Source organism: Cucumis sativus, chromosome 1, assembly GCF_000004075.3.
Source record: "Cucumis sativus cultivar 9930 chromosome 1, Cucumber_9930_V3, whole genome shotgun sequence".
NCBI lineage: Eukaryota > Viridiplantae > Streptophyta > Magnoliopsida > Cucurbitales > Cucurbitaceae > Cucumis > Cucumis sativus.
In genome coordinates this window covers 2873988-3431034 of record NC_026655.2, presented here as the reverse complement: position 1 = coordinate 3431034, position 557047 = coordinate 2873988, and the positions used below count along the sequence as shown (strand labels likewise).

General features: G+C 34.6%; 49 protein-coding genes and 3 long non-coding RNA genes across 96 annotated transcripts; 27 read left to right on the top strand and 25 right to left on the bottom strand.

Annotated features, from left to right (window-relative positions):
• Positions 1-1347: 1347 nt before the first annotated feature.
• On the top strand, positions 1348-4771 carry LOC101213338 (uncharacterized protein At4g15970). The gene is made up of 4 exons (XM_004137344.3): positions 1348-1823; positions 3390-3734; positions 3824-4311; positions 4417-4771. Exons 1-4 carry the CDS (start codon positions 1587-1589, stop codon positions 4487-4489), a joined length of 1143 nt encoding a protein of 380 aa, XP_004137392.1. The 5' UTR covers positions 1348-1586; the 3' UTR covers positions 4490-4771.
• A 1575-nt stretch (positions 4772-6346) lies between these two features.
• LOC101213981 (hypothetical protein) lies at positions 6347-9448 on the top strand. The gene is made up of 2 exons (XM_004137347.3): positions 6347-6913; positions 9106-9448. The coding sequence occupies exon 1, from the start codon at positions 6553-6555 to the stop codon at positions 6907-6909; it is 357 nt and encodes a 118-aa protein (XP_004137395.2). The 5' UTR covers positions 6347-6552; the 3' UTR covers positions 6910-6913; positions 9106-9448.
• Positions 9449-10367: 919 nt separating this feature from the next.
• LOC101213575 (nascent polypeptide-associated complex subunit beta) lies at positions 10368-13022 on the top strand. Of its 2 annotated transcripts, none has more exons than XM_004137346.3 (6): positions 10368-10524; positions 11231-11298; positions 11809-11957; positions 12055-12111; positions 12485-12523; positions 12617-13022. In XM_004137346.3, the coding sequence occupies exons 2-6, from the start codon at positions 11231-11233 to the stop codon at positions 12781-12783; spliced, it is 480 nt and encodes a 159-aa protein (XP_004137394.1). In that variant the 5' UTR covers positions 10368-10524; the 3' UTR covers positions 12784-13022. The 2 variants fall into 2 exon arrangements, with proteins under 2 accessions (XP_004137394.1, XP_004137393.1); XM_004137345.3 differs by lacking the exon at positions 10368-10524 and adding an exon at positions 10532-10648.
• A 1109-nt stretch (positions 13023-14131) lies between these two features.
• On the bottom strand, positions 14132-15501 carry LOC101216635 (xyloglucan endotransglucosylase/hydrolase protein 9). Its single transcript, XM_004137524.2, has 4 exons — positions 15222-15501; positions 15038-15138; positions 14765-14958; positions 14132-14647 (listed from the first exon to the last, which is right to left on the bottom strand). The coding sequence occupies exons 1-4, from the start codon at positions 15367-15369 to the stop codon at positions 14251-14253; spliced, it is 840 nt and encodes a 279-aa protein (XP_004137572.1). The 5' UTR covers positions 15370-15501; the 3' UTR covers positions 14132-14250.
• Positions 15502-16294: 793 nt separating this feature from the next.
• On the top strand, positions 16295-21069 carry LOC101213093. Of its 2 annotated transcripts, XM_031884506.1 has the most exons (6): positions 16295-16866; positions 16985-17034; positions 17286-17373; positions 18039-18155; positions 18789-18866; positions 20124-21069. In XM_031884506.1, the coding sequence occupies exons 1-5, from the start codon at positions 16399-16401 to the stop codon at positions 18837-18839; spliced, it is 774 nt and encodes a 257-aa protein (XP_031740366.1). In that variant the 5' UTR covers positions 16295-16398; the 3' UTR covers positions 18840-18866; positions 20124-21069. The 2 variants fall into 2 exon arrangements, with proteins under 2 accessions (XP_031740366.1, XP_004137391.1); XM_004137343.3 differs by lacking the exon at positions 20124-21069 and having other exon boundaries at positions 18789-19212.
• A 353-nt stretch (positions 21070-21422) lies between these two features.
• Positions 21423-25635, bottom strand: LOC101212854 (kinase-interacting family protein). 4 transcript variants are annotated; one of them, XM_011651293.2, is made up of 3 exons: positions 25403-25635; positions 23863-24158; positions 21423-22566 (listed from the first exon to the last, which is right to left on the bottom strand). In XM_011651293.2, the coding sequence occupies exons 2-3, from the start codon at positions 23996-23998 to the stop codon at positions 21632-21634; spliced, it is 1071 nt and encodes a 356-aa protein (XP_011649595.1). In that variant the 5' UTR covers positions 23999-24158; positions 25403-25635; the 3' UTR covers positions 21423-21631. The 4 variants fall into 4 exon arrangements, with proteins under 4 accessions (XP_011649595.1, XP_031740354.1, XP_004137390.1 ...); XM_031884494.1 differs by having other exon boundaries at positions 23863-24155; XM_004137342.3 differs by having other exon boundaries at positions 23863-24104.
• A 1066-nt stretch (positions 25636-26701) lies between these two features.
• On the bottom strand, positions 26702-32289 carry LOC101212371 (dehydrogenase/reductase SDR family member FEY). Its single transcript, XM_011651289.2, has 9 exons — positions 31728-32289; positions 31461-31581; positions 30555-30672; positions 29848-29984; positions 29175-29276; positions 28395-28487; positions 27721-27793; positions 27150-27417; positions 26702-27053 (listed from the first exon to the last, which is right to left on the bottom strand). The coding sequence occupies exons 1-8, from the start codon at positions 31988-31990 to the stop codon at positions 27152-27154; spliced, it is 1173 nt and encodes a 390-aa protein (XP_011649591.1). The 5' UTR covers positions 31991-32289; the 3' UTR covers positions 26702-27053; positions 27150-27151.
• Positions 32290-33710: 1421 nt separating this feature from the next.
• On the top strand, positions 33711-35442 carry LOC101212619 (eukaryotic translation initiation factor 3 subunit G). The gene is made up of 2 exons (XM_004137341.3): positions 33711-34180; positions 34687-35442. The coding sequence occupies exons 1-2, from the start codon at positions 33847-33849 to the stop codon at positions 35220-35222; spliced, it is 870 nt and encodes a 289-aa protein (XP_004137389.1). The 5' UTR covers positions 33711-33846; the 3' UTR covers positions 35223-35442.
• An 889-nt stretch (positions 35443-36331) lies between these two features.
• On the top strand, positions 36332-38115 carry LOC101216391 (uclacyanin 1). Its single transcript, XM_004137523.3, has 3 exons — positions 36332-36611; positions 36745-36939; positions 37434-38115. Exons 2-3 carry the CDS (start codon positions 36759-36761, stop codon positions 37904-37906), a joined length of 654 nt encoding a protein of 217 aa, XP_004137571.1. The 5' UTR covers positions 36332-36611; positions 36745-36758; the 3' UTR covers positions 37907-38115.
• A 1259-nt stretch (positions 38116-39374) lies between these two features.
• LOC101216148 lies at positions 39375-40283 on the bottom strand. Its single transcript, XM_004137522.1, has one exon. It carries the CDS (start codon positions 40281-40283, stop codon positions 39375-39377), a length of 909 nt encoding a protein of 302 aa, XP_004137570.1.
• Positions 40284-47286: 7003 nt separating this feature from the next.
• On the bottom strand, positions 47287-48471 carry LOC101211884 (18.1 kDa class I heat shock protein). 2 transcript variants are annotated; one of them, XM_031888370.1, is made up of 3 exons: positions 48453-48471; positions 48057-48188; positions 47287-47973 (listed from the first exon to the last, which is right to left on the bottom strand). In XM_031888370.1, the coding sequence occupies exons 2-3, from the start codon at positions 48157-48159 to the stop codon at positions 47570-47572; spliced, it is 507 nt and encodes a 168-aa protein (XP_031744230.1). In that variant the 5' UTR covers positions 48160-48188; positions 48453-48471; the 3' UTR covers positions 47287-47569. The 2 variants fall into 2 exon arrangements, with proteins under 2 accessions (XP_031744230.1, XP_004137386.1); XM_004137338.3 differs by lacking the exon at positions 48453-48471 and having other exon boundaries at positions 48057-48335.
• Positions 48472-48628: 157 nt separating this feature from the next.
• Positions 48629-54029, bottom strand: LOC101211651 (bifunctional D-cysteine desulfhydrase/1-aminocyclopropane-1-carboxylate deaminase, mitochondrial). The gene is made up of 10 exons (XM_004137337.3): positions 53597-54029; positions 53416-53481; positions 52272-52466; positions 52031-52141; positions 50888-50979; positions 50130-50222; positions 49903-49960; positions 49701-49814; positions 49358-49455; positions 48629-49161 (listed from the first exon to the last, which is right to left on the bottom strand). Exons 1-10 carry the CDS (start codon positions 53927-53929, stop codon positions 48957-48959), a joined length of 1365 nt encoding a protein of 454 aa, XP_004137385.1. The 5' UTR covers positions 53930-54029; the 3' UTR covers positions 48629-48956.
• Positions 54030-58900: 4871 nt separating this feature from the next.
• LOC101215903 (probable cyclic nucleotide-gated ion channel 20, chloroplastic) lies at positions 58901-79025 on the top strand. Of its 3 annotated transcripts, XM_011651272.2 has the most exons (13): positions 58901-59154; positions 60444-60960; positions 64213-64413; positions 64752-64850; positions 68234-68371; positions 68627-68875; positions 71659-71919; positions 74164-74309; positions 76231-76308; positions 76763-76892; positions 77405-77657; positions 77791-77953; positions 78501-78606. In XM_011651272.2, exons 2-13 carry the CDS (start codon positions 60460-60462, stop codon positions 78604-78606), a joined length of 2325 nt encoding a protein of 774 aa, XP_011649574.1. In that variant the 5' UTR covers positions 58901-59154; positions 60444-60459. The 3 variants fall into 3 exon arrangements, with proteins under 3 accessions (XP_011649574.1, XP_031742801.1, XP_031742793.1); XM_031886941.1 differs by lacking the exon at positions 64213-64413 and having other exon boundaries at positions 58905-59154; positions 78501-79025; XM_031886933.1 differs by lacking the exon at positions 58901-59154 and having other exon boundaries at positions 60460-60960; positions 78501-79025.
• A 5421-nt stretch (positions 79026-84446) lies between these two features.
• Positions 84447-89035, top strand: LOC101215660 (homeobox-leucine zipper protein HDG11). 2 transcript variants are annotated; one of them, XM_011651270.2, is made up of 11 exons: positions 84447-85609; positions 85738-85855; positions 85946-86131; positions 86219-86689; positions 86782-86883; positions 86970-87179; positions 87284-87464; positions 87555-87679; positions 87750-87823; positions 87911-88000; positions 88133-88313. In XM_011651270.2, the coding sequence occupies exons 1-11, from the start codon at positions 85500-85502 to the stop codon at positions 88161-88163; spliced, it is 1698 nt and encodes a 565-aa protein (XP_011649572.1). In that variant the 5' UTR covers positions 84447-85499; the 3' UTR covers positions 88164-88313. The 2 variants fall into 2 exon arrangements, with proteins under 2 accessions (XP_011649572.1, XP_004137568.1); XM_004137520.3 differs by having other exon boundaries at positions 84451-85609; positions 87555-87823; positions 88133-89035.
• Positions 89036-91989: 2954 nt separating this feature from the next.
• On the top strand, positions 91990-95808 carry LOC101211402 (protein tas). Its single transcript, XM_004137336.3, has 8 exons — positions 91990-92279; positions 92448-92543; positions 92628-92711; positions 92792-92952; positions 93746-93863; positions 94197-94332; positions 94892-95070; positions 95442-95808. The coding sequence occupies exons 1-8, from the start codon at positions 92091-92093 to the stop codon at positions 95676-95678; spliced, it is 1200 nt and encodes a 399-aa protein (XP_004137384.1). The 5' UTR covers positions 91990-92090; the 3' UTR covers positions 95679-95808.
• An 875-nt stretch (positions 95809-96683) lies between these two features.
• LOC101210903 (glutamate decarboxylase) lies at positions 96684-99347 on the top strand. Its single transcript, XM_011651248.2, has 7 exons — positions 96684-96702; positions 96859-96955; positions 97055-97259; positions 97325-97525; positions 97609-98077; positions 98326-98378; positions 98664-99347. Exons 2-7 carry the CDS (start codon positions 96873-96875, stop codon positions 99141-99143), a joined length of 1491 nt encoding a protein of 496 aa, XP_011649550.1. The 5' UTR covers positions 96684-96702; positions 96859-96872; the 3' UTR covers positions 99144-99347.
• A 2955-nt stretch (positions 99348-102302) lies between these two features.
• On the top strand, positions 102303-104385 carry LOC101211152 (L-ascorbate oxidase homolog). The gene is made up of 3 exons (XM_004137335.3): positions 102303-102553; positions 102643-103752; positions 103873-104385. The coding sequence occupies exons 1-3, from the start codon at positions 102303-102305 to the stop codon at positions 104171-104173; spliced, it is 1662 nt and encodes a 553-aa protein (XP_004137383.1). The 3' UTR covers positions 104174-104385.
• Positions 104386-104955: 570 nt separating this feature from the next.
• Positions 104956-139295, top strand: LOC101215426 (chaperone protein DnaJ). Of its 3 annotated transcripts, none has more exons than XM_031884773.1 (11): positions 104956-105437; positions 105701-105769; positions 109812-109907; positions 110173-110297; positions 118223-118418; positions 119004-119179; positions 129433-129562; positions 134401-134561; positions 136118-136194; positions 136670-136751; positions 138533-139295. In XM_031884773.1, the coding sequence occupies exons 1-11, from the start codon at positions 105072-105074 to the stop codon at positions 138714-138716; spliced, it is 1662 nt and encodes a 553-aa protein (XP_031740633.1). In that variant the 5' UTR covers positions 104956-105071; the 3' UTR covers positions 138717-139295. The 3 variants fall into 3 exon arrangements, with proteins under 3 accessions (XP_031740633.1, XP_011649534.1, XP_011649531.1); XM_011651232.2 differs by having other exon boundaries at positions 136670-136772; XM_011651229.2 differs by having other exon boundaries at positions 104957-105437; positions 136670-136784.
• Positions 139296-140151: 856 nt separating this feature from the next.
• On the top strand, positions 140152-143111 carry LOC101215185 (probable inactive receptor kinase RLK902). The gene is made up of 2 exons (XM_004137518.3): positions 140152-141798; positions 142276-143111. The coding sequence occupies exons 1-2, from the start codon at positions 140490-140492 to the stop codon at positions 142851-142853; spliced, it is 1887 nt and encodes a 628-aa protein (XP_004137566.2). The 5' UTR covers positions 140152-140489; the 3' UTR covers positions 142854-143111.
• Positions 143112-143575: 464 nt separating this feature from the next.
• On the bottom strand, positions 143576-174531 carry LOC101214945 (probable serine/threonine protein kinase IREH1). Its single transcript, XM_011651217.2, has 18 exons — positions 173569-174531; positions 166285-166349; positions 165740-165922; positions 164273-165646; positions 163189-163361; positions 162769-163015; positions 159033-159125; positions 158811-158951; positions 158619-158711; positions 154077-154281; positions 152642-152727; positions 149026-149114; positions 145835-145886; positions 145669-145725; positions 145421-145591; positions 145232-145309; positions 144002-144171; positions 143576-143918 (listed from the first exon to the last, which is right to left on the bottom strand). The coding sequence occupies exons 1-17, from the start codon at positions 174275-174277 to the stop codon at positions 144091-144093; spliced, it is 3897 nt and encodes a 1298-aa protein (XP_011649519.1). The 5' UTR covers positions 174278-174531; the 3' UTR covers positions 143576-143918; positions 144002-144090.
• Positions 174532-177918: 3387 nt separating this feature from the next.
• Positions 177919-193645, top strand: LOC101210419 (extra-large guanine nucleotide-binding protein 3). Of its 3 annotated transcripts, none has more exons than XM_031882182.1 (8): positions 177919-179209; positions 179289-179426; positions 182871-182975; positions 183059-183244; positions 183805-183994; positions 191748-191992; positions 192496-192646; positions 192773-192915. In XM_031882182.1, exons 1-8 carry the CDS (start codon positions 178199-178201, stop codon positions 192781-192783), a joined length of 2037 nt encoding a protein of 678 aa, XP_031738042.1. In that variant the 5' UTR covers positions 177919-178198; the 3' UTR covers positions 192784-192915. The 3 variants fall into 3 exon arrangements, with proteins under 3 accessions (XP_031738042.1, XP_031738034.1, XP_011649510.1); XM_031882174.1 differs by having other exon boundaries at positions 177925-179209; positions 192496-192680; positions 192773-193645; XM_011651208.2 differs by having other exon boundaries at positions 177928-179209; positions 192511-192680; positions 192773-193645.
• Positions 193646-195773: 2128 nt separating this feature from the next.
• Positions 195774-202298, bottom strand: LOC101210167 (RNA polymerase II subunit A C-terminal domain phosphatase SSU72). The gene is made up of 4 exons (XM_004137332.3): positions 201866-202298; positions 201583-201728; positions 196145-196263; positions 195774-196059 (listed from the first exon to the last, which is right to left on the bottom strand). The coding sequence occupies exons 1-4, from the start codon at positions 202078-202080 to the stop codon at positions 195958-195960; spliced, it is 582 nt and encodes a 193-aa protein (XP_004137380.1). The 5' UTR covers positions 202081-202298; the 3' UTR covers positions 195774-195957.
• A 1901-nt stretch (positions 202299-204199) lies between these two features.
• Positions 204200-212693, bottom strand: LOC101209918 (N-alpha-acetyltransferase 40). 7 transcript variants are annotated; one of them, XM_031887830.1, is made up of 10 exons: positions 212570-212693; positions 211878-211957; positions 209382-209569; positions 209180-209282; positions 208844-208923; positions 208402-208731; positions 208105-208181; positions 205050-205092; positions 204891-204959; positions 204200-204521 (listed from the first exon to the last, which is right to left on the bottom strand). In XM_031887830.1, the coding sequence occupies exons 3-10, from the start codon at positions 209469-209471 to the stop codon at positions 204501-204503; spliced, it is 813 nt and encodes a 270-aa protein (XP_031743690.1). In that variant the 5' UTR covers positions 209472-209569; positions 211878-211957; positions 212570-212693; the 3' UTR covers positions 204200-204500. The 7 variants fall into 7 exon arrangements, with proteins under 7 accessions (XP_031743690.1, XP_031743683.1, XP_031743669.1 ...); XM_031887823.1 differs by having other exon boundaries at positions 209382-209522; XM_031887809.1 differs by having other exon boundaries at positions 209382-209522; positions 212488-212692.
• Positions 212694-213707: 1014 nt separating this feature from the next.
• LOC101209672 (putative 3,4-dihydroxy-2-butanone kinase) lies at positions 213708-248159 on the top strand. 3 transcript variants are annotated; one of them, XM_031888291.1, is made up of 21 exons: positions 213708-213866; positions 214340-214413; positions 214503-214566; positions 216570-216671; positions 218744-218856; positions 218937-218984; positions 229029-229100; positions 229271-229360; positions 231519-231692; positions 232006-232089; positions 233524-233579; positions 237320-237450; positions 237591-237683; positions 237801-237868; positions 237969-238112; positions 238202-238242; positions 243818-243901; positions 243987-244060; positions 246546-246658; positions 246828-246923; positions 247744-248159. In XM_031888291.1, the coding sequence occupies exons 1-21, from the start codon at positions 213827-213829 to the stop codon at positions 247870-247872; spliced, it is 1890 nt and encodes a 629-aa protein (XP_031744151.1). In that variant the 5' UTR covers positions 213708-213826; the 3' UTR covers positions 247873-248159. The 3 variants fall into 3 exon arrangements, with proteins under 3 accessions (XP_031744151.1, XP_004137378.1, XP_031744154.1); XM_004137330.3 differs by lacking the exon at positions 216570-216671; XM_031888294.1 differs by lacking the exons at positions 213708-213866; positions 214340-214413; positions 214503-214566; positions 216570-216671 and adding an exon at positions 218081-218491.
• On the bottom strand, positions 247122-247841 carry LOC116404804. Its single transcript, XR_004217888.1, has 2 exons — positions 247723-247841; positions 247122-247616 (listed from the first exon to the last, which is right to left on the bottom strand). It is a non-coding gene; the product is annotated as an uncharacterized LOC116404804 (long non-coding RNA).
• Positions 248160-252811: 4652 nt separating the features above from the next.
• LOC101209426 (zinc finger protein SHOOT GRAVITROPISM 5) lies at positions 252812-255583 on the bottom strand. Its single transcript, XM_011651186.2, has 3 exons — positions 254969-255583; positions 254442-254841; positions 252812-253841 (listed from the first exon to the last, which is right to left on the bottom strand). Exons 1-3 carry the CDS (start codon positions 255090-255092, stop codon positions 253001-253003), a joined length of 1365 nt encoding a protein of 454 aa, XP_011649488.1. The 5' UTR covers positions 255093-255583; the 3' UTR covers positions 252812-253000.
• Positions 255584-263904: 8321 nt separating this feature from the next.
• LOC105434630 (CASP-like protein 4D2) lies at positions 263905-265252 on the bottom strand. Its single transcript, XM_011651178.2, has 3 exons — positions 264725-265252; positions 264485-264617; positions 263905-264401 (listed from the first exon to the last, which is right to left on the bottom strand). The coding sequence occupies exons 1-3, from the start codon at positions 264871-264873 to the stop codon at positions 264042-264044; spliced, it is 642 nt and encodes a 213-aa protein (XP_011649480.1). The 5' UTR covers positions 264874-265252; the 3' UTR covers positions 263905-264041.
• A 170-nt stretch (positions 265253-265422) lies between these two features.
• Positions 265423-269610, bottom strand: LOC101209179 (transmembrane 9 superfamily member 3). The gene is made up of 7 exons (XM_004137328.3): positions 269186-269610; positions 268578-268618; positions 267919-268501; positions 267695-267832; positions 267440-267596; positions 266876-267360; positions 265423-265969 (listed from the first exon to the last, which is right to left on the bottom strand). The coding sequence occupies exons 1-7, from the start codon at positions 269335-269337 to the stop codon at positions 265750-265752; spliced, it is 1776 nt and encodes a 591-aa protein (XP_004137376.1). The 5' UTR covers positions 269338-269610; the 3' UTR covers positions 265423-265749.
• A 4584-nt stretch (positions 269611-274194) lies between these two features.
• On the top strand, positions 274195-283166 carry LOC101208935. Of its 3 annotated transcripts, XM_004137327.3 has the most exons (9): positions 274201-274408; positions 274861-274956; positions 275124-276335; positions 277078-278446; positions 279566-279845; positions 280079-280186; positions 280264-280542; positions 281040-281183; positions 282538-283166. In XM_004137327.3, the coding sequence occupies exons 3-9, from the start codon at positions 275141-275143 to the stop codon at positions 282724-282726; spliced, it is 3564 nt and encodes a 1187-aa protein (XP_004137375.1). In that variant the 5' UTR covers positions 274201-274408; positions 274861-274956; positions 275124-275140; the 3' UTR covers positions 282727-283166. The 3 variants fall into 3 exon arrangements, with proteins under 3 accessions (XP_011649464.1, XP_031739658.1, XP_004137375.1); XM_031883798.1 differs by lacking the exons at positions 281040-281183; positions 282538-283166 and adding an exon at positions 280734-280824 and having other exon boundaries at positions 274196-274408; XM_011651162.2 differs by lacking the exons at positions 280264-280542; positions 281040-281183; positions 282538-283166 and having other exon boundaries at positions 274195-274408; positions 280039-280186.
• Positions 283167-284107: 941 nt separating this feature from the next.
• Positions 284108-286306, bottom strand: LOC101214705 (transcription factor MYB52). Its single transcript, XM_011651144.2, has 2 exons — positions 285776-286306; positions 284108-285668 (listed from the first exon to the last, which is right to left on the bottom strand). The coding sequence occupies exons 1-2, from the start codon at positions 286239-286241 to the stop codon at positions 285436-285438; spliced, it is 699 nt and encodes a 232-aa protein (XP_011649446.1). The 5' UTR covers positions 286242-286306; the 3' UTR covers positions 284108-285435.
• Positions 286307-295980: 9674 nt separating this feature from the next.
• LOC116402406 lies at positions 295981-297654 on the top strand. The gene is made up of 2 exons (XR_004214847.1): positions 295981-296761; positions 297163-297654. It is a non-coding gene; the product is annotated as an uncharacterized LOC116402406 (long non-coding RNA).
• A 531-nt stretch (positions 297655-298185) lies between these two features.
• On the bottom strand, positions 298186-308841 carry LOC101214464. 6 transcript variants are annotated; one of them, XR_004214839.1, is made up of 11 exons: positions 308764-308841; positions 308119-308224; positions 307963-308021; positions 305808-305893; positions 305155-305240; positions 304752-304907; positions 304278-304392; positions 303326-303536; positions 302510-302625; positions 302250-302361; positions 298186-300369 (listed from the first exon to the last, which is right to left on the bottom strand). It is a non-coding gene; the product is annotated as a protein NETWORKED 4A (long non-coding RNA). The 6 variants fall into 6 exon arrangements; XR_004214846.1 differs by lacking the exon at positions 308764-308841 and adding an exon at positions 306565-306720 and having other exon boundaries at positions 308119-308714; XR_004214841.1 differs by lacking the exon at positions 308764-308841 and adding an exon at positions 308335-308714.
• Positions 308842-315268: 6427 nt separating this feature from the next.
• LOC101208136 (probable LRR receptor-like serine/threonine-protein kinase At1g06840) lies at positions 315269-363502 on the top strand. 4 transcript variants are annotated; one of them, XM_031888632.1, is made up of 20 exons: positions 315269-315720; positions 315984-316134; positions 316499-316570; positions 316684-316755; positions 317022-317165; positions 317262-317333; positions 317529-317600; positions 322977-323051; positions 325496-325564; positions 325693-325761; positions 325897-325968; positions 335699-335785; positions 336092-336160; positions 336392-336897; positions 338965-339123; positions 342577-342860; positions 349191-349242; positions 349397-349647; positions 358111-358202; positions 362858-363208. In XM_031888632.1, exons 1-19 carry the CDS (start codon positions 315612-315614, stop codon positions 358156-358158), a joined length of 2433 nt encoding a protein of 810 aa, XP_031744492.1. In that variant the 5' UTR covers positions 315269-315611; the 3' UTR covers positions 358159-358202; positions 362858-363208. The 4 variants fall into 4 exon arrangements, with proteins under 4 accessions (XP_031744492.1, XP_031744486.1, XP_004137372.1 ...); XM_004137324.3 differs by having other exon boundaries at positions 315280-315720; positions 358068-358202; positions 362858-363502; XM_031888626.1 differs by lacking the exon at positions 316684-316755 and having other exon boundaries at positions 315279-315720; positions 358068-358202; positions 362858-363502.
• A 10879-nt stretch (positions 363503-374381) lies between these two features.
• On the top strand, positions 374382-405540 carry LOC101214226 (B3 domain-containing transcription repressor VAL1). 5 transcript variants are annotated; one of them, XM_031883669.1, is made up of 15 exons: positions 374396-375046; positions 375994-376075; positions 376219-376320; positions 388685-389364; positions 389488-389584; positions 389708-389882; positions 400609-400685; positions 400778-400862; positions 401111-401370; positions 401515-401564; positions 401861-401974; positions 402077-402144; positions 402727-404817; positions 404925-405028; positions 405104-405540. In XM_031883669.1, the coding sequence occupies exons 1-13, from the start codon at positions 374934-374936 to the stop codon at positions 403428-403430; spliced, it is 2607 nt and encodes an 868-aa protein (XP_031739529.1). In that variant the 5' UTR covers positions 374396-374933; the 3' UTR covers positions 403431-404817; positions 404925-405028; positions 405104-405540. The 5 variants fall into 5 exon arrangements, with proteins under 5 accessions (XP_011649411.1, XP_031739531.1, XP_031739529.1 ...); XM_031883673.1 differs by having other exon boundaries at positions 374398-375046; positions 376038-376075; XM_011651101.2 differs by having other exon boundaries at positions 374398-375046; positions 376038-376091.
• Positions 405541-412597: 7057 nt separating this feature from the next.
• On the top strand, positions 412598-422361 carry LOC101207400 (UDP-xylose transporter 3). Of its 2 annotated transcripts, none has more exons than XM_004137321.3 (8): positions 412598-412760; positions 413073-413234; positions 414191-414375; positions 414632-414699; positions 420816-420948; positions 421281-421442; positions 421548-421823; positions 421911-422357. In XM_004137321.3, exons 2-8 carry the CDS (start codon positions 413114-413116, stop codon positions 422025-422027), a joined length of 1062 nt encoding a protein of 353 aa, XP_004137369.1. In that variant the 5' UTR covers positions 412598-412760; positions 413073-413113; the 3' UTR covers positions 422028-422357. The 2 variants fall into 2 exon arrangements, with proteins under 2 accessions (XP_004137369.1, XP_031745129.1); XM_031889269.1 differs by having other exon boundaries at positions 412601-412760; positions 413080-413234; positions 421911-422361.
• A 558-nt stretch (positions 422362-422919) lies between these two features.
• LOC101207896 (superoxide dismutase [Mn], mitochondrial) lies at positions 422920-426165 on the top strand. The gene is made up of 6 exons (XM_011651081.2): positions 422920-423407; positions 423616-423662; positions 423737-423862; positions 423961-424017; positions 425534-425611; positions 425869-426165. The coding sequence occupies exons 1-6, from the start codon at positions 423095-423097 to the stop codon at positions 425974-425976; spliced, it is 729 nt and encodes a 242-aa protein (XP_011649383.1). The 5' UTR covers positions 422920-423094; the 3' UTR covers positions 425977-426165.
• A 4466-nt stretch (positions 426166-430631) lies between these two features.
• LOC101213983 (cation/H(+) antiporter 15) lies at positions 430632-433953 on the bottom strand. Its single transcript, XM_004137513.3, has 3 exons — positions 432292-433953; positions 431787-432191; positions 430632-431664 (listed from the first exon to the last, which is right to left on the bottom strand). Exons 1-3 carry the CDS (start codon positions 433501-433503, stop codon positions 430831-430833), a joined length of 2451 nt encoding a protein of 816 aa, XP_004137561.1. The 5' UTR covers positions 433504-433953; the 3' UTR covers positions 430632-430830.
• An 850-nt stretch (positions 433954-434803) lies between these two features.
• On the bottom strand, positions 434804-437325 carry LOC101207158 (probable WRKY transcription factor 33-like). The gene is made up of 5 exons (NM_001280728.1): positions 437026-437325; positions 436754-436936; positions 436016-436650; positions 435769-435933; positions 434804-435251 (listed from the first exon to the last, which is right to left on the bottom strand). The coding sequence occupies exons 1-5, from the start codon at positions 437323-437325 to the stop codon at positions 434804-434806; spliced, it is 1731 nt and encodes a 576-aa protein (NP_001267657.1).
• Positions 437326-439557: 2232 nt separating this feature from the next.
• On the bottom strand, positions 439558-442894 carry LOC101207648 (U2 small nuclear ribonucleoprotein B'' 2). The gene is made up of 5 exons (XM_004137322.3): positions 442687-442894; positions 441793-441965; positions 440872-440965; positions 440642-440721; positions 439558-440334 (listed from the first exon to the last, which is right to left on the bottom strand). Exons 1-5 carry the CDS (start codon positions 442757-442759, stop codon positions 440059-440061), a joined length of 696 nt encoding a protein of 231 aa, XP_004137370.1. The 5' UTR covers positions 442760-442894; the 3' UTR covers positions 439558-440058.
• Positions 442895-447868: 4974 nt separating this feature from the next.
• LOC101213737 (probable inositol transporter 2) lies at positions 447869-452406 on the top strand. Its single transcript, XM_011651067.2, has 5 exons — positions 447869-448246; positions 448364-448434; positions 449810-450253; positions 450327-450926; positions 451407-452406. The coding sequence occupies exons 1-5, from the start codon at positions 448096-448098 to the stop codon at positions 451878-451880; spliced, it is 1740 nt and encodes a 579-aa protein (XP_011649369.1). The 5' UTR covers positions 447869-448095; the 3' UTR covers positions 451881-452406.
• A 13956-nt stretch (positions 452407-466362) lies between these two features.
• On the top strand, positions 466363-473978 carry LOC101206920 (transcription factor TCP2). Of its 5 annotated transcripts, XR_004218499.1 has the most exons (4): positions 466363-466800; positions 467244-469139; positions 473352-473410; positions 473622-473978. XR_004218499.1 is itself a non-coding variant. In XM_011651059.2 (3 exons), the coding sequence occupies exon 2, from the start codon at positions 467684-467686 to the stop codon at positions 469097-469099; it is 1416 nt and encodes a 471-aa protein (XP_011649361.1). In that variant the 5' UTR covers positions 466363-466800; positions 467244-467683; the 3' UTR covers positions 469100-469139; positions 473352-473593. The 5 variants fall into 5 exon arrangements, 4 of the variants coding, with proteins under 4 accessions (XP_011649361.1, XP_011649362.1, XP_011649359.1 ...); XM_011651059.2 differs by lacking the exon at positions 473622-473978 and having other exon boundaries at positions 473352-473593; XM_011651060.2 differs by lacking the exons at positions 473352-473410; positions 473622-473978 and adding an exon at positions 469364-469513.
• Positions 473979-481403: 7425 nt separating this feature from the next.
• On the bottom strand, positions 481404-484303 carry LOC101206676 (F-box protein At5g46170). Of its 2 annotated transcripts, none has more exons than XM_011651050.2 (2): positions 482344-484303; positions 481404-481849 (listed from the first exon to the last, which is right to left on the bottom strand). In XM_011651050.2, exon 1 carries the CDS (start codon positions 483582-483584, stop codon positions 482364-482366), a length of 1221 nt encoding a protein of 406 aa, XP_011649352.1. In that variant the 5' UTR covers positions 483585-484303; the 3' UTR covers positions 481404-481849; positions 482344-482363. The 2 variants fall into 2 exon arrangements, with proteins under 2 accessions (XP_011649352.1, XP_004137366.1); XM_004137318.3 differs by having other exon boundaries at positions 481404-481833; positions 482344-484260.
• A 7275-nt stretch (positions 484304-491578) lies between these two features.
• On the bottom strand, positions 491579-499473 carry LOC101206436 (ornithine aminotransferase, mitochondrial). Of its 2 annotated transcripts, XM_004137317.3 has the most exons (10): positions 499032-499473; positions 498349-498457; positions 497872-498102; positions 497412-497571; positions 497146-497201; positions 496703-496855; positions 495312-495409; positions 493153-493233; positions 492792-493025; positions 491579-491905 (listed from the first exon to the last, which is right to left on the bottom strand). In XM_004137317.3, the coding sequence occupies exons 1-10, from the start codon at positions 499175-499177 to the stop codon at positions 491752-491754; spliced, it is 1422 nt and encodes a 473-aa protein (XP_004137365.1). In that variant the 5' UTR covers positions 499178-499473; the 3' UTR covers positions 491579-491751. The 2 variants fall into 2 exon arrangements, with proteins under 2 accessions (XP_004137365.1, XP_031738944.1); XM_031883084.1 differs by lacking the exons at positions 498349-498457; positions 499032-499473 and adding an exon at positions 498267-498287.
• Positions 491911-502288, top strand: LOC101206200. Of its 2 annotated transcripts, none has more exons than XM_011651035.2 (2): positions 491911-492159; positions 501604-502288. In XM_011651035.2, the coding sequence occupies exon 2, from the start codon at positions 501626-501628 to the stop codon at positions 501962-501964; it is 339 nt and encodes a 112-aa protein (XP_011649337.1). In that variant the 5' UTR covers positions 491911-492159; positions 501604-501625; the 3' UTR covers positions 501965-502288. The 2 variants fall into 2 exon arrangements, 1 of the variants encoding a protein (XP_011649337.1); XR_004215436.1 differs by lacking the exon at positions 491911-492159 and adding an exon at positions 500068-500260.
• Positions 502289-502582: 294 nt separating this feature from the next.
• LOC101213501 (protease Do-like 5, chloroplastic) lies at positions 502583-505245 on the bottom strand. The gene is made up of 8 exons (XM_004137511.3): positions 504914-505245; positions 504668-504817; positions 504508-504570; positions 504315-504404; positions 503997-504119; positions 503611-503698; positions 503226-503300; positions 502583-502953 (listed from the first exon to the last, which is right to left on the bottom strand). Exons 1-8 carry the CDS (start codon positions 505130-505132, stop codon positions 502847-502849), a joined length of 915 nt encoding a protein of 304 aa, XP_004137559.1. The 5' UTR covers positions 505133-505245; the 3' UTR covers positions 502583-502846.
• A 3402-nt stretch (positions 505246-508647) lies between these two features.
• Positions 508648-510965, top strand: LOC101206025 (hypothetical protein). Its single transcript, XM_011651020.2, has 2 exons — positions 508648-508927; positions 510671-510965. Exons 1-2 carry the CDS (start codon positions 508760-508762, stop codon positions 510716-510718), a joined length of 216 nt encoding a protein of 71 aa, XP_011649322.1. The 5' UTR covers positions 508648-508759; the 3' UTR covers positions 510719-510965.
• Positions 510966-512868: 1903 nt separating this feature from the next.
• On the bottom strand, positions 512869-515835 carry LOC101205792 (arginine decarboxylase-like). The gene is given in 5 exon segments (XM_031885537.1): positions 512869-513813; positions 513815-514068; positions 514286-514825; positions 515331-515405; positions 515508-515835. Coding segments are annotated over 5 exon segments (1713 nt in total). The 5' UTR covers positions 515589-515835; the 3' UTR covers positions 512869-513050.
• A 1973-nt stretch (positions 515836-517808) lies between these two features.
• LOC101213261 (pollen receptor-like kinase 1) lies at positions 517809-521496 on the top strand. Its single transcript, XM_004137510.3, has 3 exons — positions 517809-518753; positions 519377-519982; positions 520558-521496. Exons 1-3 carry the CDS (start codon positions 518060-518062, stop codon positions 521223-521225), a joined length of 1968 nt encoding a protein of 655 aa, XP_004137558.1. The 5' UTR covers positions 517809-518059; the 3' UTR covers positions 521226-521496.
• A 128-nt stretch (positions 521497-521624) lies between these two features.
• Positions 521625-527448, bottom strand: LOC101205562 (tRNA pseudouridine synthase A). Its single transcript, XM_004137315.3, has 9 exons — positions 527198-527448; positions 526959-527064; positions 525998-526179; positions 525454-525599; positions 524464-524555; positions 524051-524394; positions 523216-523279; positions 522435-522497; positions 521625-522045 (listed from the first exon to the last, which is right to left on the bottom strand). Exons 1-9 carry the CDS (start codon positions 527341-527343, stop codon positions 521854-521856), a joined length of 1335 nt encoding a protein of 444 aa, XP_004137363.1. The 5' UTR covers positions 527344-527448; the 3' UTR covers positions 521625-521853.
• Positions 527449-527927: 479 nt separating this feature from the next.
• On the bottom strand, positions 527928-539464 carry LOC101205327 (probable oxidosqualene cyclase). The gene is made up of 18 exons (XM_011650995.2): positions 539221-539464; positions 537554-537745; positions 535375-535464; positions 534013-534207; positions 533362-533446; positions 532290-532456; positions 531979-532167; positions 531577-531690; positions 531130-531252; positions 530885-531016; positions 530402-530500; positions 530228-530284; positions 529914-529960; positions 529686-529829; positions 529351-529528; positions 529142-529222; positions 528854-528937; positions 527928-528214 (listed from the first exon to the last, which is right to left on the bottom strand). Exons 1-18 carry the CDS (start codon positions 539410-539412, stop codon positions 528104-528106), a joined length of 2280 nt encoding a protein of 759 aa, XP_011649297.1. The 5' UTR covers positions 539413-539464; the 3' UTR covers positions 527928-528103.
• Positions 539465-545161: 5697 nt separating this feature from the next.
• LOC101205084 (protein STRICTOSIDINE SYNTHASE-LIKE 3) lies at positions 545162-548183 on the top strand. The gene is made up of 4 exons (XM_004137313.3): positions 545162-545686; positions 546558-546833; positions 547218-547385; positions 547539-548183. The coding sequence occupies exons 1-4, from the start codon at positions 545325-545327 to the stop codon at positions 547939-547941; spliced, it is 1209 nt and encodes a 402-aa protein (XP_004137361.1). The 5' UTR covers positions 545162-545324; the 3' UTR covers positions 547942-548183.
• Positions 548184-548653: 470 nt separating this feature from the next.
• On the bottom strand, positions 548654-553745 carry LOC101204835 (beta-glucosidase BoGH3B). Of its 2 annotated transcripts, none has more exons than XM_004137312.3 (10): positions 553589-553745; positions 553131-553384; positions 552703-552907; positions 552351-552441; positions 552096-552241; positions 550390-550633; positions 550172-550276; positions 549875-550057; positions 549586-549790; positions 548654-549391 (listed from the first exon to the last, which is right to left on the bottom strand). In XM_004137312.3, the coding sequence occupies exons 2-10, from the start codon at positions 553351-553353 to the stop codon at positions 548907-548909; spliced, it is 1887 nt and encodes a 628-aa protein (XP_004137360.1). In that variant the 5' UTR covers positions 553354-553384; positions 553589-553745; the 3' UTR covers positions 548654-548906. The 2 variants fall into 2 exon arrangements, with proteins under 2 accessions (XP_004137360.1, XP_011649288.1); XM_011650986.2 differs by having other exon boundaries at positions 548907-549391; positions 553463-553597.
• Between the last annotated feature and the right edge of the window lie 3302 nt (positions 553746-557047).

Sequence of the window (557047 nt, the reverse complement as noted above, 5' to 3'; positions counted from 1 at the left end):
CTATTAAGGACACTATATATATATATATTTATGGTGGTGTCCGTGCAAACAAATGTTTTATGTTTGACGATTTCGTTTTGGTTAATTTTATTAAAGAAATGAGTATAATTAAAGAAATTTATTGTTAATTTATTTCTAAATTGAGGAATGCATTATGAAATTATTAATGGAATAACTTGAAAATTGAAAATTAATTAAGCTCAAAATGGGTAAAGAAAAAAAAAAAAGTAGAGCAACGTGTTTTATATTTCCTTTTGTGTAAAAAGTTTAAATTTGAAGGCAATCACTCTCAAAGCGAAAGGGACCTTTTTTTAGTTGATATACATCTTGACCGCACAATGTGAGGTCTCCTCCCCATCATGCAATTCATTATTTTTCAAAAACAAAATTATATTTGTTTTTTTAGTTGATATACTTTTTAAAAAAATAGTTATAATTTTCACAAAGAATTTCCATCTCCTTTTATACATACAAATACTTTGAGCTTAGTTATACTTGTAGCTCTTCCTAGAATAGACAACTTTTTAAATAATTACAAATCACATTAAATGAAGAAAAAAAAGTACATTCCAATTAAATTGACGGATAATATTAAGCCATTGGTGGAAATTGACGAACTTGAAGAAATAATCAATTATAGCGTTTGAAATTAAGGCAATCGACGTTGGTAATTGGAATAAGAAAAGTAGGAGCAGCCGGCACAGAAGCCTTTGAACTCAACTCTCTCTCCCCATTTTTTTTTTATCTTCACAACTTCTCTCTCTTTATATATATATATTTCCACTTCTCCTTAAAAAAAGAAAATAATGAGAAGTTTCAACATTTTTTAAACTTTACTTTTGAATCATTGACTCTAGTTCAATTATTCTACAAATTTTAATATTAACTTTTAAACTACATTAGTTAAGTACATCCCAAAATATACTTTAATTTTTAAACTGATCGGTTGGATTTTTATTGACCACGAGATTAGTGAAGCGTAGGTAATTAAAAATGAGATTAAAATAGAGTAGTTAGAGATGAAAATGTGGAATAATTATATTAATCATTGAAACAAAAAAGGAGAGATGAAGGAAGAAAGATGTGTGATTGATAATAAGGAAAAGGGGATTGAAGAAAAATCAAAATGGGGAGGCTGAGAGAAGAAAGATTCGGGTTTCTAAATTCCAATCGCTTTCAGGGAACAGCCAAAGCAAAGCCAATTGGATTAGAAAAGAGACAAATTAAGGAGGAGAAATTTGAGGGACCGGACAAATAAATTATGGAATAGAGAAAGGAGCAGCCGGCAATTAATAAATTTAATTCATAACTCTCTCTCTCTCTCTCGTATGTATTAATATCTTCGTCTCTTCGTCCCCACTGCGTTTCTTCTTCTCTCCCTCCTTTCTCCTTTTTTTTACCCATAACCCCTTGTTTAGTTCAGCCATTATTTCTTGACCCTTTTTGATGTCCACATGAAAATAACAATCCATCTTTCTCTTTTTATCATCTAATTTCCGCCGAGTCAACCATTACGTTCCACTATTATAACCAATAAAACTCTCTCTCCTCCTCCTCCTCCTCTTAGTTTAATCACCCTCTTCCAAATGAAGAATAACTCCGCCGTCGATGGGGAGGAACAGGCCGGAAAGTTGTCGGCTCCCTCGGTGGCTCCTACGACGGGGGCTACGTGGAGGACGGTGAGAGTGTCGGTGGTGTTGGTGGGCGTTACGTTGGGACTCTTCGTTCTGTACAACTCAGCCATTAATCCTTTCAAATTTCTTCCTGCTTCCTACGCCTACCGTGCTTTTCGATTCTCTTCTCCTCACAAAGACCCTATTTTGGTTAGTTTCTTATTTTAAATTCCTTAACTTTAACCGATTTTGCTTAATTATAATATTTTGTTGGTAAATTTTTACTGGGGAAGATCGATTGTTCAATCTCAAGTCAAAAGAAAGAAATAAATCAAATCAGAATATCAAAACACAAAGTAAATTGTTGCTTCCAATTGTGAGGAAACCATGGGTTTTTTTTTTTTTTTTTTTTCTGGAGTCCAAGGATTGAGTTGACGAGTTATTGAATGAAATGAAGCCAGCTGGGCTTTTGTGTTTTGTGAATTAATTATATATGTTTTTATTTATGAGAAAGAAAGGTTGCATCTGCTGCAGTTCTTTAATGGACCAATTAATTATTTTCCTTATATGCTTATAATATAAGCGCCCTCACAAAGATAGTAATTTTTCTTTTTAGTGAAGAATTATTGGTGTGTGTATATCATAGAAGGTGACCAGTAAGTTGGCCATAGGCTCAATAGCCGGTCACTTCTCCTCAACGCCAGCGTGTCCCTCGCACGTGCTTAATTATACTTTAAATATTAATATTATTTATATAGAATATCCTATAAAATAAAGCATTTCACAAATAGGGTTTTCACTTTTCTCTTCAAAAAGTTAAAATAAATAAAAATAAAAATAAAAATGAAGCTTAATTATTTAATACATGCTTGAGGTTTGATGTAATTTGTTGTCCTTTCTATTTGGTATTTTCAATTTTTGTTTATGAATTTTCATAATATTTCTTTTAAAGAGTTTATTAGGTAAGTAAAAGCATTTTAGGTTACTTTTAGTAGACTTTGGAATTGCCGTAGAGTCTTATCAATTAATATAACCCTTGTGTATCATTCATGATTCATCACTTTGAAAAGTAAAAGTATGATTAAATAATAAGTTTATTATATACTGTTTATATTAAAAGTTTAGAAGAGTTGAACGAAATAAAATAATCTAACCACGTATCATGTATCAATTTGAATAGAAAAAAATTGAGAAAAGTTCAAAGTTGTGTTTATTAGATGTGAAACTTAAAAGGATATTTAAACAATAGGTTATTATAGTCAAGTCACATGTCACAATAATTTGTGTAATTTGGGTTATATAGTATTTATTTGAAATATAGAATTATTTTAGTTTGAGAAGATAAATATTAAATACAAATAGTAAAAATGGTAGGAATGAAAAGTTATTACGTTAGTAAATGGTAAAAGAAAAAAAAGGTGAGTAAAAAGTTGGAAGTTAAAAAAAGGGAAAGTTTAAAAAGGTATTGGTGGGAAGTGTGTAAAATTAAAAAATTGTGGGGGAAAGAGAGAATGAGAGAGAAGTGTAGGAGGGGACAGGATTTTACAAAGGAAAGTGGGGGATTGTGTTTTGTGGTGTAATTTGCCCCAAACTCCAACCATACATATCTTCCCATCTTCCCTTTTATAATAAATAAACAACTTCTTCCCCCTCTCCCATTGCTCTCCTAATAATAATACATGGTGGGATCTGATGTGATGTATACGTAATATATATATATACACACACACACAAAATATATATGTAAGTTAAAACTTACAGTGATGAAATATATAGGAAAAAGTTGTGAAAGAAGCAGCGATGGAAGATGGAACAATAATCCTAACGACGTTGAACGATGCATGGGCAGAGCCAGATTCACTGCTTGATCTGTTTCTTAAGAGCTTTCACATTGGAAACGGAACCCAGAGACTATTGAAGCATTTAGTGATAGTCACGTTGGATCAAAAGGCGTATTCTCGTTGCGTGGCCGTACACCCTCATTGCTATCAATTGGACACTCAAGGAACCAACTTCTCGTCAGAAGCCTACTTCATGACGGCGGATTACTTAAAAATGATGTGGCGAAGAATTGAATTCCTCATATATGTTCTCGAAATGGGTCACAGCTTTGTTTTTACCGTAAGTTAAATTACCTTTCATTCATTTGTTTACTTAAGCTTTTGAGTGATCAAACAATGATTTACTGTTGACACTAATACTGCATGCAGGATACTGATATCATGTGGCTGCAAGATCCGTTCAATCATTTCTACAAAGATGCGGATTTTCAAATTGCTAGCGATTTGTACTTGGGGAATCCAGAGAATTTAAACAACGTTCCAAACGGAGGGTTTGTATACGTGAGAGCGAATCACAGAACAGTGAAATTCTACAAGTTTTGGTACGAATCAAGAACAATATATCCAGGGCAGCATGACCAAGACGTGCTGAACAAGATCAAACACAGTCCATTGATCCCTAAAATTGGGATGAAATTAAGGTTTCTTGACACTGCTAATTTCGGTGGGTTCTGTCAAATGGGGAGGGATATGAGCAAGATGGCTACAATGCATGCCAACTGCTGCGTTGGATTAGAGAACAAAGTTCATGATCTCAGGATTTTACTCCAAGATTGGAATAGCTTTTTTAACCAAACAACTGGGGATAACAAATCACCTTCATCCACACATTCCTGGACTGTTCCTCAAGATTGCAAGTATGTATATATGTATACTGTTATTATAATTATCATTATATGGTTTCTTTCTTCCCAATTATAATTAAACCTTTACTTTTTCTTCTAATTATGTGAATAATTCAGAACTTCGTTTCAAAGAGGGAGGCAACATAAAGACGATAAGAAACCTGGGAACAGAAGGTTAACTAGCATATAGGAAGTTCATATTTGGTATGATGATTTGAAGAGAGAAACAAATTAATATGTGACGCAATCGTTTCTATTTCTCAAAAGTGGTGGACAGGTTAGTAGTTAGCTTCTATTAGAATGAAATGGTTGTATTGGTTGTATTCTCTTATTCGATTCGTTAGTACGCAGTTTGAATGTACATTGTTCTTTTTAGTACAAATTTGGTGGAGAGATTTGAATCCCAAAAAAATTACTAAATTTTGTGTACATTATTATTAAAAGTAAAAAAAGAAATACTATCGTTTATCTTGTTCCTTTTATTTTAAAAAACTTACAAGCAAATTAATTACTTTTAGTTCGATTCACTTTTGTTTTTGTAGTTTATTTCATTTCCAACTTCGGTCTAGTGTATGGATTCGGTCAACCTTACAAAATAAATAAAGATATATATCTTAAATTTTTCCTACTGGCAAATCAATATGATGTAAATTGAAAATAGAGCTAGAACATTGTTGTTTAAATGATATAGAAATGTTTGACAACTATGTCTTTCTTGTTAAAACGATTTGAAAATGAAAAAACAATAAAAGTTTGCAAAAATAACTTTATATAAATATTAAAATCTAGAGTGGAATAAACATGGAGCCCGAATTTATCAAGGTTATTAACTACAATATTATACTAGCTATCACGTTAATACTCTACTTATTTACGGGTTTGAATATATATAATTAGAAATTTTAACAAGTGAAAATGAATATTCACGAGGAAGAAAATATAACTTGAAGGTTTTGAACGTATGAAGATGATCAACTACTGTAATACCATACTAAATTACAAATTGACCAAAAAAATTGTCTTAAATCATTCATTGACCTAAACCTCACGATAGATTATTGATTAAATCAACAACTTAAACGAACAGATAAATATTGTTACGTTTTTTACAAAAAGAGGAAAAGTTAGTTTCTTTAAAAGAATTGTTTTTAAAATTATCTTCCAAGTTTCTAGGTAAAATATTTTTCTTACTTCATTAATAAGTCTTATCAAGATCATTCACCAAAAATCATTAAAAGATTACTTTTAACCAAAACAATTCATATTAAATTAGAAAATTGAGTGGCGTATGATACTCTTGAATAGGTTAAAATATTGAAATCAGGAAGGCTCTCGTTGTTTTAGTAAACATCAATTTACTAAAAGAGTATCAATCTAGAGGAGTGTCATATAGATTAAATTAGTATCATACTCATTTGAATTTTAATAAATTCTCTTTATTTTGTCTTAAAAGCTCTCTAAAAGTAGATGTTATTTACCGAACTGGATTATCAAATTATAATGTTCATTTTACTCTACGTTTCCTTAGTTATAATTTAGCCTTTTACTAAAGTAACAACTCATAAGTAAAATATACGATTTTACTTTTTCAAATATATATTTAGTAAGTGTTTGATGACCTTTGGAGTTGGATTGAGAACGTAATAATTATTGACTCTAAGCCTTTAAGACCAACAATATACTCGATACTATCAATTTTGAATGCTCATCTACCAATAATATCAATATACTTCATATAAATATTGATAGCTTTAAGAATTCACTTAATTAGATTTGCATATGTAACGTAATTACCAATATTGTAAGAGATAATTTGCAAGTATAACTATTAGAATTAAAATATTAGTATATATGATAATTTTTTTAAAAAATTTATAAATATAACTAAGTCTAAACTTCTACAACGGAAAGATTAAAGATTTATATACTTCGTAGTCTATCACCAGTAGATCATATGAATGTAATCGAGAAAAATAATTATATATTTCATTATTATTCTACACAATACAATTGCCTTTATATTTACTAATATTTTGGGGGATTTTGGGTTTAGGGTTATTGTTTGCCAATTGGGCCAAGAAAGAACCCGAATAGGCACCCGAACATAAATCTCATTGTCATCTCAGCGAGCTGAAGCAACCGGAAAGTACTCCAAACGACGATCATTTCCTCCCTTCCGGTGATCATCAAGCAACCGAAAGGTTTCTGGGCAGGCAAGGAACTGACCCCACAGGACACTGAAGACGCGCTACGATGTCCGATCCATATTCAGGGGCGAAAGGAGGTAGGCTCACCTTCAAGGGAGGAGTCTTAGCCTCTCGTAGCAAGGATATTGACAAGAAGAAGAAGAAGAAGAAGAAAGACAAAAGTAAGACCGACGAGAACCCCACGGACGATGGCGAGATTTTGACATCGGCTGATGGTGTAGAAGATGGAGACGGAGCAATGTATACTATTGACGCGGCTAAGCGTATGAAGTACGAGGAGCTATTTCCTGTGGAGACAAGGAAGTTTGGTTACGACCCTAACAACTCCAATACCAAGTTCAAGTCCGTGGAGGATGCTCTCGATGACCGTGTCAAAAAGAAGGCGGATCGTTATTGTAAATAATCAGGTTACAGCTCTTGCTTTTTTGCTTTAGTTTGTCTCTGCATTCACTCTTGCAATTCAATAGACGCAGTTTGTATTTCCTGCTTGATTTTGATGGATACTTCAGCTCTGATTTTCAATTAGACCCGCAAAATGTTTAGGGCATTGAGCATATTAGGTTAAGTGTTGGCTTCTGACGAAAGAAATGTTTGTCCATAGACTCGGAGAACATCCGAATTTAGTTAGGGTATTCTCTTTTATTTTTTCTCTCTTCTACATTTGCCTCTTTCAAGAATCCTTGATTCAATACGCGTAGGAAGGAATTTGTTACACGGTCCCTTTGGTAGCTACTGAATTTTCCTCTAGTCTTATATTGCTGGAGAACCGGAAGTTGAATCTGAACTAGCGAATTTCTGGTCCACTCCTAAAGAAAGGCCAAGGAATATGTAGTCTTATACCGTCAGCATATTATCTTGATAGTAGTTTTGCATACTCATTTTGTATTTTTAGTTCCCAGCTGTTCATACTTCATTTATTATCAAGGCTGCATTCTATCTGTTCCCTTTTGAAAGAAACTATGCTTGTTTCCATCCAAGCACAAAGGCAAGGCAGTTCAGGTATCTAACTATATTCCAGAGGGGTTGGAGAATAAAAGAATTTGGAAATTGGTCCTCCAACGTGTTAATTTTTAAGACAAGGTAGAATTGTGCTATTCATTTGTGAATGCTAGCAGTAGAGTAATATAGGTTTAGGCAAGGCAGTGGAGATATAAGCCCGGATTATAAAGGTCTCTGAGTTGTTAGTAACTAGCATATACGGTTATATAACACATATCCTCTACAAATGCCATAAGGTGGAGTGGCCCTCAGTGGATCTCTTGCCCAACCGGCTGGAAGTCCTCATATTTATCTGCAGAGTCTATTATCACCTTCTAGATTCATCAGTACTGTAGTGTGCCCCAATAACATTTGTTGGATTATTTTTAACCTAGTCTCAAATGTTGGAGATGGGCAAGTTCTGGACACCTAAACCGGTCTCTCGCTTTCTCTGTCTTCTGGGGAGAACACGTTTATGGCCAGCCTTTGCCTATGAACTATGGGGAGAAATGCTTAGGCATATGTTAGTTACCTTCTTGATATGATAAGCTGATTTAGGAAAGTTAATTCATGTTAGGCATACGCATAGCCAGAGGCACCAAGAAAAAAAGGAGAGAGTAGCCTCTGATCATAGTGCAACAGGTGGATTGGTAAGTAACCTACTCTGTCTTAATGTTCTTTTTGTGCCTGCCCCAACTCCTATAAGAAGGATTACTTTTTACTTATTAGAAATGATGGAACTTTTAGCTTGTGCTGTAGAGTGTAGAGAAGGAGCCACATTGGTAGGTAGAAATGTAATCTTGGACAGTGCCACTGGTGTTATTAATCATATTGGTTTTTCTCTCTATTAGTAAGAAACCAATCTCTTAGTGAGAAAGATGGAAAAACATAGTAGAAGACAAGGGTATACAAAAGGAGCTCGACAAAAAAGTTAATTGCAAGAGGGAGCCTAAAGTAACTACAAAAAGAAGTTTCAATCCAACAAAATCAAATTAAGATCATAGTAATACTTAACTTGTGGTGCTAGTTAAAATCAGGGTACAATTAATACTTTTCACTGAATGCCTGATCTGATCTCTACTTCCTCCCCACATCCTTCCTATTATAGTTTAGTTCTTTGATAGTTTTAACCTCTTCTAGTTTTCTTCAAATGTGGTTCTTATCCATTTCTGGGTGAATGGCTGCCAATTTTATCTGTGTGGATAATTGCAAACTGCATCGCAGTGATTTGTGCAGTTTACACATCATAATTTTTTTTTTTTTTTGAGAAATGGTTTGTGCAAACTGCAAGAAATTACTGTTTTGCATAGGCCACCAAAAGGGACAATACAAAGATTGCCTGATTGGACGGTACACTAATTGAACCTTACGCAGGTACAAATTAATCTACAAGTTTGTTTGAGCATAATTGCATTGCACTTGTTGCTTCAATATGGTGGTGCACATTACTTTTTGCTCTACATTTAATCACTCATGATCTTGGTGCATAAATGTGAAAAACTATCATCCTTCTTTAATGAATTGATGTTTGTTTCACGTTCTTGTGGAAGCTTTGTTCCGAAAGTCTTCACCATCTCGTTCATGTTTGCCATAATGCTCATATCGTCGGTGCTTGTTGCAGGCATCGGCCATAGTGGAGAATTCCAGGGATTTGTTGTGAGAATGCTCAGCAGGTCATCATAATCCACTAAGCAACGGGTTTAGAATCACACTTCCTAAGATTTATGGGTTTCATGGTATTGTTACCTATACTCATGGTCCCATCGAAGAAACTTTATTATCTAGCTGATTGTAGTTACTACATCCCCCTGACCCTTTTCCAATGGGTTAAATTTGTACCAGCTAACATGAAAATATGGCTTTATCTTTGTGTATAAATGATGGTTTATGGATAATTCTAACAATTCCGGAACCAAATAATTTAGTTTGGATTGAAATATAAATCTTCTTGACTTGCTCAAAAATCATTGTAATGGTCTTATGTTGGCTATAAAGTTAGAATATGGAAAGGCTACACAGGAATATGGGATTTGTCCAAAGTTAACTTCTGTTCATCAATTTCAACTTATGAACTTTTAAAATATCAATTTTAGCTTTGAACTTGTATGTAATAACCCCTTTCCATTATGCTATGTTAACTAATATCTGAATCTCGTTTCTTGTGAAATATTTTTTTTGTACTATCACAAACATATGAAGTTTTATTGTAAGTTGATCTTATAAATCATCTTATAAAGAGTAGTTTGTTGGACTATTTATTTTACTTTTTCTTAAAAAGTTATTTTCAAGCTAAGTTAGTGAAATAAGTGTGGAGAATCGAGTCAAGCCTTTAATCTTGTACCGACTTAATTGTTATTTTTAATATTTAAAATACTAGTTTTTCTCGTTTTTAAATAAAGAAATAATTGGATAATTACAAATATGTATAAAAAATTGAACTAAAATACATGCAACAAATGATTATATATGTATGTGTATAAGTTTTAGTATATTCCATTTTCCCCACGGGAAATGAAGGATTGGGTGGGAGAAAAACAATGTCCTTAAGGTAATTGGGGATGGAAATGCAAATGACATGGCCCCCCACAATATTGTTCGCCTAAAAATGGGCTTTGTCACTTCTCACTCCGCAAGAAAAATAATTGTTTCCCTTCGAATTCGGGCAAGATTTCAAAACCATCTGTTTTTCTTTCTTTATTTTTCAACCATAACTTAAGCAGAGAATTATGTAAATTCAAGTCCATTTTTCACTTTACTTGGCTAAATCATTAACAAATTAGCTCACCAATTATGGTTGAGCCCACCAAGGCCCATTGACATTTTTATTGTTTGATTTATCTGAAGTAATCTATGAACCGTTGGATCAAGATGTGTGTTTCTTTCCTTTCTTTTTTTGGTTTTGGTGGATCAGTTCGTAGCTTTAGCAACCTATTATTATATGGAGGGAAAGGGCGTATTAATCTGTTAGCGCCGTCCGGGAGTTTCGCTTTCTTCCGCGACCCTCAGTCTTATCCCCTAACTCCAAAACCCTAGCCCAAAGGTAATTCACTCCTTCCTCTTCGCTCTTCATCTCTTTCTATTCCTCGTCTTAAATCTGTTCTCCCCTTTGGTTCTTCGATTCTTCTTTTCTTGGACTCTTTTATTCTTTCCTCATGGTTGGCCTTGTAAGTTTAGACGATGTTTTTATAGATTGGTTTGTCCTGTTTCTCTATCTATTCGCATGCTAGGGTTTTCTTTTTGTTTTCTATTGTGCTCTACTTCTGCAAGGTTGTGTTCTTTTTTTCTTCTTCATTCGGGTCCCTTTTCTTAACCGATATTAAATTAATGCAAATTTGTTTGGGCTTCTAATTGGGAAGCCTTTTGGAATATCTCGACATTTTGATTGCTGCATTTCATTTTGGGTATATTTCTATGATTGAAGGATGTGGGTCTGTTCACTGCATGCTTATTACTTATGCAGCTATGCTTATTGAGTCTCAGTACGGTGGGTTTGTTTGTTTGTGCAATCTGTTTCCGGATTCATAATTTTTGAGCAGTAGATGAAAAATGATATTTGTAAAATTCCTTGAGTGTTGGTGGGTATCTGCTCCTGCTATTTGCTTTTGGATTTTACTTTTATTATATCTGGATTATTCGAAATGTTCTGTTCTTGTTATAACTTATACCCGAAGATGTGTTCCTCCCTGCATCCAGCTTTGTGGGTTACTTATGATGGACATGATTTAATTCTGTTTGGTGTTGTGCAGATGGATCAGGAGAGGCTTAGAAAGATTGCCAGTGCCGTTCGCACTGGTGGAAAGGGTACTGTGAGAAGGTAATTTGTAATATTTATTGCAACTCAGTTCTTGTCCATTCTATTGTTGATCATGGAAGGAGATGGCATGGATAACCTTCAAATTTGATGGATCATAAGAACTTTACAAAATTTCAACTTTGCAATGTGATAAGAAATTATGTGTCCTTGCTAATTTAAATTTATTTTTTACAAATACTAACTAAAATAGAAATAGTAGTAGGAATCTATTTTAAGCAATAAGTTATACCAAACTTCCATCTCAGTGTTTTTCTCTTACCTTGCTGATCTTTACATGATGACTTTTTAAAATTTAAAGTTTTTAAGTTTTACACAAGGTTATGCAATTATATCATCATCTTAGTTACCTTATGGTAACTGGCACTTGGCAAGTCTTCTTGTGTATTGTACTTGTTTATTTGTTTTTCATGTCATAATCTTTCTATTATCTCTCCAATGAAATTCGCTACAGACATTACCTTTATTCCATTTGTTGAATTCTTATTTTCAAACAATTGCCCTTGACAATAGAAAGAAGAAGGCAGTTCATAAGACCACTACAACTGATGACAAAAGGCTCCAGAGTACTTTAAAGAGAATTGGGGTGAATGCCATTCCTGCTATTGAGGAGGTCAACATTTTCAAGGATGATGTGGTTATCCAATTCAACAACCCAAAGGGTAACTTTTCTTAGACAATGTATTGTACTTGATTTTTATTGGTTTACATTCTTGGATAGCTCTTAACTAATTTTGTAAAAAAAATAATTCTGTCCAGTTCAAGCATCTATTGCTGCAAACACGTGGGTCGTTAGTGGTTCTCCTCAAACAAAGAGTATGTATCTCTGCACCATGTTGTAAATCTTATAACACGATTGTCTTCTTTCCATTGCTTGAATATAATTTGACATACTGGACAACCATCGAAGGTCTTTGGGAGTAGTTATATACTTCTTTGAGAGAATGTTTTCTTGTTTTGGGCAATTGGATCGTGGCTATAGAAAAATAATGTTCTTCTATTTGTTTAAATTGTGAGATCTTGTTGGTTTTAAGTGGATTTTATTAGTTTTCATTGTAACTATTCATGGAACCTGCTATTCTTACCAACCTTCAATGGATTACCGTTAGAAATCATCTGGTTGTCTTTCATTCTAATTTTTATTTTGTTATTTCGAAATTCTAATTATTTGTACGTTTCCCAACTTCAGAATTGCAGGATATCTTGCCTGGTATCATCAATCAATTGGGTACGTTAGTTATCTCTCGAGTTATGTTTTATTGTTAGGAGCATTCCGTTGGTTTGAACTTCAAAATAATGCTTCTTGTTCTACTATCCTCAGGTCCAGATAACTTGGACAACTTGCGTAAATTGGCTGAACAGTTTAAACAGCAAGTACCTGGAGCTGGTGGTGATCCAAAGAATGCACAAGAGGAGGATGATGATGTTCCGGAACTTGTTGAGGGTGAGACTTTCGAAGCTCCCGCAGAAGAAAATCGTTCTTCTTAGATAGATCCTTTTGAAAGAGAGGAGTGTTGTTTTTATGCCGTTTTATACTTTCCTAGAGTTGCTTCAGACAAGTTTTTATGATTTCGATAATTCTTAATCTTATCATAATTTAACTTGTTCTCTTTATGAGATGAGGATCGGTACTTGTGTGTTTGTTCAATTCCCTGCCATACTCTTTAATCATCCCATCATCCCATCATCCTTTCATTCCTCCGGTAATACACAACAAAAGTTGCGGAGCTTAGCTTCTCCCTCATGACTTATGCTGTCCATTACTATTCTTGGTAATTCTTGGGAAATTGCCAAAAATGAGATTATTTCGATGGGTAGTGAGAGTTTTGAGATGGGATTTTAAAAAAGAAGACTTTTAGGACAAATGAGCTGTGAAAAGTCTATATTACCCTTTAATTTAAAAAACCCTAAAAATTAACTTTGTGTCATTTTCTCCTTTTCCTTCTCCCTCACGTTCTCTTCTTGCGGCTTTCTCCTTCTCCCTCACTTTCTCTTCTACTAAGACAAAGGGCAGCCCGACTTCAACTCTTCTCCTTTCTCAGTTGCTGTCGCATCTCATTTACCGTTGTCAACCGTTCAGGCATCCATTGGTGGTCAGTTTGTACGCGTCGTGCAAGATTCTCCATCGAAGATGCGGCATGCAAGATTCTCCTTTCTCAGTCTTTTTTTTTATAACCACGCACTTTCTGTTTAGGGATTGTTTTGATCGGATTGCTTTTGTTGTTGTGCATTTTCATTGAATGGTTGAAGGCACGTATCTCGTACACATCTCGTACCTATCTCGTACACATCTCGTACCTATCTCGTACACATCTCGCACCTATCTCGTACACATCTCGCACCTATCTCGTACACATCTCGCACCTATCTTGCACATTTCAAAACTTTTACTATTATTTTCAAAATCAAATTGTTACCCCTCCTCGTCGGAATCCAATTTTCGCAGCAAGATCACGAGTACCAAGTCATGTTCCACAATGAAATCACCGGAACTACCATTGTTTTTGTAGTTTTGTGAATGAAAAATGAGAAAGGAAGAAAAAGGAAATCAAAGGTTTTGTGAAAATGAGGAAAAATGGAATACGGATAGAGAGAGATAGAAAAATGAAATATTCTTTTTGGAAGTGAGAAAATGGAGGAAGAAGGAGAAGGAATTCCATAAATTGTTTTTTAGGTTTTTTTTATAACTAAAGGGTAATATAGACTTTTCCTAGTTAATTTGTCCTAAATGTCATCTTTTTTAAAATCCATCCTAAAACTCTTTAAACCCTTAAAAATTATCCTATTTTTGTTAATTTCCCGTAATTCTTCTTGACGTTAAAATTATATATAAAAATTCGTAATTTACCAGTGCAATCCATCAATTATTCTTGTTGAATGACATCATCGATATCAAATCGGAGATGCAATGAAAATAGCAATTTTAAAAAAGTGAATTTTGTGGGCCACGAAATGTTAAACGCATTCCTTGGGTAACTCAATGAACCTGGCAGTATCTTTACAATAATCGTATACCAAATGCCTTGCACGAACCCACTTGAGTTGGTGTGCTTTGTGCCTGCTTAACCCTCTCAACGATGGTTTGTCCCACCAGAATTGCCTCGTCAGTCCACACTTGGTCTCTGCATCCTCCGTCTCCGGCTCCAACTCGCAAGCTTTTATCTCAAAACCCCGAAATGTTGCTACAAATGGCGCATCGCTCCAATTGGTTTTAACTCTTCCTCCTTGTGTTGCCCAATCATCCGCATTCCATATTGAACCTCGAACTCCCATGGCTTGGTTCCTGGGGTAACTCACACCACTTTCTTCTTTGTTCTCAAACACTCTTATCGGAATTCTGTCCACCAGAAACCTATAAATGCAAAAAAAAATATTAAGCTGAAGTGTATGATATTGTTAAACTGAAAATAGTGGTGATAAAATAATCAAATCTGTTGTCTGTGTGTGCTGATGAAAACACTCAACTTACACTATAGAGTGTCGATTCCAGAAAAGGGAATAAGAATGGAAATCGGCTGTGGGGTCAAACCAAAGAGTGTGCCTCTGCTCTCTGTTTCCAGTGCCATTAGTATACACATTGGTCTGAACCAAATATGGCTCTCCCGAGACATTCCCCAGAAACTCAAAATCTAGCTCATCATGGTTAGGCCCTTCTGAAGACATCTGTAATTTTACACATAAATAAGTGAAACTCATCTCACTAAATTGGTTTTGGATTTGAGTATCAATGCATGTATTTTACGTAGAAGGCTGTAACTATCCCTGCAGAATCGCCCTCCACCAGTTTGATTTGGACAGTGGCTTCCCCGAACAGATACTTCTTCTTGGACTCATATCCACAACCTGAAAGAAATCAATAATCAAAATGAAAGCCAAAGAGATGGGTGGATGAAACTGGAAGCATGGTGTTTGAATTAGTTGTATACCAGAAAGAGAGTCAAGTGTTAAGTTGGCATAATCTCCTTGAATGAGGAGATGGTCTGGTGCCCAATTTGATTGAAACAATTCATCAAACTTAGTGCAAGAGACCACTGAAGAAACAAGCAATATGAAGAAGTAGCCGATAAAGCTCATTGCATTTAGCCACAGAATTTGAAAGACATTCTCCAATCGCTATCTGATTTTAAAGAAACAGAGAAAGTGATAATGAAAAAATAAAATAGAAGTGGGACTTGGGAGCAAAGTGGGGAGGCAGCTGCAAACACGTCAGTTAGCCATTAACTCAGTTTAAAATAAGAGAAAGACTATCAATCAAACCACCTTTTTTCAATCTCCCACTTTCACCCCACCATTCCCACACCGCCCTTCTGCCTCATTGCACATTTTATAATACTACAAACGCTACAAATTTATCTGTATAGATGTTAGTAGTGGACCTCGTTTTACTGTTTGTGGTATAGAATGTTTTCCCCTGCCTCACTTAAATTTCTTTGAATTCCACCATTATCATAATTCTAAGTTATTGTATTCTTTTCTGTTTCTTTTCTTTTGGATGACATCATGTTTTAGGCAAATTTAGATTCATAGACCATACTCTTTCAAATCAACCTATATTTATTTAACATGTATGATTTGTAATATCATCGTTTTGATGAGTTTTTTTTCCGTTAAAACAATGTTTTAATGTGTTAAGTTGTATGTTATAATGAACTATAATTTAAAATATATAAAGAAAGTGTAATTTTTTTTGGTAGGGTTCAATAACTTCAAACTCAATTTAAATACCAAACACATTCATCAAGTAGTTCGATTTTACAACTTTACGTGACACAAATTTTCTAACTTAGCATAAGATCTATTGGTTTTATAAGTTAGCTCGGTGTTCCAAAAACCCAACTAATAAATTTGTAAATAATGAACATGTTTGATTATCCATAATTCTAATCTTAAAAGAGAAGAGAAATCATACTTTGAATTTGGAGTTTAGTAATGAAAATGAAAGATGTATTAAATTGTAAGATCTCTCTTGCTCATGCAAAGCCAAACACTGATAAAATGATAAAATGAAACGTGGAGGGGCGCGCGCGCGCGCTGACAGTAATAAAAGCGAAAGAAAGAACTAAAACAAAAAAAATACCAAAAGCAAAGGGATAGAAAGGGGGAATGAAAGGAAGTGTGTGTTTCCTCTGCGGTTCTCTCCCATTTCTTCCAAATCCAAACTACAACTCTTTCTCTTCTTCCTCCGATTCCATTTCTAAACGTAGCTTGATTCATGCTCAAACTCATCACCAAGAGATTCGCGTTTGCACCAATCGTACTTGCCGTCGTCAAGGTTCCTTTCACGCTCTCGAAATTCTCAACGCCCTAGCACCTCCCAACATTGTCGTCAATCCCTCCGGTTGTTTAGGAAAGTGTGGCGCTGGCCCTAATGTTGCTGTTTTGCCCGATGGATTCGTCGTCGGCCATTGTGGCACACCTGCTCGGGCTGCCGATCTTATCATTCAATTATCTGGTCAAGACTCAGATTCTGTTGGTATCTCCAAGAGTTTGGAGGCTCTTGCTCTGAGGAAGAGAGCTCAATGTGAGTTGGAGGACGGGAATTTCTCCCAGGCTGAGCTACTTCTTTCGCAGGTATTTTGTTCTGTGATATGATATTGATATTGTTCATGCGTAGTTTTTCACTCTTCGGTCTGAGAATTCTGTTCTGATCAATACATTATGTATGATGTCCTGCTTCAATTTGTTGCAGGCGATAGATTTAAAACCATGTGGAGGTATCCATATAATATTCAAGGACAGGTGTTCTACTCATAGTTCTATGTTCTATCATATTATATATAATCGTGTGCTATCTGTCCCCTCTTATACTAAGTTTGGTAACTATAATTGAACTTATGGCGGTAAACACTGACAATTATTGTTACTCGTCGATTTATCCTGCATGTTTCTAGCATTTGTATATTTCTGGACTTAAAAAATTGTTTGTAAATGTATTTGCTAAAGCAGATGCATCCAGAAAATATAGTTTCACAGAACTAGTAAATTTTCAGGTCCATCGTAAGATTGGCACTGGGGAATCACTCTGGCGCCCTTGAAGATGCAAATGAAGCTCTAAGAGTAGCTCCTCAATATCTAGAGGTGAGAAGTATTTTATATATTCATTGTGTGCATTACATTTCATCTAAAAAAATTAGACGGTGGTTTCGAGAAAATAACTAGGCTGTTTACACTTCAACGAGTCTGGGTTGTGAATATAATCATTACTGAAGAGACATTGTTTGGAACTACCAACTGCGGAGAGTACCTCAATATTTTCTACAAGGTTTTTTACTTATATTCCTATCTCTTCCACTCCAAATGTTTTTAAGCAGATTTGCGTAGCACTAAACTTTAAGTGTCGACTAAAAGAAAATTTGGAGGTTAACAGGGAAATTTTGGACGTGAACAAAAATTATTATTCGGGGATCAATATTTTGTTAGGCTACCTGAGTCTTTGTGATGCTTGAATCTTTACATGTTAATATTATAATTGAATGCTAAGAAACAGTAATTGCGGTGGACAAGGTTAAAGAAGAAAAAGGAAAATAAATAGAAATCTTAGTTGAAAAGTCAAAAGACTGATGATGCTCAACTCTAATTTAGAGGTCCTTCAAACATGCAACCAACTAGTAGAACATGCAATCCTTTTGAGACAATTACAAATTCTTATCCTTCAATTGAAAAGATGTGAGAAGAAATGATTCTTGCTCTAGAGTAGATTATCGTATTATTCCTGGGATGCATTTCTTAATTTCAATTTGCAGGCTTACATTTGCCAAGGGGACGCATTTTTAGCTATGGACCATTTTGACTCGGCTGAGATATCATATTCAACAGCTTTAGAAATTGATCCTTCAATTCGTCGTTCAAAGTCATTCAAGGTATTGATTCACTTATCTTTATATGAGCATACTATGGACAATTTCATCACTGGGACAAAAGAGACTCACTTTAACCAACTAATTTTCAGCATATTTGCTCCCCAACCAAGGATTTTATTTATTTATTTTATTAACTTTTGGTTTATAGGAAGCACCCAGAACCATATTTAAGATGGTTTACCATTGAAATGTTGGTTGGGATTGGCTGAAAGAATTTTGGAGCTATTTTCTGCTTTTGAGGACAAAATTCAATAATTTATTAATTAGCTTTAAAAAAACTGTTCTCAAAATGTTGTTGACACTAATGACCGGTTTGTACCCGAGAACAACTTACTTTCTTCTTATAATAACCGTAAACAAAACTGTTTCTGAAAACAGTTTCCCAGACAAGAGTATTCATTTATGATCTTCTTTTAAATTCTTTTGATCCCAAACCGGGCACAGTTTCTGAAGTGTTTGCTATCAAATTTTCTCAATTAACACTTTCAATCATAAGATTTGTACCCTTTTGGAGTGATCCGTCCTTGTAATTTTACAAAATGGCATAAAGAAGTCAGTTTTTGTCTAGTGCTGCTGGAATGCCTGTTTGGGAGAAGGTTACATTTTAATATTTCACCGCCATTTCTTCAATAGGCGCGAGTTGCTAAACTTCAGGAGAAGCTCAGTGCTGTGAGAACACAATAAACCTGAGATGTAGGTCAAGGAAGAAAGGTAACTAATGAAAACAGTTCGAGACTCTGTCATTCCTTCAGGTTGTTTCCAGGTTTCAAATTTCTGACTCAGTTTGCCTTTGAAATTCTCATTAGATTAAATACATATAAATTTGATACTATTTTGGAGTTCAATGGAAATCTGAATAATTTGTATAATCTACATGAAAATGATTTTAATATCAGGGAAAATAGGCGAAGAAAAGCATCAGATAGTAAATGTTTGAAGAAAAAGTACTGATCATAGTTCAGAAATGTTCGGATGGATTATATAGTGTCTTTGGGCTTATAAAATTCACTTCAAAGTTTGAATGCAATAAAAATAATCTGGAGATTAATAATTTTAAGAATCTTCTGGCATTAGATAATTCTTAATCATTTTAATGTTGGAGGAAAAAACATTGCAAATTTCGCAGTCTCATAAACATTAGTCTTAGAGCACGCGTTCACATGGTGAAAGTGATTGCTGACATGAAGAGGAGGATGGAGATCTAGGTTGGGGATTTTGACTTTTGCTTGTATTTAGTTATTAATATGATTGTCGCAGGCATGAATTAGTATAGTAGCCAAACACACTAAAATGTTTGCATTAATTCCCCCCCCCCCCCCCCCCCCCCCCCCAATTTCTGACATGGTTAGACATGACTTTAACCCAAAACTTATGATTTTTTCTTCTTAAAATTTCATTACATATTGATAAATCCTAAAGTAGTATTAGGAATTTAGGATGATATCTTCATCCTCTAGTCTTAACTAATTAAATAATTTTATATCTTGTAAGATTTCAAATATCATTGATTGAATGTTTTTACTGAAGTACATCTTGTTTTTATGTTAAGTTTACAAGCTTTAGTATTAATATATCAATATAGGCACATCAGGTCGTCTGGTCCACTTAGCAGAGTTAATATGATGAAAATATTATGTTTATATTTTGAATGTAGGATTGTAAGATGGAATTCTTTGTGATAAATGTAAAAAGTGGAGAAAAAGGGAAATATAAAGTTACTTTATAAGTGTAAAAAGTAGAAATAACGAGGAGGGTGGAGTTCCTCGATAAATATGAAAGTAGAGAGAAAGAGGAATATGACGTTACTGAATAAGGGAGGAAAGTTCAATAGTGTTCACTATCGAAGTTGTGTTTAACAACCAACTTAAGAAATGGGTGAGCTACGGTTTAGTCAACCCCATAATATGTGTCTCTAACATGTACATGTTCTACTTTTAAAGAAATTGATGTGTCATAATGTCCGTGTAGGTGTGCTTCTCATGCTGGAATAACATACTGTTAAGTATTAACTCCAAGAAACCTCTTTGGGAAATTTATTTTTCAAGTAAGTGAATCTATTTTATTTTGGAGAAGTGCCTCTTTGGTAGATATGCTGTCCCAAAGTTTTAATTTAGCCAACATCTCTCAGTGTTGAAAAATAGGTTTCAAATGTCTCAACGACATTAATTAGGTTCTTTAATTATTATTTAAAACATTTTTAAACTTAAAAAAAATATTTCTCTCTTCCTTTCAACACTATATGCTTTTTAATTCATTCAGAAAAATACTAACTAAGATTAACAGAATCAAAATGAATGGGAAATAGATTAGGGAATCAATGTTGAAGGCATATTTGTTGTTATGTTATGATTTTGAATCCCCTTGTCATTTGTTTGTTGGCTTTCAATGATGGAGTTTCTCACCGGTCTGGGATCAAAGTTTTTAAAACTTTGTGGGTAGATCTTAGAACTCAGACCAAATCATTTTCTTCCTCTTCATTTGTTTCGCTCCAACTGGTTTGGCCAAAAGACTAAAAGAAGTATTTTCCCTAAGTTTTTTTCATTGGTACCTATCCTGATCTGGATCCATTATAATATCTATTCTTGTTGTCTTTTCTACCTGGAATGTTTGCTCCACAAGTAGACAAAGAAAAAAGAATAGAAAAACCCTCCATGATTAGGAAGCTTTATACATTCTCCATTCCTTTCCTTGATAATATTCTTTTCTTCTGATGGGGTAGATTTTGAAAGTGATTCATTGAGGTTTTTGCCATTGAAATCTCCTTGACCTGCCGGATATTAATGCATTTTATAAATATTTTTTAAGGTTTAGAAGTCTATTTGGATCGACTCCCTAAGAGCTTAGGAATGTAAAAAAAAAAACGTTATTAGTGTCATTGCAAATAAGTTGGTTGAGAGTTACTTACCTTATCTAATCACTATTATTGTTCCATAAGATTATTGCTTGTATGGATATTACCTTATCTAACGCTTGTATGGATGGTAAAGTTAGCTTATAGGTATTTAGTAATGTGTGCCTGAAATTCAGCGCATTTAATGACAGGTTTTGTTGATTAAAATAATTGTCAGCTTTATCTAAAGCACAACCAAAATTATTATAAGCAAAAACATGAGCCACTTAAAATTATTGGAGAGATGTATTTGTATTGTAACTGGAAACTTTACCCAATTGTACATAATTAGTTTGGTGTTATAGTGCATTTATGAAGCTGTTGATTGAATATGTTTGGGAGGATAAACCGACTCATTCCACTAGTTACATCACAGCTAAAAACAGAAAAACTTGAAAACTATTTCATACCGCTTTCTAATACTAAGGGATTAGTGTCCATCCAATGTCACAGATGTCAATAAAGATATACTTTTACCAAAGTTATTTATAGGGGGGACTGGCTTAAATCTTAACACTGCTACGAACCCACTACCCTAAATATCTCTAGTTAGGTACGGCTTTCCCAAAATGAAAAATAGGAATTGCTAAGTAGGATTGGTGCTGTGACCACACAAAAACATGTCCATGCTCTTCACCTTTGCCCACCACTTGTAACTCTTCTTTCCGCTGCTTTTTGTTTTTCCAATGACACCAACATTCCTCTTTGATTTTAGTCTTCCGATTTGAAAGCATGCCTCCAATGTTACCTCTTTCCCATTGCTGCATCTACTCTCTACCATTGCTTTATCTGTTTTCACAAGCTGATCATAGTACTCTTTATTCCTTTTCTCCAGCCCATAGATCTGACCTTGAAGATCTTCAATTTTCTGGTTAAGTAGGTATACCCTATGATCATCTCTCAGCTTCAGCATACATCGCGCCATCTCGCCTGCCTTCTGTTTCATAAAAACAGACTCTGCTACCAACCCCTTGTTTTCCTCCATCAATGATTCCACCCTATATCCCAATCTTGCATTTTCATTCAGTAATATCAGCCTCTCAGACTCCAACACATCAAGCAAACTCTTCTGAAGCTCAATCTTTCTTGACGAATCACAGCATTGCTTTTCCAGGGTGGTTACCTCATTTGTAAGAATGTCGTACTCCACATTCTTCATCACAAGCTCAGCGATAAAAGCATCGTTGTCTACCATGCCATAGTATTTAGTTGATGTTACAGATACTTGTTGGTAGGACAGAGAGCTCTCGGCATCAGACTCGATCTGACTGATTCCTGAATCTTCAGCTCCATCAAAAGAGTCGAGGGTTGAAGTAACAGAAAACTGTCTATTGTGATGTTTTGCAACAGTTTGGATGTAGCGATCTGATAAGGTGGTGTATGCAGTGTACAGTTCTTGGAGAAGTGCCAGCAGTTGAGGACGTTTGTTGTAGTAAAATTCTGCACGTTCAGCAAAAGAGTCCCCAACATTGTCCTCTTCAGCATTTTTCATAGCAAGTAAACTGATCCTCTGCTCCATTTCTGCCATAGGACATTATGTTTCAAGACAACTTAAATTTAAAAGCCAAAGAAATAAGAAAACCACATTTTGTAGGCGCATCATTTTGGCTTAAAATAATAATGATGAATTGCACGAACTGTTGCTTTTAATTGATTACACATATAAGATGTTATTTGACAGTTTTTAGACTATAAATTGCCAATGGATATCAAATAATACATTCAAAAGAAGAAGAGTTCAAAATTTCAAATTCCAGATAATGCCAAAAATATAGACCCAACGGATCCGTGACTTACCAGGGCCAGTAGCTTATTTTGGTTCAAGAAGGGGAGAATAATCTAAGATGGGACCTATGGGACACTATGTAATTGAGATTCAATAAGACAACATAATATTCCAAAATCTGTTGATGTGACATAACATATTTCAAAAACGAACTAATGATATTAGCTATAATTTTATAAAAAAAGTACATAATAACTTCGTTTATTTTTCTTTTAAATTCCCATTTTCTTTTAAATATTTATAAATATTCACGAGGATGGCAATTGAATCTCGGGACAAATTCTATCTTAAAAGTTTTGAATTCCTGTCAAATCGTGGGGCAGAAGGTATGGTTCCCCGCCCTACATTTAAATTCTATTAAAATATTTTGAATGAAACTTATAATTCCAATTCAAAATGTTATAAAGTTGGGACGACTCAAGATAATTTGAATAAAATTCCTGAAAGAGATAACAAAATGGCAAAACCTCCCAACAAATGGAAAAAGAAATGGGTATAAGGTTCACAAATTTCAAAGCCATCACGGGTTTGCATCAATCAGGCAAATAATAAGATGCTCTTTACAGGAAAGTTGTTGAGGACTGCACATCGGTCAGGGATGAAAGAACAGAAAGGTCGCTGTTACGAATATCAAGAAAGAGTTCATACATACACACACTCTCTCACAAGAAAGGTGTGTAGGATGGGGGTTGGTTTCCCTTCTCATAAGTTAGTTTAGGAGTTTCAAATTTTAAAATAAAGTTGGAACAAAATAGCATGGTGAAGGAAATTCAAAGTCGAACCTGGACCGACCAACTTCAGACTCCCTCAGACTAGTCTTACTTCAAACCACCTACCCTTCCAAACTGCAATAAATTTTTCTACATGTATACGCAATCAATCATCAGTCGGTAGGTAAGTTTTTTCCACAGGCTAAGTTTACTCCCTCACCCCTACCCCTCTCTGGTCCTCCTTGGTATTATGGAAAACAAACGAGAAAAACAAAAATTAAAATACAGTAAATTGAGTTTCAAGTCAACAATTAGCATTACCTGCGAGAGAAGAAGATAACGTTGAAGAATGCTTGGTGCTGAGTGTTACACTGTTTCTGTTGCTGCTGAAAGTATCGCAAGATGGAGATGAAGATGTTCGATTGATTGAAACCTCTTCTTCCTCCGGGGCCGCCATTGCTATCTAAACGTTAGCCTGTTAAGCTGCGCAATGCAATCTCCACTCTACTCTTTTCAAGTGCCTCTCCTCACTCAAAGTGCATCAACCACAGGAACACTCGCAGCTGACAACACGGTTTTGTGTTAACCATCCGACAAAAATATGTGCAGAACCACTACTTCAGAACGACCATACAGAAAAAGCAATACATATTTTCCACATATCAGTTAATATTAATTAAAAATTAAGGACAAAGATGAGCAACGCATGATTTAATCATCTGAAGGCACACTAGCATACATATTTAATTCTTGGGAACATCCACTTCAAGACCACATTGCAACACATGTGCCATCATTATCAACACTTTAAAGTATTGTTGTGAAAGACAATTGAAAACTTTATTTTAAACTCTAACATAGAATTTATCTTGCAATCAGAAATTAAGTAATTCGAAAAAATGGTTGGACAAATAAAGATCATTTATGTTGCAATTTTATTGAATGTCAGGAGTAATGATGGTAAGCTTCCAATTAAAAAGGCATGGCCCATAAAGTCCTTGGGGGCAGGCAAGTAGGAAAGCTCAGAATCCAATAAAATCCAATGCAATAAAAGCAGCAAACCGTACAAAAAACCTAACTATTGCATTTAGAATAGAAAAATAATAAACAGTGTAGTATGGGCAACAAATTGGAAAATAATTTTTCGTAAAAGAGTTGGCGCAGATCTCGAAAAGTTTCATCAAAATATAAACAAAGTGCAAATCAAATCACAAAGCCTGTCTCAATATTCATGGTACCAGAAGCTGCGAAAACCGTATTTACTCAAATCCCCAGGCTCATTTTATAATGCTTCCACATTTTGTTTACTTCAATCCTTTCCTAAGGCAATGGATCACCACAACAAAATCTGAGAGCATTTGGAGCTAACCTGTACTTAGGGCTAAAACATGTAAAATATATTCCGAAGATTGAGTAACTACTGCGATTCAATTGAAGTGAGGAGACAGAAGATAAGAGGAGAAGCGCTTTCTTATGATTATTTGGAAGCTAAGGAAAGATGAAAACGGAGAGAGAGAGAGAGAGATCAGCGAGAGAAGACGTTCCGATTATTGGAACCGACATTCTCGTTTTCAGATGGTAATTGCAGAAGATTAAACGCTAGTGCACTCTAAACTACACAGAACTAGCATAAACTTCAAATTACAATGCCAGGAAAGTAAATTTTCACAAACAAATTAAAAGCAAGTCGTATAGAAGACAGGCAACGCTGATGTTTCATCTTCTTAGCAACCAAAGAGGATGAACATCAGTGAAAAACAGTGAACAGAAGAATAGTCTAACAGGTAAACGAATACACAAAAATAACAGTAGATGATTCGATTCATAAGAAAACAAGTAGAGAAGAATCCATGAAAATTACCTACAGCTTGTGAATCAAAATGCGGCAAAGGAAATCCGAGAGAGAGAAATGGAGGTTGAGGGTTTTGATCGAAATTGTATGTTTAAAATTTGAAGAGATTACGCATTTAACGAGGAAAAAAAGAAACGAACCAAAAAGAGAAAGAGAGAGAGAGAGAAAGAGAGAGTAGGGATCAGGTTTTTTTCCATTTGAACGATACTTCACAGTTCACATAATAAAGTGGTTTTCTTCTTTCCCATTACCTTCAATTTTTTTACATTTTCCAATAATAACGTATGCGTTTTAAATGTTTGAGTTTTGATTTTCAAATAAAATAAGAGCCATATCTTTTTTATTCTTTTTTAAGGTATAAATTTGTTATTTTAAACTTTATGTCATAATTATTCTTATATAAATTATTAGAAACTGTCACATAGCATAGATTTTTTTTTTTTATATTTCACTTTTATAGATCTAAAGTATTATTTTATATACATATATATTGGCATCTATTTGCTACTTGTGAGTTGTTGTTAGTGTCCTTCATCTCGAATAACTTATTTTAAGGGATCTTGTTTGATATTATTTTACCACATTATTCCCTTTATGAATGATAAATTTTGTATTTTGTATTTTATTAGTAGTGTAAAGTTATATATTGTATTGTAAGGGTGCTTGAAGGTATTTCTAAGTGATGTTTTTTTATTCACTTTTCTATTTGCAATAACTAACATAAGAATATAATTAGTTAAAATGGGTTAAGTTATATTAATAATGCTTTTTCAAAAACTATTTATAAAATTAGTTATCTTAATATTTGTCTTTGTCCCTTTTCTTTTTGAAACAACATTACTTTTTAGTTCTTTTCTCAGGAAAAGAAATAATTCTTTTAGTCTTTATAATAACAAGAGATAAAATCGAATTTTAAAAAAACTAATTCCGTCTATAAATCCTTTTAGGCTCCAATATCTACATTTTACAAATATTTTCAAATTTCAAAACAAGCTTAAAATAAACATGGACTAGTTTTGTTTTTAGATTTGGTGGCTATTACTTTAAATATTTCCAAAAACCATGGTAAAGTGGAAATGGTTAGAAAAAACAAACACAATCTTTTTTAAAAAAAAAACAAAGAAAACAAATAGGTTTTATCTTCGTATTGAATTCACTCTTTTTTAGAAAAAAAAAAGTTCAGTACCAAAAATGTGTTGCAACTGCAGCTATTTCAGTGTAGGCAAGAGACGTGTGGTATTAGCACTCATGAGATGTTTAGTTTGAATCTGCTACGTTTTACCACACTCATACTATAGAAATTATAACTTTAAAGAAAATACTAGAAAAATTAACATAAAGGAAGGGTACTATTAATGTCATCATTACTACAGCCACTATAATAAATTATAAATTATAAAGTATAAAGTAGATAAATGCGTATTAAGGGGGCGCCGGCCAAGTACGAGTCTTCACTTGTACTTAATAACACAATGGGGCGTCCACAAAAAGGCACCAATATACATCTAATTCTTCTCTAGATCCATCTAACGACACATAGAAGTTAAGTAATAGCTACCAATTGAACTGAATAATACAACAAAATCTTCATTTCTGTTTGTTGGTTATGTATGATTTGATGACTGCTTCATGTCCCAAAAGTATCATCGTCTATCAAGTACTAAGAACAGAAATTTTTGTCATGAGGTTATAAATTGGGTGAATTTAGTGCTTTCATCATCATTCATTTACGAGGTTAAAGCAGAAAACTAATTACCATTAGTCAGCCGAATCAGCTCCGTAGCGACAAGCAACTTGTTCCCCGTCTAACACCCTCTCTACCACATCCGAAGGCAAACCAACCATCTCCAACGTTTTCTCCCAGACTTGGTAAGATGTCTCAACGTTGTGTGCCTCTTCTGAAGGGTTTGTTGGACGACAATCTTGGGAAAGAAACGCACAAACAGGCCAGTTATCTGCTTTAAGTAGTTCACAGTACTCTGGAACTTGAGGATCAGTGGCTGCAAAGAGAGTGCTTCTAGAACCTGCAATTAGCGAATAGTGATGTATATAGGATTTTAGATGCCAAGAGGAATAGAGAGGTGCGGTAAAGAAAACATAAAGCACGCATCTGGCTAAAGGAAGACATTTTAAATTGATTCACCTCAATCAAACCCACCAGTATGCTAACGCAAAAGTATCTTAGTAAGATTTTTTCATTAATAAAAAAGAAGTTTGGGTTAACCCACATGTTATGTTGAGCGGCACATACCAATACCTCAAAAAGGATCCACAATTTTCATATTTATTTGAGACAAGAAACAATGTCATCGCTTGAAACGAATTACCTTCTTGAGGACTAAAGATAAAATAAGGAATTAGGCCATAAGCAGCTTGAACGAATTTTGAAAGATCCCTTGCCTGCATCAACGGACAAAATTAAACACAATACAAATAGTGACAATTCATATTAACTAAATTTAGAAGATATGATTTGAGTACCTGACTGATGGTGAAACCACTCAGCACAGTTCTAAGTTAATGGTATTAAAATAAGGTAAAAGGTAGAGCAAAAATATGCTGTGTTCTGGAGTGAAGTGCAAGCTAAACAAAAGAACAGAAGGTGCAGAAATTAACAGTGATGTGAGGTACAGCCCTCAGAGTGAATTTCCATGCACAGATAAAGGACATTTCAGTGAGCGAACATTTTCTGAAAAGTTTTAGAAGCTGCTGGGAAATTTAGTTGAAACTCAATCCACTTGTTGAGATGTCATACAAATACTTTAGTATCATACGCAGTTTCATTTAGCAAATAGTTAAGTGTTATTACCTCTTACGAAAGATAATGATGGTATTGATAGTATATACGATAACTTCAATCTTAACACCCATCTTAATAATATACCACATTTATATGAATAGTTTCAGTTGTGTTCATATCATCATTATCTTCATTTAGCAACATTCTATCTAGAGTCTTGTTTCGGCAATCAGGCTGAAACTTATTCGAGAAAGAACTTACCACATTTGTATGAACAATCCCAGGTGACACACAAGCTACGTTGATCCCAGATTCAACAGGCAGCTTCTTATGAAGAACACTGCTAAACATAACCTATAATCCAGAAACCATCAGACCAAACTATGCAACGAAGGCACACATGAGCAGTATAAGCAGCTTTTACAAGCCAGTAGTTTAAGATCAAACCATACAATCAAAAGGTGAGAATATCCATGCACAGTGAATACATCATCTAAGAAACAACAAATTGTCCACTCAACTATTAGCAAAAATAATTGAATAAATATAATGGGGGATATTAGTATTGTTCATTTAATATGATAGACTAGATCAAGACTCCTTCGTTAAAGAATACAAAAGGAACGAAAATCAAGAAGGGCGTACAGGAGGAAGCAAAATGTGAAACAAAAACCATACGGATACTAGAAACATGAAAATGTCTTTATATATAAGAGAGAAATTTCAAGGCTACAGAAGCATCCTTCATTGTTGAATTAGGCAAAAAGATTTTAATGAAGTCTCGCTCCCAAAGAGAGTCCTCCATGGATTGGCATTTTAAAAGGGAGAGAAAAAACAACTAAACAGAGTAAGACAGTTGTTTTACATGTTAATGAATGGTTAAATCCAAGGAAAGAATATGCAAAATCATAATTGAATTCACAATACTAGCAAATTATGGGAATAATATAATACAATTATAAAAAGAAGAGTTTCCAGGTAACTAAACATAGAAGGGCAGGAGTTGTGGAAAGAAAACGAGTAATTGACAAGTAACTGTACCTGTGCCAGCTTACTGCTTGAGTAACCGACTAAGCTAGTGAATTTCCTTTTTGATGAAACAAGATTCATGTCTTCCGTGTCAACAAAGCCAACATAGTGCATCTACATATTAAGTTTGTGAACATGATTACAAAGACGGAAACAAGCATCAATGATGAAATACAAAAGATCTATTTTGCCACCATGAATCCATGATCTCTAGTTATAACTAGCCAAGATAGAATCGCTTCCAAGTTACAGATGGACCCTGAATTGTAGGGATTGAAACATGTCTACGTTAAAAATCCAATCCTGGACTCTCCATGCAACTAATGTGTATAATTCACCAAGAAAAAGATATAGAAGTTAAATCATTCCAATCTATTCCTAGGCTTTATCTTTAATTTAAATAAAATAAAATTGTTACTGTACATAGACAATATATGCACTCGGTTGTGCTATTTTCATTACATAATATTCTCAAATGTTGATAATTTCTTATTCTTAGAAAGGAAAAAATAAGCTCCAACAAACAGTTATGATAAAATGGGTAGAACAAAATTTATAAGCTAAGCACATTATGAATACAGATACGGTTTGAATCAGATTACCATTTCCAATATATGCACATGTATAGACATATGATGCAAAAACCATGTGTTCTATGCTTTTGTATAGTGCCCATGAAACTTACAACGGAGTTCACATTAATTATTCGGCTTGGGGAACCTCTGATAAGGGATGGCAAGAGTAATATTGAAAGCAAAGCAGGTGCCAAATGATTCACTTGCAGGTGCTCTTCATAACCATCTTTAGAAAATTTTTGTGGCTCTAGAGACAACAAACTCGAATTAAACTAAAACATTGTCACATATTTCTTCACCAGATAATAAATATTATCATAATCAAAAAGTGTAATTTCGCCACAACTACAATAAGATGAATGGAATGAAATAAATATTTGGAATTATTTTATTTTCTGAAAAATTCAGTTAATGTCATTGGCAAGTATAGGATCATAAAAAGCATTCATTCTCAGAATCTCATAGGAATAGTTGGCATGAAAAAATATAACAAAAAAGAGATGGACAAAAGCTGGAAACTGTAATAGGAAGGGTAATTGATGAGTAAGATGAATGTTACATATCAATTAAGCAATCACAAGAAACTTCACATAAATGCAATATATTCAAAAAATAGAGAATGATAACTGATAAGCACATGAACTATTTCAATGACAACAGTACTCTCATTGTCTCCATCAATATAGTTCCTGGTAGCATCTCAACAACTGAGAAAAATATAGTACGAAAAGTAACTGTCACGTGTAAATAACTAAATTGATTCAGGCGTGGCAATAAGGAAATGGAAAATCAGCCAAATGAGTAAAAGATTACCAACCTCCTATGGAAAATATTCCTGCGTTATTGATAAGAACATGTAAAGGTCCCATACGAGCATTATAGGCTTCAGCAAATCTCACGACAGAATCCAAAGATAGAAGATCAAGTTGCATTACCTAGCAAAAACAACATAGCATATCACTCATTCACCCTACATGATGATGAAATGTTTGATAATCATATACAATTTATTGAGTTTTTCTAATGGTGCTCAGGCCATAATAACAACTGGGAGAAATTATCACTCAGTAGGTTAATGTGGAAGATTTTAAGCTAAATCAATTTTCTTCATAGTTGAATCGGAATCTTTCCCTACTATTTCTAGATGATTCCATTGAACCATCTACAAAATTCTCAGTGAAGTCATTGACAGGGTTTTTGGATTCTCTAGACTAATGCAATTAAAGTTGTTCTTTCATAATTCTTCCTCCACTTACTTTGATCGTTTTGATGCAGCCATTTTAAGGGGTCATCTTGGTGTTCTCTTTCAAAGCTATTTGACGATTACTCAGTTCAAGACATTTTACGTTGTTGGGACTCTTCTATCTTTTCACATTTCTGATTCATATTGGTTTTCTATTTTGTTATTGTTCTTAGCAGTATCTTAAGGATTGATTTGTGGCCTTTTCGTTCTCTCTTCCATTGTGTTCTTTTGTTCTTATGTTTCACCTGGCTTTTGCCCTCTCCTTAAAATTTTGGACATTAGTCTCTTCGGGTTCTCATTTTCATGTACTTCATGAAAATTCAATTTCCTTTTCAAAAAAGAACCATACAATAGCTACTATTTCTTATATTAAAAACTGTAGAGTATAATTAGAAATTCAGAATTCCTTTTATGCGAAGCTACAGAGTTGAATCCGATTGCTCTTCTAAAAGAAATAAAAACATTGTGGACTTTCGATACCTCAATATTGAGAGGAAGGCCCATGCCAGACCATTCGTTTTGCCACTTCTGAATCAAGTCGAGAGCAGCCTTTGGGTTTCTTACTGCCATGACAACATGTGCCCCAGATTCAGCCAATTGCCTGCTCCGTTGAAAAACAAAAAAGAAAAGGAACAAAAATAATTAGCAGAAGTGGAGATGAGAAAGAAGTAAGTGGTTCCATTAATTGAAAACCGTTGTGAAGAGTGCCCTAGTCAAGCAGGGATACGAAATGAGAGAAATGAAAACCTGGCAATCTCGCGGCCAATACCGCTGGTGGATCCGGTAACAATGCAAGTAAGGTCGTTAACGGGAGGAAGAGGCATAGGATTCTGCAGATGGCTGGCCATGATTCTTTGGAATAACATCTCATGAATGACATACATCCAACCTCTCAACCATTCAACCCAACCCAACGCCCCCTTCTTCCTGTTGTTGTTATTGTTCTTCTTCTTCCGATGCTCCATATCCTTCTTCTTCAGCTCATCGGAAGAAGATGTGGAATCCTCCATTCACATACAGCTGCTGTTCGCTAACTTCAATGCCGAGATCGGAACTGGAAAACAAGTAACCTCTCTCTTGGGAAACTCTCTCACACACACTCTCTCTCTCCGGATTTTGTACTATTATGGTTTTGGCAGATACTGGAAAGCCGGAGGTATATCATGTGTGTGGCCACTACCCGCCCCGCCCTACTTACCGCAATGCATCTAATTCTAAGCCTCTTTTTTCCTTTGTTTTTCCCTTAACTTCTTTCTCTCTTTCTCTCTTTCTCTCTTTCTCTCCTTTTCGGATATTTCTCTTTTCACCTCTTTTCCTCTAAAATTCGAATTCTTATGCTTTTTTGTTGTTACGTCCCTTTCCCCATGCCTAAAACAACCATCAACTATCCAACATTCATCTCAACATCCACTTCTCCACATATAACTTTGGGACTTTCAATTATTTATATTTATTTAATTTTAATGTTTGCAAATCTGAACTAATTTAACAAATTTGTGCAAAGTAAAGTTTAGCACAACTCTTGGAATATATTATTTTCTTGTTGATACTTCTACTTTTTATCACATAGGTACAAATAATAACAAATTTGTTGATGTCATAGAAGTTTTGCCTTTCTTCTATCAAGTGTTATTTGATATGAAAAAATGTCTTTCTAGTTAGTTTTTGTTGTCATCTTTGATGAGATGGAGAAAAGGTAGGTAGTAGGGTTGGCTTGTTCATTGATTTGTCTAAAAAACAACTAACTAATCAGATAAATTGCATTAATTTTAGTTTAATATGGTGTTTAAAAACCGCTAATTCTTTTCTTTTCATACCAAAGAAAAAAAAAATCTAAAATATTCTTTTGTCTACCTTGTTTGATTTTGATTAAATACTCAATCAACTTTTGAGTGTGGGGCTTAAAACTTTTTTAGTTGCTATTATGTTTCTTTTTCTAATGGCTTTTAAATTATGCAATAAGAAAGTTGATGATTAAATTATAGTATGTAGTTTAAAAAAGACGTTGATTGTTATAGTTGTTATACTCGTTTATATTTGGAGTAGATTATTTTAAGTTGAGTTATAACAATATATGTTTGATAGGTATATTATTTCAGTTTGATAAGACAACAATAAACACGGTAACGAATAATAAAAAATGATGACGGATGAATATAAAATAGTAAATAATGTAGCAAACTTGGTATAATTTTGAAATAATATTTTATAATAGCTAATTAAAAACTTTTTAAATAGTATACATATATAAAACTAAAATTGATTCTTTTTAACGAACAAGACCTTAATTTTATTGTTTATTTGACATGCATTCTTGAAACCATACCACACATCTACTTGCAACCCTAAACTGCTTCTCAAATGAAAGACTCTCCCCATAGATCTCAAGCAACTTGTGTCCATGGCAATTCGGATGTCGTATATCATATATTTATTTTAAGCTAGAAATGCTTAAATATGAGTTCCTATAGCCACACTTTTATATTCTCGTGAGTCGAGTATAGTTTTCATTTATTCATGTATACCTCACGTACTCACATCACTACACATAGATTTCTTTTATTGTATTGGAGATTCAATCCTCTATCACGAAAACCATCTAAAAAATTATTATTAATTTTGATAAATGTAATCGAAGTGGTAAAGTCTAGATACGAAAAATAACCCTAATAACAACAAAATACATAAATAAAAATATGGAGGGCAGACCACATTATCGTTTCCACTATTATTGTTATTGAGCAATATATGTTTGGGGTTTCCGGTTTCCCCTTAATCACTTGCCCTAGCGACTAGCATCCCCAATTCTGTTTTATCTCTTCGCATTTCCCTACCCTCTGCCTCTCAATCCTTCATTATCTACCTCATGGCTCAGGCGGCAAGTCGATCCAAATTGCGGTGGGGAGAGCTAGATGACGACGACGGTGATCTGGATTTTCTTCTACCGCCCAAGAAAATTATCGGTCCAGACGAGAACGGTGTGAAGAAAGTTATTGAATATCAGTTCAATGAAGATGGTAATAAGGTCAAGATCACAACCACCACGCGTACTCGCAAGCTCGCCAATGCTCGCCTCAGTAAACACGCCGTCGAGCGTCGATCTTGGGCAAAGTTCGGGGACGCTGTGCATGAGGATGTCGGCAGCCGTCTCACTATGGTCTCCACTGAGGAGATCCTCCTGGAACGCCCTCGTGCTCCTGGTTTGTTTTCGATTAATCTACTTATTTTATTTATTGGTTGTTAGATGTTGGAATTGATTGTATACGAGGTCAGTTCTGCTACGACGTATGCTTGCTTTTAATTTTTGTGTCTAAATATGCCTTTTGCTCCAATGTGGGATTGCATCGAAATTGTCCTACAACCACGTTGAGAAAAATGGGTGCTTGATTATTGAAGCGTTTGAATGTATATTTGGTCTGGATTTGAAAACAAGGGGAAGATAATTACTTTTCGATGCCTGGAGGATAGTAGCCTAGAATTTGCAGAACTGTGCTTTTAGGAATTTACAGTCTGGTGCTTTGAAGTTACACTGAACAATTCAAATAATCGATTATTGTTTTCACCAGACAATTATAAAAAATGTCTTCTTTATAAAGCAGAAACGACATGATTGAAATCATTCTGAATTTGCCTTGGCATTCTCATAGGTATTGTGTGCATGTATGTACCCTATTAACATCCTTCTGAGGAATGAAAATGGTTACAGGTAGCAAACCAGAAGAGCCAAAGGTTGCAGGAGACCCTCTAGCTCAACTTGGAAAAGGTGGTGCTGTACTTATGGTGTGTCGTACTTGTGGCAAAAAGGGTGATCACTGGACCTCAAGGTGCCCTTACAAAGACTTGGCACCCCAAGGTGAGGGATTGGATAAGGCTACTGCACCAGAGGCTGCAGCTGCTGCACCTGGTGGTGCAACTAAGGGAACTTATGTTCCTCCAGGCATGAGAGCAGGAGCAGACAGGACTGGAACTGATATGAGACGCAGGAACGACGAAAACTCTGTTCGTGTCACCAATCTCTCGGAGGACACGAGAGAGCCTGATCTGCTTGAGCTTTTCCGACCTTTCGGTGCTGTTAGCCGAGTTTATGTTGCAGTTGACCAGAAGACTGGTATGAGCAGAGGATTTGGTTTCGTGAACTTTGTGAACCGTGAGGATGCTCAAAGAGCTATCAACAAACTGAATGGATATGGTTATGATAATCTCATCCTTAGAGTTGAGTGGGCTACTCCAAGGGCTACTTAAAATGCCTTCTTTTTATACTCTTTATCTTTCAAACTCAGTGTGATTTGTTTACTATTATAGCAGGACCCCACCCCCAACATTTTGTTACTAAATTAATGATGTGTTCTTGAGGTTCCTTGTGTTGAAAAAAAAATGGTAAGTTGAGGACTTCTTGTACTTGATAGTCAAATTTTACCTGCTGTGGAAGTATATTTGAGTTTACTTTCGTTGGTTAAAATCAGGAGTGGTTTTTCCCATTATTTTTCCCAACAACATAATAGCTTTACAGAACTGCAAAGGAGAAAATCCTTATAGAAAGGAAAAGACTTGGTGGTGCATCCAATCATTATCAATGTCCATTACGAAATACCAATGATTCATGAAATTGCCATCCATACTTTACAGGACTCCATACGGTTGACATAAAATTGGCTTTAGATGACAATGAATCTTGATTAACTTGTGTGCGTTTAGGCAAATTAATAGGGCATATGGCGACATGATTTGAGTCTTGAGATGACTTATTAACCATTTATTTATCTGGAAGAATTTGCTGTGTTTGTTTTAGTTGGCGTGGTGGGGATTTTGCTCATTTCAATCCACTTTTGGTAATTTGGATCAACTTGAGAGAATGATTTCATTGGTCAACTCGATTTTTCTAATTTTCCTTAACTTACAATTTGATGCAATTGATTTGACTTCTATTTTTAAGTTGGGTTAATCACCATCCATCACTTAAATAATAGGTGTACTTGTTTAACTTCCATTCTTAATCATTATTCAACAATAATTTTGCTATGCCAAAAGAAATGATAAATCTTTTCAAAAAAAAAAAAAAGAAAAGTAAGTAAATTATTGGGTCATTTTCAAAAACATCAAAATATTGAAATTATTTATAAAATTGTTATCCTTCAATAAACACATTAAACTTTTAATTTGTGTTCATTAGGTCATTGAATTCCAAATTGTCCAACCTTTTGTTTATTTCTCTTAATTCTATAATTTTATACATAATTTAAATTCTATCAAACACAATATTCAATTTTAAATCTAATATATTGTTTTTTAAAACTATGATGTAGATAGAGATTTTTATTTTGTTTTATTGTTTTTATGTTTGAAGTGTTTTTTACTTTTTTTTAGATGTTAGGTTAAATTTGGAGTATTACAAAAGGTGAATATAAGTGGAAGTTAAAAAAAGAAAAGAAAGAAGAGTGAAAAGCGGTTGGGTTTTTCCTTTTTTTTTTTTTTTCTTTTTAAATAAAAGGCGGGAAAGAGGTTTATGGTAATAACATGAAATTGAATTCACTCTCTCCGCTTCTCTTCTCCTCACCTTCTTCTTCCACCTGCTTTCTTCCATTTTGAAGAACCACCGTCCGTTAATTTGACCAACTCAAAAAGCAATTCCTGGTATGATTTACATTTATCGCCACTGATCTTCTCGATTCTTGCATTTCTTTAATTGTTCAATCCATCACGATATTTTCTTCAGTTCCAATGCTTCCTTTCTAACTTTGCGTTTTTCGATCTTCTGTGTATGTAGAAATTTGAACCGAAATGGAGGCACTGAGACCGGGCTGGGCAGTGAGGATGATAATCGTTATGGTAATTACGGCAATTTTCTTTCGCTGCGTCAATGCGACCAACCATTCTGTTGGTGGGTCTTCCGGTTGGGATCTCAATTCGAATATCCTGGCTTGGTCTGCGGCCACCACGTTCCAAGTCGGGGACTATCTCGGTTTGTTCATTTCTTACTCAGTGTTCCCTTGCCCTTTGAAATACACTTTCAATTAGGTTTACATGTGCTATCATTTGATCTTTGCTAAGTTCTGTTCGATGACTATTGTGAATTGATGAATCTTGATTTGCATGCCTTCTCTTCTTGAATTCTTTGCCTTCGAAGTTCCAACTATTGCTTGGGCTGACATACTTGAATTATAATTTATGACTGATCACTTGATGAATTAGTTTGATTCTGTCAACTGTCCCATTTCTAAGTCTCTTTGATGCTACATATGTAAAAACAAATACAATCCTTCTTTAATAGTGAATGTTATCCGATCAATGGTTTCTTACTGTTAGAGCAACTCCATGACTCTGTTTCTTGAATCAATTAATCCACATTTCTTATATATGTTTAAAATAAAAAATGAAATTGATCTAAACCATTTCAAAACCACGTTTATTCATAATAGTTTGTAGTCAGTTAAATTTTGGCTGGTGTGGTTACAGTGTTCAAGTACTTGCCAGTTCACGACGTGCTGGAAGTGAACCGAACAGACTTCTTCAATTGCCGCACCGTGAACCCAATCAGAACTCACAGTGATGGGGAGACGGTGATCCCCCTGAACCAACCTGGCAGTCGCTACTTCATATGTGGCCGCCCTCAACACTGCCTCATGGGACTTAAGCTCCGAGTCCAAGTCCTCCAACGCATGAGCGACCCCAACAACAATTCAACTCACGACAGCCCTAACCATGAGGAGCGACTTAGCCCACGCCACCCTCCTCGTTCTCCTCCCTCCTCACCCCCTTCTCCAACTATTGAAATCCCACCAAGCCCTGACATTCCGGTGGCGCCACTGCCTTGCATTTGTTCCGGGGTGGCCGAGATGATGATGAAAACTTGCCCTATGAACTGGCGTTTCCTGTTGCTCTTCATTATCCTTGCAATCCCTCCTTACTTTCATTCCTTGATTCCATAGCCACTGAAATCTTGTGCAATTTACACCCACGTGGGTATGGATATATAGATATATAGATAGTCCTATTCCCCCTTTTTTGGACTGACTGATATGTTGTAGGTTTGTGAAATGTGAAAATGATAAACAACCTTTGGTTTGTAGTGTTAGACGTGTAGTTTAAAGTTTGGGGCTGAGATGGGTGTTAATAAAAGAAACTTTGCCTAATTTTAGAACCGAGAAAGTTATTAAGAAGCTAAGCAAAGAGGGAGGGACGGTTTTGCATTTGCTTATTCTAATAAATGAAATACAATAATAAGCTTCTTATTGCATTTCTATATTGATGACATTTCTGAAATTCCTCCAAGGAACAAATTATGCTTAGTTTGGTTATTATTCAGTTGGATGAAGTTAATTAGTCAAATGTAAAGCCTGCGCCGACTCCTTAATTCATTATGGTGGTCAATAGTTGCACCGAACAAGGCATGCAATCATGCTGCCTACCATTCTCATTTCTTTACCCTTTCTCATTTCTTTACAAACCTAACGAATCGATTCCCCCATCCAACAAGATTCCCACCCCCACCCATTTAATTTAATCACCTTCTACTCTGCCTCTGCCTCTTTAACATTGTCTAAAACCAGTTTGTTAGATTATAATACTAAATTATCATGCATATTTTTCCATTTGTTTTATGGTTTAAATTTCTTATTTTTAATGTCAAAATAAATTTATAATAATAAGAAGAAAAAAAAAACTCTCAAACAACAAGACATAACTACTTAGAGCATAAATAAATGAGAGACTTCAATCTTCTAAAATTTTGCTAGCAATAGAGTGAATAAGAGCATTTCAACCACAGCGAACATGGAATAAACTAACATTGATCTATACTAAAAAAAATCTTATTTGAATTGTATTATAAGATTAGATAGTTTGTTTAATTTATAGTTTTTTAAGTTGCCATTGAATAGTATAGTTTTCTAACTAATAAAAACTCTAGTGGTAGTCCTTCCCACTTTTCTCATCCTAAAATTAATACACACAACTCAAATGCAATAGAACTAAAAATTGATTCCTTCAGATTCCAAATTACCAAAGACCAGGGAACAACTTTATAACATACAAATTTTAGTACAATATTCATTACTCATATTCCGACACCCTCACTTTTAGTTATACCTTAGCATAAAAGGAAATCTAAAAATAGATGTTGTAATTATATATATATATAGGGGTTTGGAAGGACTAGTTCAATGATGGGTCACTCGAAGAAAAAGTAATATAGTATTGATTTGCGTTAAATGGAAATGGCAGAGAAATATCCATTTTACAAAAGAAGAGAAGAGAAGAGAAAAATATACAGATGACATAACAGCACACACATAAAGGACATTGGAATGGAAAATTAAAGAGAAGCTTAAAACAAAATGCACCTCCAAATATTACTGGACTTGATTATGAACATTAACGACTAAATTCACGTAAACACTAAAAGCTACGTTTCATTGCCTGCAAGAATCGCTGCTCTGATTCTTGCCGCTGTAATCGTATGCTTCGGTTTACCATTTCTATGAAAGCCTCTGCTCGGCTCTTCAGTTCTTCCGAAGTCATCGATATCTTTCTCCTAAACGACAGCGTTTGCTGGAACTTCTCCGGCTTCCGTACTTCATTCCGATCCCACGCCACTGGCTCCTCCTCTCGTACGGCGGCTCTAATTAACCGAGCCGGCAGAGGGGAGTCCCATGTCTGACTCTTCTTCAGCTGCGGCGTCTGTTTCTCTTGCCTTTCCATGATCGCCTTCCACGTCGCTTCCATCGAGTCATCGTCACCGCCGCCCCCGCCCTCCTTTTCCTCCTCCTCTGTCTCGCAGGAATATGCACAGAGCTTTTTCGATGATGGGTCACTGAATTTTTCAGTGAACAGAGTCGGGAAATCCCATTTCAGCAGTTTCTCTTCTTCCTCCTCTTTTCCTCGTTCATCCTCGTCCGGGATCCCATTCCAGATTTCTCCGGAACGACCACTGATCGAAAAGTCCCGGTCCTCATGCGTTAATTTATAGGGAGCGGATGGAGAAACGTTAGTATTTTCATGAGAAATGGGAGTGTAATTAGTTTCGGATGTGTCTTTTTGGCGACGGAAGAGAGAGGAAGCAAAGGCGGCGAACATGAGCAAGTTGAAAACGATGAAGACGTAGGGAGGAGATAGCCATGATCTGAAGGAGAAGAATAAACGAGGAAGAGTTATGATAAGAAGATTGGCAAATTTTGGTATTATAGCCACTTTGAACAAAATTACAGTGGATATGAACCCAATTGCGAGCAATACCGATTTTGTAATCGAGATTGCCGTCTCTAATGTCAAACCATGAAACACAGGTTTGAGTGGCGGATCGTCCATGGAATCAAGTAATAAGAATTGAAAAGGAAAAGAGAAAAAAGAGAGTTGAATTCTAAACAGAAATGGAAACAGAACAGACAGTCTCTGTTTTTCTAAAAACAAAAATAATATGCAAAAACAGCATTGAAAAGCGCCATTTTTAACATTTAAAAGAAGACCCGGAAGTGAAATCTGAAGAATCTCAGCTTGTACAATAAAAGAAAAAGAAAAGAGAAAAAAGAGGAAGAGGAAGAGGAAGAAGAAAGTAGAAGAGCGGAGCCCTGAGGAAGAAGAATTTAAAAGGAAAGAGACATATGAAAGATGGGTGTGGGATCGAAACAGATCTAAAGGGAAAAATCAAAAGCAAACTTTAGATGTGGGAAAACAGAGGCAACTGTTTAGAGGTACTGAAAAGCTTTACAGATGGAAGAAGAAAAGGATAAAAAAAGAGAAAATTAGAAGAAGAAAGTATTTGATAGAGGTATTGTAAATGTAAGAGAAGGTCCATGAATGTTTCCTCGCCATGAAAACAAAGATACAATCATAGATTCATAGAAATAGAATAGAGAGAGTAGATGGCAAGGGGGACCCTTTTTATTTTGCCCACTGCTCCCCTTCCGACCAACTTTCGCCAATTGATGATGCATTCCTCACCGTCAGATGCCCCAGCTCATACTGTTCATCTTCTGCTGACATCGACCTCTAAACTCCATCTCCTCTATTATCAAATTTTATATATGTATATATAATTCAACCCTATTTCAACATCTAACCAAAAATCCTTTTGACTTTTAATTTCAAAAATGATTTTTGAATAATTGAAAGCATGTTTTAAAACATAAAACTTTGAATAGGAAGCTTAATTTGTTAATAATGTGTCTATTTAGTATTAAATTTTCAATTTTGTAGGTGTGTTTTTTTAAAAAAATCAGTAAAATTAGGGATGATTTCTATGTTAAATACTATACTACTTTTTTTTTGCCATTTAATTTAAATTCTATATTTGTACCCATTCATATATCCAAAATCATTTTCTTATCTAGTCCATATGAAATTGGTTTTCCAAATCAATAATATCTCTATTTTTGTCCCTTTAACCCTTAATTATATTCAAATACTAGTTCAAAAATTTGATATTCTAAGCATTAATAGTAGTAAAAAAATAAAAAAAAAATATATGTGGGTGAATTTATTCTTATGAGTTTTTTAACAAACTTTTTAGAATTGAGATATTCAAGGTCTCTTTATATTGAATTAATAAAAAGATGTTTTTCAATAAGTTTATTTTTTTAAAAGGAAATTCTTTAAAATATTAAAAAAATTATTTTGAGTGACTTGGGAACACTTTGTTTTTTTCAAAATATTTTTTTTAAAATTAAATATTTGTAAAGATAATCCAAACACATCATTAATTTTAAAACTTAAATATGAAATAAAGGAATGGATTTGAACATAGCAGAAGTCAAGAATGAAATGTAAAGAATTGATCAATAACTTTACGATTTCGTATATATATAAAGAATGATTTAACAAAAGGGGCTGTGGCCTCTAACGCCGTTTGCCACTAGTGGGCGTCTCATAACGTCAACATATTAATTTAAAATATGTAATTTGTGGGTGTCCAATTTATTTATTTATTTGGGTTTTAGGGTAAAAATAAAGAACTTCCAATCTTAGTCTCCTAAAGATAATATATATTTTAAGTCCAACTCTGCCTTATCTTATGTGTATGCACTTTTGTTCATTAAAAACACCAAACCAAAGACTACTCAACCTTTCTAAATACTCATTAACACTAATCATCTTCATAACTTTCCTTTTCATCTTAAAATTTTGTTTTGTTTTTTTTCCAATTGTGAAGGAGATGCTTAAGATATTTTCTATTTTTTAACTAACTATTTGCTCTTAGAACAATGAGATTGATAAGATATTTCTTTAAAATAAATTATAATAATATGTGGATCAAAGAAATATAGTTTGTATTTATCTATGTTATGAAATCAATATTTTAATACGATATAAAATTGTAAAAAGCAACGCAAAAGTTCATAAAGTTCTTGAGTTGATTTAAATATATATTAGGGTTTAAAAGTTAAAGAATTTTGAATAAGGAGAATTGGGTAAAACGAAAGATATATAATTTTTGTTATTATTTTCTTGGAAAAAGAATAAGGAAAAAGAGAGATGTGGTGGAGAGAGGGAAGTTGGGTGTCTGACCCAAGGAAGCAACCATGGGGAAGCTCTGCCCCTTTTATGTTGCATTTACTTTGTGAAGTTTGTGAAGTTTATTAAGGGTTATGTCCCACGTGTTTCAAATTTTAAGTTTGATTTTAGTCTAGTATTAGAATTCAAAATCATACAATTTTAGGTTAAAATTTTGAATTTTGTTTCAATTTTATTCCAATTTTATTCTTAATTTCAAAATTTATACTTTTAACCGTGATGAAAACGGTAAAACCTAATCAATTACAATTTTTTAAATTTAATTAATAGACATTTTAATTAAAGGTGAATATTGCATAATCAATTAAAAATCAAAGTTAATATTAAACTTAAATTATTGCATTTTGAAACTTAAAATTAAATTGAAATCTTGTATAAAATTTTGGTACCAAGAGAATCAAATAGAAACTAAGTTTAGAATCTAATATAAAAAATGTATCTTTGTTCCCCTTAACTATAAACTCTCACCCTCGTTCTTTATGTTATTTTAATCATGTCTCATTCATCACAACTTGATGTATATTATACACTATAATTAAATATGTGGCCATTGCCCATACATAAAATATATGTGTTCATGAAGTCCATGAAAATTTGGATAATCAATTACTGGTCCTTTCACATTGTTACACGTAATTTTTAGTAATAATATCCAAACCAAGTCACTTTTTGTTAATTTGTTTTTTGAAATCAATATATTATTTTGACTTTGAAATGGATGGAGGGGATAGTGTGTCAATGGAAGCAAAGTACTTTTGGGTGACATTTGTCCTAATAATTTGATTTTATTCAACCAAGTCCAAACTACTTAATTAGCAACTTTTAACTATATTCGTTTTGGAATAGTAATTGAGTTTAATTGATCTGCTAGATGCATATCAACTATGAAGACTATGCTCATTAGATAAATATTTAAGACATCAATTTTCTACAACAAAATGTACAAGATCAATATATTTAATTTCTTCCACACTCATCAATAATTCATAAATTATAGAAAACTATTAGTCCAGAAAATCAGCCTGAAGGTTAGAGGGACAATCTAACAAAACCAAATTAAACAAAGACAAATATCAATTGTTGTAGGTTTAGGAGCAAAAACCAAAATAATAATAATAATAATAATTTCTTTTGCTGCTTTTTTCTTTTTTGTCAACCAGTTGAATAATGTTGACAAAGTTAAACACTAGAATAATGAGAATCATAAAACAACAACAAAAAGAAGCAATTCAATACACAATAGTAATAATAATAAAGAAGAAAAAGTTGCACAAAGGTGTAATTAATAACATAGATTAAGTACTCTAACATTAGTTAGTGTGTATTAATTAAGGTTAAGAAGAGAGCATTAGAATGTTCCATTCAATAATTTGAGTTTTTTTAAAAGAAATATTAGGTGACACATCAAAACCAAGAAAGATTCTCCTCATGAATATATTGTATTGTGTGTGTATATAAATATAATTATGGGCAGCCCCTAACACATCCTACAAAGGAAAATTATAATAGATTTTTTGGTAGGATTTAAATTTGTCATTTTTCCATGGGATGTGAGGAGGAGCTTTCCTTCTTTTTTATTTTTCTTTCCAACATAAACATGTTCAATGAAAATGATTAGTTCTTTTGTTGGATATTTATAATATATATGTGCTAGGGTTATTCATTGAACTATGCAATAAAATGCACCCATCATTCTAGACTTGATTTCAGTAACCTATACTCTGATTAATTATCTATAAGAACTTTTTTTTAGGGTTAAGCTTTAATTTGTTAAACACGTACATTTAGTTGATAAAACGAAAAAGATCTTTAAAATGGTATTTATATATTTTTTCTTCTTCACCGATATGTGAGTTGAGAGAGTGATAGTAATTTAGTTGTGATATATTAAAAACATATACAGACACTTTGAATAATCAAGTATGTGGGTCTTGTAGACTATGGTATTTGTGTTATTTTATGTTTTTAGTCATGGTGTGTGTTATATAAACTCTCTATATTCTTTAGTAAGAAAAATATTTTTTTCTCTTTATAATTGTTGGATCATGTAGATGTTTGTGTCAGTGTCGGTTTTTAAACGAATGCGTTGATAAGATCGTAAGAACAAGAATGATGGTCACATGTTTGGAGGAATGAGTTTTGAGGAAGGAAAGGGGAAGAAGATGAAATGCATGGGAAGTAGGGTTATGGAGAGAAAGAGGTAAGAATTGATATAATGGGAAGAAGGGAATATGAGGCGTAGGTGAATGAATAAATTAACAAAATAAGTGATAAAAGTGGAGGGTTCCACCAGACGGCGGGCCTTGACAAAATTGCTTGTCTTTTTCCAAACCAAAATATACAAATAGAAAATAATAATAAAGCTATACATATATATGTCTTTTAATTTGATGCTCAATATATATATAATATTCTTTTGAACGAAGAAGTTCAATTTATCTGCTGCTAGCTCTCATCCAAACGAGTTCTCACCATTTTTGCAAAAAAAGAAACCAACCAAACCTTTGAGCAATGGACTTGAAAACCTCCACTTTTGTGTGTAATTGTCAATCAATTATATTCTTCCTCAGTCTTAGGCTTTCTTTCATATGTCACACTCAACAAAATATAACCCTCTTTAACTCGGCCTACCTCTCTCTGCATTATTATTCTTATTTCGAGATAAGTCTATTGCTGGTTACAACCCCATAAGATAATGCTTTGAGGAAGAACACAGTGATTGCTTACTTCATATAGTTGAATAAAATTCAGTGACACAAAAGAAAGAAAGAAAGAAAAAGGTAGAGTGAGTGAGTTTAATTGATGGATGCCTAAAAAGGGAAAATGAGGGGAGGGACCCAGGTGGGGGAATTGATAATGGCTGGGCGGCAGTGCTAAACATCGCTTTGGCTTTGGGGCCAAGTTAAGTGTAATTCCCCTTTCATTTTGAGATTATAATTTCTATATCTCTTTTCACAATCAAATTACTTTCTCCCACACACACACACACCTCTTTTCTTTATTCTACCTTTTTCTCTTAACCCCACTCTCAAAACACTTTCCGCTTAATTATATCAAACCCTTTTTCAAAAGAAAAAAACACACACACACACACACATTTTTATATTTTTCGTTGTTTAAATAATTAGTATATCTAATGTTAGTCGGTATATAGTATATCTATTAAAAATTAACCAAAGCCTTTATAATCTAGAGAGTTAATTAGGCTCAAGTTGGCCTTTATAATCGTCAATTTTGGATCCAATGCAAAAGATTGAATGGGTGTACGTACTCTACAATAAGCTCTACGAATGTATATATATAAATAATTGCTTTTGATGAAGAAGATAGAATAATATAGGCAAGTGATTATTAATGCAGGACTAAAAAATTAAAAAGATGCATAAGAAGAAGAGAGGAAATTAATGATATATAGATGAGTTTAAATTATTATATATTGTCAATATATATAATTTATAACAAACTGATTGCATGTGCACATGGCTTTGCTTGGTTAGGTGTCTATGCGCATATATATATCGCAAAATTATGCCACCATTTTCTCTCTAGAGGTCAAAAACAAATGATTTGGATCACCTAATGCACATCACAACATATATATATATATATACCTAAAATCATTATATATAATTTTACACTATGTATATTATAATTCTTTTGTTAATCTTGTTTACTTTCAACTATAATTTCCATTCATCTATTTTTTTCGTATTTTATACATTACAACAGATGTATATATACGTAAAATCAATATTCTGTGAGAGTATATAATAATTAGATGATTATGTTAATCGATCTAAGGTTATTTTCAATTATTTTCTTCCTTCCAATTTCCATATAGAAATTGTGCTAAAATATTTTTTACCCTCTCTCTATTTTTTATAATTTGTTTGTTTTCATTTCTTTTCTTGAAGGGAAGGAAAACCAGCTTACATATGTACTTTCAATTTTATAAGTTGTCATTCATTGGTGAAAGTAATAGACAGATATAAAGAATATAATGATATTTTCATGAACTAATTAATGTTTATTCTTTTTGTAGAATAAAACAAATATTCGACATTCTTACAAAAAGATATTGATTGAAGTACAATAATTGTCTTCAAATTTTGTGTATATTAAGTATGTTTTACTTATATGAACAGGTCAATGGGTATAATTTTATTCTTTGGTAGTCTAATTAATTCTATTTATTATTTTTATTCACCAAATTTCTCATTGTACGTATCTTACTTTAATCAATTGATCTATGCTGAATTAGCTCATTATCTATTTTTCCTCTTCTTTTTGAACAGGTGTGGAAGTTGATGTCCAATTAACTACACTGGAGTATAATTGGTATGATGAATGTAATACTTGAAAGAAAATTTGGTTGATTATTATTATTCAGTGGATTGGTTTACAGCTGAATGAAAAAACAATAGTCTCTCTGTCTCATAGACAAGGGTTGTGGATAGGAATAGTGAGGGGTACAAAATTGATATCTCGAACTTAAATATGAGCCTATAAGAAGTTGATGTTGGTAGCATTACCATTCCCAATGTCCTTTTCAAACTATTGATTTCATTCAGGTGAATGAAGAAAAGTAGATATTCCTTGGGATGTGGGAGATGTATTTCATCTCTTTCATATCCTTGTTTTATATATATTTGATCTTGATTACGATTGGTCATTGGCACAAAAGACACAGATTGTGGGACTACTTAATTAAGAACATACATTGATGCAGAGTAACGTGTCTAGAATTGGATACAAATTAAAATTGGTGATACCGACGCACGGTTAAGATGTCATATCAATCTTCACACTAAATATAATGCAAGTATTAATTCCTTGTCCTCTGCCTATAAACACAAACACAAACCATCAAATATAAAATCAAAGTGGATAATCTGGGAATCCCCCACCGTTGAACTGTCAGTTTCTCACCTATGGGGATTGATGGCTATTCCGAGGTTCATAGAAATTGCAGAAATCAAGGGGGATTAATTAGGATCTTAGCAAATGAATTGTTTATTCATGAATTCAATTTGAAATTTGTAAGGATTTGATTCTATATATGTGTGTGTGTATATACACTTCATTTAGTTTTTAATCAAGTAGTAAACTCCAACGGCCAGAATCACCACAGCCGTCGCCATAGCGGTTGCGGTTGCCTTGCTAAATTTCAACCTCGACAATGGACTTTTTAACTTGGATATGAAGTTCTTCGGCTTACCATTACCATTGGATTGTGTTAGTTTATCCTCAGAGGCATTGTCCGGGTTTGGTTTGCTAATTTCTGGCGGGCTAGCTTTCTTAGGCATTGTGATTGAAAGAATATTGCCACCGAATTTAGCACGAATTTCGTCTGGGAATACATCCTTTGGAAGTTTGATGTCTCTGTTGAAATGCATCTTCTTCCCATCTTTGGCTGCCAGTTGCTCACCGGAAATCGTAAGGATAGAGTTGTTTTTTATCCGAACCCTCAATTCTTCTTTCTTAAATTCTGTTCACAAGTGCAGTTTTGAATATCAAATCACTTGGAATATAATGAGAATGCCGAGAAAACCGTAAGTTGATAAATTATACCTGGGAGTTGAACCTCAAGAACATCAGAGTCTTCGATTTTTTTCCATTGGCAGTAAGGCTCGAATTTCACGTACAACACATCTGATGGTTCACCTTTCTCCATTGTTTTTGTTAGATTACTTCGTGGCTAATCTGATTGAATGCAGTTCCATGTTGTGACCCCTTTCTTATAATAGAGGAAATTCGCGGAGATGGTTTTCTTAATGAGAAGAAATATTCTTTTGCAAGTGTCACAACAGAAGTTATGTGGTTTCTTTATGTGTAGGGCAATTCTCAGCGTGCACTGTTTCTTGCTCTCTATGCCTATAAATCATAATCCTAACTTGGAGGGAATCTACAGTGCTAATGCTAATATGCCTTTTTTAAGCTTTAGAATTATAAATATTCTTTACTTACCTTCATTCCTTCCTTTGATCCCACAAAACCTCCAGAAGCTCCATTCCAAATCTATACATCCACGATCACATCCATTCAAGTTCAATTTTGGAATTGATGTGAAGTTGCTAATTGTTGGTTGAAGCCTTGGATAGACCTGATGAATTGCTGAGGACAAAAATTAAAGAATAACGGAAGACCCTGAAAATTATGTTGTCTTTAAAAAGAAAACACAAAAGGAAAATACCAACTATACACTTCCTTGCTTCAAGGTTTTTTTCAATAACAATTTACATACGGAACTATCGATATTCAAAATAGCAATCGGTGCCTTATTCAACTAATAAGGTACGAATTGGCATTCATGATACGTCTAGCAAATACAAAATAAAGACAAGGTATATATTATTGGATTATCAATAATCCATAACAATATATTTGAACCCCTAATAATTAAAATGTCTGATAAGAAATCTTAAAGCACCCGTCTTTCAATAGTGGCTACACTTTTTGATCCGAGATGTTCTAGAACATTTTCCCAACTCCATCAATTCGTGGCACAGTCTCATTAACGTCCAAACGATGCCATTTCCCCAGCGTTGAATTGATCTGATCAGCTTTGTCATATAGTCCCAACAACCCTCCTGTGTGAATGAACAGAATCTTCCTGCCTTCCCACTTCTTTGGATTTTCTGCCATGTCTTTCATCATACCATAAGCTGCTTTCCCGCTGAAAATAATGTCATAGAGAAAGGGGAAAAAAACAAAGCCATTACATTTTACTCTATGCATACCTTCGTATAAAAACCATGCAAACATATCAACGGTTTACAAGATGAACTACAATTTTAAAAAGAAATACAAGATGGTCTGTCGTCAATTTGAGCATAAACTATGAACTTGACTAGTTATAAATACCAACATACCTGTATACTGGATCAAGAACAACGCCGGTTGATTCTGCAACTTCTTTTACGAAATTAAGCTCATCAGGCGTGTTGATTGCATAGCCAAGACCCTTTGCCTAATCAGAGAACGAGAAGAAGAGAGTTCCTCTCAAGTTTCTTTTATGGAGATGAAAGATCTAAACTATCACAAAGAGAAGGGAAGAACCGAAGAAGAAAGATGTGCTTTGTATCTCTAGATCGGAGATTAGGCTCCAAAGAACATGTGACACTACGGGAAAGGTTTCACCTCAACATCACAACATAAATGGTGCTGCCAAACGTGAGCAAACCAACAACCTTTCATACTAAAAGTCCTACTTACATTTTGTATTTCAACTATATCGCGTGAGTCGACACCAGCATGAAGCCCATCAAGTAAACCTTGAACAAACTCGTAAAAGTAATCAGGATCATCACAAACAGAGAACGCACGAATCTGTAGATTCAACAAACTTACAATGTGAGGAACTAAGATGTAAAGAGCAACAATGCAAAAATTTTAGAAAGAAAAAAAGATATCATACTTTTGTCTTCAATGTGCTCAACCATGATCCCAATGATAAACCAGCGACTGTGCCCCCACTGAAAATAAACAAAAGCAAAACATCAAAGATTAAAAAAATGATTCTTATCACCTGTCACAGAAAACTTGTGAATTATTCAGCATGAAGCCCACGACCTAGTTAATAAAAAGAAACTAAACAGGGAAAATGGACCAAGTGATCCCATCGACCAAAAGAAGAAGAAGAACCTGCCACAAGCTACTACAATATCATCAAATTTAATCTTGCCATTTCCGGAATCCAGTTGCTGTTCAAGCTCCCTAATTGCTTCGATGTAGCCCCTGAACATAACCAAAACACATTTGCTATATTAATTATAATAACAGAGAGAAAGCGAGAGACGGAGAAGATGTACAGATGATTATTATGCAATATATATTCGAATGATAATGTCTCCTTAACTGACAGTAAATCAATAAACTTAATACTCAAGCATTTACACATATTACTGTTCTCAAGGGGGGTGGGGGCGGGGCGTACTAGCATGGCAAAATAGGTTCAAGAAGGGAGAAGAAGAAATAAAGTGGAGCTGGATGCTTTTTTGTTGCAACTAATGCAAAAATAATTTTTCCCATAAAACAAAGATATATTTTAATACGAACATAATTACAAGAATAAAGAACAATAAAAAATCCTCTTATGAATCAGAAATTGAAAGTTAAAAACCTAACAAGACCGTGATGAAGTAAAAGAACTATCAGAAAAGCAAAAATCTCGAGGAAGAATAAAAAATGGTGGTAGAATATGATCCCAATGTGAAGTAGAAGTTTGAAAGGAAGAAGGAAGAAAACCAACGACTATCTAGAATGAAATCTAGAAGATTATTTATGCTCCTTAACCATGCTTGTTCTATTCTTTTGCAGAGAACAGCCAGCATACTATCATCATCAAATCCAACCACACCTAATATAGTGGACAAGAGGAAACAAGCACAACCAATTCTTACCAAGTTCCAAGGGAATTTGAACCTCCAACAGGAATAACATATGGCTTTCTTCCTTCAGCAACTAATTTTGACTTTAGAAAATCTGTTAGTGCCTGAAATTGGAACCAAAGAAGAAAAAGCATCAAACAGATGTTGAAATAAACAAACTAAAAACAAAGCAATGGAAATGTATAGAAGAGTGAAGAGCGTCATATCCCAAGTAAATAAGTGGGTAAAGAGTAACCACAGTCGATTAAAGCAATACACTTCTTATCAGAATAAAATGCAAAACAAAAAAAATATATAAATATTGATTAAGTAAAGAAAGACGTGAGGAAAACGAAACCCTCGTGAATCTACTATTTGGTATGTAAAAGAAATTGGCAGAATATTTTGTCTCGTAACAACCAGGTAAATGCTGAGACTCTAGCCAATTTGAAGTGAAAGAAGGACTACCTAATATCAAAGAACTAGAACGCTGAAACAAGATTCAAGTATGTTTAACACAATATTAGCAGGTGCCAAAAGCATATGAACATGATCATAAAAAAATACGCAGACATTGCTTCATGAGCCTTACAAACTCATAAGAGTAACAGTAAACTTAGCAATAGGATTAGTCAAATATCCTGCAATATATAAAAAGAAAAAAACAGTTGAAAATATGGCAATTAGATTTAAAATATTAGCATACATAGCAACATTTTAAAAAAATTGTAAATATAGCTAAACCTATCAGAGTCTATCAATGATAGAATATAGTAATTAGATTCAAAACATTAACATCTATAGCAACATTTTTATAAAATTATAAATATAGCAAAGCTTATAAGAGTCTGTCAATGATAGAATTCTAGTTGATAGACCATTTCGCAAATAGAAGTTTATCGCTGATAGATTTCGTTATATTTGCAATTTTTTGAAAAATGTTGCTATATACTTAATTATTATCCCTAAAATTGTTACCTATTATAATTACCAAAAGAAGGTAATAAGCTCTCAAGGAGTTACTTTTGTTCAGGAGAAAAGAGAAACTAGTGAGCTCCATGATTCTTATAACATCTATCAGTCTAGAATTAGAGAAGCTGTCAACTGATCAATAGGAGAATGAACTGCTTCTAAAAACCAAAAAAAGAAATGGTAACAGAGAAGAAATCAACAAACCACGCTTCCAATTTTTGCATACTCTTCTTTTGAGATAAGTTCGACATGAGCTCCGACTAACCGCTCAACAAGAAGATTTCCAGTCAATCCGGGGTCTTCATTCACAAGGACCTGCATCAGGGACGTAACATTGGTTATCAAGTCATAACTTAGAAAAATCCTGAGAGAGGTCATTTTAAAAAATGCAAAACAAGCATATTTTAAGTAAATAAGTTGAAAACAGAGGGAAAATAATGATAACCTTTGAAGTGCGTAGAATTAGATATGTGTCTAGATTGAAATACTTTGCAGCCACAGCAGTAGCACGACAGTGATTGCTTTGGATGCCTCCTATAGTTATAATACAGTCAGCACCCTGCTGCAAAGCATCTGCTATCAAGAATTCTAATTTTCTGACTTTATTTCCACTCAATTGCATTCCTGAAAGATCATCACGCTGTATTCATTTTGCCAGGAATATTTCATTAGTGTAAACAAGTAAATAAGGAAAAAAAAAAAAGTTAAACAAGAATAACTAAGCTAGGTACATTTAGAAACAAAATTAGATATTATATCTAATTCCCCTCTCTTGTGGGTTAGAAATATGAATAAATATCCAAAAAATGAAAATGAATATTAAATTAAAAGGAAACAACAATGCAGAGTCTTGAACCAGGACATCCCAAACCACACTACTTTAATACCATCTTAAATCACCAACTCAGCCCAATAGCTTAAACTAGTGGATGATGGCAGATTTAATATTATATCTAAGAGGGACTCAAAATTGGAATTGAAATATTTTATTGATAAGGACATCGAAGTGTGACTCTGAAGTCCTTGGGCAAAAGTGCAGTCACGCATGAACAGATACTTCAATTGTGGATAGAAGAAATATGAAAATACCATTAAAGTGAAGGCATGGTGAAGCCAGAAAAGCTTATGTACTCCCTCCATCAGTTGATATATTATTTATTTTATGGTCCTATATTGTTCTTTAATGTTGCTCATGCGCCTGAAAGTTTCACATACAAAATTCTCTTCAAACGAAAAACTGTCAATCTGATCATAGAACTCTCAATCAATTTTCGGACACGGAAAGCAGAGTTCCGTAAATCAGCAGAAAGGCCACCGGCAAAATTATGTTCTGAGGAAGTATGAAACGGGGCAAAATTCTTAAAAGTGCCGTGCATGATGTAATAGCCTATCAAATTAAAGAGAGTTCATCTTATTGAATAAATAGAGTGGAGCACAAAACGTATCACAGAGAAACAATAAACAGTAAATGTACAAACACTCTAACAGAGAAATGATGGATGTAACGCATCCATTACCACGTTGGCGGGAAGACAATCAAACGAGTTTCTGTAAAAGAAAATAGTTGAAGTTGAGTCAGAATGATGTACCTTGAGCCAGACCTCTGTGTTGTTGGGCAGATTAGGAAGGTTCCACTTGTGAATGGGAGTGGGAAGCTGATGCCAAAATTGTAATCAGTAACCAACTACAACGATGTTCTTAAGGAAGCAATAATTGCAATAGACCCAGGAAGAGGCAAGCGGGAAAAGAAACTAGGAAGAGTAAACTTACACGGGCAAGAGAAGAGAGGTGGGTGGGGATTGGATTAAGGTGTGAGGCCCAGGACGGAGGGACGTAAGGTCTGACGGAGAGGAAGTTGAGGCTGTTAGGGACCTCGTCGTGTTGCTTGCTTTCAGTGTTGATCTCCATGGACTGAGATTGTGAAATACAGCAACGAATGCAATCTAAACTCGGAGTTGATGGATGAGGAAAGGAGAAACGTTTGTTGATGTTGTCGAACCTTCTTGGATGAATTAGAGAAGTTGAGAAGAGCGATGACGATGAGGCCAAGTTGGATGGTGCTGCGGTGAGTAGACACAGTTGGAACTTGCCACCACTCAACATTTCGCCAGTCCGCCAGTGAAAATATCCGCCCCTTTCGATTCCATTACCGGCCTCGCATCCGCATCCGCTTGTTTTATTTCCAATTTCGATTGCCTTTTGTCGGATCTATTGACACTTATAATTGCTTTTTGTAAATTATTTTAAACTTTTCTATACAATCTCCTTCGAGTCGTTTTTTTTTTGTTTACTGTGAATTACTCTTTTATAATTATGGATGTTTTTGCATAAATAGCAAAAAAAAAAAAAAAAAAAAGTCACAACATTAGACGATACCTTTTCCATAACTTATAATTACATTATCCAAAAATTTAGTGTCATTAACGGTTTTTTCTAAATGTTTTGGTTATTTGATGTCGTAAATAGGATTGACTACGGATTCGAGCCATAGCACACGGTTTCATAAAACCGTACGATTTTCCCGATCTAAATAAAGCAGGTTTTACATGAAGAAGATTTGGCTCAGCATGTTCTATTCGATACGGGTAGGAAAAGAACCCAACTCGGTATTATTAAAAAAATAGAGAAATCAGAACCCAGTCAAGATGATATGGATCAACCCCTTCTTCTTGTGCCAAAGATCTTACCATTTCCGAAGGAACTGGAGTTACATCTCTTTTCCATTTCCATTCCAGAGTTTTTATGTGTTTCCACGCCCCTTCGAGACCCCGAAAAATGAACAACTCTTCTACAACTAATATTTTAATAATTATTATTGTTCTAAAACCATATTTTATATATATATATTAAAGATAAATGTTTTGTGAGATTGAGTTCTCTTTCTTGTAAGAGAAACCCTAATTTATTCTCTAAGCAATTTTGAGTGGATTGAGTCGGAAGTTGTATTAACCTTGGAAACAACCGACATATACGATTTAGCATCAAATCACATCGAATTTTACTTTTAAAGTAGTGGTTCGACATAACACAACAACAATAACATTTGTTTCCAACCATTCTCAATCCATCATGTTTAACTATATAATACACCTATAGAAAAAAATACATGCACAAGGCAATAATATATTATTATGAGCAGAAGTTCTATCCAAACATTAAATTTTAAACGTATTCATTTTCTTTCACTTTAGTTACCATTCAACCATAAAACTTTAAACATATTTGTAGCAGATCTTTCTCAATTTTCAAATTACAATATCTTACATTTTTTTCAATTATTTTAATCCAAACATAGGGTCAAAGTTGTGAGCTACTTAACTTGAAAAAAAATATGAAATTGATATTTATTTAGTAGTGTGATTTACAACTCCATAGATCAAATACACCCAAAATGACCAATGCATCACATAAGATAAATATATCCCAAATGTGTGAGTTGACACATTTACTTTAATTACATTTTTTACCATAAAGTTTAGATTAGTGCTAATAAATTTAAATTCTACAAGTCTATGTGTTTGTGGTTTGTATTTTAAATTGTTCTTTCTAGCAAGCCGTGTAAATGTCGGTGTTGATTTTTCTATTTCTTTACATTTTTTATTTTATTTATTTATCGATTGTATGACGTATTATTTAAAACATTGTAATACTTCAGTGCATATATGCATTTATCTTCGTATGATCCAATTTTAAACCGTTTATTTAAAAGAACGAGCATATAAAAATTGTCACAAAATTAAATGCAATTAAACTTTTAGGGAGATGCATTAACATTAATATATTGTCAAGATACAAACTACAAATTTTATATTGATTATTGTATTACCTTTCTCGTTTTATAATGTTTTCTTACATTTTTATTCCAATTGGTTAACATTTTTTATTAACCAACTAACAAACACTTCAAAAAAAAAAAAAAAAAGTCAATTATTAAAAGTTGTAGGATAGCATTTGATTTTTTGTTGTCTATTTTAAAAATTAAATCCATAGACCATAGGCATTTACTTCATCTATTGTTTTTAATATTTGTTGGTAAAAAACTAAAGTCAAATTCTGAAAATAAAAAACTAAAATTTAAAAATATGTTATTGGTTTTAGAAATTAGCTAAATAATTAAAGTATCGTAAATATTTTTTAAAAAACACGAGCAAAAGATGATAGATAAAACAAACGTAATTTTAAAAACTCAATTAATTATCAAATTGAGTTTAAACTATTTGTTTAGAAAATGTATAAATTAATAATGTATGTTTTGATTGACTTTTTAAGTGTTTAAATAAGTGTTTGGTAACGTTTAGCAAGTAAATCCGAAGGTATATAACTTAGATCGAAAAAAATAAGCTTCTCATATTTTTAAATTTCTAAACATAAAAAGTGAAAAAGGTTAACAACTATTATATCTTGAATATTTGAAAGTGAACCTGATGATGAAATAAGTTCTAACCAAAAAAACAGCATATTATAGTAAACTTAATTTCATGGCATTTTAGCACTCATGTTTAGTCGGAAAGTTTAAAAATTTATAATTGAACATAGAGTAAAACTTAGTACATTTACAACAAAAATATTTAAAGATACCACTTGTAATATAAAAAAACACACACGTGATTTTCCCGTTTTCTCGTACCTTTATCTTATAAAAAATGAATTATATTATGAACATTTGGATACATGATGGAATGTCATATTAATTATAGTTGAAATGTGACATTGCTAGGTTGGATGATGAATTATACTAGGGTTGAAATCGGCTTGGGTTGAGAGACATTCTCGACCCAACCTATATTTTTGAGTTATTTGAGTTGATAACCCGAATAACCTAAATTTAGTTTATAACTTAATCCAACCCAACCTCTAAAATATGGAATAGGTCGTTGGGTTGCATAATTTTATTTTTTTTCCGTTTATAGTTTCTAATGATTATAAAAGTTCAAAATTGTTACATTTAAATTTCAAACATACCTACCTCAAAATTTATATATATTATTAAAGTTAAACGAACACCTTGATTGAGAGGTGTGTATTGTAGGGCAAATTTGGAAACTGATTAAATGAGTTTGGTATAATTGAAGGCGGCCCCATCTCCACGTCCTTTTAAACCGTCTCATTTCCACAAATGCCCCTATAATCCAAAGTCAAAAGTCAAAACTACCCTTGTTTTCCACAATTACCCTTCCTCCTCTATTTTTAATTCTCATAATTAAATCCTTCCTCCCCACCCCCACCATTCCCTCTTTAGCCCCCAAAGGCCCATTCTCCTAATATAATTATCCTATTTTTGTTACTTTTAAAAATACCTCGATCTACTAAACATATTTTATAATCCAATAGATCTCAAGTCTAGTTTCATATTGAATGTATGTATTAAAATGTCTACGTTTCTTGTCCACTTAATTTGATGAAATTATTTATGCACAATCGAAAAGGTTACTCAAACTAATGGTAAAAGTTATACATAATTCTAAATTTGATTACCTCTTGTGTTACTTAAAATACTATCCTCAATATAATTGTACCCACATATGTAGTATTTTCATTGTCCATATCTCCTTTCTTTATAGTTGTTTATTTACCTTTTGGTTTTCAAACTACTGCCCATTTGTTTGTTACAAAAAAAAAAAGTAGTGAAAAAATATTTTATAGGATTTAGAACTAAGTTTTGTGTATATGTGACTTCAAGCTTGAATCATCTCTACACCCACACTACATTTTTACCGTGGTTTCGACCATTTTTAAAACTATTAAAAATAGCTTTTTTTTAAATAAAAGGAAATCAAAATTTTAATAGTGTTGGGTTAAATTAAAGAAAAAGAAATCAATAAATTAAAAAACTAGTTAAGAACTACAAAGTATATTAAAATGAATGACTTCTTATGAATATAAATGATAAGTTGGTTATTTTCTTAGAATATTAGAAGAAACGGACAAAATAGAATAGGGAGTGGACCAAGTCCATGCAGGCGGGCGCAAGGTAGGGAGTAAACTATTTATGAAATGTCAAACTTTGCAGAATTTCATTTATAAAACTTGTAGTCATACATTATTTATATAAAAAGAAAGGAGAATACCTATAGTCTGCATTATGGCCTAATTTTACATGTGTATATCACATCTATTCGTCTGTGTAACGCCACAAACTACTGCCCTTATTTTTCTAAATCTTTTGTTTTATTTTCTCTCTGTTCATACTGTTTTTTTCTTCTTTAACAATACTTTTAAAAACGTGACTACCTTAGTTTATTTTTTATTTTTTCATGTCAACGTTGGTTTAAATATATATATTTTTAGTAGTTCCGTTTATTCTTGAAGTTGAGCTCGGTGTCTTCTTGTTTAAGAACACTCTTAAACTTTTAAATGTTAAAATACAATGTTAAGTTTAAAATAACTTCAAATACATAAACACGATCCATATAAAGAGGTAATAAAACGTATGACATCATATGTGATAAAATGTAAATAAATGACAATAATTTTTATTCATATCTTAATAGCACGATGGAACTTCTAGTTCAATAGTTGTTTTCAGATTGTTTTTAGTTTTAATTTTTATGGAGAGGGATATAAAGATAATTTTTTATTTTTTAAAGTTTAAGAATTTTTTAGACACAAGTAAAAGAAGGTAATTGTAATTGATGATCATTTTATGAATAATAATTATGAATATAGCAACATTTAAAAAAAATTACAAATATAGCAAAACTATGACTCATAGACTTGTAGCGCTGTTAGATTCGTATGATCTATTAATGATAGATACCGTCTATCATTGATATAATTGAACAAATTTTACTATATTTGTTAATTTTTTAAAATATTGTTATATACTCAATTATTTTAATTTTAATTGCTAAATTTATAACTATTTCAGTACAAAAAGGTTAGAATATCGTTTATTAGGGTCTATTATGTCTTATTAGGTTGGGTTAATTTGTTATTATACAAACAAAAATACTCCATTGGCCCGGGCGGTCCAATAAAAACCGCCAAATGAGAGAATATACAAATGGGGAAAGGGGTGCGCGCGAGTATGTATGATGAAGTAATAACGTCAATTACACAAAGACTGTGGAAGAGTAAGGGAAGGATCCTTTGTTGGGTGGAGACAATAAAATAAGATGGCGAAATGTTCAAAGTCTTCGCAGTCGCTGCGTTGCCTTGGTCACCTCTTTTACTATTACAACCTCCTCTTCATTCTCACAATGAAGTTGCAGTTGCCGACTTCAACTCTTCACACTTTCACTTTCTCCCTCTCTCTTCTTTCTCTATGGAATTCGCTTTGGAGTCCAGTCCTAAGTAGCCTTCTCCATCTCCATCTCTCTCACTCTCAGGTTTGCCTTTTCACTCCTCTTCTTCTTACAATTTCTTTCTCTCTCTTCCTTATTTTTACTGTTCATGTATTATCCGGATGTTTTTTCACCACGCAAAGGTCGAATTCCTTGGTTCTTTCAATCGTCCTGTCTTGTACACGCATGAATTCCTTCACCACACTGTATCTCACATTTCCAGCTTTCCATAATTCCTTCTGCACACTGTCTTATATATCCATTACTGTTCATTTCCGTACTATGCGTTGGATTTGCTTTTTATAATCTACATTCCAACTTCAGTTATTAATTTACTAATCATAAAATTCAGTAATCCTATATACAAGGAATCGAGTATTCAGGTGAAACTCCCGCGGAAAATTGAGGTTCTAAGTCAAGAACTAAACCATACTGATTTACCTGAGTATCATAATCGTTGAGCTGGTGATGGTATTAGTTCAAAGTTTATGAAGTAAAACGTGATCGTCGAGTCATTGATGGTAAAATCCCATGGTTTATGAAGCGGAGGAAGTAACATGTTTTAGCAAATTTTCATTGTATTCTATGTGATGTTTGATAATATTTCTAAGAACGCGTATCCTATGTTTAAATGGAAATTGTTCCATTTTTTTTTTAAAAAAAATATTGAATAGAGCACTTCTAGCTTTATTTAAACGAATTGCTTGAAAAGAAACAAGGTAAACTTTGATGATGTTCGTTAGAGTTAAAAGTAGTCTAAAATAGTAAAAGATCTTTAGATTTTGGTATTTCTTTTGCCTAGTAGCATTCTAGGTGGGTAAACATTTTAGAATTTGTTTTTATTTGTGTATAACCTTCTATTTATTTATGCTGTATTTGTTGTTGTTGTTCTTTTCCCCAGTAAATGAGAGTTTTATGTTGACCTACATATGTCCAAGACATGCATATTTCTGAATTATTTCTTTTGGGGGTATTGACATTCTATTCATCATCTATAATCTGAGCTCCACATGGAACAATGATGCCTTTATTTCCTTGTGTGTTATCTATTTAATTAGTTGCTTCAAATTGGTTACAGTCATTGCTTCTGAATATATGGTGTGTTATTGCTCAATTTTTGTCCCAATATCACTAGTTTTACAAGCAGGGGATGTGAACTTGAGTTCCACGCAGTTGAGATTTCATTAAGTTCAGACTAACGACTCATGGTTGTCACATCATGAGGAAAAAACTCCATGTCTCTTGTGCACGTCTCATTATCGTCTCACATTTTTCTTATAATGATGTTTACCTTCAGCATTTTTGTCTTGTATTTAACTTGTTAAAATTTCCAGGTCTAGATTCTTAGGCATGGCTGCTTTTGAAAAAGACGATATACCAATGCTATCAAACACTGATCCACCAATGTTTGACGAACAAGTGGATTCTTATTTTCCTTCATATGCATCCTTGGGCCGGAGTTCGTCACTATCAATTCCAGAAAATTCTTCTGGGATGTATGGTAGCGAAGCAAATCTTGTTGGTCATACTGGTCCCCTACGGATAGAAAGAAGTTCATTCATGGTGAGTGGTTCAAAAAAAACTGGCAGTAAGCCCAAAAAACTTTCACAGTCAAAGCCAGGAGTGACTGAAAGCAAGACAGCAGAGCCGCTGGCAGAAAAATTTCCTTCGTTCAAGATTGTAGATGAGTCTGATTGGTCCATTCATAACTATGCCGGTAGGAACGAACACTTAATAAAGTCTGGCCAGCTGGGATTGTGTAATGATCCTTTCTGTATAACTTGCCCAACATATAATTCCAAAGCATCACAACAGAAAAGCTCAAGAATGTCAGGCATATTTGATGCCAAGGTATTTTCTCTCCCACTCAAACCAATGGGCTACTTTTACACGTCATGCTTATAGGATTTACTTGATACAATTTTTAGTTTTGACCTTTTTATGCATATCTCATTTAACACGTACTTTCTGTACCACGCACACAGATAGATATTCTCAACGTTTCTTTCAAAGGCAATTGGACAGCTAATGGCATCTAGCCGTTACCATCACATATACTTTCAAACTCAACCATTGATAATGATATAAAACATCTTCATGGAGATAAATAACACCTCTTCATGTGTATTCATTTATCTGCATGATAATGAAAATCTTCACACGTGTTTAATGAGTCAAACGCTGACTTATTTGTTAAATGGAAAGGGGTTGATTTTTGTACTTCTTTTGGAGGTTATATAGCATATGCATCTTCTTGTACAAAGTTGCACTATGATTTTGCTGTTTTCCCTCCTCTTTAATCAATTTTTGTGTCTCTGGATCCAGCCCTAAACTTGTGCATCAAATATAATAAAAAGTTCCATAAGTGGCCTGGCGTAGGAGAAGTAAAAACTAGCACGATGTTCTTCTCAAACTCTTCTTGTAACATTACAAGGGGTAAATGAAGTGATACTCCTTTACAAGGCACACACTATTGTCCATTGGAGGTTTATGTAAAACCTAAGCTGGGGGTTTCAAATTTATTTTGATTGTATCGAACCTTACGTTTTATGGCATTCTCAACTTCGAAATCATATCAGTATACTTGCTCACTCTTGAGTTTTCAAATAAATCTTCCCATTTACTGTTAATAAAAAATCTGTCCAACAAAGATCTTGCAGCAGTGCCACTCTTTCTTGACCAAGTAAATTTGCCATTTTCATGACCTTAGTATTGTTCTTGTTCTTTGTTTTTGGATATGATGAGGGTGCTATGGGGTTGTCAACCTAGTTGAAATGTCCGGGTGCACCTACTGATCCTCTCTCTCTCTCCCATTCCTTGGCTTCCCTATTATTCTCATTGTATAACTCTCTTGTACTTTGAGTTTATTAATAATAAAGAAGCTTGTCTCCTTTTAAAAAATATTAGAGTTAGATGAAAATGCATAACCTGTCAGTCACACACAATGGTCCTTGGTAAACCATGTGCATGTATGATTTTCCTTTTTCTCCTCTCTGTCTCTGTCTCTGTCTCTGTCTGTCTGTCTCTCTCTCACGCTCTCTATATGTATTTTAACGAAGGAAAAAAAAACTCTGCCTACTTCCTTGCCAGTGAATGGATGTTCAAGTGGTCAGAAATGACAATAGTTGGCTTTCTACCATGACCAGGTTAGTATCACCTCCTTGAAAGTTGAAACTTAAGGAAATCATCTGCGAAGTCTATAGGGATACATTTTACATCATATGCTCTCAAGTGTAGTATGATATGGGTAGTGAATAGAGTAAACTAGCAGGGGATGTAGTCAATCATTTGCTTTGTTTGCACATGGCATGGTGTCTAACAAACTCCTTAGTTCACATATTTTTAAATGCCAATGGAGCACACCCTTAAGCCGAATCATGATAGGTTTTCATAATTCTCAAGTGATCTCAAATAGAACTACGGTAGAGTTTTTGCAACAAAAAAGGAATATGATAGGTATTAGGCGGAATGTGCACACATTATTGATTATAGTGTGAGCAGTCTTTCTTTCTATCTGTTGCTTGTAGCTAGCTGCAAGGCTACCTTGACACTTCATGGGTGGCACTCTTCTCAATCTTTCTAGTCATTCTTGTAAATTCCTATCAGCTACTATTTTTGGAGAACATATCAACTTGTGGTTGTATTCAAGATAAAACATCTGCCTCCATAATCTCTCTCCCTGTTTTGTACAGCGAGTTGAATCTCTATGCTAACAAGTTAGCAGCCTGTTATCTGTTACCTATCCTTCTTAAGCAACTTTCTCATCAAGTATAAGTGCATATATGCAGACTTGTGCATAAGTAGGCAAGGTCATATGATGCACAGAGTAGTTTTGAAGGAGAGGTTTAAATATTTGAAGTATTAAAAAAATATTAAATTTAGGGTTTAAATCTTATTTTGGTCCTTGAACTTTGAATTTTGTTCTATTTTGGTCCCTAAACTTTCAAAAACGTTTATTTTAGTTTTTGAACTGTTAAAAAGTGCTTACTTTAGTCCCTACTACTAAGATTCCGTTATCTTTTTAACATAATGGTGATGTGGCTTGTATTAAACAAAAGGAATTTCTAACACGTACATATATAAAGGAAACCTGCCAAAGTTTGTTGCAAAAATCATAATTGAAAAATAACAAAGTTACTAAATATATAATAGTGCTGGTTGCATAAAAAGCAAAAAGCTCATATCATATATGGCACAGGGATAAAATAATTGCATACATAGCACAAGCATTGATAAAGACTAAAAAACCCATGTCCAACTCACCATTTCACTTGCTTCTTCTTGATTTTCTCAAATGAAAAGACAGTGATAGTCACTGATAGAAGCTATCAGTTGCCATTGCCGTTAGCTGCTATCAGTTGCCGTCACCGATAGCTGCTATCAGTTGTCGTCACCGATAGCTGCTATCAGTTGCCATCATCACTAATTTTCAATTCGAGAAATGTGTTATTTGTTGCTATAATTTTCAAGTATAATTTTTGGGCTTCTTGATAATAGTCAGAAAATGAGCTTCATAGCTGATGAATCTAATTTTTTTATTGTCATCAGAGGAACTGAAGGGCTACACAAACTACCTCATTTTCTTCCAACATATTTAAAGGCAATTGAATTATAAATAGATTATAAAAAATCCTCAAGTAACATATAATAGCGCAAGTAAACCAATAAACTATGGGCAGGAGATATTTTCAAATACTCACCGGAAACTTTAAAAATGCAGGCCACCTCATCATTATATTAAAACTGAACTTAATGTTCAGGGAGTAAATAGACATTTTTAAAGTTTAATAACCAAAATAGAATAAGTTTAAAGTAGATTTAAACCTAAATTTACTGTAAACCATCACTATCATTATACAATTTGGAATTCATTGGTGATTTAACATTAAGCTATTCTATATATATCATCTACTACGATTTTTCTTTCTTTCTTTCTTTCTTTCTTTCTTTCTTTCTTTCTTGCTCTTGTTCTTGTTCTTCTTTTTTATTTTTTTTTATTTTTTTCCCCTTTTTTTGTGTATAAGTTCAGATCATTCCCACAACATGCATTGTAACTTGAAGTGAATACACCACTTCTTAGATGAACTCATTCTGTTTGTTCAGTTTCATAATGATCTCTATGGAGGAGGGAAAGGATGGGCGAGGAAGTTTCAGTCCTTCTGGTGCTTCTTGCTTTCATATATTCCTGGTGTAATGAATCCTCATGCAAAAGTTGTTCAGCAATGGAATAAGTTTTTTGTCATATCTTGCTTGGTGGCAATCTTCTTGGACCCATTGTTTTTCTTCTTGCTGTCTGTTCAAGAGGTGTGGTTTTCTTCTTCTTCATCATCTATCTCCAATCATTGAAATCTAAAACTATCTTTGCTTAGATTAAATCCAAGCTATATCTTACTATAGTCATCCATTTGAATCAAGTGATTCAACAAGGTCCACGAGTGAGTTAAAAACCCCTCCCTCACATCTGTTTGTCATTTTGAAAAAAAAAAATCTAATATTTACTTTCTTTCCTTGACGTTAATAAATCTCGTCTGTTATTCAATGCTTAAGGAGTCCATGGGCATTTTTTTAATAAAAAAATCTTGTTGATTCAACTGTCGCATCTACCATTTTGTCACAATAATTTGTTTGCGTAACTTGTGCAGAATAATAAGTGCATTGTTATTGACTGGCCTTTGACCACAACCTTGGTGGTTTTCCGGAGCATGACTGATTTTATCTATTTCCTACACATGCTTCTTCAGGTATCTGTTCATTTTTCTACCATCCAAAATTTAACTAGCTCTAAATTTTACGGTGGATTCCATGTGATAAAGTCCTATGTTTGTTGATTACCTAGTTAGAAGCAATACGCAGTACTATACTTACAAATATTTCCGGGGCAAAGATCAAACTGAAATCAAACTCAAACATATGTAAATAGTAAATTTAACCTTAAAAATTTAACAATTATATATGGATGGTTAATTCAGAAAACATTAAACATTAAAGAAAAACATGAAACAGAGGAGGAAAAATTGCACTCTGTTCTTGATGTTTGACTTAGGTTGCATTTGGATCCTTGAGTTTTCAAACCCAACATTTTAGCCATTGACTATTTAAACTATGCTCAAGTTGACAAGAAGCCATGTCATTTGGGTATATTATTGAATGGTTTAAATTCTATTTTGGTCTTGACATTTTAAGTTTATTTTATTTTGGTCCTTGAACTTTCAAATTTGTTCTTTTTCAGGTTTCAAACTCCTACAATGTCCAATTTAATTCTTGAAATTTTAGAAAATAACTATTTTGGTTCTTACGTGATGTGGGAGATTGAAAGTCAAAAGCCCGTATATTGTATTGCCTTATTGATCATATCAGCGAGATTTGAAAAGTGAGTTCTTCCAGTTGGTATTCATTAGTCTACTTGGGTAGGAGCACCTCGATAATCGTGGGTCCATCCCTTGAACTAAGCCACTTCTAACCTCTTCTTTCCCTCTGGAAATGCTATCTAACGATATAAACGGCTTTACCGCAAGGCAACCGATTTTGAGGATTCAAGACACAATACAAGAGAGGTGGAGTCGTCCGATTGCAAGACGACTTGGGAAAGGTTTTTTTGATGAGCTACTCTACAGTTGAAGCCTCATCCGTGGTAGGGTTGTTTGATCGGAGAGTTCTATCAATTAAGAGAAGAAGCGAGACTACAAAGCAAAGAAGCGAAACGAGCGTATAACAAGAATTCTTGGAATTCCTTGGGGATTTTAGATTGGTGTTGAACTAACGATAGTGCAAAGTCGTATCTCTTTGGTTAATAAGATCCAAAAGGTTTATCGATCTCAGAGGGGATCTCGTAGATAGGGATTTTTAGTAGTCTCGATCATCTTCTTTCTGTTCCAGTGCACGCTTCCATGCCTTTTAGAGGAAACAACAAATATTGGTAGTTCTTGCTTTGTCTATCTTTCTTCTTCTTCTATGATGACTTAATTGGCCATTATTCCTGTTAGAATTTCTATGTACGACCTCCTATTCTCTTGAAACTAGAAACGAGAAAGCAGCAGTCCTCTCTCGCAAGCTCCGAAGACATAATTTCTATGTACGACCTCTTATTCTTCTGAAACCAGAAAGGAGAAATTCAAGTCCTAGATATTAATTCAAATAATTAAATTGAGGGACTTTTAAATTATTTTTTAATGATATTTTCAACTTTCAAGCATATATGTCATATGTCTTTTTCGATCATTTCAATTGTGAGCGTGAAAAGTAGACATATGTGTTGGACTCAATTTCTTAGAAGTAGCCTCAAGCTATCCATAGAGTAGGGTCTTTGAGAAAGAAGTACGGGAGAAAGGAGCATCTGGCATAGGAAGCCAGCCTTGGGAAGGCTTTCTTCATCTTAATAGTCTTGCATATTTCATAACCTAACAAATGACTAGCCGATGCTCCACCCTTCTTGTATGTGGCTATCTCTCTAGCCCAAGACAAAAAAAGTTGCTTATTAGGCAGTTGGATAAGTGGGGTTAGCATATGCTTTTTCACATCCCGATCTATCGTTGCTTTTCTTGTTGCGGGAGAGGAGAAAGGCAAGACCAGAGGGAGAGGCGCGAGCGTACTCTTGAGGATACCTTTCTTCCTTAGTGGATTGAACTTTTGGGCGATCGTCCATCCCTTATCTTAAAGGCTGTTATTTAACTCAGATGTACCTGAAGCAAAGGGGAAGCAATATGATAAGGTCACGTCCAAGGACTCATAAACTGCCCTCCTATCTTTCACTAGGCTTCTTTAGCTTTAGCGTGAAAAGGGATGGCGTCTTGAGACCAGTCGATTCTTTCGTGGAAGAAGGTTGCTCGACCTATGGTTGTTGAGCCTTTCTCCTTAATGTTAACCAACACCAGATGGTGGATGGTGCTACTTCCTTGTTTATAATTCTTTCCTAAACAACAGAAACGGAAATAGCCTAAACTGTTGCGGCGGCTTCCCTCCCTATGCACTCTAGAAGTTGAGCCACTTATGGCGACCTTGACTCAACAACTCTTCCACCAAGTCCAGACTCTTCCGATGTTCCAGCTGACCGATGTGCATGCATCTCTTCTTGGTGGGAAGTTTGTCCCTATACACGAGCCCTTTGATTCTTCAAGTTTGATTTTCCATGAATTAGTCAAGATCAGAGAAGAAGAAGAAGAGTTTTAGAAACTACTTATATTTTTTAACTATCTGAAAGAAGGAGAGAGAAGAGAAGAGGAAAGACAAGAAGAGAAGAAGAGCTTTAGATTTAGTCCGTCATTGCAACAACTGTTTGAATCTTGGACTCTGATAAGAAGTTTTGATTCTTGCGGACGGAAGTAGGAGTTTAGGATAATAGGGGGACTGAGTTGAAGCGCTTGCCCCTCTCCTATAAAGGATCCTGGCTTGCTGGCAGAGCTCTTGCTCTTTTCACTCTTTTTTGTCTGATTTTCATTGTAAAAAGAATTCATCGAACAACACAAGCGCAATTCCGTACCGTAAAGTAGAGTGACTTGGTATGTTACAAACCAAATAAGTTAGAAACGAAAATTGGTCAAATTGGATTTAAGGCAGAATGTAAGATAAAAAAGTATCAAAATGATTATTTATTCCCCTTCTTTTGGTAAGTTTAGGAAATAGATATTTAAAAAATCAGATACCAAAATGAAATAACCCTGAAAGTTTATAGACTGAAATTGAACAAACTTGAAAGTTTAAGGGACTAAAATGTTATTTAAACCTTGTCGATCAATTTACTATCTAGAAAAAATGTTAAATGATTCTCTTATCTTTTTTTCTTCTTAGGATGGTATATGCTTTTCTTTTCCCAATTTTCATTTTAAAAAAAGGGAATAACATGTCAACCTTATCTAAAGTTCTACGAACAAATCTCCTATAGAGATTAGACATCATAGAGTCATCTAAAGTAGAATAGGTTCATGACAAGGTGAGTAATTCATCTGGTTCAGCACAAAAGAACAAAAGAGGATGAAAATGAAACCCTGGATAAAGAAACTATCAGGTACGATTTAGATACAAGATAAATTAGAAATTAGAAATTCAAACTAGGTTAACAATCTCGTACTATCTTTTGTATTCTATATCAATGCCTAACTAGAAATTTGATGTTTTTAATCACATGCAGTTTAGGTTGGCCTATGTAGCACCAGAATCCAGAGTCGTTGGTGCTGGCGAATTGGTTGACCATCCGAAGAAAATTGCCATGAATTACCTCAAAGGAAATTTTTTTATAGATTTGCTTGTTGTCTTGCCGCTGCCTCAGGTATGCCCCCTATCCCCTGGCTCACGCAGATAAATACATGCTGAACTAATCCAAATGTTATATTGTTAATTCAAAATTTGAGGTCACCAAATATTGTGCACTACCACGATAACCAACTTTCTCCTGAAATCTCAAGTTCTTGTAGAATATCCTGGTTTTATTAATTCTAAAATTTCAGAGATGTCCTTGACATATATCCAATATGGTTGTGACTTGTGAATGATTTCTCTCTCTCTCTCTCTCTCTCTCTCTCAGATCATAATTTTTTTAATCCTGCCAAAGTCTTTGGGATCATCTGGAGCAAATTATGCCAAAAATCTATTACGCACTGCAGTTACTGTTCAATATATTCCCAGACTGTATAGGTTTCTACCTCTTCTCGCTGGCCAGTCTCCAAGTGGCTTTGTATTTGAGACAGCATGGGCAAATTTTGTCATCAATCTTTTGACCTTTATGTTGGCTGGTCATATTGTTGGGTCTTTCTGGTATCTTCTCGGGCTTCAGGTGGACTTTCTATCACTTTTGATATGCTTCATTTCACTTCTTTAAAATTTTAATGGTGGACTGTATCTCTTCCCTACATTCATTAAATGGTCGGGATACAATTGGTGGCAATTTTTTAGTGTGAATTCTTGAAGCAAAATTTTCAATTTCTTTCCATAGTTTCGAGTTATCACAATCTGTGGGAATACTTATAGGGGGTTTGTTTCTTTTGTTTTTGTTTTTTTGTTTTTATAAATATTTAGAAACAAATGCTTTCAGCGAGGAAAAAAAGAAAGAAAGAAAGAATACAAGGCCATGCAAAAAATCCAACAAAGGGTTTCCAACTAATTAGTTAGATATAGGGAATAGTTACAAAAGAGTATTTGACACAAAAGTTCAAAGAGAAACATGAAACCTCACCAAAAATCAAACCTCGCTAGGCCCCTCTTTGCACCATAAAACACCCTATATTCTCCCTTCCACCCCACCCCACCCCATTCCTAAGATGCACCAACACTTTAAAAACGACCAAGTGTCAGTGTTGAACACCGACACACCCTCAACACGTGTACGGCATGCCAGTTGGCGTGTCCATTATTTTATTATTTATTTTTTATTTCACACACTGCTAAGACATGGCAAGGAAATTTCCAGACACGACAATCTGCAAAGTTTGAAAGAAAAACCAAATAAAACCGGACCTTTTAGGTAAGCCCAAGCCCAGGCCAATTTTTAAAAAATGAATTTGTTACTGTCCGCTGAAGAGGCTCCTACTCAACCCACCTTGACCTTACCCAAACCTTGAACCAACGATTGGAGCTCCTTCATCTGACGACACGATTTTAAGACACCTACTCTGGAAAAATGGAGAAGGTACAACCTTTCTAGGGTGGGAGGATTACATAATGCAAATCTGTTCTATCCAGACTCCCTACCTATTATATATATCTCTTTTTCTCATGCCTGAAAGTATTCTAAGCTCTTTGGAAAGAATTATGAGGAAGTTTGTTTGGTAAGGAAACAAGGGAAGAAAGTTGAATCACTTAGCAACATGGGATGTTGTCATTAAATCTAATGAGGATGGAAGCCTCGGTTTGGGTAAGCTGAAGCATAAGAATCTAGCATTATTGTCTTAATGGGGCTGGCGTTTTTTATTGGAACAAAATTGACTATGGTATCAAGTGATTAGAAGCATCCATGGAAGCAGTACCTTTGATTGGCATACAAGTGGAAAATAAACTTTGAGCCTTAGAAGTCTTTGAATTAGAATTTTTAGACAATTGTGCAAAATAGATGCATTGGCACTCTTCAATTTAGGTGGCAGAAGAATCCTTTTTTTCCAACATCCTTGGATTAAAAGAATTTCCTTGGAATGTAAATTTTCAAGATTGTTTAGGGTTGCACTCAAACCAAATGGCTCAGTTTCAGATCATTGGGACTCTTGCACCAGAGCTTGTGCCATTATTTTCGGAGAACTGCTTAATGATGAAGAAATCTTAGACTTCCAGTCCTTATTAAGTCAGCTCTCTGTTATGATATATATATACATATGTCCTTTATTGTAATTTTACATAGTCTCTAGGGTTTAGTTTATTCTCTACATAAATTTTACATAGTCTCTAGTCTCTAGGGTTTGGTTTATTCTCTGTATAAATATGTAACATTGGTTTGACTCCAATATAATAAGAAAGATACTTCTCTGAATTCTAGATTACACTCTCTACCTCACAGCCTGCCACCCATCCGTATAGAAGATTTCGGCCTCTTGAAACAAATGGTTCCTTCTCGGTAAAATCTTTGGTTAATCACCTCTCTACATCTTCACCTATGGATATCTCTTTGCAAAAAAGTCTCTGGAAGTCAAACATCTTTTTATGGGTTATGTTGTTTGGTAATCTAAACTATGCATCAGTCCTTCAAAGAAAACTCCCTACTCATGCTCTGTCTCTGTCACCACATATTTGCCCTCTTTGCCTCAACAATCAGGAGGATATGCAACACCTTTTGTTTGACTGTGTTTATGAAATTAATTGCTGGTTTTGGCTCCTCCAAATCTTTAATATATGTTAGGTCTTTGATAAGGATTTTAAGAAGAATGTGGTCCAAATCATTGGTGGTCCAGCCTTGTAGAAGAAGACATCTTCCTTGGTGTGGATTAATGCAGTGAAAGCACTGAAGTTTGGTTTGAAAGAAATCAGAGGGTTTTCCATGACAAGCCTTCGATATGGATGGATTGTTTTGAATCTGCTCGCTTTAATGCAACATCATGGTGCTCCTTATCCAAAGCTTTTCAGGATTACTCTCGGCAGGAACTAGCCAGCCTTCATATCCCTTCCACTTTGATGTCTTGGACAACATGATCTTTGAATAGCCTTTTGCTTTACATAAATGAGGATTGCTTTTTTGATGTATGAATTTGTTTTGGGCCGACTACTTTATTTTGGCTAGTATCAGCCTAGAGGAAGGTTAATTTTATTTCTTTTTCGCTTTTTTTGGATGTGATGACGGCACTAAGGGGGTGTCAACCTAATTGAAATTCCCAGTGCGCTTGTTGATCCACCCTCTCTCTTTGCTCATTGTATAACCCTCTTATACTATAAAATTTTGTCTCTCTTTATTTAAACATTAATAATATTGAGACTTGTTTTTGAAAAAATAAAATAAATAACTAGACACTTGTATTAGGATGCTGGGATACAAGTAGAGAATCAACATAAACAAGAGAAGATCATAATCTTTGAAAATTCCTGAAAATCCAACGATTATTCCTTAATTTTCTGAATCATTCTATGTTGTTATCCCAGAGGGTGACTCGATGTTTTCGAGAAGCTTGCATTAACACTGGAAATAGGAGCTGCTTGGAATATATAGATTGTGGGCATGGGGATGAATCTAGGAGTCAGATTCTGGATCCACATCGGGATTCATGGACGCATAATGTGAATGCTACGGCATGTTTCGGCAGTGAAGGTTTCGATTATGGAATCTACCTTCAAGCTGTAAAACTTACCACAAAAAATAGTATAATCACGAGATATACATACTCATTATTTTGGGGATTCCAGGTATTTGTCACCAATTTTTGGACTTGGAATTTTAAAATTGATTAGATTATTTTGAATTCTGTTTAATTCCGCAATGATCATATTCTCTTTGAATCTGACCTTATGAAATCATTCAGCATTTGAAATTGTAAGTCGCAGGGCCCAATCTTATTGAACAGTAGAGGGTTATACACACACACATATAGCCTGGCTTGATACATATTCCATCTCTTCGTGCTTATTGTTTCTCAATTATATGTCTTTAGATTATCATAATAAGTTTAAGGAGTTCGATGCACAACCCACTTTTTGTTTGAGTTTATGTTATTTCAATGTGGCATGATAATGCACATGTTACGCTCCATGATGAGAGTTTGGTGAATGGACTCCCACACACACACACCCCCCCCCCCCCCCCCCCCCCAATTGTATTGTATATTTTTCAAAGTTCTTGGCAGTGCTAACTATTAATAGTTATTTGAATTTCAAGAAATGTTGATAAGTCTCTAAGGTTTAAAATGTTTTGTTAATCCATGAATGTTCCCAAAGAGAAAATGAGTCTCACAATCATTTGTTTACCAAATTGCATGATTGTGGTTGTCTAAGAAGCACGGATACGAATTCTGGACACGAATACCACATGAGATGGATATGGTGACACATCATATTTTAAAATACCTAGACACATTTATTAAAATATACATTTTAAAAAATGTATATCATTTTTGCACTAAAAGAATATTCAAAGTAATTGGGTTGATGCATTTATATGCTTAAAAAACATGGCTTGATGTGTTTCACACCCAAAAGTTATTATTGTTGTCGTATATGTGTCCAACAAGTGTTCTATGCATGTTTTAACACATTTATTGCAGAAGTGTTCGATATGTATTTGACAAGTGTCAGAGTGTCCAAATGTTCAACATGTGTCGATACGTGTCGGACACAAACACACTAGCTAGACTAAAGTGTCCGTGGTTCTTAGGTGGCTGTCATATGGGTTGAAATTCTTGATGCTTTCCATTCTATTGGAGTTGGACATAACTTCTACTTATGGAACATCCCTTCAAAGCATTTAAAGAACTCGTTTGGGCTAACATCATCATTGCTTTATTGTTGAAGATATGGGATATAAGAAATGGCAGTCTCCAAGACAGCCAAGTCTTCCAGAAAACCTAGGCTTCATTATTTTTAACGTTTTTTTTTATGTAAAGATTTACCATTAAGGGCCACATTTTCAATTACCTTATTACAAATTGGAAATATGTTTTGTATTCCCTTTAATGACTCTTTTGTATACCTTTGGATATTTTATCAACCGATGAAATAGTTTCTTATCCAAAAAAATGTGTGTCAATAGGTCCTTGCATATTCAACATTTTTTAAAATCCAAGGATTCATTACCATAGAACTAAGAGGTCATAGGTTCAATTCATGGTGGCCACCTACCTAGGAATTAATTCCTTATGAGTTACCTTGACAACTAAATGTTATAGGGTCAGGCGGGCTGTCCTATGAGGTTAGTCGAGGTGCGCATAAATTGGCCCAGATACTCGCAGATATATTAAAAAAAAGGATCCATTACCATAGAATTGAATTTTACCACGTTTTAACAAGGACAGGGAATGAGTTCGGGGTTGAGAGCATTTATCTCCCTGTGACATCATGTTGGAAATTTTCTTTTGGTGCTTCTTGGCTCAGCCTTGCAGCACCATCCTTTAGGTAGCCTTTGACTGGAGTTCAGTTTGGATTTGACACGGGCCTATTTGTTAATTAGACTTCCAGTCCTAATAAATTTCCTATCTTTTAGTTTTATTGTTTATTTTTTCTATTATTTCATATGTGTAATTTCTATGAAAAAGTGTATTACATCATAAATTTCACAGTAAGCCTTTGGAGAGAAACGATCTACCTCAGTTATTTAGAGTCAAAGCTACTCTCTGTGACAGGCAATCTAGCAATATTTCCTTTTCGGTTATCAATAATCAAATATACTCTTCTTGATGAGTGATCTAGTGATATTCATTTCTCCCCAACTTATCATCTTTCGTAACGGCCCAGAATCCTTGGACAATACCATTATTCACTATTCTCACTCTAACTATTGCCCCCTGTTTTCACCATGACTTTACCCTGGTCAGCTGTCTAAGATATGCTATAATTAAGATTACCTGCTATTGACACGGGAGACTATTTTAAATTGGAACCTTAAAAATGAATAAAAGTACGATCCCTTGACATTTGTGGTTTCAATTGTGCATGCAGCAAATCAGTACTCTGGCGGGGAACCAAGTTCCAAGCTATTATGTCTATGAAGTCCTTTTCACTATGGGTATTATTGGGCTTGGTCTATTGCTGTTTGCTCTTCTCATCGGGAATATGCAGAACTTTCTCCAGGCTCTTGGAAGAAGGTAAGGATTGACTGTAAGAATGTTTTTCTGGATGTTTAGAATTATCAAACAAGGAACTAAAGTTGGTGGGATGAAAACAGTAAAATAAGTAAGTCTAAACCTAAGAAGGTTTGTTACCTTGCTGGGCTAAGTGGACAGCAATTACTGGGTTTCATATGACTATCATATCAATCTCATTTACCCTAAAAAAATTAATTAATTATAAGATTATTGTCTCTGTTGAATAGTAGAAAAAATTCCCAAGTTAGATTTTTTTAGTCATAAAAAACTTAAGCATCAAAATCCCAGAAAAGGCTCTAGGAATCCTCATGGACGTTCAAGGAGGCTCAGAAATGGCCTCTAATTATTATTACTTATTGGAGAAATATTACGAAAATTTTCCTCAATCTGGACAAAGAAGTCTTTTAAAGCCAAATTCATAAATCCGAGAAAGCCCCTGCATTTATATTCAAACGCTCTAAGTTTCTCTCAAGCCAGACATAACATGAAAATCCTTGTGTTAGTTGTTCAGCTTCTGTTGGCGGTATGCCTTCTTGTATTTTATTTTGCATACACTGTAGCAAAAATTCCCTTTGCTTCCGTATGTCATTTATTCTACCAAAAAACCTAATTCCTTAAAAGCATGCAAACACGCACATGTATTCATATTATATATGCTAAATAGAACTTAATCCCCAAGTGAGCTTGAACAAATAAATGAGGCCAATAGTCATTTCTGCTGTAGCAAAACGTGAGATATAATTGACGAGGACAACAAAACCTTAACCTATCTCCATAATGTTATGATATTATCCACTCTGGACATAAACCCTCATGGATTTATTTTTGGAACCACCCTGAAAAGCCTCATATTATCGGGAGATAACTGTCCCCAACTAACAATCCTCCCTTGAACTAAGTATTACTTTGAGTCTTCCCTTGAATAATTCTGTTCACTTCTGACTATGAAAGCTTACTCTAAATCTTGAGGCGCATCTAGTTTATCCCAACTCCACTTTCTTTTTATCCCGATTCTAGAGGGACATTCGATTCATCTCAGGTCAACATCCAAATAAAGCACAAGCACATATCACATTTGGTTTTAACTTTTATCAAGGTAGGGAAAACGACAAGTGTACCCAGACAGAGCACAATTCAAGGTTCACCAATTTTCTTTGGTTCGAAATCTGATGATTTTCTCCAACACAACTAGGTTTAGACCATGGCTCCAATATCAATTGATGAAGACAACGGAATCTCCACCTATCTCCACAATATTTTGTTTGCGCTCCTAACAACTTTTGTGACATACACAATATGAGGGGAAAGATGTGAGTATCTCCTTTGAATCCTGTTGTTTGTATTCAAACTCATGATAGACAAAGACCAAAGGAGGAAGTTAACACTTTTAGGACAATTCCTTCCCAGTACCATCTTGAGAATGTCAGAGCTCAAAATTTGTCAGAAATTTGAAGAGACGATTGCAGGAGAAAGCCCTTGTCCTTCAAACTTTCAAAAACTCTTATTTTCCCTTTGGATTAGATCCACCTCACCATATTACTGTCAATCGGCAATCCAGTTGTCACAAGTCCCTTGAGCCTCTTCTGAAATAAAGATCTAAATATAGGAATGGTTAGTAAGAAACAGTAATTGCTTATTAGTCAAATTATTTTATATTATTGTAGAGTATACATGCGTTGAAACAGAGATCAAAGTTAATAGTCAAATTCTTGTGAACGAAACAAAAAATGGATTTAAAAGTAAGAAACCTTTAGCATTATTTTTGTTTAAATTATCCGTGTTTACTGCACACAAGCAAACTCAGACTTTTTCTCTTTTTTTTCCCCTCACCAAATCTAAATTTCTTGCCTCTGCCTCAGGTATTAAGAGCTTTACACATATTAGCTATTAACTGAACCAAGCCTTTTTTAATTCTCTCCAGGAGGTTAGAAATGTCACTACGACGTCGTGATGTCGAGCAATGGATGGAGCATCGTCGCTTACCAGAAGGTTTAAGAAGGTGGAGTCACTTAATCATTTTAATAATTGAGTGTGGTTTATAAGCCCTGAAGTAATAAATTTCTCATTCGTGTTTAAAATATTTAGTTTCCTATCTGGTCTTATGGTTGAGTAAGTTTCTAGGACAATTTTCCCACGTTTGAAATCTCAGAAAAAAAGAAAAAAAACTGTCAATTCAATGTTTGTGAAATCAATCTACATGCCAAGTGTATTCTCTTATACTGACTGAAAAAAATAAAGTTAGTGCCTCTATCTTAATGCTGCAACACATAGCCTCCATTTTTTTACTTGAGTACTGTGGTCTCTTAAACATCCATCAAATATTCCAATGTCATGTGCACAAAAACCCCTTGTGCTTGTGTTTGTCCGTGTAGTAGAGATTGAGGCTTCATAACTTATGAGTTATGATATCGCACATCCTAGCATTGTTTCAAACTGACTCTTGTTATTTATAGGCAAGTACGACAGGCTGAAAGATACAACTGGGCTTCTACAAGAGGAGTAAATGAAGAGAGAATTTTTGAAAATTTGCCTGAGGACCTACAAAAAAACATAAGACGGCATCTCTTTAAATTTGTCAACAAGGTGGGTAATTTTATTTTTATTGATGATAAAAATATTATTTATCAATATAATGCTTAACGAAATGTTTCTTATCCAAAGAAAAAGTTAATAAATAAATAAATGTCAAAATCATTTTAAAGCTTAACTTGCAACAGGTTTGAACTTAGAACTTTTTGAACTTGTAGACCCAAAAGTTGGAATTAATAGCAAATGATTAATTTAATTGCTGATATATTCTCAACAAAAGAGACCAAAAATTATTAATTGGGAGAAGACAACATCCCCCAAATGAAAAGAGTAGCAAGTTAGAAGAAATAACCCCATCTAGTATACTTATCTAGTGAAAGAAAGAACATCTAATGACTCGACATTCTTAGATTTCATAAGAATGTAAGTGTTTGGTATCAGAATATGAGTTCGTGCAACATTCTTGTCGAACGGTAATGATACTTTTCTTAAATCATGTAGAATGCAAAAGGCCTATAGAGTCATTTCATCTTATATGACAACATTTTGTTGAAAATTTGACTCAGGTTCGCATTTTTGCTCTGATGGACTATGAACCTATTTTAGACGCAATACGTGAGAGACTGCGACAAAAGACATACATAGAAGGAAGTGAAGTTTTTTCTGCTGGAGATATCATTGAGAAGATGGTTTTCATCGTACGGGGGAAAATGGAGAGCCGTGTAGATGGAAATGGGATTGTGGTTCCCTTATCTGAAGGAGATGTCTGCGGTGAGGAACTTCTAACATGGTGTCTTGAGCATTCCTCCCTAAACAAAGGTATTTGTACTCAATGCTTGTTTCAAGTTTTTGCAATGATGGATCTGTTCTATTAGTCATAGTTCTAACCTTTCAATTGCTTCATTATGAGAGGTCTAAAATCATTTTACTGAAATATCTGATTCAATTACAGATATGAAGCGGCAGCAAGTTCCAGCGCCGAGATTAGTAAGCAACCGGACCGTAAGATGCTTAAGTAATGTTGAAGCATTTTCTCTCCGGGCTGTAGACCTTGAAGAAGTGACTAGTATGTTTTCTAGATTCTTGCGAAACCCGCGTGTTCAAGGAGCCATAAGGTAATCTCTATAAATGTCAAGATTTTTGAGTTTCGGCTTTTAGTAACCGAGTTTTTTTTGGATGACTTTAAAAGTTCCTCGGTTTTTTGTTTTATTTCTGTTTCTTCACAAAAACAAAAATGAAAAAGAAAAGCGTTTCCCATCCAATAATCTTGCCTCACACAATTACCCCCGTTTATTTGTTCAATTGCCAGGTTGTGTGTGCCTCTCACTCATTAAGTTTAACCTTAACAAATAGTCTCAAATATGATTATTAGCCATAGGCTGTGCATTATTTTCTATTGATTAACCATCCGATTAAAATGTTCTAAGTCGAAATCTTAATGTGGATAGTATTTACATATGTATTTGGATTGATTTTTTAAGTGATTAAATAAGTGTTTCTCTTTCGAAGGGTAAGAAAAATGTGTTTTTAAATCCTTAAAAAGTCAATCCAAACAAGTTCCAATAAAATGTATTTTAAAACACTTAGAAAATCAATTCAATTGTATCGGAAAGAGAGTGTATGTTCAATTGAATCTGTACAAACTAACATGAAATTTGGCAGGTACGAATCACCCTACTGGAGGTATTTAGCTGCAATGCGTATTCAAGTAGCATGGAGATACAGGAAAAGGCGTCTATCTCGAGTTCAAACCTCTCAATCTAACTAATTCCTTAAGGGACACCACTTTTGTGGAAAGATAAGTATTGCGTTATACATCGGTCAGCTTGAGTTCCAATCGGCTTTTTCAATGTGATCATTTCATTCTTCTTTTTTATTTAATCCATTAATCCTTTTTTTTAAAGCAACTAAAAAGTCTATCATATGGTAAAGTTAATAGGAGCTCCTGCACACTGGTGCTAAGACAGTAGTTGTATTTTTAGTCTAGTGTCATGCCAAAAGTATATTTTTTTCTTTAGTTTATCGAAACTCAAAACAAGCGAAAGTGGTAGATTAGGTACTTTTGCCTCAATTAGTTGTCCTTAGTAGGATGTAATTTGTAAAACCAAACAAGTGAGTGATTTGTTGTTGAAATTTTATTACAAAAAATGTTTATAATTAATGGGATAGTTTCTTTATTCACCCTCTCGAACTTTTGTAGCTTTCAAATGTTCTTCTTCAAGGATGCGTAATCTGAGTATTGTTTTGCAATAACATAGCAATGAGACAGACTTCTCGTTCCTTCCTTAATGAATGACAAGTATAAAAGCCAAAAATGTTATCATATGACCCATCCATGGAGTTTTAACCACTATACTAGACTCTAATTTTGAAGATGACTACGCAGTTTATTCGTTCTAAATAAAGCTTAATCTATGAAATTATCCAAGCATGCGTAGCTCAACTGTAGGTGCTAAATGTTATACTTTTCCTTATCAAAGAAAAATTCGTCAAACTTTTTCTTACTTAGAGTAACGGTTTAGAATGACTTTTTAAATATTTTAATTTGAATACTTTTTTAAAGTGATAAATATAAAATGTTTTTCAGTATTTTCAAATCTATTTGTTTCATGAATTTAAAATATTATAAGAAAGAAAACGAGGAAAATAACCGAGAGCGTATAAGGTAAATGGAAGTGAGGATTTACAACGAGGGCTTCATACTTTTCAATAAATTAAATTTTAGAAGAGTTATTAATAAATGTTTATGATTAACAACATAAAAATCCTATTTGTCTTCTCTGGTAACTTTTGAAAATATATTCATACTCTAATTTTCCTTCTGTTAAATTAAAATCAAGATTATGGTTATATAATAAAAACTAATTTAGATGCACAACATCCAAGATGAGATTTGTTCCAAAGTATAGATGGAAATGGTATTTAACCAAAACCATAACTATTTTACTATTGTGCATGTGGGGGCTAACACAACACAAATATACATATTCATGTTACATTTAAATTTGAGTTATATTTTTATTTTTATTTTATTTTATTTTATTTTATTTTTTTGTAAAATTTTAATTTTTCATACTTTTTAAAAATATGTATTTATCTTGTGATATTTCTTTAAGTGCATAAAAAGTAGAGTAGATTTTATTTATGAAAGAAAAAGTTAGGTTGATGGTCATTATATAGGTGAGAAAGGGGGTGATTATTGTGGTAGAATATTTGGTACTGAAACTAGTTAGTAATGGAGGTTTTGGAGCTAAAATTAATACACTATTCAAGCATTAATTGATGATAAATTCTGACATCATAAGCCCCATAGTAAATCTTCTGAAGCCTCTCCTGAATGAGCAGTACTCATGTTTAATTTTGTATCCCTTTCTTACAAATAAATGACATGACACAGCCACAACCACAACCACAGTTCATCAATATCATCAATCTCCATATATTCAATTCTTTTTCCCCCTTTTAGTGGCAGCTAATAATCCCCATGCTATTTAATATTACCCTTTTTTTCAGTTCGCCACCAGATGTGAGTATTGCAAGAACATCCAATTTCATGAGTATCCCTCGATTAATGTTAATTAATTAAGTTATACTTTACTAATTTAGTTACTAATATCAGATTAGTGGGAGAAACTTTCTTACACACAAAGAGATGTTCATTGAAGAATGAAGCATAGCAACCCAAGTGATAGACAATTAATTGGATCTTCCTCTACTCACATCAGTACTACTGCAGAGTACTAATGGTTCCTTCCACAAACAACTTTCAAGCTTTTCATACATCCAAACACCTCTCATTCTCTACTGACTTAACATATAATATGAATTTGGAATTTGACACAAACTTCAACCTTCGATAATGTCTAAATAATATTTCTTTTTCATACACATACAACTCTCACATACATTATTGACTTTATCATAACACCCAATGTAATAATAGACATTATCTATCTAAACAACTTCTCCCCCCCCCCCCCCCCCCCCCAAAAAAAAAAAAAAAAACTTTTTATTATTTTAATATATTTTCAAAAGCATCCATAAAATTAATAATAATAATACAAAAGAAAGCACGCATGAAGCTATATACACATATATGTAAGATTTAAATGTAGAAGGATGAAAATAGAAAGTTAGGAAAAAAGAGTAGGTAGTAGGAAATGAGACACATATAAGTCATGGCCATTTAAACCAAATATCTTTCTTTCAACTTTAAATTCCATATAGCTTCCATCCCCCATTAATCCAAATATTTTATTTCACTAATGTCATGTGTGTGTCACGCAATATGAATATTCTACTTTGGTTTTTTCTTTTTCTTGTAAATCATATATATAATATGATTTGTTTTTATTAAATAAGTTTCATAATTATCCATTAATTGTAGTTGCAATGTCTAATTATATTGAAACTATTATATCTACACCATTTTTAAAGAAATATACATATGGGTGATGAACCAAAATAAATTGCCTTAGGGTATCTCAATTTGGAAGTCATTAAGTTCTTTTAGGTGAGGCACTTCCTTTATCTCCAATCCCTATTACCCTCATTCTAAGGAAATTCAACAAAAATGCATCATTTATATATTTGATTAAACTACGTATCCAAGAAATTTTGTAATTAAATCTTAAAATATTATAAATATTCTCTATCATATTAGTTAATACGATAATGAATAAGTACATAGTTCAACCAACATAAACTAAAGTTCAAATCTAACCCTTTATATTATATTGAATTGAAGAGAAAAGAAAAATGATGTAATTAATAATGAGTCTATACCATTGCATATTAAAGGAAACTACATTTAAATCTTCATTAAAGATGTGGAATGATATTTCAATTTTTTTAGAAAAAATGAGTACGTACTTGTTCTTTTTTAGATGAAAACTAAAGGTACGTATATATATATATATATTATATACACATACATTCTTATTAAAATTAAATGTTCAATCTGCCCACCTAAAAGAAAATAAAATAAGGAAGTATTTAGAAATTATTGGTTAAATATAAGTTAAATAATAATAATAATAATAAAGTTCAAATTCATATTCGAAAAAATTGACTAATTTAAAAATAGAAGTTGATAGCATATATGTGTTTGCTCAAACAAATAGTATTTTGATTTTATCACGAAATTAGGTGTAAACTACATATATATCTTCATTTTTTAACTTGCATTTCAGTATTTATTATTATGTATACAAAATTTGCCGTACTAATCTACATCTACCTTTCATTAATTATTTCATACCTAACTATTTTTACGTTGACATGTAATATTGAACATATTTTTATAAATTTTTATAAATTAAAGTAGCTTTTAAAATCCATTTTAATCTTAATAAATTATATCATTGGGCTTATTACTCCATTAATCCAAAAATGGATTAGAAAAAGGAGCATATCCAATATATGAATGAATGAATAATATTTAATACTTTGGCTATTGCTTTCTGGAAGGCTCATAATTATTGGGGAAAAAAACTGAAATAATTTACATTGGCATGTGTCCAGCTGAATTATAAAATTATAATTAGAAGTAGAGGAGGAGGATGAGGAGGATGAGGAGGAAGGGGACCAAAAAGAAAAGAAAAAGGGTTTATTTGATTTTCTCTATTGCTATTTGCTATTTGCTATTTGCTATTTGCTATCTCTCACAGAGTGTTATTCATATTAGTGGGACCGAATGAGTGTTTTGTTTAATAAAAGCGCGGTGGAAGCCTCAAGGCATCACCGGATTCAATAGCTTAATGACTTTTAACCTTTCTAATTAAATTTTGACTTCTTTTTAAGCTTTACTTTTATTGGTAAATATTTCACTTACCTATATTCTTTTCATTTATAACTTTAGTTTAAAGTACTTCTTCAACATTTTGTTCATTCATTTTTCTTCTTCCCTAACTCATCAACTAATACACACACATATATATAACATTTTTTTGCTTTAATCATTAAGTTTTTTTTTTTTAATACAAAAATGATTGAGTAATAAAAAATCAAAAATGAAATTAATAAATTTGTGAAATTATATGGTTCAAAGTCAATTCAATTAAAAAGCTAAGTAAAATCTAAATAATGAAGCAAAATGATTAATGTAGCAAAATGATTAATGTACTAAACCGTAACAAAATCACATGATTAAAAATATAAATGGATATTATTGGATGTCTTTTTTTCATATATATATATAATCATTTTATAATTTACTCATTATTTAAACATTAAAAAACTTACTATTAACTTTTTGGGTAAAAAATTGAGAAAATATTTACAAACTATCGTTATGTTTTCTTCTTTTTGTAAATCTAGCAAAACTAGTTCAACCAGAATATTAAGAAATTAAAAGTCGGAAATATCCTTTGTTATCGATGTACTTTAAATCAAGTATATTTAATGATATACCTAATGTTGAATATATATATATAGATGATATACTTTCTTTTAATTAATTTAGTTAAATCAAACATTTTATTAGTTGATGTTTGATACACCGTGTCTTATATTTGATATACTATAATTGATACGCATAAAATATTATGTTTAATTATAAAATAAAATATAAAACATTTACTATAAAAGGTTGGATTGTGTAGATTGAAGTTTGATTCTTATTTGATACATTACTGATACACACTTGAAATATTGATTGATGTTAGGTATAGTAATGTGTAATTGCTTCAAATATGTATAAGAATGAACTTCATGTTCTGACTCAGATCTTTTAATTTGTTTATTAAAAAAAAAAAAAGAATAAAGTTTTGAATTAAAAAGAAAGTAAGGTCATTGATATTAATCCCTATCTCATATATATTAGAATTCTACACTCAACCTCACGTCAAAGTCCTAACCTCTATTCTTCTCCCAAAAAAAGTCTTAACCTCTATTACTGCTCTCTTAATTAGCCTATAACTTAGTGAAAGGACTACGATGTTATATGCTTCTTTTCTTCGTATATCTCAATTATATTCTCTTCATCTAATTTGTATTCTTTTTATAAGAAGGAAAAACAAAAATCTATCATATTTCAACTATTTATTCAAAAAATTCAAATAACCCATCTGTACCTTACTTCACACACACACACACATATAGATATGAAATATTAATTTACTTTTATTTGTTTAAGATTCTATGAAACATAAAGTTACATGTAACCCTAACAATCAATCAACTGATTTGAAATTTGGAATATGTAAAATTGTAATTTTGATGTTTTATGAAAAGAAGAAGATATTTTTATGAAAAAGATGAATACAAAAAGAGGAAGAATAGGTTGGAAATGAGAAATGAATGGGAAGATTTAGAATTGAAAAGAGAAAATGTGGAAAAAAAGATGTTAAAAAAGTCAAAAGGGAGAGAGGAGTGGACCAGAGATGTGGGTTTCAAACCCATATCGTAAAAGGGAAGAACACAACACAACACAACTAACCCTCTCTAACTTTTCTGACACCGTTGCTCTTCTCTTATAAATGAACCACCAGAACCCTTCTCCAACACAGCTAATTTTCTCTTTTAATTTATAAAAAATGAGTAATAATTAAAACAAATGGAATTCTATACATGATCATTATAGGTTCGTTTGAGAAGAAAGTTTTGGAATGTATAATAATGTAGAGAGGATGGGGAGAGATGAAAAGTATTGAAAATTGCTGAGTTTGATGTGGTAATTTCATGGGTGAAGAAAGGCAGCAAGAGGGAATGGGTTATGAGAAAGAGAGAGAGACAAAGAGGATGGCCGGAAAATGAAAAAAGATGGGGTGTTGACGGCGGAGATAGGGAGAGAGAGAGAGAGAGAGGGGATGAGTGAGACATTAATATTAATTAAAAATGAAGGTTTTCCTTTTCCATAACAGTGAACACACGTGGGGCTCCGCTCAGCTTCAATAATATATAATATAATATATGTCCATTCCACTCCCTCCCTAACTCTTCTTTCTTTCTTTCTTCTTTTTTCATTCCCTCCCATCTCTAATTTCTAAATCCAAACCAACCCAATCTCACACGACCTTTCTTATTCTTCCATTTCAATATTATCTTTTTTGAATTTTGAATGATGGATTTCCCTGGTGCCTGAAATGGAAATTACATTGGCTTTCGGTTACAATTTTTTGAATTAGAAAGAGAGAGAGAGAGAGAGAGAGAGAGATTAGGGGGACGTACGGGACTCACTCTGTGGCGGAGGGCGGCGGAATGGTGGCTTCCGGATTATCACCGGCGCTGACTTCGCCTTTTTATTTGCCTTTTTTCGTTCCACGATCTCTTTAAAAATAATTACGCCCCAAGATTTCTCTCCCAAATCGAATCCCTCATCCAATCTTTCCCATTTCTTCAGCTCCGCCGTAACCGTTTCCGCATATTGAGTAATGAGATTTGGGTATTTGTGCATATTCAAATTTCGCTCACTCTTTGTGGAACCCAATTAGCCCACCATTGTAGTGGAAGCCTTGTCTTGTCGTCTTTGAAGTTTGAAACCCAACATATATTTTTTTTTTCTTCTTTTTTTAAAGAAATATTTTAATAACATACTCACGATCATATCTTCTTCCTTGTTTGTTTGCTGTCGTACTCGTTCGTATTACATTTCATGAAGATGATATAAGATGCTCCAATTCATTAACTGAGTCTAAACAACACAAGCATTAACCAAACACTATGGACTTTGGCGGTGGCTCCGGTTGGGACAACGATCCCTCCTCCGACCCTCAACGCAGGAAAAAACGCTACCATCGTCACAATGCCAACCAGATTCAGAGACTCGAAGCGTAAACCCCCTTTTCTTCTTCCCCTCTTTTATTTTCATGCTTCTCTCTTACATGCCTTCATTATCTTTTTCTTCTTCTTCTTCTTCTTCTTCTTACAACTTTCAACTTCTTTTGTTTGGGAAATGAAGAATGTTCAAAGAATGCCCACACCCAGATGAGAAGCAGAGATTACAGTTAAGTAGAGAACTGGGATTGGCTCCTCGACAAATCAAATTTTGGTTCCAGAATCGGAGGACCCAGATGAAGGTTTCTTTCTATGTCTTTCTCTCTCTCAAACTCCTAGATTTTGGAGCCTTTGTAAGATTGTAATATGTTCCTATTTTAATGATTGTTCAGGCTCAACATGAAAGGGCAGATAATAGTGCACTTCGAGCAGAGAACGACAAGATTCGATGCGAGAACATAGCCATCAGAGAGGCACTCAAAAATGTTATTTGTCCTTCCTGCGGTGGCCCTCCCCTTCAGGACCCCTACTTCGACGAGCATAAACTTCGAATCGAAAACGCCCATTTGAAAGAAGAGGTTCTTATTCCCATCTTTTATTTCTTCACAACATTTACCGTACTATAAGAAAAACTGAATTTTGATATGTAATTTTCTTCTTGGCAGCTTGATAGAGTATCTAGCATTGCAGCCAAGTATATTGGGAGGCCAATCTCTCAACTTCCACCCATTCAACCTTCTCATTTTTCCTCCTTAGAACTGTCCATGGGTAGTTTTCCCTCCCAAGAAATGGGATGTCCTTCTCTTGATCTTGATTTACTTTCTGCAAGTTCTACAAGTGTTCCTAATTTACCATACCATCACCCAATTCACCTATCCACCGTGGATAAGTCTCTCATGACTGAAATTGCCACAAATGCCATGGCAGAGTTGCTTAGGCTTTCCCAAACTAATGAGCCTTTCTGGATGAAATCGCCAACTGATGGTCGTGACCTTCTCGACCTTGAAACCTATGAACATGCTTTTCCAAGACCCAACACTCCCTTGAAGAATCTACATTTTCGCACCGAAGCATCAAGAGACTCAGGTGTCGTGATCATAAGTAGTGCAGCATTGGTTGACATTTTTATGGACTCGGTATGGCAACAATTCTCTCCACCCCTCTTTGCACATCGATGTTTCTTAATAGTTACAACAGTGGAATTGAAGTTACTGAATTGAGTGTGCAGAACAAATGGACAGAGTTATTTCCCACAATTGTCTCAGTGGCAAGAACACTTGAAGTTGTATCGTCCGGGATGTTGGGAAGTCAGAATGGCTCCTTGCAACTGGTATATAGTTAGCTAGACGTAATTTTCCAATGTCACTTTACTTTTTCAGTTTCCTAATTTTTGAGTCCAAAGTGTTTGAATTGCAGATGTACCAAGAATTGCAGCTACTCTCCCCATTGGTTCCAACTCGTCACTTTTACTTCATCCGGTATTGTCAACAAATCGAGCAGGGTGTGTGGGCTGTGGTTGATGTTTCCTACAATATTCCCAGGGAAAACCAAATAGTTTCTCATCCTCAATGTCACCGCTTTCCCTCTGGTTGCTTGATCCAGGACATGCCTAATGGTTACTCGAAGGTTTTGCCACCTTATTTGTCTTATGCATTTTTATTTATAATTGAAACTTCATACTTTCTGTGTCCAAATATTTCTTCTCATTGGACAATGCTCATTGAAAACAGGTTACTTGGATTGAGCATGTAGAAGTGGAAGATAGAGGCTCGACTCATTGGCTTTTTAGAGATCTTATTCATAGTGGGTTAGCCTTTGGTGCTGAACGGTGGCTTGCAACTCTTCAGCGGATGTCTGAAAGGTTTGCCTGTTTAATGGTGACTAGTAGTTCCAATCAGGATCTTGGCGGAGGTAACGTCCGACCCAAGGTTGATTTTGATGTTTTACAATAGTACTTTTTTTTTTGTTACAATGTCGTTAAAGATTGTTATGTTCTCCCAGTAATTCCATCTCTAGAAGGAAAAAGGAGCATGATGAAACTAGCACAACGAATGGTAAACAATTTTTGTGCTAGTATCAGCACATCTCATGGACACCGTTGGACCACCCTTTCTGGGATGAATGAGGTTGGTGTTCGTGTCACGGTGCATAAAAGCACAGATTCTGGCCAACCTAATGGTGTGGTTCTTAGTGCAGCTACAACCATTTGGCTCCCAGTTTCCCCTCAAACCATCTTTAACTTCTTTAAGAACGACAGAACCAGATCCCAGGTATTTGTGATTCAAATTTTCAGACTATTTAAACACTTAATGATGACAATGACTTCATTAACTGTGTAAATTTTAATGTTGCATCAGTGGGATGTTCTCTCGGAGGGTAATCCAGTTCAAGAGGTTGCTCATATATCCAACGGATCCCACCCAGGGAATTGCATATCTGTTCTCAGAGTGAGATTCTTGTGTTGTTTTGTTCCAAAGCTTTTTCTAGCAAGTTTAATGATGGAGTAACCTGGAGAGTGTATTTATGGATTGTATGCATTTTTTTTTTTGTCTTTTTTTCTTTTTTCTTGTTTGGAAAAGGGTTTCAATACAAGTCAGAACAACATGTTGATTCTCCAAGAGAGTTGCATAGACTCATCAGGGTCACTTGTTGTGTACTGCCCAGTGGATCTACCAGCCATGAATGTTGCAATGAGTGGGGAGGACCCATCAAGTATTCCTTTACTACCTTCGGGATTCACAATTTTACCAGACGGTCGACGGGACCAAGGAGAGGGTGCATCGAGCAGCTCAGACGTGCATAACAGGTCAGGGGGTTCGCTGGTGACAGTTGCATTTCAAATACTAGTAAGCAGCTTGCCATCTGGGAAGCTGAACTTGGAGTCAGTGACAACGGTTAATAACCTAATCAGCACCACTGTCCACCAAATCAAGACAGCCTTAAATTGTCATAGTTCCTAAGGAGAGAGGAAGAGGAATGATGAAGGGAAGGGTGTATCCAATTCAACACTATTTTTTTTTTCCTTTTTGTTTTGGTTTTTGGATCTCTGCTCCACAACTGTTTGGGTCTTACATAACATTAATACATTGATGAGATGTGGGAGTGTTTGTGGTGGCAAAATTGAATCTGGGGGTTAGTTGGGAGCTTTGAATGTGCTAAACCATTATTTACTGCTACTGCCAAAGCAAAGCTCCTGTCATCCCACTCCCATTTTACAGCCAATATTGTTGTTGTTGTTATTAATTGGTTTTGTTTAGTTTAGTTTTGGGAGGAACTTTTCGTGTTCTATATCACAGCTTCAGAGTCTACTGAGAGAGTCAAGAACGCACCATATGTGTTTCCACACTTTGTTTTTTTTTTCTTTTTTTTCCTTCCAACCTACCAATGCTGCAAACTTTGTATGGTTCGGGCATTGACTCTCAAATGGATACTTTACATTTACTCATTCTATCTCAATATTTTCTTCTCCTTCTCAGTGCTTCCGACTGGTTTTTGTTTTATATGACATTATGATTACGATATGCTCAGTCTGTATTCTGAACAATATTGTTTGGCTTTTTGCTGTGTAAGAGATTGGTTTCAACTGTCATATCATTTCAGAATATGATTGTGCTTAATGCTTATTCTCAATAATGTTATTAATTTAAGAGCCTTCTCCATAAATAGACCAAGATAAGATTCAGTTGTTTAAAACTTTCAATATCTAAGATACACACACACCTATATACATATATAATTAAAAGAAACATATATTATGCAATGGATGGTTTAGAAACGAAACCTATAAAAAAAATAACGTATAGAAAACAATAAATCTGAAGAAAAAAATTGTCTCAAATCTTCTAGAAAAATGAAATCATGAAGAAAGTTTTATTTGATTGTTTTTCTATATTCTAAAAACAATAAAATAGAAGATGTTGTAACCAAGTTATTTGAGAGATTTAAAAAAATGAATAATGTGTTTTAATTTGATATAGATGGGAAAATGGATCTGGTTAGCTTCTGACACATTTTTTGAGGATGCAGAAAATAAAAATAAGAACCAATAATTTATTATCCATAGAGAGAGTTACGTTGGAGCATTAAGTTTGGGCCAATAATTCACTTTGGATTGCACAAAAGGATACAAAGTTTTGGTATTACTCAACGCATTATTTCTGTGTTCTTATAGTAATATAATGCATATTGTTTATTCATATTCAATATATTTGAGGAAGCCTAAAATAATGACAATCAAATTAATGAGTGAAAAAAAGCAACCCAAAAGGAAATAATATTATTATTTTTTGTATATAGGTATATAGATTGAAGGAGAGGGAGGAGGAGGTGTGGGTTAAGCCATGCCCATTGCCACCATAGTGGGAGTGGGACACTCAACCGGAGAAACTCTATTTATTCTTCTTCCTACCACTACCATACTCCAATTAATGTTGCAAATCCAACTCATTTTAATACTAAACTCTTCTTTTTATTTACCACTCTCTTCCAAACCTATCCATTTTTTTTAGGAACCTTTGTGAAATTAGCAAAAAAAAAAAAAAAAAAAAAAGTTATAAATATATTTTTTTAAACTGTAAAAATAGCAAATTGAAGAGCTGTGAAATAACTAATTTTGTTGTATTTGTAGTATGCAACAAACACATCTCATTGACTGTTTTTTCTAAATATTTTCGTCATCCGAAATAGGTTTTTTTTCCTACCCTCCCAACTTTTGTACTCACGTATGTAAAATAGACTAGATTTTCACAAATATAAAACAACATAAAATGGTCCAATAATAAAATTGAATAATCTAAGTATTTGGACGTTTAAAATTGAATTATTTTCTTATTATTTTTCTATAAAAGATAAGTAAACTAGGCAACTATTTTTAATATTGGAAATAAATATTCATTTTTTGAAAAAAAAACAAAAAAAGAAAAAAGAAATAGCAAGTATTTTTCTAGACCTTTTCTTTAGACAAAAACATGAAATAGGCAATAGATTTCATTTATTATAATATGATTCTTTATCAAATCTATACTATTTTAAGAACAAAATTGATATCCACTTTCTTCGAGAAAAATATGCAAATACTAAATAAATTATTTTTAAAAATGGTATTTAAAGAACGAATTATATAATTGTATCGCTCGTTGTATAAGTTGTAAGTATACATACACAATGGTTTGCACCCCTAATTTCAATAATTTAGTCTAATAAGCTAAATAATATAATTTGGTAGTTTTTTTAATTTGTGTTCTGAAATTCAATAGAAGAAAATTTAGAAAAAAATATATATGAACAAACAAACAAATATATTAAATAAATCAATTAATTGGTCATTAATTGCACGAAAAAGTTAAGGAACTATACCATAATTATTCATTTTGCTTCATAAGAAAGAAAGGAGGGAAAATGCCAATTTTTAATTTTAATTTTGTTTTTCTTTTGGAGGGAGAGCCCAAAAATAAAATGATATAATCTATACAGAAAAAGGTCAAATTATATATGTGTACTCTATACATTATAATGTAGAAATGAAACTCAAACAATAATAATAGCAATAATAACAACAATATAAATGCAACTGTGGGGAGTCGGAACTTCTCTCTCCTCATCTCTCATCTCATTTGCTGCTCTCTCAAACTATTGCATTTAATATATTAATCTAATTTTTTTTTCCCATGCCAACTTGTTTATAATTTAGGTGATTAAGACTAGTTGAAATTAAGTGGAAAAATGATCATTACATTATTGCTTCCAACTAAAAAATCAATGATTTGAATCTTTACCTTCACATTTGAAAACACAAATTTGGAAAAAAAATGTATGATAGTATAATTATACATATAATGTCCTTGATTTGAATTGAAAATTTAATGCAATCACTTTAGACGAATACATTTTGAATATAAATTGTTTATTTAAAATCAAGTGTTTGATAACGATTTTGATAAGAAAAATAAGAAGGAAGTTTGAAAGATTTGATAGCTTGAAATTAATATTTTAATTGTTTAATGGTTATTATATTCTCTTTTCTTTCTAGTTTGTATGATTCTTGAAATTAGTAACTTACAGATGTAGTACCACTACTGATACGAGCTAACTTCAGCGGTCACCTACAACTATCACCTCCACCCACTTGGATAGGACTTTCGTGATCACTATTTTAAATCATTAGTTCGAATCGATAGTTTGAGATCAATAAAAAAACACTTTTGATATTATAAGGAAGCAAAGAAATTACACACACACACACACACACACACATATATATATAACACTTTGGTAAAATAATGGACATTGTGATCCAATTACAATTGCTTCATCATAGAGGATGTAATGGGGTTGGGCCTAAATAAGGCCCACATGTTGGGTTTGAGTGAAGAAGCCCAAACAATCTCGAGAGAGAGAGAGAGAGAGCCCATCATATGCGTTGTTGCGTGGCACTGGCGGGGGATTTGGCAACTGGCACTGCAGCTGCACAGTGGGAATTGGAGCTCTTTGATAAGGCAGAAGAGGCACAGAGATAGAGAAGCTTACAGAACATTAGCCATGGCGTTCTCTACACCTGTTAACAACTACTCTGTAGTTTCTTCTTTTCTTTATAGTAATTCTTCGGCGACGCAAAAGAGAGCGAGACGGTTTAGCATTTGTGCCAAGAACAAAAGCAACGCCAGTTCGTTGCAGTACAGAAAACTTGGGGACTCTGACCTTCAAATTTCGGAAGTTACGCTTGGAACGGTAACCATTTTATTCCAATGCGATTTTCTTCTCTTGTTTTGAAGTTTCGTTTTCTCTCTCCGATAAGCTTTCATGCTGTAGCACAAAGCAAGGTTATTTTCATGTACGATTCCGTTGCGTGAATACATCTTTTCTAATTTGTTAGTACTGTTTTATGCGTGTCTGAAGATGACTTTTGGGCAACAAAACACCGAGGCAGAAGCTCATGAACAACTGAATTACGCTTATGAGCATGGAATCAATATTATAGATACCGCAGAGGCAGTGAGTTTTCTCATCAATCTTTTATTCCATATCAAATTCATTAGTTAACGGTATACCTCTAATACCACATATTCCATTTGGCAGTATCCAGTTCCAATGAAACAAGAGACACAGGGAAGGACCGACATTTACATTGGTAACTGGCTCAAATCAAAGCCCAGAGACAAGGTAACGTTCTTGATGGATATCGACGTCACCTTAATTTACATTTTTATATCGCTGAAGGAGTGGAGCTATTTATCTCGTAGATTATTTTGGCGACAAAAGTCTGTGGATACTTGGAGCAATCCATTTTTTTGCGTGAAAATGCGAAGGCCATACGGGTTGATCGTGCCAATATCAGAGAAAGTGTAGAGAAAAGTCTGAAGCGGCTGAACACTGACTACATTGACTTACTGCAAATACACTGGTGAGTTTATACGTTGTAGCACATTAATTTTCTAAATTGGTAGAAAATAGCTAATGAATAAACACAAACTTTCTCTAAGAGGTTGTGCTTGAAGGATGTAAAGCGAACACAATTTTCTCCGCATTAATTTTACCATTTGCTCTTGGGTCGTCCTTTCTTTCATGTGTGTCCTCTTAAACTTATGAGAACCACTAAATTTTTCATGGAGAGCAACTTATAGGATACTATCTATCAGATGTAGTTCTTAGGAAGGAACACACAGCTCAATTTGCTTTGAAATTGATTTTTTTTGTTTGAAGGGAAATGAAATTGTTGATCTTTTCTTCCTAGCAGTTCATGAAATTGAGTGGCTTATAGTCATTGAGAGTGATATACACACTTTGGATCTCTGGGGGGAGTGCATGTGTTTAGCGGGTGGGAAAGGGATCCTAGTAAAGTATGGTTCTTTGTTAGATTTAATGTTTCACTTTGCTGGTTCGTATTTTTGTACGAGTTTCTCTTTTGTACTTTCACATTTCTCAACGAATGTGGCCATGATAAATTTGTATGTATGTGTGTGAAGAAAAAGAAAAAAAGGGGACGAATAAGTAGCAATTTATTTGTGAAACTACAAGCACCTGCACAAATAAAAAATAAAATTCCGATCCATTTCTTTTACTTTAATGCTTGCTGTGATAAAATATCTGATCACTTTTATTAACTTGTCTTCCTTTATTTTAATTTCGTACTAATACTTGCGTCTTTTAGTGCTTGTTTCCTCTTGATATATCTAATGTGTTTGATTTTTGTTCAGGCCAGACCGGTATGTTCCCCTATTTGGGTCTTTTGTTTATGATTCTTCGAAATGGAGGCCAAGTGTGCCTTTTATAGAGCAACTGAAGGCATTTCAGGAACTTATCGAAGAAGGAAAGGTGGTTCCTATTTGATTAAGTTAGGAATACATCATATCTTGAAATGAATTTTTAAGCTAAGGTAGGAATCAGTTTACTGAAGAGTTACACGTTCAAAATGCACGTAACTGGAATACTCACTATGAAATGCATTTTTTTTTTTTTGAAATAGAAATGCATTCTGTTTGCTTTTTCTGAGATACAATTTCATGACTAATGAAATAAAATCATTTGGTTGGTTGAGGGTTATGAATATGTGAAAGTGCAGTTAGATTAGCGTTTACTCCAATCTTTTGGTTACTTTTCTTCTTTTGCGTCACTTGGGTGATGTGTGATTCTGAAATTATGATGCAGATACGCTATATTGGTGTTTCAAATGAAACTTCATATGGAGTGATGGAATTTGTTCACGCAGCAAAAATTGAAGGATTGCCAAAGATCGTTAGTATCCAAAATAATTACAGTCTTATTAACAGATGCCGCTTTGAAGGTGGGAATTTTTTAATACATTTTTCTCAGTTTTATTAATTGAGAGTTTTAGGGATTCCTTGGTCTTTTTAACATTTGATGCTGCCTGACCCTGTGGATGTGTTTTTACTGGAAAGAGTAGAGTACATCTTTAGATTTCTGTATCTTCCCCTTCCAGCAAAAATATAATCATTGTCATTAGGTACCACCGCTTTGCAATTAAGTGTTCCACTCGAACTTTAGGACATTGAAATTGAACAATATGCTATCATCATTATAAGATAGATTTATAGTAAGCTTTCCTCCAAAATCGGCATTCAAGGATCTTGCCGACAAAATTATTTTTTAGATGCCACCATATTGACTATCAACCTTGGGCAGTGAAATATGACCAACTGGTCTTCATGGTCTTGGGTTCAACATATATCTAGACATAAGATGTTTTGGGTTCAAAATATATTTGCAGTTAAAATTTAAAATGTATCAAATAATGAATCTGATAACTGCAACCATGATTAGTTGGTGTTGCTTTTAGCATTTATTCATTTGTAATAGAAATATGATCCACTTGTTACTTGCAGTCGATCTTGTTGAGGTTTGTCATCCAAACAACTGCAACGTTGGTTTGCTTGGTTATTCTCCTTTGGGTGGTGGAACGCTTAGTGGCAAATACTTGGATGCCAATTATCAAGATTCAGGAAAAGGAAGGCTGAACCTCTTCCCCGGCTTCATGGATAGATACAATAAATCTATTGCCAAGGTTTTGTTCCCTCTCTCTTACCTGTCCCGCTGGCCAAATGATTAGACAAGAGAATGGAATAGTAGCTTAAAATGTTTGGAACGTGTTGATGCCCTTTACTGTTGACTCTTCTGAGCATTTCCTTGACAGAATATGAATTGATTTTTACCCGCCCAATCTTGACTTGATGTTGCCCCTAATATTTATTGCCAGTAATCTAAATGTTCTGTCTTACCATTTACACATTTTTATGTTCTATATGATTTCTTTGATATAGCAAACCATGCTATTATTAAACTAAGAGATGCGTCCCCAACGAACCATTACCAGAAAATATAAAAATAAAAATCTATATGTCATGAGATGTTATGCTAACGTTTCTTCTATTTCAGGATGCAATAACTGAATACGTGCAGTTGGCCAAAAAGTATGGCCTAACTCCAGTACAGCTTGCACTTGGGTTTGCTCGAGACCGTCCATTTATGACGAGTTCTATCATTGGCGCAACTTCCATGGACCAGCTTAGAGAAGACCTCGATGCTTTCACAATGACCGAGCGGCCATTGCCTGCAGAAGTGTTGGAAGACATTGAAGCCATTTTCCGAAGATACAAAGATCCAGCTATCTAGGAGGGACGAGGGACTACCCTTTTCTTATCGCTTCTTGTTCTGGTGAATGCTTTTTGTATTAACTCTAAATACATTCATTATGCATTACATTAAATATGAAAATTATTTGAAGTTCATTCCAATTAGTTTCCTTCCATTTCATTTCTCTCTCCTACCTCGTATGGTGCTTGATTCCGGGCTAAAGTACTTTAAAAAAATGTTTCAGCGCTTGTTGATTTAAATATTCTCATCATTAATTAATCAATACTCGAATTTATTCCTGGTTGCAACATTGTCGTTACCTTTTTCATGATGCAATTGTTCCTTGGCTAATATAAAGAATCAGTATAACATCCCATGGTAATCATGAAATGAGAGAGAACAAGGCACGGACATGAAATCAGATTCGCCATTAAGGTTTCACTTTTCAACCCTAAAAAAATCTAATTTCAAATCTATACTTTGAATTTTAGTTTTCACAGAAAGGGAAGGAAACTTTAAAATAAAGAAAGGCGACGCGAGGAATCAATTTTCACTTGATTTTGACATCACCTCTTACAGTATCCTCCTATTGTCGATGACTTCCACTTGTCAATGGATGTGGAGAACAAACACCCTTTTCATGATTCCATTCCACACATTTCTATAAAATATGATATACTTCCATTTTTTAATTAACAAACGACAGTGTCGTGCCACAGCGTTTCTTCTCTACTTCACACCTGTCCATCACCTTCATGTCAACATTTTTCAATCGATAATTAATGCGTTCATTTAGAACTCAAAGACAAAAGACGTTATTTCAATTACTTATCCATTTCTTTGTGTCGTCAGATTATTGCAGACCTTTGCCTTAAAGTAGTATGCATCACACTATGTAATACAATTTAGGGTTGAACACCTTTTCCAATAGCTTATAACAATGTGTAGATTTAACAAGTAATGATATGTATTAATGAGTTAGCGTTATGGTACAAAAGAATTCGAGAAAAGTGGTGGGACCTGAAGCCGACGTGAAGTGTCCTTGGTTGCTTCAGGCGATGATGTACTCAAAACTTAACTTACATCTCAACCTTTCTCTGTTTTTATTTAGTTCATATCTCAGATTTCTCTTTCTCTGTTTTTATTTAGTTCATATCTCAGATTTCTCTTTCTCTGTGTCTCTCTTTAATTTGTGTCTTTTCTTTGTTTACTGAAAAAGGGCATCACCAAGATATGGTTTTGACGACAGTGGCAGACTCTGGAGATTCTGTGAACTGCACTTTTGGTTCCAGATATCTCCGCTCACCTCCTCCCAAGTAAGCTCTATACTCTGTTTTGGAATCAATCACAATCAAAATCACAGCAGACTTGATTCTACTTTCTTGAAAATGAAATGATGAATTTGTTGTTACTAGGTTCAAATTGGGGGAGCAATCTATTCCAAAGGATGCAGCGTATCAGATCATACACGATGAATTGATGCTTGATGGAACTCCCAGGCTGAACTTGGCTTCTTTTGTTACTACTTGGATGGAACCAGAGTGTGACAATCTCATCATGGCTTCTATCAACAAGAACTATGTTGACATGGATGAGTACCCTGTCACTACCGAGCTACAGGTATTTTCCTTTCATTGGACTCTCTCCCAGTTTTCCTGTTTCTACTCTCATCTTTCTTCTCACAGAATCGCTGTGTCAATATGATTGCTCGCCTCTTTCATGCTCCCATCGGAGATCAAGAAGCTGTAGTTGGTGTGGGGACTGTGGGATCATCAGAGGCTATAATGCTGGCGGGTCTTGCTTTTAAAAGGAAATGGCAACAAAGAAGAAAATCTCAAGGAAAACCCTGTGATAAACCCAATATAGTCACTGGTGCTAATGTCCAGGTTAGCTAGATTATATACAATTGATCACTATATTTGGGATTCTGGGGAAGTCTATGCGTAAATTTCTTGTGTGTGTTGTGTAGGTGTGCTGGGAGAAGTTTGCAAGGTACTTTGAGGTTGAGCTAAAGGAGGTGAAGCTTTCTGAAGGGTTTTATGTGATGGATCCAGTGAAGGCTGTTGAACTTGTTGATGAGAATACTATTTGTGTTGCGGCAATTTTGGGATCCACTCTGACTGGGGAGTTTGAGGATGTAAAACTCCTTAATGAACTTCTTTCTAAGAAGAATGAGGAAACTGGTTGGGATACCCCAATTCATGTTGATGCAGCCAGTGGAGGGTTTATTGCTCCATTCCTTTATCCTGATCTCGACTGGGATTTTAGATTGCCTTTAGTGAAGAGTATAAATGTCAGTGGTCACAAGTATGGGCTTGTGTACCCTGGTGTAGGATGGGTTGTTTGGAGGAGTAATCAGGATTTGCCTGAGGAGCTTGTTTTCCACATTAACTATCTTGGTTCTGATCAACCCACCTTCACTCTTAATTTCTCAAAAGGTAGTATTAGACTAGTACATATATGTTGAATTAAATGAATAAATAGCACTTGCAAGTTCTAAAATCATCTGTCAGGCTAGTTGAATATTGATTTAGTCACCATTTCTTCGTGGTGTGGGATGTCTGATTACTGACTGCAGAATTTATCTCTTCAGATGCAGTGAATGGCCTCAGATTGAGTTAGGTTGTCACTAGCATTTAGCAATGCCTCCTTCATCTTCATTAATTTATTCTGATTTCTTTGGCAGGTTCTAGCCAGATCATTGCTCAATATTATCAGTTTATACGGCTTGGATTTGAGGTAAATTCGAAGTTCAAGCTAACATTTCTTCTAAGAAATTCCTTGCATGATTTATTGGAGTGTCTGCTAGAAAGTAAGTACTACCGAGTCATGTTTGTTAGACATCAAACTAAGAGCAGCTATAAAGTCTATAGTACTTAACACCATATATCCATTGATTTGAACCTCCTCTAGCTTCTGAAAACTCACTTGCAAAGTTAGAGGGTGTCTTTCTTTTAATAGAATATTCTTGAACGAAGATCTAAGGAAAAATCCTTTTTTGAATTTGATGGAATGGAAACAAAGGGGTACAAAAACGTGATGGAGAACTGCAGGGAGAATGCAAGAGTGCTGAGAGAGGGAATAGAGAAAATGGGAAGGTTTGAGGTTGTTTCCAAGGATGTTGGAGTGCCCCTGGTAGCCTTCACTCTCAAAGACAGCAGCAAGCACACTGTGTTCGAGATATCGGAGAACCTGAGGAGGTTTGGATGGATTGTGCCAGCTTACACGATGCCAGCGGATGCTCAGCATATTGCAGTGCTGCGAGTGGTGATTAGAGAGGACTTCAGCCGCAGTTTGGCAGAGAGACTGATCTCGGACATTGACAAAGTCTTGAAGGAAGTCGAGGCCCTGCCAATTCGGGTGTCTTTGGCAGAAGTGAAAGCTGGAGTTGAAGATGGTGGCAGAGTTAGAAAGCATGTGAAGAAGAGTGAACGGGAGATTGGGGAGGAAATAACTACATATTGGAGACGGCTTGTGGATGGGAAGAGAACTGGCGCTTGCTAGTGAACTTGTGCTTAATTCAACTCTACTTGGCTTGTGGTCAGTGTTGCTTTTGATTGTCTTTCAGTTTGCTTCTTCACGATTGTGCAATCAGTGTTTGTGACTTTGTGTACTGTACTCATGATGGGGATCAACATATAAGGATCCCAATCTATAATTATGTTCTCTTGTTCCATAAACAATGCAAACCCTTTCTCAACCATTTTATTTTTTGTTTTTACATTTATTCAAATATTCTCACTCAAAATTTTAAAAACAAAAATAGGTTTTTTTTTTTCTTTTTTAGTTGTTACCCATATTTTGAAAACATCCTCAAAATATGGGTAACAAAACAAAAAACTACACTTTTGAGTGTTAAATATTGAACTTCAATGTTTATTTATGTAATGCTTGTTCTATCATATGTTCAATTTTCAAACACAAAAAGGTTGAAGCATTATAATATTTCAAATTGTTTTGATAAGAAAAAAAACAATTTGCATTATGTACAATTATGAATACGATCATTTTAACTTCTATTTTTGTTTTTAAGGGACATTTGGAAGAGAGAGTTATGATAATCATATAATTATGATAAAACTAGTGTTATGATAATATGTGTTTGAAGAATTTATTATTAGTAGTGTTATGATAATATATGTCTACGTGAAGGGAAGAATTATAATAAGCAAGTGTTACGTGAAGGGAAGAATTATAATAAACAAGTGTTATGATTTTTTCTAATGTATATCCAATAAATAAATTTAATACATTTATTACAATAAATTTAGGAATGAATTTCAACCATAAATTTTTCTAAATAAACAGCAATCTTTAAATTTTGTTTCTAATTTTTCTGTTTTTATTTTGTTATTAAAATTATTTTTTACAATTTTTTATAGGATAGTTATAATTGATAGTCATTTTAGCAATAATAACTAAAAATATAGAAACATTTAAAAAAAATTACAAATATAGCAAAACTGTGGCCGATAGACTTATATCACTGATAGACTCATATGGATGTATAAGTGATAAACCAATATTTGCAACATGGTCTATCAGTGATAGACTCCTATCATGTATAGAATTTGACAAATTTTATTATATTTATAATTTTTTTAAATGTTGTTATATACTTAATTATTTGTATCTATTTTTTTTTATAATATTTATTAAATTATAATTCTAAAAATAAAAACCACTTTTCTTGTTTTTTTTAGTTTCTCAAATTTTGATCGAGTAAAAGGTGATACCAAATTATCGAAACTTGTGTATGCAAATAATATCTATCAACTTAAAAGATATGCAAAAAAAAAATCTTAGTTAGATAAATCATTTTGTTATTTTTTAAAATTAATTTTATTCGTGGAATTAATAACAGAAAGTTAAAAATAGGGATAATAACAAGTTCTTAAAAATTATATTTTTCTTTAAATTAAAAAAATCAATTTAAAATTTTAAAATATTTGTGAAATAGGTAACTTGTTAATAAAAAAATGTTCATAAGCTACATTTTTATAAAATAAACAAAAATCAAAATTTATTCGTATGAAATGGTCAAAATCATTTACTTTCTATTTTTTGAAAAGCAATCTTATAAAATTAATCTTCCTAAGTTTCTTTTTTTAAAATTTACTGTTCACCCTATACTAATATTTTAAAATTTAAGGTGAGTTAAAAAACTAATACTAAACTAAACAAATTCAAGGTCGAATTAATAAACTAAAACTAAACTTTTAATACTTTTAAGAATGAAAAGTAAAACTACATATCTTTTTTAATCTTTACAAAATCTCACTAATACAAAAAATAATAAAGTCGTCAGATTTAAAAAATACAAATGAAAAAGCATCATAGAAGGGGTTATGGGGGCTCGTGGGGGATTACGATAACCCTCCACCAAATAAGGATTGGAGTTCTCTTGGTACATTTGCCATTTTGAGTACAATTGGAGTTTATGTATTTGATGTAGGTTAAGCCATGTCGATCGAGTCTCAAATGTTGTCTATTTACCTCATAAGAAACAAGATTCTCTTAGATCTCTCAAACACATTCAAAACAAAGAGAACAAATATTGTAAAGTTGAAACAAATAAAGGCATTCTTCCTCCGTCAAGGCATTGAAAAATTAAAGCAAATAAACACCGTAAATCTAAAGGGAACAAACATTACATAACTTAAGTTTTCTTTTTCTTAATATTCGTGAGTGTTTAAGCCAAACATACATCCACTAATCTCACGGAAGACACCTCTACGAATGTCACACATATGGGTGTCAAGGATATGTGTTAAGGAAACTAGAAATTAATGCTTAGGTAGATGGGAGGGCAAGATACAAAACAGTTGTTTCTTTTAGTAAGCAAACATTGAAACATACAATAAAAAAATGGTTTTATTGAATCCATTCTTTTCAAATTTATGTTTTTGGATTCTACAAATGGTTGTTATTCGTTTTACAGAATTTGGACTTTTCAAAATTTGAAACTTTAGAATAAATGTGTAGAGTTCAGATTTTCCAAAATGCGAGAGTAGTGGATTTTGCTACTACGTTTCTTTATTTTTCTTCTTCTTCTTCTTCATTTTTCTCATCCATTATTTTATTTTTTTAAAAAAATGTCATCTGCCAATGCAATCAGAACTCAGAGCCAACTTATAGTAAGAAAAAACAAATAAAATGGAGTTTATTCTTCTGTCAAATATTGTATACTGATCAACAAGAATGGCATGGACGAAAAGGTTACATTTATAAAATACACTACCAGAAACCAAATGTTATAAATCACTCGTCTAGAACTTATCCCCTTGAAGAATAAAATAATTTGCCATTTTAAGGCAAAACCCAGTATAGTAAAATATAAACTTTCTTTGGACTCGTATATTATGGAGAATCAACCATCTAAATTGAGTATTTTGTTGGAGTTTGAGAGGGATGTGGCCATTATTTTTAGGGGAATATGCAAAGGGAATAAAAATGAAGTTAGAGAAAAAGTAGCAGTTTGAATGGTGGAGAAGTTGGCCATAAACGTATATATAAATGAAGGAATGGAAGGGTTGGCCATTGGGAAACAGATAACAACCCATCTTGTTCAATTATTGGGGAGATTTTGAGGGTAAAAACCTGCTCGAGGAAAAAGAGCAGTGACTTAGCAAAAAGGATCATAGAGAAGGGGGAGGGATACATATGGCTAGGTTGACGTTGTCCTTGATGCTATGCCTGCTCTCAGTTGCAGCAATGCAAACCGTTAGGGGTGAAGATCCTTATTTCTTCTTCACGTGGAATGTCACTTATGGCACCATCTCTCCCTTGGGTGTTCCACAGCAAGGCATTCTCATCAACGGTCAATTCCCCGGACCTAATATCAACTCCACGACAAACAATAACCTAGTCATCAATGTTTTCAATAATCTCGATGAACCCTTCCTTCTACATTGGTATAATAATTATATTAATTAAGTTTACATCTACATGCATGTAATTATAAATATATTTATTATTTGTTAATGGCTTATTGGGATTGCAGGAGTGGTATTCAACATAGAAAGAACTCGTGGCAGGATGGACTACTTGGAACCAATTGCCCAATCCCACCAGGCACAAACTTTACTTATCATTTCCAAGTTAAGGATCAAATCGGAAGCTTCTTCTACTACCCATCAACTGCCATGCACAAAGCTGTAGGAGCCTTTGGCGGCCTTCGAGTGAACAGTCGTTTACTCATTCCCGTTCCTTATGCTGATCCCGAAGATGATTACACTGTGCTTATTGGTGACTGGTACACCAAAAGCCATTCCACTCTTAAGAAGTTCTTGGACAGTGGTCGCTCCATCGCTAGACCTGATGGGGTCCTAATTAACGGAAGGATTGCGAAGGGTGATGGAACTGATGAGCCACTCTTCACCATGAAACCTGAAAAGACTTACAAGTACCGAATATGCAACGTTGGACTAAAGACATCTCTTAACTTTAGGATCCAAGGCCACACCATGAAGTTGGTGGAAATGGAAGGCTCCCATACTGTCCAAAATGTTTACCAATCACTTGATGTCCATGTGGGACAATGTTTTTCCGTGCTAGTCACAGCCGACAAAGACCCTAAAGACTATTACATGGTTGCATCTACTCGATTCACTAAGAACATTCTTGTCGGTAAAGGAATTATTCGATACACCAATGGAAAGGCCCCTGCTTCTCCTGAAATTCCTGAGGCACCTAGGGGTTGGGCTTGGTCTCTCAATCAATTTCGTACCTTTCGTTGGAACCTCACTGCCAGTGCTGCTAGGCCCAATCCTCAAGGCTCGTATCACTATGGTTCTATCAACATTACTCGCACCATCAAGATAGTCAATTCTGCCACTAACGTTGATGGTAAGTTGAGATATGCCATCAATGGAGTCTCTCATGTCGATCCTGAAACTCCATTGAAGCTTGCAGAATATTTCGAAGTTGCTGATAAGGTCTTCAAGTATGATACAATTTCTGATGAAGGATTGTCAAAAACCGCAAACATTGTGACTGTTGCTCCTAATGTTTTGAATGCAACTTTTCGCAACTTTGTAGAGATTGTATTTGAGAACCAGGAAAAGAGCCTCCAGTCATGGCACTTAGATGGCTACTCCTTCTTTGCTGTTGCGTAAGTATAAATGTCCATAAATAAATGTACATATGTACATTATATACATTCCACACATGACTAATGAATTAATACATTCTACACACAACTAATGAATTATTTATCCAATATTTCATGCAGCGTTGAGCCTGGGAGATGGTCTCCGGAGAAGCGAAAGAATTACAATCTTCTAGACGCTGTGAGCAGACATACAATCCAAGTTTTTCCTAAATCATGGGCAGCTATTCTTCTTACGTTAGACAATGCTGGAATGTGGAACTTGAGGTCTGAGCTGACAGAAAATCGTTACTTGGGACAACAGATGTACTTTAGTGTTCAATCACCTGCTCGCTCCCTCAGAGACGAATACAACATCCCCGATAACACTTTGCTTTGCGGTTTGGTCAAAGACATGCCATTGCCTCCTCCATATACCATCTGAGACACTATTATTGATAGACACCCCTCCCCATTTCATTTAATTGAGAGACTATGATATTTATAAGGTGGATCATGAATCTCTCAAAATGTTGCTATGATTTAAATTCATGAAAGCCCTCAAAAGATCCCTAAATAGGAAGTATGTTACTCCTATATTGCAATCAAGGAAAACCTAATAACAAATCAGACTTTTTTTTCCCTCCAAAGGGACCACTAGGCCAAGCCGACTCATTACACCAAATTGCTTTGTGGCATATCAACATCATTTTATCCATAATTTAAAAGGAGAAATTTTAATAAATAGATCGCACAATATTTTTTATATTATAATTTATAATACTCAAACTTCTCTACTTCCTTCGCTCAAATTTATAATACTCAAACTTCTCTACTTCCTTCGCTGAGTTTATTTTATTGAGCTGCAAGTTATATGTAAGTTAATTAACTGCCTCGTCTTTGGTTAATTAACTGCCTCGTATTTACATGTTCTTAACTATTAAAATACGAAACTCGATTTACAATTATCAGGATTTATAGTGAATTATGGCCAGAAATTAAATATTCATTTATTGTATTGTAATATATATAAAGTTTAGTACAAATCAGTAAAATTTGAAAAAATATTTATAATATTTTCAACATGTTACAATAATTTACCTATTTTTCAAAAGTTGATTTTTTAACAAATTAAAAAAAAAAAACATGTTTTGGAGGAAGTTATTTTAAAAAATAACAAATATTGAAAGTATATAATGAAATTCATATACGGTTTAAAATCCTCAATTTTGCAAAATTCATTTTTCCCATTTTAGTTTCTCTATCTGTCGTCCGTCGAACCCAAATTCATCCCTAATGCCCTTTTCCTCTTTGACTATATATCCGGGAATTTCCCCGCCTCCATGAAGTCCTACACTCAGCCACGAGCAAGAATGATGCCACCCAATGGTATTTGCAGTCCCTGCAATGCGAACCTTAACCCAGCACCTAAATTTCGACTACTTTCTCTATCTGCAATTCCAAACGTGTTACATTTTCCAAATCCACCTTCTCTCTACCTCGGTTCCAGCTCAAACTATTCCGGATTTTCCCGCTTGGTTGGTCCACCAAGGAAAATGGATTCTCAAACCAGAAGTCGCTTAACATTTGTAAATTATGGTGCAGGAGCTACAAGGGCCGCCGCTACTGATCACTATTCGACGTTGAATGTTAGCCGGAATGCAACATTGCAGGATATAAAAAACTCATATAAGAAACTCGCTCGTAAGGTATTTTATGTTTTGTTTTCTGCTATTAGTATATTCTTGATTTTTACGGGGCTTCTTGGTCCCCAGTAAAGCGAATTAGAGGGTTAAAAATCGAATGGAACTGCACTGTTGGAGGGGTAATGAGAAACTAGAGATTTGAAAGATAAGTGAAATTTCAAATGCTACATTTAATTAATAAGATAATATAGATTACACAATATTCCAAATGATTCCCCCCCCCCCCCCCCCCCCCCCCCCCCCCCCTTTTATTTTTATTCGAACAGTACCATCCAGATGTGAACAAGGATCCTGGATCTGAAGACAGGTTCAAAGAGATAAGTGCTGCATATGAGGTGAGAATCAAGACTCTCATTTGAGCATCAATACCTTGTGATTGTGTATATCTATATCTAATCTTTTTAATCATTTTATGGATCTTCTAATTGATTTCTCATCTTTCAACTTGTTTGTCGAGTTCCTTTTGATGTTTAAGAGGTTGATGTGTAGTTTCTCATTCCTGGAATATAGTAAATAGATATTTTGTTGTAGTTATATCCGCAAGCAAACCTCCTTCAAAAATGTGTGGACTGCCCCACTAAAATCTGAATCAAATGGGGTTTGCGAGCTTAAAATTCCCCTTTTGGACTCTTTTCGGAATAACACCATCAAACATTCAGTTTCTGCCAATAATCCAGATCTTTTGGAAGTTTAAAGCTCTAAAATCCAAGTCCTCGAGTGTTTTTCGAAGTCAATAAATAGCACTTTTCCCTCAAAGTGTCTCAACACTTCAAAATCCTCCACCTCCATTGCAAAGACATCTTGTCAGCAAGACTCCTCATGCAAAGCTGACTTAAATCCTAAAGATCAGCCCAAAATTTTCTCACCTATCAGTGTTAGCAGTGAAGAATCAGTTGATCTTAGTGAAGTTGACCCTAACTTGGATTCAAAAATTGAAGGGAGAGACTTAAATGTTTTATTTAATGAGGAGTGTTTTCTCCCAAATAATCTTCCCCCAGATTTGCCTAAAGAGTTGATGTCAATAGTCAGTGAATGTGGAATTATTTTGGACTAATTTGAAAGTGCAGCCATCCCTATTCTTTTCTCAGCCATAATGAAGATTGTCTCATGGAACACTAGGGGCTTAAATGATTTCTCTAAATGAGCGGCACTCAAAAAGTTAATCATAAACAGTAATCCAGATGTGGTTATGATTCAAGAATCTAAGAAAGAAAGTTTGAATTCAGTTTTCATCAAATCACCGTGGAGCTCCAAGGATATTGACTGGGAATTTGTGGCATCTGTTGGGTCATCCGGGGGAATCCTTACCATGTGGGATTGTAGCAAGATCTTGGTTACTGGAGTTATTAAAAGAAAGTTCTCTCTGTCTATCGAATGCCTTACCTAGTGTAAAAAGGTATGTTGGATTACAAATGCCTATGGCCCTTGTGGATATAGAGAAAGAAAATTTATTTGGTCAGAATTGTCTTCCTTAGATGCTTGTGCGGCAGCGGCTTGGTGTAGATTTTAATATCACTCGATGGGCACATGAAAGATTTCCCTTTGGCAGGAGCACTAGTGGTATGTCTTTGTTCAATAAGTTCATTGAGTCGGGTAATCTCATGGAAATTCCTTTGCAAAACGGCAGGTTCACTTGGTCTAGAGAAGGGTTTTCTCCTTCCAGATCACTATTGAACAGATTCTTAATTAATCAGCAGTGGGACGATCTTTTAGAAAACTCTAGGGTGTCACGCAAAGCACGTATGTTCTCGGATCACTTTCCTTTAATGTTGGAGGCTGGAGCTTTTCTTTGGGGACCCCTTCTTTTCTATTTTGTGACAGTTGGTTGCTGTCCAATAAATATAATCAGATTATAGTTGAAACAGTTAATAATTCTAACTTCTATGGTTGGGCTGGATTTATTTTACAAGAACAGTTGAGATCAGTTAAATTGGCAGTTAAAGCTTGGAACATTGAAGCACAAGCCAAGGTAAAAGAAAGAGAAAAAGTTCTAATACTGGAATTAGAAAAATATGACTCAGGGGCAGAATTGGTTGGGCTAAATGAAGAAGAATTTGGGTCTAGAACAGCTTTGCAAGCTGAATTGCTTGGTATTTACCAAAGTGAAGAATGGAACTACATTCTGAAAAGCAAACTTAATTGGTTGTCTTTGGACGATGAGAACACGGGCTTCTTCCACAGATTTTTAAATACAAAGAAAAGAAGGAATCTCATAACAGAATTAAAAGAGGATAAAGGGGTTGTGTCATTTTCATTCCGCAATATTGAAAGGCTTGTGTTAGTTTTCTTTGAGACACTTTATAAAAGAATTCTGGAGGACAGATTTATTCCTATTAACAGCGATTGGCCTTGTGTCTCCTCAATTCAGAATGTAACTCTTGTTGCTCAATTTTTGGTGGAGGAAATATCTAAGGCTCTAAAGGTACTTGGCAGCAATAAAGCTCGGGGCCCGGATGGTTTTACAGCGGAGTTCCTCCTCAAACACTGGTCTATTTTCAAGGATATGTTCAAATCCTTAATGGATGATTTCCACAAGAGCGGAAGATTAAACGCTTGCATTCAAGAAAATGTCATTTGTTTAGGGTAGAAAAAGGAGATCGTGACTAGTCAAGGATTTTCGTGCAATCGGCCTTACTACCTTAACATACAAGGTAGTTGCGAAGGTTCTTTCAAAATACTAGGAAGATCCTTGAAGGCTAGGGAGATCCTTTATCATATGTTCTTGATCTGTCCCATCTCTTCTTTTGGCTGGGAAAGGATTTTCTCCATGTTCAAATTAGTTTGAACTTTTGATCGCTCTCTAGGCGCAAATTTGGATCAGCTGCTGTCGGGTCAGATTTTACCCAAAAAATCTCGCATCATTTGGGTAAATTTGTCAAAAGCTTTACTATTAGAGTAATGGTTTGAGCAAAATCAACGTATCTTCCATGATAAAACAAGGCAAAGAGCAGAAATTATGCGTGCAGTAGATCTTAATGCTGCAGCTTGGTGTTCATTAAAAAAGGAGTTCGCTAATTATTCCATTCAAGATATTTACCTTAATTGGAATGCTTTTCTTAATCAAGCCTAATCATTGCTGATTCATTTTCTCTGTTGCAGTTTTTGAAGATTTGAAGGCTCGATCTTGTTTATTTTTATTTTGAGATTGTATTGTTTTTTTTGGGTTTTTTCTGAACTTTCTGTTCATTTTTTACAATTTTTTCTGGTTCCTTGTAATAGGCTGATTGTTATTAAGTTGCTCCTCTGTTGGCTTTTTGTGTTGCTTTGATGTTTTCTTTCTCGGGATATGATGATTGACGCTATGGAGGTGTCAATGTAGTTGAGATGTCCGGGTGTGCTTCCTGATCCTATAGGTTCCCCCTTTCTTTTTCTTCTTTATTGCTATCTTTGTATAAATCTCTTGTACTTAGAGTTCTTATTAATAAAGAAGTTTTTGTCTCTGTTTTAAAAAAAGAAAACTTCCCTGGGTAACTTTAATAATGGCTTTGTCTGCAAATAATGGGTTGATATTGATTTTAACTTGGAACAAATCTTCTAGGAATGTTGAGATGTCCTTCCATTCGTCAAAAAGGAACAATTTTGTTGAAAGCCACAGGTTATTGAAATCTTCCTCTAGGATATCATCACTTTTCCACAACAAGTATCTCTGCTTGATCGGTTTCACAGTTTGTCTCTCTAGAAGATTGACTAAGATTTTTTGGATTAATTCAATGAAGGGACTCGTTTGTGTTTAAAAAGAAAAACTAGTAGTTGGCTGCCACGTGTTTGCACTTGATTGGGATGTGTCAAAATCTTATTGGTCCACATGCCCAGATGTCACCATGCCATATGTCATGACATCAATTTTGACTGCTAGAAGTGCCACATCAGCATGTTAACTATTGACCATCCACACGTCATGTTTTGAGCTCTACACAACAAACTTTTTAAAACACTCAAATTGTTAGTGAATAAAAGCGGGTTTTTTTATCATCAAAGAATTAATTTATTTGAGATCAAAGATTATATCAATTACAGTTTTGTTTCCCTTGGAAAAAAAGGCCAAAATAGAGGAGGCTAAGAATGGATGAAAGCTTGGATAGGAGAAAAGGAAAGGAGGGGAAATGAGAGAGGAGAGAGCATACCCCTTTTTTCTCTTTCTGGTGTTCTTTTTCTAAGTCATTTGCTGATTTTCTTGCTCACTTGTAATTGATAGTTTTTTGTGCTTTATGATTTTTTTTCACTCCTATGTGAAATTAGAAACGATTTAGCATTAATCTCTCTTCATTAATTCAATTCAAAGTTTTGTTTCTTGTTTAAAATAAAAAAGAAAAAGAAAAAGAAAAATAATGATCCTGCATTTCTTTGCATTCATGTGATAATGGAGTGGTTGTATAGGTTCTATCAGATGATGAGAAAAGATCTTTATATGATCAACTCAGCGAGGCAGGTGTGCATGGAGACTATGGTGTAATGAGTCGTGATTCACGAGGGGTAAGATTATTGCTAGCATTTGCGGCATTGGTGAAATTATATATGAGCTATTTTCTGATATAGCAAAATGAACCAAAAGTTTTACAAAATATAGACCACGATAAATCAAGATAGACATAGATAGTAGTTTATCTTGGTCTATCGTGGTCTATCACAGATAGGTTGTGATATTTTGTTATATTTGTAAATATTTTCAGAAGTTTTGTTATTTAAAATAATTTACCAAATTATATACATATATAAATTGTTTATGGAATTCTTTTAGGTCGATCCCTTTGACATTTTTGATGCATTCTTTGGAGGATCAGATGGACTTTTTAGAGAAAGTGATGGAATTGGAGGCATTAATTTAAATCAGAGGAGTGAAAAAATTCAAAGTCTTGATATTCAGTAAGATTTATTTTATTTTTATTTTTTTGTTTATTAAAAAATAAAAAGAAAATATTTTTTTTAATCACTAGAGATTCACTACTAGGATAAGTTAACTGTGTGTAAACATCTCTCTCTCTCCCCCAAATTGTGTCTGCCATTATGTTTTTACTTTTCAGCCTTGCTTTTGTCTATCGTAGGTAGCTTCTGTTGTTAATTTAGTTGTTACTTTGATCTTTTCATGACCTTAGTATTGTTCTTATACTTTGGTCTTTTCTTTGTATTTTGGATATGATGAGGGTGCTATGGGGGTGTCAACCTAGTTGAGATGTCTGGGTGCACCTGCTGATCCTCTCTCTCTCCCCCATTTCTTGGCTTCCCTATTATTTTCATCGTATAGATCTCTTGTACATTGAGTTTATTAATAATAAAGAAGCTTGTCTCCTTTTCAAAAAAAAAAAAAATTATATACATATATATTAAAGGAGACAAGCTTCGTTATTAAATAGAACTCAAAGTATAAGAGAATTATATATCGAGGAAAAATAAAGAAGCCAAAAATAGGATCCGGAGGTGCACGTGGACATCTCAACTAGGTTGACATCTCCTTAGCGTCCCCATCATATCCAATAGTAAATCAAATATTACATGGAAACTCCTATTAAAACAAAGTAAAATCCAAATAAGGCAAAAGCGAGGTGAAAGCTAAAGAACAGGGATTAAAAAGTTTCAAAACAAGACCAAAAATAAAACACCAATGGAGAACAAAAGAAAGTAAAACTAGGAGGTCTTCAGCGAAAAACTTCAACAAGCTTTGAGAATCTTGGCCTTCTGAGATAGGGCAGAGTACACAGCACAGACTATTCAGGTTGTGAAATGAAAGCCAACCAATTTAAGCATAAATCTTGAATATATATTTAATCATTTATTCTTAAGCTCAACCTCACAGGGTTACAGATTTGCAAAAGATGCAACAAGTGATAGGCAATATTGGAGGAAAAATGACATTTCGAAAATTTGCACATAGTATCTCTTACTCAGTTATTATGTCAAATTCCACATAAATACAATTGATAATACTCCCACATAAATTATAAATACAAAAAAGATAGCTTTACGAAAGGAAAAAAAAACTATAACCTAATGAAATCCTCTAAAATTCAGGTCTAAAGTGTTACAATAATAAAAAAGAATAATTTCTTAATTTTTTATTTACAACAATTCTTTAACTTTATTAATTTGCAGCAGTCTCTGGGTTCAAAAGCTTTAACTAATAGGTTATGTATATTTACTATTGTATTTATTCTTGAACACTTTCATTATTAGTTAGCATGAGACTGTATTAATATCGAGGCCGATCTCCTTTTCAAAAAAAAAAAAAGAAGTTAGATGAGACAGAAAGGTGCCTCCCTTGTGTATTCAATAATCAACAAAAGCATTCTAGAGCAATTATTAAAGCTCCCAGCCAGCGTGGAAGGGCTGGAGTTTCCCCCTACATTGATTTTCTCACAAAAAGGGACACACATCCATAAAGCTCTACCCCAACCAAATCACCCTTCTCTGTCATTCTAACTGGTTGGTCACGTAGGGATTTACTTCCCTAATCCTTCCTAATCCTTCCTAATTGTTCATTATTTTCTTTTTTTGTTTATATTTTCATTGTATTTGAGATCTATCTGTGTAATTACTTTTTTCTTATTTGTATTTTCCTATTTTGTATTGGGTATTTCTTCTATTAAAGAAAACCCTTTTCTTTCTAAGAGAAATAAAAGAAAGCACCTTTTTACACATGGTATCAGTGAAGTGAAACCCTAAAAACCCTAATTTTCTCAAAAAAAAAAAAACCCTAGTTTGTGCCGTCGTTCGACCATTGTCGTCAGTTTTTTTGAGCTCGTCGACCACCACTTCTCTACTGGAATCGCCGCGGGAATCGAGTTTAGCTACTTTTTGCTCCTTTTTTTCACAGATCATTTAGGGAGGCGCCTCTTTCTATCGGTCGATCAAGTCTGAGTCACTTTCGCTGTGTCCAACCGCATTCTGTTGCCGTTGTTAGTCGTTATTCTCCATCGGATTCTCTTCATTATTATTATTATTATTATTTTGGTTTTTTTCTTTCTAGAAATCCTGTTTTCTTTAGCGATATGGTAGACACCAAGCTCATTGCCACCAAAGTCTTAGACAACCACACCCTAGCCAATAGTCCCATTGTCCAAATCACTACCATTCGACTTAATTGGATAATTTTCTTTGTTGGTCCTATAGTGTTTGGATGTTTATTCGTGGACAAGGGAAGATTGGTCACATTACTAGAGAAAAAACCACTTCTAGCCTTGCCGATCCTTCGTTTGCTGGGTGGGACGCTGAAAACTCCATGGTTATGACCTGGCTAGTAAATTCCATGGCCGAAGCCATTAGCAGTATCTACATGTGCTACACTACAACCAAGGAATTATGGGATAATGTTACTCAGATGTATTCTGATTTGGGCAACCAATCACAAGTATTTGAGTTGAATCTGAAACGGGATGATATACGACAATGAGGCAACTCCATTACACAATACTTTCACTTTGTAAAAAGGATTTGGCAAGACCTTGATCTCTCTAATATATATGAGAGGAAGTCTATAGAAGACCAAAAGCACTACCGAAAAATTGTAGAAGATGGTTGTATTTAGAAACTCCTTGTTGAGTTTGATGAGGTTAGAGGTAGGATACTTGGTAAAACTACTCTTCCATCAATTAATGATGTTTTTTCTGAAGTTCGCAGGGAAGAAAGTCACAGGAATGTTATGAGCGGCAAAAAAACGTTTTGATTCAATTGAGAGTTCTGCATTGGTAACTGAAAATAATGCTTTGAAGGCATCTGACTAATCCACATGGGAAATCTTGTGTTTGGTGTGATTATTGCAATAAACTTCGACCTACGTGTGAAACTTGTTGGAAATTTCTTGGAAAACCTGCTAATTGGAAAAGTTATGTACAAGGAGAGAGAAATTCTCATCAACATGCCTCTAATGCTATTGTTGTGGACGTTAACCCTTTTAATAAATAGCAAATTAATCAAATCTTGAAGTTGTTAAAGACTAATTCATCATCTGGTAATCCTAGTGTTTCCTTGGCACAGTTCTCAAGCCTTCTCCTGCCTTAATTCCTCTCCGAGATTATAGATTCCGGAGCATCAGATCATATGACTAGTCTCTCTTGTCTTTTCGGTTCATACTCTTCTGCATATTGCAATGAAAAAATTCGCATTGTTGATGGTAGTTTCACCTCTATTGCAGGAAAAGGAACTATCCTTTAACAACAAAACTCATGTTACATTTTGTCCTTCATGTTCCAAAATTAGTTTGCAGTTTGTTATCTGTTAGTAAAATCTCAAAGGATGCTAACTGTCGTGTTGTCTTTTGTGAATCTCATTGTACTTTTCAGGATCAGGATTCGCGAGAGACGATTGGACCTGGTAAGATGATTGGTGGTCTCTATTACTTTGATAAAGTTTCAGGTAGTCATAAAATAGCTCAGGGTTTAAGTAGTGTACATTCTTCTTCTGTTAAAGAAATTGTAATGCTTTGGCATCGTAGATTAGGGCATCCAAATTTCTTTTACTTGAAGTATTTGTTTCCAATTTTATTAAAGATCTTGATTGTTCAATTTTTCAATGTGAAAGTTGTATTTTTGCTAAGCATCATCAATCCACATATTTGCCCAAACCTTTCAAGTCTTCCTCACCTTTTTACTTAATTCATATTGATATGTGGAGTCCATCTAAAGTTTTGCGGTAAACATTGGTTTGTTACCGTTATAAATGATCACACTCGTTTAACCTGGTTTTATCTTTTTTTTTTAAAAAAATCGGAGGTAAAAGAGGTTTTTGTTCGATTTTACAGTATATTGAGACCGAATTTCAAGCTAAAATTTACATTCTTCACTCTCATAATGGTACTTAATACTTTAACGAACAATTGACCAATTTTTTCCAAGATAAGGGTATTTTTCATCAAGCTACGTGTCAAGATACTCCTTGCAAAATAGCATTGCTAGTGAAAAAATAAACATTTACCTGAAGTTAGAGATGTCCATGGGGTAGGGCGGGGCCGAGGATGCCACTCCCCGTCCCCACGCCCCTATCCTATTTTCCATTCCCATTAATTTCCATGCGGGGAACGGGGTGGGGATTCCTCGGGGGGAAATATTTCCTATTTTTTTAAAAGTTTAATCTCATTTTCCAATCCATATTTACTTGAAATGTATATATATTGTCAATGTTGTTTTATTTTCGATAGAATATTATCAATTTTCTTATTTAAAACCATTAAAATGTTAAATTCTAGCTTTTTGTTTATAAAAATAAAAAATTCAACTATTAGAAGATACATTTAGAAATCCATCTATAAAATTAAAAAATCCATACAAAAAAAATCAAAGATGAATTCATAAGTATTCTAACAAAGCCTTCAATTACATTAGACACAACAATATATTTTTCTAAAGAAAAGTTTACAAATCACAAGTCAAGGCACAACATATTCATATACAAGTTTACAACATAAAAATTGGAATTAGGAAAAAAAATAAAGAAATGGAATAGAGAAAAGAAGGAAATGAATAATATCAAAATAGTTTTTTTTTACTCTTTTACATATTATTAAATAAATAAGTATTTATATTTTTATTTAATTAATTATATTTTTAATCGGGGCAGGGACGAGGTTGGGGTTGGAGAATGTATTCCCCGTTCCTGGCCTTGTGTTGCTAATGGGGAAAAAAATTTCCCACTCCCTCCCCCATTCCTCGTGTATTCAGGGATTCCTGGCCCCGCAGGTAAAATGGACATCTCTACTTGAAGTTGCCCGTGCTCTTATGTTTTCTTTGCATGTACCAAAATATTTGTGGGGTGATGCAGGTTTTTACCGCTTGCGTTCCTCATAAACCGACTGCCAACTAAGGTTTTGAATTTTAAATCATCTCTGAACCTCTCCAAAGAGTTCTTTCCTACTGATAGTCTGCTTTCTGACTTACCAATAAAAGTATTTGGGTGGACTGTTTATGTTCATACTCCTAACCCTACACTAACTAAACTACGCCGTTAAATGCATTTTTGTAGGTTGTCTCTCATAAGAAGGCTTACAAATGTTGTGACCCTTCGAACAAAAGTTTTTGAGAGTATGGACGTGTCCCTTTTTTTACCCCAAATTCGCTTTAGGGGAGACATCTAACTTTGAAGATAATTTTTTGGAACACTTCACCTACTCCATACATTGCTGATCCTGAAATTATGAGTTCTAATCATTTGATGCCAAGTGTGGAAAGTTCTTCTTCAGGGGGAGGAACACTATAGAAACTTGAACTTCGGGTTTATACCAAAAGAAACTTATCTTAAAGTAATTGAGAACAGATAGTTGATCTATCACAGAACCAATCTATTTCTCCGATGAATGATTCTGTAGATTCAGGTAACATACATTTTTCCTCTCATAGTTCTCCCAATACTTCTTCTCATAATTTTCCTTAGTCTTCTTCTCAAAATTCCTTACCTGATGTCTCTTACCTTGACATTCCAATTGCCCATAGGAAAGACCAAATATCCCATTGTATACTATCTTTCTTATCACAAATTGGTTGACAGTCTTGCTTCACATCCAAAATAACCAACCTGTTTGTTCCAAGAAATATACAGGAGGCCCTAAATGATTTGAATTGGAAATTAGCAGTAATGGAAGAGATGAATGTGCTGAAAACAAATTGCACATGGGACATAGTTGAACTACCAAAAGACAAGAAAACAGATGGATGCAAGTGGGTATTCACCGTAAAATGTAAAGCTGATGGTAGTATTGAAGTTCTAGTTTATCTTGTCCACCCAGATCAAGCCTTCTGCTCCAATCAGTTTTTGCTCAATCAAGGATTATTATTTTTGCTCTGTATTCGACTTGCTGCCTTGCTTTATCATCTTTCTGGCTTTGTTTTGCTGTATTGCTTTTATTTAACCTGTTATGTGGGTTTTTATTTTCGCTTATGGATGTGATGAGGGCGCTAAGGGTGTGTCAATCTAGTTGAGATGCTTGGGTGCGCCTGCTGATCCTCCCCCTCCCCCGATTGCTCTTTGTATGCCCCTCATGTACATTGAGCTTTGTCTCTCTATTTTTAATATTAATAATAGTGAGACTCGTATTCTTTTAAAAAAAAAGCATTGAAAGGTACAAGGTCAGATTGGTTTCTAAGGGATTTATCAGACATGGAGTTTATTATCGAGAAACAATTGCTCTAGTTGCTAAAATTAATTCCATCAGAATTTTGCTATCGGTTGCAGTAAATTTTGACTGGTCTGTTTATCAACTAGATGTTAAGAATGTCTTTTTCAATGGGGATCTTGAAGAAGAGGTATCTATGGACTTGTAACCTGGATTTGAGGTAGATATCGAGATTAGCAAAATGTGCAAGTTAAAGAAATCATTATACGGTCTTAAACAGTCTCTTAGAGCCTAGTTTGAATGTTTTAAAAAGCAGTCATGAGCTGCGGGTTTACTCAAAGTCAAGCTGATCATACTATGTTTTATAAACATACGAGAAATGACAAGGTTATGGTTTTGGTAGTTTTGATGATATCATTCTTACAGACAATGATAAGATAAGATTGACTTTCATGGAGAAAAAATTAGCTGATGATTTCCAAATCAAAGACCTAGGAGCTTCAAAACATTTTCTAGGCATGGAGTTCGATTTGGAACATTTTAAAGGCAGATTGTTTAAAAAACATGACCACCTAAATGTTGAAATGTACACTGATACTGTTTGGGCATGTAGCACAACTGATAGAAGATCCACTTCTGGTATATTGCATTTTTGTTGGAGGAAATCTTGTTACTTGGCAAAGTAAAAAACAGAGTGTGGTTGCAAGTAGTGCAGAAGCAGAATTCAGGGCATTAGGCCATGGTATTTGTGAGGGCATATGGATAAGAAGACTCTTGGAAGAATTGAGATTTTCTCAAACAATTCCTATGCACATTTTTGTGATAACAAGGCAACAATTTCCATTGCCCACAATCCAGTCCTTCACGATAGGACGAAACTTATTGAAGTTGATAAACACTTCATAAAGGAGAAGATTGTTCAAGGAATAATATGCATCCCTTATCTTTTGACAACAGAATAAGTCGCGGATGTGTTAACTAAAGGTCTTCCAAAGTGGCAGTTCAGTAACTAAAGGTCTTCGATAAAGCAATGAGGTGAAGGCAGTGCTGGCAGGTTATTGGTTTTCCAGATTTAAGACAGCTCGCTTTGTTTGCTTCTCTTTGGTCCTCTCTTTAAATGGCTTTTGCTGTTTATTCTAGTAAAGAAAATAACTTAAATTGGTGTTGTTTCCTCTCCATGTAATTCAGACCATGTTATCTGAATTGAGAATCTTGAAGGCTCGGAAGATTTCATTGTAACAGCTGGCCGTGGACCTCTCTTTAGCCTATTATTATTCTCTATGCAATTGTGTTCTAAGCTTGTACTTTGTTTGCTTAGTTTCTGATTTGTTTTTGGTAGAAAGTTCTTATAGGTTCGGTTTATACTATATTGTGTTGTTAAGATCTTTAAGTTCCTTTGGAAATGGAGATGTTAGTGCAAAGGGGTGTCAACCTAGCTGACATGTTCGGGCACCCTGCTGTTCCATAGTTATTTTCAGTTCCTTTTTGTTTTCTATGTATTTTGAGCATTAGTCTTATTTCATTATCCTAACAAAGAGGCTTGTTTCTTGTTAAAAAAATTAAAGATTTGACCAAGATACCCTAATTTACTCTAATCCTACTACGTTATGACCATTTATCTAAGCTTGCTCTTGTCATGGTTTCACTTGAACTGAGTTTGTGTATTCTTTCATATTTGTTAATGTAAATTATATGATGTGTGCTTACAAATAGTCTGACTTGGACATTCTTTTTCCTTCTCTTAACCTTACAGTTATGCCTTGCACCTAAGCTTTGAAGAATCAGTTTTCGGAGGAGAGAAGACAATTCAGTTTTCTTTTTTTGAGACATGTGAAAATTGTGATGGTACGGGTGCTAAATCAAATAGTTGCATAAAATTGTGTGCTAACTGTCATGGAAGAGGAGGAGTGGTCAAAACTCAGAAAACACCATTTGGAATGATGTCTCAGGTATATTTCCTTTCTTTCTTTTTTTTTTTGGAAAGGGAAATTTGATTTTGATTGAATTAATGAAATGGGACAAAGTCTCAAACTACATAAAGATAATACAAAAAGTAATCTATTCTATGAATCAAGAAATACTTGGTCAGGATATGTTTAATCTTTTATACATATTATTACCAATTGTAGTAGATGCGAGGGAAGGTAATGAAAAACTGATTTGCGATTGTAACACCCGATTTTTACAACCTTACTTGAACAGGATCTGTTCCGTAGGTTGTACATCTGTGTCCTTGAGTTTTAAGGAGTTTGAAGGAGACAAGAACCCAAGTCTGGTGGATGAACCACTAAAAAACACTAGTGCTTTTTTATTTTTAAATGAAACAAAATTTTCACTGATATAATAAAAAGAGCTCAATGCTCAAACTTTTCAGTGTAACGCTAGAACTCAATAATTTACTTCAATCTCTCAATTGGTTTCTTACAAGTTTCACGTGTTCAGATGAATTTTGGTTTTTAGAAAAAAGTACTATGAAAAATCCAACTCTTAGCCTCGTTGATTTACCTTAAGCTCATTGCTCTGTTACATCTTAGGTGTCCATATGTTCTGAATGTGGCGGTGATGGTAAGAAAATAACAAATTTATGTCGAAGCTGTGGTGGCGGTGGTCAACTGCAATCAATTAAAAAAATGAGCTTAGTAATACCACCAGGTGTCAGCGATGGAGCCACGATGAAAATTCAAAGAGAGGGTAGTTCTGATATGAAAAGGTTTAGCTATCCCTTCTTTTCTTACCCTTTTTATAGATTACAAATTTGAAGGTGCTGTTTGGTTTGACAAGTAATGATAACAATCTAATAATCACTTTATTCTTATAGCATTGGTAAAAGAGTAGCAACAATTACTTTCTTTTTAATATTTGCGAGTGTCTGAATGACAAATTGAGGTAAGTTCTCTCTCTTCTCTCTCCTCTCTCCCCTCTCCCCTCTCTTTCCTCTCTCCTCTCACCCACCCTCTTCTCCCTCAACTCCGGCCACGGCTTTCCGGTCACGACTCCTCTCATCTCACTAAGCGGTCATGTCGTCTCCCCTCTCTTCGGCAACATCAAACTTGGGGAGTCAAAAAATGGAAGTTAAAAGCTGCAAGATCGTAAACTCTTTCTACTGTATCTGGTTCGAAAAGGGGAGGTTCCTGTAAGGACCCTAGATAGAAAAATAGTGGATTATTAGGAGAAAATGAAAATGGTTGTTAGTAAGGTCATATTAGTAAATAGATGGTAAGTTGGTTAGGTCTTTTTGTTATAAATAGTGGGAGAGGAGTTGGGGAGAGGTGTGAAGAATTTTGAGAAAGTTTTCCTTGTAAGGGAACCTTGGGAGAGTCTAACCCTCTCAAAAGGCTAGGGTTTACTTGTTACTTGTTATTAAGATCTTCTAATATATATTTCATGTTTGGATGTTTTTTAGTATTCTTGAGTTCATCTTTTCTTCTTGAGGTAATCCTTGTTAGGTGGGATCCTAACAAATTGGTATCAGAGCCGTAACATCTTGGGGATGACACAAGCTTGGATGCAAAAAAAAAAATGGAGGAGAGGTTGGAGAAGAATGAGAAGGACATTAGGGAACTTAAAGATGTGACTCTGGAGTTGTCCAAAAGCATCGAAAGGCTAGCAGAGGAATTACGAGAAAGCAATGTTAGTTGCCGACGGGAAGAATCTGCTACGTCGGAGGGATCGGTGTTGAAAATGAAAGGAAAGATGGAAGAAGACTCGACCGCAGTTGAGAGAGGGACTTGGGAGCAAGCACTTAAATGGGCTGCTGATGCAAACTTGAGGCGGCTGAGAGGGGAGAAACTCCATGGACATGGGAGCATATGCAGAAATGGATTGTTGATTGCAAGGCAGAAAGAATACAGAGGAGTGCTAAAACAATACATCAAAAGCTTTCTGAAGGGCTGCAAAGAGATAAAGAAGGCTGCAAAGAGATAAAGAAAGAGAGGAGAAGAAACTAGAAGAAATTAAAGTTGAAGAAAAACAGAAATGGAACAATGACTTGTAGATGAAGGAATTGAAGAACGACCATGAAAAAGATGAAGGGAAGAGGAAGCCAAATCTAACTATGTATTCCCATGGCCGACGACTAAGGGTGAGGTGGTCGGAGACAAACACTTGGTGGAAATGGAAACACCGAGCAGAGAAGGCGGAAGCATGGGAAAGGAGGCAAACACTATGGATGAGAAGGAAGGCAAAGAAACGATTGAGGAAGCGATCATTGATACTTGGTGGTAGTGAAGAAAACAAAAAGAAGAATCAAACAGTACCTATGTGGAACAAGTCGACCTGGATACGATCTGTGAAAATAGAAGAAACGGCTCATTGGAGTGGCAACATTGAGAGGCTGATCATATATATAGGCCAAGATTTTGTTGAGGTACGTTACTTTCCTTGCCTTTCTTTTGTGGCATGCGAGTTATATCAAAGTAGGGAAGGGATGAGGAAGCTAGGCAATGAAGAAGATGAATAAAGGAATTTCGAAGGTCATCGGAGTAAGATAGAATGGGTAACGACAAGGAAGAAAATGGCAATGGAATTAGTACAGGGATCATAGAGAGGCTGGCGAATGGAAACATATTGGGTCGTGACGGAAAATCGAGGCGGGGACAAATAGAAACCGCGGCGGAGGAAAGATTCTGAGTCGGTCACCGGTAGCCAGAAAAAAAAGAAGATGGATTGTCGAAAAGTCCAATTACAGGAAGAGGAGATGGAGACATGGTGCGTTGGCGGTAGTCGGCCTAAGGCACAAAGGGAGTTTGTCGGAACGTGGATAGCAATGAAGCCGCAAGTGAGGTCGGAAATTCTCGGGAAGAATGCCTTGATATTTGCAAAGGGAGTGAGCAGCTACAGACAAAGAAAAAAATTCAGAAAGGAGGGGGAAGGTTTCATGAAGAAAAACGATTCTTCAACCCACGTGAAGCGTCAGACGTTAAGGCGAAAAATTAGAGACAATAGTAGTTATGATTTGTTTAGTGGGCTGAAATTAAATGAAAAGGGCCAGATTTTCTCAAATGGGCTTGGCTTAGGTGGAGAAATTGGGGATCAAATTCCTAATAAATGGCCAGGAAAACAAAGTGGAGGCTAGGAGAAGGATTGGCACATGCAAACCTCAATGGTTAAAGTATATCACGTGGGATGGAAATTAGGGAAAGAATTTAATCAAAAGTGGGCCAAAATGTTGCTTTTTGGGCTGATTGCAAAAGTAAGGGATGAGGCCCATTATACCTCAAAGAAAAATAAATTGACGGCTTTATCTAAGGAAGTTGAAATCCTATTGGAATATGGATGGTGGGCCAAACATGAGATGATAACAAAGAAATACAGCCTTCATAAAGAAAGAAAGGAAATTAATGGGCTTGAATTTGCTAAATTCATTGAGACCCATTTGTTAGTGTGGCTGAAAAGTAACTTGAAAATGGACTGGAATTACCTGAAGCTCATTGGTAATTCTAAGAAAGATGGTGTAAGGGCTGTGAAATTGATTTGGGGATGGGGTCATAAAGTTAATTGTGGGCTTAGCCCATTAGAGAGGAAGAGCATCAAATTAAAATGCAAGTGACATGGAATTAGGCTCAGCGCATGGCAGCTGGTTAATTGGGATCACATTCCGTGTGAGAAGAATGAAGATTGGGGAAGTTCTTGGAGTCCAGGGCTGTCTAAAGGGTTGGATGCATGCAAGTGTAATTATTACAACCCAATAGAATTTCAAGGCGAAGCTGAATAAAATTTCTTCCGAGAAGGCAGGGGTATGGTAGAGAGTTCAAGGTTTGTATTTTGTAAGCACACCTTGAGGACAAGGTGTCTTTGAAGGGCGGAGTAATGTAAGGACCCTAGATAGAAAAATAGTGGATTATTAGGAGAAAATGAAAATGGTTGTTAGTAAGGTCATATTAGTAAATAGATGGTTAGTTGGTTAGGTCTTTTTGTTATAAACAGTGGGAGAGGAGTTGGGGAGAGGTGTGAAGAATTTTGAGAAAGTTTTCCTTGTAAGGGGACCTTGGGAGAGTCTAGCCCTCTCAAAAGGCTAGGGTTACTTGTTACTTGTTATTAAGATCTTCTAATATATATTTCATGTTTGGATGTTTTTTAGTATTTTTGAGTTCATCTTTTCGTCTTGAGGTAATCCTTGTTAGGTGGGATCCTAACAGTTCCTTATCGAAGATTTAGACTTTCAAAAGATTCTCAGCTTATCCAAGACCCAATGTGAATGGTTCATTGATTTAACAGCCACACTAGTCACAAGTTAAGAGGGTTGGAAAAGGTAATCCTCTCTCTCTCCCCCCTCCTCCCTCCTCCTACACCATTCTCCCCGGTTCAGTCAAGCCTCTCCGACCAGCCCCTCAACATGGAAGTTGCTAGCTGCAAAGTTAATCAATCTCATTACCGTATTTGGAAGGAGAAAGAAGACTTTATTGTTGAAGATGTGGAAGCTAAAAAATCCATTTCAATCTCAGAAGCTCAACTCCGATGGACTTTGCACACTATTTATACTCCTCAATAATCCAGTAGATCGCTTCTTCAAGAAAGATGGTGAAATTGACAGAGGGCGAATGAAAATCTTCAGGTACCAAGCCAACTCGGGGTGGATCCTCAGCTGTGACATTTGGCCTTACTCAGGAGGTCATTCTACCCTTAGAATATGCTCTGGAATCAATATGCAAGGTTGGTCCTCCTTCTGTAGAATGCTGGATAAGTATGTAAACATAGTAGGTTACTCCTATTGGTTCTCAACCATTTCTACTAAAGCTCCCTTCCAACCTTCAATGGAGAAACAAAGTTCTGCTGCTACCGTTAAATCCAAAAGCTCCAACCATTCAGTACCTAAATCTGGAAAAATGGAACCATGCTTGGATTCCATCCTTCAAGATCCTTCTCAAGGTTCAGTTCGCTATTGCCCTTCTATCAAAAAACAATGGTTAATTAAAAACCATGATGTGGCTAAGCTAAACTTTGATAACCTTTGGATTATCTCAAAACTTTTTGCTTATGATGATTGGAGATGGATTTGCAAATTTCTGGAATCAAAATTCCAAACCAACATTGTTATAAACCCCCTTTATGATGACAATGCACTTATCAGCCTCGACCAAGGCTCCCTTAGTGAATTAATTGGTGCAGTAGGTAAATGGCAAGCATGGGGTAAGTTTTACCTTAAATTCGAAAGATGGGACAACTTGAAACATAGTAGGCCACTGATGTTGAAAGGTTATGGAGGTTGGATTAAAGTGAAGAATCTTCCTCTTGATTTCTGATGTTGAAGTATTTTCGAAGTAATTGGAGACCATTTTGGAGGACTTATAGAAATAACCACTGAAACCTTAATTTTACCAATTGTAGTGAAGCTCACATTCAAGAAGAATCAATGTGGTTTTGTTCCAGCAACCATTGAAATTTCAGATCAAAAGAGGGAAAAAATATTTCTACATTTTGGAGACTTTGAGTTTCTAAGCCCTCATTTTTCCAGAAAATCCCCTAGTGTGCAAGATATTTTTAGAAATTCCGTTGATAGGCTAAGGGTAAGAGAAGCTTTGTTTGATGAAGGGTGTGACCTATCTTCCTTCCTTCCAGTATTAAATGTGCCAAGATCAGTTTTTGCTACCTTACCAAAATGCAGAAACCCTTTCCAATCTCTGCAACATTTTCCGGCCACCTCTCCGGCGCTGGAGAAGGTGAAAGGTTCTGATTCACAGTTGGCAGCCAACTCCATTGGGGGGAAACCTGAACAGTCACCACTTTTAATTAATGAAACTCCTAATGAACACAGCTGTATCATAAAGAAACTGGGGCCCACGCTTAGTAATCAAATTCCAATGAATTTGGCAGCTGTAAATCTAAGTAGAGAGAGAAAAAAGGGCAAATCCTCTTTAATTAATATCATGCAGAATTATGAATTTTCCTCAAAGGTAATTAAAGAAAACAATTTTCCCTCCAACCAATGGCTGTTTTCTAATCTGGCCTCTTCTGTTCCTTCTCCTTCAGTTTATGGTTTCTGCAACAAGACTAACTCTTTACAAGGTGACAAATCTCCCCTAGTTCAAGCTCCGAAAATTCTGAAGCACTATTCTCGGAAGCATACTTTTTTGAATAATTTATAGACTGCCTTATTGAAGTCTGAATTGAATGGAGGTACTGACATAAAAATTCCATCTTCAGCCCCCCCTCGGAAGCACAACTTAAAGCCTTCTATTTCAGCAAACAACCCTGACCTTTTGGAGGTTTGCAGCTCCAAAATACAGACTTCTAATTGTCTTTCCAGGTCAGTAAACTCATGCTCTCCTATCAAGCACTTCAAATACTCAAAACTCCCCAATATTAACTCTAAAGTTAATTTGTTGTGAGGCTCCCCTTGTGCCGCCATTGACAAGCCGACCTCCAAAACCTTGGAGTCTCCATTTAGTGTCAGTAGCGAGGAGTCTTTGGGGTTTCCAAATGGTTTCGATTTCAAGAATAACGAAGAAATTGAAGGGGCTGACCTATCTTCCCTATTTGATGAAGCAAGTGTTGTTCCAATTAAAGTTCCCTCAGAATTGCCAATGGATCTGCTGCCCTTAGTCAATGATTGCGGCATCATCTTGGTTTAATGAAAGATTGATATGCCGTCTCCCCTCTCATTCAGCCTAATGAAGATAATCTCTTGGAACACTAGGGGGTTTAAATGACATCACAAAAAGAGCAGCATTGAAGAAATTGATAAAAAATCATGATCCGGATGTTGTCTTGATACAAGAATAAAAAATGGACGTCATCAATTCTGTCATTATAAAATCAATATGGAGCTCTAGAGACATCGGCTGGGAATTCGTGGAATCATTAGGTGCCTCGGAGGAATTTTAACAATGTGGGACAGCAGTATAATTTCTGTTATACAAGTGATTAAAGGGGGATTTTCCTTGTCAATAAAATGTCTCTCCCTTAGTAATTAGATCTTCTGGATCACTAATGTTTATGGACCCTGTGGATATAGTGAAAGAAAACTGATTTGGCCAGGATTTTTAGCCCTTACATCATGCTCAGCTGAGGCATGGTGTTTAGATGGAGATTTTAGCATTACAAGATGGGCTCATGAAAGATCCCTTTTCAGCAAAAACACACGAAGCATACATCATTTTAATAAATTCATTGCAGCAGTTAATCTCATGGAATTACCCCTACAAAATGGGAGGTTCACTTGGTTAAGAGATGGTAGTTCTCCTTCCAGATCATTGCTTAATAGGTTCTTTATAAACAAAGATTGAGATGACCTTCTTGAAAACTCCCGGGTCTCTCGCAAAACCCGCATCTTCTCAGACCATTTCTCCATTTTATTAGAAGCTGGTGCCATCATCTGGGGTCCCTCTCCCTTTCGGTTTTGCAACAGCTGGCTGTTGTCCAATGAGTGCAACCTTTTAATTGAAGAAACAGTATCCAACTTCACTCACCATGGATGAGCTGGTTTTATTCTACATGAGCAATGGAGAAAGATAAAGGTAGCTGTTAAAATTTAGCATTCCACTACGCAGGCCAAGCTTAAAGAAAAAGAAAAATCTCTCCTTGCAGATCTGGAAATTTGTGATGCTATAGCAGATTTGATAGGCCTAAATGAGGACGAGTGTGTATTCAGATCAGCATTACAAGCAGAATTACTCAGTATTTACCATCTTGAAGAGCACAACCTTATTCAGAAAAGCAAGCATAATTGGCTGTTGCTTGGGGATGAAAATTCTGGGTTTTTCCTCTGTTTTCTGAATGCAAAGAAGAGGAAAAATTTAATTTCAGAATTGAAAGATACTAATGGGGTGATGACAGCTTCTTCTTGTGATATAGAAAGGATAGTGTTGAGCTTCTTTGGTAGTTTTTATACTAAAATCCCAGGTAATAGATTCATCCCTCTCATCATTGATTGGCCTTGTATCACTCAAGCTTAGAATGCTGCACTAACTTCCCAGTTTCTAACGGAAGAAATATTTTTGGCAGTAAAAGCTCTTGGCAGGAACAAAGCCGCAGGGCCTGACGATGTTACCGTGGAAGTCCTCATCAAGCATTGGCCTATTTTCAAAGATACTTTTGAAGCCTTGTTGAAAGATTTTCACAGCAATGGTAGATTGAATGCGTGTATCAAAGAAAATTTCATTTGCCTTGTACAAAAAAGAGAATTGGCCTTGGAAATGAAAGATTTTCGCCCAATCAGTCTCACTACCCTATCTTATAAGGTAGTAGCTAAAGTCCTAGCAGAACGGTTAAAATCTGTAATGGACTCAATCATCAGCCCTTACCAAAGTGCTTTTATAGAAGGAAGACAAAAACTTGACCCTATATTAATTGCTAATAAGGCTGTAGAAGATTATAGGGCAAAAAATAAAAAGGATTGGATCTTGAAGGTTGACGTTGAAAAGGCCTTTGATCGAGTGGATTGAAACTTCCTTGAGAAGGTTTTACGCCAGAAAAAATTCAGTGCCAAATGGACTGATTGGATGATGGGTTGCTTAAAGAACCCTAAATTCTCAATATTCATTAATGGGAAACCAAGGGGCCGCATTATAGCTTCAAGAGGCATCCGCCAAGGGGACCCCCTTTCTCCCTTTCTTTTCCTTCTAGTAAGTGAAGTTTTAGTAGCAATCATCAATAATCTTCACTTTAATGGGCAATATGAGGGTTTTCTTGTGGGTAAGGATTCAATCCATCTTCCCCTACTCCAATTTGCTGATGACACCCTACTTTTTTGCAAGTATGATGATCAAATGCTTCTCAAGTTGAAGGATACCATTAAACTTTTTGAATGGTGTTCGGGGCAGAAGATTAATTGGGAGAAATCAGCTCTTAGTGGTATAAATATAAATGATGATGAATTGTTTCAAACAGCAGCCCGACTTGGTTGCAAGGCAGAAAAATTACCTATTCTCTACTTAGGTCTCCCCCTAGGAGGCTACCCTCGGCCAAGGGATTTTTGGCAGCCAGTTATTGATAGAATTCATAAGAAATTAGATAGATGGAAGCGCTTTAATATCTCTAGAGGAGGAAGGCAAACTTTATGCCATGCTGTCTTGGCCAGCCTCCCAACTTACTATCTGTCCTTGTTCCTTATTCCAGCTCATGTGTCAACTTCATTGGAAAAAATCATGAGGAACTTCTTTTGGGAAGGATTTGCAGGTGGCAAGATCAATCATCTAGTAAAATGGAGCTTGGTTTCCCTTCCTTTAAAAGGTGGAGGTGGAGGTGTAGGGGGCATTAAAACCCAAAATTCAGCTTTGCTTGCTAAGTGGGGCTGGAGATATTCTAAAGAAGATTCAGCTTTATGGAGGAAAATTATTTGTAGTATCCATGGCAAAGATACGTTGGATTGGGTTACTTTGGAAAAATCTGGAAATAGCCTAAGGAGCCCTTGGGTTAACATTTTTAGAATGTGGAGGCTAGTGGAGCATTTAGCTCACCTTAAACATGGCAGTGGCAGAAGAATTGGTTTTTGGACAGATTTCTGGGTCGGTCCTCTACTCTAAAGGAACTTTTTCCTTCGCTTTTCAGAATTGCTTTATTGCCACAAGGCTCAGTTGTTGATCATTGGGATCATTCTACCCTCTCTTGGTCCCTCTCCTTTAGAAGAAGCTTGAAAGAAGAGGAAATAGTAGCCTTTGGTTCCTTATTAGCTCTTCTTGCACTAGAAAAAGTGTTTGATTTTGATGACTTGACTCAAAGGTTTGGTCAATTGGACAGTAACGTAGATTCTCTGTTAAATCTCTCTTAGCCCACTTAAATTTTGCCTCCCCAATGGATAAAAAACTCTTCAAAGCCTTGTGGAAATCAAGCTGCCCTCGGCAAGTGAACATTCTGATGTGGATCATGCTTTTCCGGTCTCTAAGTTGTGCAGAAATTCTTCAAAAGAAATCCCCAAGCAGATGTCTCCAGCCTTCGGCTTGCCCTCTTTGTATGAATGTTAATGAGTCATTGCTTCATCTCTTCCTACTTTGCCCCTTTTCCTCTGTTTGTTGGAATAGTTTCTTCTCCATCTTTGACATTGCTTGGGGTATTCGATGGCTCCCTCAGCTCCTCAGTGGTTAGGCTATTGGAGGGTCCACCTCTTCCTTATAAGCCTCGGCTGATTTTGTCAAATCTATTAAAAGCTCTTTTAGTTGAATTGTGGTTTGAACGTAATCAACGGATTTTTCAAGACAAGAAAAGATCAAGCCTAGAAATTTTCAATTCAGTGCAATGTAATGCAGCAGCTTGGTGCTCTCTAAACAAGATTTTTGCAAATTACTCCACACAAGTCCTTTGTCTCAATTGGGCAGTTTTTCTATCTCAGTCAGTTTCCTAGGACTACTTCTCAGTAGTATCTTAGTTGTACTAATAAAGGTCACCTGTTTTTTGGCCTTCTAGTTTGCAATGATTTTTTAGTTTTGTTGTATTGGCTGGATTCTACTCTTATTGTAATAGGTCGGATTTTGTTCTCATTGTTGCAATAGGTTAGTTTTAATGGGATATGATGTTTTGGTGCTATGGGGGTGTTGGCATACAAGTGTAAGAAAATCTGCGAGCCTTAGAACTTAGAAGCCCTTGGATTAGCATTTCAAGACCAATGGTGTAAAATAGATGCATTGGCTCTCTTAAATTTAGGTGATGGCTGCGGACTCCTTTTCTGGAAATACCCTTGGATGGAAAGAATTTCCTTTGTTCTTTTTGCTCTCGGTATAATTCTCTTGTATTTTGAGCATTAGTCTTATTTCATTTTATTAATGAAAATGCCCGTTTCTGTTTTTAAAAAAATATCATTGACTTTTTTCTTTTAATTGTTTTCTCCTTCATGTTACTAAAGTTTGTGATATTATATAGTTTTCAATTCTATTAATCATACTAACCTTTTAAATTAAGAAATCTTGATACCCAATTCTAACTTTTACCCAACTAACTTGAAATATATAAAATAATCTACGATTATACATTTGTCCAAAGGTTATATTCTTATTCTGTTTTTTTTTTTCTTGGACATTCTTTCTTTGGCAGGGGAATGACCGGAGACCTGTATATCATGCTTCATATAGGTGAAAAGCATGGAATTTGGAGAGATGGTATTCATCTATACTCCAACATTAGCATTGACTATACAGAAGCAATATTAGGTACCACTGTGAAGGTAAGTTAATATGTTGATTGGACACAGAAAAACAGTATGGTTCGAATTTGGCAAAAATTGTATTTTGCTTTTAGATGTATGGTTTGAATTGTATTCGCATAGGTTTGGTTTTTCTTTTCGATCAAAGTTGGGATGGGATGAGAGTGCTATGAGGATCTCAACCCAGTTGAGATATCTGGGTGCACTTACTAATCTCTTAGGCTTTGATCACATCTCTTCATTGTACTCAAGCATTACTTTGTCTATTCATTTTCTTAATGAAGATGCTTGTTTCCTTTTTAAAAAAAAATTCTCCTCATTTTGTAAACATTAGTACACTTGGATAAAATTTCACCCTTGGGTTACACCAATAGGAGATTGGATTTTCGTCATTTTTCTTCTAATTATCTGAATTAACCTCTAAAATCAGCTTGGCCTTGCATGATGTCTGCTTGGCAATGGTTATCTTTAACTTTCTTTTAACAAAATGCTTTGGAAAAGCTTTGGAAGGAAGATAAACTTTCTGTGCTTTGGGATTTTGTTGTGCCCCTGTTTCTCTCTTTATTCTACTCGAAAAATTGATGGCTGTAGAAGAGGACGATTGCGTGGAAGAAGAACTGTTGGAGATTTTAGCGTTTGGAACTTTGGACCTCTGTTATTATCAAAACTATTGACTGATATTGGAGCTAATTGAGTGGAATAAACAGGAGGTAACAGCTTGCTACTAAATGAGAAAGGAATGATTGAACTACTAGAATTTTGATCTTCCATGTTTAGATTTCCACTCGAGTTAACTTTTGATTTTCCTTTAGTAGCCTTATTAAATCTTGAGAACTTATTGGTCGAATTAGTTAAGATATTAACTCTTTTCTCTGTCCTTAAAAGACGCCTTCTCACCTTCCTTTGATTTCTTATTGGGCGATGGTTTTGGCTTGGACGTAACTTTCTGTCTTCATTCAATTAGACTTTTCAACTTCCTCAACTTCTCTACTGGCCGTTTTGTGCTTCTCTGGCAAGTTTGGAACTTGGTGATGGGGTTTCTGACGAACATGAGATGGATCCAAGTCTCAGCTACCTCCTTTTCCATCAAGACTTCAAAAGGATTACTAAAAAATACTGGTTTTGAGTATTTTCATAAAGGAAAGTCCCATTCTGGTTTCAGCATATTTGGAGTTCCTCCTTCGTCTAAAAGAATTTGATTGATTATAATTACATCAATCGGATTGTTGAAGTCACTAATTAACAAAGCTTCTTCAATGGCCTTTGGAGCTTCTATTGCTTTTATGTTCCCGAAATTTAAGAAAATATTTCCTCTAAATGCATCTTGCAATTCAACTGTAGCTGGCAAAATACTGCATATATATTGACTGACCTTTATTTTGGCCTCCAAACAGTTAATCAGATTCATGGTTTCTAAAGAGATGCTTTCAAGACCTTCAAAATATCCTCCAATGGCTTTGAAAACGTTAAGACTCCAGTAATCTTTCACAACATCTGGTTTACTGTGCTTTGAGCCATTCCGCTTTTCAACTAATATATGGAAGAGACCATATCTCTGCCACTTGATCGAGGACCCAACCTTGTCTTTGAGATTGCATAAAGAGGATTTAATTATAGCTTTATTTGCAAATAAAGTATTGATGGTTATTTTGGAATGGAAATGATCCTCCAGCACGTTTTTAATATCTTTCCAATCATTAATCTCAAACAGACGAGTAATAACCAACATAAATCAACATAAGTAAAAGATCTTTTTTAATCAACCATGGAGCTTCGATTGACTCAATATGACCAAAGTTAAGGAGGAAACTTCTTAAAGTGTTCTTTATCACATAAATTCTTCCTCACTTGGATTCTGGTTTTAGAACAATCAATAAGGTTAAGGGTATCCAGAGCTATTTTTTCCAAACCTCCAAAGTACTCACCAATTGCTTTGAAAACATCTTTCCTCCATTTTTTCCTACAAAGTCTCTAGATTCGAATGGTTTCCTTATGAGAGAGATATTTCGTTATGCTTTGTATTTAGTTTCTCTTCGTTTTTGTTTTGCTTAGTTCAGTTTTTCTAATTGGATTTCTCTTTATTAGCTGTTTCTTTGTGATTGTTTGTTGGTCGTTTTTACCTTTTGTATTGCCTGAATTTTTTTTTTTGTTTAGTTTGTTTGGATGTTCTTGTCTTTTCCTCTTTTTGCTCTTAGAATAATACTCTTGTACTTTGAGCATTAGTCTCATTTATTATTATTAATAAAGAGACCTGTCTCCGTTTCAAAAAAAAAAGGAAAACATCTTTCCTCCATAGGTTAAGGGGAAGGTTCTTAACTGAGAGCCACCTCCATACCCTATAATATGTGTTGCTCTACTATGCTTATCATCATCCCCGTTTTCAAATAATAGGTGAAATTTTTGGTAGTTAAACCATTTTTCGGTTGTAATAATCAAATCTTCAAGCTTTCATTTTGTTACTTTAATAACGACTTTATCGCCATATAATGGGTTGATGCTGATATTGATGTTGAACAAGTCTTCAAGATGGGCTTTTATGTCCTTCCACTCATCGAAGGCACATAAGCATGATTATCCAGAGGTTAGAAAAGTCTTAGTGCAATCATCTGATTTCGGAGTCTCGGACCTAGTGCCTTTTGCCCAAATTTTGTTTTTTTCCTCTATGATTGATTGAGATTTTGCTATGGACACCCTTTACTTTATCTGCATAGCTTAAGCCCAGGGAGTTTGCTAGAGGAGGTCGTGATCCCGTCTTAAGCGAGTCGTGCTGCAGGGAGGAATGCCACTATTCATATTTATGAATCAACAAAAAGTCCTTGATCACATTTGAAGATAATCCCTTCTTGGAATCACCTGAGAAGAAGTGAATAAAGGAGAAGTAGCTGGATCCCTGTTGTGCTACATGCCTCATGAACCAACCCGAAGGAGTTCGAAATTTAGTTAGCCTTGCTGATTCACGTCCGTCGTTTTTTTTACCAAAAAGAACTTCCATTCTGGTTCTTTCACTAGATTCGTAATAGCTTCCACGAATCATTCAAATTGGAGCTTAGACACTTTGAGAGCTTTTCTGAAATCCACATCTTCAATATGGAAATATCCTCTTTCAAACCATATGCAGTAAAACGAATTTTGGATTTTGCAGCTTTTCACCTTCATGTCTGAAACTACAGAACTTGTCAGAATTAGGGGATGCCGAAGCAGGGGAGTGATTGGGGAGGAGTAGAGAGGAGAGAGGACTTACCTATTGTTGTTCTCTGTGCTACACTCTTACAGATTATAGTATAAAACAATTGGAAATCCTTATCCACCATCGGTGGACCTTTCATTTCATTTATATTGAAATCTCTGAATTTCTAATCAAGAATAAAAATCACTGATGTATTAACATGAGTACATATTTAAACCAAATATATTAGAGATGAGTCTTAGGTTGGCAATTATTAAGTAACAAAGTCGTATACTAAGGACAAAAATAGTTGTACGAGAACGGGATTACTGGAGGTTTTGATTTGGTTATTCTGGTACATGTGAATATACCTTACATAAAGATGTCGTTGGGCATCAATTTGAAGGGGCCAGAAGGTGAATCTGTGTCAGTGACATCTAATGTAGTTAAACCATCTTCTCCATAAGTCACGAGCGTGAGGATAATTGGAGATATAAGAGAGAACAGTAAGATTACTTTAACCAGCGCTGTTACTGGAGGAAGTGAAGGCTCCAGTTAAGTACAATGGTTTAAAACACGTTCTTTAATATTGGAAAGTTTGGATGGTTTTGAGGCTTTAAGAACGCCTAAAATTGCAAAAGCATTCTGCATACCTTTAGGCATTGTTGGCCTCTATATTGTCGCAAAATTCACTCTAATGGCTCCAGTTGATGAATCTGGTTAACCTGCTTATGCAATATCAGATAATTCAATTGATACTCTTCATGCAAAAGCATTCTGCATACCTTTAGGCATTGTTGGCCTCTATATTGTCGCAAAATTCACTCTAGTGGCTCCAATTGATGAATCTGGTGAACCTGCTTATGCAATATCGGATAATTCAATTGATACTCTTCCACCTGCCTTATGGTTATGTTGGGGGTCATGAAGGAAAAAGCATTTACAGATGGTATCTTCACGTTCACGAGAAGCTCAAGATTCGGCATATTTATGGTTTTTATTTTAGTAGAGGAACTCCTATTCATTATGGTAGAAATAGGAGATTTTATGCTGGGGTCTTTGAGATACTGCTTCTTCTTCCCTATAATCTTCTTTTTACTACGGTTTTGGGTTTGTTTTCACGTGGCTGTATGTCTCTGGACTATTTGGTTTCTATATGTTCTCTTGGAATTTTTGCATCTGGGACATAATGACGGCGCTAAGGGGGTATCAACCTAGTTGAGATGTTTGGGTGCACCTCCTGATCCTCTCTCTCTACTTGTTTGTTTTTTCTGTTATTCTCGTTGTATAATTTTTTGTACTTTGAGTTCTATATTAATTAAGAAGCTTGTCTCCTTTAAAAAAAATAATAATAAAGGACAAGAATAATTACTTCTTGAGGACTAAAATAGACCCTTTAAAAATTCGAGGATCAAAATATCTTTGTTTTTTTCTTTTTAATTTTATTTTTATGTTTTAAGACAAAAATGAATATTTTGAAAGTGCAGAGGGAATCAAATTGGGACAAACTCGAAAGTATAGGGGTTACAATGAAATTTAAACCTTTAACCCCTCTCTTTTCTGTATGTTGATCCTTTCTAAGAAGCATGCTTATTAAACTGCCAAAACCTTTTGCTGTATATTTTAGAGAACTCCAGTTTCTATTGACAAAAAGTATGAGTTCTTTGTCACCTATAACGTGAAATTTGTTCAGGTCGAAACTGTTGAAGGCTTGAAAGACCTCCAAATACCTGCTGGTGTTCAGCCAGGGGATAGAGTTAGATTGTCATGCATGGGGATTCCAGATATAAATAAACCTTCCGTTCGTGGTGATCATCTGTTTATCGTGAATGTTCAGATTCCGAAGCGCATGAGGTCCAGTTTTAACTATTATGACTTATTCCCCCCCCCCCCCCCCTCCCCCTCATATATCATGGTATTAGAGTTCTCGAGTCTAGCCGCCACCATCATTGTTTGATATCTGTCGCTGCCGAATGTGGCCATCGGCGGAGACAGATCAGATTCGCATAGCCCATCTCTTTACTTTCTGTTTGTTAGATCCACTGTACTGATCAGTTCAGCTCGAGGTTTGTCCTAGTTCTCCACCGCCAAGATTCGTTTGTCCACCTTCCTCGCATGTCCAAATCTGTTAGATCCAATTCCATTTGCCATCGTATCTCTCTCCTTAAATCCCTTCTTCATTCCGCCGCTGTCACTCACAAATTCGCATGCCCAGCACACTGTCGTTTCTCCTCCGCCCCGCGCAACCAGACGTTGCTCAGATCTGCCACAGCTACCCTCAGATCCATGTCACGCCGCTTGCCCCGTGGAGATCTAGCCGCCCAAATCTGGCTCTGCCCACCAGCGACACGAACACCTAGGCGCATAGACCTCTCTAGCTTCTCATTTTTTCGCACGTTTTTTTTCCAGTCAAGTCCAGTTTAGTTTTAGTAAGTTTGGTTTAGTGCACTTCAGTCCGCCCACTTAATTCGGTTTGATTAGGTCTAGTTTTAGTTTGGTTTTGTTCATATATTTCAGCTTCCAAGAACTTTGTTCCATTTTCAAATCCTGTCATGGGTTTTGTTACAGATCTCCCATTGAGGATCTTTGTTCTTACTCAGAATTTTGTGTTTTGTTCTTCACGAGTTTTCTTATAGATCTCTATACAAGGACCTATGTTTCTATCTCGAAAGTTCTTGGTTCATTTCTTTGTGGGTTTGTGGTTTAGCCTAAAGGTTCTTGTTTTTGCTCTTGGGTTTTTGGTTCTCTCCTCTTTTTGTCATTTTCCTTTTTCCATCTTTTTTCTTTTTTTAACAAAGTTAAAAGGTGCTTGCCTCCTCTGATATAACTTAAGATTTGTACGAAAAAGTGCATCAGGTTCATAAAGTCAAAGGTTAGGGATCAAATAGGTGCAAACTTAAAAATTCATGGACTAAACTTCTAATTTAACATCTGTTATGCCATCTTATGTACATTAATGAGTTGTTTTTAATATATAATTTAAGTGTGTTGAAACATAATATCGTTCTATAGCGAACCACTGAACCCTGAATTTATACTGTTAGAATAGATTTTTCTTTTTCTTTTAATTTAATTTAATTCATTTATTAATATTATTTCTTTTTTTATATAAGAATCAGTATATATATTAATAAATTTTATTAGAATATAAAGTTGGGCTACACTTTTTTACACCGATCATCAATGCCTACGTTAACCAGACAAATTATCTTCTATTGGATACGCATTAATTTGGTTCTCTTTGGATTTCATTGTCATCGTACAAATAGTGGCTTTGGATGTGCACCGTTGAAAAGCTATAGAATTACTGTTAGATACGTTTGCTCATTACTCCTCTGTTCTTTGGTTTTTTCTTGCAAATAATATAATTTGGTGTTTTCTTTGGGTTTTTCATGTTATGATAAATTCAGCGACTCAGAACGCACAAAAATTAAAGAATTGGCTTTACTCAAGGCATCTACTAAGAATGATGAGGTTTACACTCATGGTAATGGACCACTAGTCATCATTTACATTTTTGTCAATTAGTTAAATGGTTTTAAAATCCTTGAGTTTCTTAAATTTTCACATTTATCATCTTCTAGTCATACCTTCAAATTATATTTACGTTCTTAAACTTTGAATAAAAGTTTATTTTGGTTCTTCTTACCATCCAAATAATTCATTTCTTATGTCATTAGAATTTTGTAATGCATTTAATAAAAATCTTATGTGTGTACTCTATATAAATTGGATTTGGTACATAGTTCGAAGATAGATAGCCTATGATTTACATTGAATGCAATATTAAAAAAATTCATTGGCGAACATCAAATAAATTTTTTTGAAGTTGAAAGACCAAAAGCAAATTTTTAGCCTGAGGAGAAAAACAAAATAAGTGTCGATTGATTTAAACTTAAATATGTTGTATAATGTTCCAGTGATAGTTACTGAATTTTATTTGAATTTTCATGTGATGCCAGGGATGCCTCTAGGAACCTTTGATAAACATACAGATGAAAATCAAGGAAACCATGCTTCCAGCCAGGCAATTAAGCGCCACAGGTCACTCTGGTCTTCAATCAAGTACTTCATTCGGTATTATTCAGTGAAGAGTCTTTCTAATTTTTTAACAAGAAACAAAGCTTTTCATTGAAAAAATGGAAGATCATACAAGCTATGTAAAGGAAAGATAAAAAATGCAGTATGGATAAAAAATACATGGGAAGAATTGCTTGAAGAAAAAAATAATACATAGAAAAATATAAGAGCAACAAGAACAATGCAAATGGGCCAAGAGAGACTAGAACTGCTTCACTGCTTCAAAACTTCACTAGACAAAAGTCTTAAGACAAACGGGAAAACTTGCAACTTGCTTGAAAACGAAGTTTAAACAAACTGATTAGCTTGGTGTTCAGTAAAAAACATCTCCAAAAATAAATCATGAGCGCAGAATCTTCTAAACTAGCTAAGCAATGAGGATAATGAGAATGACGGCTAGCTCCTTAGCTACAACATAAAAAACCTTGAGAGAATTCAAAAAGAACTGACCAGAAAATAGAAGAATAGTCAGAAGGAGTTTGGATGCATGAGAATGTCAAAGGCCAGCCTTGTAATATTATTACTATAATGAAAAGCCTAGACCACCAACGCAAAAGTAGAGTAAAGAATCGAAGAAGAGAACTCTTTGATAATTATCGAAAGCCTAGGTTTATTTCATTGATAGTGCTTCCAAAATTTTCAAAATAATGCAAAAGAAATTTATTATCTTTGGAGTGAACCTTAGAAAACATCAATCAGAATGGCAACCAAAGATCCAGAAAGAAAGAAACGTCAACAAATAAAAAAGATGAGTACTCTAGAACACATGGAGAAAGAACTCCTCTCCTGCAAAGCAAACCTAAGAAAACTCCTACGAAAGCGCTGAGAGATAACAAAGAAACCCCATCAGACTGAAATTCAGAGAACAGTCAGCATACTTCACCGTGCAGCTAATAAAAACACTTCGGGATCACAACGGAGAAGTTAGAGAGGTGGCCTCAACCATTTGAGAATTGGACTGTTCCTGATGAATTTGACTAGCAGGAGACTTCGACCAAGAGAATACAATGCCAACTTTTTAAAACATATGAGATGAATACTGCAACATTCCAAAAGAAAAACAACCCTCTGGATTGAACAAATGATACTACAAAAGCCCAAATGACAACTTTGGAACCATTAATGCTATCTGGTTTGATCATTCTATTGGTGACCAGTGTGATAACATGAAAGTAATTTGCAGTCAGCTTGTGCTAATTCTATTTCCAAATTTTGGTTGAGTATTTTAACTCAATACCTAAATCAAATGCACGCTAAAATGTCTCTGCTAAGATTTGGAGTGTTTCGACATTAATAGTACATTTTGGTTTACAGCACATCCCCTGTTCAGCTTGAAATTGGTTGAGGTAATTGCTTCCTTGGCCAAAAGTTCGGAGTTTTAAGAAGTAGCTTGAATGATTTTTCTTTAGAGTTGGTGAGCCAAATCTTCTCTGTGCAAAAAACATAGAAATTACCCTGGACATGTGAAAGTTAAAAGATCCATTATTCTGATCAGTAGAATTCCACAAAACTATAAAAAGGAGCTTTCTGATGTCCATTAATGTTCTCTACCTAAACACCCTTGCGTTTGCCAAAAGTTGAGTTATATTTATTAGATGCAGTTTAATCTTCATAAACGGTCTCCAATTAAATGGCTTTGTTAAAATAGTTATTACACCTCAATTTTTATATTTAAATTCATCTTGTTTAGTTCTTGCGTGCTTTGCTTGAATTTTATCTTATAGATCTTGTGCTCTTTTTCCCAGTAAAAGACAGCCTCGAGAAGGATTTGCTTCGATTGGCATAGAGATCTCAAAACCGTCTTGTTGGAGGCCTTTGAAGTTGCATTCTTCATACACAGACTCGCTAATAATGGTTGTAATAGTAACTTCAGTCTTCTTGATGGGGAGAAATTACTTCTGGACACTTCTGCGCAGAAAATACCATTGACTCTTGGTGGTGAAGGTAGAAGTTTCCAGGGTTTTGGAAGTTGCAAATGGAAGGGTTTTGGCAAAAAACAAAAGCCACCAAAGGGCTTCGAGGATAATCATAAGTATGTGAAATTTCAAAGCGCAGGAGCAAGAGCGATGCATAAGAAGCTAAGAGCGAGGAGGCAAGAATCGAGAAGCTACACGATGGCTCGTCCGTTATTTCAGCAATTTCACTACAAGATGTTACAAGGCATGGTAAAAAATAGTAGATTTTCAAAATTGAGTGAAATTTCATTTATGCCTCTCAAAATAGAGTCATTAGTACGAAAGTTCAAATAGATTCAAAAATTTAAATTATAATGTGTATATATAAGTTTATGAGAGTGAAGAGGAGTAAAACCCTTCACTTCATTGCACCTACCTATGATCTTAGTAGCGAAACTTTATTCAGGTGGTTGAAGGGTTACTTGAGTTTAATTTATATTTTTAAGAGTAATATGAGATGCTACATTTTATGCATCACATTAATACTCGCACCAAACAAAATGAAAATATTATTAAAAAAAAAAGAAACAAGAATTTTTTTTGCCATGTCAAATATGATTAGACAATTTGACGGAATTTTGAATGGACTAAGTATTACTAGTATTCTTCTTTTCATAATTGATTCTGGTGGATGCATAGGAGGGAGAGGGGGAGGGGGAGGATGAGTGAGGTAGTATAGATCAGCCGGCCAGTGCTGAGATGACATAAAGAAGACCTGTTGTTACAAAACTTAGGGTAAAGTGCTTTTTTTTTTCTTTTTGCTACTAGGTTTTTAGTAGTCTTCATTTAGGTTTGTGTTTGAAAATGTATACTTTGCTAGCTGTTTGGTAACAATTTCACTTTTCATTTTTTTATGTTTGTAATTTAAATTTATATCCTTCCAATTTAAGAAATGATTTATATCTTACTCTAGGAAAAAAAATGTATCTTGATCAAATTTCAGAAACAAAAATTAGTTTTTAAAACTACGACCACATTTGATAATCATTTTATTTTTTGTTCTCGATTTTTAAATTAAATCTAGACACTACTTTTATTTTTACATTTGATGATCATTTTATTTTTTGTTCTCGATTTTTAAATTAAATTTAGACACTACTTTTTTCATTCTACCAATAAAACTAAGTCAAATTTTGAAATAAGTAGGTTTTCTTCATAAGATTGTTTTTCTGTTTTGAATTTGACTAAAATTTTTACATTATTTAAGAAAGATGTGAATTATCGTACAACATCAAGAGAAATAGGTACAATTTTCAAAAACAAAAAAAAAATAACGAAATGGTAATTAAACTAGATTTATATGCTAGTTTTAAAATTTTGACTCGAAAACTTTGGTAAACAAAAATAAATAAATATATATATATATATATAATATATATATATATATATTTTTCTTCTTTGGAAGTCCAACTAGAGAATGTATTTTCTGTCCGCGATCTCTAACTGTTTGGGAAAGAATACTCATCACTCCTCTCCATTCCTTGTATATTCGGACATTCCCACCTAGTTAGGGAGGTACCCGGGGCCGGCCCTCCTAGTTAAATGCGCATATTTAGTAGCATTCTCTTTCACTTGCCTGCCTTCAACTTAAAACCCTACTTAGGATAATGAATTCGGGTGCACTATGAGGTGCTTGTTTGAGAATTTAATACTCGTAGTCATAGTCCAGCATCAGCAAGCACAAGTAGCAACACCATTTTTTCAGAATTTCACGTAGTTTCTCTTTTCCTCTCTAAAATTCCATAACATGCAGCCTCAACATGTCAAGCTTTACCTTTCTCTTTGGCATTTGGCCTTCCTTTTCGTCATTCCCGGTGTTAAACCAGATCTGAGTTCTGATAGAGCTTCTCTTCTGGCTCTTCGTACTGCTGTGGGTGGCCGAACCGCTGAGCTATGGAATGCAAGCGACGAAAGTCCTTGCTCATGGACTGGAGTAGAATGCGATGGAAATCGGGTTACAGTGCTTCGATTACCGGGCGTTTCTCTCTCAGGCGAAATACCCACTGGCATTTTTGGAAATTTAAACAATCTTCACACTATAAGTCTCAGGTTCAACGCATTAACTGGTCAGCTTCCTTCGGACCTTGCTGCATGCACTAGTCTTCGCAACCTCTACTTGCAGGGTAATGGATTTTCTGGTCATATTCCCGAGTTTATTTTCCAATTTCATAACCTTGTTCGCCTCAACTTGGCTTCCAACAACTTCTCCGGCGTCCTTGCTCCGGGTTTCGACCGACTTCAGCGGTTGAAGACTCTATTCCTTGAGAATAACCGGTTTATTGGTTCGATGCCGGCATTTAAGCTTCCTGTCCTCAAGCAGTTCAATGTTTCCAACAATTTTCTCAACGGATCTGTTCCCCGTCGTTTCCAGTCATTTCCCTCCACTGCCTTGTTAGGTAATCAACTTTGCGGGCGTCCCCTTGAGACATGCTCTGGAAATATTGTGGTGCCACTCACAGTAGATATTGGCATTAATGAGAACAGGAGAACGAAAAAACTATCTGGGGCTGTCATGGGTGGGATAGTGATAGGATCCGTATTGAGTTTCGTTATGTTTTGTATGATTTTCATGCTTTCTTGCCGGAGTAAGAGCGGTCAAATAGAGACTACTCTGGATATGACAACCCTTGATAATATACGAAGAGAAAAAGTGACTTACGAAAATCCTCAGTCCATAGCTGCTACTACGGCAATGGTACAGAATAAGAAAGAGGAAACAAATGAAAACATCGATGTAGTAAAAAAGTTGGTATTCTTCGACAATACAGCTAGGGTTTTTGATTTGGAGGATTTGTTGAGGGCTTCAGCAGAAGTGTTGGGTAAGGGAACCTTTGGAACAGCTTACAAAGCAGTCTTGGAGATTGGACATGTGGTGGCTGTAAAGAGATTGATGGATGTGACCATTTCTGAGAGAGAATTCAAGGAGAAAATTGAAGCAGTTGGAGCAATGGATCATAAAAATCTGGTTCCTCTCAAAGCATATTATTTCAGCGTAGATGAGAAGCTTCTGGTTTTTGATTACATGGCCATGGGAAGCTTATCCGCACTTTTGCACGGTCAGCTATTCTCCTGCTTCGTGCACCCCGACGCTCCACTAAATGATTCTGTCTTAAAAGGATGTGATTTCTTTGAATTGCTAGTCTCATTTCACTCCGTTTTAAGTGCTATTTGGAGTTATTAGAGAAAGAAAAAATGTTTTTTTAGAAAAGTCAATTTTTATTTAACATAGTGTTTCCAAAATAACTTTATTTCTAAATTATACACTTAGAAAATTAAACAAACACGCCCTAAACTTGGGAAGTTGGACTGGACGAACGATTATAATTCTTCCAAGTTTATGAGGCTTTCTTGCTCCTTTTGCATCTCTGGCTATAAGTCACATTTCCATATATTTGATCAGCCATCGTCTACACCTCAACTTTGGCAGAATTCGATCGTCTACACTCTATCACATATGGAAGAAAATGCTTTAAAATTTCACAGACTAATTCTACTTTTGATTTATCTTGATTAGTGTAGTTTAATTTCTATAGGTAACAAAAGATGTGGTAGGACACCATTGAACTGGGAAATGAGACGTGGCATTGCATCTGGAGTAGCCCGTGGCATCAAGTACTTACATTCTCAAGGCCCAAACGTTTCTCATGGAAACATAAAGTCTTCCAACATATTGCTTGCTGATCCATATGATGCCCGAGTCTCAGATTTCGGCCTAGCGCAACTGGTTGGCCCAGCCTCCAGTCCTAACAGAGTGGCGGGGTATCGTGCACCAGATGTGATAGATACTCGGAAAGTATCACAGAAGGCAGATGTTTACAGCTTCGGCGTATTGCTGTTGGAGCTGTTGACAGGAAAAGCTCCAAGTCATGGGGTGTTAAACGAGGAAGGGGTGGATCTACCGAGATGGGTGCAGTCAGTAGTGCAAGAAGAGTGGAAGTTGGAAGTTTTCGATGTTGAACTGCTAAGGTACGAGGGTATTGAGGAGGAGATGGTTCAAATGTTGGAGCTGGCTTTAGATTGTGCTACTCAGCATCCAGATAGACGGCCTTCAATGTTTGAAGTATCGAGTCGCATTGAGGAGATATTATGCCCTTACAATCCAATTCAATAATTTTACATTTAGTTGTAGTAGTTGACTGACTAGTCAATCTAGTTGTAATTTGCTTGCATGTGCTCTTTCCTGTGTTGCGTTGTAGAGTGATAGTGGTACCGATTATCAACCGTTATTAGTTATTACTACTGCTACTACTCCATCTGGTATCTGTCCCGTCGGTTTCATTAACTTATTGCATCAGCTAACTTGATCCTTTGATTGATGTGTTTTGAGGAACTATCATATTTGGAATGAAGGAAAGTTATGTTTTTGGCTTGTCTGGAGCCTGTGAGATATAGACACAATAGAATAAATCTACAACGATATGTTTTTTTTCTTTAAAAAATAGAGTTTAGAAAGTTAGAATCTCGAGAGATTATTTTTCATAGTTTTTCAAACAAGTACAAATAGCAGTGAGATGGTTGTACAGATTCAAGACATGTGATATGTTGGTAATCATTCAAAATCGAACGAACGTTTAATTTTATACCTCTAAGCACAATTTTTGTACTTATATTTGATTTTGAATAATTAAAACAATATTTTAAAGTGATTTTTTAATATGATTAATGTTCAAATTACTTTCAATAACTTCTTTGCTTCCAATAAAAACAGCTTGAACACGTCCTTTTATTGATAACAATGGCCTTTCAAATGTGAGAAAATGTAAGGTCGCAAAACTAGCTCAACGTCTGCGCCCAAATTCTTTACTGTTTGGAAGCATAATTCCAGTCACAACAGAAACAAACGCCTGTGAATTTATTTTCAACTTCCTTTCGTCATATACTAATATGGTCAGGGTGTATGCCAAAGGAATGCTGTACACAATGGTGCCTCTCTTTCTTATATAATTAATATATTACAAATACATAAATATACGAATTGTCAGAAAAAAGGTAAAACAGTTGGACAATTTAAACAATGGAAAATTGAAGTTCTGAACTCACAGTGAGGTGAGTTTGAAGAAAGAGAAGTGAAACAAAGGGAAAATGAAAACTGAAGGCCACATGGTTCTGGAGATGGCGCCTATAATTTGGAAGAGAGCATCTCGAACAAGATATAGCCTCTAAAATATGTCTGTCTCTGCAGTTACAAGAGTGATCAAATCACTACACCAATCACAAATAAAGTTGTTAAGGCATGTAGAGGAGCTAAGAAAGACTTACACGAACATGTACAGAACATTACAAATAAAAGGACGAATACCGAACCAATCGCCTAAAAGTACTCAGCAATTATGAGAGGATTAACACATTTATGCATCATGATTGGGAGGATCATCCTTCAAACCCTTGGAAAGCAGGTCATAGTTGATGGATGCGAGCTGGGAGAGATTCTGATTACAAGAAAACATAAACAAAGATAAATCGTAACAGACCGGTCAAGTTGTTCCATATTTTCTCCAGCATGGGTGATCAAGAGGAAAATGACATTCCCAACTACATAAGTAGCAGCAAGCCACAAATTTTCTAAACAAAGAAGACGGGCATGGCAACGCAACAGTACAAGAGAAGTTTGAGAACATTTAGAAATATGCACTACTTTTAATTGCTTTTGAATTAATTCAGCCACTGCAATCATCTTCATCTTTAATTGCTTAGATTGATTTGAAGGACAGATTGAAGTGAAAAATATGCACACTTCACGAAACTGTAAAGTTAATCACTTTTTAGGTCCCATATTTCCAGATAAATAAAAAAAATTTAACCACCCTACTTCAAGTGTCTAATATATGTTGTTGAATAATATAATATTAAATTTTCCTTCACCCACTAGCTTAAGTGGTAATTAAAGGTATGTCATAAACATCTTGCCTAAACAAAAGTGTGCATATCAGAAGGATTAAGCATCTAGCATTTGGTAAAGATCAATTTAAATAGCTCTTGCACAACGACTTCCCCCAACTTCGTTGCCATGGATGATGGTAAAAGGATTAATAAAGAAAACTACCTTTCTGGTTTTGAAAAAAGGAGAACAAAAATTAGAAATAACAAAGTAAAAAGAAAAAATAGGGCCATTTTAGATATGAGTTTAAATATATATATATTTAGATGTGTACGTGTCTCATGCCTTGCCGCACAGCATACTTCCTCCTATAACCAAAAAAATAAATAAAAACCTTGAGGCAAACTTTCTGAGAGGGTTGAGGGATACTTCCCCCATTTCCATCCTTTACAAAAGTTCAAAATTCCTCTTCTTTTTTTTTATAAAAGAAAATTTGAAAGCTAAATCAATTATAGTTTAAAATAGAAACGTCAAATAGTAAGATATTAAGAGGATGCACGAGAAGAATGTACTACTCCCAGGTAAACATGTTATAAGGTATTTGAACAAATAAGCATGAAAAGCTAGGAATTCATCATAACCTGCACGCCTAGAAATTGTTTAGTAGATACCTTGAAAGAGAAATTACTGAATGAGTAATTGACAGAAGCACCGGGCTCAAAATCTGTAAGACCCCCACATTCATCTCCCTATTCGTGAGATGCCAAGGATTAAGGAACCAGAATAAAAAAAATACAATTAGCATTAGTTCAAGGAGATTTAAATAAACAATACTTTTAAAAATCATGCAACCAAATTACCACTTCATCTTGACGATTGCTCAAACAACTATCACCACTCAAGCTATCGGCATCACTCGAATCCTCAAGTTCACTGTGTGGATAGACATGATCATCTGAATGATTCCATGAATAGCGACTTGTAAAATAACTAGTATCAAGAGCACTTTCAGATGTTGGAACAAATGCAGCCTATAAAAGTTCAAAAATCGTACATATCAATAAAATGAAAGCACCCCTTACAACATAAATTTAACTGATTTACTAACCTTTTGTCGAGCAAGCGTGTCCCAGTTAATATCTTTGAAGAACATATGTTGTTTCACCTGAGTGATATAAGTTGGCTCTATGATGTAAGCATCCATGAAAAATCTGAGGGCACTAAGAAAACCAGTATCATGACAAGTAGATGAGCCACATTAAAAAGTTAATTACCTCTGATGCACCTATAGCTCCAAGTCGCTGGTGGGGATCTTCCGTCAATAATCTGATAGTTGCACGAATAAATATTATATACTGTACTCAATATTTTTGGAGGAAAATTATCTCATTATAATTCAGAGTAGAGTTATATATATAGGACACATAGAAACCCTAGACTAGGTATGTACAATTACAATAAAGGACATAATTTAGTTGGCACAGTAAAAATGAAGCCCATCTCAGATAACAGTAGATTTATCTACACTGTTTCACAAACAGATTGTGTCATAGCCCTACATTTTGACTACGCACTTGAACGAGAAACTATGTGTTGTTTCTTAATCTTCCACGATACTAAGTTTCCTCCTACAAAGACACAATATCCAGAAGTCAATCTTCGATCTTCTCAAGATCCAACACAATTGGCATAGAAAAAACATTCAAATCTTGAATGGTAATGATCTTTATACAAGACCCCACGTTCAAATGCACCTTTCAGATAACATAAATTTGCTCTAATGCAGCCCAATGATTCACTGTATGAGAAGACGTAAACTTATAACACTTGAAGCAACAATGTGTGGTCTCGTCCTCTGTTAAATAGTTCAACCTACCAACTAATCTGCTATATCTCCAGGATCTTTAAATATTCTCCCCTTCTATACCAAGTTGTTGAAAGAATCATCGAAATACTGCTTGGACTGACTCCTAGTTTTTCTATCTTCAACAACAAACCAAGTACATATTTTCATTGAGACAAATAAATACCTTTCTTGCATCTCATTACTTCAATGCCCAAAAAAGAATTTCAATTGTCCAAAACCTTTCTTATGAAATTGACCTAAAGGAAAGTCTTGAGAGACAAGATATCAAATGCATCATTTCCAATAATAACAATAACATCAACATACACAACAAGCAAGATAATACCCTTATCAGATTGCCAATAGAAAATAGAATGATCAGACGTATATTTCTTCATACCAAAATGTAGAAGAGCTTGACTAAACTTGTCAACCATGCACATAGACTTTGTTTCAAACCATACAAAGATTTTTGAAGGTGACATACTTAATCTTAGTGATCGCTCCCACATAAACTTCCTCCTGAAGATCACTACTCAGAAAAGCATTCTTAATGTCAAGCTCATGCAAAAGCCATTTATGGGTAGCAACCATGGAAAGAAAAAGTCTGATGGAAGTTAATTTGGCAAGTGAAGGAAATGTATCTGAATAATCAATTCTATAAATTTGGGCATAACTTTTGGCAACAAGACAACCTTGATAGCAAACACCCATTTACTCCGTATGGTCTTCTTTTCTGCAGGAGCAGAGTAAATCCCAAGTACAATTTACATCTAAAGTAGTCATCTCCTCAATCATTGTGTTACACTAGAAAAAATGAGATAAAGCTTCATGAACAGTGTTAGGGATAGATGTGGAATCGAGGGCATAAGAAAAGAATATATAGGTGAGGAAAAGTAATAATATGAAACAAGGTGCGTGCACTGGCATTTACCTTTCCGAAGGGCAATGAGAAGATCATCACTTGGTCTTGGATCACATGTTGAAAAAGGCATTCGTGAAGGACATGTGTTTAAAGGTTGTGGAAATCACCAGGGGTATACTCGAGTAATCAATGGACGGGAAGGAAGAGACTAGGAAGATTGAGTAGATGACGATGTGGGAGAAATAATCTCATAGATAAAAAAATTGTTATCCTCCCCCTAACACACACTCAATGGTGACAAACTAAAGGGTATACCCTTGAAAAATGTAACATCAACATCAGAAGAGACAATATACTTGTTTATGAAAAGCACAAAAGTGAGAAAGTAACTCGGAACGATTTTTCATTAAATATAACCAAGTTAGATGAGAAAAATCGTCAACAAAAAGTAACAACATACAATTAATAAACATCCAGAAACCTGGTAGAAACTGCTAGACCTCCTATACTCTTTACATATAGCAGAAAGAATAAAGATAAAAATAGAATCACACGTGGGAGTTTGGGAGAGAGAAAGGAGGAGGGGGACCACCATTCAGTGAGGACTAGTAGTTAGTTAGAATAAAAAGAAGAATGAGAGAGGGAGGGCATCGAAGATATTTTCTGGAGAAGCAGAGGCTGCATTCCTCCTTGCGCGGGAAGAAAGGCAGAAGGGTCCAGGTTCTATTGTTCGATCTTAGTGTTTTTTGTTAATTGTTCTTTGTTGCATTTATGTGTGGATTTGTTTGTATTTACTGTTGTTTTAAGTTGTTTGATCATCTGTATTCTCGAATTTCTGTGAGAATACTGATTTCCACATTGTAATCTGTTGAGGAAATTAAATATATATAAAGATACAACTGTAGTATCTTTACACAAACCCATGCAAATTCTCAATATCATGAAATAATGCTCATACCTCTATCTATCCTTTAAATAGAGGTATCAACATTTCACCAAGAGATCTTTATTAGATTGAAAAAGGGGTAACGTTAAACAAGATTCAACTAAAATGCTTAAACTAATAATTTATAGTAAAGTTAAGACTAGATTATACAAAATACCCCTAATTATTGTCCATTGTGTCAAAAATACCCTTAAATGTCCAAAAATCAAAAGTTCTTACAATACCCAAAAATACCCTTAAACCTAATAATTTCAAAACCATATTAACCCTTCTAACCTCTTCTTAAAGTTTATAAATGCTAAATCACCTTTTCACTAAGTTGATGGGTGAAGACAAATTTAATATAATAACCAACACTCTCCTTTACTTGGGAACTCGATATGAAGAAGACCCAACAAGTGGAAATGAATATTAATTGAGGAGTCTGAACAAAGGAATTTTTATGATTACTTCTGCGTACGACTTTGATAATTTTTATTCTTTCATTGGTACACCGCCTAATGCTTTTGAGTTGACTGAGCGTGCATAATACATATATATTTATTGGTCCAAGTACACCCCTCCTGCTTTCTTTTCTCTTATCTCATTCCCCTTCCTTCCTAAGATATATCCTCTACTAAAAAAAGCATGAAGAATGATGTGCAAGCTTCAGTAGTGACAGATTTTCAACAACCAAGCAATCAAATCAAAAGTGAAACCAAAAGAATATAACTGAAAATAATGCATCAATGAAAATTTTTGTTTATTGTCTACAAAAAATATCAATTATGTGTATGCGTGCGAGCGCAACTATGTGTGTTTCTCTTACCGGTCAATTAGATCTTGAGCATCATGGCTCATCTCTTCAGGTATTTGAGGCCAAGGGATCTTACGATTGAGAATGTTATCAAATATAGTCTGTACAAAAGAAATAAAGATGAGTAAAATTAGACCATATAAGTATTAAAAAAAATTCTCAAGTTCCAGATAACATACCACATAAATACTTGTAAAACACAAGCAAGTGACATCATGAAAAAAGGGAAGGACAACAGTAGAAAATTATCATGGAGGAGAAAAACAGTTTTACTTTTTCTCTTAAAGTGGAGCATTGTAGGAATTACAGATCAAAAATTCATATTTTATTACCTGCTACAGGAAACTATGAAATAACTGGAGGAAACCTCAAACCTTCCTATGATGATTGTTATTGTCTTTAATGCTACAAATACGTGACTGCTGGACTTCTCAAGTGACTTTTCAAATGGAATAAAATTAAAAGAAGTCTCCTTTGGCAGGAAAACTAAGCCTCTCCTGATTGGTGTTCGGATTTTGAATGGCTCTTGGATTTCTAACTTCCGTTTGTCTTATGTCATCCGTTTTCTAATGAAACTGCCATTTGTCAGAGGTTGAAGAGAAGATTCCCCAAAATCCAACGTCGCTTTGCAATTCCGATGAGTTGTTGATGGCCTCTGATGATGATGTTTAAAAAATCTTTCAAACAACTTAAACGGATTCCTTTGCATGCTTGGAATGGAGTTCGAAGGAAGGAAAAGGTCAAAATTGGAGCTATATGAATCTTCCTCAATACCTTTGTGCTTCATGACTTGGTTTAATCGGACAATATCTAAAGGATTAGAGAAACGTAAGTAAATAGAACACCTTATACTTTGCTGGGTATCGAATACAGAAATATTCCCAAAATTAAAAAAAAAAAATGTTTCCTCTTCTTTCATCAGATATTTCAATTGTTGCTGGAATGAAACCACAGATATTCTCCTTCACTTGAATGAAGTTGATAGTTTCAGCCGCAATCTTTTCTAAGCCTCCAAAATGAGCTCCAATCACTTCAAAAGTTTTCTTACAGCAATAACAAGTGGTAGATTTTATTGTAATCCACCCTCCATAATCTTTCGAATATAACGGTCTTCCATAGATATGATTGTTCCACTTTTCAAACTTTAAATGAGAGGCACCAAAGTTTTGCCATTTTCCTGGATTTTCAATAAACTCCTTCAAAGGACCACGTTCCAATTCAATCAAAGCATTGTCTGCAAACATGGATTGATGATAACTTTTGAGTCGAAAAAGAGTTCTAATGTTTCATTAATTCTTACCCAACTATCAAATTCAAAAAGTTTTGAAACAACCCAAAGATTATAAAAATCAGCTTTGAAAACTACCAGATTCTTAATCACCCAATATTTGCTTTAACTCTGTTTTATGGTATCGAAGAAAGTGTTCTTGGATGTCTCTTTTGATTTTTCTATCTCCCCATAGCTTCCCTTCATACTCTTGTTCAGCTACTTCACGATGGTGTTGGACATGGTTTGGGTAGAGAACCAGATTCTGTATTCATGGTTGTCCTTGAAGTCACCCAACATTGTTCTGAAACTTTTCCACCCCTTTTATCTTCACCAATGGGGATATGAATAAATCATCCCCCTCCAGTACGAGGCCATGCATTCCATCTCAAAACCCATCCACTTTTGGTTCTGAATTTGGAAGTTTTGACCCTTCCACTGATGCAATCACACAGTCATAATAAACAGCCACTGATGCAATCAAAGTGGTATCAGAGCAGCCCCGATTCTTGGACGGATGGCTGGCCGGAGAGGAAACAACCCAGCCACGGGGGACGACCGTGCGCAAGAAGAGACGGAGGACACCGCCGCCCTCTCACCAAGGACATCAACGGTTCGCTTGCTGCCCGTCGAGGACTCCTTGGGAGATTTACACCGGAAGATAGATAGAGTTACGGACAACTCTCTCACCAAGGACATCAACGGTTCGCTTGCTGACCGTCGAGGACTCCTTGGGAGATTTACACCGGAAGATAGATAGAGTTATGGACAACTTCCAGCTTGCCGATTAATGTACTCGTGGTCGAGTACAATCTCGGGAGGATGGAATGATGCAATCACACAGTCATAATAAACAGCACAAATAGATATTAGCCATTTTCCTGTTATTAGCTGTTTTTTGTTATTTCCTGTTATTAGCTGTTTTCTGTTATTTTCTGTTATTAGCTGTTTTTTTCTGTTTTCTTCAAAACTAATCAGTTGCAATAACTGATTAGTTACACTCAACCAACATTCACAGCTATAAATAATCATTCTTCTATTGAGAATGATAGATTAGAATTCTTGAATAAAAGAAAGGACCCAATTCCAGCTTTGAATTACATCTCTCAACTTTTTCTTTCTTATAGAAATAATCTTCAAAATTCTTATTCGATTCTTTCACCATTTCAATGAACCACCTAAGTTGAAGGATCGATATTGACATAATAATATTAGTTTCAACATCTTCTATGTGAAAAGCTTCATCTTCATGCCAGTTGCAGAAAAAAAAAGGTTGTCGATTTTGCATCTTTCTACTTCCATCTTTGTAAAATAAGAATGGTTGCTAGGGTATTGCCAAAGTACAAGTCGATATATAGCAATGTCTACCAAAGACGGTAATAGGCTGACAATGATAATGAAGGGAGGGTGAAGGAGGAGAGAGAAAATAGGAGAAAGGGTAGAGAAAGGGAGAGAGAACTTACCTTTTCCTTTTTCCATTGTATACTTCTCTTGTATTTTGAGTTTTAATGAATAAAGAAACTAGTCTCCTTTACAAAAAAAAAATCTTTGAAAGGAACAGATAATATATTATGTTTTTATCATTTTTGTTTTTTTGTTATTGGATATGCTAAGGGCACTAAGGGATATCAACCAAGTTAAGATGCTCGGGTGCATCTCCTGATCTCTAGGTTCAATTTTTTCTGCTTTTTGTGTAATTCTTTTGTACTTTGAGCATTTGTCTCATTATATTAATAAAGAGACTTGTTTCCTTTAAAAAAAACATATATCAAGATGAATAGCAAGCAAAAAGATAGAAAAGACTAGCAAACAAGCATTTTCTAGAGGGTTGAAAATCTTCTCCTTAAAGCCTCTGTGCTCACTACCAAAATATCCTTGCCTTCCACAACTCACAAAGCCTCTCTTAAACCCATCATCATTCAAGGTCCGTGCCAGCCAGCAAAAATCTTCGTGATTCCCCCCTTTTTAAGGAGCTTCCAAAGTGACGTTTAATGCCCTCCTGCCCTTTCTTCCCTCTTCTTCTATATGTATGCACAATGCAAGGCCTTACAGTATCTTATATTTTGTAATTTGAGCACTAGACTCAACTTGTTTCAATGAAAAGTATTGTTTTCATTTCAAATATACATATATAATTCATTCCAAAATAATAAAGAAAAAAGCCGAGGAGTGAAGTGAACATAAAGAAAAGAGGAAAAAATGAGAGAGATAATAAAGAGATTTATATAATCAAAATATATAACACGAACTTGTTCCCGCCCAAAAAAAAAAAGCAATCAATAGAACAACCCACCCACGTCTTGTTGACAACTGAAAAACGAAAAGATAGTACGAAAACCTATTTTACAACAAGAAGTAAACCTGGGGATGCTCTGCATTGAAGGGTGGAATGCCAACAATAAGTTCAAATAAAATGATCCCAACAGACCACCAGTCAGCTGTGGCGCCTACAGACAGAAGAAAGAATAAAATCCAGATTAGATATTGTTATTATAAGTAAAATGGTTTACAATTACAGCCTCTTCAGGATCACTCGAGGAGAATATCATTCAAATCTTGGGAGGTCCCATGATGAAGACTCGTGGTGTTCTCTTCCCAAGCCTTTTGAATACTTCTCCATCCAAGATATCAACCTAAACTGGAAGGCCTTCGCTTTCTCTCCCATCTAGTCCAGCAAAATGAAGGCATTGCAGATGAACCTCTCCTTACCCACAACAAAGCCTTCAAATACCCATTCTCATGAAGGAAGAGATGCCCTTGCCTAATTCCTCTAGAAGCAAAAATTCTTCAGCAAGGTCTACCATTAATAAACACAGAAAACCTTGGATCTTTTATACAACCCATGATCCAAGAAATCCATCGTCGATCAAAGTTTTTACAAAGAAGCACCTTTTTGAGGAACTCCCAATCTACACGATCAATGGCCTTTTCTAAATCCACCATTAAGACCCACCCTTTCCTTTTTTTTGGCACGGTAGTCTTCTACAACTTCGTTGACAATCAAGATCGGATCCAGAATACATCTTCCTTCTATGAAGGCATTTTAAGAGGGGCCAATGATGATTTTCATTACTATCTTCATTTTGATCTTGTAGTAATGCTTAGTTGTTTTATGTTTTATCTTTTGTTAATGTTTGTACTTGATCTTGGATAGCTTGTCTTATTTATTGAACATGATGATATTGATAGACCACCAATTGTAATACAATATAGGAGAAGAAAGACAAGTGGAACTGCACGTGCACAGGTGATGGAAGTGGAGGAAGTAGAAACCACCTTAGTGGGGACCACAGTTAGTTACATGGGGGGGAGGTTAAAAGGGAGAGATGGAAAGAAAGATGGGGGTGGTTGATCAGTTTCTGGAAGTGGAGGGGCTGTAGTTTCTGGAGAGCAAAATTACAGAAGTTGTTCCGTTACTTTAATCTTAGAAAGTGTTTTCCATGATCGTAAATTACTTTTGATGTTTTAATGTTTTATTTTGAACTTGGTTATTGTCTGTAATAGTACTTGTTTGTTCTGAGTATTGTATTATGTAATAGTTTGGTTGCTTAATGAACAAATAGAACCATTACTTGGTGTTTTATCAGATATGTCCGGATGCACAAACTGATACATTGGTTTTAGCTATTGTCTCTTCATTTTATCATTATGGAGCTGTCTCATTTCATCATCATAACATTTCATTATCATAATGAAGCGGCATGTTTCCTTTCTAAAAAAAATTTACGTAAGCTACTCTTATGATGAAATTTGAAAATGTATAGAGAGATGGGAGGCGGAAGTGATAAATGCTAACCGTGTCCAGTTCCCAATAGTATCTCGGGTGCCAAATAGTCTGGTGTGCCAACAGCAGAACGTTTTTTCCGTCTTTCTTGTTGATGCTCGGAAGCAGACATGGTAGGCTCATCATAGCCAAGAAGAGTGGTCCCACTAACAGCTGGTCCAGACAAGTCATCAGTACTGTTGATTAGACCAACCTTGGAAAGCCCAAAATCTGTCAGCTGCTTGAAGCAAAATAATTCTGTAAGTAACAGAGAATTATATTGATTTCCATTATTATGAGAAGCTGAAATTTCAGTGAAAGTAATTAAATGCATTTTTTTAAGAATAAAGGAATCTTTTACTAGTAGTTGAGAAGATTTTTTTTTTTGAAACGGAGACAAGCTTCTATTAATATAAAACTCAAAGTACAAAAGAATTATACAATGAGAAAAAAAAAAGAAGCCAAAAAAAGGGGAAGGGGGACCAAGGAAAAACCAAAGACCAAAAGAAAATCCAAGTACAAGATACAAAAAAGAAAACAACAAAAAAAAAAACAATACTACCAAAAGTAACACCGAACACTAAAAAGAAACATAAAGCAATAAGAAAAACTAAAGCCTTAATCTCACATAATGGTCTTCCAATTATTACCAATAACTTCAATAATCAATGAAAAGTGTATTTCCCTTTCAAAAAAAAAAAATAACTTGAATAATCACAAAGATACAGAATGAAGAACACAATTTTGAGGCTGACAAGAGCAAACATATTATTAGGTTTTATGCTATTTATTACATTAATGCCTCACAATTATTATAAAGGAAACCTTTTAAATCTAGAAAAATGGACCAAACTATTTACAAATTATAACAAAAATTTCTACATTATTGACAAACCAGATAGACACTAATAAAAGTCATAAATAGAAACTAGTACAAGTCTGCCATCAATAGATGCTGATAGAAGTCTATCAGGTCTATCGTTAATAGAGGCTAATAGAAGTCTATTAATGTGTATCAGTAATAGAAACTAGCTAGCAAGCACTGACACTGACACGTGATACGAATATGACACACCACTGACATGGCGACACGCCAATTTCTGAAAAAGTAGTCACGACACAGCAGGGACACGTTATTTTTATTTTTTATTTTTAGAAAAATAAAAATACGTTGTGCATGTAAACATATTTTTAATCAAGAGATTAGAAGGTAAGTTTTCTCTCTCCCCTCTCTCCTCTCTCCTCTCTCCTCTCTCCTCTCTCCACCCCACTCCCTTCGATCTCCCCTCTCCTCCCCTCTCCGGCAGCCATGTTTTTCAGCAGCCCTCTCCATTAAGTTCACTATGGAGGTGGTTTGTTGTAAAATTGACCAGTCACACCACTGCATTTGGCAAGAAGGAGATTGTTGCTTTATTGAAGATGTAGAAGCCGACAGAATTATCTATCTATCCGTTCGCCAACTTAGATGGATCAGGTCAATGTTAACTGATCTTATCAGTTTTCCGGTAGAGAGCCATTTTCGGAAACATGGAGATATTGACAGAGGCAGATTGAGAATTTCAAAGTTTCAAGTAACATGGGGTTGGATACTGAGTTGTGATCTCTGGCCATATTCAGGGGGTCTCTTAAATATCAGAGTGTGCTTACGTAGGGAGAAGCAAGGTTGGAAATTGTTTTGCTCGATGTTGGATAAGTTTGTCGAAAAACTGGATTATGCTAGATGGTTTGCTGAAAATTCCCTCAATGTTCCTCCTCCGATTTTGAATAGAAAACTAAGTTATGTTTGAAATGGCAAAATCAGTTCTTTCCAATTCCCCTGTTCTAAGACCTAATTTTAAGGGTACTGACCAGCCTCCTAGTCCAAACAAGAAGTTTCAAAAATAAGTCGATCTTCCCCCTTCAAAACAAAAGCATTGGCTGATTGAGAACCATGAAGTTGGAAAAGTCAATTTCAAAATTTTGGATTATAACAAAGTTATTTGCTTCAGGATTAGAGAAGTTATGATTGATGAAGATCTTGATCCCTCCTTCTTTCCTTTAGTCCAGAAAATCCCAAAATCGGTGTTTGCATCTCTCCCTTTCTCTCTCTCTCCCTCATTTCTTGGCTTCCCTATTATTCTCTTTGTAAAGCTCTATTGTACATTGAGTTTATTAATAATAAAGAAGTTTGTCTCCTTTTCAAAAAAAAAACAAAGTTATTTGCCTCATATGACTGGAAATTGATCCGTAAAAGGTTGGAAGCTCTTTTCCAATAAAAAATTGTTATAAATCCATTATATGATGAGAATGCCCTCATTAGCATTGACCAAGGATTAATTTTAGATCTCATCCATGAGGAAGGAAAATGGCAAGCCTGGGGGAATTTTCATCTCAAATTCGAAAGATGGGATAACTTTAAACACAGTCAGCCACTTGTTCAAAAAGGCTATGGCGGTTGGCTCAAAATTAAAAACCTTCCCTTGGATTATTGGTGTAGAAGTACCTTTGAGGTCAATGGGGATCATTTTGGAGGTCTCTTAGATATAGCCTCCGAAACTCTTGAATTTAATTAATGTTAGTGAAGCCCGAATTCAAGTTAAGAAGAATCTATGTGGTTTTGTGCCCTCCACGATTGAAATCACTGATCTAAAGAGGGGACATATATATCTTCATTTTGGAGATTTTGAATTCTTAAATCCTCATATTTCCCTTAAAGCCCCTAACTTACGAGATGATTTTAATAACTCTCTTGATTGTTTCAGGATTAGAGAAGTTATGATTGATGAAGATTTTGATCCCTCCTTCTTTCCGTTAGTCCAGAAAATCCTGAGATCAGTGTTTGCATCTCTCCCTAGAAGCAGAAATCCATTTGAAATTCTGAAAAATTTTCCATCCACTTCACCGGTGTCAGAGATGAAAACAGTGGCCGGCAATCAAGTTGAAGAAGCGTTGAATGACCGGGCAACTGAACAGGCCCCTTTTTTCAATTTTACTAAACCCAAGTCAGACAGCTGTTGCAAAAAGACAGTGGGGTGCACTTCTATTGATCCTGTTTTTAATATTCCAAAGGTAGTAAATCCTCTCTTATTCCAAAAATTCTTAAACACTATATCCGCAAGCAAACCTCCTTCAACAACGTGTGGACTACCCTGCTAGAATCTGAATTAAATGGGGTTTGGTGACCTTAAAATTCCCCCTTTGGACTCTTCTAGGAATAACACCATCAAGCATTCAGTTTCTGTCAATAACCCAGATCTCTTGGAAGTTTAAGCTCTAAAATCCAAGCCCCTGAGCATTTTTCCAAGTCAGTAAATAGCACTTCTCCTTCGTCTCAACACTTCAAAATCCTCCACCTCCATTGCAAAGACATCTCATCAGCAAGGCTCCTCATGCAAAGCTGACTTAAGTCCTAAAAACCAGCCCGAAATTTTCTCTCCTATCAGTGTTAGCAGTGAAGAATCAGTTGATCTTAGTGAAGTTGACCCTAAATTGGATCCAGAAATTGAAAGGAGGGACTGAAATGTTTTGTTTGATGAGGATGGTTTTCTCCCAAATAATTTTCCACCAGATTTGCCTAAAGAGTTAATGTCAATCATCTGTGGAATTATTCTGGACTATTTTAAAAGTGCAGCCACTAAAGAAAAGGTTTGCTCGTGGTTCCTATGGTAAAGTATCGCTAGCTTTTCATGGTAACTGCCAAGAAGTATTTAGTTCATAAGGCGAATTTGTTAATGTTTCCTGCAACTCATCTTTGGAAGTCTTCATTGCCAGAATATTTCTCAAGCTTATTCTATGAGATTATCTTGTTCATCGTGAATCAAGTTATGGTTGAAAAAGGTGCTGGAATCTATTAAAGTGGCTTATGGGAGAAATATTCTGGTGTATATCTTTAGTACTTCTACATGCATCGGGGATGAGTTTTCGATTGGAACATCAATTGAAGATTCAACACGGTGTCTTGAGGTGTTGTATAGGAAGTACAACCTTTTGCTGATGCCGATATTTTGAAAGATTTTTTTGTTCCTCTTCTGGGTTTGGACTACTTTGGCAAGATAGCTTTGCGTTCACCAGTTGCATCTTTTTGCTAGTCTCTAGATCCGAATGGTTTCCTTTTGAGAAAATTAGTTTGTTATGCTTTGTATTTAGATCTCTTCATTTTTGTTTTATTTTAACTTCATTCTTTCAGTTGGTTTTTGCCTTTTTAGCTTGTTCTTTGCGTTTGTTTTGGTTGTTTTCCCTTGTATTGGCCGAGATCCTCTTTGGGCAGTTTGTTTGGTTGTTTTTGTCTTTTCTTTTTGCTCTTTGTATAATTATCTTGTACTTTGAGCATTAGTCTCATTTTTCTTTATTAATAAAGAAGTTTGTCTCCGTTTAAAAAAAACATACTTTTAATCAAAATACGGGATGCTCAAAATTAAAAAAATATTTTCCGATCCTATTGATTTCTCTATCTTTGAAATTTTTGGAAATTTTAGAAGTTCCTAATTTTGGAAATGTTTTTCTTAATTTTGGGGATATTTTTATCTGTGAAAAATTCTCTATTATAAATATCTAAATAACTTATTAGATCAAACATATTCATCGGTCTTAATTTACCTTAATATGGCCATCATGTGCTATTAATAAATTATCAGGCTTTAAGTCCCGATGAACAACCCCAAGTGAATGCAAATACTCCAATGCAAGAACCTGAAAAGTTAAAGAAACAAACAAATATTGAGCTTGCAATACTAACAACTGTTTTAACTTCGCCGACTAATGAAAGATGAAAAGAAAACATATACATACAACTTCTGCGATATATACACGAGCAACCTCTTCGTCTAAGCAGCCCAAATTTCTCAACAAAGAGTAAAGGTCTCCTCCATTCAAATACTCCATCACAAGATACAAATTGTCACGACAAGTAAAAGAGTAGAAGAAGCGAACCTGATACAATTAACTTTACAGTTAAAACAAAACCAAAAGGAAAATAAGGCATAACTTACATGACCAAATAGACAAGCTCACCACAAAAGGATTGCGCACAGAAATTAAAATATTACGTTCTGCCAAAATACTTTCAACCGCGTTCTTCCGAATCATATCCGCTTTCTTCAAAACCTGGTGTTGCTCACATAAATATTCAATAAATGCAAGTTCAATAATTTTATTATACTGTAAAAGGGGGGGTGATTTGTCACAAATTTTTTAAATAAAATCAAGACAAAATAAAATCAAGACAAATGCTCAAAGTACAAGAGAATTATACAAAGAGCACACAATGAGATCATGGAGATAAGTAGACACACCCAGACATCTCAACTAGGTTGACACCCCTTTAGTGCCCTCATCATCTCCTCCTAATAACTAGCATCAAAACAAACGATCAATATACAGGCCAAATCTGCCCCCACCCCATACAATGCAGAGAAACAAACCAAAATCCAACTACAAGAAGAATTATCAATCTGAAAAAATAAAAGCCCTCCAATCTAAGCTAATCTCCTGAATGCTAAAAGCTTTGAATTCTTTATTTGGGGAGCACCAAGCTAAAGCGTTATGAGCTGCCGAACAAAAACGGTCTAACCATCTCATCTCCTTGTCATTAAATGTCCTTTGATTTCTTTTAAAACAAAAATCTGCAAACCAAATCTTTAACCATGTTTTTCCATAAAAGTCGTCATTTCTTCTTCAAACTATGCCCTTATAGTAGCTGTTGTACATTATGACTAAAGTTATTTCCAAAAACCCAAGCAGTTCGAAAAATTGAAAAGAATTTCCTCCAACAGTTTTTTTTGAAACGGAGACAAAACCTCTTTATTAATGTGAACTCGAAGTACAAGAGATTTATACAAAGAGAGTAAATTTTCGAGATTATTCTTAGTTAGGTAGGTTAGCAGCAATTATAGGAGTACAGCAGTTCTCTTTGTAGTTGTTTGCCGCTATTCATGTCATCTGTGGGAGGTAATACAAGAGGATCCTTAAGTTAGCTTTATGAATTACTTGGCCTTTTCTGAAACAAAGATTGCCTTATTAGAGAAAGGAAAGCCATCAGATTTAGAACTAAGGCTTTCTTAGGCCATTCTGTCTTATCTGTTGTCTTACCCTATTTAAACTCCCTGGGTGATTTTCAGAGTAATTGTATAATCTGCCATTTAGTGGTGAAGGAAAAAGGTGAGAGGTTGACGACTTTACTGAAAATTTGCCTGACGGTTCCAACAGCCATAATCTTTTGTCTAGATTATCCGAGACTGCCTTTTTCGAAATTAACTCCAGCATGTCTTGGCTTGAGCTCATCAATGTGGTATTCCAGATCATTTGAACTCCTTAGTTGAGAAATGTGGTAAGTTTTGGCTTGAGCACTGAAAGTAGACATGTTTTCTGGTCCCTCAGACATTTAATCTTAATATTTGAATGGGAATACAGTGTTCCTCAAGGTGTTTGGGAAGGATTGTTGAAGCAAGATAGTGGTTCTTTTGTAAAGTGAGAGATTCCATGTTTGGCCTTTCATCTCTTTCTTCCTTTCAGAATTTTTCTGCACCATTACTTTTTCTAAAAAGTCCCAATTAACCCTATCAAAGACTTTCTCAAGGTCCAACTTAAACAACCACCCTTTCTTCTTTTTCGCTCGGTATTCGATGATTTGCCTTCCTTCTAAAAAGGCACTCTGAGGAGTGTCAATAATGCTTGGCATGATCTTCTCAAGTTTTTCAGCCAATACTTTTGCCACCAGCTTGTAAGTCAAAGTAGTGAGACTTATTGGCCTGAAATTTTTCACCTTTGAAGCATCCTCTTTTTCTTGATTAAACAGATGAAGTTTTCCCTTACACAAGATTGAGCTTCCCATTAGCGTAGAATTCTTTAAAAAGGGAATGGAAATCTCTCTTCAATTTTTTCCAAAATTTGATTAAGAATTCTGCGATAGATTCTCTGGCCCCAGCGCTTTACTTCTTCCCAACAATTTCAGTGCAAATTTTATTGCTTCTACTGAAAATTCTGAGGTCAAGCTTTTATTCTGATCATTGGTAACTACTGCAAAGCTTGTGGAGCTTTAATCTCCACATATGAGGAAGTTGGAACCTCTTGGTCGTTGACTAATTTGGAAATCAGATTTCTTCCTTTTTTGGCAGCTAGAAACCGATGGAAAAACTTGGTGTTCTCATCCCCTAATTTCAACCAATTTAATTTACTTTTCTGAATAAGGTCTCTTTCCTCACTTCTACATAGCTCCAGAAGGTCAGCTTTCAGCATCCATTTTAGGTTACAACTTTCTGGTGCCAAAGCCAGTTGCTCATCCTTACCTTCTTCATTTGCTAAAGCTTTCAGCAAGCTTTCTTCATTATATTTTCTGGCTTTCCCACTGTCACTGTTCAAATTTTTCAGCTAAATTTTTAAGGATTGAAGTTTGGATGATATAACAAAGCCTGGCCATCCTTCGTCACTTTCAGAATCTAAGGAGTTCTCAATGAGTCTGCAACACCGTTTGTCAAATAACCAACTATTAAAGAAATGAAAAGGGGAAGACCCCCAACTGAAAGCCCCAGCCTCTAATAAATTACATATTTTAATAGAGGTAATATCTTCTATGCCTTCAACTATTGAAATTACATATTTCAATAGAGGTAATTATTTTCTTGAATTTTGGAGATATCAAGATTTTGGATCTCCCTAGCTTCACCGGAGGAACTCTTATTGCTAAAGACTTTAAAAACCCCATTGATCAACTGAAAGTTAGGGACGCCTTGAAAGATGAAGAGGTTTACGTTCTTTTTTCCCTTCTGAGTTAGACACCCTCATGTATTTAGCTTTCTACTGATGTATTGTCTTTGCGTGGCTTTGGTTAGCTCGTTATTTTCTGCTCGGGTTCGTTTTTAGAATTCCATCATATTTATGTTACCCGATTATTTAAGTTTTAGCTTGTATTTTCCCTTAATTCTTTTTGCTTTTAGTATAATGCTCTTGTACTTTGAGCTTTAGTCTCATTATCATTAATAAAGAGGCTTGTTTCAATTTAAAAAAAATATATAGTTTCTTTTATTATTTAGGATTAGGATTAAGTTTCTTTTATTAATTAGGATTAGATTATGCTTTTGCTATAAATAGAGTAGTTGTTTTCTTGTATTCAAAACTTCAAAAACATTAATAAAAATTCTCACTTGAGTTATATCAATTCTCCTGAAATTTTCTGGTTCTAGTCACTCACTCAAGATTTAAGGACTACTTAGAAGGCATAATTGAAGCTGCATGGATGTTTGCTGTCCCTTGGTGTTTCCTCCCATCCATTTTGACGTTTTTAGATTGCAATCATCAGTTGTTTTTGGGCTTTTTGTTGAAAGATTTTAATTTTGCCTTGTTCATATTTTTCTACTGTTTTTTTTAAATGGAGACAAGAACTTCTTTATTAATAAGAACACAAAGTACAAGAGAGTTATACAAAGAGAGCCATATTTTTCTACTGTTTTGCTCAGGGTTTCGTTTGTGTTGTCTGTATTGTTCATTTGTACTTTTGTTTCAATCGCTCTTTTCGCTCTTAGTATAATTCTCTAGTACTTTGAACATTAATCTCTTTTATTTATACATGAATAAAGAGGTTTGTATCCGTTTCCAAAAAAAAGATTATAGATGTCATAGAAATTCCTAAAGAAGAAGAAGAAACATAAATACCACTAAATGATGAACTCATCACAAGCACAGAAAAGAAGAGGCCAAAACCTCAGGTAGAACATGCTGGGAACATTATTTAAGCATCAATGTGAAAATTAACCTTTATTGCAAAAAGATCCCCCGTAGTCCTCTTTTTAGCCAAGAAAACCCGACCAAATGCCCCACGGCTGATTGGTTTTATAATCTCAAAGTCATCAATTGATGTACGATCCTTTGAAGAATGGATGGGACTAGTTCTTAAGCTACGAACAATATCATCTTCAAGAGGAGTATCTTCATCAATGACAGTGCTTGCTATGTCGATCTTTTCATCATCCACCAACTCACAAAGTTGCAAATACTTCTCCCTAGGAAATCACAAACCATCAAAAGTCAAGAAATATAGCAGTCAACACATTTGAGAGACATTATAAAGAAATTTGTCATGACGGGAGTCATTAGAGAAGTTGACAATAGAATGCAACACGTGGTAAAGTGCATATATTTTGAAGATCACATTTATGCTGCAAAAACTACAAACCGGATTAACTTTTCAATGCGAGTGCCAAAAGTGTCAACTGTCAGTGCATTAAACTTCCTGCGGTTAATGACAACTCTCAAGTCTTCAAGGCATGTTAGCAGATACTGCATCGAGCAATCATCCCCCAGAGGTGTATTAGCTGAACAACGTGCAATATCTGCCAAATCACTGATCTGCAAAGATAAGAAGTTTTTGCTCATTATTGGACATTAACTAGTAATCACGAACCAAGATTTAATGATAATATGTTTTAATCATCAGAAAATTGGTATTTTTATTCTTACATGAAACTTCTGTTGCTCATAAAAATCTTAATGTGAAAGAACTACATGAAATTCTCCTTGGTTTATGAAGGACTAAAAGTTTACCACCCTTCAAACATATGAAATCAGGACTAAACCAACATTACAACTAGGACTGTTTAGACAAAATAAATGCTCCCGAGTTCAAACAAATATCTTGAATAGATTAACAAATAGGTTAGAGGGAAAATGCCATGAAGATGCATTTAAACATGCCACTTCAATACGATCCACCCACGGACGAGGATTGTCATTAAAAAAACCGTTGGTTTCTTTTCTTTCAAACCAACTTCCTATAAGAAGTGGCTTGACAGCATTAGCCCAAAGCAAGTGTAAACACTTTCTATGGAGCAGCAGTTTTAAGTTTAGAGATTATTCAACAAGTATAATCAACTTGAGTAGTAGAATTAGGAAGTTTTCTTCTTATTTTTACATAAAGTTCTTTTCACTATTTTTTTGGAGTTTGTACTCTGTATATTGTAATATTTTATTGATAATTTTTTACTGCTGTGATACATAGTATTTTCCACTATGATTGTTTCGATTCTCATCATTAATATAATTTGAGAAAAATTAATTAATTAACTAATCGCTTACTGGAAGTAAATCATGTTAACATCAATCAGTAAACTTTTTACAACTTATAGCTTATTGGAGAAAATATCTACACTACGATTCAGTTCCTTTGCTATATTTTGGCTCTTCAAAGATGTCATACATGCCACAACATATCTTACAATTAAAAAATGTCCAAAAGAAATTAGCATTGACATGAGGGATACCTGCGTAAGATCGTCATGTTCATAGTAAGCACCTTTTCCTGCCAAAAACAAGTCAAACTGACTGGTTCTTGGTGTTAATAAAGGAGATCTAGGAGTCATGCTACCAGCCGATGATGTTGTCATACCTTGATCAGACTTTGGACCAAAACGAGTTTTACAAGACATGGAAGGTAAACCTTTTAAGTCATCCATGAATACAGAACTATCAGTTTCATGGAAGCAATCTAGCATGTCTTCTGAGCCCCTGCGGGACCAATCACTATGTTTTGGGGAAATATCAGATTCTTCGGTCATGCTAGAATTTGAAACTTTTGCAACATCCGGACTTCCTACATGCTGAGAATCCTTCTGCGTAAAAGACTCGATCATCTTCTCTAAAGTTTCAGCAATTCTGAGTAGACGTTCATTAACACTTATACCCTTTTGATCACATCTATCAGCAACTGCACAAATTCTTGAATGATCTTCCACATTTGCAGTAGGAATTTCTTCTTCACAAATTCGACATATTATTGAACTCTCATCAGATACAGTTGGTTGATCACCCCAACCCCAAGAAGGTTTATGTTGGTGCTTTGTAGGTTGGTCATGCGAATCTCTGGGCAGAGGAAGCTCAGAAACCTTAGCAGCAGCAAAATCAGTTTCAGAAACACTCATCCTGATTTTTGACATGTTCAGAGATTTAAATTTTTTATTATCACCCTGAACCTTCAAAGTAGATTCTTTCACGCTGCTTTTTGCTGGAGAAGGCAATCTTTTCCAAGATGCCATCCGATCTCTGCCAGTAGGAGATACCAAGTTCTTTGAAGTATCATCAGGAGATGTTGAAACATTATTCCCAGGCAGTATATCATGTTCTCTGCTCCAATCCAAACCACGCTGCTCCTGGCTGTAAGATTTCCTGGAAGATGTTCCCTTCGAAGCCTTGGCTGCGCTAGAACTTTTCATTTCCCTTCCCATAGCCGGAGCCGTGCGTTTATCAGCAGAATGCAGATTTCTTGACTGACGAAGTTGAAAAACATTTTCATCTTCAGCTAACCCACTTTCTTTATGGAACTGCAGCAACCTGGTACATCTAGTGAGAATGAACAGTATTCGTGTATGAAGTTGTTTCAGCATGCCAGGAGGAAGTTCTTGGCGTCTATCATCCAATTCCTGAACAATGCTTTCACACTGAAGCCAAAATTCACCTGGGGATGACATTGCACAGCTTCGAGCTAAAACCAACAAGTCTTCGATTGTCTCTTGCCACTCTGGATGAGTATCAACATTTTTCTCAAGAACTCCAACCAGATCAGCAGCAAAAATAGCCAAGTCAGAATTTACTTCTTCCTTAGCCTTGTCAAATTTTGCTCGTATCATAACTAAGATCTCCTGTAAAAAATGTAATTACAAACAGCATAAGCTTCAGGAGGCATAATTTTTTGTGGAGCTAGAAAAATATAATACTCAAAAAAAAGACAGTACCTCCAAATTATTTAAACGACGTGACTTCCAAAGTGGGAAAGGTCGTACACCTTTCGAATTTAGTTCGTGGGAAAAACTTTTGATGTCAGCAGGATACTTTCTTCGAGGAGCACTTGTGACTCGGAGTATAGCTTGAAAGCGAGGAGACTCAGACTCCTTTGGATTTTCACAATCATAAGAGGGCTGGAAAGAGGAGGATTAATAACAATCTCAAGTACCTCACAAGATAAGCAAAAAGGTGTGTTCGTTTATATGTGAGAAAAGGAACATTCTTTTTAAATTTAAAAAAAAAAAAAGAGGAAAGAGAGAAGAGAGAAGAGGAGGGGGAAGAAGAAGAAGGCCACAGCCTATTTGGAAATTAGGCAGTGATGGAAGAGATGAAAACTCTAATACCACCTTGAATCACCACTTGACCTAAAAGCTTAAAATTGTGGGTAAAGGCAAATGTGATTATATATCACTAACAGATATATTAAACTCAAATAAAATATGTGAAAGTTTCAATCTTGCAATTAGAGGGAAAGATGAAATTAACATTACATTACCTCTGGCGTACAGAAATCTAAATTTCTTAATCCTTCAGAAAATCCCCATGATGATCCATAGCATCCTGTAATGTTAGTCATAATGTTGGATAATAATTACACTAATTGTCAAATTATGCTAATATTTATATAACTATCTTAAAAATGATACGTCAGCCATCAGACAAATACAAAAGTACAAGATTACATAATGTTTCAATATCTTCACCCGAAAGACTTAGGAGAGCTTGCAAACAAGAATTGTATCTACTAAAAAAGTTTCCACCAAAATCACTGAACCAAAAGCTGCTACAAGCTTCAAGGTTGTGCTTTGTGGGAGCCAATGGTTGATTAACGTTAGAGCTAAACTAGATAAATGGGAGGAGTCTCCAACTCTTTAAGGGAGATAGATTAACTAAGACTATTGATTTAAAATCACTGGCCCATTTATTATTCACGCCTTCTTCAAGCTCTCATCAAAGTCACCAGGTCTTAGTCATTGGGGAAATTGATAAGGGACTCCATCTGCAATAGTTATAATTTATGTTTGTACTCAATGATTTGGAATTAATCCACTAAGCCTACACAATATGGAGGCCATGACAGGGCCTTGACGTTTTCTTTCAAGTTGAGGAATGATGTTCCTACGATAAAATGGTTTAAAAAAAAAAAAAGAAGAAGAAACAAATTTGTTCATCGATGAAATGAAAAGAATATAATGCTCAAAGTACATGACTAGTCTAGTCCAAAAAAGTAAAGCAAAATGAAATACAACCCAAAACACAACAAGATGGCTCTTGAACAAAGACCGCTATATCTGAAACTATGAAAACTGACAACTACGTGATGAGATCCACCCAAAAGCATAGCACTTTGTAAATAGAAATTATTCTTGGCATCTATAGGCTTGAAATGTCAAGTTGGGTAACTAAACCTCCCAAATTTTCCAGCAAGGGTAAGCCTTTGGTACCAGTAGAGGTAAAAAGAATTCTTAAAGGTACTATTTTGCTTCATTGTCAATGAAATCTATTTCTCCTAAAAATATGATGACAATGCGATATGAATGATGACAAGATTCTTAACTAAGTCTCTCAAGGGAGAATTGCACAATCATTAAGCATTCCAAAAGATAAATTTCTACCACAGTTTTCAAAGTGCAATGCAGACTCTAAGGCAACAAGTTCAGATCATCTTAAGGGTCCGTTTTTTCACAAGTTTTGTCATGAGATCACACGATTTCACTTTATAAAATCTAGTAAATCATTATCCATGAAACTTTAAAACCCATCTAACATGGATTTTCTAATGCCCCCATACCTGTGGGGTTTTTCTTTTTTTTTTTCCTGAAACGGAAACGAGTTAGTGAGACTAATGTTCAAAGAAAAAAAAAATCAAATGAAACATCCATACATATTGATATCAGATTTATATGCCTGGTTGAGGAATAATAAAAATATAATTTAATTAATTAATATCAATTGATTGTTACTGTTAATTTTTTACAGAACATTACTGTTAATTTTAGTTAATTATTAAATAAATACATTATCTAGACTTAATAAATTTCAATTGATACATTTACAATTATTTTATGTTACCTTAACTGTTTAATATTAATTATTAACTAATCTTAACTGTTTGGAAAGAATCTAGAGAAATTTTCAGAGCAAGCTTCTCAGCACAAGACCCCATTGGAGTCAGCAAAATTTTAGCCTCCCCGTGGTATTCCCTCTCCAAGGATTTCAAGATTGACACAGTGCAAGATATAAGCCTAATCAGTCGTCTTTTCTTTATATGGATGTTTAGTCTTTTTAGTCTTTTATTTTGTACTTCTTTTAGGTTGTTTTGTTTTGCTTTTGGACATTACATCTTTGTTTTTTGTTTTCTTAGCTTGTTTGGATACGATAAAGGTATTATGGGGGTGTCGTCCTAGTTGAGATACCCAAGTGCACCTCCAAATCCATGGTTTTTTTTTTTTTAACGGAGACAAACCTCTTTATTAATAATAAATGAGACTAATGCTCAAAGTACAAGAGTAATATACTAAGAGCAAAATAAGAGATAGACAAAGTTTTCCAAACAAACTAAACAAAGATGAAACCAGACAAAACATATGGGAAAAGGACCAACAAACGATCACAAAGTAGATTCCATGGTTTACATGCTCATTTATAATTCTCTTGTACTACGAGCTTCTCTCTAATTATTAATATATTATATGGGTTGTTTCCTTTTCAAAAAAAAAATATAAGTTTATTATAAATTATGAACTTTCTAATTAAATTGTATTTATTTAACAATAATTGTTTTAAATGGCAAAGTTGCTGAAAATATTTACAAATATAGCAAAATATCACTGTCTATCACTAATAGACACTATCAGTAATAAACAATGATATTTTGCTATATTTGTAAATATTTTAGTTCATTTAGCTATATTTGAAAACAATCATTTTTTTATTTAATTATTTTTAGTAATTAAATAAAATTATTTAATTAGTGTTTAGTATAAGAATATTCATAACAATATATCAAATAATACTAAATTAAAGTATGACTAAATTAATTGCTCTTACATTAATTATATTTTCTTTTAGATAAGACACATTAAGTATATATTTTTTTATTTACCAATTTTCTTTGTAGAAACCAAAAAAAATTGTTTCTATATATAAAATTGGAAAACCAGACGTAGATATTTAATTTCCAAACATTAATTATCAAGCATATTCAAGCACGGACACTAGTTATCCCATACATATATTTAAAATGCAGATATTTAAACCTTAGATATTTAATATTGATATCCATGAAAGGATATATGTGATCCAAAAGGGTCTAGGGGCGGTAAAAAACTTGAGTTGTTTGAGTGAAGCAACATATCGGTAATAAAATACTAACAAAAATATTTATAGCCATTATATTACATATTTTTTATCAACAAATTTTTTATTTAAAAGAAAAACATTCCTAGATTTTGGCCATTTCAATTTGAGAATGGTTCCAAAGGCCAAAAGAACGAAAGAAACACAAGAACGGTGGGCTAATTGGCTTGCTTGGACTGAATATTGGTATAATACGAATTACCACGGGGCAATCGGAATTACTCCTTTCTAGACAGTGTATGGACGACCTCCCCTATCTTCCTTTTTTTATGGCGATATCCAAACTGTTAGCGTGACCCTTGACCAGCAACTGCATGATTGTGATTTGGTAATTAAGGCACCAAAGGAACATTTGCAAGCAGCAAAGGATCGAATGAAGAAGTATGCTGATAAGAATCGTCAAGACATAGAATTTAAGGTGGAGGATTGGGTATACCTCAAAATCCGACCATATCACCAACTCCTTTTCTTTTTCTTTTTTTTAAAAAGGAGACAGCCTTTATAGCCTCCCCACCTTGAAGTCCTAGATCATTAGGCCTTCCGGATCAGCCCTCTGCTTCAAACAGTTTTTTGCTCAATCAAGGATTGTTCTTCTTTGTTATCAGCCAGTGCCTATGATTTATAATTTTGTTTTGGACAGATTATTTTATCATTTTGTTTGGTCTTGTATTTGTGGCTTTTTAGTTTGATCTTATATTGAGATTAGGAACCTAGTATAAGGGTTTTATTTTCGCTTTTTGGCTGTGATGAGAGCGTTAAGGGGGTGTCAACCTAGTTGAGATGCCTAGGTGCGCCTCCTGATTGTTCTTTGTATATCTCTCATGTACATTGAGCTTTGTCTCTCTATTTTTCAATATTAATAGTAGTAAGACTCCTATCCTTTTCGGAAAAAAACCGAAAAGGAGACAACATCTTTATTGATATTAATATAGTAATAATGAGACAAAAGCCCATAGTACAAGAGAATTATACAATGAGCATGTAACGATGGATCAAGGAGTGCACCTGGACATCTCAACTAGGTTGACATCCCTATAGCACCCTCATCATATCCAACCAATCTAAAACCCATAACAAAGGAGTAATGTCCAGAGGCAAAACAAAAACAAAAGAAGTACATAGAAATACAAAGACAAAGACAAGACTAAAACAGACTAAACATCCTTCTAAATAAAAGGCAACCGAATAGGTGTAAAACTTGCACTGAGACAACCTCGAGATCTTTGGAGAAAGAACGTCACGAGGAGGCTGAAAAGTGGTGACTCCACTAGGGTCTTATGCTAAGAAGCTTGCTCTGAAAATATCTCTGGAATCTTCCCAAGCACAAGTCAGACAACAATACAAACCAATTGAGAAAAAGCAATCAAACCAGGTGTTGTAAGGAGTCACTAGCGACAGAGCATAAGTGCAGACTGAAGGAGATAGACAATGTCCAAAAACCAATTCTAAACATAGATTCAAAACTTTTATTCAAAGGAAGGAAATAACTCAAAAAATTTCCAACAGGAACAGCCACTGTTTTTTATCAATTATAACCCTTTCTTTCTAGGGTTACTAAAGCCCCGAAGGAATCTGAAATCCAGTCACTTCTTCAACCTTCAAGATTTCTTGAGACAAAAGTTCCAGCAAACTACTTTTTGTTAAACAGCTAAACATCTTCTTCTTTCGCAAGTCATACTGACTGCTGGAAATCGTCTTGCCAAACTTAATTACCTCCAAAAGATCAAGGCTCCACAATACAAGTTCCAGTCAAATACACCGTTTCTTTATGATCATACCGTCCATATTCAAAAGTGATTGAGAAATCTTTTTACATATGGTTCATAAGCAACAAAAGAGCAAAAGATCTTCACAAGGAATTGAGGAATTTGGAATAAAACTTTACTTTTTGATACTTGTGGCAAAACCAAAACCGGGATGATCTTCTTTATCTGCTTCCTAACTACCATTTTTTTTTCTAGGTATTTCCTAGTTGGAAGGGTCCGGTTTTTCCTTCAAAGAAAAAAACTACCATCTTTTTTAACTCCTAACTCCCTTTAATTCCATAAGGACTTTCAATGCACTATCACATCCAAGACTATTTACAATGCTGGAGAAAAAGTTTAAAGAACTCAAATGAAAGATATACCACAACCTTCAATGATGTCATGCAAGTGCTTTGAGATTTCTTCACTGAATTTTCTGAAGAGAAGGTTGTTCTTTGTCTAAACCTTCCTCCACAAACAACTCATAGACATCGCTGATTTTGTTCTCCAAAATCTCATAATCTTCATCCTCTTTCTCTGCATTAAACTCTTATAATTCCTCACTACTTACACTTGGAACTGATTCAACATCTGAGTCAAGAGCTTCTTGAGCATCAAGACTGCCAACTTCCTCTGGTTAGCAATCCCATGTTGCACCTTGCTTGGATTTCGCTCGCACTCTTGATGAGAGTTAAATGTACCTCGCCTGGTAATGCAACCAAAAGACTGCCAGCTTCCTCTGGATTAGCATTCCCTAAACTTAATTTACAGCCTCGCCACCTGGAAGTCCTTGATCATCAGGACTTCCGGATCAGTCCTCTGCTTCAAACAGTTTTTTGCTCAATCAATCAAGGCTTGTTATTCTTATTCTTCTTTGTTCCTGACCTGCTACCTATGATTTATGATTTTGCTTTGGACTGATTATTTTATCATTTCGTTTGGCTTTGTATTTGTGGCTTTTGTTTCATCATGTATTGTCACTTTTTGGATGTGATGATGGCGCTAAGGGAGTGTCAACCTAGTTGAGATGCTCGGGTACATCTATTGATCCTCCCTCCCCCTATTGCTCTTTGTATATCCCTCATGTACTTTGAGCTTTGTCTCTTTATTTTTCAATATTAATAATATCGAGACTTGTATCCTTTTCTAAAAAAATCTATTTTGCTAAGGAGTAGCACGACATGTAGCTTGATGAAAAATACCCTTTTTTGTGTAAGAAACTCGTTAGTTGAAATATTTGGTACCATTATCAGAGTGAAAGATGCGGATTTTATTTTGGAACTGAGTCTCAATCATATTGTAAAATCTAACAATTTAAGGCCTTATCGTGACAAACCCTCTAGTTACGCTTGAACCAGATCATCGATAACAAAGCCTTGACTACGTTGGACCATAAAATCTAAAAGTTTAGAACATAATTATGGGCCAACCAAGATGGCAAGATTTCAGTGACAATCTCCTGAAAGTCGTTGCCAAAGACTCAAAAGAAATTAAAATATGAACTATAACCACCAACAGATGCGTGAGAATAGACAATCGAAAACCTAGTGTTATAAATCTTCATTACCCACCAAACACTAGACAAATAATAAAGGGAGAAAGGTAAAAACTATAGTTTATGTTGCAAGGTGACAAAGCAATTTGGTGAGCCAAAAATCATTATCCACACTAGGACTAGGACACTAAAGCACACAGGACTCTTGATTTCCACAAAGTTTGAAAGATCTCTTTCACATCAAGGGATGAAGCAATCAAATGCTTGGATAATGATTTAACTAAAAAATTCAAGTCATTCTCCTTTTCATTGAGGAAAAATGAAACACTACACGGGCATACAAAAAAAGCCCACAAAAAATGGGAGCTCCTCCTTTGTCGCCTATACTTTATACAAGTTTTCATTTGGTGGAGGGGTTTGATGTAGGACCATTCTTTGTTCTTACCCATTCTTGCTTGTTCTTGACCTTTCTTGGCTTTCTTGCACTTGTTTTGGGTTTAGGTTTAGTTCTTGATTTTGTTTTTGGTGGCTTTTGTCTTTCCTATGGCCGGTGCTCCCAAGACTAAAAAAATAACAATTCCACTGTCTTATCAACTCCTTATACTATGGCCCCACCACTAAGTAACTCTCCAAACTTCACGACTCCACTCCTTGCCCCCAAACGCCCCCTTACGTTTACGTTAGCTTTTCATCTTTTTTACTGCTACTTAAACAACCTAATACATCTGGACCTGTGAACTTAATCTTTTTGGGCAACTAATAAAATGAGGTTTGTCAAACCCCTTTTGTATATTCATAAGAACAACAGTCTTCAACATAACTCCTGCTTGGACGGTTTTGTAGAATACTTTTTGTAGCCCTCATTTTGGCATAAAGACTAAAGAGTAAGGGGTGTTTGGCAACTTGGATAATTTGAGAGAGTTGGGTTGTGTGGATAAAAAAAGACCAACTCACCGTTTGCTTCACCTATTATTAAAAAAGTTTATTACCTAGTTATTCACATCAACTCACATTTCTCACTAAAACACTCACATTTCTCACTTCCCTACAGTTATTAGCAACTCAACTCATTGTTTTTATAGCTAACCAATCGTCCCCTAGATGTGCAATGAAAGAAGGTCGAAATGCAAAAATCACAATATCGACAAGCTTTTCAAAATTGGTGACCAGAAAACAATACCAGCTTCGTTGGATGATTCAATATTCTGTATCCGAGGCTGTCCTAACAAACTTGGACTCCGTTCAGTAGATGGTGCATTACCAATTGGCATATTCTCGGAATTGCTAGCATCGTGAATATAGCTTTTAACATTGTCCTGAAAACCCAATCTTTTCTGACACGCCGCCTCTTTCTTCCCCCCACGAGAAGACCCCGACCATGTTGAACCTGAATTCGAGCCTGAGCTTCCATCACCACAATTCCTGGAAAGATTGCTCGAACCCAAGGAGCCCTTATCACCTTTGAAACCCAAAAAGCTCTCCTGCGGCAGTGGGCCTGATCTTGTCTTTATCCTATTCAATCCGAGTGATGATGCCAGAATAGGTGAAACCGATGACGCCACGTCCTTCACATCGGCCGACTTCTTGCCCTTCGGCCCCAAGTTCAAGGCGGATATTGAACCAGACTTCGATGGCGTCTCGATCGGCAATGGAGCTTGACTGTCTTTTCGTTTCCAATCCTTGCTCCGGGAAGCATCTTTCAGAACAGTACCTCTGAAGCTACTGCTGCTGGGGTTAGAAATCTGCGATTCATCTTTGGCGGCTGATTTGTTCTTCTTCTTGTCGGATCTGTTGGGTGAGTTAGAACCAAGGAACCGGGGACTGGATCCGTCGGGGCTGGAAGAATCGGATTTCTTGGAGGACGAGAAAAACCTGCCTTTGAATACCATAGCAACCGCGTTCCTACTATTAACTGCGGGATGGAGGAAGTATTCAAAATCGGTGCAGTCTCTAACATAGAGATAGACACACAGCTCGCTCAGAGTGACATTGAAGACTATGATGAAACTAGAAATAGAAAAATGGGAGATGTTTGAAAACAGGGAGACGAAAGTAAACGTTTGGACTAGACTTTAGGTGGAACGACGTCGAAGGAGGATATAGGAAGGGTAGCTATGTGTGCTGGCTAATGAATATCAAAAGTTGGGTTGAAAGAAAAAGAAAAATTAATGACAAATGACAGATGTTTATAAGCCCCCACCCCTCGGCCCGTTTGGATTGAGGAAATTGTAATGAAGTGGGATAAACGACACAAATATTAGAGCCATTTGGATTGAATGAATTGAGATGAAAAATGGAAATGGAATAAACATGTTTTATTTGTACAATATTTCGTAGATTAGGCATGAGAAATTTCTCACATATCATTTACCCATTCAAAACTATAGATTTTCTTACTTGTGTATTCTATTCTATCCTTTAATACATTTTTTATTTTTTTATTAAAATTAATTAATTTGTGATTGGTTTTTTAAAAATATAAAAATTAACAAATTATTTATACTCCATCAAACAAAAATACTAAAATACATATTTTTTCTAAACTATTTCGTCAAACGTTCTATTTTTGACCATTTTTCTTTATAAAATTACATTAAAATTTAAATAAATTAATATATAGTATCTTTTTATTTAATTTAATAATAAGGTTTGTGTATATAAACATACTCGTTTTTAAATAAATTGTACTTTTAAATAACTTGTAAAATAAAACTATTAATTAACTAATTATGCACTTGGTTAATGATCACTATGGTTAATATGATATGAATTTAATTCTTAATAATTTTACAATTAGTTTGTCATTTATTGATTGTAATTTATTCATAATTTTATTGATTAGTACATCATAGTTGTATATACATTCATCCAACTTGTCCTATCAAATTACTCATTTTACAAATATTGATAACTAATAATTTAATCAATGTTATTGTTTGATTGTTAAATAATTATTTTTTCTCACGATTGAATTAAGTTTATTGGTTATCGATTAATATATTCAATTTGTATAGAGTTTTCGTAATTAATTTTACAAATGAAATATAAATATAATTTATTCTCATGCACATACACGTTATCATGTACAACTAAACACGTGCATACTTTATTTTCAACAATTTTATTCTCGTTGGAATTCCCTCAATCTAGTTGGCCTTTAGAGTTAAAGATAGCAACTTACTAATTAGGCTTGCAACTTGAAACTTAAATGAAATATAAATATAATTTATTCTCATGCACATACACGTTATCATGTACAACTAAACACGTGCATACTTTATTTTCAACAATTTTATTCTCGTTGGAATTCCCTCAATCTAGTTGGCCTTTAGAGTTAAAGATAGCAACTTACTAATTAGGCTTGCAACTTGAAACTTAAGCTAAGATCATAAACATGCTAAATGTAGATGTAAAATAACCTCAGCTCGCGTATAGCAAATATCACCGGTAAGACAAGCTCAACATGATGATCTACCTGAAAAGTGGGAAAACACTTGAAAGAATAAGTTGAAAAATTCAACAAATGACAATTTTATAAAACATTGTTTTCTAAATAGTTATGCATAAATCTTTCGCTTTTAGAAACATTAAATAAGTTGAATAACATTTCATAAACATTTATATTGAAACTTCAAACATTTAAAATACATATAAACTTTACTTGATCATTGGTTTATGACCCATCCATAACACGAAAATTGGTGTCAGCACACCTCACTGTCAACAACATAATTATCTCATCATAGGCACAATTCTAACTATAACCTTTTTCACACAAGCATAGTGAATTGTACCTTCAACGATGTACAAGGAACAGACTCGTCAGTCTTCACATCAGTAACAACAAATCATCATGTGCACATAAACTGGTCATAGAGAGCAACATATAACATATGAGCATAGATTCATGAAAACTTACTTAAAATCTTAGCTTTGAACACATGTTTGCTTTAAATATCTTTCAAATCTCATATTCATTTGACATGCTTGAAAATAGTTTACAAACCATGGTTTGTGAATCGTCTACTAAATCAGTAAATAAATATCATTTGGCATCTAAAAGCATCTAAGAAAACTATTAACTTTAAATAACAAAACTTGTGGCTCAACCTCTTGGCTTGAAAATCCTCTTAATTCTTATTTTCTTTAAATAATCACATTCAAGCATTAATTAACCCCTTTGCTTTAGAAAATACCCAAACTTTACTAAAAAAAACGGAAAAAGTGTAAACAATAACTAAAATATGTCATTTTGTCATGGTTGATGCGCATGGAATAGGCAACATACTGACTGGCGCATGCGGATGGCACTATGTAGCATGGTCGCGTGCTAACCTCATGCATGGCCCATAGTCGCACACCTTGTGTGTAGGACTTGTCGCATGGCCTTGGCGTGTGCCTCATGCCACCTAGCTGTGTGCTGGCCCTGTTACTTGCATACTCCAAAGCCCAAACTAACCTATTTCACCTATCTTGCACGTCCAACTCACATCCACTTATGTTATGTTTATAAAAGAAAGCTTACGTTATGTTTCAAGTAAAGTTTTATGTATGGGGGTTGTATGCTATGTGGTGAATAAACAATTAATCTTATTCCTATAAATGAGCTAACTATTACGTGAACATAAGGAGTAGAGAAAACCATATAGAAAAAGGTTGCATGGTGGAGTGAAGCTGGTCAATGCGTAAAAGGAGCGTATCGAATTTAGCGGGCTAAGCAACAGGAAGTGAACCATAAAATTTTTCAAGGGATGCTGTTGGTGAAGCATGAGAATGATTCATGTTCTTGGTGGAAAAGAATATGAAACACTAATGAGTATTTATGTTTTATGAAATTAGGTGATGAAAGTCGTGTTAATGAAAATGATTTCATATGTTGTATGCCCAAGATGTTAAAAAAAATACCACTCACTAAGTCATGTGTTTGTTATAGGTCGTACAATTATGTCAAGTTTGTTTATATAAGTATTATGCGTGTTTTCTTTAGTTGATTCTAGATTTAGAGTTAGTAGTTTTGTAAGTTGTCCATAAATGTTGTAAGAACATAAAAGTATTTGCTAGCTCCACTCTTTATACTAAACACACTAGTTACGATAGACATTGATATATTATACAAGTCTTTGTATTTGATTGACTATATAAGAAAGTATACAAAAATCTATTATTAAATTTTTTTGTTATTTAAATCCATCAACTAGTAAACATCTAATGGACTTTAAGTAACAAACTGTGTCACCAATAGAAAGGATATAAGGAAGAAATATAATAGTTATAAACTTCTATCATCTTGTATTGACGATAACATCAATACGTGGCTAATATGTTCCATTTATAACAAAATTAAGAAACAATTCACAAATGACTCAAATCCCACTTTACTCTATATTTACGGTCATCGAAAACAATGTTGTAGAAATGCTAAAATAAAGAACTATAATAGTTACAAACTTCAATCATTATCTAGGGATGATAAACCTCTATTGTCTTATGTCTACAACAACATTGATCTATCACAAGTGTATTTACATTTATCAAAAAATGAGAAACCGATCTCAAACAACCCAGACCCTGCCCCCACATTAGTTTTTAAATTTACGGCCAGGGGAAACAGTGCCGATCAGCAGTGTCGCTCGTGTCACCCAGCCGCATAACGATCTCCGTAATTCTCTTCCGTCTACTTCTTCGGCCAACTACTACGAGCTCAACTCGTTCAGTTCTCGAAGATCATCTCCCCAGTCCGCCTCACCTTCCTCTATCTCTTCGGGTTTCTGAACTACAATCTTACTTCTCTCCACTGTTGAAATCCTCTCATGGCTTCAGATACCGATGAGGAGAATGCTTGGCAAGAGGCTATACGAAGGATGCTGCCTGCTGGTGCACCGTTACCAGACGAAGAACACCTCGATTACTCAATCGCAGTTGAGTATCAAGGCCCTCCTGTGGCTCACGAGCTACCAAAGATCGATCCACTGGATTTGGAATCACTTTCTATTCTCTCTCCTTCCGTTGTTCCGATCTCCGACGTCTCTTCTATTCCGATTGTTTATCCTATTGCTCCCAGGGTTTCCAGGTTCAATCGGTTAAGCAATGGAGCGGTCCCCCGTAGTCCAGTGAAGAGTCAGAGATCGTCGTCAGTTCCTAGAGTTCAGCTGGAATTACATAGTGGTGAACGCTCAAAGTTTGGAAATGGTGTAGACGAGGTGTTCAGTTCAGAATTGTCTGCTCAGCACTTAAATTCAGAGTCTGAACCTGCTATTGTTGAAGGTAAGCTTGCAAACACTGTAACTTTTGTTACACCGAGAGATTCGGAAGACGACGAGGAAGACGTATTTTCCTCTCCGAGGTCGTGTACGACCGACGTGATGACATCTCCGGCTTTATCCCATTCCCGAGACAAACGAGCGAAAAAAAAAGGAATTTGTAGTAGATGTGGGAGAGGGAATCGGTTGAAAGAGAGAGAAGCTTGTTTGGTCTGTGATGCTCAGTACTGCAGTAATTGTTTACTTAAGACAATGGGATCAATGCCAGAGGGACGGAAGTGCGTGGGTTGTATTGGACGACCAATTGACGAGTTGAAGAGGGCTGTATTGGGCAAGTGTTCCAGGATTTTATCAAGAGTATGTAGCCCTTTGGAGATTAAGCAGATAATGAAAGCTGAGAAGGAGTGCCCAGCGAATCAGCTTCGGCCCGAGCAGCTAATAGTGAATGAAAGGCAGTTACGTCCAGAAGAATTGGCCGAGATTTTGGGCTGTGCGATACCTCCGCAGAAGTTGAAACCGGGAAGGTATTGGTACGACAAGGACTCGGGGCTTTGGGGAAAGGTGAAAAAAAACCCAATCCATGTTCGCCAATTTTGTCTGTCTTCTATTCATCTTCTATTTACTTTTCGTTTCATTTTAGGAAGGAGAGAAGCCTGACAGGATAATTAGTTCAAAACTGAATGTTGGAGGTAAGCTTCGGGCGGATGCAAGCAAAGGGAGCACCAAAGTTTTTATAAACGGGCGTGAAATCACAAAGGTTGAGCTCAGAGTACTGAAGGTATCAACTAACAAGTGCACGTTAAATTTTCATCAATCACATCAATAGGAGAGAAAAAAGAAGCAGAGAAAGGATTCCTTAATTTTTTGGCTGGCCGAGTGTTTAGAAAATAATGTGGGCATGGTGCACTATTAATCTTTGCTAATTTTTCGTAAAGAGAGAAAGAAAAAAGGTGAAAGATATATCAGATGAATTAAGAATTCTGTTATGAAACTATTTCGGCAGTGGATATCCAATCCATGTCATGATACTTCACTGATTATTTATATTAAAAAATTCGAAATCACCATGTAAAAATATATTCCCTCTCTTAAAATCTGTAATCTCGATTGTTGAAGGAACAAAGCTGCATAAATTCTGCTTGAGTTGAATCCTGCCTTCACTGCAATTTGTGAGTTTAGAGTTTCTGTGGCAATGTTCACAGGACCCCAAATTGATCACCAATAACCTCAAAAGTACTCCTTCTCCAATAATCCAAAGGGAGGTTCTTGATTTTTAATCATCCTCCATAGCCTTTCAAGACAAGCGGCCGACTGTGCTTGGGTTTGTCCCATTTTTCAAATTTAAGGTGAAAAGACCCCATAGTCTGCCACTTTCCTTCCTCACTGATATAAAATCCTTAATTGACCCTTGATTAAGACTAATGAGGGCATTCTCATTGAATACGGGATTTATGACTATCTTTGCTTGAGAATAATCTTCCAGTAGTTTTTGGATCACTCTCCAATCATCAAAAGCAAATAGTTTAGTAACAATCCAGAGGCTTCCAAAGTTAGTTGGGAGCAATTTCAGAGTTCTTAATCACCCATTGATCCTGATATCTGATTTCCAGGCTGAGGAAGTATCACTGTCCACTTTTTTTAGGCTCAGACCGACCTACTGAACTAAGGAATGCCTATGAAGCTTTCTTTGAGACAGGAACGTTGCCCTTCCTTGTGTTGACTTAACTCGGGTTGCTTGTCAAAGATGGAAGAGTATTCTTTAAATGATTACGAGAAAACCAATTAACATATTCCTCTTTACTAAGGAAATTTTCCAGCATGTTAAGGAACGACTTCCAACCCTGTTTGTTTTCCCCTGAGCATACCCTTAAATTTGAATGACCTTCTAAAGAAGGCAAGAAATCACATCTTAACATCCAACCTCCCTTTGTTTTAAACTTCGAAATTTTCAGTCTTCCTCTATCCACATCACCCAACTTTTGAAAGAACTTATCCTCTGGTCCTCTTAATAAATCCGAAACAGCCTTCAGAAACCATTCTAGTTGATTTCGGAAACTGACAGTATTCTGCTAGATTCCACATTTTCAACATGAATTCGATTACCTTCTTTCCAAATACATTAGTGAGACTGGAGGACTTTGCAATTGACCATAATGAGGGTTTAATTCCGTCAGTAGGGAGAAAGCAGGGAGAAAGCGTCAGCAATCAGAAGGGGAGAGGGGAGAGGGGAGAGGGGAGAGGGGAGAGAGAGAACTTACCTTTTCCGTATCACAATCTCATTTTTTTATTACATTACCTAGACAACATTACTATACTGCATTGGTAATTGAATCTTTAACGGTTTAAAATTTCTTATAGCCTATTGGAAAACCTTTTTGAAATAATCTAAATAGGTCTCATTTTATAATTTCATTTAATCAATGAAATTTATTGTTTCCTCTCAAAAAGAAAAAAAGAAATTTATTGTTTCATCTCAAAAAGAAAGAAAAGAACCTCCTCTAATGTAAATCCATAAATTTGTTACTAACCACTATCACTTCTTGTCAAATGGATTGTGCTTAAATGTTATATACATATTTGATTTGTTGTTAAATTGCCACAGTAACAGACTTGTAATCACTCCACAGAAAACCAATTAACATATTTCTCTTTCTCGTGGTAATCACTCCATTGGATGTAAATGGATTTAAAAGGTCGAGTATAAATGTGTAAAATGTATTCTCTTATTTCATTACGAAAAAAAAAGGTTTTCTTAAATGGAAGTAATACCCCATGGTAAGAAAATAAAAAATAAGGAAAAAATAAATATACAAATATATCTTTAAATACAATGAAATTATTAACATTAAAGGAAAAAATTAACCAAGAAAACAATCAACACTCCCCCTCAAGCTGGTTTGAAGATATTATCAATAGGCAGCTATTGAATTGCCACTTTGGAAGACCTTTAGTTAACATATCTGCGATTTGTTCCCTTGTCTGAAGATAGGGGATGTATATTATTCCTTGAACAATCTTCTCCTTGGTGAAGTGTTTAACAACTTCAATATGTTTCGTCCTATCATGAATGATTGAATTGTGGGCAATGGACATTCCTGTCTTGTTACCATAATAATAGGCATTGTCTGAGAGAATCTCAATTCTTCCCATAGTCTTCTTATCCATATGCCCTCACAAATACCATGGGCTAATGCTCTAAATTATGCATTTGCACTACTTCTTGCAACCATGCTCTGTTTTTTACTTGTCTAAGTAACTAAATTTCCTCCAACAAAGGAGCACAAAAAGTGGATCTTCTCAGTTGTGCTACTCACCCAATTAGAGTTAGTGTACACTTCAAAATTAAGGTGGTCAGGTTTTCTAAACAATATGCCTTTCTCTGGAGTACCTTTCAAATATCTTAGGATTCTGTAAACAACATCAAAACGAGTTGGTGCAAGAGCATGCATGTACTGACATACCATACTAACTGAAAAGGCGATGGCAAGATGTGTCATGTGTGTGAGAGAGATATACAAGTCTTCCCACAGGTTTATGGTACTTTTCTTTTTCTTTTATTTCTTTTCCAGTAGCAACTACCAATTTCAGGTTCTGCTCAATGAGAGTTTCAACTACCTTGCAGCCAACCTGTTTCTTTAAGAAGATCAAGAATATACTTCCTTTGGTTAACCAAAATGCCACTTTTAGACTTGGCAAACTGCATGCATAGGAAATATTTTGAAGTTCCTAGGTCTTTGATTTGGAAATCATTAGCTAACTTTTTCTTCACGAAAGTCTGTCTCATCATTACCTATAAGAATGATATCATCAGAGTAAACTATCAAAACCATAACCTTGTCATTTCTTGTATGTATATAGAACATGGTTGATGGTATGATCAGCTTGACTGTGTCTAAATCCTTAGCTTGTGACTGCCTTTTCAAAACGATGCAGGGGTTTGAACCCAGGACATCATGAAACAATCTACTTTGATTCCATCTTAAATCATCAATCGACTCAAAAGTTGTTTAAGCTGATGAGTGAAGCCGAATTTAATTATATATCACTTAACAAGTCTGACTCTTATTAAGTTTTCTACTTTAACTTTTCATCCTTGGTAATGAAAAAGATGTTGCACTTTCTTTCTGTGTTGAGTTTATCTATAGTATTGGGGCAAGCATTCTTATGCTTTTTCTGTTGAAAAATGTCTGTACTTTGCTCTTATCGTGTTTTTTTCTCTCAGTTGGCCAACGTGCAGTGTCCTCGAGATACTCATTTCTGGGTGTATGATGATGGATCTTATGAGGAAGAGGGTCAAAATAATATTAAAGGAAACATATGGGGAAAGGTTCTATCATTTGCATCGACCTTTTGGTTTTAATTGCAGTAAAGACTTATCGTGCTGATTATCTTATGACTATTGGTAGGCAGGCATCGACTCGCTTGCTGTGTTCGTTATTTTCACTTCCAGTACCTCCCGTCAATCTCCATGCACCCAAAGACGATCCAACCACCATATCTGGCAGATCTGTGCCAGATTATTTGGAGCATGGGAGAATTCATAAGCTTCTCTTGTTTGGGATTGAAGGATCTGGAACTAGCACTTTGTTTAAGCAGGTGCGTCTCATGTTATTTCTTTTTGTCCCAATCAAGCATTCATTTAGTTTCGAGAACTGCTCCCATTTCATTTCATTTTCGATACTGATGCCATCTCACAGAAACTTACCATGATTTGATCTTGATGTATATAAGTTGACCTTAGACACGCAAGGTTTTAGAAAACAATGCTAATAAAAAATAATGACGAATTGTTTGTTTTGCTTAATCATCCAGTCAACTTTTCTGATAAATTTCAGACATCGATGAAATATGTTTCTTATATATATATTTATTTATCTATGTGTGTATGTGTATCTCTGTGTGCGTGTATATATATATCTGTGTGTGTGTATCTATGTGTGTATATATATATTTATATAAAAGAAAATCATGGTAAGGTATGATTTGGATGTCCTCTAATTTAGTGAAAGTTTGTTCTTTCTTGGTATTTTTTATTTGGAGTTTCATAGCACGACCTTACTTGAAGATCTGTTCAATAGGTTGCCCTTGAGTTTTATTTGGAATTTCATAGCATCTTTTAGTGCTCAAGGTATCTTTGCCCTGTTTCTATGGAGCAGGCTAGATTTTTATATGGGAACAAGTTCAGTCCAGAAGAGCTTCAGAATATAAAGCTTATGATTCAAAGCAATGTATATAAGTATCTTAGTACTTTGCTCGAGGGGCGGGAGCGGTTTGAAGAAGAAGCTATTATTGAAAAGAAAACTGGAGCCGTTATAGAAGAGAAATTGGATAAAAAGGCTGGCACAGGTCTGGGATTGCCTATAAATTTCCGCTTGTTAATTAGATATCTTTCACTTTCTGCATTGAAAAGAAATTTAACTTCCTTTTTTGTAACTATAATAAAAGGACCCACACAAATATTATGCCAATTGTCTGGTATCGTCAACCTTGATGCTTGACGATACCAGACAATTGGCATAATATTTGTGATTAAGCAGTGATTAACAAGTAGGATGAATTTACCGTATGAAATATTTTGAGAAGTCTTATTTCCATGGGGGCAAAAAAAAAAAGAAATCCTTCTGTTAACCGATAAGATGCCCTAGACTATATTATTCAAAATATTTGTTTAGGTTGAATGCTTTTGTTGATGGAGGTTGGGAAGCAGTTGAGGAGGAAGCAGTGTCTGTCTGCCAGAAAAGTCGATGAGTTCTGGCAGGAAAAGAAGAGTGAGGAATTAGAGGTTGATGATAAAGATGGGTTCACTCTAGGGCCTCTCCTTTCACTCAAGGAACAACTTGATAAGGACAAGGATGGTGAAAGCCTGAGAAGGTGGAAAGAAAAGTTGCTTGGTTGCTTAGAAAGAGTGAACAAAGGGAACCTGAAGTCAAGTTTCATTCCATTGGAATTATTTCTGATGAATTTGTGGAAGTCAATACTCCATTGCCTGTACAGGAAAATCAAAGTGGTCATGTTCTATTTACTCGTCAAGAGGGATCTTGATATCAACTTTGGTTGACATTTATGGTTATGCATAACATCATCTCAGGCCTGTCTACTTGAACAAAGCCTGAAGATGACTGATAATTGATTGGACTTGAGGAATGTTAAGTACTTTTGCTCCTCAACACAAACCATATGTCGAAACCTTGGAGGAGGAAACCACTCCTTTTGGTGTACTTGCAAGGGGTATTTACTCTCTTTTTTGAAAAGGAAACGAATCTCATTTGTTATAAAAATGAGGCAGAGCTCAAAGTACAAGAGGGTTATACAATGAGCAATTAAAGAACTAGGGATAACGCACCTGGACATCTCAAGGTTGACACCCCCATATCGCCCTCATCATTTCCACATAGAAGTGAAATGACATAGAGCTAGTAAAATGTAAATTTCCCTAATTGTTTTCTCTTTTATTTCCTTAGTCTCACATCAACAAAATTTAATCTTCTAAAATTCCATATTTTTAACACCATCAGGGTAGACAATTTCTTTTGATCGAAAGAACCTTAGAATGACTCTCTTCGACCTCCTTTTTCTCCTCCGATATTTCTCATCCTTCTTCTCCGATAAGTCTCCTAGAGCTTGTTCTTCTTGTCCATCCTTGTTTAAGTGAAAATCTAATTTTGGTGATAATGGAAGTAGAAAGATGCAAAGTAGCGAAGACTCGTTACTATATTTGGTTCATCAAAGATTACTTTCATATAGAAGATGTGGAAGCTCGGAAGATCTTGACATTATCAGACACTCAATTCAGATGGTTTTGAAAGAGATTTTTGGATTCCTCCACGGCCCTCAGAATGTTTTTCTTTTTCGAAATGGTTTTGATGGTTTTGAAAGGACAAGGCTCTTAAAATTTATGTCAAAAGAAGGTTGGGTTATGAGGTGTGTAGCTTGGAAGAGGAACAAAAATCTATCCTTCATCCATACTCGTTTTGGTGTCTCTCGACAGGGTTGGAAATCCTTTCACAAAACGTTAGAAAGATTCTTGATGAAGCACGATTATTCGATTTGATTCAGAAATCATCTCCAGACCTCCTTGCAGCTTCCTTTCGAGTCACTAGGGACAAGTTATGCTGAAAAAGTGATGCGCAATGGATCCTCTGTTCAAGAATTGGTAAAACAGACCACTTCTTCCCTATTTTGATATAAAAATTTCAGAGTGCACCTCAGCACTGGGTGAAAAAAATCCGGAAGTTTTAAAAGAAGACTTTGATAATCTATGGATCATTTCAAGATTATTTGTGTTTGATGATTGGAAGGAAATTAGAAAAACCTTGGAGGATCTTTTTCAATAAGAAACAATCATTAATCCATTGTTTGCAAAGAATGCTTTGATTAAATTGGCTGAAGGATCTCTAGAAGAGTTTGTTGGAAAAGAAGAGTTATGGCAAGTAATGGGTCATTTTCATTTAAATTTTGAGAAATGGAGCAAAATAAAACACAGCAGACCATCTGTTATTGAAGGCTATGGAGGTTGGATTAAAATAAAAAACCTCCTTCTTGATTATTAGAGCAATCAGACGTTCAAAGTTCTAGGAGATCATTTTGGAGGTTTGGAAACTATCGCTTCTGAAATGCTTAGCCTTCTAAATGTTTCCGAAGCAAAGATCCAGTCTCACCGGCGCTGGTGCGGACGCCTATTACCTCCCCTGAAGCGACAGTAGTTTTATATTTGGACTAAGGAAAGCAGTGTGAACACAATTGGATTTGAAGAGCCACACTTAAGAAGGAGAAAAATTAAGAATTTTAATTTTGAAAGGAACAAGACAGAGGAAGTTGAAGACACTTTTGAAGAGGCACTTTTAATGAAGAAAGAGAAAATTCTGGCTGTCTCTCCTTTTACAGCTGGAAAGTCTCCTCAACCAGACAACAACCCACTTTTTGGTGATCCTCTTTCCTCCAATCCTTTGAACAAGAAGTTAAAATCTGAATTTATTCCAGTTGATATTTTCCTGAAGAAAGTCAATGTGGGTCCCACTTCAATGGTTGCTCCTCCATTTAACCCTTCATCTTTAGTTTCCATTTCCTCTTCTTCTCTTTATTCCTCAACAAAGTCAGGATCCAAAGGAAATTTGAAAAGAAAGAAATATGCTAAGATCTTCACACATTACCTCAAGCCATTTCCGAAGTATTTTATCTAGAAGAAAAAATCAAAGAAGATTATGGCAAAACATTCCTTAAAAGGCCAAAGATCAAGAACCCGTTTTGCTTGAGGGAAATAGTGCTCATTCTCTTTCATTAGTTTATTCCAACAGCTCCGAGCTGTTTTTAGAGGCTAATCCTGATTTACTGGAAGTTAGTTGCACCCAAAATCAAGCCCCGACCCGTTCCTCTAAGTCAATTTTGTCATTATCCTCACTCTACCCAGTTTAATTACTACGAGGTGTCTTTGCCCAACTCCAAGGTAAAATTTCTGAAAGGCTCTCCGAGCAAAACCCTTCTCAATCAATCCAACAAGAGGGGTGAGACTTTTTTCGACTCCCATTCAACATTAGTAATGAGGAATTGGAGCATTTGGATAGGTCAACCAAGCTTGAAAGTCATAAACTTTTTTAGCTTCTAAAAACAGATCTCAATGCTCTGTTTCAATGCAAGGAAGAGCCAAGATCCTTAAATTTGCCTTCTGTTACTTGTTCTTGTCCCTGGTTTTGCAAAATACCAGATGATTTAAAATCAATAGTTGCTGATTTTAGAATTATTCTAACTTGATTCTTCAATAGTTTAATATATTCCTCCTGAATGTTAGACCAACTTCAGTCTTTATTGGATTTCCCTTCATGTGGGTGGCAAGTAAATCTTTCACGCTGATGCTGAAATAGTGGAAGACTTTTTCGAGCTTCGTCTGGATTCAAGAATAATTTGGCTACACAGTTCTGAGGTAGTCCGTTGCATCTTCTTGCAAGTTTTTTGTTTCAAATTAGTTCTTTATGTGAGAATTTTGCATTATGATTTGTATTTAGATTTCTTCAGTTATGTTTTTGTTTTGTTTTGTTTAGCTTGATCTCTTCTATTTTTTTTGAAACAGAGACAAACTTCTTAATTAATAATAAGAACTCAATGTACAAGAGAATTATACAAAGAGCTAAATAAAAAAGTCCAAACAAGCGAAAGAAGAATAGGGACAGAAGGTGCACCCAGACATCTCAACTAGGTTGACACCCCCTTAGCACCAAAACATCATATCCCAGCTAAAACTAGCCTATTACAACAATGAGAACTAAGTCCAACCTATTACAGTGAGAGCAGAATCCAGCCAATACAGCAAATCTAAAAAATCATCGAAAACTAGAAAAGAAAAAAGGCCAGAAAACAGGTGAGCCTTATTAGTACAGGGACCACATCGGAAGTAGTCCTAGGAAACTGACTGAGATAGAAAAATTGTCCAATTGAGACAAAGGTCTTGAGTGGAGTAATTTGCAAAAATCTTTTTTAGAGAGCACCAAGCTGCTGGCATTACATTGTGTTAAATTTGGTAGTATGAGGTTCCATCTCAAAACCAATTGGCAATGAGAGGAGTAGCCCATCTACCTTATATGGAGTATGAGTCCCCTTGGTTTTTCCAACGTGGGACTCTCAACTTCTCCAACACATTGCACTGAATTGAAATTTTCTTGGCTTGATCTTTCTTTGTCTTGAAAGATTCGATGATTATGTTCAAACCACAATTCCGCTAACAGAGCATTTAATAGATTTATCCAAATCAACTGAGGCTTATAAGGAAGAGGCGGACCCTTCAATAGTTGAAGCACAGAGGAGTTGAGGGTGGTGTCGAATACCCAAGCAATAGCAAAGATGGAGAAGAAACTATTCCAACAAACTAAGGAAAAGGGGCAAAGTAGGAAGAGATGAAGCAATGATTCATTAGCATTCATACAGAGAGGGCAAACCGAAGACTGGAGGCTCATGCTTGGAGATTTCTTTTGAAGAATTTCTGCACAATTTAGGGACCCGAAAAACATGATCCACATCAGAATGTTCACTCACTGAGGGCCACTTGATTTCTATAGGGCTTTAAAGAGTTTTTTTTTTCCATTGGGGAGGCAGAATTCAAGTGGGCTGAGAGAGATTTAACATAGAATCTACCTTGCAGTCCAATTGACCAAACCTTGGAGTCATCAAAATCAAACACACTTGCTGGCGCAAGAAGAGCTAATAAGGAACCAAAGGCTATTATTTCCTCTTCTTTCAAGCTTCTTCTAAAGGAAAGGGACCAAGAGGGTATTATGATCCCAACGATCAGCAACTTAGCCTTGTGGTAATAAAGCAATTCCGAAAAGCGAAGGAAAAAGTTCCTTGAGAGTAGAGGGACTGACCCAGAATCTGTCCAAAAACCAATTCTGCTGCCACTACCAAGTTTAAGGTGAGCTAAATGCTCCACTAGCCTCCACATTCTAGAAATGTTAACCCAAGGGCTCCTTAGGCTATTTCCAGATTTTTCCAAAGTGACCCAATCAAACGTATCTTTGCCATGGATACTACAAATTATTTTCCTCCATAAAGCTGAAACTTCCTTAGAATATCTCCAGCCCCACTTAGCAAGCAAAGCTGAATTTTGGGTTTTAACGCCCCCTAGACCAAGACCTCTATCTTTTAAAGGAAGGGAAACCAAGCTCCATTTTACTAGATGATTGATCTTGCCGCCTGCAAATCCTTCCCAAAAGAAGTTTCTCATGATTTTTTCCAATGAAGTTGCCACATGAACTGGAATAAGGAACAAAGACAAATAGTAAGTAGGGAGGCTGGCCAAGACAACATTGCATAAAGTTTGCCGTCCTCCTCTAGAGATATTAAAGCACTTCCATCAATCTAATTTCTTATGAATTCTATCAATGACTGGCTGCCAAAACTCCCTTTGCTGAGGGTAGCCTCTGAGGGGGAGACCCAAGTAGAGAATAGGTAACTTTTCTGCCTTGCAACCAAGACGGGCTGCTGTTTGAAACAAGTCATCATCATTTATATTTACACTAGTAAGGGCTGATTTCTCCCAATTAATCTTTTGCCCCGAACACCATTCAAAAAGTCTAGTGGCAGCCTTCAACTTGAGAAGCATTTGATCATCATACTTACAAAAAAGTCTAATGGGTTATCACTGTTCCCTTAGGATTTGGGGCGGGGGTGGATTTGGCCCTTGTTTATGATTGATCTTTTGATGCTAGTTTTTTGGTGGATATTGTTCAAGCTTGATAATGGCAGTAGAATCGCTTTCTGGTCAAACTTATGGATCGGTGACATTCCTTTTAACCTTTGATTCTGAAAGCTATTTAGAATTGCATTTCTACCATGTGGTTCTGTTGCTGCCCATTGGGATAATTCCATTATGTCTTGGTCAATTGTTTTTCGAAGAATCTTAAAAGAGGATGAAATCTCAGACTTCCAATCTCTGCTTCACCTACTCTCTTTTAAGAGGGTGCTAAATTTGGATGATAGAAGACATTGGTCACTTGATCCTTTGGGCAGTTTTTTCAGTTAAGCCTCTTTTGGCTCACCTTTCTCCCCTTATCCTCGTTGGACAAAGGAATATACAAAGCTCTGTGGAAATCCAGCAGCCCAAGGAGAGTTAATATCTTTAATCTGGATTATGCTATTTGGCCTTCTAAATTCCTCCTCGACTATGCAAAGGAAGCTCCCCAACATTTGTCTATTGCCCTCCCTCTACCCTCTTTGTATGAAGGAGAGGACCTACTGCATTTATTTGTTGTTCTTATTCAGCCAACTGCTGGGGAATTTGTCTCCCTCTTCGAAGTTGCTTGGGTTTTTTATGGATCATTAAACTGAACATTTTTCAGTTCCTCAAGGGCCCATTTCTGTCAAAGAGGCCGAGAATCATTTGGGAAAACATGTCTAAAGCACTGCTTGTGGAACTTTGGTTTGAACGTAATCAATGAATTTTTCTTGACAAGGCAATAGGCTGGCCTGAAAGATTGGATATCGCAAAAAAAATGCAGCAGCTTGGTTTACTTTGAGCAAGAAATTCAACAAATACTCCATTCAGGATATATGCTTAAATTGGTCGGCCTTCATCTCACAACCCTGATAGTCTGTGCTGTGTATTTTGTCCTCACTCAGAAGGGCAAGTTTCTCAAGCTTGATAAGTTTCTCAAGCTTGATCAAGTTTTTTGCTGAAGACCTCCTATTTGTTGCTTTCTAATGTTTTCCACTAGTGTTTTATTTTTGGTCTTGTTTCGGAGCTTTTTAAACCTTGTTTCCCTTTAGCTTTCGCCTTGCTTTTGCCTTGTTTGGAACTTACTTTGTTGTAGTTGGAGTCTCTATGGAATATTTGATGTGCTCTTGGATATGATGAGGACGTAAGGAGGTGTGTCAACCTAGTTGAGATGTTCGGGTGCGCCTCCTGATTCTGCTTTTTGCTTTTTTATTTTTGCTCATTTTCTTGTACTTGAGTTTTAATTAGTAAAGAACCTAGTCTCCTTCAAGAAAAAAAGGACCCTCCAAATATAGTTTATGATACTTTATTTGTGAGTGATTTTTTCAATCTAGTTGATCTTTTTCATTTAAAGCATGTTATGGAAGATGCATTCCTTCAATTCAAAGTCTTGAGAAGGCTGAAACAGACTTTTATGAATTAATTGAAAAAATTTCATCTTTCAAGGGTTCCCTTTGAGTCATTCGGAATAGTCAAGGTCATAAGTTGGCTTGGGTACTCAAGACACTCATGAATATATGTGAGTGTGTATATAAATATAGCTGGAGCTTTCTTTGTCATATTCTCTTTGTTTTTTCATTTTTGGGTTGTGGTGGTGTATAGCCCCTCTTTTTTCTCAAAAAAAGAAATTATCAACGAAAGTTTTGTTTCTCATTAAGAACAATATGCGTCATCTGCTCCTCTGTTGATTCAATTATTGAAGCTGAAAAATGACAGTGTTGATTTATGATTTTGGGGTTCTGGCTGTACCATTTTAATTTTAGCTGCAGAGCACTTTATAAGCACTCTGAACTCTATATGGTAGAGACTTGAGAGTAGAAACGGAAAGCAATATAGAAATTAACCAGCCAAACTTTGGTGAGCATGTTTTGTATCGACTGATTTGTGTAATATATGCAGCTGAAACAGGAGTAACAGAAAGTAAGCAATGTTTATATTCAATCAACCAAAGATTCAAACACTTTTCTGATTGGTTATTGAATATTATGGCTACTGGTGACTTGGATGCTTTCTTTCCTGCTGCAACTCGTGAATATGCTCCAATTGTTGATGAAATGTGGAAAGATTCTGCACTTCAGGAAACATACAGGAGAAGAGATGAATTGCACAGCCTTCCTGATGTTACAAAATATTTTCTTGATCGGGTATGAATCTTTTCTCAAAAATTATTTTGCAACCTTTCCATTATGCACCAACACCTTGGCTAGTTCTTTTACCCATTCGGAATGGAGAAGACAGGATGGAGAACTGCTCCGTATCCATGTGAAATATTCACGATAACCTCCATAGAACTAATTTCTTGACACACAGTGTACAAATCTTTAAATATAGGCAAAAATAATGAGATGGTATTACGTCAAGTGCAAGATACTAGATTCCTGCATTAAATTACCAGAAATCCTTGTTCTATAATCAAATAATAGTTTACTGCTTTCTACTATTGGATTCTATAAACTGCTCTTGGTGGGGGATGAAAACTCACATTCCTTGCTTTGTTGTTATCACCAAAGTTTATTAGATGATGTGAATTGTGGTTTATCACATTGAGTATTGTCTATAAAGGATAATCTTGAACTTTTATTTCCCCCTCCCTAACCCTTAAAAGTCTATAATTATAATTTGTAAATATCCAGCTCGTTATCTTCAGTGGATGTTTCTGCAGGTGATAGAGATATCAAGCAATGAATACGAGCCTTCTGACAAGGATATTTTGTATGCTGAAGGAGTCAGTCAAAGCAATGGCCTTGCTTTTATGGAGTTTTATTTTGATGATAGGAGCCCCGTGTCTGAATTATATGGTGAAAATCTAGAACTGCCCCCTCCATTAACGAAGTAACAAAATTTCTTTTTCCTCTATGTGGTGTTCTTTTCGTCACTCATTTTTCATTTTCTCATATTTTTGTTGCTTCTTTTTCTTGCCACAGATACCAACTAATTCAAATTAATTCCGAAGGACTGGTTGATGGTTGCAAATGGTTAGATATGTTTGAAGACGTGAGGGCCATGATATTTTGTGTTTCATTGAGTGACTATGACCAGATGTTGTCCCATAGTAAGGGTCCTCTGCAGAATAAAATGCTGGCTAGCAGAAACTTATTCGAGCATTTGGTGAGGCACCCTTGTTTTGGGAATACTCCTTTTCTGCTGCTGTTAAACAAGTATGATGCATTTGAGGAAAAGATAAATCAGGTTCCATTGTCTAGTTGTGAGTGGTTCCAGGACTTCTGCCCTGTGAAACCACACAACAACAGTCAGACATTGGCACAACAAGCATACTATTACATTGCAGTGAAATTCAAGGAGCTATATTTCTCCATTAGTGGGCAAAAGTTGTTTGTTTGGCACACACGAGCTCGAGAGCGTGCTTCAGTGGATGAGGCATTTAGGTATATTCGAGAGGTTCTCAAATGGGAAGAAGAGAAGAACGATAGTATGTATGATATCGTTGGTGATGAGTCATTTTACAGCACTGAAATAAGTTCCTCACCAGGCATGAATAACTTGCCAGTTACTTGAGGATAGTTGTGAAGTTGTGGTTCTGCGAAGAAAGGTGGAACGAGCAGCGGAATTGGTTTAGTTCTCAATTGAGAACTTTTGATACGGTTTTCCAATTTTCACTTTTGGTTTGAATTCTAAATAGATATCATGATTCAAAGATTGAGGACAGATGGGAATGTCTCTGTTAAAGGCTGGGGAGATTTTTTTTCCTTTGGGTCGATTTTGGGATGATTTGTCTGTATAGCAAGCGTACCTTGTTTAAATTAAGCAATAAAACGTAAGCTTTTATTGATTCATTATGTACTAGGGTACTAAATTGTTATCTCCTTTATTTCATTTTTTATTATTATCATCACACATGTTTGACAAGCTTAACTTACCTTAAATTGAAATTATAGTCTCGATGTGAGAAAATGAAATAGTTTCATGTCCCAAATTGCTTCCAACCTATATGTTATTTCGATAACCGAGCATGATTTCCTTAGATTTAACACAAATTTAAAAGAAATTAACCATTTATCAAGCTCATAAGGTTATTTGTATTGAATAATGATCGATATCATTGATAATTAGTAGTAGATAATAATCAGATAGCAATCGATATCATTAGCATTCTTTTTACAATCAATATCAAATCATTAAGTAACAATTAGATAGAAATCAATATATCATTTGTAATCAGTATAATATGAAAGTAAGATCGATAGTAATTAAATAACAATCAATATCAAGGAGTAATCATAATTAGATAACATCCCGTATAACATTTGATACCACTATAATTAGCATTGTAATTAGATAGCAATCATTATTATTGACAATTAGTGTGACATAGTGATAAGACAATCGTTAAAAAACAATCGATATCATCAACAATTAGCTAACGCAATCCAATAATAATAAGAAAACTCATTTTAAGATAGCAATTTGATAGCAATCAATATTATAATTAGATGCAATCATACATTTTTAATTGGGAAGAATACGTTGGCCATCTGGGTACTTAAATTGGGATGAGCTTAAGAATTTTGTCATTTATACAAAATCATAAAGCATGGGCTATATGCTAAATTTTAACAAATCAATTTCACATTTCTTCACCTACCCTTTTTTTTAATCTCTGATCAAACCTATTCAAATTTTTAGTTAACAGATACATTAATTATTTTTAAATGTCCAATCATATCTATTACATTTAATTTATTGTCTAGTAAGCATTTTAGTTTGTAGCAATTTTGATTGTGTAAGAGATTTATTGAATGCAAAATTGATATTTTGAAAATCTATTAGAAAAAAATAATCAACAGCTCAAGGGCCTACTAAATTTTTTACAAAAGTTTAAGGACGAAATATATAAATTTAAAAGCCAATATTCTGTTTTTTCATTCTTATATAATTTTGCACCACCTTCAAACTTTTTGAACTATTATAGACACTTCCAACTTGGGGAATTGACAAAAATAGGCCAAAAATGGAGTAGATAAAGACTTTTAGGATTGATTGTAAAAAAGTTGACATTTAGGACAAATTGAAGGTGAAATGACGAAAATACCCTCATTTCAGATTAAACATTTCAATTTAAGAACCTGCGAGATGTTTGCAAGATGTCTACCAGATGTTTGCGAGATAAAATAATAATAATAATAAATTGCTAACATCCTTTGAAACATCTCTAAAACAACCTTAAATCAACTTGATACATTTAAGATGCAAATATATATACATATAACACAATTCATATTCGGATTTTTTAAAAAAATAAAACAATTAAAACAATTTATTATTATTATTATTTTATCTCGCAAACATCGGGTAGACATCTCGTAAACATATCGCAGACATCTCGCAGGTTCTTAAATTGAAATGTTGAACATGAAATGAGGGTATTTTTGTCATTTTACCTCCAATTTGTCCCAAATGTCAACTTTTTTACAATCAATCCTAAAAGTCTTTATCTACCCCATTTTTGGCCTATTTTTGTCAATTCCCCTTCCAACTTTTATTCTTTTGAACGTTTGCAAACGAGTGTTAAAAGCAAAGTATGTAAAATAATGCATTTTTTCGATAGTGGATTTGAAGTTCTAATAGAATAGATAAAGATCGCGTGATTTTATCTATGATTCTAACAAATGTACATTACATTTGGAAGCTAAATTGATAAATTTGACTATTCAAGTTTAAACCGATACAAGTTATAAAATTGTGGATTCAAACTAATTTTTGCTCCAAAAAAATCTTTATTCAAGAACAAAAACAAGTCATATCTAATTATTTATAGTTACATCATAACATGCATATAAAAGTACTAAGAAGAGATTTGTTCTAAAAAACATATATTTTTTTTTACTAAAAAATTTCCAAAAATTTACCAAATATACCCCCCCTTCGAATATCAATTTTCCACTCAAAATACGCAGAACGAAATCATTGAATAAAACTACGTAGTAATTGCCCTTTATTCTTTCTCTCAAGTTGAAAGTCAAATCTTTGTATTGTCATGTTAATATAAAAGTACTAAGAAGAGACTTGTTCACTCAAAATTTTCATAAAATCACACTTGAATACGGAAGATTCGATGTACGCAGACTCCATGTACTCCCGGATATTGTCCTCAGTAAAAGGAAATGCTATACAACAGTTTTCTTCTCAGCTGTTTTTCGAAGTTAATCACGATGTCATCTATAGAATCTTCCCATGATTCAGTCCGTTCAATCTATCATGAAAAGATATTCCATAAAACTCCATCGACACAAACGGATAATGAATAAAATAAAATCAAGAGAGTTAGAGAGCCAGACCTCCTGGCAAAGATCAAAAGTAAGTCGCGCTCCTATGGCTGCCTCCTCGTGGTTATCTTTTACCTCCAAATTAACAATCAGTACAGTTTTCATCATTGCATGATCACGGGTGTTCAAATCTGCCCAATTATTGCATAATTGTCAACAAACATTTGACCAGAAGGAGGCCCACTTAATAAGTGAATAATATCAGAAGTATGCAGGAGCATGAACATATTAAACACCAACAACACAAGCTTATGTTGCAATACAAACTACAAGTAATCAACAAATCAACTGACAGCATCTTTTTGGTTTTAGGATTTAGAGACCATTGAGCTAGTTTCAAGGCTCAAAATCAACGGCACCAAACTAATATTTCGGGGAAAACTATTGACAAGCAAATAAAGGCATTGGGGTACTTTTTTTCTTCTCTATTTTATGTTCTAGAGGTGGGAGATTCACTCAACGTGGTTCTCTATGGCATCCCAATCTATTATCTCCAAATTTTCGAGCATCTTGAAAGGTTATAAAGAGTTTGGAGAGATCCATACAAGGTTTCTTTTGGAGAGGAGTCTCTAGAAAAAGTGATGGAGCGACACCATTTTTGTAAGTTGGAAGGCCATGACGCCACATCACTCCTCCCATGTGTAGAATGTCTCGATATGAGTATCTTTTAAGGAAAATGCCACACCAAGCACCATGTTGTGTCGTGTTAAGAACGTATCCCAACTTAACTATGAAATACATTGTCAAACTAATAAAAGTTATACTCCTTTCAAAACAATAGGTGGCTTAGTGAAAGCTTTCTTAAAACAAAATCCATAAAAGAATAATTTTTTTTAATAGTTTAAGCCTATGTTCCACTTCCTTCTTTGCCCTCACCAACACAGGTAAAGTCACCATGGCGTTCTTCAATCCTTCAAACGCTTCATTTGCTTCAGCCAACCATTGATAAGCTCCTTTTTATAACAGTTGCATAAGTGATGCAGCCATACTTCCATAATTCTGAACAAAGCTTCAATAGTATCCAGTTAAACCTAGAAAACTCCACACCTCTCGAATACATGTAGTAGCCGGCCAATCCAACACGGCTCGTATCTTGTTGGGGTCACTTCTACTCCTTCACTAGAAATAATATGCCCCAAATACTCTGATCTTCCACGCAGAATTTAGCATATAATTCACTGTCCACCAACACAGCCAACACTATCTCCAAATGCTCTAGATGCTCTTACGTACTCTTACTGTATACCAAAATAGCATAAAAAATACCAAAACAAACTTCCTCAAGTATGATTTAAAAATTTGATTCATCAAAGCTTGAAATGTAAATGGTGCATTGATCAATGCGAAAGACATTACCAAGAATTTGTAATGACCCTCATATGTATGAAAAGCAGGGTTCTCCATATCAGCAGGATGCATCCTAATCTGATGATATCAGGACTTCAAATCAATTTTAGAAAACCACACTGCCCCATTTAATTCATTGAACAACTCATCTACTATAGGTAATGGGAATTTATCTACAACAGTAACGTTGTTCAACACCCTATAATCCATGTAAAACCTCCATCATCTGTCTTTTTTAACCAATAACATTGGAGTAGAATAAGGACTAAGCATGTAAACTACCATTTTCTCCATCTCAAACTTCTAACTATGGGCATATCTATACGGCATCAAATTAAATGGGCCCTCTCCTTCTTTAAAATGAGTGTGATGGTCTACTCCCCAGCTCGAAGGCAATTCTTCTGCAAATCAAATACATCATCGTACTTCAGTAAGACTTTTGTCAAAGCTTCAGTTGGATTGAAATATTGCTTCCAAGACTTCATGAATCCCTGCAAAGACTCCATTCCTTGCAAAGATCTGCACTCTACCAAGAATCCCTAATCTCCTTCCTCTCTAGTGTAGCTTCCTTGCAGAAACCTACACTCTACCTAAAATCTGCTCCCTGATCTCCTATAAGGGGTGAACATGATAGATTGAAAAACCGACCAGACTGACCAAACCGAAGTTGGTCGGTGTTGGTTTGGGAAAGTTCCAAATTGAGAAATTTCAAAGAGTTAAACCGACCAACAAAAAATCAACATACCGACATTTACTCATTGATGATCGAGGTCTATTTGAACATTTACTAAACCGACCATAGGCGGTTCAGTGTCGGTTTGGTCGAAAAACTGACTCCGACCAACCAATGATCACCTGCATCTCCTACTCCCTTGCTTCATTCATCGTGGATGTTCCTTCTATCATTTATTTCACATTCTTACTTCCATTTGACTCTCCTCTGTCTGTATTTGAAATTGTATTAGATCGCACTTGCGCAATCTCAATCAATAGATCCGTCAACAACTTCTTCATCTCTTCCGAACTTTGTTGTTGACTATCCCTTGCACATTCAACCATTACACACTTTTCGACAAAGACTTCATGGATTCCTCCATCTTCAGTAGTTTCTGAATCTCCACGAATTGCCATATTTTTTATATTTTCCCGAGGTTTGATTGCTTTGATACCGATATGAAAGGTATCAATCTTTATTGAAGAAGCAAATGATCGAAAAATACAAATTCTAGGGCACAATCACAAATGATTGTCCCTAACTCCCTATCTTCCACTCTCGAAAAGCTATCCCCAGACTAACCCCCTTGCTTTCAGCACATACAGAGAGTATATATACTACTCTCCTACGTGGTTCCCACCCCTTAAAATTCTTGTGCCTGAATTACCCCTACCCCTCCTCCTATACTGATGCACAATTGGTGTCCTAAAACTTTGATCCAGAGTCCCTATTTGAAACCAAATCCTTTCACTTTCAAAATATCATCAATGCATTCTCGATCCACTTTATCAAAAGCTTTTTTCATAAAAAGCTTGATGATAACACCTTGAGTTTTCTCCTTATAGCATTGTTCTATGATCTCACCAGCAATGATCAAAGCATCCAAAATTTGTCTAACCTCCACAAAAGCGGATTAGTAATCCACGACAGTTGAGACGACTTTTTGACACGTTTGAAAAGTACACAAGCAATGATCTTGAAGAGGAAAGTCTTGAAACACTTTAATTAGGTCGGGGTTGAGAATATTCCAAGATTTTAAAAAGAATTATGTTGTAAAACCATCCTGTCTGAGGTGTTGTTGGTGCCTAGAGCCTTCGCTGCCACCCATATTCCATCTTCTGGGAAAAAGCCTCTAAGCTGGTTGCTTGTTCAAGATTAATATGATCTCAATCAAGATTTTGATGGAGAAGTCTTCTGCCCAGTTTCTTGGTAAAGAGATGCTTGTAGAAATTCAAAAGGGCAGCCTCGATCTCACCATCTAAGAGCAAACTTTCATTCTGTGTGTTAAAAACATCTGTTATGGCCTTCTACATTTTCAAGCAGCCTCATAACTGTGAAAAAAGGTGGTATTACTATCCCCTTCCCATTTGACTTTGCATTTCTGACACCATCTAATCTTTTCATCAGCAGCAATGGATAAAAGCATTTATTTGATCTCTGTGTTTCTATTATTAAGAGCCTACGTGACTATATTAACCTTCCATTCATTGTTGATTCAGTTCTGTGAGGTGTTCTCTGTGATATGACACATTGTTAACAGAGATGGACTGATTCCATATCTTTAGGACAAGTCTCAGCCCTTTGAGCTTTTGATTAAATCAACCAGGCCAGCCACTAATCAGGGTTTTGCTCCACCATTGCCCTACAGAGGGAAGGTGATAGAACACCAAGTAGTTGTTTTCTAATTTGATTAAAAACACTTCAAAAATTACAAAGTAGAATTGTTGAACAAACAATTCTGGATTCAAACATACAGAAAACTAAGAACACAAAGTTAAAAACATTACCCTCCTGCCTATCCTCTCTCTCAAGGAAGAGTGCAGAAAAACTACCCACAAACTGATTGCCCCTTTCCCTTTCCCACTCCCTTCCTACTTAACCGCTCCTATCTTCTAACTAACTGTAACTTCCCCTACACTAATCACGTAGTGTGCCCTCACCCTCAATAACACGTGCACTATCTCTCTTCTTTCTTCTACTATATTGTACCATTACTCTACGAAGGGAAGGAATCCTCTGTAATTGGACCACCTGTTCTCCAATTTGAACAGTGTAGGTCTCCATTTTTGGTTGGGGATTATGGATCTAACCCCTAAACACAAAGCCAAATGAATTTGGAGATTCTACATAGAAAAAACAGTTGCATGGAGAAGTATTGTTGCTGAAAAATATGGCACTTTCCACCTCAGCCTTAAACCAGCCACTATTTCTCTCAGTTTTGCCAAAGGCCCTTGAAAATACATTGTTACGAAAAGGGCTGATTTATAGCAATATTTTCAACGTGGTAGACGATGGTAAATCCACTAGCTTTTTGTCCAATTTATGGATTGGATCTTCCCCTTCAAGGGAACCTCTCCTAGGCTTTTCTTCTTATTTTTCAGGAAAGAAGGCACTATTTCTAACCATGGGAACCGTAGTGATGCCTGTTGGATCTTGTGTTCTGAGGAGAAACTTAAAAGAAGAGCAGTTTGTTGACTTGCCAAGCATATACTTTCCTAGTGGCAGTTTAAGAAGACTATTGGAAGTGGAAGAAAGAGACAGAAGGCACCTTCTCATCTGAATCCTTCGTGTGCAACCTCCCATCTCCCGGCCCCCTATCTCACAGGTAACAGGTCCTTATGCATACCTCTACGGAGGATATCTTATCCAAAAAAGAGATAAAATTCTTCATTTGCGAACTCAGGCATGGCTGCATAAACACCAATGATCCCCACAGAGGAGAGCCTTTGTGGATTTCCACTTAACCTAATAGGTATATCCTTTGTCGAAAGAATGGAAAAACCTTATAACATCAAACAGTGGTAATTGCCAACATGAGAATAACTTACCAGTTGAGAAGGCACCTATTGCAAATGACAGCTAATAACAGTTGAAAAAATTCGAATTACTATTTGTGTTTGTTGCCAACAAGAGCATAACTTAACAGTTGAGGAGTTCTATTCCTACCTAATGTATACCCCCTTGATTTTAAACTGGGCATTTCCTCTCTACAAATAAAATTTCCTCACAGGAAGTCTTTCATCAAGGATTCGTCCATTCATGACTTCCAATTAATAAATAGAAAAAATTATAAAATAAATCACCATGCAATTTCTTTGGGGGGGAGGATATGTTACCATAGTATTATTAATGCACGAAGCTCAAAATTTGCAATGCAGCCAACAACGACACCATCAGTTTAAGACTTTGGATATAACTATAAGAGTAATTTAACACTAAGCATAGCCATTCAAAATAAATGCTTGAAAGTAAATCGCTGTAATATCATCACACGGGTTCTAGTTCTACTATTGTACAGTGCCATTAACTTTCACAAGAGCACCAAAATGAGCATGGATAAACGGGCATAACTCTCACTAGCATAAATTGAAGAAGTAGGCAACTTAACCTTCAATAACCATATCAAAGACCTTCTCTTCAAAAGTAAATACTACGTCAAAGGAACCATCTGCTGCATTATCTTGCCAACGTTGAGGAGCAGTTTTGACAGCTGCATTTCTTTTAAGCATGGGCAGAATGCCGTTACGCTTGTATCTATGTACGTTTTAAGGTTGAATTATAATAGAGGAGAATCCAACAAATTTAAGAAAGTGAAAGTTACTAAGAACGCTAAAGACGAAAAAATAGTACCCACCAGTCTTCGAGTCGTTTTTGGGGGAGAAAAAGGATACAGTTCAGGATCCTTTCGACGTAGATCATCGAACATGTGCTTGTAGGGGGTACCAAAATCGTATACATTGGGTTCTCGGAGAGAAGGTCCAGGAAGCTTCACGTGAGCCCCAGTTCCATAGGATGAAACGTTGAAACCCTTGCTTTTAAGGATGGAGTGAGCCTCCATGCTTCGATTCTGGTTGGAGGAGCAAACCATTGCATAACGATACTTCATGGTGAATTTTCGATGTTGCTACGAGTAATAGGGGAGTAGCCACCAAGATACAATTTGGAACACTCCGCTGCGCTACTAGTAAGGGAAACTAAGGTAAATGGCAAATATTAATTCTGACAAGAAAGTTATTTCACCCTTAATTCAGCTATTGAGCTGAGCTGGTTGTCATAACGTCCTACAAATATGTTCTCGAAATCTTTGTTAAATGGATGCCCAAGGCTCTTTAGCAAAGCCAAAGAGGAGTCTAGTAAGCCCCATTGGCAGCCCATATATACCATGTGTAGCTAAGACACACACCTAGGTGTGTGCCCATCAAAGACAGCTAAGTTCTACAAGTGTGTCCAAATAGATGCTAGAGAATGTTAGACAAGGCAATGACTTTTGATGACGGTCAAGGTCCGAAATGTGCTAGGAGTGTCTAGAATGTTCTAGGTAATACTTGTAAGGGCTAAGATACCATGGAGGCTCTTGAAGAGCCTATAGCCTACCTAACCAATGCCAAAGTTGACCATGCTTGTGTATAAATACATCAAAAGGGATCATTTGTAAACATCTCACAAAAGTTGCAACAGTCTCGAGGTTGGGAGATTGCCCCAAGCTCTCATTCATTAAAACTCTCACTCTTGTCTACTTGCCTACTTATTCATGAATCTAGAGTGCTTTGTGCACTAACCATTTTGCCGTAAATGCTTACTTGGCTTCTTTCACAACTAGATAGTTCAAGTGTCACACATTTGGTTAGTCATGAACTCTATCCACATGAGAGAGTGCTTCAAAGTTTCTTGATTGTTTAAGACATAGGTTGAGCTTAAGATAAGAGATGAAACACCCTTGGATTATACTCGTCATGGAAAAACATATTGGGTTGTTTGACAAGCTGAAATGTAAACAAAATCACTAAGAAAAGAAATGTTGGGATGCTAGTTGAATTTAGAACATAACAAAATTAAAATAAAAAAATGTGAAAACAATGCAAAATAGAGTTTAAATGAAAACTTGTAAAATGAATTTAATATTACAATTATGGTCAAGATGTTCAATCTAAACATAAATTTTAGATGGTACAAATACTCCCTTTTATTTATTAAAAAATGATTCAACATTTAATTTTACTTATTTTTATATTATTAAAATAGAGTTTTGTATGATCTAGAATATATATATAACTAATAATTGGAGAATTTAAAAAAATAGTAGATTTTACAAAATATTTACAACCTATAACAGATACTATTATTAATAGTCAATTGATATGCAATAGCAATCAGTGATAGAATTCAAAATTTTGCTATAGCTTATAAATATTTTAATTTATTTTAAAAATATCTCGTAATTATGTATTCGCTATATTTAAAAATGAATCCTAGAATAAAATAATGTAGTTTAATATATAGTTTCTCAAATTGTGAGAATAGTTAGTAGATGTTTAATATGTAGTTTCTAAAATTGTGACTAATAAATAAATTTTTAGTTTTCACTTCATAAGTTCCTCTAATGGATATATAAATTTTTAATTTTAACCAAAAAAAATTTGTTGTTCGTAATTAAACCTTAAAATTTCAAATTTTGTAACCAATAGTAATATTATTTTTTTAAAAAAAATATTTGGTACTACATATTAAACACGCAATAGAGATGTGATTTACTATATATTCTTTAAAGATGACAACTTCAGACGTTAATTTGCTAAAATTTTAACCTCATATAAAGTTGTGCCCCTAATTTGAAATTCTAGATTGGCTTAGTATTCATGTATGAGTTCACTTTACTTGTTTTGACGATATTATATGACTTTGATATTATATGACTTTAATATTATATGAATTCATCTAAACTTATATTTGTATAAACTTGTGCCTCTTGACATAAAATCTTGATTCAGCCATAATAAGTCAGATACGAAAGGCCCTCGCAACCCTCCATGCGTTGTTCCTCATTTTCAAGAAACAATAGATATCAATTGGCTTGTGGAATGTTAGATGTGTTTCATGAAGATTTAGATTTTCTAAAATGGACGAGTCCCACATACCAACATCTACCTTCTTAGTAACTTGTTTTAAAGTGATTGTGAAATTATTAAAAGTACTTTCCGTATTAAATCATTCTAAAACACCCTAAATCACTTAAATCGTGTAGGATTCTTATTGCTCATATACAGAGTTCAATAACCATATTCCATAAGCTAGATTTTGAACCGCCAAGTTTGTGCCTTTGTGTGTTTGTCAACTTGTATTTAGCTCGAGGACCAACTTACCAATGATTTTAGAACTGACAAGGAGGAATCACATGCTTCTCGTAATGTTCAGTTTCTCAACAAATAATAATCATTCATTCTCGGCAAACGATTCGTCTCTCATTTTTAATAATCTAACAAAAACAATGGAAACTTTTCGTTTGGTCATCTTCACAAGCCCATTCCCTTACACCGTCTTCACCTGACCCTGACAACGAGGACAGAAAGGGGTAATTGAACACCGGCTTAGAAGATGCGAATATGTGAAATCCTAAACTTACCGATCTACTTAAACCACACAACACTTACTGCCACCAAAATTACACAATAAGAGCCCAACTAAGAACTAACAACACGACCATATTTATTGCGATAGCAACACCTTTTAAACAAATTATATCCAGCCACCATGCCGTACTAAAAGCATTACTTGAAACATGCATTTCGGATATAATAGATGTCACTGCATTTTGAACTGTGAGAATCGAATCGGAAGCCCAAGAAATGCAGATGGACACATGTTATTTGACCCTTGATGCAACAGAGTTTAGGCGAATTACAGATAATTGAATCATACCTCCAATACAGCTTTAGCGTCTTCATTAAATGCCTTGCAAAGAATTTCATAGCTCGTTTCGACTGCCATCTGGGAATAAGCAGCAACTAAGTTCAGAGTACTGCTTTAGAAAACGTCAGCCTGGAGTCTAATGGCATGGTAGTGCAGTGCATAGCATACCGATAAATTGACGCGTGAGGGTGAAATAGATGAAATGGTATAACTGTAAAAGAGAATAAGGAAGGCAAATATGAGTCAATACAATCAATAAATAAAACAGCTACAAACAATTCCAATCAATTCAGCATTAAAACCCAAGAAGTGACTTAGATGTACTATTAAGTTGGCATAAACTATAGATTTCATAGCAAAGGCAATCTTGGTTTTCATGTAATGTCATAAGTCCCATTTCGTCTACATAAAGTGTCAATCAAAACACATCTCCAAATCCTGCCAACTCATCGAGGACAAAATAATGTTCATGGTATAGGATGGGATTTTACAGTGACATTTTTTCATAAGAAACAACTTTTTCGTTGGGAATAGAATGAAAGAATATACGGGCCTCCAAAAGAAAAAAAGGATCCCACATAAAAGGAGAGTGCTTCCACAGAAAGACCCTCCAATCCAATATAAAGGAGAGTACTTCCACAGAAAGGCCCTCCATTCTCATATTGTAAAATGACACCTAACCAAAAGAAAGAGAAAAAAAAGAACCTTTGTAACCAAAGCCAGGGAGAAAACATGAAAAACTAGAGGTCCACACATCACTCAGATCACTTATTAAGCCTATAAACACTTAATATTCCTCTCTCCCAAAGATTTCACAATTAAGCGCACACTCCAACCATTCTCCCTAAAAGGCAGATGGAAAAGAAACTCCACAATCATATCAACCTGGTTTTTATGGCAAGCTTGTTGAAACGTAGACACTATAGAAAAAAAGAACTCCACACGGAACACGCAATGTTGCAATTCCAATGGAGATGATCCAAGCCAGCTGATGCGTTAAGTCATAGACTCGCAAAAGTATTTTTCTTATAACTGTAAGAGCTCAAATTGTGGCATTTGATCACCTTCTTGAGTTGTATGCTTCAGCTAGTGACTTCAAGGAGATTAATGTGTTAATCACCAACCGTGTAAGATTTTCATATTGTTGATGGGTTTCTTATCAAAAGTGATGTACTTTGTTACCTCATACTTCCCTTGGAAAATCCATCATTCATGAGATTCACTCGGGAGGTCTTGGAGGCTATTTTGGTAGGGATACAACTTTAAATACTATTGCTTCTAAATACTTTTGGTCTAAAATTATTTAGAAGCAATAGTATCCGAAACTGCCAAAGGTATGGTTCAGAACAGAGGTTTGTACTTTCCTCTTCCTATTCCTTCTACTATTTAGGAAGACTTGTCTAAGGATTTAATTTTTTAAATTTACCTTGGACACAACAAGCTAATGATTCGATGTTAGTTGTTGTGGATTGTTTAAGCAAAATGGCCCACTTCAGAAAACATCTAATGCTTTAAATATAGTTCGCCTTTTCTTTGTGAAATTGTTAGGCTTCATGGAATTTCTAAGATTATTGTCTTTGACCGAGATGTAAAATTCATGAGCTACTTTTGGAGATCTTTGTAAAAGAAATTTGGCACGGATTTATATAAGCACTCAAAGTCATCCTCAAACAAACGGCCAAACTGAGGTGAAAACTCACACAATTGGCAACCACATCCGATGTCTTAGAGGCGAAAAACCTAAACAATGGGGTTTAGTCTTGGCGCAAGCACAATTGACCTTAAATCATATGAATTATGAACAATAGATCAATGGGGAAGTTGCCGTTTGAGGTGGTTTACACTCATCTCCCTCGCCTTACTTTGGATTTGGCTAACTTTCCCTCTTTTGTTGACGTTAGTTCGGTAGTTGAAGCGGTGGTTGATCAAATATTAAAGTTGCACCAAGAAGTTAAAGATCACCTTGAAGCTGCCAACAATGCTTATAAACCAGCGGCTGATTCAAAGAAGAAGCTGGGCTCAAGAAATGTTTCCAACTGGTTGAACAATTATTGTTCTTTAGAAGTTTTATGGTTTCATCTTAGCAAACATTCAGCAAGCCCGGTTGCTGTTCTCTTGGTGTTCCCTTTTCACTCATCTCAAAGCTTATTATGGGCAATTTGTCAGCTTACTTTGGGTTCCTTTTGACAATCTGTTTTAATTAATTTGCTCCTAGTTTACATTCTAGTTTCCATTTGTTGTTCCGGGTTAGAGGATCTTGATTAGCTCGTTGCTAATGCTAACTTTGTTTAGGTTATTGTTTGTATCTGTTTTAGCCCTATTGTGTTTTGTATAATTCTCTTGTACTTTGAGCGTTAATCTCTCTTATTATTATTAGTGAAGAGGCTTGTCTCCATTTCAAAAAAAAAAAAAAAAACCAATGGGTGATGTTCATAATCGTGTTCAAGACTTTAAAATTAGAGATTTAGTAATGGTTCACATTTAAAAGGCTTGGTTACTAGCTGGAAAACACAACAAACTAACTAGTCGTTGAATTGGACCTTTCATTCAGAGGAAGAGTTTGATGGAGAACATATGTTGGGAATCTTTCGTATTCTTTCTTCATTCTTGGCAATCTTGTAAAATTCATAAAATTTCTTGTTTTGAACTCTGTCTCGATTGGAGAAAGTCTTTTGTTGTATTTAGTCTTTTATTTTGGGTTGTTTTCTTTAGCTAAGCTGTTGAGATAGCCAGTAAGTTGATTGTATCAGCTTGTCCAGCTGTCCTTTTGGGAATTCTAGCCCCTTGTTCTGGTTAAAGGGGCTGCCGTCTTTAACAAAATGATCATTGAACTTGTCTGTACTTTTTGTTTGTGATCACTCTTTTCCCTTTTAGTATAATTGTCATGTACTTTGACCATTAGCCTCTTTTATTAATACATTTAATAAAGAGGCTTGTATCATTTTTTTTAAAAAAATCATTGAACTTCTTTGGAAATTTATGTCTTTCTCGACTTCATCAGAATTGGAATAAATCTTAGAACCTATCGAGAATGCAACCAGAAGGAACCCTCCCCAGATAAAATTATAAATAACAAAAGAAAAATCCAACTCATATTATATGGGATAAAATATATTCAGCTGAAATTAAAATGGATTAGTCCTTGTAAAGTGACACGTTCAAATGGTTCACTAAAAAATACACCACCAAAGAATTAGATTGAGAAGATATTTCAGTATTTTACCGCAGCTTGCTTTGGTAGAAATTCAAAGCTTTAGAGTTAGCTTTTTGAACAGTGAAAACCACCGCACCCATGCAGTTCTACAAAAATTAATATACAGATTAGAGGAATGATTAGATAAAAGAAGCATCCTAGAGAGAGGTTGGCAGAAGATATAAAGAAGATATGGAAAAACTAATTAAATTAACCTAAGAAGAAAAGAACTTTTGTTGGAGTTTCAAGTTCAGTTTGAAATTTTATTTATTCAATGTAACAACGTTTGCTCACACAAGGAAACAAAGAAAAGGCAAAACGGAGAACAACCTTGCAAGCAATAAGTTCAATTAACTCCATCAAGAAAGTCCCCAAACCCCTCCCTTGGAAACGAGGCTCAATCTGCAGTTCATACACATAAAGCACCGGAATCGTCTCTTCTAATATAAATCGAAAGTGTACAAATGCAACCACAGGATCCTTTTTAGTTAGGGTAGTGGTTATCTTCTCCGCATCTGATTTTGAAGACATCCCATTGGCATTAGCATTTGAAGCCTCGTGCACAAATATATAATGAGCGTGTGTTGAAACCATTTCCCTGTGCTTCACCTTCTCTTCAGTTGGCCACTGGGATCCATATGGCCCCGCCATATTGATCTTAGGAAAAAAAAAATTGAATAATCTATCAACCCAAAAATAATGTGTTCGAAACATTTCCTGATAGAATGACTGCGTTTAAATGTGAGAAACAAGACAGTCAATTTGTTACCTTGAGGAGATTCTGAATGTACTTCTTAAGCGAATGAGAAAGTTTATTGCCATGGCCTGATTGCAGGTATAAAGATAAACCTAGAAATGAAAGAGAAGTAGGTATCCTATCATGTGAAACATAGGTTTATACCTCAACAAATGTGTCGGGACAATAGCTGCAATAAAATCAAAATTATGGCCCAAATAGAACAAAATGTTTAACGACAGTCCACTCATGCAAACCATCCAAACTAAGTTGATAGGCTCGTATTCAAGTTAAATCAGGAAAGAAAATGTCTGTGCCTGATAACATGATCTAAAATCTTGTAATATTCAAAATCAAGAAGACCCATACCACCGCAGTTGAAGTGGTGAAAGGATGGAAAAGGTGAAAGATGATCCTTTTGAGCGCCAGCAACATCAATGAGTTGATCCATGACTTTTTTCTGCTCAAGTATCTATTGTTGAAGTAAAAAAGTATTAAACATCCTTACCTTCTATCAAATTTGAAAAATATTATAGATATACACGAGTGTGCTAGTTCACGAATTATTTACCTTTCTTCGCTTCAAACTTTGTTCTCTATTAGAATCACTAGAACCGTTGTTCTCAGAACGACTATGAGAAAGCAAACCTTTATTCTCCATATGATTGTTTCAACAATTGCCAATAGCCACCCCATGGTCTCACCGCATAATCTTTGCGATAGGTAACATATTCAGTCTTATAAAGATTGTCTCGAAACCTCATCAACAAAAAATATATTATTATTGTAATTAATTAAATCTTAATGCACCAACTTTAACTGCTAGCCATTTACCAGTTGAATCAATTAAAAAAAATAATTCATGCGTGTAATAAAACAAAGCTCTATTGGCTAAGTGGCTTTGGCGTTTTGCCCTTGAGCTGGAATCCTTGTGGCATAAAAGTTAGCATGGCTCCCATCCCTTTGAATGGGTGGTGAAGGGGTTCAAAGTGCTAGACCTCCAACTAAGAAAGTCTACAAGAGGAGGGGCAAAAGAGGAATTACACCCTGGCAAAAGGGTTAGTTGGGTGTGGTCCAAAAAGTACGTTCTCAAGGAAATGTTAGTATTTAAGCATCTCTTTGTTTGGGGTTAGTTATCTTGAGTTATTTGTATGAACAATAGTTTATTGGTGGGAGAGAGCAACCTTCTTGTTTGGCTGTACTTTAATTTTGCTTGTTACATTTTACGATCAACACTATTTTCCCCTGTATTTTGGTTAAGAACTACTTGAATACTAAATCAAAAGGGAGTATCCTTACATAAAAGCACATACTAAAATCCTTGTGAATATATTTATCTTGAGTTTCCCTCTTTCTCTCATTTGGTCTGTTGCATGCATTGAAGGGGATGGTAAAAGTATGTACTTTTGGAATGATTGGTGGGTGGGGGATAGTCCCCTCTGCTTTGCGTTTCCTCATTTTTATCATTTATCTTTCCTTAAAAATCAAATGGTCTCTGGTTTTTTATTTGGTCGGGGAGCTCTATGTCTTTTTCTTCCAGGTTTCATCATCATTTATCCAATAAGAAGACAATGGAGGCTGCCTCTTTTCTTACTTAGTTGGTGTTCAATTTTAGGGAGGGGAAAAGGGATGTTTGTGTATAGAGCCCTAATCCTATTGATGGTTTTTCTAGTAAATTCTTCTTTAGATTGTTGTTGCATCCCTCTCTCGTGAGTGAGTAAGTCTATGATGTGGTTTGGAAAAAAGAAAATCAAGTTCTTTTTGGCAAGTTTTGCTATGTCGAGCAAACACTTTAGATAGGCTTGTTAGGAAAGTGGCCTCATTAATGGGTCCTTTCTGCTGTGTTGTGTCAAATGGCAGAGGAAAGCCTGGATCACCTTATTTGGGGTTATCATTTTGCGAGGCTTGTGTGGATTTGCTTCCTGAAGGAGTTCGATATTCAGATAGCTAGCCAAAGGGATATTCGTGAGATGATCAAGGAGTTCCTCATCCATACGTCTTTCAATAAGAAAGGTTGGGCCAAAGGGAAATTCATAAGTCCAATCAAATAATCTAAGTGTTGGGTCAGGTCACTCTTGCTTTTTCTCCTTCCTCCTCCCTCTGTCTCTCACTCTCTCCATATTGAACCCTTTTTACCTATATTGTGAATGACCTACCAATCATTAGAAGTCAAATAAATGATTTCCTCCTCCCTCAATCTCTCACTCTCCATATTGAACCCCTTTTACCTATATTGCGAATGACCTACGAATCATTAAAAGTCAAATAAATGATTGTAACAACTGATAGTTGATACAACGACACTTATAAACTACATGGACAAAATTATCAATAATATCCTAATATAAAAAAACAATAGTACAATACTGGACTGCTTCGTTTGAACTGCTTGCTGACTTTCTTTGATTTGGGATTTCAAAATCCCAAAAAAGGTTGAGATTTTTTTTATTTTCCATGGCTCACAACAAATTGAGTATCACAAGATAGTCTGCCGAAGAAATACCCAAACCTCTCCCTCTATCCATCAATATGTTTTTTGTGTTTAGCCGATGAAAGAGACCTCGGATCATATTATGTTACGTTGCTCTTTTACTACGCAATATTGTGGCAGACTGCTCAATTTTTTTATATTCAACTTTTTCTTGCCATGAAGGTGGATAATTCGCTGTTGGAGTCATTGAACGGCCTCTTTAGGAGTTTGTAGTTGCAACAGAATAGGACTATGGAAGATAAAGCCTACCTTTTTTTTCTTGTCGGGGGGGGGGGGGGGGGGGGGGGGGGGGTTACGTTCATCTAAATGCTTTTTGATAATGCCAAAGTTTTAGGCTGTTCTTAGATTGTCTTTTTTCTATCTCCTTGCTTCTTTATATATACACAAAGACTTTTTATTTAAAGGAAGGTATCGTTTCTTGTATAAAAAAAAGAACTCCACCTTTCCAAAAAAATTGGAGCGTAAACTAAAATAACTAAAAAATATTCAAAGAGATTTTTTGAAAACAAACACACAAAGCTAACACAATATAAATTCTATGAAGTTGCAAAAAGTAAAATTAAAGTAAGCTCCAACCTCGATGATTTTAATTGCCACTTGCTTGACACTTTCTGATTCCCAATAGAGCTCCAAATCCATTGTTAGGCTTCAAGACACTATAAATAACAAAAAACGTCATTTGGCATTAACGTAAAATAAAATTCATATAAATAAAATGTGATATTTGATAGTAGAAATTTAGAACCATAGAACAAAATTGAATCACAACTCAATTTCTAGAGTTCCTAGAGTTGTCTCTGTCACTTCCGAACAAAGAACAAGTCCATTTTGTCAACCAAACACGACCAATCGTCAACTATAAAAACCAGAACTTTACAAGTATCTAATCCGAATAACAATCAAAAGAAACTCGAAACTACATTTCCATCAATCTAAGCATCAGCATTTTTTCTTCTAACAGATATGAAGATTGAAAAATTATATCGATAGATAGATCGATATGAGGTTAAGTCTCACGTCATAAATGGTGAAATCCAGAATACCAATTTCTTCAATCGCAAAAGCCAGCCTTCAAATTGGCATTTAGCTTGTGAATAAATGAAATAACAGAATATTCACAATTCTAATATGTATCACAATGCCCTCTTTTTTCTCCTTCTGATCGAAACAATTCAAACAACAGTACCTCCTTCTTAAAGATACGGAGATAGATAAATTAAGAGAAGAATGTAGCTAGCCGGAGAAGACATCGGATAAACGGCGTATACTTTGGAAGCTTTGCAGCCTGCAGTCGCCGGAGAAGTTTCGCTACAGTTTCAGTAGGGGGTTCAAATATGGTAATTCGTCGTTAGTGAGAAAATGCTTGGGGTTGTTCAAGTTTTTCTCTTTTTTTTTTTAATACCTATAGGATGGTTCCTTTATGGGGCCACATTTCTTAGTGGTCTTTTGATTACATCATCACCGTTCAAAGTTATGTATAAACTTCATGAAGCCTCATTGATGCACGATACTATTTATTGTGTACCGAATAAGCAACAAAATATGATATTTAATTGTTTATCTTAAAATGTTTTAGGAAGAATCATACCCTGAGCAACATGCATTGAGTGGATTTGCGAACAAGTTTGAGGGACAATACGATCATTTTCGTATGATGCTAACACAATCATAACGTTGTTTTTCAATTAAAATGAACAATTTTTTAATAGAATCCCTCAAAATATACACAGATGTTGAATTAATAAATAACATGTCAAATAATGAATGGAATGAATAGGTAAGTTGTTATTTTTTTTTTACTTTTTGTTATCTTTTAGGAGTTTTGTTATTTAGAAATGTAGAAAAATATATAAAAAAAATTAAATGGTCGAAATTATATATATCGTGCCTCTTTAGAATAATTCGAGATTACCCTTAGAATTATTTGTCAATTAATAATTAATTTGATATTAGTTAAAGATTATGTTGCATATTTGTCTGGGTAGTTTCTAAATTAGTTTTACCATTTTAAATCATTATCCTTTAGTTTTTTTATTAATTTATATTTATTTTTAAATCAATATAATTTTATTATAAAAATTATTTTAAACAAAATATCAAACAATTCTGCTACTGAATTTACAAGTTTACTATCTGATTATATTTATATTTTGTAACAAATTTAAAATTGGAATTAAATTTGGAAGACAATTTGGAAGATTATTAATTTATGTTATTCAAGTATTAGGTTTTCCCAAAGGTGAAACAAAAATTAAATACGAAGTATTAACTCAAATAGAACGAAGGTATTTATACAATACCAATCTAACTTCTTCCCCAAACGCCCCTTTTGTTTCGGATGCTTCCTTTGTGTTTGTAATTGTGTTTGTAATTGTGTGAAATAAAAGTCAAACTAAAAAAAGTAATAAATAGTGTGAAAAAAGATCTCAATTCAATCAACAAGGAAAAACAACCGAAAAATAAGAGCCTCGAGATCGCCTTTAAAAGGGTCGAGGGAGCTGAGGAAAGCTCTGTGACTTGCTGGCATGGCATTTCAAGGAAAGAAGCTCATCAACAATCCCGACAGTCAGTTCTCCTGCTTGGGACTGTTTATTTACCTGATCCTTTCCTCTTTCCATCCCCACCGATCCCGATTTCGTTTGTTTGACTTTTTGAATGTCCGCTGATTCATTATCGAGAAAGAATAACTGAATAAGCTTCTATTCTTCTACATTTGCTGATATACTCTGCATTCTCCATTTATGATTTATCTCTAATTATAGTTGCATATTAAATACTTGGAACGAAAGCAGGCAGAAAACAAAATGTGTTAAACTGACATCTATTCTACTTGCTCACACGTACTACTAGTTCGTGAAAACCCGAATTCCTGATTATTAGACATTTCTTTTGGTGTTTTTTTCCCACCCCATCAACAAAGGATACAACGCTGCTCCTTCTTTTTCTCCTCATTTTTTCTTTCTTAACCTGAATAGCTGTAGAAAGAGCAAGGACTCATTTAACTGTTTTTTTTTTTTTATTATATGGATGCATTTCAGATGTGGTGACGGAATTTATTGAAGGTTTGGTGGAAACATATCCTGGTTTACAGTACTTGGATGGTTTCCCTAAGGTTACTACGTTTGTCTACCCAATTTGATTCAGAAATGATCTTTGGTAATACTAATACTAATTTTGACCAATCCTTTTATGGCAATACAGGTGAAGGTTGTTTTACGAGCTGATGTTTCAAGTGCAACATACGACAAAGTCGCCATTATATCAGGTGTACAATTCTAAATAATATTATAATATCATGAAGTGTTTGTCAACTTTAATATACGTTGTCCTAGCATGCTGAACTGGGTTATGAGCTATAAAGATGACAACCTTGTAGAGGCCATTCGAGGTCGAATATGCCTTACTCTTGACATGTGGAGTTCTAGTTGATCAGTAGGTCATGTGTTTATTATGGGTAGTTTTATTGACAGTGAGTGGAAGTTGCACAAATGTGTTTTGAATGTTGCAATGGAACCATATCAAGAATCGCCTAATGCACTTAGTCATGCTGTTGCTGCATGTCTCTCTGACTGGAGATTAGAAGGGAAGTTATTATAATCAACGACAGAATGAAGCTGCCCTTGACAACCTCAGGCCCCTAATTGCCATAAAAAAAATCCCTTATTCTCAATGGTTAGTTTTTAGTTGGAAGTTATATTGCTTGGACTTCAATCGACAGTGCAAAAGATGTATTAGATGCAGGAGAAAATAAGATAAGAAAATTTGGGACAATGTGAAATATGTCACAACTTTCGATTCTCATGAGGAAAAGTTTTTAGAGCCTAAGCAACAACTTCAAGTGCCTAGTGAGAGAAATCACCTTCTTGATGATCAAATGCAATGGAATACAACTTATCATATGTTGGTGGCTGCCTTCAAGACAAAAGAAGTATTTTCCTGTTTGGATACCTCTGATCCTGATTATAGGAAGCACCCTCACTGGAAGAGTGGAAGTTGGTCAAGATTCTCTGCATGTACCTAAAAATTATTCTTGATACAACAAACATCCTTACCACCATGACTCACCAATCTGCCATTACGTCTTTCATGAAATATGGAGAATTCATTCAGAATTAACTCCAGCAATTATGAAGGAGGATCCCTTCATAAGCAGCCTTAGTAAAATGATGCTGGAAAAGTTTGATAAAGATTGGAAAGATAGCAACATAGTTTTGGGCAGCTGCTGTCGTGATAGATCCTGGGTTCAAAATGAAGCTTGTTGAGTTTAGTTTCACCAAAGTCTATGATGAATGTTGGAATTAGTGTACTTGTTGTGTGTTAAAAGCTCAAGGGTAGTTTTGTAATTTATGTTAACCTAACTATTCTTTCCTTTTTTATTTAGGCTCTTGTTGCCTATTAATTTCCCCCCTTTGTAATTCTTTGCATAAGAAAATAATAAGAAAAGTTCTATTGTGGTTTTTATCTCTGTACAACTTTGTGTTATTTCTTTTTGTCGCTTTCAATATGGTATCAGAGCGGGATAACGACAAAACTCTAAACACTGGTCTTGATGGAACCAGAATAGAGAACCACACTACTGGCGAGACTGTCATCGTCGACGCTCGGACTAGTGCCGTCTTGGACAATTTGGTCTGCTTCCTTCAGATCATGCCGACCAATACTTTCCTCCTCACACGTGCCACAACTTCCTCCAGAGCCAAACGTGCTGCCGTCAAAACCTTCTGTCTACGCGTCGTCGCAAACCTAGCCAAACCCCACTGCGCTTGTGCTGCTGCTGCAAAACCAGTCAAACACCACTACCCTTTCGTCGTCGCCGGAAACCAGCCAATCCCTACTGCCCACGCACTGCCACAAACACAACACATGAATCTGCTGCATCCGTCTTCCTCCATCCTACCATCCTTTGTGTAGTCGTAAACCCTAGGTCAACCAAACCAACTTCTTCCTCGACACTATCCAACCAAAAATTATATCCTATTGGAAACTCTATCCAACGGTCATCCTAGTGTTGGTAACTTCCATACCCAATCGGAATTTGAAGTTGGTGAGTCCTCGGTCCAATCCAAACCCAAAGTGTAGAATACCACCCAACAATAATTGGCTATGTTTCGTCAACAACTTCCAATGTTTGAGGAGCCCTTAGAGCCCCTACACGCATACCTAGTCCTAACATCCCAACCAACTCATCGATATATTATGAGAATTCGGTAATTTTGTTTCGTAATTTGTCTTCTACTTACGTGTTTGGTTTTATGGCACAAACTACAGAAGTCTTTATAGGGGAGAAGTTGAATGACCAGAACTACTTCTCTTGGTCACAATCTGTTGAAATGATCCCAAAGGCGCGCCACAAATTTGGCTTTCTAACAGGTGAGATACCTCTGTTGATTTTATGGAATAAATCTATATTTCATTAATTACTTAATAGAGATACAAGCCTATATATAACCATAGAGAAATACACTTAAGGAAATAATATCAAATAATATCTCCAGAATAATATCTCCTAAGAATAATATCTCCTAAGAATAATATCTCCTAAGAATAATCTAATTATATTAATAACCTCGTCCTCCATTTGGTGATTTCTAGGAACATGTTTGGAATGGGGAGAATCCTTTCACTCAGACCATGTTAATCAACAGTATGGAGCCATAGATTGGAAAGCCTTTGTTGTATGCTGCAACTGCCAAGGATATATGGAACACAACTCAAAAACTTTATTCGAAGTGTCAACATGCCTCTTGTCTCTATACTCTGAGAAAACAAGCCCATGAATGCAAGCAGAAGACTATGGATGTCACATCTTATTTTAACAAACTTTCCATCATTTGGCAGGAAATGGTTCTTTGTAGAGGAATTGTCTGGAACTGTCTTAGTGATGGCATATAACACTCTAGACTTGAAGAGGTTGACAAAATTTATGACTTCATTGCTGGTCTAAACTCAAAGTTCGATGTAGTTTTATGGTCGTATATTGGGCTACAGACCTATTCCCTCCCTAATAGAGGTTTCTTCTAAAGTCCGCCTTGAGGAGGACCATATGAGTGCTATGAACATTCTGACCATTCTTGCCATTGATTCTGTTGTCTTTAGCGAGAGGTCCTCTACTCATGACAGTGAGAAACACAACGGAAAATTGGTTCCTATTTGTGAGCATTGTAAGAAAAAATGGCACACCAAAGAACAATGTTGGAAATTACATGGTTGTACCCCAGGAGGTAAGAAGCGTCCTCTGAACGACAAACAGAATTCAAGGCGAGCTTATGTGAGTGAGTCTATTGGAACCCCTCAACCATCTAGTCTCACTGGTAACCAGAACTATCCCAGTTTGTCCAAACTCGGAGCTATTGGCGTGTTGTCTTAGCTCTTTGTACTAGGCTGGACTATGTCTCCATTGTATGTTGACATATTTTATTTTTAGCTTTAATTGGGATATGATGTTTTGTGCTAAGAGGGTGTCAACCTAGTTGAGATGTCTGGGTGCACCTTTTGATCCCCCTTCGCTTATCTTCTCTAGGCTTCTTTATTACACTCATTGTATAACTCTCTTGTACTTTTAATTTTTATTATCAATAAAGAAGTTTGTCTCCGTTTCAAAAAAAAAAAAAAAAATCATGGCGTGTTAACTAATTCATTCAAGAAAATTGAAGGCTTAATCCAGAATTTTTATGAACAACTTTATTCAAAAAGCCCAGGCTTGAGGTACCTCCATTTGAACTTTGCTTGAAAATGTATATCTCCAAGGCAGAATTCAATACTCACAGTTCCATTTTCAGAAGTGGAGATAAAGGCAGCCACCAAGATGCTTCACAAGAATAAAGCACTTGACCCAGATGGTTTTTTTTGGACCAACCCTCGATAGGGTCCTTATCCAACCCTCTAAACATCCTATTGTTTCTCTCCTCTCAAATGTCCCACTGTACAATGCACACCCCAACATACCACAACAAACAACCTTTCTCTCCAAAAGGTGTATGGAAGAGGAACTCCTTGATCATTGCACGAATTTCCCTCTAGTCAACAATCTGAATGTCAAACTCTTGCAAGAAACAACTCCACACAGACCTCGCAAACTGGCATCCTTAAAGAAGGTGATCTAGGTTTTCCTTTGCCTTCTGGCAGAGAATACAATAAAAGAGGCCCATCAACAAGGCAAATTGTTCACACGACCAGGCAAAACTTGCTAGGTAAAGAACTTGATTTTCTTTGGTATCTTGATCCTCCAAACCATATCAAAAACCAACTCACTAATAAGAGAGAGCGCTTTTTATTTCCTTCACTTGTTTCTCTTCATCCAATCAAATAAAATTTTTATTTTGAAACATGATAGTACATTTGCTTTCTTTGAATAGATTTCTTTATTATATACATATATATACACATATATACTTATACACTTCTATGATGCTAATTTCTCTATTCTCTAATTCACGATACAGGCGGTGGAAGTGGACATGAGCCTGCACATGCTGGATTTGTTGGGGAAGGAATGCTGACAGCAGCTATTTGTGGAGATGTTTTTGCCTCACCACCAGTTGATTCGATTTTGGCTGTATGTTTTCTTGGCTGTGTATTTACACGTACTAGCTTTCTCACATGTTATTACTTTGCATTTAAATAATTAAATTTCAGGGAATTCGAGCTGTAACTGGACCTATGGGGTGTCTTCTCATCGTGAAGGTCTGGAATTTCTCATCCTTCATTAAGTGTGCAATATTTGTAAATTTCTCATTTCGTTGGACCCATCATTTTGTAGGTTCTTTTGTGTCATTCGTTCATTCATGTCTTTTTCTTTACACGAAGAAACAATATTTCAAAGATTGAAAAAACGTTCAAGGAATTGCTCTTTTATGTTTGTATATACTCTTACATGTGTATCTTACTTTGCTTTGCAACTTTTTGCCAACTTAATAAATGGACATTTAAGTCTTAGAAGTCCTTGGATAAGTATCTCTAAATCTTGAAATAAGATTGAAGATCATCACTTGTTTTCAGATCCAATGACGAAGTAGCCTCTGGTATAGGGCATGAAATTGAAGGAGGTTGTTGTTGACCATAGATCTTGGTGATGGGTGGACGAAAAGAGATAGACATGTTATGATATATATATATATACATATGTCCTTTATTGTAATTTTACATAGTCTCTAGGGTTTAGTTTATTCTCTTTATAAATATGTAACATTGCTTTGACTCAATGAGAATAAGACATACGTTTCTGAATTCTAGATTACATGGTATCAGAGCCCTCCATTAGGTTTGGAGTTTGGGTTACCTTCCGGTGACCATTTGTCGACACCGCCCATACCATAAGAAGCACCACCTCCGTCCGCCCAAGTCTGTCTTCGCCGATCGCCGGAAAACACCGCGCGTGACCTTCACGCGCCGCCGGAATCATCGTCACCTTCACCCACGCGCCGGCGCGTGAGAGCGCGTGTGAAGTCCGATTTGTCTTCTGTCTTCTGGGCTTGTCTCGAACCATTGTTTCCTGCCAGTCTGTACCATTGGGTCTATCAAATAACATTCGGGTTTGACGAAAACCGAAGGTTACACGATTGGTTTTGTGTCTTTTTCCAATTTTGCAGCTGTTTGGATTGATTTTCTCTTTGTTCGAGTGGATTACAATCAACGTGTGACTTCAATATGGCCGACATAAAAAATTTGGTAGTCTCCAACGTTATTCCCTTGGCCTCTAAGATCACAGAACATAAGTTAAATGGATCCAATTATTACGATTGGCGTCGGACAATTTTATTTTATTTGAGAAGTACTGATATGGATGATCATATGACTGAAGATCCCCCAAAAGATGCAAAGCAGAAGAAGGATTGGCTTCGTGATGATGCCCGTTTATATCTTCAGATCAAGAATTCAATTGAGAGTGAGATAATTGGATTGGTTGATCACTGTGAGTCTGTTAAAGAACTTTTGGAATTTTTGGATTTTCTATACTCAGGTAAAGAGCAAGTGCATAGAATGTTTGAAGTTTGTATGCAATTTTTTCGTGCGGAACAGAAAGCTGAGTCTGTCACCAGCTACTTTATGCGGCTTAAGAAGATCATTGCCGAGCTTGGCTTGTTGTTACCTTTTAGTCCTGATGTTAAAGTTCAACAAGTTCAACGAGAGAAGATGGCTGTTATGATTTTTCTGAATGGACTCTTACCTGAATTTGGAATGGCAAAGACACAGATTCTCTCTGACTCCAAGATTCCATCATTAGATGATGCCTTCACTCGAGTCCTTCGCATTGAAAGCTCTCCGACTAGTGTGTCTATTCCTCAACCCAGTAGTGCTCTCTTTAGCAAGAACAATAACCCTCGGGCACCTCAGAGGAATAGTACTGATCATCGAAAACCAGAGTCTGTAGAGATTGTTTGTAACTACTGTCGTAAGCCAGGCCATATGAAACGTGATTGTCGGAAATTGCTATATAAGAATAGTCAACGATCTCAACATGCTCAGATAGCCTCCACATGCGATATACCAGAGGCGTCAGTTACTATTTCTGCAGATGAGTTTGCTAAGTTTCAGAATTACCAAGAGTCATTACAAGCGTCATCTTCCTCTACTCCGATTGCATCCACTGTTGCCCCAGGTAATATAAAGTGTCTTCTTACATCATCTACCAAATGGGTCATAGACTCTGGTGCCACAGCTCATATGACAGGTAATTCTCACCTATTTTCTAGACCGTTGTCCCCTGCCCCTTTCCCATCTGTTACATTGGCCGATGGCTCCACATCTTCTGTTCTTGGCTCTGGCACTATTCACCTTACCCCATCCTTTTCTCTCTCTTCTGTGTTACATTTGCCTAACTTATCCTTTAATTTAATTTCTACTAGTCAACTTACTCATGACCTAAATTGTGTTGTCATGTTCTTTTCTGGTTATTGCTTGTTTCAGGATCGTGTGACGAAGAAGATTATTGGTAGAGGATATGAGTCAGGAGGCCTTTATCTCTTTGATCATCAAGTATCGCAAGCTGTGGCGTGTCCTGTCGTTCCCTCTCCTTTTGAAGTCCATTGTCGTTTAGGTCATCCATCTTTGTTTGTGTTGAAGAAACTTTATCCAGAATTTAGGTCTTTGTCCTCTTTAAATTGTGATTCGTGTCAATTTGCGAAATTTCATCGTCTTAGTTCGAGTCCTCGAGTCGATAAACGAGCAATTGCTCCATTTGAGTTAGTTCATTCTGATATTTGGGGTCCGTGTCCAGTTGTATCTCAAACAGGCTTTCGTTATTTTGTTACTTTTGTTGACGATCATTCTCGTCTAACTTGGTTATATTTAATGAAAAATCGTTCTGAGTTATTATCTCATTTTTGTGCCTTTCATACTGAAATAAAAAACCAATTTAATGTCTCTATCAAAACTTTGCGTACTGATAATGCGGGTGAATATTTTTCTCATTCTCTTGGTTCTTACTTGTGTGAAAATGGCATTATTCATCAATCTTCCTGTGCTGACACTCCATCTCAAAATGGTGTTGCAGAGCGAAAAAATAGGCATTTACTTGAAACTGCCCGTGCTTTATCGTTTCAAATGCATGTTTCAAAAATCTTTTGGGTTGATGCTGTTTCTACAGCTTGTTTTTTGATTAATAGAATGCCTTCCTCTGTTCTTAATGGTGAGATTCCCTATCGTGTTCTTTTTCCTACCAAGCATTTGTTTCCTATTGCTCCTAAGATATTTGGTTGTGTCTGTTTTGTTCGTGACGTTCGTCCTCATCATACTAAGTTAGATCCCAAATCCTTGAAGTGTATCTTCTTGGGTTATTCACGTGTTCAAAAGGGTTATCGTTGTTATTGTCCTACCCTTAAAAGGTATCTGGTTTCGCCTGATGTTGTCTTTTTTGAAGATACACCCTTTACTTCATCACCATCGAGTTTATGTCAGGGGGAGGATGACAATCTTTTTATATATGAGGTTACCTCTCCCACACCATCCTTGTCTACTGATGTGCCTCCTTCCCGCCCGTTGATTTCTCAAGTCTACTCCCGACGACCTCCACCACAACCTTCAGACTCATGTCCTCCATCAATGCTTCCTTCATCATGTGATCCAGCGCCAAGTGATGATCTTCCCATTGCTCTTCGCAAAGGTAAACGCAAGTGTACTTACCCCGTTTCTTCCTTTATTTCCTATCACCAGTTATCTCCCTCCACATATGCGTTTATTACGTCTCTTGAGTCCACATCTATTCCTAACTCTGTTCATGAAGCTTTGTCTCATCCTGGCTGGCAAAATGCAATGATTGAGGAGATGACTGCTTTAGATGATAATGGTACTTGGGATTTGGTATCTCGTCCTGCAGGAAAGAAGGCCATTGGTTGTAAATGGGTGTTTGCTGTCAAGATGAATCCTGATGGAACAGTGGCTCGTTTAAAGGCTCGCCTTGTTGCCAAAGGTTATGCTCAAATCTATGGCACTGATTATTCAGATACATTCTCTCCGGTTGCCAAGTTAACTTCCATTCGCCTATTTCTTTCCATGGCTGCTACCAATAAATGGTCGTTGCATCAACTTGACATTAAGAATGCTTTTCTTCACGGTGATCTTCAAGAGGAAGTTTATATGGAACAACCACCAGGGTTTGTTGCTCAGGGGGAGAGTGATAAAGTATGTCGCCTTCGAAAATCTCTGTATGGTTTGAAACAGAGTCCTCGTGCGTGGTTTGGTAAGTTTAGTCAAGCCCTTGTATGCTTTGGTATGAAGAAGAGTACATCTGATCATTCAGTTTTCTATCGCCGATCTGAGAAGGGTATAGTTCTACTAGTTGTATATGTTGATGATATTGTTATTACTGGAAATGATGCATTGGGTATTTCGTCTCTCAAAACTTTCCTTCAGGGTCAGTTTTATACAAAAGATTTGGGCCAATTGAAATATTTTTTGGGCATTGAAGTGATGAGAAGCAAGAAAGGTATTTATTTGTCTCAACGAAAATATGTACTTGATTTGTTGTCTGAAACAGGAAAATTAGGCGCCAAACCAAGTGGCACTCCAATGATGCCAAATCAGCAACTTGTTAAAGAAGGAGAATTATGTAAAGATCCTGAGAGATATAGGAGATTAGTTGGGAAGTTGAACTACTTAACAGTGACTCGACCAGACATTGCATATTCTGTAAGTGTTGTAAGTCAATTCATGTCTTCCCCTACAGTGGATCATTGGGCTGCAGTAGAGCAGATTTTGTGTTATCTAAAAGCTGCTCCTGGACGTGGGATCCTATACAAAGATCATGGACATACGAGAGTTGAATGTTTTTCTGATGCTGATTGGGCGGGGTCTCGTGAGGATAGGAGATCGACTTCTGGATATTGTGTTTTTGTAGGTGGAAACTTAGTTTCATGGAAGAGTAAGAAACAAAATGTTGTTTCTCGTTCGAGTGCTGAGTCAGAATATAGAGCTATGGCACAATCTGTGTGTGAAATAGTATGGATTCACCAACTATTATCTGAGATAGGCTTTAGTATTACCGTGCCAGCTAAATTATGGTGTGATAATCAAGCTGCACTTCATATTGCATCTAATCCAGTATTTCATGAAAGAACTAAACATATTGAGGTGGATTGTCACTTCATTCGTGAGAAAATCCAAGATGGGTTGGTGTCCACAGGATATGTGAAGACCGGAGAACAATTGGGAGATATTCTAACTAAAGCTTTAAATGGAACAAGAATAAGCTATCTGTGCAACAAGCTGGGCATGATCGACATATTTGCTCCAGCTTGAGGGGGAGTGTTATGATATATATATATATACATATGTCCTTTATTGTAATTTTACATAGTCTCTAGGGTTTAGTTTATTCTCTTTATAAATATGTAACATTGCTTTGACTCAATGAGAATAAGACATACGTTTCTGAATTCTAGATTACAAGACACATGTAGAGATGAATTGGGAAGAGGATAAAAAAGGAAAATAACACTGTCAAGGAAGTCATTCTTCGACTCCTGATGCTCCCCCCAACTAGTATTCGAAGAGAAAGAAGGTGAGGAATAAAAGGAGGAATGTTAAGAATGTGACATCAGAAGAGACGAAATATTTGTTTAGACTGGGACAATAATCTCTACATATGCGCCATCTATGTTGTATATCAAGATCTTCAACTCCTTTTTTTCAAGTGTCCTTATGCAGCGAATTGTTGGTGTAAGCTGCTGCAAATTTTTAATTTCATATGGGTTTTTTATGGCAGTTTTAGTGGTAATGTACTACAAGTTCTCTCTGGACCAAATTTAAAGAAAACATCATTAATATTATGGTGCAATGCAGTCAAGGCTTTATTAGTAGAAATTTGGTTTGAAAGAAATCAACACGTTTTCCACAATACGGCTTCAGTATGGTCCGATCGCCTAGAGTATGCTAGTTTAAATGCTTCATCATAGTGCTCCATGGTCAAAGGATTCCAGGATTATTCTACATAGAACATTCATCTCAATTGGCGAGCCTTTATTGTTTAGTCGCTTTGAGTCGAGCAAAGGAGAGTTAGGAAAGGGCCTTGTTTTTGCCCGGTTTAGATTTTTCTGTCTTTTGTTCATGAAAGGATGCTGATGGGTCTTATGTTTTCAACCACTTTTATTAGCTCTTTATCATTTCCTTATCTTTGTTTTTCTGGATATGATGAGGATGCTAAGGGGTTCAACCTAGTTGAGATATTTGGGTGCGTCTACTGATCCCTAGTTCTTTCTTTTTTTGAAAATGAGACAAGCTTCTTTATTATTAATAAACTCAATGTACAAGAGAGCTATACAATTAGAATAATAGGGAAGTTAAGAAATGTGGGAGAGAGAAAGAGATAGATAGGATAAGTAGATGCACCTGGACTTCTCAACTAGGATGACACCCCATAGCACCCTCACCATATCCAAAATACAAAGAAAAGACCAAAGTACAATAACAATACTAAGGTCATGAAAATGACAAATTTATTTGGTCAAGATAGGGTGGCACTGCTGCAAGATCTTTGTTGGACAGATTTTTTATTAATAGTAAATGGGATGATGAAATTGAAAACTCAAGAGTGACCCGTAAAGCAAGATTCTTCTCCGATCACTTTCCTTTATTATTAGAGGCAGGTGCAATACTATTGGAGCCATCCCCATTCATATTTTGCAATAATTGGTTGTTGATAAAAGAGTGCAACAAGGTCATAGAGGAAGTCATAGAGATTTCTAAAAGAAACGCAGCAGCTTGGTGTTCTTCAAATACAAAATTCAACGATTACTACATTCAAGACATTTGCCTCAACTGGACCGCCTTCATCTGATGAGATTCAATGTAGTTTTCCCTGATTGCCAGTTTAGAATTAGTGCTTCTGTGGTTTGGATGGGTTTTAGATGTATTTCTGTCGTTATGTTTTTATTTTTCAGCCTTGCTTTTGTGTACTGTAGGTAGTTTCTGTTGTTATTTTGGTTGTTCCTTTGGTCTTTTCTTGACCTTTGTATTGTTATTGTACTTTGGTCTTTTCTTTTGTATTTTGGATATGATGAGGGTGCTATGGTGTGTCATCCTAGTCGAGAAGTCCGGGTGCATCTACTTATCCTATCTATCTCTCTCTCCCCTACATTTCTTGGCTTCCCTATTATTCTCATTGTGTAGCTTCTTGTACATTGAGTTTATTAATAATAAAGACGCTTGTCTCATTTTAAAAAATATTACTAAGGTCATGGAAAGACCAAAAGAACAACCAAATTAACAACAGAAGCTACCTACGGTAGACAAAAGCAAGGCTGAAAATTAAAAACATAACGGCAAAAACACATATAAAACTCATCCAAACTACAGAAGCACTAATTCCGAACTGGCAATCGGGGAAAACTACATTGAATCTCATCAAATGAAGGCAGTCCAATTGAGGTAAATGTCTTGATTGTAGTAATCGTTGAATTCTATATTTGAAGAACACCAAGCTGATACATTTCTTTTAGAAATCTCTACGATTTCCTCTATGACCTTGTTGCACTCTTTTATCGACAACCAACTATTGCAAAATCTGAATGGGGATGGCCTCCATAGTATTGCATCTGCCTCTAATAATAAAGGAAAGTGATCGGAGAAGAATCTTGCTTTACGGGTCACTCTTGAGTTTTCAATTTCATCATCCCATTTACTGTTGATAAAAAATCTGTCCAACAAAGATCTTGCAGCAGTGCCACCCTCTCTTGACCAAATAAATTTGCCATTTTGAAGGGGAATTTCCATTAGATTGGAAGAATCTATAAAGGCATTAAACTGCCTTATCCCGCTTGTGCTTCTGCCAACAGGAAACCTCTCATAGACCCATCTAGTGATGTTAAAATCTCCTCCCAAACACCAAGCCTCATCTCCGCATTTTGTAATTGTTAATAATTATGGTCAAACAAGTTTCCTCTCTCTATAACCATACGGACCATAAACATTGGTAACCCAACAACACTTCTTGCACAAAGTTACACATTTTATTGAGAGGGAATAACGTCCTCTTATGGTTTCCATGGTTTCCACCACCGTGATTTTACTTTTATCCCATAAGGTAAGAATGCCTCCGGAAGCGCCAAAAGATTCCACTGATTCCCATCCTATATCCATAGAACTCCAAATTGTTTTAATGGAATTTACTTCCAAACTTTCCATATTGATCCCTAGTTCTTTAATTGCTCATTATATAACCCTCTTGTACTTTGAGCTCTACCTCTCTTTTTAATAAATGAGATTTATTTCCTTTTCAAAAAAACTTGAGGGGGAGTGTTGGAAATTAGGGTCTAGTGGAGATTTATAGCTCCAAGGGTATTTGGTACCTTAGTTTTATTTCCTTTTTTGTTAGATCATATTTTAGTCTATATATATTCTTACTCTTGTACTCTTTTGAATTCATTAGAAAATTATAAGAGCGACTTTTATCGTGGTTTTTTCTCCCTATACTAGGTTTTTCCACATCTACCTTGTCTTCTTCTTTTCAATAGTCTTCCATGATCTCTTTAATGGTTCAACCCTTTTAGGTGTTTAAGGTTCAGGCTTCATTGTTTTTTTGGAATGGAGACGAGCCTCTTTATCAAAAATAAAATAATAAGAGAGACTAACGCTCAAAGTACAAGAGAGTTATATAAAGAGCAAAAGGGCCAAAACAAATACAAACAATGGCTAAATCAAAATCAACGATAGCAACGAGCTAAACAAAATCCTCTATCCTGGAAGCACAAATGAAATCTAGAATTTAAACTAGGTTCAAAGTAATTAATTAAACCAGATGTAAAAAAGAACCCAACGTAAGCTGACAAAATGCCCACAATAAGCTTCGAGATGAGTGAAGAGGGAACACCAAGAGAACAACGAACAACCTTGCTGAATCTTCACTAAGATAAAACCACAAAAACTGCTAAAAATAAAAAAATGTTCAACCGCTTGGAAACATTTCTTGAGCCCAACTTCTTCTTTGATTTTTGTGAGAGTACTAGTTCTAAATTAAGTGTTTTAAGAGACTTGAAAGCCAATCTCTTTATTTGCAACCTTCAAACTACACAAGTTTCGTCATACAAAATACAATGCAACCGATTATTGAACCAAAAAAGTGTCTAGAGCCTGAAAGTCTGTGCCTTTGATATCTTCCTGTGTGAACATTTCATGATCAATTGGAGAACCTTCAAAATCTTCCCTGCTTACACTGAATGGTGAATGAAGCTTCAATCCTTTTTTTCTAAAAAATGGATGGGCCAACTGGGAGAACCGAGGAACAACGGGAGCCATAAAAAACCCAAGCAATATTGAAAATGGAGAAGAATCTATTCCAGCAGAAGGAAGAGATGGGGCATAGCAAAAAGGAGATGGAGTATAGTCTCATTGGCCTTCAAGCAAAAAGGACAAACAGAGGGCAGTAAACACTTGTTGGGAGCCTTCTTTTGCAGAATATCAGCACGGTTAGGGAACCCAAAAATATGACCCAAATTAGATTATTAACTCTCCGGGGGCTATTTGACTTCCACAAGGCAATCAAAAACTTTTCAGATGAGAGGAAGGAGAGTACTTGGAATTTTGAAAATAGTGGGCTGACCCCTTATACCAGAATTATGCCACAATCTTTGACTAAAGACAGCAGGTCCTTAGGCAATTACGAGGGAATTTTAAAAGAGGGGATGCAGTTTCATCAAATAGTGCAGTAAGGGCAGCCCCTTCTATCTCTGAGGTAATGTTATGATTAAAATCCCTTAGGAAACCCACTGAATCTTGACTACTGACACTGAATGGAGAGTCTATAGCCTCAGCAAGATGCTTCTCAGATGAATTGATAATATGACAGGGGGAACCTCGCAATAAAGTTACAATAGTGTTGGGGTTGGAGAGTTTGGAATAGTGAAAAGACTTGGTAGGGGAACCTGCGATACTGACTTTATGAAACCATCAGATGACTGAATTTTGGTGCTGCACACCTCCAGGAGATCAAGGTTTTTTTCTGAGATGGAAGGCTCTGTGCTGAGGATTTGTGAAGGAGCAGAAAATGGAACTTTAAGGGAGCAAGAACCATTCAGTTTTGATTTTAAGAGGTTTAGGGTTCATTGTTCATTGTTCATTGAAAATAGGATTTGTGTGTAAAAAAATATGGGATGACGGACAGACAAATTTATTTATTTTCAGAATCATAGAAGATTATTTCTTCATCCTATGCTCTAACTCAGTGACCTTGTTGCATAATTGTTTATATTTTTCTTTGCACCTTAATAGAAAGTGCTCTAATATAAATGTTCACAGAATTATACTGGTGACCGTTTAAATTTTGGTTTGGCTGCTGAGCAAGCAAAATCAGAAGGATATAAAGTAGAGGTAACTTTTCTCATTTTTTCTTCTGGTCAAGGTAAAGTGTGAAAGCAGTAATAGAACTAAAATTTAACATTTTATTTTAGAAAAGTTAGTAATATGATTTTTAGTAATCATTTAAAATATTTTTATCTTGTTCTAAAGAAAAAGTAACTATTGTTTGTTTGACCTGGAAGACTGTTATTGTTGGGGATGATTGTGCCTTGCCACCACCTCGAGGTATAACTGGCCGGAGAGGATTGGCTGGGACTATACTTGTTCACAAGGTTTGTGCTCTCTCTCTCTCTCTATGCAACTGCATGCATGCATATATGTGTGCATGTATATATAAAGGGGTGTCAACCTAGTTGAGATGTGTGGGTACACACGTTGGTCATCTCTATTGGCTCTTCATTGTATCATCATTTTTGTATTGTCTATTCATTATCTTAATGAAGAGACTTGTTTCCTTTTACAAAAACAAAAATGATTTCCATGCAGACCAATGTTAGCTAGATTCAAAATTAGTTTTCGATTAAAATTTAAATGTTTTCATAACAACCTAACCAACACATTCATTGTTGCATAAAAATTTAAATGTTTTCATAACAACCTAACCAACACATTCATTGTCGCATATATCTTTCCTTATTAGGCTCTTGACGAGTTCAAACTTTCAACTTAAATTCAAGGTCAAGTTTAATTCTAGGGGGCTGAGTTGATGTAGAGTTATCAAGGGTATTTTGGATATTTTGTGTATTTGACCAATTGTGTTCTCTTTCTTTTAATTATTTCAGTTTAATGTTTTAGAATAGGTGTGACAAAACCCTTATCCTGTTTTGGAAGGAACAGAAAGAAAGCGAATACTAAGAAGAAAACCTCTAAGGCAAAGTTGATTTCAGAAATTAACCCTGATATATTAGAAGAAACATGCGCTCAATTCCAAGTTCCTGCCCAAGTTACCTGGTCTGATTCTCAAGCTTCCCATACTCACCAATTCAAGTACTCTGTTTTCTCTTTGCTGAACTCAAAAGTGAGAGTTTTTAGAGAGACTGCCAAGTCATACCCCGAGTTTTTCATCTAAGAGGAAAGGAAAGTTAGGCATTGTTCCCCTTAGCACCCTCATCATTTCCAAAAAGCTAATAAGAAATAAAAAAATCATCCTTCCTCTAGGCTGATAGTAGCCAATACAAAGCCAAAATAAAGCAGTCGACCTATACAGAACACAAAATAAACTCATATATACATTAGAAAAGCAGGTCTCATTTATGCTAGGATCCGGCAGAAGCAAAAGGCTATTCAAAGATCATGTTGTCCAAGGCATCAAAGTGAAGGGGGGATATGAAGGCTGGCCTGTTCAGCAAAGTCTCCTTCAGAGAGTGATCCTGAAAGGCTTTGGATAAGGAGCTGCATGATGTTGTATTCAAGCGTGCAGATTCAAAAACAGTCCATCCATGTCGAAGGCTTGTCATGGAAAACCCCTTGATTTCTTGTTAGGTAGTTAGGTGCAAAGCCACCTTTTCTCTTTGGGTCTATGTAAAAGGATCAGTGCCAACATTTCACTCATTATTTACATTCAATAAAACTTCTACTTCAAGAATTTCTCCAATAATTCTCCAAGATTGTCTTCACCAGTTTTCATTTAGATCGTGCTTTAAATAGGTCTGACCTCAAATTTGATACTGTTTAACACGATGCTCGCTTTTCTTGTCTTTTCTCTACCTCTCTCTTGTGTGTGGTCTGTGGATAAGTATCTGCTTTGTTTTTAAATAAACACAAAAATCGTAACTTACTTTAGAATGCTTATAACAAAAATAGCAAAACAGTGTAAACAATACCAAAATCAACAATAACGGTGGAGAGAGAGTATCTGCTTTGATGTCACCTGTTGAGCTTGTAGATGGGTGTAGACTTCCATGTGTATCAAGTCTGTGTAGTAAGAAGCTAACTGTTAGGTACCCAATCTAACAAGAGATACTCAAGAACACACAAACTCAAGAACAATCAAATATGGAAATTATATTGAAATATACGCTGTAATATCACAAGAACAAGTAAGAATGTAATCCCTAGCCTTTCGAGTGGGCTAGACTCTCCCGAATTTCCATACAAGGAAATCCCACAAAATTCTTCATCTCTTTCTCCAACCCTTCTCCTATTTATAACTGAAATTCCTAACAGACTTAATATCTAATTACCTATATGCCACTTCTAAACTTCTTACTAATATTCTCCTAATAAACCCATTTATCTCTAACTAGGTCCTTTACACCGACCCTCTGCCCAGTCTTTTTGTTCCATTATTGACGGTTTTAGATTGTGTTATTGAGTTTCAATAATTATATTAAGCACTGAACTTATTGTTTCACTGCTTCCTGAGTATTCAGACAGGAACAATTACTTCTTTTGCTTACGTTATTTTTCCTTGAATTGTGTTGAGGAAAGGTTGCTGGAGCTGCTGCTGCAGCGGGGCTTTCTCTTTTAGATGTTGCCACAGAAGCAAAACATGCAGCTGAAATGATTGGAACGATGGGAGTTGCATTGTCAGTTTGCACACTGCCTGGCCAGGTCACATCAGATCGTCTGGGCCCAGGGAAAATGGAACTTGGTCTTGGAATTGTAGGTTATTGTTTGAGTTAGCTCATCTTTAAAACTAAAGCACTTCTGGGAGTTTTTTCCTGTAATCCCTAGCCTTATCGGGTTATCTTATTCTTTCTTCTGTGCTTATTCTGTTAAACGTGTACTCTCCTTATAACAATGACTGAGGACAGAATAGACAGAACAGAACTAAGTTTCCTTGTCTGATATTCAACATTTTTCCCCCTTCACTCCCAGTCAATTTTCTTGGGTTCAATACGTTTAATGTCTTTGTGAATTATGATCATCATTATTTATGATTTATCATGTTTAAGTGATATTTGTTTTGTTTCAGCATGGTGAACCTGGTGCTGCTGTGGCCGATCTTCAGCCTGTTGATGTGATAGTATCTCATGTTCTCAAACAAATATTATCACCGGTATGCTGGTAGTTTGGTCACAACTTTCTCAGCCTTTGTAAATGTTGCTTGTGAAATGGCAACATTTTTTTTGATGCTCGATTGTATTTGCTTATCAAAATCTGAAGCAAACATTTAATAAAGTACACATGTTTAAATAGGAATGAAACAACTAAACTTGCTGAACTTTCAATTATAGTCCAATTTCTGAACGGTTCTCTAACTTCTCCTTGGGACATGCTATATTCTTTCCAATATTCAGTCTTTGAGAGAAGGGAATTTCCTTTTTGGAGGGCAGTAGACTACAAGACCTCTTATTTGTTTATTTATTTATTTTTATTTTTTTTGAGAAAGAGAATAAATATCATGAATGAATGAAATGAAGGGGGAAACTTCAAACACTTAGGGGGCATTTGGGGCAAGGACATTCCTAGGACTATAATAACCATATCTTGTTATAGTAAATACTTTCTTTTATAAAAACTCAAAGTACAAGAGAATTATACAATGAGGATAATAGAGAAGCCTAAAAAAGTAGAGAGGAGAGGGAAAGAGAGGGTCACGAGGCACACTCGGGCATACAGTAAATATTGTTTTATCTTCATCAATTGCTACAATGTTTACTATTTTTTTCTCAAACTAAAATAGTTAACACCTCAAACACATACTATTTTTTTAAAAAAAGTATACTAGCCTCTTTGTTGATAATAATAAAGCTCAAAGTACAAAAGATTTATACAAAGAGTGAAACAAAAAAGACCAAAGGATCAATAAGCACCTGGACATCTCAACTAGGTTGATACACTGTAGCGCCCTTATCTTATCCAACAAAAATACAGCCCAAGATAAATGATAAAATCTTACAAGAATACAACAAGCTAGGACTATAAATCAGTATAAGCAAATAAAATAAAAACAAGAAATCAACACAAAGGATGTTAAGGGGGGTGTCAGCCTAGTTGAGATGTCTAGGTGCAAGAAAAAAGTGGTTGTCGGTGATGTTCGGCTGCGGCGACTGATTGGAGTAGAGCGATTGGTGGCGACGACCCTCGAGGCGGTGGACATATGTGGGCAGCGAGGTGCTGTAAGAGATTTATAATTTTTTTTAGGTTTTTCAAAACATTAGGGTTTTCAGGGTTTCAGCCGATACCATGCCAAAATAATATAATTTTCTGTATATTTCACAAAGAGAGAAGAGTTTTCTTAAATAGAAGAACCCAAAGAAGGAAATTTTTTTTTGGTAAATATAGTACTACCAATACAATAAAATATAATACAAGAATGGAAATAATCAACAATTATTCATATCTAAAACACAATTATCAAAATTTTAACCTTGTATTCTTACATTTTTATGGGTGCATTCTGTCTCATTATTCTTTTTTCCCTAAAAGGAACGATGGGGTTCAATTTAGCCAGCATTCTTGTTCTAAAATAATTTTGTAATATTTGCAGGAAACTAATTATGTTCCAATAACACGAGGTAATAGAGTGGTGCTCATGGTTAACGGGTAGGTTTACACATATACACATTGTTTTAAGTTTTGTGCCTTCTAGTTGTGACCAGCATCATGATATTGATAATTATAAAATTTTCAAAATCACACAAAATTTTGATTTGCTTACAAATTTATGTGAAATTTAAATGTCATCACTTTGTTGAAACTTTGGTCTCAATTCTCAATGAGCTGGAATTGTACCTAAAAGGAAACATAAGTGTTTTCTTAGAAATTTAGAATAAAAGGGTAAAATGGGGAAGTCTTCTAATGGAAACTATAGAATTATGTATTTATTTATTATTGTAGATTTGTTATTTAGTATTTTTTTTTAAACGGAGACAAACTTCTTTATTATTAATAACAAACTTCTTTCTGTTCATTTTTTTTATCGTTTTTTCTGGTCCCTTGTAATAGGCCGATTGTTATTAGGTTGCTCCTCTGTTGGTTTTTGTGTTGCTTTGATGTTTTCTTTCTCGGCATATGATGATTGGTGCTATGGAGTTGTCAACCTAGTTGAGATGTCCGGGTGCGCCTCCTGATCCTATGGGTTTCCCCTTTCTTTTTCTTCTTTATTGCTCTCTTTGTATAAATTTCTTGTACTTAGAGTTCTTATTAATAAAGAAGTTTTTGTCTCTGTTTCAGAAAAAAAAAAAAGAACTCAATGTACAAGAGAAAGAAACTAGAACTAGGGGATCAGAAGGTGCACCTGGACATCTCAACTAGGTTGACACCCTCTTAGCACCAAAACATCATAACCCAAGTAAGACTAGCCTATCACAACAATGAGGACAAAATCCAGCCTATTACAATGAGAGCGAAATCCAGCCTATTACAGCAAATCTAAAAAACCACCGAAAACTAGAAAAGAAAATAGGGCAGAAACACAATGTCAGACAGTACAAAGGCTGAGCCTTCTTAATACAACAAAAGTGTAAATGGAAGTCCAGATAGGGAACACCACATCAGAAGTAGGCCTAGGAAACTGTCAGAGATAGAAAAACTGCCCAGTTGAGACAAAGGTCTTGAGTGGAGTCATTTGTAAAATTCTTGTTTTGAGAGCACCAAGCTGCTGCATTGCATTGAATTGAAAATTCCTAAGTTTAGTTTTTACATGTCATGAAAGTTTCGCTGATACGTTCAAACCACAACTCCACTAAAAGAGTTTTTAATAGATTTAACTAAATCAGCCGAGGCTTCTTAGGTAAAGGCGGACCCTCCAATAACTGAATCACCAAGGAGAGAGAGGGCAAACTGAAATCTGGAGGCATTTGCTTGGGGACTTCTTTTGAAGAATTTTTGCACAATTTAGGGACTCGTAAAACATGATCCACATCAGAATGTTCACTCTTCGAGGGCAGCCTGATTTCCATAGGGCTTTAAAGAGCTTTCTATCCATTGGGGAGGTAGAGTTCAGGTGGGCTGAGAGAGATTTAACAGAGAATGCTCTCCAGTTGACCAAGCCTTAGAGTCGTCAACATCAAACACTTTTTTTGGCACAAGAAGAGCCAATAAGGAACTAAAGGCTACTATTTCCTTTTCTTTCAAGCTTCTTCTAAAGGAGACGGACCAAGAGAGGGTAGTAAGATCCCAATGATCTGCAACTGAGCCTTGTGGTAATAAAGCAATTCTGAAAAGTGAAGGAAAAAGTTCCTTTAGAGTAGAGGGACTAACCCAGAAATCTGTCCAAAAACCAATTCTGCTGCCACTGCCAAGTTTAAAGAAGCTAAATGCTCCACTAACCTCCACATTCTTGATGCAATTACACAGTCAAGATAACAGCACAATTAGGTATTAGTTGTTTTTCTGGTATTAGTTGTTTTTCTGTTTTCTTCAAACTAATCAGTTACAATAACTGATTAGTTACACCCAAACAACTAACTGTAAACTATCACTCACATCTATAAATAACCATTCTCCTATTGAGAATGGCAGATTGAATTCTTGGATAAAAAAAGGGTCCAAATCCAACTTTGAATTACATCAATTCTAGAGATATTAACCCAAGGACTCCTTAGGCTATTTCCAGATTTCCCAAAGTGAACCTATCAAATGTATCTTTGCTATGGATACTGCAAATAATTCTCCTCTAGAAAGCTGAATCTTCCTTTGAATATCTCCAACCCCACTTAGAAAGCAAAGCTGAATTTTGAATTTTAATGCCTCCTAGACTGAGACCCACATCTTTTAATGGAAGGGAAACCAAGCTCCATTTTACTAGATAATTGATCTTGCCACCAGCAAATCCTTTCCAAAAGAAGTTCCTCACGATTTTTCCAATGAAGTTGCCGCATGAACTCTAAAAAAGAAAACACTCGAATCTAGATAGAGACTAGCAAGAAGATGCAAAAAAATCTTTCAAAATATCAGCATCAGCAAATTGGCTTTACTTATCCCCTCCATGAAGAGAAAAACCCAGAGAGACTAAAGATGGACTTTTTGAGTGTTGCACGTTTGGAGGAATCATTCAAACCCCTAGTGTTCCAAGAGACAATCTTCATAATGCTGCCGAACGGAGACAAACTTCTTTATTAATAAAAAGAACTCAATGCACAAAAGAAATATACAATAAGCGTAATAAAGAAGTCTAAACAAGCAAAAGAAAAATTAGGGATATCAAAAGGTGCACCCGGACATCTCAACTAGGTTGACACCTCCTTAATTATATTGATTTTTTTTCAGCTGCTGTTTTGGTTGTTTTTCTGTCTTGTTTGGAGTTTGTTTAGCTCTTGGGCCACGTTTTGTTTGTCCGTGTATTTGGTTTCCAGTTTCTTTGTCCCTTAGAAATTCAAGCTCTTTCTATATTTCTCTTGTACTTTGAGCATTAGTCTCGTTTCATTATATTAATGAAGAGGCTCGCTTCCTTTAAAAACGCCAAACTGCTTTCATGGATACATTTCACCACTTGACGTCATAAGGCATTTTCTTCCTTTGTGAATCTCCATCCCCACTTAGCTAATAAAGCTAATTTTTTTTGTTTCCCCATTTGACAAGATGATCCAGCCCCCTTATGACCTTCCCAAAAGAAAATTTGTCATAATATGTTTAACTTCTTGAATTACCTTTTTCGGCATCAGAAAAACTGACATGTAATAAGTTTTTTTTGAAACGGAAACAAACTTCTTTATTAATAATAAGAAAAAAATTGACATGTAATAAGTTGTAAGATGAGAAAGAAAGATTTGCATAGTGTCTTGGCCTCCCCTTGATAGGCTATATCTCTTCCATTTTTCCGATTTGCCTTGAATTTTATCAATGACTGGCTGCCAAAAAGTTACCTTCTTTAACTCATCTATGATAGGAGATGAGATTTCAGTGGTGATGGGAATGGTTAGAATGGTGGAGGTAGAATTAACTTCCAAAGACTGATTTTCAAAGGTGAAATCCATGGATGTATACATTTTTCTAGTGATTGGGGAATAACATTTGTATCCTTTTTGTTGGGATGCATAACCTAGAAAAATGAACTTATTAAGTTTGACTAAGTTTGATGAATTCAGTGAGAAATTTTGTTTGAGAACTTAGCAAAAGTTATTCTTTCAAAATTATGGGTTGAGAGAACTCAGATAATATTTTAGAGTTGTTTTCTATCAACTTTAGGCACAAAAAATGCCTAATTCTCCAAAGAATCAATTTTCGAACCTTTTTAATATCTGAAAGTGAGCAAAATTATTCTGTTGTGAATCTTGTGATGATGAACTTTCAGGGACGTAAGAATTTTGGTGACTTCATTTGCTCTTTTCCGTTAAATTCAGGTTAGGTGCTACCCCGGTGATGGAATTAATGATTGCAACTGGGAAAGCAGTTCCTAAGTTGCAGTTGGAGCATGGGTTGGCTGTTGACAGAGTGTACAGTGGTTCATTTATGACTTCTCTTGATATGGCCGGTTTGCTACTTTCCTGCATGAAAGAATTTTCCTTTTACTTATTTATTTATATAAGTTTTTTTTTGGGTCTTTAACAAGAAATAAACATTTCATTGATAGAAGAAAGGGAAGATGATAGGTTTTCTGAAACTGTATGTCAGGGTTTTCAATTACCATCATGAAATCAGATCAAACAGTTTTGCAACGGTTGGATGCTGCAACCAAGGCTCCTTGTTGGCCCATTGGTGCTGATGGTCCGTGTCAAGTGTGAACTATACTTTGCTTCTTCTGAATGTTTTTCTGTTCTAATGATTAGGTATTTTTTCTAGTCTGAGATACATATTTAAATGAGATATTGTCTTTTACTGTAGGTAGTCATCTACCTTCCAAAATACCTGTTCCACTACCACCACCTGCTCTTGCTACAAAGAACAGTGAGGTATGGCTATAAAACCACTAAATAAACTGAGAAAAAGTTATGTCGTGTAAATGTTTTAGAAAGTTGCCACACTTCATAGCTATTTGTACTCTTTAATTAGACACTCGGTGGACCCGTTCAACTAAATCAACAAGGCATTATTCTAGAGGCTGCAATTGAGGCAGCTGCCAAAGCAGTGATCAATCTCAAGGACAAATTAAATGAATGGGATAGCAAAGTGGGCGATGGTGATTGTGGGTCAACGGTCGGTATTACTGTCATCTATATCTCATCCGTTTATGAATCATGATAGAAAAGATACTCATGTGTTCATTCTTTCAAATTTTTCTACAGATGTTCAGGGGTGCAACAACTATTATTGAGGACCTAAAATGGTAAGTATGCTTGCAGTTAAATGGTCAAATGCATCTTTTCCTTCTCTGCAAGGGAAGCTCCTTTTTGTATGCGTGTGTTTTTGGTTTTGTTTTTCTTTAAACAAGTTCATTAAAGAAATGTGTAGAAATTGAAGGAATAGGAGTATGTATCTCCTTTTTTCTCTTATTGAATATGAGCAAATTAGGTCTTCTTATGTAGGAGAAAGACTCTTTTACAAGAATGGAAAAAATAAAAACAACAATTTGTCAAATTGGTTTGAAGATGTCTTCCATAGCCAGCTTGTCAATAAATCTGTCAAATTGTTTCTTTGGAAGACCTTTAATCAACACATCGGCAATTTGGTCTAATGTAGGAAGATAAGGAATGCATATTGTTCCTGCTCCACTTTTCTCTTTAATGAAGTGCTTATTAAGCTCGTTATGTTTTGTTCTATAATGTAGAATTGGATTATGTCCAAGACTTTAGACCAATCAGTTCAAACACATTAACATATAAGCTTGCTGCTAAGGTGCTAGCTGAACGCCTCAAAAGAATCATGCCTAGTGTAATTGCCCCCACACAAAGCACATTTATTGAAGGAAGGCAAATCTTGAATCCGATCCTTATAGCAAATGAAGTTGTGGAGGAATGTTGTTCTAATAAGAAAAAAAGGGTGGATTCTAAAGCTGGACTTAGAAAAGGCCTTTGATAGAGTAGATTGGGAGTTCCTTGAGAAAATTCTCATAGAAAAAAACTTTGACACTAGATGGATGACATGGATCATGGGTTGTATTTCTAATCCAAATGTTCCAATTTTCATTAACGGCAGACCAAGGCATCAAGGCTACAAGAGGAATTAGGCAAGGAGACCCACATTCACCCTTCATTTTCTTAATAATCAGCAAACTTTTAAGTGCCTTGTTAAGTAGGCTTTATGAAAAGGAAAGTTTGAAGGGCTAAAGGTGGGAAAAAACAGCATTCATGTCTACTGCCTTAATTTCGCTGATGATGCATTCATTTTTTGTAAATACGAAGATGGTATGCTGGAAATTCTTAGGAAGACAATTGAATTCTTTGAGTGGAACTCTGAGCAGAAGATTAATTGGGAAGAATCTGCACTTTTGTGGTATTAACATTGAAGAAAATGAGCTGCTCGAAGAGGCATCCAAGTTGAACTGTAAAGCGTCCCATGTTCCTTTCTCTTACCTAGGGCTCCCCCTCGGTGGTCATCCTAAGCAAGCTTCTTTTTGGCAGCCAGTAATTGACAAAATTCAATGAAAATTGGAGAAATGAAAAAGATACAACTTATCAAGAGAAGGTCGTGCCACTTTATGTAAGTCAGTTCTTTCCCATACCCCAACGTATTATATATCAATATTTGCAATGTCAGCAAAGGTGTCCCAATCAGTGGAGCGTTTATTAAGAAACTTTTTTTAGGAAGGACACTCGAGAGGTAAATTGAATCATCTAGTTAAAGGAAACATGGTGACCTAAATGCAAGAGGATGGGGGGCTTTCTTTGGGGGCTATGGGAAACAAAGATTTAGCAGGAAAGAGGACATGATGAGGAATCTCACCATTGAGGACAGAGAGGCATTCGATTAATTAGAAAGCAAGCAGTGGAAACAACATTGGCCTAAATGGGGTTAAGAACATGCATCTGAAATGATACAGCTCAGGCTGTTTCAAGTAGGTGCCTATTCTTTCTTTCAACGACTCCATTTTGGGATTAAGTGTCAGCACAAGAGGATTGATGAATGATGCCATGATCACGTAAGTAAGAACCAAGTACATGAGAGTAATATTCACCAGCATTATAGACATTTAATTGAGTTCGAATTTCAGCATGAAAGCACGAAAGTGAGACAACTCTGAACGATTTTTCATTAAATATAACCAAGTTACACAAGAGTAATTATCAACAAAAGTAACAAAATTTTGTTTTTAGTTCCCCAAGTAACCAAATTTCCCCCAACGAAGGAACAATAACCAGAGGTAGATCTTCTATCTATAGTACTTTCTGTCCAATCTGCATCAGTATAAACTTCTATTTGGAAGTGATTATTCTTTTTTCATAGAATACACTTTCCAGGAGATCCTTTCAAATATCTCAAAATTCTATAGGCAGCTTCAAAATGAGTCAGTCCAGAAGCATGCATAAACTGACTAATCATGCTCACAACATATGCAACAGGTGTCTGATATTGTTCCTTAGCCTTTATGTTTTCTTCTTTTGTTGCTAGTATCCTTAGATCAAGTTAAAGGCTTAGTACGGTTTGCGTAGTCCGGTTCAGGTTTAGTCAAACTGGTCTGGTTCAGTTTTATGTGTTTCTTTTAATGTCATTGTTTTATTTTTAAACCCATATCTCTCAATTAGATCTTTGTTACTGCCTAGAAGTTCTTCTTTCATTCTTTGTAGATTTTGTTATAGATCTCTATACGAGGTTCTATGTTTTTATCTTAGAAGTTCTTGGTTCCGTTCTTCGTGGGTTTTTAATTCTAGCCCAGATATGCTAATTTAATTCAGTCATTTTCTTAGCAAACTCAAGTTGTTCGTCGTTCTACCACCTTGAGTTTGAGGGAGGGTGTTGAAGGAAAATTAGGGTTTATGGATTATTAGTATTTCCCTTTTTGATATTTTCCATTTATGCATTTTCCTTTTTGATATTTTCCATTTATGCATTTATTCTCTATGTGAAAGATCATTATGTACTCTGAATTATTATGATTTATTCAATATATCATAGGCAACATAGTTTTCAATAGGATGATTGGTGTAACTTCTAACACCTTTTCTCTGAGCAATTGGTAGAGTTGAATCATCAATTAAAGGTGCCATATAAGTAATATCCTCTTCAGTGGAATTTAGAGATAACGATTCCTGTTCTGGTGATTAGCATTCTTGGTCTTGGGAGGCAACCTCTCTTCTTCTCCTATAAGCAATAGGTGTTTGGTTTCATGATGCTTCAGGAATATGATGGTTAAACTCATGAGTAACTAGCTCATTTGTGGTAGGAGACGAGACTTCAGTGGTGATAGGAAATAGTTGGAATGATGGAGAAAGATTCCACTTCCAATGTCTCAATTTTTCTCATATTCTCCCCCTGAATTTGGGACTTTGGGAAGAAAGATTGATATTCAAAGAATGTGACATCCATGGTGGTATTCATTTTCCTACTGGTTGGTGAAAAACATTTGTACCACTTGATATTCAAAGAATGTGACATCCATGAGATGCGTAGCCTAGAAAAATGCACTTGCTAGATTTGGGATCAAGTTTAGACCGGTGAGAATGATTATGAACAAAAGCAGAACATCCAAACACGCGAGAGAGGTAACGTGGAAAAGAGGTTCTGAATTTGAGGGTGAAATTGGAGGAAGACATCTTGAAGGAATTTAAAGGAAAGAACACAACTAGGCAAACAATTGATAAGAAAGGTGGTAGTGAGAATAGCCTCCCTCCAAAAATAGTTTGGAATATTATGAGAAACATGAGAGACCTTGCTACCTCAAGAAGATGACATTTTTTCCTTTCGGCAATTCCATTTTGTTGAGTAGTGTCCACTCATGAACTAATGTAAACAATGCCATGGAATGAGAGATACATACCAAGAGAGGAATTGAAATAGTCTCAAGTATTGTCTATTCTTAGGACTTGGATTTTACAATCAAATTAAGTATAAACCATAGCATGGAAAGATGGAAAATATCAGATGTTTTAGATTTGTCCTACATTAGAAAGGTCCAAGTCATTCTAGTCAAACTTTTATCAAAATGATCGTTCTCTCAAATGAGGAGAGACATATTGTATTTATAGAGGAATATGAGTACATGGTCCAAACTACCCTTCTAACTAACTTTCTAACTTTCCTCTTTTAAAAAACAAGTAATTCTCTTCTAGTATAAATAACTCTCTTTCTATTACAATTAATACTCTTTCTTACTCTTGTTACACCAGTTTATTAGCCACGACACCACCAAATGATCATCTGATCTCAATTTTGGATCCTTACTATCTGGTGTCAGGGTATCTCCAATTAAATGGCCATCTTTGGCTCGACCACAAATAAACATAAAAACGGATTGATTCCATTGAAGGAAATTGTGACCTTGGAGTTTATGGTTTGTCAGAATTTGAGGAGAAGGATCATGCTGTTGAGGTGAGTGTTCAGCGTTACAACTTCCTAACCTGTGTTTTGTCATGATCGGATGAAGAAAACTACACACTAAATTACCTTGCAAGGCGGGTCAGATGGAAGAGCAACAATACACACCCCAATAGGATGATCTGGAAAACAAACCACAAAGGAAAACACCGTGAAACTGCTGATCTGGAATAAAACACAAATAACGCCACCGAACTCATCGGGAAAATGAATAGAGAGGCAGCAACTGCCAAAGATAAAGCAAAGACGAAAAACGAATAAAGATGGTGTGAACCAAGGATAAAAACGCAACTAAAAACAGAGTGAACCATGCTGGAGAGATGCCCTAGCGTAGGAAGAGATGACACCGAAAGAGACGTCAAAGGAAGACTTTGCTGGAGAAGGAAAGACAGCACCGGAAATTAGGGTTAGGCCGTTAGGGTTTTTTTTATACCTATCCTATGGTTTGTAGCGCCAGAGTCAATGACCCATTTCGAAGTGGAGGAAAGAAGACATTTAAAGATGTTAACTGTCTCTGCGATGGCAGTAATGGAAGTAGAAGATGATGCCGTCAATGACTTTCAATATTGTTGAAATCTAACAAACTCCTTGGTAGAAATGGTAATGGACTTCACAAGATTATCAGTATTGGAAACAACATGTGCAGATGACACCCTCAGACCCTTATTCAACAATTTCCTACAGCCACGTTCGAATGGCCAGGTTTATAGCAATAATAGCAAACATCTCTTGAATTTGATCGTTGGTTAATGGGATAACTTTTGAAGTTATTAGATCCACCCTTTCTTACCTCTATAATCATTTATGAGCCCAATCAAAGCACTACCAGAATTGGATGACATAATTGCTTGTGGCTTCTCTGTACGAAGTATTTGAGTATAGTCCTCTTCTGACGATGAGATACTTGAGCTCAACAAAATCTAATCTTTGGCCATCTCATATTTAGGTGCAAGAACGGCTAAGAAACTCGTGATAAACAATTTTTGAAGTTGAGCCTTTCATTGGCCAACAGAACAGATTGTGTGAGTGAGAGGATACACCCAGGTAATCTTGCATTTCTTCGAAAGTTCATGCTGACAACCACCTTAGGGCAGGCCTGTAGGGCCATTGAACTCCCAAGTAGGTTCAATTTTGTCTATAATGTGAAGAATTTATAATTTCATTTGTTTGCTTTCACTTCTTGTTTACTCGTGTGAATTGCCGTTTTGATTCTGCTATTATCTGCTTCGCTTTGGAGTAAATTGAAAAGTTTGCACATACCACTTTCTGTTCCTTTAAATTTTATCTCAGTAACAAAATATTTGTTTCTAGATTTGGGTGATTTTCATTCCAAACTAAAGTTATAACTTATATCATATTATGCTGTGCTACAAAAGTCAAACTTATATCATATTATCGTCACTCTCACCTTAGTTGTTGCCCATCCTCAGCTATCCACTGAACGATGCTGCTGAGACAGTGAATGAAATTGGATCGTCCATTAGAAGGGTTATGGGAGGAACTAGTGGGATTATGTACTTACTCTGCCTTTCTCTTTTATGTGGGTCTTCATCATTAGTTTAAAATCCGTTACATTTTTTTTTTTTTTTGTTCTACCAGATATACTATATTTTGCAAGGCAGCATATACAAAATTGAAATCAGCCAACCTAGATAACATCACTTCGCAAAAATGTAAGATATCTTCACCAACCAGTAGTCAGATTATCTTTTGGACCAATGTTTCTTTTATTTGTTTGTTTGTCTTCCATTTCTTGTTTTCTAGCTGCTACTATTGAATTTTGTTACCTTTTTTTTCAAGATATGATTCTCTTTATATCTTAATATAAATCATATGTTGCTAAAGTTTCTGACAATCGAATCCACCCCAATAATCATATTGTCCAAAGAACCACAATTCAACTTAATGGTGATAACTTTCTTCATTGATCTTAAAGCATTTAGATGTGTATCTGGAGACAAGGAAAGATTGGCTACATCTCTGTTGCACCAGACACAAATTTCCCTTCATTTACTGGGGATAACTTTCTTCGTTGATTTTATTTTCTCCTATTCGTTTTATATTCACATTTTCAAATCTCCGATTTTGTACTCAGAGTATTGCTATTCTTGACCCTTCATTCTAGTATTGCTTTACCATTGCCATCCATCTCACGTACGTGTCAATGTTTTCTTCAGGATCAACTTCAATTAATTTTGCCTCTTAACCTCTGTGGAAAAGCTTTAGGTGGTGATGAGAGTTGATGCAAAGCCTCCTTTATGTAGGCAAACATTTTTCAAAACTATATATATTGGAAAAGGGAATGAGAAAATTCATTAATATAATGAAAAAGAGGTACAAGGTACAATACAATGATGGAAATAATAATATAAAGGATCAGAAAGGGCAGCCAGGCTCCCATCAGCACCATCACATGCCAAAATGAAACGAACCAAAGAAAACAATAACTTGTACGCCCTACATACATGGAGTAAAAATGTCCTTCCAAAGAAAACCCACCAATAAACTACCAGAGAAACAACATGATGAAAACTACACAAGGGAAAGCTACACGCTCTGTGATCAGAGAACAGCTTCACTTGTCTCGATGCTCTTGTGCTATCAAAACTTTCATCCCATTCCTTTGAAATAAAAAATCTGTCTATGAGCGATCTAGAATTTGTGTTGCTGTTCTGACCCAAGAGAATCTCCCATTTTTCAAAACTATATAGGATTTAAATTCCTAAAATGATAAGTAAAAGATATAACATCTTTTTGACTTGGTTATCAAAAGTAGATGAAATAAAATGATAATTAAAAGTTAAAACCTGTAACTATAAATCATTTTGTATTGTTTTAGTTGGTAATTGTGGTTTCAGCTTTGTTTTTTTTTTTGGCAATGCCTCATCCTGTTGTTCTATTGATTCTATCACTTTTGTTGCTTTCTTTTATCACTTGTAAAGTCTCATTGTACCTAGAGATTTTATCTCTTTTCATTATTTCAGTGAAAAGTTATATTTCATTTTCAAAGAAAAGTAAAATCTAAAAATTTAATGTTTTTGATGGATAGAGAACGAAAAAAAATGAAGAAAGTGAGTAGTCATTTGCCTAATACGGCTACCAATTAAAAGTGATGACCAAATTATGAATTACGTGTTTGACAATACAAAATGTAACTATTTGCATGCTATCTTTCTTACCATATGTTGTCTAACTGTCATAAAGCCTTCACTTCTAAGATAGCCAACCTATTTATTCCATGGAATGTAGAGGAGGTGCTAAATTATTTGAATTGGAAATAGACGGTGAAGAGATGAATGCTATGATAGAAAACTATAGGTGGGACATAGTTAACCACCTAAGAATAAGACAATCGTGGGATGCAAATGGGTATACGCAGTATTATTGGAAAGTACAAAATCAGATTGGTCACTAAAGGGTTCACCCAGACCTATGGAATTTTGGTTGGTCTTCTATCAACTCAATGTTTAGAATGTATTTGTTAGTGGTGTCTTGGAGGTATTTATTGACTTGCCACTTGGTTTTGATGGAGATCTCGGAATGATAAAAAAATTTCAAGGTAAAGAAATTGTTATATGGTCTTAAACGATCACAGAATATGGATTCATTCTATAAACATACTGGAAATGACTAAGTTAGTGTTCTAATAGTGTATGTTTATGAAATTATTCTTACAGAAAATAATGAAACAAGGCCGACTATTATAAAAATAAAAAATTAAAAAAAGATACTAGCTTGTAATTTCCAAATTAACGACACGGGAGCTTTGAAGGATTTCCTAAGGATGAAATTTGCTAGGTCCAAAAGTGTCATCACTATCAACCAAAGAGAAGATTACATGGGCGCAGGACAGAAAAAACTCCCTTCGAGACAAGATTACTTGAGTGCATGATAGCAAAAACTCCCATTGATTAGAACTTAAAATTACGAGTTACGACGGAGTAAAAGACAAGGAAAGTGTCAAAGATTTGTGGAGGAGTGTTGGTTATTTTCTTTTAAGTTAAATATATTCTTGGTATGCATTGTACAACATTTGCTGGTTTTGTATTTACCTTATTTGTGTTGGGTGTTTCTTTTATTTAAGAAACTATCTCTCTCTAAAAAAATAAGACACCCATTATTATTTTCAGCAGTTTCTATTTAATTTTTTTTAATCAGGGGCTGAAGCATTAGAAGCTTCCATAGCTGCAATTAGTAAGTATGGTGGGGCTACTGCTGGTTATCGAACATTACTTGATGCCCTCATTCCAGCCTCTGAAGTTCTCAGGAAGGTAAAAATAATAATAATGTTTTTCTAATTTGTGTGACTGCTGCTGATTATTAAACATTAGCTGATGCCTGAATCCAGCATATTTAGTTCTTTTGAAGGTAAAAAAAAAAAGACGCAGTCCTCATAATCTTGTCTTATGATTTACCATGCATCTCTGCTTGGATATACAGAAATTAGATACTGGTGAAAATCCGATCACCGCTTTTATTCACTCATCTGAAGCAGCATTGGCTGGGGCTGAAGCAACAAAAAACATGCAGGCTCAGGTATCATCTCATTGCATTTAATTATCTGATTAGCTTTCTATATATTATTGGGGAATCGTCTTGGGTACTGAGTAGGGTTCCAATTGGTGATGGCATATAATCGATTCCTTGTTCCTACAAGGCTGAAAGCCTAAGACTTACTCAATTGTTGGGCGGTTCAAACCTCTTTTAGTTTTGTTATGCTAAGATACTCTTGAATTTGAGTGAATAAATTATTCTGTATTCCACTAATTAATCTTGAGATACAAAGCCCTCTTATATAAGAGAAAGGCTATATACATAAAAGGAAAGTATCCTAATAAGAATAAAATAAGATCTCTAATGATTTTGCAACATATGTACAACCAACATTCCCCCTCAACCTTGTTTAAATATATCTTCCATTGCCAGCTTGTCAACCATTCTATCAAATTGTGCTTTTGGTAGCCCTTTAATCAACACAGAGCCTTTAGCTCTGTACTAGGGACTAGGGAGATGAGGTATGCATATCACACCAGTTTCAATTTTCTCCTTAATAAAGTGTTTGTCAACTTCAAATCCCATAGCATCTAGAGGCGCTCAGTTCGAGTTTCTTGGCTTTTTTAGTTATACGGCAGTGTTTTGACACCATCTTTGGGGTTGAAACGCTTCCTCGGGTCTATTGTCTTGGATTCCAATTTTCATTACTCAGATGCTCAGTTTAGGTTCAATTAACTGCAATTTGACATTTTTTTTATTCAACCGAACCAACTTCAAAATGACCTCCAATCACTCAATTTCTATAAAACGGACAATTATACATATTTTCTTCCGTGCTTACCCGTTTGGATGGCTTGTATAGGCTGGCCGTTCGTCATATGTATTTGGGGAAATTCTCGCTACAGTTCCAGATCCAGGTGCAATGGCCGCAGCAGCATGGTATAGAGCTGCGGCTATGGCTGTCATGGAAAGGTGCCACGCTGCTTCATGAGCAAATACATTATACTTTAAGATCTGCGCCTTTCTACCTGCATTGACCGTTGTGATTTCTATTATTATTATGTTTCAATATTTAGTTCTTTCCGTTTACGCATTTTTTCTTATAAAAAATTCATTTTTTTAATCTTATTTTTTGCATAATGCCGAGAAAGCAAATTCATCTAGGGAGAGATTATCTTAAATCATCTACTCCATAAAAATCATGTACTTGAACATATGTATTTTCAACTTTTATCCAGTTGCTTAGGAGCATTGTTCTCTACTAATTTTAATTTTTCACCTTTTTTATGTTCATAATATATGCAGTATATATTTTGTTTTTAGTATATTAAGAGTATCTAAGGCATATTTGACATACTTGAGATCTCAAGATAAAAGGATACCATTGTCAGTTATAAATATGAAAACAAAGAATTATAAGTAAAATCTCTTTAAATAAAAAAAGAAAAATTACATCAAATGACAAAAATATTTAGGCAAAAAACAACTCATGACACTAATTTTTTGCACATTACGAATATTACAAAATTAGTGATATTATACGATAATCATAAGGATATTGGAGAACTATCAGATAGTAATCATAAAACTATTAGAGAGTCATCACTTTTAAATTTGCTATTTTTGCAAATTTAGAAAATTGTGTGATATGAACTCTATTATCGTAATTTTTTTTACTATTTTTGCAAAAGTTCTATAAAGAAAACATTAATTTGAATATCATGCATTAAATAAATATCGATTGAAATTAATAATTAGCGAAAACAAATTTGAAAATTAAAAATGATCTTAATAAGAAAATAATTAAACAATTTAAAGTTTTTAATGTTTTAAAGATCATATATATATATATATTCTTATCAAGTATGGTCAACATTCAAATATATTAGGATGATATTTTCAACGATTCAAACAACTATATTAGTTATAGTGATATTTTAGTCTATGAACAAATATCGTTTCAAAGTTACACAATAGTTAGTAAAAATTTTGTTTTTTAAATCAATTAGGTATATTATTCATGATCTTTTGTTTAATTGTAGCTGAATATATTATATTTATGGGACAGTGATATTTTTATATTTAAAGTTTTGTTTCTAAATTAACACATTATATTTTTCATATTATTTGTTGAAGTCAATCCGAAACTATACATTCAACATATGATAGCGTACAAACAAATTCGATATATATAGTACGTGAAATGAATATAACTAATTTTATTACATGGTATATATATATGATGGGATTGGATTAGTTGGATCTTTTATAATTATTTGATATAAGCAATATATATTTAAAATTAATAACTAAACCAACTAAGTGCATAGATATAACAATTTTACAATATATATCAATAATATATAAGATGTATATTTTTTTATATGATTATAGAATTTGTAGAATAAAAAAATAGATATGAAAAAAACGTACATATATTTACACAAAAGGCGAGCAACATAAAAACATAAGAATGAAAAAAAAATCATATAAAATACCATATAACAATGACAATAAAAAATAACAATAAATGGAATTTCTACAAAAAAAGAAAAAAAAACTAAATATTTACAATTAAAAATACGAATATGTATTATCTCATCTTAAATAAATCAAATTTTAATTATGTATGTATTATCTAATATTGTTCTAAACTAACATGAACAATAAATAACAAAGTCAAATGTTATATTAATCATAATGATGGAACATCAATGTGCCTTTTATATATATTAAAAAATAGTAATTTTAAGCTTTTATATAATATATATATATAATTTGGGCTATATTTAGACTATATGAACTAGAAACCAAAAAGAGAAGGAAAGAAATGAAATATGGGCCACTTGTAGGAGACAAAATAGGTTAGGATAATTAAGCTTGTAGCCCATACCTTTTATGTTCGCTAAAATGGTAAATTTTGAAGCCCAGCCCACCGATATCAAACTAAATGTCCTAGATGCCCTTCCCATCTTGTCTTCTGCTTATCCACTCCTTGGTTAATTTGAAAGGAATGTACTGCTATTGATATACTAACTTTGAAATATAACACTGATAATATTCATAATTTTATAATGATACACTTGTTTATACTGTTGATACTAATGATATTATTAACAAACTTTGATAATATATATTGTTATTATACTTTATACTGTTATATATTTGACAAACATACTATTATGTCATTGTTGTATAATTATATATTTAATATAGAAGCAGTTTATAATTGTCATCTCATTGATATTAGATATACTAAGTGGTTTTTGTAGATCTTCATGTCAGATTATATGTTTTTTTACCAATGGTGTGATATATTGAACAATGTCGTCATATAATCAAATATCAATTAAGTATGAATCATATGATAATCACATAAAATACAAATTAAAACAAAATTAGATACATATCATATAGCTATTATTTATTCTCAATGCTTAAAAAATTCACTTGCGCTTCAAATTCCCATTTTGATTTTCATATCTTGTATAACATATTGGATATAGTATTAGTAATCAATTACTATATATAATACCAACCATTCATTAAAAGCATTAGTTGGATTGGAAAAATACAAAGTATATATATATATATATCAATAATTTGTGATTATTTAGTGTTCATACACTTAAAAAATAACTAAAACAATCAACTAATACATTAAAAAACTATTAAAACAAGATAATGCTGTACTGACAAAACAAAATAACAAAGATATATATCTTCGATGTCAACAGTTTGAGTGATCAAATAAGTATATATAGACTTCCATCTTCTTCTATTTTGGTCAACATGCTTACAATGACCCCTGTGCTTATCCTCTCCTCTTGAGTTTTTTTTTTTTTTCTTTTCTTTTTTTTGACGTTTTACAATTGAAGGAAAAATAGTGTTGTTTACCTCTACAATACTGATAATAAGGTATCAATTAGTTAACAATTTAATGACAATCAAATCCCTAGCTACTAACGAATTTACACTCCTTAATCTCTCCAAATCTAAGCAAAATCAACTCAATGGAATAGAGTATCAACAATTTAGGGTAGATCTTCAAACAAACAAATTAAGAAGAATCTCCAATTGAATACAACAAATTTTCATCTAGATTATCATTTTAGAGGATGATCATTGAGAAGAAAATTTGATCAAGAATAATCTTCAGACGATTATGTAGTTCAATAAAACAAACTCTCCTAGAAAAAATGGTGAGAAATTAAGATTGACTCTATTTCCAACCATTATTAATCATTCAACTTTTGCAAACGGTATAGCAAGCCACCCTATAATATTAAGGATTGCAGCAATCATCAAATTAGACTGAAATAAACTACCCTGTTTATTAAACGAATAGTTGAAAAACAACAACTAGACATGATATGTACTAAGAATATCAAAATACAAGAAAATGAGAAATTATAATACCTTCATCTAAAGGAAAACATAATAAATTAACAGTAATCTAAAAGTGTTTGTTTGTCGTCGTTCGTTGTTGATTACCTGTGTGTTTTATGTGGTAATCAACTATGAAGTTCACTCAATTAATTGATAATCCGATTAAAAATAAAAAGTAAATTTTGGTCCGTGGTTAAGAATTCATTAATTAATGTTAGAAATTGTTGTAACAAATATTGAAATGTGCGAGATCTTAGTTAAATGTCAGACATCCACATTATAGATTATTAAAAATGGTGATACTGAAGAATAGCAGGAGGTGTTACAATTTAAGAGCACAAGATTTTAAAATAATAGTAGGATATGATATTAGATAGGAATTAATTAGCATGAGATGTATATTAAGTTTAGGGTACGTGGCAGTGATAGTGGTAGTAGGACGACCCACGGTTGACCAAAAGTTTGACTAAATATTAGAAAGGTAATATTTTGGAAGGGAATGCAGTTGTTTAAATTGTGCCTGCCTAGAAACAAGAAAATGGATGAAAGTAAGGTCACGGGGGGTTTCATTGAATAAACTAATGCATGCAAAAAACTAGTCTGGGTTTGAGAACTTTTGTCAAAATTGATAAATTAGTTAAAGTTTCACAAGTCCTCCAAAGGCCATATGGATGCCTTAGCAGTGCTGACCAGATCAATATATATATTATTTGAATATGAAACAAAGTAAAAGGAAAAGAAAATTATTATATGAACATTAAAAGAGAAACTGAATAGCATATAATTGAAGAAACTGAGTAGAGAAAAGTAAAGAGTGAAAATAAATTTTAAAAAGAAAAGAAAAAGAAAAAAGAAGGGTTTTGGAGAAGGAGGAGGAGGAGAAGAAGGTGACGGGGGGGGGTTGGAGAGAGAAAGTGGTAGTTGAGTTGAGAGGGACGACTGAATGCTGATTATGCCATCAACAACCTCTTTTACCACAGTGGCACTGAAAAACATGCTGCCTCTGTCTCTCCCTGGGATCCCATTATTCACATTTATCACTCACACATTCACATTCCTCTCTCTCTTCTCTCTTTTTTTTCTTTTTTTACTTTTTTTACTCACCTACATGTAATAATATTCAACAGTTATAAATATTGGTCAGTGCCTCTCTTAAATGTTACAAGAAGAAAAAAAAAGGTCATATCATATATCCTTCCTTCGGTGCAGTGATATGACCAACACACAACGCTTCTGCACCTGCACCTACTGCATATATACTCCAAACACTAAATCCAAAAATCTCTATAATTTCAATATAAAATACCATACATATATACCCCTAGCTTAGCTGCTTCTTTACCTATATCCTCATTTTCATCTTCTTTCTTCCTTTCCCTCCATCAGATCATTCTACAACCCACAAAAGGGTTGGCTTGGCTAGTTGGCTGGCTTAATTAATCACTGTCACATTCTTCACCTCTCCAATTATTAATTAATTTACCCAATTAAACTATACATATAAACTGCCAGAATGGTGCAACAATACTCCATCACTCCACTTACAATCACACCACGTACTCTTTCTTTAAATATTTATTCACAACTAGCTAGCTAGAAGCATTAAGAAACAACAATCATAATATATAAAGGCGAAGATTATTTATAACTGAGACAAAAAGAAAGAAACAATATTTAAAAAAGAAAAAACAATCCATTTAATATATATGAGATAGGTAGATAGGGTAGGGTTAATTGTTGGGCGGTTTAGGTATAATAGTTGATTGATCTTTCTCTACTTCACCTTCGGTTGTAATGACGGAGGAGACATAACTGAATGCTACGGAGGAATAATTGTCATGATCAGTGGCTGCACTCGTGCTCGTGGTAGTGGTAGTAGTTTTAGTTTTAGTTTTAGTTTTGGCTTGAAACTGCTTCTGGCAAGCTTGACAAGTGATCTCAAGAATGGTTGAGTTTATCTGCTTGATTGCTGCTTGTTTAAGGGCTGTGGCCTTATCTAATTCAGCCTGTGCCTGTTGCCTCATCCTCTTTGCATTCCCGAATTCTTCCTCTGCCATTTCTATTTGCCTCTTTGCCTGCTTCCTTGCTTCCTCCGCATATGCCTTCTCTGCCATCGCCACCCTTAGCTCCTCCCGTGCTTCTTCTCTAACATCCCCAGCCCCACCATCATCCAATTTCAACATCTTTTTCTTCTCGTCCTCAAAATCAAATGATCCCATCGACAACTCAAGTTTCGTTGAAGAACCCTTCTTATTATTATTATAATTGTTCCTCCCTTCCACACCATTTGATGCAGTTGACAGTTTGAGGTCTAAATTGTGATCGCTATTGTTGTTGTTGTTGGAGTCCCCCGTGGGGGTTAAGAAGATGGCATCCACGGGCTTCAATGTGAGTGGTGGCGTTACTAGAGCATGCCAATTACTGCTGGGAGCGGGAGTGCTGCTGAAGTTAGTGTCGCTGGAGGGGCTTGGACTCGAAGCCGTTCTGGACAGACATGCGGGCTGGACTTGTGATTCTTGCCGGAGATGCCCCATATTGCAAGCATCTTGGTGCTCTATAAAGCTCTCCACCCTATGATCACCAGTATCACCTCAAATAATTCAACCAAACTAACTAATAAAAACAACATCCGACTATTTATTTATTTATGCATATATTATCCTAATTAAACTCAGTTTTTTTTTAGTATAAAAATAATATATCGAGGTTTCAATCTTTTGACTTTGCAAAAGAACTAACTAATTAATTAATCGATTAAACTAAGTGTATGTCTAATGATGGGAAATGCAGGTTTATCAGTGAAAGAGAATTGTGGGCTAACCGTTGACATGAAATTAAAATAATAATGTTAAAACAGAAGCTGCGGGGTTTGGCCTTTGGGGGCCAAAAAGAGAGTATTTGAAATTACAAACAAGGAAAGAAAGGAGTGCATGATGTTCGGGAAATGTGTCAGCTCAGTTAAACGCAAAACAATATGGGATTTTATGGTCCCTTTTCTTTTTAGGTTTAAAAAAGAATAAAATAGTGAGTGTTTGATTTTGGAGAAAGAGAAAAAGATGGATGAGAGTATATGATAAAACTTAAACAGGGAAAGAAGGGTGTGGGATAATTAATATAAATAAGATGAGAGAGTGTAGAGTCTTTAATTTAGAGAGATAGGGGCCGGGATACCTAGAGAAAACGCGGCCGCAATCGCAAGAGTGGCCTCGAGTGCCACAGGTTTTGAGATGAGCCTTATAATCGGACTGAACCGCGTAGCCCTTGGAGCATTTTTCACAAACCCACTGTTTGTGGTTGCTGTGTTTCCTTCGGAAGTGCTTCTTGATTCCAACGAGGTCACCGAGGGCATGGCAAGGATCGTGATGCAGGCAGGTGGGTTCCGGACAAACGAAAACCCTCTTCCGCACAACAGGACTTTCCCTCTTCAGCAGCTTCCAAGGAACCTTATGCCGCCGCCTATGCATCTGCAGGTTCTGATCCCTCTGGAACCCTTGGTTGCAAATCTCGCACACATACCGGTCCGATTCTAGTAGTGTTTTTGGGGACAGAGACACCACCTCTGCATCCGGATCTACAGTTATAGTGCACATAATACACATTATTATTATTATTATTTAATTGTATATAACCTCTCTCACTAGCTAATTTCTTTTAAGTTCATTAGTCTATAACCTATATCAAACATTTATATTACATACCTGGGGTCCCTGCAGGCCTTCTTTTCCTCTTGTTGTTGTTGTTGTTTCCATTTTCTAAGCAAGAGTATGGTTCGGAAGAATTAGGAAGAAGTGGGGAGGCCGAGGTTGCCGTATTGCCTATCATCGAAATTTTTCAAGAAACCAACTAATAAGTTGGTCGTTTCTCTTTTTATCTCTATGAAAGTATGAAATGAGAATGAAGGGTTTAGTTGTGGTCTGAGAGTGAAGAAAAGAGGATGAGGGCCTGAGTCTGAGCCTGAGGGGGAAGATAGATAGATAGATAAAGATATTAGATATTAGATAGAGAAGGAGGGTGGAGAAGAGAGAGAAGGAAAAGGAGGAAGGTATTACTTTCGGTTACCTCAGCTTTCTTTTATAAATATCTTTTTTAAAAAAACTATATCAGCTTTTATTATTATTATTGTTATTAATATTTTGAAGGGAAGAAAAGGGAGGGAGGGGCTACCAGCTTTCTCTCGTTGTTTTCTTCTAATAATCCTCATCTTCAGCAGGTGTGATATTGTGAAGTGTCCTTAAGACCATGAGAAGAACTAGATAGCTAGCTCTCTCCATCGATGAAGAAAGAAAGGAGAGAGAAACTTTTTTATTAAAAAAACAAAACAAAAAAAGATTAAAAATGGGAACTTGATCCCACAGGCATCAATGGGCTCCATAAGGGGAAAGACATCCCCACAAAGAAACAAAAACAGAAAATTTATTACAAGGGGCGTAAAATGATGGTTGTGCATGATCATAATACACACTGCCAAACTCCAAAACAATACACGTACGCTACCCTCTTTCTCCCACACCCATTATATTCCTTTCCCTTCCCAACATTATTATAATAACATCTCTTAGCTTTTTTTTTTTTTTTTTTTTTTTTTTTTTGAAGAAACAAATTAAATTAAATTTTTACAAGAAAAAAACACGAAAAATATTAGATGATATCATATTTATTAATTAGTAGTATTTTGACCGAAATGCCCTCTGAGGTTAATTCACCAGCTACTACTGTGTCTGATCTGTGAATAGGATTAATTAAATGTGTGGAAAGAAGCAGCTTTTATAAAGTTGATACTGAAGATGTAAAGTCACCTTCCAAGGACATGATAGTGAATGAAATCATAATTCCCTGTGGAAGATGCTCCAGCCCTCTTCCCTCCTTCCCTTTTTTCCTTAACTTTCTGCATCACACACACCATCAACAACCCCTCCCCTTTTCTTTCCCCCCATTATTAATATATATATATATATACATTATTTACTTCCAATTCTATACCCTTTAACTATATACATTTTACTCTATATTGATTATATTTTCTAGGGCTACATATATTTTCCCTTCCTTAATTAGCATTAGTTCAATTTACCATCATTTATTTTCTTCGGTTACTTATTTCATTCATCACCAGAATTCCCCAAACATTCTTCTTTTTTTCTTTATTTTATTTTATCGTTTTATTTTAATGCATGTGTACATCCCACGTGATTAACTCTAGCAAAAAGAAGCTTTTCTATTTCCCTACTTTATAATTACTTTTTCTCCGATAAACATCCAGCCTGCCACATCGCTGCCCTGTCCGTATGCAATTACTATTTGTAATTTCAACTAACTAACTTAAAATCAAGATCAACCAAGAGAAATTGAGATTGAAGGTCGTTTGTGGGTTTCATCATACGTAGTCTTGAAACTAAGTAATTAGATCAGGAGAATGAATATGAAATTAGCATAATGATAAACTAGGGAGACAAGAAAGAGAGAGAGAGAGAGAGTGAGTGAACAAGAGAGAGGTTCAGTCCTGTTTGATTTTTGTTCAAAACTGGAAAAGCTGTAATGATTTGAAATATTGCATGGTCAAAACTCCAATCCTTATAATAAAGACTCCTTGGAGGAGCTTATTTAATTAAAACCCCATATGCAAAAATAGTAAGAAGTTAATAATTATTATTTGTTCAGTTTCGTACACCTAATAAAATAACAGCATATGCAAATCATCAAATTTGTGGCTGAATTAGATTTTGAGGTAACTGGATGAGCATGCGCGGGGGCGGGGTTTGTGTGTGTTAGAATGGTCAAAAATTAGATGATCTATCAAATCAATGTGAAATTAAGCTACCTAATCGTGCTTTTAAGCTTAGACTGAATATTGATGAGGGATAAATTTGTCAAGTAATTTGTAATTTATTGTTTAAAAAAGGGGAGGGAATCTTATAGCAAAACTTTAATTGGAAAAAAAAAGTGTCCTGTGGGTTTGGTGGCTGCCGGAAGAAGAAAGAAGAAAAAGTGGGACCCAAGGCCATAGCCCAATGGAGATTAGGAGATCAAGAGAGAAAGAAGAATGAAGAATGGGAGGGGCGTTTTTGTATAAGGAAAGCGTAAACCTAACATAAATAATATTCACCACACACACACTTGGCCTTAACCATATATATGTATATGTATTATTTTATATACATCCCCTTTATATTTGGATTAATAAACAAAAGGAACCCAGCCAATAAATAAATAAATTAAATATATATATAATAAAAACACATGAAGGAAAGAGAGACAAAAGGGATTTAATAAATAAGAAAATTGAGATTTAATTAGATATGGGAGCTGGAAGCTGCATAAAATTAATTAAGAAAAAGGGTTAAAAAGGAAAAAGGGAGGGGGTGTGTGTGTGTGTGGAAGGTTATGTAGTTTACAATGAAACATGATTAGATTCGGGATCAGTAAGAGAAGGTTGGGGAAGATGATTACAGACGACTCACACATTATTCTCTTTTCGTCCATGCGATGTGGATGCCGGCCGGACAGAATCACTCTCCCCACCATTTCTCTCTCTACTTCTTTTCATTAATAATATTATTCCATTCTTCACACACTATACCTATACTTTTACTTCCCTTTTCTCATTATATTAATTTCATTAATTATAATACATCCATCCTCTCTCCGACCGGGATCCCCACCTCATTCTCTAAATTGCAATGTGAGAGTGAGTGAGAATGATTTGGTGAAAGAAAGGCAGGTAAAGATAGATAAATTTTGTACGTATACTCAAGTCATAAAGCTAGGTAGCTAGGGGAAGAGACAACAGATTATTAAACGGTCTAGATTTGACGTTTTAATTAAAAAAAAAAATGTCCTCTTTGAGAGTAGTACTGGAAAATACAAATGAGTGAAAGAGAGAGAGAGAGAGAGAGTAGAAGAAGTTGGGATCATGGGAGGGTATGAATGTTTGTTGAATAATGGTGTGCACTGCATTCCACACTCGGATGTGTTTCGCAACTACTCCCTCCAAAGTCCTTCCCCATTTTCATTTTAATTTAATCCTTTAAACATTAACTAATTTCATTATCATTACGAATTTAGTAGGAGTACCACACGTACGTGCCTCTACCAGTCATACGTGCGTAGTCTCCATTTTTTAAAAAAAAAAATTAGGCAAAGGAGTGTGGGGCCTTCTGGAGTGGTGGGCCGTGAGTTGTCACAATCATGGGCTTCCACACTTCCTTAGTGGGTTGGGCCGAACCTTCTCTCCCTCCCCTAATTACCTCCTTGTCTTTTTCTCCCTCCTCTTTAATTCATTGCCTTTCTCTTTGTCTACTTTCTTATACTCTCTATTATCTTTTTGTTTATTTTTATATGTTTGTTATCTTTTACTATATTATTCCAACCACTATTTTAGCCTCTTTCTGTTTTCCACCCTTTTCCCATTTTCCCCCAATAATACCTTTCATCCTTTATAATTACCTCTACCTAGCTCTTCAAGATCTAAGTTAACTGAACATAACCCAAATAAATATTAATTTTATCAAATTAAAGATGAGAAAAGTATATACCCCTACCCCCCTTCAAAGTTGTGTTTAAATTATTAGTGAATGAAAAAGACCTTTAATTTAGATGGATCATTTTAGGTCTGAGGAATGATATATATATAAGGAGACATGAGAGAGAAGAGGTGGAGGGGACAATGTTACATGGGTGCTCAATCCCATGTTTGCTTTTCCATGTCCTCTTTCCTTTGGGGCTACACACTCTCATAATCTCTTACATTTGTTTCCATATGTTTTTCCAGCTTTCAATCCAAGTCCCTTTCTTAACTAAACTCATTTTCCAATCATAGTAATAACATGTATTCTGTATCTAAATCACTTTTATCTTTTCTCTCTCTCTTCCTTTAACTTCTTTTTCATAAATATTCATCCACACAATTCCAATTTTATTTTCATTTCAGACCAAAATGAAATGTACTCTCGCTCAAGTCAAGTTACTTTTTTTTACCACGGTCTAATCCTTTATTAATTTGTAATTATATTCCATCCATTTTAATTCATTAGAACATATAAACATATATATAGTTTAATTGTCCCCTCGCAACTGTCAATAGCGCTAGCCAAAAATATAATAAAACTCATTATAATCTCTATCAGCTTAACCATAGGACAAAAACTTACAGCCGCTATATATCCAATGGGCCGCTACGTACACATGATCCTTTCAATTGAGTAGCAATGGAGGAACTTTTGTATTCATATTCGTGGATGAATATTTTGATGGGGCATTGAAGATTTAATGAAACTAAAAGAAAAAAAAGAGATTTAATTAGTGAATAAGGAACTAATAATATCTGAATTAAGGAAGAATAAGGCATGTCATAATTATATTATATAGAAATAGTTGGATAAGTCCAATAATAATGATACATATTTCTGATGTAGTCAACAAGTGAAGGGGTTGACCATTGAAAATGGGGTGCACACTGCACAAGATAATTAGGGCAGGGCGGCTGGTCATGAGTCATTAAATTCGTTTGCATTATGGGAACAAAAAGATCAAGAAATTAATTAAGTGCAAATTATTGTTGCATTAAGCCAATGGTGGAGTGGAGAATCTAGTAACCAAACTTCAGTCACAAGGCTGCCTTTTTCAAAATCTCCAACGCTTTTTGTTTTCCTTGTCAATATTCCTTTATTAGCTCAAAACAAGATAAAAACCCTCAAGCTAGTGCATATCATGTATACATATATACACACACACATAAGTAAAAAGCTGACTGGCCAAATTAAATCTGATTCCTTTCTTAGAAAAACAAATTTGTCCCATCTTTATGTAAAATTAACAAAAAGAAGAAATACTAAGATTACTAATTCCATATAAAGCAACGTGGAACAAACTTAATTATAGTGATTATGATGCTAATATATGTTAAGAAAAATGAAAATATTAGAGGATGGGAGAACTATAGATAGATGGAGTTAGAGCTTTGAAGATCCTCTCCATATCTTCCCAATTCACACAAATTTGAATGAAAGATCTAGAAAATAATAATGAAATGTTTTAGTACTCCTTTTATCCTAGTTAATCAAAGCAATAGTTATTAGTAGTTAATAAATAATAATAAGCAGAAGAGAAAAACAAAACAAGAAGGGGATTGAGTTTTCACCAAACAAAATTTAAGAGGGAATATATTTGGGATTAAAGAAGAAATGAGGTAGCTATATATGGAAACATCAAATCATGAGAGACAGGAATATATAAAGAAAAGAAAATTAGGAAAAAGAAAAATAATAAGTTGATATATAAGTTGTCTTGTCTGATTTGGGGCCATTATGGTGAAGCGAGACGTTAGAATAATTAATAATACAAGAGCTAGGTACATATGAAATAAGGTGGATGGGTATAGTTTTAGGCTTTGGAAGTTAGTGGTTGATTGATGAAGCTTAGTTCAGAAGGGTATATGTATATGTGTGTTGAAAAAATGAATTATATTAAACGCCAAAGAATGAATTGATCAAGTATGTGAAATAAAAATATATCAATAGTGGGAATTTGGAAGAGACAAATACATATTGGTTGATGATTTGTGTATTAAGGACAAGGTTGAGGATGGAAGGGTGTGGGATGTCGGGGTTTGGGGCTTGTAGTTGTTGTCTCGGCCTCCATCATATGATTATTGAAGTTTATATTATGCATAACTGTTTATGCCACTGTGTCTCCATGTTTTTATGTTTTGGCCTTTTCCTTCTCTCTTTTCCCTTCCCTTCTCTTCTCTTTCATATTTAATTTCTAATTATATATCTAATTTCTTACCAAACATGCTTCATTTCTTCTCAAGTAATTAATGATATAATATTAATTGCTTTTATTTGTTTTTCCTTCCTCAAATCATGACCAAATAATCTAATTTAGTTATGGAAATAATAATTAATGATATATATTGACTATTGTGGTTGTGTGTTCATAAGGCTCGATCTTCTTGTTCCTAAGGTGTAAGTTTGTAGTATTGTATGTGTCTTGTTTTGTTTTGCACAGTGGAAGATAATAATTAAGTAAGATATATATTTGTATATCGAAAAAGAAAATTTAAAAGTATTGGTAGGCCGCTAGTTGGGGTAGGGGCAGCGGAGGAATGGGAATGACTGTCTTTTAATTAAATATATATAAAATTTTTGATAAGGGGGGTTACGTTGGGTTTCTTTTTTTTTTTTCTTTTATGGTTTTGGTTGTAAATGTGAAGCCTTTTTTGTTGGAAGATAAGCTTTTTAGTATCCATGTGCCTTTCTCTATCCCCTTCAATCCCCATGATCTCTCTTTCTACATCTTTGATCACTTGTGTGTGTTGTTGTTTGTGGGTCATACATTATATATCTCACATGCAAGACAAAACACACACACACACACTCACCCTTGCAAATATATATATATGAAAATTGATCAGTACATTATATATAATTTTATTTAAGTCCACGTGTCCTGGGTTGATGGCGATAACATGGACCTTCCATGCAACCGAGTCAGTGCCCAAAAGCCATTCCCTTCCAACTAAAGTAAAAAGAAACAAAAAGGCGATGTCCACACAGAAAAAAGAAAAAGGCAACAGAGAAAAAACAACAAGTTAATTAGTGAGTGGCAATGCCACTGTGGCGCTACACAAAAACACATCTATCTTCCATGGGAAAAAGAATAAACACACACATATATATACACTTCAACTATTGTATTACTATGTTATGAATCAAAGAAGGAGATGGATCTCTCTCTTGTGGCCTATGTCATAAGGGGATGCATCCAGTTTCTTGTACTGTACTGTGCAACATAACACACACACACACATACACAGTTTTTCTTTTTTTGTAAATTAAATTGAATTTCATAAATTCACACTGCAATGCAATATAATAATGTCATATGTTTTAGTTTTTATAAATATATTATATTTCGGAAGATCATGAATGAATGAATGGAAGTAAGAAAGAAAGAAAAGTTGGGCCAGCAAAGGGTAATCATGAACTTGGGTTGCAGCTGAGGGTCCATGGGGGTTTGGGCATCTCTTTTTTCTTTTTTCTTTTTTCTTTTTTAAAATAATTTATTTGTGTTAAAAAGTTGAGAGAGGGATGAGTAGTGATGACTCAAGAAACAGACCATGTGAGTGGGGAAGACTCATCTTTTAAATCCAAAAAGAGAATTTTCCCACTCAACCCTAAAAGTCAAAGTATCAAATTCACCTCCTTTTCCTAAAACAACCCCCTCTTCCCCAACCTCCAAATATCATACATTACCTTACCTCCCTACACACCGCCCCTATATTCTCTCTTTTCCTATACAATATATATATTATATATACACCTACTCAACTAACTATTTATCAATTATTATTTTCTCTCACACTACATAATCTTAATATCTTAAATCCTGTGCCCAAACAATATTCTTATTATATATATCTGTTGATGACCTAGATTTGTGAAAACAAGAACCACGTGCTCCCATGGTATATATTTTTCTTTTTATTCATGCCATAAAATCATCTTGGTGAATTGCAGTGAAGTGACCTAAAATGAGGTTAACTACCAAAAAGTAACTGAGATGGTTAGGTGACCATAATCAGATGACTAAAGATCATCTCTTGAACTTGGACCAGGTGGTTTGAGATGAAGCGATTATCAACAAGGATGTAATGACTAACTAGAAAAAAACAACATATATAGGTATGCTACTTTCGTAGTCTCTCTATCATAAATAATGGTGTGTGCCAACCGTTTAGAGAATTAAAACCAAGCTATGTAAATCCTATTACATCATATTCTAACCCTAAAGAAAAAAGAACTAGTTTTAAAACAAAAATGAAGTTAGAAATTAAAAAAAAAAAAGTAAGTCATACAAAAGGAAACATCTTTAAACAACGGGCATCAAAAACACAAATTTATTGAGCCATTTATTAGATTGAATATTTATCTCATCCCCTGCCAATCCTTTGTAAGATCTCCAACAATAATCCTCGGGTGATACGACGCTCAATTGGTGGACATAAATCCTTTTGAGTTTGAAAATGCTAAACCCTTCTAAAAATTTTGGAATTGTTTATGGAAAATTTGTGAATCTTGATGATGTAATGTGTTTCATCATACCTCTTAAATTCAATGGATTGGGCTCAATGGTCATTCCAAACTCAAACCCACATAACCTCGTGGAAGCTCTAGATGCGTTCTTCATGTTTAGGTTCTCATTATTGATTTAAATGCTTACCTTAAATTCATAGTTTATTACTTAAATAAATTTGAATCTAAAATATCACTAAAAAAATCACAATATTTTATAAATTTTCGTGATTTTTGTAATTCTTTATAATTTTTTAGAGCATAATACAAAAATCATCTTTAACCAGAGTAGTTAGTTGCAATTACCTCTTAAATTTTTAAAATAAAAAATTAAGCCTCAATTGTATTGATTATATAAATTTGAAAACTCAATTTCGTCATTTGTGAATCTAAATTTTAAAACTATTGTAAACTTGAAAGTCTAATTTTAACACTTTCAAAGTTTAAGATCTAATCATTATTATTGAAAGTTTGATTGATTATAACTTCTGATTGGTTTTTGTAATTTACCCATCATTTTTAAATATTTGTTGAAATTTAAGTATTCATCCACATATTTGATATTTACCATAACAATAGCTTTGTTCTTGAATTAAACATAAGAAATCAACAACTACATTATATTAATATTAAAAAAAACTATAATGATCCTGGATTAGTGAGGAATGGAACAACAGAATTGGCTATAGAGAACCAAAAATCAACTAGAAGGGGGCTCCGATGATTGGGCCTCCGTATGTTGGACCTGTGAAGATTGGGCCTCAGACTTTTGGGCCTCGGGATCTTGTGCGGGAAGAGGAGTTGGTTTGATCCGATTGAAGGGAGAGAGAAGGAGGAGAGTGGCCATGGAGATGAAAGCAAGGAAGAGAATGGCAGTGGCAACAGTGGCCTTATTGAAGAAATCATCTATCAATGATTTCTGCTCCTCGATTGCTGGACTGAAGAACCCATAATCGTTATCCCCAAATTCCTTCTTAGTTCTTGAATCCACATAACTTTTCAGCTCTCGGGAGACCGCAAAGCCAGCTCCAACCCCCGTGGCCAACATCCAAGTTATGACCTGCATATCCGTAATGCATTTGATTCACTCGTAAGCCCAAAGTTTTTTTCGAATCTCAAAAGTAATTTGTCTTAGTCACCAACCTGGTCAGCGTAGTAGTTGACTTGTGGAAGTCCATTCCAAAAGGGTATGTTTTGGGTAAGCACATGGTATATGGAGAAACCCAGTTGTAAAATTGTATGGGCTAACCCTATAACTGCAACAGACAACACGTACCTGCATTGCAAGAAACAGTATGAGCAAAGCATAACTTGTTGTAGTGAATTTGTATTGATTGTGAATGTATAAATGAGATTGATGGGCAGAGCAGAGTAGAGAAGAACCTGTATCCATGGATATCATTGAAGGTTGCTTTGAAGCCATTAATGAGGGACAATTTGTCAGTGGCAATTACGACCAAGGCGATGAGGAGACATATGAAGACGAAGATTCTAAGTCCAATACCAATCAACGCTAATACCTTAGGATCCATTGACCTTCACTACCTGCCTTACCCTTTAATAATATGTATTATGTATATGTATATCCCATGGCCCTTTCCTCTTTCCTTCTTTTTATAACATCAATAAATACCAATAACTCTGTCTCGGTTACATCATCAAAATTGAAACAATGAACCAGCCAGCCACCCAGCTTTGGTCATGTCTCCCTACCTTCCAATCAAATGTCTTTTACTTCAACCCCATCCACATTTCCACAAATAGCTGGCTTGTCTTGTTCTTTTCTATATTTTTCATTTGGGTGGTATGCTATAAGTTATATTTAAATCAAAACCATAACCATCCTTCTCATATCAAAACAATTGAGTTAACTAACAAAGTAGGAGATGGTTAATCCTGTTGAATTATTGGTTAATTTTCTAAAATTAATGAAAAATGTGTAACCCTTGATTTGATTCTCTTTCATAGATACTTGTTATATCATATAGTTTTATGTCGTAATGTATTGGATTTATTTCTGATTTATATAAAAATTGAGGAACAGACTAAGCAAACGAATTGAATTCCGGAGCTGACGAGTATTTCACCATAAGCGGGTGTCAGATACTTGAGAGGAAGAACAATAATGTGTTGAACAAAGTTCAGATTAAAACAAAAGTGTTGCAACTAATGTAATGGTACAAACTCCGTTCCCCAAGTTCGTGCCTGGCACAGTCATCCATCCTGCCACCATACCGCTGCCCTGCTTTTAGAGCATATAATACCTAAAGAAATTGCTGTTCCCTTTTTAAGACATGTCACCAAAAAAGAACAAATAAAGCTGCAGGTAACTTTTCTACATAGAAACCTATGAATTTGAAAAAGAAACACAACTCGACTTCTCAGTATTGAGTGATGAATACCCAGAACTACTCGCACTTGATAGACCGATATATGTGGCGCACAAAAAGCAAAGCTGCTCGAAAACCAATAGCTCCAAGCATCAGGAAGAAGCCATAGCAGACACAAGCCATGTAGCCGAAGAAAAATGATGTTTGCATAAACCCAGACATATCTGAGCGAGCGTAGTAGTAGTACAAACAGTAAGCGTAGATAAATAAGCCAGTTGAACCACCACAAAGAAAAGATCTGCAGAATAACGAACACAAAAGGAGTTCAACAAATTACGTATGGCTTTATAATATCACCTGTGCTTGAAAGGCCATAGACATATTAGATAAAATTATTGGAAGCACATCTCAACGGTTCTAACACTCCAAAAATGTTCAAATACCTACATAAACTGCCATCTCATCTAACCTTGCCAATACTCGAGCCTAAATGCAATCCAACATTCTTTCAATATCCGTGAGTGTCCGGACCAACTTACGCACACCTCAACTAATTTCACAGGACAACCCACATGATGACCTTATAACATTTAGGTGTCAAGGAAACTTGTGTAAATTAATTCATAGGTAGGTGGTCACCATGAATTGAACCTATGACTTCTTAGATAGTTATCGAGGATGTCTCCTTTAAGTGTCTAAATGCAATCCTACTATTCTAGTATTCACTAAATATGAAGTGAGATAAGACATCTAGCAGCAAATCCTCAACTAACATGCAACGTGACAGCAAATATTCAGCAGACTTGAATGATAATTTCCTCATATAAACACATTTCTTGCATACTTAAGCAAACAATTTTTTCAAAGTAACAAAAGCTATCAAATACTTAAGAAAGAGAAGGAAAACGATGGAACGACTCAATTATCCTGAATGACTATCATGAACTTTTAAGAACTTTTACCTAGTAAACAAATTCATTTCGCATAAATGACATGTTCAAAGAAACCATTTCATAATTAATAAAAACAGGCTTCATCCTGCCTCTATATCATCAAAAACTTGATGAAGCAAAAATAATGTCCACCTGAATTATTATGCTATTAATGAGAATTGTAAATTTGCAAGGATTAAAAAGGAAAAGGAACACACATGACGAATGTTGAAAAATTACTGAATAGTTACTAAAGAGTGCAACAAATATACCTCCACCACCATTCATGGTCCTCGGCAGCAAGTTGGAAGTATGTTAATGCCACAGTAATGAATGCCGTAACTATAAGGAGAATGATGAACACAATAAACAAGATGCTGTATATGGTGTAAATCCTGTGGCCCCACACACTGGCAAATATGTAGTATAACTCAATATATATGGCACTGAAAGGCAGAAATCCTGCCATTGCCATCTGTGGAATCGTCCCACGGTACCAAGGCAAAGGTGGAATCTCTCTAGGATATTTAGTGGTTCGAACTGGAGCTTGAAATTCAGCCTTGCTATTTTTACCAGCAATCCCTCCCAACACCAGCAAAGGTGATGTTACAAGAGTCCATATGAGGACTATTACAACAATAGTACCAAAAGGAAGGGCCGCAGTTGCTGTATAGGCAATTGCGACAGTATTTAGAAAGCAAAATGTCAGAAAAAGAGGCCCGCAGAAGAGGCATCCAGTCAATAGCAGATTCCTTACCTATCGTTGAGAAATTGAAAACCTTGTTAACCCAAAATACTGAAGAAATCGAGAGAAAAATAATTCAAAGAGAAAGTACCCAGTTTGTTCCCTCGAGCTGGCAGTAAAAGGAAGTTGCGACATAGCCAGCAATCCCAGATGTAAGAGCATAGATTACAACTAGTGCAGTAAATAAAGCCCCTCGGTTGTATGGATAAAACACTCCAACAAGCGCAAGTATGAAAATGAACACTGTACTGTAGAGATAAATGTAGAACGTAGTTACTAAAAAAATGTTGGGGATGAGGGGAACCAGAGGTTTCTAAATATTAACTCAAGATACGCTATTACTTACAGTGTGAACAGTTGGGTACCAGAACCAAGACAGGCTGCAAAAAGAGACTTATGTTTCGGGTACCTAAATACATCGCCATGTATGTATTTCCACCCAGTCTCTTCCTGGTCCTCAGCTGATTCCTCATCGTGGGCATATCTATATCATAAGACACAGAAGGGTAAGAAGGAAAAATAAAAGCAGAACAAGCACCGTATAAAAAAAAGAATGCTAAATCTTCTTACTTGACAAAGTCATTTTTAAGTACTCGCATAAGAATGGTGGCAAGAAATCCAGTAAGGAGGAGGACAGTTACACATGAGTTTATAATTGAGAACCAATGAATTTCCAAATGATGAGGTAGTGACGATGACTGGGAGTACTTATCCATTCTATTCTCAAATGGGGTGGTTGTCTCCTTCCATTTTACAGTGTATAAAAATTCGACATCAACTTCCTTATCCTCTGTGAGATCGACAAGGGCATTGGGGTCTGTTCTGACATTTATTTCAATAACCCGATCCTTGTTATAAAATATATCAAAATGGATATGCTTGTATAGGTAATATTTGAAATCACTAGGATCTTTTCCTTCCTTGTCAACCTTCCCTATGAAACCCCAAATTGGCAAATCATCATAATACATTTGAAAGTAGTAGTCCTTGTCTACCGCAGCACGAAATCTACCAACATCTTCCTTTGAAAGTTTTTTCTGGCAAACACTAGAAGAATCCTTCTCTTGCAAGAAGTCAAGTTTGTACGGGGCACTAACTAAACGATCTCCATTTAATACTTCACCAAGAGCCTCCCTTTTCTCCTTCACGTCATCTGCAATTTAGATTCATCTAGTTGGTTTTCCAAATTCCAACTAACAAATACGGGAATTAGCACAATAGATGCATACCTGGTACGCAGAATGGGAGATCGAAGTAGCGGTAAGTTTCACTGTGACCAAAAGAAAAAAGAAATACAATATATGTCAGATAAAATATGGGGTAGCGAATTATAAGACCATCTAACGCCTATCCAGCTGTATCGTATACTTCTCATAAGTTAGGTTATCAATAAAAATCTTATTTCTAAGAACCAACAAAAAGATGAAGTCAATCCTTCAGCATTAAAGATAAAAATTCGGATATCCTCGCAAGAAGGCACGCCACATAACAAAGTTAGTGAGGCTGTCACTTTATTTAGGAATAAACAGAAAATCTTGAAGACAGAATCTCGAGTGTCTTGAATATTCAGCATGTATACAGTAGACGAACTTTGGGGAGGAAAAAAACTGTGCAGTAATTAAGCTAAACGATTGAGCAGATCAGAAGTGACATTGCGGTCAACGCATTGACTGCAAAAATTGCTCAGATCTGGATTGAAATAACCAAATCTAGAAGCAATTCAATCCAATGAAAGATAGGAGCTAGAAGTGAAGAGAAGAAATTAAAGGAAAGAGAGAACAGTGATAAAATGGTAGATCTTATGAAAGAATGAACAATAGTGAAGTAGAAGAATTACCTGGGATTATGAAATGGGCCAACTTTGTTAGCATAGAGAGGAACAGGATCTCCATCTTTGTAGCGATGATCGGATCCATCAGATCTCACCGGAACAGATCCGCAGAGGAGAACAAGTAAGGCGATGAAAGGCACCGCCCCAAATCTTCTCATTGTGAAGGAAGCAGAGAGATAGAGAAAGGGAGTGGACAGAGAAGAAGAGCGGAAAATGGGAAGAGGGGAATGGGATGGGATTGCGATAATAAGGGGGGGTTTAGAAAAAATGACGGGGAAGGGGGCGTTTTAAGGTCGGATGTCGAGGGGGTTGGGTTAGCCGATTAAGGCTTAGCCTGGGTTTTTTTTGCTGAGCCTGAGCCTGAGCCACTATGAAACTGAAAGAGATTTGTCGTTTGAAGATGTTTGATGCCTCACCTACGCTCTGCCGTAGCGGCCTTTGCAAGGGCACTTCTTCGCCCTTTCTTTCCTTTTACGCTTCCACCCTCCCTTTCCTAAATCTTTCACATTACCCATTCCTTTTTCTTTTTAATCCTCATCTAACCATTTAATTTAGTTCGGTAACAGTTTAATTACGGTATTAATTATTTCCGTTTCTTTTTTAATAACTTGGCATACTTTTTAGACTTAAAACTTGGTAAAATATCACATATCTAATGCAGCAATATCATTAGTTACAATTGGCAGAGAATCTTTGATTCAAGTTTCAAACATTTCTAAAGCAATCTTGTATGAATGGCAATGTTAACCATTCTAATCTTTGTATCATATTTAACTAGAATTGCTTCGTACAAAATAAAAAAATAATTGCTCACACTGACAACATTATTGTTACCCTTGATTTTAAAATAATGTCTTATGAAATTGCTCTTTCAACTCTACCTTTTTCTTCTATATCATCGACTTCAATTAAAACATTTTTTTGTCCTTCATACAAATTGACTACGAGATAAACTGAATATTAAAGAAAAAGAAAAAAAAATACCAACCTCACTATAATACCAAAATGTAAAAAAAAAAATCATATAACTCGAATATAGACATGGTTCCGTATGAAAAGATGAAAACATTCAAATAAACAAATATCATCCTAAAGCAAAACCTTGTTGCATTACCTAGATAGGGGGGAAAATAAATGAACAAAAATAACCATTGAATTTTTCCTTTTATTTTGCTTTTACCTACTTGGTGAGGAGCCTACTTGTCCATTGTATTTCTATCTTGATACCACTTGTTTCAACTAAATAACCACTTGTTGTGTGTATGCTTTTAATCTTCATTACAAGAGCACTTATTGAAGTAGTCAAATTTAATGATATCATGTGTAGTTTTTTAAGAACCACACACTACTAATCACGGAAGGAGAAAAAAATGTGTTGTGAAGCTAGGAACGAGACAGTTAAACTGAGAGAGGAGGAGATAATAATTTAGAGAAGCTATAGGGAGAAGATAAAGGAGGGGAAATTTTCATGGGTATTGATGCCAAAAAAATAGATCAATCGTGAATTTGTATTGTGAGAGAAAGTAGTTCAAGTGCCTACAAGATAAATGAAATCGAGCACTAGTGTGGTGTCAAGCTATACACACTTCAACACTCAAGTTAGGATCGCACTAGTGATGTATCTCTAATGCATGGTTCATAATTGTCCATAATTAAATTTTCACACCATTAAATTAATACTTGTTGAGTGGTTATACTATCACAGTTTGAGGTTGTAATGGATGCATGAGTGGTTCATCCAATTCCTTAACGTTTCCTTTATGGATCGTTCATTGAGAATTTAGACGGCTCCAAACTTAATCCCTCGAAGGTCTTTTATGGGTCCTACAGGAGGTCACCCACATGTCCTTTATGAGAGTGCTAAGTCCTCCAAAAATCATATAGAAGTCTTCCTATGAAGGATTTATTTCTCTATTAGACCTCTAAGTCCTCCATGGGTCATGTAGAGGTCTTTCCATAGATCCTCCAAAATTCGCATAATGTGACTCCTGAATCCTTTGTGGGTCTTGCAAATAACTTTCTTGGGTTCTCCAAGGTCCTCCATGTGGTTTTTAAGTCCTTCATGGGTTCTGCAAAAATCTTTCATCGGGATCTCCATCTGATGCATAAGTCCTTCATAGGTCTTCAAGGGGTCCTCACAACAATTGTAACCTTTGTGGGTACTTATCAAGATGCCTTTAGGCTTTTCATGGATTTTATGAGCGTCCGCTAGGTTTTTTATTTGTCTTTGAGTTACCTCTAAGCTCTCTTATGAGTCCTTTACACTACCATTAGACTACCCATGGTTTCTTTATGCTATCACCATGTGTCATCTAATAAGCTACCTCTAAGTTCCACATGATCCTATTGTCTCTTGTGGATCCTTTAAGATCTCTATAGGCTCTCTCAAAGTGTTCTCAAAGCTCTCCCTCTTTCTCATAGGCTCTAAGAGCTCCTTTTGAGCTATCACATGGATCGTTGAACTTTCGTCTCTCTAGGCTCTCATAGAGCTCCCTCTAAGTTCTTCATAGGATTTTTTTAGCTCTCTTTGTTTGCCCATGGGTCTCCTATCTCTATAGACTCTCAAACTTGACCAATCTTGGTACATAAGATCTTCAATATCTTTCTAGCCTATAGGTAAAAAGGATAATTTTCACTCCTCAAATGGGTAAAATCAACAACGTGACTTTCCGTACCCACTTATCTTTTGAGAGTATATTTACACATTTTCTTATGATCATTTTTTAAATAGATCAATTTTGTTGGAAAATTCCCTAAAAGTCCATTTTTGGGCAAAACAAGGATTTGTATTCTCAAATATTATTTTGACTCCTCAAATGGATAAAATAAGGCATTTCATTTATTTTTTAAAGAACTTATTTTTGAATTAGCTTTTAGCAATTTTCCTTAATTTCAAGTACTTATAGAATGTTTAAAATATATAACAAATACTAAACTTCATCCATAAACTTAAATTTTTTACATCTTTTACTATAACATTTTTTTTCTTCTTGTATGGAGCGGTCCTTTTATTTAAGAAACACCTTCATCCTCAAAGTATTTTTTTCTTAAAGAAAATAACATAAAAAGGCCAAACATTAGAAGTGCAAAAAGTTGAAGTCATCTTTTAAAAGTAGAGGCTAACCGCACACCAACTAGGAACCTAAGAGAGGTTGTGTGCAACGGTAATTTCGAGACACAAACAAAAAGAGAAATGCACTAAAAGCATGTTATATATGCATCAAGGTATGAATTTCATCCAAAATATCATTGATTTTGGTGAGATCACAACTTCAAAATGTAACTTGACCATTTCAAAGGTGTCAAATCTCGCATTCAAGAAGAGTCTTTAAAACTTATAATTCATCAAAAGAACAATATTTCCTCGTGCTTTTATAAATAACTCTAGCATCATTATCCTAATATTTTGAAGAACCTTCATCCTTTTAAAACCTTACACAAAGAAAAGATCTAAAAGACTCGTAAATAAGCCAACTAAGACATCGTGAGGGAATTATTCCAAGTAGTATCCACGTTCAACTTTCACAACAATTTGGTGAGGTCGATCAACCACTACCAATCCAAACTCTCCCTCTGCAACGTGATAGGAAACAACATGGTTAAATGTCAAAAACATGTCAATTTTGGTTTTAATTATAGAAAATAAAACTTTCTCCTTGATTGATTTGGATCATTTATATAATTTTAAATGCACCAAACAATTAAAACAATTATCATTTTAATATCATTTCCAGACATACTTATGTTATTCTATATTTCAATTTCAGACATCTAAAAGAGACAAAGTGAGTTGATGTTGATTCCCTTATCAATAATATTAGTTTTTGTATTAAGTGCATTATGAAAGATTCACAAACTTTCTACCTATAACAAGTATTTTGGATCAAGATTCAAATTCAAATGATTTTGTCTTAAGTGACATGAGAACACACGAAAATGATCAAAATTACTTCCATGTCAAAAGAATCGTTCTATTTAATTTGAAATTGTAATGTCAAGGACAGACCATTTTTGGCCCCAATGGAAGGGACAAAATCTATTCAATATGAAATTGTGATGAATTATTCAAAAATTTGTGCCGTTAGATATATAGATTTGTTCAAGAATAACGATAGGGAAAAAAGTGGTAAATAGAAGGGAAACGTCATGTGAGGATGGTTTAGTAGTTGGTAGTGCAGTGGAAGATTATATGTGTACGAGTGAGAGAAGGCAATTAATTACTGATTAATTTATCCCTTTCAAACAAAAACCACTCACGGATTCTCTTTTCTTGGTTTCAAATCTCTTCATAGTAAAAACTATTTAGAACTATATTATACAAAATAAAATTATATGTTTATAATCGAGCATAAAACTTTTAAATTTATGTCTAACAAATTCATGAACTTTCACATATATATCAAAGTTAACAAATTAAATTTATAAATTTAAAAGTTTAGAAGCTAAATTAACACTAATTTCAACCGGTTTGGAATTAAATTTAATATTGAACCTGAAAACCTATTGGTGAACTAAATGTCCAACACATCTTGATTTTAAAGGTGTGTACTATTGTGAGAAGGGCTTATTTTCACAATAATATATAATGACCGTTTGAGACAAGATTATCTAAAACTATAACAATCATATTTCGTTATACTAAATACTATCTAGAAGACTCCAATTAGCTACAATAACACATTATTTAAAACTTTCAATTTGATATTGACATCGTGTTTATTCTTATAAAACCAAAATAATCTACATACCAAACACATACTATTATAAACTCAAAATATAAATTATTCTAATTCATCTATTATATATCTCAAATACAAATTATTTTAATCAAATTAGGAAAATTCGTTAAATGGGGAGGAAGAAGTATTAATTTAATAATTTTAGTGATTTAGATACTTGAGGACGGGGGAGAGAAATAAGAGATGTTGAGCACAACGAAATGATGAAAGCATAAAAAAAAAAAAAGAAAACTAAGGGGAGGGGGGAATATTGTTTAAATATTTGATGTATTTAAAATAATGGGGAAAAAAACAATGAATGCCTCGAAAAGTATCTAACTGGCCTTAGGTCCACGAGTTCAATTCGAGACAGCAGGCTGGGCTCCCAGAGAAAGAGAAAAAGAAGAAGAAGAAAAGAAAGAAGGGAAGCATTAGCAGCAGCGACACCGCGGAAACAGCCCTCATCCTCCTCTGTCACCACCACTACCACTTTACCAGCAGCAACCACCAGGTGCTCCTCTCTTTTCATCTCCATTTCTTTTTATCCCTCCTTTTTCCTCTTTCTATTTGTTTAAATCCACACACCCCTATTATTATTATTGCCCAACAACTAAATCTTCAGATCCCGCTTGTTTTAGGGTTTCTCTTAACGTTTCATTTTGCTTAGACATTTCCTTAAGCTGCCCTCCGAATGAATTCAACTCCACTATATCTTGAGTCCTTTTGGATTCCTGAGATACTGGACGGAACAATCCAACACAACGCCTTCTATTGCTTTTACTACCAACTCTCGCCTCCCATTTTCGATCAAAATTTAACAATCTGTTATTGATCGGCGATTCCACCGGAGTGGGACGCTCTACATGGCCTTATTTATGCACCTTTGCTTTTCTTTTTTACATATATCTCAATAAAAACATCATTTTCCATTTATTGAATGCTCTTTTTAATTTTTATGTGCAGGAAGAAGCATCTTCCAATTTCCTAAATCTTGGATTTCCCCGTTGTTCCACAGCGCGAGAAGACAGAATGGTGCCGCTGAGTTGAGCTAAGTAATAGGTCAGCTTCCTTCAAATTTTTAAGGGAATCTAGCAAAATCCCGTTTACATCACCCATACATCTTCTTTCTTCTTTCGTATCCTTTGCAACCAATGGAGTTGCATCTCAGTAATGTTATGTTATAAATTGCTAAAATGAATCCCACTCCCACTTTGGTGATTTTGCAGATTTTTAGAAGTTGAAAATGGTGGATACAAATTCAATCGATGTGATTCTGGAATTCTTAAAACGGAATCAGTTCACAAGAGCCGAGGCAGCATTGCGGAGTGAGCTCAATAACCACCCAGATTTGAATGGGCTTCTCAAGAAACTTACCCTTGAAGAGAAGGGTTTAGGGGACACATTAGAGGTAGAAAATGGGGACAAACCAATGGTGGAGACCGGACTGTCAGGTCCCCAAGTTAATCTTGATGTTTCCAAGGAACTTATTGTGAAGGAAATAGAATGTGGAAGTGGTAGAAATGGTGCTGAAAGCAAATGGAAAAATGATTATACGTTTGGAGAGAGGAGTAAATCAAATGATGCAGTTGGAACAAGTGACAGGAACTTCACCTTTTCTCAAGGTTCAGAGGATACCGTGCTCGATTTATATTCATGGAAAGTAAAATCTAGCAACGGTCTGGTTGCAGTCACTCAGAATGATGGGGTTAAAGATGCAAATAGCTTTCCAGAGCTTCAGGTATCTGAAAAATCCAGATATCATACTGGTGAAGTTTCTGAATCAAGAAAAGCCAATTTCAAAACAGGTGAAAGTGTGATTTCATCTAGTGAAAAGAGAGACTTGTGGCATGGAAATGCTAGCACAGCGAATGTAGAAACTAAATATGATGTTTCCCAAAAATCTGAACCAAAGGAACTTGATCAGCAGGTTAAGGCTACTTCTGCATACATGAAAGAAAACACTGCAGATTTGTCATGGTATAAAGGTAAAGATTCTTCATCATCCGATTTGTTGATGGATTGCTCTGTGAAGACTGTTTTTCCATTTTCCAAGGGAGATGTGTCAAACAGTTATGATAGCACGATTGGTTCTGACAAATCAGATGCAAGGAGAAAAGCAGAGGTGAATGATATAAGGGCAACGATTAAAGAGCAAGTAGATGAGGTGGGAAGAGCTTTATATTTTGGTAGATCTCAGGACACTGCTGATAAAAAAACTCTAGGCAATTTAAGTTTAGCTCTCGTGGCTGAAAGTCAGAAGGAGGAATTGCCTCGATTGCCACCCGTCAAACTGAAGTCTGAAGACAAGCCTTTGAGTCTTAGTTGGAAGGAAAACTTCGAACGTGATGGACAGATTGCAAAATTTACTAGCATCGACAGCTCCCTTCTTATAGGGTCTTATCTAGATGTGCCTGTCGGGCAAGAAATTTCATCAGCTGGTATGAACTTACACTAATAGAGACAATTACTTCTATCTACTCCATAGCAAATTGATACTTTCTGGATAATATTTGGGTTATCCTCATCTTTTCCTGATAATTTTGGCATTTTTCGTTCCTTGCACTATCTTGATTTCAAATAGGGATTAATTAGAACAATTGCTCTAGCCAGATGAGACATCCTTTTTTTCCTTCACGATCCTGCAAATTTATGGATTGACGGAATTAGTACCTTTTTTTTTAAGTAAAAAACCTTTTTAATTTCATCCTAGCTTAATTGGCAGTGACTTAATTTTTCCCCAAAACTTACAATTTCCGTTGTTAATACCTTGTGGTACCTCTTATAAGAACGAGAATTTGAATGGACAGTCGTTGCAGCTAAGCAGGTTTAGATATGTAACCAGTAACCTAGACAGAAGGGGTGTGTGGGGGGGTTGGGGGGCGGGCCTATGGAGACACTGATATCATCAATCAAAAAATGAAATTGGGACAGCAAAAAATCTTGTCAAAATTTCCATGTCATATCACACATGACACTGGAAGTTTTGTTGGGCGTGTTTTCCCTGTGTGTTCTTGTGCATTATTTCATTTCTCTCAATAAGAGCATAATCTTTTACTTAAAAATAGTTTAGTGTCGTTTCTGATTCAGAGTATGCTAAAAATATTATGAACTTTTTTGTGTATTTATTGTATTAATTTGATTATAAATATTTGGAGATATAATTTTGAGTTTGAATTGAAGGTGGAAAGAGGAACACTGGTGGCAGTTGGTTGTCTGTAAGTCAGGGAATTGCAGAAGATACTTCTGATTTAGTCTCTGGTTTTGCCACTGTTGGTGATGGCTTAAGTGAGTCTCTGGACTATCCAAATGAGTATTGGGACTCTGATGAATATGACGACGACGACGATGTTGGATACATGCGACAACCTATTGAGGATGAGACTTGGTTTTTGGCCCATGAGATTGATTATCCAAGTGACAATGAAAAAGGAACAGGGCATGGAAGTGTCCCAGATATGCAGGATAGAGCTCAAACCAAATGTGAGGATGATGATCAGTCTTTTGCTGAGGAGGACTCTTATTTTTCTGGTGAACAATATTTTCAATCAAAACATATCCAGCCAGTCACAACCTCAGAGGATCCTATGGGGTTGACTGTGACGGAAATGTATGGGAGGACCAATGAAAATGATTTAATGGCTCAATATGATGGGCAACTGATGGATGAAGAGGAATTAAACTTGATGCGCGCTGAACCTGTGTGGCAAGGTTTTGTTACCCAGACTAATGAGCTGATAATGTTAGGGGATGGGAAAGTTGTAAATGAGTCTAGAAAATCAAGACTTGACGATATTTGTGTGGATGATGATCAGCACGGTTCAGTTAGATCGATTGGTGTAGGGATCAATAGTGATGTGGCAGATATTGGCAGTGAAGTACGTGAAAGCTTGGTGGGAGGCAGCAGTGAGGGGGATTTAGAATACTTTCATGACCATGAAGTTGGAATTGGTGGCTCCAGATTTCCTTATAATGATTCAGACAAAAAATATTTGGATAGATTAAACAAGGATAAGAAGAGCTCTAGTAAACAGCAACCAAATAAACAAGCATCTAGGAATGATACTAGCACGTGCTTACAGAAACAAAATCCAAGTGATGGGGGATTTTCATTTCCCCCACCCTTGAGAGATCGACAATTGGTTCAGGCATGTTCAAGCAAGTCTTTGTGGTCTAACAACTCTAACAGAGTGATTAATGATGAAAATGATGCTTCTTTAAATGCTTTGATGCAATCTAACAACGATATGCTTGCATCTTGGGGGCCAAAAGATTCTGATTCTTCACCTGATAATAGTCTTGGGGATGAAAATAATGCTAATGCTGTAAGGTCTGGGAGTTCAAGTCCTTCCATGCTTTCCAACTATCAATACACGGAAAGAGCGCCCAAGATAGAAAATGATGATAAAATCAGTAGCGTAAGGGAAGAAGATCCTGTGGCGTCACTTGAGGATGAAGAGGCAGCTGCCGTACAAGAGCAAGTTAGGCAGATAAGGTCTCAGGAGGAGGAATTTGAGTCTTTCAACCTCAAAATTGTTCATCGTAAAAACAGGTATGCCTCGGATATAACACATCTGTTTTGAATCAATCAACCTTTTTTTTTAAAATTTTATTTTAGATTCTGATATTGAGTGATCTGAGGTCTGACTAAACCCAAACAAATAATATGTAAGTTGTACTTTTGTTATTGTCCCTCTTAATTGAAAAAACATTCTCCACTCTATCTGCTCATAGGAAATCTTTGTGCTTCTTTCACCACTGATCTGTACATTTTTCGAGTCAATTAATTAATCTGTAAATTTAATATATGATATTAATAATAACAAGAATAATTACTATTAGTTTTCTGATGAAGATATTTATCAGAAAATTTAAATGAGAACAAAGAAGTGAATTTTTTTTCCTGTCTTCTGGAGTGCGAGAATATCCGAAGGTGATGGATTTGAACATAGGAGGAAGATACTAGGTTTTTTTATTGTGACCAAATGGCGACTGTTTTTCTGAATTTTCTTCTCTTACTATCTGGTTCTTTGGCTTGTTGACAACCTTTTTTATATGATACTCCCTTTTCTCAAAACTTTTCATATTGTATCTCATTAAAAATTTCGAAATGTTTGTTATCACAGCTCTTCTGTGACTTTTCCGTTCGAGATATCTCTTGAATCTGGGACGCTTTCATTTCCCTTTCTTAACAAGTATTCTTTGTCTTGTACCTCTCACCTTTGGGTTTCTTTAACCCTACTAGTTTTTCCGGGTTTATTATTTGTCCCGAGGCTTTTCATTTGTTTATTTATTGTGGTGAATTTTGAGGTAGATTCTTTTCATTTACTTGCTGAAAAGTTTTGTATCCTTCAAAAGAAAAAAAGAAACTCAAAATTAGATATGTTCCTACAGGATTTTACAAGTAATTCTCTCGAGATTGCATAATTGTATTTGGACTGCTATCTCTTTATTGAGTAGTGGAGGACTTCATTGTGTGTGTGTGTTTTAATCACTCGTACTGTAAGATGGAAGCTATTCTTTCGTCTTTTTTTATTGTAGTAAGATATTTACTTTGTTTTATGTAAGTTCTTCCGGATTAAAAAAACTCTCAGAAGTCTCACAAGTCTGGTATTATGAGTACTTACCAGTAGTGTGTCCAAGATTTTGATTTTGTGTCATTGTTACTCAGAACTGGTTTTGAGGAGGACAAGAATTTCCATGTAGTATTAAATTCTGTGATAGCTGGACGCTACCATGTCACTGAATATCTTGGGTCAGCTGCATTCAGCAAGGCTATACAAGCACATGATCTGCACACAGGCATGGATGTGTGTATAAAGATCATAAAGAACAACAAGGATTTTTTTGATCAGAGCCTTGATGAAATAAAGCTTCTAAAATATGTTAATAAGCACGACCCAGCGGACAAATACCACATCCTACGACTATATGATTACTTCTACTATCGGGTAAGTGCTGACTGATCATGGATGCTTATTGTGGTGGATAATTTTTTCCCCTGTCCAGTCACATATGGCTATTTGCAGTATTTGTTTTTGAAAACACCTAAAAATTCCCTCAGATTTTCAAGGGTATATGAAGTAGGTAATATGCCAAATTAGCATTTATTGTCATTCTTTTTCCTTAAAATTGTCTCAACAGGTTTTAATGATTGGTTGAATTGGCCCCCCTTCCCCTCCAGGAGCATTTGTTAATTGTATGTGAACTTCTGAAGGCAAACCTGTATGAGTTTCACAAATTTAATAGAGAATCAGGAGGAGAAGTCTACTTCACCATGCCAAGATTGCAGGTCTGTGAAGGTGAATAATTTGGATAACTTTTTTGAAATGGGCGTAGTTTTAAACCACCGAAATTGGTTTGTTGCAGTCAATTACAATTCAATGCTTGGAGGCACTTCAGTTTTTACATGGTCTTGATCTTATACATTGCGACTTAAAGCCTGAAAATATATTGGTGAAAAGTTACAGTAGATGTGAGGTGAAAGTTATTGATCTCGGAAGCAGTTGTTTTGAGACAGATCATCTCTGCTCCTATGTTCAATCCCGATCCTATCGTGCTCCAGAGGTTATCTTGGGACTTCCATATGACAAGAAGATAGACATATGGTCTCTTGGCTGTATCTTGGCAGAACTTTGTACTGGCAATGTAAGGTTTACGCTAGCATATATATCAACCATGTTGTATTTCTTATTATTAACATTTATCTACTTTTTCAACTAAAAAAAAATTATTTATTTTTATCTATTAGAGAGAGCAAGACAATGAAAATTGCTTGGTTAATTAATAGACATTGGACAGGTGACAAATTGTTAAAATTGTCTTGTTTTGTTGTGAAGATGCCTGTAAGCCTTTGGCTATTTCTACCTTCGCCAATTAGTAATATTAAAGCCTTTACGATGGATTGAAAGTCTTGTGATGATTTCCTTCCCACATCATCTCCACGTCATCGTCGCATCATCTGGTAGTTTTACATATTCTGATTAAGAGTATCTTTTCCAAAACGTATTTCTTATCAAGGTTGACTTGAATTTGGAGTTCTTTTCGTAAGTGCCTAGAGTTTATTTGGGGTTAAAGTTCATTCTTCTCTCAGTAGCATTTTTAACATGCTGTTGAAAATGGTTCATATGATACTTCGCTTGCAGGTTCTGTTCCAAAATGATTCACCTGCTACATTACTTGCACGTGTGATTGGAATTATAAGTCCTATTGATCAAAGTATGCTTGCTAAGGGACGAGATACGTATAAGTACTTTACCAAGAATCATATGCTGTATGAACGAAATCAGGTAAATTTATGCTGTGTAGTAAAATATTTTCTTACATGTGAATGTGATATGAAGCCTCCATATTCTTCAAAACCATTTTTTATTCTCAAATATGCCATAATATGTATAGTAGTGTGCGATGTATGTTGCAGTTTTTTACTATGCACATGCAATTTCATGTTTTCAATTAATGTAATTGTTAATTTTTCCCACACAATTTACAGTATGAGCTCTTATGGTGAGGTGAGAAGTATGTGATGCAAGTGTTGAAAGAGCCGTCTTTGTCACATTAGTTAATTCTACTTGATGAAGATCTCTTTTCAGGATCTTGTTTATTAACTCGGTTTTTATTATTATTATTTAATTTATTTTAAACTGCAAGTAGTAAAGTCATAATAAAAAGATCATAGTTGTAAGAATTGATGTATCTGGAGCGACAAGACTATTCAGTTTGGAGGTTAGGAACCTTCACCTTACACCCAGAGATGAAAACTTGAAAAAAGAAGGTGAAGAAAAATCCAGTGATGAAAGGAGAACTTCGCTTCATGTGTGTGTGTGGAAAATAAGAGAAGAGAAGATAAACAAATACCATTGACTCATTCAAACAAATTTGAGAATTTTCTAGTTGGATTTCGATCTTTTTCTTTTTTGCCAAGCATGATATAAGTTGCAATCATACTATGGTTGGGTAGGAAACTTCATTTCTGACGTGGGGCATGAACCATCCAACTTTAATGGGATGAATTTTCCAACGCCACTTTAGAAACCTGAATCTTTTAAATAGTTTTAAATATTGGGTCTGAATATGTTCAATCATTCCTTGCTTTTTCCTGTTGCATGCGATTTTAATGCTCTGTTGTTTTTCTTCTCACTTACCTGTCCAAACTTTCTCAGTGTTTTGTATTTGCGTACCATCTATCTGATTGAAGAGAGATCAGATCACCAACATAAATTTTAAGAGCCGTGGATTTTATGTAGCCTCTTCATTTTTTTTTTCTAGAGGCCCTTCAGTATTCTTTATACAATAAATGAGGAAGATAGTTTTTATCTTGTTAGCTTCTTTTTGTAGTTTTTATCTTGTTAGCTTCTTTTTGCTTCTTATGTTTGAAATTATCTGTTGAAAATATTTAATGGCACGGTGTCTTTTGATTTTAAATTTCACTTGATTATCTTGTCGGGCAATGAAGGTTCACCCAGTACTTCTGTTGGGCCATTCAATATCCTTTAAATCACGTTTCCATGAATGGTGCAACTGTATCCACCTTCATTCTATAATACCCTACTCTCATTTTTCTTCCTTTCTTTCCATTCTTTAACAGACACGTACGATGGAGTGTTTGTTCATGTTATGTTACGTAAATTTTCTTTTTTCCAGGAAAGCAATAGACTGGAGTATCTAATACCGAAAAAGACATCATTAAGGCACCGATTACCAATGGGGGATCAAGGGTTCATTGACTTCGTTTCTCATCTGCTTGAGATAAATCCCAAGAAACGCCCTTCTGCATCTGAGGCACTGAAACACCCATGGCTATCTTATCCTTACGAACCCATTTCTTCGTGAACGGTCTGGGGTTTCTTTGGTTCTAGTAATAAATTACAGCTATCCTCGTGATTGTAGTTTATTGGCTTTTCAAGCAGGATGGAGCCGCAATGTGATTCATGGTTTAACATGGTTGGCCTTTCTAACTGATTTTTGAAGGGATTTTTGCACTTCAAATTTCTTCCCAATCGAATGAAAGGTTTGTTCAGTTTTTCATGTTGTACCGAACTTCTTATCCCCTAACCAAGTTGTGCCCTATTTAACCACAATCAAAATGTAGTTTTTGCTGACTTTATGTGTATTCTTGGGGTTCCTCTATTTTTATCGATTTGGAAAGGGGACAATCTTGTTGTACATGTGTGATAATTCTTTAGGTTAGTTATATTTTGCAAAAATACTTGCACCCAAATTTGTAGCAAGATCAGTCAGGATTCAGTATGTTGTGAATGTCTGTTAGGTTATATTAGAAACTACTAACTGGGACTTTCCTACAATCTCTAGGAGGTCTGGTGACTTAAGAAATGGATATTCCACGCCGATATTTTGAAATGTCGCTACAAACACCAATCCCATTTTGTTCTCCCCCATCAACTTTATTTTCCTCTCCCCCATCAACCTTATTTTCCTCCACCATCAACTTTATTTTCCTCATCCCCTCTCGTGTTCTGATATTGCATATGACAGATGTTCATGACACGAATTAAGTTAGATGTGATCAAATGTTAAAAGACAGAGATCAAATATATTACAGCTATCCTCTCTCCCCCTCGTGTTCTGATATTGCTTAAAGAAATTCATTAAGGTATAAACGTCTGTATAATTCTTTTCTGCCTGCATGGTTTCTTGCAATAGAGAAAGTTCAAGGCAAGAGAACGTTGGAAATTTTATTCGTGGGATTTTGATTCTGATCAAGTATTCAAACAAATTCCCGTGTAAATTCGTGAAGGCCCCAAGGGTTCATATTCATTAACTTGAAACTTTTTAAGCTGTAAATCATGGAACCAAAGCAACAACTATGGTCGACAATTACCAGAAATGAAAGTTCTACAATTTTTTTTAGATTGTGTGCCATATGCATTTGAACATCCTTTTGTTTCTTTGTCAACGAGTTCGTAATGTCTTGACATAAATATCCTTACATCACTCATAAATTGGGTCAAATACTACGTGGCTGAAGTACATTGAGCTTTCGTGATCTATTGTAGACTTAAAGTACGATCACCGAGAGAATTAATTCTGCAGTGAATCTTAAGTGGAAAAGGAGTTGATCGGTTAATTCCAAGTGTAAGTAGGTTTTAAAATTTCACTATATTTACTAAACATATGATCTCTTAAAGAAAGTAAAAGTAAAATCATCCTTATTGTTGAGCGATAGTCGTGTTTGACACTTGAAACATATTTCTTTTCAGAACTAGAGCGAACGAAAATTTAATTAGATTATTTAGTAAAAGTAAGATAAAGTCGAATTTTAATAACGGCCAAACAAAAAATAGACATTAAGACAATTACAAGTTCACTTTAAGCCAAAGTTTTTCTTTTGGAGAACAAGTTGAATGTCCATTTTGTGTTAAGCTTCTTAGTGTAGGATCAGTCTTCTCAAACTCTGCAGAATGAGTTGATCATTTTGACTTTCCAGTTCTACCAAATTGTATATAAATACATATGCGTATATTGTTGTTTTTGACAATATATGGAGTGGAGATATTGAATTTTAAACATGAAATTGATATTACAAATGTATGTTAGCTGAATAACTGTACTCATATTGGCTTTTAATAGGTGTTTGAAGCCAACAATATGTTTTAGGTCATTTACATACACCAAGTGGCATACTTCAATTCCCTGCTCTTGATTAGTTATGATAAACTCTCTATATAAAATTTTGATTTCCTTTTATTCAAAGATTGCTGCTAACTATATTGATCAATCTATTACCATATATATATATATATGAAAAACTAAAGAGTATTTATACGTCAAGCTTACTTGCATGTGGATAGATTAATTAGTAATTAAAACCTGGCAAGAAGTTAGAAAGAAAAACGCAAGTTTTAATAAGTAATTAACTGGGCTACCAAAAAATTTAAAGGGCCTAATTATGTTCAGCTTTTATAACTATTCAAACAAGTCTCTGGTGTGTATACATACATACATATGCATAGTTTTTTTTTTGCTGAAAAAAAGAGTTCGAACCATTATTAGAGCTCCAACATATATTATACACTAAATAAATATATGTTGAATTCATAGTGAATTTTGAAGATTTTTCTGATCTTTAATTATTTCATAAGTATCTGTATATATTTCTCTCTTGATGCTGAGTTAGGGTTAGATATCTCTTATTTGATTTATTCTCTTTATATAGTTGCAAGTAACAATATTGGAGAAGTAACCACATCTTTTGCCTAAAATTCTACTCACAATATCTATATATCACATCACATCATATCTAATCTTAGTTAACAAGATTATGGACAAGGGATGAGACAATAGAGATCATGAAAAAAAATAGAAAATATTAAGTGATGTGTGTAAGTGTGTACAATTTAATTAGCAGCATTATAATGGATACTATATATATATGGTATGTATGTATATATGGGGGCGGGGTATTGTGATTTCCATGATGCCCCAAGTGAGTTAGAGGAAATGTGAGAATATATATATAAAGGAGGTTTAATTTTTTTTGGGTTGGTTATATATGTGTGTGTGTGTGTGTGTTTAGGAGGATCATGAGATGGATGTGTTGTTACTGGAGGCAGAAAAAAAATCAATGAAGGGAAGTAGTACCGCCTGTTGTTCTCCATTGTTATTATTATTCACCTCTTCATAATCTTCTTTTCTTGATGAGTTATCTATCACTTCACTTCCATTCATAGAATCCGTACTATTAACTTGGAGAAAGTCGTAATAATGAATAATGGAACAACTACTATGCGCCGCCGCCGCCGCTGCTGCATCATCTGCCATAGATACATATAATTAATATATAAGTTATAATAATGAAAACACACACATACATATATATAAAGATAAAAAAAATGAAAGAATAATGTATATAATTAATTACCAGGTGGTGGTTTGGGGATGAATGAAATATTAGAAGTGGGATATGCATGGAGTTGGAGAAAGGAAGAAAGAAGAAGACGATTATTGTTATTATTATTATTGTGTGTTTGGGTTAGGGTTTGTGTTAGGGTTTGGGTTTTGGATTTATTTCTAGACCTACGAGCCATGATGACGTGCCAGTGGTTCTTGACTGCGTTATCGGTGCGGCCGGGGAAAAGCCTTGCGATGATGGCCCATCTGTTGCCATGAACCCTGTGGGACGCCATCAGCCTCTCTTCTTCCTCCTCGGTGAAAGGGGTTCTGTTGATTCGAGGATCCAACTGGTTGAACCATCTCAAGCGGCAGCTCTTCCCAGATCTTCCTTGAAGCTTTTGAGCTATGGCGTTCCAGTTATGAGGTCCGTAACGCTCCACCAGCTCTCGAAGCTTCTCGTCTTCTGCAGGCCGCCAGTGCCCTCTGCTGCACATTATCCTAAACTAAATTCAGATCTTGTTTTGATTTCAACAAATAATAATACGAAATATATGTGTTGTGTCTGTGTGCGTGTGTATATATATAATATATATATATATATATATATATATATATATATCTTTATAAGTAAGTAATAATCCAATCCAAGTGTGACAAGTTATTGCTTGGTGCACTAGCTATCTCATTTTGGTTCTCCTTTCAACGTCTTTATTTCCCAAGTTTCTAACCTACAACTTCTACTTATAAACTTTTATATAGTTATAACACCCACCTCCTGCCTTCCTTCTCATATCATATATTATTATTATTATTCATTTCTCTCTTAATTACCTCACCTACCTTATTCTATCACTTGTTCAAAAAATATAATTCATATATATATATATATTAAAAAAAAAGTGGATTAATTATTCTGTGTAGAAGCTTAAATATATGGTATATGGGATTGGAAAGTTGATTCAGGTTGGCCTATAACTTTCAAACCTAACTAACTTTCTAAACCTCCAAACTTTTAACTACCCATTCCTTCCTTCAATTCAAATACACGTGTTCTTTTCCTTTCCCTGTTCCATTTCATGTATGTGTGTCTATATATATATATATATATATGCTTTGCTTTAATTTGTGGATATATAATATTCTTCAAAAGGGGAGAGGCAAAGTCAAAACCAAAAATGTATATAGTTTATAATTAATTACTTAAATCCAACAAATATTAAACCCCTACGGCTTGTACTTGGTTTGATCTTCATCAATTTAACTTGCTTCATTTCGTTCCTTCCATAAAATGGTGGTTGGTTTAGTTTTCTTCATTTTCAATATCAACTTAGTTAGATGGGTTGATTTGATTATTTGGTTTTTCAAAAGGTTAGTTTCAACAACAATTTTTTTTTAATATTTTAAATAATACAATTCATATAGATAGATCCAAATAATAATTAATATTGTTTATTTGAGCTAAAAATGGTGTCTAGATTTTTGTATTGGTCCGAAACTTTATGCAATTAAAACTATATTGTGATATAATTTTGGTCTTTCGTATTTTGTAATTTGTACTGCCCCTGTTATGATATAATATAATACACAACTTTAGACAACTAAATTATATATATTGAAGCTGCTCAATATATAACTAGACATGCACAACCTCTCTTTAGTTTAGGTATATTCAAATTCTCATATAGTCATATTTGTTTACTTCTCTACTCGACCATGACTTAGTGAATATTTTGTGGCATTAACCCAACTCATTAAACACAGAAATTGTTGTACTTTATTATATATACAGTACAAAAATTTCAAAAAGCCTGAAAAAGAATAAATTATGACATACTTTTATACTACTGATTTAAGACTCTTGAGCTTTAGGATATATGAATAGTTTTATGTACACACAATAGATTACACCATGGAATGCATTCTTTAAATTGTGGTGAAGGCGAATTATTATTTATTGTGTTTTTCCCATCCATAAATGTGAGAAGGTTACTTTATTTATTCAAATTCGATATTCAATAATTTTTACTTGTCGTACAAAAATGGAGATAAAAAGAAAAATGGTTGTACGAATTTGGTAGTGTAGATATAACAACAATTTTAGATTCTGTGAAGATGATGGTTTTGAGAGTCTTCTGCTCCCAAACTAAAGAAAGGCTTTTGAATGTTTCAATGCATAAAGTAAAAGCAAAGCTAAAACAAAACAAACACTAAACTTTAATTTTGTATATATATTATTTTAGAGGTAAATTCTTATAAGTGATCATGTGTTCCATAACCCAATAAATATATAACAGTAATATATATTAATTAGGTAAGACTTTGGCTTTAATTCTTAGCCATCTGAGCCGCCCCCTTCATACCATCAACCTTGTTTCTTCCTTTTGTAATTTATATATTACCAATCACAAATTAAATCACACACTCTCTCTCTCTCTCTACACACACACACACATTAAAACCAATAATAATAATAACAATAATTTTCTAGAGTTGGGGTAGCATTCTCTGAGTTAGGAGAAATAATATAGTGCGTGTGAGAGAAGGAAGGGTAAATTAGTTAAAGAGAGAAGTGTCAATTAAAAGTGGTATATATATATATATATATATATATATCTTTCAATCACCCTTTAATTAGCTTTATTATGAGATATATATGTAGTAATTAAATGTATCATTCCCATTAACAGTACACAACAATGTGTTCAAATTCCCTTGCTAATTAAACTAATATTTACTTTAAATATTAGTTATTTCACACTTTTATCTGATTTTCTCTATTACATAATTAGTCTTAACATAATTTAATATCGCCAAACACAGAGTGTGCATGTTGCTCATTGCCTTGTGTGTGGCCAACACTCTTGCTCGTGCAGTTTTTCGAAAGTTTTGTGAAACGTTTTCTTTTTGAGAAAAAAAAAAACAAAAACAAAAAGGAAGACAAAAGTTAAAGCAAATACATATGCATACACACACATATATACATATGATCTGAAAAGATTTTCTAGAAGAATATAGGAAGGAAAATGAAGTTTGGAACAATGTTCTGTAAATGACATTTGAAAGTTTGCTTCCGCACGTGCAAAGATGGCACCAAGACAACATCTTCCGCGCACCGTGTGCATCTTGCCTTGCTGCTCATTGCCTTGTGTGTGGCCAACACCCTTGCACGTGCAGTTTTTCAAAAGTTTTGTGAAACATTTTGTTTTTGCGAAAAAAAAAACAAAAAGAAAAAGAAAGACAAAAGTTAAAGCAAATATATATGTATACACACACATATACATATGTTTTGGAAAGATTTTCTAGAAGAAAATAAGAAGAAAAACAAAGTTTGGAACAATGTTCTGTAAATGACATTTGAAAGTTTGCTTCCGCACGTGCAAAGATGGCACCAAGACAACATCTTCCGCGCACCGTGTGCATCTTGCCTTGTTGTTCATTGTCCTGTGTGTGACCAACACCCCTTGCTCGTGCAGCTTTTAGAAAGTTTTGTGACACGTTTTCTTTTTGAAAAAAAAAAAAACAAAAACAAAAAGGAAGACAAAAGTTAAAGCAAATATATATGTATACACACACATATATACATATGATCTGGAAAGATTTTCTAGAAGAAAAGAAGAAGAAAAATGAAGTTTGGAACAATATTCTGTAAATGACATTTGAAAGTTTGCTTCCGCACATGCAAAGATGGCACCAAGACAACATCTTCCGCGCACTGTGTGCATGTTGCCTTGCTGCTCATTGCCCTGTGTGTGGCCAACACTCTTGCTCGTGCAGTTTTTCGAAAGTTTTGTGAAACATTTTGTTTTTGCAAAAAAAAAAAAAAAAGAAAAAAAGAAAAAGAAAAAGAAAGACATAAGTTAGTGCACACCTTCATAGAAAATAAGGTTCACAATTATGTTGTTTTTCATCCTCCTAAAACCACAATTTCTCAGACAGTAACAATGTTATTGAAGGTAAACCAACCTTAATAAACTGGAAAATAAAAAATTGTTGAGTGATTGTGTTAGTTGGTTATGGACTTATCACCTATTTGTAAGGAGGTTGGAAATTTTTGGACTCCAGAAGCTCTAGCGAGAATTCTCCCAAGAGCTAGAAGACTCCCTAACTCCTGAAGTCGACCATCATCGAAGATTGAAGCTCCTTTGAAGATACAATACTTCTTCAAAGACTCCAACTTCAAGAACATCACGTGCTCCGCTTCCTCCAAATCAAGCGTAAGCATCCAGTCGAGAGAGAATCAGAGGATCAAATTCTATAGATCAAACCACATCGCATTTAAATAAACAAAAATACAACATCAACACTACTTCAACTCCACGAATCAAATTTCTCTAGAAATCTCGTGCGCACAAATTGGCACGACTAGTGGGACATCTTTACCTCTCATCTCTCTCTCGAAAACTCAAATCAACAAGCCAACTAATGGCACTAAGGAAAGCTGCATCCAAATCTTTTGTTGCAAGTGACGCTTACACGAGATTTTTCATTTGCAGTCGTTCAAAGGGGATCATCCAGGAGCAAGATCAAGATTCTGTCATCGCGCAGAGTATCCTTAAGCAACTGATGAAATTTCCTAAAGATGGGATCATCTTCAAAGAAAATCCTTCATTCAACAATTATACTCTTGCTTTTGTTCTACCACAGCAAGAATCAGACCTTGAAGTAGTGTTTGTCATGACGACTGATGTAACTGTTGAAGCTGCCATGGCGGAGATGGAGAGGAAAATAAATTTCCTAATGAAAGTTGTCGAGGAGCAAGAACATGAAATTGCTATCTTGAAAGACCAAATGAAAACTTGTGAAATTGCTGAGTCGAGCAAAACTACTACTGTCAAAGCTGACGATAAAGGAAAAGTTGTGTTGCAAGAAAATCAGACGCAACAGTCCATCTTTGTCATCTACCTGTCAGTCCAACAATTGCAAGATATGATCACAAGCTCCATAAGAGCTCAGTATGGAGGACAGCCACAAACTTCTTTTATGTACTCTAAGCCATATACCAAAAGAATCAATGACTTGCTAATGTTTGTGTTGGGATTTATGTCCTAAAACTCGTAGATTGTAAATATAATCTATTGACCGTTGTTAATAAAATATTATTATTGTAATAATTGTTATTGATTAAATTATTAGTTTTGACTTAATAACCCAAATTCAATAAACTAACATGATAAGTTGTTTAATGAGTCTTGAACAGTATGTAAGACATACATGGATCTATGTTCAAGATCAACTTAAATGGTCTATAGTATAAGGACAAAGTTTAGTACCTTATCCTGGTAACACTATTGATACGACTTACTTTGTATTTGATACAAACATAATGATCCAACGCGTTCATGTAGTTGACATGCGAGTGAGAGTATCCTATGCAATGAGTTTGCATAAGACTGGACCGCGAAATAGTAACCACTAAATGTAACTCTGTTAACTAGTTAGGTTTATATTTCACTAGGATGACCTAGGTAACTTAGTCTTAATCCTGAGTGTGTTATGAACTCCTGTTCATGATGGATTGTCCTTGATTTGTACGGGTGAGAGTGGTCAGATCACCAACTCAATAAGCTTATGATTTGGAGACAATACCGAGTGGGGAGCTGGGAACATAATTACACAAGATGAAATTCACTCATTCCCTAATTTAGGGTAAGTAGATGAGTGTTCCCTTAAATGGTGTCTCCAGGTCTTGAACAAAGGGCCCTACCCTCTTTATGGCACGGGAGGGGTTTCTGTTTATTGGTAGGACCATAAACAGGTTGTTCATTGGAAGAACACTTGTATTTAAGGATTAAAGGTAACCTATGGGTAAAACAGCAAAGTGACCCAACTAGTGTTACGAACACTCGTGAAGGACTAACTTACTGTTATTGGTCTATATCCATGGACACAGAAATATATCTACATGGAGAAGAGTTCAACTGTGAGTCTTTGGTGGAGTGTACCCAGAGTTAACGAATATTGATTAATGTGGTTTATGAGTTTAGCCAATTAATCTCAAATTATTGTAGCTTTTGATCTTTAGGTCCATTAGGTCTCCTTCCTAGCTCGTAAACGGTAATGAGATTTATTTATATTGATCGTAATTTGAAATGTTAAAATTTACTTAGAGAATTAGTTCAATGTATAGTGATACATTATAATACAAAGTTACATATTATAATTAGTTTAATTTATAAGAGATAAAATATTTGAGTAAGTTCACGTATTAATTTAATATGAATTGGATTCATATCAAAATTATTGGTTATGAGTGATACTTATATTATATTTGAATATGATTCAAATTTAATTTAAGTTAAATACAAGATATTTAATTTAGCTATTAATTAATTAGAGAATTAATTAATAATTTAGATTTATTTAATTAAATTTGATTTAAATAAATTTATAAAATACTATTGGAGAGATATTCATTCAAATAAGATTTGAATGAAATATTAATTAAATATAATTATATTAATTATATTAATATAAATCTATAAGATATTGGAGAGATATTTATTCAAATAAGATTTGAATGAAATATTAATTAAATATGATTTGATAATAGAATCTCATGATTTTCTCCTACTCCTTTTTGTATTGCAAGAAGAAAAGAGAGTTATAAATATTTAGAAGAAAACAGGTTTCTTTAACCAAATTCATAAAAAAAAAAAAAAAACCAAAGTTTTTTCACTCTGCAAAAAGAAAAAAGTTTCTCTGAAAAATCTCAAAACCTTTTTCCATCCCAATTGGTTCCCACAAATCAATCTCATCACAGAGGATAAGAAGGTCTTCGACGGGTGTTGATCCAATTTGGAGATTGATTTATAGATTCAGAGACGTCATCGAAAGTAAGTTCTCGTATCTTATAAATTAAAAGCATGTTTAGTTTTATATTTAGAATTTTGATACTAATTTTGCCAATCTATCGGTATTTTAAGATTTCCAAGTGAAATTGAGTAATAGTTCTTTAATTCTTCCGCTGCCATAAGGCTTTTATCCATTTAGCCTATTGGGTATCAACCTCCAAAGTTCCAACAATTCGACGGAAAGGGCAATCCAAAGCAACACATTGCTTACTTTGTTGAAACACGTGAGAACGGTTCAAAAGGGAACCAACTAGTGAGGCAGTTCATTCGAAGCTTAAAAGGAAATGCTTTTGAGTGGTATACTGATCTGGAGCTAGAAGTCACAGTTGGGCACAACTGAAATTCTTCAACTGTTTCTACAACACTAGATGCACTGTAAGCATGATGGAGCTTACAAACATGAGACAGTGAAATGGAGAGTCAGTCATTGGCTACATAAACCGATGGAGAGCTCTAAGCTTGGATTGCAAAGACAAGCTCACAGAACTGTCTGCAGTGGAGATGTGTACCCAAGGCATGCACTGGGAACTTTTCTATATTTTGCAGGGAATAAAACCCCGTAAATTTGAAGAATTAGCAACTCGTGCTCATGACATAGAATTGAGCATCGCTAATAGAGGAACTAAATATTTCTTAATCTCTGAACTAAAAAATGGAAAGAATGAAATCAACGACACTAGAAAGATCACAAATAGTATCATTAATGAGTCTCTGGTTGTTCATGAGTCTCCATTGAAATATTTCTCCAAAAGAAAAGAATTTTTTTTTTTGAAAGAAACCATGATGATGAAGAGAAGCATCGTCCAACTCTTAAGAAAAGATAGAAAAAAGTTTATCCATTTTTCGACTTTGATGTTGCAAACATGTTAGAGCAGCTGCTAGACAAACAACTTATTCGACTGTCAGAATTCAAACGATCGAAACAAGCAGGAAAAGTAGATGATCCTAACTATTAAGTACCAAAGAGTTGATTCTAAAGTTGGCTTGTGAAAAGAAGATCGAGTTAGATATGGATGAAGTAGCTCAGATGAATCATGTTTCAGTTGAGATGACTTTAAGTGTTCCACCATCAACACAACTTTACGATGAATGGAAAAACTTGATTCAGTTTGGGACTTTCGAACCTATACTTGTTCAACTCAAACAAAAGATTGTGACAACAGACTCTCAAAACAAAGAAAATCCTGTTGAAGATGATTACGAAGGATGGATAGTCGTGACTCGTAAAAGAGGGAGACAACCAAATTCCATTCAAACGAAGTTGTACTTCCATCAGAAGCATGGAAAAGGAAGCAACTCCCATAAAAAGGAGAAAAGAAACAAGAAGATGTGGAAGTCTAAGCCTATCAAAGGAAAAGATGAGGACTTCTTCCAACTTCGACAATCGATAACTTTGAAAGAATTCTTTTCAAGAAGCTTTCTTGATGATCATCCAAAGGAAGTATTAGAAGTCACTACATGTCATGTTGTCAGCATAGAAAAAGTCGACAATTCAAATGAAATTAAGCAAAGTACCTCTGTCTTTAATTGTATCAAGTCTTCAACTACTCGATTTTCAATATTTCAAAGATTGAGTATGGCCACGAAAGAAGAAGAAAACTAATATTCAATGTCTACTTCCACTCAAACTTCAGTTTTCAAAAGGCTAAGTATCTTCACATCGAAGAAAGATCAACCTTCAATATCTGCTTTTGATCGTCTAAAGATGTCAAGCGATCAACATGAAAGCGAGATGAAAACTTTAAAGGTAAAACCATTTCATGAAAAACAACAAGGACGATGAGATACACAGTCGTGTCCCATCACGAATGAAGAAGAAGTTGTCTGTTGACCACAAATACAGAGGTTCTTTGACAGTAAACCCAATAATTATTATATTCACCAATTCTACAAATAAAGAAGGTGAACAAATCCTTGATGGAAATTTGAGTTGTTAAATATGTGAAGCTCCTTATCGCAAGAGCCTAAACTACATGGTGCTCTTAGCTCACAAGAGCTTAAAAGGTGAATCGCAAAAAAAAAAAAAAAAAAAAAAAAAAAAAAAAAAAAAAAATCAAACTACATTGTGACTTGATCCCTACATTATAAAGGGTACGTAGGCAGTTTAAAGAAAACTTTAAATTCAGTCCAGCAAGTAAAAAAAAGAAAAAACTTGAACTCATGGCTATATTCTTTTTTTCAAACGATGTTTATCTCTACTAAGGAATCATAACAAATTGGAGGCAAATCCCTAAATTCAAATTGGAAGAATCATTGTACTATTGATTGGTTATATCTAATGGACACAAAAATATATCTACAGTAAGAAGAGTGCAACTATTGGTCTTTAGTGAAATAACTGATAGTTAATTAATACTGATTAATTTAATTAAAGAGTTTAATTAATTAATCTCACATCATTGGAGCTTTAATCTGTAGGTTCATAAGATCCCCTTGTTAGCTTAATAAAGATAAATGAGAATCAAATTTATTTTGGTTTAATTTGAATTGTTCAAATTGATTAAAGGGATAAATTGTATATGATAATATTAATATAATGTATTTGATACATTATAATATAAAGTTTTTATGAGAGAAGTTAATATTTGAATATGATTCAAATAATAATAATATGAATAAAATTTATAAATAAACTATAGATTAAAATTTAATATGGATTCGATTCATATGTCTATGGTTATATTATATATAATATAATATAAAATTAATATTATATAAGATATAATATAATATAAAATAAAATTAATATTAATTCAGTTATTTTGATAACTTCCGTCTCCATCTCTCTTCATATCTTTTGGTTAAGATATAGAAGGGAGGTGATACAATCTCTTAAAAATTCTCTCTGCAATTTTTTTTCCCTTTAAAACAAAACAAAAACACAGAACGCCCACAAACTCTGTGTGTTTTTTTTATCTTGAGAATAACAAGGAAGATTCTGTGGTGCTGCTCATGGTGTTCATTGGTAAGTTTTCTATGTGTTTCAAATTGAATTTCTTTTGGACGACGTTCACACACTTCCGCTATGGGAATTCCATTCCTTCATAGACGATGCATAAGCAAAGGCAGATCGAAACCAAAAGACAAATATAGTGCACATATACGGAAATTGACAAAGGCTTACATGGATGGAGTTTACAATAAAGAAAACAGAGCAGACAAGTCAGAGGCCACATCTTAATGTAGCCTTTATTTGGAGTAAATTGCAACAAGAAAAATGAAATGCAACCAAAAAAAATTAACATTTATGAACATAAAAAATGGTCCAACAAGATTGTGAAATGACAAACCAAATGTAAATGGAATAAATTTATAAATGGAAAGAATTGCATTAAACAAGACATAACATATTGCAATGGTAAGCAAGAAATGTGTATAAAATGCACAAATGTTGAAGGAAATTGAAATAACAAAAAAAAAGCATAAAACAGAAAATATCAGAGATAGTAAATTATGAACCTCATCATCAATGTTTGAAAAAATCGAATTGAAACCGACAACATCCAACCCTACCTTGCTCGAACATCGCATAGGCACACAGGTAAGTGTAGCAGGTAAGAGTAGCACCTGTCCAGAGTCAGTTCGATACGAAATCCGATCGAAAAGGAAAATTCCAAGCGACAAATGCGCAGTTCGAGCAACAAGGGGAAGTGGAAGGGGAAAGCACAAAAAGACTTGCATGTTCACCGACACGAGTCATCGAACATGCAAGGAATGGATTTAGAGGCTAGATGGAAGCCCAATTGTTCAACCAAACCGAAAAGGGGATATCATTTTGCTTAGGAGACGACACAGTGGAGCAAAGCTGTCAACGAAACATCCATGGGCGAAGAGTGGGACAGAAATTATACGAGAGGAAGACTAAATTTTTTTTCCCGCAAGAGAACAAAGGCCATTCAAACATAAATAAGGAAGATGTTCACGAGGAGTTGAGAAAAAAAAAGGGATTTTTTTTCCGGCAACAGAACGATAGGGACAGTGTGGTTGAAGACGAATGAAGAGATGAGGGGATGATTATGTATGAAAATCGGGAAAGAATCAAACGATTTGGGAAAAGATTGAAGGGGGGTTGAGGAGATTTTGAAAAAAATTTGAGAGAGATGAAGACCGATTGAGGGGGGTTGTCATGAATGGTTGAAGAAAGTGAAGTGGGGGATTAAGAGGTAAGTGGGGGATGAAGACCAGTTCGATTTGTTTTTCGATTCAGTTTGGGTTTTTTCACTCCTAGTTATTATAGTATGTCATGATTGTGAAAATTTCAGACATGATTACTTATCAACTATGAATTATAAATGTTTTCAATATAAATTTCAGTTTACATAAACTATTATATTCCAATTTCAGTTTACATAAACTCTTATAGTCATGATTTGGATGACAAAGGGTTTTTAAAATACTCATTGATTATTTATTATACTTAAAGTGTTTGAAAGGTATGTGTTGATGGTCGAGGATTGAAAATGAGTTTTTAATCATGTTTGGTTTTAAACTTTAAACGTGTGATGATTTTGAAATGATGGTTGGTGATCATTTTCCTAAAGGCTACGTGAATGTGTTTCTGTAGCACCACCTATGGTTGTCGGGGGGATTATGAGGCTGAAAGAGGTCGTGATCGAAGATCCAAGGATCTGAATCTAGGTGACTGTGGATGGAGGATTGTGATATGGCTTCAGACCTAGCTTAACCCATGGTAGGTGTGGCTCTATGTACACATAGGAGCGGATGGACGATGTTGTTACTGTGGTAGATGCTAAATGGCCGTATGTTTTCTTGTGGATATGGATCATGTGTGAGCTATTCCAGGCCGTATATTTAGTATGCTATCATAGTCGAATTGGATGGAGGTTACTATCGTGGCAGATGCTAAATATGCATGAGCTAGTTGTTGCCGCATGATTTTTTGATCATGCACAAGCTATTCAGCTATTCTTGACCATATATTTAGGTGTCTTGCCTTTATCAAATGTTGGCTCCAGGTTTATTGGAAAATACTTGTTGTTAATATGTGATTTTAACGTTTTAACTATTACTTTGTTATTGAGGTTATATTTAAGTAGTTTGAGAGCATGTTTTATAAGTTTTTCTAAAAAAAGTTTTGCCACTCACTGAATTAATTCGTTTTCTCCCCAGATAGTGGTTAAGGTTCAATCTTATGTTGAGCTTCCCATCACAGGTTATCATTTTGGTACGAGAGTTCAACAAGATTTCACTACTAAACAATTATATAAATATAATTGGTTTACTTTCCTTATTTAAAAAGGATCTAAACTTTTAATAGTTTTTTCTTTTTACAAATATAGAATAGAAACATTTTTCTCCAGGAAAGATTTGATATATTTATTTGAAAATGCTCCTATTAAAATTTTTGTTTTCAAGAATATTGAAAATAAATAAATAGAGTATGATAATTGGAAATAAAAAAGAACATATTAAAAAAGGAAGAAAATATAACTCATTTTTCTTGCCACAGATTTGGATAGGGGAGATCTCAGTGTGTAGTACCATCAATGTTAGCATGAAACTGAACCTTGTATAAAGCATGGAGTACTTTTTTTTTTTAAGAAAATAAATAAATAGAACTGTAATATTGTCCTAAAAAGCCCCTTAGTTGCTGCCTCGAAAGACGTTTCTGTACTTAAAATAAAGAATAAAGAGCTACATGTAGGCATTGGACAAAGGTTATTTACCAACAAGTTAACGTTTGTCAAAATGATTCAATCCTGGCGTCTCATACACAACAAAATACAAGCCTTAGAATTGGAGCTCATTTGCGTGGTTCGCATTGGTCTTCTAGATTTCAAGTTTGATCCAAGGTACGAAAGGTCCTAAAAGTGTTTCATACTTCAACAGACGTTAAAAGAGCCAAAACTTGGCAACAGGACGCTGCTGGGACGATTCACATCAAACTCCCGCCCATTGTTTCTCTAAACGAACTACATTTACATAATTTAATTTAACAAACAGAAAACCGTTAGTTTCATCCCAGAAACAAGCCAACAACTGTTTTGAGATTCGATGTTATTCTAAACATGTACTTAAGAAGCCAACACTGGAACCCGCTTTTGACCAATAAAAACTTCTCTAAGCATATGATATCCACTCCTGTAGTGCTCAATCGAAAAACATAGCTGCCTTATAGCCTCTCTCTTTTCCTCGGCTCCTTCCATTATCAGTATTCTTTGCTTCTCCACCTCCCCCTCCAGCTCCTTCTCTCTTAATCTTAACTTCTCCGCCACCTTGTCTGCTTTATCAATACCTGACACTAGTTCCACACGTTCCCTTTCCAATTTTTCCACATGCTTCCTTATATCATCTACCTGCTTATCTTTAGACCTCAGTTTCTCTTTCAAAGCAACAATTTCATCCTGTAGCTGATCCCTTTCAGATTCCAAATCATTCAGCCCATTTTTAAAATACTCCATGCATTCTACTTTCTCAACAATTGTCGTCTCCAACCGCTCGATTTCACCATTAAGTCTCTCTTCCAAATCCACCTTTTCCCCCTTTATTTTTCTGATTTCATCCTCCAAAAGACGAGCCCGATGTTCCGATTCTCTGACTTGTTCCATCAACACAGTTTGCTCCTCAAGTAGCTTAGACATTTCAGCCTTAACTTGTGCTTTCTCGGGAAAGATTTTCTGCTCAGCATCAGATACTGCTAGTTTTAAATCCCTTATCTCATGATCTCGATCCGATAAACTAGCTTTCAACCTTGAAATTCTTTCTTGGAGCTTGGAGACCTCTCTTCTCTCCGCACTCAGCTTGGCCTTCCATGTAGTGGTATCTTTTCGGGCAGCTTCAAGCTCATTCTGCAAATGGCAGATTTTCTCAGGTGATCTATTGTTCTCAAGCTCAAGCTTTAATTTAGAAAGTTCTTTCTGTGAAATCTCAAGTCTTTCCTTGGTAATTTTCTGCTCTTCCACCAGTCCCTCAACGGTAATGGCATGGTCAGCTCCTGAACCTCTATGATGTTCGTCAACCTCTGATTCCTGATTAATGACCAAAGGAACCCCATCTTCATGCCTCTGGGTTTCTTCCATTGTATCAGACAAAGACTCAACCTGCAAACCTTTGGTCATTACTGATTCCCTGTACTTTTGGAGCTCACTTTTCAACCTCATGATCTGCACATCTGAAATTCGCAGCTTCTCATTTGCATTCCTTAATTCTTCCTCATACCCAGCAATTCTAGCAAAAACATAATCAGAATTTTCATCTGCTGCCCCCTTGAATGGAAAGGAACCTTCTGCATTATCTGCTTTCATGCGGAGCTTTTCTTTAGCCTCACGAAGCTCAATCTCCAATTCAATCATCTTCCTGTTCAGACCTTGATCACCACCTGAATAATTGTTTACCGATGAATCGTCAGATTCAGGTTCAGATTCAGTCAAGGAAGATGACTCATCTCCTTCCTTTTGGCAAGTATCGGAGTTGCTTCCACCAGATCCAAGGAAGAAATCAAAGCCAGCAGCTCGTGGTCCAGATTTTCGACGCCCAAGCCTTTGATCAGGAGAGGGCCATGTAGAGGGCGGCTCAGAGCCCAGGTCAGAAATGCCAGAGCCCTGAGATTGTAGATCTGAAGGAATATTTTTTCGAAGCTCACCTGTCACGTGATCATAACGCTCAGCAAGGGAACGATACATGCGGTAGAATTCCTCAACATGAGAGATCAACACTGGCCTCTTCTGATAATACATTTCAGCCTTCTTTGCAAATGAATCTGCATCCTCTTCAATTAGCTTCAACATACGCTTGATGCTGCGGTCCATCTCTGACATCAAGGATCGTTTTGTCAATTTTTTGTTTAGCATTGTGATGAAGAATTAACATTGACTTTCACCTATTGTTGAATTGCAGAAATAAAACATGGAGCTGACAAAACTAATTCCATGCCAATGTTTAGGTAGTTGAAACACACGCACCATAAGATTCATGCAGAAAGGAGGAAAAAGCTAAAATTTTGCAACTGCTACCCATATTCCCAAATTTAAACCCACCCCTTTTAGAATATAAATTGAAAATGGGGAGAACTATTACATAAAGGGAAAAATTCTAGCATGATGGAAACAGATGTCATGTCTACAGAGAATTGGAGAACAATTTCTCTAGTTGTTATTTGGCAAGTCGAGGGTATTTGAGTCGGTAAATGTTAAACAAATGTGCAAAGACAAATATAGTAAAAGAAAGGTGGTATGACATAACAAAATTATCTATATATTGGCTATATATTGAAGCATTCCCAATATACCTAATAAAACTTCATTTTTTTAAAGCACTCCCAGCGAAAACAAAAACAAAAGAGCGAAGTGATATTCTAAAATAAAAAACAAACACTAAAAGTGAGTTTTTGCTATCTGTGCAATACCATTCCAAAGCAATTTGAGAATTCAAAGCTATTATTCAGCATTTATCATAATGATCATATAGATAGAAAAAATTATATGCGGTTCTAAGGTTTTTTTCCATTCTTAATTATTACTCCTTACAAAAATGAAGCGGAATATAGGGACAATGTTCCTAACTAAAAATTAGGATACCTATATATTAAAAATTGCTAAAAATATTAATAAATAAATCAAAATAAAGTACCTACTTTATTTAGGGCAAATTGCAAAAACCACCCTTAAAGTAGGATGGAAGTTGTAATTACACCTCCAAACTTTCAACAACAACAATTAGATCCTTGAACTTTTAAAAGTGTTAAAACTGGACCATCAAGCTTACAATAACTATAAGAAATAGACCCACAAATGATAAAAAGTGAATTCTCAAACTTATATAATGACTACGATTTATATAATTATGTAAGTTTGAGGGTCCAATTTTAAAATTTGGATAAGTTCGAGGGCTTAATTTTTAATTTTTAATTTTGAAAGTTTGAGGGTATAATTACAGTTTTTTACTTTGCCTTTATTTGATTTCATCAAAATATAATAATTTAGTCCCTAAATTATATGTTGTTCAAAGTTTTTTTCTTCTTCTCATAATTATTTGTCCTGAAAAAAATGGAACGGAATGGGAGGACAACTTTGCTAACTCAAAATACAGGATATAACCAATCAAATGTTGTTCTATCTGTTAAACAGTTTCATAAAAATTTTGCAAGCTACCAAGAAATCGTAACCATATCGAGTTGAGTTTTGTGGGTATTTTTTCCTGACCAGTGACTTTAAAAAGAGTGTTGTAAGAGCCATGCATAGTTTAAAAAATAAAAAGCTGAAATGAGTTCAAGATTTCTCAATATTTGTTGAAATTCACTTCCATGAAAGAAGCACTAGTTTCGGGTCTATATTACATATTCTCTAAATAACTTCTTCAATCACAAAACTAAAAAGTTATTTAAAAATCCAGTTATTTTTTGAAGTGGTTGAAACATGAACTTGAAGTTAAGAAGCTACTTAAAAAAATCTTGTTCTCTGATGATTTTATACCATAAAAATTTAAAACATATTTATTTAAATAAACTAAACAATATTACTATGATATCACATGGAAAACAGACATAAGGGTTGGAAACTTATTAGGCAATTCATCAAGGCAGTGGATTGATATGTTTTGGAAGGTAAGCATTGATGTCCCCAGCAATAACTCAAACTCCTACGACCCAAACCCAACAAGAAAAAAAACCAAACAAACAAAGTAGAAACTAACCCTCGAGATTCTCTGTGAGCCATCTAGAATTTTTGGGGCTGACGTGACTGTCCCACCACCATGAATGAGACTTCCGAGATTCCAACCTCTTGAATTTCCTATCGCTCCGAGCCTGAGACAGGAGCAGCGAAGGAGATAACCATCATTGTATTCGTTAATTTTTGCAAGTGTAAATGTAGCCAAATAAGCAGGTAATCCGAGATGTGCAATAAAGGAGAAAGAACATAAAGGATTTTGAAGTGATGATTAAAAAGTAATACCAATGAGTTAGCCATTCAGCGGTAGAAAGAAAGCCTGAAGTTGGACGTTGACTCAGAGAGAGAGAGAGAGGGCCTCCCTCGTCCCTGATTCCTCCGGCAGCTTCAGCAACGTGAAACTGAAAATGAAAAGTTAAGCATACATACGATCCAAAGAAAAGGGAAACAGAAACCCAATTTACTTTCTCAACAAATTCAAATCAAATCAAATCAGCTATGGCTGAACTGGAGTTCGGTAGTAGGTTGAACAAGTAGAACGATGAATACAAACAATTGGAACAGAACTGGGCTTTGTTTAAGGCCCATTAAAGACTAAATATGGTTCATTATTAAAGACAAGAGAGATCAAAGAGGCGCGGAACACGTAGGGGTTTCAAATTAATAAATCTCATTAGCGTTTAGAAGAAGTGTAGGCGCGCGGGGTTGTATTAAATTAACAACTGTCCGCAACACACCTCCAGTTCAGACTATGTTGTCCACGCGTTCGCTTTTAATTTAATACACTCCCACCCTACCTCCCTCTTTAATACAAATAATACAATACACATACAAAATCATACGCTAATAATTTTCCCACCGATAATAAATAGATACACACAATTACATCCTAATTTTCCCAACACGATTTAAGTTACCTCCAAAAATTAACCTAATGAATGAGTTCATTTCTATTTACCCCGATACCAAAGAAGTCTCGAGGTAATCCAAATCTCAACCGTCCCTAGTGGAGTAGAAGGGGAATCGGATCACTAGAGCAGAGTTGTGAAGTGAAGTGGAAATACAAATAACAAGTGAGAGATCAGGAGTGGACAAACTTACTGTAATTCAATGGCTGTATCGTTTATTCTGCTATTGGAGATATTGAAGAGGCACAAAACCGAGTGGAAATGGTGGATGCCTGATTGAGAACAATCAACAGACAGTGCCTGCTCTGCTTTTCCCCATTTTTCCAACCATTCTTCCTATTAAGTTCAAATGGCCATATTGCCCTTCTGGTTGACTTTACATCCCACGAAACCAGGATCCCACGCTACCAGTCCAAATCAGAACCAAGATAATTAAGATAAAACATAGATCGTGGTTATGGGTGTTTATTTTATTTGTTTTGTTTCATTTCAACCTTATAGATAAGTATAAAAACGTAGGAATATACCTGTGGGGCTCAAGTCAACTAAACAAATCGTGTAATTAAATGGGAGCTGTGACAGTTTACGCATAACTCTATTTTGGTTAAGGAAATGGCATACCGTCCTTTAAATTACGCAACCCAAAAAAAAAATCAAGAATAGACATTTATTTGGTCGTTCTATTTTGGTTACATTCGCGTGGCTATGCTAATTTAAAAGATGCAAATGGTGAAGTAAACTAATGAACCCTACAGCAATCGCGTCTTACCCATCTCCATCCTAGTCCTAATCCCAGAAACTATACATTCCATCGATGCTCAAAATAAGCAATGACAGCTATTACCATGTGAATTTACATTTTCACCCTCACAATTAAATCGTGGTTATGAAATCTCCATTGAACAATGGAAAAGGAGAAGTAGACGTCACAAAGCAACAACGATCACGAAAAAAAAAGGGTGGTATATTTGGAAGGCTTAATGTAAGCAATTCGCATGCCACGTTGATAGAGAGTGAGCATAAACACCATCTCATAGCCTCGTCATTCTCTTAAGTTCTAGAATCACAACTACAACATAGCATTCACTTCAAAATTCACTTATGGTCATTCGATAGTAAACCAAGTTTTAACAAGAGGTTATTACTCAATCATCGGGCTTCAATATAAAGGAACAATGTACAAGTCACGTTCCATTGTTCCTCCGGCCAACACGAGCAACAAACCCAGCTTTAATTGGAGCAACTGATCGTCCAGAACCACTGTTGATCGAACACAAAACACCTTAAGCCGTATGATAAAAACAGGGTAAAGAACGCGAAGCTTGTGAAATTGAAAAGAATACCGATAGCTTCTAGTTAATCATATTCATGTATATTAAAAAGAACTAACAATTAAATAATAGATTTTCAAGCACGTGAAAAGGTCCGATCTTCGGCTGTCATTCTACTAGGAAGAAGCACGGGATAAATAAAAAATTATCTATTCAAATATCAGATCTTAAATAAACAATCAGGCATAATAAATAAATTTACAATGGACGAAATATTCCGATTCATCATTTCCCCAACAATGCATCAAAATAATCACTGGAATTTATAAAATGGCAGGACCATTATACCCCTACTTTCTTAATCAACGACATCTTGAAGTAACCTCTGATAGCATCTTAATCCAATCCTTAATCCAATCCAAAACTTGTGCGGATGAGTGAACGTAAATTTAATCATACATCACAATAGTCATGTCACTTGTGAACTTGAAATACTTGAAAAACCTAACAAGTGAAAATTGAAATGAATTTTAATTAGAGAGGAGACAATATTGCAAGAGTAAATACAGAACATCTAAAGCAACACAAGATCTTAAATCACCGATTGACCTAAAAACTTAACCTAGTGGATAAGGGTAAATTTAATATACTATCTAACAGAAACTCACACAAAAATCACTACCATATAATAAATAGACTGCAAGGGAAAAAAAACAAAACCAAAACCAAAAAAAAAAAAAAAAAACCTTACCATCTCGCACCTGAGAAAGAAAAGCCGGTTCTCCTTTGAAAGAAGAGTGTCCAGACTCTTGCACCCAATGCAAATCACATATTCATCTGAAATAACTAAATAAATGAGAGGGAAGGGAAAAAACTATAACGAAGGTCGAAATTAGAAGTGAACAAAATCACTCATAGTTGGTAACAAGATGTATTCCAGTGGACACTCGTCAACAGTAATTAAGATGTTTTAAAATAAATACTGAGATTTCATTTATAAAATGGTAGGACCATTATACCCCTACTCTCTTAATCAACGACATCCTGAAGTAACCTACTCTCATAGCATCTTAAATCGCCAATTCAATCCAAAACTCGAGCTAATGAGTGAAGGTAAATTTAATCTATATCACAATACTCTCATTACTTGTGGGGTTGAAATACTTGAAAGGCCTAATAAGTGGAAATTAATTTTAATTGGGGAGAAAACAACATTGCAAGGGTTCGAATACAGGACATCTAAAGTAACACACCTTCTTAAATCATCGATTGACCCAAAAGGCTTGTAGTGGGTAATGGTAAATTTAATATACTAACACAAATTCACACAAAAATCACGACCATAGGATAAACACACTGCAAGGGAAAAAATACAAAACAAAAACCAAAAGAAAAAAACCTTACCTTCTCGCATCTGAGAAAGAAAAGCCGGTTCTCCTTTGAAAAAATAGTGTCCGGACTCTTGCACCCAATGCAAATCACATATTTATCTGAAATAAATAAGAGGGAAGGGAAAAAAACTATAACAAAGGTCGAAATTAGAAGTGAACACAATCACTCATAGTTGGTAACAAGATATATTCCAGTGGACACTCGTCAACAGTAATTAAGATTTTTCTAAAAAAATAAATTTCGAGAATTCATTTATAAAAAAACCAATGAAAAGGAGAGATTGCAAACTATAAAAACAGCTTCAGATCAAACTTTTTGATAGTATGAGGTTCCACCTCAATGGCAATGGGAGGAGTAACTCATCTATCTTTATCTTATCTTATAAGAAGTGTGAGTTCCCTTGACTTTTTCAATATGAGATTCTAACATCTCAATACAAACTAAACAAGTCCTAACTAATAATTACAAATAGGCAAAGTCGCATAGTCCACAAAAACACAGAATCTAAAACAAGACCAAACCTTCACTTGAGATCTTTCAAACCCTCCAAGAATTCCATTTTTCGACTCTCCAACCATTAAGCCCTAAAAGAGCATCAACGGATTCAAACAGGTTCTATATTAAAAATTGATGATCCCCATCCCCCATGTATAAAGATTGACAAGAGCTTGCACAACTATGCACCAACTTTCTCAATGCTATAGCAAAGCTTAAGGACCTCAAGCTGAGTATTTTGGTGTTTAACGCGTCAGAATACTCAAATTCATACCGTGTCTCGCATACCAAGCAAAGACGTGTGCTGGGCAAGGTGTGACACAATCACTTCCCTCCCAAGGATAACGAAACTGTAGAATAACTCCCTTATGGTCTTCATTTCCCCCACTTGGTCTTATTGGCATAATAATCACTTTTCAGTCGAAAAGGGCTACAGTTGAAAAGGAGATGGCAAACAAAAAAGTATAAATTATATACACAACTCGTTTTCAATGAGAAACTCCATACAATAGAAGGCCAATTGTGCAGTTCTTCAAAAAGTACTCGTGCTTCTAAAGCAAGTCGTCCTTTTTAATGAAACGAGCTTGAGGTGCATGGTGAGCCATGTGAAACTTTTGTTCTCTTTTTCTTTTTAAGTTTTTAGTAAGATACGACATATTCTAACAATGTTCATCTTTCTTCAATCTCCTCCATGAAAAATCAAGAACTTTATGTCAGAGAAGATACAATAAATATAAGGTTAAACAAGTTTAGCCAATAAACTTTTAAGTTCATGCCAACGGGGATATCATAAATATAAGGTTAAACAAGTTTAGCCAATAAACTTTTAAGTTCATGCCAACGGGGATATCATAATATAAAGGTACATAAGTTTAGCCGATAAACTTTTAAATTTGTGTCTATATGGTCACTGAACGTTAAAAATACGCTCGGTTCTCCATGTGCAGGTCGAGAACTTTGCATTAGAGGAGATACAAATTCATATGAAGATTTTTGAAACAGAAACATAACTTTTCACTAAAATAATGAAATGAGACTAATACTCAAATAAAGCCATCATTGGCCACAAAAATGAACATTAAAAGTGCACATTTTTCTCCATGGAGAATTGAGAACTTTATGTCACAGGAGACACAAATTCATATAAGGTTAAATAAGTTTAACAAATAAACTTTCAGATTTGTATTTTATAGCGAAACGTCTAATAGAACACTAAATTCTCAATTTGGGGACTAATAGTTGGCTAAAGTATTGAAAGGTTTGTTGCATATTCAAAATGATTATAAAATAAACATCATATTAGACATATAATCTGAATGTCAAATAGGTTTTGTATTAGATGCTTAATTATTGTATCTACTAGTTACAAAACTGGATGTTTAGTGTTCAACTGGACATAAAATAAATTGATAGCTCCTAAATCAATTAGTCATATATGACCCCTCGGACACAAAATTGAAAGATTAAAAGATTTTTGATACAAAAGTTTGAAATTCATGGACTATGATTGTGTTTTAACATTCATATAAATGTAATTTTAAACACATTGGTATATAATACTTGGATTAAGTTATGTTTGCATATGCCATATGCGTTGCTAACCTCTACCTATAATTAAAATAAATGAGATCAATCACTAAATAGAACTTGACCAAAGAAAAGTAAGACATACTTGTTTTTTCTTCTTCTTTTTAAGTCCAGAAAATGTGGTAGTCTCCAAACCATCAGAAACTGCAGGACACAAAAAAAATCATCAACAATTCCCATTTCACCAACAAAATAAAAATATCATGAAATGGAAATGGAATGTAATGCCAACTTTTCATACCTGACAGACTTTCAGTTTTCTCTGCTAACTTGTCAACAATCTCATCAGTCCGATCCTGAAGTACAACCTTCTTCTTCTTCTTCTTCTTAGTTGGATCGAAGGCAATCTGCAAGAATAAACCATATAAATGCATCATGCTGTCGCATCTATGCTTGCACATGAACAACAATTCGTAACTGCTTGATAAAGAGACATAGTAAGATATGGGCCTGTAACTCGACAGCAGAATGCAGCTTCGATCCTTAGCACCAGTGAACAATCCAATAGAAAATACTTCAAGAACTAGATTGGACTGTGTAATCTTAAACAAGACCAGACAACTAATAGTATAGCATTTAGGGTAACTCGGTAAATCATCAATGACTGCCACCTCAAGGGTTATACAATTTATTCCTTGGATTACCAGAATGCTATACACCTACAGTTGTACATAATAGAATGAAATTCTCGTAGACTGTTGAAACACACAAGTGTGTGGTTCGCCAAATGGCAACTCAAAGATTTAGGTTTCTTTGGATGAATAATTGAAAGGGGAAAAACAAAAATGGGAATACCCACACAAAAATGGGAATACCCACAATATGTGAAATTTTTTAATGAAAATGTATGTTCTCAGAGATAATAGTTAAGAACAGAAAAACTCACATCTGCCACCTGATCGTTCGCATCATTCTGAACTTCGTCCTCCATGGTTCTTTAAAATGTATACGACGGTTAATTTAACTAAGTTAAAAACATAAATAGCGGCAAGCAAAGTAATAAATCATATTAGCGGACTAATTAAAGGTGGGTTTTTTTTGTTGGTAGGGATAGAAAAAATGGATTTAAAAAAAATATGACAAAACCTTAAAATATTTACATCGTATAAAACAATTCTAGAAAAAAAAAATTCACAAACCCATAATAGAAAGTACAAAAAAATATTTCAGTTAACACATGATTAATCGGTCACACGATCGTGATCCCAATGATGTAGATAATGGTAAATGTTTATTTAGATCATATCCACACGATCGTGTAATTATTTTTAAACGATGAAAAAATAGTTTCAAATCTAAATGATCATGTTGACAATGGTAAACAATCGTTTAGATCATATCCACACGATCGTGTACTTCTTTTTAAACAATTGGAAAATGGCTTCAAATCTAAACGATCGTGTTAACCAAGTAAACCATCATATTCACATGATCATGTATTTCTTTTTAAACGATCGAAAAGTAACTTCAATTCTAAATGATCGTGTTGACAATGATAAACGATCGTTTAGATCATGTCACAATGATATTTAAACGATTTTGATATTCTTGAATATGAAAAAAATGAGGTAGCATCAAAGAATCTGTTGGAAAATGGTGAAGATTTAAACAGAATAATAAACTGTCTAAAAGTATAAGAAATAAAATATGGAAGATGAGCTCAAAAAATTTGGGAGAGAATTTAATTAAGCGTGAAGAAGAATAAAAAGAAAGAGAATTGACGAATATATTCAGGGGCAAATCTATGATTTTTGAAAAATATGGTATCGACTCATGGGCTCTTTTTTTTCTGTTATACGGGTCGTAAATATTTTTGTGTTTTGTTACATTTATGAAAATTAACCTATAAAAAAAATTAAACAGTTTTTTTTTTTGTTAGTTGCATAAATGGCAAAAAGAACCTCAAATAATAGCAAATATAGCACTTGGATAAAATAATTGTCGAATTTCTCAAATTACAAACTATCCATCTATTAGTGATAACAACTATCATCGATGGCATATATCAGTGATAACAACTATCATTGATAACATCTATCAGTGATACCATCTATCGTTAATGGCATCTACCACTGATAATTGTTATCACTAATAGCTACAATTAGTAAATATCATTGATAGTTGTTATCAGTTGTTATCAACTACTGTTAGTGATAACTTGTCAACCATTACAGTTTTTTTTTTTTCGATTTTCTTAAATTGAAAGATATCATTGATAGCTATTATACGTTGCTATCACTTGATAGATTTTGTGTATGATAGCTTTTAATTTGAGAAATATGTTATCAGTTGATATAATTGATAATGACTATCAACGATAGCCACTAAAGAGTAGAGTAACTTTCAATTTGAGAAATATGGTGTCAGTAGCTATAATTAGCTTTTATCGTTGATAATTGTTATCAATGATAGCTTTCAATTTGATAAATGTGATATTAGTTGCTATCACTGATATCTTCTATCAGTGATGTTGCTATCAATTTATATTTCTGATAGCCATTATAATTAATTTTTCTATATTGCTATTAACGTAAAATGATATCATCTATCAATGATTGCATTAAAGGGATATCGTTGATGGCCACTATGAGAGATATCATTAGAATGATGTTTCTTATAAGTGATATTTCATTGGTTAACATATCAACTTTAAATTGATGGGGTTTAATTAGACAATCAATTGATATTTTTGATAGCTACTATCAATTATATTCTTTTATTGCTACCACCTATATTATTTATAAGTGATAGCTACAAAATGATATCACTGATAGCATCTATAAATAATATATCTAATAGGCTATTATATATCAATGATATCAAGGTAATGCTACTATAAAGTGATATTGTGGCTGTTTGTTTTTAGCATAAATGGATAAAGAAAGGATATATGATTAGCATGCTATCAATAATAGCTTTGAACCATTGATAACATACTATTCATATGATAGCTTCTATCGTTGATAATATAAATGAAATTGATATAGTTGCAACCTTTGTTGAAATAGTTTATTGATTTCAGGTTATGCTATCAACATCTATATTATTTAAAAATTCAAAGTTCAAGTTATAAGCAACAAATTCATGAAAAAACATATTAACATATTAGACATGAGGGAATACAATACAAGCGCAATGGAAATACGGATAAAAAAAATTACTCTAATTGCATCTAAACTAATTTAGTGATTAAAATGTATAAAAAGCCCTAATTAAAACAAAACAGGGTTAGAAGAAAACTTACCATTGTAGCTTCTCGATTCCTCGATAATCTCCTCACGAACTCAAACTGGGACCACCACTAGTGTTGACCCACTATTCTTCTGACTTAGAACCGGGTTGTGGGCCCCAATTGGGTGAAAGAACTTATAGAGATATATGGAAATTGGAAGGTAATACTTAGGTTTAAGAATTGGGAGGAAAATAAATTTGGGAGAACTTTTGTAATTCAAAATTATAAATTTTGGCCAAAATTCTTTCTCAATTTAAAAAGAATCATATTTATAACCTAATTATATGCAAAAGTGCAGGTAATTAGTTGGACAAATCTCAACACCTAGCAATCCACTAACCATTAGTGGAACTTAGTGAGCTAGGTAGACACATATCATATAGCCACATATCCCACTAAGTGTTAGTAGAATTATCCAACAAAATATTAGATTTTCCCACTAACTTAGTCCAAGGATAATATAGTCATTTGACATTTCAAGTCAAAGTCAAATTTTGACTTTTTCAAGTAAAAAGTCAACATTTGGACTTTTTACTATTTTATCTGTCTTGACTAATTTCAATCTCCCGAGCATGAATTCGTATTCATTTTTTTGAAATTTAAATCACATTTGAATGTAAAGCTGGTCAAAGTTTGACTTTTCAAAGTAAAAAATCAACATTTTGACATTTTACAACTTTGACTATTTCCACCAATTTTGAGCTTCCAAATATGAATTTGTATTCATATTTTTAATATTTAAATCATATTTAAACATAAACCTCTAACTCAAACTTATAATTGACTGTTATATCAAATATATTTGTTGGGTTCTCTTTCTTTACCTAATTTGAACAATTCGAATTATTTCAACATATTGTTCTAAGTTTATTCCATATGAGCTAGTAAGGGAACCTAAGGGATCTATAGATCATGAGCTCCAATGATCCGAGATTAACTGGCTAAATCCTTTTAGACCGAGCTAATCAACATTCGTTAACTAACAGGTCATGCCACTAAAGTCTCATAGTTGCACTCTCCTCACTATAAATATATTTATGTCCATATGATATAATCATGATCAGTAACTTAATCCTTCACAATTGTTCGTAACCTCGACTGGGTCAAAATGTCGTTTTACCTTTGAGATTACATCTTGCTCTTTAAGTCCCACTGATCTACTATTAAACAATTGGATGGTGGGGCCCCTTGTTCAAGACTTGATTTAGTCTTCACGATGGAAGAACACAGGGACCACCTCGAGGGCTTTTCAGAAACTAAAGGAGAACAAGTTGTATGTCAAGAGAGAAAACTGTTCCTTTGCGTAATAACTGATAAATTTCTTGAGTCATGTGATTGAGTGTGGCCAAATTGGTATGGAGGAGGGGAAGATTGTCGTGATACGTGATTACGCAGTTCCAAAGTCAGTCACGGACTTGTGTTCCTTTTTCGAATTAGCTAATTATTATAGGCGATTCGTGGAAGGATTCTCCAAAAGAGCAAGCCTGCTGACTAAGTTATTGAAAAAGGATAACTCATGGGGTTGAACCCTTGAATGTCAGGCCGCCTTCGACGAGCTAAAGCAAGCTATGATCGAGGGACCAATTCTTGGGATTGTCGATGTGACCCAATCGTTTGAAGTCGAGACTGACGCGTCTGATTATGCATTGGACGGTGTTCTCCTGCAGAATGGACACCTCATCGCTTATGAGGGAAAAAAGCTCAATACCATAGAAAGGAGATACACGGCGTCTGAAAAGGAGATGCTTGTTGTGGTACATTGTTTGAGAGACTGGTGACAATATTTACTAGGGTCTACTTTTGTAGTGAAGACAGACAACAATGCTACTTGCCATTTCTTTACCCAACCAAAATTGACTTCAAAACAAGCAAGGTGGCAGGAATTCCTAGCGGAGATTGATTTTAAATTTGAACATGCAACTCTATGCATGTTACCGCATCTTCACGCGAGTCAGATTGATGACTCATTGTGTGATGTTTTGAGAGAATTCTTACAGAAAGATTATGCCGCTCAGAATGTCATGGGTTCAGCTGAGGCGAGTAAGACAAGACATTTTTAGGTTGATGATGGTCTGTTAGTAACAAAGAGGAAACAATTGTATGTCCCTAGAGGAGGGGACCTGAGGAAGAAATTACTACAGGAGTGTCATGACACCCTGTGGGTTGGCCACCCTAGATGACAGATAACATACGCCTTACTGAAGAAGGTCTACTTTTGGTCCAATATGAGGGACGACGTCATGCAATACATGGAGACATGTCTTGTCTGACAGGACAAAATCGATAAAGCAAAAGTTGCTGGACTTCTCGAACCTCTGCCAGTTCCAACAAGACCGTGGGAGAGTATTTCTATGGACTTCATCACCCCTCTCCCTAAAGTAGGTGAGTATGAGACCATCTTAGTCATCATAGATCGATTTTCAAAATATGTCACTTTCATTCCCACTACCAAGTTGTGTTCGACCAAATTAATGGCCCAGTTGTTCTTTAAATATATTGTCAAGTTATGGGGTGTACCGACAAGCATTGTGAGTGACCGAGATGATAGATTCATTGGCACTTTTTGAACAAAAATATTCACTTTTTTGGGGACAAGTCTGAATGTGTCCTCAAGTTACCATCGTCAGACAGATGGTCAGACCGAGCGGTTCAACTGTATGCTCAAAGAACATCCATGTCATTTTGTTGCTGCAAGGCAGAAGAATTGGGCTCAATTGTTGGATATAGCCCAATTTTGTTTTAATGTTCTAACGAGCTCATCAACTCAGAGAAACCCATTTGAAATTGTTTGTGGCAGGCAACTTGTATTGTCGCACCTTGTTGATCACCCCTATGCAGGGAAGAACCCTCAAGCTCACAACTTTACTAGGAAATTGAAGCAAACAATGGACATCGCTCGAGCCTATCTGGAGAAGGTCTCGAAGCGAATGAAGAAGTGGACAGATAAGAAGCGTCGCCCTCTTGAGTTTCAAGCGGAAGATCAGGTCCTCATTAAACTGCTATCGAAACATATTCAATTATGGGGACGCAAAAACCAACACCTCGTGAGAAAATATGAGAGACCAGTGGAAGTGCTGAAAAAGGTAGAGAATACATCTTATAGAGTGGCGTTGCCCACATGGATGAAAATTCACCCAATAATTCATGCGAGTAACTTGAAGTCTTGTCATTCAGATCCCGATGACATGCAGCGCAATGTCACAGTTCGACCAACCATTGACCTCAGTCAGAAAGAAGATAAAGAAGTTGAAGAAATTCTGGCCGAGCGAGTGAGGAAGGGTCGAAGACCCACAAGAAGGATCCATGACTACTTGGTAAAGTGGAAAAACCTTCATGTGGAAGAAACTAGTTGAAAACGTGTCGAAGACCTAGAAGCCTAAACCTAGAAGATCGAAGAGTTCAATCTTCACCAGTCGACATAGACGTCAACTGTTTAACTGGGGGAGAATGTAACAGACATACTTGTCTAGAGCGTGTTTGCCTATTGGCCGTATGCTCCAAATACACCAAATTTATCTTATTTTTATGCCTTGTACATAATTTAGCTAGTTGCTCTCATTTTTAATTTCATAAATCTTGGATGTAACGTTTCAACATTTTCATATGCAAGCCTACCAGAGTTGAAAATGTTCAAAATGTACTATAGGGGAGACATAGTAATTGAATCCCCGCCCAAGCCTTGTCGCACTCTTTGCAATCCATGCTTTCTTATTGCAATTGACAGTATTCAATGCTTGTTTTAACAACAATTTTAATGAATTTATTTCTCTCTCACGTTTTCTAAAACATTTTTCCAAAAATGTGAGGGGAGGTTGAATCGTACGCTGCGTTTGTTCACGGATTTCAAATTTTAATCGGTTGACTTGTTGATCGGGTCGAACAAGTATCGCACAATCGATCGTCCCGAATTTGAAAGGTTGCGATTGTGGCACTCTCTACCCCTACCTTAATACAACACGTTTGCACGATGGAAAAATATAAAGTATTGTGATCCTACGTTACAAATAGTTAGCAACGCCATAGGCCTATAACTATTATTATTAGCTAGTTGTGTTGACTAGGTCCATGTGGCGGTAGTGGAAATCTTAAATAAGTAGATTCCGTTCCGATTTCATTTCCAACCACGGCATCCAGTGTTTTTTTGGTGTGTAATTGTATTTTCGCTTCCGAAGCGAGGAAAGTAAAGGAAAAAGAGAGAAAAAAAAGAATATAAACTAGAACTTTTGATCAAACCTATACCCACTCTGACTTTGTCATTGTTATTTTATTGTCTTTCCACGACTTTGATGGAGTGCAGAAAGGGATGGCTTCCGTCGTCATCAGCTACAGCAATTTGAAACCAAACTAAAAGTAAAACTCAATAACAATAGATGCTAACCTTCTACAGCCACCATCACCTACTTTGCCTTTTCATCTTCTGAAACCCAAACATCTGTTCTCAACTACTCATCCTCCCCAAAGCTTTCAATTCTTTGTGTATTTTGAGTGCTTCCACTTCTGAAATGTGTCGTCGATCACAGCAGTGGGCTTATGTAGCCCTTCTGCTCCTCTGCTTCTCGTCGTCCTTACTAGTTGTTGTTGCAGCAGAAATGGGTACCCACCCCTCTGAAGGTAATTCATCCTCTCCCTTCTAATTGATTTTCACTTCTCTTTCCCACAAAACCATTCTTCTTCAATTCTCCAAATTATCTGAAGCTAGCATTGCGTTCACCAGTTTGTAGATTCAGAAAATGTCACGATTGAATTCGCATCTTTTTCTGGACACTTTATCTATTTTTAGCACCAATTTTTTAAACTCAGAAGACTATGGACCAACTTAGCTCTTAATTCTAACTTCCTTGAAGTTCTGGTCACTCTTTCTTTTTTGTTTTCAGTGGACGCTTTGCTCCTCATCAAAAGTAGTTTGTTCGATCCTAATGGGAATCTGAGCAACTGGAACAAAGGAGACCCTTGTAATTCAAACTGGACTGGTGTTCTGTGCTACAATACGACATTTGATGATAACTATCTACATGTTGCTGAATTGTATGATTTCAAGTACTTATGGACTTTCATAACTTATGTTAAGACGTATCTCCATCTATCCTTCGGTACCAGTTTGAATTTGTTTTTTGTAATTGTTACTTTGGAAATTGTTGTTATGGAAAATCTCAAAATTTTAATTTTATTAGTTAGTCGCCGACCTAACTTTGGGACTTGAACATTTATGAAACGGCTTCTTGTTCAAATAATCGACTGCATACTTCAAATTTGTAAATTATTGCGTAGTGTGGTTATGTTTGCATCTCATATTTTGGTTGGTCACATATAAGACGTTAAATTCTACTTTTCCCCTCGTACCTTTTCATGAACAAGAAGCTAAACCATCAATCTGTATAATCCTCTGCAGGCAACTTCTAAATATGAGTTTATCAGGAAAATTGTCACCTGCGCTTGGCCGTTTATCTTACCTGAGAGTTTTGTAAGTAACTAAAGAATAGGAAATAGAACTTTCATTGAGTTTAAACTATCATCTCGTGGGTGCCATATGGTTTTCTCATTCTGCTAACAGATTTTTTCCTACTTTGTGAGAAGGGATTTTATGTGGAATAAGATAAGTGGGGAAATACCAAGAGAGATAGGCAACCTAACGTCCTTAGAACTGTTGTAAGTTGTTCTCCTTTTCTGCTGGTATACTTATTCACTTTGACAAAGTTTGACTGGTTTATCTAAAATATACTGATACACCATTATATCTTCACTTAAGTTTTTAGTATGCTCATCTTCCATGAACAAGTTCTCACAGTGTTAGTATATATAAACCACTTGATGTAAATGAATATTTATTATTACAAGGAAATACTCGTAATATGGATCTGATGCTTTCTATTTCCTCTCCTGCACTGCTTCACTTTCTATAAGATGTTTTACAGGCTTCTGAATGGGAACCAGTTGTCAGGTTCATTGCCTGAAGATCTTGGTAATCTTCTACATTTAGACAGAATACAGATTGACCAGAACCATATATCAGGACTAATACCCAAATCTTTTGCAAACTTAAAAGCAACAAAGCATTTGTAAGCACGTTTCTGTTTCTGGAAGGAGAAAATATTCCTGCAACTTCCTTTTCATCTTAAAGGTTTTTGTAATCCTCGTTTGACTTTTTGGCTCAGTCACATGAATAACAACTCTATCAGTGGTGAAATCCCGTCTGAGCTATCTGGATTGCCCAATCTTGTTCACTTGTAAGTTGCTTGCCCCTCCCTTACGACCAGCAAAATACTTTCTAATGCAAGTTTTGTTTCCTGCAAATTTGTTGGCTTCTCCAGGCATTCTAGTGTGCGCATACACTCTACACTCAACACTGTACTTCTTTTAATGTAAAAATTATTTGAATGCTTATACTTTTGGCTAATGACATATTTTTCCACTCTTGGCAGCCTTCTTGACAACAACAACTTGTCGGGGAAACTTCCACCTGAGTTGTTTCAATTGCCAAACTTAGAAATACTGTATGCCTTCATCTCCTACCACCTTAATTGCTTTAAATATATGAACACCCTTCCCTGGCTCAGTCTTCCAACAGTTTGTTTTTTATCTCTCACCTTTTTCTTCTGTCTGTCTCTTCTTCTTCTTCTTTTTTTTGGGCGGGGGTGGGTGGGGGCATAATATATATTGTAAACTCCATTATAAAGCACGAACACAAGCACAACCATGGAGCCTAGTGCTAACTTTCTCACCCTGCTAACCTACCAAGAGTGTAAGTCACAATATTTGCATGTTTGTTCCAATTTTTTCGGATATCCCCAACAGAAACGTACTCTAATATTCAAACTCGTTCATTTTTTTTAAAGGAAACAAACCTTTTCATTAAATTAATGAAAAGAGACTAATGGTCAAAGTACAAGGAAACTAAAGAATCAAAGAAAATTATGAGACAGACGTATTATCTTTTTTTATTTTGAAAAGGAAACCAGCCTCTTTATTGATAAGAATGTAGCTCGAGGTACAAAAGGTTTATACAAAGAGCTAAACAAAAAAGAGACCATAGGATCAGCAAGCGCACCTGGACATCTCAACTAGGTTGGCACCCCCTTAGCACCCTTATCATATCCAACAAAAATAAAGCCCAAAGATACAAAGTATAATCTTTGAAGAGTACAAAGCTGAGACAAAACATATTATCAATTACATCATTCTAAGAAATACGACAAAATAAGCTACGCTACAAAATAAATGCCCCCCAATTCAAACAAATATCTTGGATGGAAAAATTCCAAAAGAGCTAAGAAAGAGAGCACCAGGTCGAGCCGTTGATCCTTGCAATTTCGGATCGATCTAACGATTGAAGGGATTTATCATGGAACCTCCTTTAGATTCTTTCATAAAGTAGATGAATTTTTTATCGGAAAAGGCGTGAGGGTAGTTACCTACTTGTGCCAAGGAAATACAAAGATTACCAGATGAGACATTGGGTCGTAGCAGTTGTGGAGTTTGATTAATTTGCTCGATGCGGGAAAAAAATGAACCACACCCAATCTAAACTAGCCAAGTTCAATCACAAAACGACCTACAAACCAAACATCCAAACAAATTTAGGGTGGAACTCCAGCTGAGGCAATGGAGAACGCAACAACGCGTGATTTCAGGGAGTTTAGGTTGAAAAATCCCACTCAATTGTGTGGGTATAAGTTTACGACTGGAGAAGACAGTCGTAACTAATCCCTTACCTCTGCAAATAGGAAAGTTTGGTCTGGAAGTAGGATGCGCCGCTGATTTTGACATTTAGGGTTTCAATGGTGAGGCTAAGAATGTGCAGCTATGGTTAAAAATACCAACGTACAGCAGAAAACGCAGCTTCCAATGACATCCTACAAGGCGTGATCAGAGGCGGTGGATGGTGATGGAATCGATGGTGGACGACATAGAAAGAGGCGACACGCAAGGACCATGATGAAGGCGAAAAAAAAAACCATCACTTACAGCCAAAAAAACGCAAGAAACGTGGCTGCTGGCGGTGTCCGGTGAGTGATGGTCACTGCTGATCATTGGTCGGAGTAGTATGACCGGCAGTGACAATCCTCGAGGCGGCAGTGGCGGGTAAGGGTTTTAATGTTTTTTTAGGTTTTTAGCAAATTAGGGTTTTTTGTTAGGGTTTCAACATAAAAATGGGAACTAAAAAGTTCAATACTATTCATCTCTAACTATTGAATGAAATACAAGGTCTTATATCGAGAAAGACCAACAACAGATAAGAAAAAGTTAAAGAAAGACCAACAACAAATAAGGAAAAAATATAGACAAATTAAAAATAATATTACTAGAGAAAGGGAAATTCAGCAAGTTTCATCTGCTGTCAATTGTTTGAAAAGAGAGTTAATCAGAAAATATTCCAGAAGACTCCAGTTAGAATCGTCACGACCCTAACGAAACCAAATTAGTTTGCTTTTCTGATAGAATCATGCTGTTTAGTGAGATAAATTCCCTTTGATTGCTGCACAAATAGGCACTTCCATTTCAGAAAAAGCAGAAGCCTCGGCTTTTGATTCAAGGAAAGACAAAACATTCTGGAAGCTCTTTCCTTCTTTTTTCTTGGAGTTCAACAGTTGCCTTCCACTTTTTAACAGCTCCTTTAACCTTTCTCAGGTCAAAATGTATAACAAAACCTATCCATCCTTGAATATTACAGCCAGCAACGGAATCTTCAATAATTTTAAGTCTATTGAAGAATTTAAAAGGTGAAGGACTCCAAAAATTAAGGAACGGTGGATGGGTCTTTGGAAAACGTTTGATCTCTTGTCAGTTTCCATTTCCGATGAGTTTTGTAATGTTAGTTTAATTTTAGGTTAAAATATCATTTTGGTCACTATACTTTAGAGTTTGCTCACTTTTAGTTTTTGTACTTTCAGATGTTCAATTTTAGTCCTTGAACTTAATTTAGTCCTTACTACTAGTTTATTGTAGATTTTAAAAATCATAAGTCAACACTGTCAATTTTCAAAAGCAACCCCTCACAAAAAGGTAAGTTCTCTCCCTTCTCTCTCCTCTCTCCTCTGTCCCACCCTCTTCTCCCCTCTCTCCGGCCACAGCATCTCCGGTCACGTCTTCTCCTAACTTTCTTAGCGGCCACGTCTTCTCTCCTCACTCTGGTAACGACTTCCCCGGTGAATCCCAGCTCCACTTCTTCCGGAAATGGAAGTTAAAAGTTGCAAAATTGTTGACTCCTACTCTATTTGGTTTGAAAAAGGATGGTTCCATATTGAAGATGTAGATTTCTAGAAAATCATCGGTTTATCCAAGTTCCAATTGGAATGGTTCATCAACTCATTAACGGTTCTAATCAAAGAACCAGTTTGAAATTTTTTTAGCAAATCTGGAAACATTGATACTGGAATAACAAGACTATCCAAATTCCGAACTCCATCTGGATGGTTCCTAAGGTGTGTTGCTTATAGTACCTCTGGAATTCAATCCTTCATCCATATGTACTCAGGAGAATCACGACAATGTTGGTTTTCTTTCCATAATATGATTTTGATGTCTCATAATTACTCCTCATGGCACTCCTCTCTCCAATTTGAATCTGACCCTTCTGAACCTCATGTCTCTCTTCCCCCAGAGTCAGGTTCAAGTTATGCAGACATAGTAAGGTTTCCAAAAAGAAATTTACACCCTGTTTTCTCCCTAGGAAAACAGAGCTTGGCCTCAACTTCCAAAAATCCAATCCACTCTTTTAAGAAATTTCATTCTGCGAAGCAGCCAGAGGAAAAATTTTGGGTGCTGAAAAGTAACGACATTCTAGAGGAAAACTTTAATAATCTATGGGTTCTAAATAGACTATTCATTTTTGATGATTGGAAGGACATTGTGTCACATTTAGAAGACCTATTTCAAGCCAAAATCAGTCTCAATCCTTTATTTGCAGACAAAGCCATCATTAAAGTTTCCAAAGGAAAAATTGAAGATATGATTTATGCACTGGGCAAATGGTTCAATTATGGAAATTTTCATCTGTTATTTGAAAAATGAAACGAAGCCAGACATGTCAATTAAAAATCTTCCGCTCAATTTATGGCGAAGTAATATCTTTGAAGTAATTGGGGCTTACTTTGGAGGTTTGGAAAGTATAGCCCTAGAAACACTTAATCTGATCAAGTGCTCTGAAGCAATAATTAAAGTTAAAATTTTTTTGTGTGGATTCCTAACAGCAACTATAGAACTTAAGAGTGAGACTGATGAAACACAGAATTTCCAACACAAGATAATAGAAACTGAGATATTACTATATTGATAAAAATAGGAATTACAATATAAGAAAATCGAATTGGATGGAATGCCCAATTCGATGAACTCTCCTCTTCCTCTCTGTTACTCTCTCTTTCAAGAATACACAGAAAAATACTTCACGAAGAAGCTACCCCTTCCTCACTTAAAATCATGGTCCATTGATCATGGTTTATCCAAGAATCATTCTATCAATTTAGATCATGGTCCATTGATCCTCAAGGCCAGTTTTCCGTTAAGTATCTTTCGGCTCACTTAAAATCTGCCTCCCCAATGGATAAACGTCTTTTTTCAGCAATTTGGAAAACAGGCAGTCCACAGAGAATCAATATTTTGATTTGGATTATGGTCTTCGGGTCCCCCAATAGCTCTGAAATCTTGCAAAAAAAAGCTCCCAATAAAAAGCCTCTCCCCCTCGATCTGTCTTCTATGTTTGAAGGCTAGTGAGAATCTTTCTCATATTTTCTTGAAGTGTCTTGTCTCCTCCTTCTGCTGGGTAAGGGTTTTCTCCTTGTTTTATTTAACTTAGGTATTTGACGTTTCACTAAGTGCTAGTGTGGTTCAAATTTTGTTGGGTCCAAGTTTGCCCAAAAAATCGAGTATCATATGGGACAATTTGTCAAAAGCTTTACTTTCAGAATTATGGTTTGAACAAAATCAACGTATCTTTCATGATAAAGCTAGACCGAGGGCAGAAATTATGCATGCAGCAGAACTTAAAGCTGCATCTTGGTGTTCCCTTAAAAAGGAGTTCGTTAATTATTCCATACAAGACATTTACCTTAACTGGACTGCTTTTCTTTCTCAACCTGCCTAATCCTATGCTGCCTCAGTTTCAACGTTTGCAGATTATTCAGACTGAAGCCCTCTACTGCTTTTGAAGCTTTGAAGGATTGCCCCCTGTTATAGTTTTGTTTTTTGCAGCCCCCCACCCCCTCGAGATTCTTGTTGTTTTCTTCCGGTTCCATACTGTTTTTCTGGACCTTTGTACTAAGATGGTTGCTTTTGTTATTGTTTCTTTATTGTTTTATTTGCTAGTGCTCGGGATATGATGTTTGGCGCTAAGGGGGTGTCAACCTAGTTGAGATGTCCGGGGAGCCCACCTGATCCCTCTAGGCTCTTGATTTCTACTTTTTTATGGCTCTCTTTGTATAACTCTCTTGTACTTATTAATAAAGAAGTTATTGTCTCCGTTTAAAAAAAAACTAGTTTATTGTAGATTTTTCATTACTTTTTATTTTTTATTAGCATTTTCGCTATAAATTTTGAAGATATATTCACATATTGTGTTTCTTTGCATGAAAATTATTATAGTTAATTAATTTCAATATAAGTTAGGAACTGAATTTAAGATTTACTAAAAGTACAAGGACTAAAATTGAACATTTGAAAGTAAAAGGACTAAAATTGAACAAATTTGAAAACACAGGGACTAAAATAGTTTTTTAAGTTTAATTTTATTATTCTCAGGATTTGTGTTTATCTTCTTTCCCTGTTTTATTCACAGGCCGTTCTTTGTAGAATTTAGTCTGCACAATTAACCATCTGCTTTTTTCCTTTTCAAATAAATTGAATTTAACAGTCTGATTTTATTTGATTTGCAGTCAACTTGACAACAACAACTTCAGCGGGGCCACAATACCAGATTCTTATGGAAAGATGACTAAATTGCTGAAATTGTAAGTGATTTTTAAAGAGATTGTGTATGTCATTTTTATTTTTTGAAATGGAAACAAATATTTTCATTGAATTAATGAAGAATATTACAGAGTACAAATAAGTAGGATCAAAAGATGCACTCGGGAATCTCAGCTAGGTTGACATTTATATGAGGCTTTAGTTGGCTTAATAGCTAATAATGGTCAATGTGAATGATATAAGGTTTGAAGGTATTACGTTATTTTAGTTAATTTGTTGTCTATTTGTTTATTGTTCTCTGAACTTATATTTCTCTTATAAAAGTCAAGTTCCTTTCAAGGATTTCGGAAAGTGCCTTTAACCCCTCTCGTAATCCACCCAAAAGGAAGGGAACCATGCTTGCTCAAAATGATCCTATTCCAAAGAGAATCGGGCTCTAGAAGGAAGCGCCAAAGCTACTTTGCCAACAAAGCTCTGTTACGGATTCTAAGATTACCAATTCCTAAACCCCCCTGACTCACCAGGCGCCCCACCGCCTCCCAACTAACCAGATGGGAGCAGTGACCCTCATCCACCCCTTCCCACAAAAAAGTCTCATGTATTTCTCAATACTCTTACATACCCTGCTAGGAGCCCTAAATAAAGAAAGATAATACAGCGAGATGCCACTCAACACCGACTTGATCAAGGTAAGTCTGCCCGCCTTGGAAAAAAGAACCCTTTCTTCCATGTTGCCAATCTCTTTTGAATTTTCTCACAGATGGGATTCCAAAAGGACACAACTCTAGTATTACCCCCCAACGGGAGACCAAGGTAGCAAGAAGGGAAAGAGCCAACTTCACAATAAATGCTTCAGCCCATCTCTGCAACTTGACCTGGTCAGAATTAATGTATATAGTGCATTTGTTTCTGTTAATTCTCAGACCTGACATCTTTTCAAAGAATTCGACCATAAGGCAATTGCAAACTGAAGGTCGATAAGGCAATTGCTAGCGAAGATGTGTTTAATGCAAAAATACATCAATCCACCTAGCATGTATTCTCCTAATATGTTTCTGAAAATGCAAAAAATTAAGAGAATACTGATAGTTCAAGGGGACAAACTCCATGCCAATTAAATAGTGTTCCCAATATTGTAATGCTCGAACCAAAGAATACAGTTCCTTCTCATATGCAGACCATTTTTGCCTAGGTTCACTTAATTTCTCACTAAAATATTCACTGCTTCTATTATCTATAATAACCGTGCTTGAACCAACTTCTTAGAAACCATGTTTTCATTGGTCTCACTATTTGTAATAACAGTGCTCACCTTTCAATTGATTGTGAATTTTGTCCTAAAGAAGTGTTTTTAAGTATAATGTTGATAGTTGGGGATAAAAGAACCCCTTGGACTGCACATGATAATGTTTGGTACTCAAGCACCTTGGAGAACAACACCCCAAAAGCTAGCTACTGAGGTGGGAGAGTCGAACCACTTTAAGTACCACATTGGTCATCCTATTCTAACCAAAGTTGGACAAAGGCATCCCATACTACCTTGGTTCCTAAAAGATAGCTCAATGCCATCGTCATGATTTTCATACTTGACCTCATCGTTGTCTTCTTGATCATCTTGTACTTTGAGTTATATATATATTTTTGAAACGTTAACATGTCTCTTTATTAATAATAATAATAAGAGAGATTAACATTCAAAGTACAAGAGAATTATACAGAGAGCAAAAGGTCTAAAACAGATACAAATAATAGCTAAATCAAACTCAAGAATAACAACGAACTAAACAAAATCCTCTAACTTGGAACCACAAATGAAATCTAGAACCTAAACTAGGTACAAAGTAATCAATTAAACCAGATGTCAAAAGGAACCCAAAGTAAGCTGACAACATTCCCACAATAAGCTTCGAGATGAGTGAAGTAATTAATTAATAAAGAAGCTTGTCTCATTTTCAAATAAAAATCACCATCTTCTTGATCATCCTCTGCTTCGGTTGTGCATTCTTCAATTATGAGGTTTCTTGTTGAGGACAATCGTCGGATAAATGACCCACTTGACCACACCTAAATTGATAGAATGATTCTTGGATAAATCTTGAAAGGAATGCTAGAATTTTATTCAACGACCAAATAAGGAAAGGGCTGCCATACATACACACACACACATATATAGGCACTAAATATAAGAACTTTTATATATAATGACCAAATAAGGGAAGGGTTTTTGATTGTTTCAGAATTCAATCAGTCCTAGAAGAAGTCTCTTTCTATGTTAAGCTTTTATTATCTTTTTTTATTTGATATCTTGGTCTAGTTTTGATTTTCTATTCTTATACTGTGAAGCTTTTAATAGCTTTATGTTTAGTATCCTCTTTTGTAATTTGAGCATTAGTCTCATTTCATTACTTCATGTTTCCATTTAAAGAAAATGTGGAGTTGTACTGACGTAAATGTATTGGTTGTCTTTGTGATTGATTTTGCACAGGAGTCTAAGGAACTGTACCTTGCAAGGGTCAATTCCAGATCTGAGCAGAATAAAGAACCTCGGTTATCTGTAAGTCTAAATTAGGTTTCTTGTGTGTAAGCATAGATATATGACGTCTTTGTTATATGGGCATGAATGTAAGCGGTACATGCCTTCAAAATTGACCCTAATATCTTTACTGTTTCTTTGTATTTCAGAGATCTAAGTTCCAATCAACTAAGTGGATTGATACCTCGTGGTAAACTCTCTGAGAATATCACAACCATGTAAGAATCTCATCTTTACTTCAGCAAATGAGACTTCAGTGTTCGATTAAAAAACTTTGAAGATCTAAAACCTGCAATAAAAATATGATGTTGGATGTTCGTTTGATATTTTTCTTATCTATATTTGAAATGCAGCATCTTATCTGACAACCGTCTTACTGGCACCATACCATCCAGTCTTTTGGGTCTACCACATCTTCAAAAATTGTGAGTGGATTTTTTCTTCAGTCATGATGTAGTGTAGTGTACGGATTGGGTAAATTTGGCTATCTTTGTCAAATCCTTGATTGATTAGGATTAGAGTTAGTTTCGTTTGCTTATTAGAATTTTTTATTGAAAAGGATATGAATCTCTTTTATTATAAAAATGAGGCAGAACTCAAAGCACAAGAGGGTTATTACAATGAGCAATTAAAGAACTAGGGATCAGTAGATGCACCTGGATATCTCTACTAGGTTAACACTGCCTTAGCGTCCTCAACATATTCGAGAAATAGAGAAGTGAAATGATATAGAGCTGGTAAAAATGGTCCAAAAAATAAGACCTTTACATCAGCAGCCTATCATTAACAAAAGACTAAAAGACAAATCTAATCTGGGCAAAAATAGGGCCCTTGCCTAACTCTCCTTAGCTGGACTTAAAATGACTAAACAATAAATGCTTGCCAGTTGAGATGAATGTTCTGTGTGGAGTAATCCTGAAATCCTTTGACCATGGAGCACCGTGATTAAGCATTTAAACAGGCATACTCAAATTGATCAGACCATACTGAAGCTTTATTGTGGAAAACACGTTGATTTCTTTGAAACCATATTTCTACTAATAAGGCCTTGACTGCATTGCACCATAAAATTAATGAGGTTTCTTTTAAATCTGGTCTAGAGAGAATTTGTAGCACATGTTTTTTAAAAGAAGACAAACTTCTTTATCAATAAAATTTGTAGCACATTACCACTAAAGCTGCCATAAAAAACCCATCTGAAATTAAAAATTTGCAGCAGCCTACACCAACAACTCAGTTCATAAGGACACTCGAAAAAAAGGTGCTGAAGGTCTTCTTGATTCATACAACATAGATGGCACATATGAGGAGATGGGCAATGAGGGGGAAGCTTTTTCTGCAGAGAAGAGACAATTTAAATTCCCTTGAAGCATAATCCACACGGATATGTTGACTCTTTTAGGACTTTTAGTTTTTCAAGGCCCTCTGTATAATATGAAATAACAATGGGAGAAGCAAGTGATAGATGAATAACCAACAATTTAACAGTGAAGCAGCCACTTGGTTCTAGGGACCCAATTTTCTTATACGGGATAGAGCTTACCATTTTCCCATTTAAAGAAATCAACCGCGATTGAAAGTCAACAACCTCCTCCTCTTTCAATAATCTACTAAAGTAAACTGCCCAGGAACTAGTTTGGCTATTCCAGTGCTTGAAAATTGATCCTTTAGGCAAGAGGACATTGTTGATTATTATCTAGCACTTTGTCTGTTTGCATCGTGTTTATTTGGGATATGATGTTTTGGTGCTACGGGGGTTTCAACCTAGTTGAGATGTCTTGGCGCACCTCTTGCTCCTGCTTGCCTTTTGCTTTTTAGGCTTCTTTATTACGCTAATTGTATATCTCTTTCTAAATGCTGGAGTAGATCCTAAAGAGATTCCACTTCCTCGTGAATTTATCTTGAATCGGGATCTTTTGGCGCAACTTTATCCTAGTTTTGCTGAGGGAGCAACCCCATTTTTCACTTTGAATTGGTCAAAATATGCGGTAATTTCTACTTATATATAGGGTAGGGGGCGGATGTAGCCAAGTGGATCAAGGCAGTGGATTTTTTAAGCAATTGATTTGAATATATTAGACAAATGGTTAACTCCGTCTATAAACTTGTTACATGAAAGTTCAAAAGATTCTGAAAATTGGTATGAATTTGTTAAAAATGCAACTTTTTCTGTGACTATAGCTTTTTTCGGAATATTTATAGCGTCTTTCTTCTATAAGCCCACTTATTCATCTTTACAAAATTTGAATTTTCGTAATTCATTTGTTAAAAGTTTTACTAAGAATTTTTTTTTTGAAAAAATTATAAATATAATATATAATTGGTCATATAATCGTGGTTACATAGATACTTTTTATCGAATATCCTTAATTGGGGGTATAAGAATATTAGCTGAATTAACTTATTTTTTTGATCGACGGATAATTGATGGAATTACCAATGCGGTGGGTATTCTTAATTTTTTTGTAGCAGAAAGTATTAAATATGTAGGAGGTGGTCGAATCTCGTCTTATATCTTGTTGTATTTAGTTTATTTAGTTATTTTTATATTAGTAATTTACTTTGTTTTTTTCTAACAGCATTGTCAAATTTATCATTCTTTACATATGCGATAGGGTATTGTAAGTGGCAGAGTGACCTGGGTGCCACGATCCACTGAGATTCAACTCTTTTTTGCTCCGATTCGATTCCAAAAATAAAAATACTCTGATAATGGAACAAAATGCTTTAATGACTCTTTTGATGAACTTTTTAAAGACAAAAATTATTCATCAGTCTACATGTTGGGATACTCATAAACAAAATGAGATTGTTGAAAGAAAAAATAGGCATTTACTTGAAGTGGCACATGCTATAATGTTTTCCATGCATGTTCCTAAATATTTATGGAAAAGAAGCAATTCTCGCAGCTACCTATCTAATAAGTAGAATGCCTACTGAGATCTTGAATTTTAAAACTCCCGTCGACTGCCTTAAACTTGTCTTTCCAACATTTCACATATCTTCTGAATTACCTCTCAAAGTTTTTGGGTGTACTACTTATGTTCATATACCTAGTCATTCGATCTAAACTTGTAGTTGGCACCCTTTGACCTTTATTAAACAATTTTCTATACTTGTGATCGGTATGGTCAGGCTTATAATAGTAATAGCAAACAACATCTTCAGAATTTGTTCGTTGGTGTTTGAGATAACCTTTAGAGCTATTTGATCCAACCCCTTTATTACCTTTACCGTCATTGATGACATATCTACTTGTGGCTTCTTCCAACGATGAAATTTTTGAGCTCGACAAAACTTGATCTTTGGCCATCTCATATTTAGGTGCAAGACCAACTAAGAAACTCACAATGAACAACTGCTCATGTTGAACCATGATAACTTTTGGATTATTGCTAATTGACATCAAGCCATTGAATTCTGCACAAGTATTTCTGACCTTCATAAAGTAACTTGTGAGAGACTTTTCTCCTTAATCAGGTTGATATAGGGTCTTACAAACATCAAACACTTAATTAATGTTTTCTTTCCCAGAATAAAAAAAGTCCAGGTATTCCAGTAGTTGTTTGACTGATTCACAGTGATTTACTAACTCAATGATTTCACGGTCAATAGAATTCTTGATTTGTAGAAGTATTTTTGAATCATCTCGCCACCAAATCATTTTGGATCAATTAGTGGCTTTTCCTTGATGTGTTCATCCATCTCAATGCCCCTAATAAAGTGGCGAACATTCGATCTCCATGAATAGTAGTTTGATCTATTCAACTTGTGTTTGGTTACTTTTGACATCATAGTAATCATCTCCGACGTGAGTATTGTTTTCTTGTCAGCCATTACCTTAGAAAAACAAACATAAATACAGATCAAAATCTAAAGGAGAGATGTGTGTCAAAGCAAACCCTAATTTAAACAAAAGAAGGATTTTTTCTTCTTGAATGAACCACAAACAATGAGTATATAGCCCAAAAAAACACCACCAAAGAGAGGAAATAGTGTTAGAATCCTTTCCTTATTTTCTAAATATTTTCCATGTTAGAATCGTAGAATATTTATAGAAAGATTATAGGTATATTTTCCTTATTTTCTAAATTTTTTCCTCTTTTATTCTCTTGTATACTCTATTTATTCTCCCTTGTACCTATTGTATTATTCATTATAAAATAATAACAACAAACAATCATGGTTTTTCTCCTGGTACTCAGGTTTCCACGTAAATTGGTGTGTGCTCTGTCTCTCCTTTCAATATGGTATTAGAGTAGAACATTGAACACACCCTAGAAACCCTGGAAAACAAAACCAATGATAAAAATCAAACAAAAGAGACAACCACCAGTTTTAGTGCTATCGTCGCCATTACTGTTGATGCTCGGATGAGTGCTGCCATGGACGAATGGTTCAGCCGCCTACAGAAAACGTCTGAAAATAAATTCCTGTCAGTTCTGTAGTCGTTTGCACCGCCGAACAAGCCTTAGCGCTGCCACGCGCCACTATTGGACCTCCACGCGCCGCCGTCAGACCTCCACGCGCCACCGTCAGACCTCCATGCGCCGCCACGTGACACAATCGTAGTGTTTCAACCTCGAGACGGACGATTGTGCGGCACTTGTTCTAACTCAACGAACAAGACAGCTGATAAAAATCCAAGAGTTGTGATGCCTTGATGCATTCCTGATCCTTAGGCTTTTTGGTTTTGCTCTTTGTATAAATCTCTTGTACTTTAAGCATAAGTCTTATTTTATCTTATTAACGAAGAGACTTGTTTCCTTTTAGAAAAATAAAAAATGAAAAAAAGGCAAAGAAAGCACTTTTTGAGATATGGCCTGTTTGTAAACCCTTTCTCTCTCTTGCCACTTATTCCATCATGAAGGGGAATATTTGAGCTGTGAACTCCACTGGTGAAGATTTCTACAAAACGATTAAAGTGCCTAAGTTTGTCAACTTCACTGTTTCTGATCACTACATTCCCGATGATTGGTATTGGTTTCGCTCCCGAGTCGGGTGTAAAGAAACACATCCAGAAGAAATGGACCCTGATGTCATTTACAAAAACTTTGTTGTGTGGGTAATGGTGGCCAAAAGTCCAAATGTACGGCTTCAGAGAGTTAGAGGAACTTGTCCACTTACAACTCCTCCGAAGTTGTCGAAGTCCTAGTAGCTGCTAGCCCTGATTACTTCCATTTCCAAGCGGACAGTGAATTCAAGAGTTAAGTCTAGATCGCCTATTACCAAGCTTGCTACAACTACGAATGTAAAGCCAAAGCAAGCTCATGCCGAGGCAATGACCACTCCAAGGCACAGGAAGCTTAACTCTAATACCAATTTTTTTCCAAGAGTTAAAAGTTCTAAGAAAACATTAGTTGAAGAGCCAAAGAGTACCAAGGTAGCTATTTGGAAGACCAAAAGTCCAAGAAGAGTTAACATCACAATTTGGATAGTGCTCAATGAGCTATTGAGTTGTGCTTTGGTCATGCAGTCAAAACTTCCATCTCACATTTTATCTCCAAGGGTTTGCTCTTTATGTTTGCAGGATTCTGAAGATTTAGTGCACCTGTTTTTTACGGTCCTTTTGCAGGAAAATGTTGGTTTGACCTATTTGGATCCTTTAACATCAATTGGGTCTTTGATTTGGTTTGACCTATTTGGATCCTTTAACATCAATTGGGTCTTTGATTCCTACTTTAGAAGAACGTTTTACACCTCCTAATTGGCACCAATCTAAAAGAGAAATCAAGATTGCTATGAATAAATGCTATAAAGGCCCTACTTTCAGAAATTTGGTTTGAGCGAAATCAAAGAATATTTCACAACAAAGAATCCAATTGGATGAATTGTTTGGAGATCGCTAGAATGATCTTGGCCATGCAACTGAGAAAGGGCCGTGTTCGAGAAGACACAAGATGTGTCGTGGAGAGATGTTATGATGGGAAACGTGACAGTTTGCCCATGTCAGAATTGCCTACGAAGGATAATTGTCATATGGCGTAGTCAGAGTCATCTGGACTCCGGAGACAGTCAAAGAGATTATCGGGTGCAGGATTCACTAGACCTGCAAAAGCTCTGTATAAAGCACAAGACTTTTTACGTGAAGAAGAGAAAGGACGGTTGGGTGTCGACAACCATGTTCTGAAGCAAGCCTTGAGGAGAGGGCCAACTCTTGGGTCCGTGAGTGTGACCCAACCTGTTGAAGCTTACGCTGAGGCGTGTAATCATGCGTTGAGTGATGTCCTACTGCAGAATGGACACCCTATCGCGTTTGAGAGTCAGAAGAAGAGTGCCACAGAAGGCAATTATACGGTGTTTGAAGAAGAAACGCTTGCCATAGCACCCAGTCTGAGGGATGGGAGACAGTGTTCCCATAGATCGACTTTTGTCGGAGAGGTGAACAACGATGTTGCCAGCCATTTCGGTACTCGGCCGAATCTGACTTCAAGTCAAGCAAGGAGACGTAGAGACGTGCTCAAATTTGATTTTGGGTCGGAACGTAAGAAGAGCAACCATGGAGTTTCACATGTGTCAGCTCGTACACAGACATGTCAAGCTAATGGCCCAATGCGAGACGCGTCAAAAGAATCCCTGCAGAAAAACTCTGTCGCTCAAAATGGCATGAGTTTGACGAAGACCGGGGAGTTAGTGCAAACGAATAGGATCATTCGTTGGAGGCAACCCAACCTGGTGTTACAGCTATGAAGAAATCATCAACTGAGAGAAGTCCAACAGAGAGTGTTGGTGGCAGACAACATGTATTGTTGCGTCTTGTTGATTTCCCCTATATGAAGAAGGATCCTTAGACTCGTAACACTGCAAAGAAGTGGAAGCGAAGATCAGACACTGTTCGAGCCAATCTAAAGAGAGTCTCGAAGTAGCCGAAAAGATGCGCAGATGGGAAGTATCACCCCTTGGACCTTCATGTGGAAGGTCAAGATATCGTGACGCCGCGACCTGAACAGATTCGGTTCTTGAAGATGCAAAGATCTCTACCTCGCAAGAGGACACGAGGAACCAACAGAAGTTGAAGAAGAAGACCCATGGGGAGGATACACAAAGTTTATGGTGAAGCAAAAGAGCCTCCTCATGGAAGAAACCTGTGGAAGACGTACCAAAGACCGTGAAGCGTGGAGGCAGAAGATCGGAGGATTCCAGCTTTGCCAGTCGACGGGGACGTCAACTGTTTAAGTGGGGGAGTGTGTCACGGACATATTTTTTCAAAGTGTGTTTACCTTTGGTTATATGCTCCGATTACCCCCAGTTTATCCCATCTTTACTTTGCATAACTAGTTTAGGTGTTTGCTTTCCATTCTAGGTCATAAAGCTTGGGTGTGACGTTTCGGCATTTTCCATATGCAAGCCTGCCAGAGAAGAAAATGTTCAAAATGTACTATAGGGGAGGCATACCAGTTGAATCCCCGCCCAAGCATTAGTTGTACTCTTTGCAAGCTACCCTTTTTCCTTGCAATTGACAGTCTTTAATGCTTATCATAACGTCTATTTCAATATATTTCTTTTTTTCCCGCGTTTTATAAATAAAATTTCCCTAAAACGCCAAGGAAGGTTACGACATACGTCGACGTCCACAACTCTTGGATTTTTATCGGCTGATTTGTTCGTTGAGTTAGAACAAGTGTAGCACAATCGTCCATCTCGAGGTTGAAGCGCTACGATTGTGACACCGCGAGCGCCATGCCATGTCTGGCATGGGCGGCCGTCTGGTGGACATGGGCGCCTGTGTGCGTGCCTGGTGGGCTGGCCGCTGTGCCATGTGCAGCTGCCCGTGCACATGGGCTGTCTGGGTGGTGTTGGTGCCTGACGCCTGTTTGGTGTCCGTGCCCATGGGGTGTGCGTTCGTACACGCACATGGGGCTGTCATGGACACGTATCGCGACATGCATGCGGGGCTCGTGGGCTGCCATCCGTGGGCACATGCCAATGCCATGGGCATGTGTCGTGGGCACATGTGGGCTGTCACATGGCCGTGTTGGGCTGTTGTTCGGGTGTGCTTGGCTCCTCCTTGGCATTCCTTTGGGAGTCTTGTAGCACGTTATGGCGCAAAGAGTGGGGTCGTTTCGCGGGACGTGACATAAGGCTTTATTCTTTCAATCTTTAAAAAAAATATATGGACTCTTTTGTCAACTTGATGTTAAAAATGTCTTTCTCAATGGGAATCTTGAAGAAAGAAGTAAATATGGACTTGCCACCTGACTTTGAGTTGGATCTTGGGAATAACAAAATGTGCAAGTTGAAGAAATTGCTATATGACCTTAAACAATCTTTTAAAGCTTCGTTTGAATATTTTGGAAAGGAAGCCACGAGCTATGTATTCATTTAAAGTCAAGACAATCACACTATGTTCTATAAATACTGAAAATGACAAGGTTACAGTTTTGATAGTGTATGCTGATGGTTATGCTTACAGGTTATGAGACAAGACTGACGATTGTCAAAGGAAAAACTAGCTAATGATTTCTAGATTAAGGACTTGGGAACCTTAATAATATTTTCTAGACATGGAGTTTGCCCGGTCTAAAAGTGACATTTTTGTCACCCAAAGGAATTATATTCTTGATCTATTGAAAGAGACAAGTTTATTTGGTTGCAAAATAATAGAAACTACTACTGAGCAGAATTTAAAATTGCAAGATACAACAGGAAAAGAGGTAAAAGAAAATGAAAAGTACTAAAGACTTATGGGGAGAATTATGTACCTCTCTCACACACGTCCTATTATCGTGTTTGCAATTAGTACGTAAGTCAATTCATGCATGCTCACAGGCCAGCTCACTTTGAAGTAGTTTATAGGATGCTGACATATTTGAAAGGTACTCCAGGGTAAGGCAGATTGTTAAGAAGCATGACCACCTACTTGCCGACATTTACACTAATGTTTTTTTTGAAACGGAGACAAGCTTCTTTATTAATAATAATAAATGAGACTAATGCTCAAAGTAGAAGAGAATTATACCAAGAGCAAAATAAGAAAAGGACAAAATCATCCGAACAAACTAAGACAAAGATGAACTCGGGCAATACTAAAGGGAAAATGACAAAAAAAAAAAAACAATCACAAAGAACAAGCTAATAAAGTGAAATCCAAACAGAAAAATTTAAGCTAAAAACACATTTATACTAATGTTGATTGGGCAGGCAACACCACTTTTATAAGATCCACTTTTGGTTGCTGCTCTTTTGTTGGAGGACATCTAGTTACTTAGCAAAGTAAAAAAAAAAAGCAAAGTTTGGTAGCAAGAACCTGCCAAGAAGTAGTGCTAAAGCAGAATTTAGGGTGTAGCCCATGGTATTTGTGAGGGCATATGGACAAGAAAACTATTGGAAGAATTGAAATTCTCTCAAACAATGCCCATGCACATATATTATGATAACCAGGTAGCAATTTCCATTTCCCACAATCTAATCCTTCATGATAGGACGAGACATATGGAAGTTAATAAACACAACATAAAAGATAATATTGATGTAGGAGTAATATTCATTCCCTACTTTCCAACAATCGAGCAAATTGCAGATGGGTTAAGTAAAGGTTTTCCAAATTGGCAATTCAACTAGTTGATTGGAATATCTTTTCATTTAATCAATGAAAAGTTTCGTTTCCGTTTAAAAAAAACAATTTGATTGACAAGTTGACCATGAATGATATCTTCAAACTACTTTAGGGAGAGTGTTGGTTATTTTCTTTTTGGTTAATATATTTATTGTTGATTGTGTTATATTTGCTGTATTTTTATTTTTCTTGTTTGTAACGAGTGTTTCTTCTATTTAAGCAACCATTTCTTTCTAAAAGTAATAAGAGAAAATTACTTTCTCAGCAGTTTATTGCTTAGATTCTTATGGGATCTCTCTCTCTAAGGTTTTTGTGATTCTTAGTTGAAGCTTTTTCATCTTATTTGGCCTGTATTCATCTTCATTAGTTGTGTTTGTCTCTTATATTGACTTTCTAATTGGTGGTCTTGTGTATTGAAGCATTAGTCCCTTTTTTAATTAACCAAAAAAAAAAAAAAAAAGGAAACAACCAACAACCTTCTAAGGACGGGCAAAGTAGATTTGTCTCTCCAAGCATTCACTTTGAGTTGATGTTGCTGATTATCTAACATAGTACTCTATGTACAAAGTAATGATTATTTGGTCAGTTTTTCATGGCAGGTCAGTTGCAAATAATTCATTGAACGGTTCTGTTCCATCTACCATATGGCAAAGCAGGATGCTCAATTCTCTGGACAGTCTTACAGTGTAAGACCTGAAGTAACTGAGGGCTCGTTTATATTGACTTAAGAAAAAGTGTTTTTGAAAAAACCCATTCTTATTTACACACTTTGATAAAAAATTATTAAAGTACTCATGAAAAGCTACATTGAGTGGTTGTCAAACACTCCAATTTCTTTCAAAATGACTTATTCGATGTTGAAGAATTATGGATTTATGTGAGACCCGAGTGTGTCTTATTAACTTATTTTGTTGCCACAGCAATTAATATATGTTCATAATAGAATGCAGTTCATTTACCAAATATTTATTTTTGCCTCTTCCATACTTCAGAGAGTTGCAGAACAATAATTTTTCAGATATTTTGGGAAGCATCCATCTCCCTCTGAATGTTTCTGTCAGGTTTGCTTCTTCCTCTTAACTTCGATAGATCAAAATTAGTACAATATGACTTTTTTGAAAATAATTATCTCTTCAATCACCATAATGCATGTGCACTACTTTATCCATTGGTGCAGAGTGAACAATCACCCTTACATATTTCTGGCTACAAGTATATGTGTGCACATCATACAACCGAACTTTACAAGTTGACGTTACTTACGTTTTTTTTTTTACCCCTCTATATTTCAGGCTTCAAGGAAATCCCGCTTGTGCTAATAACAGCCTGCTGGATTTTTGTGGATCTGAGAGTGAGGATATAATTGACATTCCAACAAATAACCCTCTTGGCTGTTCTGGCCCAATATGCCCACCTTCTTACGAATGTTACTCGGCAAAATGCCCGTCATCTTGTCTCTGTTCCGCACCTCTTCTAATTGGATATCGTTTAAAAAGTCCTGGATTCTCACGTTTCAGTCCATATCAACATATGTTTGAGGAATATCTCACCAGTGGTCTTAAGGTACATCTTGAACAATTGGACATTGGTTCTGCTGTGTGGGAAAAAGGACCTCGATTAAGAATGAGCCTAAAGGTTTTCCCTCTCTATGTTGCTGATAGCAATAGTTCTCACATGTTCAATGACAGCGAGGTTTTACGAATAGTTTACAAGTTTACAAATTGGAAAATTCAAGATAGTGATATATTTGGACCATACGAACTTCTCAGCTTGACAATATCAGACGTTTATAAGAAGGGTTAGTCTTGAAAACTTCTCTGCTGTATTTTGTTGTGATATCAACTCTTTTATTTAACGTAATTTACAAGTTTAGTCCCTGAATTTTGAGATTTGTTTCTATTTGGTATATTAGCTTTAAAAAATTAGTAACAATTCTCCAAATTTCAAATTTTGTGTCTAAAAGGTCCACAACATATTCAAATTTTAAAAATGAATTGATAATTGATTTATTAAATGTAAATTTAAATTTGTCTAATAGAACCGAAAATTTCAACTATATGTTTAAGCTAGGATGATAAATATTTTGATGTTTAAAGGTAATATTTCACAATATGTTTATAGGCACTGCACATTTATTTTTATATAAAAAAACGTGTCCCCAATGTGTCGTGCCCTTTTGTTTTAGCCTTTAATTTTGAGATTGTATTTTTGGGCCTTCTCTTTTGTTTCTTTCTGTTTTTTCTGGTCCTTTATTGTTTTCTGGACCATTATAATAAGCTGGACGTTTTATTATTGTACCTTTGTTTGGTCTTTATGTTTTTACTTGGTATATGATGCTTGGCGCTAAGGGGGTGTCAACCTAGTTGAAATGTCTGGGTGTGCCTCCTGATCCCTCTAGGACTCCCTTAATTACAACTTCTTTATTGGTGTCTTTGTATAACTCTCTTATACTTTGAGTTCTTATTAATAAAGAAGTTTTGTCTCCATTTCAAAAAAAAAAAATGTCCTGCCCTACTTTTTTGGAAATTGACTTGTTGCCGTGTGGTATGCGTGTCGCATGTCAGTCTCTGTGCTTCTTAGTTGTTTGTTGGGTCATTTGCTAGATCAATGCATGTTTTGATTATCTTCGCAAAATAAACTGTTCTTTTATATTATTTTCTGTATATAATTGTGACTTTTTCTTCCATATGATGATTTTGTATTTACGATTTCGTATGCATTTTTAATTAAAGAGACTTATGTCAATTAGTTGTTGACAATAGAAAATATTTATGATGACTGACATTTTCTATGATTTCAAGCTTGTTGAACATAGTTTCATCTAGCCATTGTAGCACCACTGTAAATAATATGAACAGATGACTGCGGTTATCTAACTTAATAGGAAATTAGGATTTATTACTTATTAAATTTTGCATTATTTTTTCCGTTTTGGTATTTTCCATTTATGTATTTTCCTTGAGTGGTTCTTCGAGGTCTTTCCCTATGTAAAGAGGTCACTATATACTCTGCATTATTGTTAATATTCAATATATGATATAAAATATCATGGTATCAGAACTTAAGTTTTGTCTTATTGACCCCTAGTTGTCACAACCTTGTCCAATCTCTGCCTTTGTTGATCCAAGTAGCCATCGGCGGGCAGATTTTTCTTGATCCACAGGCTCATGTCCAAGGCCATGTACCAGTGACCTTTGACCTGTTCGTAGGTTTGTTTCCACCTCTGCCATACTCATCCCATCAGCCCAGTTGTACACCGTTGCTAAGATTTGCACGGGACAAGTTCCTCTGCACTCCAGACATCCAAATATTTTGGTTTGTTGCCGTATTTGGTCTCTGTTCCGTTTTCAAATCATTTGTTTATGGATTTTGTTGTAGATCTCTTCTAGGGGATGTTCCAGCCTAGAAGTTCTTGTTTTGTTCTTCATAGGTTTTGTTATAGATCTCTATATTAGGATCCATGTTTTTAGTGCATAAACTTTTGGTTCTGTTCTTCGTGGGTTTCTGTTTCCGGTCTAAAAGTTCATTTTGTGTTTTATTCTTTATGGGTTTTTGATTCTATCCTAGATCTGCTGATTTGATTCGTAAGTTTTCTTCATGAATTCAAGTTGTTTGTCATACCACCCTTGAGTTTGAGAGAGAGTGTTAATAAAGGAAATTAGGATTTATGGCTTATTATATTTTCTATTTATATTTTCCTTTAGTGGTTTCTTTCCCTATGTAGAGGGTTATTATGTACTCTGCATTATTCTAAATATTCAATATATTATATAAAATATCATTGAGGTACTTACTCATTATTAAATTCTTCAAATTTTTTTTACTTGAAGGGTTTTATTTATTAATTTTATTTCTTTTATTGCAGTATTTTTCACACCATCATCTGATTCTACTATGAGTAAAGGGGCATTGGCGGGAATAATATTAGGAGCAATTGCTGGTGGAGCAATGCTATCTGCAATTGTTTTTATTTTTATCATAAGATCACGTGTGAGGGGCCACCACATCTCAAGAAGGCGTCATCGTAAGTATTTTTTCTTACAAATTAGGATGTGCTATTTTATGTGCCTCATCCTAGCGTTAGAAGTTCGTCATTAGTGAATGATATAATAGGGCTACACACGAGGGCTATGATTTAGATGCTAGTTCATAACCTGGAATATAAATAACTTTCTAATATGTTATATTGCAAGAAATGATGAGGGCTTAGTTTTGAAACCTCATCCTGTCATGAGTAATAAATACTGGAGTTATAAAAGACAAATTTAGAACATGGTTCGATCATAGGTTTGAAGATGTATATCCTCATCATACTTGCAAAACAGGAGTATATCATCCGTGTATTGGAGGATGGGAATATGTATCTTCTCCTTTCCAACCACGAAGCATTCATAATGCCCTAATATGTACAGCTTATTGATGATAGCTCCTAGAACCTCGCTGACAAGAAGAAATAAAAGAGGTGATAGGGGATCTCCTTGGAGCTCCATAATGATTTTATAAAAACACCATTAAAACTCTCTATTTTAGATTGGTTTTTAAGGAATTTCTTGAGAGCGATGTGCTTGGAAGGACCTTTCAGGCCCTTTGTATTCCAGGAAACTACCTTCGTTGGTGAGAAATAACAAAAGTGAAGGAACAGGACAGCTTGCTCAAACCAGAATTCAATCATTGACTATGGATACCAGATCCTTCGGCAAATCTCCTAATTTTAAAGGGAAGGACCAGGGGCTTCACCTAAAGGGGCACAATCTACTTCAAACATAACATTCAAATCCACTCCCTCTACTTCCACATCAGCCTTATGATCATAAGGACTTTTCAAACCCGTTGAGTCTTCGTTACTTACACTGAAAGGTGAGTCTAACTCAACATTCACCTTCTTCTAGACAGAACTAGCAGAGTGGCATGGAAAACCTCACAATAAAGTGATCTTTGTCCTAGGGTTCGTGAAACTTGAGTAATTGAAAAACTTAGGAGCAGGGGAAGCAGTGACTGACTTGTTAAGATAAGCAGATGCTTGGGCTTTGGAGCTGCAAAACTTCAAAAGATCTGGATTTTCTTCGGAAAGAGAGGGCTTAAAAGGTAGTTTCCCTTAGGGAGCCAATTTTGGTGGTTTGAGAGAGCATGGTCCAAAGGATTCAAATTTTAAAAGAGCAATCCAGGTGTTATTAAAAGATGTCTGTTTTCGAATAAAATGCTTCAAGAAGAACTTTGGGGAACAACTTTTTTTTTTCCTTCACTATGACTGAACTTGTTTAAAGACGCAACTTCTGGTGAAGAATTGGGAACACTGACTGACAGTGAGCCTTTGAGAGGAAGACCGTTAGACTTTTGTAACGATTGCGATGATCTGGCAGCACTATTTCCTGTGCTAAACTCGTAACCACTCATGATATTATTTAAAGGTGCCTTTTGAGACTCCTTCCCTCTTTCCAACTCTGCAAATACTAGATTTTTAAAAGAAGAATCAAATGTCGTGGGGCCCACAAACTTATCCGGACAACTTGCTTCAATAGGTTTATCAAAACCCTTTGAATGTGATTCTTCATTCTCCGACGCATTTAATACTATTTCGGCCTGCCTGAACACCTCTGTCTTCTTCGCCGCTGGTGGGGATCATGAAAATGTTTTAGAGCTTTGAACGAGTTTCGTGCTATGGGGAGAGCTGCGAAGGTGGATTTCAGAACGTTCAAAACAGGGGGGAAAAATTAGACATCTACCTGTTCATCTTGCAAAGCCTCCCTAATTCTCCATTGATCAATGGAATTTTAAAAATTTTTAACCATAAGGGTACCTCTAATTGAACTGGGGGGATTCAAACTTTCAAAATGACCAAAATTCAAGAATATGTTTCTTCTCTTAAAATCTGTAATTTCAATAATCGAGGGCATAAAATCGCATAAATTCTGCTTGACTTGAATCTTTGCTTCATTTCAGTTTGTAAGATGTAGAGTTTTTGTAGCAATGTTCTCGAGTCCCCCAAAATGATCTCCAATAGCCTCAGAAATTTCTGCACCAATAATCTGAAGGGAGGTTCTTGATTTTTAACCAGCCTCCAAAACCTTTCGGGACAAGTGGAGAGAGGAAAAAGGAGAGGGAGAACTTGAGAATAATAATAAAAAAACAAAATATTTACACATCTGACAAAAATCCACTAAAGGACAAAAACACATGTCAATTTTGTCATCAAGTGTAAATATTTTGACAAATTTACCATTCTTGACAATTTCCCTTCACATGAACTATGTTTTGGTTCGGTGTAGGAATGAGATGAGAAGCTTGAACTTGTTTATGCATTTGTAGTTGAAGTAAGTGTGTAACGTAAGAGATGATTTACAAATATGTCACGCATAGAATTAAATTTATATATCTAGTATATGCATGAGATATAAACTCAACTTTGCATGTGCTGATAGAAATTAAAGGTTATTTATTTATTTATTCTTATTTGTGATTATGAAGATTGTTTGATTGGGATGCGCCAGGTAAATATGGTTGATTGGCATAATGACCTTACAGGAAGATTAAATAAAGTTTTACTTGTACATTTTTAAATATTTTCGTATCTTTATGCCAATAAGAGATGTAATCATAGTAGTTCGTTACCATCTGTGGCTGTGTCCTGTCCAAACAATTCAGGATTATCCATCAAAGATTGGACGGAGAATCCAATCAAATTTTTGGTTCATGGGGTTTGAAGGTCTACGCAGTATGAATTAATAATCCTTGTGTCTTGATTGAATTGCCTTGTACTTGATGGTTATAAATTTCAGTAATTAGCTTTGTTTCCATTTTCTTAAACTTCTTTATTAAATTTGAGAAGAAAATATTATTTGTCTTATTCCACAAGAGTAAAAAAAACTCTTTTCTTTTAAACCCTTGTTGCCAATGTTCTGCCTCAGATCACCGTAGCTGCTTGCCATCATCTTTGTTATCATAGGGGCTCATTGTCGTCTCCGTTTTAGTTTACATTTCTGTTTTTGTTTCTGTTTCTGTTTCGATTGTTAAAATCCTTGCCATCTTCGCCGCTCTCCTTTCTCCTTATAGTCAACCTCTAGCCATTCTTCCTTCTCTCGTTGAAACACTAGATCTCTTTGCTGCTTTTGGTAAAAGCTTGATGATGATATCTTTCAATTGTTGCTTGTTAGGGACAAAGTTAAGGTTTTTGTTTTCTGTTTTACTTTTATTTTTATTTTAAATTTGAATATACAAAAAAAAAAAAAAAATTAAATTAAACTTTTATTTTTAGCACAATTGAGGTAGGTGATTTGAAACCTGGTTACTAGCACACACTCATATGGCAATTGAGTGATGGTTGGTATGACGGAACATAGTTGAGTTGCACCATTTCATTATTGATTTTTTATGAGATAATGTGTCAATCACTTTTAACATGTTTGGTATGTTTTAATCCGATTTTAATGAAAGACAGCACTTCCATAGAATGATAATAAAAAAGAATTGATCTATGCAGTGTCAAAAACCTCCATAAAGATCAAGGGCGTAAAGGAATTTGGTTATCGTGAAATGGCCCTAGCTACAAACAATTTTCATTGTTCCATGGTAGTTGGTCAAGGTGGTTATGGAAAGGTTTACAAAGGAATTCTAGCAGATAGCATGGCTGTTGCTATCAAACGTGCACAGGAGGGCTCACTGCAGGGTGAAAAAGAGTTCCTAACTGAAATACAATTACTCTCAAGGTTACACCACCGAAATCTTGTGGCTTTGATTGGATATTGCGATGAAGAAGGGGAGCAGGTGATTTGAGGAATCCTTTATTTATTTATCGTTTTTATAAGGATAATTGCAAACATGCCTCTGAACTACTGGTGTTACAGTTACCCTCTTGATTTTTAAAATTAACCTACTCAAACTTATGAAGTTGTTACAACTAAATCATATTAATTGAGAAATATGTGGTGCAATAATCTCAGTGTCTTGGTATTTTCTTTTCCAATTTTGTATATAACCTCTATGAAAGTAAATTATCTTTTATTGGCTTTCTATATAAATCTATTTTCATTGGATTTGTATGTAAATATATTTTTATTGGCTTTGTAGATAAAAACAGATTTGATGAAGTTTCCATTCAGTCCATGACCATATGTAAAAGTATAAAAATTGTGGCAAATTGAGAAAAGTAAAGGTTGCCCTAAAAATCTGAAATGGAAGGCTCCAGGAAACACTCAAAAGGAAATAAGAGGAGTTGTTAAAAGAAATTGAAATTTGTGACAGCATAGCAAAACTCTCCGGCCTATACCCAGCTGAATTAGCCTCCCCTTCCTCATTGAAAGCTGATTTAATGAGCATTTATAGAGTGGAGGAAAGAAACCATATTCAAGAAAGCAAGCTTCATTGGCTAAAAGAAAGGGATGAGAATTCAGGTTTCTTTCACAGATTCTTGACTGCAGAAAAAAGAAGAAACTTAATTTCAGAATTAATCAATGAACAAGGAGAAGCAACCAAGTCTTTTTGAGACATAGAAAGACTAATTCTGGGGTTTTATGCCAATCTATACAAGAAAATTCTAGGGCCAAAATACATACCTCTAATCTTTGATTGGCTGTGTATTACTCCAATTCAGAATGTGGCTCTTCCTGCCACTTTTACTGAAGCAGAAGCATTCAAGGCTTTAGAAGCCCTTGTAAAGAACAAAGCTCCAAACCCTGATGGTTTCACGGCTGAATTTTTCTTAAAACATTGGCATTTGATTAAGGAGTCCTTCACTGCCTTATTTGAAGATTTTTATGAGAATGGAAGGCTCAATGCTTGTGTGCAGGAAAATTTTATATGCTAATACAGAAGGAGGATGCGGTCCTTGTAAAGGCCTTTAGACCAATCAGCCTCACGACCTCAACTTACAAGGTAGTACAAAAGTCTTAGCGGAAAGACTGAAATCTGTTATGGCCAGCATTATCAGCCCCTCTCACTGCGCTTTCATTGAAGATAGGAAAATCCTTGATCCAGTCTTAATTACAAATGAAATTGTAGAATAATACCGTGCTAAGAGGAAAAAAGGGTGGATTTTGAAGCTTGATCTTGAAAAGGCTTTCGATCGTGTGGACTTGGGATTTCCTTGAAAAAGTCATGTACATAAATTTTTTTGACCAGAAATGGATATCGTGGATTATGGGCTGTGTAAAAATGCCAAGCTCTCCATTCTCATTAACAGAAAGCCTCGAGGTCGTATTTTTCCCCCTTCCTTTTCCTTTTAGTAAGCGAGGTTTTGGGAGCTCTCTTGAACATGCTAGTTGTAAACAGACATTATGAAGGCTTTGTAGTTGGTAAAGAGAAGGTTCACATACCAATTCTCCAATTCGTAGATGATACCCTTCTGTTTTGTAAGTATGATGAAAGCATGTTAATGAAACTGAAGGGCACAATTGCACTCTTTGAATGGTGCTCCGGGCATCGGATAAATTGGGTGAAGTCAGCCTTATGTGGAGTCAATGGATGAGGATGAGCTGAAATTGATGGCTGAAAAGATGGGTTGCTCTTTAGAAAAAATGCCCTTTCTATATTTAGGGCTTCCATTGGGGGCCCGACACAGGTTACTTTTTGGCAGCCCATGATTGGTAAAGTGCAAAGAAAGTTAGACAAATGGAGGAGATTCAATTTTTCACGAGGAGGAAGAGCAACCTTATGTAAATCATTGGCCAATCTCCTCACTTATTACATGTCTTTGTTTGCATTGCTGATCAACATAGCATCCTCTTTAGAGAGATTAATGAGGAATTTTTTCTGGGAAGGGCACGTAAGAAGCAAAATCAACCATCTAGTAAAATGGGCTAAAGTTACTCAACCCCAACTTGATGGAGGTTTGGGTTTGGGAGCGCTGCAAAATAAAAACATGGCTTTACTTGCTAACTGGGGCTGGAGGTTTATGAATGAAGAAACTTCCTTATGTAGACAAGTCATCCGAAGCATCCATGGAAAAGAATCATTCAACTAGCACACGGTTGGAAATTTTGGTCACAGCCTAAAAAGCCCTTGGATTAGCTAGAAAGCACAGATATCAACACAGCACCGAAACGACAACATGCCATTTTTCAAAATAAAAAATAGGACACAAAACGTTGGGGGCACGTCAATTTTTTAGTAAAAATAGTTTAATATATGTCATGCATGTAAACATGTTACATAACAAGGATTCCAATTAAAAACATCAAAAGAACAAGTTTAGAACCATAAAATTGAAAAAAAAAAGGATGATGTTAACTTTTCTCGGACAAGTTCATGCGACCAGCAAGAGAGATGGGCGGCGACGGTGACCGGCGAGCGGATAAGGCAGAGTGCGGCTTGGTAGGGAGAATTGGAGAAGAGAGGGTGGAGTGCTTGAAGCTTTCGATTTAAGAGAAAAGAAAAAACCTAATAATTATTGCTAATGGGCCAGACTAATGTGCTGTTTCTATGCTTTTCTTCTCCAGCCATGTCAAGGCCGTGTTCAAATTTTTTTAAAGAAAATCGACACACCGATTGGCGTATCAGTGTTGAGAATTTGTCCGACACTGATACTCGCCATCTTAAGAGTGTCGGTGCTTCTTAGTGGATTAGTATCTCACGAGTATGGAGGAAGATGGAGTCCTTAGCCTCTTTAAAACTTGGGGATGGTACAAGGATTGCTTTCTCTGGACAAATGATTGGATTGACAATTTTCCCATCTGCACTCAATATCTCCATCGTTTCAGAATTTCACTCTTACCAAAAGGATCCATAGCAACCATCATGGGTTGGCCTAGTGGTAAAATGGGAGACATAGTCTCCATAACTAACTAAGAGGTCATGGGTTCAATCTAAGGTGGCCACCTACCTAGGATATAATTTCCTACGAGTTACCTTGACACCCAAATGTTGTAGGACTTTCAAAACTTATATCTCAACTAGCTTCTAAAAGTGTTTTAGACAATCTTGATAGAAGATATGGTCTTTGGAAGGTCTCCTTTGGACAAGGATCTATGTAAAGCTTTGTGGAAATCTCATTTGGATTATGATCTTCGGTCTCCTGAATTGCGCTTCAGTCATGCAAAGGAAGTCACCGAACAGCTGCTTATCACCCTCGGACTGCCCACTGTGTAAGCAAGGAGAGTATTTACAACATCTGTTTTTTAATTTCTCTTACTCTGCTAATTGCTGGTGGAAGCTCCTCTCTTTTTTTTGATGTAGTATGGGCTTTAGGGGAATCTTTTAGTCTAAATGTTCAGCAAGTTTTGATGGGGCCTGTATTTAAGAAGAAGACGTGATTAATCTGGGCAAATTTATCAAAGGCTGTGCTCGTAGAAATATGGTTTGAACGAAACCAAAGAACCTTCCATGGTAAGGAAACACATTGACCAGATCGTTTTGAAATCGCAAGTAGGAATGCAGCAGCTTGATGCACTCTTCATAAAGACTTTGAAGCATTCTCCATTCAAGATATCAGTCTCAATTGGCAGGACATAATTTCTCCAAATCACTGAGTCCCTTTTTTTCTTTTTTTGAAACGGAGACAGAACTTCTTTGTTATTAGTGAAAGCTCAAGAGCATAATAAAGAGATGTAAACAAAACGAGAAGAAAAAACTAGAGGGTCAGAAAGTGCACCCGGACATCTCAACTAGGTTGACACCTCCTTAGCACCAAAACATCTATCATATCCCAAAAGATTGCATATTACAACAAAGTGGACGAAAAACAGCCTAATACAATGGGAGCAAAAACCAGCCTAAACAGCAAAACAAGAAGAATAAAGATAATGTCCAAATGATTGCTCATCATATTCAAACAGAATAGAATCCCAAAAGATTGCCTATTACATCTCCTTTTTCATGAATCATTCTTGCAGTCATCATTGAAAGACCCACTGTTTTAGCCTGTTGTTCGGCTGCTGTTCTTCATGATGTTTTTATATCTTTTACTTTTTTCCATTTTGGTTCTACAACTCATGCTGGTTGTAAGCTGGATATTTATATTTTGTATTTGTGGATTCTATTATGTTTGAATATGATGAGGGTGCTAAGGGAGTGTTAACCTAGTTGAGATGTTTGGGTGCGTCTTGCACTTGCTAATCCTAAATGATCTCTTTTTTGTTTTAGCTCCTTGTATAAACTTTTTGTACTTTGAGCTTAATTATTATCAATAAAGAGGCTAATTTCCGTTTCAAAAATAAAAATTAAAAATTGTTACGATTTAGTCTCTACTCTAAATTTTAATTTGGTACATCTTTAGTCTGGATGTTATAGAATTAAACCATCAAGTCCTTAAAGACTATCAAATCTAAAAGCTTGAGTTTGAGGGAGACTATTAATATAATTAGATTATTCTTAGGAGATATTATTCTGGAGATATTATTTGATATTATTTCCTTAAGTGTATTTCTCTATGGTTATGTACAGGCTTGTATCTCTACTAAATAATGAATAAATATAGATTAATTCCATAAAATCAACATGGTATCAGAGCTCTAGGGTTTTCGCCTTATTGAATTCTAGCCTCCACATCCCGTTTGATCTCTGCCTCCGTTGATCATTCATCAACGGAGGCAGAATCATCTCCCATTAGCCGAAGCCGCCCCTTAGATCTGCAAATCCGCCGTTGTCGTTGCACCTTCCCTTTGCCACTCATTGCTGTTCAAATCTGCCACCATCCAAACCCCAGAAACCCCATTCGTTTTTCACTAGCGTCCGCGGCGGCCATCTCCTTCATAGTTCTTCGTCCGACCTCTTGTTTTTCCGTTAGCCAAGCAGTCGATTGAACCTCTGTCAGTTGAAGCCGAACGCCCAGCCGAAGAGTTTCAGTTTTTTCCGTCGTCCAAGAAGCTCCGCTCGCCGCTGCGTTTCATTGTCGTTGCTCCATCTCCTTACGCTGTCCCAACAAAACCATGAAACCCCATGTCCTCAGATCCTCGCGTCTGCCTCCAATCTGTTCCAGATCTGTCTAATTTCGTTCAGACCCATCCTTCATGTCTGCCTTCAAAGTTTAGATCGAAGCCCAGATCCAACGACGCCTCGTTTCTGTTTTTGTTCAGATCCGCTAAGTCTCTCTGCTCCATTCAGTTCAGTTTCCGTTCTGTTCGCCCCAGATTTCCCGTTTAATCTGATTCTGACTTGCTCTAGTTTAGTTCGTTTGGTTCCATTCTGATCCGACAAAACACTTCTGTCCAATTCCGACCCTGTTTTCGTCCAGCTTTGATTCTACTTTGCTTCAGTTTTGCTATTTCATTTTGCCCCCCGAAGTTCTTGTTTCGTTCTTCCTAGGTTCTGTTATAGATCGCTATACGAGGATCTATGTTTCTATCCCAAAAGTTTTTCGTGGGTTTGTTTTAACCTAAAAGTTCTTTGTGTGTTTGTTCTCCAGGTTTTTTATTCTATTCTAGATATATTGTTTCTTTTCTTAGTTCTTAGCAAACTCAAGTTTGTCATTTCAACCTTGAGTTTGAGGGAGTGTATTAATATAATTAGATTATTCTTAGGAGATATTATTTTGGAGATATCAAAACACTTCTGTCCAATTCCGACCCTGTTTTCGTCCAGCTTTGATTCTACTTTGCTTCAGTTTTGCTCTTTCATTTTGCCCCCCGAAGTTCTTGTTTCGTTCTTCCTAGGTTCTGTTATAGATCACTATACGAGGATCTATGTTTTTATCCCAAAAGTTTTTCGTGGGTTTTGTTTTAAACCTAAAAGTTCTTTGTGTGTTTGTTCTCCGGGTTTTTTATTCTATTCTAGATATATTGTTTCTTTTCTTAGTTCTTAGCAAACTCAAGTTTGTCATTTCAACCTTGAGTTTGAGGGAGGGTATAAATATAATTAGATTATTTTTAGGAGATATTATTCTGGAGATATTATTTGATATTATTTCCTTAAGTGTATTTCTCTATGGTTATATATAGGCTTGTATCTCTACTAAATAATGAATAAATATAGATTAATTCCATAAAATCAACAGTTTACAGTATATTTAAATTAAATTTTCTGTTTGTTAATTTCTGTCACGAAACTTATTAGTTTGGGAACAACTAATCTTACCAGCTCGTACGACATTTCTTTTTTCAATTTCTTACTCTGACCTTGGAATTTAGCGTTGAACAGACTTCATGATTTTGAATTTGTATGCAGATGTTGGCTTATGAATTTATGTCAAATGGCACGCTGAGGGATCACCTTTCTGGTACAGTTCAGCTAATTTTCCTTAATTTATTTTTCAAAGATTCTGTTTCAATTGTCCATGGTTTTTGTTCCACCATTTTTATGTCAACTGAAAAAACATGGTTTTTTTTTTCCTTCCAAGCATCGACTTACTTAGCATCCTTGTGTTATTACAGTAAATTCTGCAGAACCTTTGAGTTTTGCCACAAGATTAAAAGCCGCCCTGGGTGCAGCTAAGGGAATTCTGTATCTGCATACGGAAGCTGATCCTCCAATATTCCATCGAGATATCAAGTCCAGCAATATATTATTAGACTCTAAATATGTAGCAAAGGTTGCTGATTTTGGACTTTCACGACTTGCACCTTTACCCAATGCAGAAGGCGACGTGCCTGCTCATGTATCAACAGTAGTAAAAGGGACACCGGTAAAATTCTATCAATATTTATAAAATTTTTAGAAGTATAACGAAAGAATTTACTTTTTTTCTGATGATATTGTTAAAATTTTAGGAGATTCTAGGTTTTAGAAGGAAGAAATCTTTTGTTATAATAGGTCTATTAGGTTTTAAAGGAGAAGATCCTTTTCAATAACTAGTGATTAGAGGTGTCTATGTTGAAAATTTTAAAGTTGTTTGGAGCACTAAGTTGAGTTGGTTATTATAGTCTTCGGGGTATAATAATTTGTGGGTTACAATAGTCCATGATTGGGGTGCAAACTATTTTAGTATGGGTTATAACAATTTGTATTTGAAGTGTATCCTAAAATAGTATGAACTATAATAGTATAGGTTATAAAAGTCGATGGTTATTGCCAACATGAGCTTAGCTCAACTGGCACCTGTATGTACCTGTGGACAAGAGGTTTCAGGTTCAACTTTCCACCCCTGCATTTATTACCATACATTTTCAAAAAAAAAAATAGTCAGTGGTTATTTTAGTCCAAACTTAGGTTTTTATTCTGCTATATTTTTTTGTTATACAAGAAATGGTTAAACGTCATATTATTTTTTAATTTGTGCATAGGTTAAATGATTAAAACATATATTTGTCAACAACAAATTTAAAACTTTTGGACACTCAAAATTGTACCATTATTAAAATTGGGCCCCAGAATTTGACTTTTGGCTTCTAAACTTATATTTCAATATATAATTTTTAAAATGACTATTTTTTTCATTAAAGTTTTTTTTTGTATGAAAATTTATTTTCTTTTTCCATAGATTTGGATAATTGTACAATTATTAAAATTGGCGCCAAAATTTGACTTTTGGCTTCTAAACTTATATTTCAATATATAATTCTTAAAATGACTATTTTTTTCATTAAAGTTTTTTTTTTTGTATGAAAATTTATTTCCTTTTTCCTTAGATTTGGATAAAATTTTTAAAAATAGTCATTTCCTTACATTTTTATCTATTATTTTCTACTGGGGTGTAAGAATAACCCGACAACCGAACCCATATTATAAGGGATGGGTTGGGTTGGGCCTCGAGCTAGGGTTGAAAAATTCAATTTTACCAAACCCAACGAAACCCGAACTAATGATATTTATTGAGAAAAAGAGACGAATAACATAAAATTTTACGTGGAAACCCTAGTACAGGGAGAGAAACCACAGTGCTGATGATCTTATTATTTTCTAATAATCATGAAAGTACAAAAGGGGAAAATTTATGGGCAACACAAGCCTAATTAAAAGAATGAAAAATTTGGGCAATGTAAATCTTAACTACCCATGGGCTTTCATCATGACCTAAGCCCATTATTTCTAACACTCCCCCTCAAGTTGGGACGTAAATAGGATAAAGACCCAACTTGCTAACAAACAGATCAAAATTTTGTTTGAGGAGTCCCTTTGTTGAGGATATCAACAATTTGTTAGCTTAAGGGTATGTAAGGAATGCATATGCTATCATCGTCAAGCTTCTCTTTGATAAAGTTTCTGTCAATCTCCTCATGTTTAGTCCTGTAATGCTAGACCAAGTTATTGGCAATGCTTATGGCTGCCTTGTTATCGCAAAGTAGCTTTATAAACACCCGTAGTCTTGACAAAGATTAGACAACACCTTATGGAGCCAGATCTCCTCACAAATTCCCAAACTCATAGCTCCGTGTTCGGCATAGGATGTCGTGAATGGGAGCCAAGGAGCCAAGAAAGGTGTTGTCTCCCTTTTTATGAGTTGGCTCCCAAAAGTACACCCTTTCTTGGCAATGAGAACCTGTCAAAAAGAGAAATTTTCCTTTTCTCAGCAATGGGAGCCAAGGAGCCATTAACAATTCTTATCTTCTCATTCCCAACACACGGAATGTAGGACACAAAGTATTTAGATGAACTGGTTAAATGATCTGTCACACCAAAGTTCAGGATCCAAGGATTCTTACCATCAATACTAATGACATTAAAGGACTAAGGTATACCTGACTGGACAATAGCTCCAAGTGTGGTTGGACTAGCAGTGTCACTCACATAGGCTCGTTCTATGTTTTGTTTGTCGGTGGAAGATTGACTCTTACCTCCGGGGGGACGATTATGCAATTTTCAGCACTGCTTCTTTGTATGCCACTGTCTCTTGCAGTGTTCACAAACGAGGATAAATATTTGAACAATAATAAGTATATACAAACATAGAAATTCCAACAAAAAAAAAAGAAAAAAAAGGGTGAAAATAAAGAATATAGTAATATGAAAAAGGAAGGGAACATTACCTCTAGTTCTTATGTTTTAAAATGTTATCAAGTTGGTCTCGAAAGTGTTTCTACACACAAGATGGTTTGATTAGCTATACTCAAAGTCCTCTAGGAATGTCAAATTACTATAAAAATAAATTATTAAATGCTACGAACTTGTCACATAAGAGAGAAAAGATCAAAAATCTCCATGAACATCTTCGAGAAGTAATGGAATTGCTACATTTTGAATATTTATGTGAATATTAATTGCCAAATATTTGGTTTTTATTGTCCTAATTCTTTTGCAAAATTATATTTAAAAGAAGTATGATATCTTGGTTCTCTTGCTAAATCCTGATCATACTGATGAAACACCAGATGTTCCAACACTAGGTAGCAAACTGGAATAGGAATATATTGATAAAAACAGGAAAATTACAATATAAACACAAATCGATTTGGTTAGAACAACCAAATCGATAAAACTCTCCCTCCTCCCTCTGTTACTCTTGCTCTCAAGAATACACAGAAACTGATGACCAAAAAGATCCCCTCCCTTTCTCCTTTTCTCTATTTATTCCTCTCCTTCCACTCACTGTGGTCCCCCAACTAAACGTCCCACTAAGGGTCGTGGTCCTCCTTTGTGCCGTTTACATTCTTAACTAACTCTTTTCCCTCCCTCTTTCCTGTCATCTTCCTTCTTCTACTGTACTGATGGATTATCGGTGGTCTAACATTGCATTCCCGGTCCAGTTTCACCTTGTCCTCAAGGTGGAAGTCAGGAAACGACTGATGGAAATCATCATAGTTTTCCCAAGTTGCTTCATGTCTCGACTGGCCCTTCCAGCTTATTAACACCTCCCAAACTCCCTTTCCATCTTGCTGATATCCGTAAACGTCTTCTGGTACAGCAACCCACTCGTGATTTTCAGTCAAAAAAGGCACTAATTCCTCCTTTTTAGCGCACTCCCCGAAGGCTCTCTTCAGCTGTGAGATGTGGAACACCGGGTGAATAGTTGCTGCCGATGGTAATTCCAGCATATACACCACAGGACCAATTTTCTCCAGCACTTGATAAGGGCCAAAATATTTAGGGGACAGTTTTTCGTTCCTCTTTTGACGTAAAGAAGCCTGCCCGTATGGGTGGATCTTTAAGAACACCATGTCTCCTTTCTCAAACTCCACATGTCGTCTTTTCATATCCGCATAACTTTTCATCTTGTCTTGTGCAATGTGTAAATGCTCTCTCAAAGATATCATTCCCTGAGTTTTTCATCTAGTGTGGAAATGGAAGTTTCCCATTCTCCATAAGATATCAGGGCTGGTGGGGTCCGCCCATACACTGCCTGAAAAGGGGACATCCCTAAAGAGCGTTGGTATGTAGTATTATACCAATATTCTGCCCAAGAAAGCCATTTTATACATTCTCTCGGTCTTTCCCCACAAAAGCAACGTAGATAAATTTTGACTGACCTGTTTACTACCTCTGGCTGCCCATCCGTTTGAGGGTGATAAGCAGTGCTCCTGTTCAATTTTGTCTCTACTAGCCGAAACAACTCCTTCCAAAAATTACTCAAAAAAATCTTATCTCGATTCGAGACTATTGATTGCGGAAAACCATGCAATCTTACCACTTCCTTCACAAACAAATCTGCCACAATCTTAGCATCGAAAGGGTGTTTAAGGCCTAGGAAGTGGGCATACTTACTGAAACAATCCACCACTACAAAAATTGTCTCCTGTCCACCGGACTTGGGTAATCCCTCAATGAAGTCCATAGAGATGTCTTCCCAAATCCTGTTTGGTATTTCTAATGGATTCAACAAGCCTGCTGGTGACAGTGCTAGTGTTTTGTTTCGCTGACATCTTTCATCACTTCCTCCTTTATGATTCTTAGATCAACTAGTGTAGGGGCTGTTAGCTGGCCGAGATGTACTGTCGGGGGTCTCTCATAGCTAGTGTGTGACTGTAGAACGCAATAGGTCTCTTATTCTGCATTAGGACAGCTCCCACCCCATAACCGGACGCATCCGTTTCCACCTCAAATGGAGCACTGAAGTCTGGAAGTGCCAGGATGGGTAGAGTCATCATGGCTTGTCGCAACCTTTCAAATGCTTCTTGAGCCTCTTGATTCCATTTAAATGATCCCAACTTTAATAATTGAGTCAAAGGAGCTGCAATGGACCCGTAATGCTGTACAAATCGTCGGTAGTATTCGGTCAACCCCAAGAATCCCCTCACTTCCTGAACACTTGTTGGAACCGGCCACTGTTTGATTGATCTGATTTTTCGGGATCCACCTCCACCCCATTTCCAGATAAAACATGCCCCAAATACTCAAGTTTAGTATAGGCAAAGCTGCACTTTTTCTTGTTAGCACGCCGTCTATGATTCCTCAATACTTCCAAAACCAGCTCAATGTGTTGCCAATGCTCTTCCAATCCTCTACTATAGACTAGGATATCATCAAAGAAAACCATAACGAACTTCCGCAAGTATGCCCTAAATATATTATTCATTAGGGATTGGAATGTGGCAAGAGCGTTTGTGAGTCCAAAAGGCATTACTAGAAACTCATAATGTCCTTCGTGAGTTCTAAAAGCGGTTTTTTCTATGTCTTGATTGCACATTCGAATTTGGTGGTACCCAGCCTTTAGATCAATCTTAGAGAATAGGCTCGCCCCATTCAATTCATCAAAAAGTTCTTCCACAACCGGAATATGGAACTTATCTGGGATGGTGACGTTGTTCAATGCTCGATAGTCCACGCAGAACCGCCAACTCCCGTCTTTTCTTCACCAATAAAACTGGGCTTGAATATGGGCTGGTATTGGGGCGAATGATTCCAGATGATATCATCTCATCTACCAATTTCTCCATTTCCTCCTGCTGAAAGGCATACCTATACGGTCTAACATTGATTTGATTCGTACCCCTTTTTAAGTGTATGTGATGTTCGATGGCTCTCTCCGGTGGTAGTTCCTCAGGCCATTCGAACACATCCCCATACTGCCTTAACACTGCTTGAACTTTCTCTGGTATGGTGATAATACCTTCCTCTGTTCGTGGATCGGGCTCGGTTATTCTTGCCTCTAAAGCTCTGCACTCCACCAAATACCCCAGGTCTGACTCAGTCCATGATTTAGTTAAACACTTCAAGCTGACTTGAGTTTTGGTTAGACTGGGGTCCCCTATTATTACCACCTTCTTGTTGTTGTGAACAAAAGACATGACCAAATTCTTCCAATCCACCTCCGTTACTCCCAATGAGTATAACCACTGCATTCCTAATATCATGTCCACTCCACCCAACTCCAATGGTAAGAAATCTGCAGTGACGGTCCATCCATTGAGGCTAAGTTTCACTTGCTCACACACTCCCTTGCCCTTGATTGTTGTTCCAGAACCCAGAATTTCCCCGTAATTGGAGGTGTCTTTGGTAGGTATGTGCAGTGTCATTACGAGTTTGTCTGAGATGAAGTTGTGCGTCGCACCACAATCAACTAGCACAATTACCTCCTTCCCTTCAATGACTCCTCTTATCTTCATTGTTCCCAGATTGGTTAACCCCACCATTGAGTTAATGCATAGTTCGACTACTCCCCCGATCTCACCCTGCAACTCCATGGCCTTCAACTCACTCTGTTCATACTCGTCTTCCTCTATATCATCAGTCTTTACTACAAACATCCACAGTTCACGTAGTTCCTTGGCCTTGCACTTATGCCCTGAATAATATTTCTCATCACACTTGAAACAGAGTCCATTTTCTCTCTTTGCCTGAAACTCTGCGTCGGATAGCCTTTTTCACGGACCTTCTTTTTTAATCTCTGCCGCCGGTGCTCCTCTGAGTGTGATCGTCCTCATTGGAAAGACAGTGTTTCCCTTACTCAATTGTTCGTTAGTAACCGTATTTACTTTGGCATTCACGTGAGGGTAGTTTATGATTTTGGCTCCAGCGTATCCCGGGAGGTTTGCCTCTTTCCTCAAAACTTCCCGATTCTCCACCATCAGCGCGTATTTCATCATTTCGGCCAACCCCACTGGACGACATAATTCCACTTCTATCTTAATCCATGGTAACAGTCCGCCCATGAACGTTTCTTCCACGATTTTCTCCTAAATATCTACTAATGGCGCCACCCACTTATCAATTCGGTTCCGATACTCTTCCACACTCGAATCCTGTTGTATGCGTAAAAATCGGCCATAGAGAGAGCCTTCGCGTATTGACCGAAATCGGATTAACAGTCGTTCCTTCAAGTTCAACCAATTGGTGAATTTATCCCTCTCCTCTTGAGATCGGTACCAGTTGAGAGCAAGGCCTTCGAAACTAATCGTGGTTACCGTGAGTTTTTCACAGTCAGTTAACTTGTGAATTTGGAAATACCTGTCCGCGCGGAATAACCATGAATCGGGGTCATCTCCGTTAAATACCGGCATTTCGACCTTTTTGAACTTACTTCAATCGTTGTTCTCCCCTTCATTATCACTTTTCTTTTCCGGCATATCGTTTTTAATTTCCTTGCTCATCGAACTCTCTCCTTCAGCCGATTTTGTCGTTGCTGTGACTTGCCCAGTTGACTCCGTCATCTTACCACTTGCTATCGTTCGTTCTCTTGCCATGGTCTCCATGAATATCATCACCATCTGGTGAGTTTTCTCTGCTTGAGCCTGCAGGTCTTCCATATTTTGTGATATTGACGTGAGTTTTTTCTCTATAATCGGTATCTTGCTGAGTTCTTTGTCATGAATCTCCAACCTCCCTTCGATTCTTGTCTGAACCATGATGAATCTCCTCCCAAGATTGTCGTGCTCTGATACCAAATTGATGAAACACCAGATGTTCCAACACTAGGTAGCAAACTGGAACAGGAATATATTGATAAAAACAGGAAAATTACAATATAAACGCAAATCGATTTGGTTAGAACAACCAAATCGATAGAACTCTCCCTCCTCCCTCTGTTACTCTTGCTCTCAAGAATACACAGAAACTGATGACCAAAAAGATCCCCTCCCTTTCTCCTTTTCTCTATTTATCCCTCTCCTTCCACTCACGGTGGTCCCCCCAACTAAACGTCCCACTAAGGGTCGTGGTCCCCCTTTGTGCCTTTTACATTCTTAACTAACTCTTTTCCCTCCGTCTTTCCTGTCATCTTCTTTCTTCTACTATACTGATGTATTATCGGTGGTCTATCGCTATCTCTGATAGAAAACTGTATCGTGGTGATAATTTACCAGGTAAACTTGTATAAGGTTTGAGTGATGGTCGCACTGGTCTTATCTTCCTTAGATTAGAGTTAATTTATAGAGGTAAGATGTTATGGAAAGGTACCACTGCACGTATTTAAGGACTAATTACAGCCTGAAATGTCAGCATCAAGATGTGAAACATCCACTGGAGAAGGGTTCTTGATAAGAATAATAATTGTGAAAAGCATATGATGAACCGAGGGCTATGGAGCTTGAAGGATCAAGAAACCTAAAAGCAGTTGGATTAGATATCTCAGGGCTGACACTAGTGAGATAAAAAACAAATACAATTACCATTGTCCATCAATTGGTAAACAAAGAAACCTTGTCAAGGAGGTACTTTCAGATCTGATGAACTCTACAGGTCCTGTTAAAACACTTACATTTAGTGAGTTGGTAAGATGGCGCTGAACGCAACAATTAAGCTAGCACAAATATTCTACATTTTCATGAAAAATTGATTTGCATATTCAAATCCACTCTCATAGTTGTCATATTCAATTACAATTGTCCAACTATTGGTAAACAAAGAAACCTTGTCAAGGAGGTACTTTCAGATTTGATTAACTCTACAGAGGTCCTGTTAAAACACTTACATTTAGTGAGATTGTAAGATGGTGCTGAACGCAACAATTAAGCTAGCACAAATATTCTACATTTTCATGGAAAGTTGATTTGCATATTCAAATCCACTCTCAAAGTTGTCGTATTAGAATAATTGGGATGGGATGTTGAGATACAAACGACAATGGTACCCCTACCTGATGTAGAGAAACTAAATCTTCTGTACTAAGACTATTTTTCTTTTGGTTGTTCAATAATTCCAGCTCCTGGTAGAATAATTATATGAAATCCTGGACTGAGTTTAGTTAAAGGGTATTTATGTGCATTTTACTTTGCATGCTCTTTCAATTTGCAGGGTTATCTTGATCCAGAGTACTTTTTGACTCATAAATTGACAGATAAGAGTGATGTTTATAGCCTTGGTGTTGTGTTTTTGGAGCTTTTGACTGGGAGGCACCCAATCTCACATGGCAAGAACATCGTTAGGGAGGTATTACAATTGAATTTCTTATGGCCTCTTTATTTGGAGTAGCATTAAAACCTAAACCTTAGGGACATAAATCATGAACTGGATATGTGGAATCAATTTTATTCTGAATGCCTAAAGGATATAATATGATGTTTACTTATTTCTCTATATAGTTTCCCCGATCTTTGGTAAGGTTCCAATCCATGGATTGTAATCTGTTAGGACATATTGCATATATTGAGAATTAACTAACTTCAATATGATCCAAGTTTATGGTGCTTGGGACCCCTCACTTGAGAATACTACTCAAGATCTATTTACTCAACAACTTCCCCTTCTTATATATAACCACTATTGCTAGTAACTGCCTGAATATCTAATTACCTTTATACTCCTAACCCTATACTAATCTAGGTATCTAACATTACGCTGCCCTTCAAAACACCTTGGTCCTCAAGGTGTGCTAACAAACATGATCACAAAGTTGGGCCTTTTTTTATTTTTTTATTTACCAGCAATCCCCAACAGTCTGGTCTTCAATGTTGAAAAAGAAATCCTCCCCTTCAGCTTCAAAAAACTCTTGGCTCCAATAAGGTCCATTGACTTCAGCCCACAAAGCAGCCCAATGTTCTTGAATTTTCCTTTTCCCAAGCACGTCATAGTCTAGGAAGCACAAATACCGATACACGACACGACACTGACATGTCGACACCCATTTTTAAGAAAAGTAAGACATGACACGTTGGGGACACGTCAATTTTTGAGTTAAAAACAATTAAATATATGTAATGCATATAAACATATTACATAACAAAGATTCCAATTAAAAACATCAAAATAACAAGTTTAGAGTCATAAATTATAACAAGTTTTAGTAGAGTAGTTTGTTCAACACAACAAAAGCCAAAAGGTAGAAAACTACAAAACTACATACTAAAATCAAGAACATGTTTTCATTCTTCTCCAATGATCTCTTGAGAATCCTAAACTTGAGCCTCACCACCAACATCGGTAAAAACTATAGCTTCTAATTTTGGTTCGTCCAAAGATAAACTAGCCACCTCAAGCATTCCCGCATCTTCAAATGAATTAAATGAATCCCCAGCAATGTCCCACATTTTTGTCTCTCCTTTGAGATATGATAAAAGATGTAGATTGCTAAGGATGTACACCAAGTTTTCTGCACATTGCGGTGTCATCTTGTTTCTTCTCATGAAGTGCACAAGTGAATATGTACTCCAATTTCTCTCACAACATGAGGAGGATGAAGGCTGAACTAGTAACTTCATAGCTAGTGAATGTAAAGTTGTAGTAAAGGCACCATAGATGGTCCACCAACTCTTGGCGGCATATCATATCTATTACATATGGATTCATGGTCAGCAAACTGTTCAAACATTGTAGAGAAATTGGCAAATTCAATGTTCACTTTCTTGCGCTCATCCTCTAAACTAAAATATTTCTTTAACGCACTTCATCCTCTCTCTGGCTACTTCTACTTCTTCTATGACTCATAGTTAACCCTTTGCTTATCACCAACACCAAGTGTTTAATTTTCAACCTCTACTGCTCTAGTGGGCTAGGACCATAATTAAATTGTTGTGCCCAATGTCTATCTTGGGCCAGAACACCTTTACCCTCCTTAAAAACAATCGTGAGCTTCCAACAGTTCGACCCCATAATAAAGCCCAAAATCGTACTGGTGTCGGACATATGTATATATATATCATAACATCGTTTCATTCCTGAGACACATCCGACACGTTTTTCTTCCCTCCCATTTTTGGAACTCACCACCTACTTCACCTACAGAATGATGGGCCTCCAATGTTTTATTTAGAATAAGTGGAAGCCCATTTGAACTAGTAAAACCCAAGATTTGAGCGTTTGTTTCTTTTGCCCTAACCCTACCCTCTTTCCTATCAATTTCTACCACGTCACTGGCACCATTTCCAGACATTTTACGTGGTCAGCAACTACTTCTCCCACCTCTTCACGCTTTTCACCCCTATTCCAAACCACCTTCTCGGGCCACTGTAGATCGACTTTTCCTGCCATTATCAACGTTGCCGACCGCTGTAACTTAGCCTTGATTGCCGTAATCGATGCTTCTGCTCTCATTGACTTCCCCTTTTAACTCCTTCCAGTGCAGTTGGCAGCGATTCGATTTTCCGTACTCTTTGCCATCCCAATCAATGAACAATCGGCGTCGTCTTTCTCCATCGCAATTAGGCATTTTCTGCTTCTTTGAGCAACAACATTTTCTTCACTTGAGTCTTCATTTCAGGCCTCACAAGCAATCACCGCCGACCTTCCTCTATAGTTTCTTATCGGTCACTCTTCCCCAACATCTTAACCTTCTCTGTACAGCCATTGCAACCACTTTTTCCACAAGATTTTATCAACCATGCTAGTTTTCGCAATTTTTGCTTCCTCTTGTTCTGACATATATCCGCTAGTATTAGGTATTTCTTTATAACTTTCTTCCTCCACCCGTGCCTGGTTTTCTTTTTCATCGTGTGAACATTCTTGTTTCTTTATCTCTCCAACTTCAATAAGGTCTCAATCTCTCTTCGACTACCTCTCCTCTTCTTTGCTCATATTTTTCTCCTTCCTCGATTCTTCTCCGACTTGTCCTTGCTTTCTTTTGTTTTGTTCTGATCCATCTCTATTTTCCACAATTCTTTGACCAATATTGGAGTTTCTCCCGATTCTTTGTCATCCTTCTTTCCTTTGCTTGACTCGTCCCCTAACGATGATCTAAAGACGTGATGATCAATCAGTAACTTCCTAATTTCATTTGTTGTGATGTGTTATCCTCCATTTGAATGCTCAATCGCTCAACACACCTAGCCAAGGATCTCAACTTCTCCTCAATCGCTAGCAGTTTTAGTACATTCATACAAATTCCAGCAAGTTCTTGATCAATCCCATTTAGTCGTTCTTCCATCCATTTTTGTATCGTTTTTCCAATTCTCATCCAGATTGTTGCTCTAATACCAATTTGTTAGGATACAGGAAGTAGAATCAATATATTTCATATATTGAAAATTAACTAAGAGCTACAATGTGATCCAAGTTTACATCATCTTCACTGTCTTCCTCTTCATCTCTCATCATCTACCTTTACACCCTTCCTTTTCGTTGGATATGTGGGTTTTGCCAGATTTGTATTTTAGCTGTGAATTTTTGTCTTCCTTTTTACCGTGGGTTTCGGTCCTCCTCTTTGTCGTGGGTTTTTGTCTTCCTCTCGCCAGCTTTGTCCTTTAGATCCCAATCTTCATCTTGTTCTCCATAAGATAACAAGAAGACCTTCCAATCTAAGTTTGATAATTTTATTTCTTTTATGTTTAATGAAGACATATATATTTTGTTTGATGTTTAATTAAATTAAATGTGAATAAAATAAATCTTAAAAAAAAATCAAGAAACAGTTATCAAACATATTTTTTGTTTCTTTTCTTTTTTCAAGAAACAAGAAACAGTTATCAAATACGTTTATGTTTCTTGATCTAAAAAAGAAGGAATAGGAAATCAGGAACATGGAACATGGAACAAGAAACAAGAAACAGGGAACAGGAACCCTTAGGGCCCGTTTGGTAACGTTCCCTGTTTCTTGTTTATGTTTTCATTTTTTATGAAATAGAAGTGTTTGGTAACGTTCTCTGTTTCTCGTTCTAAAAAAAAGTAGAAACATTTTTCATTTTATAAGGAATTATTGGGAACAAAAAAGTAGTTTCTCTCGTTTCCGTTTTTCAATTATTTCTATTGGTTTCTTTTATCTTCTCAATTATTTCTATTGGTTTCCTTTTCCTTTTTCTCAATTCTTTTTATTGGTTTCCTTTTCCTTTTTTCAATTCTTTTTCTATTTCATTTTCGTTTTCCATTTTCCTCTCGTGATTTTCTTTTTCTTCCTCTTATTTCCATCTTCTTCCCCAAATAACCACTCTCCACGTTGTTTCCTTTTTCTTCCTCTTATCTCCATCGTCTTTCCCAAATAACCATCTACTCTTACTCTTCCTCTCATCTTCACTGTCTTTCTTTTTGCCTCTCATCGTTTTCTTCTACACGATGCCTCTCCCTCTTTGGGTGAATTGTGTTTTTGCTGTGGGTTTTCGTCGAATTTATGGGTTTTTGCCAGATCTATGTTTTAGCCATGAGTTTTTGTCTTCCTCTTTGCCATGGGTTTCGGTCCTCCTCTTCGTCGTGGTTTTTCATCTTCCTCACGCCAACTCTATTCTTCAGATCTCAATCTTTATCTCATTCTTTATAAGATTACAAAAAGACCTTCCTATATAGGTTTGATAATTTATTTTTTTTATGTTTAGTGGAGGACATATATTTTTGTTTGATATTTAATTGAATTAAATGTAAATAAAATAAAAAATAAATCTCAAAGAAAATCAAGAAACAAGAAACAATTATCAAACACAAGAAACAGAAACAGTTATCCAACACATTTCCGTTTCTTGTTCTAAAAAATGAAGGAACAAGAAACCGGGAACAAGAAATAGGTAACGGAAACGTTACCAAACAGGTTAACCGCCCAAATATCTAATCACCTTTATAACCCTAACCCTATAGTAGTCTAGGTATCTAACATTATCTTGAATGCATAGACAATGGAGTGTACTTACACTTGTATCTCTTTTAATTGTATGTACGGTCAATAACAGGTTAACAGTGCATATCAGTCTGGGAAAATTTTCTCCATAATTGATGGTCGACTGGGTTCTTATCCCGCTGAATGTGTAGAAAAATTCGTGACACTGGCTTTGAAGTGTTGCCAAGATGATACAGATGCACGCCCTTCAATGGTAGAAGTTGTGCGAACGCTTGAAAATATCTGGCTTATGCTGCCAGAGTCTGATTCGAAAATTTCAGAGCCTTTGATCAACGATGTCATCAAAGTGACCAGTCCCCCATCTTCATCATCCAATATGAACTATTACATATCAGAAGTCTCTGGCAGTGATCTTGTGAGTGGAGTAACTCCAACCATCATGCCAAGATAGAAAACAATATGATCCAGACTAAGTTTAGGAGCCTTGTTTCATACTATTTCAACAATGTTGATAGGCCGCGTATGTCATTCTTGTAGAGCCTCTGTTGAACACGTCAACAAGTTGAACCTCAGTTTGTATATAGGATTGGATATTGCTGTACTTTTCAAATCCTCCTAATATGTAAAATTAAATTATATCTACTCATGTTAAAAAGCATGCTTTTGTTTGAGGTAGTTGTAAATATAGCAATCAAGTCTAAAGTAACAACACATGTAGCTTACAATAATTTGCAAATCTAGCATCATGCTTTTCATACACTTTTTGAGTTGGATATTGGTTTAGGATTTAAGACTTTACGGGTCGGATTTAGGGGTTGGGTTTTAGGATTTAGGATCCTAGGTAAGGTCTAGAGTCTAGGGCTAAGGCCCTTTTAAAAAATTATCAAATAATGGTTCGAGAAAGAATCTTTTGAAATATTATATGTTTAAAATACACTTTTAAGTACTGTGATTTGGTATTTGAGGTTTTAAAATAGACAGTTTTTGGTCTTAGAGATTTGAAAATTTGTTTTAGAGGGTCATTGAGGTTATTGCGAAAAGATATGTGACAAAGGGTTGATGTATTATTTTGTTTTCATTTAATTTTTATCCCTCTTCCTCTCTCCTACTCCATCTACCACCTTTGACTTTTCTTTTTTCACACGCCTAATCACAAAATCAGTGGTCGACCAACAATCATCTTTATCTTCAGGGCGGTACTTTATCAAGGAGGGCAAATTGAAAATTTTGAATTTTGGGGACAACCCAAAATATTTGGTTGCTGAACTTTGTGCAGAATGAAAATGTCATTAACAAAAGAAAAACAATGCACCCTTCAATTATCCTTTCAAAGAATGGAGAATGGCAGAATTGTGATTTAGTGATTAAAAGGAAATAGGGTGGGTGTGTCCACGAGAAAAAAGGAAAAATGCTGGTGAGATGCTTGTAGGAAGTTGAGGTGATAGTAATAAATGGGAATGGAAATGGCGGGGAATGTGCTAGACCACCATTTTCCAGCTCTGAAAGTGAAAATACAGAGGAGATAATGATGGGATTAAATGAAAGGTTGGGTACTACAATAATTAGAGCGCTCGGATGACTCATATCCATCAATATTGATGAGATGGTGATGATGGAAAATCGCACTTGAGTGGGCTGTCGAGCGTCGTTCGGAGAGGGGAAGAGGAAGAAAAATAATTGAAGATGTAATGGGACAGTCGGAGCGGTAAGAATAGGAGGGAGATGGAGAGGAAGAGAAACAAAATAAAATGAAAACAAACACCATTTTACACATAATCATAAATCAAATCATAACTAACAAAAATTGTTGCATCACTGTCTTTCCACATCATTTTTTTATTGGTCAGCTAATGGACAAATGTGACTCATGGTCAAATAACCAAGGACTATAAGTGTTCTTTTTTAGAATTCAAAGCCAAATAGGACTAAAAGTGTATGGATCATGGGGATATTTATGAAACATGAGCGTCTCCCACTATGAAATTCACAAATATTGATCTGAACTCATGTTTTAGGATTTCGTTATAGCATTTATTCCTTCTTTATGGATCTTTAGTTATATTTTGAGCTTATGGTTATAAATATATGGCACTTTTTATCTCTAAAATTAGAGAGGAGTAACCTGCTCTATGTTTAGTCCTAGTAGTATGATAATAGAAAATTATAGATAAAACACCTATTTTGCATGAGTTTACACAAATGTCTTAAAGTCCCGTTAAGTTAAATAAGATTTTTGACATTTTATTGACCATTATATCTCTCAAATTAATTATATAAAATTTATTTTTAGAAATATATAATAATATAATATCATAATTATATTATATCTCATTTATTATGTATTAAAACTTACCTATTTATTGTATTAAATAAAAATGTTTTAATTTTTATTTACTTATAATATATCATTTATTAGTGTTGCAATTTAATTATGGTATATATTTGAGTCAAATATGGTAGTAATATACGGTATATTTTTCGCAAAAGTAACCATTTTATCTTAATTGTACATTTAACAAAGGTTTTGTATCTTCGATCCTCTCCTTCAACAAGAATTTCATTCACTTTCCAATGTCTTTCACCCAATAATTTGACCATTTGCTTTATCTCTCACCAATCAATCTTTCTTATTTCAGCCATCACCTTCAATTTATCCGGTGAGTGCATATTTCATTTTAATTTTTCGATTAAAATACTGTGAATTTTTCGACATCTTCTTTAACTAATTGTTTCATGTTATTAATTTTCTTTCTTAAATTGTGTAGTATAGTATACATTATATAATGAACTTTCCCTTGTTTAATACTATTGTGTGGTTAATGAACTTTTTCTTTAAGTTTCTGGACTTTGGACCATTTATTCTTTTTAGAATCAATAGTGCACCATGCAAATGTACAACATAAAAATATATCATATAGGGATTAGGGCATAGCCTTGGAACTTGATTTATTGGATTTAGGATTATAATATTTAATTTCTCAATAACAACTTTATTGAAACAGAATATGATTACAAACTACGAGTTTTATGACAAAAAATTCCAACAGTTAAGATGGTATCAATCATAATTAGGTTTGAATTATTATTAGTATGGATGTTTCGAAATATAGTAAAATGAGTTATCTTATTTACATATATAATAAAAAAAATTATTTGTTTACATGATAGATTTCAAACATTTATTGTGATCTAAAGGTAAAATTTTTCTATATTTGTAAATATTTTTAATTTTGACGTCTACAACAATTTTCCTTATTCTTATTCTTATTAGTTTGCCAAATGTTGTCATTAAAACTAACAAAATATATCCAATTCAAATTATTTAAGCAAGCAATTTTTTCATTTTTATTTATAATAAAATTTTAAACATTAAATGAGTTTAATAAAATTTTAAAGTTGTTATTTTTTGGCCCAAATAAATCTTTATTTTTTTTTGTACGGTACAATTTTTAAAATAAGTTGATTACTATATTTGCAACATCTCTTTAATACATATAAAAACTTCAATTAGAGGTGGAAAATTTTAAAGTCTATTAAACATATTTATATTGATCGAAATTCTTTTAGATTGTCGTAAACTATCATACTTATTAATTATTTTAATTGTAATGATTAATTATTTAATCTGTATTGATTGCTATTAAATATCATCCTATCATGAATTACTATTAGATTAATTAAAGATTAAATGAGCCTTTTACTCGATAATGCATTTTAATAGATTGAAAATATGATTAGATATTGGAAATTAATAGATTGAAAATATGATTAGATATTGGAAAGTTGAGTTATCTTGGATTTGTCATCAGAGTATTAGGAAGGGTGTGAGAAGGAAGTTGTGACGTGTTCTCTGGTGTGCTACGATTTACTTTATCTGGAAGGAGTGTAATCATCATCTCCATAGGGGTCAGGCTCGTGAGTCTATGGTTCTGTTTCAGCTCATTCGTTCTTATATACGTGCTCGTGCTGCTTCTCGATGTGAGAATGCTCATGATCTTATTTAGTTGGTTTTCTTTTCGTCTTTCCTTTCTTTGCTTGTCCCTGGGCTGTGGGGTTGTTATTCCTTCTGTTTGGTTACTTTCATTGTTGTGTGGTGTTGTTTTGCCTTTTTGTGTGTTTTATTATTCTAAAATATTGTTGCTTTGGTTGGTGTTTCTTTCTTTTGGTTTATTGCTTTCTTTTGGTTTATTTGAAAATGTGTGTTAATGGATTTTTCTTAAAATAAATTATAAAATAATATAATGTGTAATTGATAATATGAATTGTAGGTATCAAATAAGAGATAGAGAGCTGGAAATCTAAAAGAAGGAAACTATTAAAAAGGAAAAACAAAGTGAGCAACATGAGCTTAGCTCAACTGGCACCTTTATGTTCATGTGTACAAGAGGTCCTGGGTTCAAATCTTCACCCCAGCATTTATTACAATACCTTTGCAAAAAAAGAAAAAAAAAATTTGGCATCTTCGTAGACCTAAAAGATGTCTAAATTTCAAGTAAAATGCATCAAGCCCCTTCGGTTTCAAAACTTGCATAGCAAACTTTTCGCTTTTGGCCAAATAAAAACCAGACTTGCCTAGTTCTATCGTTTGTCACCTCGTATGACAGTCCGTAAAAAGAAATGAAAGGAAGTTCAGCCGTTTAGGCCAAGTAAAATGCATCGAGATTGTTCGGTATCAGAACTTGTGTACCTCTTTGCTTTTGGCCTAATGGATACTAGACTTTCTAAGTTCCTACTGTTCTTCACCTCGCACGATAGGTCGTAAAAAAACAAAAGGAAGTTGAGCTGCTTAGGCCAAGTCAAATATGTCGAGGTTCTTCGATATTAGAATTTACATAGAGAACTCTTCACTTTTAGCCTAAGCAAAACCAAATTTCCCTGGTTCCTACCATTAATTCATATCGCGCGACAGCCCGTCAAAAGAAACAAAAGAGAGTTAATCCATTTAGGCCAAGTAAAAAGTGTTGAGTTCCTTTGGTGTCAGAAGTTATGTAACAAACTCTTCGCTTTTGGCCTACGTAAAACCAGACTTGCCTAGTTCCTACCATTCTTCCCCTCGCATGACACTCCGTAAAAAGAAATGAAAGAGAGTTAAGTCGTTTAGGACAAGTAAAATGCATCGAGTCCCTTCCTTCGGTATCAGAACTTGCGTAACAACTTCTTCGCTTTTGGCGTAAACAAAATCAGACTTGCTTACTTCCTACTGTTCGTCACCTTGCACGACAGCCCGTAAAACATAAGAGAGTTCAGCCGTTTAGGCAAGTAAAATGCATCAAGCTCCCTCTATATCAGAACTTATGTAGCGAACTCTTTGCTTTTGGGCTAAGTAAAACTAGACTTGCCTAGTTCCTACCGTTTGTCACCCCGCACGACATACCGTAAAAAGAAACGAAAGGGAGCTAAGCCATTTAGGTCAAGTAAAATGCATCTAGTTCCTTCGGTATTAGAACTTGCGTAGCAAACTCTTCGCTTTTAGCCTAAGCAAAACCAAACTTTCCTAGTTCCAACCATTAATTCACATCGCACGACAGCCCGTCAAAAGAAACAAAAGATAGTTAAGTCATTTAGCTCAAGTAAAATGCATCGAGTTCCTTCGGTATCAGAAGTTGTGTAGTGAACTGTTCGCTTTTGGCCTAAGCAAAATCAGACTTGTCTAGTTCTTACCGTTTGTCACCTCGCACGACAGTAATTAAAAATCAACATAAGGGAGTTAATTCGTTTGGGCCAAGTAAAAATCGTCTAGTTCGTTCTGTGTCAGAAGTTATGTAGCTAACTCTTCGCTTTTGGCCTACATAAAACCAGCTTGCCTAGTTCCTACCGTTCTTCCCCTCACATCACACTCTTTACAAAGAAACGAAAAAGAGTTAACTATTTAGGACAAGTAAAATGCATCGAGTCCCTTCGGTATTAGAAATTGCCTAGCGAACTCTTTGCTTTTGGCCTAAGCAAAACCAAACTTGCGTACTTCCTACCATTCATTACCTTGCACGACAACCCATAAATAGAAACAAAAGAGAGTTCACATGTTTAGGCAAGTAAAATGCGTCGAGTTCCCTCAGTATCAAAACTTGTGTACCGAACTCTTTACGTTTAGACTAAGCAAAACCAGACTTGCCTAGTTCCTATTGTTCGTCACATCGCACAACAGCCCGTAAAAAGAAATGAAAGGAAGTTAGCCATTTAGGCCAACTAAAATACGTCGAGTTCCTTCGATATCAAAACTTACATAGCGACCTCTTCACTTTTGGTCTAAGCAAAAGCAGACCTTCCTAGTTCCTACTATTCGTCACGTCAAACGACATCAAAAAAAAAAAAAAAACGAAAGGGAGTTAAGTCGTTTAGGCCAAGTAAAATGCATTGAGCCCCTTTGGTATCAAAACTTGAGTGGCGAACTCTTCGCTTTTGGCCTAAGAAAAACCATACTTATTTTTGGACTGTTTTTGGCGCTACCGTTGTACACAAGCAACGAGCCCCACCCGACCCCTAGGTCATGGGCTATTTTTCTATGTCATGCAGTGTGCAATGTAGATGGGTTCTCACACTTATCTGCCGACTATCATCGGTGTAAATAGGTTCCACAAAATGAAAGAAAATAACAAAACCATTCGAAAAAAAGTATTGGGAGAAAAATAAAAACTGAGTTTGGGGCATCTCCGAGCGATTTTTGTGGGAAAAAATTTCATATTACTCAAAGCGAGGTCACCTAGTAGTTAGATGTGAATTTTCGAGACTTTTTTCATATGCTCAAAAATCGGCCGATTTTTCGTAGGCTAAAGCATTGACCATTTTTTGACCGTTTTTGGCGCTACCGTTGTACACCACCAACGAGCCCCACCCGACCCCTAGGCCCTAGGATATTTTTCTATGTCATACAGTGTGCAATGTAGATGTGTTTTCACACTTATCCGCCGACTATCATCGGTCCAAATAGGTTCCACAAAATGAAAGAAAATAACAAAACCATTCGAAGAAAAGTATTGGGAGAAAAATAAAAACTGAGTCTGGGGCATCTCCGAGCGGTTTTTGTGGGAAAAACTTTCATATTACTTAAAGCAAGGTCACCTAGTAGTTAGATGTGAATTTTCGAGATTTTTTTCATATGGTCAAAAATCGGCCGAATTTTCGTAGGCTAAATTATCAACGAGACCAAAAAAACTATTTGGGTTAAATAAGGCGTGACATTCGTAACTCCTACTTTACAACTACATGTCTCAAACACAACATGGTAGATTTTACTATACTTAAATCTTCTTAAAGAAAAATGTTAGCCTACACTTAATTTCTATCTCAAAAAAATGTTACAAACAACAGCTAACTAAAAAAAATATTTTTAACATTGTTGAATTAATGATAAATTTTGGATCAATCACATATTGTCACGTCATTTGTCGAATTAATTAAAGAATTACAAGTTATCAAATTTGTGACCAGTTAAAAGTTGACAAGTGTTCCAAGTTGATAGTTAAATATTTTGATTGGTTAATCCTAGTAATACCAAGACCTCTAGATAAACTAAAATAAATGGGTTCAATTAATATTAATATGACAAAATAATAGAGTACAATTTGAAAAGTAGTAAATCCTAAAAATAATTTGATTTTTAGCAAAATCGCCTAAAGTATATATTATTTTACAATTTTTCAACCATTTTATCCATTCATAGACTGAAACTCATTTTTATCAGATACATTGTATTTGTGCATAGTAAAATAATGAAATATAACACATATTTACGAATATTTGCATATCATTTAGTTTTATAAAAATATTAAATAAATATTTATTTTCGAAATTGATCTCATTTTCCAACATCAAATTATGTAGTAATAGTTGTCGTAGTAGTAGTAGTCGTAGTAGTGGTGGTAGTAGTGATAGTGATGGTGGTGGTAGTCATAGTAGTCGTGGTAGTCGTGGCAGTGGTAGTGGTATAGTAGTAGTATCCATGAAATATTTTATTTTCCCCTGTAAGTACTACTACCCTATAATAATAATAATAGCTATTTAATTCACACTATTTTTGCTACCCATAAAATGATTGATAATGTAATTCCTTCATTTGTACATTTCATAAGGATTGGTTAATTCTTAGTAACATTTTATTATATCATATAAATACATAATTTTTCATATAATGATTTGGATAATTTTTAGTAACATTTTATACCCCATTTTTCTATTTGGAGGTTTCAAATTAACTATTTAAAACTTTATTTATATCATTCATAATATATATACTCATAGCTATTTAATTCATATTCTTTTTTTCTATCCATAAATGATTGATAATATAATTTATTCATTGTACGTTTCATAAGGTTTGATTAATATTTAGTAACATTTTATTATATCATAAGTAATGCACAATTTTCATATTTATAATTCAATGTTTATAAATATTTATTTTATTATTTGAATTTGAAAGTTTAGTTGAAATATCTTCAAATTTTCAATTTATAATTTTATCTTTCCCTATAATCGTGATATAATAACGACTTCATATTAAGATTTTATTTTTTGTATAATTATGCATTTAACCAACCTTCCATAAAATTGTTTATTTAATATAATAATAACTTGAAATTAAAATTTTCATGAAATAGTTCATTTAACAATCATTTCATAAAATGATTTTATTTTCTCCTATAATTATTGTTCATTTAGCATGCATATTATTATTTTAAGAAAATTTTTATCATCTATAAACATCGTGATTCTTGATTGATTCTCCTAAATTAATGACAAACATAATTTCAAAATTTTAGGATAATATTGTTAATATCTTTTTATATATTCCATAAGTGTTATTTTAAAATTTGATTAGAAACCGCCAAAGTACTAAAATTTTGATTTTAAATATCAAGGTCCCATAAAAACCGTGATAATAGTGTGATTTGTATCTAAAAGAATTATTTAATTGTACGAATAATTTTTGTATGAAATTTTTATTTTGAATTACACTAATATTCGATTTAAGTTTCACTACTATGAATAATTTGGTGTTTGCACTCAAATTTCTTTTACGACAGGTTTGACTTTATTGTACACTTTTCCCATCTTCAGATCTTTTTGTGTATTGGCTTATGTTAGTTATGTTGAAATTCCTAGTTGTAGTTGTTGATTATGCACCAACTGTTTGGTTGGAAATACACTGTATTTGAATAATGTATTCATTCTCATATTTAGATTTTCTACAATATCTATAAAATAATAAATGTTCAAAACAAATAATACAAACTAATCCCTTTGTTTGCTCCTAAAATGGAGGAGATACTGTTCTACATTTTATTTTATAATTTATAATAATAATAATAATAATAAAAACAAACCTTTTGTTATATCTAAATATATCATATAATTAAATAATAAAAAACAACAAATTTTTATTCAAACGGTTCTTCTCTTTCTAAGCTTCCAAAATCACAGAAGCCACAACAACAATGACCATATTCGAGCTTTTTCAAAAAAAGAAAAGCCTTTGAATGGTTTCAAATGGTTTTCTATAGGGTTTCAAATGAAAAAAAAAGCATCTGAATGAAAGAGAAATAGAAGTAAGTGGACAAAGTTTAAATAAAATAAAAAATCAGTTGCAAGATTTTAAGAAGATGAAAAAAAAAACAAATGCCAACATGAGCTTATCTCAACTGGCACCTGTATCTTCCTGTAGACAAGAGGTCCGGTACAAATCCCCACTCCATAATTTATTACGATACCTTTGCAAGATTTGTAAGAGGTTCAAATGATTTTCTTTAGAGTTAACGAAAGAAGGTAGTGAGCGGTGGAGCTTTCCATTAATGACAAGTTTTCTAATCTTTACGTTTTTGGGGAGAAATTTTTATATAACACATGTTAATTTCAATTATAATGTATTTGATGTATAGATGAACAGTTGTATTGTTCAGATTGAGTAAAGACATTTAAGAAATTGTTTTATTTATTTATTTTTATAATTTTTATGTTGGGTTATTAACCATTTAAAATTACTTTTGCTATTTTTCCAAAGTAAAAATTATTGTTGACAGCCGTAGCCTATTAATATTTGGGTTAAAGTTTTTGCTCAATTTTGACCCAAACGCCTCCCAAACCCAATATCCAATTAATTGGGCCCAATGGGTCATATTCATGGACTAAGCAAACCCAGTTTCATAAAAGCCCACTCAAAAATAGAGGATTCTTCTTCATTTAAAGTGGAAAAATTAGATGTTTCAGACAACTTAGAGAGGATTTTCTCAACAACCTTACAACTCTTTAACTTTTGAAGTAAGCACACTTGAACACTGAAGTTTTAGAGATGCAGTTCTTCTACGACTTCAACTTAAGAGTATCCATGTGTTCAACTTCTTCAAACCAGGAGTATGCATCAAACATATCAAAAGAGACCGATATAACCTTACCAAAAAGAACCATAAGCCAATCAACAAGTCAAAGATGATCCATATTGATCGAAAATTCAGAAACCAATCCAAGCAAATCAACAAACCATTGACTTATCCAACTCGATCAAGCCAAAGTTAATCCCAAGTGATCAACATGCCAAAAACCAACCCAAGCTAATCAACGAGAGCTAGAAGTAGATTCAAGTCGATCGACAAGCCATAGGCCAATCCAACCTAATAAAGTCAAAGTTAATCTTAGTCAATCAACAAACCAAATTAAAAATCATATGAACTAATTAACGAGTTAAAAATCGATTCAAGTTAATCAACAAGTCAAATGTTGATCCAAGTTGATCAATCAATGTTTAAAAGGCCGATCATCCAAAAAGATCAACAAGAATAAAATGTCTATCATATAGAAAGGTCATCAACTTTAGCGATTAAAGTTTGTTTTTCGATAGAAAATAAAATTATCAAACATTAAATATTGTACTCACACTATTTTGAAATGAATATAAATAAAATAGTTGAATTAAAAAAATTAAATTTGTTTGAACATGGTTATTTCTAGAATGAGAGAGAACCATTTGATGAAAGACTTTTAATTATTACTACAACCATTCTTTTAATAAAAAGAACAACACACATTAAAAAGAGCATTTTTAAATAGAGTAACATGAAGGAAGATATTAATAAATTTTAAATACTATAAAAAAAATTGTTATATTTTGTAAGTTATTTTAAACAGTTTTAATATTTATAATAAATTATCTTTTAAAAAAAGTTTTGAAAAACTATTGTTTTATTTTATTGGTGGAAAAACTTTAAACTTTTTTGGTTTTCTAGAAAGTAAGAACTAAAAATCAAAAGACTGAAAACTAATTTCATCTCGTCAGGGGAAAATAGCGTTGATGTGGCATTAAATACATAAGGCATAACTTTCGATAAAGTCAACAATAATACAATATCACGGAATTATAGTCTGTATGATAGCTCCCTTTTCCAGCGTTGAATAAAATGAATATGAGGGTAATTAAAAAAGAAGAAAGAGTTTAGATGCAATTTAATTATTATTTTAGTGACCATTATTCCAAATGTTCATAATTGGCCTCATCTTACTTAAAAGAAAAATTGTATATAATAATTAAAATAGAGAGAGAAATGGTAGAAATACAGTGGGCGTGGGGGGTGGGGTGGTGAGGTATGGGTGGACAACTGTTCCAGCCATAGCCTTGGACGTTTATTTATTTATTTTAAAAAAAGGAAACTTAGAGAGATTGGGATGGTGTCACACCCAAAATAGTTGTTGATGTGTTACCGTAGACAGTTGATTTAAAAATAACTGCCGTGGATGTACGTGTCGGCAACTTAAAAGAAGTAATAGGGGAAGTTTGGTGAGACGGTGCGTGTGGGTGCGTGTGTGTGGGAGGGCTGAGGGTAAGAGTGTATGAAAAACATTAGCAAAAACAAAACAGATCAAAAGAGAAAAAGAGAAGAAAGGAAAAGAAAAGAAAAGAGAAGAAGAAGAAAAAAGAAAAACAAAGAAAAAGAAAAAGAAAAAGAAAAAAGACTGTTAAGAGAGGTTGTTACGGTGAAGGAGAGGAGCGGCGTGTGTTCAAGTGTCGTGCATGCATTTTATGCATCTGTTGCTTTGCATGCACTCTCTTCTCTCTCCATTGCACTGCTAACTGCTAAAAAGCCTTCTCCCCTGATCTCCTTCCATGGCCTCATTTCTCTCTCCCCATTCCTCCCCCTCTCTCACTCTCTTCTCTAAACCTCTTTTATTTTAGGGTTTTCTTTTGCTTGATCTCCACTTCTATGGCCTCCAACCGCTGCATGAACACGTCTTGCCCAGCCCCCACCTCCCTACACTGGACCAAAGGATGGCCTCTGGGATCCGCCGGATTCGCAAATCTCTGCCTTAACTGCGGGTATTTTCCCTTCTATTTCTTCATTTGATTTTCCCACCCCAGTTTCCTTAAATGCATTCCTTTCTTTCCCTTTTCCCTCTACCCATCTTATATATCAAAATTCCTAATATTGCCCTTCCCCCTTTAACTATCTTTTCATTTACCGAAAATTACTCGCATCCTCCTATCCAAAATTTCCAATTAATTAACTAGGTCATTTAGATTTATCAATTGGTGAATATTCGTTATGACTACTTTGAGTTGAGCTTGTACTACTTAATGTCCAATTTGAGTGTGTGAAGCATAAGATGTTCCATCCACATTGACCGATTAGATGAGAGTTTAATTTCAAAGTTTGGATTATGCCTCCACATTCTCTCTGGAAAATGGGTTGCTCAAAGGGCAGGATGACAAGGAAAGTTTATACATGCATACACATAGAATTTAATTTCCTATTTCTTTTTAATAGTTATAATTAAAGAAAATATTCTCTTTTCTAGTTTCTATTCATTGCTGTCGAGAATTCTATTAAAGAATTTAAGAAGCGTGTATAACAGAGTTTCATACGGTGCAGAGGATTTTTCATTTCCTTTTATTACCACCCATACAGTTTAATCTCTTCATGTGAATCTCGCTATACATATTGAAGCTTAATTTCTCTCAGTTAATACTGATGTTTGTAATTTTGTTAGCTTTAGAGGGCAACATGTTTGTTTTCTTTTATTTTAATTTCTTTTTAAATCACTTTTTTTGTTTTGGGCTACTTTTTTACCCAGTTTATTTAGTTCCGTAGGCTGTTTAGGCTTTTATTTCATGCTACGAGGGATCTATCTTTACTTTTTTTTTTTTTTTTTATCATTGACAAGAAAAGATTTATATATTGTAGTGTTATGCTATATTAAAATTGATGTCACTATCTTCTGTATCTTCTAATCCTTCACTGTCCCTTCATACTGTGCGTGATTTAGATCCGCTTATGAAAATTTAGTCTTCTGTGATACATATCACTCAGAGGAAGCTGGTTGGAGGGATTGCAGTTTTTGTGGCAAGGTATGCAAATGTGCTGGTAATGACCTTTAGTTTAAATGCCTTCTCTCAGTCTCAATTTATGTGTGTGCAAGTACGTATGTAGGAATCTGTCCATGTCCAATTCTAATTGTGATCTTATATGTGAAACATTTTTTCTATTTCAGAGAATTCACTGTGGGTGTATAGTTTCTAAATCTATGTTTGAATGTCTGGATTATGGAGGTATTGGGTGCACAGGTTGTGTGAAAAGATCTCGACTTGGTGTGGTAAGATTGGTATCTGAATTAGCCAACTTCTGATTACACTTAGATTTGACATCAGTTTCTCTACCCATTTCAATGCTTCTCTTTGTTGCTTTTAGCATATTCAAATTCACATAAAATAAACTTTGAGTTGGCATGATATGGAAGGCTGCTCGTTTGTAATCAGTTATGGTTTTGATGATAAATTTATGAATGTTTTGTTAAAATGCAAACCCTTGCAGTGGAATTGTATCAGAGCATGTGGTCTAGGGAGGTCATGTGTTTAAGTCCCTACAATGTTATTTTCTCCCCAACTAAAATTGATTTTCACTTGTTGGGTGTTCATATATCAAGCCCACAAGTGAGGGAGAGTATTGAGTGATGTAATATTAAATTTGCCTTACCAATTTGCTTAAACCTTAGAGTCAATTGGTGATTTAAGAAGTTTATTCTTCACACACACACACACCTTCTTTGTGTTTTGGGTACTTCCGACCTTTGGCTCTAAGTGAAGCTGAAATTAGTACCAATCACTAGCAGAAAAGCCTGCAGGATATGCAATGTGGCTTTGTTTAAATATATAGCAACACTCGCTAGTCTAGAAGAGTCTTGAAGTATCCATAATACTTCATTAGTGTGTAAATTAGATTTCTCTAGAATTACGTTGAAAGGTGTAAATAAATATCTAAAAGAAAAAATCTAGAAATATCCTAAATTTTTTAGATTAAGAAATTCTAGAATTCTTTTAAATAAGGATGAGATGAAAAATATCTAGAATAGTTACAATTCTAGAGAAATATTTGGCTTGAGCTGCAAGGATTTCATGTCTATAAATAGAAGATGTGATCCTCATTTGTGAACCAAAGCAAAGAAAGAAAAGCAAGCAAAGTAAGCAAATAGAGGAAGAATGAAAGTAAGAGAGTTAGTGTCGAGTCATGCCCCCGTTCAAAATGTGACCTCTACGTACCAAGTATGGACATGACTTAGGCGAACCGACGTTTCGAGGTGAAACACCAGAACGTCTAAAACTTCTTGCAACTTAACCTAAACCTTAAGTGTGATCATGCTGGTGAAAGCTTCTACCATGCAGTAGGACAACATGCGATATAAAAAAAATTAGTAATCCTTTTATTAACAATCTTGTTACAACGCAAGCATACAACTTACAACATAAAGGATTACAAAACTTAAGCTAACTACTACGATGCAACACATCCAGTACTTAGCATTGCCCTCCGCTCATGTTATGCCCCGCCCCGCATGCGTTTTGAAGTTTTCCATGTGGCACGTGGTATGACTTGAGCTGTTATGACGCCTTGAATAAACGCCAGAACAATCAGCTTAAGTCTTTAACTTAATCACCTAGCAATTTTAAATTTAAACCTTAAATTTAGGCGGTAAGAAAATATTCCATAACGCAGTGGATAACAACAAAAACTTCTTTTATTAACTTTAAACCAAATGATTCAAATTTTACACTTTGCATGCTTTCTTAATACAAGAATTATAAAATAAACTTAAATGCCTTCAAGAGTCTTCCCACTTTAAACACCTTGCTTGCTCCCTCTACTCTTCTTTACTTGGCCTCAACGCCTGATCGTCTGAGGAAAGGGAAACTTAACACATAAGTCAACTACTTAGTGAGTGATAGTTTTGGAAAACCTTTTTGGGCATGCAACACATAAAATCATTTCATAAAACAAGCTTCAACGCCTTGTTTCAATAAATCATAAATCACACATTAGCCTTTCATTATTCCTTTCGCCAGGAACATGAACCATTCCCACAAAGACTACTGTGATGGCTTTTTCATCAACAGATCCCTTGGAGAATTTCGTAGTTCATTTCCATTTGCTCAGGCCGCTAAGCTCAATACATATCTTTTATGCATTGGCAAGCTTCACTCCACTATGCAGGCCTTTTCTACATGGTTGCCTTTACTCTTTATGTCCACATAATAGTCAACTCGTTGATAGGAATAAGACTAATGGTTTACAACAAACATAGCATTCAATAGAATCATCACGCATAAATTCTTACTTTAAGCATAACACGAAAATTTTCTTTATAAACATTACCATAAGAAACAACATTACAATCGAAAGGAAGCTTTTAAAATCTTTAACAACAACTGTCACTCTTGTCAGATGCGTGGGCCCACGTGCCTCTGCCGTTTTGCCTCACCGCCCATCCCAATCCCTTCTACTCGTCGTCGGCTGTCCAACGGTTATAGCCTGCCGGTCAATCGCAGCTCCACACGCCGCCCATGCCCTCTGATTATGGACAGCCACCACAAAAACTTTCAGATCTGTTTGTTCTCGATGTTGATCCTTTACAACAACTCTTTATCTATAATAACAGGACTGATGGTATCCATAATAGATCGGGGGTTGAAGCGGACGAGTCTTCGACACATTCCAAACCAACTGAGTTGCCGATATATTTCAAGAACCCGATAATTTCGCTTCCTAATGTGCCTTCGAATTATATAACTAACTCTGCTGCCTTTAGTGCTTGATTCTCGACCCATGATAATGAGAAGAATAGTGGAAAAACAATCCTCGTTTGTGAGCACTCTAAGAAACAACGACACATCAACAATTAGTGTTGGAAACTCTACGGTCGTTCCCCAGGAAGTAATAAACAATGTTCCTCCAACGAGCAACAGAACTCAGTGCGTGCCGATGTTAGGGAGACTGGCAGCACCTCTCAATCCACTGGCCCTATAGCTATCCAAACCAACCCTATTGCTAGCCAGACCAACCCTCATACTCTAAGCATCATTGCTCAGTCAGGTATGCCTTAGTCCCTTGACCCTATTAGCGTTGATGGGAAACATCCCTGGATTTTGGACTTGGGAGCCACAGATCACTTGACAGGTTTTTCGGAGCACTTCATCTCTTATACCCCTTGTGCCGGTTGTTAGAATTAGTGGGCTTCCTTAGAGTATTTTTGGAAAGAATATGGAAGATTTTTCCTATTTCCTAAATCTTTTCCTTTTTTCTCCTTATTGTATTCTGTTTATTCTCCCTCTTTGTACCTATTGTATTCATTCATCAGAAAAATAATAAAAACTAAAAACATTGGTTTTTCTCCCGGTTGTCGGGTTTCCACGTAAGTCTTGGTTTCACTTTTATTGCTTTCAAGATGGTATCAGAGCAAAGCAACAACGAAACTCTAGTAAACAGTTTAGGAAAAACCCAGATTGAACCGGAGGCTGCCGCTGGAATCGCTGCCGCCGCCGCCATTGAAAAACTATTCCAAAGGATTCAAATGTCGTCTCTCTATCGAATGGGTCAACCCTCACCGTCATCTGCACAACTATTTTGCCAGAAACCATTTCACCACCGCCTCTGTCAGGTGTGTGGGACCACCGCAGTTGCCCTTTCATCCCACCGCTCAGCCCAACCTCTTCTACGTCCAGTCGTTTATCCAACCAGCCTACCCTTTTGGTCATCTGCCGCCACACGTGTGCCCATCGCTGCCAGACAACAACCTGCAAAACTGTTAAATCTGTACAGCAATGCAAGTCTGTCCCTCGACCCTTTATAGCAACCTTTCTTCTATGGGAACGAGGCTGACTAACTCCATAATAGATAAGGGATTGAAGCGGGTGAGTCATCGGCACCCTTCGGTTACAGACAACTATATGTTTGTGGTCCTGGGATTAACCAGACCTACAACGGAGTTGTTTTTGAAGTTGGTGCATCCTCGACACAATCTAAATCGACCAAATCTACCAATGTATTCAAAGAACCTGGTAACTTCGCTCCCTAATGTACCTTCGAATTATATAACTAACTTTGCTACCTTTAGTGCTTGATTCTCTACCCACGATAATGAGAAGAATAGTTTAAAACTAATCCTCGTATGCGAGCAGTGCAAAAAACAATAGCACACCAAGGATCGGTATTGGAAACTCCACAATCGGTCCCCAAGAGGTAACAAACGTTCCTCCAACGAGCAATAGAACTTAGGGCGTACCGGTGTGAGGGAGATTGTCAGCACCTCTAAGTCAATTGACCCTACTACTAGCTAAACTAGCCCTCCTACTCTAGGTGTCATTGCTTGGTCAGGTATGTATCAGTCGCTTGGTCTTATTAGTGTTGATGGGAAGATATCTTGGATTTTGGATTTGGGGACACAGATCACTTGACAAGTTTTTCAGAGCACTTTGTCTCTTATATCCCTTGTGGCAGTAATGAGAAAATTGGATAGTCGATGGCTCTTTCGCCCCGATTGCTGGCCAAGGACAAATAGTTCACTTTGATGGTTTCTCTCTCCATAATGTTTTGCATGATCCTAAGCTTTCTTACAATTTGTTATCTATCAATAAGATCACTCGTGGGCTGCACTGTAAAACTACTTTCTTACCTGAATCTGTTTGTTTTTCGAACTTGAGTTAGGGGAGGATGATTGGAACTGCCGACATAGCTGGGGACTGTACATCCTTGACGATGACACCTCCGATAGTAGTATCTCTAAGGCTAGTTTACTGTCTTCCTATTTTAGTATTTCTGGACATGACTTTATGTTTAATGTTTTCCCATCTATTTTCTAAAACTGATGTCTCCTCGTTATCTTGTGATGTGTGTATTTGGGCAAAACAACATTGGGTTTCTTTTCCCTCGCAACCATATAAACCCACAAGACTATTTAACCTTATCCATAGTGACTTTTGGGGTCCTTCCAAGGTCCCCACCTCATACCCGTCTTACTTGGGTCTACCTTATCGTCGATAAATGTGAGGTTTCCTCTATTTTCCAAAACTTCTATCACTCCATCGAAAAACAATTTCATACAAAAATTACAATTCTTTGGAGTGATGATAGTCGAGAATTCAGAAACCATAACCTTAGTGAATTTCTAGCCTCCAAAGGGATTGTTCACCAAAATTCATGCGCCTACACTCCTCAACAGAAAGAGGTGGTCGAGCGAAAAAATCGTCACGTTCTAGAAGTACCCCCTTTCCTTATGCTATCCACTTCCCTCCCTTCATACCTGTGGGGAGATGCTATTCTTACAGCAACTCATTTAATCAATAGAATGTCTTCTTGTATCCTCCACATTCAGACTCCCTTAGATTGTCTTAAGAAATCCTACCCCTCTACTCGTCTTATTTTTGAGGTTCCTCTTCGTGTGTTTGCGTGTACCGCTGATGTCTATAATTTTGGCCATAATCAGACCAAATTTACCCCTCAGGCTCAGGAATGTGTGTTTGTTGGGTATCCCTTCATCAGTGCGGTTATAAATGTTTTCACTCAACGTCCAGGAAATACTTTGTCACTATAGATGTTACTTTTTGTGAGGATCAACCCTACTCTCCCGTTAGCCATCTTCGGGGGAGAGTATGAGTGAAGAGTCTAACAACACCTTCGAATTTATCGAACCTACTCTTTGTACCGTGTCCGACGTCGATCCTCATCTCAGAGTCCTACCCACACACCAAGTTCCTTGAAAAACGTATTATAGGAGGAATCTCATAAAGGAAGTTAGGTCTCCTACTAGTCAGCTGCCTACTCTAGTCCAAGACCTTGAACCTCCTCGAGATCAAGGTATGGAAAACCCTACTGAACCTTGTACTAATAATACGATGAGTGAGAATGACGGGACTGATGTTGCTGTTCTTGAAAATGTGGAAGAAAAGAACAGTGGTAATACGACTAAGGTCAGAATAGAAATTAGTAATAATGAAGCTGAACATGGTCGTACAGGGAAACTTGATGAGTATGATTTGGTTTAATGTAGAACAGGGTCGTACAGTAGTAATAATAATGAAGAAAATGTTTCTTTAGCAATATGGCAGACACCAAGTCCACTACCACCAAGGTTGTAGAAAAGCGCACCCTAGTCAGCAGTTCCACTGTTCAAATCACTACCATTTGGCTTAATGGAGACAAATTTCTTTGTTGGTCCCTAAGTGTTCCGACATGGGTGATCATCAGTTGGTCGGTGTCAGTTTTTTGATAAAATTGACCCCACATGTTTGTAAATGTTTAGACTGACCTCAACATCAATGAGTAAGGGTTGGTTGGTCGGGTAGGTTGAGTTGGTTTAACACTTAGAAATACTTTTTGGAAATTCTCAATTTGAAACTTTTCGAAACTGACCCCGACCACCCCTCTCATTTTCCAACGACCGACTTCAGTTTGGTCGGTCGGCTCGGTTTTTTGATCTATCATGCTCACCCCTATGGCTGGATGTATATTCGTGGACAAGGAATAATTGGTAATATTACTAGAGAAAAAACTGCCCTTAGCCCAACTGACCCTTCATTTGCCGTGTGGGTCGGCTCGGTTTTTCGATCTATCATGCTCACCCCTATGGCTGGATGTATATTCGTGGACAAGGAATAATTGGTAATATTACTAGAGAAAAAACTGCCCTTAGCCCAACTGACCCTTCATTTGCCGTGTGGGACGTTGAAAACTCCATGCTTATGACCTAGCTTGTAAATTCCTTGGTTGAAGACGTTAACTGTAACTACATGTGCTACTCTATAGCCAGGGAACTGGGCAACTAGACACAAGTATTCGAGTTGAATGTTAAACTAGGTGAAATTTGACAAGGAGGTAACACCATTACACAATACTTTCGCTCCCTTAAAAAATTTGGCAAGACCTTGATCTCTTTGATAAGTATGAGTGGAAGTCTACAGAAGACCAAAAGCATTACAGAAAGACGGTAGAGGACGTTGTATTTACAAATTCCTTGTTGGTCTCAATGTTGAGTTTGATGAGGTTAGTATTAATATAATTAGATTATTCTGAGGAGATATTATTCTGGAGATATTATTTGATATTATTTCCTTAAGTGTATTTCTCTATGGTTATATATAGGCTTGTATCTCTATTAAATAATGAATGAAATATAGATTAATTCCATAAAATCAACATGGTATCAGAGCTCTAGGGTTTTCGCCTTATTGAATTCTAGCCTCCACATCCCGTTTGATCTCTGCCTCCGTTGATCATTCATCAACGGAGGCAGAATCATCTCCCATTAGCTGAAGCTGCCCCTTAGATCTGCAAATTTGCCGTTGTCGTTGCACCTTCCCTTTGTCACTCATTGCTGTTCAAATCTGCCACCATCCAAACCCCAGAAACCCCATTCGTTTTTCACTAGCGTCTGCGGCGGCCATCTCCTTCATAGTTCTTCGTCCGACCTCTTGTTTTTCCGTTAGCCAAGCAACCGATTGAACCTCTGTCAGTTGAAGCTGAACGCCCAGCCGAAGAGTTTCAGTTTTTTTCGTCGTCCGAGAAGCTCCGCTCGCCGCTGCGTTTCGTTGCCGTTGCTCCATCTCCTTACGCTGTCCCAACAAAACCATGAAACCCCATGTCCTCAGATCCTCGCGTCTGCCTCCAATCTGTTCCAGATCTGTCTAATTTCGTTCAGACCCATCCTTCATGTCTGCCTTCAAAGTTTAGATTGAAGCCCAGATCCAACGACGCCTCGTTTCTGTTTTTGTTTAGATCCGCTAAGCCTCTCTGCTCCATTCAGTTCAGTTTCCGTTCTGTTCGCCCCAGATTTCCTGTTTAATCTGATTATGACTTGCTCTAGTTTAGTTCGTTCGGTTCCATTTTGATCCGACAAAACACTTCTGTCCAATTCCGATCCTGTTTTCGTCCAGCTTTGATTCTACTTTGCTTCAGTTTTGCTCTTTCATTTTGCCCCCCGAAGTTCTTGTTTCGTTCTTCCTAGGTTTTGTTATAGATCTCTATACGAGGATCTATGTTTCTATCCCGGAAGTTTTTCGTGGGTTTGTTTTAACCTAGAAGTTCTTTGTCTGTTTTTGTTCTTCGGGTTTTTTATTCTATTCTAGATATATTGTTTCTTTTCTTAGTTCTTAGCAAACTCAAGTTTGTGATTTCAACTTTGAGTTTGAGGGAGGGTATTAATATAATTAGATTATTCTGAGGAGATATTATTCTGGAGATATTATTTGATATTATTTCCTTAAGTGTATTTCTCTATGGTTATATATAGGCTTGTATCTCTATTAAATAATGAATGAAATATAGATTAATTCCATAAAATCAACAGTTAGAAGTAGGATACTTGGGAAAACTACCCTTCTAAATATTAATGATGTTTTCTCTAAAGTTCACGGGGGAAGAAATTCACAGGAATGTTATGTTGGCAAAAAAAACTATTGATTCAGTTGAAAGTTCTGCATTGGTGACTGAAAATATTGCTTTTGAAGGTGTCTGACCAATCTAACAAGACACGAGAAATCTCGTGTTTGGTGTGACTATTGCAATAAACCTCTAGATACACATGAAATTTATTAAAACCTCCATGAAAAACCTGCAAATGGGAGAAGTTCCAAGCAAGGTGAGAGAAATTCTCATCAACATGCCTCCAACGGTACTGTTGTGGATTCAAGCCTCTTTAATAAAAGAGCAAATTGATCAAATGCTAAAGCTGTTAAAGACCAATTCATCATCTAGTAATCCTAGTGTTTCCTTGGCACAGTCAAGTAATTGTTCTCAAGCCCTCACTTAACTTAACTCCTTTTTGTGGATTATAGATTCTGGAGCATCGAATCATGTGACTAGTCTCCGTTGTCTTTTTGAATCATACTCTCCCAATGAAAGACTTGAATTATCGATGGTAGTTTTACCTCTATTGTAGGATAAGGAACTATTCCTTTGTCAATAGAACTCATGTTACATTTTGTTTTCCATGTAGCCTACAATTTGTTATCTGTTGGTAAAATCTTTAAGAATGCTAACTGTCATGTTGTATTTTATGAATCTCATTGTACTTTAAGGATCAGAACTCGAGGGAGACAATTGGACGGGCTAAGATGATTGATGGTCTCTATTACTTGGATGAAGTTTCAGTTAGTCATAAAATAGCTTAGGGCTTTGGCATCATAGATTAGGACATCCAAATTTCTTTTACTTGAAGTATTTATTTTCAAATTTATTTAAAGATCTTGATTGTTCAATTTTTCAATGTGAAAGTTGCATTTTTGCTAAACATCATCGTCCACATATTTGCCCAAACCTTACAAGGCTTCCTCACCATCTTACTTGATTCATACTGATGGTTGGGGTTCGTCTAAAGTTTTGACTCATGGTGGTAATTGTTGGTTTGTTACCTTTATAGATGACCACACCCGTTTAACTTGGCTTTATCTTTTAACATAAAAGTCAAAAGTAAAAGAGATTCTTGTTCAGTTTTACAATATGATTGAGATCCAGTTTCAAAATAATTTCAAACTAAAGTCCACATTCTTCACTCTGATAATGGCACTGTATATTTTAACGAATAATTGACCAATTTTTTTGTAAGATAAGCTACATGTCAAGATACTCCTCAGCAAAATGGGTGAAAAAATAGACATTTACTTGAAGTTGCTCGTGCCCTCATGTTTTCTATGGATTTACCAAAAATTTATGGGGTGATGCAGTTCTTACTGTTGCATACCTTATCAATCGAATGCCAACTAAAGTTTTGAATTTTAAAACTCCCTTAAATCACTTCAAAGAGTTTTAGATTGTTTTCTGATTTACCAATAAAAGTATTTGGGTGTATTGTTTATGTTCATACTCCCTTGCTCTAACTAAGCTAGATCTTTGTGCTGTTAAATACATTTTTGTAGGTTGTCTCCCTTAAGAAGGCTTACAAATGGTTTGGCCTTTCGACCAAAAAGTAAAAAGCTTTTTAGAGTATGGACGTGCCTTTCTTAGAAAATCAACATTTTTTTAGCCTAAATTCTCTTCAGGAGGAGACATCTAACCTTGTAGATGATTTCTGAGACATTTCACTAACCCCAAACATCTTTAGTTCTGAATTTATGAGTTCTATTCCTTCAATGCCATGTGTGAAAAGTTCTTAAGGGGAGAAACACTACAGATTGATTTGACAAGTCCAAAACTTGAACTGTGAGTTTATACTAGAAGAAACTTCGACTTAAATTAATGAGAACATAGAGTTGTTCTATCACAGAACCAATCTAATTCTCTAATGAATGATTATGCAAATCCAAGTAACTTACATTCTCCTTCTCATATATTTCTCAGTACTTCTCATAATTTTTCAAGTTCTCCTTCTCAAAATTCCTTATCTGATGTCTCTGATCTTGAAATTCCAATTGCCCATAGGGAAAGTTATCCCATTGCAAACTATCTTTATTATCACAGATTGTCTGACCGTTATAAAGCCTTTGCTTCCAAGATAATCAACTTGTTTGTTCTAAGGAAAACACATGAGGCTCTAAATGATTTGAACTGGAATTGATAATGATGGAATAGATGAATGGGCTAAAACAAAATTGCACTTGGGATATAGTTGAACTACCTAAAGACAAAAATACACTTGGATACAAGTGGGTCTCCACTGTAAAGTGTAAAGCCAACGGTATTATTGAAAGGTGCAAGGCCAAATTGGTTGCTAAGAGTTTTACTTAGTCCTATGGAGTTGATTATCAAGAGACATTAGCTCCAGTTGCTAAAATTAATTCTATCAAAATTTTGTTGTCTGTTGCCGTTAATTTTGATTGGCCTCTTTATCACCTGGATGTTAAGAATGTTTTTCTCAATGGGGATCTTGAAGAAGAGGTATTTATGGACTTGCCATCTGATTTTGAAGTAAATCTCAGGATTAACAAGCGAGTTAAAGAAATCATTATATGGTCTTAAACAATCTCCTAGAGCCTAGTTTGAACGTTTTGAAAAAACATCACGAGCATGGATTTAGTCAAAGTCAAGCCGATGATACTATGCTTTATAAACACATAGGAAATGACAAGGTTATTGTTTCGATAGTTTAGGTTGATGATATCATTCTTATAGGCAATGATGAGACAAGATTGACTTTTGTGAAGAAAAAGTTAGCCGGTGATTTCCAAATCAAAGACCTAGGACCTTTAAAATATTTTCTAGGCATGGAATTTGCCAATTTCAAAAGTGGCATTCTTGTTAACCAAAGGAATTTTATGCTTGATCTATTTACAGAAACAAGTTTACTTGGCTGCAGGGTAACAAAATCCCCCTTGTGAAGCTCCCATTGTGAAGAACCTAAGATTGAAAGCTGCTATTGAAAAATAGATAAAAAGAAAAAGAAAAGTACCAAAGACTTGTGGGAAGATTTATATCTCTCTCACACACGTCCTGAAATTACTTTTGCAACTAGTATGGTAAGTCAGTTCATGCATGCTCCTGGACCAGCTCACTTTGATGCAGTTTGTTTATAGAATCCTAACATATTTGAGAGTTACTTCAGGAAAAGAAAAAGGTATATTGTTTAAAAAACATGACCATCTAAATGTTGAAGTGTACACTGATGCTGATTGGGCAGGTAGCACAATTGATAGAAGATCCATTTCTGGTTACTGCTCCTTTGTTGGAGGAAATTTAGTTACTTGGTGAAGTAAAGAATAGAGTGTGATTGTCAGAAGTAGTGCAGAAGTAGAATTTAGGGCTTTAGCCCACGGTATTTGTGAGAGCATGTGGATAAGAAGACTATTGGAAGAATTGAGATTCTCTTAGACAATGCCTATGCACATTTATTGTGACAACGAGACAACAATTTCCGTTGCCCACAATCCAGTCCTTCACGATAACACAAAACATATTGAAGTTGATAAACACTTCATATAAAGGAGAAGAATGATCAAGGAATGATATGCATCCTTTATCTTCCTACAACAGAACAAATCATAGATGTGTTAACTACAGGTCTTCCAAAGTGGCAATTCAATTACTTAATTGACAAGCTGGCTATAGATGATATCTTTCAACCTAGCTTGGGGGGAGTGTTGATTGTTTCTTTTATTGTTAATGTTTGTGTATTTATATTTTCCTTAATTGTATTTTTCCTATTTTGTATTGGGGTTGTGCAATGGTGTGCTCAAGGTACTCCTTCAATACTTATGTCCAATGGTGTGCAGTTATTTTTTGCAAGAGTTTGAGGTCTTGTTAGCCAGCCATCATGACGTTTGTGCTGTGATTGCGGAGTTCCTCCTCCACCTGCCTTTTAGAGACAAAGGTCATTTTTGGTGGTTTGAAAGGGTGTGTGGGGTGCTATGGGTTATTTGTGAGAGGAATAATTGCGGAGTTAGATTTCATGTGTCCCTTTAGGCTTCAGTTTTGAAATTTTTTTGTTCTGATTCACCCAATAACATTTTACTTACTTGGAACCCCATTCTTTAGTTGAGGTGTTTTGATGGGCTTGTTTTTTTTGTATGTCCTTATATTTTTTCATTTTTATCAATGAAAGTTTTTTTTCAATAAAAACAGGAATTGTTTATGTTCGTTTAAATGGGTTCAACAAGTACTCATTCAGGCTACAGTTAGGCTTGTACATATTATTTCATTACTCTTTTCATATAATAAGTTCAAGATGGATTCATATGGAGCTCTATTTCTTTTTATTGCAGATCCGGAGAGATGAAATCTCTAATGGCTTTGATGCAGTGACAGGTGGAAATGTTGGCCTTTTGCGACCTGCTTCTGTTAAGGATCAAGTGGTTGGAAATGGAATTAACGAGGAAAAGCTTTTACAGTTGTGTAACATCATGGAGGCAAATGAACCCGACCACTTTCAGCAATCTCAAAGAGTTGACAGAAGTGCATCTCCTACACAAAACAGAGGAGAAAATCTCAGGAATCCATTTGGGGAAGTTGGATCGAGCTTTTTTAATATGAATAAAATACCTGTTAATTGCCAACCATCTGTTGGGTCATTTACGTACTCCAAACTAGATACTAGCAGACCACACTTAGAACTAAAAGATATGAAAGAATCCTTAACTCAGCCATCACTAAGTATAACTTTGGGAGTTCCATTAGGTACACCGAATTTTGTGGTACCCTGTCCAGGAAGTGCTGCTCACGAGGATGAAAAGAGCATTCTGCCATTTCAACAAGGCCAAAGATCTCGTCCAATATTTCCCAAGCTCATAAAAACTGGGACCACGGTTAATTCTGAAGCAAGAAAGGGAATGGCTCCTCTGGTGCGTATTGCTCGGCCACCTGCTGAAGGTCGAGGTAAGAATCAACTTCTTCCAAGATACTGGCCAAGGATTACGGACCAAGAGCTAGAACAATTATCTGGAGAGTATCCTTTTTATTTTCAGTTTTGTTGTTGTTCATTAGTTGTCTTGATGGAATCTGCTTGTGTAAATGTTCGTTGCTTTCACTTATCTACTCAAATTTATAATGTACCTTAACCTGTTTTAAGTTTGAACTCTACTATTGTTCCACTCTTTGAAAAGGTGCTGAGTGCTAGTGATGCTGGTCGGATTGGTCGTTTGGTTCTGCCAAAAGCATGTGCTGAAGTAAGAATTGCTTCTTCTCCTTCTTTGATCGCCTCTTTATGTTTTCTGTTTTCACTTTTCACATTGCATTTATTTGATTGGGGTATTCCCTGGTCTTATGTAGCTCCTTGAATTGCACTGCAGGCATATTTCCCCCCTATCTCTCAATCAGAAGGTCTTCCTGTTAAGGTTCAAGATGTGAAGGGGAATGAATGGACGTTTCAGTTCAGATTTTGGCCTAACAACAACAGCAGAATGTATGTTCTGGAGGGCGTTACCCCTTGCATACAATCCATGCAATTAAGAGCTGGTGATACTGGTAATCTTTCTATTATACCTCAAGGTGTACGATGATGTTGGAAATCTTCTTAAGAGTAATGCTTTTGAAAGAAGTACTTTGGAGGGAAACACTCACCTAATGCTCTTGAAGTTTCGAGAAGTGTTTTCTTTAAGATCTTTTGTTTTTGTTCAACAACCAAATGTGAGGAAAAATGTGTTTAGCTTGTTAAAGTGTTGTCAAAAAGGGTCCAAAAGCATACCCAAATGTTCTAATATCCTATCTACTCTACTCTATATATTTAAAAGAAAAGAAAAACTTGCACGCACTTACTCATTTGTCAGCCTGAGACTCATTCTCAACAAGTTCTCTTCTTATACCTATAGGTTTGAATAAGGTATCTGCTCTTCAAGGAAGTTCTCCAATCATTGACTCAAACCTATTGTTGAACCCCACTCAGTTTAATATGAAGGTACTTGTGGTGGTGTTGATTCGTTTCCATAAAAAATCTTTCTTCACTCAAATTTGAATAGTGATTTTGAGTGTAAACCCCATAACATAAACGATTACAATTATCTAAATCTAATTGGGTATCTTATCCATCTAAGATTCCATAGTTATGTAGAATAGACACTAACTGTCCAAACATTACATTACTATTTATTAGTTGGACCATCAAGGAATGAAACGAGTACAAAAACGAAAGACTCGAGTAACCCTCCGAGCACCAAGGATATTTATAGAATGAATTACTGCTTTCCTACTTTATTGCCTATTGAAAGTAACGACAAAGAACTAACACACAGATTTATGTGGAAATCTAGTATAGGGAGAAAAACCACAGTAGAGAGTTTTCTTATTATTTTCTTATGCAACAAAGAATTCAAGAGGGGAAAATTACTATGCAACAAGAGCCTAAATAAAAAAGGAAAGAATAAATACGGTAGCATAAATTACAGAACTACCCTTAGGCTTTTAACACACAACAAGCCTACTAATTCTAAAACCACCCCTCAAGATCTTATAAATCCTTTTGTAGCCAAACCTTCTCACATATTTTCAAACTCATAGCCTTGTACCCAGCTTCAGCACTGCTTCTAGCCACAATCCCTTGCTTCTTACTCCTCTAAGTTATGAGATTGCCCACACAGAAGTACAGTACCTAGCGGTGGATTTTTTATCAACAATAGATCTTACCCAGTTAAAATTAGTATAGGCCTCAATGCACCTTCTATCAATCTGATAGAACACTGATGTAGTGTTTCTATTTTATTGATACCTTCAACAGAAATTACAATATAAAGAAGAAACAAGTAAGAATCCTAACCATCTGCCCTTCCTCTCTTTCAAGGAATGTTGCAGCCCAATATCTCACCAAAATCTTCATGCCCTTCTTCCCTCCCCACCTCCCTAATTATAACCATCTAACTGCCTTATATAATTAACTACCCTTAGCCCTATCTAAATGTAGGTATCTATCATTACCTGGGCCTTCAAAAACACCTTGTCCTCAAGGTGTGCTTACAAATATGATCATAAAATTAACCCTCCCCTTCTTTTTTTTTTTTAAAATTTTAATTACAACTCTTCTCAGTGATATGCTCATCAAGTTTGAAAAAGAAATTCTCTTCAGGTTAAAAAAATTAGATCCATTGCTTTCAGCCCATAGCCCGAAATATTCTTCCTCCAACCCATTAATACTGAATCTTTCTTTCCCCATTTTTAGGCACGTTTTTCGTCTCTCCCATTCTTGAAAATCTCCACCCACTTCAACTACACAATAATGGACCTCCACTGGTATATTTATAACAAGTTGAAGTTCATTTATCAAAAGTTGAAGTCCATTTATCAGAAGTCGAAGTCCATATAACAAAGTTGACGCCCACTGGAAAAAATAAAGCCCAAGATTTTAGGGTTTATTTCTCTTGCTCTATTCTTCTCTCCTATCACTATTGGCATCTTTACCTGTGCAACTTCATCTTCTTCACGAGATTCTCCCATCTTCCCGATCAACTCTTCAGACCACCGTAGATCATCGTTTGCCGTGTTTTCTTCCTTCACATCCAGACGAATGCCGCCGTCTTCTTTTTCCATCCACTTGTCGACTTTTTCTTTCTCCTTCGCATTCAGACGACTGCCGACTTCGGCTTTTTCTTTTCCCATCGCGAATAGATAACTTCCGACTTCTTCATTCTCCATCACAACCAACCAGTTTCTGTTTCCTTAAGCAACAACTTTTCTTCACTCACCGTTATTTCTTGCCGACCTTCTATGATTGTTTCCCATTTGATTGCTGAATTTCGTCGGCAGAAAAGTTCTTCACTCACCTTCGATTGAGACCAATCTAATGTCCTTTCGAACCTTATTGCGCCAAACATTGGTAATTCGTTTGGATTACTCATATCTTCTTCATTCGTTCTTCAATCTTGATTTCTTTCTATTAAACCACCAATTCATCCAAAAGCTTAAGCTTGTGGTTGAAGGCAAATTTAATTATATATCACCAACACTTTCAACAGTATATTTCTTCCTTTGACTGTATTGTCCGTCATTAACACTTGACTTGCTGATGTTGTTCTTCCTATACTGATTGCAATTTTTTTCTTCACCAAGCTTTCGATGTACTGAATATGTTATGGTTTCTCGGTTTGATCCTCTAAGCGCTCAATAATCGTGTTGCACGTTTTCGATTCCTCAATTATTTCAAGTATGGGTTCTTCACCTTGCTTTACCTTATTCTCACTCATCTTTATTCGGCTGAATGGATCTTCTATTTTGCACGTCGTAGATCTCTCACAAATCTCGTCTTCAATATATTTCATTATTGAATCTTCTTTGATTTCTCTCCTTTTCCTTCCTTCTCGATCATTTCAAGTAGAATCCCCATATGATCAACTTTCTTTGCCAAGGATCTCAAAGTTTCTTCGATCACCGGTATCTTGCTTACCTCTTTTTTTATCCCAAGCATCTCCTGTTCGTAAATCTCTAATCATTCTTCGATACTTTGCACTATTTTCGATAGTCTACCTTTCTAAGATGAACGTACTCCGATCGCTTTTCCAGGATGAACGTGCTCTGATCGCTTTTCTAGGATGAACGTGCTTTGATACCAATTTGATAGAACACTGATATAGTGTTTCTATTTTATTGATACCTTCAACAAAAATTACAATATAAAAGAACAGTCAAGTAAAAGAATCCTAACCCTCTGCCCTTCCTCTCTTTCAAGGAATGTTGCTGCCCAATATCTCTCCAAAATCTCCATGCCCTTCTTCCCTCCCCACCTCCCTATTTATAACCATCTAACTTCCTTATATAACTAACTACCCTTAGCCCTACCCTTAGCCCTATCTAAATGTAGGTATCTATCACAGTCTTCCTAAACTTTAACCCTTTACTAGGAGTTGTTTTCAAATACCTCGAAAGTTTATTAATTGCATCCATGTTTTCCTCGTAAGGAGCCTACATGAACTGTCCAACGGTACGTACATATAAGAGATATCTGGTCTAGTGTGAGATAAGTTGATCAATGTCCCCACCAGACACTGATATTTTTCTTTATCAATTGGAACTTTATCAATTGAATTTCCCAGTTTAGCATTGAACTCGATGGGCATATCAGTAGTTCGGCTTCCCATTATACTTGTTTCAGTCAACAAATCAAGAGTGTACTTCCTTTGAGATACAGAAATACCTTCTTTCGATCGGGCTACTTCCATCCCAAAGAAATACTTTAGATTCCCAAGTCTTTAATCTCAAATTCATCCCCCATCTTCTTTTTTAGTTGGACGATTTCAACTGTGTCATCTCCTGATAACACAATATCTTCAATGTAGACAATCAACACAACAATCTTCCCATCCTTGAAGACTTTTGTAAATAGTGTGATTAGAGTGCCCCTGATTATACCCTTGGGACTTGACGAAGGTGTAAACCTGTCAAACCATGCTCTCGAGGGCTGTTTCAACCCACACAAAGATTTTTGGAACTTGCAAACTCGATGGTCAAACTAGACTTTAAAGCCTAAGGGCTCATATAGACTTCCTCTTCTAAATCTCCATTCAAGAATGCATACATAACATCTAGTCAATATAGGGGCTAATCTTTATTCACAACAACAGACAAAAGGATCCTAACGTTGTTTAACTTTGCAACAAGAAGAGAAGCTCTCAAAGTAGTCAACCCCATAAGTTCGAGTAAACCCTTTTGCAACTAGTTTGGCCTTTGTGTTTGTCTAGAGTTTCATCTGCTTTGTACTTGAATGTAAACATGTTTACATCCCACAGTTTGATGCCCCTTGGGGAGAGCAAAGATGATGCAATTACACAGTCATGATAACAGCACAATTAGGTATTAGTTGTTTTTCTGGTATTTGTTGTTACAATTAGGTATTAGTTGTTTTTCTGGTATTTGTTGTTACAATTAGGTATTAGTTGTTTTTCTGGTATTAGTTGTTTTTCTGTTTTCTTCAAACTAATCAGTTACAATAACTGATTAATTACACCAAAACAACTAACTATAACTATCACTCATATCTATAAATAACCATTCTCCTATTGAGAATGGCAGATTGAATTCTGGGATAAAAAAAGGGTCCAAATCTAACTTTGAATTACATCAAAAGAGCTCCAAAGTCTTTGTTCTTTTCAAGGGCTCTTATCTCTTCCATGATTGCAATTTTCCACTCAAGACACTCCAAGGCAATGTGGATATTCTTAGGTATTGTTATTGAGTCAAGACGGGCGGTAAAAACTTTGAATTAGGGTGATAGGTTCTTGTTGGAATTCTTTCCTTTCTTCTAGATATTTTCCTTGTTAGAATCCTAGAATAATTATGGAAAGATTATGGGAATGTTTTCCTTATTTCCTAAATCTTTTTTTTTTTTATTCCATTGTATACTCTATTTATTCTCTTTTGTATCTATTGTTTTATTCATTAGAAAATAATAACAACAAGCAATCGTGGTTTTTCTCTCGGTACTTGGGTTTTCACGTAAATTGGTGTGTGCTTTTTATCTCTCCTTTCAATATGGTATCAGAGCGGGACAATGAACACACCTTAGAAACCCTGGAAAACAAAAAGACAGCCACCAGTTTTAGTGTCGTTGTCGCCTCTGCTGTCAATGCTAGGATAAGTGCTGCCACAGACAAATGGTTCCTGGCTACAGAAAATGTTCAAAAATAAATTTTCGTCAGTTATGCAGTCGTCCGCACCGCCGAACCAGCCGCACGCGCCACCGTCGGAGTTGCACGCGTCGATTTTTCCTCCTCAGACGGTGTCGGCCATCCCATCTGTCCAACCCTTTTCTTCATCCGCGGCCTATATTGCTCCCCACGTCTCGATTTATGTTCTGCCTCCTTATTCTGATCGGCCACCACCACTTCTGCCGTCAAATTTGTATGTCCAACCACCCACTGAGCCTAGCTATCATCCCGATGTTAAGAATTCTCAAATTCACTCAACATTTGAGGTTGGTAAATCTTCGGCACATTCTAACCGTAACGTGCAAGCTTCGTCGGGAGTACTCAATAGCAACTGGAAGAGCTTCAACATCATATAGCAACACTTGAGGCTACCTTAGGGACGACATCCAATATTTTTGTACGTATTCTAAGAATCCGGTAAACTCATTCCCTCATTTACCCTCTCCTTATGTGACTAATACAATGGCTCAGTCTTGAGTGCATCATCTTTCAGCAGAAAAGTTAAATGGCAACAACTGTTTCTCATGCTCTCAGTCAGATATGCATCAGTCCCTTGATCTTACTAGTGTTGATGGGAATAATCCCTGGATTTTGGACTCGGGGGACCACAGATCACCTGACAGGTTCTTCGGAGCACTTTGTCTCCTATACACCCTGTGTCGGTAATGAGAAAATCAGGATAGCAGATGGCTCTTTAGCCCCAATCGCTAGAAAAGGACAAATACTTCTCCTTGATGGTTTCTCTCCAGAATGTTTTGCATGTGCCTAAGCTTTCTTACAATTTGTTATCTATCAGTAAGATCACCCGTGAACTGCACTGTAAAGCCACTTTCTTACCTGAATCTATTTGTTTTCAGAACTTGAGTTCGGGAAGCACGATTGGCACTGCACGGCATAGCAGGGGACTTTACATCCTTGATGATGAAACCTCTGGTAGTAGTATCTCTAGGACTAGTTTACTATCTTCCTATTTTAGCACGTCTGAACATGACTTTATGTTGTGACATTTTTGGTTGGGTCATTCGAACTTTACTTATATGAAGTATTTGTTTCCCCATCTTTTTCCTAAAATTGATGTCTCCTCGTTATCTTGTGATGTGTGCATTCAGGCAAAACAACATCGGGTTTCTTTTCCTTCACAACCATATAAACCCACACAACCGTTTACCCTTATCTATAGTGACGTTTGGGGCCCCTCCAAGGCCACCACCTCATCTGGGAAACGGTGGTTTGTAACTTTCACAGATGATCATACCCGTCTTACCTGAGTCTACCTTATCATCGATAAACCGGAGGTCTCTTCTATTTTTCAAAATTTCTATCACACCATTGAAACACACAATTTCATCAAAAAATTGCTATTCTTCGGAGTGATATTGGCCAGGAATTCCAAAATCATAACCTTAGTAAATTTTTAGCCTCTAAGGGGATTGTTCACCAAAACTCATACACCTATACTCCTCAACAAAATGGAGTGGCCGAGCGAAAAAACCGTCACCTTCTGGAAGTAGCCCGTTTCCTTTGCTATCAACTTCCCTTTCTTCATACTCGTGGAGAGATGTTATTCTTACAACAGCTCATTTAATCAATAGAATGTCTTCGTATTCTCCACCTTCAGATTCCCTTAGATTGTCTTAAGGAGTCCTACCTCTCTACTCGTCTTGTTTCTGAGGTTCCTTTTGGTGTATTTGGGTGTACCGCTTATGTCCATAATTTTGGCCCTAATCAGACCAAATTTATCCCTCGTGCTCAGGTATATGTGTTTGTTTGGTATCCCCTTCACCAGCGTGGTTATAAATGTTTTCACCCGCCGTCCAGGAAATACTTTGTCACTATGGATGTTACTTTATGTGAAGACCAACCTTACTTTTCCGTTAGCCATCTTCAAGGGGAGAGTGTGAGTGAAGAGTCTAACAACACCTTTAAATTTATCGAACCTGCTCTGAGTATCGTGTCTGACATCGATCCTCATCCCATAGTCCTACCCACAAACCAAGTTACCTGGAAAACGTATTACAGGAGGAATCTTAGAAAGGAAATCAGGTCTGCTACTAGTCAGCCGCCGACTCCAGTACAAGACTCTGAACCTCCTCGAGATCAAGGTATGGAAAATCCTATTGAACCTTGTACTAATAATACAATAAGTGAGAATGACATGTCTGATATTATTGTTCTCGAAAATGTGGAAGAAAAGAATAGTGGTGATGAGATTAAGGTCAGGACAGAAACTGGTAATAATGAAGCTGAACAAGGTCATACAGGAAAACTTGATGAGTATGATCCCTCTCTTGACATTCCCATTGCTCTAAGAAAAGGTATCAGGTCTTGTACTAAACACCCCATTTGCAACTATGTTTCCTATGATAATCTCTCTCCACAGTTCAGAGCTTTCACAGCAAGCCTAGATTCTACCATAATACCGAAAAATATCTACACTGCTTTAGAGTATCCTGAATGGAAGAATGTTGTCATGGAAGAGATGAAAGCTCTTGAAAAGAATAGTACTTGGGAAATTTGTACTCTACCCAAGGGATATAAAACTGTGGGATGCAAACGGGTGTTCTCTCTCAAATACAAAGCATATGGTACTCTTGACAAACACAAGGCAAGATTAGTTGCAAAGGGAATTACTCAAACCTATGGTATTGACTATTCAGAAACTTTTTCTCTAGTTGTTAAGTTGAATACTATTAGAGTCCTCCTATCTGTTGTTGTGAACAAAGACTGACCTCTATACCAGCGGGATGTTAAGAATGCTTTTTTGAATGGAGACCTTGTGGAGGAAGTCTATATGAGCACCCCGCTTGGATTTGAAGCCCAGTTTGGTCCGCATGTGTGTAAACTCCAGAAATCCCTATATGGTTTTGTTGGTGATATATAATTAAATTTGCCTTCAACCACCAGCTTAAGCTTTTGGATGAATTGGTGGTTTAATATGGTATCAGAGCAGGTGGTTCAGGGAGGTCCTGTGTTCAAGCCCCTGCATTGTCGTTTCCTCCCCAATTAAAATCAATTTCCACTTGTTGGGCCTTTCAGATATTTCAAGCCCACAAGTGAGGGGGAGTGTTGGTGATATATAATTAAATTTGCCTTCAACCACCAGCTTAAGCTTTTGGATGAATTGGTGGTTTAATAGGTTTGAAACAGTCTCCCAGAGCATATTTGACAGGTTCACTACCTTTGTCAAGTTTCAAGGATACAGTCAGGGGCACTCTGATCATACTTTATTTACAAAGGTTTCCAAGACAGGGAAGATTGTTGTTCTAATAGTTTGTGGATGATATTGTTTTGATTGGAGATGATCAGGCAGAAATTAGTCAACTAAAGCAGAGAATGGGTGATGAATTTGAGATTAATGATTTGGGAAATCTGAAATATTTCCTTGGAATGGAGGTGGCCAGATCTAAAGAAAGTATCTCCGTGTCTTAGAGAAAATACACCCATGATTTGCTAACCGAGACAAGTATGTTGGGATGTTGTCTTGTTGATACTCCTATTGAATTCAATTGTAAACTTAGAAACTTTGATGATCAAGTTCCAGTTGATAAAGAACAATATCAGCGCCTTGTGGGTAAATTGATTTACTTATCCCATACCCGTTCTTGATATTTCCTTTGTTGTGAGTGTTGTCAGCCAGTTTATGCAAGCTCCTTGTGAGAAACACATGGAAGTTGTCTACAGAATTTTGAGATACTTGAAAACACTTGGTAAAGGGCTGATGTTTAGAGAAACAGACAAAAAAACCATCGAAACATATACCGACTCGGATTGGGCAGGATCTGTTGTTGACAGAAAGTCTACTTTCGGTTATTGTACCTTTGTTTGGAGCAATCTTGTAACTCGGAGGAGTAAGAAGCAAAATGTTGTGGCCAGGAGCAGCGCTGAGGCCGAATACAGAGCTATGAGTTTGGGAATGTGTGAGGAAATTTGGCTTCAGAAAGTCTTGTCAGATCTTCATCAGGAATATGAGACACCATTAAAGCTTTTCTGTGATAATAAAGCCGCTATTAGTATTGCTAATAACCCTGTTCAACATGATAGAACTAAATATGTTGGGATTGATTTGCATTTCATCAAAGAAAGACTTGACACTGGGAGCATATGCATTTCGTACATCCCTTCGAGTCAACAGGTTGCTGATGTTCTTACCAAGGGGCTTCTCATACCAAACTTCGATTTTTGTGTTAGCAAGTTGGGCCTCATTGATATTTACATCCCAACTTGAGGGGGAGTGTTGGAATTCTTTCCTTTGTTCTAGATATTTTCCTTATTAGAATCCTAGAATAATTATGGAAAGATTACGGAAATGTCTTTCTTATTTTCTAAATCTTTTCCTTTTTTATTTAATTGTATTCTCTATTTATTCTCTCTTGTACCTATTGATTTATTCATTAGAAAATAATAACAACAAACAATCGTGGTTTTTTTCCCGGTACTTGGGTTTTCACGTAAATTGATGTATGCTCTTTGTCTCTCCTTTCAGTAGTTCTCGTAAAAGATATATTCACAGATGGAATGCTACGTGCAAGACCTAGTACTTTTTCACATAGCAATAGGTATATCGAGAGATGGATATACTCATCAAGATTACCTAAATGATCCTGTTTAGCCTCATCCTCATCACATGCAGTTTCTTCCATGAGCTCAATCTCATCAACATTTTCTTTTCTGCCCATATCTTCAGGAACAACTATATCGTACCGGTCATTCTCAACCATTTTACTATCAACATATGAATCAATATAATTAGTCATACCTTGATCTCGTGTTGGTTTAGAATCTTGGATCAGAGCCAGCAGTAGGGACCCAACTTTCTTTCCGAAATTCCTCCTATAGTAAGTTATCCAGGGAACTTGGTTCGTAGGTTAAACCATATTATGAGAAATCAGGGTCAAATGATTAGGTTCAAGGTTGAGAATCGAAGAAGCACGGATATGAGACACGGTCACGATAACACAGTTTTTTTAAATTTAAGACACTGACATGGTAAAGATACATTTATCAAAATGTCTTTTTTATACAAGAAAATTTAAAGTTGATGTGTTTATGCATGTGTTTAAAAAATTAGTTTGATTTATTTTGTTCTCAATGTTTCTCAAATTTTATTAGTTTTTTCTGTATGTATTTGTTGATTTAGTATACCTAACAAGTGATTCATGAATGATCCAACAAATGTTGGACCCAACGAGTGTCTAACATATTTATTTCACTAACAAGGGATATTGTCAGTGAACAAGTGTCGGAGTACCCAAGTGACATGTGTCAGTCAGTCATGGGCACATTAGCCAAACTATAAGTTTCTGCTAATTCAAGAGAGGAAAGGAAGTTTCTTTATGCCATCCGCTTTGAAACTTAGATTTTGTCCCGGGAAAAATTTACACCCTTATTTACAACTTATTATTTGTAATAAAAGTGTTAAACCATTTGCTTAGAAACTTTTGTTTTGCATTTTTTATTGGTTTGTAACTTTGGATTCAAATTTGTATGTGACTTGGAGCTGTAAATATCTAAAATTTTTAGGAGGGCCAATTTCATTCTTATCAAATTTCATTTTTGCAATGCAGTCACTTTCAGTCGGATAGATCCTGGAGGCCAATTAGTCATGGGATTTCGAAAAGCAACTAATTCTACTGATGTACAGGTTAAGTTTTTCACTCATTATCGATAATATTTGCATCTCCTTGTCATTGCACTATTTTTGTTAGTGGATTGATGAAAAGGTGAAGTAAACAGGATGCCAAGATTCCTACACTTTCTAATGGCTCTCATTCGGGTGACGCCTCATTCTCTAGGGTCTTTCAGAATTTGCCTTCAAGAGGTTGGTTCATGGCCCTTCGTTTTTATTCAGGAAACAAAATCATTTACTATCTCTATACATTGTTGAGTGGATCAACTAAAAGACAGTATCGAACCCAGAGCTAACAACTTAGTTGACCAAAAGAAATATCATCACATAAACCGCCAACTCTTACGATAATGAATTTACGAAGATTGGGGGAACAAACCCCTTGTATTTTTCATGGAATGCAATCTCCGGTATTCATTCTGGGACTCTTTTTGTTGTAGCTGGAGGAGATACTAGTTTGCACAAAAGTGAAAATTTTGGGGGGATGTCAAATCATGTTTCAGGACAACAACCAATATTAACCATGGAAAAGAAAGGGGCTCGAAACATTGGGTCTAAAAGTAAAAGGTTGCTCATGCATAGTGAAGATGCTCTGGAGTTGAGACTCACTTGGGAAGAAGCTCAAGATCTACTCCGTCCACCACCAAGTGCAAACCCCACCATTGTCACTATTGATGACCATGAATTTGAAGAGTATGATGTAGGTGTTCTGTTCTTTTTTGAAACTAAGGCTTCGTTGTGCTTATTTGTCTTTTGAAACCCGAGGCTTCTTCGTGTTTATTTGTCTATAAATGATTTATGATCATTATGCCACTGATTTTATTATAAATGTAAAATCATTCAGGAACCTCCAGTTTTTGGCAAGAGGACTATCTTCACTGCCCGACCAACTGGGTAATGTTTATGTTCAAGATTTTATATTTGAGTGATTGAAGTGTTGAGTACCCTCATACTCATTCAAAATTCGGCTTATAAACTTTTCATTAGGCTTATTCAGGTCATCAAGTGTTACTGTCATAGTATTGAAAATTTGTTATTCTCATGAAGTCTGTAGCTCAAAGTTGAATCTCAATCTAGCTTCAATGAACTCTAGCCATTCGTGAATGTCATTTAAAAATTGAATTATGTTGCTCACTTGGGGTTCTTTTTTAGTGTTGAGTTCTTATTCTGACTAGACTGAAATAATCCAGGGAACAGAAACAATGGGCTCAGTGTGATGATTGCTCAAAATGGCGGAGGTTGCCTGTGGACGTTCTTCTCCCTCCAAAGTGGAGTTGTTCAGATAATGTTTGGGATTTGAGCAGGTGCGATATTTGTCTGGTTGTTCTCTTTCCCACGGTTTATAGGCTTTGTAATCACCATGACTTAGAAGGAGATAATATGACTCTTTGAACCTTGTATTCAAGATGTACATGTTCTGCACCAGAAGAGATCAGCACAAAGGAACAGGAGAATCTCCTAAGAGCGAGTAAAGGTACCAACCAAGCCTTGTAGTCATCCATACAACCTTTTAGCGCGTTATAATTAGGGGACATTCCTAAATAATTGATCAGGAACATATTTTGTAATGCTAACATGCCTAGATGGGTGGTGAAATATGGCATCTGGTTGCATTTAGATGATCTCATCTATATTTGGGCAAGGAATATGAAGAAGATTGTATTCATACATTTCAATATAATAAAATGCTGCAGTGCATTTTTATACTATATTTAGCCATACCGGCACATGAATGTAGACATTGCTCAAAAGCTAGATGAAATCTCTGTCCTGTGTATTTCCTGTAGCTGGAGTTTGTCAAGAGCGAACGCCTCAGATGACTGACTTGATTATAAAAGTTCAGATGCAAGACATCGAGAGCCTGATAGTCTTAACACAGATAATCCTCGACATCCAATTCATTGGAAATCAGTAGAATTGTTGTCATAACAATATCAACCATGACGTTACTTTTGTAATTCGACATTGCACTTCATTGGGCTGTCTTGAAAATAAAATGTCTGTTGGTAAATGTATTATGTTGAGCCTGATTCTTTGTATGCACTTTATATTCCAGATTTTAAGAAACGGAAAATTGTGAAGAGCCAGAAGTCTATACAGGAACTCGAGCCTTCTGGTTTGGATGCACTGGCTAGTGCTGCTGTTCTGGGTGATAGTATAGCTGACTTGCAGGAATCAGGTACGACGACCAGGCATCCCCGGCACCGACCAGGATGCACTTGCATCGTGTGCATTCAGCCTCCAAGTGGGAAGGGGAAGCATAAATCTACATGCACATGCAATGTCTGCTTGACTGTAAAACGCCGTTTTAAAACACTTATGCTACGGAAGAAGAAACGCCAATCAGAACGTGAAGTGGAACCTTTGCTCAAGGATAGAAATCCACAACTCGATGAAACAGGAATGAGTGGAACACTGAGGGGTACGTCTCTGCAAACAAACTATTCAGAGAACGAAGGAAGCCAGAGCAGGATAAAAGATGAGGAGGCTGCGAATAGCAGTGGTCAAATTGACTTGAACTGCCACCCAGACCGTGAGGATATGGAACTAGAGGGAGCAGGATTAAGCACGATGAGTCTTGTTGAGGCTGCTAGCCAACCTGTAGATAGCTATTCAAAGCAAATTGGCGTCTCCAGCGTCACGAGTGAGCAGCAGTCCAGTCAACCAAGTAGCGTGGAAAGTGAGAGACGCTTGTCTGGGGAAGTGTATCATGGATCAGGTCACGAGAGCACAAGTGATGGATGCAAAGAGCACCATTGAGATTTTTTGCTTTGTTTTGTTTTTTTGTTTTTGTTGATTTGTCAGTTTCTTTTTTACTCACCTGGTATATAAATAATATAGACTGAAACACACGTTCGTAGTTCATTCAGCCTCACTTCTCGCTCTTCGTTTTTCCTAAGAGTTCATCAATATATGACACAGCTTGTGAAGTCTACCAGTGATATAAAGGACTTGTTTTTGGATACTTTCAATTGCAAAAGTTGTTTGCAAGAGAGACATGATCCATGATCTATTGTAAGCTAAAGCTCCTGAGCGAATGACGTAACGTATCATTAAAATTGCAGTTTCTCTTATTGGAATTGGAAAGAAAGCATGGGCTTCACCCTCCTAGGGCCAGATTAGTTGACCAACTTTGAAAGAGATGCAGGTTGATTTTCAAACATCAGGTAAACGACAGAGACGAGTGGATTTTGAGATTTTTTTAGAAGTCCGGCCGAGGATCTCTTTCTGTCTTGGCCGAGTGTTCTGAGAAGATTCCTAGGCTCAAGCATTGTTTATTTCATTTCATTTCATTTATTATTATTGTTATTATTATTATTATTATTACTACTTTGAAGAAGCTCAAGTATTGTTTATTGACCTTATCCATCGTTAGCTTTCATTGTGAGTTATAACCAAATAAAGTATCATTAGTTTCTTTATTCATTATTATCTATCGATAAGATCGAGATTATAAATATATTTTATGTCGTTGGAGTAGAAGAAAAAGGCAAATACCGGCCAGTTTTTTTGTCTTTAATCCAAAGAGCCAATCGTTATGATTTATAAAACAGCCCTTTGAAGTATTGGAATCTAACATGCCATGGATGATGGTGGGTTTAGAAAGGCAAGACTGGAGCTTGAAGCACTTTACGAGGGGGTGCCAGACGATTCGGTTAATCTAACGTTTCGACATCTCACCGATGTGAATCTTCAACCCAACTCCTCTTTCGAAAAGAGAAGAGCCAACCCATCAATTCCAATCCCAATCCCGATCCCGATCCCAGGAGATAAGGAGACTACACCATTAAACAAACTCCCCAGCCTAGACTTCAACAGAGCTCTGCAAGCGGCCAACCAACACTCCCGCCCCGATGCTAAAATCAGCCTTCATCCGAGTGCGCAGGTGGATGGAACTGGTGGCCCGCTGCATGCCACTGCCGGCGACATTCAAAGCCATCCGAAGTCGCAGCATGAGCATGTGGGTGGGTTGAGGCCAGCTTTGGAGTACAGTGCGGCCTACGAGGAGGCAAGCCGTATCGGCGGTATTGGTTCCATGTATGATCATCATAGAGCTACCGCGGGTAGCCGCCGCCCTGGGATTCCTCACTCCAATATCTGCACCAACTGCACCACCTACATCTATATCTTCCGACATCGTTGCCTGGTATGCATAAGTCTTGATTTCAACAATATTTACAGAGCAAAAACGAGAAGGCTTCCACTTAAAACACGTTATATATTGGCTATTGCTATTTGTATTTAATTTGGCAGGTCTGTGGAAGAGTTTACTGTCGGCAATGCGTAAGAATAGGGATGGGGGAGATGACTGAGGGAAGAAAGTGTATCCAGTGTCTGGGAAGAAAATTCAGCCACAGGTAACTCAACGCTCGACCTCGAGTAGCAGTAGTAGTAGTTCTGAAGGAATGTGTGTTAATTCGGATATTTGACAGATACATAGGGAAAGCAGGAGATGTGGGTTGCTTCAGCTGGCGGTACTCAAGTGCGGTGAAGCAGGCAGAGCTCAAGTGGGCGGAGAAAGGGCCTCGACGGAAAGGGGAGAGAGCCCTGCACAGGAGAGGGTACGGCGGTGGCGTAACCAATTCCATAAGCATGACCTCGCCAAGTCAGAGCCCATGGGCACCCACCACCACCAGCGTCGATGTTTCCACCATTTACAGCTCTCGTTTCGCCGTCATGTCCACCTCGTCCCCTCACTCTCCGGTTCACCGCCACCATTTACCCTTTTAGCCTTTTCCATTTTCTCTCTCATATGCCCGTTTAGTCTAATTTCATAATTTCTTATTATATTCTCTTTGTTTTAATCTCAAATACGTTCTTTGTATTATCAACCACGTAAAATGTTTTAAGATATTCTGGGAATTATTGAGAATTTGTGTCCGAATGGGAAGTGAAATAAAAATAAAGTTGTAAAAGGTGAAAACTGGGAATTATTGAGAATTTGTGTCGAATGGAGAGTGAAACAAAAATGAAATCGGGTTAAAATCTTTGATCCAAAATTTTTGGATTTCAATGCATTTCAATTCTACTAGTGTCTAAATACCCTTAATAAGACATACCCTAATAAGCCACCCTTTCCACAAATGAAACCTATTTAGGCAATGTTAAGAATGATAGGCAATTCTACTGGTGTCTTTGCATTTCATAGCCATGTTTCTTTCCCACATAGCAAGTGATAGGCTCAAACATGTTGGGTGTAAGTATACATCGTCAACAAGCAATATAAAGTAAACAAGTCTAATTATAAATTCCCAAGGGACGAAGTACAATCGACCAGTTTTAAGAAGACCTCAAAAACCAATGGTAACTGGGAAAAATTATTTGATGTGTGGTGTACTTTGAAGATAAAGAAATCGTGTATCAAAAAATAGTAATTAGAAAACAATTAAGACAATATTGGTGGCAAAGGAATACACCCAAAGAGAGGCAGTTGACTATAAGGAAACTTTCTTTTTCGGTACCATATTAAATCAATTTGCATTTTTGTGTCTATTGTCACATATTATGACGAAATATGACAAATGGATAGCAAGACACTTTTCCAAACGACAATCTTGAGAAGAGTATCTACATGAGTCAACTTGTAACACCTCAGGTTCATGTTTCGAAATTTTGATTATTCAACAACTAATGACTTTGACATTATTCTCCTACGTCCTCTATAACCCTACTATGTTATACTTGCTTGTCTCGAAAACTTTTAAGAGTAAAAGTTGTTCCCATAACCAACATGTGTCCTTTCAACATATTTTTTCCTCACTCACATGCATCCTAGAAAATTTCGAAAAGCTCACTCAACATAGAATTGCTCTAAGTTAAGCATGCTTAATTTTGGAGTATTGAGTAACAAAAAAAGTGTATATTTTTTTGTATAGATACATATGTTTGAAATGATATATATTGGTTAGTGATGACAACTTTTATTCTTAGAAGCATTTGAGACAAGCAAGGATGATGTAGCTAGGTTGTAAAAGAAGCAAAAAAATGTGGGGTCATCATTTGTTAAATTTGAATTTGCTAAGATGTTACACAACTCAAGGGATTCATTAAACGAGGTCAAAAAGTAAAAGGTTTGCTAGCTTGAAAGATCCATTTATGGATTAAAATAAAAGTTTCTAGATCTTGGAATATGAGGTTTGACACTGCAGTCAATCTTGTGGTTTTAATCAAAATGTTGATGAACTTTTTGTTCACTAGAAAATAATTAACCAAAGACATTCTAGCTTTTCTTATAATTATATATGGATGATATACCACTCAATGAGAATGATATAATCTTTTAACTAACATTAAGAATTGGTTATATACTCAGTTCCAAATGAAAGATTAAGAATTGGTTACATAGTTTGTTTCGAGGTTTCAAATTGTAAAAAATCACAAGAATAAAACATTAGTCTTGTGTTAGACATCTTGCATTGATGAAGTCAGATATTCGAGAATTCTTTCAAATTTAATTTTCCTTCTAGGATTTGTAATGTCCTGAAACATCTAAAAAAGTTGAGGTTATAAAACAAATTTCTTTTGCTTCAGCTACGAGCAATCGTATGTATGTCATGTTGTGTTCAAGGTCTGTTATATGCTATACAGTAAGGATTTCAGTAGGTATCAATCTAATCCATGATTTGACCACTGGACTACAATCAAAACAATCCTCAAGTATCTCTAGAGAATGAGAGACTATATGCTTGTGTTATGAAAATAAGGATTTGATCATGAGATAAACTCTAAATGAAGTATGACAAAGCATCAAATAAGGATGCATTATAGACTGTTACATGGAAGTTGCATATATAGCTGCTTGTGAAGTTGTTTGCCTCAGGAGGTTCTTAACAGATTTGAAGTAGTTCTAAATAATACTTTATTGCAATAACGGTGGTGTTGTGGCAAACTACCTTATAGAAATCATACAAACACAGTGAAAAAAACGGATCAAAAGAATACCCTAATTGCACCTAATTAACATGCAGTCCTAAGCTAAAAGAATTAGGGTTTTAAAGAAAAAAGCCTTTGTAGCTTTTCAAAATTCTCAATTTCTCCCCACGTTACTCAAACTGGAACAACCACTAGAATTCACCCGCTAATCTCTGGACTTAGAACCGGGTTGTGGGACCCAATTTGGCGAAGAAACTAAGGGAGATATATGGAAATTGGAAGGAAGAGGTTTGGTTGAGATTTTGGAGAGTAATAAAAATGTAATTTCTAAAATTACTTGAAAAGAAGAAAAGTTTTTATTCAAAATGAAAACAACCCTATTTATAACCTAATTACATACAAAATTGCATGTAATTAGTTGGCAAAATTTCAACACCTAATAATCTACTAACAATTAGTGGAACTTAGTGGGTTACGTGTCTACATCTCATGTAGCCACATATCCCACTAAGTGTTAGTGGGATTATCCAACAAAATGTTGGACTTTTCCACTAACTTAGTTCAAGGGTAAAATGGTCATTTAACCTTTCAAGTCAAAAGTCAAACTTTGACTTTTCAAATTAAAAGTCAATATTTTGACTTTTTATTATTTTTTCCGTTTTGACTAATTTCGACCTCTTGAGCATGAATCAGTGTTCATTTTTTCAAAATTCAAATCACATTTAAATATAAGGATGGTCAAAGTTTGACTTTTCAAAGTAAAAAACATTTACTCTTTTTCAACTTTGATCATTTCCATCAATTTTGAGCTTCCTAGTATGAATCCATATTCATATTTATAGTATTTAAATCTCATTTAAACATTAAACTTTATTTCTAATTTGAAAATCGACGACTATATCACATATACTTGTCGGTTTCTCTTTCTTCTCCAAATTCGAACAATTCGACTTATTCCATCACACTTTCTAAGTTTATTCCATATGAGCTGACAGGGAAAACTAATGGACATATAGATCATGAGCTCCAACGATTTAAATTTAGCTGGCTAAACTCTTTTAGATCGAGTTAATCAACATTCGTTAACTCGTGGGTCATTCCACTAAAGTCTCGCAGTTGCACTCCCCTCACTATAGATATATTTGTGTCAATTTGATAAAACCATGATCAGTAAGTTAATCATTCCCAGGTTGTTCGTAACCCCAGCTGGGTCAAAATACCGTTATACCCCAAGACTACATCTTGCTCATTAAGTCCCACTAATTTACAATTGAGCAATTGGTTTAAGGTCCAACCTATAAACTTAATCCCTCTTAGGCCAATGAGAGGGTGATGGCCCTTGTTCAAGACTTGGATTCAGTGCGTAAGAGAACAACCTACGTACTAACCTTATAGCGGGTATGAGTGAATTTCGTCTGGCATCCTATGTCCCCAGCTATCCACCCGATCTTACTCTTGAAATGGAAAGCTTATTGGGTCAACGCTGATGAGCTGCCCTCACCTATGCATATTTAAGGATAATCTCGTGTGAACAGAAGTTCATAATTAGCTCAAGATTAAGATTAAGTTATATAGTTCATCAATAATAGAGATAGGTAGTTTTAAACAGTAAACGATGTTATAACGTAAAAGTGACTATTTCATAGTTTAGTCTTATGTAAACACTTATGCCCCACTTTCATGTCTCTACATGAATGATTCAAGATCACCTCATTTGTACTTACTACAAAGCGGGTCACATCCATAGTTTCTCTAAATAAGGGGCCCAACCATGATTCATATACTATAGACTATTTAGTCTATATACTCAAACTTGATCCACGTTTATGTGTCCACATAAAATTCAAGTTTACTCAAAAATAGCATCGGGATTTAGTTTATTGGATTTAAGATTATAAAATTTAATTTCTCCATAACGATTTTATTGAATAGAATATGATTACAAACTAAAAAGGAGGCAGACCGTCAATGAAAAGTATCGTGAAAAGCTCAGCTTTGCGGAACGGACCACTCTCAAATTCTTTGAGCCTTACTCTCTCAGCGCTTTCTTGATTCTTAGTGCGATCTATTTTTGCCTATGGGTTGGTCCTTCTAGATCTCATGGAATAAGGCTTTGAACTATATCCTTGAGATCGAGCAAGAACTTCTAAGGAAGGCCTGAATTCCCCTTTTCAATCAGTAAAAAAAAGCGAGACTAAAATCTTCTTTGAACCTACTAGTTCAAGATTCAATCAGAGCAGGACTATCCACTAGAGTTTGGATTAAAGAGATCATACAACAAGAAGACAAGATTGTCAAGAAAATAATATTGGAGCACAATGTTGATGATATGTTTATAGGTTCTCACGACTAAAGTGTTTGAGAGCCATTTAACTAGGGGTGTACAAATATGGGTTGAACCCGAATAACCCGAACTACCCAATCCATATTATAAGGATTGGGTTGGGTTATGTTAAAATATGGGTTGAGTTGGGTTAAAAAAAATTGATTTTTTCGGGTTGGGTTGGGTCTCGGGTTGGAGGGTTGAAAAATTCGGTTCAACCCAACCCAACCTGAATTAATATAATATATATATATATTATTTTAATAAAAAAACAAATTAAAGGTATATAAATCTTGAATTTATTGTATGAAAGTTTGAATTATGTATGTTTAAAATTTAAATGTAACAATTACAAACTTTTATAATAATTAGAAATTAGAAAATGAGAATTTTTTTTTAAAAAAAATTATATATACAACTCGACAACCCAATTCAACCCAACAGATTGGGTTGGGTTGGGTTAGAAACTAAATTTGGGTTGTTCGGTTGTCAACCCAAATAACTCGAAAATATGGGTTGGATTGAGAATGTCTTCCAACCAACCCGATTTCACCCTACATTTAACAGATCTAAAACTATGAGATAAGCATCATCTTGCATAGACAGGTGGAAAATGTAAATGAGTAGTATATGCCATAATTCATTGTGTTGCATTATAATTTTATTATATTGTATAGTACCACTAGCTTTAAATTAAGTGGAAGCCGATTTTATACCCAAAACTTGAGGTTTGTAAATAAACAAGTTTTTTATATTATGATTAAATTAATTGTTATTTCATTTTGTGCCTTAATATTTGAACAACTCCACCCAATAAATAAAATCAACTACTATTTCTAAAAGACTTGAACAATATAGTTGACATACAATCAATAACCTAAACAGGCTCTATATCAAATAGATAAGGTTAAGTGTTTTTATCTTGTTAACCCTGTGCATATAACTCACTTTTTTCAAATTCTCTTTTATCTTTTGAACGAGGTTCCCACTAACCTTCTTCCTTTTTCTTTTCCTAGGTACACAACATTAAAGACCCTTTGTGGAGGCGTTTCCAATAGAGGGGAAGAACATAGAAATTAAGAAGGAATTTCATGAAGAAGTCTTTAAATGTATTTTTCAAATGTAATTGGATACTTGACCTAAAATAACATGCGTTGTTTGTTCTTTGCATGTTTAATATATAATTAGCGGCATTTTTAAAAATTGGCTATGATAAAAGGATATCACTTACTATCAAATGTTTGTTATCAATAGAATCTGAAATTTTGATATAGCTTGGTAAATATTTTGTCAAACTTGCTGTTTTTTACAATTCTTCATATAATTATGTGCTTCTTTTTCAATTTTTCAAATTGCTTCCAATTCGAGATTTTAATTCTATCACATAGGATTCAATCCCATGCTCTAGGAAGGTGGATTTCGTCCAATGTTGGGAAGGGTATTTGGGAGGTTCTTGTTGGCTTTTCTCTTCTTCTTACCATGGAGATCTAGCCCTTTGAGCAATTTTGATATTTATTAAGTATGTTTTTAATTAAAAAATAAAACCTAACTTGATCACTTAGGTAACATGCTATGCTATGTTGTGTTTAATATAAAAATTAAAGGGTTAGATGATATAGAATTGTCATATAAATAATATAGGAGAAAAACTTAGACATGAGATTTTGTTTGACTCCTACCAAATAAGGTAATTCCCACCAAAAAAACAAAAAACAAAAAACCAAAAACCAAAAACCAAAAACGTGTTTAGTCTCTTACGAGTGTTTCAAAGAGATATGTGTGGGTGTTCAATTTAATTCATACTACCACAGTGGGTTAGGGTAGGTTGTGGGTGCAATTTGATCATGTACTACTTAGCCCATCTTATTTGAAAAACAAATATGCACATACATTTGGGTTGCATGCTAGATTGTGTATTGGTCTAGTTAAACAAAGTAATTGTAGAGACCATTTTCCTTTCAATACATAAAATTAAATTCTAACTAAAAGAACTATTTATGAAATTTTGTCAATTATTGTTGGGGCAAATAAATATATATATAAACTTGAATATGCTAACAAGTTAATTATACCTCGACTGAAAACAATAACTTGATATATAAGATTTAGACCAAATGTAAATCATATGATATAACAAGAATTGAATATGAGAATAATCAAAGACTTAGAATAACCTTAAAATATAGTTGTGATAGACTTCTGATTAGTGACGTCCTAAAGACAATTATTCACTCTATAACTAATCGAATGTGACAGAACTTTTGCATACTTGGTCTAAACTCAACTCAACTCAACACCAAAGGAATGAGAGAAAGAAAGAAGGAGAATACTTCTCAATTTGGAATGAGATGCTACAAATGAAGAATCAAGTGGTTTTTCGACTTAATAACTCTTCAAATGTAAAATAAAATTGAATAAGTACAAAGTTAAAATATTTATCAAATTAATTCAATTTAGTTGTTATTTGACTGAAATCAAAGATAACTCGTTCAAGTCAGAGAAACTACCTGAATTTGTATCACTCTCATTTGAGTTTTCAATTCAATATGAAAATTTCTAAACAATGAATTTAAACTATATTTGACAAAGAAACTATAGAAATCATTATTATTTAAAGTTTCATTTGGTGGGCAACCTCAATCTCCATTTTTTTTTTTTTGAAACTCTCCGAGTACTAATTAATAAAATTAAAAAAAATTAATAAAATTCGATGGTGTTGGTATTATGACTCACAAACGCTCTTCTTCGTTCCATTTCACCATTGTCATAACTGTTAGCGTTCCTCCGTCTCCATTAAAGCCCACGCAGACTGCTCCAATCAATCTTCTTTGCATAATATTATGTTACAGATACTCTCCTAGCGCACCGCAAAAACCTACCCATCTCTCTTCGCGGTATGTCCCTTTCTTTTTCTTCACTTTTCTGTCCACCTGGTAGATCTGCGTTTTTCACTTCCATTTTTCTACAGATCTTGTTCACTGTATTCTTCAATTACTTTTGCTTCTTTTTTCTTTCTGCTCATTTTTCAATTCTGCTGCTTCATGCTTTCTTGTTTCTAATTCATTATAATGAATGAATTACGCCACGCCCGAATTTGGTGATGCTTGATCAATTTCTATTTGTTCTGCTAGCACCGTCATGTTTCTTCGTAGTTTATTCCCCTACTCTTTTTTTTTTTTTTTTGACGGTGGTGAGTGGAATTGTAGAATCCAGATCGTGGCAAGACTCGACACTGAGCAGCCTGAAAATGAGTGACAGCCAGAAGTTCCAGCTCGGGACTATCGGGGCATTGAGTTTGTCGGTGGTTTCGTCTGTCTCGATTGTCATATGCAACAAGGCACTTATTAGCACACTCGGTTTCACATTCGGTGAGTTTCTTCGCTAAATATATATTCAATTTAGTCTCTAAACCCTTAATTTCTTGCATTTATTTCGACAAGTATCCGTGAGCAATATTGACGTATCTATTCCCCTCCCAACTGAGGGACGAACGTTTAACCTTTCTAAGAATTGGTTTCTGGATCTATATAAGAATTATAGGCTTGGATATCTCACATAAAATTTTCATTGATCTTAAGATTTGCCACCAGAGCTTGGATTTGGTAGACTTAGATCTATTCTTGACTGAACATTTCAAGCACAGAGAAGTTTTACTTGCGCTTCCTGCCACCGCAATCCATTACGAGACTTTAATGAACTTCTATTCTATGTAAATCCATGTAGTATTCACTTTTATCCTCTGTTAAAAAGATGTTTTGAAAAGATCAAATTTATCCATACACAATTTAAGCTTTTAGGTCATTAGACAATTTAACATCATACCTAGTCACGAAGCCTTGTTTTAAATCCTCATGTTCTTTACTTTTAGTTTCCTATTAATTATTGATTTCTAAGATCAACTGTACCGCAGTTTGTATACGAAACTACATGTGAGGAGGAGTGTAAAAGATTGAGTAGAGAAATCGTAATTTTTCCATACCTATATCTTGTTAATAAAATAAACTTAGTGCAGACCTTTCAGCCTATGAGCTTACTCTCTTAAATTTTTTGTCTGATTATAACATTAATAATTTCAGTTCAAAAGGATCTAGCATTCACGTTATCTACTTGTCACATTATCAACTTATCACATGCCTCCAGAAAAATTGCAACCTTTTGAAACTAGATCAGTTTACAGGTCTTGTAATTTTACCAAGAGAAGAGTGCCTTTCCCTTTCCATCTATTTATTTACGCCAAACTATGAGCATAAGCTACCTGTTGATACATGGCTCTTTATCCTTTGTATGTGAACTCTTTCATTAATGGAACTTGGATGATGCACAGCCACTACATTGACAAGCTGGCATCTGCTTGTTACATTTTGTTCCCTTCATGTGGCACTATTGATGAAACTATTTGAACATAAGCCTTTTGACGCGAGAGCTGTAATGGGATTTGGAATACTAAATGGAATCTCAATTGGGCTTCTAAATCTTAGCTTGGGCTTCAACTCTGTTGGCTTCTACCAGGTAAAATCACATTTATGAGCAGAATGTGTAATCCATTATATGGCATCATAGTTTATCCTCTTTTTCTAAGATGCAATGTTAAGTCTCAAAGTTTCAAACCTTGAGCAATAAATGTGCTCTCTTTGAGCTTGCTCTTACTCATATAACATTAGTGATTTTATTTTCTCATGAATTATTTTTTAATTATAAAATCAAGTGTTGATTTATTTTTATCTCCCAAATCTTTGAATAAAGAGTATATTGACTGATATACCAGATGACGAAACTGGCAATCATCCCCTGTACTGTTCTTTTGGAGACCCTTTTCTTCAGGAAAATGTTCAGGTGAGTCTAATAACTGTTGGAACTTTCATGTACAAAGCGACTTTTTTCCAATTTTTAAGCAAGAGACCTTTGCTTCCATTCAGTTTTGTTCTTATGATTTTGTACCAAGATTTTTACATGAATATCTATAGTGTGTTATGAGAAATGGGTTAGTGGTAATTTGTCATCATCAGGTGTGTTTTCTCACACCTTTCTTGTTACTATTTTAGATGAAATTAGAACTTAGTTTATAATGATTTTGTTAGGATTTTTGTATGACCTGTACTGAGGCACAAAATAGCTCATTACAAAATGCCGTTGATTTGGATATCTTAATTCAACAAAAGCGTGATTCCTAACTTAAATGGAACCCTCAACATCAAAATAAATATGGAAATCTTCCTTGGTAACTGTTAGGCATCCCTCTACTCAGAAATACCCAACAAGATATGAAGACAGGGGGAATATACTCTCTGTTCGCTATATATATTGCAAAGAACATTACAATACAGCCTCAAGTCTCTGAACAAGATTACAATATAACGTCCAGCAAGTTTGAGAGTGCTGATTCCTCTCCTTGAGCTCCAAGTTTCACCCTAGAAATCCAAACGAACCAAGAGGCTCCAACACGCCTACATAAACCTCTCCAGCACAATGGTTCTCTCCTGCCAAAATAACAAACACCATGATCCCATGTTCCCTTTTACTTAAAGGAATTGCCCTTCTTGCCCTTCCTCTCATAAGTATGGATGATAGGGGGACCTCATGGCTAACAGTAACTTTCTTCGTTTGACTACCTAGAAAATTTTCCATAAACTAACTTAAATATTATAAAACTCCAATTAGACTCATTAGTCATTGGTTACCAAGCACTCCACTTCGCAGGCTATAGTAGCCTTGGACTTTGGACGCACAAGCATTTTACTCATACTAATCATATTGTGGCACAGAATATTTCTAAATCTTAAGCTAGAAGGATGTTGATTTGAATATCCTACTTAGGTATGCCTAATTCCTAACTCAACTTTAACTTTTGGTATCACTTCAAATACGAAACTCTTTCCTAGTAACTTGCTCCGTTTGCCCCTGGTCAAAGGTGACTCTGATTACCCTGGAAAAATGGCCTTGGGGGATCTACAGGGCTACTCACACTTGAAATAGATCTCTCATGGTCTTTATACCAACCCAATCTTGATGAAAAAAGCAAAAACGTGGGCAACTACATCAAAAACCTCTATCTCTTTATATTAGAACCTATAAATAGGAGTGGGACCTACTGAAACTGGGTTGAGCACCAAGTCAGACTCTTACCCGAGGGTTCTTCTCTTTCTTCTTCCACTCTGACTTCCAGTTGTGACAAGCGTTTTTCTCATACTGATGTCTGTTTAACAAATGCTCCCTAGTTGGCCTTTTAGTGCTTCACAGTTGTATGACTGTTCTAGGTGCCCCGCCTTGTTCTTTTGCAGCATTCTCACTATTTTGGATTTGTTCGTTTGTGTTATAACTTGTAAGATTATTTAGATAGATATCTCTGTTGTATTCACTATCCAACTTCTGTTATATCCACTTTCTTTGTATTAAAGCTCTTGTTTCCTATGATATACAAGAAACAATGACAGCTTGAAATGTAGGAACTAGAGATTTCATACGCTTGCGGGTCTTCTGTTCTTTTTCTTGATATTTGAATAATAAATAAGCCATTTTGACAATATGAGCACTTAACAGGCATGATATTCACATGTTTCTGGTTAATGTAGCTAATGGAATTGTCAGGGACCTAAATGATCTACTTTTCTTCAAAAGGATATATGAGAATATGAAAAACTCGGTAACTTTTTCTTGGCTTAGAAATAATAGACTTACATAATCATTTTCTAATCAATGGCCATATCGAAGTCTTGATCCTACCTTGAACACTTTAATCTTAGAGTTGTTCAGAAAACTTGAAAGGCCAACGCAATCTGTCAACTTAGTTAGGAGCTTGGGTAAAATTGGACTGATATGAATTCATAAATAAAAACATACATTTTACTAAAGAGTGAACTATTTCTATATTTCTTCACGTGGGGCATATTTTATTCCTTCTTTTTCTCTTTGCTAAATTTCCAAACTAGTGAATTAGAAATTGGGACAATTGCAGATTTGACAAACTAACACAAAATAATAGCAAATCTTGCATAATCTCAAGTCTTTGTAAATATGGCATAATCTTATTAGTCACAGCCCTAGACCCATCACTAACTAAGGTCTAGGAGTGCAATCTATCAATGACTGAGGTATATCACTAATAGACTTCTCTGATAAGCCTGTCAGTAATCATGGTGTATCACGAATAGATCTATTACTAAAAAGGTGTTTGGGGCATTAAGTTGGTTATTATAGTTAATGATTAACTTCTAGCTCGCACAACACTAGATAAGCCCACCATAATACGTCTCGATTTGAAGGTGTCTTTTTGGCTCACCCGAGGTAAGGAAATCCATAGGCTAAGATTGTTTATGTTTCCACTCTCTTCTCAAAGATGGAATATAAATGATATTCAGCTTTTGTTTTCTATCTATGATTGTTGCATTCTCATTTGGTATAGATTTATCATTGATATACCATATCAATAGAATTAAAAATGGTGTATTGGTGATATAAAGTTGTTTTCGGTTCATGATTATTTGCATGCTCATTTATTATAGGGTCTATGAATTGATTTATCATATCAATACATATAAAAAAATATAAATTTGTGGTATCTAACTTTTGTTTTCTGGCGATGATTGTTTATGTACTCTATTATTAGGTCTATCCTAGATAATGTCATATCAATAAATTAAAAAAATGTATATTAGTAATAAATTCAATAATTATTTGGTTGATTCCTACAAAAAAAAAGAAAAAAGAAAAAAGAAAATAAAAAGAAATGCAGGCTTAATCACTATTAGGTATACCGTTAATAATTATATCAATAAAATTAAAAAATGTATAGAGTAAAATTTCACTTAGTTTTATACAAATTATTTTTAGCATGCTTATTTGATATCTCTATATCAATAACAATAAGGTATAAATTATTATTAGTTTTATACCTTATCAATAGAAAATAAATTAGTATGTATAAGTGACATTTAACTTTCATGTGATAGCTAACATGCATATTTATAATTAGTTCTTTAATATATCATCAATAGTATTATAAGTGTATCTTGATGATATTTGACCATTTAGTGATTATTTGCATGTTCATTCCATCCATTATTTATGTACCATATCAATAGGTTAAAATTAGTTTATTAGTAATACTTAATCTCAATAACGAAAATACTGATAACAAAATAATGGTAAATTATTTATTGCAATGTCTCACTAATATACCGTTTTATGTTTTTTGATAATAGATTTGTATCACACATTTATGATAGACATATAAACAATTAAGCATACAGGCCCAATAAACAAGAAAATACCAAAATTAGCATAGTTCTACTGCTATAAAGGATATTTTATAGTATTACATATAAAAATAGGCAAAATAAGTTTCTGAATGTACTTAATTTGCATACATATTCTTTTGCTTTGTGCATGTTTTCTGAACTAAACAACTCAAACAGCTTGTATAAGCTGATCCAATCATTACAAGGGGAAGTTGGATTAAGTCTAGAAGTTAACTGGAATTATTTGATGTAACTAAAGTACTTACAAGTCTGGTCTATTATAAAGTTAAGTTAGCTTTATTTTCTTTTTAAAAGTTAGTCTTAGTTGACCAGCTATTGGTTAGTGCTTGCAAGTGTTTTGACCATTGGGTTGAGCCTATATAAGGCTCCCCTTCTTCGATTTGATATAATAATTGAGAAGTATTCTTTCAAGATTGTCTTCAAGAATCAGTTACACCAAATTTTGGTATCAGAGCAAACCTTGACAAAGAGACTCATGGCTGGAAGAAACACCACCAACTCGAACAAAAGGAAGAATGCAGAGATTCAACCTGAGGACCCGGAAATTTTCTCGCCAAGACCTTCAACTGTCGATTGTTGGCCATCAAAGAAACTGTGGAGGAGATCAACACTCAAGTAGTGGATCTACAACTCACAGTAGATCGTATTGCTCGCCAATTGGAAGCTTTCTGGCAAGAAGAAGCCGCTGGCAACAAAGAGGAAGAAAACTCATGCAAAATGCCAGATGAAGAAATCAGAGGGTTGTTGATGATTCAGAATCGGACAGAGAAGGGGAGCCTTATATAGGCTCAACCAACTGTTAAAACACTTACAAGTACTAACCAGTATCCAGTCAACTAAGGCAAAGTTTTTTTTTTAAAAAAAAAGAACTAAAGCTAACTTCTTTATAATAGACCAGACCTGTAACTACTGTAGTTACATCATTATTTACTTGTAACTTGAATTATTCAAGTGCTTAGGCAAAGTTGCAATTATTGGTTATAGGTTCAATACGCATTGTGTTGGTTTATAATCCCTTCAGTAATCTCCTTTGGATTGGAGTTTCTTTCTTTCCCCTCACAATTTCATATTGCCAATGAAATTGCTTCTTATCTAAAAAAAACAACTAAATAAAAGAGGAACCTCAAGTTGTAACATATCAGTGATGTGCTTTGGTTTTTCAGCATATTCACATCTGCATCAATAATGTAGTGTAATTAGATCACTCCTCTTGAGGACTGAAGGTATTTATTCAGGATTTAGGGTTGAGATTTGGTATTCCCCAATGTCTTTGCCTTGTTCCTTGATATATATTCTATCTTCTTCCTCTGTGAAGCATCATCTTATGCTGTAATGATTAAGCTGAGAATGGAAAATGTGTACAAATGAGATTGTGTTGCTTAAAGAAATTGTCAGGATTCAAGAATTGAATGAGGGCCCTGCCCAGACAGAGGAAGATGAAGACAGAACTACTGTGGCGCTGCTCCAGTAGAAATTTTATTCAACACTATGTATAATGGGAAAGCTCTAGCCTCTAACATGTGCTACCAACTTGCTCCACTGTCATATTTTGTGAAATCACGAGGATCATACCCAATATATTCTTACCACTCTTCTGGAACCATTTTATGCAATTAATTTGTAAAGTACACGGTTATTTCTTTAAAAATTCTCTAACTTTCAGTAAAATTTTAGAGGCTAGAGCTTAATCATACTGGTTTCCTGATGAAAACTATGAAAGCAGGATAAAGTTGGAAATGTTGTTTGACTGGATTCTAGAAACAACCTAGGGTGGTGGGAGCAAGGAATGAAATTGTAAAGTCTAGGGAGTTATGAAGTCTCTAATCCACAGTGTAAGGAGTTAATAAAGTATAAAACTGATGTTTTCTAGTTGTGAGCCCACAAACTCCTTAAACCAAACAAGAAATGGAGTTCTACTTCACTCCAACTCCTTGGGCCAAACTCCTCAAAAAAAATATTTCTCATCCAGAAACTTTTGGTAACTTCACTTTACCTCAAGATAGGATTCTGTTACTTATTCCTCCAATTTTTACCTCTTTCTAATGGTTTTCTCCCTCAAATAAGCAAAGAAAGCTTGTAATGGAAGGAACAACAGTAGAGAGTAGGGTACTTCAAGGACACTGCTGACAAAAGGACAAATGTTAAATGAAGAAAAAGGACTGATGGATTCAATTAAAATCTCCATTTAGTTTACTTAAAAGAAGGTTTCACATTCAGCTTCGAAGGGTTTGTACGTAAAAGTTTCTCCAAACTATTCGTTCTAGTTTTCTTGAACTACTGCATAGGCGCTGGACAGATTTAATGGGACCAGTAAATAAACCATGTTAATGCCAAGATAACCCACTTAGACGGATCCCAAGTATTGATGTATTGTGTGACTTCTACAATAATTTCAGCTATATATATATTTTTTTTAAGGTTTCATACAACTTAGGGGTGGGGGAATTGAACCTGAGACCTCTTGTCTTCAGGTACATACAGGTGCTAATTGAGTTAAGTTCATATTGACATTTCATCTAAATTCTATAGGTTGGTCAAATTGTGAGTGCTTTAAATGATGATGTTTTTAGTTTTGAATTATATTTTATCAGATGGGTGGTTTAGCTGCAAATGTATACGTATTTGGTTGTTATTAACCTGTCCTGTCTAAATATACTCCCTGGCAGTATATTCACATTTATACTACTGTTGCAGTAAAAGTATCCAGTTTTCACTCATGATCCTCCTCCTGGGTGTTGGGATTGCAACTGTGACGGATCTACAATTAAATGCTCTGGGATCTTTCTTGTCTCTGCTCGCAGTTCTTACCACATGTGTTGCACAGATTGTATCCTAAGCTGAGTTACTTTTACTCTTGTTTGAATGCCTTTTGATGAGTGGCTTTCATGTTCGGGCTCAAGCATGTCTTGCTGGAAGCATTGATTTAATTTGCATTCTTTCTCGTCCTCGCGATCGATTATTTAGTTGCAGAGTGGAGAGAGTGTCTTTCACAAGGCCAGCAGACCTATTTGTTTAACCAGTTATTTGTTGTTTGATTTATTGTTTATTGTTATTAGCAAGCATATGATTTAGTTGCTAGCATCTTTTTAGATCTTGCCGAGCTTATTTTTTTCCTGCACTTCTCCCTTTCTGTTTAAGACCTTGACCAGTTAAACGTAGATGACAAACACCATTCAGAAGAAGTTCAAAGTTTCTTCAACACAACTTCTGTACCAGTCTTGTCCTTATCAGGCATTAACTCTGTTCATCGCAGGCCCATTTCTGGATTGGTGTCTAACTGATCTAAATGTTTTTGCTTTCAAATACACTCCTCAAGTGCTGGTGAGATTTGAATAACTGAGCTCCCTACTGATCCCTATCTTCTTCTCACTTCCTAACTAAATATATTAATTCTGACATAAATTGTTTTTGTGCTTCTGTGTACAGTTCTTTATTGTACTATCCTGCCTTATTTCTGTCTCAGTCAACTTCAGTACGTTTCTAGTTATTGGAAAAACTTCTGCAGTTACGTATCAGGTCCTAGGACATCTAAAAACATGTTTAGTATTGGCCTTTGGGTATGTGCTGCTTCACGATCCATTTAGCTGGCGGAACATTTTAGGAATCTTGGTTGCCATAGTTGGAATGGTTCTCTATTCCTATTATTGCACCCTTGAGAGCCAACAGAAATCTAATGAAGTATCCTCAGCACAGCTATCCCAGGTACCATTTAGTAGTTCTGCAATTGACCGACATGTTATCTCTTGCTCTTTCGCCATGGAACTGAAACAGTCTACATGTTATTTGTAGGCGAAGGAAAATGAATCCGATCCCCTAATAAGTGTTGAAAATGGAGCGGCAATCTTAGGGGACAGTGTGGGGCCTAAAGCTCCAGCGTGGAGTTCAAACAAGGACCTGCATGCATAAGGGGTTCGCCGTCTTTGCTGACGAATTTTGTTGTTAGCCCAAATCGGTGGGTCAAGTTATACCCCAGCAATGAAGAGATTGCTGGCAAGACCACCTTCTTATGCTGATTGCTGTGTATCAAGAGTGCGACACCTATTGAAGTATAAAAATTAGAGAGGTAGAGGAAACTCTTTCTCCTTTAGCAGATGAATATTGTTAAAGTAATGATTCTGTCTGATTATTTGATGCATATCAAATATTTGAACATCCGAGAACATACACTGTTTTACAACATCTTGGAAACAATATTTCATAAATTTCAAATTTTGGTAATTATAGCTATATTAGTTCCTTATTTGTCAATGCTCGATCCGGATGCCCCCACCAAATGAGGCAAGGAAAGGTGAATTGCCACTAATTTGCAAAAACCACTCCTAAACTATGGTTGGCAGTTGCTATTGAGTTTAGTTGTAAAAATTGGACTTCAAAACATTATGGAAATTAGAACTCTCAAACCCGTACAACTTTTTAAAAGTAAGCTTTCAAACTTCCAAACTTATAGAAATTTGAACTTTGAGCATTTAATTTTTTGAAAATTAAATAAAAATAAATTTCACAATTTTGTTCAACTAATTAAAGATGATGAATCCGAAGCAGAGTTCCGAAGAAGCAAAATTTTCATTTCTATAATGGCATTATCCTTCAATTGAAGAACGATCCAACACATTCTCATTTTTCAGTGCAAAAACAGAACGCATTCTCATTTCTGAGTGCAAAAGACAAAAAGTAGAGGGAACTTAGTTGGTTATTTTGAAAACATGGGGCCAAAAACTAGATTCCAAAAAGTCGTTTATGAACCGTAATTATGGTGTAGAATTTGACCATTTTCTTGAAAGTTAAACTTGGGGCTATTGGTCTCACGTGCTCCCCAAAGCTTCCATCTCGAGGCCTATCATCTATATGAAAGTTTGTCTTCATTCATTTTTCCTTGGCTCTTCTCTATTTTGATTGAGGGTAACTTTGGAATCAGGGTAATTTTAATTGAAATCTTGCGAATTCCGACCTTTTAGTTGGAAAACTCCTTGCGTATGTGTGAGAGATTATCGACAATGGCGCTTCGAATTCTAGGCAGGAAAAACCTAATTCCAACAATTTCTGGAGGGTTAGGGTCTGGACATCTCCGCGGCCTGCAGACCTTCTCCTTGCCCGACCTTCCTTACGACTATGGCGCTCTTGAGCCCGTCATCAACGCCGAAATTATGCAGCTTCATCATCAGAAGCATCATCAAGCCTACATCACCAACTACAACAAGGCTCTTGAGCAACTTCACGAGGCCATCAACAAAGGCCACACCTCCACCGTAGTCAAATTGCAGAGTGCCATCAAATTCAATGGCGGAGGTTTTCTTTTATTTATGAACTTCTTTTGATTTTCAGACTTCCATATGAGTTATTCTTTCTCATTTGTATAATACATCAAATCAGATCGAGTCACTCAATTGGGAAATCGTTCGACGCTCGTTGAGTAGATTAAAAGATATGTGTTTGTGTGTGTGTGTGTATATATATATCATTTCTCAACTGGTTAACTGATCCTTTTCTTTTTAAGGTCACATTAATCATTCGATTTTTTGGAATAATCTGGCCCCAATTCATGTAAGTTTCAATCCTTACGACTCTGATTCGAAGAGGTTTCAGTCTATCCATTCTCTTCTTTAATATATTTGCAGGAAGGGGGTGGTGAGCCTCCAAAGGGATCTCTAGGATGGGCAATCGACTCTGAGTTCGGTTCTCTTGAAGCCTTGATTCAGAGAGTCAATGCAGAAGGTACTGCTTTACAGGGCTCTGGATGGGTGGTATGTTCTCCTCCTATTTATTTGCTTTTTTCTTTTCTTTTGTCTGCCCCTTAATATACAGAAGACGTTTAACTGAAGCTTTTTCGAGTTCTTTCTAGTGGCTTGCTCTGAATAAAGAACTGAAGAAGCTATCTGTTGAAACCACGGCCAATCAGGTATATCTCCAAGTTTATTTGCTTAAAAGCCATATCCATGTTCCTTAAGTTGTATTTAGTTGCCCAATTATTTCGCCTTACTCTACCTTGTTATTATTGTCATGGGTGTTGTGGGATAAGAGGAATAGTAGGATGTTTATGGTGGTTGAGAGGAATGTTAGAGAAATTTGGTCTCTGGTTCGTTTTCATGTTCAAAGATCTTTTGTAATTATTCAATTGACATGATTTTGCATAGATGGAGTTCTTTTTTTTTTTTTGTAGAGAGTCCTCCTTTTTTGAGGGTTTGGTTTTTGTATGCTTCTGTATTCTTCCATTTTTGTTCAATGAAAGTTTTTTTGTATCATACATACACGTATAATTGGCATGTAGAATTTTGGGTAAAATGCACTTTTAGTCTCTGGAAATTGAGGATAGTGTTTATTTGGTTCCTAAAATTTAAAAATGAACACTTTAGTTCCCAAGGTTTAGAAAATTAGAAGTGGAAAAATGACATGGCATATTGAATTGACAATGTCAAATAAGCTGACATTCTTTTACTTATTTATTGTTATTATTTTTAGTTACACTTGAATTTTCTACTTTCTATTTTTTGCCTTCTCTCTCTGTTTGAGAAATTTCCCTGTCTCTTTCTATTTCTCTCCTCCCTTCTTCTTTTCTCACTCCCCTCTATCTCTCTAAAACCAAGGTTTTTGTAGAAACTTTCTCACAAAGCAAAAATCACATTCAATTTGTAAAATGAACCCTTTTTTTTTCAGATTTGAAATTCTTGAAACAACCATTGTAGCTTCATATTTTGATAGAGCTTGTGCTTCTCCCTCAAATTCAAATGTCATGTTCATGGAGCATAAATTACTAATTTAGTTTTATTATAGAGCTTGTGCTTCTCACTCACCCCTTAAACGTACCCACTTGTATGAATGACCCAACTTGAACAATATTCAAGAAGATATAGGCAACTGGGTGATTGTGCATTGGGCGGAAGAAATCTAAGAAGATGTGAGCAAAATGGGCAACGAAATCGTAGAAGAAGATGTGGGAAACTGACTTAGGGTTCTTCCTAAAATAAAAATAGAAAAAAGGAAAAGAAAACTTAGGGTTCATCAACATTTTACAAATTAGAAGTGAGCTTTGCTTTCTATGAACTATGAAGGTTTCTGAAAAAAAAAAAAAAAAAAACCGTGGTTTTAGAGAGATGGTGGGGAGTGAAGAAGAGAAGGGATGAGAAAGCAAAAAATAATAATAGTAATAGAAAGTAGAAAATTTCACTGCCTAGTTCAATAATAATAAAACAAAAAATAGTAATTAATGTCACCTCGATGAAAATTTACCAATTCAATATGCCTTGTCGATTATTTGTTAGTCTAACTCACGGTAAAATTAATTTATGGATCATTTAGAAGTATTTATGGACCAAATAGGCACTAACATCAAATCTAGGAGAACAAAAGTGCATTTTGAATTATATTTATAAGTGATTGAAATTTGCAAGTCATGTGGGTGATGCAACTCTTTTCAGGATCCACTTGTGACAAAAGGATCTGCTTTAGTGCCTCTGCTTGGGATTGATGTTTGGGAACATGCATATTATTTGCAGGTAAATGTTTTCCATTTTCAACCCATTGGGAGTATGATTTGCTTTTGCTTTTTCCGAGTGTCTATCTGGATAAGATCATGTAGTGCGGTTGGGTTACCTGGTAATGATCCATGATGTGGGTGGGAGTTTGGTGATAATGCTAAAGATGCATGCACATATTGATAAGCTACAGTGTGATATACGTTCTTACTTGGCCTGCAGCCATTAGATGATTATTTTGCTGTTTGCTTAGTGTTTTGAACATTTTCATGGTGTAGTACAAAAATGTCAGACCAGACTATCTGAAGAACATTTGGAAGGTTATAAATTGGAAATATGCTGGCGACATTTTTGCAAAAGAAGCTCCCCTGGTTGAGAGTCGTTAAGAGCCCCTTGGGGCTCTTTGTTGAGTCTTCTGTAACCTCAGTTTGTACTGGTGAACGTTGAATAATAAGCATCCTTGTACGCATGGATGTTCAAGCCTTGTAATGAGATGAAATGTATCTTTGTTCCAAGTACTCTGTTTGAGAAGATGATGAATGCGTGAGACCACGAGAGTTACCTTTTTCCAGTTATATCGTTTTCAGTTCATGTTTCTTTTAGGGGTGGAAACGGTTCAGTTTCCAAAACCGAACCAAACTGATTTATTGGTTCAAAACGAACTGAACCGTAGTAATGTGGTTCGGCTTGGTTTCCGGACTGTGTGTGCAAAGTTTGGAAGATAAGTATGAAAGTGAAACTATAATTGGTATTCATCTCAATAGATGGTAGAGATGGTAGAGACAAGGGAAGGGAAGGCGACAGAATCCTTGGGGGAGTATGTATGACTCGGTCATTTTGTTAAGTCTTACACTATGGCCATCAGGCCCCAAGGAGGTTTGGGAAAAGGGAGGAGAAAGAGGAGTTCAGTGCTGCTGTTCGTAAAGATAAAAATGTGTATTGCCTCTTCCCTTCCCACAGTTCACACCATCAATCAAGATAACATATTTATTCCATTATTGTTGCATCCAAACTTCCATCACCTTCCTGCACTCGAACACAAACGCATATACCTATTGACATTAATCTGTCAATGCCAACCCCCTTGCATTGCCTTTTCATCAAACCAACTTCTTTCCTCTTCATTCTTCTCTCCTTTTCTCATCCTCGCTTAATCTGGGCCCAATCTTGAATTCTCATTTTCAGCATTTCTTGTTCCTCATTATTCTACATAATAATATTTGCTTAATCTCGGCACTTAGATAATGTTTTCTTCTTCTCTTACTTAACCAAATCTTCTAATTTCTCTTTTCTCCTACATTTTAGGTAAAAAAAAGGGGGATATTTTGAGAAATGTTAAAGCATTTTTTAAAATAAACATATTTACTTGTGAGGCAGAATTTGTTGTTGTAGATTCGTGTGTTTAACGTGCAATTTGGCTAAAGAATCTGTTCGGGAGAAATAGAATGTTGCAAGAGGATGCAATAGTAAATATTTCTTTAACAAAAAATCTACTGTTCCATGTTGTAGCAAGCACATTGATACAAAATTTCACTTTGTTATATGTTGTCTTTCAGGAAAGGGGATTCTAGTTTCTAGATAAGTGATAGATATTGGTTAAGAGTTAATTAAGTAGGTTAATGTAAGAGAATTTTAGTAGAGTTTCATGGATTGATAAAATATGGGGGTTAATATGCATAGGTTTCATTATTTAAGTTTGAGAGTTATACGAACCCAGGAGAATTCTATAAATATTTTAATTAAGTAGGTGTATGGAGAATTAATCCAACATACTCTAATAAGTTAATTTCATATAAACGAGCAGGAAAAACCTAAGGAACCTATAAATCATAGGCTCCATCAATCCAAGATTAACCAGCTAAACCTTTTTAAATCAAGCTAATCAACGTTCATTAACTAACGGGTCATTTCACTAAAGTCTTGTAGTTGCACTCCTTTCACTATAGATATATATTTTTTCCATCTGATATAACCATGATTAGTAAGTTAATTCTTCACAAGTTGTACGTAATCTCAACGGGGTCGGTCAAAGCACCGTTTTACCCTCAAGGTTACATCTTGCTCCTTAAGTATCACTGATCCACTATTGAACAATGAGTTTAACGTCTAACTTTATAAACTGAATCTCTCTTGAGCCAATAAGAGGGTATCGAGGCCCTTGTTCAAGACTTGGATCCAATCCTTAAAGAAACAACCTATCTACTAACTAGAGATATTCGTTTAACCCGCAGGACTCTCCTCGAAAGTGGAAAATATTTTCCATAAGGAACCCGACACTACAAGAAATAGGGTCTTCCTCGCCGCAGCCACACGTCAAGGAAAGCACGTTGGGGATACTTTCCTCGACGCAGATCACGTCAACGACAGAGAAATGTTCGTCGACGCAGATCACGTCAACGATAGAGAAATGTTTGTCAACGTAGGTTGGGAAAGGCTTTCCCGACGTGAGAAGTGCGTCGGGAAAGGCTTTTAATATTATTTTTTTGTTTAGCTAATTTATTATTAATTCTATTATATTTCTTTTGTCTTTATGTAATTATTGTTTTAGTTAATTTACCTAAACACAGACATGACAAAATTTATAGCAAATTATGAAAATGAAAATATTTTAATTAATTACAAACAATATACACGAAATATGTTCAATACAAAAATAATTACATTAATAAAAAAAAAAACCGAAAGCTATATTATGCTCTAGTGCTCTAGCTACGGACGTCAAACCTACAAATGACATAAAAGTAAAGTAGAATATCACATATGCAAAATTAAACAAATTAAATATTGAAAAGTACATACCTCAAGTGATCATGGACCTTTCTATGCCTGACTCATTTCCTCGATCATCTTCTTCATCTCCTCCATTTGTTGATCTCACTCCTCCTCCCTCAGGCAGTGTTCTGCAATCATGCAGTTAGCGTGTTCAAGGCTCGTCTTTAGTTCGCTAGAAAACAATGAAACGTTTATTTAATTATAATACAATTTCGATTTGCCATTATATTCAATTATTAACTTTGGTTGTTTAGTTTTAATTGAATTAAATTGGATTGAAATTTAATAGAAACTTAAATGAGAAAAAAAAATTCAAATTATTCCCGACCATTGTTTGCGTAGAAAATAAGCCTTTCCCCGACACCATTTTATATGCATTGGGGAAAGCTTGCACGACGCCACATCGAGAAAACACTTCTCCCGGCGTTAAGTTGTGCGTCGGGCGAGCCACATGTTCCCGACACCGTTATGTCGTTAGCATAATGAACGTTGGGGAAAGGGCACTCTCGACGTGTTGCATTGGAGACCATCTCTCGACGTCTTTTAGAATCTTTTTCGACGCACTCCAACGTCGGGAGAACTATGACTTGTTGTAGTGGAATTCAGTTCTCTGTTGAAGGGAAAAGAAATAGTGTGAACTTTCTTTGACGTCTTCAAAAACATCAGGAAAAGGTCCCTTTTCTCAACGTATGTAGTAAATACGTCAGCAAAAGTTTAAATAATGAATTATTATTTACACTTTTTCCGACATGTCTCCTGCCACACGTCAGGGAAAGATGACCTTTGTTACTTCAATACATACACTTTCTCTGACGTGAGGCAGGGAGCACGTCGGGAAAAGTGTAAATAATAATTCGTTATTTAAACTTTTTTCAACGTCTACTTGCCACACGTCAGAGAAAGTTCACATGTCGGAAAAAGTAAAAATTTATCGTTACGATTTCCACTTTCCCCGACATGTGGCTGGTAGACATCGGAGAAAGTGTAAATAATAATTCATTATTTAAACTTTTTCCGACGTGTACCTACCACACGTCGAGAAAAGTAAAAAATTGTTGTTACGATTTTCACTTTTTTCAACGTGTGGCAGGTAGACGTTGGAAAAAGTTCAAATAATAATTCAATGTTCAAACTTTCTCTGACGTCTATCAGGCACACGTGGGGAAAAGTGGAAATTTGTCGTTACGATTTTCACTTTCCTCGATGTGTGGCAGATAGATGCCAGGGAAAGTTTAAACATTGAATTATTATTTAAACTTTTCCTGAAAACTATTCGTCGCATGTCGGAGAAAGTGTACATATTAAATTAAATTTTAAACATTTCCTGATGTCTGGTTCTTATATGTCGCAAAAGATCTCTTTCATCGACGCAACGTTGCTTGCATTGACGATAAGTGGTCAACACCGACGAACCTTTCGTCGGCGTTTTTTCTAACATCAGGATTCTTTTCATTTCTTGTAGTGCGATCCTACGTAATCCCTACAGGGAATCCCTACCCCACTTCCTGTGGGAAAATTTGTGGATGGGGAATGAGATAGGGGGTGGGGACGAGGAGTGGCATCCTTGGCCCCACCCTCATCCTGTGGATATCTGTACTACTAACCCTAAGTGAATTTCGCCATGCATCCTATGTCTCCAGCTATCTACCCGGTTTTACTCCTAAAATGGAAGACTTATTATGTCATCACGTTGTTGAGTTGCTCTCACCTATGCAGAATAAAAGGCAATCCCATGTGAACAGGAGGAGTTCATAGTTAACTAATGATTAAGATTTTATGTTACCTAAGTCATAAATACTTGTAATAGTTAACTTTATACAGTTGATGGTGTTATAACGTAAAAGTGATTATTGCATTGTTTCAATCTTATGTAAACTCTTTACTCATAGGATGCCTCCATTTTCATGTCTCCACATAAACGATTCAGGATCACAAGGTTTGTACTAACTATAAAATGGGTCGCATCCATAGTGTCCACAAAATAAGGTGTCCAACCTTATTCATATATTATAAAATGTTTATGTTATATAGTTGAACTTGATTCATGTATATAAAGGTCAAGAAGTTTAACGAAGATAGCTTTGAAATCTTAGTTGATTGAATTCAAAATTATAATATTCAATTTTACTGATAATTGTTCGATAACAACTCACCAAATTGTATAACATAAATTTTAAAAAAAAATGATAGATTTATATATAAAAATATGATATTACATAGGGGTTGGACCATAGAAGTGTTCCTATTCTAATGGGGGAGTACTTATTTATATATGAAGTTAAAAGTTGAAGATATATAAAGAAATATAAAGTACAAAATAATAATAATAAATAAATAAAATGTAAAAAGCGGAAATGATATGGAAAACGGTAGACGTAAGAAATCTAACGTTATTAACTAACTTTAGAAGTTCTGCCTAAAAGACTCTAAGCATTTAATTAAAAGGAAAACAAAAAGGATCAGATGGATCAGGTAAGTGAAGATTTTTGGGGCCATGCCGTTGGAAGGTTGAGGGGATTTATGTCCACAGAAAACGACTCCTCCATGAGGCATCGAAAATCGTCTAGAAACTCTTGATCCCCGCCAATGGTTTGCTGCTGAATCACTAGCACTGCCACTGCTCCAGACGAATCTGAGGATGCCAACATGTCTCCAATGAATCCGAGCTCAGGATACTCATTCCACTCGTTCAACCCCACAAACAGGGCTGAGTCACCATCGTGGCGACGCCCAACCAAGATTAGATCAGAATCGTGCTCCATTGTTCTTATCACATTTATGAGGCCCACACAATCACTCGCTATTTCCTCTTCGTAAGTCCAATGCTTATTCTCAGACGTTGCCATGATTAACTTGAACTCCTTTATCATCTCCGCGTCTAGGTCTTGGTCTGTTGGGTGCCTGCTACTTCGCTTTGGCTCGATCACTCGAACCACCGTGAGCGCTACCTTTGGATGCTCTGCCATGCGAGTGGCATACGCCAATGCCTCCCGATCATCGGGACCTTCCACAAAGATCATTCCCACCTTATACAAATCCACCCTATTTGTCAACGAAACCGATGACACTGCACTGGGCGACAGTACGCGGTCTATCAAGATCCCAACCGAACAAGGAGCCTTTGACAAAATGTTTTTGTTCACTCCCCTTATCTGATTTATTGACTCCACTATGCCGTTGATCGTCCTCCGCTTGTGGAACGGCACAATCACCATCGCCACCCGCTTCTCTAATGCCAACATGCACACATCGTCGTGCATGGTGGCATACGGAGACACTGATGTGAACGCATTCATTATAACCTAAATTAACACACATATGTATAAACTCCTTTGTTGAATTCAAACCAAAAGGAAAAAAAAGGTTTAGACATTGTTTGCTTGATAACTTCTGATGATCAAGTTTAATAACGAAATTTAAAAACCTTGTCGTAGTTGAATTGTTGATATATTTGGAAGGCGTTGATGATTTGATCAGAGAGATTGCAACGTTTAGAGCCACGACGACCAGGAAGGTGGTGGTTGATGAGGAGCGGGGAGGCTCGGCCGGTGAGTTGGAGGAGGTGGATGAGGTAGAAGCAAATGGGGCTTTTAATTGTAGGATTAGAGAGCTCAAGCATATTGATTATGGAGGGAGTATTGTCTTGGTGGTGAATGCAAAGCAACAAACGCAGCTCTCCTGTGGCACTCGTATGCTCGATCGTCCTCCTCCTCATAATACATCTGTATTTCTTTGATGGATTATATATCATTTTCACTATTGGGCATATTGTCCCTGTCATCACCATCATCGCCACCACCATCATGCTGTATGATTTTTGATCTATCATCTACGTAAAAGAAAAATGAAATAAATAATCATAATCATAATCATGTTATTAAATAATATGGGAAAGAGATGTAGATGATGAAAAATGGAGTTTAGTTTACATAGAGGAGAAGTCCATGTTGGAGACCCAGAATATCTGCAATCCCTTGAGTGCTCATGATGAGTCCCAACGACAAAGAATCAACCAATGACATTTTACAGTACAAAGAAGGCAACATAGTCCCAATGACCTTGCCTATAAAGGCAGTAAAGGCCAAAAGATTAATAATCACAGCACTCCTCACATTAACCGTGGAGAGATTGATTCTAGCCCCACTTATGACAAAATAGCATGGAAGCATAATAGAGGAAACAAATGAGTCAAGTTTATCGACCAAGGCGGACCCAAGAGGCGGCCCATCGGGTACAGCAAGGCCCAGTATCATTGGACCGAGCATGAAATGTTGGCCCACGAACTCACTGAAGAGAGAACAGAACAACAACATTAAGAACAAGCAAAAAACGTAGACCTCCTTAATGGGTCTGCCAGAGAGATTGGTTTGCTCGATGATCCAAAACATGATGGGGCGGAGAATGTAAACGACGAGAATCATCATGCAAACGAGGCAAAGGGCCATCCATGGGAGAGCGTCTTGCTGCTGCATGGAAGTTTGGCGGAGGGTGAAGCCAATGACAAGGCCTCCCCAACAAAGGGTGCCGCTGATCATGGAGGATGAGAGGGCGAGACGGCCAATGTCGGAGTTGAGAAGCTTAAGGTCGGTTAAAAGACAGGCAATGACATGGAAAGAACTGGAGGCTTGAAAAGCGCCAATGGCGCTGAGGGTGTTTTTTAAGTGAGCATCCATCTCCACAGTGCTCTTCAAATACGTGGATAAGAAGAAGTTGAATAACATTGGGGTTGAGAATGCCATGAATCCGATCACCATGGCCTTTTTCCCTGATTTTTGGATTAAGCTCAAATCCATTTTAACCCCAACAAGAAACATGAAGACCATGCAACCAAAATAGGCAAAGGTTTCGCTGACGTAAAAGCTTTTGAATGGGAAAATGGCTTCCAGAATAGGGTTGTCTCCACCGTAGAAGGAGGGGCCAAGAGCAAGGCCCACCAACATTTGAGAGATGAAGGAGCTTTCCCCAAGGGGAGTGAGAAGGCATTGTAAAAGAGAGGTGAGGAAAGAAGAGAGAGAGAGCTGAGCCAAGAGAATGGTTTTTGCAAAAGAGAAAGGGCTGTCTCCGAAGAAAATGCCTCTGGATCTGTAATACGTAGTTGGCTGGCACACCCAGCTTCCATTATGTGCTGCTTGAGTACTCATTCTTACCAGCGCCCTTCATCTTCTTTAATTAAAAAAAAAAATAATAATAATAGAAGTATCAATGTTAATTATTCTCTTTTTCCAATATTCATTATTTCTCATGTTTTTCTGTGGTCATTTTCCTTACTAATTCTTAACCACACTTAAAAACTTGTGTTTTCCTTGATTCAAACACCACCACCCTTCGTTTCTTCTTCTCTCACCACTCCATCTCTTTGGTTGGTTCCTAATTAATTAATTAATTAAACTCATTTTATCACTTTTTTTTTTATTTATTTACACACACATTCACTTTCCTACAATTAGCCATCCACCTCCTCTAAATACGGCCTTTCATCGCTTCACTTTTCTCCATTTACAATCTATACATATATTTCCCATTCTACTCTTCTAATCTGCCCTTTTTCTCATCTCTTCTCCAAATCCATTTGTGTTTAATTCCAATTCGTCCAATCATTTCTTGAAATATTTGTTTTATGAAACACTCAAATCTTCATGAGGTGTTCAATAATAATTTATGAATATTGAATTAAGATTAAAATTAGAGTTTTTGATTTATTTGAATCTAATTCAAGCAAAAAAAAAAATGTACAATGAAACTCAAACCTTACAAAGTTTGATTAAAAGTCTTCCAAATAATGAATTAATTAAATACCGGTAGTAGAAAAGTTTCGGTGTGATTGACGTAGGCAATCATATCACTCTATTTTACCGAAATAGCCCCCATGTGAACGTGGGGTAAAATAGTCATTTGGTATCTCCCTAAAAGTTGACTTTGGGACTTCAACTTCTCCGCCAAGCAATCGCAGACCACACCACCGCTTTCTTTGACTCATTCAAACTTCCATGCTCATGTCATCGATCACATCACTTCTTCTGCCTTCCTTACGCCCCCACGAACCCCAATCCATATCTATCTATCTATCTAATCTAACTATATATCTTCTCTCCTTCTCCATCTAATTTATTTATTTAAATAAATCTTATTCTCAAATTCAATACAAAAATTATTAATAATGAAGGTATGATCGTTATATATGACTTTAAATTACAGGTGTATTATAGATAACTACTACCCACAAAAAAAAAAAAAAAAAAAAAAAAAAGGAAAAACCCCAACCAACTCCTAGCAAAAAAATATACAACCAAAAAAAGAATTAAATGAACCTTATTTGATGTCTGTTTTTGTGTATGTTTTTCTCTCTTATTGGATTTGAAGTTTTGGGTGATTTGAAGAAACCCCAAAAGAGGAAACCTTTTCTTTTTTTGTAAAACCCCTTTGTTTCAGCCGAACTCTCTTTTAACATAGGAGAGATTGGATGAACATATCATGATCTCTTGGCTCTTCTTTGGCTCTTGTGAACAAATTGTCATTGGGCTGTGTTTGGTTCATGTAGGATCCCATTCCCATTGAGTTTCCAAATTCTGGGAATGAAAATCCATTCCCATTTTGCACCATTTCCACTGTGAACGCTGCTTGGGAATCCGAAGATCGCTGCAGCCGTAGACCCTGCGGATGCCCTCCGTTGTTTGAGTGATGGGTCACTACCGATAATGGGCGAATCGCGGCAGGAGGCTCGTTGTTAGGGAATGGACGGCTGAGGGAATGGCTTCCACTGCCACGTGCCGGTGGAACATCGTGGTTGTGCTTCCCTTCATAGGTTGTTATCACTGCCCTTAGATCATGTGAAGCTCTCTCCACATGCTTTCTTACTGGACATCCTGGATTTGTGCATTTGTAGTAACTCCTGCAAATACCCCCATTTTAGTATTTCTAATACTAAATCACCCAAATATCAATTTCTGTATTTGTGTGGATGACTCATTCATTCTCAACTCCAAACAAATGAAATCTATGACCTTTCTCTTATCTTAAAATGCACTGCCTATCAAGTATAGTGTGAGAGGATGTATGTAGAGTAACCTAAGCGCGATGGTCATGGTCATGGTCATGTATATTAGCACTTCATATCTTTCAGACTTTGTTGTACTTTGAGCATGAATATTAGATAAAAATGAAATTGTACTTTGAGCATGGGCATTTGATGTGAGGTTCCATTTATTTTTGGGCAAGCCATTACTAAATCATTTTAGGGATGGATAATAGGTGATCCACAAATAATCTCACAAGTTATTTACACCAAAACAAAAACAACCTATTTATAAACTCTTCCACAAAGATAACGTTAATGACTCGTGTATTTAATCATGATTCCATTAGAAATTAGGATTTCGAAAGGAAATGAAATGAGAGAATTATTTCACCTTGGATTTGGGTTTCCCTTCACAACTTTCTGGCCGTACTTCCTCCACCGGTAACCATCGTCGAGAATGTCGATGTCGCTGGTAGTTTGGACGACGACTCTCGGCTCTCTCACCGTCCGGCTGCCGGCAGCCGAAATACCTTCATTGTTGTCACCTTCCCTTCGCCTGAAAATCAATTCCCCAAATCCTTAGTTTACAAAACAGAGTCGATTTGCAAAAGCAGAGCATTGGATTGGGCCCAACTCACCATCTCTTAGCCTCTGGTTCTTCCTCATCAAAATCGTCCCCTCCGGATTTGCTCTTCTGAGAGCTCCGATCGAAGTCTTCGTCGCCGATTGAAATCGAGGAATTCTCCGGTGTTGCAACGCCGTCAAATTGGCCACTGCCTTGGGTTGTAAATGACTGGTCCGCCATCTCGTTAGCGGCCTGATTCAAAGCCACTATGGCTTGAGAAGAACCGGCCGATGACAGCGACGACCTCCTCGTGGATTGGGGCTTGGGATGGTTATGGCTGCCTTTGTAAACGATCTCCGTGATCTGTCCATCTAAGGATCTTTCGACCTTTTTCTTTGTTGGGCAATTGGGGAAAGTGCACTTGTAATAGCTTCTCGGATTTTCACTTCCTTTAACCTGTTTTTGGCCGTATTTTCTCCAGTTGTAGCCGTCGTCCGACCTTCGATTCACTGTCTGAGATTGTTGAGGATAATTGTTGCCATAGTCAGACCGCAATTCCCCGCTGCCGTTGTTTTGGCTCTGGTTTTGAACAACCCCATATTCCGGTGAGAAGCTCCGCATCGATCCAAACTCCGGCTTTACCATATTCTTCTCGGACGAAAAACTATCCTCCTTCTTGCGCTGTTCTTGAAAACTCCATCCCTGAGTCTGAACAACAAAAAGAAAATGAACCAGAGATGTAATGAAATGAAGAAGGAGAACAAAAAAAAAAAAAAAACAAAACAAAGTCCACCGGTTCGATCTAACGTACGGTGGGAGCTATGGTGGATGAAGGCTGAAAAGACGTCGGCGGGAGCTTTGAGGATTGAGTTTGAAATGAGAAATTAGACGAATATTTGTTTTCTTCCTTAATGTTCTGCTGATTATATCCAAAATTGCTCTTCCAATTCAACGAGTGAGACGGGAAAGTCCCGGTGGTCGGCGACGGCAGAACCTGAACAGAAAAGTAAAAGACCGATTAAAGGAAGATGAATTGAATGAAAACGAAACAAAAGCATTGAGATGAAAATGAAAGAGGCGTACATGAGAAGCACTAAGAAGAACAGGGGAATCAAGAAGCTCGGCGGGACTCAAACCAGGAGGAATGGCGAAAAAGGAAGAAGGAGACATGGGGGGCGGAGAGAGAGGGAGAGAAGGGGGAGGGAGGGATTTGAATTTAGGAACTCCGGTAGTGGAAGCGCGGAGAGGAGCGGAGGAAGGAGGATCGATGTTGGCAGAGGCAAGAAGGTCAGAGTAAGAAGAAGTCATAAAAGGATGAGTAGAGAAAGTGAAGGAGGGGTGAGAATTAGCAGAGGTGTCTAAGCTCCCGGAAGAGGAGGCCATGAGAGAAGAAGAAGAAGAAGAAGAAGAAGAAGAAGAGAAGAAGAAGAAGAAGAAGAGAGATTTGTGAAGAGAAATGGTGAAAAGAGAAAGTTAAAGAAGGAAAGGGAGGAGGGTATTGAAGAAAGAAAGAAAGGAAGGAAGAAGAAGAGGATGGTTCCTGGAAAGGGTCTCTTCGGAGATTGTTGACTGTGTTTTGGTCAAAACTCGTGGGTTTGACTGAATGGCGGCTGACTTGTTTTTCTTTTTCTAAATTATAAAAATAAATTTTATTATTACGCTCTTTTTCATTTCTTTCTTTCTTGGTTGCTCTTATTTAAATAAATAATAGGAAGAGAGAAGAGAGAAAAAAAGAGAAAAAGAGAAAAAAGAGAAAAAAGAGAGATAGAGTTCGGTTGTTTTGTCTTTTCTTTCTTCTTCTCTTTTTCTCATCCTTTATAGCCACTCGCCTGTCGTGTTCTACCCGGCACTTCTCTTTCAATTCCATTTTTCTCCACATCTTACCTTCTTTTTTCGCATTTACTATTTCCCCCACAACAAGGTGGACACATAACTTATCAGAATATTAAATCATTTTCTCATTACAACATTCATTTATCAACTTTTTATTACATTCACCCTACCTTAAAACCATAAGTCTTGAAAAAAACTACTCCTAATCATCAAATAAATATTAATTGTAAGAATTTATAGCAAAGTTGTGATATCCACATTATTTCATACAATTTCATTTACAAATTATTGAATTCTATAATTTATTTTGAATACATCTGTTGACAATAATATGGTCTTTTTAGAATTCGATGATAGAATTATTTAAATAATAAAATCCAAAATGGACATAACATTTGATAAATTTTGCGCATTTGGGAAGAAAGTGTGTGGATGGGATTTATGACGACATACTTTCTAGAACTCAACGTCAACGAGAGGGGAGAGGCAATGAGGAAAAGGGAAAGCAGCCTAACTTCCACGTGGCCAGGAAAAAGAAAAAGCTTAGATTTCTTGTTATTATTATTTTTAGACTAATAAATATTAAATATGCTTTGTAGGATAGATGATCATACAATACATCCATCTACATTAACGAGGATTTGGATCATGATCATTCCAAGCAAAAGATTGGACCAAGTTGAATTTTGCAATATTATCCATATTTGCCCTTCTTTTACACGACACATATCTTTTTTGTTTTCTGTCTATCAACACATTATTGGGTTTGTATAAACATACAATTGAATTAATCAAACTAAACCTGTTTGACTCACCAACTTCAACTTCACTACCTTGTCTCCTCTAAAAATTCATGTTAAAACCCACTTAAAATACAAATTTGTTAACTTCCAACATATTAACTTCACGTAACTCTCAACTTCACTTCATGTATCTCAACTCAGTGCCTTAACCCTCTCTTATAAAACAAGCATGAATCATTGGGTTTCCATCCTATACAAACAAAATTGGCTATCAAATACACAGTTTTAGACAGCTCAATTCATTATAATTGATTCTCTAACAATTCAAACTTAGAAACACTGTCAAATATATGTTTTTTGTCAGACCATATAAACTCGGCCATAAGTCAAAGGTTCCCTAAGATCTAATCCATTTTAACAATTGTCAAAAAAGTATGTTAAAAATACTATTAAAAAAGTTAAATTGAGTAGAGATAAAAGCTGGAGAAGCATTCCTTCCAAACCCCCAAAGTTAAGAGACAATTATTCTGGTTTATCCATTCGTATTCCCATTCGCCTGGTAAGAACTACTTTTGTCATTTCAGAATCCCTTCAATTTTTTTTTTAAAAAAAAAAAAAGAACAAAAAAGAACATTGCAACAGAAAGAAAATTACAAAACAATACAGTTGGAAACCAACATAATTTTGATTATTGTGATGAGCTTGCAACAAGATAATAAGACACAAGAAAACAAACATAATTTTTTCACCTAATTAATATATATATTCATATCATAGATATCTTTCAATCTTTCATGAAAATAGGCAGGAAGAAGAAAAAGACAAGGGAACTTACAGGCGACGTGGTCGATGTATCTGAATGAAGATACCCAAAGAGAGACGCAATGTCAGTTTTAGCACTGAAGTTCTGTGAAGGTCAGCAGTTGATGGAATCACAGATCCCTATGAAATAAAATATCAAATGGCCCCACATTTAATAATGATTAAAAAAAAAAAAAACGAGCAATAGCTATGCAGTTGATCCGGTAAATGACACAACTTTGAAACTAAGTTTGGGTCAAATTTTTGCTCATAATCGACCAATGGAAGAAAACACACGCACTGTCCCTGAGACTGACAGAAATGAACACTTCATTGTTGAGCACGAAATATTCATGCAAAAGTCAAATCAACATTGTCCCCTAAATTTCAGCTCCCCGTTCCCTTTTCAAAAGCTAGTTTTCCACTACTACAAATACATGAACACATTTAAAGAAAAAAAGGTCTTTGATTAGTTCTCTCTGTTTCCTTTTTGACAACCTAACATAAATCTATTTTCTTGCTACCCCTGGAAACTGGAATTAGCATAGCCCGCAAAACTCATCAAGTCCCTTGGCTTCCAGTGGGCTGCCTCCCAACGTTTTCCTTCTTTCTTTCTCTTTGAAGGTGGGGAAGGATATCTGAACTTTACATAAAAACTCACGACTCATGTTTATGTGCGGTGACATTAACATAAACCTGCTGCAGATTCCAAAATAGTAACAGTAGAACAAAGGTTGAGTTACTTCTTTGCAAAAGAGATAGCCATGGGATGTTGGGGGTCAATTTTAAAGCCTTGAAGAGCCTGCATAGCCATAGAGGATTGAACATCATCTTCAAACTCAACGAAAGCAATACCCGGCTTTGCTTCAATCATCCGGACTTCCCTGAATCCAGGATATTGTTGGAAGAGGACTTGCAACATCATACTAGAGGTTTCATGGGGCAAATTCTCAATAAATAGTATGTTGTTTGGAGTAGCTTCTGTAGCACTCGGATTTGCATGACGGAATGTGGCCTGCAGAAATAACACACAACAAAGAGGATTTCTTAGTAAAAATAGTTCTGGAAACATGTTGATTAACTTTACCTGATCTCAGGGGCACTAAGGTAAAATCTAATTGGAATGGACATCAATGACTTTCTAACAAATGTGAAGAGAATACAATTAACCAGAGAACCACGTTGTCCGAAAAAAACTCACAATACATGTTTGGGACCACTTCTGGTGAAAACAATTAATACAATACAGCTCATATGAAGAAGGAAAATAAAAATGAAGTTTTTATAAAAATAAAATAAAATAAGAATGAAAACTAACTTACATTTGAACCTCCATTCTCAGTAGTTGTTCCATTGGGCATCGCAGATTGATGTGTTTCTTCAGCACGCCGCTTTTTTTCAGCTGGATAAGCAAATTAAAAGATAGTCAGGAGCATAAACCAGTTTAAAACCCTTGAGATGTTTCAAAAGCAATGCAACAAGAAAATGAGAGGTTATGTCAAAAAATTCAAAAAAACATAGTGAAAATATATTGTCTATCAGTTACAATCACCTTTTTCCTCTTGCTTCTTTTTCTTCTCCCTTGGCACAAAGCTTCCATCAGCTTTAGCAATACAATCTGATTTGGTTTTGGCATATTGAATTCGCTGCAAAAGAAACAAAAGTCATTTATATTTTTGAGATGGTCAACAGAAGTATCTTCTTGTTAAACATCAGAATAACCTGTATATTTGAATATAGTACACAAACTTCGAGATGAAACAAAAAAATAACTGAAATGAAGAGCAAAAAAAATAATAATACTTGTTTCTTCCAAACACAATCATGGATATGTCTCCAAGTCTTTTTTTTTTTCCTTCTGTATTTTATAGGCATAAGCGTTTCAAGTCAGATTGATACATCTCAACTTAATCTCATAGGATAACCCATTGGACCCTACAAAATTTGGGTGTCCAAAAAAACTTGAAGGGTACTATCCCAAATAGGTGTCCCACTATGAAATGATATAATTATCACTAAGCCCTTTATTATACCCACATTAGAACAAGGAGAAATGATCTCCTTCTATCCAAGTTACAACATTCTAAGCAGCATATAAGCTTGTAATTTGTGACCGATGGCATTCACTGAAAAAAGATATGCTCAATATATAGGGGTTGCAAAGAAAGATCTCAAAATGCTTAAAACCAGCACATGGCCAATATAAAAACCCACATATCCAATAAAATTAGGTCGTTATTTCAGACATGCAAAGCAGCTAAACTGGCACAACATTGAGGGTGATTGTTTATAGACTTTCTCTTGACCATCTCAACATAAGACTCATTGAACAGTTAGAATCCAATCCCGTTTACAAAGAAAGCTACCCACAGTTACTTGGAAATATTGAAAGTGCGCTAGAACAGTCCATAGATGAAAGGCACAAAATAAGTATGAAAAGCAATTTCGAAAATGTGATCAGCTAAAGACCAACCATAGGTTTTTCATAGAATGGGAAATTTTGCATCTGACGCACAGCATTGCTAGCTGCAGTCACTTCACTAAACGCAACCCATGCTTGCCCTCGAAGCCTCGGTGTCTTCAAGGCAACAACATCAAGGATTCTTCCATATTGAGAAAACAAAGCATACAGGGATCTCTTCAATTCTGTCCAAGGGGGAGAAAATTAGTATACCATCAAATTCTGAACACTATGAGGACTTGGGTTCAAACCAACCCCTCCACATGTGATGTAATATTGTCAAAAACTGAGCATTAAGGTCAGTTTGGTTACCATTCTGTTTTGGCTTTTGGTTTTTGAAAATTAAAAATCTTTTCTCTTAATTTCTCGTATCGGTTTACATATTTCTTATATACAAATGCACAATAGTTGAATTCTTAGCCAATTCCAAAAACAAAAACAATTTTTAAAAACTAAACATTGGTGAATTGTAGATTACAAATTAAAAAATAAAATAAAAAATCCAATGTGTTTATAAGCTTCATTTTGAAAAACAAGAAATCAAAAACCAAATGGTTATCAAACGGGCACTAAACAAACCAAAATAGAAAACAAAATCCCAAGTTCTAACTAACCTTTCAAGATACCAGCTCTATCACCCTAAAACTCAAATTTCAACTGAAATCGTTAATCTTCTCGAGTCATTACTGTAGGCATCGTAAGAAATATTAAATGCTGTCATAAAAACAAATCCAACTTTGCCAAATAACCCCCCTCTCTTGCCGGGGAAACCAAAGGCGAAATGATAAAGATAAAATGTGCCGAAGATCACTTCGATTATACTAAGGTTTCTACTTAACGAACAGAAGAAAACACATTTACGGAAGGAATATAGTAAGATTAAGTGAAAAGCTAAGAGTGAATCACCTTCTTTCTTGACCTTCTCGTTGAGATTCTTGATGTATATGGTCTGGTTAGGCGGTATATCCCCTGACAACATGGTGGTTAGGGTTCAGGGCCTTCGGATTATAGAGAATCACGGAGTAATGGACAGAAATGTGGTTTTCCGAAAGTGAAGAAAGAAGGAGACTTGGAGCCCTAGCAGCAAAGGTCTTCAGAGCACCAAGATCGTACTCACAGGTTTTGGTGTCCACGACCTTTCTAATGGGCCTTATCGTAATATTGAAACCCAAGCCCAATGTATCATAACTCAAGCCTTGCTGATGGGCATCCATTCCAAACTGCTCCACCCGAAGGTGTTTTTGAACTTTTAAAATAAGTTCTTTTGGAAATAAATTATAATGTTTGACCATAGATTTTGAAATTGGAAAAGCACATCTTGCTCTATTACCTTCCAAATCCATCTCATGCTAAGTGGTGAAAGTTATTCCCATAATAGAGTTAGACGAGAAGAAAGGTCTAGCAAATAAAATGTCAAATCTAGTTTGATAGGGTTTAACGTGTAAGATTAAGCATTTAAGTATAGTTTGATTAATATTAAATTTATACGTGTAGAATTTTAAGCCGGAGCTGACGAACGGGAAAGAGTTTAAGTGGGGTGAAATCGGGTTGTGTTAGGTTGGGAGATATTCTCAACTCAACCTATATTTTTTTGTTATTTAGGTTGGCAACCCAAATTTAGTTTCTAACCCAACCCGTAAAATATGGATTGGGTATAGAGTTGTATAGTTTTTTTTTTTAGCTTATAGTTTCTAATGGTTATAAAAGTTCAAAAATGTTACATTTGAATTTCAAACCTACATAATTCAAAATTTCATACAATAGTTCAAATTTTATATACCTAATTTATTTTTTTATTAAATAATATATATATATATATTATTTAATAAAAAAATAAATTAGGTATATAAATTATGTATATAAATTAGGTATATAAAATTTTTAATTCGGGTTGGGTTGGGTTGAACCAAGTTTTTAAACCCTCCAACCCGAGACCCAACCCAACCCAAAAGAATAAAAAAAATTTAACCCAACCCAACCTTTATAAGATGGGTTAGGTAGTCCGAATTATTGGGTTTAACCTATATTCTTACAATCTTAAATTTGAGACGTTGTTTGAGAGTGGTTTAAGTTATATCTTTTCTAATTTCATTTATTGATCATATTACTTCGATAAAAAAATTTATGAAGAAATTCAAAAAAATGTTGATGTTCGAATTTCTAGAGTTCTTGAGACGAGAAAATCTCAATTATTTGAGAAATCGAGATTGATCTCCAATATGTTCTTGTTAAAATATCAATGTACTAATTTATGTTTACTTAATTTTATATTTTTACTTATCTAATTTTGTATATTAAGGCTCGTTTTGATTTATATTGAAAATTTCAATAAGAAAATCCTTTCTAATTAAAATTTTAATGTTTTAAAATGGTTGTAATTGAAATTTCTACGAGCTTTTGAAATATTTCACAAAACCCTTTTTAAAATTATTTAGAAATTTTTTCTTGAAAGCTATAATTTTTTATGTTTTTCAAACATTTAAAATTTTATGTACGTTGTCGTAAAGTTTTCTAATTAATCTTTTTCAACGAAAAGAATAGTTAAAAATAGTAAATTTGGCAAAATATTTACTAATATATATCAAAATTTTAGATTTTATCTATAATAAACATTTACAGACACTAATGTGTTTCTATAAGTGACATCGATAGATAATGATAGAAGTCTATCGTTTTATATCAGTGATAAAATCCAAAATTTTGCTATAGTTTTTAAATTATTTTAAATTTAAGTCTATTAGTTTTAATATGATTGGAATTAATTAGCGTTTTAGATTATATAATTCTTTTTTACTAAAACAACAAAAGAAGAAGAAACATATAAGCATTTTTGCATCATGTATTCCTCAACATCTTCTTTGTTTTTTATTATTTGGTTTCAATTTCATCCATTGTTTTAATTACAACACAAGTGATTTTAAAGAGAGTAACATACACATATCAAAACAAAAAAAAATATGGAGAAATTTTTTGGAGAAAAACAAAAGGACACAAAAGTTTTAGATAAGACCATTGTAAAATATTGGATTTAAGTTTATAAGTTTTATGATGATAGAAACTAAATTTAAATATTGTTTATTGATTACATCTCTACAAACTTTTATACAAAATTAAATATAACTAAATTAATCTAAATTTTATAAATATTTTTAAACAGTTTTTTCATTCATAATAAATTTTAAAATTAAGCATTATTTATATTATCTCTAAATTTTTGATGTGAAATCTAAGTAGTAGTGCATTTTTAATCAAATGAGTTTAGTTAGATATGGAGGAGTAATTGTTTGAATAAGATAAAGTAGGGAATTATTGTGCATTCAATTGAAAGGTAGAAATGAAAAGAAAGAAAAAGTAAAAGCTACCAATCATGATTTTTCTATACATTATTATTGTGTATAAGTGTTGAAAATGTTATATATTTTAAATTTTTTTATAATAAAAAGGAAATTGTAAAATGGAATATTAAGGAGTTGGCATTGCCAAATACAAATACTATGGAATATTATCATAAAAATCAAAGCGGTCCTCATCTTCTTTTTCAATGAAGAGTATCAATATCCCACTTTAGCCAACCTTTTTTTCTCCCTTTTCCCATTCATCTTTTTATATAAAACATGACCCATCTTAATTTTAACACTAAACCAACCTCTCTTTCTACCATCACTCAATTCCCTCAACCTCAATAATAATAGACCTTACAATACTACCCCTTCATAAACTACTTTTTTTCAATCTTTTATCATTCAAATATTGTAAAATTTTGTTATATTTATATAAATAGTTTTAGTTATTTTTCTTATTTTATTTTCAAACACGATGAGATAAGACTATTGGAATATAAAAGCTATAAAAGCAAAAGTGCTTTTTGGAGAAATCATTTAAGCTTCAAAGTAGGACTTTATGCTACCCTATTTGATTTGCATCAACTTTTTAAAAAGCAATATTTTCATTAAACCACACATAGCATTTTCACTTTCTAAATATGAAAATAGACATATCAACTGCTTTTTCAAATGTATATCTTTTAATAGTTGAATTGATAGAGAGTAAAGTAAAATTAAAATGGCAACTAAATCAAACCATTAGCTTTAACTTATGGTCAAATGTTCAATTCTTTTTCTCTCTGAAAATATATTCTAATAGACATTCATTATAAATTAAATGGAGTTATTTATTAAATTATAGCCAAAAGTTATTCTTGCTTCCTCAACTTTAATGAAAGTATAACATTTTAGTCCCTGCTAAGCTTTGCTAATTAAGTAATGATTTAGCTTTTTATATTTGTAAATTTGTAACCCTTCAGTTCATATCAATTTTAATGAGTAACCATTTGTAAAAATATATGAGTATAATTTAATGAATTTCGTTAAAAATTATCGGAATTATCAAATTTTTATTTTCAAACTATATAAAAATTGACATTTAATTTTAAAAAAAGAAATCTCTTATATATTTTGGTCAATCTTAACTTTATATTATATCAACTATAGATATTGATTGATAGAATTTATGAAGGATAGAATATCTAAAATTTGGTTACATCTAATAAATATTTTTACAAAATTTACCATTTACCGGATTTATTTACTGTTTTAGATAAACATATTTAGTATTATTTAATGAAGGGTAGGGACAAAAACAAATTAAAAGAACTCTTAAAATTGGCATTTTAGTGTTTGGCACCTAATAAATATCAAAGGCTGATGCATGTGCTGTTGTTTCATTACTGTATGAGGACCAAATATTAAGTATTTTAATGTCTTTGGTTAATTAAAAATAGATTAAATCTTTTTCTTCCTATAAAACAACAAAAATATATATTATATTTTTAAAGAAATAAAATAATAAAGTATCAAATGCTTATAGCCAAGTTTCCTTCAATGGTCTACATTGTTAGGCAAAAGCTCTTATTTTTTTTATAAGGTTCAAGTCCTTATAAAGAAAACATGTTAAAAAATAACAAAAGATAAGTCTTAATATAAATATATATATATATATATATATATATATATATATATATATAAATAATAATAATAATGCTCACACGCAATCATTTTGACTAAACTTACATAAATTGTTACTTAAATTGTCATCAATTAATTTATCATTAAACAAAAAGGAATGGGTTATCGAAATGGTGTATGATTGATAATCCAAACTTCACTATTCAAATTATGGATTCCATTTAATTTTGTGAAGATAAAGAATATTTAGTCTTCAAACACAAAATTAAAATCCTAAATAAATTAAATAGTAAAACAAATATTATCCTCTTACCCCCTGAAATCTTGTAGCTTTAATTTAAAATAACTAAATGTTTATTTTGTCTAATTATTTTAAGTTTGTTTTAATTTTAAATAAATGAAAAAGTTTAATATAATTTAATTTAATTCTAACACCATAATTAAATACTTTATTTATTTTTAGTTTATATGTGTATTTCATATCTAAATAGTCACATTGGCTATATGCATCATTTGCATCAATTGATGTACATCAAACACATACTTTCAAAACACATTGCAAAAATTAATCAATAAAGTTTGTGGCAAACCGGACTGTATCCCAATTTTGAAAAATAAAAGATGATTGGACATATTTTCTTGGTATAAAGATTTTTTCAATGATTATCCAATATTATTGGCCACTTAGCTAATTAAAAAATGTTAATCATAAAGAAAGTAAATAATATAAAAATGTTATTATTTTTTTTTTTTTGAAATGTCATAACGTAGAATCTTCAAGTAGCTTGAAAAAGAACAAGAACATGATTTGTAATAGCTATTTATTTATATTTTGAATTAAGGAGAAGAAGTAAATTAGTTGATGCATATCCATTTGGTTAACACATGATACATATATAGTCCAAAACACCTCACTCTACAAACAATATTCTACCGTTACACACTCCATTCTCCTGCATGTCTACTCATTTATTTTGGTTATTTTTTCATTTTCATCTTTCAAACTTATATAAATAATTGAAGGGGATAACTTTCAGTAAAAAGAAAAAAATTATATAAAAATAAAAGAAGGTTGAACATTGTTTCATATATATCATCATGTTCTGTCTTAGACTGAGACTTCAAATTGTCCCATTAGTTGACTTACATTCAACATCCCATTCTCCCAATTTCTTACCTCTCTCTCTCTCTCTTATTTATTCACTTCTTTCTCCTACCATCTTTTTCTGTCAGCAAAAACAAAAACCCATTTCCAGAATTTTGTCAAATGTGTTGAGCTCATCCATTTTGCTAAAAACCTCACAAAGATTTCTTTTCTTTCTTGGTGGTTTTGTTTTGGAGAGAAATAATAATGGAGGGAGGAATTCATGGGGGAAGCAGCAATAGTGATGATGGTTCTTCAACTTTTAGAGATTGTTTTTCTTTGGCTTGGAAAAATCCATATGTTCTTCGTCTTGCCTTTTCTGCTGGAATTGGTGGCTTTCTTTTTGGCTATGACACTGGTAAGTAATTATTATTATACTTATATCCATCGCGTTTACAATCAGTCAAATTATTAGTTCCACTTTGATTTGACACTTTTCATAAACTCAAAAATTAATTGGGATTTGTTTCTGCAGGAGTCATTTCTGGAGCTCTTCTTTACATTAGGGATGACTTCAAGTCTGTGGACAGCAGCACTGTTTTACAGGTCATTCTTTCTTTTATATCTTTTTTCTATAGTTAAATTTCATTCCATGACATCTTACAATTTGTCTTAACATCGCTTTACATTCACATTTTTAACATTCAGTAAACGCATTTCATATTTCATATGGACCCTTTTTCTTATTAAGATATATTTCAAAGTTCTTGATTATTTACTTTTTATTATTATTATTATTATTATTATTTCATATCTACCACTCCACCTATTTTTTAAATTCAAATTTCTACTCTATATATTTCAAAAAAAGAATAAAAACTTTTCTAGTGGCTTTTCCCCCATGCATTAAAACTTGATTGGTAAATCAGTAGTGTTTGTTACAGAAGCTTTGTTTGTTTAGATAAGACAATTAGTGATCATTTTTCTGGGAAAAGTGTCAATGGGTTGTTCTTTACATTTTCCAACTTTTTCTTCTCCACTTTATGGAAAGAATAACCTAAAGTGCAATACTATCTTCTTTGCTTTACATATTACTATTTTTCTAAAAACTAAAATCATTTTCTTCCCTCTAAATTTCCATTTATAGAATTGACAATTTAGTGTGTATTTTTTTTTTTTTAATAATTTTGTTCATGCATTAATTTTAAGATATAACTATTTTGTTGAAGCTTTGAATTTCTAATAATTAATTTAGTATCTATTGTTAAATAGTTTCCTAACATGTTTAAAGTTTTACTAACTAATACATCCACTTGATACATATTAAATTTTGGATTGAGAGCGTAACTTAAACTCTAAATTTTTAAACTTGTGCTCTAGAGTTTGTGAATTTTAGAGATGTTAATATATATATGAATTGTTTATTAGGCACAAAGTTGAATATTCAAATACTGATTGAACACAAATATTAAAAACTCAAGAATCTATTAAATTCTTTTTAAAGTTTAAAAAACAAAATTATATGTGAGCTCATAATTTAACATTAATGTATATTTGAAAATTGCATAAAATATCACTAGAATTCATAAAAAAAAAATAGAGCAATATTTAGATGCATTCCAGTTCTCAAATATATTTTTAAAAACAAATAAAAAAAAGTTTGTCATAGAACAAATTATGGTGGAAGAAATGGGTAGGATGACCTAGATTATGTTAGGTTATTGAAAGTTTTTTTAAGTTTACTTCGGCTAGATCTCCATCTTATCAATAGTTTTCTTTTATCACAACAACTGGGAGATGAAAATCAAATGCAAAACACTTTAAGGAAGTGTGATTGTGTCGATTACAATTAACTTACTTTGTCATCTTAGATTGTTTATGTGATCTTAAAGTAATATCAGTTTTGAAAGAATGAAATAGTAAACAAAGAGTTAAAAGAAATTTAATGCAACTGAATGTTTCGGTTGGTGACATAAAGCAGGAAACTATAGTAAGCATGGCAATTGCAGGTGCCATAATAGGAGCAGCAATTGGAGGATGGATGAACGATCGATTTGGTAGACGAACTGTAATTCTTATAGCAGATTTCCTCTTCTTCATTGGAGCTGTGGTCATGGCAGCTTCACCCGGCCCTTCCCTTCTCATTGTTGGTCGAGTTTTTGTCGGTCTTGGTGTTGGTATGGCTTCCATGACTTCCCCTCTATACATCTCTGAGGCTTCCCCTCCAAAAATTCGTGGTGCCCTTGTGAGCACCAATGGCTTTCTCATCACTGGTGGCCAATTTCTCTCTTATCTCATCAACTTAGCTTTCACCAAAGCACCAGGCACTTGGAGATGGATGCTTGGAATTGCAGGATTGCCAGCTCTCTTACAGTTTATATTAATGTTCTTACTTCCTGAGTCACCAAGATGGTTATACCGTAAGGTAATATAGGAGATACTTTTTAAAATTAGAGACTTAATAGACATGAGTTACAAAATGCTTTTTAATTTAACAGGGGAGGTCAGAAGAAGCTGAAAGAATATTAAGAAAAATCTACTCAGAAAACGAGGTAGAGGGGGAGATTAGAGATCTTAAGGAGTCTGTTGAAGCAGAGATCAAAGAGAAAGAGATTTCTGAGAAGATAAGCTTGATCAAACTATTGAAAACCAAGACAGTGAGAAGAGGACTTTATGCAGGAGTTGGACTTCAGATTTTCCAACAATTTGTGGGCATAAATACAGTTATGTACTACAGTCCTTCTATAGTTCAGTTGGCTGGCTTTGCTTCTAATGAGACTGCACTTTTGCTTTCACTAGTCACAGCTGGGCTAAATGCATTAGGCTCCATTGTCAGCATATATTTCATTGACAGAACAGGCAGGAAAAAGCTTCTAGTCATTAGCTTATTCGGTGTCATCATCTCTCTTGGCATTCTAACAGCAGTTTTTCATGAAACAACATCTCACTCTCCATTAGTTAGAATTACAAACACTCCACTTAAAGCTTATACATGCCCTGACTACAGCTTTGCCGACAATTCTGCTTCTTGGGATTGTATGAAGTGTTTGAAAGCCTCATCTCCAGACTGTGGATTTTGTGCTTCGGGAACCAATAAGGTAAAAAAAAAAGCACCAATTTAATTATCAAATGATTTGAAACTACTCCTTCTAGTGTTCAAATGTCATGGATGAGTGAAGAGATGCAAAAATGAATCAAACTCACATCAAATGATAAGAGAGATCCTTAAGATAACATGCAAGTATAGTTGAGAAATACTTAAAACTCCCACCTACTATTTTTTTTATTGGCTTAGTCACAGGATCGAACTCATAAATTAAGGGTGCTTGGTTGTAACAATCATATTAGTAAGTGGTTTTATGAAAAAAAATTTAGGATGCATGTAATTGAGCGAGCACAAAACATGTTACACTCTAAAAGAATTCAAGACAAGTAGGTAGCATGACCGTTGAATCTAGATTTCAAATCCTAGGCTAAAGTCACTATGAAAAGCCATACCAAACAAGTTTGGTATTTCCTTATATGTATGTTTCATACGCAAATATGACACTTTCTTTAATTGTGGTTGTTGTTTGCAGTTGTTTCCTGGGGAATGTTTGGTTGCTAATGACACAGTGAAGGGCTTGTGTCATGGTGAAGATAGACTATGGTACACGAGAGGATGTCCTAGCAAATTTGGGTGGCTTGCACTCATTGGTCTTGCTCTTTACATTATCTTCTTTTCTCCAGGAATGGGAACTGTGCCATGGATTGTGAACTCTGAGATTTATCCTTTAAGATACCGTGGGGTGTGTGGAGGAGTAGCAGCTACAGCAAATTGGATCTCAAACCTTATTGTTGCTCAGTCTTTCTTATCCCTAACTCAATCAATTGGGCCTTCATGGACATTCTTAATATTTGGATTGATTTCAGTAGTAGCACTTTTGTTTGTCCTTACTTGTGTGCCTGAAACAAAAGGTCTTCCAATTGAGGAGGTTGAGCAAATGCTTGAAAAGAGGGCTCTGCATTTCAAGTTTTGGGAGAAAAGGACTGATCCATCGGATAAAACCTAAGGAGACTGAAAAATTACTACTAAAAGTAAGGTTATACAACTTATTTTATAGGCAAGATTGCTTCGACTCAAAAGGTTTGTTGTTTATCAGTTAATGGTGCACATAGATGATAACATAGCAACCGTCAACTGAGCAAGACCTTTGTGGTCGAGGCACCTACTATCATCATTATGTCGATAATTTGATTTCTCATCTAATAATTGTTGAATTTAAAAAGAAGCGTAGAAATTTACGTTTTTTTTTCGAAGGTAGTTTATTGAGATTTGCAAATATTTGGATATTGGGAGAAACAAGGAGTAATATATATATATATATATATATATATATATCATTTAGTAGAACCATTGGCACCAAATAATTATGTATCACAATCAGCAAAAATCGATTGCCCTAGTTGCTTCCATTAAGTGGTTAAGACTGACTTTAGCCAAGGCACCTGAGATAAGTGTCATGTAGAATATAAAGTAATGCTACTGTACTTGAATTCCAAACTGCCTTCACACTAATAATATATAGGCTTCAATTATGCTTAATTTGTTCATGCAAACGTATTTAATAAAAAAATGACACTCTCATCACCTTTTCTTCCTCTGATTTCAACAACTCTTTCTTCCTTAATTTTAGAAACCATTAATTTTGTATTCTTCTTCTTCTATCTTTCTTCTTGTTCTGTCTACCTCCTTTCTTCTTTTTTCTTGTCTAAATAAAATGGAGATGAGATAGCACAAGAGATCTAAGGAAAAGGATAATCCATCAACTCTAGATCATCATCAACAATGATATAGTCAAGATGGACATTGGGTGGTGGAGACAATCCATCCAACTTCTTGTTCTTCAGCCTCATATTCCTCATCTCCTATGTCATTCACATTCCTCGTCTTCTCTACCTTTGCAAACCAATAAATGGAAAGCATTAAACCAATAAATGGAAAGCAATGCATCATATTTATAAGATATCTCTATTTAAAAATAATAATTTAATTTAGGCTATTTTATTGGAAAAATATTTTGTTTTTCTAAATAATTTGAATTTTAATACAAATTAAATGAATTAGTTTTGTGGAATATTCTATTTGAAAAATAATAATTTAATTTAGCCTATTTTGTTGGATAAAGATTTTGGTCCAATTTTTAAAAATAATTTGTATTATTTAATAAATAAAATGAACTAAATTGATGAGATATTTCATTTAACAAATAATAATGTAATTTACCCTATCATGTTGAAAAAACCCCAAATAGAAAATATTTTCTTTTCAAATTGATTTCTTCTCTTCATCTAGAAACAAACAGTCAAATAGAAGCAGAAAGATTGAAATTAAAAGGAACGAAGAAGAGAGAAAGATATGAAGTAATAGATAGTTTGACTCTAACAACAACAAAAAAAAACTGAAGACGATGGTAAACAAATTATGAATTCAAATCAAATCACATTTATCACATATATTATATACATTGTTTTACAAAGTATTAAGCAACAAGAAAAAATTAAGAGAAAGGAAAAAGAAGTTCGGGAGGAAGAAAATAAGGTACTAAAATTTATTATTATATTGTAATTATACCTCGAGGACTTTGAGGCTTATATTTTTTTTCAGCATAATATAATTTACATGCAATTATTTAAAATGCACGACATCATAGTAATGAGGTAGAAAAAAATATATATACTGAAGATAATACAAAAGAGAAATAACAAAAAAAAAAAAAAAAGAGATTGGTGAACAATCACATAGCCACGAAGAAATTATTTCAAAACACACAAAAACATTATTTGACAGTAATTACAGTATAACTATTATTGCAAATATATAAGGAAAAAAAACTTAAATATGTATGTAATCAACGTAATAAAAATCAACTTTATTTAAGGGTTGGATTAAAACGTTATTTTAAAAAAATCAATGGTCGAGATTCTCCCAAGTTCAAAATAATAACTGGGTTATTTCGAAATTGTAACAATTAAAGGTATTTCATTTTAAAATGAATGGGTGAGATTCTCTAATTCAAAAAATAATAATTTGAGAATTTTGAAATTTAATTAAGGTTATTTTAAAATAAAATTAAGGTTGACATTCTTCCAATTTCAAAATAATTGATAATTTGATATTCAAATAATTAAGATTCTTCAATTTTGAAAAATAATGATTTTTAAATTTTAATTTTAATTAAAGTTATTTCAAAATATATTTAATAGTTGAGCTTCTTTCCGTTTCAAAATAATCAATAATTTGATTATCTTGATATGTGAAACAATTAATCTAAAATTATGATAAAATAGCAAACAAAATAGATTTTCTCATTTTGAAAAATAACAAAATTATTATTTTGATAGAAAATTTATTATTGAGATTCTCCAATCATTGAAAAATAATTTTTTTTTATTTTGAAATTCAATGAAATGTAGGGTTGAAATTTTGAAATTTTGAAAAACAATTAATAATTTTGTTAATTTAAAAAGCTATTTTAAAACTTAAATTTAATTTAGTTATTTTAAAATTTATAAGATTGAATAATGATGAGATATGAGATATTAGGAAGAAAGTATGATATGAGTTGCTATATTTTTACGACGTAAATATAGAATAATTGTTGTTGAAGAATGTGTAAGTATTTTGATAATTTATAAAATACCATGTACGTGCAAAAAAAAATAAAAATAGTTTTGCAGTTTTTTAAAATGACACTGCAAACATTTCAATATTTAAAAAGAACGAAAGAGTTTTGTTCAAAAAATGTTTGGAGGAAGGTTGGGCTTAGGATGGGTCAGGCTCCTTAGGCTCAAGCCCAACCATTGTTTTTGGTGAGGCTTCGCAAATTTATGAACTCTTACAAGACTTAAACATCATTTTTCATGTCTCCTCTTTCTACATTATACACTTTTAATGTCTATATAAAGTGTTGTATTTTAATTATGAATGACATTTGGTAGACGTACATGAGTGAAGTGAATTTTATAGAGTAGAACATTGGATATTTAATTTTACATCATAGTAATGAATTTCAAAAATGTCATAATTTAATTAACAACTTCTTCAATTACTCTCTAATTAATCAGTATAGCTTCATTGTAATTAATTTATCAAATTCATTATTAGGCTAAAAGGCATGGGATGTCATTAATTATTTGATGTTAATTTTAATTAGACTGCTTTTAACAATTTATTTAATTACACTTTAATTAATTCAATAACCTTCATTCATCATACTTATACTGCAATTCATTTATCAAATTCATAATTAAGACTCTTATCTATTTCCTGTTTAGACGCAAGACGCAAATATTTTGGCATAAGTTTCACTTTTAATTTGAAAATTCTCCAAATTTGTATACAAACAATCTTTCATCTTTAAACATTTTATTTGAATTTTTTCAAATTGTTATTATTACTTTGTTTTAAACATGGAACATTCTCGAGACGTAACGATTTTTTTAAAGATTGTTCAAATATTTAAACTTAAAATTATCATTGTCTTTATTTTAAATATAAAATATTTTTTAAAAAATTCTCTAAATATTAATAGAGTAGTTTGATAATCCAAATATATACGAAGAAGTTTTGAGTATGTTTAGTGATTACGATGATTAGGTAAAGTGAAGAGAGTTATGTTTTCTTTAGGGATTATGTTGGGTTAATGGAGAACCTTTTTCGTGGTTCCTTTAAAAAATATTGCTTGCTTTTGGGGGAAGAATATGAACCGATTACTTTTGCTCCAAATAACTTGACCAACCCGACATATTTATTATTCTTAAAAAAGACCCATTGAAACAATCCTTCTTTTCTATTTTCTTTCTAATATTCTACCCTCATTTGTTTTTTCAATTTCATTTTTCCATAAACATTTCAACTCATTAGTATTAGAAATAATACAATATTAGATTTTAATAAATAAAAAACATATTGAAAATTGATCTCAAATTTTGGATGAATCAATTTTTTAATTTCCAATTTTTTTTTAAATCTCGTCATAAACCTTTTTATAAAATAATATGTTCGATAAAAGGAATTATACAAGATATAGTTGAAAGAACTTTCAAACGTCTTCAATTAAAAGAAATGTAACGAGTAAATAAATATTAAATTGAACATCAAAGTATCATAATCCAAAATATTAGATAAACAATCAATATCAATTAAAGAAGTACAATAATAGATTATAAACATTAAAAAAAATAAACATTAACATTTTACAGCAAAGTTATTGAGATCAATTCAGACCTCCTCAATTTTTAGATTTGGTTATATTAAATAGAGCATAAACCAAACAAAAACATTTAAAATAAGATATACAAGAATAAAAATGTAAAATAAACAATAATGTATATGTCAATAAAATAAAAAAACACAATTACAAGAGAGAGAGAAAAAAAAGAATAACGGAAGAACAAATAATGAGTAAAAAAACAAGATATGAAATAATATACCTAAACAAGTAAATTTATGATAAAGAGAGGTAAATGTAGAACATAATAAAGAAATAATTATAAGTGATAGAAATAGAGAAATAGAAACAAGAACCATAAAGAAATATGGAGAAAAATATAATATTAAATAGCAAAGAAAATATGAGAAAATATTAAAGAAATAATAATGAATGTTATGAAGAGAAAAAAATTTAAATAAAATTACTAATTATAAAGAAATTAAAAATAAATATATTAAGAATAAAATAAGAAAGAAAAGAGATAATAAAAAAGAAAATTAAACAACAAAGATGTAAGCAATATGTATAAATTAATAAAAGAAAATTAGAGAAACAAAAGTACTATATTCTTAAAATAAAAAAGTTAGGTTAAATAAAAAAATAAAAAACATGTATACGAGTTTGTAACTAAAATTGTTGTAATGATAATGGGGTTATAAATGATTGGAAATGTAATTTAATTACCATTAAAATTGGTCTTCTTAGTTTAGTTGTAGCATTATTAGTATTAGTATTTAAAGTGAATTGGTAAAGTTATTAATTGTAATGATAAGAATAAATATAAATTTGATAGGTATATTATAGTTTGAAATTAAAAAGGTAAAGGTAAAAAATGTTACTTAAACTTGAAGGAGACGTGGCATTGGGTGTATCGAGCCTGTCACGAAGATTAGGGGCAGCGGGAAGCAGCACCCTCTCCAAAACCTCTCCATCATATATACAATTTCTCAATTACCTCTTCTTTTATTTCTCTAAGTCTTTCAACTCCTCTCCAACAATGGAGTGCCACGAGAGGTAAGAGTTACAATTTTCGATGAAGTAGGAACCTATATACATATATATATATATATATTTTGTTTTGTTAAATATTAAAATGAATATTTAGATTAAAAGAGAAGTAAATTTACTTTAAATGGGGTGGCTTTGGGGAGTGTTTGGGTTTGAGATTAAATTAACATTACCTCCTTCTCTACCGGCAACAAAGCTAAGGGGTTGCATTGATTTTCGAGGACAACCCATTGTTTCCCACACCCTAATTCCTTTTTTCTTTTTTAATAGTTCTCTTGGTGGGACACATTACCTTTGGATTTTCATTTGATCCTAGGCTACTTTCTTTTTCTTTTTCTTTTTCTTTTTCCATTTCTTCATTCTCTCTTACTGTCTCTCTTAAATTAATTAATAAATACTACCTTCAACTTATTCTACATTTTTTCTAACTTTAATATATCCTTTCTTTTCTTTAATATATATACAAACACAAATTCAACTATTCTCTCTTAACACACCTAGATTAAGAAGAAACAGAAAATCAAAAACATATTTCTAGATGAAAGAACATTTGGAAAAGAATGTAAATTTTGTACTCCGATCCTCACGAGGACAATGACAAAAGTTGAGATTGAATTTGTGTTTGAAGGTATTTTTTGTGATGAAAGTACGTTAGGAAGGAGGTCGGGTGGAGTGTGGTGGGGGAGTGAAGGTGGAAAGATAAGAGACACATCATTGATGTTGTACGGACATAAGGGTTAAGTTTTTAATGTGTATATAAGGATATATATGCAGGAGAAGATTTTAATAAAGTGCTTAATTCTATGAAGCACATGGTCCAAGAAAATGAACGAGATCTCCAACAAATATAGCATTGAGGAGACTTTTTCTTTGTGTGTGTGTGTGTGTGGGCAGAGAAAAGCATGATGACTTCCTTCAATCATGTTCATAGCATGGGATTTTCACGATAAAGGGAAGAAAAGGTTTTCTTTTTATTCAATTTGAGATTTTTTATAATATATAACATCCTATCATTCTAATAAAATTAAGTAAAATATTTATAAATCTAACACCATTCTATTATCATTATCAATCATAGATAACAATACAACTTGATAGACTACTACTAACCTATTTTTAAATTTGACTATGTTAGTTTAATTTAATTTATGTTGAAATTATTTGGATGTTATTTTAGATCATCGGTGAAAATGGTTTGAATTTATGAAAATTAAGATTAATTAAGTATTTGTTGGAAAAATATTAGATTAATTATTGGAAGATATATGAAAAGATTCGAAAAAGGCTTTCCCGACATAAATAGTTTATGCTTGAATTGGATATTTTATTATGTTTAGAATTAGATAGCACATCATAGGTTGTTAGTTCAATAATTGTAGGACGTTTGTGATATTAATAATCAATGTCTAGTTTTTTATATTGATCTATACTCGGATTTATTGATACGTTCTTTTTTAAAATTTCAAAACCAAACTTCATTAGGTGTGGCAATATACTATGACACCTAATATATGGTTGTTGCATTGACATTTGGTGGAAATACTTCATATATGATTGTATAATTGTTAATGGTTACATGAACGTATAATTCTAAAACGATATTGTTAAAATTCCAAAATATATCAATGTAGGACAAATATTGATAGGTAATGATAGAAGGTGTGTCTATCAATATATGTTACTTATAAACATAAATAAAAGTCTATCATTGATTAAATTTAAAATTTTGTTATATTTTATAATTATTTTTGTTAATTCTATTATATTTTTTAAAACAACCTCAATTTTGATTATTATTAATTTTTATCAGAGGGAACTTTTATTTTAAATCACATGTAAGTTTGAGACGGAATAATATATTTTTCATACATAATAACGGTAGATTTGATGAATACCAATCTACCAATTTTGACGTAGTCATGGAGATAAATTTATTACTAAAGGTTAAACAATGATAGAAGAATATTACTGTCTGTCTATTATTGATAGAAGAATATCAATGTTTATCAACTTCTTTTTTAAAATTTCAAAATCACTCACTTCACATTTATTTTTTGTAAAGATAATTATTGACACAGTATTTTAAAATAATTTAAACGATCACGTCTATGATAAATATTTGCATGGGGCATTTTTAATGAACTAGTTAGTAACATGTGCATTGCACGTGAAATTTGTTATTTTATTTTAATATAATTTGTCGTTTTTTTTTTAGTATATAAAAAGAGTGGAATTTGTATAAATAGCATAATATGAATTTTGTATAAATAAATAAAAATTACCGAAAAGTAAAAAAGGGGAAATGTGAGAATGTTAATTCTTGTATTTGAAAGCTAAGATATTCAAGTTTAATGAGTTATGTAAAACAAAATATTTAAGAAAAGAGAGGTTGTAATTAATATAAAATTTCTTAAATTATAACAAATATTTTTCTTTAAAAGTAGGTTATTTTGATTTTAAAATACATTAGTTGTTTGGTCAAAGTGTTATAATTATGTATCAAACGTCTGTTATTATAAATGTTTTGGTAGGTATTTATTATACTTGACGTTTAGGTTGACCACCGTTGCGTTTTGAATTTTGTTAATAGTATAAAAGGAGCTTAGAATAATATTTTCCGATAAGAAAATTTTAAAGTTGTAACAAACTCACATTCTATTCATACTATTTCGACATTTTCATCGCAATACGGTTTAGGGTGTGACAAGTCAATAATGAAAATATCATAAAACATTAACAACCCGTGCAGACCATTCATCTTCAAGCATGTGATCTCCACGCCTCCATCTTCTTCTTCAGGCTCCCAATCTTTAACCCTCCATCTCCCATCTTCAAGTTCAACATACCATTGTTCTTCACAAACTCGCATAACAAAAATTTTGTTCCTTCATTTTTTAGTTGACTGTCTGCAAACCCCAACATCCGCATTTTCAAACATAAATTTTATCATAAAGCCACTAAAACTCCATCCGTAACCTTACATCTTCAAACCAAAATTAATAAAATTTTATCTTCAAGCTATTAAATCTCAAAACCAAGAGAAGATAAGTTTTAGAAAATATAGTGAAAAAGACTCATTTTATAGTAACAAAAGTGATATTGCAAAACAACTAAAATTCCAAAAGTTTTGAAACGAATGTAATTATAATTAAAGGTAAAATCATAAATTCTAGAATGGATTTTTTAGAAATAAATAAATAAAGACATTTCATATTTTACATTATTATTACCTTTAATGATAATTAAAAGTTAAAAATTATTTATATTAATTAGCAATTTTGCTTTTGATTTAATAAATGACAATATCCATTAAATTAATTTTAAAAAATAGTAATAGAAAATGGTAAAATAGGAAGAAAAAGTTTCTAAGAGCTTTTATATATAGTATATAAATGATATAATAATACTATTTTCTTTTCAATTGAAAAAAAAAATCCCAAAGTTATATAAAGAAAAACTCTTTTAGTTCCCTAATTTTGATTCAATTTCAACCCTTCAAAACATTACGGCTTTAATTTAGATTTTAAATTTACAGAGTTCATAAATTTTGTTAATGTCTTTTTGAGTTTTTATTGTTAACTCTCATCTCATTACTTTAAATCATTATGATTGACATATTTTGATTAATTAATTTTAACCGTGATAATTATCTTATAAGATGTTAATGAAAAATATTTGTAATTACAACTAATTAAGAGAAATTATTATAATGTTGAAAATATTTACAAAATATAATAAAATTTTAGATTAATGTCACCAATGAAAGTGAAGGAAGGGGAAAGGAAGAAATTATACCAATACAATGTGTCTTTGTCAACGAATTAGGGAGGGGGAAACAACTTCCTCCTTTAATATCATAACATTGTTGGTTGGGTACCCTCAATTGAGAAAATACCAATGGAAATTGAACAATGATGCGTTTTCGATGCTCAAGCCAAAGTTTTAGTAGTTTTGATTGGATACTTCATGACCATTTGGGACGGTTCGTCTTGATGCTTTCATGGTTCATCAAAAGATGTATTAGAATCCATGATCCTTAAAGCCATACAACTATTTGTGAACGCCTCTCTTACATGCTAACTATTCATCTTCGATTTGTCATGTTAGAATATATATACGTTTGGAGATGGTTAACTTTCATCCTGGCATCTCTTGGATCTTACTTAGGTTTTCTTTTTCATCCATGGAGTAAAGGATCGTGCACAAAATCTGAGTGATGTTTCCTTTTCACCATGTTTGTGTAGATGAAATAATGTTCTAGCTCATTCTTTAGGGTCAAAAGTTATCGGAGGAACAAACATATTCACTTCTTTAATTTCTCCATATCAATAATTTGTGGGTTGGAAAATAATTAATTGATTAAAGTATCATAAATTATTTGAGAAAATAAAAAATATATATATAGAGAGAGAGAAATAATTGAGAAGTTTGAAAATAAATAAATATAGTAATATTAGTAAAGTTAATAGATGTGAGCAACAATAAATTTGTAGGTACTGTTTTGGCAACTACTAAAAATAGATATTTGCTGCAAATAACAAAGAAATAAAAATGTATCTTTCAACTATTACATATTAATTCCATCCCACTTGGTATAAGGTCTGGGTGTGGGTGTGGGTGTGGGTGTGGGTTCCCATATTAAATGCTTCATTAAATTACTATTACTTCTTCCATTTCAAAAACCAACCAAATTTTACCTCTTCTATCCTACATTTCCATCAACTAAAACTTTAGATTACCATTTTTGTTTTTGTACCATTATTCTTATTACTCATCTACTTTATTATTATTATTATTATCATATAAATTTAAATTTAGTGTCGTGATACGATAAACACGTTTGCGTTCTCATTCTACATATACTTTGGTTTCTCGTTGATCTTCATATAACCATTCATTCTCCATATACACATTGTGGGGATTGTACTCCTCTTCATCTTCATATAACTATTTAGTTCTTCATTGGTTCCTTATTATCCAATATTCTTCGTCCGTACCCAACTACCACTACCACTACCATTATCATGTGATCAATTCTATATCCGACGCTAAAGCCACTTCTATCGAGTCGTCGGTGTGCCACTGCTTTCATCAAAGCATTCTCGTTGTTTGTAGGTATGTTCTCGTATACATCAATTCTCACTAATTATATAATAAGTTTAGATAGTTTAATTAGAATTATATTGGTTTAAACTCACTTCTCGTCTACGACAGTATCCATCTCAACTGTGATTCTATCGTTTTCTATTATGAACTCAAATGCAAAGTTAGTTATAGATTCCTCCACGACAACCATCGTCTCCCATCCACATTCTTAGTTAGAAGACATTAGGGCTTTAGAAAGAATTCTAAATTATATTACCACATTCTTTTTTATGGCACTCACATTATCTTATCCACAACTTCTTTTTTTTTTCCTTCGGTCAGTTGAAGATGGAATATCTTCCTACATGAATCCACCATTCTTCTCGTTTAGTAGAGTTTGAAACGTTTGGAATTGTATCCGGCAAAAGTGTTAGAAATGAGATTTGAACTTGAGTCTAGAAGGAACTTACGGACCTATCACACTATTTTTTTTTTACCTATGCACATATTGATAATTTTAAATTTTAACTTAATATTCATTTTTATAAAAAAAAAATATGTTGACAAAATAACATATAAATTTAAAATAATATAATTTATACAAATATTGTTATATAAGTTCAAATTATATCAACTTAATTATAAATTTAAAAGCATTCTCAATTACAAATAATCCTAACAAACAAACACAATGTAATAAAAAAATTCTTTAAATATCTACAAGAATGTTTCTATAAAATAAACATGATCATTTGAAGATGTTAGACATCTATAACTTCATATATATAACTATAATTTTGGATACCTAAGATTTAAATTATGTACGTCTCTAGTAAATTTCTTTAAGTCGTTTGATAAAAAGGAAAAAACACTCGTATTTTTTTTAGATTAATGTGTCCCTAAAACATGTGTATGTGTATCTTTATTTCTTAGGTAAAATTATGTATTTATTTACAAATTTGGTTCACAATATTTATTTTTTTCTTCTTTTAAATAATCTTTTAGGGGCCGTTTGAAGAAGGAAAGGATCATTTTCGATTAAGGGAAGGGCCTTATTCCTTCTCTTTCCTCGTTTATTTATCTACTTTCTCCACTTAATCATTGCATTTTTCAACCTAATTCTTTCATTTTTCAATATAATATTTTTCCTTCTTATTATTTATTTTCTCTCCAAATTAATTTACTTATTTATTCTGTTTCCCAAATAAATTAATCCTTTTTCTTTTCTTTTCCATTCTCTTTAGACGAATTAGTCATCTTCTTTAGTATGTTGCTTATCGTTTTCATGAAGAAAATAATAATAATAAATAAAATAAAAAATAAAAACAACATAATACAATTTTTTATTGTATAGGATTAATGATACAAAACTTAAAATACAAATTTCTTTTTATATTCTATTTACCTTACAATTTGAAGAAACCTATTTTACATAATACAATTTGTTTGTATTGTGTGTTGTGTCTACCGTCCAAATTTTTTTATACAAAATTAATACATATTTGTTGTGTGTTGGAGTTATAGTAGAAATGAAGTATAAACATTATTTTAATACAATTTTTCGTTGTTTTGGAAAACAGTATGAACAAAAATAATTAAGTTTAGATAAATGCAAAAAAAAAAAAAAAATACAATTTTTGTTTGTATTTGGTTTACGGAAAACATTTCATAAGCATTTATTACACATTGAAAACAAATGTAATTCAATTTCTTTCTCATATGGAGTTGCGGTAGAAAAAAATATTTGCCATAAATTACATTAAACAAAAACATACTTTTTTAATGTATTGGATTTACGGATCAAATCGAATTACAAATTGAAGAAAAATGAAAAATTAAATACTACAATTTTTGTGTGAATTGAATTTACGGTATGAATTTCATAAACATATTTTGCACAACCAAAAAATAAAAGAAAGTAATACACTTTATTTTGTGTACTTGATTTAATGTTAAAAAAGAAAGAAAAAACTACTGTAAAAATGAAAAAAAAAAAAACTTTACTTTTAAAAGTATATTAGGTGTACGTTACAAGTAAAAAAAATATTTATACAAAATTAACGAAAAAATCAATACAATCTTTTTTTTGTGAACATTTAGATTACGGTACAACCTAACTAAAAAATAAATTTGAATACAATTTTTGGTCGTAGAGGTTTTAAACAATTTACTACAAATACAATAAATATTAACACATTTTTCATTTTGTACTAGTTCACGAAAAAAAAAAAAAAAAAAATAATTATGTTTTTTTTCTCATATTAGGGTTAATGTACAAATACAATTTTTTTAGTTATAATCCTTCCACGAAACAAGTATTATAAATAATTTCTCATATTTCTTTCACTTCATCCTTCCCCAAACAAATATTATAATAATCATTTCTTCCATTTGATCCTCATTTTTCTAATTCCTTTCTTTTCCAAATAGCCCTTTAGATTTAGTTTGTGAGTTCATTTAATTTTATATCAATCCAATTATTAATTCTAACCTATTAATTAGGTGTCAGGCTTTTTTGGCATATAACTAAAGTAATTGGTAGCATAATCATGCTTATGAGTATACCATTTATAAAAGGTTTGAATTAATCCTCCACCTTTTAATCAATAAATAAAGTTTAACCGTTTTATTATATATATTGCAAATTAATTTGGTTAAACTACCAATTGAGTCTCTAACTTTTTAAAAAAAATGTATCTACTCTTTATTTCTCATAAAATTTAAAACACTTCTATTAATTTATTTTCAAAATTAAACCCTAAAAGATACCATCCTAAATAGAAAATTATAAGTAATCAATTTGGCTGTGTCTTCTAGATTCATGCATATGTTAACAAATTTAAAAGATTAGGAACTAAGTTCATAAAATTTTGCAAGTAATTCAATGGCCAAAAGTAAAGGGTAGGAAGTAAGAACTTGCAATTATGGTATTCCTCTTCCTCTCTATTACTATTACTTAAGTACGTTATCGATCCATTCATGTTTTGAATATTTTCTAAAGTTTAACTCAATTTGCATTCTATTACTTCAACTTCAAGTAGATGCTCAATTCACTCTCATTTAGTATCAAAAATAAAATAAATAAACATGTGAGGTTCGTATGTTTGGAAATAAATTCATAATGATCCATCAAATCAATTAATCAAAATGAGAGTTAGAACCTTAGGATAATCTAATGGAAATGGAACATCAAACATATTTGATAACGTACATTGTATACTTAATTCCTAGCAATTACTTCGAGGATCGTCTCTTCATTGTCACCATCATTATCATCCTCAGTTAAATGTCAAATTATTCTCTAAATAATATATTTCTACATGTCTTTTTAGTATGACGATAAGTAGGCCGAGAATTTAAACACACATTTTAACTCATATTTATGTTTAATTTGTTGAACCGATTAATTCAGAAATCATATATTTCACATTAGAAACACCCCCTCGTCACCCCTATTTCATTAAGAATATGAGAAGTAAGAGACGCTAAATATATGTTTTAATTCTTAATAAATTGTTTCCTTTTTTTTTTTTGTTGCAATTTAGTGTCATTTATGTTTCTAAAACTATGGAATTATGTAAAGTTATAAACTCAATTCATTTAAAAAGTGCGCATTATGCGATATGATAATTTAGATAAAATTAGTATTATAGTTTAACTAATATCTCTATGTTTTGATATAAACTTTTATAGTAAGTATGATTTGTTAAAATTCTCTTAAAAAACATTACAATAAGGACTATTTTATGAAACTTCTATCAAACTAAACTTTACCTATAAATCATAATCTACCTTTCTTCAAACTACAGTAACTAAAATTTCAATTAATCTTATAGATCATAATATTACAAAACAATATTTATACAAAAATTTTAAGGGTCATTTCAAATATTATTAATAAAATCTAAATTTTCTCAATTTGCAAGGATAAAACATATCAATAAATAAATCAATAATATTTTTTTGTCAGCTAATATTTTAGTTTTGCTACCAAATATATTTATGAAAGCAAGAAATTATAAACTCTGTTTTGGCTAAATCTTATGTAGTTTTCGAATTCTCTACCAAATGGGATCTCATGAACCCATTATAGTAAAGTACGTTGAAAAAAGTTTTAAGTGTATATATATATATTTGAAATGAAAATTGAAAGTGTCTACAAAATCAGATACGTAGACACTATCGCCATCCCAATTCGACTCCGTAGGAAGTGGTTTGTGTTTTATTCTACAATCTCTGTGATTTTGTAAAATTAAAGGAAAAAGAAGAAGAAGGTGAAGAAGAAACTAATTTAAAGCAAATTCTCTATTTAACTAGCTACCCTGGCTTTTCATTCAAGGGTCACTTTGAACTTCGAGCTACTTTATCCTCCTCATTCTTCTTCTTCTTCTTCTTCTTCTTCTTCCTCTTCTTCTTCCTCTTCTTCTTCTTCTTCTTCTTCTTCTTCTTCTTCTTCTTCTTCTTCTTCTTCTTCTTCTTCTTCTTCTTCAAATCCGACTAAATTATAAAACAAGCTTTTGTCTCCATCCACTTTCAAACTGATTTTCTCACAACCCCTTTTCATCTCTCCCCTTAAATTCATACTCAGAAACAAAGATGATTCAGAAAAGCTCAGAACGATCAGGTATTCCATACATAGTATATACATATACCATTGATTATTGTACTCACTGTTCATTTCAATTCTAGTATTCCAACCCAGAAGAGAAAAAATAAAACCACCATCAGGTAAAATTGAAATTACTTTTGAGATGTGGGTAATATATCTTATAATGAATAAACAATGTTCATGAGCAGAGAGAGAGGGTCTTAAATGCTAATGTCAGTCTGAGTATTAGAGCTTAAAAAGAGAGAGAGAGAGAGAGAGAGAGGCCAGATGGAAGGCATATTATTTTCAGAGATTTTGGTTTTGCTTTAAAAAGTAGTTTCAATTTATGAAGATAAAGGAAACTATTTAAAGGGTTAATCAAAATTCAAGGTATTTGGGGTTGTTTAAATGAGATTATTCAGTGTTTTTGAAATCTGGGTGTTTGATTTTTGAAGAAATAATTTATGGGTTTTTTGCAGAGAGGAGAAATGATTGAAGGGTAAGAGATAGAGAAGAAAAAAAAAAAAATTAAGAAAGGAGTACAGAAAAATTTAAGGTGGACTTTGCTTTTGGAAGAAAGGGGAAGAAGAAAAAGGGTTAAAGGATAGCTCTCTCTCTTTCCTGACTTGGAATGTGATATATCAATGGAGAGAAAAAGGGCTTTTTATCACTACACAGCCAAAGTACTCTGTGAGTTATCATCATCAATATGTATAGGACAGTAACCCCACCTGCACTCCATTCAACCTCCTCCTTCTTTTAAAGTTTAACTCAGAAGCCCCATTTTTTTTTTTTCTTTTTCTCTCTCTCTTAAGAGTAAAAAAAAGTATAATGGAATCCACTGTGTTGTAACCATAGGTCAAAAGAGGATGTTGTTTTTGTATAATTAGTCTTTGTTTCAGAAAGGAATGAAAGTGGTATGGAGGTGCTGGATATTCAAGAACAAGCCTGTAGGTTTCCACGAATTGGTAATGGTAGAAATGATTCCAACAAGTTAGGGCAAAAGGGTATTGTTCAATACACCCCAGATGATGAAGAAGACAAGGAATTTTCGAAAAGGGTCGCTGTTGTTACTTCTGCTACTGTTAATCCCACCGGACGATGTGAACCAGGTGGCATCGGTGGAGTTGGTGCTAATCGTCTTCATGGATGGCATCACTCGTCTCGTATTATTAGGGTTGCTCGAGCTTCTGGTGGTAAAGATCGGCACAGTAAAGTTTGGACATCGAAAGGGCTCAGAGATCGACGAGTTCGGCTTTCTGTCGCTACTGCGATTCAGTTCTACGATCTTCAAGATCGGCTTGGTTTCGAACAACCCAGCAAAGCTGTTGAGTGGCTGATCGAAGCAGCTTCCGACGCCATCGCTGAACTTCCGTCTCTGAGTGGCTCTTTCCCTGAAACTCCCAGGCAACTCAGTGACGAGAAAATGGGTAGCGATGGGGCCGACCAAGGGTTTGATTCCCCGGAAATGGAGCTCGACGGTGACCCAAAAAAACACCAACAGAATCCGAGACAGCAGCTTTCATTGGCGAGGTCTGCTTGTAGTAGTAACTCAGAGACGAGCAAGGGCTCGGGATTGTCTCTCTCCCGCTCTGAAATCCTAGTGAATCGAGCGAAGGCACGTGACAGAGCAAGAGAGAGAACTGCGAAAGAGAAGGAAAGAGAGCAAGAATCTCGCGATGCTCATTGCATTCCCAACAACCCATCTTTCACTGAGCTTCTCACCGGCGGTATCAACAATAACGGCGCCAATAACACCACCAATCGGACGAATTCAGCCTCGCAAAACAATGTAGTGGAGCCGAATTTGTTCGACAAGGCAACGGCCATGGATTACTTAGCCTCTTCTGGGATTATAGCCCAACAACCGTCGTCGTCTTCATCTTCACGGCCTGGCCATAATCAATCTGCGGGATTTTCAGGGCAAATCTTTTTGGGGAATCCACACCAATTGCCAGTGTCGATTCCACAATTTAACATCTCAGCCGCTGAAAATACTCAACAAGATCGGCTTCAACATTTCTCGTTCGTCCCAGATAATTTGAACGACTATAATCTTAACTTCACCATCTCTGCCGGCCTTGCTGGTTGCAATAGGGGGACCCTTCAGTCCAATATTTCACCGTCTTTTTTGCCTTACCTCCAGAGGTTTCCTCACTTAGAGGGATCAAACGTACCCTTTTTCATCGGAGCTGCATCGCCAACGACGGCGACGACTCCCGTACAGTTGGAAAATCACCATCAGTTGACACCAGCATTGTTTGATGGTAGCTGGCAACTCTGTTATGCTGATGGAAGCCATCACTCAGATCAAAAGGGTAAAGGAAAGAACTGATGAGTTCTCAGAAAGCACATTTCTTCCACCCCATTTCCAGGTATTTCAAATACCCTTCACCCATTGTTCATCTTTAATAAAAAAAAATTATTTCCATCCCATTTTAATTAAACTTCATCATCTATGATCCTGTTCCTGTTCCTGACTTCCTGTCTGTTTCTTTTCTTCATTCATCGACATGGTTTCCTTATTGCTGGAATTCTTGACATTTTGGATTCATGTGCTGCTGCTGTGTTGTGTATATCTGATTTGTTTTCTTGATAGTCACAAGAACAAGAATTATTGGGCATATACTTTTGTGGGTTTCATATATTTTAATTTTTATTGGTCAATTTATTGTTTATTTATTATTAATGAATATAATGATTCCTGCATGGATTTGTGTGAGGGTTGTTGTCCCCCACTGGCCACTCCCCCATTGTGTTGTTTTGTTGGTTTCCCTTCATTCTAGCATCGTATGCTCATGTTTATGTTTATATGTCCATGACAGGTGTTAGAAGCTAGCTCCTTCTAACTATGTTCATGCCATGTGTTTGTCACTGAGTGAAAAAAGCGCACTTTCACAAAACAGGATAACTTTTTACTATTTTCCTCTTCTTTAAATGGTTGTTTCAATGTTTAGCCAACTAGGGTTTCATGGGGTTTGGTGAAATGCCCTAGGCCTAATTAGATTCCTGCTAATTAGTGTTCAACCAACTAAAACGAGAGTAACTATTCCTTTCCTTTGCCCTAAGGGCTATAAATATAATATTTACCTGTTCAAGACAAGATTTTTAAAATTTGTAGGTCACCTATTTTGAAAACCTAATAGGTGAGCTATAAATTTTACCGTTGTGGTTGATGAAATACATAAATCATATCTTTATATCTTATATTATCTTTGAAATAACATTAGTTTATTTTAAATCCCATTTTAGCGAACTACTAGGCGGAGTTTTTTTTTTCATGCAATTGCATAGGGTGCTTAAAATTATATTTAAACATAGGGATACAATTTGCAGATCTCATAGATCAGAGTGTCACTTGCATGTGCCTGACAAGTCAAACAGTCAACGTTAAATCTCTTCTATGCCATTAGATTCGTACAAGACCATAGTCTCAGAAATATTATGCACGCTAAATTTAGGTGAAGAAGCCTTGGTGTCCAAACTAATGTATCTATTAAAAGATAACTGGTAAAATCGAAAGAAGTTAGATATATAAAGTAGAATGGTTGGCAGGGAGAGTAAAAATAGAGCGTTTCAAGTTGTGGATAGGAATTGTAGGTAAGGTTTTTTTGTTCTTTTTGCTTATTATTATTATTACTTTTTTGTTCTATATATTGTAGGAAACCCTTTTTCTAAGGAATTTTTATGTAGATTTGATCTTTTGTATGCCCTCCTGCTCTTTCCCTTACTTGGAAGGAGTTATTTCTATAAAATAAAATAAATAAGTGGGATATTAATAGTGAGTTTAAGACCATTTTTGAAATAGAGTTCTCAAGATGTTCAAGTACTTCACTGAGCTCGGTAGTGTGAGCTTGTAACCGAAGACATAAGTATTATTGAAGTGGTTGGATGTTGGTTCGGTCCACAAAGTAGGGTCTTACTAGGATAATCTCTAGCCTGCCTGTTCCAAGTAGGGAGTTAGGCCTTGGATTTTGGCAAAAGTCCAGGGTTCGCTGCCACTAAAGACCGAGGGAACCACGTGAGACTGGTTTCACAGAGGAGTGTACTCTCATCTTTACAAAAAAAAAAGTGTTTTACTTTTTTGAACAATTTAGGCGTCAGCATATAGTACACTTTGACCCTTTGAAATTTTTTAGAAATACTTTACTGTCGTGTATTTCATGATAAATTTGAACGACCTATTTAAAAAATAGAGGATAGTAAAAACAAACGGTCTTCAAAAATCATCTTTGCCACTGTCATGCATTTGAACTCACCTAGAAATGAAAACCTAATTTTGTAAATAAGTAGGATACATATTATGGAGTTGATTGCAACGTTGGCCACGATCAATTCATTCTTAGATGAGTGCAATGCTTGTAAGAAATTGTGCTATGCATGTGCATGATTCTTCTAAACACCCATTTTTAGACTCACCATATGTAGGCAAAAACTACTCGTGCGTTTGTATTTCACCATCACTGAGCCAGAGCTGAACTTAGTCTAAAGAAGTAGGCCAACGAAAAAAGATTTTTCTACAAAGACATCTTTCATTTCTTAATTATGAAGAATTTGTTTTTACTTTTAACATTCTTCAAACTTCTGCATATCTCAATCTCACATGATAACCTATCATACTCTAAAATTTTAAAAGTCAAAGAAACTTATAGTATATTGAATCTTAGATAGGTGGCTATTGTTGGATTGAAATCATTCCCTTTATGTTCTCTATTATACTCATAGGTCTTTGACCACTAGACCGATTGATTGATAATATTTAAAAGACATCCCAAATCTTACAACATTATATAAATTGCTATCCTATGATCATCACATTAGATCTAGATGTTAGATATCTTTAAGTTTTAAGTTTTTTGAATGTTTGTTTTCCAGAGCTTTAGATGGTAATTTTCTTTCTGTTGAAATATCTTCTTGAAAGAAATAGAAATATGGAGTACATCTTTAGTTCTAGACAACTTGTAGTGAGCACATAACACAAGTTTGAGCATGCTAGTTTCTCTCACATCAACAACTTGCTAAGAATAGAAGAACATGCTTTTGAGCCACTCTGCTTTTTCCACTTTTCGTCTCACATTTTATTCTGATTTTTGTAGTTTGACATTCAAATTTGATTATTTATACCTCTTTTGTGGTCAATATGGAATAAATTACATGCAAATCAGAATTTAGCTTAGAAAAGTAGAGGAACAGCTTTTTAGGGGGAGAAGAATCGAAGTTATTTTAACTTTAAGAAGGAACTCATTTTAGGAAAAATCAAATATAGATTCTTCTCTACGTAACTTTAGGGTTTTTAATAAAAGAAACTATAAGAAGATGGTTGAGGAAACTATTCTCTACAGTGGAGATTGTTCTATTGATACCCCAGTTTAATCATGATCTTTTCGGTCTTATGCAGTTGCTGGTTCTAACTTTGTTCTGTTACTTAAGAGAACATTGATGGATATCTTCGAGAAAAAAACAACCTAAAAAATCAAATATATTTGTCTAGTGTCATTTACTACTAATAGACATTGAAAACACCCTACACATAGACGTTAACATTGTGATATATTTAAAAATATTTTCACTATTTAAAATAATTTCCTTGTTTTTTAGTAATATTATTATACGTTTAATAAAGAAAATTCAATCAAACAAGATTCTAGAATCAAGGTCCCTTGTGGGCGCCTGACTTTGGGTAAATCAACAAATCATTAACATGAACTGAAGTTTACAACATTTGAAATCAAGGTCCCTAGTTGGGTTTAAGTTGTAGGTATTATTTTAAAACACTGATTAGCTGTTCAGTTAAAGAGAACAGTCAGTTGATCGATGATGGAAAAGTGTTTAATTATGAACCAACAGTAAAAAGAAAAGAAATCTTTAGGATTTTAAAAAACTTTGTAGGATTGAAGTTCCCTTTTTCTTTTTCGTGGTGAAGGTGTTGTCAAAATTTAACACTGCATGTGTAGTTGAATGCCCAATGGGCTATTGGGCTTAACAAAATAAAAATGCTATTGGGTCATATGAGGGGGATCAAACAGATCTAATAAAAAACAAACAAATAACCATTTAATCTAATTAGCATTGCTATCTACTTTCATTTTATTTTATTTTCCCTCTAGTTGGCACTCTCCTAAGTTCTAACTAGACATATTCAGCTGGCTGTTCATTTAACATACCCCATATTTATTTTCTTGCTTTAACTGAAAAACAATCAAACAGCCCTTTCACTGTCATGTGTGATTAGAGGTTGAAAACAACGAGTCCCTTTTTTCATCTGAAATTTTGATTAAGATCAAGAGAATCATTTTTTTATATTTCTTTAATTGCTGATATGATAGAAAGTTGAATGTATAATGGAGATATTATTCATGAACTTTTTGGCTTTCTTTCTTTTTTATTCAAAAGGAAAGCTAAAAGTAAAATGTTTGACTTTGTGCTGGTTAGAGGGCCCATTCAAACGGCTGAACTTGTTAATAGGAGCTACTATTTTTTTAAAAGTAAAAATTGAACTAGTCAATTGGAGCTATTGATTTTTAAAAGTAAAAAATGCTATTCTTTGATTCTTAGTTATTGGGTACTACCTTTCTTTCTTTTAACAGATTCAAAGCCTTCCGTGAGATGCAATTAACAACTCGTCAAATCTGGTGATGATTTGCATGTTAGAGAACAATATCTTTTGAAATATTTTGTGCATTCTGGGAATATCAGCATCTTAACAGAAAATATCTTTAATGACACAGCCTGTGATCTACATTTGGCCTTCTGTTCCCAATGCTTTCAAGTCCAATTTAGGCTGAAAATTTTCACACCCAGAAACCAGTTTGTAGTATTATTTTCATAATTTCAGTGGATGTCATTTTCTCTGGCAGGTTGAATGGTGGAAAAATGAAGATGGAGCACCAGAGAGTGGCCTGCCCATCGTGAGTCCTCCATGTTCAGATCTTCACATTTTTATGCTTCTGAAACACTTGATTTTTCTTTGCTTTATCCCGTTCTGAGTTTCTAAATTCCTTCTTTATCTCACATTGATTCTTATTATGTTTTCAAGGGTTTATGTGTAATCTTCCACAACCAAATGCATGTTTTGTTGGTATTGAAAGTAGAGATGTAGAACAAACACAAATTTACGTGAAAACCCTAGTACAGGAAAGAAAACCATGCTGCTGATATTTCTTATTATTTTCTTATGACAATAAAGGTACAATGGGCAAAATATTTATAGGCAACGTGAATCTAATTAAAAAAATTAAGGCAAATTAATCTTAACTACCTTTCGGCTTCCAACATGGCCCAAGCCCACAATTACTAACACTTCCCCTCAAGTTGGGAGACGTAAATGTTAGAAATACCCAACTTGCAAACACAGGAATCAAAGTTTTGTCTGAGAAGACCCATTGTGAGTATATCAACAATGTATTGGTTCGAGGATTTGTAAGAAATGCATATGCTACCATTGTCTTGACTCTCTTTGATAAAGTGTTTGTTAATCTCCACATGTTTGTTTCTATCATGTTGGACCAGGTTATTGCCAATGTCAATAGTTGCCTTGTTATCGCATAATAGTTTCATAGGCACCTTAGAGTCTTGATGAAGATCAGACAACACCTTCTGTTAGATTTTCATAGATTCCCAAACTCACGGTCCTGTATTCGACTTCAGCGTTACTTCGAGCCATAACGCCTTGCTTCTTACTTCTTACTTCTCCAAGTTACAAAATTGCCCCACACAAAGGAATTGTATAGTATCCGAAGGTGGATTTTCTATCAACAATAGACCATGCCCAATTAGAGTCAGTATAGGCTTTAATACACTTTCTGTTAATTTTTCTCGAACCTCAACCCTTTACTAGGAGTTGCTTTTAAATTCTTTAGAGTTCTATTAACTGCCTCCATGTGCTCTTCATAAGGAGCCTGCATGAATTGACTGACAATACTCATAGCATACGAGATGTCAGGCCTAGTGTGAGATAAGTAAATTAGCTTTCCCACAAGGTGTTGATATCTCTCTTTATCAACGGGAGTTCTTTCACCTGAATTTTCGAGTTTGACGTTGAGCTCAATGGATGTATCAACAAAACGATATTCCATCATACATGTTTCACCTAATAAATCAAGGATGTACTCTCTTTAGTACATGGAGATTCCCTCTCTGGACCTAGCAACCTTCATCCCAACGAAGTACTTCAAATTCCCCAAGTTAGCTTTAATTTCAAATTGATTCCCCATCTTCTTTTTTAATTGGATGACCTTAACAGTGTCATCCCTAGATAGCACAATGTCATTAGCATAGACAATCAACACTGCAATTTTTCAATCTTAGAGATTTTTGTGAATAAAGTGTCGTTGATTGTATCCTAGAGATTTGATGAAAGTGGTAAACCTATCAAATCGAGCTCTTTGTGACTGTTTTCAACCCATACAAAAACTTCTGAAGCTTGCAAACTTGATTATCAAACTAAGCTTTAAATCCTAGAGGATGACTCACATACACTTTCTCTTCTTAATCTCCATTCAATAACGCGTTTTTAACTTCAAGTTGATATAGGGTCGTCTTTCTTTACATCAATTAACAACAAGACTCTAACATTATTTAACTTTGCAAAGGGGAAAATATCTCAGAATCTCAACCCCATAAGTCTGAGTGAACCCCTTTGCAACTAACTTGGCCTTACGTCTATCAAGGGTACCATTTGTTTTGTACTTGAGTGCAAACACCCATTTGCATCCTACAGTCTTGTATCCTAGGGGAGCATGCAAAGATCCTAGGTCTTGTTCTTTTTCGAGGCTCTCATTTTTTCCATGACAACAGTCTTCCACCCAAGGCACTCTCAGGCAAGATGAGATATTCTTGGGTATTGTAGTAGCGTAAAGGCTGGCAGTGAAGACTTTGAACTGGGGTGAGAGGTTCTCGTACAAAACATAGTTAGAAATAAAGTGCTTTGTATAGGACCTGGTACCTTTCCTCAACGCAATAGAAAGATCTAGAGAAGGATCATACTTACTGATATTTCCTTAATGGTCCTGCTTGGTTTTGTTTTCAGTAGACTCTACGACGACCTTATTCTTATCAACCCTAACCTTTCTACCTGTAATACCTCATCAACACTACACTTCTCAACTATATCTTTAGGGACCGTTATTTCAGACCCATTATTTGCAGACCCGTCATTCTCACCCACGTTACTATTGGTATACGCGTTAGTAGAATTTGTTCTAAACCTATCATTCTCATTCATTTTGTTATTGATATGCGAGCCAATGGAATCAGTCATACCTTGATCTTGTAAAGGTTCAAAATTCTGAACTAGAGTCGGTTGCAGTAGGAGACTCGATTTTCTTTATGAGATTCCTCTTAAACTAGGTTTTCTAGGGAACTTGGTCTGTACGTAGGACTGTTGTGTGAGAATTTGGGTCAGGTAAGGTAATCAGAGTAAGATTGATATACTTTAAGAGAACAACATAGTTAGACTCTTCACTCACACTTCCCATAAAGTAGGTGTGAAAAGAAGAGATAATCCTCAAGAAAGGTGACATCCTAGAGACAGTATTTACGTGTGGATGAGTGAAAACATTTATAGTGTTGTTGGTGCAGTGAGTATCCAATAAACAGGCAAGCCTGAACCCGATGGTGAATTTAGTTTGGTTAGGACCGTGGCTATGAACATAGTTTATATACCTGAACACTTAAAAGGAAACATTGGAAATGAGACAGGTGGAGGGATAGAAAATTTAAGACATTCTAGGAGAGTTTGGAGGTGAAGAATATGGAAACACATTCGGTTGATGAGATGAGTTATAGTGAGAAGGGAAGTACACAACTTAAGTGAATTAGCAACTTCCAAAAGGTGACGGTTCTATCTCTCAACAACCCCATTTTGTTGAGGGGTGTAAGCACAAGAACTTTGGTGGACAATTCCCTTGGAAGACAAAAACTCCTTAAGGGTATGGTTTTGAAACTCGGGGTCATTATATGTTGCTACATAGGATTGTAATCTTTGCATTGAATTGTGTTTCTACGATGTGATAGAAATTTCAGAATGTGGACATGACTTTGAATTTTTCGGAGATGAGGAAAATCCAAGTAATGTGAATGTAGTCGTCAATGAAGGTAACAAACCATCGGTTGCCAGATGAGGTAATGATCTTGAACGGTCCCCAAACATCACTATAGACAAGAATGAAAAGTTTGGTTGACTTATATGGTTGTGAGAGAAAGGAGACTCGATGTTGTTTAGCTCAAATACACACATCACAAGACATGGTAGAAATATCAACTTTAGAAAAAGATCAGGAAATAAATATTTCACATATTGAAAGTTGGGGTGGCATAAACAGAGATGCCACAACATACTGTTTTTTTTTTATTTATTATTTTTTATGTATTAAAATATGAAGATAAAAGACTAGTCCTAGAAATGTTGCTAGAGGGGGTGTCATCATCAATCAGGTAGAGTCTCCTATTGTGTTGGGGAATGGCAATCATCTTCCCCAAGCTCAAGTCCTGAAACGAAATAGAATCAATAAGAACATCACTTTGGAGTTTAATTCATGAGTAAGCTTGCTTATAGACATTAGATTATAGAAAATTTGAGGCACATGCAACACATTATATACCGTCAATCCTTCAAAAGGAAAAATCAGCCTCTTCCCAACAATGCAAGTCCCATTTGCTATTCGTATCTTCTCATTACCAACACATGAAATATAGGACACAAAATATTATGAGGATCTTGTCAAATGATTAGTGGTGCCAGAGTCCAGTATCCAAGGATTCTTCCCATCAACACTAATAAGACTGAAGGACTAAAATATACCTAACTGGGTAATAGCTCCTATTGTAACTGGACTGGGATCTCTAAGCAGCTGAGAAGGGTTAGTAGATTCACCCACATTAAGCTTGCCCCATGTTTTGCTTGTCGTTGGAAGGGAGTTTCTTACCTTTTTGGGGGATGACCAAGTAGTTTCCAACACTGCTCCTTGGTATGTCATTATTTCTTGCAATGTTCACAAATAGAGATTGGTTTTCCACTATACTTCTCACTGTCGTGACTAGGGGACCTCGCATTTAAGGCAGTAGAATCAATAGCAGGGTTTGTCAAACTACTCATAGCATTGGTACGATATTCCTCGTGCGAACTTTAGACCAAACCTCCATCAGGGAGCGGGTATAGGTCTCTAACTCAGTATATGTCTACAAACAATATCGAACTTAGGGTTAGGAACTGTAAGAAGAACATATATCATGTCAACCTCCTTGATTCTAGAGTACTATATGCCATTTCTGGGACAATTTTAGACAATTTCTCTACATAGTTCTATTTCCTGCCAGATAATGGAAAGTTTGTTAAAGAACGATGTCACATCCATTGTTCCCTGTTTTTGCAAAGTATTTAAACGAGAGGCATTTTGACGCTTGAAATACAATTGCAGAGTCATATCCCAAATGTCCTTAGCGGTTATATCATAGTAAAGGCTTGTCAATCCGTGGTTCCATCATGTTGATCAATGTGAACCAAATAAGAAAGTTCTCCCCTGTCATGAAACCAAATTTGTGGCACCCTTCAAGGATCATTTTAATAGACTATGACAACGAACAATAGTTTTGACAATTCAATTTATCCTCTGGAAAATATCCTATAGATTGTGCCACTGGATTAGACACAAAGAAGAGGACAATGTAGGGAGCAAGGTTATTGGATTTTCAGGATACACTGGTGAGGTCAAATGGTTGTTGGTCAGAGCCCTTAGTGTTGCTTCAATTGCTGCAATTTGTTGTCGTAGCCTGTCTAACTGATGTTGAGCTATACTAGGAGACACACCTTGCTCATAGGCGGGACTGTGCTGAGGACTCACCTACCTCATAGGTCAACTGGACTAGATTTCCAACCTCGGCGCAGTCACTAGGGTTTGCAACTAATCTGGTAGGAGACTATGCAATCACATCAGCAGCAAAAAACTAAACCAAGGTCGACATATGGACAAGTTCAAACGACAGTGCGTGCAACGGTGCATAAAGTGAAGATGTATATGTGGGCGACAATGCGCGAAGACCAGGAGGCGCTTATGAGGGAATCCAGACGAGTGACGAGTGAGGGACCCATGCGGTTAAAGGCTATCGATTGTCAGATGGTTGCAACTAGATAGTAAGGCTGGTCGATGGGTTCTAAAGACTCTGAAAGTACTCATTCATAGTGGTGCTGATTCAAGCATCAACTAGGGTGGATGATGGTTGTCCCTTCTGCTAGGGTTCCATCAAGTGTTTGATGGTGTCTGGATTCTTCGATATTCCACTCTGATACCATATTGAAAGTAGAGATGTAGAACAAACAAAAAAATTACATGGAAACCCTAGTACAAGGAGAAACACCATATTTCTTATGATAACAAAGCTACAAAGGGAAAAATATTTCTAGGCAACGATAACTTAATTTAAATAATAAAAAATTAGGACAAAGTAAATCTCACCTACTTTGGATTTTCAACATGACCCAAGCCCACTAACTAACCGTTGGTAATAGAAAAACAATTGCCAAATAGCTTGCTTTAAGAGTGATTCTTTTGAGTTCCGTACCAACTAATCCTATATTCTTTTATCACACCCCTTCAGTATTTCCCATCTAAAGAAAACAGCTTAGCTATATATCTCTAGTCCAATCATCTCTAACATTCTTCCATTTCCTTTCAAACATTTCATTTAAATCTCCATATTCTCTGTTCTTATCAGGTATTTGACATTCTAGTCCTTTTTTTCTGGTTAAAAGTAGAACATAAATCAATCCTAAAACTGACATGGATCAACAATCTGATCCATGGAAGACTAAAAAAACCATTTTAATTGCACCAGAAAGAAAGTGCATGTCACCACTTCAATTTGTGATAAGAAATGAAACAAAAACAAGAGCACATGAGTAGCAAATATCAATTTGTAGGCTAATATACGACCCTTTATTTTCATTTGGTCTTCGTACTCTAAACAAAAATGACCATTTCATCTGAACCAAAACAAACATATAAAAAATGCAGGGACCAGGGAATTTGAGTTAAAATTAAACTTAAGCTGTAAGATAATGAAAGATAGTGATGTATAGGGAAGAAATAATGGCTGGAAAAAGTCAAGGGGTGGAGAGAGGAGAGGGGGAGGGCGTGTGTTTGAGTTCAACAAAGACTTTATTTCACGTGCATTCTCAACTCTACAAAGCTAAGAAAAAGAAGATGTTTCATGTGACAAACAGCTGCATATAACAGCTAATTCACTCATTGTTATTATTATTATTATTATTCAGTTTTTTTTTATTAATTATTTGCATTATTATTTCAATCTATTGGCCAAAGGAGACAGTCTTGAGTTAAGAAAAATTTGTAGATTTAAGCAGCTAAGCTTCCATTATTTAGACAGTAATTACATAGATAATCTCCAACTATGACAGGGAAGCAAAAATATCCATAAACATGGGACACATGTGCTTATTATATTATTTCACATTTTTATTTATATTCTCACAGAAAACAACCATGTTTTAATATTTAAATCTATATCATTCATTCATTCAATAAATAAATAATCCACATATAATGTAATGATCATCTAATAACAAATATATAAGAGAAACAAGAAATGATTGGTTAATCCATTTGGTTTTTTTCTCAAGGGTATTGCAAAGATATCCAATTGGTTCACGAAGGGTTAGATTCTTCTGCCAAAAGGAAAACATAATCGAAGTAAGTGTAGATTTGGACATTCTCAAATTGGTCAACCTTTCAACTTGAACTAGAACACAGAAAGAAAGATGAGTGATTCTCATAATTTGCAACGAGTGGAAATGGGAGCACTACAGAATGTGAAAATAGGACTAGGCAAAGTTAGGGAGTGCTGCACTAGTTCAATAGTTGAAAAAAATATCACTAGCTCACGTTCTAAGCCGAGTTGCACGGGAGACGTGGATACTGTGTGAATCAATCCATCTCGCATTATACGGTACGTGCAAAAGCCTAAGAGCCTCCCTGCAATGCACCTACTAACCGTCGCCTTACAAGCTTGATGGAATTTTCTCCAATCATTTGAGTATTAGTCAAAACATTCCAACTCATTTTCTACACTATCATGATTCATGAACAAGGAAAATGAAACTACTTTTCTCAAGTGGAAAGCAGTGGATAAGCCATGGACACACCTGACCTACCAAACAAAAAACCACAAAAAAGTTGTTTCCTCTTCCTTCACACTCAATAGTGAAAATGGAGCATAGGACAGGTTACATATTAGGAACAAGATAAGGTCCATTACAGCAGACACACACAAGGCCAGTTTTTGAGTGTCACTTCTAAACCTGGGCAATGAAAAGGCTTTAGCTTCAATCCAAGAATTTGGCACTTACAACTCAGCTTCTCACATTATGCCAATATTCTCTGTCCCACTCACATTCTACATCTAGCGATACGCTCAGTTGCATCATTGCACAATAATGAGAAATAACAGTGTACAACTAGCCAAAACTCACCAATCTTTGTATCCCTCTTGTTAAATCTGTTCAAACACTGTTGCTTAATAATAGACCCTTTTCCCAATTCCATTTGTTTTTCCTCCCTAGCCCTTCCCCACATTATGTTTCATACAAGAAAAAGAATTATCGACATAAGTGTAAACAGCTTTCAGGCCACAAAATGAAAATGATTGAACTAAATTTAACAAAGGGCTTACATTTATAAACTTCAAACTATATCACATGAGATCATAATGAAGTCTTCTTACCTACAGTATTCACATATACAGGATGGACAGAAGTTAAAGGGACTACAAACTCAAAGCTTTTACAACATCATTCTCTAGCTGTTTGTCTGCACTCCAAATAGCAAATGCCTGTAACAAAAACAACCAGCAGATGCATTTTTTCCACTATCTTTACCAAAAACGGTCAACCATTGTGTATTATAATATTGCCAACAACGAATGAGCTTTCTTTCTTTTTCCCCCTCCAGTCAAAAGTTGGTTTCATTGTTCTTCCAATAAGAATTTCTTCCTTATTCTCATTTTCTGAAGGTAAGCAATCTCCTTCCTCCCCTTTTGCACCGTTCTTCTCTATACCTGAAAACCCAAAACTCTAATAGTTACAAAATAAGAACAGTTAAAGACTAAGTTGAGAACTAAGACTTTGCAAAAGGCACTATTACATCAGATAACTAAGATTATTATACACTCATATGATGTACGTGAAAAACATATACATTGACCTTTTCAAAAGTAGTATGAACTATGAAGTGAAGCTAGTTATGAATTATGATCATGTTCAGTTGAAAAAGGCCCAATAATTCATAATAATTGACCAATGTATTGTTGTAGGCTTGTAGCATTACAAACGGAAAGAAAATATGCAATAATAATTATAACTTCCATATTCTTAAGGTTCATTTAACCCAAAAAAGAATCCAAATGAGCATTCTAGAGACGATGGGGTAGAAGCCATGGACCACAAGCAAATTTGAGTGCTCATATTCATAGACATACTATAACAATTATCTAAATCAATTAATCTAGTCAACTTGCAAGAATCAAAGGCTAGGAAATGCTTGTAATTTGAATGCATTGAGAGGTTACCTCGAATTACTAATGTGGTTTTAGAAAGAGTTCATCTCAAGGCAGTATGTTCTCCTCTTCACTAACATCTTTGCAGCAGTCCTATATGGTTCTTCAAAAGCAGTTGAAGCCCAAAAGCAATCAGAAACATCCTTCTTCGCCGCAGACTGTTCACTGGGGCGGATAGCGACCAGTGTAGCGCCCTTCAGTATCAACCCATTAGGCAATTCTAAGTGTGTGGCATACCAAAGCCTCATATTCAAAGCTGGTACGAGAGTTCTCTTTGAAGCCGAAGAAGCAGACAATGGCTTCACCCTCAACTCCTCAAGTTGATCTTTGTTCATACAAAGCACCCCTTGTCCATCCGCATCAGTAAGAACCAAACTATCCAAAGTCTTGTGATCTGCTATTATTGGTTGCAGCAAATAGTGCCTCGCTGAAGCTGCAATAAGCGAACTAATCGTCCACACTACTCTCAATTTCAGACCACCATTTGTGTAAAAGGATTCGGGTATACTTCCATTATCATCGCTAGCACCGCCATTGCCCATACAGAATCCCCCATCAGTCCCATTATCTTGAGCAATTGAAGGTTTGATGGAGCCCGGTTGAATCACCGAAGAAGCACCCAAAATTACACAATTATCCAAAGTGGATCCGAAATCAGCTCGCCATTTCAACAATACCCCATCATCAATACCCAACTCCCCACTCGGAAGCTCGATCCGAAGGAATCGAATCTCATTGAAATTCTTAAGAACTTGAGTTGGGGAATGATGGGTGACGCCACCTTGATCAATTTCACCATCCTCATCGGTACCAACCGCAAGAGATGAGGTAGAGGAAGAGGAAGCCAAAGTAGAGGATGCTCGTGTCTGACCCAAAAACTGGCCCAACGCTTGAAGGGGCTTAACAATGCCACCAAATACAAAGCGAAAAATATTAAAAAAAGGGCCACGAGATTTACCAGACGAAGAAGAAGAAGAAGAGGATTCATCATCAGAAATAACACAATCCACGCGAACAACAACGTTTTCCACTTGAGGCACAAGGCAGTGAAACCTTCGAGAAACAACACAGCATCGGCCAAGAGCCTTGACGTCACCAATCTTGTTGAAAATAAGAAGAAGAAGGGAATCAGGAAGACGATCAAAGTGGTCAATACAACAAGAGGTGGAGGAAATGGAAGAAGAATTAAAAGAAAACAGAGAATCAGGTTCCGGGTAGATCTTAGAGGTCAGATCTAGACGCAGAGACGACATTATTATTATTGAAAGGGAAAAACAGAGAGAAAGATGAAAAAATGGAGGAAATTGAGGAAAAAAGAAGATGGGTAAGGCTGAAATGAAAAGGGTAAGAAGAAAAGGGAGATGGGAATATAAAAAAAGAGGGGAAACAGATCTGAGGGGGAATTAAAACCCTAAACTTAGAGGAAGAAGAAGGGAATTGGGAGATGGGGAAGGAGGGGGGAGGTGAGAGAGAAGAAGAGAGAGATTCATAGATCCATGGATTTGTCTTTTCAGAGAAGAGAACGACAGATGAAAATGAGAGAGAGAGAGAGGAAAGAGAGTTGAAGAATGAATGAAATGAATATCGATGATGAGAGAGCGTAAACAGAGGAAAAGCTGTGTTTTTTGAGAGACAAAGTATTAGGCTTCCTCTCCTTCTTCTCGCCTTTTTCTTTTCCTAAAGTTTGTTCCTTTTTCTCTTTATTTTGCGGAAGAAAAGGAAAAACATCTTTCCCATACTTTAAACCTTAGATTTAGGTTACGTTTTTCTTTCCTCTCTTTTATTATTTCTTTCTTTCTTTTTTTACCCTCTCCGAGACTCACAGACTCACAGACTCATACTCTCAATCTCTCCTCTTTTCTTTTCTTTTCTTTTCTTTTCTTTTCTTTTCTTTCCTTTTCCTTAAACCCATAAATTATCCTAATTAAATCCTCCAACTTCTTCCATATAACCTTGATCATCCAACTAGATTTTCCCATTCGTCCCCAAACATTTCAACTTTTTTAAATAATTGTCTTTACTACCACAAGTTAGATCCAGAGAGTTAAAACGTTGTAGTACATCTCAATAATTGTTATCTTATTCTCACTTTAATAAATTTCAAATCTCATTACCTTTTTCCTTCAACAATATTTTCTTAAAAAAATTATGGTATGCTCATTTGATTTTGGCTACTTCACATTTAATTTTTTAGTCTGATTGATTCCATTATTATTATTAATTTCTATATGAAGCTATCAATCTTTGACGTGCATTTCTCAAATTGATTATATTAGTAAGTTTTTTCCTTTTTTTTTCTTTTAGTTTCAATTTCCACATTTATTGTATCTACATATTTTTCAAAAATGTTATATCTTTCTCTCACCAAATTATGTTAACTTTCTTTTTTTGGAAAAATAAAATAGATGCAAGCAACCAATCATTTATACATTATACCTTATCAATTTACATTTTTAATTAATATCATCAACAACTTTTATCACACTTCTTCTTCCTAATCACTCTCAATTTTCTACCGATAACTATAATCATAGGTGAGAACTTTTTCCTCGAATATAAAAGTACAATGCTACGTAAAAGAACGAAACGTCCTTTTAGAAAGAGGGATAAAAGTAAAGATTTTATATAAGAGCTAACAAGAACTACCTCGTAAACAACCAACTTACTACATTTTTCAAGCTTGAAGAAGAGGAGGGAATTTAATTAAAAGAAATTAAAAGGAGGGAGAGAAGCCATAAAAGCAATTATAAGTGAGGTTGAGGTATGAGCTTTTGAATTCAATGGCACTTTTTCTGACTTCAGGATTTGAAATATATGATAGCATGTTCATGAGTGTTTCTATCATTCTAGATGAGCAGTACACATGTAGATGTAGTATACCATACCATGTTATAAATTCAATAATATAAACTATATCATATATTACAAAATTCTTAACATAACACACCTTCCTAACTTAAGTAATAATGGTTTATATTTAACGTAATATTTAGTAACTACGAGTACTTTTATAGTTTTCTTAGATCAATCGAAGGTTGAGAATTTAAACCACACCAATTCATGTTAAGTTAAGCTCTTGTTGGTCATAAATATTTTATAGTTCATAGTACAATATAAAATTCATTTTTCAACGACTAAAATCAAAATTTAATTTAAAATTTTGCTACCAAACAAATGTGGTCGTAAATCTTTATTTTAATCAAATTTATATTAGCAAACCTACAAAATTGTTTCTATACTAATTCTAAAACATAAACAAATACTCTGTTTAATGAAAATGATAAATAAAAATAAAAATTGAAAATCTCCCCTCCACATATATTTTTTCTAATAATAATATTATTGAAAATAAGGCAATAAAAAACAAAACCATCAAATAATACAAACCCTTAATTATTCATGGAATTAAAATGAAATAAAAAAAACAATAATATATATTTATAGGAGAAAGTAATATAAATTTAGATAAACAATATAATACCAATCTAGAGTATTAAAGAAAAGGCAATAAATAGGCAAAGGTAAAACATAGGAAGAAAACTTGAAATGATTCATAAAATGAAAAGGGTCACGTCAACAATATTCATTCTATTTCACTCCCAATTTTCTATGATCATCAATGCAAACTATTATTAATGAAATTTTGTAATGCATAAAGTTAAAGAGAGAGGGAGAGAGATTAGAAGAGAGAAAAAAAAGAAAAGAGAAAAAGATATGGAGGGGTGTTAAGGTGGGGGCAAGCATTGCATAAATTTGGTGTGGTGGGTTTAGGGTCAATATAGCCAACTTGGGTTGCCCCAAGTGGTCTAGGGGCCTATCTTTAATTCTTCTTCTTTTTATTTGATTAAATTTATAATTTACATCTATCACTTCCTATATGCTACTTAAACACCAATCAATCATAACTAAAATACAATTCATAATTTAAACACCAATCATCTCCCATCATGAAATGTAATTAAGTAGATTGATGGTAGTAAATGAGAGAAATGGGGCATTATAATTAAAGAAAGTGGGACAAAGGAGAGGAGAGGAGAGGAGAGGAGAGGGGTTGGGGTTCATAAATGAAAAGCAACACATTTTGCTTCTCTTTTGTACGGACCCCCTTCATATATACTCCTTTTCTTAATGATTATCCCTTCTTTCTTCTTCTTCTTCTTCTTCTTCTCTTTTTCCTTGATTAACTCAGTTTTCTCTCATCTTAACCACATGCATTCCAATGCCGACACTCATATCTAATAACATTCAATTTTGATCCCTTTTCTTTCTCTTTTAAATATTAGATTCGGTACTTGTGCTTTCTACATTGATTATAACAATACTTTGTCACACTCAATTAATTACTTTTCTAAGCCAATCTTTTCATATATGTCAACATGCATGTGTGAGTGTTGATTATTTTGATGCATGTGTTTTTAGTTCAATAACCTTCAAACCCTTGAGTTTACCTTTATAACGATTGTCTTCTATATTGCTAGAATTCATAATTTAGATTTCACATAATAAATAATGAAATCAAAATGATAAGGAAGAAAAGGAAAACATAGTATTTTTGGCACGTGCCATGTCTTAAAAGCAATTAATACAAAATGAAAGAAAAAGAATTGAAGAAAGAAAAGAAAAGAGTAAGAGAGAAAGTACAAAAATATAGTGTGGGATTGAATTCCGTATGGTTTTGAACCGTACCATCATCATATAAAATCACAATTCATAGGATCATATACAAATTTCCTAAATTTAATGTTTGGGTTCTTTGAATATGGATCTTTATTTTCTTTTTCAATATGATTCATATCATAAAAATTTATTATTCAAAATGTGAACTCACGAAAAATGGAATTCAAATATGAAGAAGTACACAAAGTATCAGTTATAAAGATTTGAATGTTTTCAATAATAAAGACATCCATGTTTCTTGGTTTATTATTTGGTTTTAATTAGTTTTTAGTTTTTGAAAATTAAAAGCTTATCATTATAATTATTTAAGGTCAAGGTCATTTACGTGGGTCACATAGTCTTAACGCGTATACATATTGACATCTCTCCATGGTCTTAACGCGCATATATATTGATATCTCTCCAAGTGCTTTTCAAATTAAAAATATTAGAGTTCACTCATCTACTATAATTAACATACTATTGCGCTCTATAAAAAATAAATAATAAGTTCTTCTTCCTACTTCTTAGGTTATTTATTCTAGTCCTTTGCTAAATACCGACTTAAACATTGGGAGGTTTTGTGGTAGGTACCACACCAATCATTCTTTTTTATCTTTATTTTGCACGTTGTTGTTCTTTTTCAAAATTACAAATTTATTGATGAAAGCATGTGAAGTTCGATAAGCATGATAGAGTCAAAATTGAAAACGAATAACAAAAATGGACCTACAAAAAATGGTTGGTTTTGGGCATGATCTAAGCCTAAGTGCTTGTCCTCAACCAAGACCAACATTGAGCCTTACCCAAATGCTTAACAACCACATGCTTTGACCCTCGAGATCATTTTAGGCTCAAGATGCTTGACCTTGACCAAGGCCCTAAGTAAACCCTAGAAAAGATGACACACTGAGCCAATCCCTTGACTCGATAGGTTAATCTAATTATTTCAACTCCAAAACTGATCTAGGGAAGAAACTAGATTAAATTTCTTTTTATATAAATGCATATATAACTAGAACTTCATACAACGTAATTTGAGTCCTATTCTCAAACTCTTCTACCTTCTACACTCTTTCACTCTTCGTCTTTAAGTATCCGAGTGAGTGTGGGAAACACCACATCGATGTGGTGATTTTCTATTTTTACTAGTCACATTCAAATTCACTACCAAGAAGGTCATATACATTTTCTCCCTCCAAAATTTGTCTATCAACAAAAAGAAAAATTAACTTTAACTATAGCTCGATTGGCATGATATTATCCCCTCTCACAGAATCTGTCTCTTAGAAAATTTAGAAGCAAAGAAAGTTGTGTTGGTGTAAATTTTAGTTTAGAGATAGATAAACTTAATTATAGGTTGAATACTCAATAATAGTTTTACAAAAACAACATCACATCCTCATTATATGAATAAATAAATAAGGAAAAAAGTGCATGGTGTGTGAATCAATTTTAAATATAGAAATCACATGATGCATTTTGTTCTCTTCTCTCCTTGAAATGGATGGAGAGAGAGTCATGTCATATGAGAAAGATACCATAAAAATAAACCAAATTTAATGCATATATGTTGATGATTAAGCTAAGTTATATATGTCGGCCATATACTATCACTTTATTTCATATTTGATAATTAATCATCCAACTAATTCAAATAATTCTTATATATTAAAAACTAATCAAAATGACTATATATGATCAATTATAAGATGATAGCTAATAGGTAGATACAATTATAGGTACCATATCCTAAATTAATTATTGTTAATCTCACTCTCACACACTTGTATTGTAGTGATCAAATTCAAAAGTTAAGAATGAAGGGGGGGAAAAGGCCAATGTAAATCTAAAAAGGGGAAAAAGAAAAGAAAAAGAATTAAAGAAAACTTTAGGAATCCAAATAATTTAATGGAAGAGGTGTGTGTGTGTGTGTGTGAGGATTCCAAAGTAGATATCAATTTTAGGAATACATTTAATATCAAATGGCCTAACCCTAAGAACATGTGAAACAAAAATGTGTGCATGTGATATTTGATGATCTCATGCTACCCCCCATCTTTGCCATTCTTTTCTTTTCTTTTCTCTAATTTATGAAATGAAAAGTGGAAAGGTTGATTGTTTATTGTTCTTTTCTTTTTAGAAAATAAGTGTTCAATAGTATTTTTTATTAAAATTATTATGGTTGTTGTTTAACCCATTTTAATCAAATTCCAATTTGATAATTAAAATCTAACATTTAGACAAAAAAAAAAAAAAAAAAATAGTAATGAAACTTTCAAACTTTTTAGGTCATTTCAATTACTATCTATACATGTATTTGTATTTGTCATGTTTCACTTGATTTAATGATTTGATTATTTTGGACTAAATTGGTGGAACATCTCATAAATTGTTATGGAATATTTATAACAATAATATTTGATTTGATTTGATAACTAACTGTTTGATTGTACTACAATAGACGTTATAGTTATTTGGAAAATTCTTCCCTAAATATAATTTTAATGTGTAATCAAATGAGTGTAAAACTTTCTTCTCTCTTTTCTTTTGCCTTAATAGGTTTTTGTCCCAAAAAATAAATAATCTTTTGATAATCACGGAAAGGGACTTACATGCAAAATACACCTAAACGTGTTCTTCTTTAATAAATAAAAGTGCAAATAGCGAATTGAAAAATGTATAGCCAAAATACAATTTGTTTTATTTGAATTTTAACATATTTTCAAGCATATCTCCTCATAATAAATTTTAAATTTAGTCTAAATTAGTTTGATAATAATTAATAATTAACTATACTATTACTATACAACAAAATATAATATGTGAATATGTTTTCAAATATACTAATAATCATGCTTATAAATAAGTATGACCACCAAAGTTTAACAAATGTCGAATTAGATAAAGCAAAGTAATAGGTTAATTAAAGAAAATTAAAATATGATTTGTAATTGAATGAATCTTAAACTTAGGTTACTTTTATTTTTAAATTATACATGCATCTCTCTCTATATATATTAGCATTTATGAGTATAAGTGTTGAAAACATATTTACTACTTTCTTACTTAAAAATGATTGTTAATAAACAAATTTCAACCACAGTAATTTAAGATTTGTAGAAAAATACATATAAATACTGAAATTGAACAAAGTTGGAGAAACGAAAAAGAATAATAAAGTATTTGTATTGCACTTACGTCATAACATAATTTAAAGAAGTAATGATTTTGAAGTTAATTTTTTTAAAAAAAATCCAAGAAATGAAAAAAGAAAAGAAAAGAAAAGAAGAGATAAGGCCAAAAATAAAATTGAGAATATTTAGAGATAGAGAAATGAAGAGAGAATAATTGGATAGAATTACATAAAATAAATCCAAAGTGAAAAATGATTGGCCAAAAATAAGATTAATAATACAGCTAAGCTTTCTTATATATAAATTGTCAACATACATTAATGTACTCCAGCTAACATATCATAAGAAATTTCTAGGACATGACCCACAATTTCTTTTTTCTCTTTTTTTTCTTTTTTTAATTTTAATAAACTAATTGTTTCAAATGCTTCTTCTTAATATACCTAAAATATTTTTTTTTTTTTTGTCCCTTTGATTGCCTATAAAAAATGTTTTTTAAAAATATATTTTCTAAAAATCATTTTAGTCAAATGAGTTTAAAATCTAATCTTGACTTGATCTTTTTATAAATAAATCCAAAATCTAACTATTTTTATACTTAAATTAAATTAACTATTAAATTTTATGATCCCTATATTTAAATGTATAACAACTCACAATGAAAAAATATTTAAAGTATTTAAAAACAAAAACAAGATAGAAAATAGATAGCAAAAAGAAATAGGAAAAAATAGAGGAAGAAAAATAAATATTTGGGAGAAAATTCTCATTAAACATCAAATAAATATTTATTCTAAAAATTAGTTATTTTAAGTCGAATACCTTCACTTGATTTAGTGAATTATTTTAAAAATGGGTGTATGATTGAAATAGAAAGTTGTAAAAAATAAGAAGGTGTCCTAATTCTTTTTATAAATCCACAACTACCAAAAGCTTCTCATTATTGTGTCTCTAATGTGTCCCTTCTTTTAGTGTAAAATTGTTCATGTCTCTCATATTATATACTTTATTTTATTTGTTATTATTTTATAATCCCATTTGTCTAAATTTTTAATTGATTGGAAAAGTTAAGTTTATCTCTAATTATAAATTAACCTTAAAATTTGAGCATATGCTTGACAAGTCCTTATCATTTAATCACTTGATTTAAGTGGTGTTGGTTTCATTTATATCAATTTAGGGTTAAAATATCACTTTAATTCCTATCTTTTAAATTTGTCCATTTTAGTTTGTTAGATTAACTTTGCATAATCTTTAGGTTTAGGTAAATGTGATAAGATTGATTCAATCAATAAAATGACCAAATTTCCATTAGTTAACATCCTCCTCCTCCACATCTTCTTTTAACTTACCAAAAATAAATAAAAGATTTTTCATTTCTAAATACTTTCATAGTCAAACCAAAATCACATTTACTTATCAGTAACAGAATCAGACACTAAAACCAAGAACAATTGAGAACAGAGAAAACTCTTAAAGCCATGGCATTGAACATTAGAATATCAATCCACAGTGTCAGTCTACACTGTACAGTACAAAATGTTTCAGAAAAACTTAAGGGAAAACCCACTATTTATTGGCTTCTATTTGAGGAATTCAAGTAGTAGATAAGAAGTTTTGAGAAATTTTAATCTTCAGAAGCATAAAGGTTTCTTCCACAGCGATCACATATGTTGGAATCACTTGAGGAAGCAGTGTGTGGCTTTTCCTTCATCAGCTTTGGAAGATCAATTTCCAGCACATCATGAACTGCCTTTGACCCTTCTTTCAACTCATCCAAACTGCACAATAAATGCTTTACTACCATCAGAGCACAGAACATATAATCTCTTTGGCTTTGAGACAGTATTAATTATGTTCATCATTTTCAGTTGTGAAGTTTTTCAATGCTATAATTAAAGCTCTCATTCAGATCATTCAGCTTGTTCTTGGCTTTTCAGTGACTATTTCATCGTTCCCCATTTATTCACTACAGGATGACCTAGTCCAACTTCTTGGATTCTTGAAGGAGTCAACAGAGATAACTCTCTTTCAGGTTCTCTCTCTTCCTTCCTCTTTTCTTTCCCCATTACCCTATACCACCAAGTTTGACTGAGATTTGCTTTTTAATATATTGTGTATTTCGACCAATCTCTTGCATAATTTTACAACATTTGGGTGCTACGTAAACTCATAGGATATTAAATCTAAGGTAGGTTACCAAACACATGACCCTCCCGTTTGTCCATACCACTTGAGTGCATCTTGACTAATCTCACGAGACTGAGGTGATTAAGTTAAATGCAATGATGTTACTTCTAGATTTTCTAAGCTTTCAAATCCATATAGTGGACAGATAACGCAAATCATGGTGCTAAAGTGAAGATAATTATTTAGACAATTTCATATTCCATACGATTCTGAGTTCACTGACAGATAATGGAGTGAGTGATAGAGGACCAACAGGTCTCAAGGACCAATGAGTAACAGAACATTCAACCAAAAAATAGGAAGGAAATATATAGAAGTACTTCAACGGAGCTATCCTACTTACTGTACTCCAAAAGATCAGTTTACAATTTGTTTGTGTTAAATAGTACCTATTTGTTTCTTTTCTATTCTTTTTCTATCTTTTCTTTAATATTTCCAGAATATGATTAACAGTAAACTATAAAAGATTTGACATACCTTATGGAGAGTGGAGGAGTTAACCGAATTATAGTATCATGTGTTGGTTTAGCAAGAACCCCTCTTTCTTTCAACTTCATGCAAATATCATATGCAGAAACAGGAGATAAAGCTTTTCCTTTGAGCTCCACAGCATTGAATAAACCCCTTCCTCGAACGTTCTTGATGTATTGTGGGAATCTTTCCTGAATCTTGATAAGCTGCTCTTTGAGCTCCTCTCCTAATTTAGCTGACCTGCATGTTATGTTGAAACCAGTGATCAACATTTCATAATTCAGAGAAAAAAAATAAAAGAGTAAAGGAAGTTACATATATGAAAGTTTCCTAGTTCTATCAATGCCTTGTCTTAAATTTATCATACCTCTCAGCGAGTCTCTCATCTTTGATCACTTCAAGTGATGCAATGGCAACTGCACTTGCCAATGGATTTCCCCCAAAAGTACTATGCGTAGTTAGACAAGGGTCAAGGTCAGTCTTAATTTGACATCACAATGGAGCAGCGATTCCACAAAATTTGAGAAGAGAAGAAAAACAGAAGATTGCCTCTAAAAAGGCTTAAAACCCGTTTAACTAAACGGTACATATGAACTATTCCATTGTTTGAAATGAAAATGTCTTTAGACTCATTTTTACTAATAATCAGAAGCACTATTCAATTGTTCGAAATGGCAGATTCTAAAGTTAATTATTGCCGTACAATTAGCTTAACTCCATCCTCAAAGCAGACAACCTTTTGCCCCCTGTTCCCCTAAATTGTAAAATTAGAAGTACCTAAAACTAAATACAACAGTACAACAGGGGCATGTGGATAATTCTTCTTTCCCATTGACTTGTCTATCCTTTCCCTTTTTTCTCAGTGGCTTTCAGTTTAAATACAATTGATAAAGGACTGACATCCTATCCTGTTAAAAAAAGCAATAGTAAAACTTGTTCCCAGTAGTACAAGAGTCCACAATTAAATAATATAGGACACAGTATAGATACAACAGAACGTGTGGCAGATATCTAGCTCATGTAACATAGGGAAATATCAACACTGGTATATCAAACATCACTCCTCAATTAACTTAAATACATCACTCCTCAACTCAGTTGAATACAACCTCAATAATGTACAAACTGCACCTGTATATATTTATAGTGATCGAAGTAGAAAGCTTTTTGTTCAAATGTATTGGAGATAATATTTTCTTGAAAGAAAAACTTTTAGCAGTCTTTGCTGCCTCAAAGAAAAACCAGTCCTCCTAGATGGTTTTGGAATTGGAAACATTAGATGAGAAACACTGTGCTGCTGCCCAAATGGATCTGGCATTCTTCTTTGAAACAGATTCTTTGGTGAAAAAAATTATTGTGAGCAAATATGTTAAAGAAGAGAACAGGTTGCCCTCAAAAAGTTGCAACTACAGTTAGCATTAGAAGCTCTTGGCTTAGTATCTCTAATATAAAAGTCTCATCCAATAATTGATGTTAAGGATGGGGACCATAAGACCAACTTTGGCTAGAATTATTTGGGCCTTGGTCTCTAAGTGCAGTGATGGAAACTAGTAGCTTATTTGAATATTACTTCTCTTGATAATAGATTCAAGTATGAACCTATGATGCATTCACTAATTCAACTCAAGACAATGACTCCCTTCTGCTAACCTATCTCTCAAGGTAGAACAGAAAACTTTTCTTTACCAGAAAAGCTCTAACTCCCTTTCCCGCCTATTACTTGTTCTTTATTTATACTATAATATCCCACACGTGTCATTCGACACACGTGCCACTACTCTTTTTTCCTTCTACAATATTGATACAGTATTGGGGGTCTATCATGCAGCCTTACCTGGATTATTCAATTTAGCTTAAAGTAAAAACAAACCAATGAAGTGTGAAACGTAGAAAATTTCAAATTGGCTCTACAATTAAACGTCAATTTAGTGATGTTTCACATGTCTCGTTTCTTGTTTCTCCTTTTTTAATATGATAACTGTTTTTTTTTTCACCTCTTTTGTTCTTTTTCATTATGAACATAAATATGTTTAGTAAACTTTTTTTTTTCTTTTTTTTTATTCTTGTTCTATCAAATTCTAACTAAGATATCAAAATTCTTTATGTAGTATTTACATTTAGATGTTTATTATGCATTTAATATGTTGACATATTTATATTTTGAAGAAAAAAAAGGACAGAGCAACAAGAAAGAAGGGGAAAGAAAACTTGATTTTCTTCCTTCCAAAATTTCTACGATTTCGGTAGCAATGGTGAAAAATGAATGGTTACCTAAGGTTTTTGTTTCTCAAAGATTAGAAACAAGAAACAAGAAATGAAAAACAAAAGATTATGAACCAGATGATTAAATAACTATGGCCCATAAGATTCGTTCTACTAATCGCTCCCCTCAACTACCATAAATTAGAAAAGGAACTCCTTTGGAAGTAAACATTTTTTTCTTTTAGAGAATAACTGGAGACTAGAATGCAACGATTAGAAGGTAAGAATGTCTTTTCTAAAAAAATCATAACACAAGTTACAAACCTCCCATGCTCTCCAGGTTGGATACAAAGCATTACTTCTTTGTCAGCAAGGACAGCACTTACAGGAATTACTCCACCCCCCAATGCTTTTCCCAATATCTGAAATGAGCAATCATGTACAAGTTTAATCTCAAAAGAAATGCCAGTACTAAAAAAAATAACGTTTGGTATATCCACATGAAATATCAATAAATTAATATCACGAAGTTCAAGCTCTCTATAGCAAAATACAATTCACATAGGTACTGACAAGAAAATAAGAGAAATAACTAAATTAATTAAAAATATTAACTTAACACTAAATAATATAAAATGAACAACTAAACTAATGTTTATGCAAATATACCAACCATCCAACAATTCTCATACATCATTTCTCTTAAACTTACAAAGTTTCTAATGCAAAATGATTTCTTTTAGAAATGAAGGTTTGGAACGAAAAAAGACTGGTATGACAAAATATGAATAGAAGCATGGTTAAGAAATATAACATACAATTCCTTTTTCCTTTTTTTTCTTTTTGGCCCCAATTTTATAAGCCAATTGTCAAGGATATGAACATTATCCATATTATAGTCTACATATGGCAAAGAAAAATAGCAGTCTCCTTCAAAATAGTAATAATAAAAGGAAAAAGTTAGCGGCCTAAATATTTTTGTGGAGTAAGATTCTGGACAAGCTTTAGATACTACATTTCTAATCTTCATTCTGAAAAAATAAAATGAAAAGATAACAAGGAACAAGAATCTGAATTATGATATAATATTAAAATTAAATTTCCAAGTGACTTTTGCAAATATCATACGAAGTGCTTTCAAAATAAAATACACTAGAGAATATTCTAGTAAGAAGTTTTCCACTCATGATATTTGTTCATAAAGTCAAGCGACCTTGATACAAACTTTATTTTGTATCACAAAAAGATAACTTTTTTTAGAGAAGAAACATATTATGAAAAGATAGCTTGAACAAAAAACAAAATGGCTAAGGTAAATAATTAAAAATATATTAAATGACAGCTTCACAAATTAGGGAAAGTAGCTAACTTTTCCCAAAAGATGGGGGCAGCGAACAACAAAGCTGATCATTGCTATATTTGGGAGAACTAATGCATTTTAGAAGAATACTAAAAAAAAAAGAAGCTAATTGACCATTGCTTGTATTAGACTACCCTAATACTCCAGAAAGAAACTATGAATGAGGAGTATTGATTAACTACCCTTTATTATATACATAGCCTTAGTAGTATTGGCAACCATGAGAATCAAATAGAAAAATAAAAAGTTGTATCAAAACTCAAAAAGAGAAGTCAATCATGCGGATTGTAGAGAAAATACTAGATGTGAAATAGGGTATAGAAGGAGGGGGGGGGGGGGGGGGGGGATGCATTACCACTAAATCTGGTCTGACATTTTCCCAATCACAAGCCAATAATTTTCCTGACCTGGCTAAACCAGATTGTATTTCATCAGCAATCATTAAGATATTATATTTTGTGCAAAGATCTCTCACAGCTTTCAAGTAGCCATCAGGCGGAATAATAACCTGAAAGAATATCAAAAAATTATTCAGAGTTAAGAAAAATAAACTGTAAGAAGTAGATAGGAAAAAAGATAGTATTTTGGACCTTTCATAAATCTATGTCAAAAAATAAACAAATAAATTTTGTTATGGCATATGATTTTAGATTCCCACTTTCCAGAACGTAAGATGATCCTTCTGACCCATTATTTTATTATTCATAGTTGGTGAAAACTTCCAATATAAATGCAGCTGAAAACATCTACTAATCAACCATCAGTAGTGTAGAAAGATTTATGTCCAATCATACATACCCCTGCCTCTCCTTGAATCGGCTCAAACAAAAACCCAGCTATTCGGTCACCATGCTCTGCATTCCATAAGAATGGCAACCAATAAGTTAGACCAGATGCCAAGTATAAATCCCCATTGCCAAGCAAAAAAAATATATATATAGGGCTCTTTTGTAGTAAATACACAAATAAGATGATATTTTATGATTCTTTTAGTAACAAATTTCGTGACATGAAAATTGCAAACACAAGGGTAATGATGTCTTAGAATAATATATTCTCCCAACCTTTAAAGATTTTCTCAAGGGCATCTGCATCACCAAAATCAACTTTAAGATGTCCAGGCAACAAGGGACCAAATTCACGTGTCGCTTCATTGTCACAGCTCATGGAAATAACACCCAACGTTCGGCCATGAAAGCACCCACAACATGAAACAATAAAAGCCTGCATATTTGAGAGAAATGATAGATATCAAAGGTAATCATTTATTATGAAAAAATTAGGGAGATAAGTTCTTAATTTGTTAGCACAACATAACTTTCAACATGGAATTTTTAATTGTAGATTCTAAGAAAAGTAATTTATTAAACTCCTTATAGCAACCATGTGCACTTAACATCAATCAAGTCTGGATTTCAATGAAGCCTAATATGTTAAATATTCCCAACTAAAATGGAATAAATACAAACTTTAAAATTTTGAAAAGAAGAAAAAAATTAGTACAAAAAATTCCTCACACTGTACCTCGTCTTTGGGAATTCTCTTCTTCTTGTAACCCCATTTCCTTGCCAACTTCAAAGCAGTTTCCACTCCTTCAGCACCAGTGTTCATTGGAAGCACCATATCATAGCCAAAAAGTTGTGTTAAGTAGTCTGCAAAGTGGGGGAATTTATCATTATAGAAAGCTCGAGAGCTAAGAGTGAGTTTTTCTGCTTGTTCTTGGAATGCTTTCACAATCTTTGGATGACAATGTCCCTACAGCCACAAGGCAATAAAATAATCAATTAAACATTGAATAAATGATAAAAAAAAGTCAGTTAGTGTTGATTATTTTAAAACATCTATAATCAGAATTAATAATGATAAAGAAGATTGACATATTTGAGACAAATTTTCAAATAAGAATGACAAGAACCTACCCCCATTTACTTTGAGATGAAATGAGGAAGCACGTTCACATTTAGTTCACAGAACACATGGAGATCAATTACACTTATGTACCTGATTGACAGCAGAATAAGCTGATAGAAAATCCAGATATCTCTTACCCTCTGGGTCCCATATTGAGGATCCCTTTGCTTCAGAGAATACTACTGGAATTGGATGGTAGCTGCATAACGTAATAAAGATAACCATCCATAAGGACAGAATGAACGTAAGGAAGTACATTTAAAACTAACAAAGGACATAAATGCAGAAAATCTACAGCCTACAAGACACAATTCTTAGGGGAGAAAGGAGCACAAACATGAAATTCAAGGACATTTGATATGGCATAGACTTAGCTAAACTAATGCCTGCTGCAGAACTTCAGCCATTTCAATCAGTAACAGGACCACAAAAACTTCTTTATCCAATCAACAATCTAAGCACCAGACACTCACATAAACATAAATCCCCCAAGATGATTGGTATTTTCTAATAGACAGCTTTTTCAAGCATGGAACTCAGAAGGTGGCTGTCTCCACAGAGAAATCAAGAGAAATATTCCTATAGAATGAGATGATCCACTAAAGACTAAGCATGTAACCATGAAACAACAAAGGGGAAAGAAACGGAGAGAACCCACAAGCTAAAACATCAGAAAACCAACAGAAATCATTCAGTTCAAGATAAGAGAAAATAGTTCAACAGGAAAAAAAAAAAAAAAAAAAAAAAGACATCAGATGGTAAAGCAATCTCACTTATGGGCACTATGATCTTTCTCCATATCGATGAGCTTCTCAGAAACAGTAAAAGAAGAGGCGCTGCTTTCAGGAACCGTGGAAAATGGCCTCCTTCCTCTGAAAACCAAGCCGACCAAACATTGCAACTGCCTCCTGGATGCCATTGATGAAAAGGTTTTTTGACAGAAAAGCTTGAAATCAAACAAAATTCCCTTCTGGGTTTCACCTCAAAGCATCCACACAGCGAAATATGGAAACCCAAGAACCCAAGATAAGGCCTTTTATACGGAATCGAGTAGGTTAAATATATCTCTTTAAAAGCGATTGAATTGGGGAACCATTCTTCTTAAAATAAGCATCCCACTCGTGGTTTATCGCTGTCGACTGTTGTCTTGACATTGTAGTTTGTAGGCTCACATTAAAAGCAGACAAATTTTCTCTGAAAAGAATGCGAATTGTATATACACAGCCCGTGAAGCAACCTCGTTATTGAAAAGAGCTCATGGAATTTTAAGAATCAGCTAAATTTGCATATGAAGTTTCGTATTATCAATTCAAATATTAAAAAAACTCCATGTTTTATCAAAGTTCTATTCGTTATTCGCTCATTGTAACAAATTTTTGTAATTCGAAGAAAAATACAAAACCATAACCAATTACCAAATAAAAGAAGAAGGTATCCTACAAGCAACAACAATTATTGAAACAAAATAAAATAATAGTTTGTACCACATTTCAAAATGTTCAAGTCCTTATACTTTTAATCTTGTAACCATGCAAACCTCAACATAAACATGATTCATTAAAATTTGACGTAGATATTGTATTTTATAAAATTATCATTAAATTTTTACATTCATTTCTACGATAGAAACAAATTTTAGGGTGGTGTATAGTAAAGTTTTAGAAACTAAATTGTTATAAACTTGAAAGTTGGAATAGTAACGCGTTATAGGCTAAAATTGAAAACTAATAATAAAAAGAAAATGTAGATAGGAAAGAAATAAATTTGAATATAAAAATAGTGTGGATAGAGATTAGGGTTTAAAAACCAAATGGACACCTATGTTAGTGTATGTAAAAGTGTGTATATTTTTTTGATTACAAGAGGTAGAGATTGTTGAGATGCGTTTTTGATTTAGATCCTATTGTTACTCCTCCCCGCTCTCTCCATCTCTCTCTCTTTCATCCACGAGAAGCCAAGAATCACAATCGGCTCCCAAGTTCCCCTCTGCTCCGCCGTCCCTGTATGACTCTACTTACTCCCTTTTAATTACCTTACCAACATGTTTCCCTTTTTCTACTTACTCCATTTCCTTCGATCCTTCACGATTTCCTGCTCATTCTAAACTGATCCTTTCTTTCTCACCCCCCATCCCATTATTGCCTTTCTTTTAGGCCTCACCATGATTTTCTTTTATGTTTTATTACAAATCCAACCTGAATCAGACCACCCTCTTATTGGGCCAATGGTTCAAGGCCATTTTCATATATTAACTTGGACATTTAGGTGTTTTAAGTTTTAGTCGATGCTTTCCATGATACAATACTGTGCTACTCAACTCAATTTACACATGATTCTCAATTATGAAAACAATGGATTAATCTCTGGCACTTCGATGCTGGGTATATGGTTATTGGTTATTAGTTATTATGATTTGTTGTTTTTTGTGTTTCATACTTCATGACCTGCAGGCTTCTTGATGTATTCTTCTAAAACTAGATTGTTGAATCCCATATGCTTGCTATTGAATGTGGATTCTAATTCCTTACCCATAATTGCTTTGAAACCTGCTTCCATATTCACTTTAGTTTTACCTATTTCCTTTAGTGCAAAGGAAATTGTGCTTTCTTTGGCTTTACCATGTCTTTATCGAAACACTCATGCCTAAAAGAGGCACAACTTGCATTAATTAGCCATGTCAAGAGCTTTAGTTCAATTGAGTAGTTCTCTTCTCTTTATTCCTCCACCTTCCCCCTCTCTCTGTACCTTCCACTGGGCCTCCTTCAATACATCCCTGTTGATCATTGTGAGGGACATTCTTTTGCTGCTGTTTTCTTTTAATATAACAACTGTGAGATGGGAATCCAACCTCCGACCTCTAGGATAGAGAAGGTTATGTCAATTACAATGGAGCTGAGCACACTTTGGCATCTCTAGCAAAGTTGTCATCATTTCCATCCATTATCTATTGCTTGAATTTGCACTTATATATGGTAGTTCCTCATCTGGGGATTGTTGTTTTGGTGAACACAGTTCTATGCGTAATTGGGATGCAGCTCTTAAGATCGATGTTTTTTATTATGGAATGTGCAATTAGGACTTGATCTTTCCTTCCATTTGTTTTTCATTCGTTGCTGTTGCTGATGTTATAGAGGCTGCTCCCTTTTTCTTTGAGTGGATTCTCTGTCTCTTGTGTTGAGCATTCATTACTTTTACGGCTTTGATCTTTTTCCTTTCGACAAAATCTTCAATCCAGTTTTTCCCTGCAATTTCAACCCCCTTTTTTCACTCAGATTACGCTTTAGTTGCAATTCTGATAATATTATTGGTTTTGTTCATCAACTACAACTATCTTTCCACATATAGGGATCAGTTGAAGTAACCATAGATGGAACAAGAATCAGGAGGATCCATGGTTCAGGATGGGAGCAATGTTGAGTCTAACCCAGAGAGTTTAGATCACATAGGAAAGGTGAGAAAGCTGCTGTTTCGTCGAATGCTCATAGGTATTAAAGATGGAAGGTTTTTCTTGGGAAACTTTTACTGCATTGACAAGCAAGGAAATATCATCCTTCAAGATGCAGTAGAGTATCGTAGCACTCGGCGTAGCTCACCTTCTCCAATGGAACAACGGTGCCTTGGTCTTATTCTTATACCCAACTCTTGCCGTGTATCCTGTCATGTGGATAGTACCATTGATGAACAATTGGCATTGCTATCAGTTTAGCAAATATAAGATGAAGCCTGAGATTAAGAAGAGATGAAAAAAATGTGCACGCTTCTTTGATGGATTTGACTGTTTATATTGTTACAGAAAAATTCTAAAACATCTTGATGTTTTTAGTGGAAATATGGGATTAGGAAATACGATTTGTTTCTCTTATGGATAAGATATTGTCGCTTTCTTTATTAAGTTGAAGAGTGGATGCAAAGTAGGAGGAACCTTTGAAAAGATTGTGGAAGAAACCCGAAGGCTTGATAAAGTTATTGTTTTTTAGGGAAAATTATCCCAAGTTTGGAATAACATGTGTTTCGTTAAAGTTTAAAAGAACGTACCTTTCGTATTGATCCATTTTAGTCCTTAAATTTTCAAAAATTACGTTATTAATCCTTGAGTTTTTAAAAATAAGTTTAGAAGGTTCTTAAAGATAGCTTATTATAAAATTTTGTATCATCCTATTTATAGAATTTAAAATTTTGTTATAGTTTGTAAATATTTGGTTTAATGTTTTATCATACCTATATTTTAAAATTGTTTTCAAAGTTGTAAGACAGATTAAGAAAGTAGTTTTATTAAAAAATTTATTTTCATCTCTAGAAATTGATTTAGAATTAAAATACCAAATACATTGTAAGCAAACCATCCATCATTCAAACTCTTTCCATTGTATTTTATCAACACTACTTCAATAATACAATTACCCTACAAAGAGAGAAGAATAACACACAGCAAATAACTATTCACAATCAAGACCAAGATGTTGAATGCTCGAGGATATTACACTTGAGAGAGCAAATTCGTTTCAATTAGCAAAATGTCATTTACAATGTGGTATATGGTCTTGGGGAGAGGAGTTTGCTGTGTTCCCTTGAGACAGTTAAATTTTGTTCAAAATCTCTCACTGTAAGGTGTTCCATAAACAATAAGGTATGGCACAGTCCGTACAACTGTGTCTATTGGTATAGCAAAGTTGACACCAGAAGACATTCCAGTTCCTGCAATGCATAACCAAACATGAAATAACACAAACATTGAACTCTATAAACAAACAAAAAAAAATACAACTATTTGTTCGTTTTTTCTTTCTTTACTACTCTGAACACTGTTCTTTCAAGTGGCCATAAAAGGTTGAGTTAGCTTTGATAATTAATAACTAATAAGCACCGCCAAAAAAAATCAGCCACATTTAAAGCAAAAGCGGGAAACACTATGCATTTCATATTTCCTCTGACAAACTATGGCACATGAAGAAATTTAGATCCTTCACCTTTGCGAGTGAAAGTTGCTGTGTTGACTCCAATAACATGACCGTACGAGTCAACCAAAGGCCCCCCTGAATTTCCTGTAAAATGTTTTATGCATCAAAATGTGGGCAATTTAAGAAATAGTTATTATAATGGATGACTTGGGCAGCAATGAACCAGAGATGGAATGGAAAAATCAAAATAAGCTGGTATAAATAATGTACATGGAATTTAACTGCTCCATAGTATAAAAAAATAAAGATCAGTGGAATAAGTAACTATAAGGCTTACACTTGGGATGTGAATGATGAAAGTAAAATAAGTTTGAAAAGAGGAAGAAGAAAGAGCACGAAAAGATGTCAGTGATTGAAATGGCAAAGTCTTATTTCAGGTAGTTGAAACATGAACCTGCACTAATAGCAGCATCTGTCTGAATAGCTCCCCTTATGGCCCTTCCATTTGGTGATGGAATTTCTCTACCCAATCCGCTGATCACCTGCTATCCAAACCCTGAATGATTTACGGTTCTCAATTATTTAGTCAATCTGCTATATGACTCGGTTTTACTTGGAAGTCAACACCAATAGATTGTGACACTTGGAGAAACGCTTACTTCATTCGCTTTATTTAAACCATACAAGTGTGAGATGAGAGATACCATACCTTCTATGACTAATGCGTTTATTGTAAGAGAGAAGTATTTCACTTTGGAATTTAGTTTTACCTTTGAAATGGAAAATTCAAAGTGGGTTTCCTTAAAATAAATGGAGGAAATGACACTATTGATTTCTTACCCCTGCTGTTAGTGTCTTCTCATACCCAAAAGGGTTGCCAATGGCATAGCAGCTTTGACCAACACGTAGATTTCGAGAGGTACCGAAGACTATGGGCTTTAGTTCATGTCCTTCAAGTTCCACCTGAATGAAGGAAATTTCTAACTCAGCAAATAAATGGTACAATATAAGAGTTTGACAATATAGCTTGTCCAGTCTGCCGTATTTGCAAAACTATATTTGGAATAGAAGATGGTATGAAGATCACCAAAACACGATTCACTCAATCTGGCATTCTCCTCGAAACAATGAAAAATACAAGCAAGCTTGCTATATTACCTTAAGAACAGCTAGATCATACTCTGGATCAAAACCAACAATCTTTGCCTCTTTATAGATTCCGTTTCCTTTAACATCGACTAAGTTTACCTACAGAAGAACCCAAATCCGAGGAATCATAGCTAGGGACTGCTAGCATATCATCCACTAAGAATGCACAACAATCCAAAACACAGAAACGAACGAACAAAACCTTACAACGCTGTGATCCACTATTATCAGTAGCCAATGCAGAAACAACATGGTAATTGGTAACCTGTCGCAAGCAGAAATGCTTCAAGTAACGAACAAAAAAAAGGTGAAAAAAAAAGAAAAAAAAAAGAGATGGCAAGAATCAAAGAAGATGGTCTTACGATATGGCCAAATTTATCCCAAACAAAACCCGAACCAGTCCCTTTAACCTTGAGATTATCATCCTCGATAAGCATGGGTTGTTGAGAAGGGGCTTGAGGGTTTTTAGGTAATTCAAGGTCGTTAATATAAACGACGGAAGGCGAAGTTTCCTAGATTGCAATGAAGAACCAACAGAAGAAAAGAGATAAAGGAAAGACCCAAATTGAATTGAAAAAGAAGGATTGTAAGAGAAAGAGAGGAGGGACCTGGAAAAGGGAAACGGTTCTATCTTCTTCTTGTAGAAGGTGGTCTTGGAGTTGGGGAAGAGCGGCGTGAGTGGGAAGAGGAAAAGCGAGGAGGGAAGGGAGTAAAGCAGCTGGGGAAAACAGAATGGCTCTTCGGGAAGTGAAGGGTAAGGGATTTTGAGAGGAATTTGGGGGAGCTGGAAATGGAAGAGGAGGAATTCCCAGTAAGCCCAACGCCATAGAAGGATGATGTTTTCTCCACTTAGCTTCGATTCAATCAATCTTCTTCAACTAGGTGTACCAAAATCACATTATCTTCTTCCTTGCCAGTTGAGATTACTGTTTGTGGAATTTTAATAAGCATTTGCCCCATCAAGTAATATTAACAAATTAGTTGGGCCCTTAGGGATTAAGACTCCAAACATTTAGGAAATTTGTTTACCTACCTAACTTAACTTAAAGATGATTCTTTTCTATTAATTTTTGTTAATGAGGATGTTCATTTAATAAATTTAACTTCAAACTACTTTTTCACGAACTTGCTTTTTATGATTATTTCTAAAAATGTTTGTGTGCCACCATGCCTTCAATCAAGTCCCTGGCCAAAAGCATCTCATACTTATCTCTTGTTCGCTTGTAGATAAACAGACCAAACTCATTATTGATACATATGCATCCGATATTGGTTACGGAGGCATCCTCAAACAGGAACTTCACAGAAAAATCTTCATTGTCCGTTATCATTTCGGAATCTGGAATAGTGCACAAAAGAACTATTCAACCGTGAAAAAGGAAATACTAGCAATAGTGCTTTCCGTCCAGAAATTTCAAGGAGATCTGACTAACAAAGAATTACTTGTTAGAACATATTCAAAAGCAAGTAAATACACTTTTGAAAAAGATGTAAAGAATCTTATCTCAAAGCAAAGCTTTGCAAGATGGCATGCAATCATATCTTGCTTCGATTTCAAAATTGAGCCTATAAAAGGCGGTGAGAATTCGCTTGCAGATTACCTCTCAAGAGAACATCTCTTGAAGAACCAAAAATCAGCCTTGAAGTCTCTCTCAAATGGAACCTCCTTCCGGCCGGCAACAACCATCCAACCAGCGGCAACCGCCGCTAAATAACCCAAACAAAAATCCTCAAAGACCACCTCAAACAGTAGCTTCCTCTTCAGGAACTACTTCTCCTAGGGGAAAATCCCCAGCTCAATCATCTACACCGTCTTCGATGAGTGCAGAAAACCATGTCATGGATTTACAATTTGAGCAAAGTATCCAGGCGTCGTCAAGGCTCTGCTAACAGAGCATTGACAATCCAAATAGACTCTTCGAGTCTTCCCCCCATACCGTCAAGCACGTTGTTGCGACTTTGGGCCGACAACTCCAAACAAGCGTGCCACATCACCGGCTGCTTCCTCCTCAAGGTCTGCAATTCTGCGAAATCCATCCTCGTATTCCCAGATTGTACGACCAAAAGTCTTCCAGCCAAGACCACCAATTACTGGTTATTTCACCAAAACAACAATGGTGGATTTGACCATTGAACCAGAATTCGACGGACCTTCTGTGTTCGAAGTCTGCAAACAAATAGATCAATTTTAATGTATTTTGTAAATAGATTCAATATCTAATTTTTATCAACGTTTTAGAAAATTAAACTGAATTTTAAAATATACATGTGTAAATTTAGATTTTGAAAATCGCTCAAAGACTATACTTGCTTCCTATTTAATTAAATTTGAAAATTATTTTTTTTCTTTTTACCGTAAGTTTCATAGAATTCTTTTTAAAACATAAAGCTATTGAGTTTAAGTAGTTTGTCAAAAAAAATTTATAAGTTTTCTTATAATAATCCATGTTCATCAATATTAAAAAAATAGAAAAGAAACAATTCAATCCCTCAACAAAAGTTGTAATAAACTAGTAATAGCATTTAAACTATAAGTGAAATTAATGTAAACTACCTATATATTATGTATTTATGAAATATTATGATCATTGGGATTTCATATATATAATTGTTAGAGCAATGGAGTTTATCTATATGTTACAATCATTAAATTAGGCATGTTTAGCAATCTGTAATGAGATGAAATTGTAGTAATGTAATCCAAAATCTATATATGAATTGAGCATTTTAGTTCTCGACTTGTAATATAAAATTCATTTAATTTTGATAGTTAACTATTTTTCTCACCATTTTTCAACGCTCGTCTAATCTTCAATAATTTTATTTTACATTTTAATCCTTCAAACAATCTCTAGGGTTTAAAAAGTTTATCGTTAATCAATAACTGAGATGATTGTCCTTTTTCGAAAAGAAAGGAAAAAGGAGATTACAACTTATTGGTTTATTATAAAAAGTTATTTATGTTAATGAAAAATTGCTTAGAAAGCGACAAGATTATTATTTTCAAACCAGTTTTTTTATTCAAAACAGTCGGGCCTAGTATTTAATTACTAATCGTTACCAACTATTAATAGAACCGTTTGATAAACTGTTCTCTTTTGACAATCATAATAGAACTATAATATATAGGATCGTTTTGTTACCATTACATCATAAATCCATTGTAGTTGCAAGTCTCCCTCATTCAGTGTGCATGCGCAGTTGGTTCTAGTACTGCAGTTTCAATCGATGAATTAGATGTTGTTTTATCCTAGAGACGACAAAACACTTCACATCTGTTTGCAACAAAACGTTTTAAAGAAAGCGAGATTCACGATTCAATCATTTGGTTAACATACTTAATTAGTTATTTTTATATTCTTAATTAGTCAACATAATTCTAGTGTTTCCATTTAAAAAAAAAATTATCATCTTTAAAAATGTTGCTTATAGGGCTCAAAATACCTCAAGGTATAGTGATATTTATAACTTACTAATTTCGATATTAGAATATATTTTTATTCAAAGTTTACCAAAGTATAAAAATGAAAATTATAGTTGAGTTATGTTCGCATCAATGATAAAGCAATATGTAATGTCATGACTGTGAAATAATAGTTTAGGACTTTTTAGAGAATGTTAATTAATGTATATATCAATGACTATTAATACCTCGTTTCAACTTAACAATTGAACCAGTGTAATTTCTTATCAAAGCTATTTATGTTTTTAAATTGTGAATTTGATCTACAAACTTGTAAGGTCGTGGACTAATACTTGATTTTTATTTTTAATTATATGTAATTAACTTATGATGTAATTTAAAAAATCTATCTTTGATAAATAATATACATAAATATAACTACACTCAAATATAATAAAACAAAGAAAAAGATTGTTATTGATCTTTAACGGTATAATGACTATTATACTAGAACTGGACTCCTCGATCTCCGAAAAATTGTCGAATGATAATAAATGAAGTTATGAGGTGTAGAAAGACGCATTTCAATCTCTAATCTCAAATTCAATTATTTATGATTTTTTTTGATTAATTTAGTAAATGATGTGGCAAATTGTGATTGGTCTAAAAATTTAAGAAGGTAACTTAGGTTTAAAAATTTGTTAAATTGCAATTTTAGTCTTTACTGTAAGGAGAAGATTAGAGTTTAATATGTAGTATTCAAATAGAGTATTAGAATTATAACAAACTTGTTTGGTTAATATAAGTATGTGAGAGTGACATTTTGGTATAATTAAAAATTATTTTTATCAATTTTGCCATTTAAAATTGAAATAATTATCCAAAATTAAATTTATTCATCTCTATTATTTATTTATTTATTTATTTATAAAGGGTGGTGAAAATTCTTCGACCGGTGAGCCACAAGGCTAAGTGAAGGAACAAGCGAGGGTAAACTTCAAAGAGAGAGAGTTTGAAGGAAGAGAAGCAGAGAAAATCGAGCCGAGCGACAATGGGCGGAGGAATGGAAGCTCACAAGAACAAATTTATTGAGGATTGGAGTACTGCCAGAGAAAATCTTGAGCTTAATTTTCGCTGGACTCGCCGGAATTTGGCGATTGTGGGTATCTTCGGAATCGCCGTTCCCTATCTTGTTTACAAGGGCATCGTCAGAGAATTCGTAATATCATTTCTCTCCATCTTTTTCTTCCTTTAGTATGTCGTTTGATTTATTTTCCATCTTTTTCTTTCGTGATCCGTTCACGCCCATTCACAGAGTGTGCGTCAATCTGGGGTAAATTTGTTCTTTTTAGGGTTTCCAATTTTTTAGTCTGTTTTCGACTCTGGATTCCTTTATACTTGATTGTTAATTAGTGAAATTTTTGGTCTTAACTTCCTGCCTGATGATTTTGCAATTGGTCAATTTCTTTTCCTGTCATTCGTTTGTTCATATTTTTACTGTTGGTTACAATTAAATAACGGGTTGGAGAATACAAATTTTTGATCCATTTTTTTAACATTGGTTGGCACATACTTGTAGCATATCATCTGCATTTTTTTCTTCTTTTTTAAAAGGATAGATTTGAGTTTGCTTTTTGAGTTTACTGCTTAGATACTTGTTCCATTGATTAGCTGCCTCTACTTGCTAGAAGTTATCTATTTTAAATCTTTTATGTTGAGGATGACACATTTAAAAAATTCAGGGGACTTCAGGATGTTTTTTTTAGTTTTTGTTTTTTTGTGTCCACACACAAATTGTGTGACACAACAAAATTACAAAAAAAAAAGCACAACTAATATATAAATTTGGGTTAAGAGTATACTTACAAATGAGTTTAGAAGGCTGAAGGGGAGAATCAAGTAGAAGCAAAAAGAGTAACTAAACTCCAAAAAGAGCCATTATTAGCTTCTTGGTCACTAAAGATTCAGAGTTTCTTTGGAGGGTGAAGATCCTATTGGATCGAAGAGTTTTCACAATGTTTATATAATATCTAGGCTACTCTTCTTATTGCTAGTTGGTTTTGAAACCAACAATGTTAGCTAACATGCCCTTGCCAATTGTTTTGAAATGGAAGCCTACGATATCAAACTTTCTATCTTTGTAGGACTTCCATTACCCAAAGAAAATGGGCAAAGAAAGGGGAGACAGGAAAGCTGATCCTACATTCATGAGGGTGGATACGGAAAAAATCCTACTGTTTTTACATTGGTTGAGTTGAGATAAAATCAGTTTCTTCTCAATAGTTTGAATCAAGATAAGAAAGGACGGGTTTGAAGAAATATAAATGGTTTTTAACTTTTAAATTTTTTGGGTTAACTTGAGCTTAGCGTTGCTTGGTGTTAAGGAATCTACTCCTTGCTTTGAGGTTAGATGTGTGTGTCCTGACTCCACCCTCACTTTTATTGAACTAGAAAATGTGATTAACATTTTTTGTTGGGATATTTGGTGGTAATAAAATAAAAAGTAAGGAATTTCTGTGTGGATAGGGTAGTTCAAATCTGACGACTTTAGATTTCTTGCTAATCTTATGAGATGTTTTTTCTTGTGTTTTTGAAGAATCACGCATGATGATATTTGTTTTACTGTCTAATGGAAATAACGCTTCCATTGTTCATAGAAACCTTCATTGTTCGTAGAAACCTTCATTGGAGGAAATAGAACTTCTGTGTCCAGAGCATGTTTTGCATCTGGATCTGAGATGATATTCAACCTGTCTTCTACCTGTGTTCATCTGTTTTTCTTCTCATTCTGGTTTCTTTTTCATAAATATTTGCCTGTAGTCTTCGTTTGTTATTCCTCATTTATATTAGTTTTTCTTCCCATTATTAAGCTATCGATTGTCTATAATTTTCAAGGTGCAAGTGCACACTTTAACGAGCTTTCTTCTAAAAGTTAACTTGGTTTATAACATTATGATGACAGCATATGCAAGATGAGGATGCAGGCAGACCATACCGGAAGTTCTTTTGAGCACCTCATCAGGGCACCGCAATCAGTTTTTTTTTTTTTTTTTTAAGTAATAAAACCTTTCTCATCTATGTGAACACTCAACCCTTCCAATTTGGATTATGGGACAATATTGCATCTTTGAAGTTTTAGAAGTGAAGCTGTGCAAGTTTACACTTTATTTTATGACATTTTGTGAATGTTGAGTATTTTCAGTTTGAAGTTCTGCCTTTCAAATTTATCAATACAGACCATTGTTGGTTTTGTTTTTGTTTTTGTTCTTGTTCTTTTCCTTAACATGGGATGCTTGCTCCAGGAGATTTACATCTAAGTATCTAAGTCTCTCAACTTTACGCTATTCATATAATATATATATAGTGCCGACTAATGAAATATCAATAATTATAATTAGCTCCGTGGTAAATGCATATTTCAACTCCTTTATGGTTCAAAGTTCTAATCTCAGGCAATTAGTTCTCTACCAACAAAATTTGGGATCTGCCACTAGGTTCGGGTATTGGTTTCCTATATCAGAAAAGTGGTTCTTAATTTCTTTTTAAAGATCAAATTGGAACTAAAGATTTTCTTAAATAAATAAACTATAGTCCATTTATTGATAGTTAAAATACTAATTTTAGTTACTTTCAAATATTTACATTTAGTCCTTGCAATTTTAATAAATTTGAATTTGATATTTTTTTTTCAAAAGCATTTTTTAACATCAAGGAATTACATTTAATATCTTTTTTGGAAAGTACTTTGATATATATATTTTATTTATAATTTATAAATATTTTAGTTATATTTGTGGGACTTCCACAAGGCTAAGTGAAGAGATAAACTTCAGAGTTAGAGAGCGGCAATGGGCGGAGGAATGGAAGCTCACAAGAACGTATTTATAGAGGATTGGTGTATTCCTAGAGTAAATCTTAAGCATAACTAAATTGGAGCATTTCGTCGGCGATTCTTTCATTTTTATAGGATAATTTGGTTTGCTTTTCAGTTTACTGCTTAGATACTTGTTCCATTGAATTGCCGCATCTACTTGCTGGAAGTTATGTGTTTTAAATCATCTACGTTGAGGATTCCTCTATGAAAAACAATTGAGGGATTTCGAAATGTTTATCTACATAGGCTACTCTTTTAAATTGGTATCGAGATGGAACCCATGTTATCTAACGTTCTATCTGTGTAAAACTTCCAGTACCTAAAGAAAGCGTGCAAAGGAAGGGGGAAACACACAGGCTGATCCTACATCCAAGAGGGGGTAGATGGTAAAAATCCTCTTATTCATTCACTGGTTGAGATAAAATCAATTTCTTCTCAATAGTTTGAAATCAAGATAAGAAATGACGGGTATGAAGAATTAGAAATGGTTTTTAAACTTGAGCATTGCTTAGTTTAGTGGTTAAGGAATCTACTCCTTTCTATGCGGTTGGATGTTTGTGTCCTGACTCCATCCTCACATTTATTGGACTAGAAAATGTGATAGCATCTTTTGTTGGGATGTCGTAGTAATAAAACAAAAAGTAAGGAATTTCTGTTATTACCTTTTCATCATTATGTGTGGATGACGAGTTAAAATCTGATAACTTTAGATTTCTTGGTAATCCTATGAGATGTTTTTTCTTGTGATTTTGGAGGATCATGCATGATGATATCTGTTTTACTGTCTATTGGAAATAATACTGCCGTTGTTCGTAGAAACCTTCATTGGAGGAAATAGAACTTCTGTGTCTATAGCTATGGATGAATAATGGAGAACACTCACCCCTTCAGGAATCATTGCATATTTCAGAATTAAGATGCATACTAGATAAAATATTATTGTCAAAAGTCTGAGATGTTTGTGAATTTAACACTTCTGCATGTTTAAAATTACTTCAAACTCAAAATTAATTTAATGTTTACATTCACACTTTTAAATGCACTTTTTGTACTGCTAAAATTGATTTTGCATATTTTTTTTAGTGATTTTGGAAATGAATTTTAGCATTTTAGAATCACCCTTGAGCATAGATCAAGGGCTGTGCACATATCAGCTTTTGAATTTTCTTGTGTCCTTTTTTCTAGTTCGATAACATATGGATGTTGCCATTCAAAACTTTCATTCTCCTAAAGGATGATATATGTGGTTAGGTCATAACTCATTTTGGTCTTTAGTTGCTTGTTCATAAAAGAAGTAATAATAATAATGGCATTAATTTGCTGTTCTCACAAATTATTTTGGTTTTCAAAATGGAACTAAATTTTTAGATGGCACAAAATCCAAATAAGCCATTATCATAATGTTACACATTACTCAAACCATTGAAACCAGTTCAAGCAGAGACATAACAAATCGTTTTGCAGTCTCTTACACATTGCATACAAGTAGTGAAGATAGTTTAGGATCAGATGCACCGCTAATTGAGGCAACTTTGCCTTTTAAATGCAACAGATAATCCACAGCTTCCTCAGATATAATCTCACCTGGGATCATTACTGGTATTCCTGGAGGGTATGGGGATATTAACTCTCCACACACCTTTCCAACACATTCTTTAATGTTCTCTCTTCTTTTTTTCATAAAGAAGGCATCTCTAGGATTCAAGCTGATTTTGACATTAGGAAAGGGTGCAGAAACACTTAGTTTGCTTCTTCCTTCGATTCTCAGAATCGATGTGGAAGAGCTCACATCCTCAATCCCTGAAACCAGTCTCTCAATATCGTCTTCAGATGTTCCAAAGTTAATGACAAATGTAATGGATTGGTTCCCAACAAGTTCACAAACGATATTATGATTTTTGTACAGAATTTCATCTGCTTCATATCCAGACAAACCAAGTTGTTGGAAACCAATCGTGAGTCTTAATGGATCAAAAGCAGGGAAGTTAGCGAACATGGAACACTCAAGGATCGAGATACCTGAAATCTTGTTTATCTTGCTTTTTGCTTGATATGCTAGATCTATTGCTCTATTGAAAATCTTGTCTGGATCATCACTTAGTTGAGCTCTGGCAGCATCTAATGATGCTAAAAGCAGATAACTAGGACTGGTGCTTTGAAGAGTTTGTAAACATCCACAAACTTTTTCTCTGTCTACAAGATTCCCTGACATGTGCAACATTGATGACTGTAAGAGAGCAGAGAACTTTGTGCGTCGATTGGGCCGCCAAATCAGCCCCTTGCTGGAGTGCAGAAATAGGCAGCTGAGGTTGAAATCCAAAGTGTGCCCCATGAGCCTCATCGACAATTAAGGGAATTCCCTTAACATGACATATCTGGGAAATCTCACTCAGGTTACTGCAGATGCCATGATAAGTAGGTGAAATAACAAACACTGCAGATGCTTTTTGACCTTCCATTTCTAGATCCTTGATTGCTCTATCTACCTGTGAATACAATAAATTTTTTCACTCTTTAGATTAACAATGTATTAATCAAGACTGAAGATCTACAGTTGAGGAAAAATTTTCTTCATTAAATAATAAATCTTAATGTTTGGTTTACCAAAATATATAAAGCTTACTTGTGCAGCATTTAATATTATATAATACACTACATGTCATGTTTATATCCATGAGTTGAAAACCAGTGTTACACTCTTGCCTGTGATGGAGTAACCGCACCAGCTATATCCCAATTGGAGTCATACATAGGCATAATGTATTTCGGTATTGCACCAGATAACACCAAAGCTGATATGACGGATACATGGGCATTCCTTGGAAAAATTATATGATCTCCTGGGGAGCAAGTTGCCATAGTTGCAGCCTGAATTCCACATGTTGTTCCTCCAACGAGGAACCATGTTTCTGATGCTCCAAAAAGTTTTGCTGCTTGCTGCTGTGCTTCTAAAATTGGACCCTCTGGACAAAATAGGTTGTCCAGCTCCCGTAGCTTGGGTAAATCATGCATAAATGGTTTCAGACCAATGAGCTGAGTAAATGATGATGGCCCTGCTCTCCCTCTATTATGCCCAGGAAAGTGAAAACGAGCCGCGTTTTGCTCAGCTGAAACTTTCAATGCATTAACCAGAGGAGGAGGACAACCTTTCTGGGATATTGGAGATTCTCTGATTGCTTTCTTGGTGGTTTGCTTTTCTATTGACGTGTTCTGATTCTTCTCTGGCTCAACAATGTTTGTTTCCTGCAGGAAAAATGAAAGAACTTGAAACACCAGGAGAAAAAAGTCTATCAAATTAAGTTTCAGCTAAGAATAGACATTCTCAATAAATAAATGTCCATCTTGAGCGATGAAGACAACTGTTTGAATGCTTTGAATCTCTGTATTCTTGTTTATGTTGTTTTATTTATTTACAAATGTGGTCCTAGGATTTAAAAAATTTTCTATTTACTCTCTATCTTTAACCTTGTGTTGATTTTCTACGATCTAAAATTTCTATTTATCTTTGATTGGTGATTTCATAACAGCAGCTAAAAACACAGCTCATGGAATAGAGAAACCAAATGTTTTCTTGGAGGACCATAGTTTAAGTTTCAAGCACCCACCATCAGTTTTTATTAGTTCACTAACATCAGCTTAGCAATGTGATCAAAGAGGAATACGCAGATATTTTCAATTCTACCCCACATTATTTGTACTCAACAAGGATGACTAAAGGGTAATCAAATGCAAAAGGGAAGATGCAAACCTGACTAATGCTACAATAAGACTTTCTTCTCTGGGGCCTCATACGCCAACTGTGACCAAACCTATAATGATGATTCTGAACAAAAAGTTAAAAGTTTCATTAGCAGACGAAACATCAAGCTTCACAAATTTGTGCTAAATGCATAGCACATGGAGTGAAGAAAGAGCAAGAGCTTACAGGGTTTATGGAGGAAGATAAAGCTGACACAACCATCAGTGTAGAACTTATCTCCACGGAAAACCTAGAGCTAATTGCCATAAGTTCATTAAGTAATCAATGGCGAATTTATTATGAAGCTCAGATGGTTATGGCGATTCTGCTTGAACTAACAGAGCATATCCTCAGCTGGGGAGTTCTCTCCCAGCAGAAACGATAAGAAGCTGAGTTGAAAGGTGGAGAAGTATTCTTAAACCAATAAATGTTGGCAATCATTATGTTAGACTTTTGTGTTATTGTGATCCAATTAGTTGAAACTCTTACAATGAACGTCCTGTTTTTATGTATTCTGAATTTGAATTTTACATTTTAAAAAGCAAAATCATATCAAATACATATAAAAATATTTAGATTCATTTTTTTAATATACTATATATTATATAATTATTGTATAAATTTTAAGGTCAAATTAAAAATTTAGTCTTGGAATAGAATTTAGTGTTTATAGTTTATATATAGAATTTAGTATTTTTAGTTTGATAAAATTTATCCAAAATAGTCTCGTTTGAAGGGACTTGTCCAATCTTAAAGACTATATATAAGATTTTATCAAAATCGAGACTAAACTCTAACTTTCTCAAGACAATAAGAACTAAAATTGCAGTTTAATTAATTTTTTAGACAAATTATATCCACCAACAAATTAATAGCAATTTATTGTCAGCTAAATCTTAGTGGATAAGTAAAACTAATTTTATGATTTATAAATATATAGTTTGAAACACATTCAAACATTTTTTTAAAAACTAGAATCCAATTTTTAAATCCGTCATCCAATACCTATCGAAAAGTATAAAATATAATTTTGTTTTTATTAAATCTCTTATGTTTTAAATTTTCTACAAACATACCTTAAATTATTCTTAGAATCTGAGACCATCTAGAGATTATCTAATTTTTTTGGCCTAAAATGTCAAATGACTCATTTTTAAAAAATAATATCGGCTAACGTTATAATCATCCAAGATTACGGATTTCCCCCCACATTATCCACCTTGTGATTTTAGTTGAAAGAAGTAAGTTCAAAAGTAATGGCTTTGTGAACATTTCATTGATCAATTTGTCTCACTACGTTCACTTTGCAAATGCTTTCATACTCTGTCAAAAAGTTCGTTCAATGAGTGACTTTTATATTTTGTGTCATCACATGTTGTTTCTCATTACATTCTCTCAAAAAGTGCGTTTTATATCCTAAAAATCGTAATTTGTAAACTTTAAAATATTTTATTATTCAATAGAAGTATTGCTCAATAAAATGTCATTGAATAAGTGATTTGTTTTTTTTTTATTTATATAAAATTCAGCAATGAGTACTTAAACTATGTTTAGACTTTACATAGATACATAAACATTACTTTATATAAAGACATAAACGTTGATCAAGTTCAAGTAATAGTTTAAATAGTCTATAGTATAAAAATGTTCAATGACAAATTAAACATCGATTATGTCTGGTGGTACATAGTTCACTTGATGTAATGAATTTTGGATGATGTTTATTTGTTGTATCCGCCACAAAAGTCTCATACGAGAGATCAATTGTGTTCCGACCAATTTCATAAAAACAACATTCATATAATTTATCGTTTTATTATTATTTACTACGTTATTGGTTGGATTTTGTGATTAATGATAACGTATATGAAACATAAAACCATATATAAAACGAATCAAAATATATATGAAACGATACGTAGGTGACCATAAAATTAATTAAAATGTATATAAAACCATAAAAATCTTAATCTATTTCTTTAAATGAAATGAGAGAAGATAAAAATAAGTAATTAAAAGTAAACAAAATATATAAAATTAAGTTGAGCTTGGTTGATTATTATACATACAATGTTTATTCTTTTGTTGCTATTGAAATGAGAATTCTTATGAACAAAATAGTGATTGGTTTCTTCCTCTCAAGTTAATTGGTATGTATGGAAATTTACTCCAAAGACTTAATGTTGGCATTAACCTATACACACACACACACACAAAGAAAGAAAACAAAATAACAAAAGGGGTGAAGAAGGCAATCATTAGTTGAACATTACATGTCATGATTCAATAGAAGAACAGAAAAGAAGTCTTATCTGTCGCATCCAAAGGTTTGGCGTTTTGTTCTCATAGAAAAGAAGAAAAGAAAAGAGGAAATTGAAAAGACTTGGTCAACAACAGAGAGAGAATTAGAAGAATCCTTCTTTTACTTTTTTTGTGTATTTGAGAAAAGTTTTGAAGACACAAAAAGAAATTCTCTATTCTTAGACCCTTTTCTTCCTCCCTCCGTACATTTTCTTTCTCAATTCCTTTCCGTTCCTCTTTCTTCCTCTTTTCTTCAATGCCATTCAATATTATTATTCCATTCCCTCCTTCACCCCTTCTTCTTCAGCCCCATTTCACCAACACATAACCTTCTCCACACAATTGCAAATCCAGTGTCTAAATAACTCGGGCGAGCACGCACGCCGCCGCCTATCGTTGCGTGCATTTACCTTAAGCATCCAAAAGCATTTAGACTAATGGCAAAGCCATTTCCGTCGTCGTCGTCGCCTGCTACCGGCTTCATCATTCTCATTGTCATTTCATTAGAGATTATTGTTTCTTGTAGTGCTTCCACCGATGCGGATGCGCTTCTCAAGTTCAAGAGCTCTCTTGATATTAGTAGCAACAACGACGCATTGGGGAATTGGGGTTCGGGTGGGTCTTCATCTTCCCCTTGCTCCGGCAATAAGGCGAATTGGGTCGGTATTCTTTGTGAGAAGGGAAATGTTTGGGGATTGAAGCTTGAGAGTATGGGGCTCAAAGGGAATATTGACATTGAGTCCCTTGAAGGGGTGCCTCATTTAAGGACACTCAGTCTTATGAATAATGAGTTTGAAGGTTCTTTGCCTGATATTAAGAGACTTGGGGCATTGAAATCTTTGTATTTGTCAAGGAATCACTTTTCAGGGAATATTCCTGGTTATTTTTTTTCAAATATGTTGTCTTTGAAGAAGGTTCATTTGGCTAATAATGAATTGGAAGGTCAAATTCCTTGGTCTTTGGTTGAGTTGCATCGTTTGTTGGAGTTAAGGCTTGAAGGAAACAAATTTTCTGGTCAAATCCCCAATTTTCAACAAAACACTATCAAGGCCTTTAATCTCTCTAATAATGATCAACTTCATGGCCAAATCCCACCAGCTCTCTCCCGCTTGGATCCGTCCTCTTTTTCAGGTCACCTTCTTCTTCAATTTTCATCTTTCTTTGTTATTACGTATCATCGCTTCACTTCCTGAAATTAAACCATTTACATCTTTTCTACCTTAAATTGCAAATTCTCTCTAATATATTATTTGGATAAGATTAGAACGTTATGGTTTAATAAAATTCTTTTATATAGTCCCTATTGTAGGGATTATATATCAAACCATATGCTCTAAAATCTAATTATGAATGTAAAGGTTTAATTTTAGAGACCATATTTTTATAATTTATATGTTATGATAATGCTATGATATCATCAAGCCTCTCCACCGCTCCCCTAAGGTTTTAGAATCATCATCGAATAAGGTTCAAACATGGAATGTTTATCTATACCTTCACCTATGATATCATCGTTATGGTAATATTTTACTTATTTGTCGACTCATCTACTTATTTCAAAGCCACAAGTAAAGGAAAGTGTTAGATTAATCAATATTAAATTTAATTTCACTTCTCATCTCACACTTTTGGGCCAATCGATAACACAAAACTTGAGGAAAATTTGTATCTAATTTAGATTCCATTATGAAACTTCTGTCAACTCTATTATATGTTGTTCTAACTTCCTAACAAGCTGATTCTCGTATATGCAGGCATTGAAGGTTTATGTGGAGCACCACTTAACAAACCATGCAACGCCTCAAAGGTGCCATCAATTGGGAGCATTATCATGGTTTCAATAGCTGTGACATTGGCTCTTCTTGCCATTGGTGCAGGAATAGTCATCCTGAGCCGTTGTAACCAATCCTCGTCTAACAATGAGGATCCAGCCCATGGAAAATCTCCAAGTGCTAATGAGCAAGATCAAGGAGCCGGGGTGAAGTCACCAGATCGTGGCTCAAGCAATGGAAGCGTGACAGGAAAACGGTCAGCCGATAGTGCTAAATTATCATTTGTAAGAGAGGATTCAGAGAGGTTTGATTTATCAGATTTGCTTAAAGCCTCAGCAGAAATCCTAGGAAGTGGGTGCTTTGGTTCTTCTTACAAAGCAGCTTTGACCAATGGACCTGTGATGGTTGTAAAGAGGTTTAAGCAAATGAACAACGTGGATAGAGAGGAATTCCAAGAACACATGAGAAGAATTGGAAGATTGAAACACACTAATTTGCTTCCTCTTGTGGCTTACTATTACAAAAAAGAAGAAAAACTTCTCATAACAGATTATATTGAGAAGGGCAGCTTGGCTGTTCACCTTCATGGTATGTTCACCTTTCTTTATATATCTTCAATTCAACACATATGTCTCATTAAACCCGACTAAAAATATCGATAAAAGATTAACTCATAAGTGAAGGAACATGTTAATAATCTGCATAAAAGATTGACACAATAAACTATATCAACTTAAACTTGTGGGTTTAGTAGAGTATAGCAAGATGCTGGAGCAGTAGTTTCTGTTCCAACTTCTAAGAAATCCATGAATAAGAGAGAGTGTTTCATATATTAGTTTACTAAACCCCATTAACTTTGCTTTTAGTTTTCAAAAAGTACCATTTTTCACCTTTAAGTCTCTTATTTTGTTATCTACCTTTTACCAATGTTTCAAAACCAAACCAAGTTTTGAAAACTAAAAAAAAAATTGTTTTAGTTTTAGAAAGATGCAAACGATTGTAAGAAAATGAGAGAAAGTAGAATTAATTTTCAAAAACCAAAAACAAAAAATGAAACGGTTACCAAACCAAGTCTAAACATTTGAGTTAAGTAGTCATTTGTTCTTAGAATAGTTCAAATTTTGGTTGGCTGAATTGTATAATGTTGTCCATTTCCTTCTTAGGACATAAAGCTGTGGGACAACCAGCCCTGGATTGGCCTGCAAGATTGAAGATCGTCAAAGGCGTTGGAAAGGGTCTTCGATATCTATACAGTGAGCTTCCAAGTTTGATAACCCCACACGGCCATCTCAAGTCCTCAAATGTACTTATAAAGGCAAATTATGAGCCCCTTCTTTCAGACTACGGCCTAATCCCGGTCGTGAACCAAGAGCACGCCCATGAGCTAATGGTGGCCTACAAATCCCCGGAGTACTCGCAACAAGGTCGCATTACAAAGAAGACAGACGTATGGAGTTTTGGGCTATTGATCCTAGAAATTCTATCAGGTCAATTCCCAGCCAACTTCTTGCATCAGAACAAGAGTGGGGAGGAGGAAGATTTGGCAAGTTGGGTAAAATCAATTCCTGAAAAAGAATGGAACACCCGAGTATTTGATAAGGAAATGGGACCAAACAAGAGCAGTGAGGGTGAAATGATGAAGCTTCTAAGGATTGCAATGGCATGTTGCGAAAGCGACTTCGAGAAACGGTTGGATTTACGAGAAGCTGTGGAGAAGATTGATGAAGTGAAAGAAAAAGATGGGGATGAAGACTTCTATTCTTCATATGCAAGTGAAGCTGATATTAGATCTTCAAGAGGATTATCTGATGAACTCAACTTCACCATGTAAGATGAAGCTTGAGTTAACAAACAAACAAAAAAACGCTTTATAAAAAGCAACAACAGAGACAGAGACAGACATACAGACCTCCATGAGATGACATAAAAAAAATCACATACTAAAGGGTGAGAGCCAGAGGTTGAGGATGGAAGATGGAAGATACGGGCTTTTCGATGAAAAATAGTTATATAGGTTTTGAATGTAGAATGGGAAAAAAAAATTAATGTGTGTTTGCTATTGGGTCAACAATGCTTAGGAAGTTTGATACATAATTGGTAAATTCTCTCCTGGGTGGAAATGTCTAAAATTCTTTGAGTACTATTTTTTAAAAAGAAGGAAATTTAATTTTAGAAAAAGCAGTGAAGTAAGCAACCATGAAATAGATTACAGCAGTTAAGTAGTAATTTGTTTTATATAAACTTTAATTCATTCTATTTAGAGTCGTCTTACGGATCCGTGTGAAGATCAAAACAAAACTTAGTCACTCACCATACACAAATACAAAACACCCTAAAGTGATGTGTGATAAAACGCAAACCAACTTTCAAACCCTACAATGCAATCACTAAATCAATATGGTAATAATAACACCACCAATCAAAAGGGTGGGTGATACGTTATAAAATGAAGGGCAAAATTAGTCATTTAAAATGAAGCAAATTTGTGAATCAAAATCTGTATACCCTACATCAACAAGACTGAGGCCATCAGGAGGCGCAGGTGGTGCAGTGGCACGTCGACATGTGGCATCCATCAGCTCTAGTAACGCATCCTCTCCTGCACCAGCAGCTGCTTCTCTAATTGCTGTTGCAACAAGTACACGTACCATCTGCAAGGGTCATCGTTAGAATCCATTATTATTATCGTTATTTTAATATCTGTGAGTGTCTAAGTCAGCTTATACATAGCACACCTCAACAAATCTCACAACTTGACCCTACAACATTTGAGTGTGAAGAAAACTCGTAGAATATTAAACATTAGTTGGTTGAACTGCTAAAAAAACCAAGGATTTAACCGAAGACGTAATAATTAGTGCCATTTTTTCATTTAGCTAAAACGAAGGGGAAATTCCTCTTGTTGATAGCCTGATATTTAAGATATTAACTCTCAAGTTTAAGCAGTTGAAGAAAGAATTATCTGAATTTTAATAGAGCAATTTTGCGATCTGTACAATATAATCTATAGCATAGGTCAACCCCAGAGATGATATGATACCTTCCGCAGGAAGCGATTAGCAACCAGCTCAACGCACATAACACTTCTTCCTACTCCTTGCTCCTGTCAATAGAACACTAAGTCAGGTACCCAAATTTGGAGTACTTGCATTCATTAGTTCATTAGATTAAAAAAAATTGGACAGAAAAAGATTAAATGTAGGAAGAAGCCCAGCTGATGCTATAAAAGATTCAGTTCAATAGAGAAAAATGTTGATAGCATGTTGAGAGGAATAGGAAACATGCTTTCATTATCCCGAAAATCCAAGCCAAAACGAACCAAGAATAAGGTATCAATTTAAGAAACAAAGCCCTATATAAATAGGAGGAAAACAACCTCTCCTAAAAGAAAAAAAGTTTAGAGAGAAAAGAGAGAGAAGATTAGAATACAAAAACTAATAAGAAGAAGAGAAACAGAAGAGAGGCCAAGAGCAACCATTGTCAATAAAATTTGAATTTTCGTTCAATCGAGCACATAACTACAGGTAGTTTGCTATGCCAATACTTCACATTGAAGATACAATGTAAAAGTAATTTTCTATTTAAGTTTCCTCGGTTCATACTCTTCCACAAGCTCATCATCTGTTTTCAGTGTTCTGAATCAGTCGAAAGCACAATGCAAATAACATGGTAATACCTCATTTCAGTGTAAGTGAGCTATGAAGTATAGAATATTGTTACAAAACTACAGATAGATTTCAAGAGGGGTTCAAGTGTAGAAGGAAAAGTATAATCATAGAAAAGGAGGACAAGAGTATGAAGAGGCCAAGTAGGAAACATACCAAGCATGGCAATCTAGTTTCCGCTGCTCGTGCATGATAAACAAAACACTCCGTAGGTGGACCTCTGAAAAGGACAATAGTTGTCATTAGTACATGTCAGAAAGTTCTGAACATCTTCCCATCATTGATAAGAAAGCATTTCTCAAAAGAAAGCGAGCAAGTACTTTAATCACATATTTGACAAAAACAAAACAAAAATCTTGGCATATAAATTCTATAACTAACTTTGTTTAGTCAGTGACTATCTATCCTGCTAATGTTCAGGATACAAGCACATTAATCTCTTTCTCCCTGTATTTTTTAATACCACAATTACACTAATCAAAAGAACTCAATACAGAATGAGAACCAGAAGAAACACAGTGACTATCTATCCTGCTAATTGTTTTATTTATTTTTCCTCACTCAAGAGAACTCAATACAGAATGAGAACCAGAAGAACCAAACGAAGAACATAAAAGAACTGTTCATGGAACAGACAATACTTAATAACAGTTAGTGATCCTTAAAACTGAGGCTTAACAAAATTATCATGTTGATGCTTAAAATTTTCCATTATCCAACTCTCCTCATTTTCCTAATTTGTATGAAGGAAATTGAGAAAAAACTGTTGTTCCTTTCAATCCAGAGATCCCACAAAAGAGCACATCGCGGGATTCATCCCTCTTCACATTTCTATAAATGGCTCCTAGAGGAGTGACTAGCAGAAATAAGAGAAAATTGGTGATATTCTTTATAAACGGAATAAGAAGAAAAACAACAAGAATTAATGAAATTAGAAGATAGAATGACTTCCAAAAAAGAGCCAATAATTGGATCAGTTCATGATTCTCACTCATTTCTCGATGCTTTGGTGTCACGTGCAAACATCTTGTACGACAACAATTTCCCTTCTAGTTTCCTAAGTAGTTGGTTAACCCTCGTTATACTAAATGTTTGAGGTTTATCAGCCGACACAAGCTCCTGGTCATTTGGACTGAGGACCAAATTATCATGAATCCCGTCCACACATTTTTCACCATTTGAGGCTTCTATTTTAACAAAATTTTCCTCTTCTCTATTTTCTACATTTTCCCAAGTTGTAGAATCTGGCTCCATGTTCTCTCCATCATTCAGAGGAAGAATATATAGATATCGTCTCCATTTAGCAGAGAAGTTTGGATGGAAGATTCGAGAGACCTACAACAGTAAGTAACTTGTGAGTTTTCCAGGGGGCACCACAATCATTTCCAATAACCTTAATTTTACCTGAGAGACAGAGGATGTTCTGAGTTTTCCAGGAGCTGCACTATTGATGGAATCTTCAATGTCTTGAGGTTTAACATCGGTACGCCAAGTATCTACAAGTGTGGGAGTTTAACCAAAGATGAACAGTGATTCTCTAAAATAGAAAACAATAACAAAATTAAGTGGGTGAAGTCAGAAAGAGAATATTACCCTCCAAGGATAATTTAAAACCAAAATGGAAAGAAACAGCAAAAACTCAAAAAGTACACATACAGTAATTGCTCTTTCCAAACAAGTTCCATGTATGTATTTATGTTAAAGAATTCAAACCAAAGGAAGCATGGTTCAGGTTGAATTGTATTATTGGTACTGTGACGGCCTAGTAGTTTGGATTTCTGGCTTGAATCCTATTGTTGGAATAATGGCACAGATTGGAATTCCAATAAAAACTTCAATCTTCTTTGCTAAATTTTCCTTTCCATAGCATCACACAAGGAATTCTACAGATGGTAAAAAGAAATCCCCTCCCAACTTCCACTCTGCAAAACTACTTGAAGTAATAATCAGCGAAGGGAATCTTGGTAAAAGCTTCTAAATATTAACCTAATTAAAATGCCGTCAGAAGTACAATTTTTTTTTTTACTATTGCTACATTTTACTGGGAAGTAATTCTTGGACTTCGCACCTCCCTTGTTTCAATACTAATTGCTTTTAACAGGTAATCTAGCATACCCTTCCAACACTTCGATCATAGGGCAGTCAGGACAACATCACCTATTTGACTATTGGAGCGTTCAGGTGAAGCACAACCAAAGTGGAGTTCATGAAATGGATGTGACAAGCAATTAATTGCAACTATTAAAGATGTCAAGAAATGATATAAAAGATATAATTTATTCTAATATAAGAGTTCATTTTTGAGCTGAGATAGAATCTAAAACTGAAAACATAGTTATGCAATTAAATATACAATAAAAAATCATATCAACAGAGATTAGGAAGCCAACATACAAAATGAGCAAACTTGTCGCAGAGCTGTCACCCCTTTGTCAGTGCGCCCAGCAACCAAAGCACATCCTTCTAATGGTAAGCATTTATCTTTGAGCATCTGAGCTTTCTTCTCATCTACAAACTTCCCTAGAGATCTTTCTACCAAGCTGCCAAAGGATGCAAGTCGACATAATCCAGATACATCAGTGTTTACCATCTCTGGATTGAAATCAAACTATTTATACATCTAATCTAAAGATATTAAAACAGTACTTTAAACTCTCGTACTGGAATAAGAAGATACAGTACCAGAAAGGTGAGATTAACAAGGTTGAATGACTTAACTTGGGCATTGTCCACAAGACAAAAGTTTCATTTGAAATGAAGGTATGAGATTTTCAATTGTACCTCTAGAACTAAGTTCTCAAACACTTACTATAAATTACATTTACAGGTTCTTAACAACTCTTTAGTTTAAAAATTCAATAACGAAAAGAGTGTCGCTAGCTCCCAATTGCATACAATATTACTTTCGCATATGGTAAATTCCACGAAATAAGCTTACCCCTGAACAGTATTCAAGCCTGGCTGCTTTTGCCACCCATCAAAAGAATTTCCATCGTAGGAAAGAACTATCTTAAATGTTGCCCTTGCCCATCTCCCAGTCTTATCTTTAACTGCAGCTCTGTTTAACTCTGCTGAGTTGTAAATCAATGGAGTCTCAGCATCATCATGATCACGACATATCTGTTGATAAAATACTGTATACAATAAATAAATAAAAAATAAATGATATCTTCTTGTTTTGTACAAGATAATTAAAGAACAAAATTTTCATCTTCATTTCTCCTAATTTGAATCGACCAATGGAATTTATAAAAAAAAAAAATTAAAAAGACATAAACATGATTGGTAAATCAAGTGTAATAACCAATAGCAAGGATTTCATTTAAAATCATCTCCAGAACTTATAATCCAAACTAAATTTAGAACATTCACAATACAATGTCCAAGCAATTGACAGTTTTAGATTATTATTTATTATCATTATTGTTTTGATATTGTAATGTTCGGACCAACTTATATCCACCTTGAAGAATCTCATGGAACAACTTGTCTGACCGTACAACATTTGTATGTCAAAGAAACTAAAATTGATTCCTAGGTAGTTGCCTGCCATAGATTAAACCTTTGGCCTTTTAGCCATTTATATGATGGTTAATTGATAATCTTAGATGGTAGCCATTACTTTAAAAATCAAATAATCTGAACGGAAGAAATAACATTCCTTTAAGAGTTAGGACTTCCATTGCATGAAAATTAACCATAGATATCAATATCGAGAGGTAGCAAAAAAAAATAAATTGTCCAACTAGAACATTATGACAAAAGAGAAGGATTCATAAACTGGCAAGGGAGGGAAACGGAGTCCTAGCTCACGATTTCGTTGCTATTATTTCAAGAAACGGAATAATTATAGAGAAAGAGGAAACAATTTAAAGATAACGAAGATATTAGAGACTCGCCTCAGTTCCAAGCAATGAGCTAAGAGAAAACCTTCCATTAACAGCGTGAGAGTAAAAATCAAGCACTTCTTGCCACGGCCTTCCATACATGAATTGATAGCTTTCCCTACCAATAACATAACAACAACCTTATCAGATTAAGATTGAATTACCATTTATAATAGTACGAAGCTCATTCTATGAGTAAAATCTAAAATCAAATAAAGCGATAGATATTGAAAATTATACAAAAGAAAAACCTGGCAGTCCATCTAGCACTTCTGCAGCGATCAGTGTGGTTATAGTGAAGATAATCTTTTCGTTGAGCTCGATTCTCCATCAGAATCTTCAAACCAAAACCGGCACTTGATGGTGATACAAGTCTGGCCCTCGGATTTGGTATCATAACAACCGCCCGCCCCGCCCCGCCCCGCCTGAGAGCGGACGACCGTATTTTGCAGTTGCAGCCGCCGTCGGGCAGGGACGAGATTGTAAATCCACGTAGAAGATACAATCAAGCGGATGAAAGAGGGCAAGCCCATGTTGGTCCAATGGGAATAGCTCAATGAGCCATTCTATATCGGGCCTGAGTAAGTCGATTTTCACGTCGTAGTTGGGCCTAGGGATATAGGCTCAAGCCCCGCTCGGCCCACAAAGAAATAATTTTCTTAATTCAAATTATATAGGTTAAATTTGAGTAACAAAATCTAAACTTTGTATTTATTTTTTTTTCCTTTTTTATATACGAAAAATTAGAAAGGGGGTAGCAAATCTGAAATATTTAAAAATAAGACATTTTAATTTATTAGTTGAACCATAAATATTTTGTTATTTTATTATATTTATGAAAATTTCTCTAAATTATATATGTTAATTCTATACTTTGAATCTAATTACTATATTAGCTGCAAATTTGTTAGTTTTGAATTTTAATTTGTATTGGTTGATTTAGATGTGCAAACTCACCCTATAATTGGAGGAAAATTTGAAAGAGCTAAAGTGTAAATTAGTTATTAAAACTTAAAAACACTTTAATTCACATAGTTTCATGTGATGTGTAGAGTAAATTAAAGTATATTACATGCATGTACAAATTTTTATTTATATATATTATACACATAATAAAAACACATCGACTTTCATATAATCATGTTGAAATATACATATTATAATTGTAAAACCCTAGTGCGATACTCCCCAAGGGCCCATATTGGAAATATGTTTCTATAAGCTGAGTAACTGATCATACAACTCTTGTTGAAAACTCCCATGATTTCCTACAAAATAATTCATTCAATTAATTATAATATCAGAAAAATAAATTATTCACATACACACACACACACACAAAAAAAAAAAAAAACAATTTAAACAATCTACTATTTTTCCTATTATTGAAGAAATTAATTGTATCACTAATATGTTCAATATACAATGCACTTTAATGTAGTATAGTGTGGTACATCGTTGTTATATGTTATTATTATAATATCAACTTAAAACCTAAATTTATACTATTTATTATGTTTAATTGTAAAAAAAAAAAAAAAATTGTACACAATATTTTTAACATTGACATTTGAAGAAGGACTTCTACATCTCTACATTAATTGCATAGATAATTTTTTAAGTTAATTGTAATAAATTGACTCAAATTATAATTTCCATACTATATTGGTGAAAAGAAATTTAGACAATGGTAAACTTCAAGTTTTAAATTGGAACAATTATTAATTTAGGGTTTGCGTTTTAAATTTAATACATCTCTTGAAATTTATTTATAGAAATAGATACTTGGGAATATATTATGTAACAAAATTTTAATCTTAATTAATAGCTAAAAGATGAAAGAAAAAATCTTAATCACATTAATATATATATCTCCATGAGACAATGGAGAGAAAGAGAGAGAAGACCTGCTGTGGGAAATCTCCATCGTCCATTTGTGAATTAATCAGCACCATTGCTGCTCGATGTAGAGGAGACGGGTCTCGTTGTGCCTAATCTCCACATAAAATTCACTTTATACTATAATTTCATATCCATCCAAATGACAAAATATCGAAACTATTTACAAAAAAGATTAAATCATTGATTGAAAATTAATCTTAAGTGATTAAAGATGTGTTTCATTCTTAAACACGTACAAGCATAGTTGAATAATTTATCATATCAAAAGTCGATGAAATTAATGAAACTAATACCTGATCGGTTTGAATGAGAGCCAACAGCACCCAAGAAGTATTGACTATATGTGATTTGCCGTCTTTAAGATCAGTATATACCTTGTTTTTCGAGAATATATATACATACATCAATATTTATATAGAAATATAAGTTAATTAATTGGTGTATAATATCAAACAAGTTAAGAATGAAATGAAAGTTTTAATTAATTAGGGTTAATTAGTACCTTGTGATGGGCTGAGAGGTAGCTCTCTCCCCAACCACCAGATTTGAGCTGTTTTGAAAGAAGGAATTGAGTTGCCTTCCTTATGCATTCACTGTTAGCATAGGTTCTTCCACTTGCAACCAATCCCTTTATCCCAAACCATGTCCCATATGTATAGCAAATCCCCCATGATCCATACCTAATTCATAAGTATACTAAATACATCTCAAATTTGATTTTTTTTTTAGGTTTGTATTAGTGCATGTTGTTGAGAAGTGTTCTTAAATATGGCCAAATTAAAATCAGTTTAGTGAAAGTTGAAAGGAAAGATAGAAATGAAGAGAAAATATTATTACCAAGATCCATCAGATAGCTGAATGGTTTCAATGAAATGTGCTGCTTTGGAAATGCATGTTTGAATGTCTTTCTTGCGGTAGCCTGGATGTAATTTCATGAATGCTTTAAGCCCTTGAATTACTGCTGAAGTACACTCCACATACCTTTTTTAATCCCAAACAAAAAAAAATTAGTTTTTTTTTGGTAACCCTATATGTATACAAACAAACGAACAAAAAGTGTCTTACTGATAATCAATCATGACATCTGCAAATATTTCAGCTGGATTCAACATCTAAACACACACACACACAAAAGAAAACTTTGTATTAAAATTTGAAAATGGTTAAGAAAGTTGATGAACTACAATGAATTTGAAGTAATTAAACTGTGATGTTTTGTTTTTGTAATAATATCAACACATCACAATTTAAAAGTGTAGGTGTTTGAACATGAAACCTAAACGATGCTAAATAATCACTCTATCACTTACTGTATATACATTTAACTATATATTAATACTTTAACGTATAGTTATTGGGTTTTGTGTTCTTTATTATACCTCCAACCATGGATAGGATCTTGTGAGTTCATAAGAAGCAAATCCTCCATTGGAATTCTGCAAGTAATTGACACAACGAAAATATATTATAAGCTCTTGGTAATTTTATGTATATATATATATATATTATGATATTTAATTTCAAAATGCTTAAATGTAAATTTAATTACCCACCTGAAGTGAAAGAATCAGATCAACGGCGTCGTATAGATTATGTACATCTATTGGCTCACCCACCATTGTTGTTGGCATTTGTGACAGCAAAATTGCTACCTGTTACAAATTCCCTTGTAATTTCATATTCACCAAATTTGAATTTTGGAGCTGCTAGAAGGATTTGTTTCAAAACAGATTTTCCAAACGGAGCATAGTTTAGTGAATAAAATCAGGTTCTTTTGAATAATATTAGAAAGGTTTAATTCATATGGGGTGAAAAAATGTTTTAACAACTGTTTTATTCATCTTTAAAATGATAATAAAAAGAAACGGTAGCTTGGAACAACATTTAAATTCTATCAAATGAATTGAGTGGATAAGAGTGTATTTGAACGTACTTTCTTAGTATATACAAATGAAAAAAATGTATATAAATACTTAGAAAAACAATTCAAACGAATCGTAAGTGGATTTGCACTGGAGATATGAAAAAAAAAATACCTTCAATGCTTCAGCAGTACAATCAGAAACAGGCCATGCATTGTCTGGAGTTGAGAAGGGCCATCCACCTTTTGAAATGAGGCGATACCATATACTTGGATTGTTATCATCTTTAATTCCATTTCTCTTCCTCTTAAGTTATTAATTAAATACCAAATACAAAGTTAATTGATCATATATATTTCGTAATTTTCAAATTGATTAAGGAAAAGAGAAAAAATATAAATGAATACAGTATACCATACTTGTGAATTTTTTATGAAATTGTGAGCTTTCTTAAGTACTGATCCGTATTCGTCCACTAGATCAGTTGCAAGTATTGCTTGAACTGCGAAAACTACGTCCCATAATTGAGATCCATTATATCCCTGTTCAAATATATCCATATATATAATATAGTTCATGCATTAACTTATTAACAAAAGAATTCGAGAGCAATTTTAAGATTGTTAAAATAGTTTTTTTTTTTTTTTTCTTTTAACCATTTAAAATTGATCATTTTGATGGTATGAAAATCAAATTTAAAAGTACATAAAAATAAATCAAACATTGAACTAAATTTTCACCATTAAAAGACGTATTTTAGAGTGGTTACAAAGTTTTCAAAATCACTTTCAACTTACAAAATTTTAGGGCTCACTGCCCTAATAAAAAGGGAAACGAAGCTTAGGGTATTCAAATTAAATTAGAACCTGCATTTTCATTCCATCCTCAGCTAGCCAGAGATAATCTTTAACTCTAGGAATGTGTCTTCTAAATGCTTCTGAGTTTGGATCCTCAACCCAACAACACACCATGTTTAGCACCTGCATAAAGTGCTTACACAATTTGGCCCTTTCCCATACAAAAACAGAACACTTATTTATGAAATCAACAACCAAAGAAAAAAAAATTGATATAAAAATTGATGTGGTTCACTAACGTTATGTTCACTAGATATATCTACAAACGGAGAGATTAATTTATTATTAAAAAAATATCAGCTACATAAGTGTTAATAGGGTTAATTAATTAGATGAGTTATATATATATGAATACAAATGAGTAAACTAAAAATAGATTTCAGTATATGTATGTACTTGGAAGAAGCTTACCTTGCTAACAGGTCCAAGGCAAAGGTAGTGAGTATTTTCATCCTCATAGTGGATGTGTTGAATCACAAAGTCAAGAGCTTTTTGCCTAAGCTTTGAGAGTGGCCATTTCTTCAACAATGGTTCACCAAACTTGTGAATTGAATTCCATAAAACATCTTGTATTTTGGAATGTGGAGTGTACAAATCTTCCTATAAAACCCAACCCAAATGCTTCTTCTGTTAACTCAAAATTTAGAAATTAAACTCCTAATCTAACAAAAAACAACTGAAAAGAAAATTAATAACAGTTAGATCACAATGATGTTACGTACCTTTGCACATAGGTTTCGAGAAAGGTTCCAATCAATCTTATGATAAGGACATGTGTAAAGCTCTCGTCTAAGGCTTAGTATGATGGAGCTAATTGATCCCACAAATCTTTTTCCATATAAGTATGACATTGGTAGATATATCATTCGACTATGACACCACATCCTTCCTGCATGCTCCTCAAACTTATTTGTTACTTGTTTACTCATTTTAATTTCTTAATGTAGTTACATTATTGATTTAATAATTTTTTTTCATACCAGATGGATTGACATATGTGAATTGAGCTATTTTATTTTATAATAAATAAAGATTTACTATATTTTTAAAATTTGTTTCTAGTTTACTTGTAAAATTATTAAAGATGTCTATGTTTAAAACTTCTTAATACAATCTAACGGAGTACAACCCTACCTTTGTAAATTCATTTTTTTTTTCATTTTATTCTCAAGATTTTTAGAGAAAAAAACGTTGAATTTTTAATAAAACTCTCGAATATATTATATTATAGAAAGTATTTTTGTAGTTTTCAAAAATAGAAAATTTTACAAAATATTTATAATGTACAATCAATTTTATCACTTATAGTCGTTGATATACTATAGTGATAGAAGACTGTTAGTGATAGAATCTAAAATTTTGCTATAACTCGTAAATAATAAATATTTTAATTTATTTTGGTATATTTAAAAATGTCGGTATATATTAACATTTAGGTTTTATGTAGAATTAAAAATATTTTCAAATTATGTTGTTTGAAATTGAAAAGAAACAGTCTTATTATTATTTCTTTTTTTAAAATTTGAAATTCAAACGTGATTATTTTAAAAAATATTTTTAAATATAGCAAAATAAATTAAAATATTTATAAATATTTATAAGTTACTCTAAAATTTTGAATTTATCGACGATAGTTTTAGCATATTAATAAAATTTACTATTTTTAAATTTTTTTCCCTAGAAATAGCACAGCATAATAGAAATAAAATAATGATTAAATAGGAATTTAAATAGCACGTTTTAAAGAGAAGTAAAAAAAGAAAAGGAAAGGAAAAAAATTAGTAAAAATAGAACCTGGATGTAACGGAAGAGAGTAAGGGAAGAGCCACATCTCGGGTGGAAGTGGATTATTTCCTTCCCACTCATAAACCCCAAGGACCTACATCCAATTTTAATTTACTTTATTACATTCCCCTTAAAATCTATATTATAAAATCCCTCAAATATTTCATATAAATTATCATCGTCATATAGTCTCTAAAAGTTTTTTTTTTTTTTTGAAGTTTTTTTATTGTAACTTTATTTTATATTTAACTTAAATAATTAAATATGCTAAGCTTAGAGTTTAGTAACTTTAAAATTTTATTAAGTATTTTTTAAAAAAAGTTTAACGGAATCTTTAAAACTTTAAAAGATAAATGGACTACAAGTTTGAGAATAATTTAAAATATAGACAAAATTATTTTCTAAAATAGTAAAATTTAAAGATTCATATATACCAATGTGTATAACTGTGTTGACAAATATGAATTAAGTTTTTGGATGTGCATTATAAAATTTTACTAAATAATTTTGGATCATTTTTCAAATTTTAAATGTTTAAATATAACGAGTGGGGTAAGAAATTTAAGTGAGAAGAAACGTAAATTAAAAAAAATATATAGAGCAAGGATTGAAAAATAAAATGAATTGGGATGGGGAGTTATAAAGTGCGGGCGGTCTTACGGAGAGCCATGTTTTTCCCCAAGAGGGGATTGAGGTGGCCCCACCTCGATCAAGAATCCATCTTCTTGCTTTGAGTAAGGCTCCATCACGACCGTCCATTTTCTCTCCCAATAATCTCAAGCTCACGTAGGATAGAGCTGTACAAAGCATTGTGCTGTTCCCTTCTATATGCAATCCCCACCCTCCATCTTCATTCTATATACATATATATATATATATATATATATATATATTTTTTTTTAATAAAGTAGAAAGGGAAAAATATAATAATTAGGTTAATATAGATAAATATTTTTTTTTTTGATTTATTGACTTCAAATATATATTATATGTTTGATGGGTTGAAATGTAATGATTTTGTAAATTAATAATAATGTCAGATTCACGTTTAGATGGAGTATTTTGAACTGGATTTATTGTTTTTAAAATATTTCATTTTCACTCTTTTCTAACTCAATCCTCTTTTTCCAACACTCTTTTTCCAACACTTTCGTGTAGCATAGTTTGATTCTTAATATCAATTTTGACCTATTATTATAATCCTAATTTTCAATCATTTTGATTACATCTAATTTTTACATTTATGCTGCATACTTCTATTTTAATTTGCTCTCACGAAAGAAAAAAGAATCATATTATTTTCACAGCTAAACTAGTTTTTATTCTTCATAAACTCACTCCTACTACCATCAATTAAATACAAGTGGTAACAAAGCAAAACAAAAAATATACATTTTTAATATTTAAAAGGTCCTAATCATTCTCATTAATCTCAATTAAAGTTTTTATTAAATAAAATTCTTAATTTTACGTATAATATGTTCAAATTTATTTATATGTTCTTCTATAAAAAAAAAATTAAATTATAGTAAAATTGTAAAGAAAGAAAAAAAGAAATTTTATCATGGATATGTCCAACTTTGGGAATGGGCAAATTGAGTTAATATTTTAAACATGTCAACGTATTCAAATATTTTGATATAACTTAATTAAGTACTTTTAATATATATTTAGGGTACAAAATTTTTAATAATTTAAAATATCATGGACCAATTTAATTAAGAAAAATACAAATAATAGAGGCCACTTAATAATCTATTTAGCTAAAATGCAACCATATGGGGCAGTTTAAGTTATTTATTATATCTATATATATTTTTGGTTTGTTGTATTAATTTATAGGAAACCATAAACATAAAATTGTTTTAATTTTGGAAGGAAATGAAGTTGGAAACATTCCTTTCAAACGAATTTAAACATAATTCAATACATAATAATGCATAAATTACTATTTTAAAAATCAAAAGGCTTGATCTATTACCTGAAGAAAAATAAATGCTTAGAAAAGAAAGAAAGAATTACTTGGTGATTGTATAGGTAGCGACACATCTCATATCGATGGTGGCATGATATGGCTACATCAAGAGCCTTTGTTACACTTAATCCAATCACCTGATTAAACACAAAATTGTAGTTATATATATATATGGGTTAAAAAACACTTTTAATTCTTAAACAAGTTCAAATATTTGTATTTTAAATTGTGTCACAACTTAATCTTTACATTTACATCACAGAGTAATAAAAATTGGTGTCTAATTAAAAAAAATCAAGGGACTATATCATGTAGAATGGAATATGCAAATTATACTAAATTTCTTTTTTCTGCCAACTATATTTCCAACTTTATTCCCTTAACAACCCCTTCTGTTTTGTGTGTTAATTACATGATATTTTATATCATTAAGAATATATACACAACAAATATGTCTTTTTTTTGTTTTATTTATTTCTTAAATAATATACACACCAAATATGCCTTTTTAATTTTTGTTCTAATACACCAAATATTTATCACTTGGATGTATGTATCCTATTGACATTAATATTCAATATCAAATATAACTTGGTAATGAAATCAATGATCCGTACCTTAAGTGCTTAGAAAATTAATTACTTAAAACTCAAAAGTGAGAAATTATGGGACCATTTACGAAAATGAAATAAAATTAATTAAAAAATTGTTTTTTTTACTATAATTAAAATCATATTGGTTTTTATTAAAAGCACAAAAATACAAATTTGGCAAAATAAATTAGTGAGTTAATGGCTATGGTGAGGGGACCAATTAACAACAAACAAAAAGAAAAAGAAATCATTTGAAATTAATATATTAATGGTCCTACATTTGATAAGGTTTTTAATATCATATATTTTGAACCAAAAAAATCCATATATTTTATTATAGTTGATGTACTATAATGATTGTTCTTTCAATAATAATAAACCCTTTGTTGAATTAACTTAATTATAATTTTTTATATGAGCAACTATAATTAATTTAAAATAAAAAATTTAATAATCAGGTTGGATTCACTTTTTAAATGTTTATAAACAATTTTTTTTTTACTTAAAAAAAATGATAATTTTCTATCTAGAGTTTCTTCAGTGGTTTGATTTTAGGGTTTGCAAGTAAAAACATTTTTACTCTAATAACTTTTTATAAGGTTAAAGATTACTTTCAGTCTTTAAATTAGGTTAGTGAACAACGTGGATTTGTAATGATTTTTTAAACTTATACAATATAGTTTTTTACTCTATTTTAAAAGAATATATTTTCAAAATAAATTACATAGTACACACTTGAAAATAAAATATATGCAGCCACACAAGTTTCAAATTAAAAAATGTAGGGGAAACATTTAAATAGTTTTAATAAGAGACGTGGAGACATTTTGGTCTCTAATTTTTATTTAAATAATAAATCATAAACCATAATCATTCTAATTTTTTTTCTTAACAAAAAGAATATTTAGTTTGGGGATTGATTTTCTAAATTATTAAAATTAATTTTGTCAGTGTGTGAATCCATTTTAAATAACATTCTAATCCCTCTCAATTAATTTAATATTTAATATTACTTTTAAATTAATAGATACATTCTAAATATAAACCACATACAACAGATTCTATCAGTAATATTTAGTGATACGTTACAGTGACAGAAGACTATCACTCATGTAATCAAAAATTTTGTTATTTTAAAAATATCTCAAATTCTATTTTAAATTATTGAAGAAATATTTAAAAGTGATTTTTAAATGGACAATAACTGATTTTAACTATGCTTTTAGGCAACAAAACGATTTTCTAAGCCGTTCCTATGCAAAAATAAATATTTTAAAAAAAATAAGATATTATTTTGTAAACTTAAATAAAATACATATTTAGTCAAGTATCTAATAATAAAAACCACCACTAAAAGGTTGTACGTAATAATTACAATCATATCCTCAAACTAATACGAGTTTGAAAATTAGATTATCAAGTTTAAACACATCAATTTGTATCATTCAAAATTTTAAGTTTGTCAATTACTTTAAGTTCGAGGGTTTAGGGTTATGAGGATATAAATTGCAATTACGTCAAACCCTAAACCCTAGAATTACGAGAGTATAAATTGCAATTACGCCCCTACATTTGGATGGTATATTTTTGCAATTTTCCAATTAATTAAAAAGTAAAGAAACTAGAAATTTACCAAGGCAGGAAGAAGAAACAAAGGGCCACCATAGTCACCAGGCCAAAAGCCATCTTGTGTTTGTAAAGTTGAGTAAAATCTAATTCCTCTTCTCAATGTCTTCTCAATTGCTTCTTCATTTATTTCCTCCTCACTTGTAATTTTTATTTGCCTTGGTAGTTTCACCTCATCACCATTATTCTCCTTTCTCAACTATACAATATTTCAAAATTTAACAGTCTTAATATTTCCATTATCCTCAAATTATATAGTAAAATAAATCAAAACATTTATAAAATATGGATAGCATGGGATAATTTCGTGTATTTGTAAATATTTTCACATCTCGCTAAATTCAATTTGACAATAAACCATAAATTTAGAAGGAGAATTATATAACTAACTTATTTAAGTTTAATATTTGTTTCATTGTTAACTTAGATTAATAAGTAGTTAAGAATTAATTACTAATTAGTCTTACTTTCTTCTAAAACTATATATAACCCATTTAAGGTTTCAATAGGAAGTTTATTTATTTATTATTATTACTATCATTTTCCAAAAAAAATTAAAAAAAATCATGTTATCCATTTGGATTTTTCACTATTTGTTTTTGAAGTTGTAATATGAACAAACTTTAATGCATGGAGATGAAATTAATATTTTAACATTTTTTTCTTGTTTTCATCTAATTTTTCTTTTAAATAGTCAACAATAAATGAGAGTAGATGCTTCAATCTATGATTTTATAGGTTGAGTATTATGTTTAACTTAGAAAAAGTTTTCAAATTTTAATAGAATTAAAGGATAATAATATTTTTTAATTATTATAACAACAAAACAATAATTAACTCATGGTCCAAACTCTCAAAAAAAATTATTTAATTATTGTCATCTTGTATTACTTAATCTACCCTTTTAATTATAACTACCATATCTAATTAACGTAAAGATCTAATATATGTGATGTGACATGACATTATTGTACACTAATATGATCATATTAACCATGGTTTTGAAATGATTGTTGGTGGGTTAAGAAAAAAAGTTTGATATTTGTATCATAATTACAAAAATCAATTAACCAAAAAATCAATAAACCTCACATATTTTAAGAGATAGTTTGTTCGTCCATTGTTAATTAATATTGGCTATAAAATTTTACGATATTGATGTTTTATTTAATGTTCTATATATTTCAAGCTTACAAAAGATTCAATTTTAAAGTGTTAATAAAATTCAATACACACGCTTTTACGTCCATTAGATAATTTAACGTAAGTTTAAAAAAAATGTTGGATTCATTTATACGTAATAATTATGAAATATATATTATATTACTACGTGAGATATATATAAAATTATTTAATTTGTAATTAAAGAGCTAGCTTGAGTCATTGACTAATGAGAAAGCACAAAAGAATACGTTTATTCACACATCACTATCAATTTATTGCAAGAAGAATTATTGTTGTTATTGTTCTTCATCGTTAATTTTCCATCAAAATAACAAAAATATTAATTGTTCATCTTCTTCTTTGAAGCTATCTTTCACGAAATTAAAAAAAAAATCAAACTAAACTAATGAATATAAGAAAGAACATTTTCTAATACATAGATGCATTTGGAGATGTATTTACGAAAAAATACGAGAAGCATAAATATAAGTTTATATAGATTAAACTAACCTGAAATCTCATTAAAAGATCAGAGCTGTGCTTAGCTCGAAAACGATTACGGTAAAACTCATTACAAAACTTTTGTATTTGAGCTTTTTCTTCTTCAGAAGGTGTGAGATTTGTGTCGAATTTCCAATATTGTCTTCCTACGTGATCGTTCTCACTTGTCTCCCATCCTTCCGAAACTTTGAGCTTCCACATCGTCTCTAGCTCTCACTAGAAAAGAAAAAGAAAAAAAAAAAACTTGAAGGAATTCTCAAATTAGATGTTATATTTGAAGATTGGGTTGAATAATTAATTATACATATATAGAAGAACAAAAAGGCATATCATGCCCTATGTGCTGTTATCACTTGGACTTTATTATTAATTTTAGGGTTTTTTGTGAGCAGTTGGCTTCCATATTTTGTCTTTCTCTGTCTTGTTTTCTTTCTCTCACCCACCTCATACATTGATACATTTCATCAAACAAACTTATTAAAATAATATTGATAACAACAACAACACCGATGTTTAAAATGTTAGTGTGTCACATGAATTTTTTTGGAAATCTCAAATCTTATGAAAATATTGGTGAAAAGTGTTCATGTTGATTAAAAATAATAATAAATTATATTACCAAAGTGAGTTTGTTATTTATTTATTTATCGCTCTATGTTTAACTTAAGAAAAATGTGAAAATAATCACTAAAATTTTATACCTCATTTATCAAATTTGCTAAGAAAAATGAAGCATACGTTAAAGATAGGAACTTATTTTTTCTTTAATTATCATACACCACGAGGAAAATGGTAGCTTGAGTTATTATTACAAGTTTGGGGTGAGGAAAATGTGAGAGAGAAACATTTTGATTTAATTAATTATTCTTTTTTTTTTAAATTTTGATAACCACATTTTGATTTAATTATTGCAATAAGAAGATATATATAAAGAATATAAGAGACCGTATAAAATATAAATTCAGAATTATTTAGAAAATTAGTATAATATTTTAAATATTTAGAAATAACAACAAACATATCTTGTTCATTAACTATTTATTGTTTAAAAGAGAAATATCCGGAAAAAAAGAGTCCCAACTCATCTAACATATAAATCTCTTAATGATCCATAGTTTGATAATTTAAAATTTTGTTTGCAAGAAGCAATTATTCTGGTGAAATTCACTGCTCAACGTTACTCACATGAAAATTTCTCTTCATTATAAAAGGATCTTCTACTTTTTTTCGCGTATTATATATTATATATGACAATTGATTTGATATAGTTGTTTATTTTTGCTTTTTCTTTGAGAAAGTTACCTTTTAAGTTTGATATGATCGAAAGTTTAAATATTTATACTATAAATAACTTTAGCAATGACATCGAAAACAAGCTAAATCAAGAAAAAATTGATTTAGATGATTGATTTTTGGTCAACTTTATTGCTTTTCTTTTATATACGACATTTTTTAGAAAAAAAGAAAAAGAAATAAAAAAAGGGGGGGAATTTATGCTTGGTGATTATTGAGGGAACTTTCGTTAAAAGGTGCATTTTCTCTATATTTGATATAGAGTTGATTGAGGAGTCTTTGGTGAATATAATTTACTTTTAAAAGAATGTATTTTAAAGAAAAAGTATCTCAAACAAACTCACCAAAAAAAAAAGAAAAACAAATCACTACTAAAAAGATATTTAATTTTCTTTAACTAAATAATAATATAACTCATCAATACTCATCATCATATTCTTGGTTTATTATATAAGGTAAAATACTCAAATATTTACGGTCACATAACAAATATAAAAATGTTGAAAAAATTATTGGAATAAAAAGTAGCCAAATCTAAATAAGAAAGAATCTTAAAAAAGTAGATGTAAGAATAGCCAAATCTAGCCAAATCTAAACAATTGTTACGTCCACAGCAATCTTTCGAAAAAAAAATTATTAAAACATATCAAATATATTTGTTGCCTAGGTGCCAATTAATCTTGTGTTAATAGAGCATTTTTTATGACATTTTTTTATTATGAACACATGAGTTTTTTTCGTTTTTGAAATTCTTCTTACAAATATCGGTGACTTGTTATATTTTTTAAAAAAATATTAATAATTTTCTCAATCAAATTTGATAATTATTCAGACTATGTTTAAACATAACAAAATAAATTAAAATATTTCTAAAAATAGATTTATTTTCTATTCCTCTCCTTGAGGAGGTTTTTCCCATGGGTATAATTAATTGTGTTCTTAATTACTTGAATAGTACTAGTCGTCATTCGAGCTAGTTGATTAATAATATTTTTAATTATTAGGTTCTCGATGGAGAGTGGATAATTGATTCTAAAACTATAGTGTATAACAAACAATCTTACTTTAGGTCAAGTTTTGCTGTCTTCCTATTTAACAAAATAGTAGCCTAAAGGTAATTTGATTCCATAACGAGTAAGGTAGAGTCATTCAAATAAATCAACCTAAACCTTTTCTCAATCACTTGTTTGCAATCAACTCCGATGATTTTACACCATCATATGGTCCCTCAATAACCTCCCGAGACTCTCTCATGATATGTTCTTGGTGATTAAATTGCAGCACAATACAACAACTTGCTTTTAAAAAAAAGTGAAAAAATGTTGTAGTAAATTCGACCTATGACCCATATTATGTAGTTAGAAACTCGTTAGACTGATTCAAACTCATCAAAGAAAGTTTAACTTGGAACAAACTAATGATCGTAGTAGAAGGAAAGTCAAAAGATAACGAAATCAAGTTGTTAATACTCGAGACTAAGTTGAACATTAACTAAAAGAATAACGACCTATTTAATGTTATTGTAATTTGAAAAATATTTAGGTGCATTTCGAGTATCGTTAATCTTTGTGTATTGATTTATTAAATTGTCCAATCATAACTTGTCATGTGATAAATTTTGCACGTTTTTCTTTTCTTTTGAGATATTTTAATATTTTTTTATGTGAATAGTGAGAATGATGCATTTGTATTCTTTTAAGAATGTACACAATCTTACTTTTAGTCATTATTATATATGTGATAATATTTTGAGATGTTTTCAAATATACCAAAATCAACTAAAATATTTACAAGTATAACGAAATTTTATATTTCGATAAAATCTAAAATTTTGCTATATTTCATAAATATTTTGAGCATTTTCATTTACACGATAATGTTCTTAATATTTTTATATACAAACGGGTATTTATGTTTAAGACTTTTTTAAAAAATAGTATAGATATAATGGAAGTAGTACATATCAATAATGTTTTGAATTGTTTTGGTGTACATTATTATCTATTGCTATTTATTTTCTCTATTCAAAGCAAAATCGTCTATAGCATGGTGGCTTCTCCCACGATGCTTATGTGCTAGTGTTGTATCTTATTTAGATCGTGCGTACTCATGCTGATACCTTGCGTGAGGATATCACAAGTCTTATCTATGTGTTTGTTTCTTCTTTGGTTCTCTAAGTCTATGTTGAGTCTAAGTTGTTTCATTTTTCTTGCTTGTTGTTGCTTGGTGACTTGGTCTTGGACTGGGGGATCCCCTTGTTGTTGTTTAATGTGTCTATAAAAAAAATTATGTTAACTTGTAGTCGATCACTTTGATTAGTATAAAGCACATAATTAATTCTAAAAAAATCGTACATTTGAGAATATTTTTTTCAGTACGAAGATAAATTGTATTGATAGTATTACAAACTATCAACTAGAGTGTTATAATGCAACAATTAAAATGTTTCTTTTAGGTAACTTTTTTCAAAAATAGAGTTAAAAATATGTTTTAGATTAAGTGTTTTTTTCTTCTTCTCTAAACTAGCTACCTTTTTAAATGTCAAAGTTTTAAAGAAAATGAAAAGGAAGTGTAAATAATAATGAAAAGCAAAGGGTGAAAATGGATTTGTCAAAAAAAAAAAATCAAAACAAAACAAAAGAGAGTGAAATTGAGTGGAGAAAAAATAAATAAATAATGGACCACTGTTCCCAATGATCATTCAATTGCACACCCAACACATTAAAGTACAAAACAAATATATATATATATATATATATATATATAATATTCGACTCATAAATTGTTTGTATTATCCGTATCAACTTGACAGATTCAGTTTCTGCTTCACACATTTAAACAATGTCATTTTTAAAAAGAAAAAGAAAAAAATAGAGATAATGTTAAGAAATAAAGAAACTTTTATTAACACTATTTAAAATTTCATCCAAAACTAATATTAGTAAAAAAAATAATAGCTTTCTTTTCATATAAGATCTCTTAAATCACCTATTACATGTTTAAATTACCTATTGATCTAAACTTAGGTTAAAAGCTTGAAGGAAGGTGCAACACCATGTTTCATTGAAAAAGTAATTTCTTTTTAGTATCATTGAATGCGGAGAGATTTGATTCAAATACTTTGTTGGTACTAGTACACTTGTATGTTATTTGAGTTATGTCTAAGTTCATCATTGAAAAAATAATTAATTTATAATGAAATAGCATAATGAATGAAATTTGAAATAACAACATTTTAGGTTCAATTATGAACAAGTTTCAAATGAGCAAACTAAAGTACTTTTGGCCAGTTTTAGTAGTTTATTTAGGACGTGTTTTTAAAGAGTATTTTTTTAAAAAAAAGTTAAGAATAACTTTTAAAATAACACTAAAAAATGGATAATAATATAGAAATTTAAAGGTAATTAAATAGATGTATTTATAAACTTATTTTTTTAAAACAAAAAACAAAAAATCAAACAGTTCAAAAACTTTGTGACGGTTTACTAAAACCTATGGACAGGCCCAAACTCAACTTGTATGTATCAGGAAAGCACACTGAGAGACATATTCTAAAACTCCAACAAAAAACAAAACGTCAGATCCTTGAGATTTGAGCCGACTAGCCGAATTGATAAATATTGATAAAAAAAATAGATGAGTCGAGATTGAATTGACACCCTGCAACCTTAAGTGCCAAAAAAGAATTCTAACACCTTGTTCTCCCATGCAAGACATATGATAGAGGGGTAATATATATATATATATATATATAGCTCAATTGAGAAATCTTACCTTATTTGTTTGTGTAATTAACTAACTTAGTTGTCCCAAGTACTAATTTAAACAATTAAAGTATAGAAGACTTTAACAAAAGTTTATTGAGACAAGATGACAAGATGGAGACCATTGCAAAGAATATAGCCCGTTGAAATTCAAAACTACTATACATCTATATCAAAACCTATCTCAAACAACATCCAAATGCCTACAAACTCCTTTATAGATCACTCACCCATTAGGATCATTAAACTCTTGCTATATATACAACAATCTATATATGTTCAATTAAAGCTAAACAAGAAATTGAGGCAAAAAAAAAAAAATCAATGATTATAAAAAGTAATGTCAACACATCATTAATGTATGTTAAATATGAAGTTTTTTTCCTAGGTAGTTAATTAGATTACTAGCCATTAAACTCTTATTATTGTTAATACTTGGAGATGAAATCTTATTTCCATCCTACTATTTATTGTCTAACGCAAAAATAATTCAGTTTACATATTAGTTTGCTATCAACTTTAAAGGTAGAGGTTTGATATTTCCACCACATGTTTTAATTACCCTCACGCGATATATATATTTTAAAAACAAATTTTCCTTTAAATTATTATAAATGGCAAAATTGGTTAAGTTATTTTAAAAAGGAATTGGAACCACTCAAAATAGATTCTTAGTTTAATTTATGTTCGTCTGTAAATATTTGTTTATCAATAAAAGAAATAAAATAAAAAGAATGTTCAAATATTTAAATTTTTTTTTAAAAAAATATTTCCCAATAAAAGTTGGATGAAAATAGGATAAGTTATCTTAAAAAGGTTTGAAGATCCAAATGAAATAGAAAATTCCTATTCCTTTTCGGTTTTGGCATTCATAACGTGGGCTCGAAAGAAATAAATACAAAGCTTTTTCCATGGAGGTTTCTCGTTCTCCACATTCAAACCTTCTAAGTTCTATCCACTACCAACCATATCAAAATCCATCTACCACTCTTCAATTTCTTCACTATCCTTCTCCAATCTTCACGCACTTCCAACTACATTCTTCACTCGCCAGCAATGGGCCGTGCAACGGAGAACGGTGGCTCTTCCATCTCCTTCGCCACTGTCATCGCCGGATTCTTTTTCTTACTAGCTTTGTATTGCGCGATCGATCCCTTCAAGCACAGTGCAATCGCTAACTTCCCTGATTTTGAGACCTACTATGTCGAATTGCCTTCGTGGTCTCAAATACCGACGGAGAGAGATACTGAAAATTTGTTGCAGAAGTCGACCATTATGTTTAAGGATCAAGTTCAGGGTCCTGAGAGTGTGGCTTTTGATTCTTTAGGGCGTGGACCTTATACTGGTGTTGCTGATGGTAGAGTGCTGTTCTGGAATGGTGAATCGTGGACTGATTTTGCTTATACTTCGCCTAATAGGTAATGTTCTGTGTTAACTCTTTGGGATTTCTCGTTTGTGAATTCTTCTAGGGTTTCGCGTCGATGGAGGAAGTTTGATAGTGTAGAGACGTAGTTGGATCATGTTTTGGATGTTTATCCTTTTTTAATTCGAATTCAAGGGCTGACGACATCTTTAACTTCTCCAATTAATTTTATATAATGTGCTTTCAAATTTGAAAAATGATAACTTAGTTTAGATCGTTAGACAAGTATTTATTCTTTAAATCCTATGAAATATGGCAAAAATCTCACTGTTTCAGTGAAAATCTCCCTCTCTTCTAATTATTTATATTATCATCCAATCTTATTCTTTTTGGTTGCTTCATATATACTGATTATTTTATGTACTATAGCCTACAAGTGGAGACATGCTGTAAAGTTTGATATTAATATTTAATTGGGACAGATTAGTGTGAATACTATATATATATATATATATGCACACAACTCTTGTTAATGTGAAGCCTTTTTTGGGAAAGGGAGACTCTCAAACTGAATTTATTTTTCAATTTTCTCATCCAATTTAAAAATACAAGCCAAATACAAAATGTTGTGAGGGAGAATGATGTCGGTGTACTAATTGTTGAAGTAAAACTAGGATAACATGCTCATCCAACTTGTACTTTTATGAGAAATCAATTAGATGGGAAGTTTGACTTAGGTTGGTTTGCTATGAAAACTTATTGCTCATCCACAGAATGTCTACAACTTCTTGAAAAATCAATACCTTTTAGTAGTGTCATTGAAACCCCACAAACAGAGTTGTGAAAGTTTTCTAATCACATATCTGTGGTTTCCTTTTTCTAGGCATTTGTTTCTACATTCTAATCTAATTTCCATGTGGTTTCAGGTCGGAGATATGTGATCCTAAACCATCAATTTTTGGTTATGCGAAGAACGAACATATATGTGGCCGCCCTTTGGGACTCCGGTTTGACAAGAAGACAGGCGATTTATATATTGCAGATGCATACTTCGGACTGATGAAAGTCGGACCAGAAGGAGGTCTGGCAACTTCTCTTTCAACTGAAGCAGAAGGAGTGCCATTCAAATTCATCAATGATCTAGACCTTGATGATGAAGGGAATGTATACTTTACAGATAGCAGCACCAAATACGAGAGGAGGTAAGCTATGATTAGTTTTCTCTGTGCTAATTAACAAATGACAATAGATAATTCCTAATTATTATGATGGTCTTCTTGTTGATCACCACTTTATAAAGTACAAAAGTAAAAATGAAACCCGTTTGTAGAAGGAAACAATGATCAGAGGAATGAAAAATCTCGTTTATGTTCTTTATCTATAAAACTTGTTGATGTTGTTCTCGTTCAAGTCAACATAGTAATTTGGGTTAGCTAGATGGATTCTGAGAAACAATCAAACGACTGCTTGGTGCTTATATTCTTTAGCATTTGTGATCACTGTTTCCTAGCTGCTTCTCTTTTAACTCTGATTTTTCAAGACTAGAAACCTTCTAAGAGTTCTTATAACCTATATTTCTTGTGCAGGAACTTCATACAAGTAGTTTTTTCTGCTGAAAACACCGGGAGACTTTTGAAGTATAATGCTGCTACGGGAGAAACCACTGTACTCGTGAGAGATCTTCATTTCCCAAATGGCGTGTCTCTAAGCAAGGACGGTTCGTTCTTTCTCTTCTGTGAAGGAGGAAAAGGAAGGTAAAACACTTTACAACTCTAATTACCTCTTTAAGTTTTCCATCAAAATTTACTACTGCTCCTAGTCCATGCATTTATGCTCATAAGATGGAAAGCACACCAATGATCTGTTTATATTTCAACTCATTAACCACATTTCCATCATTGATCTAGATTACGCAAGTATTGGTTGAAGGGTGAGAAAGCAGGGACAAATGAGCTATTCGCCATACTTCCTGGATTTCCCGACAATGTCCGAACAAACGACAAGGGCGACTTCTGGGTGGCAGTTCACAGTCGACATTCTACATTAGCTCATTTGGAAGCTGAATATCCAAAACTGAGGAAAATTCTTCTCAAGCTTCCAATATCAGCAAAAATCCAGTTCTTGCTTCATGTTGGAGGAAGGCCTCATGCAGTGGCTGTGAAGTACAGCCCAGAGGGAAAGCTTTTGCAAATACTTGAAGACACCCAAGGAAAGGTTGTGAAAGCAGTGAGTGAAGTTGAGGAAAAAGATGGGAAATTGTGGATTGGAAGTGTTTTAATGTCTTTTATTGCAGTTTATGAGTTGCATTAAGTTTGGTAAGAATAGGAGTAGTACTAGGAATAGAAGTAGAACTAGGAATAAGGTTTTTAGTTTTTATTTATTTTGGTGGTTTTAGTTAGCCATTTATGTTCATGTGAACTTGCTGTTAAGTTTGAAGATTTTAGTCAAAGTTGTAGTTTCCTTTTTGGCCCCCCAAGTTGAGCTGATTGGGTGGATAAAAATAACTCATACACTTTAATTTACTAATAATTGAGGAAGCTTATTTATTTCGATGCACTGTTTTACATTTTTCACCTCTTTATTCTTATCAAACTAGTATTTATGATCCAGCAAGTCCCTGCTTATGTTTAACAAAGTTCACTAATGTTTACTTTTAATACTTAATTATTTTCAATTTTGTAACAAACAACGTAATCAGAAGTGAAACTATCACAAACGTGAAAGATTGAATCAACCACATGTTTGTGTTATAATTACTGAAAATACATTTTTTAACCATACAGAAAATATATTTTAATCTTTAAATTTTGAGTTCATTTTTATTTTGTCTTTAGGTAAAAGATTGAGTCATGGGAGTAAACTTTATTAACTATATTTAAAAAATTCTAAATTAAAAATGTAAATCTTGAAATATAGAATTCAAATTTAAACAAAATTATAATCTAAAACTAAAATGTTAGAACAGAAGTCATATTTAAAATGAACCGAAATCATATTTGAAAGAAGACGAACATTTAAAATCTAGAGATTAAACTAGACCTAAGATCTAGAGAAGCATATATCAATTTTTTCTCTTTGGTAAGTATTTTTGTCTGACAGCCATTCAAGCTGGATTATAAGTATTTTTCAGTAGGCTTAAGGAAAGAAAAAATCAATACGAGATTCAAAGAAGATGGTATTAAAAATGCTTCTAAAATAAGACTAGAGGGCTCTGTAAACAGCCTCATCTAATATGGAATAATATCCTTCGAAGTTTCTCTAAAATGTTAACTTCTCTAGTACTTGTTTGGTTTAGTTGTCAAACCAAATCCAAACGGAAAAAGTGGATCATAATGTGAATCACCAACGTTCATAGGGAGTTGATCAACAGTCTTGAACCATGTACGAGCAAGCTTCCCGGTGAATCCGTAGTCACCGAACAGAAGGTCAGCTACACCTTGGCCTTCTGTTCCTGGAAGCCAAGCAGCCACAAGGGCATTGGCTACTCCAACATAAGGCTGCATCACAACAGGGCGACCGGAGACAACGACGACGACACAATTGACATTGCTACACACATTTTTTATGGTGCTTGGACCAGGTTCAGAAATGGAGAGATTTGTGCTGTCGCCAGAAATTTCAGCATATGGAGGCTCCCCCACAACAACTATGGCATATGAGAACTCATTCGACTTGACAAATCCTGCATCTGGGTTTTCATTGTACACTACCTGTGTCGAAGGATCAACCGTATTCTTCACAGCATTGAGAATGGTAGTACCTGTTTACAAATTTACCAAATCTAAGAAGCTGCACAACTATCGGGAACTGTGGTGCTTCCGGTTTTTGTACATTATTACAGATGAAGAAACAATGACTATGCAATTCGTAATGAGATTAAATCAAACATAAAAGCGTGTTAAGAAAATTATCCTCTTGGTTTCTCCTTTATCTAGAAATAACAGTAAGACTTACCAACAGTGAGATCATTGCCACTCTGACCCTGCCATGTGATCGTCCAGCCTCCGCATTGATAGCCCAAGTTGTCGGCGTGAGTCCCTGCAACTAGTATCTTTCCAGCTTTTTTAGGAAGAGGAAGCAATGGCTTATCGGCAGAGGGGCCATTCTTCAATAGCACAAGCGATTTCCTTACAGCCTCCCTGGCCACCTCTCTGTGTTCCTGTTGAAGGCTAAAATTTTAGTTTCTGTCACCAAAGCCAAGACTTTAGCAAACCAACTACGAGCATCAAAACAGGTGACAAACCTTGCTCCCAAGTTGGTTGGCTAGGCTGTTATCCGCCAATGGGTTCTCAAAGAGACCCATAAGGAATTTAATTCTTAAAATCCTCTGAACAGCATCATTGATCCTGCTCATTGGAATAATATTATTCTTCACCTGGCGAGTGAGCTCGTCGATGAACTCCGTGTAGTTTTGTGGAACCATAACCTGCCATGCATCATATACAAAATGGAACATTGTAACCGTTGAAAAAGGCATCAAGAACAAAATGTACGATGGTCATGCTACACGTTCCAAATCAAAAGATGAAATTTGACTTACCATGTCAATTCCAGCACCAACTCCAGCTTGAACTGAATAAGAATAATTAGCATGTGGAGGAGAGGTGATCCTGTCAATCCCTTGCCAATCGGAAATAACAAACCCCTACAGACAACCAACAAAAGAACATTCATTAGGGGCTCGCCCAATTGTCTACGATCCATTTGAGTATACTAACATAAGAATCTCACTTGAGTTTATCTAAATTCTTTGAATACCTTGAACCTGAGCTTGGTCTTGAGGAAGCCAGTGACAAGGTCACGGTTGGCGTGCATTCTCACTCCATTCCAGCTTGAGTAAGATACCATTACTGTTGCAACGCCCTTTTGTATCGAATTATAATATGCAGGCATGTGAATGTTAAGCAATCCATTATAATCAATCACAGTGTTATTTTCATCGATACCCCTGGTTGTGCCACCATCTCCTACAAAGTGCTTAGCACAGGCCGCAACTTTTTGTCTGAAGTTAAGTTGAAATAGAAAAGTAGTTAGGTTAATGGGACATATCCAAATATATTCAATTTGAGTCACCAGATTATGGCTGATTCTAGCAAAGCCCAGTTGAACAATGAGCTAACATTTGAAAAGACAACCACACATACCCAAAGTTCAAAACAATACATAGGAACGGGGGGGAACTGAATGAAAGTCACGGGGGAGATAAGGTGGGACCCACTTGGTTCATTAATATGATCAAAAGACTCAGAGGGAAGATCTGAAGCCACTTTAGTTTCATTTTTCTTTTTATCTGAAAATTTTTCATCCAAGCTTATATATAATATTATAAAATAATACTATATCAATCTACAAACCTTTTTTTTTTTCTTTTTCATAGTTACTTATTGTAAAATGAACAAAAATGTTCTTCACTTCATTTCTCTGCTCTTGTGAAAACAACTAGAACAAAAATTAATATGGGGCAAGTGGAAGAAAAAAATAATGATAATAAAATAAAGAGAAACTTCAATACATTTGAGTATGTGTTGTCGATATTACAAATCAGCATTGATATATTGGGGTACCAACCAAGGAAGTTTAACTTTAACATTTGTTTAATAACCATTTACATGCACAATTCACGAAATGGGGAAGGGCGAATAGAAATCAACAAGCGTTTCACTAGACAGATCCATATGTTAATCTGTAAGAAGGAACTGCTGCATGAGGAACACCTACCTATTTATTTCTCTTCCTTTTAAAGACAGCAGTGCGGAAGGAACTACTGCATGAGGAACACCTACTTCTTTACCTTTTATAGACAGTGTTGCGGATCCAGAAATTTTATTGAAGGAAGCTTTATAGAATTGTAAAAATAATCTTGAAAATTGTAAATAGTAGGGCTTGAACCTAGGTCTAGAGGGGGCTGAGAGACACTTTTAACACTAGGCTAACTTCTAGAATGAGTAGTGTATCCAATCCTTTATATATATATATATAATATAAAGAGCAGAAAGTTGAGGATGCTAAGAATAAACCTGGGTCAGAAATAGTATGCTAAATCCGCAGACAATGATCATACAAGGATCAGATGGTCCACGTGAAGATATTTTATCAATCAACTGAGTAATAACAAAAGCTGTGTTGTCGAAGAGAGAAAGAAAGTGTGCATTGGTCAGAAATTAGCAGCTTTTCTAGCCTCAACTTCTGACTTTTTTACCATAAATTAAAAAATAAAAGCTATTAAAATAATTAGCATCATTATAGTAGGCATCTGATAATTAAACCAAGCATAATCATTCAAAGCACTGTACAAGACTATTTGCTGGTAAGCATGGAGGGGAAATGATATTAAACTTTCTGCTCATCATACCACTGTACAAGTTGAACACTAAAATGAAGAACCACAATATGTTATTAGCTCTCTTTTGTTAAACAAAATGACAACCAAAGTAAAGTTAAAAAGTTATGCAAAGAGATCTTACTTTCCAGCAACAAAAGGAATTCCTTTTCTCGAATTAGAGGGAATTGCTCCTTGCAATCCAGGTATTATCTCAGTCAATTGTTGAACAATCTTATGATCTTCGCTATAGCTCTCGTAGCATCGACCCCATCTGGGATCTCTACACACCTGCACAAAAACCCAACAAGCAGAAGGAAAAACTGTAAACCAAGCACAAATTCCTGAAGAAAATATAGTTCATTCTCCTTGAAAAAAATTATTCAAAATGTTACATTACCGCAATACACGGAGCAAAAACGTATGGAATTCCAGTTGCTCTGACTTCAAGGGCTGTAGCTTCTCCAATCCGCCTAAGAAGTTCCGGATCCCTGATGTGAAAAGTAAACTCATAAGCAAACCAGATCATGAATCTGCAAATTATCCACTAACAAAATTTTGGGTTATAAGTTCAAATTCTAGAAACATCGTCAAGATTTTTTTTTTTTCCCTTTTTGGTAGACTGGTTTTATTAGTTAAAAGACCAACAACCTTCCTAAATCTTAATCATCCATTAGTACAACACAAGATTATCAAATAATATGCATACATAACACTGAGAAAACCAGCTGTTTCTTGATTACTTTACTTACCTGGTAACACCAAGACCAACATTATGAGGAAAGATAGTGGCATTGTACACATTATTGTGACCATGAACAGCATCAATCCCATAAATCATAGGGATTCCAAGACGGGTGGCTAAAGACCCCTTTTGGATCTCATTCACCATATTGACCCAAGTCTCTGCCGAGGCTTTCTCCGCCGGTACACTCCCTCCTCCACTCAGTACACTCCCTGTCCAAAACCACCATCATTATTCATCTTCCATAATCAAAATACAATATATAATACATACAACCATAAAAATAATCCTTACTGAAAAGTAGACATTAAACTCGCACAAATCAATACATTAATGGCAATAATCCTTAGTGAAAAGTGGACATTAAACTCGCAAAATCTAGTTTATCCAATCCAGGTCGGGGAACCAGTTTTAAAGAGCTGAATGAAATAATACCAATGAAATAGTTCTTCATAACGTCTGGGGTTGCAACTGCCCGTTCAATCTGAACCATTTGGCCAATTTTTTCTTCCAAAGTCATCCGACCCATAAGATCTTTGATTCTAGCACCCAATGGCTGTTTGGGGTCTTTGTATTTCAAGTAAGTTGCATCTGTAGCAACAACCAGACAGCAAAGCAGTAGCCAAAACCCCATCAAGGGTTTTAAGAACCGCATCATTTTGAGCTCTGAAACTCAAACAGCTCAAAACCTGATAACAAAACAGAGTAACATCAAGCTATAGACAACAACAAAAAAAATCCAAAAAACAACAAAAAGAAAACCATACTGAATGGGGTTTGAAGCAAATGAAAACTGGGTTTAGGAAAATGTAGTGACACAGAGCATTTGAACTACAGAAGAACAAAAGAAAAAAACAATGAAATGAGAGAGAAAAAAAAAAAGAGATTCTTACAGAAGAAAGTGAAAATGGAAGTGATGAACGAATTAGGAAAAAAAGGCAGAATGATTCTGCCAGTGAGAAAATGGGAATCCACAAGACACGAAGAAGGAGTACGTGGGGACCTTTATACAAACCTTTTACTATTATTTTATTCAGTTTCTTATCCATTGATTTCAAATTTCAAAGAAAACTGCTTTTCTTATTATCACTACTCTCTCCAAAATCTAAATTAAATTTTAAAATTTGATCGTTGAAACACTTTTTGGTATATTTATAGATAACAGATGAATGTTTGTAGGTTTTTATCTTATTTTAAATGCATTTTTTTTATTAATTTTTTTCATCATATATGAGTGAAAGATCTATCGAATTTCTTCAGATATGACAAATAAGTATGAAGTGTAATGAGTTAGAGCACATTTGTTGGTGGTTGTGGAGGGGATTATCCCTTTAACTAAAACTATTCAGGTTAAGTTCTTCATTTGGTGTCCAAGACGGGCAAATGGAGTTGACACACTATCTTACTTGTGCTATAGTTTTATTAGAGAATTTTGAGGCGTTTTTTTTCTTCTTGTAAATTTCTCTTATTTTCTCTCTAGAGAATACATCTTCTGAATTATCTTATTTGCTTTTCTTCATTCTCCTCAGCTATTTGTAAGGAGGCTTGTGTTAGGTATTCGTAATTGATGTATGGATCATGTTGTTTCAAAAAAAGTAAAAATTGTAGTATTGACAAGTTAAGGATGCAACCTCTTTTTCCCGCCTCAAAATCAATTTTAATTTTAGGGGAATTATGGTAATAGAGCATACGACACAACATTTTCTAAATTTACAAAAGTAGTAAGTTTAAAAGTGATGATGTCTAATAGTCTTATAATTAACTATCTGATAGTCGTTTAATATCACTAATTTTTGTATTATGAGCGATTATTTTTATAATGATTTGTGTGATTTAATGCAATTTTCCATAATTTTAATTAGAATTAGAAACATTTACATGAATTTGAATATTTGCTTCGTCCAATGGGTTCTTAAATGCGTCATAAATTTGGAAACTTTAAAACATCAATTTTATGATTTATTGATTTACTGCATCGTAGGACCACAACCAAATAGCTCTTTATTTAGGGGAATTGTAAAAAAAGAAATGTTATTTTACTCTATCTCAACCTAAACTATTCTTCACTCTTTACTAGGGAAGAAAATTGGCACTTGTACTGTACAATTAAAGAAAAATGTAAAGTTGTGATTTTCTTTAAGAGGGGAAAGTTATCATGTAATTGACTAAAACTTCATACAACTATTTAAATTAATAAATAAAGGTATTTAATATTTACATTAGCAAAGCCTTTTTGGTTTTTTTTTTTTTTTTTTTTTTTTGTATTTCATGGATTGCTTTTGTCATATAATAAAAATGTGAAAGTATGGATGAAAATACTACATATTAAATGAAAATTCAAGTTTTTTTTACCTAAATGGATATGTAAATGTTAAACAAAAAGATTATTTCAAATAACATAACAAAAGGATGATAATAGAATGAGGTGTTATGTAAATTTGTTTTGTTTTATAAATGAAAAATGAAAAATGAATATTTTTAGAAATTATAAAGTAAATGAAGAGAGAAAAAAAAAAAAAAGTAAATAGAGAACGCAAGAAAATGCGTTGGGGATTGGTGAGAGAGTGAATTGTTTCAGAGTCTTATGAAAGTAAGCATTCATTGAATGAAGGAATTTGGGCACACAAAACATCGCCAATTGCGTCTAAACATTGCCTTTCTCAAGTAACCAATTGGACCTTCCCACGTCCAAAATCAAACCTCATTACTTTACCCTTTCGGTTTAAAGGAAAATCCTAATAATAATAATAATAATTAATTAATATAAAAAATGGTTACAAATACCAAAAAAAATCTTAAAATATACTGAAAGAAATTTTACTATAATTTTAATATTTTTTATTTTAAAAAAACATTAGTTTTGGACTAAATTATAATTTATAATAAATATTTTTCAACTTTGTTTATACTTTTAAAAGTTATAAAATTACTTTTTATTTTTTTTTATAAATATTTTAAAACTGTTAGAATGAGAAGTCTTTTAAAATTTGGAATAGAAAGGAAAGAGTTAAAATAATGTGACAATGATCTAAGACTACGTGTTAATTTTAATTTTTTTTTGTATGTCACTGTCGCACAAAAAATTCTATACTTTTACGAAAAGATATTATGCTAGTTGTTAAAGTATTTTTTTTTCTAATAGATTGAAGACAAAATTTTAAATGGACTACTTTTTTATATTGGGATGGATCGTGGTATTTTGTTATATTTATAATATTTTAAGTAATTTTTTATTTAAAATAATTTATTAATTGTTACCTTGATTTGATCTTTGCTTGTAACAAAATCAATAATGTCATTGTCGGTTAGTCATTTCAAGTTCAACAAAATATTATTATTATTAATAAGAGTTTATTTGTAACTTAACAAAATAAATTAAAATATTTACATATACAGTTATTAAATATAATTTGCTTATTAGATAAACTCTCTAACAAACACTTATCAATATCTATCATTCCTATGTTAAGGTATTCAATTAATTAATTGCAAATCTTATAACAAAGTTTTTGGTCAATTGGTATCTATATTTAGAAATATAAACTTCTGACATCAAATTGTACTTTGAAAAAATGAATAGCAAAAATTTGGTAATATTTATTAAAATGAAAACAAAGGGAAATAATCCATATGGGTCTAAGGCATTCAAATTTTATAGCCGTTGGGAGACAAGATGGCGTGGCCGACAAGCCGTACATATTGCAATGTATTTGTCCTTTTCTATTGGGAAACCCATTTTCATACTTTGCTTTCATAAGTTCTTCACTTACCCCTATCAAAAATCTTTCTAACCATTACAAAATTTGAAATTAATTGATAAATGTAATATATATATATATATATATATATATAACAAAGAAATTTAACTTTTTCGGTGAATGAAAAAAAATGAAAAGGAAAAGTTTAAACATCACGTTGAAAAGTAGCTACGAAAACTCAACTCAGCTCAACTGACTTTGGATAATACTAATAATCCTAAAAACTTTGGTTTGAGTTCTTTTACTTGTAATTATTTACTCAAAAGAAACAAAAAGTTATGAAGTCGGTGGACAAAACACCACTAAACATCTTATTCCATCGTTACTTTTATGTGTTTATTTCAACAAATGCTCAAGAAATATTTTATTTGTTCACTGCTTTTGTATTTTTATTAGCTTTTTTTTTTCAACAACAATGGTGTTATGTTAGTCGTAAGCACGATTTAATTGATAAAGTATTACGTTACGTTCGAACTCATTCTACAATTGTTGGAAAAAAATTACTTGGAGGTGTAAGAGTTCATTTGACCATGATTGTGTGTCTTTGCTAAGTAGGTGTGGATGTCTCCCTCAATGGAAGCAGAAGATAAGTAT

Bases quoted from the DNA above. Each gene is read 5' to 3' on its own strand.
- LOC101213338 (XM_004137344.3), top strand. From the start codon at position 1,587: ATGAAGAATAACTCCGCCGTCGATGGGGAGGAACAGGCCGGAAAGTTG. The intron at 1,824-3,389 runs GTTAGTTTCTTA...TGAAATATATAG, and splicing joins CTCACAAAGACCCTATTTTG to GAAAAAGTTGTGAAAGAAGC. The intron at 4,312-4,416 runs GTATGTATATAT...TGAATAATTCAG, and splicing joins ACTGTTCCTCAAGATTGCAA to AACTTCGTTTCAAAGAGGGA.
- LOC101213981 (XM_004137347.3), top strand. From the start codon at position 6,553: ATGTCCGATCCATATTCAGGGGCGAAAGGAGGTAGGCTCACCTTCAAG.
- LOC101213575 (XM_004137345.3), top strand. The intron at 11,299-11,808 runs GTAATTTGTAAT...CCTTGACAATAG, and splicing joins GGAAAGGGTACTGTGAGAAG to AAAGAAGAAGGCAGTTCATA. The intron at 11,958-12,054 runs GTAACTTTTCTT...AATTCTGTCCAG, and splicing joins CCAATTCAACAACCCAAAGG to TTCAAGCATCTATTGCTGCA.
- LOC101216635 (XM_004137524.2), bottom strand. From the start codon at position 15,369: ATGAGCTTTATCGGCTACTTCTTCATATTGCTTGTTTCTTCAGTGGTC. The intron at 14,959-15,037 runs GTAAAATACATG...GTAAAATTACAG, and splicing joins GGATAGTTACAGCCTTCTAC to ATGTCTTCAGAAGGGCCTAA. The intron at 14,648-14,764 runs GTAAGTTGAGTG...TTGCATTTATAG, and splicing joins TGGAATCGACACTCTATAGT to GTTTCTGGTGGACAGAATTC.
- LOC101213093 (XM_031884506.1), top strand. From the start codon at position 16,399: ATGAAAGGAAGTGTGTGTTTCCTCTGCGGTTCTCTCCCATTTCTTCCA. The intron at 17,035-17,285 runs GTGTTCTACTCA...GTAAATTTTCAG, and splicing joins CATATAATATTCAAGGACAG to GTCCATCGTAAGATTGGCAC. The intron at 17,374-18,038 runs GTGAGAAGTATT...TTCAATTTGCAG, and splicing joins TAGCTCCTCAATATCTAGAG to GCTTACATTTGCCAAGGGGA.
- LOC101212854 (XM_011651293.2), bottom strand. From the start codon at position 23,998: ATGGCGGCCCCGGAGGAAGAAGAGGTTTCAATCAATCGAACATCTTCA. The intron at 22,567-23,862 runs GTAATGCTAATT...GTCCTATGGCAG, and splicing joins GTTATCTTCTTCTCTCGCAG to AAATGGAGCAGAGGATCAGT.
- LOC101212371 (XM_011651289.2), bottom strand. From the start codon at position 31,990: ATGGAGGATTCCACATCTTCTTCCGATGAGCTGAAGAAGAAGGATATG. The intron at 31,582-31,727 runs GTTTTCATTTCT...TCAACGGAGCAG, and splicing joins ATTGGCCGCGAGATTGCCAG to GCAATTGGCTGAATCTGGGG. The intron at 27,418-27,720 runs GTAATTCGTTTC...CGCTAATTGCAG, and splicing joins TATCTTTAGTCCTCAAGAAG to GTTCTAGAAGCACTCTCTTT.
- LOC101212619 (XM_004137341.3), top strand. From the start codon at position 33,847: ATGGCTCAGGCGGCAAGTCGATCCAAATTGCGGTGGGGAGAGCTAGAT. The intron at 34,181-34,686 runs GTTTGTTTTCGA...AAATGGTTACAG, and splicing joins GGAACGCCCTCGTGCTCCTG to GTAGCAAACCAGAAGAGCCA.
- LOC101216391 (XM_004137523.3), top strand. From the start codon at position 36,759: ATGGAGGCACTGAGACCGGGCTGGGCAGTGAGGATGATAATCGTTATG. The intron at 36,940-37,433 runs GTTTGTTCATTT...GTGTGGTTACAG, and splicing joins CCAAGTCGGGGACTATCTCG to TGTTCAAGTACTTGCCAGTT.
- LOC101216148 (XM_004137522.1), bottom strand. From the start codon at position 40,283: ATGGACGATCCGCCACTCAAACCTGTGTTTCATGGTTTGACATTAGAG.
- LOC101211884 (XM_031888370.1), bottom strand. From the start codon at position 48,159: ATGGAGAAAGGTGAACCATCAGATGTGTTGTACGTGAAATTCGAGCCT. The intron at 47,974-48,056 runs GTATAATTTATC...ACTTGTGAACAG, and splicing joins TCTTGAGGTTCAACTCCCAG to AATTTAAGAAAGAAGAATTG.
- LOC101211651 (XM_004137337.3), bottom strand. From the start codon at position 53,929: ATGTTGAGTGGTGGCAAGTTCCAACTGTGTCTACTCACCGCAGCACCA. The intron at 53,482-53,596 runs GTAAGTTTACTC...TTTTGGCATCAG, and splicing joins ACCTCTCTTCTCTTGCCCGT to CTTCCCACTCCCATTCACAA. The intron at 49,815-49,902 runs GTATGATATCTT...TTGAATCTACAG, and splicing joins TGAGCACATTGAAGACAAAA to ATTCGTGCGTTCTCTGTTTG.
- LOC101215903 (XM_031886933.1), top strand. From the start codon at position 60,460: ATGGCTGCTTTTGAAAAAGACGATATACCAATGCTATCAAACACTGAT. The intron at 76,893-77,404 runs GTGGGTAATTTT...AATTTGACTCAG, and splicing joins TCTTTAAATTTGTCAACAAG to GTTCGCATTTTTGCTCTGAT. The intron at 77,954-78,500 runs GTAATCTCTATA...GAAATTTGGCAG, and splicing joins CGTGTTCAAGGAGCCATAAG to GTACGAATCACCCTACTGGA.
- LOC101215660 (XM_004137520.3), top strand. From the start codon at position 85,500: ATGGACTTTGGCGGTGGCTCCGGTTGGGACAACGATCCCTCCTCCGAC. The intron at 87,465-87,554 runs GTAACGTCCGAC...ATGTTCTCCCAG, and splicing joins CAATCAGGATCTTGGCGGAG to TAATTCCATCTCTAGAAGGA. The intron at 87,824-87,910 runs GTATTTGTGATT...ATGTTGCATCAG, and splicing joins ACGACAGAACCAGATCCCAG to TGGGATGTTCTCTCGGAGGG.
- LOC101211402 (XM_004137336.3), top strand. From the start codon at position 92,091: ATGGCGTTCTCTACACCTGTTAACAACTACTCTGTAGTTTCTTCTTTT. The intron at 92,280-92,447 runs GTAACCATTTTA...GCGTGTCTGAAG, and splicing joins CGGAAGTTACGCTTGGAACG to ATGACTTTTGGGCAACAAAA. The intron at 92,953-93,745 runs GTGAGTTTATAC...ATTTTTGTTCAG, and splicing joins GACTTACTGCAAATACACTG to GCCAGACCGGTATGTTCCCC.
- LOC101210903 (XM_011651248.2), top strand. From the start codon at position 96,873: ATGGTTTTGACGACAGTGGCAGACTCTGGAGATTCTGTGAACTGCACT. The intron at 96,956-97,054 runs GTAAGCTCTATA...TGTTGTTACTAG, and splicing joins CTCCGCTCACCTCCTCCCAA to GTTCAAATTGGGGGAGCAAT. The intron at 98,078-98,325 runs GTAGTATTAGAC...TTTCTTTGGCAG, and splicing joins CACTCTTAATTTCTCAAAAG to GTTCTAGCCAGATCATTGCT.
- LOC101211152 (XM_004137335.3), top strand. From the start codon at position 102,303: ATGGCTAGGTTGACGTTGTCCTTGATGCTATGCCTGCTCTCAGTTGCA. The intron at 102,554-102,642 runs GTATAATAATTA...TTGGGATTGCAG, and splicing joins GAACCCTTCCTTCTACATTG to GAGTGGTATTCAACATAGAA. The intron at 103,753-103,872 runs GTAAGTATAAAT...TATTTCATGCAG, and splicing joins TACTCCTTCTTTGCTGTTGC to CGTTGAGCCTGGGAGATGGT.
- LOC101215426 (XM_011651229.2), top strand. From the start codon at position 105,072: ATGAAGTCCTACACTCAGCCACGAGCAAGAATGATGCCACCCAATGGT. The intron at 109,908-110,172 runs GTAAGATTATTG...GAATTCTTTTAG, and splicing joins TGAGTCGTGATTCACGAGGG to GTCGATCCCTTTGACATTTT. The intron at 136,785-138,532 runs GTATTATTCAGT...TCTTTTTCCCAG, and splicing joins TCAATCAAGTACTTCATTCG to TAAAAGACAGCCTCGAGAAG.
- LOC101215185 (XM_004137518.3), top strand. From the start codon at position 140,490: ATGCAGCCTCAACATGTCAAGCTTTACCTTTCTCTTTGGCATTTGGCC. The intron at 141,799-142,275 runs GTCAGCTATTCT...TAATTTCTATAG, and splicing joins CTTATCCGCACTTTTGCACG to GTAACAAAAGATGTGGTAGG.
- LOC101214945 (XM_011651217.2), bottom strand. From the start codon at position 174,277: ATGGTATTCAAAGGCAGGTTTTTCTCGTCCTCCAAGAAATCCGATTCT. The intron at 158,952-159,032 runs GTGAGCTTGTCT...TAATTGTATCAG, and splicing joins CTGTGCGCAATCCTTTTGTG to GTTCGCTTCTTCTACTCTTT. The intron at 158,712-158,810 runs GTATGTATATGT...TTAACTTTTCAG, and splicing joins GTGTATATATCGCAGAAGTT to GTTCTTGCATTGGAGTATTT.
- LOC101210419 (XM_031882174.1), top strand. From the start codon at position 178,199: ATGGCTTCAGATACCGATGAGGAGAATGCTTGGCAAGAGGCTATACGA. The intron at 182,976-183,058 runs GTTCTATCATTT...ATTGGTAGGCAG, and splicing joins AAGGAAACATATGGGGAAAG to GCATCGACTCGCTTGCTGTG. The intron at 191,993-192,495 runs GTATGAATCTTT...CGTTATCTTCAG, and splicing joins CAAAATATTTTCTTGATCGG to TGGATGTTTCTGCAGGTGAT.
- LOC101210167 (XM_004137332.3), bottom strand. From the start codon at position 202,080: ATGAAGTATCGTTATGCAATGGTTTGCTCCTCCAACCAGAATCGAAGC. The intron at 196,264-201,582 runs GTTAAGTTGCCT...ATAATTGGGCAG, and splicing joins CTTTGATATGGTTATTGAAG to ATTTGAACACCCGTGATCAT. The intron at 196,060-196,144 runs GTCTGGCTCTCT...TTTTCATGATAG, and splicing joins CTTTTGATCTTTGCCAGGAG to ATTGAACGGACTGAATCATG.
- LOC101209918 (XM_031887830.1), bottom strand. From the start codon at position 209,471: ATGGAGAATAAAGGTTTGCTTTCTCATAGTCGTTCTGAGAACAACGGT. The intron at 205,093-208,104 runs GTAAAATACTGA...TCTCTTTTACAG, and splicing joins TTCTACCAAAGCAAGCTGCG to TTATACCATTTCATCTATTT. The intron at 204,960-205,049 runs GTATGCTATGCA...GCTTATTCCCAG, and splicing joins CCTCACGCGTCAATTTATCG to ATGGCAGTCGAAACGAGCTA.
- LOC101209672 (XM_031888291.1), top strand. From the start codon at position 213,827: ATGGCATTTCAAGGAAAGAAGCTCATCAACAATCCCGACA. The intron at 218,857-218,936 runs GTATGTTTTCTT...ATTAAATTTCAG, and splicing joins CAGTTGATTCGATTTTGGCT to GGAATTCGAGCTGTAACTGG. The intron at 237,684-237,800 runs GTCCGTGTCAAG...CTTTTACTGTAG, and splicing joins TTGGCCCATTGGTGCTGATG to GTAGTCATCTACCTTCCAAA.
- LOC101209426 (XM_011651186.2), bottom strand. From the start codon at position 255,092: ATGATAGGCAATACGGCAACCTCGGCCTCCCCACTTCTTCCTAATTCT. The intron at 254,842-254,968 runs GTATGTAATATA...CTATAACTGTAG, and splicing joins AAGGCCTGCAGGGACCCCAG to ATCCGGATGCAGAGGTGGTG. The intron at 253,842-254,441 runs GTATCCCGGCCC...TGGTGATCATAG, and splicing joins TGCGGCCGCGTTTTCTCTAG to GGTGGAGAGCTTTATAGAGC.
- LOC105434630 (XM_011651178.2), bottom strand. From the start codon at position 264,873: ATGGATCCTAAGGTATTAGCGTTGATTGGTATTGGACTTAGAATCTTC. The intron at 264,618-264,724 runs GTTCTTCTCTAC...CTTGCAATGCAG, and splicing joins AATGATATCCATGGATACAG to GTACGTGTTGTCTGTTGCAG. The intron at 264,402-264,484 runs GTTGGTGACTAA...ACGGATATGCAG, and splicing joins TCAACTACTACGCTGACCAG to GTCATAACTTGGATGTTGGC.
- LOC101209179 (XM_004137328.3), bottom strand. From the start codon at position 269,337: ATGAGAAGATTTGGGGCGGTGCCTTTCATCGCCTTACTTGTTCTCCTC. The intron at 267,597-267,694 runs GTAAGTAATAGC...TTATCTCTACAG, and splicing joins GGTACCCAACTGTTCACACT to TACAGTGTTCATTTTCATAC. The intron at 267,361-267,439 runs GTACTTTCTCTT...TCTCAACGATAG, and splicing joins AGCTCGAGGGAACAAACTGG to GTAAGGAATCTGCTATTGAC.
- LOC101208935 (XM_004137327.3), top strand. From the start codon at position 275,141: ATGGTGGATACAAATTCAATCGATGTGATTCTGGAATTCTTAAAACGG. The intron at 276,336-277,077 runs GTATGAACTTAC...TTTGAATTGAAG, and splicing joins GCAAGAAATTTCATCAGCTG to GTGGAAAGAGGAACACTGGT. The intron at 281,184-282,537 runs GTAAATTTATGC...TCTTTTTTCCAG, and splicing joins TGCTGTATGAACGAAATCAG to GAAAGCAATAGACTGGAGTA.
- LOC101214705 (XM_011651144.2), bottom strand. From the start codon at position 286,241: ATGTGCAGCAGAGGGCACTGGCGGCCTGCAGAAGACGAGAAGCTTCGA. The intron at 285,669-285,775 runs GTAATTAATTAT...TATCTATGGCAG, and splicing joins CATCCCCAAACCACCACCTG to ATGATGCAGCAGCGGCGGCG.
- LOC101208136 (XM_004137324.3), top strand. From the start codon at position 315,612: ATGTGTCGTCGATCACAGCAGTGGGCTTATGTAGCCCTTCTGCTCCTC. The intron at 325,565-325,692 runs GTAAGTCTAAAT...TTTGTATTTCAG, and splicing joins ATAAAGAACCTCGGTTATCT to AGATCTAAGTTCCAATCAAC. The intron at 349,243-349,396 runs GTACAGTTCAGC...GTGTTATTACAG, and splicing joins GCTGAGGGATCACCTTTCTG to TAAATTCTGCAGAACCTTTG.
- LOC101214226 (XM_031883669.1), top strand. From the start codon at position 374,934: ATGGCCTCCAACCGCTGCATGAACACGTCTTGCCCAGCCCCCACCTCC. The intron at 389,883-400,608 runs GTAATCTTTCTA...TTTGCAATGCAG, and splicing joins ATTAAGAGCTGGTGATACTG to TCACTTTCAGTCGGATAGAT. The intron at 400,686-400,777 runs GTTAAGTTTTTC...TGAAGTAAACAG, and splicing joins CTAATTCTACTGATGTACAG to GATGCCAAGATTCCTACACT.
- LOC101207400 (XM_031889269.1), top strand. From the start codon at position 413,114: ATGAGTGACAGCCAGAAGTTCCAGCTCGGGACTATCGGGGCATTGAGT. The intron at 414,700-420,815 runs GTGAGTCTAATA...CTACTGTTGCAG, and splicing joins TTCTTCAGGAAAATGTTCAG to TAAAAGTATCCAGTTTTCAC. The intron at 421,824-421,910 runs GTACCATTTAGT...TGTTATTTGTAG, and splicing joins CCTCAGCACAGCTATCCCAG to GCGAAGGAAAATGAATCCGA.
- LOC101207896 (XM_011651081.2), top strand. From the start codon at position 423,095: ATGTGTGAGAGATTATCGACAATGGCGCTTCGAATTCTAGGCAGGAAA. The intron at 423,663-423,736 runs GTAAGTTTCAAT...ATATATTTGCAG, and splicing joins ATAATCTGGCCCCAATTCAT to GAAGGGGGTGGTGAGCCTCC. The intron at 424,018-425,533 runs GTATATCTCCAA...AACTCTTTTCAG, and splicing joins TTGAAACCACGGCCAATCAG to GATCCACTTGTGACAAAAGG.
- LOC101213983 (XM_004137513.3), bottom strand. From the start codon at position 433,503: ATGAGTACTCAAGCAGCACATAATGGAAGCTGGGTGTGCCAGCCAACT. The intron at 432,192-432,291 runs GTAAACTAAACT...TCTTTTACGTAG, and splicing joins AACATGGACTTCTCCTCTAT to ATGATAGATCAAAAATCATA. The intron at 431,665-431,786 runs GTTTTTAAATTT...GTGTTAATTTAG, and splicing joins AACAATTCAACTACGACAAG to GTTATAATGAATGCGTTCAC.
- LOC101207158 (NM_001280728.1), bottom strand. From the start codon at position 437,325: ATGGCCTCCTCTTCCGGGAGCTTAGACACCTCTGCTAATTCTCACCCC. The intron at 436,937-437,025 runs GTACGCCTCTTT...TTTTCTGTTCAG, and splicing joins TTCTTCTTAGTGCTTCTCAT to GTTCTGCCGTCGCCGACCAC. The intron at 435,252-435,768 runs GTGAAATAATTC...GGGTATTTGCAG, and splicing joins AAGGGAAACCCAAATCCAAG to GAGTTACTACAAATGCACAA.
- LOC101207648 (XM_004137322.3), bottom strand. From the start codon at position 442,759: ATGTTGTCAGGGGATATACCGCCTAACCAGACCATATACATCAAGAAT. The intron at 441,966-442,686 runs GTGATTCACTCT...CCCCTTGGACAG, and splicing joins CGAGAAGGTCAAGAAAGAAG to AATTGAAGAGATCCCTGTAT. The intron at 440,722-440,871 runs GTGATTGTAACT...TTGCTTATCCAG, and splicing joins AAAGAAGCAAGAGGAAAAAG to CTGAAAAAAAGCGGCGTGCT.
- LOC101213737 (XM_011651067.2), top strand. From the start codon at position 448,096: ATGGAGGGAGGAATTCATGGGGGAAGCAGCAATAGTGATGATGGTTCT. The intron at 448,247-448,363 runs GTAAGTAATTAT...TTGTTTCTGCAG, and splicing joins TCTTTTTGGCTATGACACTG to GAGTCATTTCTGGAGCTCTT. The intron at 450,927-451,406 runs GTAAAAAAAAAA...TGTTGTTTGCAG, and splicing joins GTGCTTCGGGAACCAATAAG to TTGTTTCCTGGGGAATGTTT.
- LOC101206920 (XM_011651057.2), top strand. From the start codon at position 467,684: ATGGAGGTGCTGGATATTCAAGAACAAGCCTGTAGGTTTCCACGAATT.
- LOC101206676 (XM_011651050.2), bottom strand. From the start codon at position 483,584: ATGTCGTCTCTGCGTCTAGATCTGACCTCTAAGATCTACCCGGAACCT.
- LOC101206436 (XM_004137317.3), bottom strand. From the start codon at position 499,177: ATGGCATCCAGGAGGCAGTTGCAATGTTTGGTCGGCTTGGTTTTCAGA. The intron at 498,458-499,031 runs GTGAGATTGCTT...TACGTTATGCAG, and splicing joins AAAGATCATAGTGCCCATAA to CTACCATCCAATTCCAGTAG. The intron at 497,202-497,411 runs GTTGGGAGAATA...TATGGAATGCAG, and splicing joins CCTTGAGAAAATCTTTAAAG to AGCATGGTGACCGAATAGCT.
- LOC101206200 (XM_011651035.2), top strand. From the start codon at position 501,626: ATGGAACAAGAATCAGGAGGATCCATGGTTCAGGATGGGAGCAATGTT.
- LOC101213501 (XM_004137511.3), bottom strand. From the start codon at position 505,132: ATGGCGTTGGGCTTACTGGGAATTCCTCCTCTTCCATTTCCAGCTCCC. The intron at 503,699-503,996 runs GTAAGAAATCAA...TTTGGATAGCAG, and splicing joins AGAAGACACTAACAGCAGGG to GTGATCAGCGGATTGGGTAG. The intron at 503,301-503,610 runs GTTCATGTTTCA...AACATTTTACAG, and splicing joins AGATGCTGCTATTAGTGCAG to GAAATTCAGGGGGGCCTTTG.
- LOC101206025 (XM_011651020.2), top strand. From the start codon at position 508,760: ATGGGCGGAGGAATGGAAGCTCACAAGAACAAATTTATTGAGGATTGG. The intron at 508,928-510,670 runs GTAATATCATTT...TTATGATGACAG, and splicing joins AGGGCATCGTCAGAGAATTC to CATATGCAAGATGAGGATGC.
- LOC101213261 (XM_004137510.3), top strand. From the start codon at position 518,060: ATGGCAAAGCCATTTCCGTCGTCGTCGTCGCCTGCTACCGGCTTCATC. The intron at 518,754-519,376 runs GTCACCTTCTTC...TCGTATATGCAG, and splicing joins GGATCCGTCCTCTTTTTCAG to GCATTGAAGGTTTATGTGGA. The intron at 519,983-520,557 runs GTATGTTCACCT...TTTCCTTCTTAG, and splicing joins CTTGGCTGTTCACCTTCATG to GACATAAAGCTGTGGGACAA.
- LOC101205562 (XM_004137315.3), bottom strand. From the start codon at position 527,343: ATGATACCAAATCCGAGGGCCAGACTTGTATCACCATCAAGTGCCGGT. The intron at 524,556-525,453 runs GTATGTTGGCTT...CCACACTTGTAG, and splicing joins GCGACAAGTTTGCTCATTTT to ATACTTGGCGTACCGATGTT. The intron at 522,498-523,215 runs GTATGTTTCCTA...TTCTATTGACAG, and splicing joins AAACTAGATTGCCATGCTTG to GAGCAAGGAGTAGGAAGAAG.
- LOC101205327 (XM_011650995.2), bottom strand. From the start codon at position 539,412: ATGTGGAAGCTCAAAGTTTCGGAAGGATGGGAGACAAGTGAGAACGAT. The intron at 531,017-531,129 runs GTATGGTATACT...TAATAACTTAAG, and splicing joins ATTTCATAAAAAATTCACAA to AGGAAGAGAAATGGAATTAA. The intron at 528,215-528,853 runs GTCTTCTCTCTC...ATTATTTTGTAG, and splicing joins ATGGAGATTTCCCACAGCAG to GAAATCATGGGAGTTTTCAA.
- LOC101205084 (XM_004137313.3), top strand. From the start codon at position 545,325: ATGGGCCGTGCAACGGAGAACGGTGGCTCTTCCATCTCCTTCGCCACT. The intron at 545,687-546,557 runs GTAATGTTCTGT...ATGTGGTTTCAG, and splicing joins GCTTATACTTCGCCTAATAG to GTCGGAGATATGTGATCCTA. The intron at 546,834-547,217 runs GTAAGCTATGAT...TTTCTTGTGCAG, and splicing joins AGCACCAAATACGAGAGGAG to GAACTTCATACAAGTAGTTT.
- LOC101204835 (XM_004137312.3), bottom strand. From the start codon at position 553,353: ATGATGCGGTTCTTAAAACCCTTGATGGGGTTTTGGCTACTGCTTTGC. The intron at 552,442-552,702 runs GTAAGTAAAGTA...TTTTCACATCAG, and splicing joins GTTGGTCTTGGTGTTACCAG to GGATCCGGAACTTCTTAGGC. The intron at 552,242-552,350 runs GTAATGTAACAT...GTTTTTGTGCAG, and splicing joins TTTTTGCTCCGTGTATTGCG to GTGTGTAGAGATCCCAGATG.